Raw genomic sequence first — 571,864 nt, forward strand, 5'->3', positions numbered from 1 at the left:
TGATTAATTGGCCATGGGGAAGCCACACAACCACACAGCCAGACAGACAGCCCGCAAGGCTGTGCCTAAACTGTCAGTGTCAGGAGGAAAGCCTGCTCGGCACTTTCCCCACACGCACACGCACACGCACAAATCTATTCACCCTCATACCCTTTCGGTTTCAAAATTTTACGTTCAGGTCCAAGGACGCAGGATCATCTTGGGTATTTTAGAAGGATCCATCCATTGATAAAAATGTCAACCACCTACAACATCCGTACCATGTCCCATCAGCGCCGACTGGTGCCCAATTTGTTGCGCACCATCATCTACATGCTGGAAGATGGCCATCGACCGATGAGCGACACAGAGATCATCTCCAGCCTGGGTGCCCGCTATCGCCGTGCAGATCCCGAGTTTCAGCGACAGGTGCGCATGCATTTGGGTGACGGTGTCTCCTATGGCATTCTGCGGCGCCAGAACGATCATTACTCTCTGCGCTCCAAGCGACTGGCTGAAATCCTGGCCACCATCCCATCTGGACATCCCGGGAACCAATAGGTACCAAATCGTAGTCCACAATCGAATAAAGTCCACAACAATAAACCATTCTGGAACATATTCTACCTGCGTCTCAAGTTAATATCTTGAAAATATGGTTGGGAAGAGCTTTAGCTCTTAGACTCCCCCTTAAACAATTCCCACCCATATTTTTCACCAATATTTCAATTGGTTTTTTGGTACGATCTCGCTGAAAGCTGAAACCCATTTTGGAGGCAGTGAAATGGCTTGAAATGAGCCAGAAATGAGTGTGTGCAACAAATGTGATAGTCATTCATGCAGCATCCGCAGACAGGTGCACGCACAAACAGTGCGAGGTGGGAGGTGGTGCTGAATTTTGGGGGTGGTATTTTGTCACGTCAGGAATGCACGGGCATGGCATGTGCGTTTGTGGCAAATATTTGCGGTTATCTAAATGGAATGCATGCCATTCCACAGCTGGAGAGCAGGAGAGCCGGAGAGCAGGAGTAACCCCAGTGGAAATTTGCATTGCATCGCGAAATATGCAATTAAAGCATAAATTAAGCGCTAAAAATCAGACATCATCAGAGAGAGAGAGAGAGACGAACTCCATTTGGAGCTAATTTTGTTGCACTGCCCGAGGCGGCGTCCACAGGGGCTAACACTCCAAACGTAGCATGTGTCTGCAGACAGCGCTCCTCCTCCTCCTCCTCCTCTTCGGACTGACCATTGAAATGACATTAGGGGTATGAATTATTAGTATAGTCATACATACATTCCTGAATGCACGGGAGTACACATGAGTGCCTGTGCTGGTGCGGTGCTGATGCTGCGGCAGAGAGGAGCGATGCGATTTTTCAATTGTTTTTCAATTGCCGGTGGCCAGAAAGCTGCAAAGCAACACCCGATTTGGGGTTCTTTTATATTGGATTGGGGCTTCAAATCAAACTCTGAAGCGGTAAAGCAGCGATTGCCAGTGGGTGTTTGTGTGTGGGTGAGTGTGGGAACCGGTTATCAATCGGTAATTGGATTGGGCTATGAAATGGATTGTGAATCGTAATAGAATGGTTGCAAATATCAGATTTAGATGTGCAAAATGTTTTAATCTCGTTGTGGAGTATATGACTATGAAATATGTGTACTTCATATGGATCGTTAGCCAATTCAGACTCATTCGAATGGAATCACAAAAATCCACAAATCAAATGCTTAGGCCCATGGACCGTCGACTGTAAATAATTGATTAATGCGGGTGATGGGTCTCTGGCCATTATTTTAGCCACCATTCTCGTGTAATTGCAAACGGAAGTGGAAACGCTCGTCAGCCATGAATTCTCTTAGCTATAGTTGAAAAAACGAAGCAACAAAAAGACAAAAGGAGAGAAACAGAGAGAGAGAGAGAGAGAGAGAGAGAGAGAGAGAGAGAGGGGCATAGAGGACGTACAAAAAATGTCAAATAAATAATGCATTAAAAGTCATTGCGCTGATGATTTATGCAGGACACAAAAAACCACAGGCATAGTGAAAAACAGTACATAAACCTACACAATGGCGAGCAGTGAAAATGGGAGGTACGAACAGCAGCAGCATCACTTGCAACAAGCAACTTGCAACATGATGTTGAGCAGCAAGCTCAAGTGGCAGGCCAGGTCAGGGGCCGGGGCCCCGGACTAAGGTTCAAGAGTTTCACAGACTTGGACTTGAACTGGAATTGGGATCGGGATGGGACGGCATCACTTCCATCAGTTGTTCTCCGTTGCATTTGTAAATTTTTTATGAGGCATGTACCACACCTTGCCACAAGGCGACCACATATGAGCAAAAGTTGCCGGGCTGGGCTCTTGGAGTGGTTCCGGGGCGGGCTGGCACCCACAATTAAATCAAATTACCTCGAGTGCACTTGGTGCTTTTTCACAGTCAGAACTCGGCACGGGACTAGGGCCTCTGTCTCAGGTTCAGGCTCAGGCTCAGGCTTAGGCTCAGTCTCAGGGCTGGGGCTCGGGCCTCAGGACTCCGGCTCAGCAATTAAGCTTTATGTCAAGTTTTTGACTTTGTTCATTATTTTCTTGGCATGTCCTCCCCCGACCTTTCTGGAGGATATTAAAGTGTGAATTGCTTCCGGGTTTCGGTCAACGAACCTCCCAACCTTAAAGAACTCTAACCACTTCCCCACGGAAGCTAATCAAACGGGAAGACTGCGTTTATTCGATTGGAGGATGGCAACATATGCGCCGAAACAAAGACTGGAATGCAGCGAATGAAGTGTATCGGGTCGATTCTTTAATTGAAATCGCAGCCCAGCAACGCAGACAATGCAGGAGTAGTACCAGCAGTACCAGGAGTAGCATCAAAAAATGCGCAAAAAAGGCGACCGATTCAAGAGCACACGCGAGGGAATCGAGTTGACATATTCATATAGCGTCAGCAGGGGTGGACGGGATGCAGGGATGCAGGGATGAACAAAGGCGAACAATATGCGACGCTGATGACAGACGGAGCGAAGACCAGGAACAAGAGAGCATCCCAGCGATGAGCCATGAGCCGTGGAGCCTGCGAGTTGTGAAGGAAACAACGATGAAAGAAGCATTACGGCAGCTGAATATGCTCCCTGAAGCCCCCAGGGGACACGACACACTGGAAGAGCGACAGAAAGCGAGGAAGGCATATCAGGGCTGGACGGACAGGATACGGACACTCACTCAGAAGCTCAGGGCTCAGGGCACAGGACTCAGAACTCGGAACTCAGGCAGCACTCGCTATCTCCCACCCTCGCCTTTGCACCAGCATGTGGCTATGAAAACCTCAAAATGTGAAAACCGAAATTAAATTTACATCAAAAGGAGAGAAAAAGGACAGCCAGCAGGAGGGGGTGGCGGTGCCAGCATGTGAGGGTCGAGGGTAGAGTCTGGGCCATTAGTCCTTCGGCTTTTGGGGTGGTACGCTTACGCTCCAGGGTGTTTCCATTGTAATTTTATTAGGTGAGAAATGCTAGCGCAAAGCCACGCAAGGGGCGTGCAACACGGGGAGTCACCCACGCAAGGGGGGGACATGCAACAGTCCCGCAAATAAATAAGCAAAATATGGTCCGTCGCGGCGGCCCCCACTGCGTATGCGTATGGGTTTCCGTTTCCGCTTGCCGCTGGTGCGTTCCACTCCATGCCACTTCGTTCTCCCTCCACCGCTCCCATTCCACATCGTTTGTTGCGGCCCTGGGAGAGAAGGGAGGCACACACTAAATTAGTTTTGACACGTAAGTGCGTTTAGCAGCCAAAAGAGAGAGACCGAGAGAAAGACACGGAGTTTTATGCCTCAAACCCTGCTGGGTGCCAGTGCTGCCTCCCGCTTTGTAACCGTCTTGGCCCTCCATGAAGGTGGGGATGGGGATGGGGTTGGGGATGGAAGGAATGGCATTCCTAACATTTTGTAGCATAATTCTGGCCTGTCACTCCGCTCCACTGAAATATGCAAATAAATTACACAAAACACCAGCAGCGACCGACGGGCGACGAGTGCACACACAATTTATGGAGCCCCGAGAAACCAGATTCTATGCAATTAACCTGAAATTAAATGATTGTTAGTATTACTGTTGGATGGAATGTACTTTTGGGGAGCATTAATTAGGCGAACTCTGCTTTGATACCAAGGTGTGCTCCATGCTAATTTGATAGTATGATATAATTTCCTTAAAAGGGGTCTTTGAGTTTTTTGCGGTTGGAAATCTTTTGCTCTTCTTTGCTCTTTTGATATTCCGATATAAGATCTAGTAACAATAAAATAATAATACCCTACATAGTATAAGGTTGTCTCAAGATGGTTACCCTAAGAGGTTCCAGGAGCTACGATAAATAAACACCGAGAAGTAATTGGTATGTTCTAGATTTGGCAGTGATTTTTTTCTTAGTGTGGGACAAAAATTAGGTAGTAGGTCGTAATGAGGTCTTTGCACATTTTCATAAATTTCGGCATTTGCAGCGCCGCTATCCTAAACAACTAATGGGATGAAAAGATAGTTCTATTACTTTCATACGATATTTATGTGTGTCGATAGAAAATATAACGAGCCAAAGTTTCTGGAAGTTTTCTACAATTTTTGAAGTTTCTTTAACTTTGACATTTTTGTTTACTTTTTTTTAGAAAGTAGATTTGAGTTCTTTAGTTTCATTAATTACCAATAGAAAAAGATACTTGCTATTGAAATGGTTCAAAGAAAGGTACGAAGGTACGAATTGTTTTAGTTAACCAACCCGCTTTTATACTACACTAGGCAATGACTCTTTTTCAAAGTTTCGAAATTATACGTGCTGAAAAATTTGAGATATGTACATTAGGGCTGCGCTTATCTGTATGGGCGAAAAAATGTCTAAAAAATGGTATAAAACGATAAAATATAAAGTTTTATCCCGACAACGTTTAGAGGTGCCGACTTGAGGTCAAAGTTGAATAGTACGTACGATATTTTTTTATTTATAAAATTAAATTAAATTAAAAAATTATCTGTTATTAATGGTACTTAATTACAAAAGGCGGAAAAAAGAGAAGTTAAAAGTTAGCTAAATTTAAGTGATTATAAATATTGCATGCAATTAGTTTAAGAGGCTGTTCAGGGGATAGGGTATGACAGAGGGAGCTGTAATTGTGGCATAAAACACAAAAAGATTCCTGTTCGGTATAATTAGACCTATACATGGGTAAACGGATAGGCCTAAAAGGACGGGTAGGTCTAGATGGGTCGGCCAAGTCAATCTGACCCAAGAGAGTTTGGCAGTCAACAATCCCGAGAAGGAGATTTGTGCACGAACATTACGCCATTGCATATTCTGAGATGGTGCAACGACGGCAGGTCAATAAGATTTAGCCTAGACCGGTAGGGGGCAAGATTCTACCCGAGTCCCAGTTAAAGTTACAAAAGGCAAAAATTAAAAATTGCTTTCGCACGGATTTTTAAAACAACCTGCTGCTCTTTATACTGTGGGCTCCACACACAAGAACAATACTCCAATATAGGACGTACTAACGAGATATACACTAAAACACCCTTAGCCTTATTTACAGTTGCAGCTTACAGATCAAAAAGGACTCCGAGGTCATTTGATTTCCTAGAACATATGAGACAAAATGTGGAGTTTGCATTTGGAAAGGTTCAGAAAAAGAAGGTTAGTTGAACACCACAATAGTAGTTCACTTAGATCCAGTTGAAGGCGTGTGTGCAAATACCAATCAGAGTAAGACAGACAGATTTTAACATCATTAGCATACATTAGTGTAGCAGAGTATGTTATAACTTGAGGAAGGTCATTCACAAGTAAAATAAACAGAAGCGAGCCCAGATGACTTCCCTGTGGCACACATGAAGTAACATTAACAGTATTTGACAACACGTTAGGAAACAAAACACGTTGAGAGATACGGTTAGAGAGATAGGACTAAATCCAATCTAGAAGATTCGTTTGGAACCCTAATAAAGAGAGCTTGTGAATAAGCAGAGCATCATTCACAGAATCGAATGCCTTGCTGAAGTCCGTAAAAACTACATCCGTCTGCAAACCAATTTGAAAACCACGGTTGATTAGGTTAGAAAACTCAAGAAGGTTAGTCGATGTTGAACGATGTCAGAAAAAACCATGTTGCGACGGAAATATCAAGCTGCAACAAAGATGTTGCAGTTGCCGGGTGACCAGGAACTCAAGAATCTTCGGGATGGCGGAAAGATTCGCGATACCACGATAGTTTTCAATATTTGATCTTGAACCTTTTTTGTGAAGCGGAATGATGTGGGACTCATTCTAAATTACTGGGAGACAAGACTGTTCCAAAGAGAGGTTGAAGAGAAAGGTCAAGGGTTTGCAAAGGGACTGGGCACAGTGTTTTAAAATGCAACTTGGTACCTTATCTGAACCCGCAGAAAACGATATGTCCATAGATGACAAACCTTCCAGAGCAACGCTTTCCTCGAAAAAGGGCAGAAAAATACTGTTGGCATGAGGTAGCTGGTACGGATACGGAGTGGATGCGTTGTAAATATGAGACGAGTACGTTGTTTGGAAAAAGGTAGCGAATAAATTTGCAATACCAACAGCAGAAGCTTCTGTTTTGTTCTGGTAATGAAGGGACGAAGGAAAATCGTTTGACTTACGCTTAGAGTTAACGAACGAAAAGAATTTTTAAGGATCACTACGAAAGTTACTACTACATTGTGAAAGGTAATGATAATAACACGCGAGCGGAGGAGTATAGAGCTAAGGCCGACCAAACAACACGCGAGAGATGTAGATCTAAATCGATAAAGTTTGTTTTGCGAAAACACTTTATGTGGCAAGGAGCCATGGAACTGTCAGCACCACCAGATCGGGTACACTCAAGGGATATCGACAAAGTTGGATGGTAAGGATCTTCAGGGAATGATATTGGGCTTGCTCTGGATACCGTAGCAAGAGAAGCATCGTTAACAAACATGAGGTCAAGAAGTCTGTCCCTAATGTTAAAGTCATTGTGGCAATTGGAAATCAACAGGTTGGCGTCATCGCAAGGCAGCCAAGAGAGAAATGGGAGGTTAAAGTCCTCCATGACAATAATTCGATCATTCCACCCTAATGCAGATACGACAGTATTAATTGCTGAGAGGTGGTATAAGTAAATCTCAGCATAAGACCTGGGAGGAATGTAGGAGCAGGTTAAATAGAAAAATGCCGAGCCAGCACGAACTTTGACTGCAACAAATTGAATTCCATGGATGTTATTAAATGGGAATAACTCAGATGAGAAAACAGATTTGACTGCAATCAGGACCCACCTGCAAAAGATGGGCGGTGTATTCTATAAATAGTGTAACTATCAATGAAAATTTCATGATCATTGATAGAAGAGTTAAGCCAGGTTTCGGTAAAAGCGATGGCATCGAAATCAAAAGACGGACTATTTGTATGAATTTTATGCAATTTGCCCAACAAACTGCGAACGTTCTCATAGTGAATAGAAAAATGGTACATCAGTTTTTTGGAGCAGCAGGTTCCGTAATTCTGGGACTCGACTTCGAAATTTTTGTCACAACTATATCATCAGGCGAAGCGTTAAGTTTAGAGGAAAGGTGTTGTTAAACAACCTCCGTTGTAGCCTCAGGAATAAGACGAGAAACAAATATTGCTTTCCGAGGGACCACTGCTCTAAGTTGAAGTCCCAAGCGAGATCGAGATGGTGGAGCCACTCCTAAAAGAGATATCGGTCCTGGGGCAGAAGAATTGGCAGCAACGGCTGGAGCAGGAATTGGCAAGACATCACCAGCAACCAACCAACCAGCAACCATGCCATTGCCATTTGGCCAATGGTTCCTGTGGCAGCTTTACAAAGTTTTCGATCTTTTGGATTTTGTTCCTGCTTTAGAATATTAAAATATAGTCCAGTCCCCAAAATTTTAGCTCGATTTGTTATTATTTAAGCCAACAAGAAATGGTTAACAGTTAATAGTTACCCTAAATGCTTTCGGAATGAAAATGCTTTGAAAATTACACTTTTATAATTAAGCGCAACCCTAATATACATAGTACCAAATAAAAAACTTTCATTATGTCGCACAGTGTAATTATACATATACCCAAAAGATACTCCAAATTATGCATCATGATGTAGCAATACAAATCAGGTAAGCAACATCTTTGGAACCAATGAATATCCTTGACTTGTGGCATGAATAAACGGCAGATTTGGATGCGTTTACAATACATCTGGCAATATCCTCTCTGGTGTTCATTGTCTGTATTCCTTTCTGATCTTTTCCTCTCATCTGATTGTTTTGCTGTTCGAAATATCTTGGGTTGGCTGTTTTTGTTGACTCTCAATGGAGTTCGTGGTGCCCGCTTCATATGCTATTCTGCTGGGCTGGAAATCTGGAACCTCGGAAAATATTTGCCTGTCTTCTGCACCTTAATTTCTTTGCCATTGCCATGCTGGGAGGATTCGTTTTCTGTGGTCCTCTCCTGCTCCAACATTCTTTGCCACTCTGCCACTGTGCCTGGCAATGCTCCACCATGTCTCTGTTACAGCTTCCTTTCCATACACAAGGCTGCAATACCCACAACTAGCCATGGCATTCCATCAGCAGTTTTACACTTGCAGGCTCCGGTCCCCCAGCTACGACTAATCTTCTGTACGTGTGCGAGGCCTTGCCACTGAGCTCAGCATTCCGTAGTCACGCACCCTTACAGTCAGAGTCAGTCAGAGCCAGTCAGAGCCAGTCAGAGCCAGTCACAGCCATAGAGAGAAGGATCAGCAGAATTGTGAACTATTAACATTTAAACTCGGTTCTGGGCCGCCCAGAGCCAGTGTTTATGTCCAGACTCCTTCTGTCCATGCCCATGGCCCCATTCAAGAAGAAAGCTGCAATGACAAATGGCACTGACCCATTCCCATTCTGCCATTCTGTAGCCGCAGCCAAAAAAAGAAAAAAAAACTCAATCGGAAGAGAGCTCTGTGCAGGGAGGAGTTATCTGGAGAATTCCAGCGTTGATTAGTGATATTTATAAATTATTCCAGCGCCCCAGACAGTCAGGTCAGATAAGAGTGGTCCTCCTGGAGGTTGCTACATATCGAAGTATGATCCTTTTCCTGATAATTGCACAAAACACAATTATAATGGGAACAGGAGTCGGAGGACGGAGGGATGGCCGCAATACGAGCGTCCTCGTCAGGCGGCAGACAAAGGGAATGCTCTGCTGACGCCAGTCGGAGTTCCACTCCCACTCTCAGTCCCACTCTATGTCCTTATCCGTATCCCTGTCCCAGTTCCAATTCTCATCCTGGTCGAGGCCAGCTGCGTCATTCAGTCGTTGACTCCTCGGCGAGCGGTAGCTAAAAAGAGAGCGACTGCGTCGCCATGCTGATTACCAGGCCAACCCCAGGGCCGGACCCATCCTTCTGGTCCATCCTCCTCCAGTGTTTACCCATTTCATCAGCATCAGCAGCATCGTCCCCACGCCTGGATGCACTCTCTTCCATCCATCCATCCATCCATCCACCCATCCATCCTCCTACTCGCCCGCCCGTCGTTTGTTGGCGCCACTTTGTCGCGACGCTTTTTATAATTGAAGCAAATTGTTGGTTGAGTTGGCATCCACACAGCTTCTCCTCATTCTCATCATCTCATCGTCATTCGTTGTTGGTGGTTGTGGTGGTGGTGGTGACGGCACTGCTGCTGTTATTGTCCTGCATTCTGTTGAATGCCTTCTACTCCATCTCCATCTCCATTTCCATTTCCAGCTTCAAGCCTCAAGCAGAGAGCAGTCGAGCATCCCTTCTCCTGTTTGCTTCCCATTGTCGCATTCCAATTACGAAACAATCATGATGAGCTTTAGATATTTGCCACAGCAATACACAATCCTAGTACAATAATAACTAGTTAGCGCAGCGCTGACTCAATGACTGACTAACCTAACTATAAATAGATAAAATAATGAGTTAGGTGTTTATGTCTTCTCTTGTATAAAAAGATAATCAAATGAATTTTAATGTGTTCCTAAATACTCTGAAGAGATTCATGGCAGTACTGGATGTAGTTAAAGCATTGATCTGATCAAACCTCCTTAAAATACTCCAGGAACTTGAAATACACTGATCATTCTGCATTCAACCGATTCAAAGACAAGTCCAAATTCAGCTTTTGCGAACAGTAAGCCAATCCCGAGGCCAGACTTTTAATCAGCTCTGACAGCACCTCCAGGTGAGCGATGTGAAGATGTCAAATCCTATCCAATCCTATTTGAGCGCCTGCAGGACAGAATCGCCATCGCCATATGCCTCTGTGGGGTGGTTAAACGAGCTAATTGAAATGCAACTCGGAGGCTTAGGTGCTGCCACCTCCTCCTCGGGGTAGACTGTGGACTATTGAGGTGTGATGGTTGCCAATGAGAGGCTTGAGCTTGCGGTTATATCAACAAGGATACGTCGCCTAAGATGGTGTGCCGACCCCAATCGCGTCCTAAGTTTGATATAGTGTCACCTTCAGGCTGACAGTCGTTCAGTCGCCACAAAGCCGCCGCCGCCCCCGTCACGGACCCTATGCAATTCTGTCTTTCCCAACTCCAACCCCTACCCCAAGCTCATTCCAATTTATCTTCATCACCGGTCATATACATATATGTATGTATGGTCCATCATATGGTAAAGCTTGGTTTATATACGGGAATGGCAGTACAGCTTCCCCTAGAGATGCCGAAGATTGGAATGCTCTCACCGATTCAACGGTAAAAACACATATCGATAACGTTATAGCAATTCTTGGTAAAAATACTACATAGAATCACTCGTGGCGAATGGTCTGTGGTTATCTCATTCGTATCGATTGATGTCTGCTTGCTTATGGGAACGTTTTACAGCGAATTAATGTCATTCGATGAGTGCTATTGGATCCGTGGTATTCTTTAAGAAAAGTTGTTTAGTCGTAAGCGTTGCCGGAGTCAAATCTAGGCAAAGACAAAAAAAAAAAAGATAAAGAAGTTTAGATATCTGAAGAAATATTTAAAAAGACATTTATTTAGACATCACTAAGACATCATTTAATAGGATTCCCAATCCTTTCTTCACCTTAAACTTGCTGTAGAACTCTATCTGACCTTTTGGAAGTGTATTACAAGGGTCTTGGACGTACTCTTTACTACTCCCTCTCTTTGGGTTTGTGTATCCCAACTGCCATTAGTATTGGTAAGGCATATGGGTGTGTCTGTGTGTAGGTATGTGGTTCGGTGAGACAGAGTGCGGGTCACTGATTGTTGCAACACCAACTGGTATTTAAAGGATCCAAACAGGATACGGCGAGCAGTCCCTCCAGTAGCCCAGCTCTATCCCGCACCCATCCTCCCCAGTGCAACGGAAGTCAGTGCTTTTGAGGTTTAGTCACGCTTATGTCCTTAGCCCATACGTCGCATGTCGCACAACGTGTCCGGGGACTCCTCCACATGTGTGATAATACCTGTTTGGACTGTTGCCACTCGCTTCGAGCCAGGGAGCAGGGACCGGCCTGGCGTGGCCTGGCCTGGGAAGCGCTGTGCGTTGTTTTCACGCCCCTTGGCCGGGGCAAGCGAGCGTGAGCCAAGCACATTACAATGATGCTGCACTCGCCCCCCTCCCACGCACACACATTCTACGAAGCAGCTCCTCCGAGAAGACCTCTGGTGCAACTCATTTAGTAATTTGTGTGTGTATTCGAGCCCGGGCCGGGGAAAGGGCTTTAGAGCAGGGTTTAGTCCAGTCAACTGACTTTACTCAGCTAAATGAGATTTTGTGGTGTGTAATTTGAAAATTTTGAAATTACCCAACACTGGCCAGTAGTCAGAGGAGGTCCTGCGAGGAGCAGGAGCTGTTTAGAGACCCATTGAGTGACTTTGCACATTAGAACTGACGAAAGGCTGGTGGAATTTGTATGCCAATGGAAACATAGTCATACCCATGCTTACTTCGTATACCACATTATCGCTGGATTACCCTTTAAAGCTTGCACAAATTTTAAGTTAATCCAATTCAATGCCAAACTGAATTATAATTCCAGGCATTAGGCAACGGAAAGAACCCAAGCCGGTTGACTGAAGCGGGTCCGGTGCCCGGGCCCCGGACCCCGGGCCCCATAATGCAAAGCACAAAATCCAATTTTTGTGATTTCTCGCACCTCATCGCTGGGACTAAACAAACTTGGCTCGATGAAAATGGCGTCTCGCCCCCTTTTTATTTATTTAGAGGATAACTTTGCACCGTGCAACCACTCTGCAACAACGCCACACCGCCCCAGGGCCATATTGTTTTACATCGTTTTGGGTAAACGGATTGGGCGGGTTTCGGAGCCCGCGGCAAGTCATATTTGGGTGCGGTGCCAATCCTCACTTCACTCTGTGGCTTGTTGTTTACCCTTACAATTATACAGAAAAGTTTTTACAAAAGTCAGCAGCAGCATTCAGCATGACTATTTTGAGTGCAGAATGTTGGAAACGCTACAATTGATTTGGCGAAAGTCATTGACTAATATTACGAGATCCCGACTTTGTTCTTTATTGCTGGTATGTAACTTGTGTTCCACCATTAGGGCTACACATCGCTCCGCAATATCGTTCGCTAGTACTTTGCTACAAGCTACCGCTTCGTTAAGGTTATTAGCTTTATTGCTAAGCCCGATTTCTACGTCTTTTTTAGAAAATACCGATGACATTTCAGTTCGCTTGACGTAATAGTACGTGTTGCTGTTTAAAGTTTTTTTCAAGAATGCAGTTTTAGCATAAGTGTCAGAGACTTCGGAAAAATGCATGCACAGTATAGTGACAGAGTTGTAGATGAAAAGGAAAATACTGCCTAGATGGTCGGGACAGCACAGCAATTTTAAGAAGACTGATAAAGGCAGTAGATTCCACCTTACCAGAGGGCAGTGTGCAGCAGCTGATATCGTTTGCCACTCCAAGGGCAATGAATGCTGATGGTGATACAAGTTCGGAAGCCGAATTTACAACATCGGAGAGCATGCAGCCGGAAACGTCGATAGCGTCCGTGTTCGTTGAATCCGCAAAGTCATTACCTATCCCGTCTATTCGGATCCCACCAGTAAACCGACGTCCTGCACCACCGGATATTGCCATCACTGGTACCAGGCCAGGCCATCACTGGTAAGTCGACTTAAAGGTGGCGCAATTTATCTTCTCTTATGCCATGGAGCCTCTTTAAAGATAAGCGTCTTCCCAACTCAATTCGATACCATTTGTTTTGCACAATTTTGGCGAGAGCATTTGGTTGTGAAGGAGTTTAAGGCTAAGAAGAATGTTAGGCTTCCCATAACGCTCTCGGATCAAAATTACCCCAATGTGCCGATTCCTCATCTTCCCGTCCTTCGTCCACACATCCAAAAAACCAACTTCTCTTTTAGTACTTTGTTAGAATGTTGGAGGCTTACGCATAAGCTCAGCACTCTTTTTCGACATAGTGTCACCACGTGATAGACGATCAGATCTATTAATATTATATTTATTAATAAGTGTTTCAGTGTTAGAAATGTTAATCCAGATTTCTGGAAAAGAAATTATATCAGCGTCAAAAGAAACACAATCTTTTTAGAACCTAATTAACTTGCTGCAAAAGCCAAGCACATTCTGATGGGTTATCTTTATAGAAATGGGCGAATTTATGTTTTTGCGATAGATGATAAAGCGGACGGAGATGGTTTTGGGAGGATACGCGTACTTCAGCGTTGGTGCGTACAGGCCACAGAGGAGGGTCGAGCAAACTCTTGACATACTTATCTGGTACTAGAATTTTAAAGGATCAAATACTACGTTTTACATTCAAGTTAAATTTAGTGACTACTCGTACAAGGCTAGAGGAGTTATACATTTTAAATTCACAAGAGATGTAATCTCTAACCATAAGTCCTGACAAGTGTTGTTACATAACGGTTAACGTCCCAGCATTTAAACACAGCAGTTAAAAACAATAAAAATACGAAAAATAAAAAAAGAGAAAGGTAATAAAAGGTGGTGTGAGGCACAGGCGGTGACTTTCATCTTGTATTACTCACTTAAACGCGCATGCACCAACACAAACGAGGAGGAAATTAAACTACAGTTAAACGCCTTCCACGTGCTTCCTTATCCCCTCTTTCGATCTCTCTCTCACACACACTATTCCTCGAGCAGTCCAGTGCACTGCAGTGGCGGAGTAAAGCCCTACTGACTAAGTATCGGGCTTACTTGTAGAATCGCGGCCCTAGCTGCGACTCACAACTGTAGCAAATTCTTAAAAACATTTTTATATATAAATAAAAATCTTATTTTAAAAAAATCTTACCTTATTATATCTATCTCCTGTTTAAATAAAAATAAAAATTGTTTTTGGCTCGGCCTACTGAATTTTTACTCGTTTTAAAAGATTCTTAGAAAATAGTAGGCTTGTGGTACTACTTCCTGGACTTTGTCTAGGGTCTTACTTCATTCATTCCTACAGTCTCCCCACATCGACATACATCCGTATTGGATCGGCACAAAATTATTATTTTTTGGCTACATAAAAACAATTGTTGTTAATGTTGTAAATTAGCGTTTTAATATTCGTTGGACTCAACCGTGTCTGCGCGAAAGTTTACTATCATAATCCAATCTAATACGATCCAATCTCTGTTTTCCCCTTGTATTTCCGGCAGCTGCCAGGGAAAGCGCAAACAAGGCAACAAAGGAACGACGATGCAGAACATGCACATCGGTCATCGATATGCGCTGCCCCAGCGAATGCCCCCGTCTCGACGCAACGATCATGGCAGGAATGCTGGCATGGAGTCGAGCTTCAATCAAAACCAAATGCACAAGAACCACAATCAAATGCACCATCTCTACCCGTACCAGACGTACTGCAATCAAGGCAACATGCTGGACAACGTTGGGGATCACAACCACCAGAACCAGATGCCAAGAAAGGGGATATACAATTTGAGTCGCAATGGAGAGCAGTGTGTTCGTCATCCAATGTACTATAGCCGTGGCCATGCCCAGGACTCCAAGCACTGGCGCAACCAAAGCCAGTACATTCGTTGCCCTCGTAACGGATCGGTGGACACATCGAACAGCAATCCCGATGAAATCCAAGTCAAATCCAAGTACCCCACTGTGCCGTTGTTCTTCCGCCAGTCGGACGACCTCTGGACGTCGGCCAGACCCAAGCTGAATGCTGCCGCTGTGGCCTTTACCATGAAAGGAGCTGGACTCAATTCAGGACCAAGGATCTCTCTGCCCACTGCCATCGATTTGACCGTGGGCCTTGTGACCAAACCCAATTGGCGTTCTGCTCCGGCAGTTGGCCACCTTTTGCCGGCGGCGAAACGCTCCCAGCTGAATGCTGCGGCGCCCGAGTTTCAGCCTGGGCTTCGGGGATATCAGGGATCAACGCAGCCACTACGGGGAACACAAGTTGGAGTCAACATAACCATGGGCATGGACCTGAATGGTATGCCGCCATCGATTCAGGAATCGCAGTATTCTCACAACCTTCCTGAGACTACTCAGCGCTACCCTGCGACCACCCGTCAGAATAAGCGCTACCGCAAGCAGCCATTGCCGGACCTTTTCGCTCCCGTGCTTTCTCTTATGCGGGTCAGCAAGCGATCCGTCAGCTATCCGGAGATCATCAATGCGCTGTCGGTGCGGCTCCAGCGACCGGAGGTGGAGCTTAAACGCCATGTGCCACACACACTGCAATTGGCCGTGCACAATGGGTACTTGAGCAAGCAGGGCAATCGCTATACTCTGCGGTCGGAGAAGGAGCATTTGGAGATCATGCGTCGCAACAAGGAGGCCGCTCTTCGTGCAAAGGAGCTCGAGAAGGAGCCCCTCTCCTGGCGCAGACGCTAGAAGGATCGATGCCAGGCGGAAGTGGCTACCGGAGACAGGAGGCGCCTGCAGGCAATCACAAATACATTAACCATACATCACATAACACATACTGAAAGTTCAAATGTTAACTAGTTCCAATGCCCGAGTTTCAAGTCATAGTGTGTCGACGGACGAGCCCCTGGACAAATTTTGTATGTCTGTACGTCAATCGGCGCCACGTCACGTCACACCATAGTCCACGGTCAGCCCGGAGAATACAGACCCCGCCTCACGGGCGACCGACCATTCGTTACTTTTGTGAACGGCAGGACCTACTATTGATTTTGACCTTTTTGGGCACACATATTAATTAAATTTTAGTTTATTAATGAACGTTATACGATGGAGTTTGAAATGTGTTGGAAAATGCTGGGATTTTCGGAAGGAGCTCCGATGAGGGTTCGGAACATCAGCGTACAAAATTCATCATTCCGGGCTGATGTTATACTTAGCGTTTTCCTTTAGAGGACTTCATGAATGAATAAGTGAATTCGAATGCGAACACAAATTAATTCGATACATTTAAGCGAAGTATCGTAGTGCCTTGCATCTATTGTACTTCACTTGACTCAAAACTTTAAGTACGTTCGTGCAGATCTCTACAGTGAACATGTGTATGCCCCAAATTTCTGCAGCCATGACAAATGCCCAGCAATTATGAAATCACCCACACAAAAACACACACTTGGCAAACAAAATTTATAAAATTTTGAGTAAATTTGCAGTCGCTTTATTCTCGCTTCTGCGGCTCGCCGATGCTCCGCTGGGGCCCCGACTTCATTTGCCATACAGTCGAAATTCATGAGCATGCTCAGCGGGTTTCCAGCCATGACCACAAGGACCACCAGGACGATGATGATGATGATGATGATGATGATGATGGGGATGGGTATGGGTATGGGTATGGGTATGAGGATAGCATGGCCATGATGACAACATGTGTGCCTAAGCGCCGACTATAAACTGCGTGGCGAGCTGACCAACGGTCCATCGGACCATCGGACCATCGGACATATGTATGACGCGGAGGGTGGCATGGGTGGATGGGTGGATGGGTTGCTTACTCCTCGTTGGGTGCAGAGGGATGCGCTCTGTTTGGGCTCAGGAGTATGGATGAGTCAGCTGATAAGCTTCATGAGCGATAAGCTTCCAGATCAAGGCATCCATGAATAGCTGTCAGGTCAAAATATCGAAAAATTATCGAATATCTTAAAACCCTTGGAATAGTTCATGGCCCACATCTAAGTTATATTTGCCAGCAAGAGGGGAATCTTCCATCTTCAAAAGAGTTGACTTGAAAAGAGCATACGTAATTCGCTTTCGAAAGTGACTGGCCAGCGACTCTGTTTATTCCTTTTTATAAACTTTATGAAATTATTGCTGTCGCAGGCCAATCCGTAGCCTCAGTCCCAGCCACACTTATTTCAACCCACAGCCATAGATAATAGCAACAGAGTGCCACCGCTACTTCTCTTTCTGCCTTTGCCATTCAGGCCCATTGTCATTTTCTATATGCAATCCCTCCCACATGCAGTGATTGTCCACTTTGCGTGGGGCCAAAGCACACCAGTCCAGACGCGACCCAGCCCAGCTGGATGAGGCCGAAAAGTTACTGTTTTGGTGGTGGCCACTGAACCGCAGCCATCGGATCCGCCCAATAAACAGAAAATAATAGCCCGGCTTCACTACGGCACATTCTTGCACATTTGTCGAATAATGCGAATGACGTTGATTCGTTGAACAGACTCATTCGACTGATTCTGTTACTTTTTACAATGGAGAATGTTGCAAATTTAATTAATTTTTGTTTTTGTTTTTGGTATAAAAATGTCACTAGTCGATGCAATACAATTCTTGGAAGAAAAATTGTACTCCTTGGAATCAAACAATCTTCTGTTGCCTTGGACGGGAAATCCGAATTGCCAGTAATCGGCCAGTGAAACCACTTTCATGGGCGAATAGCGAATATACTGGCAGTGGAAACAGGTAAGCCGGAATAGAAGTAGCATTAGGAGTATGGGTAGGAGTAGAAGTAGGAATATATGTAGGATCAGCACTAGGAGTGGGACTAGTTAAGGATGCGAAGGATGAATGGATGGCGAGTGAGAGTGAATGAGAAGGCAGACGGCAGGCGTTTATCCTTTGGCCGGGCAGGCACAGGCACAGGCACAGGCACGGCATAACAGGCATGCAAATCGATTGATGTTGATTAGCATAAATTGTCTGGACCGCACTGTGCAATGAATAATTTCGGTGACGCTGACATGCCACGCCCCTGCATTCTGCATACTCGTATACGATGGCCAGCAGGAGGTATGGGAGCTGGAGTCTAAAGTCGGAGGGGGGGGTATGCTTTGTGCACTGGTTGCAACTTTCGCCATAATGCAATTTTGTTTTGCTTAATTTGATAGGCGTTGTCAGCTGCCGGGTGCCGGGTGCCGGGTGCCGACTGCCGGGTGCTATCTGCCGTCAGTCGGCTGCTGAGCTGGCATTCTGATGGGCGGGATGGTCGGGATGGTCGGATGGTGCGCTCGTGGTGCCATCTGGGCAGTAGGCAGCAGTGGTCTGGCTGATTGGACGTGTTTCGAGTGTTTTCTGTGGCGATGTGGGAGACGCAGTAGAGGCAGGATGGGCGGATGTGTGGCCATTGTTACTCGCATCCACAGGCTGTTATACGATGTGGACAGACCCTGATCTGATTCCCATTAAAGTGTTATACGTACATTTTTACAAACAAAGGGAATGGAGTTTTCTTGAGAACACACTGTAGCAGTTCTATAACACCATAACTGTAGCTCCAGACCTTAATTGTTTAAGCTGCTGTATCACTCAATCCCTGATTCAACATTTTTACATGCAAATATTCGAGAATGTTCCTAAAGAGATATTCTCCAAGGTGAAGTCTTTCAACACTTGTACACTTGTACATCTAGATTCTAGATACATCAGAATAGATGCGGCATACCATGCGATATGAAGGAAGTTCCCTTGTCATCGGCCGCCCTGACCAATTGTCATACGAAACTACTTGTATGAGATTTGTTCTTCTAACTAACCAGACACCCACCCACCCGTCCGCTGTTACACCCACAATTGGGATACGCCCCCACACTGAATGTGTGTGGGGCACACTTAGTGCGAATGTAGAACAAGCCCACTCTCGCCGTTCAGGAGCATGCGGTGCGCCGAAGTTTCCCATTGAAACATCTTTCAGCAGGGAAACTTTTCTCATAACATGCGAGAGCACCCACATACGCAGGCGAGCAACACAACAATAGAGGAGATATACAGATATGGGAGGCACAGTGCAGAGATACAGGAGCCCTGGCACTGGCGCACACGCCCAGCGGCGAAATCTTATCAAACTGACATCATTTTCATTATGTTTTGCACTTGCACACAGCTTCGACTAATGGTACAGCCAGGCTGTGTGGCCCCCAAGATGGTAATGCGGCTCCCCCGGTATCCGCCCCGCATCCGCTTGCACACTGTGCGCCAAATTATAGGCAATCCGGCAAGGGAGCACAGCACGCGATACGAATTTCACACACATGTGTATATGCGGAGTGTAATCTGGCGGCCAATAACTGCAAATTAGATTAGTAACGCCCATCGAGGGGTGGCTCCTCGAACTGCCATCGACAGCTGACCGCATCCGCATCCACATCCACAATTCAGCTCCAGGAACTCCAGAATCCTGAGGAGAACGCAACCTTCGAGCATTGCGTGTGGCGTTGATAAATCTCAACAACAAATCGATGGACAAGCGCTCCATCTCCACTTAATTCCCAGGATGCCAATATATAAGCCATTCACTCGCGAGACGAAACTAATAAAAATCATAAAAACTTTTCCGCTTAGAGTCCGCCATTACGATTCGGATGCTAGATTGCTATTATTATTATTATTTGTATTTTTGTGTGTGTTGCTCAGTTGCTCAATAGTTGATGCCGCTACGAAGCTGGAGGATCGATTTCATTCACGAACAAAGTTAAGCCAACTCGAAAATGATGTTAGAAAGTTTATCCAGTCTGAAAAGAATGAAAACAATATTTATGGGTGTATCGATAAATCTATTCAACAAAAATCTCTATGGATCGTTATATCCTTTTTGCTTAATTTTACCTGAGATTTCGACGATCGAAAGCTTGTGATGTAATAAAACTCTCTGTAGTTTCCTCTTTGTTGAGAGTTCAAGTTCTGGGCTCTGAGCATTGGAGAGACTTCCGCTGGTGACGCTTTGAAGGCAATCGCTGACGACAGCGTCGCCATTAATGTCGATTATTCTATGCATTTTCCTTGCAGGCTGACCAGCCGGAAACGGCGTCCAGCCAGCCACTTACACGCATCGTCGGCCAGGGAATGGGTGCGGTGCGGTGGGTGGAGTGGTGGATTGGCCATTAAATTTCCCGCTAATCGTAAAATAAATTATTTTCCATGTGTGTGCGGACAGGATGCGCTCCGCTTGCCTGACTTGGAGTCATAATTCTTGCATCACTCCCCTAACTCACACTCCCCGTCCCGCTCCCACCATTCACTGGCCAGCAGAGCCTGTATGGACGAGGGCAGGGGCAGGGGCGGTGGCGTTGTGCCACAAAAGTTTCAGTTAATTGCACTGAAGGGTGTTGTGGGGGGCAACTGTGGACGAACTTTCTCGGCCACAACTGGCTTTAGCTGGCTTTAATTGTTGCCAGTCGCCTCATTTGGAGCCGGGCCTAATCACTGGCGCCGGATTAGCCAAAGTTTGCTGCGGCAGTGGCTGCTGTCCAAGAGCTGGAATGTGTAGCACCAACACTGTCAGTCATAATTAACAACCCCACACACCCACGCACATTCCGACTCCGACTCCGATTCCGACATCGAGTCAAATAATACCGAGTATCAACCGAAATGGAAATGAAACAAAAGTTTCGCTCCCCCGTCAACGGTGGGACTGGGTCTGCGGATGCTCCAATCTGCTAATCAGAGCCGACAGCTGGTGAGAAGAAAGGGGGACTACCTGGCAATGACAGTAAAGGATTTGATGGCGAAAAAGTAATTGGGAATGCGCCGTCAAGTATGCATCACTTTTTGAGAGTGTACTTACGTACAGTGAAAGCTCGCTATCATCGGAAGCAGATGTCCGGGTTAGTGCCGGTTTCTCTACTTCGGATTAACATTTCTCGGAACGTTAAAGTGTCCGAAGACGAAAATTGGATTTCTCAAGGGCTCATGCGAGAGCCGGTCGCAACTTTACAATAATAGCTTTCACTTGCCAAGAACGTAGGGGACTCTCTAATATATGGGACGGGGGATCAGGCCAGAGAGCGTAAATTGCTTTGCAGGAGCCTTCACTGTATATGGAACGCTTGGGGAGCGCATAGGCCTGCCCTTGCTGTGCGATTTGTGCGATTGCACTCGAGAAGATTTCAATCAGGCTGCGGTTATTGTGTTATGTACTGTACAGTAGTGCCGCCACAACGAAGCCCCCTCGAAGTGAAACTTCCTGCTATCTAAATTCCTTGCGACACGTGCCAGACACAACAACAGCAGCAGCAAAGGACAATAACAATAATGGCCCTCTTCTTCCTGGGGCCCTATGCAAATTCTGAAGCGCCTGTCGCAGATCCTTCTTTGTGCCCATGTCGTCATCGGCGTCATTCCCCCGCATTTGAACTTGATTACCCATACTTATCCGCTTACCCGCAGCATCCGCACCGTCCGCAGCAGCATCCGCAACAGAAACATCCGCAACAGAAGCAGCAACAGAAACAGCAACAGAGGAGGATGGAGGATGGCCAACGTTAACTGCAAATCGATACTCGTCTGCCTGTCTGGCTGCCCTCTTCCCCTGCCACTGCCAGGCGTCTCGACAGCTCCTGTGACTGACTAACTGACTGTCTGGAGCAGATACCACTCGTATAATCAAGAGGAAACAACCATGAGGATACCCCCTAAGCAGTTCGACTTGTGCCAAAATGAAAACTAGTTCAGTCCTCTTGTTTTAATTTCTTTGTCTATTGATTGTCAGTAACTGTCCCTAGGAAAGGACTTCCTTTCTTCTGCCTGTGACATGAGCACAATCTTGACAATTTCGAGTACAGGGTATACCTAAGACGATGCCATGAGCAATTTAGAAAGTTGCTGGCCAAATGAATCGAAACATAAACCGCCAAAAAGGTGGCTGGGAGTATTCCACAAGGGACTTAAAGACAAACTTTTCGGGGCTCGGCTGAGGACTAACTGTGGCCCGCCAACAGGGAGAGGAGTTCTTTAATTTACAATGGACTAGGCTTTACACCTCCGAATGGGAATGTGAGCCATGCCTCTATCTCTATCTCTATCTCTATCTCTATCCATCCATCTGAGAGGCAGTTGTCACTAATCAATACAGGCAAACTTTCAATCCGAGTTTCCGGCGATAAACTTCTACGCTTCCATTTCGCTACACAGCTCCCTTCGCTGGTGTCGCTAGTGTGGCAGGATGCAGTCGCGGGGTTACAATCGACCACCGAAGCGCAAGCAGATCCCCCATCTGTTCAGCAACATCCTGCAGGTGGTCGCCGAGGCCGATCGCCCGCTGACCCAGCCCGAAATCGTTGAGGCCTTGGTCGAGCGCCTGGATCGCTCCGACGAGGAGCTGAAGCGCCAGATCACAGTCAGCCTACACGATGCCCTCATCAACGGCTATCTGCGGGTCAAGAACTACCGCTATTCGTCCGTTTCCGATCGATTGGACTCCGACCTTGACTCTGGGGTGCCGAGAATATCTGGGACCGGAAACCGGACCCCGAGGACGGAGGACGATCACTGGGTTCACCAGAGGCTTCTACGGTCTGTCTCAAATCGCCTAAGTACCAGCGATCCAGATCATCCTACGAGATCCTCGACATCTGGAAACTCGGGGTCGGACGATCAACGGGTTCTCGAGAGGCTCTCAAGAGCAGCCATCGTCTCGCAATCAGGTCCAGAGCATCTCGGGGAGAGGGTAGTGACGGCCACTGGTTCTTCCAGCCAGAGGTTACGGTCGAGCCAGAGCAGAAGACCCAGCGAATTGGAGTGAAGCAGAACTCTTCTTTGGACGCTTCGACCCAGCAGTTATGTTCCTAAAATTGAGATAAAATAGTGCAGAAATACAATCCTTAGTCAATGTTCGGAATAAACAGTACACTGGGCAATCACATACTTTTCATTCACACACACACACATCTCACATATGCTACAGGCTCGTTTGGTTAGCTCGTTCTATTCAGTAGACATTTAGAATTCAACAGATCAACAACATTTGGAGTATTTACTTGAAAAGATTCAAAATTTAACTAAAATACGAACCAATACAATGTCTTTGAAACAAAAGGGTGTTCTCAGTCAAGTAACCCAAATTTTTGTGGTCGGTGAGTGGTTCGCTGGGCGCTCTGTCATAATCCAAGGATATATCTAAGGATTTCCTGTTTCTTGTTGTCGCAGGATATACCCTGCGATCTTATACCGTGTACGAAGGGGAAGGCCCCAACAGATTTTCGCGCCGCACTTGCTTCGGTCACGAGCTATCGCGCTGGATCAGCCAGGCCGTCATCAATCGGTCTGAGCGTATGCTAGCCCGTACTCCGTCTCGGCGGACCATGAACAGGATGATGCCAGATCGGCTGATGGACTATGATGTGAACTCCCAGAAGCGTAACCCTGCCCTCGAGCTGAAGGTGAAAGGGAATAGATCTATGCCCCTGACCCCCGAATAAATGCTGAAAAAGCGCATATGCGGATCCTTTTTGGGAGATTGGGGAATGGTGATTGGGGGACTGTGAGATGGTGAAATTAGATAAATCATAGAATGCTTTGTAATTTGCCACATGCTGCATCCAACAGGGCTTTTGCTTGAGCTTCGGTTTCGGCTTTGGGCCAAAGGATTCCACTGACAGCAATGGCAAATTGCGTTCATGGATATGGCATTATGCTGGCTCCCGGGCTTCCTGCACCATAGACAACGGACGTTGGACGTGGATACAGACAGACAGGGGCTGGGACAACTTTCGGCAATGAACTTCAATGGTTCACTGGCTTAACACATCCTGGAAGACTATCCTGTAGACATGCGGCTGGCGGCCGTGGAAGACGGAAGGAAAGCGTCAGGTGTCTGCAGGTCCAGGGGCGGGGTCGAGTCCTTCGGCTTCTGTGTGCATTCATGAGCATTTATAAAGCTGCTGCCTGGCATTGTCCTTGCTTAATTGTCTGCAAGGACAGCAGCAGGTGGAGCAAGAGGAGCAAGAGGAGCAGTAGATGCAGGAGCTGGAGACCCTCTGTAACTCTGGCATACAGGTTGACAACAAGAAGTGCTGTCCTGTGGCTTCCACCACAACAGTTGTATAATTTCTGCAATTGTCTCTCCTCCGCTTGTTCTGCCGCATTCCATAACTTGGACCTCGCCTCGAATACACATGTTCGCATGTCCTGACAGCATCTCCAGCTCCGGTGGCAACTTCATTTGTGTGCCGCCCGGCAACTTGGCAAAACTTTCAACTGTAAATAATTGTCAGCCACTCGGTGGCTCTGCCAAAAGAAACTCAACCGCAAAAATGTTCTGCAGGCATCTGCGCCCTCCTTCTACAGTTCCCCCACATTTATGGTTATTTATATGCTCTGTGGGGATTAGGTTGATCCCAGGCCCCAGCCCCACCGTGACCGAGCCGCCTCCGGCCATTTGCTGCAGCTCCAATTAGTTGCCGTTGAGGATAAGTGTCATGCCCCATTCGGGGGAGAGCTCTAATGCTGCATTTCCATTTCCATACCATACCGCAGATGATCTTCCGCTCCTCTTGGCACCTTATCAAGACTCTTTGGCTGGCCTGTCTTTCGACCTCCTTGTGGCAAACTGCAAGGTTCGTACGAACCTCACCTCGGCAAAAAGTGATTGATGAATTACTTGTCATTCTGTCTCCAATGAATTTGCTTATTTTGGTATGCAAAAATAGTCTTTAAATTTCGAAGCTATCTCAACGAAATTTTAAGTTGATTCTTTCAGATGCCGACAGTATGAATCGGTATAGACAGGAATTTAATTAAATGCATGAATAGCTCAAAAACTGCAAAATATTCAACACGCAATTAAACAAACATTAAAATACAACGAGAGGGAACGTTTTGCGTCGCTGCTGCGGCCATTTATACCCGATACTCAGACGATACTCAGTCTCCTATCCGCCAGAGAAAGCACATATTGCACGACGATGAGTGTGTGAGAGAGAGAGAATGAGTAAGCGCGAGGCTGGGCTATAATAATAATCCGATCTAATCCAGACTCGACAGCCTAATAAAATATTTGGTCATTCTGTGAGATTCTGCTTTTCGGTTTTCTTGTATTTTCTAAATTGTGGATGGCACAGATTTTCGTTCTTTGTGGGGGCGGTATGGGGCGTGGCAAAATTTGAAACAAACCTGATTCAGTGTGATATCACTGGAGTCCGGATAGAAAATTTCGTTGCTCATATAGTCTCTGAGAACTAGACGCCAAACAAGACAGACGGACAGACAGACATGGCTCCATCGACACGGCTATTGATGCCGATATTCATATTCAGAAGATAATAAATCTACTTTTTATTGCTGTGAAAAGTGGGAACGCGTTGAGTACTCGGCGGAAAATATTTTAAGAAACAGAAAAACTTGCACATAAAATGTATTTTATAGTTATGCATATGTGAAAGGGCAGAAATGTATAAGCTTGTATGGTATTAGTTAAGTTATTTCTGTGCCAGCCGTTCTTTGGAACCATTAATTCCATAGAGTCTCATATTATAGTTAATTTTCTCACCCCTATTCACCACAAAATCCATCACCATACGCCCTCCTCTTTCCTACCCTGTGTTTGTGGATTGCCTGTCAGCTAGTCGAAGAGCATCGGAAAATAGTTTCACCTGAAGTTTGGTTTCTACTTTGACGGGCCCCCACCAATCATTGGTGAGGGAAGGGACCCCTTTGTTTGTCCACGCAGGAGGCTGCAGGAGAATGGCAAGCTCTGGAGGCTGGAGGTGTATTAATTGCAAGTGAAATCACTTTGAACTTCATTAAAAAGCAACTTAATCAAGTCTCAACTCAAGTCGAGACGAAGTTTGCTCCGCACCTGAGATGCCAGCAGCAGCCTCAGCCTCAGCCTCATCCACGCTCCGGCATTTTGCTGAATTGCCTAAAAATTATTAATTAGCTGCAACGCAATCACCCGACCTCCCACCCACTCACCAGGAGAAGTATGAAGACCAGCTCCAACCCCAACCGCCAGCTACGAGTATTCAATGCCTCCCCCATTTCTGCAGCTCCTTTGGTCCGCTAGCTCTTAAATATTTCATATTTAATTGCACGCGTAAGCAGCACATTTATTGCTACAACCAGGAACCCACTCGCAGCCCACCCACACACCTCTTGGGGCACTTACCTGGTGATGGCCTTGCCACCCGTTGAAAATTGGTAACATTAATAAAATTAGACGCGTCTGGAGGACAGGGTGCTTCATCCCATCCCCTTGCTATTCCCCCATTTACCATTTTTCACTTGATTTGTGCCTCTCCTCCTCCCCCTCCCCCTCCCCCTCCCCCTCCCCAGGCCCACTCTTTCGTTTCATAAATGGTCTTTAAAATCTTATTAGTGCTTCTCGCACTCTCTGGCAGATCAAAGACCTGCCTTAAAGTCATGGGCCCTGGCCCCCCCCCCCCCCCCCCCCCCCACCAAAAAAAAAAAAATCAAAAAGGAAGAAACCCAAAGAGAGACCCTGAGGCATTATCCGGAGTAAATCTGGCCAGGTGGTGCCGCCCTGGTAAACGACACTTTGATTAGGGCCTTCATAGGGCGGAGAGTCTATTGTAATCGACTGAAGAAATCTGTCAGTGGGAGAAGCTGCGAGTGGGAGCTTAACCCAAAAATGCCAATTTTCTTGAGCTCTTTCAAGCGTGGTGTGGAAACAATTAGCAGTCTTCTAAGATGGAAATTCTTTTTTCCTCTTTAACCTTGTAGAAGGTCATAAGGAACGGGTATTTAAATTTTTTTGGAAGCAATATTAACGGATCTCTTAGTGGTTGATTCGGTTTTCCAGGTCCTGTAATGATTCAAAGTTAAAAACGGGTTAATTCATTCATTTCAAGGTTGTACTTAGAAGTCAAAGTGTATATATTTTTATCACGGAATTGATGAATGTCGCACGAAAATCTCAGCACATACCAAGGGGAAAAACATGTGTAGTTTGATCCCGATACGTATCGTAATTGGCTCGAAAGGATGTTCTGTCCATCCTCAGAGTACCCTAATCCACATAGCAGTGGCACTCGTTCTCGGCTCACTTAATTATGCTGTCCTTCAGATGAGGGCTAATCTAATTCAATATAATTTGGTCACAGTGTGAACAGCTGGACAGTGAGACGATGCGGCTCTCCCGCTTCCGCTTTCGCATCCGCGTTGCATCTGGATCTGGATCTGCATCCGCATGAGAGTACATTGGGGGCCATGCGCTTCACACCTCTGAATCCGCTGGATACTTTTCCAGACTTTGGAATGTCTGTCACAGCATGTCAATTTTAATTTGACATTTATTTTATTGTGCGTGTGGTTCAGTGGTTCAATGGTTGGGTGTTCCAGTGGGCGGCTGGGGAGCTGCGGCTGTGTGGGTGGCTGATTGCTGTTGTGTCTGTGTGCGTAATAAGCCGCATTCGTTGATTTTAAAACCGCTTCAATTGTTGCCCTCGCATTGCGATTGAATATCCATTGAAGTGGACACGCCACCGCACCCCAATCACCGCCCCAAACACTCATCTGTGTGGGTGGATCGTGTGTGGGTGTGTGTGTGTGTGTGTGTGTGTGTGTGTGCGGCCAGCAATTTGATGTTGCGTATAAGGCTCCATCTCTGTCTACTGCTACGGGCAACATTTTGTGGTTTTCATTGCTGTTTTCGTTGTGGCAGAAATCCTTTTCCGTTGGCCACGCCGGTGGATAGCTGGGTCGCGGGAGGCGGGTGTTGGGTGGCGGATGGGAGCTGTTGTAAGGCTGCGGGACGGGAGGCTTTTGGAGACAAGGGGTTTGAGTACGGAAGGAAAGGCAGGAGCACGCACGACTACATTGTCAAAGTTTTGTGTGTCATTATTGTGGCTGTTGGCGGTTGGCTCTACACTCCGCACTGCTTTGTGTATACCATCCCGGGGTCGTCCGTTGTCCTGTGACGTTGCCGTTGCCGTTGCCGTTGCCGTTGTCATTGCCGTGTTTGTTGTTGCGGGGTTATTAAAAACTTTTACCACCCACAGAAAAGAGACCCGAGCGAACCAGGACCAAACCACAGCGAACGGAGTGGAACGGCAAAATGGTATGATGAGGCAACCACCGCTCCAGCCAATGCTCCACAGTTGACTTGTTTTCATTTTTATTTTGAATGTTAATTACTCCAGCGGTGACAACTGCCAAAGCTAGAATCTACCAGTAGTCCTGTTGTAGCTCCCATCTCCATCTCAATTTCCATCTCCAGCTCCAGCTTCTGGTCCCTTTGGCGGTGCGTGCTCATAATCAAACTTATTTACTTTATGTGACTTTTATGAGAATTAAGCTCGATGAGGTCGCTGCCTGATGATGATGATGCTACGGATGGGCTCTGAGTGGGTTCTGTAGAGAAAAACAGTTCATTAATTAGGTCTCTGCATGAGTCATCTATTCAAAGTCAATGAAGCTCCATCGAAATAAGGCGCAGTTGAGTAGTTATGCGATTATGGACACAAAATGTAGACAATATTTGATTTATAAACTGAACTACGAGAAGGAGTCCGCCCATCTCCCCAATCAACCTCATTAGTTTGGTTAAGTGCCCCCCCGTGTCTTCTTAGTTTTTCCACTATTCCTCTATGTATTTCACTGTCTTTTTTCTTCTACTCCTTCTTTCCATCTGTCCGTAGAAGTGGACAACTAACACCATGTGTAATGGTGCATTCGCGTTGCCTTGCCATTGGCACTAAAAAGTAAAAAAAACAGCAAAAACAAAAACCAGTAGGAAAAACCGCACGTAGACGACGCGACGTTTGAATGCAGCTGCGCCTCTGAAAATTCTTTGCCATGTGCCGCCCCCAGGGTTGCAAGGAGCGCTGCAAATGAAGGAAATGGAGCAGTAGCATTGCCATAAGCTGCACTGTAAATATTTTGATATGTTGTGTCGAGCTGTCGAGCCACGTGTTGCGGAGAACCCCGGACTGCAAGACTCGTGTGCCATCTCCCTATGCGCCTGCCCCCATTTCTCATCTTTATCTCATTTCATCTCCAGATGCCAGACCCGACTACAAAGTTGACTTAAAGCCGGAGGAGCCGCCTCCAAGCCGTTCAGATGTATGCTAACCTTAAGACTCTGACGTCTTCCGGCCGTAGACGACCCCCTCCCACCTCCCATTCCACCCAGACTTAGCCGTACGTTTCTCTCTCATTGTCTTTTCGGCGGGCTCACTTGCTCACGTACGAAATAATTATAGCGCAAGTACGTGTCCCGCATATGCGAGCACATGCCTCTTACTCCGTCTGCAGCTCAAGCTAGGACGGCTCTGAGGCTCTGAAGCCGGGACCAGACGCCCCCCAGCCACTACGCCTCCGCATATGGCGGGGAAACCCATTTCATTGGCATATTTATTCCTTTTTTCTGTTGGGCCCAACCGGTTTTAGGCATTTTTTTTTAGCAAGGACAAAGATGACAACAAAGTTGCCAAAAAAGTTTTCCTTTTCTTCTATTTCGGCCGAATTTCCTCTACTTTTTATTTGTTCTCTGGATTTCGCTTGGGGATCGTCCTGTTGCTACTTCTGGGCCTTCGTTAACAATTCCCCCATCTTCAACGGGGCAGCCTCTATTCTTTCTGTTCTCCCAAGGTCCCGGGGTCTCGAAAAGTTTCGGGCTTCAACTCTTTGCTTCATATGACATGGGCGCTGATTGCATGGAAGCCCCTCATTTTCACGAACCCTTCAGTAGTCATATGAAGCTTGAGCTTCCCATACCATAAGATTCAAAGATCTACTCACAGAGTATAGGGATAAATAAGAATTATGGTAGAAATAGATGTCTGTAACACCCAGCCGAGTCGATATAGTTCTGTCTGTCTGTCCGTCTTGTCTGACGCCTTCTTCTCAGAGACTATAAGAGCTCCCACAAAAGACGAAAAATCTGCGGATCCACAATTGGAAAATATGAGAAACACGAAAACGCAGAATCATAGAAAATATCAACAAATTAAATTTCAGTGGCTACACAACCCGCTTCTACGCGCTCACTCCATCTCTCTCTCTCACACACACTCTTCCTCGTTCCGTGTGCGACATCTGGCACCGACTGAGTATCGGATATAAAGGTAGAGCCGCGGCCTTTGCCGTGACTCACAATGTTTCCGCTTGTTTAACTTATTGGAATGCTTTCGAATGGTTAAAAGTGTCTCCTCGTATGGTTCTTATCGACTGTAAGTGCTATTTTTATAGTTTATCGCTTATCGAATGTTAGTTAGTTGAACTGCTTTCCAATCCAATGATTAAATGAATTCTTTCAAATAACAGTCTCATATTTCTCGAGTATTCAATGGAAATATTAAGGTTGGGAATCGCCTTATCGTTAAGTGTTCGATCTTTAATCGAAATCTGTATCACAGTTAATTTAATATAGAAAATATATTGAATATTTTTCAAGCAATTCTGTTGTTTATACCCCTCATAACCTCATAATCACTATTAAGATTGGGTTGAGATTGAATCTCTCCATTCGTACAACAATTATCTCTTTCTGCCTTATACGAGGATTTAGAATGAAAGCCCTCGCTGGATCTTCTTGTGGCAGCAGCCACTTGAAGAGTGGGTTCCAGGGAGAGGCGGCACTGGAGGGGGCCGGGTGGAGGATATAGGATGTAGGAGTACCATGGAAGAGGGTGTCACAGCTGTTGCATTCTGGGCCTAAACTGTGCGTTTACTCAACCACAAAACGCACACGTTCCACACACTGCTGCTGTACCACTAGGCGGCGGTAGGAGGCGGAGCTAGTGGCAGGAAACGGAGCCAAGGTGGTAGCACGGAGCACGGCCAAGAGGACGCACCGAAAACTCAGAAAAGTTTGCGCCAAAGTCCAACATATGTTGCCTGCTCATGCATGCCACGCCAGGGTCCTCCATTAGCCCTCATCCTCATCCTCATCCTCATCCTGGTCATAGTTGCTGCTTCTCACTCAGTCAGTTAGTCAGTCAAGCCGTGAGTCAGGCCGCCGCATGCCCCACACACATGTGCGTGGTATGTGTGTGTGTAATTATAACAAGTTTTCTAGGCAATTTTTCTGCTTTCGTTTTAGTTTTTCGCCTCGAATTTTCCTCTCTCCTTTCATACCCTTCAAGAGGGTACCATACTTTAAAGCGGACTCGTACGTACTGTGATTTTCTAACCATAATTTTCTTAAATCGGGTTGAAATTGCTTTACGAAATATATTTCAGAATTACTATAAGTATTCTGAAGCTTGTATTCATAAGGCTTTCATAGTGTCCCACGCTTCAAAAGCCACTTAACAGATTTTTCTCTGTTCTGGCTAAGTATTCTCTTCGTTCGATTTTCAGCTAAAATGAGATATTTTCTTAAGAAATATATATAAAATAAATATAAATAAATTCATTAAAATAAATAAATAAATATTTGGCCAACGTTCCACCGCCAGGGTATTCGTGACTTCGGTCTGCCACAAAAAAAAAAACCCATCCGACTCGAAGCTGGTCTTTTTTCCAGTTGCTCGCCGTATTTTCTTAGCCAGGGTGTTGTTGCTCTTATGGCTGTTATGGGTATCTCGGGGCTTGGAATAAGTTTTTGATAAGAAAGTTATGATGAGTTTTCCCCGCACTCACACAGATGGAGCCGAGCGGAGCGGAGGGGCACATGTACACACAGCTGTTGATTTTGGCCAAATTAGTGCAAACACGTCTTGTTTTGAGTTGTGGCCCATGCGGCAACATGTGCAACTAATTTGCAGTTATCAAGAGTTGAGTGCCATATGAGGAGAAAGAGAAAACGAGGCTGGTGAAGCGAGAGGGGAGAGGGGAGCCGGAGCGATGGAGCTGGATATTTCCATTAAAGCATTTATGCCCCCACCATTCCTACTTTTCCAATGAATGCCCGTTTTACTAATTTACATTTCGAGTACAACAAACGGGGGACTGGCGATGGGGAATGGAGCCACCGATACCCCGCTGGCCTGTCTGCCGACTGTCAAAAGTTTATTTATTTGACACCGAAAAAGTTGACACAGACACCAGTGACGTCTCCGCCGCAAAACCTCACCACCGCACCCTTTCCAATTCATGCCACACGTTTCCATAGTCGCAGAGGAGGCCTGAATCGGATTTATATGCCTGCCCAAAATTGGATTACAATTGAGTTGTAATTATGCGACAACAAAACGTTGCGCCCGGAAACCCGTGTGCGGCGCTGCCTTCCTTCATTCTTCCCGAACACCGGCTCTGCGTCCGGGTCCGGGTCCGGATTTGGGTCTGAAGTCTGTGTCCTGGCCTTCGTCCTTCGCTCTGTTTTCTGTTTTCCATGTCTGAAAGTCTAGCGACGTCTTTTGAAATTTCGCTTTTTGCATTAATTAAAACTGATTTAATTATAGCTTGTCGTGTTGCTTTTAAGTATTCCTCAGGACATGGACAGGGACCAGGACTAGGACAGGTCCCTCAACAACATGATTTGCAGAGCCCATCGTCATCATTATCAACGTCAACATCATCAGCATCGGCCTCCCCACCCATTGGCGGGTGATTGAAGCGAGAGACCAAAGTGCTTTGGACGCATCCCCTGACAAGGTGAAAGTTTAATTAAATATGCATCGAGTGTGCTCAAGAGAGAGAACGGAGCTTCCTTAAACAGAGGAGGTTCTACGGAGGAGCTCTATCGAACTAAATTTTTCCCTCATTACCTCTTATGCGCACTCCTTCCACATACATAAGTCTAGCTGTTCGATTTGGAAATAATTTTCGATTTGTGATATGGAGACTAGCCGCCCAAAGGAGAAAATCTCACAATTTGTGCAGCTGTAGCGACGGGGCGCAGGATGTGGTCTTTGGCAGTGATCGGGAGCATTGCGTGCCAGTGGTGCACCATGTCAGGGAGATGTTCGATCAAGCCCTTCCGGAACCGCCCGTTGAGCCCCTGAAGGCCTTCAAGGATTCTATGCGTAAATGAGTCCTGCCTACAGATGATATTTTAATGGAGGTGAGCCTGCATCAATATGTAGCCGCTCGCAACAAAACAACCAATTTCGCTGTCCCCCGCCCGGAGGCGCCTGCTTTGGAAGCTGTACTTCCAGCAGCTGTACTTCACCAATTCGCAACGTTTGGTCCTTAGTCTCTGGAAGATACGATACGGCACCGATACTTGGCATCTCCTACTTATTACGTAGACGGAGGCGACAGCCTGTTCGTGTGAAACCTGGAGATTCCACCCACTTACACTGGAGGCTGGGAAGAGGAGGATGCTTAGTGGCAGAAGAGAAGTCGTCGCTGTCTCCATTAGAAGGCTATGTATAGCTCTTCTATATTTGGACGACGATGAGGAAAGGTCCGGCAGGATGAAGAACACGCACTGAGGCACACGCACACAACTTTCCAGCTCAATGACCAATTTGATAAAGATACTACATCATCCGGCTAGTCTATTAAACATTGCATTGTTCTATTAATTCCATATGAAAATTCACTCGTTCGATTACGAGGCGTTTTGGGAGGGTCGGAGTATTGCATGGATTCCATTGCTCTCGGATATCAATCAGGAGATGCCTCAGAAGTCGCTCCAGTCAGTGGACAGATGTCCATGAGAGTACGAGTATGTGCCATCATCCTCTCCTATCTACTGCACTCCACTTCTGTGGTGCTTCTCCTGGTCCTGGCTCCTGGCTCCTGGTACTGCCATTAGCAGGCAACCGTCAAGCTGTCAGACAGTCGATGGGGCTCAGAGATGAGACATGGGGTATGGGGTATTGGGGAATGGGGCATGGGAAGAGCAGTTCCGGGGGCAGCCTTTGTTTTGTTCATCGGGAACACATTTTATTGCTTTATGCGTTTAATGAAGTGTTGCTGGAGAGGGTTTGAGGACGAGGGCCGGGCTGATGGAACTCCAACCCCCAGGGGGAACGGCAACAACCCTTCAGCCAACGCTTTCACTCTGCAGACAGGCAACATTTCAAACATTTCTGACAGCCTATGACGCTGCCCCTGAGTGACTGACTAACTGACTCGCAGACTCTCTGACTGACTGGCAGACTGACTGACGAACTGATTGATTGACTGCCTTGGCAACCATCCTCATTCCCATTCCCATTCCCACTCGCACTTGCTCTCGCATGTAATGCATAAAGAATGAAGCTTAAATAAAAGTTGGGAGATGAGAAATAGGATTAACTTGTCACACAATTGAATTTAATTTTCCATACACACACAAAAAGAGACATTGCTCCTGCCTCTTGCCTCTTGCCTCCTGCTTTCGTTTCCCGGCTTCCTTCACTTTGGGGACTCTACCCCCAGAGTCTGCTGCCTTTTGTGGAAATCTACGACCGGGGCCGATTCGGGTATTATAATGAAATTACACGTGCCTCAGATTTGTCAAAGCAATCAATACTCGTAAAACATTCGTGCAACCTTCGATTGACTTCGCAGAACCCCAGAGGATGAAATGGGGACATAGACTGCGACTTTTACTTGAAACTGAATCTGAAATTGAAACTGAAAATGAAAATGACTAAAAATAGAAGAGCGTTCAGAGTAGTGATGTGGTCCAACCGTACTCAGTGGAAATTTATAGTTTCAGGAAGCCATAGACTCATGAAATGGATCAAAATCTAGATGCTTTTAAACACCCTTGGTATATAAAAGTGAGCACGGGACTGAAATCAGCGAGCATAATCATTATAACTTTTACTTCAAAAAACTCACAACTCCCTATGAATTTGTATAGTCATTATATTCATTTTATTCCAGTTTTATATTAGTTTGCTCAAAAATATTTAATATTATTACTAGCGAGGAGGAACGTTGTGAGTTGCTGCGGACACCGCAACTCTACAGTTATACCCGAAGGGGGTGCGGCGAAATTTTGACACAAAACGGTCAAGGTCCGATATCACAGGAGTGTGGATACCAAATTTGGTTGCTCTAGCTCTTATGGGTTCTGAGATCCTTGAACTCATATTTTGCAATTGGCAAAACCGACCTTGAAACCTGTGTGTTAGAGTGAGACAGAGCGAGAAAGAGTGAAATTGTTTTCGTGATTCTGGCTATAATAATTATACGATCTGGTTCAGATTTTGCACTCTGTAAGATATAGTCATCTTCTACGATTTTAGTTTTCTCGTATCATCGAAATTGTGGATGCCACAGATTCTCGCCTTTTGTGGGGGCGGAAGTGGGCGGGGCAAAGTTTTGAAATATTTTTGTAGCAGTGACATATCACAGAAGTCTGGATCCAAAACATCGTTGCTCTAGCTCTTATAGTCTTTGAGCACTAGGCGCTGAAGGGGACGGACAGACGGACAGACAGACATGGCTCAATCGACTCGGCTATTGATGCTGATCAAGAATATATATACTTTATGGGGTCGGAAACGATTCCTTCTGGACGTTACACACATCCACTTTTACCACAAATCTAATATACCCCAATACTCATTTTGAGTATCGGGTATAAAAACTAGCGGACCCGGCGAACGTTGTCTCGCCCCAATTTAACGCCTTCAGATAAACTGCAGAGTGACACCACTAGGCAACAAAATTGAACTTTTTATTTCCGCTGTCAACCAAACCCATTTTTGTACCCGTTAATTAAAAAAAAAGTATAGGGTTAAGGTGTGCAAATGGATGTGTGTAACGTCCAGAAGGAATCGTTTCCGACCCTATAAAGTATATTTATTCTTGATCAGCATCAATAGCCGAGTCGATAGAGTCATGTCTGTCTGTCCGACTGTCCGTCCCTATGTGCACCTAGATCCTAGAAACTATTAGAGCAACAACATTTTGTATCCAGACTTTTGTGATATGTCACAGTTACAAGTGCATTGCAAAACAGCACCCCGCCCCCTTCCACCCAAAGAAAGACGAAAATCTGTGGCAGCCACAATTTTGAAGAGACGAGAAATCAAAAAACGCAAACGAATGACTATATATTTCTTGACTGCACAATCTGAACCAGATCGTATTATTACTGTACCCAGAAATATGAAACAATTTCATGCTCTCTAACTCTATCTCTCCCTAACACGCACGTTTATCGGCTTTGCCTATCGATAAAAGTGTAAATTTGGTATCCACACTACTATGATATCAGCCTGGACAAGTGCTACGCGCCGTCTGGCGGAGTAGAGCAATACTGACTATGTATCGGGTATAAATGTAGAGTTGCGGTCGCAGGAGCAACTCAAAACGTTACCCCTCGTTCCTATTCAATTTGGGGCTTTTAAATTTGCGAAATTTTTGAATGAGTTTTTTTCCATTGTTTTTTTTTAAATAGCTAAAAAATTTTTTTCAATTTTTTTTTATTTTTTTTAAAGGCTTTGTTTTTGGGTATGAAATAATAATACAATTTGTTGTTTGCTGTTACTTTTGGAGCAACTTATACAATAATCGCAGGAAAAATTATGATGATTAAGAAAAATAAAATGAAAAATGCGTGTTATCAAGGTTGAAGAATTTGGAGGGGGATATTATTTGGTGCAATTATCTGTCCAGGTTTCTGAGGTAGAGGTCCTCTTAGATCATCCTGTTGGCAGGTCGACTGGGTGTATTCTGTTCTCGCAAGACGCCTGGCCAGTACATTAGGGTGGCTTCTGAGCTTAGAGATATGGTTCTTCGCTTGATTGTTGATAACATCACCGACAAGAGGTACGTTAAGTCCTTGGCAATGTCGCGGTTACGGATATACCACTCAGCTCCGGAGATCCTACGTAGAAATTTACTCTGGAACGTCGTGATCCTCGCAATGTTAGTTTTGGCGGCAATCCCATACAGCCGAATGCCGTACTTCCCGGCTAGTTTAGCTTCTTTTTTCAAATAACTTAAGTATCTTACAACTGGTTGTATTGAAATTTTCCAATTTTAATTGTTTGGCCTCGGTTGACACATTCACGGAAAATCCCATATTTGGATAATTATTACCATCAAAGACTGTACTTAAAAGATTTAAGCTAAAACTTAAAATGTTAAAAGTTAGTAGATATGGATAGATTTTTCTTAGAGTTGTGTATTGGTATGTTTGATTCTTCCAGCCATACATTCTCTAAGAAGATACAATAATTACAATAATCGTTATGTACGAAATATGAATGAAATATTATCTTAAGAATACAAAACTTTCTTTGGAAAGGACTGAAAGTATCAGAAGTGCATTACAGATCACAGATTGAATTTATTTGAAATCGTTTCTCAGGAAAGAAATGAAGCATTCGTTTCCTTCATACTGCGCTTGCTTTTGAATACCACCATTGAACGATAGAACTTTCTAATAAAATTTTACACCCCACATTTCTGGTTCTTCCCCCATCCACAATTCGCGTTCGCTTTTCATTATGCACATCATCCATCAATTAATTGATTGCATCCCTAGTCACCGCATCGCCATGCCGCTCACATACGAGAATACTCGCATCGCGTACCGCTTGTCTGGGAGTATCTTTGATTAGCGAAGAACAAAGAGGGCGGCGCCCCTGCGACGAGTGACAGAAGTTCATTAACTGTCACACAAGTATGGCAGCAAATGGATGTGGATGTGGATGGATGCAAGTCGGATGGTGGATGGAGGTCCATATGCTCGCACTCACCACCCAGACACCCCATCCCTTGGGCGTGGTCCATCCAACTTAATTAAATAGCAACAGATTTGAGGTAACATTGCACGGTGCTGGGGCGAGGGGGCTGGGTCCCGGTCCCTGACTGCAAGTCAGTCAGAAATCCTTTTCCTAGCAACTAACCAATATCCAGATCCTCACATCCGCACAACGCCAAAAGTCGATACCCAAGTCGACATCGTGGTGCACATAAAAATTTCTAATCCATTTGCCCGATACTTATGCACGCCTGCACTCGGGGGATTAATAAGTGTAGCCGTTTGTACTGCGGACCTCGGAACTTGGAACTCGGTCTCTCGGTCTCTCTAGTTCTGGTCTGGGCTTCCACCGATGGCTAGATGTATGTGGGATGAATGGTATGGATTGTTTCAACCACCACCACCAGCTTCGTGGAGCGCCGCACGACATCTCGCAGCCAAATCAATTTCAACTGTCAACTGTCAATCAGGCAGCAATTCAATCAAGCAACGCTCTCTGGGACGGTCTCTTAGACGACTGCCAGAACTTTAAGAAGCACAGGAAAAAAACCAAAAAATCAGAAAAAGAAACAAGATTCAGCTCTGCCTGAATTATTCAAAGGATATGGAAAAGGCACCCGAACCCGCAATCTCAATCCCCAGACCATTATTAATGTGGTGACTCTCTAGCTTAGCGTCACGGGCCAGGAGGCAAAAACATTTGTTCAAGAGATTTTTATGAATTACATCGTTAGATCGCATTGATGTCGAGGTCGAGCTTGAGGGGTTGTTTTACACAGATTTTTATTGGTATTATTACCATTTACAACTCGGCACCAGCTCCGAGACCATTCCGAGACTTGCACACACTCATCTATCGAATATTGGGGGGCTGTTAGCTAACCCGAAGTTAAACCTTAACCGCATCGCAGCTCTGATGGTAAATATCACCGTCAACACACATGTCACGTATTTTGCTCGTAATTATGGCAAACGTGAGAAATTTCGTTAAGATTTCCCCTAACATATTTTCTTGTGTGTTTTTCGCTGTAGCATAATTTTGGGGCTGCCGCTGCCCAACTGGCATTTGACCCCCATTAAACAAAGTACAGTCACCGCAAGCAGACGGAATGGTGAACCAAGAAATTTTGGTGACCCAAAAAGTAATAAAAAGATGTTCATTAGCCGAGGACGAACGCTTGACTATCCATCATAGGAACACTAAACTTACGTTAACTTTGTCTCTAGCTTTATTATGGATTTCCTTTATCTTTATTCTTTATTTTCATTGTAGCTTCTATCCAAGGGCACTGAGCGCCTTTAGTTTCTCCATTAATTCGATTATCAGGGCCTGCACTCGTGCCACAAAGTCTTTGATGATCTCGCGACGTGCCGATGTTGTTGTCGTAGCCTCCTGCCGCGATATCTGGCTGGGCATGCACCAGGCCATCGGCAAAAGCACTGCGTATTGGTTTAAAGGGAAGAGATAGGTACTCATTGCCTTGCAACACAAATAACTTACCACAGAGCGCAGCAACGAGAGTAACTACTACTTGGCCTGACATACTTGCATCGAAAACTGAGCTCGACACAGTCAGTGCGCTTCTATAAATAGTCGCGAATCCATAATCCAAAATATAGAGTCCTACGTGTAGGTCAGGCTTTGGTAATACACGTAACAGAGATAAAATTTGATCCAAGAATTTATGGCCTTTTAGTCGGAACTTGGCTTTTGGAAAAATAATAAGTACATACCAGGGTCTAGAATTCAGGCTTAAGTAAGTGAGAATAAGTGAATAACTTTGCAGTTCTGAAAGTTGCATTATTAAACAAAATTTCAATAGATGGAAATTCCTTTTAAATGAGCTTAGTTTTTCACCCAGCTTCTTCATCATTTTTTAGTTAGATCAACCCATAATAATAGCCTCCTGAATAATTCCACAATCATATACAATGCTCAATATAATTCCATTTAATTTCAATTTACACAATTTTTACAAAAATATTGCCCAAAAGTAAGCTTAGAGAAATTCAAGTTTGATGCAGAAAGTGCTGATTTATATAAAGTAACATGCTCTTTCAGATCCTTCAGCCAAGTGTAGGGATTCCAGGGAGAGAGGGGAGTCCAGGTAGGCCACCACCGGCACCACCAGTAGCTATCTTTGTCAGGCCGGTAATAGGTTGGGTAAGTGCTCCGCCGGTGGCTCCTTGAGCGACTCCAGCTATGACTGGTTGGGCTACATCCAATTGAGGACGGGCTTGAATAGCGCTGAGGTAGCAGGCTGCTAATTAAACGAAATTTTAGTCTGATTTTGATCCAAAATTAGCCTGTTACTGCTACCCACCGCACAGGATAAGGGCCACCAAGATCGTTTTGTTGAACATGTTTAGACCGAATGAAGTTATCGAACTGATTTGTGAAAGAAAAGCAGCTGCTTTTATACCCATTCGCTGGAGAACATTCAAGCCGCTTAGAGCACGTACGGCCCCCTACAATCTGAAGCGTGTTCTATGGCTTGTTATGTGTGGCATGGCATCGGAATGGGGGGTTTTCCTACGTCAGCGGCCAGTTCTGGACTGTAAAAACTTTAAAGTATTTCGCTACATCAATTCTGTACAGGTTCTCTGTTCTCCTTTTTACAGGTGCAGCTGCAGCTGCAGCTCTGAACTCTGTCCATTTCGGTGCAGGAACTCTCTCTCTCTCTTTCGGAGCTTTGCTTTCATTATAATTCGCATTAAGCTCTCGTCACGTTCGCATTAAATAATTATTGTTTTCCGATTTCAGTGGTGGATCAGGGGGAGGAATGCCATGCCAGTACTTAATTAAAGGTCCACCGCATTCGTCGCTAGATATCCGAGCTAATCAGATGCCATAATATCAGTCTTTTTTAATCAAATCAAATCGGACATTAATGGGGGGCTTAATGAGGAGAGTGGAGCTTTTTTCGGAATTGTTTGTGCAGGGATGATCTATACACAAAATACTTTTTGTGTAAATCATAAATTAACAGTTTAATCAGGAAATGCGCTTCAAAGATAAGATGTAAACGCTGTAAAGTGGTTAAAGGGGGGTGTGGAAATTGTACTTTTTACATAACAAAATTTGTCGAAAAAAGGGAACCATACCACCATACTAAATTTTCATTATTTCGATTTTTACCAGGAAAGGGCGTTATATAGAATTTATTGTACCTGTTTCAGTTTTTCAAGACCTTTTGAAAAGCTCTATTTCCTAACATCCAACTGCAGTCATAATCATTCCATTGAAGATCGATGGGTTGCCACTGGCACATTGAGCAATAGAAATGGTGTTTTTTTTCTGGCCCAGATGTTGTCCAAGTATACGTGACTAATGCATTTGGCGGAACAAAGCAACGGGCTAATCAAATGCAGTACAATGCATCCGGTATACAGACATATGGGGCAATCAGCCAGACATATGCAAAATAGGGCAACAAGTGAGTGCAGTTTCCGGCATGAGAAGAGCTGGCCAAGACGTCATCAGCGAGAGCAAGAGTGAGTGTGAGAGTAAGAGTGACAGTGAGAGAGCGAGAGTTTTGTGTCAGCAGCATCAAAAATTGGGAGATTGGAATCAAGGTGGGGGGGGGGACATGATAAGATAATCGGGAATCGCACGTACGGACCACACGTTTCCGGACGTGGCTTGTGTGTTGGCATCAATATAAAAATGAACGAGATGCGGACTCTGAAAATCAGTTCAATTAACAAAATTTATAGAGCACTACACCCGAAGACACACACGAGAGACAGCAGTAGCAGCAGCAGAAGCCTCCATCCCGAACCGCAGGCTAATTAAGGAAACGGAGAGCTGTACGGCGAGAATAGTCTTCAATCAAACGCTCACGATGCCGGCGACACGTAAACATTTAATTACTCTCGTTGTGGTGACAACATTAGGTAATTAGTGGCCGCCGTGCGTGTGCTTCCGCTAATTGATTCCAATCCGAAACTGATGGTTTCTTCCCACTAAGCCTGCCAGCTATGTGCCGCCCAGAACTCCACGTTCCTGGCCACCATTGTCAGCTCCAACAACACGCTGCAGACGACGAATGGGACGCGCCACAACGAGACGATCACGATCAATATTAGCGAGGTGATTGCCGCCGCTGAGGCGGAAGGCGACACGGTGACCACCACACTAGACCCGGCCACGGCAACCACGGAGCCTGCTACCAGCACCGAAACATCTGACACGTCATCAACAACAACACTTACATCATCCACATCCACCACACAAGCACCACCATCTGCCCCAACCACCGAAGAATCATCCACAGCTTCAGCACTGACTACAACGGCAAGCACTGTAAATGATACTTCAACCACACCACCAACACAAGACACAACAATAACAAACACACCAGACACAACAACCACTGCACCGGACACAGCTACAACCACACAAGACTCAGCCACAACCACTCTGACAAGCACAAACACTGAACCAGTCATAACAACAACACAACCGTCTATAACCACAGAAGCATCAAACATTACAGATTCAACGAGTCCTGCAGATTCTACGACTAGAACAGATACAACGAGTACCAGTGATGCAACGAGTACCACCGATACAACGAGTTCAGTAAGCACCACGCCGCTGGCCTACACCGTGTACACAATGGAACCCTACCCTGGCATCGTCTATGGCAAGACGAACTCTTTCGGAATACAGCCGCGTAGGTTCCGCAAGGGTCGTCGCGGTGGCCGCAAAGGTAGGAAGTCGCGTCGTCGCACAACCACAACTGAAGGGCCAGGAGAGACCACCACTAGCACCACAACAACCACCACAACAATCAGCACTGATCTGAGCGAGGACTACGATGATGGTTTGGCCAATAGCGTGCTGGAACCACAGCTCGGTCTGCCCCTCGATCTGGGTAACATACACAATGTGCGCATTTCCCAATAGTGGGGCCCATTCGGAGGAGCCTAACGAGACTGAGAAAGCTTTTAAAGGTTGTTCTTTTTTGCATATATATTCATATTAAATAAAAAAACATTTTAACATTATGGCCGACTTATCGTTAAGATAATGGGAAGCGCGATCGAGTGGAACCGATAGATAAATACTTAGAAACTACGACTATGAATGTTATACAGCATCAGCTCTCACTCGTAATATTAATGAGCGTGACAAAAACGGGATCATGAATTGTACGACGAGCGTTGAGCTCAGTATAATGAACACCTGTGCGGAGGGGCTATCCGCCCGATATAGAAGACGATATAATCACGTTAGTCATTATCCTTACCTCCGGCTATTCTGATAAATAAAGTTAAGTATGAGGAAACAACGGAAAAATAACGAGTAAGATAAAATAGTACCAGTAATGGGTAAAATGGCTAAGAGTAAAAAGTAACATAACACATCCGCGTAAAACAGGATACAGTAAGAGTATACGGATAGAGAGTCGACAGGGAAAAAAAACTCATTAACCACAAACGGACAAATAGACGAATAAACAGTTGGTGTGCAATTAATTTAGCAAACTGTTTGTTCAACACAAACACCGACACACCCTGGTTCTTGCCGCACCCCCACCTTCAGCGGTTCTCATATTCACGAGGCGCACTAAGCAAATACAATTCAACTTCCCCTTTCAACACATAGGAAAAACCTACAGCTGGGCCCAGGCATCTTCTCAGCGAACTCCTCTTTCGGACGGACACTATAGCCATGATAATGACCCAGAGACAAGGCAATTAGTAGCGCCGTCTCAGCAGCCCAGAGTCTGGGATGTTAAAAGTCTTGGAAAATCAGAGTGACAGCTGGCCAGGGAGGAATACAAGGACAAGCGTGAAACCCTGAAAGAAGATAGGGTAAACCAATAATAATTCAAAGAGAAGTCAAAGAAAACCTAGAGAGTTTTCAGAGAAACCAGAAAAAAGTTAGGGGAACACCCAAACAGAATCCAGAGATAATCAATATGCCAGGGATTGGAGGTCAGTGCATTGAACCGAGCCCTGTACGGTTGCGAAACGGGTATCATGGCAGTCCCCAAATATGCCGCGAGCTTGACAGATTGCCGAATGAATGCACGTGCTTATCATGTGTTGGGCACGTGCTTGAAGGTACACTGCTTTGTTTTGCTCTGCAGGTTCTTGCGTTCGGGCTATAAGTAGCCAAGAAATTGGCTTGGACCAGACAGAAGTCGAAGCGGAACGAGTGAGATCCAAGAGAACATGCTTAAATTTAGCCAAAAACTGATGCTGCTGCTGGTGGCCTTTTTGGGTAAGTGGCACTGGGGGAGGTCTCGATTGCGACGCGACGATATCTCATTACTCTGTGGGCCTTCTTGCAGCGCTACAGACCGTCCATGGATGGCTGGTGAAGCTGCCGAAGCTGGAGAGTCTCGTCGAAAAGCTGGAGGAGAAGAAGGAGAAGGAACTAAGCTGGCTGGAAGGCAAGAAGGAGAACGAGCTGCTGAAGAAGCTTGATTTCCTCAATTTGTTCAGCGCCAAGGAGGACGCCAAGAAGGACAAGAAGGAGGACGAGTGGGAGAAGTTCAAGCAGTGGTGGGAGGAAAAGAAAGAGAAGGAACTCAGCTTCTTCGAGACTAAGAAAGAGAGCAAGCTGGACAAGCTGGCAAAGAAGGCCAGCAAAAAGACCAATCCAAAACCGAGACCCTGTTGCTACGGCTACCCTGAAGAAGAGGAGCAGACCACTCTGGGCTATCCCGAAGAGGAGGAGGAGGAGGAAACAGAGCCCTACCCAGAGTCCGAGGAGGCGACTGAAAGGCCCTGCAAGAAGAGCTATGGCAACAGTAAGCAGCCCGTATACGTACCAACCAGCTACGATGTGAGGGATGACTCCGCCGAAGGCATACGATACTTCACCTGAGATGAGAGTCTTGCTAATTGGTTTGGATATTTTTGCATTGTGTGTGTTTCCTTTTTACATAATTACATTTTTAATAAATATAATTAAAATTCCCATAGTCGAATGCCCTCCAGCTACACTTACACTTACACTCACTTCCCGGTTCTGTTTCGGTCTCCTGCCCTGGGCTTCGGTTCGGGGATTGGGATTTTTCTTCTGCCGCCTTGCATATCATTTGCATATAAATTGAATTCCCCGGCTCTGTTCGTCTCTTGGTTTCTTGCCCTCGCCTAGGATTCCTGTAGACAGCCAATATTTTATACATTTTATGTTCACACATCCATGTGCTGTGTGCTGTATGGTGTGTGTGGAGTGTGTGGAGTGTGTGGGGTATCTGCCTGTTTGATCCATCATACTACATACCGATGGTGGCATCCGTATCCGCAGTCGCAGCCGCAGCCGCATTCGCGTCCTGTCAGCGACACTTCATCTGAGCTGTCAGTCGGTGGCTCGGCAGGCGGCAACCCAATGACACATTGCGCCCATTATTTGCATAAAACGTTGGGCATGGTACGAGTCTGTCTCTCGGTCTCCGGTCCAGCCCAAAGTGGTTTATCCTGTCATGACTCCTACTCGGGCACAGTTGGGGGCTGGTCAGAGGTGAGTGTTTGGCATGGCGTGGCATGCGCTCACCCATTCAACAACTAAGCATGGGATTCTGTTCAGAGATTTCCCGTTCTCTTTAAATGAGTCAGTATTCAAGATTTCATTTCCCTATATTCCATGCCCACCATTTAATTTCGTAGGGTTGCATTTCTCCCCCACACCACACCGCACCACTACTCTTCGTCTCTTCGTCCCATTAGATTCTTAATCACAGGATTCCATTCCCTCCAAACCAAGCCACTTCAACAAAAAGCATTCTATTCCAGACCATTCCATGCAAAACAGATCCATTCCATTCCGAAGCATTTCAAAACCTGCACTGGCATTCCGACTTTCTGGGATATTGGAACGAATGGAATTAACCATCTCTCCCTTCATCCGTGGGAGAGTATGCGTATACGCAGCTGCTTATGTGGGGTGCCTTTATGTTTGCGGCTCATTCGCTGCTCGGTCGATGCCATGACATGAAAATGCTTTTCCAACACCAACCAGCCCCCCCCCGCTTTAGGCAGAGGTGGTGCAAAGCGCATTGCAAAATTTGCGCTGATAAAAACATACAAGCAAAAAAAATGTGAAAGAAACACTAGATTTGAGGGTCGAAACATTACATACCCCTGCAAATCTTTCGTTTCAAATAACAGATATGATATAGAAGGATTCATTTTATTGCAACTAAGACCAAAACCTAGAAAATATATCCAATATATATACGATACACCCCAAACATTCGGATCTACTGCCTTCTGCCAACTTTGAAAGCAAACGGTCAAGGACATGATAATATCTGGTTGAAAAAAAGGGTACAAAACCATCAGAGTGCACACAAAACGCACTGGCACATACATACATATGTATATTTGTGGCCCGAAGCTAATAGTAATCATAATAATATTTCGAGTTTTGGTTTATATTCGGCTGTTGGTGCTGAGGCAGCACAAACATTTTGTGGCCCGAAAGCATTTCACGGTTTTGTGAGCACTCACCTCTAACAGCTCTTTTCTTATGTATAAGTGTCTGTATTTGTGTATTTGTTTGTGTGTGCGTGCAAAATTTCCGCTGGATGATTCAATTGAGGCACTTTATGAACGAGCATGAGAGCAGCCACATGGGGCAGGGCACCTATGGCATGAAATGTTGATTTGGCCACTGCAATGACTCAATGCATTGAGTCGAGTGCCAGCTGAGAGCAATTAAAATCCAGTGCAGACTTTGCGGCGCCACTCGCTTTCACTTCTATAGATATTGCTTGTATTGATCTGTAGATTGGCTTATAGAATACTTTTGGGGGAGGATTCCATAGTCGCTATTCAAAGAGATCTAAGTATGCACTTGGTCCCCAGCGTCCCACAGAGATAATCAAAAGAAAAAGAAGAAAGAAAAACTATTATTATTATTTTCGAATTGTCATTATCGGTGGCTGTTCTTTGGGGACTGGGAGTCGAGTGTAATTGCAGAGGACAAAAACCGGAGCAGAGAGAAACGTCCCCAAAACTTTTCCATCCTTGGGCCAAGCGGTTGCCCGTTTTTCCTCCATTTGATAGCCCAATTTTCTTTCATTGCCTGCCACAGTTACAGATACAAAGACACAGCTACATACATCTACATTTGTGGCAGGGGGGCTCAATCTTGTTAATTTCACCCCGCTTTCTATGTGTCTGTCTGTCTGCTTTCTTTCCAGACACTTACTCCAGCCCTCGGTGTACTCCCTCCTCGATTGTATATTGTATTCTCCCGACTATTTGTCTGTCTGTCTCTCTGTTGGGGTTATGCACGAATATTGGGTGGGTTTTCTTCTAATTTTTTGCTCGTTTCTGGGGGGTTTTTTTGGGGTTTTTTGGGGTTTTCTGGAGGTCCCGTAATCGCAATTAAGATAATCAAAAAAGTTTTGACAGTGGACTGTCAGTGCGAGTGGAGGCTTCGTTTTTACTTTCTTCCGCAAAAGTCCGCAAAGTTTTTTTTCCCCCTTCGGTTAGCATTTATTTTGGTTTTGCTTGATGTTGGTTTCTTTTTTTTTTGGGGCGTGCCGCAGTGTACACTGCAAGTTTTTGCGGAATCTTCGACAATTCCATGACCAAGACGTCGTGGGGTCCGTCGTCGGGTTAGTTGGAAATCAACTTTTTGCTCTGGCAAAAAGTTTTTCAGGGTTGCTGGCTGCTCCACTGTTGCATGCTTTTTCTTGTTGCATGCCCCTGCGGACATTATCTGAGGCCTTTTTTGCAGCAGAAGCCTGCAGTTGAAGTCCAGGCGGTGAAGTTTTTAGCCTGAACTTCGGCTTCAGAGTGCTGCTGAATCTAAAGTTTTATTGCTTTGGACGAGCGGAAATTGGTTTCCATCTTATGATGATAATAACGATCATGATAATACCCGCGATGATGATGATGATAATGATGATGCTTCCCTAGCCCGACAATTAGCAGAGTGTAGCGGTCAAAAGCGAATCTAATCCAATCACAACGAGCCCCAAATGGAGTCCGGGGACAGGTGAACGCTGAGCCACACCACGGAAACGCCATTTAGTTAGACAAACAAAGCAACATCCGACATGCGGATGTGTGCGGATGTATGCGGATGTGCGCGAATGTGCAGAGCAAACCAATCGAAACGAAAAGCTCTCGACAAACGGGTAAAAGGGAAAGTCGAATGCGACCCAACTCAAGAGGCAGTGGGTACAGACGGGCGTCGAGACAGGACCCACGGACAGACAAGTGTGTCAATGAGAGAAAGAGAAGGAGAGAAAAAGGGAGAATGAGACAGACAGAGACAGTTAGATAGATGGATAATGTGATACAAGTGGACTGAACAGAGGGAGACACCCGAATCAAACCATAACCAAAGGAACTTCAACAAACCGATACTTGGAATACCCTTTACGAATTATTTGGAACTGTTTCTTGGAGCACTTTTCTTTCGAATTGTTTTTGTCCAGAGGCATGCTGTTACATATACTTATGTACATATTTACACGAAAGCCTCATAGAACTATAATAATAAAGAAATCGCGACTGAAACCATTTGATGGCTTATCGAAGTTTATAACTGCAAGGCAATAGAAATTTTCCGATTTTGAATAATAAAAAGGAAAGAAATGATTGGTAATACCCCCCTCAACAACATGAAAAACTCCTGTCCAAATCCATGGCATCCTCGAGGGTTCCAAGGATAAGATAGTAGCGAATATATCTTCGCTTGGGGTCAGTCTGCACGCTTCCCGCATAATTTATGCAAACTAAAACTTCCACTTGAACATTTCATTCGCAATCTAATCTGCCATCCCATCCCAGCTCAGCCCTTCCCTGTCTTATGTACGTCCCATACCCCAGCAATTAAGTGGAACACAAATTTCTTGTCCACTCCGTTTGGACGGACAGTCGTGCAGTCAGGGAGAGCAGACAGTACTTGGCATTATTTATGGCTTCCTCTTGGTCTCGGGCTCTTTGTTGCTTTCGTTGCTTCTCAAGGAGTTTTGCTGGAATGATGATGGGATTGAGTTTTTGGGGTTGCGGTCGGGGCTGCACAATCCAAATTGCAATTAATAAGAGCCCTTAACCCAAGGGATGAGAGCAAACAAATCCAAAAACCATTGAGGCGAGGAAACCGCTTCGGTCAACATAATTTTTTCGGCTTCTTCGATGGCTCAATTCGCTTTCGTTTCCCGCATTTTTGCTCTCTCTAGCACTCGCAACCGCTCTCGCTCTCGTTTTCATTTCCATTTTCCTCGGCAAACAAATTAAGCAAAGTTAATAACGAAATCTTGTTTTCAACATAAACAACAAATATGCAAATGACTTTCATAGCATTCAATGAGTGCACGGGCGAGAGGGCCTTGAAACATGCTGATGGAGCAGACAGACAACTTTGAAAACTTCCACAGGCAAGGAAAGGGGCAAGGGAAGCGGCATGTCAATGGGAATGGGAATGGGGTGGCCCTTATGTAAATGTGTACCGTGCACAAACAGCAACAGGAGGGAGTCAGCCGATTCGGATCACGGCATAATTATCGAAATGAGAGCGAAAGGAGCTCAATTTGCATGCTTTTCAGGACTGTTCGGCAAAAGAGTCGATGGGAAGTAGACTGTTAATCCACAAACCACAATCGATAAGAAACGATGTGAGTACGTACAATTTAGTTTATCTAAACCAATATTTCAATATATGCAGAAACAAGTCCGAAGGCGAGGTTCCATTCATTTGATCACTTTATTTTGAAGTAAAAATTCCCCAAAGCGCTTGATCAGTTTTTGTCAAGAGGGAAACGAACCAGAAGGGTAAGCGAATCAATCCGTTAGGTTTCAGCAATGCACTGCTTGCTCGATTGCTTCTGAAGAGTAAAATGAACCAGCTACGCACTGCTTGAAAGCTTCATAAGGGGCTCATAAAGGGGAAAATAACGCATCTTGAGCGGCTCTGCTGGATCTCTTTCTTGTGAAGAGAAAATAAACCAAAGCTTCAGGTTTCAGATTCGTACTGCTTGATCATTCGGTTCTGAAGAAAAAATTGACCAAAGCTTCAGGTTTCGTCGACGAAGTGGTTTAGGCATAATTAAACGTGGAGCTTCAATATACTACTTTTAAGCGTTTTAGAAATGAAGTTTCCATTTTTCGAATTCCATAATTAATCCTTTGCAGATATATTCATGTTATTGGTATAGCTATGTAATGACGAATACGAACACTTCGACGCAAGCTTAAACAAGTATCGATGATTAAAATCGATAGCTATGATGGCAGCAGGACCTGCGTCTGCTGCCTGATTGATCAGCGAACTCGTTAGGAGCGTTGTCGTCGAGTGAGCTCGTCGAAATGCAATTGCAATGATGGCACATGAAAATGTTCCATTTTCCACTCCTCCTCCACTCGCATCATCCGGAATATACGTATGCGGAAACGGCGGGAGAAATATTTATATTCGTGCTCATATCCCTGTTCGCATAATCTGATGTAATCCAGGGGGAACGCAGGGTGGCGGGGACCGCCCCCGCATCCACAGCTACCCGAGTTCGTGTAAGAGTATCCCCGGCCATCCAGTCAGTCGAGTGTAAAATTAAAAAATGTCAGCAGGAAATTCCTTTGGCGGATGCTTCAATGTTGCGCATTTTGTGTGACACACAATTCCCCGATACTTCTACCATTCTCTAGCTACCCCCAAGGCCCTTCCCTTTAGGGAGTCCTTTCTCTGGTCCTCGCTGGACACAGGACACAGAACAAAAAAGTTTTGTGGCAATTAGCAGGCGGCTCTACTCTGGCAGGTCGCCAACAAAAGGAAACTCTTCAAATGTTCACTCCAATTTACGCATGAAGTGAGTCATTCATCCCGTTCTGCCACCCCTCATCCAACAATGCGAAATCTCTGCCCGGATTTGGCTCGCTGCTCTGGTAAACCGTAAAACCTCCAACCGTAAGCCGACGGAAATCTCGACTATTTGTCAGATTTTGTTATGCATAGATATAGATATTCTGCTCTGTGCTCTCTCCTCGGCGAGCGTGACGAAGTGGAGTACAGAAAGCACACACTAATGTCAAAATTCAATTCGAATTGCTGGACTTTTGTTTTCGGAAATTATGTAAATCGAGTCAAAAGTAAAACCCAAGCACTGGATTCCTATCCCAGCCAGAACCTGACCCCAAAATGTGACTCTAGCGGCGGTGCGGAGGTGGGTGGCATTCATATCACATTACCTAACAGGCCGCAGACTTGGGTTCGAATAACACGCAAAAAGTCAGACCCTGCACATGGGGTGGTGCACAATGGGGGTTGGAAATACATGTACATATCCAGAGTTTATTTGTCTACATAAAAGATGCGTTCGGCAGATAGTGGCAGGGGGGGGGGGGGGGTTTCCTTTTAATTTTCAGAAGATTTTCAAATGCAAATCATGTCCCTTCTTGCCCAATATAAACCGAATTCTATACTTAAGGCGCTTTAAAGGGAACTTCAACTGGTTTTAATATGGAAAATCGAATTTTAACGAATATTGTATTGACTGATTTATTTCATAGGAAAACAAAAAATTAAAGCTAAGATCGTATATAATCCTTTTACGATATATGGTATGTATGGGCATTTATATTCTGGTGTTACGTTCCTTTCGTACGACAAAATGTCAAGCAAAACATATTTGAATAGTAATTAGATACCCTTATAAAAAAAAAAAAAATTCAACAGTCGAACGTACGGTTTTAAAGACTTAGGCCAAAATATGTCCTGAAGTTACGTTACCAAAAACAGAAGTGGTTTTTAGCTTTTATTACAAAATGGCAAAACTCTGCGAAATTTTGTGCAATTGGGTGTTCATTTTCCAAGATATAAATGTAGAACGCAAAATTATAGAGAATGACCATATCTACCATATTGACGAATCTAGATCAGATCTGATTATTATTATAGCCAGAATGAATGAATCAATTTTCAGTGGCTACGCAACGACTCCCTCGCGCTAACTCTTACTCTCAACGTACAGTGTGCGCCCTCTGGCGGAGGGGAGCCATACTCAACGAGTGTGGGTTTAAATGCAGAGTCACGGCCGTAGGTACTACCTCTAATAGTCTGTTTGATCTAGGCGCTCATTGAGACGAACAGACGGACAGACAGACATGGTCGGAAACGCTTCCTTCTGGGTGTTACACACATCCAATTCCACCACACATCTCATATACCCCTATACGCTTTGAGTATCGGGTATAAAAATACCAAGAAAATAGCGAAAAGTGAACTTTCGCCGTTTTCATAGGTAAGCAGCTAAGTTAATGTTAATGAAATTATATGCCAATTGGTTTAACTAGTTAGCTTTCAGTAAATCTAGAAATTAATATCGGGACAATAGTATATGAATATCTGGAAATTCTTGAAATTTGGATTATTTAATCAAAAATGTAGCTCTTTGGCGAACCCAATCGGTGCAGCTCCTCTCTTTACAGTGGTTTCAGCTAGATCTAACCCTTTAATAATACAAATTCATGGCGTTCTGTCAGTCAATCTGTTCTAACCACTATAAATCATCAGATTAAAATGAAACTCAATCCCTTATGCAGAATGGAAGAGTTATTCTAGTATAAGAGAATCCGCAACATATCCACTCTTACTTTGTTTCTGCACCATCATAATTTTCAATTTCATTACGAACCCCAAAAGAAATATTAATATCGATTGTGGCGCGAGTGAACCCACATAAACATAAGGCTTAAAATGTTACTTCCACAGAAGCAAAAGACATAACAATAAAAATTTTACGCCCAGCCTGGGCTACCCCTTTTTGTGTGTTTGTGTGCGGTTTTGCAACCCCTTTCGAGCTTCTTCCGGGGGTGCTCTGCTCTTGTCATTTTAGACACAATTTAAGTAAGCGTAAAACTGCAAATTGCTCTTGGACAGAAGACAGTTGAGTGGGAGCTAGAGATGGGGCCGTGGATGGGGATGTAGCACAATAAATTCAACTAGCACGCGCTGCCTGGTCGAGTCCTCCGGTTAATGCACTCCTCGGCTGCGGATGCGGCTACGGATACGGATACGAACGGCGACGACATTGCCTCATTGTCACGCTTTGCCAGACTCTGCATAATAAGATGACAATAAGGCCGCTGTGACCCATCTCCCCTCGAGCAGGACCAAAAGCCACTCACCAACAAAACCCACCCGAAAAAAACCGTAGATTTGAACTTTAAGCCTGAAAGTTGGTTGATAGAAGCCGGAGGGGCAGCATTGATGCCTCTGCTGGCGCATCAACTGCCTTAGCCGAAAGTCCATTTATCATAATTTAAAATAAATTTAACTAAGCTTCGCCCTCTCCGCCGGACTCACGGACTCTACTACAGGCTCCACTCGTCTCGTTTCGTCTGGAGTCGACTTGTCTAGTCTGGTAATCGTATTAGTTGCACATTTTATAGCCGTTATAGGGCGGCAGTCTCCATTGCTCCCTTGAATGTTGTTTCCGAACCGATTGAAATCCGTGCTTAACATGCTATAATTGCAGCCGACGAATGTCTGTCCGGCCTCGCTGATTTGAGCTGTCTGCCACAAAGGATTTACATGCAATCGTCAGGCAGAATATTTCCAAAGTCAATGAAATTGTAGTCGAAGACAATCCAGATTCAGATGAAAAAAGAAATATGCAAGTGTGACTACTACATATCGCCATCGGATGATGGACAAGTTCACAGAATGATGGCCTGCTCTGTTATTCTGTGAGGACTCGAAGAGTTCCAAGCATCCCTCGCTCGTTCTTTAGCTAAAGCGGAAGCAAGCTGGTCTGCCATCTTCTTTTCTGCGAATATGGCGGTGCTTCCGGCTTCCTTTGATATGCCAAAATCGCGAACAGGGCGAGCATTTAGTTTTTTGCATGTTTGGACATGTTGCGTCGCCCGCTGGCTATGCCTGTACGTGACACTTGGTGGAAATGGAAGAATAGCAGCAGTGGGACAGACAAGCAGCAGTGCAATATGAAGAAAAATCCAAAGATTAAGACTCTCCTTTGAGTTGTTTGATGTCTGCAAGTGCTTTATGTTATAGATTTCATATATTTTAAACGATTACTAAGGATAACTTAATGAATTTTTCATAAAAAAAAAACTTTTTTAAACGTACATATGAAATTTTAAGTTCAGCTCTATTCCCTTCTGGATTCAATACGAATTCTTGAAAAGTATAAATAATACAACAGCTATGAAGAATATGTTTATCGATGGTATAATGGTATTGGATCTGTTGGTCTTTTTTTTGCTTCTTTATAACTTACGATTTCCCACGAACATATGTATATGGGTTTTATGCAGTTCAACACTGGTCCCAGACTGCGAGCACGGCAATCAGCTCGGTGCTGGATTCGCTTGCTGCTAGGACCGTGTATGGATTTACTTTCGAAGCGACTCGTGTCGTCATATCGATGTCCAAGTCTACTATGTGCTCGAGACTGTCGCTATATGTATGTACATATGGATTAGTCAGGAGGGCCTCTGCTATTGACTAGCAAAACTAACCTGAGGGCCTCTGATTCCATTAGTGGATTCAAATTGATATCCGGAATTGCTGGAATATTCTCTTGTACATATTCGAAGTGCCGGTCTAATGATGCACCATCTATACACTCCGTCTTCGATTTCTTATTTTTCCAATTATTTTTCCAGCCAGGATATGGCGGAGCTGCGACTGGATACTTAGTTGAATTAATCAAACTAGGGATGCTGGTTTTTTTTAACCGCCACAAAAAATTCCACGCAGGTTCTACTCTACGAATTCTACGTGATGCCGTATAGCAATGATTCTTAATAATAATAAAGCCAGCTACTAATAACTGACACAAAACTTAATACAACCTAATTTGAATTAATTTTGATTTAGTTTACACCCCTCCACCCTGAGCACAACCTGAGGGAGCTGTGGGGAATTTTCGACAGATGTGAAACATCGACTCACACAGGCACCATCCACCATCCCCATTCCATAAAATAGGAGCTGATGAGCACGAAATCGCAAAGATAAGGATTCAACAAGTTTAAATTATTAAATTGTCTTTTTTTGTATTGGCTATAATAAGACAAATCCGCAAATCCGCAGTATTATCATTCCAAAGCTTATTGCGAGATTTTCCATCTGAGCAATCCACTTCAAGATGCGTGTACTTTTTGTTTATTTACTGGCTGCACAATACTAATCATAATAAAAAGAAAATACATATGTACATATGTATGTATGTATATATATTTTGTATTGCTTGTGGTTTATTTAAGTATTTATTTAGTCTTGAAGGATTTGAAATTTGAAATACGACTGGTCTAGTCATTGTTTTCTAGGGTTGCATTTGTAAACCATCGGCTAAATATCGCCTAGAAAAGTACGGACTAGGAGCATCCCAGTTGAATAGTGGAATAACTTACAAATTTTTGGAACGACAAATACCTTACGGACCATCCCAGAAATGGATGGTGGATGGCGGATGGTGGCCAGTGTGAATGGGGTATTAGGGAAGAGGAAGGGAAGTTGATTGAAAACTCCAATTCTGAGGAGGCGCAACACAAGATGATGGTCACCGTGCAGGAACTGCCAGGGATTGATGGCCATTCATATCATTCTCTGAGGAGTCCATAAGGAGTCTCTAACTTCTCGTGGAACCAAAAGATGTTGGAAAAGTGGAGCGAAACTGCTTCTTTTCTACAAATATAGCGGCGCTTCCGGCTTCCTTCCTGTGCCAAAATGGTGGACATGGGAGGCGGCCGTCAAAGGTAAACCATTTAGTGATCTGTATGTTTGTACATGTTGCGTCGCCCGCTGGCTGTGCCTGTACGTGACATTTGGCGGAAATGGTAGAGCATCAACAGTAGGAGTGCCACCAGGCACCAGGCGCGGTAGCTGCTCCCTGCTGAGGATAATTCAAGAATGGAAGCTCCCCTTTGACTTGTTTGCTACTATCAGTGCTTTGAGTTTACGATTTCTTATGTTTTCTAATGATTTTCAGGGATTTATGCTCCATTTTCGATACAAAAAATAAAAATAAAGACAAAAAAGATCCTATACGCGGGATTTCATCCAAGATCGAAACTTTCTAAAGGTGTAGGATACCCCAAGATACCAAGAAATAAAAGGCTCGAAAAAGGCAAAGAAAGAAAGCTCTTGGAACGAATGGGATAAGAGGAGAACGGCGAAGAAAGGATAAATTGACAAAGAAAATGAACGGAAGGGAGCAGAAAAGAATGGAGCATAGCTATCGCCTGTCGGTGGGGAGGCGACTCGACGACAATTCCTCCACTTCTCTATCTCCACCTCCCTTTCCCAGAGGGAACTGTCATTAATCTTCCACAGAGAGCTCTGCAAAAGCGGCGAAAGGAGTGAGAGCCAACAGAGTAAAAAATACCGAAAGGAAAACAAACCCGGAAGCGGAACAACAACCGGTTGCCCGCGGTGTATAAGCGGGTAGCGGGTAGCGGGTAGAGGAGCTGCAGAAAAGAACGAAATAAATTTAAATCTTCTTTACAAGCAAAATCTAATAAAAATCCATTTCATTTGATGATAGAAGCAGCAGCGGCGGCGGCAGCAGTAGAACCAGCAGCAGCTGATGCGCCCGGAAAATGGATTACAGCAATTTGCTTTGTTGCACAAACAGCCGCTCTGCCCCCCGGCCCCGGCCTGGCCCCGGCCACCCTTTCTTTTCGGTCCTTTTGCATTTGCTCCGACGGATATATATAAATGCTGACACCAAAAGTCTGCACTTAGCTGCGATTCTCCTTGTTCTTCCATTCCCTCCAAAAACAGACTCTTTGTCGAGGACCATCAGAGAGCCAAGGAAGCACAGTTTGCATAGAGATCCTTCACTGGCAGATCTGGTCACTATCTAATTTTTGTGGGAAACATGTGGAACAATAGCCATGCTTCACAAAATAGAGGCACAAACGGTCGAAACGGGTATTTCAAAGTCGCATTATGCGATAATATCCGTCCCACCCAGTGCTGGATCCTTAGAGTGAGCCAAACGATGCGTGATAACGCGAGGATAACAAACTATCGATAGGAGCTAGCGGGAGTCGCTTTATTTACATAATCAACAAATAATTATGCCACAGATGCAGCAACAGCAGCCACCGAAAGCATATCCCAACATTCGTACTCGTATATGGTGGCTGGCTGGTGGGTGGCATGTCAAAAGTTTCTTGCTACACCCACCCACACCCAACACGCATACGCACACATGTGCTACCCCCAAAGATGGTCCCCCTAATGGACAATTGACCCTCATCAGGAGCGGCAGCATGCGGTTACATCCTCAGATGTGGATGTGTTGCCTGAACCCCAGTCCCAGCCCACAAATGATGCCATTGTACATGACAATATGTGGCTGACCTCGTCGTCAGGCCCCAAATCCCCCCGCCTTGGAACCAAACCCCAGCCGCAGGAACAGCCCCAAGCTCACAGGCAGACCCCTCTCAAAGGTTTGGCTTTTAAAGTGATTGCCGGGTGGCGCATGGAGTAGGACTGGGGAGTCATGGACTGGACAGGGTGATGTTGTGACGCACTGGACAAAAAGTGCAGGCGGTGCTCAAGTGAAAAGGCAGCCATAAACATGCAAACTCAATTAAAACGATTTCTCATTAAGAGCATTCAACGTCGCTGCCGTCTCACTCATCGATACACTCGACCAGCCCGTCCAGTCCATCCACCCTTGTCCATGGCTATAGCTATGCCGTCATCTCTGCAACCTCTCCTCTTCCCCTTCCCCTCTCACTCTGTGTCTCCCCAGACTAAAGCCCCAACCGATGTCAGATTTCATTAATTATCGTTTGTAGTAGTCCACACCATGCCACTGTCTCTGTCCTGGCATCAAGAGGTGATACGAGGTGAAAACTGGCACTGGAACGGTGACTGGAACGGAACCCACAAACGGGGTTTCGCCCCTCCCTCCTGCGAATGCAAATGAAACGGATAATTGACTTGACAGATCGGTTGGGTCTCTGCACAACTATAGATAACACTCGGAAGCAACCAGGCTTCATCTGAGCTGTCAAGTGGTAAGCCATCGGAGAACTAGGGGATCCATTCATCAGAGAAGCTGGAATTCTGGTGCACTAATCTGAGGGAATAATGAGCCACGTAGAGACTCGCAAGGTAAACTTTAGAGTACGGCATTAGTCCCAAATATAACAGGAATACAAAAAATAAACCACTCAATGGCTTAAGGACACAAAAGAATGCTCTTTAGCAAAGTAAAATGTGAAAGTTTTCGAGCTGAGGATGGTACAGTGAAGCCACCAATATAGGCATGCCACTTAGCCGTACGTGACTGTGGATCGTGTGGAGGCACCGGAATTGCTAAGACTCGTATAATTTGCACGGAGACATTCTGCGGCGGAGATGACTTGTGTCGGGGGCCTTTCTTTTATGGCCACATGTTGCTGCACGTTGCATCAGTTTTATGTGCGGTTCCCTCCGCCCAAACCCTCAAACCCCCGCACCGCATCATCCCCCATTTTCTCGTCTGACACGAGCTTTTATAGTTGATTAAGGCATATCAAATGTCAAATGTCACTAAAGTCAACGGCAATGTCTGTTGTAAAAACTAAACAAAATTCGTTTGCTGAAGGAGCGGGTGGTTTATGGTGCGGTCGAGTGGTGATGCGGTGGTACAGGGGCATTTCAGGTATCGCTTTCCCCCCATACTACGACCCGCTGTTTCGGCAATAAAAGAAAAAACAAATGGAAAAATGAGGAAAAGAAGGAATACATGCGGCATGTGGCTTATGTGGCAGCGGATATCGCTTTGTTAGAAAAACACACTCCCGACCATCCCCTAGAGGGGGGTACTTATTCCAGCCCATACACCCATACAGCCCCCCCGTCTATCGTTCTGTCTGTCTGTCTCAATTGCCAATAACACCGCTGTGATGGCAGCCTCGAAGCAGCAAAGCGAGGAAGGAGGCAGGAGGAACTCCTCCGACCAATTCCTTTATCCCCCCTCCCTTTCAAGTCAGGAAACGGAAATTGAAGCATAAGATTGTTCTGCCAAGTTCTGTTGCAATCCCCTACCCCATCCCACCACCCCCTTTCCACACACGCAAGCACCCGCTGGCATGCCAGCGGAAACGCGAAAATATTGTCGATTATCTATTGAGATCTCAGCCAAGCCGTAGAATGAAGTAGAAAGTAAATGATGAGACAGAAAGTGAACCGATTAATGCATAATCAGAGATAATCGGACTACGTACTCGATTGTAGTTCGAAGAGACTCCTGTACACTTCATAGGACATTGATCCATTTGATTTTTTTCTACATTTCTACATTTCTGTTTTACCAAAAAATATTTTCCAGCTCTATTTCACTATCATCTCTTCCCCTCATACTCATTCCAATATCACATATCACCTTATTATAAAAATGCCAATAGTATTTTGTCCGACCACAATATCATTCTAAATCCAAACATTAAACAGTCATTCTTGTACCTATATTTAGCCTTATATTATTATTTAGTCGTCATTCCACTTTAAATTCGAAATCACCGATCCAATCACCTTCTTTTTTCCAGTCGCACTTGTACTCCATTCCAATACCATTCAGTCAATACTACTCAAATCCAATCTACCAATATTCCAGTGCATATGGCTTATTTCCGCTGCAATCCTATCCAGTTTTCTTTCATTCCCCACCTCATTCTCCATACCTGTCAGTTGAACCTCCAATTAAATTGTTGAGACGCCGCTAAGCTTCAATTAGCCTGACCCACAGATGACAGACGCTGAAAATAATTTCGAAAAATATCCAAGTAATGCAGGAGCGAACAAGAAAAAGAGGGAAGAACGGACAAAGATAGAGAAATCGAGAGAAAAAGAGAGAGAGAGAGAGAGTTTGAAATTTTAATTATATTTGCAATTGCAATGCCATAAATTCGGGAACCAACATGCCCGCCCACCGCAGCGAGCGTGGCGACACCGAAATATGTGGCAAGTTATTTTAATATGCCAAGAAAAAGTGTCGCAACTTCCTTCCCTTCTCGCTGGCTGTCTTTGGGCTGTGGCTGTGGGGAAAGCTGGCATGGGATTGAGGCTAAAGAAAACCTTAAATTAAATTGCAATTTGTGGCTTAATTTATTTTTATCGCACAGACACCGGCAAGGCACAGGCACAGGAACAGGAACAGGAAGACTTAGAGGCTCAGCTCAGCCCAGAGAGGGAGGGAGAGGTATCTACTATATAAAGCCCGCAGCAGGTACAGTGCACCCTCTATTAAATAGAACACGATCTAATTTACATCCAAGAACTATTCTTGATACAAGCAGGCAATGTAGTCAAAGTGAATTTTCTCTGCCCATTCAACGTGTTTAACGTACTCGCCCACGATACTCGCTCAAGGTCCCATTCAGTCAGTGCCAGTTAGACAACTTCCTTGAGAACAGATATCTAATGTAGTTTCTTTAGTTTCTCCTCTATCCATTTGGCGGGTAGAACCTATAGCCTTTTCTCTTCCTATTAAACGAGTTGAATGTACTCGCTCATGGTAATTGCTCAAGATACTCGCTCATAGTACTCTTTTAACGTACCCGTTCTTTCGTACCATTCATTGGCTGAATCTTTCGAACACTCCCTGACATAATATTGATCTTCACTCGTTCACTTTTTGGAGCGTGAACTGTAGATAGATAGACTCTGAGTCGAGCACCTGCTATTATTGGAATTTTAATTTCCCCATTTTAAAGCGCGTCAGGAACGGGAGACCAAGGACCAAGGACCCCATACACGCACACACACACACGACAGCTGAGGTGTGCGTCCAACCGTGCCGCCATACACAAATAAAGTGCCTAACACACACACACACACACAGCGAGAACGAGAGAGAGAGAGAGAGAGAGAGAGAGAGAGCGTGATTATATGGAATGAGAAAGAGATGAATGCATGTGTGTGTTGCGCGCACTGAGTGCTTCCTTCCTTCCGTAGCGTACCGTTCGCTATGTTTTCGCTCTGGCTTCTGATTCTCTCGTTTTTTTCCCCCAGTGCCGTTTCCGGTTTTTGGTGTTTTCGGTGTGCAATTTCACGCGAAGTTTCCAGCGCATCAATCAAAGCTGACAGCAGCTTCTCTTTCACACACATACCTATGTGCATCTCTCTCTCTCTCTGTCTTTCTCGGTCTGCCACAAACTCTGAACCCTGTACCCCAACCACGGCATGGAGCTTAGGCAAGCGCCGTGAAAGGCCTTGACTTTGATATCGGATGTATCCCATTTCCCCCCTGACGCGGCCCGTCGCTGGCGGAAGCTGAAAAATTTACATCGATCGGGTACTCGATTAACTGGTAAAACGGTTTTGGAACGGTAATGAATCGGTTATGAGTTGAAGGGGTGGAAGGCAAGACACGGTATCAGAAATTAAGAAAAATCAACCGTTTGTTCGGGATAAGCTGAGACTTGAGCCCAGGTATTTATTGGAAATGAAACCATTTCCCCAAAACCGCCATCACATTTAAATCTGCTATGACTCGACTAGGAATCGGCTATTAAATTTGTAATAAATTGGTTGCTGTTTTCTCCGGCATCTTTTTTCGATCGTCTGATCTAAAAACAGGTTATCGAAAGAGATTTCTTACTTGGCATCCCATCAGACGCTCTCCAAAGGGAATTTAAGCTTCACTCCACCACTGGTACTGGATGAGAGGAGGCGGGGAAGCCCGCAATCTGTAATCGGTGGCTTCCGCTTACAATGTGGCACCAAAGCAGATCCTCTCAAGTCCTCACTTGGGGGGAAAGCCCACACGTTCGCGGCGACACCTTTGTGGCATATCAAACGGAACTATGCGGAACGAACACGTGAAAATGCGTGGCACAAACGACAAACGAAGAGAAATTGGAGTGAGAGACAGAGACAGAGGCAGTGCCAGTGCCAATGCCACTGGCAGTGGCAGTGGCAAAGAAAAAAGAAGTAACAACAGAATGTCAGAGACAATAACTTTATCCAGGATGAGAAAGGTGCAAAAGCAAGGAGCAGGCAGGCACTGTAGATGGAGATGGAACAGAGGCGGGGTGGTACGAGTATTTTGTAATTTGATGCCGGGGCACAAGATTGCCAAAGGGGGAGCGAGGCCGTGCCACCAAGCCACCAAGCCACCAAGCCACCAAGCAACCCACCCGGTGGGCATAATAGGCGTAAACCGGAAGTTAAGTGTAAAAATAATAATAAAGGTAGGTGTGTGTGTGTGTGTGTGTGTGTCGCTCTTCCTTTGAGCCTGAACAGCCCCCAATATAGGTCCTGGTCCTGGTGCTGGTCCTGGTCCTTCCTTTTTCCCACTTTTGACTTTTCCTTTTCGACGCTTCCTATTGAAATTTATGTGCATGTCCGTGCCGCTCTCTCTCTGTGTGTATGTGTTTGTTCGGTGTTCGGGTGCGCTCCTTCGTTTAGGGTAAATGTCTCCCCAAGGATAATTCGGGCATGAAATTACAATCGAAGTGATGCAAAAGTGTTGGCGCCTTTTGTCTACTATTGCGCTCCCTTTACGCCAACAGGAACAGGAGCCAGCAGCCATTAAACTGAACAACAAAATTGAAGCAAGAAAAAAGAATGCGGAACAATGGAAGGACTAACACAAAATAGCAAGGTCCTGTACCTTTTCTCGTCCCTCATTTTGCATTGTTACAATATACCATATTCCTTCCTACCATACCCTTTCAGGAGATTCTTTCAATTAAAGAATGGACCCTATGACTAGGAAGACTTCAGCTTAGATTTGATTCAAAATTACTTTAAAAGAATGACAGATTCTATCAAAAAACCAAGAGGAAATCCAATTTGAATTTTAAAGAGCATTTTGACAGTTTTTGAAAACGCACTGTGAATGAGTTCTCTGCAAATATATAACGTTTCCATTGTATGCGGTCCTGGGAAGGTTTCAACTGATGGTCTGGATATCTGCCTTCATTAGTGTTCACCTGTGGTTGGTTTTGCCTAAGTGAAAGCACCTTCCTTCGAAGCACATGCCACATGCCATTTCCAAGGATACGAGCACTGGTACTAGTGCCGCCTCCATGTCGCTCCATGGAATGATCCAATCAAAGAACAAAAACGAAATATTTCCCAAGGAAGAGTTCTCCTGCAAAAAGAAGGGGATCCTGGTCTCATTCCGGGTCCTCAGCCGGAAAATGGAGGGATGAAAGAGGTGGAACATGAAAAAAGATAGAAGGAATGCGAAGCAAGGAATGGAGCGGAAGTGCAATTTTTGTTTACGCTTTTTAATTTTTGCTTTATTGTGCGCAATTTATGTTCTATTTCGTATCTCGTATCTACCCATCTATGTGTGTAAGGGTGTTGGGCTGTGTGTGTGTGTTTGTATCTGGGTTGTGTCTGTGTGTGGAAGCTTATATAACACACGTCAGGTCTCACCTTCAATCCCCCCCACACACTGAATGTTCTCTCTCTTCGCCCCACAAAGTGGAACGAAAAGCAGCTCCCGCGGCAAAGTGTTTTTCCATTGTTTTCCCATTTATTGCAGCTAAATCTGTTTGTTGTTGCTGCTTTTTCATTACGGTTATACGAGCGTATAGCCCTTACCATTCCCTGAAGGGAAGAAAACTTAAGTTGCGGGTACGGTAGTCTGACCAACAAAAGGATATTCCCACAAGAAGTGTCATAATGGAGCGAAAAGTCCATCCATCTTCTTCGCACGGACAACAACTCCATTCGAGGACATTTGCTTATTCCCTATAGCATATCTTTCCCCTTTCTAAACGATTAATATCGTTTGTGGACTTTTTTGGATCCATAGATGAGCCTTCTAAAAACTCCATCACTTTTGGGTCTTATATTGAAGTCGATGTTAATATATGATAATTTTTATAATTTTAGAAAATGAGTTTAAAAATTACTTTTATTCATTCATTCATTTCGTTCATTTGTCAAATAATCAGTTTCCACCTGTTTCACATCTTTAAAGCTTATGTTTTTCGACTGAAAATATAGCGTTGATGTTCGTTCTGCTGGAACGTTATATTTTTAAGAACATTCTGGGAAACTTTCCTCTAAGAACTTCGTTAAAAAGAAAGAGCTCATCAAGCTAAAAGGACTTTTTATACCCGATACTCAAAATGAGTATTGGGGTATATTAGATTTGTGGTGAAAATGGATGTGTGTAACGTCCAGAAGGAATCGTTTCCGACCCCATAAAGTATATATATTCTTGATCAGCATCAATAGCCGAGTCGATTGAGCCATGTCTGTCTGTCCGTCTGTCCGTCCGTCGGCTGCATCTTTGATCGGTAAGCATCATTTTGAGGGCCAGAATCGATTTTTCAACACTCACTTGTGTTGCAGGAACCGCGTGAACCACTTTGGCCAGCCGGTATAAATTAGGCTAAGCATATCGTTTTTCCTCCCAATACTTCATCGAGCATATTGGCTTTGGGACAATTTTTTTTAGCCGTCAATTTCAGACTTTCCCTTCTTTAGGAGGTCTGCTTTATCACCATCTGCAGTTTCATCCTCTAAAGCTACTTCAATGGTTTGTAAGAACTTGTTCAACAGCGAGCAGTTTTAAATGAGTGTAAAAAATTGCGTATAATACAATTACGCTTGCGACCCATCTCGAAACGCGACTAAGAAAGATCACCAAAAAATAGTTATCAATGCATCAACACTCGCGGCTTAAGATAAGCAACTCAAAACATAAATTAAAATAATGCAGGAGCGTACTTACTCTACGCTACTGGGGATAGTCCCTTTACAAGGATATGCAATAATATTGGCCAACATTCCAACATTATAGCTGTTGAGTTTTATTTTGAGCGAAAAAAAAGCATTAATAACACAGACCAGAGTATAATATTCATATGTATTTTGGGGCCCTGAACACGAATCCAAGGTCAGATTTGCTCCATCACTACAGGTTTTTGTTTCTAACCTCAAAAAACCAATTTGAAAAACATATTTGAAAAATATGTGGATTATCCGATGGATTTGCTTAAAACTCGTCACTGGGGGGTTTTAACATAGGTGTCGCTCATTACGAATGTCAGTTTTCTTGCTTTAAGATGTATCAAGTTTTGTTCTTTTCAAAAGATCTATTTTAAGGTGGAAGATACGGATGTAGCCGGAGAGTTGTTCGTTTTAAGTGAATCCGGCCCTATTGGATCCGCTATTTTTAATTTTTGAACACTGATTTCAAATTCGTAATTATTGACCCCGAAAACCCCCAAGGGACGAGTTTCAATTTTTCAAATAAGTTTCCACCATGTTTCGATCATATTGGTTTTTTTTTTTTGTTAGAAAACAAACCTGACGTGATGGAGCGTGATACGTGTTCAGGTCCCCAAATAATAAATATTTTCTTAAATTCATTCTAAAATTTTAGAGCCCCAAATCTATCAGAAAAAGTCGATTTGGTTCAAAGCGTAAATACGGTGTTGCATACTGCTATCTATCCCATAGGTATACTTTCTAAAGCTTACGCTATTCCTTTCCAGCATCATTCAATCTCTTCCTTTCTAAAGAAGACTTCTCTTCTGAAGGATAACTAAAGTGGGGAATGCAAGCCGTACGATACGATATCTATGTCAGAATCCACAATGAGCGCTTATCACCCTTGGGAAGATATACATAAAGAAAGCTCCCATGCCATTATCCAGCCCCATTTTCATACATGTTCTGGATGACTCATCAAAGACACATGTGGTCCAGAAAGAAATAAAGAATATGAAGGGAAAAGGAGAAAGGGGGGGAAAAAATGAAAACTCACAACCAAAACACAAATTACGACCTATTTTTCGAAACCCCCTTTGGGTCCCCTGCACGCACATACCGCGAGAGAGAGAGAGAGAGAGAGAGAGATGGGGGGACGAGTGCGCGTTCGCATAAGGAAAGTCTATAAAAATCCACAAATAAAATGTCATTTGCCTGGAACGTGCCTGGCATCTACTTATAAACTAAATTAAGGATAACATTTGAAAAATTTGCACAAAATAAAATCCAGCCGAGGTCCGGAGCGGATGAAAACAGAACAGAACAGAACAGAACATGGATGGAACACGAGTCGCGGACACGATGTCCTGAATGCTTAAGTTGAAAATGTTTTCTTACCCCCAAAAAAAACACTGTACATAGAACTGTACCCATAGAACCCATAGAAAGCATAGAAAAAAAGCGTAGAGGGAGAAGTAGATGAGGATGTGGCAGTGCCAGTGGATGTGGAAGCTGAATGAAATAGAAATATACACAATAATTTAAATTGCTTTACAATGAAACCCTAAAATGTCAATAGAGGCGTTATTTGCTTTTCCTATTCATTCCGCCTAGGTCCCGTTCCGTTTCCCTTCGCTCCGTCCGTCCTCCCTGCATCGTACGATACTTTTTAGTATGCAAAGTGCCTGCTTGTCATCACCTTCTTACTAACTCCTCCCTCTTTCCCACTTTTCATTTCATTTGCCAGTGGATTCCATTGAAAATAAAGTGAATAATATATTCGGTAAGAGGCAGAGTGGAGCTGCGATCCACACACATGTGTATGTATGAGCTACTTATAAAAATTTTGCACATGCTCAGACCAGATAAAGTGCAACTTATTGTTAAACTATCACCAAAAGGCTTTAAACACTGATATAAGTTGATTGACTAAAGGACTGAAGGAAATAGATTATCAGATTTAACTCATTTGAAACGCCATTGGAAGTGCATCTCTAAAGTGACAAATCCATGCAACCAAAAAAAATAAAGGAAAAAAGATAAAATCTTAGATAAAGGACAATGACTCCTTGCGAATAGTTATAAAACCAGAAAATACTTAATATAATCGCAATTTTGTGATCTTCTAAAGATCTGTTTAACCAAAAACCTGTTTAAGGTCCAATTCTTCAATTTTCAATTTGGTTCAAGAAAACGTCTTTCTTAAGAACCTTTATGTTAAAGGCATCGAATTTTGATGCTATTTTAGCTAAACCTATACCACCAGAAAGGATTGGAACATTTCGGAACACGATAAGTACTGACAATGAGCAGAGGGGTTTATTGAATTTGAGGGGAATGTAGATTTGTGCAACCCCAGAAGGAAGCGTTTCCAACCCAATAAAGTATATATATGTATGCTTTATCAGCATCAATAGCCGATGAGCGCCTAGTTCTCAGAGACAATAAGCTAGAGAAACCAGACTCCTGTGACATCGTGTATTCCAAAATTTCGCCTCCCCAAAGAACCAAAATCAATGCTTCCACAATTTTGAAGATTTACGAAAACCGAAAACGCAGAATCGTAAAGATTGCCCATATCTACCAGACTGCAGAGCCTGAATCAGATCGGATAATTTCTGTCTCTCTCTACCACACTCTTCGTCATCAGCCACGCTGACTGAGTATCGGATATAAAGTTCCCCCCGTTCTTATGTGTGTTTTTTTTGGTTAATTTTAAAGTTTTGATTCTTTTTAATGTTAATTTTTGGTTTTTTAATTTTCTTTAAAGTTTGTATCGCATAGAGGTGAATTTCAATTTATGACCAAAACGCTCTGGTAGTATCGGTACCACAACTATAGCTGTATCTCTGATACTGCAGTGTGAATCAGAAATAAATGTAATCCTACTGAATATGCTCTAAAATACGTTCATAACCGCATGGCAAAAGATCGGGCCTAAGGACTAAAATATTGAAATATGAATATCTGACAGCTACGTCATCAAAGGTAACAGAAGAACCCTCCTCTGCTCTTCGCTTCATCCACAATAAGTAGGAAAAGTCTCTGAACAGTAACACACATAGTTTCCATTTTCTTCCTTGTTTGCTGTGTCTTGTTTTCGTGTTCTCGTGTGATGTAAAGTAAATCCAATCGGACAATAGCAGCAACAGTGTGTTAACACGTACACGCTGCCTGTGCTAAATATTTCAACACGATTCTGACTCGACAGCAGCAAACTACTCACTTAGCCAGAACGAAGAGCCAACAAGAAGACAGAGCCAGAGCTAGAGCAAGAGCCATAGCTGAAAGCAGCTCAAAGGCATGACCCGAAAGCATTTGCACTGCATTTAAAAAACATTTGCGGTTTTTACGCTTAATCATCATCAGTGGCTGGGGGCTTGAGGGGTGTCCGGACACAGAGGACACAGGACACTGGATGGGAGCTTGAAATTCCCAGCACGCTTGTATATATTAATAAAAATGCATTAGTTCACATTTATTTTGCACATAAAACGTGTAAAAGTAAGCAAGCCAGTCAGTCAGGGTGCCCCCGGGGGGCAGCTTGTGAGAAGATTTCACTTGCCCACAGGACGGGACGGAACGGAACAGGACGAGGCAGACATCGAGATAGGTCGACCCACTGGACTGTGGCTTCCACTGCTTTCACTCTACTCATTTAAAGCTTAGCAACTTTTACTTTTATTTCAACGCCTGAAAGCAAAATAATGTACACGACATTGCCACCCAGTCGCTCGACCAACCCACAACCCACAACCCCCATCCCCTATACCATACCACCCCCATTTCCATTCTCATTCCCATTCCCAATTCCCATCCCGTAGACAGACAACCTGTGCACTTTCGCTCTCCTACGATGGTCGTAAATTTTAGATATTCGTAGCACGTGCAAATTATGTACAATAATAAAAGGCAGCGGCAGCGGGAGAATCGGAAAGAAAGAAAGAATCAGTCGGCGTGCCGCAGCGCAAGTAAGATGAAAACACGGTCTGCTGCCGGCCATAAACTTCTCTCACCCACTGTTTATCTGTCTGCCCGTCTCTTCGTCTCTCCTTGCGTCTGCCTGTCGCTTTCAGTGACTGACAAGAACATAAAACATGTCTGCGCCTAAAGTCTGCTGCATTTTCAATGCCCAGTGCCTCTTCGTAGCAGAATATCGATTGTCTCCCCCAGACATTGGCTTGGCGGGGAGATGTGGTGGGGTGGGGTGGTGCCGCAAGGAAGTTTTCAACAAGTGAGTGCAATCTGTTGCCCCGAACTATGGGTCGCAGTGCTGGACAGTGTCATAGTAATATATAAGGGCATTTCCATTCTGGCGCTACGTTAAATTTCTACAACAAAATGTAAAAAAAAACGAGCGGAAATGTTTTAAGACCGCTTTTTTTTTGTATTAACTCCGCGCCGGCATCTGACGTAAGCTACTGGCGCTATGTTACGAAATTTCAGTGTTATAAGAGTTACAAAATATTCCGTTTACGAGATTGGGTCCTTGATTTCCGGCTTTTTTTAAGATAGTTCAATATTTAATGGAGACCCTTTTGTATTTCATGCTATGAAACCTTAAGAAATTTCATCTGCCATGGAGAAACCGACATCAGAGGATTATCCTTAATAAATATAAAGATTGATCCTTGGGGACAATATTAATACATTATATGATGCCCCCGCTGTGGAGGAACATTCTGGCCACTTCCACTCCCACGCCAGAGACCTGCCTCCCAAAGGTGTTGCATAATATTTAACACCCACTCACCCGATGGTTATCATTAGCCGTTACCCCCAAAACCCAAAAGCAACCCTCAGGCGATCCCCACCTCTCCGTTGTCATCTCCGTAGGCGGTTTGAAAATGTTTATAATTGCTTCAATATTTTGCTTTTCCGCACCGTTCCGCGTTTGTTTCACGTTTCATAGCCATAACAAACTACTTAGGTCATCAATTATGAGGTGAGACACTTGCACCTCGAGCGCCGGCAATTTTGTCGCTCTGCTGTTGCTTCTGCTTCTGCTTCTGTTTCTGGTCTTTTGTTGGAGATACTTTTATTGCTTTCATTATGATTTCATGTGGCGTGAGGCACGTTCTCCAGCGCCATCAGCACCACCCTCATCTCTCCCATCAGATCCGGAACATTCCCCGATTTCCGCAGACGACCATTTGTCTAACTTGGGCTTGAGGGGCTTCTCTGTAGAATGAGGGCGGTTTGTTAATAATGTTATCTTTTATTTATACAGCGTAACTTTTGGCTTTTCGCTTAAACTTTTTTCGGGCGTTTTTGTGTAAATGTAATTGCATTTGGCTCACCTTGATGGCAGGTCTCTGACAACTTGAACTTTTCATTTTTTTAAGTTAAGGGTACATGGAGAGGCTCTACGTGATGCCTGGCATGGTAGTCACATCATTTGAGCAACTAGTATGCTAATGTTCTCCCAATGAGTTACTTTTCCTGATTTCAGGGCTCCTCGGAAGTGGAATCACGTATGACTGTTCACCCTAAAAATTAATGAATGGATTAAAATGGGAACTGAAATTAATTTGACTGAACCCTTTAACGAAGAGGAATCATGCCAGGACTCGACTGCATTTAAGAACCTTTTAATGTACTCTGTTCGAAATGAGATTTTTTTAAAAACAATTTAACCGCTTCTAAATCTCTAAGAAGCCCCAAGACGAACGCTAGCTCTAACAGAAATATTCCTCGATTAATGATTCATTATTTGTATATTTCCAATAAATTAAACAACGTTTTTCTTAGAGAGTAGACAAACCAAGTAGATGCCCAGTGGCACGGTGGCTGGCAGTGCCACAAATAACAAGTGGTACTCATGGTGTTGCAACCTAGGGCTTGTAGGTGAGGGGTCCGCCACAGTTCTTGTAGCAAAGGTAGCTGGGGCGAGTGCGCCACTTGCGGCAGTACCGTCGATAGCAGTTGTTGGGATTGGGCGAGGGCGGGCGGATAGTGGGTGGCCGAACGGTGGGTGGTTTATTGGTGGGTGGTTCATTGGTGGGTGGTTCATTTGTGGGTGGTTCATTGGTGGGTGGTTCATTCGTGGGTGGTTCATTCGTCGGTGGTTCATTCGTGGGTGGTTCATTCGTGGGTGGTTCATTGGTAGGTGGTCCATATGTGGGTGGGTCTGTTGGGGGCTGAGTTGGTGGATTCGTTGGCGGACCAGTAGGCGGGTCAGTCGGTGGCTGCGTTGGCGGCTCCGTGGGTGTGTCCGTTACGGGTGTATCGGTGCTGCAGTCGTTGGCCACATCCCCAATGAGTTGGTTCAGCACACCCACATCTGCCAGCACATTAGCGTTCACATTTACCAGCTTGAAAATCCTATTATTGTCGCCCACTATCTCCGTATTGGGGCCACCTTCAAAGAGAGAGTATTATAAGGATTGGTTTCTTGAGATCTCCATCTCCGAAGTGCACTTACGGTTGACACTGTTCCCCACGCAGGCGGCGCCGCTGCCCTTGATGATATTCAATGCTGCCACATTGGCCAGGATATTGGGCTCCACGTCGATGAGCTTTATGATATCATTGTTGTTGCCTACAATGATCTGTCCGGGTCCACCTGCAAGAGTTCGACTATGAGGACCAGGCCTTCGAGGCTGATTAAAGCTTCACCACTCACTCTTGACTTTATTGCCAACACCAACGCCCGACCCGGAACCGGAACCGGAACCAGAGCCATCAATGCTGTTCAGGGCCAAAAGGCTGGCAAGTACATTGCCACTAACATCCACCACATGTATGAGCTGGTTGTTATCGCCGGTGACACTGTCGCCGTTTTGAGTCAGAAAGTTTCCTGAAAGAAGACCACCAGAGGAGGAGCCGGAAGAAGAGGAACCTCCGCCCGTGATGCTGTTCAATGCCAAGGCATTGACGCCAATTGGTAGAGCGACATTGACCAATTTCGATACCACATTATCGTTCCCAGTGACCTGGTTGCCACTAGCTGGAAGAGAACGCCCAACAACAGATAAGTCAGCCTCTAGAAAAGTATCCATCCCATCTGTAAGCTACTTACAATCGATTTGGTTGCCAATGAGGCCCGATCCGGTAGAAGAGCCACTGGCGCCCGTGATCTTATTAAGGGCGAGAACATTGGCTCCGATCGGAGCTACCAGATTCACCAGACCACTGAGGACATTATTGTTCCCTGTCACCGAATCTCCCTTCGCTGTGAGGAATCAGAATGTCAAAATAATGCAAGTGACAGATCATACAAGAAAACGCACCACTAATACTGTTGCCAATGTTTTGAGAAGAACCCCTTGTAGAGCTTCCAGAAGAGGTGGAGCCTGATGAGCCAGTGGAGCCAGTGGAGCCTGTTGAACTAGTGGAGCCTGTTGAGCCTGTAGAGCCTGTAGAGCCAGTAGAACCACTGGAAACAGTGCCGGAGGAACCAGATGAGTCAGTCGAAGAACTACTTCCGGCTGAATTACTTGAATTCTTTCCGGTAATAGAGTTCAAAAGAGAAACGGCCAAGCCCAGAACAACATCGGCATCTACAAGAGTGGTCACTGTATTGTTTTCGCCTTTAATAACTGTACGTGGGCCCTCTAGAAATATACAAAAACATACACCAGAAAAATACGATAAAAAAGGGATCACAAAGCGAAGATTATTGATGTGATTGATATTGATATTGGGTCGAATGTGTGTGCACTTACGCTGGTTTGTGTTGGTGATGGCGCCACCCGACACTTTGGTAAGAACGGGAGCTACTGCCCCAACGACAGCGTTAGCACTAACAAGGCTAGTCTTCGTGTTTCCATCACCCTCGATGACAGTGTCCGCTGCCTCTGTATTATAGGTAAATTAGATAGTTAAATGAGGAAATCCTGTCTGTATGGGAATAGGATCAACCCAACTCACGTTGATTGGTATTTCCAACAATTTGTGTAGAGGAGCTACTAGAAGAACTGGAGCCTGTTGACGTTGACCCAGTGGAACCACTCGATTCAGAGCCTGTGGTGGCAGATGAACCAGTCGAAGAACTACTGTCGGATGCAGTACCTGTACTCTGTCCGGTGAGGGAGCTCAGAACTGCAAGGGCCGCCTGGACAACAGCATTGACCTCTACAGCGTTGGCCACTGTATTGTCTGAGCCTGTAATGGATGCAGTTGGACCCTCTGCAAATATTAAAATAGAATATTAAATATTAAAAGAAGATCAGTTAAAGGAAAGCGAAATTTTGGTCTAAGCCGTTATTTTCCAGAGAGCCAGCAAACGAAAAAGAGAAATGATCAGAAGGTGTAGATCACATTAAGGATGAGCTGAACTTTGGACAGTTATCTGGAAAATATATCACTTACGCTGATTTACGTTGCCCAAGCTACCACCAGATACTTCGCTAAGAATCGGAAGTGCTGCACCAACGGGAGCGTTGGCCTTAACCAGACTTCCCTGGAAGTTCCCAGTACCGTTAATGACAGAGCCCGCCTCTATATATAGAAAATTGAAAAATGGAACTAGTTGAATGAGAAATTCTTGTGTGCAATGGGATCAACGAACTCACGCTGATTAATGCTTCCAACGGTAGGTGCAGCAGCGCGCTTTGCGGTAGCCACCGACTTCGTGCTCATCAAATTCTTGGCATCCAGGAGGGGACCACCGCCATTGAGGCTGTTGAGAGCCTCCACATTGCTGTTGTTGGGGGGACTCACAATGGAACGATCGAGGGCCGTCATTAGGCCGAGCAGCACCACCTTGGCCACACCCATCTCGAGGAGGCGCACCGCCCAGCTATCGGGAGTGGCGGCACAGAAGCCGCTCCTGTGGCCTTGCGCAATTGTGGTGAGGCTGTCCAGCAGGGAGACGATCAGCATGCTGAAGGCGTTCACCTGAAGCAGGCTAATGCCATCGGAACCCACTGAAAGGGAATGAGAGAATACTTCGATTAGTCCTAATCATCACGTATCATTCGCTGCTAATTACAGTTACTCGTTACCCACTCAAAAAGTATCCCTAATTGGTTCTAAACTTACTTTCTCGGAGATTTTGGATGATGTTGTGGGCCTCGCTGCCCGAGGCACCGCACACCTGCAGCAAGGTGTTGAGGATCGTCGTCAGCTGGGTAACATTCCTCGCCTGCAGGAAGCTCAGAACCGTTTCGCGTTCCCCCTTAATTGCGGCCAGGGGATGGCCGGCGCGGCGAGTGAGTCGAGCACCTGTGCCTTCTGCCATCTCAAAATCATCCTGCTCCAGGGCTTTCTCCTGCCGCTTCTGTTGGGCTGTGCTGCTTTTGATTATCTGCAGCACCTCGTTTTCATTGCACTCGATGCCATTAAAGGAGCAGAGGGCCAGGAAGGAGTTGAGTGTCAGGGTCAGACTATTCTTGTCCTGCGACTTCTCAATGTCCCGGATGATGTGGCCACAGCTGGCCTCCGATTGTGCACCAATCAGAATGTCGATGATCACATCCATTCCCACATGCAGCAGTGCCGCTTCGCTCTGGGTCTCCTTGGTCACGACGCTGCGCAAGGACTTCATCGTGGTCTCCTGGAAGGGTGTGAGCTTAATGCCACGTGCCTGCATGCTGGCCAGCAGAAGATCGGCCAGGTCCTTGGCGGCCAGGCGTCCGATGTTCGTCACGCGTCGTACCACTTGGGCCACTGTGCCTGTTGTGGCTGTTACGGCTGCTGTGCTGTCTACCATGTCAGGTGTGGAAGTTGACGTTGAGATGGAAGTGGAGGTGGAGGTGGATGTGGATGTGGAGGTTGACGCGATTGAGCTGATGAAGGATGGGGTAGAGGAAGCGATGGGCGACCGCTTAGTTGGCTTCGCCTCGTGGGGTATGAGGAAGCAGGTGGACAACAAAAGGAATAGCTGAAGGCGCCACATCTTGAACGATTGGATTCTGAACTCTCGAACTCTTGATCTTTACGCTGATGGAACTCGTCTGTGATTGATAGATCTCGCCACGATCCGAGCGCTTTTATGGTCGATGCTTATCGCCTCTTGTAAGTTCCATCTCCATCTGCGGCACAGCGATAACCACATGCCACATGCATTGGCATGCTGTAGACGTGCCACCCGATCGACATCATATCGTTGTTTAAGTGCATTCTTTCGGCATGTTCTGGCATGGGTGGTGGTTCTTATCTCCACCTCGAAGTTAAAGACAAATCAATGGCTTGGTAGAACAAAAATGTTCAAGCTTCACCAGAAACTTTATTGAAAAGATCTGACACCACTTGGGAACAAACGTGTATATTCCTCAGACAGATGTGATTCTTTAAGTAGGCTTCGATTCGAATGAATATAGCTGTGCCAAATCTATTTTTATTCAAAGTTTTCGGTGCCTAAAGTCTCGACTTATTTATGATGTGACCCTCAGCAACTCTCAGCTGAAGAGAAAGACTATTAATTCCACAGGTGGTCCAGATAGCCCCAGTTTTCTGCCAAATCCAGAACTGTGGCTATCTTTTTTTTAGTCCAGCACGTGCCCCAGCTATTGGGGCACTTTTGACTCTGCGATTTCCGTATAACGATACGAAACACTTGGCCCGAATGAACGTTGTGCTCGTATAAATGCACAAAGCCCGCCTCAGTGTGTCCAGTTAGAAGTTAGACCAACAAACCAAGACCTAACCCAATCCAATCCAATTTAACATAATCTGATGGCGGCCTTCAAACAGAACCAGCGCTTTGCTCTTCTCCTCTTGATCGCACTGGCAGGCAGCTCAGCGGCACAGACATTCACCCAAGAGGATCGCGGCTCCATACTGAAGTTCATGGGTGTACTGATAAATTTCCTGGACTTGGAGACGGACAATGCCACTAGCACAGCGGTACCCAACACAAATGCCACCAGCGTGGGGACGACGACCACTTTGCCTAGTGAACCCTCGGGCGAAACTACAGAGAGCAGTGGCACAACAAGTAACTCCACGACAGGGGACTCAACGAGTGGGACCACAACTACGCTGCCATTGAATTCAACGGGATCGGACACAACCACTGAGGTCGCCTCCACCACTGTAAGACGTCGCATTTGCTTCAAACGCGTCTGCTACAAATTTAGTGCCGACAAGGGTTATATCTACTAATGGCGAGAGGCATACTTGTTACTCTCAATCGTTAGGTGACGAGCTCTCAGCGAAATTCATAACATTCAGCAACCGACATTTTTCAAAAACATCCTGAGCTGCACCTTGAGAGGGGATCCGACTATTTATTCAATATGCACAAGCAATTTATTTGTTTTGGCAAAAAACCCAGGGAAGATTGACATCGAGTACTCGTTACTTCATCGATAAAAGAGCTTCAAAGCAATCGTTAATCTCAAGTACTCATGCGGTCTGGAGAATCCATTGATATCAGCAAGAAGAATCAATCCTTATTCACAGATATATTCCATTTCATAGCTCGTTGCAGTCATTACACCACTCGCTGCTTGCGCTACTCGACCTTTTATGCCGCGGTAGATCCGCGTGTAAATTTAGTATGCAACCTTATATTTTGTAATTGAAATCATTTCCTGAGGAGCAAAAAAACCAATACTTTGTAAATCAAACTTTATTCAGCAATGATAAAAAAAATATATCTGTATAGTATAATGAAAAATATTCTCTGCACATGAAGCCTCTGCTGCGTTGCTGCTTTGCTGCTCTGTCGCTCCATCTTTCTGTCTTTCCCCAGAGGCCTGAACAAATTATTTCAATTAAAAGTTTTCGAGCAAAGCACTTAATGCCAACACAAGTTGTGCGTTTATGTGCGCAAATCTTAATTGTGCCAAAAATACAAGCTATAAATTTGTATTTCAACGAGACACCACAGACACAGATACAGATCCCACGAGTACCCACAGTGGAAGAGGAGAGGGAGTGGAGTGTAGAAATGAATGTACGACTACGAGTGTGTATGAGTGTGCATGTGTATATGGTGCGTGTGTGTGTGTGTGCATTTGGAAAAGGACAACTCAAACTGACAGACAAAGCCCATTGGCAAAAGCTTTGTGGCTTTTCATTGAGTCGTAAACAAATGAAATTTAATTCGTGAAAAGATTTACTTGAATTTATTGTGCAAATAGTTGAATGTCAACGATGCCGCAGCAAGCCATCAAATGGAATTACCCTTCTTCACTCCACTCTGCACTTGCCGGCTGCATTCCCAGATTCATTCATTCAACATTCATTCCTATGTGCCTCCTACGGCGGTGAGTGTTTTGTTTGTGTAGTGCAAATAATTGCCAAATGAAATGAAGCCACAAATATGCATGGACTGACAGTTGCTGCTTTGGATCGTGCTCGACTTTCTAATCGAATTTCTAAAATAATCTCAAATCCGAGTGCCATCAATGGTAAGGAATCCACAAAAAAAGGGCATTAAATTCCATGGAAATGCGAGTGCAATTCCTCTCATTAACGGGTACAAATAAAAACTAGTAGCATCTGCATACATATAGAAAGTAGTAAAAGCTCCTAGATCACTCTATTAGAATTCTGTCTTTTGGACAGAATATGCCGATGATATAGTAATACTTTCGTGTATAGGAAGAGCCTGAAACGCAGTCATTGAATTCTTTAAGAGGCAACTAACAAGTAGGGGCTTCAATGAGTTCTCTCTTGTTAAGGATAACTTTTGTGTGTACATTTGTGATCCATACTTTTTATTCCCCCAAAATGAGTGCTACCAAATTAATTGATTTTTCTTTCGTTCTGTGGGCCGTCCTGAGAACTTGTTGGGCTTCGGCTTCGGCTTCGGGTTTAGGTTTGGGTTCGGGTTCGACTTTGCCTTCCTCGCTGGCCCCACGCCACGTGCCGCAGTCATTTAATTACTGACTATATTGTTATTATTATTTATCCCACACCACCCAATCCCCTCCATATGCGTGTCAACAACTTAACGAAGTTATCATACACACACACACACAGAATGAGAGGCACGCACACCAAGGCAGGGGATTAAGCGACCGCCGCGTGAAGCACTTTAAATTAGTTTCGTTGCATAAACAAGGCCAGGGTGGACGGGGCAAAGGGAGAGTGTGGCATGGCAGGGCGTGGATTGAGACGCGTGCCCAGCAACTTTAAAGACAATCCGGGCTATGAGCTTATCAGACATCAGAATTCAACCACTAACCCACCCACTCCCTCTCTCACTTTCCACAAAGAGTTCATGGACCGATAGTGATAAAAACGAGAAAGAGAAAGTATAAGGAGGAAGGGCGAGAGTGAAAGAGATCTTTTCACGTTAAATTAGTTAATGTTCAATAAATAAAGAAAATAATATTGGCGCAGAATTATATAGAAATGCCCATATCTAGTCTCAATCATCAATCGAAATGTAGTTTTGATCTACTTTTTAGTGTCAGAACTTTGAAGAGGGAAATCCTGGCGATTTTTAAACAATTTAACACTGCAGAGATCTTCAGTTATTCAAAATTTAATATGACGAAATTTGTATACCCGATACTCAAAAAGGATAGGGGTATATTCGCCGACCCCTTAAAGTATACACATATATTCTTGATCAGCATCAACCGATATAGCCATGTCTGTGTGTCTGTCCCTATTAGCGCCTAGATCTCTACAACTTTAAGAGCTAGAGCAACCATGTTTTGTGTGTAGGCTCCTGTGATATCACACTGAATCAAGTTTGTTTAAAAATTGTTCCTTTGCCGCCCCCACAGAGAACGAAAATCAGTGGCAAAAATCAGCTCTTCCCTTTTGCGAACAGCGATTCCAAACGACATATTAAATTAACATAAGTCAGCTCACATACATATGTACATAGTATGTATGTATATACTTACTGAGTACCAGGTATGGAGTAAAGCGGCGGCCCGCATATCAGGATTATACATCTGCCAATGCGACATGTCACTAAAAGACACTTCTTACATGCATTATACACGAGAAAAATTATTGCGAACCCCAAAAGTATGCTTTGCTTTTCCCGAAAAGGCCAAAGACGGACCGAGCCTCGTTTTTCACTTTTGCAGACAATACATTGCAATGTATAATGGCAAGGCGAGTGTCTCAACAATTATAGAGCGGTTACTCCCTGACACCCTAACAACCCCCTCGTAGTGCTGCCGCCAGCTGTCATGAGCCAGACTTGATCTTGAAGCTTGAGGAAAAACCACAAATTTTTTATCATAATGGAAGATTGTATAACTTTATTGTGTTTTCAACTTCGGCAGGCGGCTCCTGCTCATCTTGGATTGCTTGGTTCTCTTGCTTATCTTAATCATCGTTATTAGCCTGGTCGTTATTATTAGCCACGACACTACTATTAACCGGGAGATAAGTATTATCGTCCTCAATGTCCTCAAGTGAATCAAAGTCCGAGTCGGAGTCCGAGAAATCGTCCTCGTCATCCATTACAATAGGGGCTATCTCGAACTGCAGCTTGGCCACCTCCTCTGACAAGTCGAATTGATCCGGTTTGGCGTCAGTCTTCATTTTGTTCACGTATGGAATTCAAATGAAGTGCAAAGTTTTAAAATTGAAATTTTATTTTGTTGCACGTTTAGTTACGTATGTATATGTAAGGTATATGTAAGGGAATCAAATAAGTTGTTAGATATTTCATGGCCTAACTTGACGCAAAGTATCCATATTTTGGCTTAGCACACTCTGTCCGATACTTTTGAGGGTTGTATAGATTATCGTTTTTAATTTTCTAGTCGCATTCCTGATTCCGCATTCTCTAGCAGTTGGGTGCATGAGGAAGCGGAAGGAAGAACTCGACGGACATCCACAAAAGACATAAATAGATTGGGGTATGTGGATCCAGCAATGATACCGAAGGTTTTTCTACAGATACTGACAAACTAGCTTACAATCATTAATACAAGCACAAGAAACAATAATTTCAATTAACTAACAAATAACATTAAATAAATGTATGGAAATATAATAAAGACAGTAAAAAATGAAAAAGGACAGACGAAGCAGACAAGGACTGAGGTCAGGGATGACAGACATGTCGATTTTTCGCAAAGGCTGGTGTCCTATTTTCTTTTTATTGGTTTTTATACATGATAATCAAAATGTGTATAGGGGTACTTTTAATTTAGATGTGTGGGAAAAAGGGGTGTGTGTAACGCAGAGAAGGAAGCGTTTCCGACCCCATAAAGCATATATACATATATTCTTGATCAGCATCAATAGCCTAGTCGATATAGCTATGTATGTCCGTCTGTCCGCCCCGATGAGCGCCTAGATCTTAGAGACTATTAAAGTTAGACTTTCCGCCCTCACAAAGGACGAAAATCTGTGGCATCCTAAACATACGAAATTCGTAAGGAATGACTAGCAGACTGCCGAATCTGGATCTGATCCGGCCCCCGGTTGCAGTCCAGTACCAGGGAACCGGATATTTCAGCTTTCCTATTGCCTGCTGCTTTCGGAAAATGACAGTGTTGCATAGCAGCTGATTGAAAGTGCTAGTAAACCATGCGGGCAGTGAGACCAGACACCAGACAGATGCTTTTTACCTAATTTTTATACCCGATACTCAAAATGAGTATTGGGGTATATTAGATTTGTGGTAAAAGTGTATGTGTGTAACGTCCAGAAGGAATCGTTTCCGACCCCATAAAGTATATATATTCTTGATCAGCATCAATAGCCGAGTCGATTGAGCCATGTCTGTCTGTCCGTCTGTCCGTCCGTCCGTCTATCCGGTTGCCGAATCTGGATCAGATCGGATCATTTTTGTAGCCAAAAGCAAGAAATTAATTTTTAGTGGCTACGCAGCGCCCGACGTCACGCTCAGACTGATTTTCTGTCTCTCTCGCACGCACTCTTTGTCGTGTCGTTTAATATTAGCGGCGTCTGCCGGAGGAGAGCCATACTGACTTAGTATCGGGTATAACTGTAGAGTTGCGGTGTCCGCAGCAACTCACAACGTTCCCCCTCGTTTAGATTTTACATTATGTAGATTAAATAAACGAGTTATGTTTTATTTTATATAAGATAAGCTAACATAAAAACGTTAGGAGTTTGGGAGCTGTGTTTGAGAGGGAGAGGTAGTACTTCCTGGCCTTAGAGTCTCATGGGTAACTGTAACTGTGCCGTTTCCCGCATTTTGCACGGAACGATGGAAAGGACCGCCCTCTCTCGAGATAGACAAAAGACAAGGGCGGAACGCAAGCGCTGCCCCTTATATTTAGAGTCCTATGTACAGGGTCCAGACCACGTCTGACGGACCGCCAAAAAGTGCGTAATGAGTAGCCGAAGCGGGGGGAGCCAGAAGAAAGACTCAAACTTAATCGCCAGAGGCTCGATTAAAAATTAATGTAAATCGCATTAGAGCAATAAAGCGATGATGCAATAACCATGTACTCGAATACTGCCAGTACATAGGGGTGTAGTGGCAGCAGCAGCATCAGCAGGGGGGGGCAGAGGATTACAAGCTGCCAATCCACTTGCCACATGACGCAGACCGGTGCCCATTGTTTAGTGGTTGAAACGCCGGGCCTCATCTTCCTTTGCTGAGCCCATTGTCCTCGCCACGTCTGCTGAAACCTAATCGGCTTTGCCCACAACCCAAAAGGACGTGCACAGGAGGTATGCACAAGAAAACACGATCAAGATTCAGAGATTTCATACATTTTGGTGACCTCAGTATTTATTTCAGTTAGTTTCTCAGTTATTTTCCTCAGATAAATTGCGAATTCAAAACACGGGACACGAGAAAAATTAGCTCGCTAAACCCATTTAACACTTCCATTGTGGTGGGGTCCAGGTTGGAGTCGCTGTCGGTGTCTACGTCGGTGTCTGCATCGGTGTCTGCGTCGGTGCCTGCGTTGGTGTCGATGTCGTCCATCACTATCTGCTCGACGTCCTCTCGCACCTTCTTCACCTCTTCTTCGAAGTCGAATGGATCGGGTTGAAAATCGATTTTCATATTTCAAATGAATTAAGAATCCAATAGAAGTACTCAAATTGTGCTATTTTGCAATTTGCTTTTTTGCAGGTTTACCATAGAGAAGGTCAAAGCACTATAGACGTCCGATTATCACGGCCTAGCTGATATCTATCGATTGTTGCAACCAATAGTTATGAAGGCATCAAGTGGCAGCCCCCAAAGACTTCACGTCTAATACAAGTGCAAAAAAATAAAATACAAAATTAAAGCGCCAGATATAAATCCAGTTAAAAAGATATTTGGACTGCATCGTCAGAGGAGATCGTTGCAATATGCGGTACCCCTAATCGTTTATTTGCTATAAACCAGACTCAAGAATGTGACAAGCTTGGATTAGTTTAATTGTGAATTGGCTGTGCACAATTGTATGTATGTATGTATTGTACGTGTGTTGTTTTGCGTGTACGCAAAATGGTATCTAGGAATTCCAAAGTGCTCAAGCTTGTACATTGCTGAAAATGGCTGCCAATTTTCCATTGTAGTCTGTCAATTTAAGCATCGGAAGCTGCTAATTGTGTATTGAAGCAAAGTCCATTTTAAACTAATAGAAGCCGGGAGGATCATTGTCGTTGTCGGTGTCTTGTTCGATGATGACGACATCTAGGTGCTCGTCCTGCACGTAGAAGACCAGGTAGGTCTGGCAAAGCATCTCCGGCTCAAAAACAGGAATGAGAATAATCTAATATAATCTTCATAGCAATACTGGTTAAATCACTTCACACGTCACACTTTGGGTAATACTTGTACTTACTTTGCGGTTTTTTTCCGAGTTGTGACTCTAACCTACTCAAGTGACTCCTACCTCAAGTGTAAGTATAATTACATCAAATACAATGATATATTATTGCTTATTTCGTTTCTCTACGACTAATTTTTCCAACTCTTGCCTTGCCAGTGCCTTAAACAATCGGGAACTGAAGGAAGCCTCTTGCTAAATGGAATGAAGGAGGAGTGGAACGGCAAATATTAATGGAATTTTGTCATACTATTTACCATCATCGAAGTGCCAATCGGATCTATGAAAGTGTGCAAAGAGAAAAATCTTTCAACACTCGGGCAGCTTCATTTAAGTCCTGTAGGCACATACTTTATTTAATTTCCCCCCATTGTATTTTTTATACATTGAGGTGTTTCAAATATGGTTTAGATTCCAGAGAATCCCCATCCCGAACGTCGCTATCATCGCTTACAGACTAGCTTTCTATAAGCTAATCTTTAAATTAGGTTATAGTTTAATAATTATTTAATCACGATTTAACTTTTATGTAATTAATTTAAAGCACCGATAGATTGAAATATCCACAATTCGAGGCATCAGATTTCGAGTCCGAGGTCACCAAGTCCCTCTCGTAAATGTCATCATTATGATCTACATAAGTCGGGAATTCTCCATAAAAATAATTCACTTGTCATTATCACTCGATTATAATTATTCTGTTTACTTACTTTGCCATTTCATTTTTGATAGATATGGTATACATTATACAAATTTCAAACCAGCCTCAGATCACTATTGTCGAGGCATATTTATTGTAATGATATTCACTGGCATATTCAGTCGGACTCTGAAGAGCAAACTATAAAGCAGTGACTCGCAAAATAAGAACAAGTTTTCAAAGCGATCTGAACATCATTGGGGACCTTTGATCCCCTCGAAAGTGATTGTTGAAGATAGCTGGAAGTTTCTTTGAAGGACTTATCCGTACCATAATTTTCGCCCCGTCTGCCTGTCGCCTATATCGGATTATCAGAAACGGAAGAGACACAAGTCGACTGGGCAAATATCAAACAGTGGGAAAACCAAGCCCAGTTTAGTATATTCTGGTCCGGTCTGCATTTCCGCTGCATTGTATGGTGCTGGCAAATAGAGCGCCAACCAGAACCAGACTGCGTCTTTTTTTCGGGCGCTTCGTTCTTACATAACCAACAACGGAACGGGGACGGCACGGCGGCCTTTGTGCGACGACAAAGGGAAAGCCGACCAAAACTGAAACCGAAAGAACCGAACCGAACCCCGGGAACACGGTAGACAAAAGCCGTGCCGCTGCAATGTCGAAACCCAAGACTGAAGAAATTCGCTAGAAAATGCCACGGGGTAATGACAAATATTGACATTTCCTGGGGGTAACCTTAAACCATCCACCAATCCACACATATCCCACACAATAGACACGCTTTTATCGATAAATAGCACAACGAACCCGCCAATCCCCGAACTTTGAGTATCTATAGGGATTTTTGGGATACTATTGGGGAGGCACAGCAGGTTCTTGCGGTTAGGAACGATCGGATTACATTCACACGGTCCTTGTTCGCGTTCACGTTCGCGTTCTCATACTCATGGTTTCGGCTTATTTTTTTTTTTTTTTTGGGTTTTAATCTATCGTTCCTCAATTGGTTTTCTGGTCAGTCGTTGGTCAAATATTTAATCTAAACTAGAATCCCATTTATGCTGGTAGTTCTGTTTAGATTACCAATTAGCGTCAGTCTAATCAAAAGAGTACAATAAACTAGATTCCCAGGGCGTGATCCACTTTCGAGGGAGATCTTTGCTCTTGACAGCTGGGGTATCTCTAGAGGCCAATTGAGAGAATGAAACTCCATGAAACTGGAAACTCTTGGGATACTTGGGATACTTTTCAAAGGTTTTTGGGACCGTTTCAGGAACTGTTGGAAGATCAATATTCTCCTGGCAGTTGAAATGTAGCCTCTGAAAGAAAGATACATATATCTACAGCTTCCAAGGAGTACCATGGGCTCTGGGGAGCCTTTAAATTCCTCGGAATGCGCTAGAAGCTGAAAAAGAGTCTCGGTTTCTCTTGATTTCCTTTTGTGCCCTAATGTATCCCTATATTCTGCAGCAAAGATGATCTCAGATCGCATAAAGCACAACCCATTTAACCATCCACATTGAACGTTGAATAGCACCGGTCGGTGGCATTGTCCTGCATCCCGTGGGATGGCTGAAACTGAAACCCCATCCTGTTGACCACAACAAAGCGTCCTTCCGAGACGTGCGGCGCGGCGCCCTTTCTGGGCTGAAAGCTAATAATTATGGCACACGAAAAAATACCACACTCTTGCCCTGCTTTCACACTTGCCACCTGCCGACGCAGAGTGTCGTGGGCAAGGACCCCAGGCGGCAGCCAGTAATGCGTTTAATAGCAACGCATTACATTCCCGGCGCGCGGCACACGGCTGAAGCCCTAAATTTGCACAACTCCCCGGAAATGTTCAACGCCCCCGCTTGGCATGAAAATTATTTTGTTACATTTTTGTATACCCCACACAGAGTGGCGACAAGGAAGGGTATATTGGATTCCTGCAAAGATCGATCGAAAATTAATGGTTCTGATAGCATTTCTTTAATTCTTTTCTTTTGGAATTTCTGGGTTTGCAATTCAATAATTACGAGTATGCGTTTAAAAGTGTGTCCCAAATTCTGAGAAAATGTCATATCAATCATTCCTGCATTCTTCGTTGAAGGGTAATGTTTAAGTCTTTGGTATTCACATCTTTCTCACCCTGGCTATAGAAGACAAGGTATATATATCGATTATATATATAGTAGCTGTAGACAGTAGACTAAAGCATCAAAGCAGCATTGTTAAACCGCACCACATGCAGACATTTTGTGTGTGACCACATGGCATAATGAGCAAATGGCAAAGGACAAAGGCAAAGGACGAGCACTACTGGCCACTCGGACGACTTGCTCTCAGGTGTGTGGGTCCCTTCTGTGCGGGTGTGGGTGCTGGTGTCAGCCGGCAGGATGTCTGTGGTTAGGCGGCCAGCGATTGCCTTCCCCCATTTCGCTTGAGTAGGTGTAAAATTGGAATGTTATTCATGGGCAGCGAATGCCATGCCCCAGGCATGGGCACAGCACGAGGTGTTCCCAAAAACCCTCTAACGAAGGAGATATATACATACATATATTGCTGATCAGCACTATGTAGGTGCCCGTCTGTGGGTGTGTCTCTTGCGTAATTATTTCCTTGTCTTCAAGGAGTTTATGGAATTAGATCATATGACTTTCATATGACTGCTTATAAGTAGTTCCCTATAAGTCACGTCTATATGTCTATTTTCAAATGCAGATTTAGCCTGATCCGAAGACTAAATAATATAGCAACCAAAGGAGCAACCGTTGTATTAGAGTATGTCCAGAAAAAGGGGAACATGTCATTATAGAAGCTTTTCTCTCAAGTTTGGGCATGAGAGGGCTTACTCCCAAGAGAAATCTAGTGAATTATATTTATAATATGTCTACGCATAATGCTGCTAATGAGTTCATTGATCTGCCATTCTTCCTGTATCTTCCACTCCTCGCTAGAGCCCATCTTCAATTCCATGTGAATAAGTGTTGAATTTGGCCATGTTTCCAGTGGGATTGTTGTGAATGTTTAAACATTTGGCGCTTCCAGTTTCACTTTTTCAGGGTGTTGATGAGAGTGTGGATGTGGGGATGATGAAGGGGCACGCGTCATGGCAACCAGCAACAAAAGAACACGGACATCCGCGGGCAATGTCCTCTCAGAGAGCCAAGGGAAAGTCCTTGTTTGTTTGTTTGCTTTCGGATGGTTGAGTTTCGGATGTCCTGCTCACGTTGCATGCACCACAACAAAAACAGAACAATGCGAGTGTGGCCCCTGCTGTTGTCCTGGATTAGTGGACCCATGGACCCTCCTCGTTGACGGCTCGCCGTCTGCAATATTACTTGCCCTCGAAAGTTAATTAAGGTTCGCACAATCTATGCGGAAAATGTCAACGAAAGCAAACAGAGACTGTATGCCGACTGTAATATACCTCATAGACGGAAACATCTTGGATTGTCGAAAAGAATCGCAGAGGATGGGTTATTTCTTGAAATCGTACTCCATTTTAGAGGTAAGATTTATTATGATGATCTAATGTCTTTTTGAGGATTAGTATACTCTGATGTTATAGATAACTGTTTTGCGATTTGATGTACAATGATGTATCAGGAAGATTTGATGTGCATTTGATTTCGGGGAACTGAAAGAAGTGTTCCGTGGCACTTTCGTAGTCCTAGAATGTAATATCTGCTCCCCCTTAGTTCATACTTCTAGGGTGTTATTTGTATCTCTTATTTTGTTCATACTGCTGCTGGAATACATTACACCCTTGTCCTCTATGAATACCCCTCGTTGAACAGAGAAAGAGAGTGAAATTTGGTCCGAGCATTGAACCGCAAATGAGCCAAAGCCGTAGTTGTAGCCAGAGCCAAGGTCCCGCAGCCTCTGCCTCTGCCTCGCGAATGTGAATGTGAATGTAGACATGGCTACCACCCGCGGCGACAGTGCCCATAATTAGCTGCGGCCGACGCTAATTGTCCTTTACCTAGGATGTGCTGTGCCTCCTCCTACTACTCCTACTCCGACTCTCCGACATTCGGTGGGTTTCGGTTTACATCTGAATGCAGTACCATTCAGCATTATGCCATGAAATTCAGTGGAGATTCAGACTGTTTCCAGGTGACTTCACATTGTGCGCATATTTCGGGATTTTGGCTGCCAAATGAAGCGAAGACTGTACCTCCAATGTTTGACATTTCCTTCGCTATCTTGTGGCTAGGGATAGTCCAGAGAATGTATTCCCTTGGAGGAGAGTACAAGACGTCAAGAAACCATCAATCTGCAGTGCTTTCGGGCCTTTAATTCGAAATACGGAAGAATTATAGAGACTTGCATTGTGTTTTGAAGGTTCTTTGATTAGAGAATTTAGAATAGTTTTGACCCTTACCCCATATCCCTACCCCTACCCCTACGCCTACCCCTGGCCACCCAGCAACCCCTGCTGTTCCCGTTCCTCCTCCTCTGGAAAAATTTTAACAAAATTCATTCAATTAAATCAAATCGTTCGAGACGCAACAGGAAACAGCAGCCGGTCACAATTGCCGTTACCCAATGGAACCCCGCACCCCCTCCCACCCGTTTTAAAAGCCCCGCACGCTCGTCTGGTACCCTGCTTCTTACTCCCGATTCCACACCCAAAAAGCAATAATTTTTGGCAATTTAATTGAAAATCGACTACGGCACAGTCCAGGATGATATCCAGGGGACGAAATGTTTTTAAAACAATGCGAGGGCGGGGTCGGGGTCGGGGTCGGGGCCGGCCAAGCGACCAGGGGTAGGGGAAAGGGTCACGCGTGCGCTCTCCCCTGCTGGTCTGCACTGGTACGAAAAATGGGAACAAATGGTCCCGGTCACGCGCCAAACGCTAAAAGGTCAACAAACAATTAAACAATCCGCAAGAAGAGTGAAAGGCTGAAGCATTAGATGCACTATCGAAATATAATATTGTGTGTAAAATGTTTTCGAGAATTATGAGAAGATATTTTAGAAATAGCTCAGTGAAAAGTTGCAAGTTTCAGGAGATATCTCTTGGAATGAGAGATGAACCTTAATTATGATCAGTAGTACCTACACCTTATGGAGTGATTATAGTCAGAAACATGAAGACATCTGAAATTGTATCAACAAAGCACAAAAACACAAGGATACATATGTATGGTTCCTTCAATGCATTGCAAACATCTTGCATGAATAATACGACCCACCGCAAAGGGTATGTGTCCTTTGAGATGCGGAAAGAGATGTAGATATTTGTGTAGTAAGGGCAGGAGAACCCTATATAAGGGTCGCTACCCCAGGCCAGGCCTCTGGATATTTTCCGCATAGTTTTATCATTTTTGCGGTCATGCCGGACGCTGCTTGCCAGTGTGGCAGGAAGTGTGGCAGGAGACACCCATTAAAGGTTCACTGTGAAAATACTTCATGTCCATTTACTGTCCAGCAACGGATGGTTTAATGAGACCTTTTTTCGTTGCAGAACCTCATCGACATGGACTTGTTTGGGATTTGGAAAGGGCTATGCGAAGGGCTGGCAATGGAGTGGAGTATCCAGGGCATAATGAGGCCAAAAGGCGTCCAAGGGTCAGTGCTAAGGCTCCTTAAGTACGGGGTATATTCAATTATTGAGACAATTATCATTGTTGTGGACTTGTTGAGCACAGAGATAAGAGTTCTTTGATGGAGATCCTTTTAATGATATCCAAGGGTTACCAACGGATACTTACTGTGGCAGAGACCTAAGCCAAGTTTCTGTTGGAGTTCAGGCCGACTTATTATTTGATTGTTTTAGTCCAAAGAATATACAAACTTTTTCAATTTTAATTTCTGTTTGTAAAGATCGAGTTAGAGAACATAATGGATTAATGCTTTGATTTATATAGAAATATCCACTGCTTTCAGAACAAGAAAATGAACGCAAATAAAGATTTCTTTAGACGCACTCGTATAAAGAAATCTCTTATTTTTGAAAAACCATTATCAGAGCAAGCATTCCTTTAGAAAGAAGAGCGAATCGAACTTTGATTTGAGCCGCCATTATCCTGGCAAATCAACCCATGAAGCAAATACTTAAATATCAATTTATTACGTTGGCACCTCTCCCTTCGGATGGTATTTGTATATGTATCTGTGGCTGCAGTAGTATATTTAGCTCCCTCGTGCGACGGCAAAACAATAATCCATCATTTGCTTTGTGCATGACCGTGGCTGTGGCTGTCCTACGGCTGTCCGCTGGCATCATTAGTCAGTCCAGTGGCTCAGAGTCTGGAGTCTGTCTCCTTTCGATGGCAGAGGAACACCTGTCTGTCGGTGCGAGTCAGTCAGTGGCTTTGCCAGAGTATAGATGAGGGCCCTCTGCCCTCTAATTGCTTATAGAGTTATTAACCAATTTATAATGATTTTCGGGGGCAGCGGTTACCGAGGTAATTCGATAGCCCCGTTCTGCAGCGTTCTGATTCAGATGTTCAGGTGCGGAGGGGCATTCTGAATCTGAACCCGAAATGAACCCGATCCGAGGTAAAAATTGGTACAGATTTAGAGATCATTTTGGATTGATTCGGGGACCACCCAAAGCACTGCTTTAGATCTCTTAATTTGTCTGCTTTTTGTTAAGGAAAGTTCCATTGTATTCCATACACATATTCTATATAGTGCCTCATATTCGTTCCCTTTTAATGGGCACAATGGGTATATACAAAAATATATGATAATTTTTAGAGCTAATTAAAGGGGAAACCGTTAATCAAACCGTTTTTTGATACAAATGTAGAGAAAATTCCCAGTCTATACTATAGAAAAATTACTAGCAAAATTCATTGCACAGAGATTATTGAAAAAACTATTGATTTGCAGCTTCTAATGGTATGGCTTTTGCTTGAATAGGATTCCATATGATACATAACATTGGATTTTCTATTTGATCAGTCACTTTTCTTAGAACAATCCACAGATATCCATAAATTAAATATAAAATCAAAAATCTATGAGTAGTCGTTATGATACCACTTAGAAAGCACTATCATAGGGCTCTCCTGTTTATCATCGCCCATTTCTTCGGTAATTTCTGTTGTTGAAAGCAGTCCGATCACTAGCTAGTTCCTGGCAGCTGCAGGAACGCCGGAGCCGCACCACAGCCGCTCTGTGTGGAGTCCTCCGAGTAGCTGACGAAAATCACAGCCGTAAACGGGCTCCTGGCATCCGTAGAGGACTGCCCTTCTCTGCTTTTCCGCCTTCGCTCAGTGTCGATTGCCGCATCCTACAGCGGCTTCGTGGGATCCAGCGAGAAGACACCTATTAAGGAAGCAGTGCCAGTGGTTTGTCATTTCTCTGGTTGTGTTGCTGTGCCAGAGTATTCATACCAGATCCCCATCACAGATCCACGGAGGCGGAGTAGCTTCGAGTTGCAGGAAGCTTGGTGAGGGACCTGTATGTCAAATATTGTACTACCCTATGGATGGCTTAGTTGAATGAACTTACTCGGCAAAATTTGTTGCGCCTTCTTGTTCAGGCTGTAGGTCCCGCTCTCATCCGAGACTGGGCCCTCATCCTGTTGCATCCTTCTGCATTAAACAACAATTATCAAATCTATGCTTATTGTAAACAAATGCGATGCTATGCGTTGATCTGTCTGGCAACTCTGTGCGCACGGTCGTACAGCGATCTATCGACGCGCCTTGAATGCAGCTGCGTCTTCTATGGTGGTAACATCTACCGATTTTTTTTTTACTTTTTTGGTAATGGAATTTTTACAAAATATAAATAAATTTTTGGAAATGTGAATCTAAAACGTGTAATAGAGAAGAAAAACATCGGAACCCTTGCTTCTATCGATATCTCTAGTATCTGCTTTCAAGATGGGTGGCAGCTCTGAATGTAGAGCTAGTCAGTGTGCTTTTTTTATTTAGTTCGGGCTAGAAATACAAATCTACTATTCTGAGGAAGATTCTGATGTGGCCGCGTTTCCATAAGAATGATTCCGCGGGCAAGAAGATTGGCGAGAGCAGGGAAAAGCGCAAGAGACGGATACAACAATCCGTGGACGCCGACTTTACCAATGTAGACCAGCCCCCAAACTGTTCAAGTGGATGAAAACTACTACTACTGCCTGTGATGATGATGAAGGAGAATATGCCCCAAGGCAAGGACTTCACTGACGCCATGGAGAGTGAGAAACTCCAGGCGAGCGCGTGCCACACGAGTAGAACAAAGAGAATGCTTTAGAATGCAATTATAGGTAAGTACGCAACAATGTATCCGATTCCATCGATATATTAACTCTAGACCCCTTATTCCTAGGTGTATCTTCGCCAACAGAACCTACTCCTCAAACCCAAATCCCTGTCTCAATTTGCCAGCAGCAGCAGCCGTAAGGCAGTTCAAATGTCAAAGTCATTTACTAATGAAGCATGAAGAAAGGACAGGGAGTGAGCTAAAGATGTATGTACATACTCGTATGTAGAGAAAGACCTTCCCACAGTCCAACTCGTACGATCCCAATTCCATAACCATTCGTGGGTTCGCATGGAAAATGCGTTTGTTGTGCGCGGAAAATGGAAGCAAAAATTAACACACTTCAAATCGGGGCAAATCGGGCGAAACGGTGGTACCACAACCATTGTCACTGCCGCAAAGGGGGGCATGGCATGGCATGTGGCAGGGAATCGTCGTCCGTAGTCCGGAGACAGTGCAATAAATAAAGCGCAACGAAAGTGCGACATCAACGACAAAATAACAATCCTATAAATCACTTATTGCCAGCCAAATGGGCGATGGGAGTGGGGCGGCGATGGGCTATAGATACTGCGGGGGTGGGTGCATTACTGACTGATCCGTGTGGCATAGTGGGAGAGGAGCGGAGTCCTACGCTTGGCCATTGATAAATTGCTCTACGCTTGCACACACACACACATGGAAATGGCAACAAAACTAAAAACAATGATATAACCAATCCACAGCCAAGGATTATCCACACTTTTCAGTACAGTCGAAACAGGAGATACCCTGTATAAAGGGTATCTCGGATATTAACGGATCGGAGGCCTTTTTTTTGGCTTGGGGGCCAACCACTGGTCGACTTAGAAGGTGATGAGAGCGCTAATGGGTTCGACTCGCTTTCCGAGCCATCTGGAATCTGGAATCGGTGTCGGTGTCGGTGTCGTACTTCAGGAAAACATAGACTTGCCGTCTTCCAGAAATGGTGGAGGGAGAGACAACCGTAAACGTAAAAGGGATTCCACGGTCGGCCATCTGGTTGTTGACGAAGCGGGGCCTGAGGAGGCTGTTTGCTTCTGCGAAATCCTGCTGGAAGTCGTAGTACCCTGAGCAATAACAAAAGGGTATACAAAAGCAATGGCTCCGGCAGATACGCATTTTTTCATTTGCTAAATTGCATTGAAACTTAACTGAGATTTCAGCGTGGGGTGGTGGGTGGTGTTGGTTTTGGGGGTCTTAATTGACAGCAACAATTAAAAACGAAGGAGTCCGCCTGTGGCAGCATGATGCCGGTTCGAACTTGCGCAACAAGTGGCTGCCGAAATGTTGCCAGTCTTAAGGCTGCGCAACATTTCGAACTGCCGCCTCGCGTCGCTCTTGATCGGCAGTAGCACTACGGCACAGTGGAGCGCAATGGCAATATTTTTCATACAAATACAAATTCCCAATAGATACAAGTGCGCGTTGGTACATGGCTGGTTCGCAGTGACCTGTTTTTTCTCACAGAGTAGGCCTCATGGGTCCCCCCCCACACCTTTGTTCGTAGAGTTTTCACAAAACTTCTCTTGCAACAGAACTTTCAAGCAACGAAATTCGTGTCAGACTTTTATGAGCCGCAGTAATAAATGTTTCTAAACAAGTAAAGCTGACCTTGCCTGACATGACATGGTCTTTCCGCCTCCTCTTTCGCCCTCTCTTTCACTGTTCAGCGACTAACGGTTGCTCCACTGTGACGGCAGCGCTGCTCTCGCTCTCTGGCAACATTCGAGTGTAGCTGCTGTCGCTTTCGTCTCTGCTATTTTGTAGCTCGACAGCATGTTGCCGCTCCCACTTGAAACGCAAAACTGAGTAGCAGCTCTCTTCGTCTTGATCGAACTTGCTAAGAAAACTTGAATCTCGACTCGAACCTCTGGGCCATGTTAAGGTATGGACAACGTGGAAAAAAGGCCCAGCAACACTACAAGATGGTACGAATATCACCACACCGTCTTGGATTGGCAATGTGATGTAAAGGTTTACAAGCCTTGTCCACGTTACCCTGATGTCCGTACACTTCTTTTTCATGGCAACATCCATGCTGTAGCTACATGTGGCCGAGCAACATTTCAGGCACCGGCAACATCTGCGGGCGGGCGTATTTGAAAGAAACGGCCTTGCCGCCTCAATCTTTGAAATTTGTAACGGCACAAGCAAAACGACCGCGGCCACCGAAACAACATTAATATTGTGGCGCCTCTCTTGTGGCATGCGTTCTGAGAAAGTTCCGTTTGCGTTACGATTTGGAAATAATATATCCAGCTCATAAAAATATCAACGATATTAATATAAACAATTTCCGGAATTTTACCTCTCCCTCTCTCCACCGGTCCCGCGTTCGCGCCTCTGCCGTCGCGTTCGTGTGTGTGCGAGTGAGTGTCGCGTACCGCACACAGTGTGTGCATGTGTGAAACAGTTAAAACAATTACAACAAAATTGGTAATAAAATAAAATACAAAAAACCATGAAAATTCCTCGAGAGTTCCCTATTTTTTAGGCCAAAAATAAACGCTGGTGGCATTTCTGTTGCTGTTTTTTTTTGTGACAAATACTAAAGTGTATCTCCCTCTCTGTCTCACGCACGCTTTTCGCTGTTGGCATGTTTGCACAATTATTATTATGGGTGTTGAGTCACGTGCCCCGCAGTAGCTTAATTTTTTTTTATCAGTTTTTTGGTGTCAGGAAAATCGGTTATGTTATTGTTATGCTATGCTTTGGAAAAATGTGCATTCAAAACGCAGAGAAAAACCTTCGAACAACAACAAAAATTACCCAAGAAAAACACAAAAAACACAAATAATAAAAAAACAGGTTTGGGCCCGGTCCGCGCGCCGCTTCTGACGCCGCCGTCCGACACACACACCTATACCGCTTTTGTTAGTGTTTTGTTGCTTTGTTTTTTTCCAACTTTTTGTTGAGTCACACACTGGGCGCTAAAAGTCAGTCAACTGGCATTTGGAGGCAATCGTTAGGGAAGGACGAAAAGCTATAAATAAAGTGAACTTTTTAAGAAATATTTATACAAGCCGAACTTAGTAGTTCCCATGGTACTTTCACTGAAATAATATTCAAATTCGTTTGTTCTACGAGTAGTAGAATCTGACTGGAAGGAAGTATTTCGCAAACGAAAACGTCGTTAAAACCGTAGTTTCTATGGCCTTTTTGCTGAAATCGTTTTTTTTGTTTCTTTCAATATTCAGCAGATAGGGCAGAATACAAAGAAAACCGACAGAAGAAGTATTCCGAAACCCAATGCCCTGAAGATTAAGGGAAATATTATTAAAATTAAAATTCCAATGGTGATTCCAATTCAATTCGTAAAATATAAGGTCTTTTAGAGAAATCTTAATTAAATTGTGTAGACAGTTGCTATAGAGTAGAAAACGAAGTCATTTAACAGATGAAGTATCCCAATAGGCAATACCTCTTTGAACCACTGAGTAGATTGTGGTGGAAGTGGTAGTGCAATTTAAAATATAAATCGATATTTATTTAATCAATTTGTGTTTTAGTGCCGTAGTTTGAGGGAAGCCTCTTCAAAGCCACAGTTTTTATGTTATTTTTGCTGAAATTCTGAACAAATTCACTTAATTGTATATTGGAAAAGGTAGCAGCAGATTGTACGAGAAGTACAATCCAAAAACGTTTTATTTAATCCAAAACATTCATATAAAAAGTACAAGTAAATACATACATACATATGTACATATACACGTTTAATTGAAGAGGTCTCGAGCTATGTATGTATGTATGTTGCTTGGAAACTTGTTCCGCTATCATTTTGACGAACAAGGGACGAATTATTCCCTAAAGGGAAAATTACGTAGCATAGTATTTAAAAAGAATAATTAATATTGCAACTAATATTCTGGTTGATTTTTATGGTTTTTTTATTAAATAATTAAATGAAAAAAATTATAATACAAACCATCAAAAAGATCTACAAATCCATTGAAATATATTCTTAAATTTGATACTATGAAAATTAGTATTAAATCATAATTTAGTGAAGTCTTCAAAGTTTCGTTTATGAAATATTTTGATCATAAACGCCTCAAATAAAGGAAAGATTAATGTATCTTTAAGGAATCCGTTGTTTAAGTTTAAGTATCCAATTTCTGCCTAAAAAAAAAGTAGAACAATTTTTAAAATTTGAAAGAAATATTTCAAAATAGATTTGAAGAAAAACCCACTTTTGGATCCATGAATTCCACTGGATATTTCTTCTGCCTAGAATCTGAGAGATTTTTTGATTTATATTTGATACAGACATCTATAAGGGATAGTTATTCAAAAACCAAACTGAAATTTCTTTTCACCGATACAAAAAATTCCAATCATTTTATTTTTCCTATCAATTTCAGTAATCTGAACTGTAGCAAGGGATATCCCGTGATATCTCGAGATATCTGAGATATCCGCTGTTGATGATGATGATGGAAATTGTTCCATTATCATTGTCATGCCCCTACCGAAGAGTCCTGATTCTCCGTTGTGTGCAAAACTTTTACTTGTATCCTTTTTTTCCCCGCAACTAATTCGATATATGAATATGAGGGCAAGAGAACCTCAACCGCAGGACTCCTGCATCGTGCAATTCCTGCAACGAAGGAGCAGCAGCACTGCCAAAACTTGTGTGTGCTCCACACACACACACTGGAGGGATAGGCGGCGGCATGGGGCGGCGGCATATCATCCAATTTTCAAATCAAATTTGTGCCTTTTCTGTGCAGCACTAAAATGTTTCCAAACTTCCCAAATGTGATTTTTCTTATTTAATGACGAGAAAAAGAAGGGAAAACTGTCGTTGAATGTTGCCGTTGCCTCAATGTTAATCTTTTTTACAAATTTCTTGCAACTTTTTGATGCAACAAGCAATTAAATTATAGGTTCTTTTCGGTTTGAGCTCCATTTCAATTAGGATCTTAACATTCTATTAATCTTTTATTGTGGGGGAAAACATTGCGAAAATGAATTATAATTTCTGGATTTTTAGAACAAAGTTATTATGGAATATTAGTAGCAAAAGGCTCAACAAAATTTTATTTCGGATGTTTTTTAATTTTCCTGAAATTTCGAGTTTCATAAAAGTGTAAAATGCTACCCATAGAGCTTTATGTATGTATTCAATGCATTTTCGGGTAGAACCCTAATTCCCTTAGAATGATTTCAATGAAATTTTGACACTGCAAGAATTTGGCTTGGACCATGAAAACATTGTCGCGCGTCATGTTGCAAAGTCGCCTCTTGTTCTGCCATTCGCGGTTAACAAACTTCGGCTTGGGGCCATGTTTATGATAATATTTGAACTAGAGAGCAAGCACACTGAACGGGATAGAGTGTGAGATAGAGAGAGAAAGAATGAGTAAGTCGTAGAAGGCGACCTGATCCGACCTGATCCAGTTTCCGGCAATCTTAATTCAGTGTTATATCATAGGAGCCGGCACACAGAATAATTTTGCTCTAGCTCTTACAGTCTCTGAGAACTAGGTGTCAAACAAGACGGACGGACAGACATGGCTCAATCGACTTGGCAATCGATGCTGATCAAGAATATACATATATACTTTAAGGGGTCGAAAACGCTTCCTTCTGCGTGTTACACGCATCTACTTTCATCACAAGTCTAATATACCCCTATATTCTTCGAGTAAGGGTTACCTCTTCTTATTTCAAAGTCTTCAAAAAAGTCAAGAATCCAATAATTTGAAATCCGCGTTAATAATTCTCAAATATCAAGGGAAAAGTTTTCAACTTTAATGAACAGACTTTGCACCCCTCCCCACCACGCTGTATTCTGTGACAAAAGTTTCCCCTTTTCTTAATTAGCGGTATATATTATTTTTTTGTTTACTTTGTGAATATTTTGTAATATTTCGTAATTTTCAAGCGTTAGAAGGGAACCCCGTCTTTTGAGCGGTGCCTAGGCCTGCCCCAAGTATCGATTGAACGGGTCCTCAAGTAACAAGGCTAAATAAAAATATCGATTGGCCGCTCCAGCAACGGCAGACACACCTTTTGAGGGAGGAGGAGATGGAGTAAGGGGCACCTGTTCCCCGCTCTCTTTCCACAAGGACAACTCTAATGAGTGGGAGAGAGCGAGAGAATCAAAGCCGCCTTATCGCCAAACAGACAGCAAACAAAGCCGCTAATCGAAGGTGCGCTCTCTCCCGCTTTCGATAAGCGCGAGTGAGAGAGGGCACCAGCAACAGATAACAGATAAAGATCAAGATAGAGAGAGAAATAAAGAAAATATAATTTATTGGAAATTGTATATTTTTTTATTAAGAGAAAAAATGCCAAAACATTTTTACTGTTTAAATATGCGCTGCAGGTCTCTAGCTCCTACCCTTATTATCCCCTTCCTCTGCCGCTTCCCGTGCGACGTGTTTCGACTGCAGAGAGTAATTTCCGTTACAAAACTGGCCGAAGTGGCAGCGACGCCGACGTCAAAAAAGAACAGACAGGCCATAGCAGAGGCAGAAGTAGAAGCAGCGCGCGGCGTCAGCGACTGCAAAGAACAAAATTGCAGCGTATATTGTATATGAACCTGAATATGAGCGTGAGGCATTTCCAGTGCACTTTTGGAGCGTTTAAGCAGTGCCTCACCCTTGTATGGCATGGTACCTTGGAAGAAACCTGCTGCCAAGACAAAGCACACACGAACACACACACACACACACTCACACACATGTGTGGACAAGTTATTCTCTTCTTTGACTGCTGTTGCGGTCGCTGTCGGCGCTGCTGCTATCTCGCTCTCTGCAATCGAATTGCTCGTGTGTGACGCAGCGTTAATCCCCGCGTCCCTCCCTCATACATTTATAGAAGTTAAAAGGCCAACATTTGGCATTTGGTAAAAACCTAACACTGCGTTTTGCATCTTTTAAAATATCAAATGATTTGTCACTGCTTAACCCTTGGCTCTTGCTTCTCTCTCTCACTCTCTTTTGTTTCTTGCAGATCCACACGCAACAACAAAATCCACATTAACAGAAAAAACTGTAATTTTTTCAACATTTTTTTTCCTGTGGAGCCAAAAATTTGACTAAACGTTGTGCTAGCGAACAAAAAAACAAGGAAAACAAGTGGAAGGGACACCGAAGAAGAACAAGAAGGAAGAAAGAACAACAAAATGGGAGAACCTCTGCGGACGCCGTCTCTGCCCCTTGTCTGGGCAACGCTGCTGCTGTGCAGCTGCTCGCTAATAGGTGAGTAAATACGTTCCACAAATGGACTTGCAGTCCACACATATTCCCGCCATTTATAATTAGAAGTTGAAGTTACACCAGCAAAAAAAAAAACATGCAACAAACGATTACGCTTAAATTGTTTGGGTTTTTCTTTGATTTCATTCAAATTCCACTCAAATCTACATTATGATGATCTACATATGTATATGAACACAGCGAATATACACAGACACCTCCTGTGACTCTTTTCATTAAACAATCGCAATGAAACTTGACTGAACAATGGATAAATTACAAAGTATACAATACCTAGAAGTCGAGAATTTTCCATCACAAGTGATAAAGATATATCATTTGGAAACTGGAAACCTGGCCAAAATACTAGTCACTCTCTTATCAGCATTTTATTCTTGCACGATTTGGGTGTTTATTTAAAGTAACAGACAGATGGAAGGACGGGCTATAATCCGCACAAATTGCCCGAGGTGTACCTGAGCATTTTCTCGTTACCTGATTGTCTGATTGCCGCATGCCGCATGCCGCCTGACCGTGAGGCAAACGCTACGCAAATACTGACCTAGCGTAGTCGTATCCCAAAACAACATCCCAAATGCAGAAAAAACACCCAGAAATATGTATAATGAAATCCCACCTTATCGCAATCTCAAACGAAAATTCTATAGTCAATATTTGTCTAAGCTGCGAGGCTCTGGAGAGAGATGCGCTACTCGTAGGAATCGTAAGTTTTTTGGGGGAATTACAGACAGAACACGGATACAATTTACAGACACAATTTGAAAGTCAGGCAAGGCATCACCTGACTGGCGGTCTCATAAAAACAAACACGAAGCGCTGGACAAACACATGATTCTAAAGATTGCGCAACAAGCGAGAGATGTTGCCATGGGAGAAAATTAGATCTCACATTTATGGAACCCCCAGAAACAGATTTCACATTCGTGGAACCTACCCAGACCTCATGTCGTACCTTAAACTGAAAACCACAGAGATTAAGATACTACTCCAAAACTACTTTTCATGATAATAGCGGAGGAACTAGAGAATATGGCACCAGGAATACATTGAAACAAACAGAAGGTGATAAGTATTGGAATACACTCTTGAAACGATTGCCTCAGTGCTGTTAAGGAGGTTTAAAAGCTGGGGGACACCTTAAGTGGGCATCCTTATGGGATTCTTATTTCGAATGGACATGTAGATACCGCTTATCTTTAAATATTGATCAATTGCCACGTCAAACGATCCCCATAGTAGGTGCCGCCAGTTATGCAAAAACCCCCAAAGGGCCTGCGCTGCAGCTCCTGTATGTGGCCTGGTCGATAGACCAGGATTATTGCAGAGAAAACAATGCTGTCAACAATTCTGTCTTGGTTTGGAGTCACCGTTTGCGGCACATAGAGAATATCGTGTGATCACGGACGAGAGGGATTGAAAGTCGCCAGGCCAAAGAAAGCATTAGAATCATCAAAGAACTGGAGGGCGAATGATGACTCGTCTGCCGCTGCCCTGAGACCCACTTTCTCCCGTCTGTAGAGGGGTGCAGTAACTTCTCTCAGAGAAAAACAGACTTCCCAAGCAATTAACGCATCCGGTTTTTTAGAGGGGAGGGGGGGGGGGGGGGGGGGGGGGAGGAAACAGACCTCAGACTCCACACTTTTTGGGAGTTTCTAAAAACAGCAACAAAGTTAAAATTAATTAACGCTGATGTTTGCCCCCCTTTCTGTGGGATTTAGAGACGAGGAAGAAAAAGAACTTGCCACGAAGAGAAAAGCCAGCGTCATGGAATCATGACTCACAGAGAGGAAGAGCCGATCAATGCGTGCATTTTCTCCAGCCACAAAACAAAGAGGGAATTAAGGCTTTCAGTTAGAGAAGGTTTGAACGATCGACAAAAACATCCAGAGGATGGGCGGTAACCTTTGGGCGTGTTTTTCCCTCCAAAAGTCTTAGCTGTAGGGAAGAATCTTCTTTCTTTTGAAAACCTGCCACCTTTAAAGTTTTGCGTCGTTCGAGAGTGTCTCTCGGTTTGAGTTTCGTACTGGAATTCCGCGATGGACTTTAAAGATCTGTATTTTACAGAAATTCTCCTCTCTTTTGTGGTCTTTCTCAGAGCTCTCTCTCTCACTTTGCTCCAATTGATGGCCTGCTGTCTTTCTCAAGAAGTGGAGCCTTTGTTTTGATGTTTTCTCTTGCAATTTTCTTGGAGGAAAGCAGTCTTTGTTCGACAGCAGCAACAGAAGAGCAACAGAGGCCAGAAGGAGGGCTGCACGCCTGCCCGCCTGCCTGCCTGCCTGCCAAGAAGGAGAGTGCCTCATCGAGGGGACAGTCCCTAATTAGCAAAAGCCACCGAAAAACCAGCTTAATTTGTGAGGCGCTTTTCTCCAGAGAAGGAGTGTAAAAAGGATTGACGTCTGTCTGACAGGAAAATTGTCAGTTAGTCATAGTATATACATAGTTAATGGATGGCGCTTCTACCGCCTCTCTCCATTCACTGTCACATTTTTTAATGCTCGCCACAGTGCGTTTCGTGGGTATAAAAATGGGGACAGCTTTTGGAGAAATGGGGACTGTAAAAATAAATTGGAAGTTTAATGGAATTTTTAGTAAATTTTAAAAGAAATTCTGAGATGTTTTTTTAGTTTCCTGTAAAGATCTAGTCCTATATGTATGTCCTCTCAAGATCCAAGTATTTATAGACTTATGGCACGCACTGTACTTGCGCGTGAAGTCTTTTGCAATACAGTCCACATGATGATGATGTTCCCTGTTCCGAAATCTTCTGCTGCCCATCTCTCAATTCCAGTTTCCAGTTCTCAAGAAACAGACTCCCTCTCCCTCTCTCTGTCTTAAGTGGGGAATCTCTCAGGTGCAAGAGACAGGGAGAGAGAGAGGTAGAGTCAGAGTCAGAGTCAGAGTCAGTGAGTGGACAAGCGGTGGGGCAAGAAACCTCTTGAGTTTCTTCACAGTTGTGTGCCACTTGACAACAAGACACAACGAACGATGTGCAAGACACACAGAAGCAGTATACAAAATAAGAGAGTAAGAGTCAGAGAGAGACAGAGAGAGCTTGAGAATGAAGGGGGTACAAGAAAACGAAGCAACAGGAAAAAGGAAATTCCAATTATGTTGAAAAAAAATAAAATAAAATACAAAAAAAAAAAAACGTCTGCGGATTTTGTGCGTAGAAAACGAAGAAAGAAATGGTTGCTTCTTGTTTCTCTCTATCGCATCGCTCCTGCTCTCTTTAGGCCACTCCGTTCTTCTGCAGTTGCCTCTTCTCTCTCCCCCCTTTCATCCTCTATTTTCGCTTTGTTCTGCAATGTTCTTCCGCTTCTGTTCTGCGATTTGTTAAAAAATACCCTTCCGCTTGGACAGTGCATCTTGAATTTCCGATCCATAAAAATATACATACATACATACATATGTATGTATATTTATGATCTGGACCAAAAGAAGCTTAAATATGGCAAAATATTTTTAAATAATACGATTCTTCTGGAGCTAAGAAAATAATGCAGGGAACCATATATCTAGATAAATCTTTGTGATTGAAAATTCTCGCTTTCTCGATAATATAACTCATGTTTCATTAAGATTGTATAATAAAAATACATGAAGGTGGTTCTGAAAAGAAGGAATAGATTTGAAGACTTCTTTAAAGACTCTCTTTCCACTGCAGTTTCCAAGGAAGTTCCCTTCGAAATTTGAAAGTATATTCCCTAAAGGTTCATACAATACTAAAACAAACCGAATCCCTAATTTTGTGGATATACCTTATAGATTTTGAGACATTTTCGTGGAAACATTCAATCAAAATATATTCTATCGGATGCCTTTTGTTAAGAGTATCTTTATCTTCGTCTATCAAATATGCTAATCTTTTCTACTTGTTTTAATTTTAATCCAAGTAAACCCCCTCCTCCTCCTCGTCCTCGTCCTCGTCCTCGTCCCCGTCCCCGTCCCCTCCCCATCCCAGTTCTATCCGTTGGCTCAAAAGAGCTTTGCATTCTCTTTAATTAATAAAACAAAACATTTTTGGATTAAGCGCCGCACCGCGGTAGGAAAACAAAAGCAGGACTCAAGTGCCTTCCTGGCCCCCACAGGCGGGACAGCCAGAAGATACATTTGTATCTTTGTGTCTGTAGCATCTTTATCTCAATGCCCGTCTTGATTTTTAGAAAGAGAGGGCCCGATCCAAAATGAGTCTTTTTCCTAATTAACAAATTTACTGCGCTCCTCATCGAAGGGGGGTGGGAGGGAAAGGGAAATGGAAACATTTCAGTGAGAAATTTCCTCCTGCAGGAAAACTGTTGGCCAAACGAGGCAGGCGGAGTGGGATGGCTTTTCCATGTCCCATTTAAGCTTCATATATTGATTACATTTGCATTCCAGTCGCAGATTCCAGGCAGAAGTGCAGCCCCAGCGACCGAGGAGTGCTGCTGCATGGCGCGTAAAAAGTGCAAAGGAATAAAAATCGATTCAATTTAGGAGAAAACTACACTAAAATATGTTAGTGTGGCTGCTGATAGAAACATTAGATCTCCTTCTCGTTAGACTGAAATCAAATCAGCATCGAAGTTGAGGCTTTCACGCTTAGACAGCGCTTAAATGATCTGTGCCACTGGTGCAGAAAGAAAGAGAGAGAGAGCGAGCGACAGGGAGTGAGGGGAGGACGAAGGGGGCTAGAGAGAGTGAAAGAGCGACTGAGAGATACCATAATTATCGAATAAGAGGGAAAACACGAGAAATGAGAAAAAGAATTGAATTGAATTTGTGTGAACAATCAACCACAGAGAGTGACAGAGAGAGAGGAGGGGAAATGCACTGGCGCCCGCGGGGCAGTGACGGGTTAAGCCCGCATAATCCCCCACGCCCGGGAGGCGCAAAACAATGGGACAGAGGGAGAGACAATGAAGGAAAGTCGGAGTGAGGAATAGATAGAAAGAGAGAGCGAAGAGACGCCTAAAGAAATTTTCTTTTTCTTTCTCGTTTTCCCATTTTGAATAGAATGATGAATGAATTTTAAATAAAAATGCAACCAAAATACAACCTCATGTATGTCTACGGCGATCGAATCAACCAAATCAAAGACAACGGTGAGGGCCCGCATGGTTCCCAATTCCCATCCTTAAGAGATAACCTAAATTTCTCTAGAGAATGCAGCCGTCAAGCTACTTACCCGACTCTTTGCACAGAAGAATCCTCTCTTGAGACCTGCTGGTCACCAGGAATAAAATATTGTAGCAGTGAATATTCTATATGCCATTCTTAACACCACTATACTGACCGATCCTCACCGAAATCTGCAATATAGGGAATGATAACACAAAAAACGACCACACAATGTACATAAATATACGAAGGAAAGAGTCCCAGCTTTCCCAAAAATCCCCTTAGGCAATATACATAGCTCTTAGCCTACTTCCAGTCCTTCCCGCCTTCTCGTAACGCACAAAACATTATGATTATTTCTGAATTTCTGCATTTGGTTAGGGCCACTACAAATAGGATTTTTATGAAAAGTGAGTGATATATTTGTCATCAAAGATGCACCTAAAAGATACATATGTACATCATGGATCTCAAGAGATTCCTGAAGGAAAGAGGGCTAAAAAGAGCCTTAGATGATAAAGGTGACTTCTTTCTCGAGGTTCCATTGATGGTTGATAGTTTGGATCGTCTGCTGCCGGTGGCAGGAAGTTTCCTCCTTCTCGCCCTTCCCTCTCCCTCTGCCGTGCCTCAGGCCATGTTCGGCCGACGTGCGTTGCCTCATCAAATGGACGTCCGATGTCGTACTCTGGCCTCCAAATTGAGTTATAAGACACGGGAGGAGGATAGGGATGGGATGGAGGGGGGGTTTCTGCTGTTTTTCATTCCTCATTCTTTCGATTCGACTCGATTCCATTCGATTTGGGATTCTACCTGCCGTTGCACGCCGCATTCCGTATGCGGCATGTGGAACCATCTGTGAGGCAGCACACACAGGTAACCCGATGACGATGACGACAGGGGCATACACAACTAATTGCTAATTGGATTATGTCTTACTGCCAGTCCCCCCATTCCACATGTGGCATGCAGCAGGGAGCAGGCAGTGCAGGAGGAAAGGTCATTGATATACGCCTCCGCCTCCGCCTCAGCCTGCCGTTCCCGCCTTTGGCCGTAATCCGAAATGGTCTAGGCCTGGACTCTACCTCTGCCTTCCTCTCCTCTCCTTTCCCTTGTGTTTCGATGGAGGGTTGAATGTTTTTAATTGACTCTTGCCCCATCATTGCAATTGCATAACAATGAGAGACGACGGACGGCAACCCTATGCCTGCCCGGCCGCCTGTACCCCGTGTCGCCTTCAGTCTCCTTTGCAACCCTGCGACTGTCCCTCCCTCATGTGTGTGTGTGTGTGTGCCTCCCTCTGCCGCCTGATTGCGGCGTCAATTGTCAATTTTGTTACCTTCTGTCCCGTTCCGTCTGTGCGTCCATCTGTCCCGTCCGTCTGGGTCTTCTAATTGGTAATGCAAAGTGCATGACCAGTGCCCCCACCTTCATTTCTGACTTCTGGTGTGTCCTTTCATTCTTTCTTCCTCTTCCTCTGCCTCTGTCTCTGCCTCTGCCTCTCTCTCTACTGTACTTTTCTTTGTCTCCTGCCCTCTTTTCCCCTACCTCTTTCGTTCATTCATTTCTTTGTCTCCTCGTTTGCCTTTTGTTCTCTCTCTGTCTCTCTGTCTCTAGAAACGGACCTGGAGTTCGTTTAATCAATTTTCTTTTTCTATTTCGCATTTTTCAAGTGTACTTTTGAGTCCTCTGGCCACACTGAAAGGGGCACCTTTATTCTCCTGCTCTGTGGAGAGAGTCCTGAAGTGGAGTGCCAGTTGTTGGGTCAAATGGGATTTCCATTTGGTTTGCATACGAATCTTGATCCAGTTTCGCTTAACCTTAATTCTTAACCTCAATGGATCTAAAGTGAATCAGAGTGGACCAAAGGAGAGTGGTATAGTGGACCCAAATGTTGATTTGGTGCCTAGCATATATGTATGTATGTACATATGTATGTATGATCCATAGAGACTGTAGAGTGTGTGGATCGCGTTGAATATTCCAGCAGGCGACGGTGGATGCCAATTGTGCGACGAATGAATTCCATTCGAGCTCTCCTTTTTGATTACCTTTCCAATTGCATTTTGTTTTGCATAGTCCTTCCCTTCCAGCCTCAACGACGCCTCCCGACATCTCTTGCCATCATGGCATCACTCATTAGGTTTCCCACACACTGCAAATTGTCTCCCTCCCACTCACGCCCCATAAACCCCATCCTTCGGTCTCCCACTCATCTGCATCCTTCAGCACTTATCTACCGTGGTTGTTGGTATATTTTTTTGTTCCCACCATTAAGCCGCGGCTATCAGCGGCAGAGGAGCGGCAGAGAGCATTACAAAAACAAGCAGAAGTGGAAAAGAGTGCAAGCATACGATACCCAGGACCAGTACTCCCCCTAAACCCTTTCCACTTTTCGTCTTCCGCTTCTTTTGGCAATTTTCTTCATTTAACCAAATAAACCGCTCCTCTGCCAGCAGTGCACCACGGCTCTGCTGCCCCTCTGCTGCCACTCTGCTTCTTGCACTCCAATCTGCTCTGCTGGCACCTCTGCCGCTGCCGCCTGCTGTCACGCTCCAGTCGCTGCCTGGGATGCACACACCTTCAATCACATTCATATTATTACGGTGTGCTGCTGCGCTCTCTCCGTCTCTCTGTCTCCTTGTCTCTCTTCGCGCAGTGGCTCTCGGCGTCATTATCAACGTTTACCTCTGTTGCTGTCGGTGCCTCTGCTGATGCTCGATTCCGTTGCGCTGCGCTGTGAAGGGGAAAGGGTAGGGTATGAGGTATGATGATTCGTGTGCAAGGCAATGAACAGGTATCTTGCCGATCATGGTGTAAAGGGTATCAACAAGGTGACTCCAAGGGGGAAGCAAATTAAACGTGGACTACAAATTGTTTTTCGCTCTTCTTTGTCCTTCTCTGGATGTTCCTCTTTCCTTTTAGGGAGGAGGGGAAGAGACCAAGAAGGGGCGTGGATCCCAGGAAGAACAAATGGTCATTAGGCACATAAAAAGTTCTTGCTAAAAGATAAATTAATGATGCAAAATCAATCATATGTATGTGCACTAACCCATCTTCCGACTCTGCAAATACTTCAATAGGAAACCCCAAAATGAACTAGTTCTCGCAGTAAACGTTAGCAAATTTCAGTATCAAAAAATGCCCTCGGTAGTCATATAAACAATACGCATAAAGCAAAAACCATCTGGTGCAACTTCTTCTCGGTGAAAAGTTTTCGTAAACTACTTATGTAGTTCCGCGACTTGAACAATGAACTAGTTCGGCAAACTCCTTTTGGCTATTGGCTGCCGGCTCTCCCTCTCCCGCTCTATCGCTCACTCTTCAAGCATCTCCTTTTGGCCTGAGCCGCTTAGCTGCTTAGCCGCTTCCACCGTCATCATTATTATCCCATTCCACAAAAGTTGGCTAAAAACTTTTCAGCCGCGTGGCCGCCAACTTGGCTGTGCGATCCATGGGAGAGATGGCCTCCCTCCACATCCCCACCTCTCCACTCCCCATTCCCCACTCCCGCTCCCTCACTCCCGTGGGTTGGGGCATAGTTTAGCGTAAATTTTCATAATTTTATGGCAATTTTTCACATGCCCATTCGCTACAACAACAACGAAAGGGAATGCAGCAAAAGTAACATCTTACCGAGATGATCCGAATGTGTAGATACCTTTCAATACTGATGTTTTTTTCACCAAGCCGCGAACGAAAAAACCCAAGAAGCACTGCCGCATGACGCGTGACACAAGAAAACTCTTCGCTACTCTTTACAGGGTATTAAAAGAAGACGGGCAAAAGTAACAGCAGACGAAGCCTGCGAAAAACGGTCAAGCAAAAGCTCTTTCCCACTCTTTCCGTCAGTCGTCTGGCCTCGCCTCTCCTCGCCTCTCTTCTCTCTGCCTCCGTCATGCTCTTCGCCTCCCCTCTGCCTAGACCCCTTGTTTGTGTGCCCATTTGTTTGTGTTTGTGTGTGTTTGCATTTCAGTCATGAACTTTTAAGCATTTGTCATGCATAATTTGAGCAGCAAATGTATTGGAATGAATTTCAAATTGATTGTTACTCCTTGGGTACTCATGGTGTCTGTGTTTATGACTCCTCCAGGACTCTGACTCACAGCGAGAGGGGGGTTGGGGAGGGGAGAGAGGGGAGGAGGAAGAGTTGCGGCAGTGAAGATTGTCCATAATTAGCTTAACCCATTAATAACCCAAGAATGCAGCAAACTGACTCAGCAAACGGATTGACAAGGCGGACACTCAAGATTAACGATGTACGGTCGTACCTGCTCCCAGAGCAGAGAGAGAGCGAAGTAGCTGCTGTTAACCCGAGGACTTTAAAGCCGATGATGGCTTACCGTCGGTAGGTCCAGACATTCGAGGTATTTTATTGGCAGAAACTTTCATGTTTCGTTGAGATTTGAGGCCTTTTTTGGTGCAACATATTATTCACTCTGCCCTTCGCTCGGCTGCTTGCTCCTATACTCTCTCCTCCTCTTGGCTTCCTCCGAAACTTATGGAATGCTTTGGCTGTGCCCCTGCTTTAGTGTTGCCTTAAGCTCCTGCTGCCCAAATTCCAAGTAAAACGCATAAAACACCCGAAAGCGAGAGCATTGCAACACTGCAGGAAGACAGGCATCTGATGATTAAGTTCTCTGGATGATTCAGTTTTCCCCCAAAAACCATGTCTTGCTCTGTCTGCATGTCTGTCTGGGCTTTCGGGGGTTCTGTTCTGTAATTCAATGGCTGGGAAAAGTTTCCTTCCCCATTCAATTGTTTTCCTCAATAGCCTCGGGCAACTGTGAATTTGAGTCTGCAGTTTTGGCCTAATCCTCTCCACACGCAGTCGAAGGGCATTTCTGATGCGATCAGGCAGGAGGATTCCATTTATCGATTGGGCATCCATCTAGGCCCTGCTCCTGCATGGGGATTATATTTGTGGAATGAATGATTTGCTACTGTTGGCCCAATTCTGGTATGGGTTATAATACCGATGGGCGCTGCTGCATTACCGGTGGACACAAGATAGGAGTGCAGGAATCCTGAATCTCTTCTTATGCTCCTGGTCTCTTTGCACTATCTCTCCACTCTCTCGCTCTCCCATTCTGCATCTATTCTCAAAATAGCCGAGGGGTGCTGCTCCATTACGCGCTGACATCATTCTCTCTCGTTCTTCATCCTCTCAATCGCTAATAAACGTAATTGCCGCTGCACAATGCCTGCCAGAGAGAGACAGATAGAGATAGAGATAGAGATAGAGAGAGAGTGGGTAGGTGAAGGGGGAAGAGTACCGTTAACAATAACGGGAACAATAAATTTGCCGTCGTCTAAAAGGTGCCTAGGGGAGAAAGAGACAGGATTCCTACTCTCATTCGCTGGTTAGCATTTGATTTCCGACGCGTGCCGCTTTAACGACAGCCCCAGAGGGAGAGGCGCACTGCCGGAGTGGCAGGCAGAGGTGGCTGCAACACAAAGGAGTGCCACATGCCACACATACACTCACCCCTCTGTCCCCCGTCTCCGTTCCACTGGTTATTTTTGTCTTTATGATTGTTTTTGTTTAATTCTGTTTGTTGCAAACAAATAGGCGGAAAATTTTGATGTAGTCTAACGACAGCCGGACTGAGAACGGGAGGTGGCGGAGGGAGGGTTGCAGGAGGGTGCCCATGGTGCATGCAACATTTGGCATGCGCCCGGGCCATTTATCCCGGCCCCCCTCGCACCAACCCTCCCCGCGTTAGATGCGGAGCGCGTGCTGTGGCCCCATTAAATTGTTTCTAGATTTATTAATTATTCAGTTTTCGCCAGAATCGGACGGATATTCACGGGTGGGGCGGCGGATATATCTTCTGGGAACTTCTTTGAGGAAATGCTTTTCCTGGGCATGCCTCCCCCGAGGGTCATTCTCGGGCAGAAGCGTTTTGTTCGAAGCCAATTAGGAGAACATCTGCAGCTATTTATAAGTTTTCTGGCGAGGACTGTACTTTAAATGCCTAGCATCGGGAAATAACCGATGTGTCTATAGTTTAAACTTATTACCTTTCACTTTGGGATACGGCTATCCATTTTGTCATGAATTGCATATATAGAATCGAATTTTTTGACACTTTTGGTTCTTCCTATCTGTTTAATAACTGCATCTATATCATTTTATCTACAGCAATCCTCATTTATTGTTTCGTTTTTATATCCTTATCTGTACAACCATGAATAATCGATAATTATTGATATCTACAACTTTATTTATACTTATTTTCTTGCCATTTCGATCTGCCTGCCCGTCCTTTTATCCCATAAATAGTGTCGTTCATAACTTGCATGCTTCATGCATTGCAACATTTCATCCCTTCCTCGTTTCCATCCTTGAATTATTTCCACACCATTTAGTCACGGCGTTTATTTCATTCAGATATTTCAGATTTCTTTTTATCCTCTACATCTCCCTTTTGTTCAAAAACCCCAGTACAGTACATTTCTATCCTTAGATATCCGATGTTTGCAAAATACATGTCCAAGATCTCTCGCTTTGGACCAGCCTTTCGCTTGTCTTCGACCCTTGCATCCCAGAGACACTCCAGAGAGGTCAGGGGCCTGTCGGATCTGTTAATGACTCTGAGACGACTTCCTTTTGCCCGTTTTTTGTCGCCCCCAATGTCGCCTGATGCCCCCTGAAGCCTCAAACGGAAGTCATACAACGACATTTTCTCACTGAATGAATACCAAAATGTGGTAGTAGAGAGGCAGAGGCAGAGGCAGAGGCTCCTCCCTCTGTGTGTGTGTGTGTGTGTTTTTTTGGCACCTAATGAAGCCATCGATGCGTGCAATGATTCACCCTCCAACAGGTGTTCTTCTACTTGTTTTTTCGGTGTTAATCGATGCGTGAAAACACATCGATAACCATTCGATCAAGAGGTACAGATGGTTGGGGGTATAAGGTTACTGCGACAGGAAGAGCCAGCGAAAGCTGCCACCAAGCAGGGGAACGGATGTGTAATACTTAGCGTATTATACTACCAAAGTTTACAGAAAATATGAAAATTATGTTAGTTCTTAGTGTTAGGGATTGTTGTTTGGGATTTCCATTGGTATTTCTACGGCTGTCTGCTGCTTCCATTTTGCATATTTTTTCTCGTAATTGGAATGATTTCCCCTTCTGCTGATTGTGGATCTGTTTTTTTTCCGGTTGGAAAATACAAAAATCTAATGAAAATTCTCTATTTTTCCTCTCCCATTCTCTCTCGTTTCTCTCTCCTTTTTCTCTTGTCTGTAATTAAGTTTTTGTTCAGAGAATATTTTGTCAGTTGGTTTATGTCTCCGAAGTCTCCGATTGAAGCCTGTGATAAAATGCAGCTGCAGATGCATTTCATTTAGATACGGATACGTCGTCCGTGTCTCCTTCTCTCCATGCATTTCGAACAATTCAACGGGCGGCAGAGTGTGTGCCCCACAACAAACCGAAATGGCAGCGAAATTTACACAATTTTCTAATAGAGAAAAGCCACTCTCCACCAATCCATGCTCCCCACAGACGATCGCAGATGGGGGGAGACGGCGGCTGAGAGCTGGGGCTATTTTTGTATACTAATTGTCAGCGGCGTATAGCCGAAAGATTCATTTGTATCTTTGTGTCTGGGGAGCACTCTGCCGCCCGAGGGAATACCCCAAGTAATTCGCATCCCGAACAGAAGCCACACTTGCCGCCCATCTATCATTCTGTTGGAGGGGAATTCTGTGGGAAATACACAGTCCTCATAATGATGGAAAATCCCATAATATCTCTACCAAGCAAGTCCTAATGAAGTGTTTCCAATGCAGAACCTTGGGTTCTCTCCTTGCTCTTTGATTTGGAGAATGTTTTGTAGGAGCTCAAGATACGTTTTGGAAACATCTTGAAAATGGAAACTTTCGAATACTTTTAAAGCTAGAAACTTCTTGCTTATCCTAAGAATCCTGTCAATCCTGTCAATCCTGTCAATCCTGTCAATCCTGTGATTCCTTCTTAACTTCTTGAATATTTTTCAGCACTCTTGGAGTTATGATTGAATAAACATTTCGAATGCTCTTTTTGTTCCAAAAAAAACATCCCCCTTCATTGCAAGAGCCAGTCCCATCCCCCCGTCATTCCTTCTTCCCAACTTCTTCATCCAAGCTGCCGCTTGAGCAAATACAGCTGCCACAGGCTGCCACGGGCTGCCACCCCATGCCATCATGTTGCGAGGACAAATTCAATAAAAACTGAACAATGTTAACTATCCTGTTTACATAATATGTCAATTAATGGGCAACAGAGAGAACAGAGAGAACGGAGAGTGAGCGCGAGCACTCAATGAGGAATGAGGAATGAGGACAAGCTTTTACTCTTGCAACAAAATTTATGGCCCGCTGTGGCCCGGTGGCGATGCCCAGAAATTTTGGCATAGTTCTAAATGTCGTTACGGCCTAAGAGCAACATTATCTAGCCATGCCACTGGGGGAGATGGGGCAGCAGTTGTGGCAGGGGGGCAGCAGCAGGAGGTGGGACTTGGACTGGGACTGGGACCGAGCTTGGGCCTTTCGTGCACTGAGGGGGTGGGTTCGAACAACATATTAATTTGATTTTCCTCCTTTTCTGCCAGGCCGCATAAATCAGTGCCCGCGCGCGGTGCTGACAACTCTACGAAAAGGAGGTTAGGGGGTGCGCTTTGTGGCAGGGTTGTAGTGTCATCGATTGCTCATTCCCTTGCCGGGACTGTTCTTTCTTTAGTCCTTAAATCAAAGCGCAAATCCACGCACTGCACTTTGCCAAATTGCGAATGTGATTTATCTACCAAAAAGAAACCCTCGCCATTTCTTGGCAGCCTCCTCTTAACACTTCATTTAAGCTGAAAATCACCAGAATATCCGAAAGATAATCTCAGAGATTTCAATTAGCATTAGATCTCAGATGCGGGGGAATGGAATGCAGGGGTGGCGTGTATTTTTTATGACAGGGACTTCCCCCCTGTAATTATTGTTTACAATTTAATTTTCCCTTCGCCCCTGAAGGGGGGGGGGATTGCAAGGCCATCAAGTGGGTGTCGTTGTCACGTGTCCAACAATCATTTCGAAGGATTATCAAATTGGTTTGCCACCAAAACACCAAAACCCCGAGTACCCCATTATGAAATTAAGGCGATTACGTAGAGATTTTTCAAGGGATCTGCGAAACACGACACATAATTGAGGGGAATGCCATGGAACAGGAAGGAAAAGAAACTATAAATAGATCCAGAAAATAGATTTTGGGTTTTTTGGGGGATGAGAAATGGTGTTTGGAAATTGTCTGCAATGAATATTGAGCATTCAAGTATTTTCCAACTGTATTGATAACACAAATCCGTCATTTAATAGGCTCTGAAGCAATTGTATCTCTGAGATAATTTTACTGAATTCCTAGATTAATTCTAGTTCTCTAATGATCACTACAGATGTAAAAAAAACATCTGAGATACATTTTTACTCTTGAGATACTTCGGTTTATCTAATATTTTTTCATCTATATGTAAAAACAAACTTTAAATCGCTTAAAGTGTGCAGAGCCATAAGTATCTTTCGTAATGTTAATCATTTGGTTTGAAATGTATCTCAATCGTAATATTTGTATATATCTCATACTATCGTATCTCTAGATGTGCACTGTAGTAGATGGATACATGTGTATGATTGATATTTGAAGAATCAACCAAAAAGATACAAAAGATACAGTTGTACAGTTATAAAACTCGACTCGGCTCAAGAGTATATGTACTTTAGGGATCGGAAACGCTTCCTTCTGGACGTTACACACTGCCACACTGTTTTACTCTGTATCGGGGATAAAAGATACAATTGAAAAATACATAAAAGATATGTGCTAGCTTTTTGAAAAGACTTTTCATTGGGGTTCTGATAATTTGAGTGGAATTCCAAGTAAGCCGAAGTTCTTTCAAGTATATACTACGCTTTTTTCATACCAAAGTCTACCCTTTGATGACTTCTGTGCTGTTTTCAGTGCCGCCAAAAACAAATCAATCAGTGGCTGCCAAGTTAATCAATCAAACAAACGAAAAATCAATGACTATTTACATGTTTTCATTTGTACATCACTGTATCATGTAATATCTCAATCTTTATGTACACTCCTACGCATAAAAGTATCAGCGATATCTACGATATACATTTTTTCACACCCACTAATGATTCCCATTTCTCTTTCTTTCAGGTAAGTGTCAATGTCAATGGCCATCATCGGCACACACGCAAAGACGGCAGAACAGACAGAGAGACAGACAGACAGACAATTCGTAAGTCATGATTGATGATTTCACACCTTCCAAGAATGGGGGAAATGGGGACTCTCTAGGGGTAGACATTCTCTGGATGATTGCCTTTCTCTCCTGGGCGTCGCGTTTTTATGGCCTGTTTATGCCACACATGTGCCTGCCGCCAAAACAAGAACTAATTAAAGGTGACAATGCAATGTGGCGACGATTCCCCACAAGCCACGCCCCATAACTCCAAGCAGACGCCCACTAATTGTCGTGTCGTATGGAGAGAGTATTGTGTTGTTTAAGGGACATCTTTGGGACAAGAACCTCTTCGTTCCGGAGGTGTGAACATCCCCCGTAAAAGATACAAAGATACAATTAATTTGACAATTATGTACCGCTGTTTGTTGTCAATGGATAACAGCTGCGTTGACATTGAATGGGGCTCCAGCTTCAGAGGCTCCACAAGTAAACATATAAATGTGTAAATGTATCTGTCAGATACTGCGGATGCCGCGGCTGCTGCTGTTTGATGCAAAAGGTCAACTTTTTGGAGAACAGAAATAGAAACTGAAAAATAGAATTGAAAATATTTTCGCTTTCAAATGGTGGAAATTATAACGGATACGGAGTATCTATGGAGGATCTTACAGATACAAAAGAGAGCAAGGAATGGAAAACATTCAGCAAACGAAAAGAGAAAAAAATTTGCAAACTTTTTCTTTCCTGCCACACGAGTCACGCACAACGCCTCGTGCAGCAGCGCCCCTCGGTCGAAGCCCTGCTTGAGTGCCCCGCGGAAACCTGTTAAAGGGACGTCAGGACTTTAATCAATGGCCATAATTGATTGAAACTCTTTTACCCCGACTCTGTGCTTCTTGCGCCCAATGACACGAAACAAATGCAATTAAGTCCCCTTACTCTGGGATTGGATTTTGGTTTCTTTATAAATAAATCAGGTCAAAAGCAACAGACACACACACAGCAGATGCCGATGCCGATGCCCTCTCTCCCCCTTAAAATTCTGTGGCGCCTTCTGCTGCAGCCCCTCTGTTTACTGCCTGCCAAAACATAGAAATTTTTATAGTTTTGTTTATGGGAGTACAACAGCAACAACAAAAACCAGAAGCAGAACCAGAACCAGAACCAGAAGCAGAGGCCAGGCATTTAAATGAGTTTCGGCTTAAGCTACGAGATTTTAGATATGATTCAAAGCCAAAGCCAAAGCCAAAACCGAAACCAAAACCAAAAAGAGAGATATTCCTCCATTCACAATTCGTTGGACTTCAAAGTGCCTTGCTAGTCTCTGGAATTGATTTTCATTTTTGTCACACAGCGGAAAATAATTCTCGAAAAATTCTAAAAATACAAGAGTGTATGCTCCCATCTCCTGCTTGTCCGAGAAAATGAAATGTGTCGCCAAATATATAAAATTCTGTATGTACGAGTAGCTGTCGTGCCCGAGTATGAGTAGGAGTGTCTCTGCGGCAAGTATCTACGCATTTACTGCCTGTATATTTAGACCAGGGGTTGGGGCTTAGGGGCTTAGGGGCTCCCCTGGATTTCTGGGTCAAGCCCCTGCCTCTGCGCCTTGCGTTTGTCGTCGTGTATTTCTTTGGTTTGGCTTTGGTTTCGTGTTTGTCTTATTGATTGGGAATTAGGGAAAGGTCAGGCGCCAGTCTGCTGCTTGTTCCGTTTTTGGGGCTTTTGTTCCTTTGTTGGCATCCCAGGATCCCGGCTTGTGGGTACGTATCGGCCCATCGTCTAACGAGCCCTGTCTTTGCTTCATTAGCCAGCCAGCCAGGGAGATCCAGCTCTACCAGATACCACTAGGTAGAAAGCCAGCCACTGGGGGATACAAAAGTGGTTGAGGAGTCCCAAATCAATGCGTAAAAGTGCTTAGGATACATCTTTTGTTGTCTGATAAATGTCAAATGGTGGGCAACTCCCTTACTGACTGAGTATCGGGTATAAAGGTGGAGCCGGCGCCCTAGCTGTAGCTCCCAACGAGACCGGACCTCAGTATATAGATAGATGTGTATCGTGACATTGAAAGAACAGACTAACAAGATACGTATCTGCATCTATCTGCATCTATTGCATATCCCATTAATCATCGAATTGAAGCATTTTCGCGTCTCTTCGGGACAATCGTCCCCTAATTGCGCGCTCCGCCCCATAACATCCCATCCCAGCCAATCCCTTTCCAATCGTCAGATAGATTTCTATGCGCGCAATACAAGCGAACGGGAGAGGAGTATCTTTATGAAACGGCCATCAAATGGATGTAAATTTACGAGTATCTTCGCTCGCCTCGCTGATAAAGACAACAATAAAACAAAAAACGAAAACAGAAACAGAAACAGAAAAAGGCTCTCGCCAATTGATGCGGAAAGTGCTCTGTCTCTGTGCTCTGAGGGGAGCACGGGACCAAGGGCGACCCCATTTTAACGGCGATTTTTGCTAGCCAACAAATATCTAAATGCTTTCGACGCATCCAATGGATTTCCGCGCGAAACTATGCGAAAATAAACGGGTAGAATGAGAAATGGGGGGGGGGATGCCCCTGGAAAGAGGCGGAACTGTACGCTTGAAAAGTTTGCAGACAGTTTTGTGTCGAAGAGAGTATCTGTATCTGTGTGTCCGTGCATGCGGATGCGGGCGGATGTATCTCGGTGTTTGTATAATTGCTGGGAACAAAATCGAAATAAAATGCAAAACAAAAAAAAATTCTGGCAAAGAAACCAAAAGACTTTCGGAAACAGAAAAGTGCAAACGTGTGTTGTTCTGCAAATATTTCCTCTAAGCGGAAATAAAAACTAAGCGATTGGTGTTCGAAGCTTTAGATACACTTTCGGAATGGATCTCTTAGGTATGTTTCGATCCCCAGAACAAAACAAAAGCCTGTCAAGCTTTTCGTAATGCCAAAAAGAAAAGCAGAGCGACCGAGGGGCGCTGCTGCATAACCGAAGCTGAAATGTTCTGAATCGTCTATTGATTGTTTCTTACATAAAATGAAGACGCACAAGCGAATGGAGGAAAACAGAATGCCCGAGCATTGAGTACGTTGATTGAATCAGCCTGCCCACCGCTGATCCTATGCCAAAGAGCCCGAAAGAGCGGCATTTCCCGTCTCTATATGCCATATGCACATGCCACAACAGGTTCCCATTCGAAATCAATCAAACCACATAAGTCGAAAGTTGCATTTGATTTGTAAACACAAAAACCGCAAGAGAAGATGGAGAATTTCATTAAGCGCATGCAGCATCGGGAGGAAAACCCATCAAATATTTGGTTCATTCCATGGGCTATACTCGTATCCATCCATCCATCCATCCCCCCTGTCTGTCCGTTGTCCAAACTGTCCAAACAAAACATCTCAAAACATGGCGCAAAGAAACAAAAAAAAAGGTTATTAAAACTGTCGATGGATGGATGGACGCGCGTTGATGGCAAATTGCGAATTGAGATGCTCAATTGGGGCCAGCATCTGAAGGATAGAAAGGGGTCTCTGGTCTCTTCTCTCTTTGTCTCTCTCTCTATCTATCTCTCTCTCTCTCTTTCTCTCTATATATCTTCTAATATTTTCCTGTGTTGCAGTGTGGTTCTCTCTGTCTCCCGCAATTGACACATCAACTGGGATGCACTGTTTGTACGATGAAATTTATTTGTCTAGAGCTCTCTCTCTCTCTTTCTCTCTTTGTTTTGTTTTCGTTTCGTTTCGTTTTGATGGGAGATTGGTGATTTTTGAACCTCTCTACTCCTCCGTGTCTCTCGGGAAAGGGGAGCTGCTTATAAACAAATTATGACAAAGTTGCGCCCAATTGTGGATTCTCTGTGTCCCGACAGTTATTGAATTTCTGATTTCCGATTTCTGATTGGTTTGTATATTTTGGCATTGGCTGTGTGTTGATTTAGCCAAATGAACTGTTTGCGCAGCTGAAATGAGCGATAATGTATCTCTGAACTGTTTACCGAGCTCAAATTAAGTATCTCACAAATGTTTGAGGACCTCTTGTAGAATCTTTGAAGTGTTTGGAGGCCTAAAAAAGTATTTGATGGTTTGCTTAGAGAATAAACGTCTGAATTTGTATCTAAACTGTTGATAAGGAATAAGAATTTGTATCTTTGAACTATTTTAGTCTTTGATTTTGTCCAAAGATTGACCATCTATAAGATGTATGAATTTAGATCGCATTTGAAGATACTTTTCATTGTATTCATTCATTTCGGATTGAAGAACAGGAAATGTCTTTGGTTTAAAGGTCAAGTTTAATCATTCGTATCTTTTCCATCTTTAAAGAATTCTTTTACTTAAAATGGCCAGAAAGCACAGTATTTGTATCTTCTAATGAAGAAAGCACAAGATGTGTATCTTTACTAGACCATTCATATCTACTACAATCTCGATATGCTGTTCTAATGAAAAAAGATATGTTATTTATGTGGCAATATATTCAAATACATTTAATATTTCATTTAGAATATATCAGTATATATCTTGTTCCTTTTGTTGTTTTTTTTTTTTAGATTTTAGATTTTTGTTGTATCTTTGGTAGATTTCGATAGATTTTTAATAAGGAAAAAGCATAGATTAAGTGTCATAAATAGTTTGTATCTATGGAATTTTTTTGGCAACGAGAAAGAAAAGTGGAATTGTGTCACTAATTGATTTATATTCAAGAAACAAGAACGTTTTTGTGTCCCAAAATAGTTTTGAAGTATTTTTAAATCAGTCAAAATGTTTTCGGAATTCTGATTTCTTCAGTTGAGAAGTAACTTTTGTAATTTTATTTTTGTATATTTCAAGGGGCCTTCATGTAATTTAAGATACTTTTGTTATCTTTGGAGATAGTTTTTTTATATTTTGAGATACGTTTTTATGTACTGTGGTACTGTTGTATCTTAAGTATGTATATTCAAGTATCTTTTCATCTTTAAATGTTGCTAAATGTCGTATCTTTCTTGATTTTTGTTCTTTTGATATTTTCTTAATACCTGATGACCGTTGAATCGACTTTGGATTTCCTTCATTGATATTTATGCAATCTATGTATCTTTTGAGAAGTCCTTGGCGTCTTTGACGCACTTTATGCGGGTTCTTTCGCGGCGAAGCCACAGGAATGTGTGACTTTTTTATCATATTTTTCTTTGGATGGGTCTTTGATTGTTTCCCAAATCATTCATCGACGAGGGAGAGCGCGTCTACCCGTTGAAAGTTTTGGGGAAACATTTGCCACATCGATCATCCAGACGATGTCTGGGGTCTGCCAGGGCCATAAACCAAATTTCGTATAGTTTTCTCATGGACAACGATGCCATGACTTGGATATAACTCATAATGATGCCACACCACAACTGCCCCCATCCACTGTGCGGGGCTTGGGGCCACTGTTTATATGCATATCATAAATGTTGTATAAAAGACGCAGACGCCAGCATTATAATTGTTCTGCTGATGAAGCTCGTTGTTGTTTGTTGGGAGATCTTGAAAATATAGGGATGGGGCAGGGGAATGTGAATGTGAATGAGCTGAATGGTTGAGAGAAATGAGAACTGTGTGTGGAATCAATTTGTCGAAAAACGACTGTGCGACTGGGGCCGGAGTGGGGAAAGATATATTCCGACATGCAGCAATCGTTAAATGCCCCAACAGACAGCCAGACAGAGCCACATATAGAGCAGACAGATGGACCGATGGACTGATGGACTGATGGACCGATGGGGCGACGGGGCGACGGTCATACTCCCGACGCACACAACTCATTTGGAAATTTGTTTGCTGGCTCCATCATCATGCCACATACACATATGCCTGGGAAAAAATGCAGAGGAAATTCTTTTAGTTTTCATAACTTAATTGGATTAGTTTTTTACAGAGGGGCGAAATCCTGTGTGTGCTCGCTCTCGAGGTTGGATTTTCCTGTGTGTTAATTAAAAGATCATCAAGTGGTTTTTCCTGAACAAAGCGTGTGCTTTGCGGTTCAGGTGCCTGCATTTCCCACAGAAAGAAAGCACATCAAAGCGGAGGAGTATCTCCCTAATTGCATTTTAATTGAACATCTTTGTGGATGTATTTGGAGTCATGCAGCTGCACCCATCGGTTGCTTCCTAGTAATAATTTCTGCATCTCCCACCTCCCACCTCTCTTGCTTTTTAAGGGGAAAAGGTCGTGCCTGGCACTGGCTAAAATGTCAGGATGCAGATGCATGGCATTCAAAGGCTTGTGTTTTATAGGTACATATTTGTGCAAATGTCATAATGTGCCGCAACCAATGGAGGCCGCCACAGGGGAAGCTGCTGCTGCTGCTGCTGCTGCTGGTCGATCTGCTGACAGTGCCCCTTTCGCGTTCCCCTGTTTTGTGGCACGAGGTCAATTTTTGCTCTGGCGCTTGATAGTAATTCTACCATAAAAAAGCACACAGAGAGACACACAAAAAATGGGTACAAATTGGAACAAAAGAAATGGGAACAGCCAGAGAAGAACAGAAGAACGGCAGCAACAATTGCCCGTCATTGTGTTGCATGTTGCATGTGCAACGCAGCGTTCAGCTACTGCCACTGGTACTGATGCGCTGCTTGTCAGTCACGCAACAACAGTAGTGATTGCCTCACACAACTGTACTACACGTATCTGCCCCTAATTGTTTATCGAAACCGAAGAGGAGGAGGAGGAAAAGAAGAGCCATGCTTATATCCCAAGGTTCTTCATCATTGGAGCGCCTATGGGCTTGACTTATGTAGCTATCGATAAAAACCGACTTGAAAAGTTACTTAAAACTTTTTGGCTAGGAAATAACTCAATATTAAATATGATGTGCCTTTGCAATGGATATATATCATTAACGAATCGGTTATCCTGTGATTAAAATCCATCAGTTGGCATAACACGGCGTTGAACTCGTGGAGAGTCAGTAGTAAGAACTCCAAACAATTGGTCGGAAATTTGTGGAACGAAAACAGTGGACAACAAAATTGAACCAAAGCGACTTTTCCTGATGGATTTGGGGCAATTATCGATCGGTCTATAGTTTTGAATCGGAATTAAATCGATAAATCATCCTTTTAGCGCAACGGCATTGTCTGAAAGTCCCAGCGGAACGCACATCTCCCGTTGGTTTATCGTTAAACTGTGCGTGGCACATTAGCGGAGGGGCATTCAGTCATCATTCAATCAACTCCATATCTCCATATTGACCACATTTGGCTGTCGCACCACCAATTAGAGGCGACCATGCACCGGGGGATTCCGGGGCGTAGGCGTAGGCAGAGCCAGCAGATCAAGTTACATCATTAGAATGAAAACAGTAGCCAAAACAGAAAGCAAATGCATGGGCAAAACGAAACATTTGGAAATTAATTAGGGCCCAAAGTCGTGTTGAATTAGTCCGACGGCCACAATGTTGCAACTGCAGCCACTGCCAACAACAGCACCAACAGCAGCAACAGGAGGATATCTAATTGAATTTTAAATAACCCGTTGCCCAAAAAGGGATCTCCCCCAAAAACTTTTGTGGGCATCACAGGATAGGATTTGTGGCCTAATCAGCTCTGTTCCAGTCTCTGCCGATGCTGATGCTGATGCTTCTGCTGCTGCTGTTGCATGCATCACCAGTGATCACATTCCACTTTGGTGCAAGGGCGGGAGCGGGACAATGTTTTATGCAACTCGGAACGGAATCATATTATTTTAATAATGGCCTGACAGTTGCAGAAACTGTCGTTCAGCGGCTGAGTTTGGTGCACAAACGGATGCGGGCGCCAGGGCTGCCGAGCGACACATTGAAGCGCTCTTTTGAAGGCACACTTTGGCGCACATCACACAAAGTCAGTGATTAAACTATTTATGACAGCTTTCAAATGCTCTCCTCTCCCCACTTCCCACTTCCCATTTCCCATTTTACACTTTACACTTTACAGTGTCCATAAAAGGGCTGCCAGGGTTGCCAATGCGGTCAGCAGAAAGGAGCAGCAACAAAGAGCAATAAACATTTACGCTGGCAAAAAGGAAATTAAGAAAATGAGCCAGAAATGGGGCAAAAAAAAAGAGAGAAAAGGAAAGAAAAAGGCAACCGCAGCGCAGATTCCACATTGCGGTTGGGGCAACACTGTTGCTGCTGCCACGCCTTGGGGGCATGACTCTCGACTGTCGACTCGCGACTCTCCCTCTTCCACAGAGACACACATTGTTGCTGTTGTGGCAGGCAACCCTTTCTTCCCTTTTTGGACCATTCCATTGTTGTCATGTACAGTTATGCCCGGCCTTTCGTCACGCAGATTGGAATGTTTTGGGAATGGAACACGGCCTTGTCAATCGAAATAAAAGCGGGATAAAAGTACCAAGGACTGCGACTGAAAATCAGTATTTTATGTGCCACAAGAGCAGGGCTCATATTTGTGTTGACTTCCTAACCGATCTACAGCTGTTTCGTCTTCCGAGCATTTATGTCGTTTCACAGGTGAAACTTCTTTTGGAACAATCAACTCCCACACACTTTCCACATAATTATCATTCTTTTCGCCACGCCCTGCCTTTCATCTTCGGCGCCTAATTAAACTTCTTTCACCCACTTGAGGCAGCGTCACACAAATGGAGGAGGCGGTGGAGGCGGAGGAGCAGGAGCCAGGCAGAAGAGCTGCTGCTTCAAAGTCGCCGACAAAGTGACATCTGAGGCATGGCGGGGCCCTACTGCCTCGTTTAGTTGTTCATTTGTTTGACTGTGTCTCTGTCTTACTTCTATTATTACCATGCAACATGAGAAGGGGCAAAGAGGCGGTGGCAACCTCATCAATTGACTTCAATTCCACGATGATGGCGAACGGCAGCTGCCTCAAGAACTTCCTACTTATGCTCCACGCTCCACGCTCCACTCTCCACTCTCTCCACTCAAAGCCATTTGACAGTTTTCTTCTCTTGTTCCATCGAGTGATAGAGGCAGGCAGGCAGGCAGGCAGCCAGAGCAGGGTTACCACCTGAATAATGAAAGAAGTACAGTTGTGTCGGCCGTAACTACCTGCCTTATCCGCCTCGCCCGCGTCGGAGCGAGGGGAAACCTAATCATAATGAAGGCGTTTTCCCCTTCCTGCTGCTAATGGAATTCTTTTGCAGTTTCCTCTCGTCTTAAGCCTTAATCTTCTCTATCCTCCACTCCTCCACTCCTCAGTCAGCGCTCCGCTCCAGAGTTGATTACACATCGAAGGCTTCTTTTTGTTAATTAAAAGCTCGTTTGGCTTCGGCTCCAGGCCGAAGCTCCGAGCAAATTTCTTTTTTATTTCGCTTTCCCGCCGATGATTAAATTATTTAGTTAAATTATTCCCAAAAGGATTCCCCCGAACAACAATTGAAAGTCAAGGCCTCTGGTAGGTTCTGAATTTCACTGTCTGCTGATTGCAGCTCGACGGTGCCACCCTCTCCCACGGTCTCTAGTGCTGCGGAGTTTTTCCCGGAATCAAGAGTCGAGAGAGAATCAAGTGTCTATCAGCAGTCGCAGTGGCAGTAGCTCTGGCATCAGCACAAGGCATCTGGTGCTGCTGCTCCTGCAGCTGCAGTTGACATGCAAAGTCAGCATTAAAAAAGTGAAGAAAATCAAGAGATAGCCACGAAATAGGAGATACACTTTGCAAGCGCAGTGAGAACAAAGTTCGAAGTACAGTTTCTCACATTTTGAGACTCTTTCATAGCTTTGGGGGGGTTTTTCTTTGTTCCATAAAATACCCAGAGAATAAATCTTTTCACAGGCTTTATCTTTCTATCGGTAGATAAGGATCTTTCTCAAATTTAAGCTAAGATTTCTCTGAAATGCAGCTGGACATGAGCTGAAGAAAGATTAATTGATTCGCAAAACTAATCGATATCGATAAAATCGAAATTATAGACAAACATCGAATTTGGCGATACTTTTTTAGTATTTCATCTTCTAAATATGATACATATAATATAAAAATCACTTGTGGCAACGTGTGTCGATATATCGATATATTTTAAGTTTTCATCAAAATGGAAAATATCAATCAAATATATACAGTTTTAACATTGCATTGTCAAAATACCAGAATCAACTCGTATCAAATGATTTCGATACCATCTAAGCATTCAACCCAAATCGAATTTATCGATCTGTCTATCTATAAACCGATATATTTCGAATTATCTAAAGCATACCCAAAAAACCCTTGTCAAATGGTCTCCAGTCCGCTTCGAATGACACGTTAGCTTGGAGGAACTCTAAGGAAACCTCCGTAGGAAGGGCATCCCAAAAGAAAAAGCCAAACGAGCAGTATACATTTATGTACGTAAGGGTATACCCTCGATACAGATATACATAGATATTGTATTGCGGGGCGGGAGGAGAAGCTAAGTGGGCAGCAAAGTAGTAGCTAAAGTAGCTTCCTTCTGGTGTTCAGATGTTCTGCTGTTCTGCTGTTCCGCTGCTCTGCTGTTCTGCTCTTCTGCTGCCCCCTCGACAGCTCGACTACTACCAAATGCAGTGACAATTGGCCGTTCGTTTTTGAGTGTGGCCAGAGCAGACAAGTTGACCCATTTTGTGGGTAAACGAGTGGAAGGGCAAGTGTTGCAAGTGTTGCAAGTCTTGCAATTGGCAAGTTTCGCATCGGAATCAATGAGAAGGAAGCCAACTGGCGCTGACATCATCTTGGAAATTCAACTTCGACTCTTCGCCTTCGCCTTCTCCTTGGTTTTTTCTTTTCTTATTTTCTTGTGCGATGTTTTGTTATTGCAGAATGTTCTTTTCGTTTGAGTTGCCATGAATTTATAAACAGTGTTGAAATTGCCACTGGAAGCCCCCCACAACACTCCATTTATAAAATATATTTTTGATACGATATACGACTATGTGTATATGTGCATTCCCTCTTCTCAAACAAACTTTCGCTTAATAAAATTTAATTTCTAAATTACAATAAGGGACGCGCGTACAACTTTCTTCCATTCGCTGGCTATAAATTTTCAATTTTCATAACGAACAATGTCGTTCGATGGGGCATGCCACAAAGAGCCACCACCAGCACCACAGAGGAGGAGTAGCAGGAGGGAGATGGCTTTATGTTTTGATTGTTTTTTGGTGGAAAAGCCAAAGTTTTCATTTTTATCTTTCGACTGCATCTGAATCACGAATGTCAATTACTGGGGAGCCAACAAGCTGTGGGAAAGCAGCAGGGGGAAAAGCCATCCAGCACACGCATTAGGGAGAACATTTGGGGTGGCTGACGTTCCCCATAAGGAAAAGCGAAAGTTTGTCCTTGCCGCCGAGGCTGACGCCACTCCGATGCCCGATGACATCAGCATCATCCCATCGTTTGGATGTCTTTTCCATACCCTTTTCGACGCGGACGGGGGGATTCAATCTACGAACTATGTTTTATTTTGGCTTTAAGCCCAACGAAGGGAAATGCTTTCTTTTGAGGGGTTCCTAAGTGATCTGTAGAGGCGATCGGTGCCATGTGACTCGACACAGCTCTTCTCTCGTCTTTCTAAAACTAAGATTACCTTTTGATTAAGCATTAACACAATATTTTGTTTGTTCTTTCTCTTTGCAGGTATGTATTTGAGGCCACACGACTGTCCCCCGAAAAACATTTCCACATCGTTTGTATAATTAATAGATTTTTCAAGTGGGGAAAAGTGTGGCCAGCTGCCAGCCCTCTCGATTAAAGCGGCCTTTGGGAAGTGGGGCTCATTATTAGTCATCCTCCTCGAAGAGCAAAAGTGTTTCCCCCCCATGTTCAATATGCGATAAATCCATGGACATGCCGTCTGAATCACTCCTCTTTTATTGGTTATGAAACATAAATTTCCACTTGGTTTTCCAGCAGGCAAAGAGAAAAACAGAGCTCGGCAAATTAAATGAAATTCCGCAAACCACATACAATATTTTTCGCATCGAATTTAATTTGTTGCTGTTTAAAAAAAAACTTCTTGGAGAGCCTTTCATTTATCTGTAGTCCCATTTTTTGTTTTGCCTGATGCAAATCCTAAAAATACAAAATCATCAACAGAAATCGCACGCGAAATGGAATGGCATGGGATTGGGAATGGGAATGGGAACGGGAAGGAAGGGGTGGGAAGTGAAATGGAATGGAATGGAAAGGGTTAAATGGCACCGACAGTGGTAGGGACTGGCACTGACGCTGGCGCTGGCACTGGTTGTTGCCACAGTTGCAATTGCAACGTAAATAGACTTTTTCAATGCACTTGACACATGCTATTAAATGGCAGCCGGCGGCGGTGGCGGCGGTGCCTTCTGCGATGGAAGTGGGGTCGCCTCCGAATGGAGCAGACAGATACGAGAGAACGAGCGAGCGCTCATATGTGCCCCGGTTGCAAGGGGGGGAAATATGTTATTTTTCGTCCCTCCTCTTTGTGGGCTTTATTTTTCTCTCACTGTTGCCACTGCTTTTTCAATACATCCAATATTTATATGCTGTTAGATTCGGCCGCAACCCAGCAGCGATTGCCCCTGCCACTGTCCTGCCACTGCACTTGCCCCACCGATGCTACTCCAGACGAACAGCACGCCAGCATGCCCCAAGGGGTGGTTATGGCTGCTGCTAAGCGAAGTTTAGTGGCTCTCCGAAGTGTAGGGTATCCAAAATACTTTCCCGTAAGCGAATTTCGATGAAAATGTTATCGATAGCGAGCGATTATCCCATGCTATCGATGTTACAAATGACTCTAAAATAATTTGTAGTCAAAATTAAATCTGAATTAAGAATTCATATCTGAATAAAATCGAGGAAATTCCAATAATCGATCGGTTTAGTATTATCGATAGCCAGGAGACGAGCCCCCTGCGCGTAAAATATCCGGACGACCACGACGACCAAAAACTTAATAACCGATAACCGATATCCATAAGAACTTTATAGTCGAAATGATCTTAGAAACACTAAGGTGTTCATTATCGGATGCCAGTCGTTTGAAATGACGATAATTTTCGTTAGGAGGAGCTCATAGGAGCTCATAGAACTCTAGCCATAAAGGCAGTGTAGAGCACCTCAGCGAACGGAAAGACAGAGCCAGATATGCAAAACGAAAAAACAGGAGGAAAACATAAATGGGGGGAAAACGTTATCCGGCAGCAGACGAGCGATGCGACTCGATGCTGTGGCATCTGAGTGGGGTGGGGGAGTAGGAGGAGGAGGTGAAGGTGGAGGTGGAGGGGCGGGGGCAAACCTTTTTAGTGACATGAAAAATGTGCAACAGAACAGAAAAGAGAGAAAACCGAAATAAAAGTAGAATAAAACCAAACGGAAAAGAAAAAGAAAAAGATAGAGCAGGTCTAAATAATAAAATCAGAATGAAATGAATCGTTTCTGGGGAAAACCTGAGGGAAAAGCTATTGAAAAAATATTGTCGGCATCATCGGCCAAATCCTGGCCATTGACTCCCTGTTTTGCTTCTGCTGTGCGAATGGAAAGCCAAATAAAAATCGTTTAACCGCAAAAAGTGGCGCACATAATAAAAGTCCGAATTGCCCGAGGGCGAGGCAGGGGCAGAGGCAGAAGCAGAGGCGCCACACAGATCCCTGCATGCCATACATGTGTGTATGTGTGTGTGTGTGCATATCCCTGACCCAAACGATATCGGAACGTGGTTATGAATTGAATGCAGAGTTCGGACACTCTGTTCCCGTCCACATTAAATAACTACAAAATGCGGAGATTGTTTTTCCTTCCTTTTTGGGGCCCGTGGTTCGTCGTCCACAGCTTTTCCTCTTTTTCTGGTGGCCAAATGTGGAATGAGAATCTGATTTGATTGCAAAACCGAATGCGAATGGGTCCGTGGGCCGTGATTTTTCATAGCTTCACTTTTAATTGCCGGTGTCGTTTGGACGTCGCAATTGATAAGCCGAAAATGGAAATGCGGCCGAAAAAAGGAGAGCGACAAGTCAGCGAATGGAAAGAGTTATGCAAAAAGGGTTTAAAATAATGTGTGGGCGTTAAGAGAGGTGGAAATTACACGCACATGTATTTGGGATTGAGCAGGCAAAGGTGGAAGTTTGGTTGAAATATATCAGTGGAAGAAGGTTCCAATCATCGCTGAACAGTTGAAACGATGAAACTGGAAAAGAGGGAGGACGGGAAAGAAATGGAGAAGAAATCTCATAAAATATAGCGATAATAGATAATTTATCGATAAAATATGTACAAATATTAAGGGAAAAATGGAAGAGAATCACAGAGAAAGAAGGATGAGTGTTTGAAGTAATCGATCATCCAAGAAACCACAATGTCAACCTTCATTTGCGCTTCATATGACACAAAAACAAAAGCCCCTTTCACGCATACAGATATCGACCACTGATATCGATACAATCGATATGCAAATGCCAAACAATCGCTTTGCAATCGTATGAAATCGAGAGCTGAATAAAAGAACACCAAATGCAGTCCCCATTTCCATTTGCATTTGCATTCTGCTTGCCCTCTGAAGTGGCGGCTACTGCCACAAATGACCGCTTCCGCATTCGGCGTTCGGCATTCGGGCGTTGGGGCGTTGGGGCAGACGTGGAGGCTGAGAGAGTGAGAGTGAAATGAATTATTTATCGACTTAATTTCGTATGTAATCGGATTCTGGGCACGGCCATCTGACTTGAGACCTCGCTCTCTCGGTGCTTCCTGCACTCACAATCGATAATTCATATGCATGGCGTCTGCTGTCTGCCGTCTGCCGTCTGGCAGAAGTCGTTGCGCTGTCGAAGATCTGCGTCTCTGCTCTCTGCTCTCTGCCCTTCCAGATACATACATACATCCGACATATTGTAAATCATTTTTGACTTTTTTACGTGCGGCATTATCTCTGCTTAAGATTTATGCAGGCAAAATTGTGTGTCAATTTACTCCGGCCGTTCCTCGGTGTCACACAGCGTCCCGGCTACACCATGGCCTCCACATGCAAATTGTCCTCGTAGTCGTCGTGGTTGTTGCCACCAGGGCTCAATGATGTGGAAAATGTGAATTTATATGAGGCGGCGGCATAAGTAATAAAATGGGAGGAAGGGGGGAGGGGCGAGGGGCGAGGAACGAAAGTGTGGCAATCGACAAGAGTCGAGGCCTGTGTCCTGTAGCCCCCGGCTTCTACCGTAGCCGCAGCCGTAGCCGTAGCCGTATCCTTGTCAATGATGCCCGTAAAGATAATTTTAACGATGTCGATAAACTTCAATTTCCATTCCCACTGAAAGAGAGGGTGAGAGAGAGAGCAGACCGGCCATTTATGAGGAGTTTTTTTCTCCATTTTCCAGGCTTCTTTTTGTTCGCTTGAATGCCATTTAACTGTGTGTAATATTGGGGGGTAATAATGCGACGACAAGCGACAACCGATGAACGAAAGGCAGTCTGAACGGGAGTCGCTAGTGGGTGCCACATCCTGATTGAGTCCGACGCTTCGATGATTCTTTATTGCAATCGGATTATCCTCCGTGCGGTCATCGAGCGCTCTGATCCTTTATGCTCTCTGTGTTCAATATTTGTATTTTAACTATCGGAAAGGCTTCGATAGTGCATTTTTCACACTCGATAGATTCGATATGAATGGATCTAAGGAAATATCTTCAAGCTCAGCTTTGCACACGCTTCAACGATTACATATCGATCGCTTTTTTTCGACAACCACACACGAGTAGTACCGTTATTGTGATGGATTAATGTCGATATTCGCTATCGATATGATAAACGGTGGGATCGATAATCAATTTCTTCACAATGAAATCGGAATTTGAGGGGTAATTAGTCTAATCGATTACTATCGATTATCTGTTATAGATCACCGATACATGTGTGAGTCGGTCTTTGGTGTTGGATCGCTGCAGGAGCGAACTATAGGGTCGCAGGCAATGACCAAACTATAATTTCAATGTATCTTTAAGTTTAAAGATGTTTTAACGTCGGCTGACCGACACGAAGAGAGTGAATAGTTAGTTTCTTGGATCGCTATCGATAATAGTGGTAAAATTACGATGCGATTATCATTATCGATCTTCCCCCTTGTAAATGTCCTGAGGAGTGAAGCATCTTTCCGCATCTCCCGCACCTCCCGCACCTCCCACCGGAACAATCAAATCCCCATCGCTGTCAGCATCAGCATCAGTATCCCCCCGTCCTGCATCCTGCATCCGCCCACCCTCCCTGGCTCCACTTCAAAAGTAACCTAAATTTTCCATTGAGCGAACCCCGTGCCACTTGTACACGTCATGTCATGTCCTGGCCATTGTAGGGGGCCGCTACTCCAACCCTAATCAGCGGACAGCAGTGAGGATGCGGGGAGGAGCCTCCTCCTGCTCCTTCTTCTGCTCCCAGTCCGTGCTCCAAATTCGCAATGACACTTCAACTCGCTTACACTTGAATACGCATGCCACGTCCAGAGGAGCACATGAATGCCAAATGGGTTCCCCAGGAAGAGGGCAGGAAGCGGGCAGGAAGAGGAGGAGCAGCAGGAGATATTCTGAATGAGAATGGACCCTCGTTGTCCGCCAGCATTTATATCGAATGGCTTCATCAGCCCCGGCAATGGGAGCGACAAACGGAAGTCGAGACTTCCGTTTTCCGTGAATGTTCAACATCCTCCCATTCGTCCGTTGGCCTCTCCGCCCGCTCCCCACCTGAGTAACATTAACCGTAGCGTAACCCCCCCCCATCCCCCCAACAACGACACAGCGACAGCGACACCGACACCGACACCCACTCCAGAGACGAAGCAGTAGCAGAAGCAGCCTGGCAGCCCATTGCCCGATAATGACAAAAGTGTTAATAGCGCCACACGCTGCATGGGGCACTCCTCACATCGCCTTGCATCGCATCGCGCTTCGCTTGGCATCGGAGCATCAGGAGAGAGAGAGGATGCGACGGAACAGAAGCGACACTGAATGCACTGCGAAATTATGCAGGCACTGCTGATGAAATACAACAGGAGGCAGCAGGCAGCAGGCAGGAGCAGGAGCAGGGGAAGGCGAAGAGGCGGGCACAGACAGGAGTATATGAAGCTGAAACTGAAAGAAAAGATTGAAAAGAAGTGCCTGAAATAAGAAGCCCACGAAAAGGGGGAGGGCCCTGCAATGGCAGCGACAAGACCGCAGCGTGGAATACCCTTCCACCACAGACAGGAGGAGAGCATTTAGGATTGGAAATCAGTTTGGAATGGGAGATATATTTGGCCGATTATGGCCAGTGCTCTGTCTCTCCTAGCGGGGAACAGCGCCTAGGTTATCCTTCCCCACTGCTAGCTCTCTGCCAGCGAGACTTTGAAGACAAGGGACCCTCTTGTGGAAGTGTAGTGAGACACAAGAGCATCAGAAGCAGGATGAGGCTGAAGGGACAGGCAGCCCACACACACGCTGCACAAAAAAAGAGGCAAGACACAGAACGGGGGATCGTCGACGACTTCCTTTTTTGCCTCACTTTGTTTCCTCAATTCACGCCCCAAGTGCAGCGGCGGCAGTGTCGAAGTCACTTGTCGTAGGACGAAGGAGCTGTCGAAGGAGCTGGTTCGTTGTCAACGAGGGAAATCCTTTTCACTCAATCCCTGGCCTGGTCGTGTGCCTCGCATTATCTGTGCATCTATATTCCAGCCAGAGCCGTTAGAGCCGTTCGACCCGGGTGGAGAGAGGGCCTTTAGAGCAGGAGCAGCGTGGATCGGGGAATCGGGGAATCGGGGAAGCGGCGTCTTAAGTAGCACTCCCGTGGCAGCGCTTATGCCATTAAGGAGTTGCATGCAACGTCTGCATTCAGATGGGGTCGCTTTTGTGCTCGCCCGAGCATTGACAGCAGCAGCAGCGACACATCACATCCTTCGGTGCCTCCTCCTTCGTTGTATGTGTGTGTGTGTGTGTGGCCCAATTAATGTCCTGATTTGACATGGATGATAAGGTGGATGTTATAATGACAGCCTCCACCCCCATGCATATCCATGCATATGGGCTCCTGCATTATCGTCTTATGGCCTTATGGCCTTATGGCCTCTACTCCTCCGATTCCACCCGATGGATTTCTTAGAGCTCTAAGCCTCTATTCCTCTATGCGCGTACGTCTTATCCCACGAAAAATGCTCGGATCCCCCAAGCTGAAGCCTTAGCTTGAGATTAACTTTTGAGTGCTTTCCATTATGGGTTTTCTCAGCTTCAATTTCTCTGGCAAACATTTGGTTCATTCATGTTGCACGACGAAAAATGACACAAGGAGGGACGGACTGTACTGCCATTCAGCAACTGCACTGCCACACTAATTGCCATTCTCATGTAAACACTAAACGATACAGAATGCGTGTAAAGCTCTCATTTCAATTACTCTCGATAGCGAAAACTTCTCCTAATTGTCTTTCGAGTTGGGTCCTCAATTAGTTCTCAAAGTTTTCGTTCAAGTCTTCATTTCATTTTCCATTTTCCATTGCCCATTTCCCATTTCCCGTTCCAATAGAATGTTCCCCGACAGCCAAAAGTGTCATAAAACTGTCTTGTTGTCTGGGTGGGTCTTCTTTCGTTTTCCATTTGTTGTCTTTACTTTTTGCTACGCCATGTGTCATGTGTGAAGCTCCAGACTTCAGACTCCCAAAACGGGTGGAGTGGAGTGGAGGCGTGGCTGCCACGCAGAGGAGGAGGCAACAAGTGTCTGTTGTCTGTTTAGCATTTCATTACTCTCGAAGGAAGGTGACCCCCGAAAAGACAGGGGGCCAAAGTATGTGGCAAATTTATTACAATTAAACTTTTGTTCATCCCTTCGCTTTTTATTCTTGGTTTTTTTTTTTGGAGCTGCTTTTTAAATGAGGCGTAAACGAAAAGAGCAGACCATAGCCAGAGCCAGAGCCAGAGCCTTCTCCTCCGCTCCTCTGGCTGTGGAATTAGCAGGAGATGGGAGCCAGGAGTCGGTAGACAGGAGATGGAAGCCAGGAGATGGGAGTTGTGGGGCCCAGACGCGTAGCACATTTTACAAAGTGATTTATGAGCCGTGACGGTGGATGGGTAGGCAGCATTTAAAACATGGCAATGCATATGAATGGATCCCGAGACCCCAAAAACTTGACACATGTCTGTTGAACGGGGGGAGCCCGAGAAACGGTCTCCTCTCCTCTCCTCTCTTCTCCGCCAGACGGACAGAAATACAGACAGCTCCAAGAGAGAGAGAAAGGGCGAGCGAATGAGATATTTGCAATAAAAGTATGGAAATATTTTGCGTAGACCCCCCTCCTCCATTGCGGCTGTTCCCACAACAAGCAACAGTGCGGCAACGGCGCAACTTGCAACAGCCACAATGCTGTGCAACAATACATACATTTTTGCTATAAATTTCCCTTTTGGTTGTCAGTGGCATTTTCAAGTGCCACTGCCACTGCCACTGCCACTGCTGCTGCTTCTGTTGCACTCTACGAATATCGGGGTCGTTGTCGGAGTCACAGTCACAGTCGGTGGCAAAGTGGCAGCGAGGCGGCGGGGCGGCGGGGCAGAGGGGAAGGGGCACTCATTTCATTTCATTTCAATGCCAACCGCAAAAAGCATTTCATTTGGTTACTTTCTTAGACGGCATCCCCCCTCTAGACCCTGGACCTCGACCGGGAACTGGGCCTGCGGTTTCTGCCTGAATTTAATTAAATATTTAATGCTCCCACACCACCAGCGACCGAGAACCAAACCTCAGACTCCACACCAGACACCACACCAGAAGCCAGAAGCCAGAGGCCCCCGAACCCCCCAGAAGATGAGGCTGGGCGCTTTGGAAGGGTCACCTTTCAATTGTGGGGTTTCTTTGGGCAATTTTCGGGGCCTGACCAGGGCCTGCTGCTTATCAAAAAGTTTAACATCAAATGAAAAAGGGCTTTCCTCCTCTGCTGCTGCTGTTTTTCCAATCGGTAATTGTTTATGATGAAAACTTTTGGGAAAGACGGGAGGGAAAAATCACCACATATTTGATGTGAATCCTATGTTTTGGGCACGGGTTTGGCTTACTTTCTGAGTTGGTAAGCGAAGTAACGCCAGTACTAACAATGAGACTAGTGTTGGTTAACACTTTTAAACTCAATCAGTTTTAAATATAGCTTAAGTTGATTTTCACTTATATGTTCAAATAATTAAATCTACGATAGCACACGAATAAGATTACGAAAGCTATCAAAAACCAGTGTTAGAAACTCGTTACCGAAGATTTATTCACAAATATTCCATTTATTATGCAATCGATTTAATCCCAATCGATGATATCTAATCAACATTCTTCAAACTGTGATTGCACACTTTGTTTAGTATTGCAAAACAGTCAAAAACTGTGTTACCAAAAATAAAAGCTTCTTTCAGAACATTCAATTTGTTTTTCAATCGATCAATGGTTTATAATCCTTACGCCATAATTTACGATTTCATTTTAGTGTCAGTGTTGGTAAGCCATCATAATTCGAGAATTATCAATTTCTTCTGCAATTAAACAATCGTTTTGTCACTCGATCGAGGACGAGACAAAAAAAAAAAATATGAGAACAAAACGAGATTATACAACCCGGTCACTTGTCGCGCGACTAATTTCCCATTGCGTATTTTCCATTTTCCGAATCGCGCAACATTTGCACGCACTGCACCGTAAATTCCGTCCACGTAGTGCAATTCAATTGAAATGTACGATTTTCATTAACTTTCCAATTTCCGCATATTCCCCGAATCGTTTTGGAAAGACCCAGAAGAGTGCGCGAGTGGAATGAAAAACCACATGAAATTGTTAATTATAATGGACAATTGAAACCCATTTGCCCCCTCTTCGAGGGGGAAAGGACTCTCTATCGGGACATATGTACGGCCTCACATTGTGGCACACGATTTGTGGGCTGGAGATTGCTTTCCATTTTGCATATTTGAATATATATATATTTGTAGTCCCGCAAGCCCCGTGCCCACCAAACCGAGTGAATCGAATCGAATCGAATCGAATAGAATTGAAATGAATGAATTGCCCAAGCAATTGTTGTGGCCCCCTCATACTCTTGTTTTTCCACATACTCTTTGGAAGAGTGTGTCCCCGATGGTTCAGCGAATGAGCGAGCGAGTTTGTGGATACCCCAAAGTGAATCATGCATCATCGCTCAAGAAAGAAAGTGTATCCCGAACAGCGGGTACTGTACGGAGCGTTTCTTCTTCTGCTGTTTGTTTGCCATTCAATTGTTCAATAAACGTTGAGCAGGGACGGAGGGGACTGACAGAGAGGGAGCGACAGAGAGCATTTGGTGGTTACATGTTTGCATTTTTATTAGCTCTCAACGACAATGACAAAGATCGAAACAAATAGTGCAGACATATCTACGATACGACTATAGAACAGATGGAGGCAGAGGCAGATACAGATACAGATACGGATACAGAAGAGTATGCGGAGAAGGGGGAGCGGGAGGGGAAGGCTTTGTGCAATGGCATTCGAAACGGGCATTATTTGTTTTAATTGAAGTCAATTAAAGTGTGTGATGGTGTTAATTTACAGAAAAACAGAGAACCGAACACTGCAGTACAGCAGATGAATACAATATCCACGTTGCGATGGAGAGATGGGGAGATGGGGAATAGACCGACACTTGACCTCCATTCGGAGACATTCAAAAAGCAACTTTGTCGCGCCCCGTGAATGAGTCAATGAATGGGCCACACAATGTCTCCCCAGGGACCCCGCCCAAGAGTCCTCTCTCCTTCATGGCTTCGGCCATTTCGCTATCGTTTTTAGGGGCCATCAAGTGGGATGCTCGATTCGATGAGGGAAATGGCAGCACAGGGAAAACTGTCGCCCCTAGAATCAATCAGTGGAATGATGGTTTTTTAATCGAATGGGAGCGACGATACTCCTATTTTTGTGCCAAAGGATTACCTCATTTCAATGCCCCAGAACTCTACTCTGCAGATGACCCTACACCGGGGGAGAAAGAGAGGGAGAGGAAGCCAAACCCTACTCTATTGCTCTCTTTCACAAAAGTTCAATTGCATAAATTAACCAAAAGTATTCCACATTCCACAGCAGAGTATTCTGTGGCAGCAGCGCATCATCCACGTCATCGAGGGCTTCCATTATTGGATGCTGCTGCTGCTGCTGCTGCTGCTGCACTCAATGACAATTCGAGCATTCGTCTCTTTCTCGTTCCCTCATTAAAATGCCATTTAATTAATCATCGGAGAAGCCAAGCAAATGCTATAATTCAACGCTTCAGCTTCAGCTCCAGCTCCCTCCGTTCCGCCCTCCTCTAATTGTTCGAAAAGGGAATGCCATGGGACGCGGGACGGGGGGGAGGCAGTTGCTTGATTCATTCCATTTGGGGCCCACTGCTGATGGTTGATGGCTGATGGGTGATGGCCGATGATGGGGCTCGCTGTCCGCTCATTAAACAGCGCCAACTGCTGCGATGCTGGCCCACATCGTCGTTATCGTCATAAACGCTGCATATCATCAGGCATCAGGCATCAGGCATCATGCAGCAGAATCGTACTCAAGAGCAACAGCTCCATTCCCCCAATCATCATTGTCCATCGTCTGTGGCTCCATTCAATTGGAACTCTGCTCCGCATAGATGGTTTCGTGAATCACTGAATCAACTGAATCTTAAGTGCCTAAAGATGATTGCTGAACGCTTACCATCAATATGATATCCATATTATCTCTGTTAAAAGTTTAATCCAGAGAAGCTCTTTATGGACAACGCACCTTTTTCTTCCAATATTTTATTATGTATTTTCCTTTGAAGCCTCCCCCATTTCATTATTTTTTCTATAGAACTACGAATCACTTTTATTTAGATACTAATCTGATAATTTGCTTATGTTTTTCTTCTTGCAGGTATGTCTTTGCCGCCACTCTGGAATCTGGCCAAGAAAATTTCCACATCGTTTGTATAATTCATTGATTTTTTAGTTGCTTAAGCTATAGCCTATAGCTGCACAACGTTCCTTCGGATCTAAGAGAAGTGGGTCCGATCGCGATTCGTTATGCATCCTACTGCCTGGGGGGGGGCTTCATCTGTCTTTGGGGGCAGTCCTACTTCTAATCCCGTCGCACAATTTTCAATTAGCCAAGGCAACTTTCCGTTCAATTGAGTCGCTCAAACAATGCTTGAGGCACGGCACGGCATGCCACTCCCCTGCAAACCACACTCCCCGGCACACTCTCAGCCATCAATCAGGCCATCAATCAAATTTCACTGCCCCCCGCGCCGCGCCGATGATCGATTTTGATGCTAGAAGCGGCAGTCTACCTGCCCCCGCGGTCCCTGGCCGCTCGCCGCTCGCCCCTCGCCCCTCGCCCCTCGCCCCTGGGCCTTTTTCCATTTCCCCGCGGGACGCTAGCTGGAAAAATCTAGCTGGAAAATTATGCAGCCCATCGATCAAAAAAAAAAAAAGAATGTTTTGCAGAAGCAGCTGCTGGCCGGCCCTCTCCTACGAGTACTCGTATCTGGAGCGGCGACTCATTTTTTTTGCACTCATCAATTTTGGTCTTTGATTTGATACGGCTTTGATACCCTAAGAGTCCAGGACTTGCATAAGAAATGTTGTCCTGCCAGAATATAATAGAGCAGAAAAGCTTTACAGAGCAGGCATTTCAAAGATATCTAGAGCTGAGATCCTTTCCTGGGAACTGATTTCGCTTCAAAAACATTTTCTATCCGAAAGTTCCAGGGTATTCAAGACTTCGAATCACGCTTCCCTGATATTTTTCCCACTTTTTTTTCGTTCAGGTTTTAATTTCTGCAACGTTTGCATTTGGGATTTAGGCCTCGAGTCGTCGACTTCTCGCGCGGCTTAGGGCTCGGGGACAATCGAGCTGTCGTCGTCGGAGTCCTGCCAGCCGTGTGATGGATGGCCCGATTTCACAGATATATATAGACACGTATAAGGAGTGGATAGTAGGGTTCATCGCCAGAGGGGAGTTCATCATTGACAATGGCAGATGGGCGATGGGTGACGGGGGGGATGGAGGGCAATAAGTTGGATAAATATGACAGATGACCCCTTACCTTCGATGACACCGTCGCGCCGATTGGCCCAACAGTTTCCCGTATATAGGGATCTGTCCATTTTTCGTGTGTGTGATTTCTATTATCTTCTATCGCCGATTGTCAATTTGCATTCCGAGCCCTCGACTGGCAACACAAATTGACTTTAGCCACTGAAAATTCTCAGTTCGTTCGGTTTATGGACCATAAATGCAAGTCATAACGTCCCTGTTGTATGACAAACAGAGCAAGAGGGAATCTATCGATAAGTAATCGATACATAAGGAGTATTCGATTGGAAATAAGATACAGAATTAGAAAAACATCAATCAATAGCCATTCATAGATAGGCCATCGAAAATTTATCGATACATTTGTATTGGCATTGGCTGAAACATTCAGCAAGTGATCGATAAAAGGGCGATAAATGCCCGACATTGCCACTGGAGTTGGCTTAAACAATTAGCAGCTCTTCGCTTTCGTCTCGACTTAATTTGAAGGCTTACTTCTGCGATCTTTGAGCACTTTTCACACACAAAGCCCGGCCGTCAGCTAACCGGTTAACCGGTTGCACTTACCGTTTCAAGCTTATCGCCAGTCAATCCCCTACATTGGGCACACCGTCTAATCCCAATGATTTGGGCAACTTCTTGGGCTTACTGATGTCGGGGAATGCTTTGGACCGCCCCCTTGTTCCCTTGTGTCCCCCTGTGCCGGCCTTAGCCACGAAGCCGTTCGACTTTCGTCCCTTATTCTCGGAAAAGCTAACTTTTTGGGTTTGTTTAAAGTTTTCTACAAAAAGTAACGAAAGAAAAATAAGAGGCAACAAAACTTTTGGCACAATACACAAAAAAAAGCCGAGAGAGGAAATCCAAGGAAAAAGAGAAAAAGGATGGGGAGAAGGTACAGGGAGGAGGAACCGAAAAAAAATGAGAGTGAACATTGTAACTTTTGCCTTGACGGTTGAACCTTGCGCTAACCAAGTACCAAGTGGCATGGCATAGGCCTGCCCCAGGGGCTGCGTGGGGCAGGTCTAGGAGAAACACTTTGCGAAACATTTTGTGTGTGTGTGGCAGGGGCGGATGCAGAGGCAGAGGCAGTGGCAGAGGCAGAAGGGACTACATGGGGCACCAAAAAACTAACTGCTTACTTAACAAGACATATTCCAGCACTTAAAATGAAAATAAAATGGAAGCGAGAGACCAGAAGGGAGAAAGGAAAAGGGCGTCTGAAAAGAATAGGTGAAGGGGGAGAGAGTGGGAGTGAGGAGTGAAGGTGATGTCTGGGAGATGGAGCAACAGTGAAAGGTACATTTTCGGGATGCAAACCACCGTCTACTACCCCTAATCATACGAGGGTACCCTTGGTACAGTCAGCCATCAGTCGGATACCCTTTCCAAAAGCTGTTTCCAATTTCCCCAATTTCCCCATCTGTACCTCTGAAGATATCAATCTTTTTGGATTACATTCCTCCCAAATGAATGAGTGTTTGGTCCACAAGGATATATGCGGCTCACATCAGAATTCTCAGACTTCCAATTAGCATTCTCTCGTTTTCCTCGCTGGAGTCCCACCATCTTCTATATCTTTATATTCTAGCAGGGTATTCCTGCCGGGCTGCCTTGCATCCTACTCTCGCGATTCTGCTCGTAGTTCTTCTCTTATCCCAGGGCGAACTTTATCAGTGAAGTTTACTTAATACGCAAAGTAACTTAAAAGCAAGCGTCGACGGCGACCAGGATGAGGATGAGAGCGAAGACAAGGCTGCGGATGAGCATGGTGTGTAGACTAGGAGGGTGCTGGGATGCTGTGGATCCTGGGATGCTGGGATGCTGGGGACGAGGACGGCCAAAGTTTTACGCACATAATAAGCTCAACTTCTATATGCAATTTCTGTTGCTGGTGCCACGTTTTTTCACTTTACTCCTAGTTTTTTTTTTTTTTTTATTGTGAGTGGCGACTTTCAGTTTCGCGGCGCTTAATACTTGACTGCAAGCAACTCCCATCCTGCCATCATCCTGCCATCTTGGCCGCGCCAGGTTCTCCGCCATATTTCTGTTTTCGTTCGGGGAAGCGAGTTTTAAATATATCAAACGTTGGTCCACCGCAGCAGAGGCGACCTGAAATCTGTTTCTCGCCCTCTCTGTCCTTCTCTACCCGCCACCGATTCATTCGCAGTGATTGAAAAACTTTGCGACAGCTTTCCAGCTTTCCAGCTTTCCAACGGCTTTTCACCGCACCAAGAAATTCGTGCTGGCGGCTGGCGGATGGCGGATGGCGGATGTGCGCTGCCATTGAAACAGATTTTCGATTTATATGGCTGCAAATCCTATAATTATTAACGTTAATATCTTGTGAATGCCGTTGCTCCTCTGTAGAACTTGTGGATGATTACTTATACAAGCGCTTACTCCTCGTGATTCCCAATTCTGATGTATTCCCAACACAAATATCGCACTCTTGTGTACTGCGTTTCTTTGTTGTATTTCTAATTTATGAGCTTTAATCTGCATACCATACAAGGCTTAAGGTGAAAAATGTTTCGTTTCATGGGCTTCGATCGGAAACTATCCCTCATGTCAGAATACTGCTCTTCTACGTGCATTCGTATTATAAAGTCCCTCTTCTTCTTACTCTTTATCCATTATTATCCTCTTGTCCGGCATTATCAGTCCTGACTACTCCGCCAGATCTGGCTTTTTTGAAGACTTCTGTGAGGCTTACTTCTGCAAAGATTCTGGTGAAAGCCGCAGATTTCTTGACCTGGCAGCTGTTGCACTGCAAATGCAATCAAGGCCGTGGTCAAACGCGGAAATTGAGCGGTCTTTAACCGGGTTAACCCGGCTAAGACAAATCTAAGGAATTCCATGAAACTAAGCATGAAACTGTCAGTGAAAGGATATTACTAGTTTTAATTGAAATATACAGGTGTGGCATGCGAAAGCTCGGAAAATGCTGCATTGACTGCGAAGTGCCACATAATTACATAAGCGTGATTGTAGCCCAGAAGCTAGCCCTACAGGGCTGGATGAGCTAATGAAAATTCTATAAAATACATATTAACTATCACTTGAATACAAAATTGTTAACACAATTTTTTACGAGTTTTTTTTCGTTTTCTTCAAGTAAGAAACAGCTTTTTTCCGATAAAAAGGTGGCATCATGAGGTGATATGAGAATGGGGTCAGACTATTCATACCAATATGCCGCTTTCATGCGTTCTCTTATATCATATTTACTCTCTTATACCTGCTCTCATATCATAATGGTCCTTATACCGTAATTTCGCGCCCACACGTGCTCTCGATCCAATATTCCCCTCTCACAAGTTCTCTCACATCATATTTACTCTCTTCTACATTATAACTTTGCTCTTATATCCCCTATGGATCCAACATACTGTTATTGTGCCTGCTCTTAAATCATAATAGAAATTCTTGTACTGCCAAACTCTTATACTTTCAACTCGTTTCCGCTCTTAAACATAAATTCTTAGCCCTGTTTTCATAATTTTTGCATTTTCCTATATAGGAACGCCAGTATTAGCCATGAAATTGACTCCTTGAAGGGAGGGAGGGGGGGCTTTCATAACACTCTACCGAGCGACATGCTGGGCCGCCCATTCCAATCCTATTTCCCTTTCGAAAAACAGAACATTTTAACCCCTTATTACGTGCCCTGGGGCTTGTCACTTGGCGCCTTTTCACGGTTTTCTTGGCTTTTCCCGGCTTTTCCACACCCCCAAATCCCGCAATCCGCAAACCCAGTCCCCGCATTATCCGCCAAGAAAGTGTGGTGTGTGCGTGGTGTGTGTGTGTGTGTGTGTGTGTGTGTGTGCATTCAAGTGCTAAGTGCTTACTTAGCAGAGTTTTCCCGGCTGCAGTTCAACAGTTTTCCCGAGCATCAGAAGCAGCAGGAGAGTTTTCGCAACCAGTTGCTGGGTGTTTTCCGCTGCTGCTTGTTCAATGCTCATCAACTTTTCATTTGCCATTTTATAGTTTTTCCCCCGAAACTGCAGTGCCACGGAGCAGTGGGCGGGGGGCAGCGCGCACGGGGCACGAGGCACGAGGCGCGAGGCACGAGGCACAGGGCAGTGGGGTAACAAAGAGATAAAACTTTAACTACTTTGTCGCCACTTGGCTGCTGCCATTATTCTCTATCTCTACCGCTCTGTCGCCCTCTCTCCTGCTCTTATAATGACCTCATTTGTATTAGCAATCGACTGAATGGAAGAAACCCAGAAAGCGAGGGGGCATGGGCAGAGGGGTTGGGGGTTGGGGGTGAGGTAAAAACTTTGCCACTGGGTTTCTGGGTCGCTGACTTTTTCAAGTGCAAAACCAGAGGCGAAACCAAAAGAACACATTTTTGTGCCAATTAGAGAGTAATTTATCGTCCGAAAACTGATAATCCTTGAAGGTCAGCCAGAGTGTTGGCGGGATCACGAATTGGAGAAGAATCTCCCACAACGATATACAACTAGATCTACATATGTGGCATATTCCATATGCCACACATACCCCTGCTCGCTCGTTGCATGCATTGAGGCGTCTGAAGCGTGCAAATGGCAGCAATTACCACACACACAGGCAGACACACAGACAGACACACAGACAGACACACAGACAGACAGGCAGACAGACGGGTGTGGGTGGCACCCACACAATCACAGCCCGTGCGACAATCATAAAAATAGAGTGTGTGCCCCTTTGCCACTTGAGTGTGCCTTGAAGTGTGGCACACGACGAAAATTTCAAGTCAAATCACAAAGACACAAAAGGATAAGGAACAGCCAGCGAAAAAGCAATGGTATTCTATGGCATAGGGACTACGGAGATACCCCTAACATAAATATCAACGAGCTTACAGCACAGAAAGTACATTTCTCAAGCGAAAACCATTCGCAAAAGTATTAGGAGAGCGTCTGGCAGGCAGTGGATATCAGCCTCAAGCGAAGACAATCGACCGAAGGGCGCTGCCGCATGACAAGCCAATTCGGCAGGTAATTGGGCTTAGATTCCTAAATGAGGAAAATCCGAGTAGTTCCTCTTTTGTGAAGAACTATATCTACAAAGTCCCGATTACCTGCTAGAGGATCTGTGGCATCTTAGCATTACCTTCTGAAAGAATATATCTCCATATGTCCAATATACCCTCCGGGGTACTCGAGGGTGTCGAAAGGGTATGGGCAAAACGAAGTAAAATTGTCAATGTCTGTCTGCTCATTCTTCTCGTTGGCCTATTTAAAAATTCAAAAGGCATCCAAAGCGATGCAGTGCGGGTGGAAGTGCGGGGCGGGGGCATGGACGGAGGTGTGGGTGCGGGCGTGGGTGCGGGTGGTGGGGCAACCACTTGAGGCGGCGGCTGTTCCAGTTTCCTGTCGCCGACGTCGCACAAAAGTATGCAACATGTCAGCACAGACGCGGCAGTCGAAGCCGAAAGAAGGAGCGAAACAAAAGCGCAAGAGAGAGGGAGACCGAGAGCGGGAAGGAAGGAAAAGCCAACATAACGGGAAAATATTATAACGAGTGCAAACAGTGGATAGGAGGGCTAGAGAGCGCGCAAGAATCAGGGAGAGGTCTGTCTGCAGAGCAGGAAAGAGGGAGTGGGGTAGAGATATATGCATGCCTAACGGTAATGCCATCAAATATGCCGCACATATAGGCTACAGAGGGGTACAGCGGGGTACAGCGGGAGGCCGTGCCCCTTTTATGTTGTTATTGTGCAAATAAATTTGGCCTTGAATGGCCACCCGCCCCCACACACCCACCCACCTCTGCCTCAAGGTAAGCCTCAGAGAGGGAGGAGTGCACTGAAACAAATCCATCCATCAATAGGTATTTGAATTGGCGCACACTGCCCCGCAATGGTCACGCGCTTTCCAGCACTGGCGATTGAGTTGTTATGCAACACTGCCCTTTTCTGGAGTTCGGAAAACATATCTAAATACTCGTAGACCGTAGAAACTGTTGTCAGCCGTGTAATGTTGTTAAATTTAGTCAGTACTACAGCAGAGAGCCACATTTGAGACATAATATCTTCTGTACGTTAGTTCCCGATAAATCGCAGTCCATCGAGGGTATTCTTGTTGTTGCTTAAGCAAGTGAGACGGGGTTGGTTATTGAATCCTTATTGATTGGAGCAGCATTCAGTATCATTTATCTCTGATGGTGGTTTGATTTGTGGATCCACAGACCCCCACCATCTGTGCCCTGTGCGACTCTCCTTCGAGTGCTTCCTGCCGCCTCTTTAGGCACTAGAAGCTACTACAGGATTCCTTGCAGTGTAGCGCCACAAGTATTGATCTCCTTTCAGTCTGGCAGACCTCTCTCAAGCGTTCCCTTTGATCTCTCACTTCGTCGTGTTTCTCTGGTTCTCTCTTGAGAGTAAATTTAGGCTGCTCTCGATATGCGATTGAAGTCTATTTTTGGACGCGGCTCAGGTCTTGGGGCACACGCCACTTGTGCACGCCCCACGCTCGGATGGGGGGGAGAGAGAGGAAGTGGCAGAGGGAGGCTGGACAATATTTGCCCGTAAGCGTAAGCTGTTTTTTGTTTTTTTTTTGTCGCCGGAGCGGGAACTATTTTGCAGTCATAATTCAAAAACTAACTTTTCGGGCGGGTAGAAGAGGGTGGGTGGTAGGGCGTGGCCATGGCCGTGGGCGTGCCTGGGATTACATAAATCAACAATTTTTTGGTCTGGCCAAAGCAAAAAAAAAACCAACCAAACGAAACGAAACGAAACGAAAGAGCTACCCAACTTTTAAGCAAACAAATATTAATTTTAACTTTTGCCGCGGCTCGCTCCTTCTCTCACTCGCCCTCCCTCTGCCTGTCTCTGGCAATAAACGCAGGAAAAGGCGGGAAAATAAAAGGCACTTGCTGCATTTAAAGCTTTAAAAGTGGGTAAGGGCTGGGAAGAGAGTGTTAATTTTTCCAGCCATTGGCCTTTTAATGTGCAGTTTTTAATTGTTTTTCAACAATATTTTCTGTGCGCGCCATGAATTAATTGCAGTGGGATGCTCAGGGAAAGAATATGACCAGCAGTTGGCCCACACCCACACACACACACACACACACACACACGCGACGACAGCTTCTTCACCGTCGCGCCATCGTTTGATAATGGTCGGCAGTAATCGGTGTTTCACCGATGCGCAAAAAGGATGCCAATGGAACAGTGCACTGTTGCACCAGTGCACCACTGCAGTGGTGGCAGTGTTTCGGGGCAGTGTTTGCCTTTGGCTTTGAAAGATCTCCGAAGAAGCTAAGTCCCTGATCTTTCACGCATCTCGCCGTTCTCCAGAGCCCGGCTCAAAGGCGGCCCTCTCTCCGTTTTCTCTGTTCTCACGGTTTCCACTGCGAATGTCAAAGTTTACCGTCGCGACGGTGAAAAATAGCTCCAGTGGTTATCGTGTAGTGCGCGGTCTCTCTTTTCTCTGCTCTCTTTTGAGCGTTCCTCTGAGCCTCGCGATAATTCTTAACCGCTTGTTTATTTATGCGGCGTCCGGAAGAGCAGCACGCACACACGAACACACACGAACACACCCGCACAAAACAGTCCTCGGGGGTCCAGGAAAAGAGAGGGAGGGAGAGAGAGGTGGGCAGGGGAGGGGGACGAAGGATGAGCTCAAAAGAGGTAGAAAGATAATGTGTGCACATGTGTGTGTGCGCGTCTGTGCGTGTGTGCGCCAGTGCCTTTATTTATGCAACATGCATTTAAAATAAAATAAATATAAATTAAGCATAAGGCGCCAGCACCGCCAGAGAAGAGCCAGCGCGCCGCTGAATGCCCTTTCATTTTTCAGAAGAAAGAGAATGCGAGGCGAACGACAGATAAAGACGGACAGGAAGAGTAATGGCAATAGAGAGAGTGAGGAAGAGTAATGGCGAAAGAAAGGCAGAGACAGAGACAGAGAGAGAGAACGAGTAATGGCTACAAAGATAAAGGGGGAAAAAGTGAGCAAGAAGTGATCGTAAAGGTGATTCCTATTCGATACTGAGACACCAGATGCGTCGGCCTTGACACGCGCTTAAACATTCGATAAATAATCGACTGGAAATGTGTTTAATCGACAAGCAAACAGCGTGAAGGAACATTCCGAAGTGAGCAAAATGAAGGACACACGCGTTTCGGTGTCCCCCGGGGAACACACCTCAAAGGCCGCGTCTTTTCTGAATAGATTCCATCTTCGCTTTCGAAGAAGAGCATTTGCCAGTTGCCCCGCCTTGTTTGTGTGGCGGGGCGGGGGGGTGCTTTTTTATTGCGCGCATTATTCCCACGTTTTTTTCGGGCTCCCGCCTGGGGGTGGGGGTGGGGGTGAGAGCGCGCCATTTTGTTGCCTTGCATTAATTGCAATGCAAAATAGCAACGTCGCATAAATTTCTCATATTTAATTTCGCCCGAGCCGCGGCAGATGATAGCCATAGACGGAGATGGAGGAGCCAGCCGTGGGTGTAGGGGTCTGAAGCCCGGGGGCCAGTTTAATGCACTCTCTGTGGCATGCAGCCCCTCTGCCACACCCACACCCACTCCCATTCCCACTGGTATTTGTTTACTACGCAGCCCCCCGCCCCACCACTCAGATGTGTGTGTGTGTGGCATCGTTTACATTAAATTATTTATGCACTCGACTGTGCGCTGCGGCACTTGCGGCTTGACAAACAAAACAAAAAAAACAACAAAAAACCAAAAAAAACCTTGAAAACAAACGAGCAGAAACGACCGCAGGATACCTGGGACTCCGAGAAAAGGGATCTTGAAACTAATTTATGTGTGAAAAAATCCTGGGGACACAGGATCACAGAAGTAGATACTGGGCAAAGAGGATGAAGCCAGAACACCAGATAACGACTCCATTCTAAAGCCGTCATGGTGTCGGGCAAAGTCCAATATACCCATCGCAATGCACAAGCCACGAGAGCACGGCTGCTCCATCGAAGGGAAAGCCTGATCCCAGCCGGCGGGGCGCTGGTGGTCACGCCCCGGAAAGCCCACCCCTGGGCAGCCCTACACTTTAAGCTCTGGCCAAATGTTGACCGAACCATAAAAATGCTGAACAAATGTGCGGACATTGGCCATTAAGGTTCTTCTTCGCCGCTTAACTTGAACTTGGCCAAGGACTAAGCCAAGCTCTTGTCTGCCCTCCTGCCTTTCTTTCTACTGCCTGCCTGCCGCCTGCCTGCCGCCTGCTGCCTTTCTGCCAAGTCAACTGAGAGAGTGTCCAATAAAATGTCAAAGAAAATGGCCAAAAGGCTTTTAATTGTAATGAAAATGAAAATGAAAAGGAAAATGTTGCAGGAGACGGGGGCTCAAACTTTTGCAGTGGATTTAAGTTTAAGGAGCGGCTGTAGCCCCTGCCACTCTCCCTGTCTTTTTGGCCATTGTGTGACCCCGTTACAAAGGGGTTTCATGAGCGTTTAATTGTCGGTAATTAGCTAGATGAACAATGGCCAACTTTTCAGCTGCGAGGAGGATGGAGCTGGGGCTGGGGCTGGGGCTGGTGCTGGAGAAACTTTTGTGAGTAGCTCGACAAAAGCTGTGTAGGTCCCCGAAGGAGAGAGGAATGCTCTCAAGAAAGAGGAGAAGAGAATATCTACGGGAAGGGAAAATCTGTAGGAGACGTGATTCATGATTGATACAATCAACGATAGACTGATGATATGGAAAACTGAAGGGAAAGGCCACAAATCGAAGTATCTTAGATACCGGTAGATAAGGATTTAGATCCTTTAACGACTTAGGTAAGGTTTTCAGAGAGGAAAATGGTATTGCCCAAGAGCTTTTTTATAATATTCGTTTCAATGGAAATTTCCATTGAATTTTCGCTAGCAAAAAAAATTTCTCAGCAAAAATGTCGCTTAAATTTCAATAGAAATTTCGATTGAAATTTGCTTTTCATTTAATTGACACTCACACAGATGCACAGCCACACATGGGCATAATGAGCGGAGGCGAAAATTACAAAGGTCCAACAGTCAGTCTCCCCCCCACCACTGTGGCGCACCGCCGCTCTGCCCCCCGCCTTTGTTCGCGGCAGCGAGGCAATTAAAATTAATTTAAATTTACTCGCCTGTGCAAATGAGCTGTGGAAAAAAAGGCCACAGCGATGGAGCAGACACTCGCGTAGAAGAAAAACAAAGGCCACCAACCATTTTACAGTCCCTTTAACGCACACTTTAACACTCTCCCCTTCTCTTGTTCTCTTCTCCTCTATTCGCAGAGCTGAGCCACGCGGATCTGGTGCCCAGTCTAGAGATCCTTCCGATGCAGGAGGTCCAGCGCAAGCCGGTGGGCAAGTCCCTGATCCTCACCTGCCGACCGACAGTGCCGGAGCCAGCCCTGGTAGCCGATCTGCAGTGGAAGGACAACATGAACAACACCATTCTGCCCAAGCCGTAAGTGTGAAAGCCACCGAAACAAACAGACCAATCATCGCAGCCCGACTGACACATGTGTACATTGGTGTGTGGTTTCTTTATTTGGTGTTTTCTGTACACCCCAACGCCCACCACCCACCACCCACCACGGACACTTTTCCCAGTAGAAACCTGCAGGAATGCACGCAAAACCAGAGGCCAATGGAATGAATACTCGGTTCTTCCAGAAAATAGAAATAGAAATGAATCCATGCCTAGATCATAGGTGGATTATCATTCGCCGCCATTCCCTTGGCTTAATCTTGGTACGCTCTTTTTGGGTGCATTCAAGTGCAGAGTGCTCCTAAATCCAAACACTGATATATCCGTATACCATATACCCCGTATTGTATTGTAGGCCCAATTATGATCCACTGTACGATTCCAAGGGGAATAGAAGGAAAGCGTAAGTGAAAGTCGCGACATGCAACAACATTTCATAGTAAACAGTGCCACAGAGACTGTTAAAAGTAACCTCCCCAGTAACAGTAACAGTAACAGTAACTGCAACCAGTATTCAGTATTCAGTATTCAGAGTAATTGCAAGAATAAAAACTTCGCAGTAACCAGAGAGAGGCTCGAAGAAATGAACAGAGAACCCAAACCTCTCAAGTCCCATACCCTGGCAGAATGAAAAATGAGCAAATAAGGCTTCAAAGAGTACAGTACACACCCAAGATTGTAGTCGAATGCATGTATCCTTCCATCGGAAGGCCGTTCTCTGAGGATTCCTCTCCAGTCTAGAGCATTTTTGATTCTGCAAGGGTATTTTGGACGGCATCTTCGGTGTCTTCTTCCGAAGTCTTCCCCCTCGTAGACCCGCTCCTGCTCTCTTGTTGATGTTCTTATTTTTTGTGGCATGATTAATTGTTTAACTTTGATTTGATTTGATTTCATTTGTTGTTAACTCATTTTGTAATACGGAGAGAAATGCATTTTCCGTGGCCATTTGACATCCGACCTTTGCCACACACACACACACACACACACACACATCAATCCCCCGCCTCATATCCTTTGCCATCAGCGATGGTTTGCTCTCCTCATGCAATTCCATTCAATTAGCTGTTGTACTAACCCCCCTCATCCACTTACGTTTAAGAACTGTGTGACAAATCAATCTTATAGATGGAGATACCCTGCGGAAAGTCGAGCAGACATTAGAGCCTGAATTTGAGAGTGAGTTCTGGCAGAAGAAAGTACAGAAGAAAGTGTGTATGGAATGAGATTTGCCAGAATTCGATTTCTGCCTGAATGTACAGTTGTGGGCGTCACAGAAAGGAGAAATCCGCTGATGAAGTGGACGAACATCAAGTGATATCTTCACACACCTGTCTATCCTACTACAGGTACAGTCATCACAAAGAGAACTAAGGCTTGGAGCTGCTTCCGTCAGTGTCCGAGCGAAAAAACTTCCAATCTTCCAATTGCAAAAAATCCCAACATTGCCCCAAAAGAAATTACGTAAAATTGCATTCGCTGGCGAAATCAATCAAGGAATCCGAGTGAAAGCTTTTCTTTTTTCTAGGCTCCTGGGAAACATATCAGACAGAAGCCAAGGGAAATGCGCAAGAGGAAACTGCGGTGGAAAATGCGAACGGGAATTCTTGGGCAATATATTCAGATCCGGACTTGCAAAGAACGAGTGATGGGAGGTGTGCGTGTGAAAAGCGAAATCGTGTTAATTAATTTGCCTGCCGACTGACCCCGAAATGGGGAGGTGGGGCGGTGGGAGGCGGGCTCGACACCGGACCCGGCCAATGCTTAGCTCTCAGTCCCTTCTTTCCCCGCTTGAAAAAGGGTGAACCCCCGAGGGGGCAACCACCCCTCGATTGCGTGCCAATTAACCTCGTTTTCCTCTTCAGAGGTTCAGAGCTTTAGAGGCTCAGGGGTTCAGGGAAGGAGAAGCAAAACTTGGGCGAGTGCAAATTTTCATGTTTGGCTTTGGCCCAAAAAACATTTTGTATTATTTTTTGCTCATATTTCCAGCTGGTCAACAGCATTTTTAGGGTTCTGCGAGTGCCACTATTTGCTGTGTGTGTGGGTATTTCTTTATTTGCTTAGCTTTAATTATCGCTTGCTGGATGGAAATTATGCTGGAAATTCTGGCATCCACATCACATCCCATCAGGCATCAGACACACGCACTCGCGCGTTGACTTCGATGGCCAAAAACCAGACACCAGGGACACCATCTCTCTCGCTATGCATATCCCTGGGTCCTGCAGATGATATGTGCTCTGTGGAGGCGATATGTGCTCTCTCCATTTGGGATACGCTTTTATTTTGGTAGAGTCAGAAATATAAGTAAAGTTCTTTCTCATAGATAACTTTTTCTGGCTTCAAGTGACGCATATTTCCAGAATTTATCGAAAACTATCGGCAATCCGATAATCGTTGAAGCCATGGTTCTTCTCTTTTCATTATCGTAGAACATACCTCAGGGATAAGTTTCTTGGGCTTCCAAGAAACGGAATGAAATGTCGTATATTTCGATCAGTAACCCACTTTAGTTCCGATCAAAGTCGGTACACAAAAGCAACCCTTGCTTGAGCGATACTTTCGCTGATTTCGTGATTCCCAGGATATGGCCCCTTTCCAGTGCTGCACATACTTTCCTTCTTTTGTTTTTTGGTTTGGGCTTCTCGCTGACTGTTTTTTTGGGGGAGGCGCCACGCCCCACACACTTCCACACCCACACCCACTCTGGACAGTGCGCACCGTTTTCTGCATTGCATATTTGCAGGCGCGAAATGTAATTAAGCTGCCAAAAACCCAACGGGGTTTCGACAGAAGGGGGTGCGTCAGAGGCGTTGTTTTTGCCCCCTCCTCGAGTTAATTAAAACGATTAAGTTCGGCATAGTTCTGCGGCCGTGCATTGTCCGCATTTTTGGGGGCTTTTTGCCGCCGCCGCCGCCGCTGCTGCTTTGTGGGGACTGGCATTTGGGGGCTTGCCTCCAGCTGCAAGCATGGCAGTAGATCAGGGCTTTGAATTGTGCCAGTAATTTGTGGAGTGGCATGCATTATGAAGGTTGGTGGGAGTGAAGTGGAGATTCATTAGTTTGGATTAGATTTCGGTGAAACTGGACTAGGCAGAGTCCCTCCCAAAAGATTAAGAGGTGGATCCCTGCTAGGGCATTCCCTTGGGATAAGACAGACTTCAGCAGAGGAGAGACAGCTGATCTGTTGATTGCAAGATCGCTCTGTGGATTGTGAGCGTGTGGAAGCCGTTGTCCGTGTCAGCAGAACAGAGGGCATAGCAGACGACAGATAAATGTCGAAGATTGTGGCAGATGCAGGAGTATGTTACTATGAATGCAGGGAAATCCCTGCAGCAGACTCGCGGCTCCTTGAATCACGGCTGCTGCTCCCTGGTGGCTCATTCCAGGATTCAATAACAGCGACAATCGCAGTCGAAACAACGACAAAAGCGCCATCTTGATGCGCATCTAACGGCCAAAAGAAATGCAATAAAAAAAGGAGAGTCCCCGAGGCGCCAATAGGATTTTATAAAAAGAGGGAGGGAGATGGTGTGTGCGAGCGAGAGGCATGATGCTTGTGTGACAGAGACAACCACAATGATGTACCCAAGAGACAATCAAGCACAAGCAAAATAAAGAAAGGAAAGTTTTTTATTTTCACGTATGCGTAACGTCTCTTTCCCACTCTGCCTCTGCCTCTGCCTCTGTCCCTGTCCCTGTCTCACTCTCTCTCTTATTTTGTTGGTTGTTCTTGTTGCGGTTCTTTTTTTGCCCTTCTCTTTTGTTTGTGTGTGTGTGTGTGTTGTGTTTATGTGTGTGCACTGCTTGGCGCAATATTAAAAATCCGAACGCAAATATGCAGCGAAATTTTTTCTGCACAATGTCTTCTTCCGCTTCGAACCGCATTTCCAACCACTCCCCCACTCCCCATCTCCGCCCCTTTCTTATCGCCAACGCTGTCGCTGCGTTTTTTCCCAGTGCACGCTGATACCCTGTCAGCGAAGAAAATGCTTTTGCAAGGGATCGAAAAATAGTGCAGATTGCTGAGGCGAGTGGGTGGAGAAACTGGTTTTAGTGGACTCTCATGAGCTAAAGCCGTCGAAAATACTATAAATTTTGAGTTTTTTAGCCTAATCGACCGATGGGCGGCACTGGACAACGCGTGATACATATTTGAGGTACCTTCCTTTGGGCTTTCTTTTTGCAGAAAGAGGAGGAGCGCATTCTAAGTACAGGGTATCCCTCCGTCGAGACTCCATTCGGAGTCAAACCAGTTGTTGGCTCTCCGACAACTTTTGTTAGCATAATTTTCGGGGCGCAGGCAACGCCGACGTTTTCTATGCACCGCACACGCACATCTGTGCCTCTGTGTTTGCACGATTGTGTGTGTGTGTGTGTGTGGGTGTGTTTGTAAGGCAAACAAATACGCCGCATGCCATACGTATTTTTTTGGTCGGAATTTTTCTGGCAACAATTGGGCGAAACGCAAATCGAACGCAGGTTGTGCCTCCACTCCGTATATTCCACTCGGCATTCCGGATACCATATTCCAGTGCCGTAGCCGTAGCCGTACCCGTACTCCCCCGCACACACACATACACACAAATGCAAACAAACACAAAAATGTATTCGTTCAATATATAAAACCAATTACATTCGTAAAAACAAAAGTAGAGGGAAAAATAGTAGAAGGAAAAGCTGAAGAAGGGGGTGGCACGGGGCAGAGGCTGGCAGGAGGCTGATGTTGATGATGACGACGACTGTCAAAAAATTGAAATCCGCAAAGGGACGGGCGACTGGATGGAAGGATATTTTGGCGGAGGCGGTGCGAGGCGGAGGAACGTGCGTTGACTTTACGTTTATTCCATGGATTGCAATCCATTCGCAATATGTACACTTCCTCCTACAGGCTTTCCCCTGCCTTCTGCATTCTGCCGCCTGTACCCCTCTCAAGTCGGAAAGTTATTTTCGAAATCTCTGCTTCATCTGGAGGCCGAATCCTTCTGTCTTTTTCATACCCTGGATGAAGGACTCAAGCAGGAATTATTTATGATCACATTGCAATGCACTGCCACCTCCAGAGGTTTCCAAACAATGACCGATGGGCGCTTCCGCATAACACAAAACACATTTAAACCCAGGCAGCCACCAGTCTCGATTAGTATCGATCCTTAGGACTACGGCATACGATGCCTGTTCAACAATGGTCGATCGCTAAGATCGCTTCTTTAGCTGCAAAAGCATGGACCTCTAATGGAAGATCTTTCTACAGCGATGGGCGCCACTGCATAAGGCGCCTCTTCTGTGGTGATTCTTCTGTTATTCTATCCGCGATTAGGGCTGTTTGGGGATAACTTTATCATCTGCAAAATTTTGTTTCTCCAAGGGTATCGTCCATTTCAATGCCTAGCCTTCCTATTCCTTCTACTTCTTATTTCTGCTGCTGCTGCTGCTGCTGTGTACATTTGCTATCGTTGCGTTCATTTCCGTTTCCGTTTCAGTTCTCGTTTTTGTTTTGCCCACTCTCATAATAATCATAATAATAACGGCTCCCTCTCCCTCTGCCTTTCTACTCTTCCTCTATGCATATTTAGTTTCGGGGGAGCCCCATGGAAACTTTTTTAATTAATTAGTACGTGAGCTGCTCAATGGGCAGGCACCAAGAGCAGTTCGAGAGAGTCGGGGGTTCGTTCCATGTTCCATGTTCCATGCTCCATGCTCCATGTTCGTTTCTGCCATAATTTGTTGGCTTTGTGCGATTTACTGTACACAAATTCGTGCACAAATCGCATGGAAATGAAAGGCAGAGGCGTGAAATTTTCCACATGGCCAGCAGTCCTGGCAAAGTTTCCAGTTTTATAAAGCCATCAAAATTTAACTCGCAGAATCGGCTATGAAAAGGATTTCCGACATGCTTGTAAAGCTGTCAGGAGCGAAAGCTCCAACAGGATCATAGACCCGGTCGATAACTTTCCTTTGATTTTTGGATAGATTCGAAACAATAATCGTTAAGCGGTATCGGAACAGTTGGGAAGCGGTTATGCCATTAAAAGAGAAATATAATTGAATTCGGAATAATAGAAATGCATAGACTGAAAAAACCAGAATCACCCAATTACTTGGATTATACTATTGCCTGATGCTTGCAACAAAGGAGTTCCGTGCCATGCACACACACAGAAAAGCAGAGCGAAAAGCCACGAGTCCCCGAGTGCCGGTGACCTCATGCTTGCGGCATACACACACACACACACTCACACACACACACACAAACACAATGAAAAGCCAACGGAATTTTCCCATTTAGCTGGCAAATTTGGTGGAAAATGCGAGAAAATATACATATTTACATTCGTATGGCGAAAAAGGGAAACGTGGAACGGGTAACGGGAAATGGAAAAAATGCGTAGCACATTTGTGTGGGGAAAAGGCATGCAAATTGAGAAGAAAGGAGAACTAACACGCAGTCATCCAGCCCCACAGCCCCACAGCCACACAGCAATCGTTATAATCATTGTGCATAAAAATAATAATTTTGTTCCCCCCACCTTAAGCATATACTTATACTCGTGCTCTTCTACCATTTAAAGTGCATATTGTTCTGTTACTAATACACTCTGAAATGTAAGATCCCCAAAAAAAAGCTCATCCGTTTCTCCCCCATCCACCTATCCACAGAACGGGACGGAACCAGCCACCGATGTACACGGAGACGCTGCCCGGCGAGAGCCTCGCTTTGATGATTTCCTCGCTGACGGTGGAGATGGGCGGCAAGTACTACTGCACTGCGTCCTATGCAAATACAGAAATTCTCGAGACGAGCGTCACAATTACAACTTATGGTGAGTCCTTCTTCTCTTCTCTTCTGTTCTCTTCTCTTCGCTTTCCTTCCTTCTTCTTTTCTCCCTTCCACACGGAATACCTCTCTTCTCTCAAGCAAACGATAATGATGATTCGCATTCGCTTTCTCATTATCATTATCATTATCGTTATCGTTATCATTATCATTACTATGAGTGTTATTGTCCTTTGTGTTTTTTTGTTGCTGTTCCGTTTTAATGGTAAGTATTTTGAATGGTGGTACTGTACTGTACTGTAGGGCGGTACTGTACTTCAGTCAAATGTAATTTTCAATTTCAATCAATGAGCAGCCTGAGGCTGTCAGGGGAAGTACAGTAGTGTGAGGAAGAGTCTTAAAAGAAAAAGAGCATAGCTTTCTCTGTCAAGCACTGATCGCAGCTATGGAACGGGACTGTACCATGAAATGCTCCTTGCATTTCTCAACACTGGAACAGAGAACAAAGAGCAGCAGAGTCTGTCAGAATAAGTACAGTTTAGAGGAAGATTTCAAGAGCAGAATCTTTGAAGAATAATGTGACGAAATCTCTGACCAACACTGATCGTAGCAACTCGTAGCTGACTGTAAATGACAGCATTTATCTGGATACTGGATCAAAACGAAAAACTGTCTGCTGCCATCGAGAACCCCAGGATCCCAGGTAGAACCCGACCGATGTGCACTGCCGCATGACACATGTAATAGTATTTCTATACACACCAATAAGGGACATCTATTTTAATATATTATAATCTGTGATCGCCCAATGGAAACGTTTAATAAAGTAGCAAATACTTTTCCTTGACCTCCGCTAATATCTGATTGAAGAACGGCGCTTAGTAGTCCCCGGCGTGAAAGAACTTTGTCATTACTTTGCTACTGGCTGTTGTCATGCTTGACTTGTCACCATTTTGATTGGCGAACCCGCCTGGTTACTGGAACTGAGAGTAATCGCCGTTCAACGTGATTCCTCCTCAGTGCCTGCCACACGATTCATTTATCTTGTTAGCAATTTGTGTCCCCAGCACACGGTTCCAGCTAGAGCAGCCACTTTGAAGTACAGTGTGCAGTCCAGTGCAGTGCAGTGCGGAGCAATTGCGGCATTGCCAGCAGTAAGAAATTACAGTTTCGCTTGGATTTCATTACAAGATAGAAGAGAGGGAGAGGAGTGCAACAGACATGTATAAAACAAAATGGATGCGTCCAGCACAAAGCAATCGAGCAGCCATCCTCACAGACACACGCACACACACACACACCCAGAAAAGAAGGCAACAACACGTCTCCCCATAAGCAGGACACGACACGCACACACCTTCTTCCAGAGCGAGCCATAGAATCCCCCTTTTGGGAAGAACGGAATGGATAGTCGAGTGCACATAAACGGCGGCACTGCCGTGCTCTACCGTGCGCGCTCCAGCTCGAAAAACTTTTACGAGATTGATTTTTCTAAGCAATTTAAAGTTCGTTCTCATTGCACACGGTACAAACCACGGCTCCCCGCTCCTGTGGAACCACTTTGTCTGTTCGTGATATGTGAGGAACTGCTGCCGCTGCCTCTGCCTCTGCCGAACCCCACGTCCTGTCCTGTTATTTCCTGGCAAACCTCACATTGAGCTGCGGACCAGTACCAGGTTGTTGCTGCGCTTGAAATGAAATCAAATATTTTGCTTCGTAACAATTTGTGCCTGATATGGGCACTCCATTCCTGCCACCATCCTCCTTTCCACACTTTTCCCAATCTCCCCTCTTCACACTCTCCACTTCGATGTCGCAGTCGAGTACGGCCTTTTGTTTGATTTTGGGTTTGTCCTCTGGTTGAATGACGGGGTATATCTGTGGGCACCATTGACACCAGTGTTGACAAATGCCAAGGCACACAATACGTGGTATAGCCCAAGAGAATGAGGTGTGCAGGTAGCGCTGTAAAATTTGTAAAAGCTCCGAAATCCGTTCCCATAGCTTGAATCAGCTTTCGGGGCCCATGGTACAGTTCCAGTCTGCTATTATGGTTGCTATCAGTGTTGGTTAACGAATGCTAACGACTGCACAACCAGTGTGGGTCATTCTGTTTGATCTACTGTTGTCAAAGGAAGGATATGGGTGGTATGTGATAATTTGAAATGTTGAAAAAGGCCAGGAAATGCCTTGGTACAGCCCCTGTCTATGGCGACCATAAGGCTTGGTCGAAGAATAGTTGTTAGTCTGTTAGTTTTGATCAGTTCCAATGTTGGAAAATGCCAGCAACAAGCCGTGGTACAGTGCCCTAGCCATAACTAAAGTCTTAATCAATGAGTAGTGGTCCGTTTTTGCATACTTTTAATTGTTTTTGGTCAAGGCGTGTGTGCGCCTTGTGTTTTGAGTGTAGTGTCGTCTGTCGTTCACATTTTAAAGAGCTGCTACTTCCGAGCTGGAATATTCCATGTTAAGCCTGTGGTAAGCCCCAGCCATCAGCCCCTGCTGTCTCCTGTCCTACCCTTCGACGCTCAACGTTGAACGTTGAACGTTCAACGTGCAACGTGCAACCGACTGGACCAGCTTTCAAATACAAAACCCAACAGCAGTTAGTTATCAACACCAGATACGAGTACATGAAGAGGAATCAGAATCAGAGGGAGCCCCAAAACCACTGCCACTGCCACTGCCACTGCCGCACTGCCGCACTGCCACACTGGCATTGTGTTGACAACTCAGAAGTTGCATTTAGTTAAGCAAATAAGCAGCCAGGGACACGACACGAAGAGCTACTTCTCGTACTCCTCCTCGTCGTAGGTGGCTGAATGCTAAGCTGTAGGCAAATTGCAAGATTTACTTTTCCTATGAAAGCCAACATGCATAGGAGCCAGGGACAGACGCAGTGGTATATTTACATATCATTGTTTGTGGCACAGTCACAGCTTAATATTTCAATATTTATGCTTTTCATAAACGCATATTTTTCGAAACGCACAGAACTTCCGCCAGAGGCAGACGCACACCAGAAACAGTAGCGCCTTCAGATTCCATTCTTGCAGACACTTGACTAGCATTCCTTTTGTGAAGGCAAACAAGGCGCATTAGAGGAGCATTTCAGAGAGAGAAAGAGAGAGAAAGAGAGAGAGAGAGAGAGAGTGTGTGTACGGACAAGGCATTAATTAAATATTTATACACCTCTTTCGATACTCGAAACCGATAATTGCCGGCATCCTTTGGCCATTGCATTGTATTGGCATTACCGGTCAATGTAATTGCCACTAATCATCTTGATTGCAGACATTAAGAAGAAAGTTTTGTGTGCTTCTAGGACCTACCGAAGGATGCCTCAATGCACAAATGGCTGGCACAATGTGCAGCATTTTCCTCCTGTCCATCCTGCTGTATATCTCAATTATATGTCGACTCTGAAGTGTCTTTCCTTCCTACTGGCCGATGTTTATTCAGGAGTTTGTGTACATATAGTTTTTTGGCTCTGTTGCATTGCAGTATGTTCCGTGATTAATTTGATATAAAGAATATGTTTGTTGTCATGATTTGTATGAGTCTTTAAGCGCTTCAATCATTCGACAATTGGTAGAAGAGAGCTATATTTAGGCCTTAGTTCTGCTGTCGTCTGTCATCTTTAAGTGCCACAAATCTAAAGCTCCTCTTCCCAACCATCACAACTCTGTTGCACTGTTGCACTGTTCTCTTTTCTGTAGTATTTTGTTGTAATAAGTTGCTGCTGCTGCAACTTTTTCAATATGTTGTGATGTCTGATGTTTGACCGTGGCCGCGACGGCATCTTTGGGACCATCCTGCCACCAGGAACCCAGCTCTAACTCTGACTCTGCTCTCCTGCCCTCCTGCTTTTGCTTGTGTCCTTGTTCAAACTAATAATGAAATCGTAAACTAGTCCATCTTTTCTCCTACTCCTGGTGGGGATATGCGCGGGTGTGTGTGTGGAACGCCAGAACCAGCGAAAAGTGTTTGAGCAACAAAATCTCACACGCTACGACAATGCGGCAGGCGGCGGCATCGTGCAGCAGGCATGCGGCAGGCAGGGAAAAGAGAGAAGCTGTAAAGAACACAACGAGAAGGAGAGAAGTGAAGTGACAGCAGCAGAAAGTTTTGGTTAGCCTCTTTCGAAGAGGGTATAACGAATGCAGGAAGAGAAATTCTATTGGGGTCTACTGGACATCTATGCATTCGTCAAGGAAACTTCTTTCGAAGAAACTCTCTTTGGCGCGCATTTCTGACTAAACCAAGGAGTGCTGCCGCATGACGCGCGACACTTTATATATTTATATACATATGTATATCTCGCTATATATAGCCCTCTCCTTGGCATGAATCTTTAGATATGTACCTATTCTATAACCGATGTAAACTGCAGTATGACGCTAGACACTATTTTCCGCTATATTGCTACATGTCTTTCTCCTACTTTTCTCCCACTTCAGTCACACGTTCAGTTGGGTAGTAGATCTTTGCGATGCACCAGCAAGGGTATCCAAAGTATCAGCTCACCAGCGCTTGCTCCTTCCTTCTGGTTATTTATTCTGCAAGTACGAATACGAGGACGAGTATACGCTCCTGCTGCTGCTGTTGTTGCTGCTGCTGTTCTTTCTGTAAGCAGTTGTCTGGGATAAGGATGCCGTGAGGGATAAGGAGCTGTGTAGACCCAGACACTGCCAATAAAAAATTGCAAATAGAAAATGTTTTTAACACAACTTTCCGTTATTTTGGCTTCTGCTTTGGCTTTTTATACCCGATACTCAAAATGAGTATTGGGGTATATTAGATTTGTGGTAAAAGTGGATGTGTGTAACGTCCAGAAGGAATCGTTTCCGACCCTATAAAGTATATATATTCTTGATCAGCATCAATAGCCGAGTCGATTAAGCCCTGTCTGTCTGTCCGTCTGTCCGTCCGTCCGTCTGTCCGTCTGTCCGTCCCCTTCAGCGCCTAATGCTCAAAGACTATAAGAGCTAGAGCAACGATGTTTTGGATCCAGACTTCTGTGATATGTCACTGCTCCAAAAATATTTCAAAACTTTGCCCCGCCCACTTCCGCCCCCACAAAGGGCGAAAATCTGTGGCATCCACAATTTCGACGATACGAGAAAACTAAAAACGCAGAATCGTAGAAGATGACTATATCTTCTAGAGTGCAAAATCTGAACTAGATCGTATAATTATTACAGCCAGAATCACGAAAACAATTTCACTCTTTCTCGCTCTGTCTCACTCTAACACACAGGTTTCATGGTCGGTTTTGCCAATTGCAAAATATGAGTTCAAGGATCTCAGAACCTATAAAAGCCAGAGCAACCAAATTTGGTATCCACACTCCTGTGATATCGGACCTTGACCGTTTCCTGTCCAAATTTCGCCACACCCCCTTCCGCAATCACAAAGGACGAAAATCTGAGGCAACCACAAATCTCAGAGACTATTAAGGCTAGAGTAACCAAATTTGGTGCACACACTCCTTTAAGATGTCACTATAAAACGTATATCTCAGAATTTCGCCCCACCCCCATCCGCCCCCACAAAGGACGAAAATCTGTTGCATCCACAATATTGCAGATTTGAGAAAACTAAAAACGCAGAATCATAGATAATGACCATATCTATTAGATTACTGAATCTGGATCAGATCAGATCATTTTTATAGCCAAAAGGAACAAATCAATTTGCAGTGGCTACGCAGCGCCCGACGTCACGCTCAGACTGATTTTCTGTCTCTCTCGCACGCACTCTTTGTCGTGTCGTTAAATATTAGCGGCGTCTGCCGGAGGAGAGCCATACTGACTTAGTATCGGGTATAACCTTAGAGTTGCGGTGTCCGCAGCAACTCACAACGTTCCCCCTCGTTTTCTATCTCCTTCTCTGGCCAAACTGAATGCCGGACATCCAAGGGTGCATGTCCGTGCATGTCGCTGTGCATGTCTGTGCATGTTTGTGCTTGACAGTCAGCAGACAGAGAGAGTGTGCCAGAAAGAGAGACAGACGGACAGACAAACAGACAAACAGACAGGGCAGAGCAGAGAGATTGAGATGGCTTGTTATTACACTGATTTATAAATAAACTGTAAATATTTGGGGACCATACACGTGTTGGAAATCGAAGGGCCCGGACAGGGACAGCAGAAAGCGATGGCTGTGGAAAACGAAGAAGGACTTCCACAATTTCCGCTTTGAATGCAAAATTATATTCCAATGCAACAGCGACCCATTTTTGGCCCTGGACTCACTCTCATCTGTCTCAGCCTTTGAAAACAACTGTACCTGTGAAGCTGTACATCTGTACTTTTTACATTGTGCTGCTTTGCCTTTGAGGTTGACGCGCCGAGCCCCTCTCTGATTATTTTTTTCTCCGCATTAAACTAAACAGCTCTTGGCCCCAGAAAAATCTTCCGCTTCACGCCCCAACTCCGACTCGACTCTGGACGCTCCACCTCCCCCTTCCCCATCCCCCTACTGCTGCCTCAGCTTCTGCCTCTGCCTCTGCCTCACTGCTGTGTGGCGTCTACTACTATTTGTGTTTGTGCTTTGGATTGTATGGCGAGTATTTGATTTAGGAATTTCAGCTTTTTGCAATTCCTTCTTTTTCTTTTTGCTCGTTTTTCCTCCCATTTTCAATTTCCAAGTCATCTCTCGCTGCTGCTACTGCTGCTGCTGCTACTGCTGCTACTGCAGTTTAGATTTATTGGCAGGACCCCAGGAATCACAAACCGATGCCAAGTCTGAGTGCAAGTACAAGCACAAGTACAAGTCCCTGTCCAAGTCCGAGTCTTTGTCGACCAGCAGCAGCTCGTTAGAGGCGAGACTACTGACCCTTACAGCCAGCAGTGGAACGGGCGTGCGTGGCTTTGCTGCTTGAGGATTTGTCGCGCACATGTCTTGGCTTTGGCGCTGGACGCCGCTTGGATTGCTTTTATGTGCCTGACAGTTTGTTTAGAATTATATTACGTATACGCCACGTACAGTCACCTCCAATTCCTCCACATCCTCCGATTGGGTTGTTTGCACTTTCCATACCTCTTAATCTTGAGGGACTCTAAGAAGCTCTCTGAGTGTCGGAAAACGTTAGACCTCAGAAAGGCTGGTACCGGACTGGATCGTAGAAGATGTACAGGAACTAATCGGAACCAGTTCTTGCCGTGAATCGGACCGAACGCTCTCAAATGAAAACGTCCTTCTACTATCACTTTATCACTTCTCTCGCAACGAGTGCCGTCGCTGACCGCGACGGAGACCGCACCATTTTGGATTGATGCGGGAAGAACTCAAAGCAGGAATCAATTTTGCACTGATGAATGCAGACCCTGACATTGGACCAGAGCTAGAGCTAGTAGGTGGAACTGGCCAAAGGGGAGTGGGATCGCCACTCCAGTGGGAGTTCCACAATCTGGACCAGTCTAGCCTAGAAGGCTTCACGTCAATGTTTGAATAACCAACTTCCCAGCCGAACCAGTGGCAGACATAACACTTTACGGATTCTAATTAGAGATTCTAAAAACAAACACGTCAAACGACAGCTACTCTTAACACATAAAAAGCAAACGCAAGGGACCATTATTACAGCAAGTCTCTACATAAACCTTAAACGAAAACCACGTACCTTTAACGACAAGTGCTTCTAAGGACCAAAAGAACCAATAGATAAAGCCACATAAATGATATACATCTATGTATGTACAGTGTACACTTATTAATTGTTTTATCATCGATTGATTGCTTGAACAATCATTACGAATGCTAAAATCATAAACTTTACTCGTGGCATAGCCTGTAATTTTTGTAAGCAGGAGAATAGTTACAAAAACCATTCATCCTTTGTTTGTTGTTGCTTTCCCATGAAGATTTAGGGGGTATTTCCTAGTCCCAAGACTCACGTTATGTCGAATGGTTAGCTCTCTGTGTGCTCTTTGGCTGTGTAAATGTCGGGAAAATCAAACAATTTTTGCACACCTTTTCCACAGGAATTTGTACGTGAACGCCTCGTTGTGTCTCTCCTTCTGCTTCAAGATCTAACGAGTGTTCCCCCCTTTCATTCCTCTTTGCAGTTGCCATTACCTGGACAAATGCCCCAGAAAATCAGTATCCGACATTGGGCCAAGATTACGTGGTCATGTGCGAGGTGAAGGCTGATCCCAATCCGACTATTGACTGGCTACGCAACGGAGATCCGGTAAGTAAAAGGGAGAGCCACTTCCACATCATAACTAATCCTTTGATCCTTTGCAGATCCGCACTGGCGACAAATATGTGGTGCAGACCCATGGCCTGCTCATCCATGATGTTCAGGAGACGGACGAGGGTATCTACACGTGCCGGGCGGCTGTCATCGATACGGGAGAGCTGTTGGAGCGTACCATTCGCGTGGAGGTCTTCATCCAGCCGGTAATTGTCCACCTGCCGCCAACCCTGGAGGCCATCGAGGGAAAACCCTTTGCTGCCAATTGCACAGCGACCGGGAAGCCAGTGCCCGAGATCAGCTGGATCCGGGATGCCACACAGCTAAATGTTGCCACCGCCGATCGCTTCCAAGTCAACCCACAGACGGGCCTGGTCACAATCAATTCGGTGCGGGAGGACGACTACGGAACCTACACCTGTCTGGCCAAGAACAAGGCTGGCGTTGTGGATCAGAAGACCAAGCTGAATGTGCTGGTGCGCCCTGCCATCTACGAGCTGTACAACGTGACTGGCGGCAGGACCAAGGAGATTGCCATTACCTGTCGGGCCAAGGGACGTCCCGCACCGGCCATTACCTTCCGCCGTTGGGGCACCCAGGAGGAGTACTCGCCCGGCGTTCAGGTCGACGATGAGCGGATTGTTTTGGAGCGATACTTTGACGAGGATCGCGGCGAGAGCTCTGGCACCTTGCGCATCGCCAACGCGGAGAGGACGGACGACGGCCTGTATCAGTGCATTGCAAGGAACAAGGGCGCCGATGCCTATAAGACGGGACACATCACGGTAGAGTTTGGGCCGGACTTTAGCCAGATGAAGGACCTGCCGCCGGTGTTCACGTGGGACCAGCGCAAGGCGAACCTCAGCTGCCTGGCCATGGGCATCCCGAACGCCACCATCGAATGGCACTGGAATGGCCGCAAGATCAAGGAGCTGTACGACACGAACCTCAAGATCGTAGGCACCGGACCCCGCAGCGACCTTATCGTCCATCCCGTGACCCGACAGTACTACTCCGCCTACAAGTGCATTGCGACCAATATTCACGGCACCGCCGAGCACGACATGCAGCTGAAGGAGGCCCGCGTGCCGGAGTTCGTATCGGCGGCAGTGCCGCGCCAGTTGACGGCCACCACCATAACCTTTGACATCCGTGGCCCCCCCACCGAACTGGGTCTGCCCATCCTGGCCTTCAGCGTGCAGTACAAGGAGGCCCTCAATCCCGACTGGTCCACGGCATACAACCGCAGCTGGTCCCCCGATTCCCCGTACATTGTCGAGGGTCTGCGTCCCCAGACCGAGTACAGCTTCCGTTTCGCGGCCAGGAACCAGGTGGGTCTCGGCAACTGGGGCGTCAACCAGAAGCAGTCCACGCCCCGTCGCTCAGCACCTGAGGAACCCAAGCCCCTGCACAATCCCGTCCAGCACGACAAGGAGGAGCCCGTCGTCGTCTCGCCCTACTCGGATCACTTTGAGCTGCGCTGGGGAGTGCCCGCCGACAATGGGGAGCCGATCGATCGCTACCAGATCAAGTACTGTCCGGTAAGAGGATATGGCACTCTATCTAGAGCATCATCCACTGACTGATCATCTATTTTTGCAGGGCATGAAGATCAGTGGAGCTTGGACCGAGCTGGAGAACAGCTGCAATACGGTGAACGTTGTCGAGACCACATCGTATGAGATGACTGACCTCAATGGCAACACGTACTACCGCATCGAGCTGAAGGCGCACAATGCCATCGGCTACTCGTCGCCGGCATCGATCATCATGAAGACGACACGAGGTGAGTCTGATTCCGCTAACAATAATCTCGGCACGTTGCTTTATTCGGCCGGGTTCAACTCCGGCGTCGGGTCGCTACACAAACAACTGTTCACGACCACCACAAGAGCCTCCACATCGACAATCACGACAACAATCACCACCACAATCATTGCGCTGGCCACCACCATAAGCGTAACATTAGTTAGTGTCCTAGCCTCAATGTTAGTCTAAAGCCCAAAAGCTCATATCATCGAAAGAGAAAAGCAAAATCGCTGCAATCGATCGATCGATACACGATAGACACGCTCAACACTCACACTGGGAGGGGAGAGACAGTGGGCCACACAAGCGTACTAAATATCCACTGCGTGGCCCATTGTTTGAGCCCCAGAATCAGGCATACATATCGGTTAAGAACCGCCCTCTCGAATAATCTACAAGATCCCAGCAAAAAAAAACCAATACATATACAATATATATACAATCGATATATATCGAAAACACAAACCACACGATTTTTACTGCTCTAAATATATGCTATATATAATATATATATGATATACCCCCAGATATAACTACTATCAACTATCGTTTATCGATTACTTTTGCATACATACATCGATATTTCTGTAGTGTTTATTTCAACTTGCGTTTCATGATCTTTTGCTTTCCTTTCACACAATCAGTCTGACAGTCGTAAGGAACGTCTCCTGTCTCTTGTTTCTTATCATTATAGCATTATCGTTTATCATTTATCATCCATCGCTCTCTGTCACTCTCTCTCGCTCTCTTTCTCTGTCTATCTTCTTTGTTCTTTTGTTGTCGAAACATCTTTTTTGTTTTGCATGCGCCTTTCGTTTTCTTTCGTTTCGTTAGAGCATCCTACGAAGAGCGTACTCTCCTCCGTAAATACTTCCATAAACAGTAGGCCGTAATATTATACATTCCACCCACAAACACACACACACACACACACACACTGAAACACTGAAACACTGAAACACTGAGCAGCAAAAGTACTGCAACGCAGTTGATAAACATTATGGAAGAAGCCAAATCAAATATCAAAGCCCCCATCAATGCCCCACATTCATGTCTCATACGGCGCGTGCATGCGCGCATCAGTCAAAATGTCAGAAGTTGTATAGAAATAAATGATGAGAGATGCGCGCAAGCCCGAAATCAACACTAAATACCTTAATATTATTATTCTTAATTATGTTCTCCATATACTTTTTTTTTAATACAATTCTTAAGTATTTACTTAATTATATTTACCAAAAAAGAATGAAAAAAACACACTAAACATTAAACAAATTTATAACAGAAAATTTTAAAGTGAAAAATCAATTCATAATTTTATATTTTTGTGTGTTGTAATATTTTTTGTTTGAATAATGTGTGACCCCCACGAATATACATACATACATACCCTGTTAAATGTAAACCATCTATCTAGCTCTTAAACACAAAAAGAAAAAAAGCAATTAATGTAGTAAACGAAAGTCTTTAATCTTATGCCCTATTATATTTTGTTTTGATTTCGGATCCACTAGAATCACCAGTTTTATTTTATTTTATTTTTATTTTAACTTAATTTTATCATTTGATTGGAACTTTAATTGTGTTTTTGTGTATTCTACATGCTGCGTCTACTATTTCTATATTTCTTTAGTTAATTTTTCAATTATAAGCGACAAAACAAAAGTTTCTTGAATAAAACAAAGAAAAACCAACAAACAAACTGTAATTTACTGCCAATGCTACATTTCGTTCGTTCTCTCTTTTATTATCGTATCGTATCGTTATCGTTATGTATATCGTATCGTATCTTATCGAAATACATGCCTGCGTTGTCTCTCTATTTGTCTCACTTTCACTCGCTCGCTCGCTCGTACTCGCTCGTTCTCGCTGTGACTGTCTTGCTGTCTCCTTCTTCATCATCGTCTACTTAGTACATATACTATTTGTTAGTTTGTCACTTTGTATCTTTGTGTTTTGTGTGTGTTTTTGTCGCTACCTTGTGTCCTACTATATCCCTATAACCTATCTCCCCGCTACATCCAATATCTGATCCCTCCTCCCACTATGTTCTCTTACTCAATACAACCAATTTAGTGTCTGCATTTAAGTAACAACTTAGTCATAGCTAATATTCTTAACCAAACAACCACTAACACACGTCAAGAACAAAATGCCCAACCCTCCGGCCAGACAAACAAACAACCAACCAAACAGCCAGCAAACACACACATGAAACACTCGCATACTAAACTAGCAAACAACAAACAACAAGAACAAACAACTAATCCTTAATAGTAGAAGACTCAAACCGGGTGTGTTCTGGCGACCTCTATTCGAACCGAAAGCACTAGAACAAAGTGTAATTGTGGGTGTTCCTGAAATCTCCCCCCTCTAATCTATAAGCTGAAACCGTACGACTACAAATAGCACGAGTAATTAATCCCATGATAAGCTATTAAAAAGTGAAACTCTTAAAGCCTTTTCAATTTAAAATTTCATCATGGAGCGTCTACAAATTTCTGGATAGCTTGAATTTCACGGAACTGCCTTCATTCAGCAGAATGAAACCACCTGTGGGTCAGCCCTTAACCTAGCTGTCGAAATTTCAATTGAATTGGAATCCTCGAGATTTCAGGAGCACTAACATCAGCCACAAACTCTGGTCGTGGTCTCTAGAGATTTCTGGAACACATCGGACTAACCCACACACCCACCACCACACATTCGTCGTCATCGTCGCCCCAATAACCCAAAAGTAACCAAAAAACTAAAATCAAACTAAAACAATGCCTATAAAAAATAACAACGAAAATGTAATGTTCAAAAAGAAAAGACCAACCAACAACAAAAATGTTCTTTTTGTGTGTTTCCTTTTCTTCCTTTTTTTCTTCTACCACTTTTTCTTCTTTGTTTTTTCTCTCTTTTATGCTGTGTGGGTGCTAAAAACCCGCAAAACAAAACCTGTAAAATGAAACAAAATACCTCGAAATACTGAACAAACCCGAACCGAAAAAACCCACGAAAACCTCGAAACTCTCATCTAGACAATCCACATCCCCGCAAGCAAAAAGGCGGACAAGCTGTTGCTGTTGCTGCCCCACCGCTGGTTCTACTGCTTTCCACTGCTTGCGCGCTTTTGCTACTGCTGCCGACGACGACTGCTTAAGCGAACAGCCACCAATCAGAAACCAGTGCACGGAGGAATCTTCAACGAAAAGACCCCTTCTCTCTGTCTTTCCCAGATGTTTGTGTCGTCTCCATTGTGTAAATAATAAGCCGAAGAAAAGAAAAGATAACATTTATCAACTAAACAAAATATACTAAAATATCATGAAAATGCGGAAATAAATACATACTATATGTTGAATGTGCTCAAGTAGAAAATATGATCAATATGAAGAAAAATATCACCTATGGTGGGGTCACCAACGGTCACCATTCCATTACCTGTACAAAAACAAAAACAAAAATAATGAAATAATAGTCAATGAAACGGAATGCCAAAATCGAATCATATGAATACATAATACCGATTAACGGTATTGATAATGAAGATGATGTACTTCTTGTATACATCCTACTATAACCGATGTCTAACCGCTAGAGACTTTGTTTTAATCACTAAGTCACTGTTGATTTGTTGTTATTTAGTTAGTATGTACCACAGAAATACCTGTATGTACGAGTATATTTATGTATGAGTCCACAATTCTTCCGATTAAAACTACGACTACGATTCCAAAAACCCGTTCCGCTTAGTTCCATGTGAATTTTACAACACTGCCAAGCGTACGAAATTAGTACATAAAGTAGACAACATTTTAGTGAAATTCTACAACCAAAAACAAAGCAAAAATTAACCAATTATTAAATGCATACGAGTACAATTTATTGAAAAAGAAATTACATTTAGCCAAAAGCTTTTCCGCTTCGAAGCATTTGCAAGCAGCTTATGTTCTGTTTGTTTTTTGAGCGTATGCGTTAACCGTTAAGAGGGGACAATAAGTAACTAAGTTAAAACATCGTTTAAGCAGTGCACACTGCTAGGACTCGGGCTTGTGCTCCACTACGAATTTTTATCACATGGTGTAATTGAATTATGAAAAACAAAGCAAAAGCCTCTCGGTTAATTCGTTCATGAAAATGAATAATCTATAATACGAGCATAATAGTACTTAAATAATAGTGAAGAACCCAACTAGGACGCAGTTCAATTTATAGGGACAGATATTCCTGTATACAAGCAAAACATTTTTTAGCAAGCAAAATGGATGTTTTCTAGCCAAATATATCGTAAACCCAAGAAAAGAAAAAAAAAAGAAAAGAAAAAATGCAACTTATATCTTTACAATATCTAGTTATACTATATACTATATACATACAATATACACGTACATCTAGAGAATAATTCAGCCCGCCTAACGTTGCTGAGAAGACGAGTGTTTTTTTTTTTGTTGGTTCTAAGCTAACTGCAAGCAGTACAAGCAGTACGGGGAGCATAAGCAGTGCATTATCCATTGCTTCCAAGCACGGACACAGACCAGACACACACTCCCCCGCACATAGTCCGAATAGGGCGTCTTGAATTTTGTAAGCAGTGTAATAAGAAACGATACCTAACAATTAAGCAGTTCATTTTTGGGTAAATAAAGAAATACTTGAAAAGAAAGCAGTGTGTGACTATGACTTGGAACGGGGAATTACACCACCACCCCACCGCTTGGAAAGCCCACCCACCGCTTGGAAGGTAAAATACTGCAGAAATAGAACCCCAGCCATATGTACGAGTATCATCATAGTACCTTTTATATATGTACTATACATATCATATTTCTATCAATGCACACGAAATTAACCCAAAAACACACCAAATCGATCTGTCAATAACCGGAATTTATTAATGATTCTTAATAATTCTTATATTGTATTAAAATTATATTCTATATTTTACTTTTGAAACCGAAACCCCTGTTACCGTGACAGCACTCTCAAACACACACCAAATGAATCAAGCTTATCATTTTCTGCATAAAAATGTTGATGTTATACCAACCATATACTATAACATATATGCTTTATACACCAAACAAATATTGTTCCCCCCTGTACACCCACACAAATATACACATATATACAGATATTACGTAAGCGAAAACGATTTGTAAATCATAATTTCAATCTGCTTTACACTGCTTGTATACTTTGCATATTGGCATTTTTCTGTATTTTGCAATTGTAAAAATAAAAAAATCACTGAAAATTCGTTTGAAAATTGTTCATTTTTGTGCTTATCTCAGTCTATCACTTACGCGCTCTTTCACTCTCTCTCTCTCTCTCTCTCTCTCTCTCTCTCTCTCACACTCTCTCTCTCTCTCTCTATCTCTCTATCTTTTTCCTGTCTCTGTTTTTCTATTCTTCTGTGCTGAGTCCCTGCCCCTCCCCTGCCCACCCTCCAAAACTCCTCCTTGTGAAGGCTGCATGAAAAAATAGGGCCTAAATGAAAATTCGTATCCATAAGTTTGTTGCTTTGTTTGAAATTGCTTTTCATGTCATGTTAATTGGTGCTGAAATTTGAATTTTCCGTATGATTTTCGTATGGTTGTTAATCCTTTGGTTCCATTGCGATTAAGTTTATTATTTCGATATTTATTTTTATTTTAAAGTTTCGACTAATTTCGTTCTTTTGGTTTCCAACAAGTAATACACACACACAAAAATGTAAAATACCATTAACCATATACCAAAAAATTTAGAACAAGCAGAGGAAATAAACCAAAGTAAAACCGCCAAAAATAATATAAGACGCGATCATTATCATTTTATGTGTAAGACTAGACTTAAATGGAGGATCTGCCCATAGGATAGTTCTCGGTGCCAGGGTGCACTGTACTGTACCACCTACTTAGATATATGCGATATACGACCTATGCTATTCTACATACATACATATATTTAAATGACAATTTACTAATCAAGTACAATTATCCCTTCCACCTTCACCTCCACCAAACGCATCCTGCATCTCTGTGCACCTTCCACGCACTGCAACACTTAACAGGTATCGATGTGATCCAAGTGGCCGAACGCCAGGTGCTCTCCTCAGCGGCCATTGTGGGCATTGCCGTGGGCGGTGTCTTGCTGCTGCTCTTAATTGTGGACCTACTCTGCTGCATAACCGTGCACATGGGGGTGATGGCGGCCATGTGCCGTAAGGCGAAGCGGTCGCCCTCGGAGATCGATGACGAGGCCAAGCTGGGAAGGTAAGTAAGCGCTAAGGCGATCAACGATATTCGACAACTTTTGTAGTACTACTTTTGTTTGGATCTCGAGACCATCTTCCCACAAACGAAACGAATATTGCACTAACAATCGAAAAACCGAATCGAAAATCGAATTAAAATCAATCTCTTGTGTTTTTTCGTTGTGTTTTTTATCTTATCCGTTTCGAACAAAAGCCGAAATTGCAAACGACCGGACTTCGAGTACAATTGGGTCTATGCGCGTCCCAAATCCTTGTTGTTCAATCGCAATTCCCTGATATCCGTCTGAGAGTGCGGCACCAGGCACAAAAATTAAACCAAAAAATGCACCGAATTAAAAATTCAATATTAAATTTAAAATTCAAAGCTCACCTCTTACGTTTGTCATACAGTTTTTTAGTGCAATATACAAAAGTTTTCAGTTTGCCACACACTCGCTCACCAATCATTTAGTTCAGAAAAATACACTCTTATCCCCACACAAAAAACAAAGAAAACACTACACACAGACAAGTGCTTAGATCTCCTCAGTTGTTGGCTAATTATACCCGATACTCAAAATGAGTATTGGGGTATATTAGATTTGTGGTAAAAGTGGATGTGTGTAACGTCCAGAAGGAATCGTTTCCGACCCCATAAAGTATATATATTCTTGATCAGCATCAATAGCCGAGTCGATTGAGCCATGTCTGTCTGTCCGTCTGTCCGTCTGTCCGTCCGTCCGTCTGTCCGTCTGTCCGTCCCCTTCAGCGCCTAATGCTCAAAGACTATAAGAGCTAGAGCAACGATGTTTTGGATCCAGACTTCTGTGATATGTCACTGCTCCAAAAATATTTCAAAACTTTGCCCCGCCCACTTCCGCCCCCACAAAGGGCGAAAATCTGTGGCATCCACAATTTTGACGATACGAGAAAACTAAAAACGCAGAATCGTAGAAGATGACTATATCTTCTAGAGTGCAAAATCTGAACCAGATCGTATAATTATTACAGCCAGAATCACGAAAACAATTTCACTCTTTCTCGCTCTGTCTCACTCTAACACACAGGTTTCATGGTCGGTTTTGCCAATTGCAAAATATGAGTTCAAGGATCTCAGAACCTATAAAAGCCAGAGCAACCAAATTTGGTATCCACACTCCTGTGATATCGGACCTTGACCGTTTCCTGTCCAAATTTCGCCACACCCCCTTCCGCCCCCGCAAAGGACGAAAATCTGAGGCAACCACAAATCTCAGAGACTATTAAGGCTAGAGTAACCAAATTTGGTACACACACTCCTTTAAGATGTCACTATAAAACGTATATCTCAGAATTTCGCCCCACCCCCATCCGCCCCCACAAAGGACGAAAATCTGTTGCATCCACAATATTGCAGATTTGAGAAAACTAAAAACGCAGAATCATAGATAATAACCATATCTATCAGGTTGCTGAATCTGGATCAGATCAGATCATTTTCATAGCCAAAAGGAGCAAATCAATTTGCACTGGCTACGCAGCGCCCGACGTCACGCTCAGACTGATTTTCTGTCTCTCTCGCACGCACTCTTTGTCGTGTCGTTAAATATTATCGGCGTCTGCCGGAGGAGGGCCATACTGACTTAGTATCGGGTATAACCGTAGAGTTGCGGTGTCCGCAGCAACTCACAACGTTCCCCCTCGTTTTAGTACAAGACTTGTGCGTGATTCAATGTGTAGTCAAATGTCCGATGAGCTTCAAGCTGGAACTTCTTTGTGTACAGTCAGTTGCTTTCTCAAGACTGTCCTCTCGTTTGTTCATTTGCCAACGCCACTTGTCTTTGATCAACACACATACACATACACATACACAGACACACACACATACGCACACGACACAACCATCATCGTTATCATTTCATTTAAGATCATCTACTATTTGTATGTGTACTCTCTCTTCTCCTACTAAATGAACATCATCATGTATTACTCCAATCCATTCATCCAACACAAAAATCCGAATAAATCCAACTAAAAAACCAATCCAAAAACCACCAAACCTACAAACAACCAACCAACCAAATACCGAAACCAAATACCAACCAAATTACCATCTAACCAAGCAGTCTTTACGGTTGGCGTTTTCCGCTACCTTATTGCAGTGGACAGCTTGTTAAGGAGCCGCCACCGTCACCGTTGCCACTGCCGCCGCCAGTAAAGCTGGGCGGCTCGCCCATGACATCGCCATTGTACGTACCACCTCCTCCATAAATCTTTGCATCCTGCCTCTGAATCTTCTTCTGATCTTTCCTTTGAGTTGAGAGCCTGTGCTCGCCTTCTTGCCTGCCTAACTGCCTACTTAGTGTACCTATCATCTATCCACCTAATATATCTATCGACCACATCAATCTATTCATCTTCGCTCATTAGCACTGCATGCGCCACTCTATAGTTGATATAGTTTTATATACCACTGTAGTTATATAGCTCTATAAGGTAAGTGCACTGCTTGTTTTGGTACAGTCACACAGCTTTTACGAGTAGATGGCTTGCGAGCCAGACAACCTTTGCATGGCGGATCGTTTTAATCCAACAGCCACACAACATTAATATCCAAACTAATCAAAAAATGCTCTTTTCTTCTATAGAGATGAAAAGGAACCGCTGCGCACACCCACAGGCAGCATCAAACAGAACTCCACCATCGAGTTCGATGGCCGTTTCGTGCACTCGCGAAGCGGGGAGATCATTGGCAAAAACTCGGCGGTGTAAGTGGGCCGAAGAGGAGAGCCCTCGAACATCTCGCAGCGTGCACAAACGATAGTGGAGTATAAATGAATGTCGTCTAAAACGAGAACAAGCCAAAGCCACAGCTGGGGGACAACAAACGGGAATATCGATACAACATCGATGATGATGATTGATTGATTGATTGATTGGAAAACTGAGTTGGTTTTACTTTACTTTCGTACACAGCGTAACTCTTACTAAATGTCTTACTATAATACAATACGATATCCAATGCTACACATCTACATCTACACATACACATACACACATAGCACTCTAAGCTCGACAAAAAACAATGGGATTACAGGGATATCCCAATACCCCCATTCACGTGTCCCCGTGTTGCTTCATTTTCTAGTTCGTATTTATTTGTATTCGCTGCATTTTGTATTGCTTTGTTTCTCCCCAGCCCCTGGCCCATCCCCAGCCACACAGTAGAAAAAGTAAGAAAGAAAACCCAAAATTAAACAAAACAAAAAGATAATGAAAACCTAGCCTAAGATATATATATGTGTATGCAAAGAGAGAAATCTTAAATTAATGCCTTACAAACAAAGAAAAATTACATTTATTTAGCAGGTAAAGCGAGAAGTGACGATCTATGTATGAAAGTAAGCCGGAAGCATGGGATAAGAACAATTTCTTTAGTATAACTAACTTAAACATGCCATAAATAAGTTGTAACATTAAGTTTGCATTTCCCCACTACCACTACCACTCCCCGCACCCAAAACCCTATCCCACATATCCTACCTAGCCACCATTTCATAGTACTTAAAACGCTGAACAAAAGACTTGCGAGCATTTCTTTCTAGAACATGACATTAGAAGAAACAAAAACAAAACAAAAAGAATAAGGACTTGAATATTTGGTTAATATGTGGACTCCTTGGTTTCCTATTGGTAATTCATATACTATACTTAATCCACAGCCACAAGTATAATCTATGCGTAAGGATGAACAAAATGCTCAATATACATTGATGTTAAACGAAATTTGAATGTTTGAAAAGGACGGCCCGCAACTGTTTGGCACTGCTTGACGAAACAGTGTTAGGGAGTACAGCGCACTGGAAAGCGTATTCCAAGTTGCACATGCATCCCACAAAAACACACACAAATATGAGAAATGACAGTTCAAAGAAAATGCTAAGAAAAACCTAAATAAAACTAAACTAAATTAATGCTAAGTTGTAGAGAAACGACGAGAACTATGAGATTGCCAAACAAGAATGTTCGTTCGTTCACCTTTCGTTCATCTTTCATCCCCACTTCCATCAAACAAAATGCAAAAATCGCTCAGTTTTATGTTGAAAGTATTTTCGTATGTATTGTAAAAACTAAACAAATTCTAGTATAGAGATCTGCAAATGCATTAATCTAATGGATATATAAAGCCTATGAATATATATGTACATGTATTTACAATTACTCAGTAAGTAAGTTTTTTTTCTACACAAAACTACAAATAAACAAAAGAAAAAAACAGAAAAACAGAAAAACAAACTACATACTCGTACATACCCCAGTATAATCGTATTTATATACTCGAACACACCAATCTGAATGTATGTATGTATTGTATATTCCATGGACAGCGCGTTTTCATTTGCATCCAATGTCGCCAATCCCCAATACCCAGGACCCAATCCCTTAGGGGAGATCGCTCCCCCTTCTGTTTGTTGCCCAAGAGCTTTTGTAGCTTATGTTGCCTTGTCAGAGCTTTTTACCTATAAATATACAAGAATATTATACAAACCTATCGAATAATAATCCTGCAAGCCAAGCATACAGCCAAGTCGACCAAGCTCGACGGCCAGCCCAGATCAGATCACGTTCAATGAATGGGCCACTATTGTAGTTTATGCCGAACGTGCAGCATATGCAATATGATGCAAAGTGAAAAGAACGAAGCGGAGCGGAGAGGATCGAATTTCTCGAACATTTCGGCGAAAAGCAGAGTGTAGCTTTTTATATAACCCGAACAAACAAACCAAGCAAAATTGAAAGAAATTGTACACTAAATCTAAAACGGGGGAAAATAAATCATATTTACTGTACTATAAATCCAAATCAAAGTCTTTTATTTGCCTTCAGCTAGAGGCAGCTATGAGTATTGGGTATTGCGCAGAAACACCTAGCCTACCCACCCATTCTATATGCATGGCATCTGAAATTCCAAAGGTATAGCGATACGAGCCAGCCATCAAACCAGACCTATTCTCATTTTAACTGTATCGGAAATACTATATGTTGGCGGTTGGTGTGCTGATGTTTACAAAATGAAACTCGATCAGCGGCATTTATCGTCTTTCCTTCCGACCAAATATGCGAAAAAGCCACTTGATCTCGTATACATATGTATATTGTGAGCTCCTGTAGCTTCTAAAATACTTATAAGGAAATACCATAACATATCGACAACAGAATATAATACGGTTACAGAATCTTAGATACATATGTTACAAATTGTATTTGAGCATTTTACAACTATAATATTATACAGACGAGCAAGGTAGCCGCAGATTTGCTTGTGTTGCAGTTTGATGCAATGTTATGTTCAATAGCAAAGTTGGGAATACCTTGCCAGTATACAGATAAGAAAAGCTCTTGTTAATACATTCTGGGCAAAAAAAACGTTCAGTAAATTCACTAAGTTGAGGCATTAAGTAATGGGACGAGGAACAGTTGCGTGACAAGTATGTACAGGCGAATCGGGGAGGCAAGATCTTCTCTAGACCTCCATGCCAGAATCAGAGCGCTTTCCCTGGCGCTGAAGGGCATCCTCAGAGGTGAGCTTCGTCTTCTCGGTGCGCGTGTGCCAGACGAGCACGTCCCGACAGGAGTTGGCGAGCGGCTGGAGCTGTTGTCTCGTGGTGAGGTGTCGCAGGATTTCGCTCTCCTGGTAGCCGCGCTGCACCTCGTAAGAGAAGACGGCCTGCGGGTTCTTAATGAATAGATCCATGCTGATGGCGAAAGCGGCCATGTCGATGGGGAAGGGGCGCTTCGGTTGCCATGCAGCGTTGAAGCCCACCACCTGAGTTTTGTCCTCGTTGAGTATGGGCCGTTCCACCATGAGACCTCCCACCAGCCCAACGGGCCAGACGCCGACGTGGCCTGGCTTGATCTTAGTCATCTCGGCGAAAAGCTCCGTGGAATAGGAGTTGTCATCATCCATGAAGAATACAATAGCATGTCGATCTACATCCACGTGGGTGCGCAGCCAAGCTAAGGCCATGTTGCGCTGCTCTACTCCGCGTGGCTTAATCCAGTTGGGATCCTTACCCTGCAGCTTGAACTCGGGCGGCGTCTTGATGTTCAGTTGCGTGGAGCGCTTCTCAAGCCCCGCCCGCTGCAGCAGACTGCGCACCAGCGGCGTGGTACTGTTAGAATCCTCCACAATGATCCAGTGCAGGTTTGGCAGCAGCATGAACAGGTGCGACAGTCTGTACGGAGATCGGCAGTGGTTAGAGGCTAGAAATGCAGTTTTCGGCCTCTTGGGACCACGCTCACCTGGTCAACTCCGCTTTTTGGGCTGGCCGCGCATACGTCGGCGTTATGGCGTAGATGTGGGGCAATGTGCCCGCCTCTTGCTGCGCGTACATGGCCTGCAGGTACTCTGGGCCCTGGCAGGTGTGCTTTCCATTGTGGTGGACCAGCTTGAGCACGATAAGGAAGACTATGATGAGCACCAGCACTTGGCGTGGACGAATGCGCGCCTCCGACATGCTGGCGTAAGCCATTTCGGGCAGCTGCCTCTCAAACTCTCAGTTTCTCAGGTTTTTGGGTAAATTCGGATGGAGCCGCTTTTTGGTCGCCAATTATGTATTGAAAAAACAAGCTTAGCCCACTTAAGCCCCCTCTATTTAGATATGCGAACAACTTGAGTTAAACCGCAGAAAATAATACTGTTTGCAATATCTTCTTTCACATCCATCTTATCCTTACTCTTTATCTACAAAAACCCCACTATATTTGTCATCTGAACTGAACTTCATATTGCATCATTTTCATGGAGAGTATTTTAATACCCACGATAATGGGTTAATCGTTCTCTGGCCATGATCAGAATCCATATTTCTCGATTTTGATATTCGGTTTAATATTACTAGCTAGGTGAAGCCCTCAGCCCTGTCCACATAATTTAATCCGATTAGTGAATCAATTTTCTACTTGACTGGCTTGTTTTAAAATCTTTCATTTATTGCATTGTGTCGAAAACAAGGTTTAAACAACAAAGTTAAACGAAAAAAAAAGTGGCAACGTAAGTGAGTATAGAATGTCTCGTCATTTCTTACATGTTGCTGGTATTTGAGGACCTGTGCTTGTCAACCGGAGTTTACGCATTTATATACCTTATTTCGAACATTTAATATGAAGGTAACTTTTTCCAAGCTGTTTTACAACTTAATTAATAAAGAACTTTTCTCAGATTGATATGTTTTAGACATATTCATGCTTATGATTAGTATCTTGTATATATATACATATATGTATGTATCTCGATCCCGATGCCTATTCTTGATCTCCGAAGAAGACCACTAATTGCAAAAATATCGTTGAAATACCTTTAAAACAGAGACTGACTAATTTGTACATTAGTTAGAGCCTGGGATGGCAAACATTTCTGCAGCTATATAATATCTTTTTTCCTAGGGTATGCCAAATGTTGAGCATCCCGCCCCACATGAGACTGGCCAAAAATCTTGTGTATGTTAGTCTATATACCCTGTATTCTTTGATATACCTTTAAAAATATAATTTAAAAGATTCATGAAATTGATTAAATATACCATTATATACCGATATACCGTAAAAAAACCTTCAACTCAATTTCGACGTCAAAATAAACAGGAAAATTATATCAAATACCGTAAAAGGTCACCCTGTTAGCCAGATTCGAATGTTCAAAATAAACATAGGCGATAACGATATGGTCGTATGTGGGTGCTACCTGGCGGAAGCTTCCTGCTATGCACGAACAGGGTCGCACTGGGTAAATTAATCATTATCGATTCGAGCTTAGCTATAAGCGGTAAATTTCAATTGACAGCCGTCAATGAACATGTATTGTGCCTGCCATTTTTTTACTGACTCATTGAGCAGCCATCTTTAAAATTGAAAGCATTCATTTTGCGTTCTTGTGCCAATTATTACTCTTAAAATAAGCGCGATGAGCGACTCCAAACAAGAATTAGGTGAAATTTCTTCCTCTACAAAAGGCGAGGCTACTCTGGCCTGTGAAAGCAAGATGGTCAACGCTCAGATGGGCGCTCTAACTGAGGACGCCACTCTTCCCTGCAAAAGCAAGATGGTCAATGCTCAGATGGGTGCTCCAACTGGGGATGCCACTCCGGCCTGCAACAGCGCCATACACGCTGAGAAGATCGCATTCACCGACGACTTGGGGCTAGCTTCGTCTACCAATGGTCAACCAAAGAACAACCAACGCGAGTTGGTATTCCACGGCTGTTGCAAGATGACGGACGAAGAGTTGTCTGAGCACTACAAAGTGGATCAAATGACTGACGAGGAGCTGGCTTCGGTAAACATCGACCGCCAGGCGATGATTGACTCCTATCGCGTCATGCACGAGGTCTCAATGCTGCGGGGAAAGCCTTCGCACACCTTGAAGAAGAAAACTGAAGAGCCCGATTCAGTGAAGCCAAAGGAGAAACGCCAAAGCCAGAAGAGTAGCTTTTTGAACACTTTATAATTATATATCAATTCCCAATGCTGAACACTCTGGTCCAGCTCCAGGCCATCGATGACGAGTTTTTTGAATCTTTTGTGGAGGTCTACATGGACCGTGACTACTAACTATCCTATTACATATTCTTCGAAACATTATACCTGAGCTACAATCGCGGGCAAGCTCTCAACAGGGTGAACAATAAAGGGTGCCAATAAATAGTTTGCTGCCGGTTTCTTTGTCTTATTCCATTTCCAAAATTTCTTTGGGTGCAGCGGAGGCCATCTGGTAGCTCTGGCTCTACTTGTATGCAAATCTGACGTATCCATACATCTAGATGGCGGTGCAGACACGTGTGCTGCCAGGCACAGCTAGCTTGTCGAGCGCAGATTTACACACATACATATATATATGTATGCCTATGGATCTAAATACATTTTTATAAATTGACACCTAGATTAGAGAATTCTAGTGCACATTCACACGTCTCTGAGGACACCGGACACATTATCGTCTTACTATATAGATATGTATAGAGTATATCTGAATATAGTTCTAGTCAGCCTCTACAATTTCTAAATTCTCCGTTTATTTGATTGCCATTGTGGTTCGAACAAGCGCTCACAAAACGGAGATAATGCAAGTTTATATAAATATAGCATTATTTAATCGTACATATTGGTAAGTATAAAAAAAGGGTACAGATGCTTCTAGTTTTCACACACTACAATAAATCTTGGTCCATGGTTCTGACGCGAAAACTGGAGGCTGCAAATGTTCGTGTTTCTGTTGTTCTGATTCTGCCTCTTCTTATTGGTTTGTGTGTGAATTTCGTTTCTAGCAGCTGGTAGGCAGTGCAATCACTTCTTTCCGGACTTCTTGATGCCGCCGCCGACGAGGGGTCCCTTCTTAGAGGCGTTAGCCTTGGCTGCGTCTAGGGCCTTCTGCTGCTCCTTCTGCTTTTGCTTGAATGCGATTTCCTCATCGTCCATGTCCTTGGCGTCTTTCTTAGGCGCCTTCAATGGTTTTTTTTTACCACCCTCACGTCCAGTCATGATTTCAGAGTGTTCTAAATGCAAAGAGTGGAAAAATAATATAAATTTAGCACAAATAGTTGTCACGCACTTTATCACGTTTTCTCCACACGGTTGGTTGTCACAGTCTTTATCGATAAACATTATTGAGCACTAACATTGGTGCTTATCGCACAAAAGTACCGATATTTTTTTCAAGCTTACCCTGTGAATCGATAAACAAAATATAAAGTCGCGGGTAGCTTTAACGACGTAAAACAACAGGAATGTCGAAGTTCAGAAAAGTAGTTCTTCCGTATATGATATATCGCACAAAAATATAAATATTAATATATTGGCCATATCAAAAAATATCTCCTCCAATGATGTTATCAACCAATAATATATATCGATATTTTTGCGTATCAATATTTAATATCCCTAAATGGAACATTTGCAAACAAATATAAGTACAAAATTTTAATTAATATAAATGATCCGCAATATTGTTGTAGGCATGTCCGGAGGGGTGGACAGTGCTGTGAGCGCCCACCTGCTAAAGGAGCGTGGCCACCGCGTCATGGGCGTCTTTATGCGCAACTGGGACGAGCACGACGAGGCCGGCCGCTGCAGCGGCGAGCAGGATCTAAAAGACGCGGAATGGGCTTGTCAACGGCTGGGGATCGAGCTGCGGCAGGTGAACTACGTGAAAGAGTACTGGACTGCGGTGTTCAGCGCTTTCTTGGACGACTACCAGCAGGGCCTAACTCCGAATCCGGACATCCTCTGCAACCGGCACATCAAGTTCGACCTGTTCCACCGCCATGCCCTGGACAAGCTCGGCTACGATGCCGTGGCAACCGGCCACTATGCTCGTAACAGTCTAGGCAACTTTCTGGAGCATCGCGCGGACGGAGGGGAGGCCCGCCTGCTCATACCGGCGGACACCTTTAAAGATCAGACCTTCTTCTTGGCGGGGATACCGCGACAGGCCCTGCAGCGCACCATGTTTCCCTTGGGCGACCTGGCCAAGAACGAGGTGAAGCTATTGGCCCGACGAATAGGCCTCCAGCGCCTGGCCCACAAACGGGAGAGCACCGGCATCTGCTTCGTGGGCAAGCGTGACTTCAAGTCCTTCATTCGCGAGGTAATTCCATCCAATGGCTCCCCACTTCCTGTCCTCAAGCTCTCTCTTTCTCCGCAGTACATCGCCTCCAAAAGCGGCCAATTCGTGGACATTGACAGTGGGGCCATTGTGGGTAGCCATGAAGGCATCCACCAGTGGACCGTGGGCCAGCGCTGCCGCCTCGGCTCCTTCTTACAGCCGTATTTTGTGGCCCGCAAGGAAGCCTCCAGCAACACCATTTATGTGGCAGCCGGCCACGAACATCCTGCCCTCCTCAGCACCTGCATCCACATTGAGGCACCCAACTGGCTGTGCGTTCAATCCCAGCAGAGGCTCGCATCCGCAGGCAGCCTGCGATGTCGCTTTCGCTTCCAGCACACCAAGCCGCTCGTTGACTGCTGCCTCCGCTCCTGCCCTGATGGCGGCTTTGAGGTGCTGCTGGATATGCCTCTGCGGGCCATCACCCCCGGGCAGTATGCGGTGTTCTATGATGATGTGGCCTGCCTGGGCGCAGGCCGCATTATGAGCGCCCATCCCCTGACTTGCCCGCACGATCAGCAGTCGCAGGTCCAGACCGTCTCCAGCTGACAAGATTCACGAAGGGATTTCACAAAGCATGTAAAACCCTTTTACATAAGCAGTGCAAGTGATTCTTTTCATGAGACTTATTTATGACGTAACAAACAGACGGTTGTGTTAAGGCTGAACATTTCATGTCTGTTTTGTTGTGTTGCATGAAATCAAAAGATTCACTCGAAAATATTTTATGTGAACACGTCGACCCCCTGATTATAATGTTTTGTTAATTATTTTGTAAGAATACCAAAGTGTTTTAAGCCAAAACGGATTTGAGTGTGCAATAATTTCAATAAAATTCATTTAATATAGTCTTTCCTTGAAAATTAAGTTTCTTGCGCTTGTACTCGCTGCATGTTTAAGAATAAGAACAACTTTCAAGGATAATTGAGACTTGTCTGACGATCTACAGTTCGTTGTTCTGGTTTCCCATAAGAGATATATAACCCCTCTAATTTCTGAGGGTTTGTTTGCCTTTTCTGTAAAAATACGATAATGATTCTTATGAAGGAACGTTTTACCAGTGATTGTTGTTGACAGGGGTATCTTTATGATATCGTAAGGATAGAAGGAATTTTACACCGTTTTCTCGAAAAGCCTATATTTTTGGGATGCTGTGTGTGGACTTGGAAAAAGTCTTCTGTACTTATTTTGTAGTCTACTGAAGTTTAATATTATCATATCTGAGAAATTTCTTAGTCTGTTCTCAGTCAACATATTCCATGATATTTCCAATACATTGATGGTTCCCATTTTGGGCTATTCCTTTGTTATCCGTTGTTATCGCCAGCCAGCAACCAATCCTCCAAAAGACAGAGCCCAAGGCAGCAGTGACTTTCATGGTAATCAAACACAACTACATGAAAATATTTATTCTAGGTGCGAATAACGCTGTTCCGATCGCACAACAATAACTATTTAACTAGGATTGTTAGATGTCTTGAGAATCCCAATATTATATGATATTTGTCAAGAACATCGATATTAGATGATATTTAGCTGTCGATCGGTACCGCTCTCTAGAATCTTTTAATTTAAATTTTAAGCAACCATAAAATCGGATGTCGGCTCTAAGTATTATTTTTAAAACAAGAGCATGTTACCGCCAAATTCGTTCCATTTATCGCACAAAAATACCGATTAGTGCATAAGTAGAAAGAGTCGCGGGTATATTTGATCTGACGTCATGAAACAACATTAGAGTAGTTTCGTATTTGATATATCTATATCTCACAAAAATATCCATTTTAATATTTTAGCCACTGCAAAGAAATATCACCTACAAATATATTATCCACAAACAAAATATATATCGATATATTGATATATCAGAGATGGGTGCAAGTGATATATTATTATATATATAGATTTATAAACAGATGCAGCAGCGGATCAAACAGATGTGAAAGTGTAGTGACAGTGTCTTGGATTTTCTACGCGCGAGTCCTGTGTGGCTGTAAGGGCATCATCACCATCCACACAGCAGTCACAGGCACAGGCACAGCCACAGCCGCAGCCTCCACCGCGGTCGCAGCATCTGCATCTCCACCTGCAGCCCCAAGAACATTATTGTAAGTTTTACTCCCAGTCCGATATTCTATAACACATCTTAAAAACACGCTCAACGGCCGACACGGAAAGCCGAGTCGCCATAACAAATGGCGTGACGACACATCCAAACAAATTGGATTAACAGCACGATAGAATCTGTCAGACAGTAGCTATCTTAATCCCCAGCCCCGTGCCCAGCCACAGTCGGTGCGAGCCAGCCAGCCACTACCCCCCTCCTGATGCCATAATAGCCAATATAGGGGATACCCTGAGGCGGCGATATTTATAGCGTTAGCATAGTCGTTGTTATGGAAATTGGGCGAGCCCAGGTGGTAGCAGGGGTGGGGTCTCAGCAGGTGTGGGTGGCAGGAATGCATGGCCCACATTCCGTTATGATTTGAGTGACCCCCAGCTGCATTTGAGGCATACTTTTAGGAGGTCTCCAACGATCCGAGGCAGTAAAATGCCCAGTGGGTGCTGGACCCGATCAAGTACTGTCTCAAGAATCTTGCGAATCCAGCATAAATTCGACGCCCAAGACCCTGACCATGAGTATCTGGCCTCTTAGTGCTCACTCTACGTGACGGTACTGCGTACCTTACCCTAAGCCACTCACCCATCACCCATCGATATAGATACACTCGAGTATGTATTGTAATCATGCTCGGACCTGGACTTTGAGCCATGTTCGGAGACACGCGCGATAAGCGGGACAGCCACTCAGAACTGAGAACTGAGAACTGGTTTCCCCTGCCCGTCTGTCCGTCCGTCCGCTTTCTCTGGTGCTGTCAATTGCTACAGCTCTAATTGGACGCAACTGCAGTCAGTCTCCGGGTCAGAGGCACACTTAATCCCCACTCAGATCATGATCCACATCCAAATCCAGATGCACATCCATTTGTGCTCATGCCTCTGCCTCTGCCCCTGGCCAATGGCCATTGTGTTTGCAATTGATATGAGCCGACCTAGCCGTTTTATATGCAAACCAAATAAATATAAATTACGAGAGCTAACGAAAATTCTCAAGTGCCCGGGAATACGAGTACGAGTGCGAATACATGTACGATTACGATTACCATGTTCGGTCTGTCTGCGAACAGCAATCATTGTTGTTGAATGCTTATCGGAACAGTGTCGTCTGTGCTGCACGCCACCGTGCCTCTCCTACCTCCTGCCTCTCCCGCTCGCCTCGGTGATAAGCCATCAACTGCCATCAACGACCAGTGGCAAAGTGATAATCAATTGGCCATAACCCAACCAATTGCTTGGCTACTTTTAGATTGGGAATGCTTTGTGTGTGGTAGGGGTTGGCTGGGGGTTGTTGGGTTGGGTGACTGGTTGGCTAGGTGGCTGGTTGAGTGGATGGGTGGATGACGGTAGCGAACGAAGGCCACTCGACAGTGGATAGACATATAATCAATCAATTTTTAGAACACGGACAACCAATTTTCCAACTCATCCGCAGTTGCGCGCGCTGGCGACCTGGTGTAGCTGTTTCTGACTGTAGCTGTAGCTGTAGCCTGTATCCTGTATCTGTATCGTACGCGGTACGCACTCTCCCAGAAGCACAATGAGCACCATTGGCATCGGAAACAACGGGAACGGCAACGGCAGCGTGAGCCTGATGCAGGATATCCAGAACAAGTACTCGTTTCTGGAGAATCTTTTCAGCAAATTCTGGAAATCCATTATCAAGTCGAACTCGTCGCTGAAGCTCCAGCTGCGGAACATTAAGTGGAAGAATGCGAAGGCCAAGCCCGGCTGTGCCTATCAGCCGACAGAGGTTGGTCCCCCACATCGGGCTTTTATTTTCGGCTGCCCATTTGCTAATTACTTTTGATTTGCTTTACCCCAATAAACAGATTGAACAGATGGCCAACGTGATTACCCATGGGATGTGGATACTGCCGGCATTGTTTGCGACCATCAAACTGTTCGAGCGCTCCACCAACGCCAGCCAGTATTTGGTCTCGTGGGTGTACGGTGGTGCTCTGTGCATGCTCTTCACCATATCGACGTTCTTTCACTGCTCCTGCTACTGTGCCGAGCACAAGTGAGTGTAAATCTGTTATAGCTTTCTAAAAATGTCTCTATATAGATTTGCTTCCTTTTTGTAGACCACCGAGGAACTACAAGGCCTGGCCCGCGTTCGGCTGGCGCACGTATCAGGGCCTAAAGAATGTCCTGCACCGCTGCGATCGGGCCATGATCTATGTGTTCATTGCTGGCTCCTACTTTCCCTGGCTGACGCTGGAAAATACCGACCACTCGGCCATTCTCTTTTCGATGGAGTGGGTCATCTGGCTGATGGCTGGGGTGGGCATTGCCTACCAGCAGGTGAGAGTCGCAAGAGCCGCCACTGTGTAACAACGCAACCAATCGCAATCCTCCTCTCAACAGCTCTTTCACGAGCGCTACAAGTGCTTGGAGACGTTCTTCTATCTGGTGATGGGCCTGGGGCCCGCCCTCGTTGTAGTTCTGACTGGCCACCACTTCCACGGCATGATACAGCTGAAGTACGGTGGAGCCTTCTACATACTGGGCATTGTGTTCTTCAAGTCGGACGGCTTCATACCCATGGCCCATGCCATCTGGCACCTGTTTGTGGTGCTGGCCGCCGGCTGTCACTATTATGCCATATTGGTCAACCTCTATCCCAGCGACATTAGCATAAGTGATTAGTGGTTAGTGGACGCACACACAACACTGCGGAGAGAAACAGCGGCTTTAGACCTTAGAGTACTTAAAAACAGGGATTCGGGTGCGATATTATATATGTACCTATATGTATTCGCGGTGTATTCGAAGGGTTCTCTCTTTTGTCAGCCATTTGTAACGTGTTCCTTTGAACGATGGTACCCCCAAGTCACTGCTGCTCCATAATTAGCCAAATTTTATGATGCCAAACCCTGGCGCATGAATATAGCAATAGTTGTAGCCTAGAATAACGAATGACTAAACTAAAAAAAACTAAAATCGAAACGATTCTTGTGATCAGTATCTGCGGTCTTGCCAAAGATTCAAATTATACGTGGCTCATGTCTCTACTTTTCTCACCCAATATATGTTTATTTTATACATACAATACAATATATATTATATACTACTTTATTATGTATTATATACACTCTTAGCCGTAGCGTACTGTACGATATTAGATATTGATATTCATATACATACATATGTATACAAACAGATTTATATTATATACATACTGTATATTGTATACACATATACACCTTATACAACAAGCTCACGGTTTAGCTATGTGTTTCTCAAAGACTTCGACCAGGCAAAAGGCAAAACTCAGACCCAAAAATAAAAAATCCAAAAACCCAATTTTTACAATCGAATAACATGAATTTTCAAACGACGGCCCACCTCCCCTGCCTTTTGAACACTAGAAGCCCGCCTAGCATGCATAACATATACATGTTTATATACAGATATACATCAGATCAGTATATATATACATATATATATAGTACATAAATATACAAATATATAATTATAAACTATTATATACGGATATACATACATATGTATTGTAGTTCGATATTAAGGACAGGCAGACAGTCACGAACTAATCTGTTGGCCAGTTCATTGTTTGGCTCAGGGACTACTCGATGTATTCGCAGATACTGAAAGATAATGATTTAATATGATTCTCCATTCTTGCTGCTTAGTGATGACCCCTCCCCCACCCACCCTCTCCCTCCACCCACCAAATAAATGTACATTTCGGCAATGGTCTGCAATGGTTATTTCAGGGTGGACTTTATTTCTGGCGCAGTTCGATCTAGCTTAGATTTAAGAATAAATTACATGGGCATCCAGAACCGAAACTCAATAGATGCTTGAATAAACGTTAATTTTTAAACGATCTTCAATATTTTATTTGTTTTTTTTTCGTCGTATTTGTTGAATCGGGAATGGCCCGGTTGATAACATTTAAATCCTTGTCGCTCACATTAAAAAAAGTTAGATTTGGCGCGCACCACTCGTAACCAGTCGATAGTATCGATAACCGAAAATGAATCTGGTAAGGACCTCTTTTACCCGATTGACAACAATGAGGCTCATTCCATACACACATCGCCTGGGGGAAATGGATGTTATAGGATTGTGAATATGTTTGTCATCCCAGGCAAAAACAATTTATTTTCAATATATTTTTATACTATTCAATATTATTTAATATTATTTTCAATATTTCAACTATATTTTAAAACTTATTGTATTCTTGTAGGGACCAAGAATAGGTATCAGGATTGAGATATATATACAAAACACTCATCATATATACATTAATATGACTAAAAAATGTAAATTTGAGAAAAGGTCTTTATTAGTTACGTTTTATCTTCATATCAATATTTATACTTTCATATAAAATTAATAAAATAGGGTGTACAAAGACCTATACTACACGCAATATAGCGACTCTTTTTTTGTTAAACTTTTTCGTTCAAACCTTTTTTTACAATAAATACAATAAAAGCAAGGATTTAAAACTATCCAATCTTGTAGAAAATTTATTAATCAATGGGATAAAGCTATGTGGGCATTGCTGAGAGATTTAGTTAGTCAGCATTATACAATGGAATATAAAAATTGAGCAATTTCCTTTTTCGTTTGTTTTGATTGACCTATTTCGCTACTTGTTTTTTGTTTGACTTAGTTTGCTAAAACCTCTTTTTACGCAAAATGCAAGGTATTAAGAATACACCAGTTAAATAGAAAATTTATTCATCAATCGTATAAATTTATGATGGCATCGCTTAATGGTCTATATAGCTAGTAATATTCGAGGGAATATCAAAAACAAGGAATATATAAAATAGAACTTGAATTCGTCAGTATATTTACGGTATATTTTGAAAATGAGGCGGTATGTTTCGGTATATTTCTGAGGGTCGGACGGTATATTTCATCGATAAATCCGCGGTCACACTGCTAATAATGGACGGTGATAGAGAGATACAAGCGCACGATGGGCTTTTGAACGTTTTAAACACTTTAAGCACCGGTGGATGCTCGAACAAATTGCCGTTGGACAGGGTGAGTCTTCAGGAGCATCGGCAGCTGCTGCACGATATCAGGAGAGGAGCAGGTGAGGCCCACGGCATCACAGCCGAGCAAGTGCAGCAGCTGTTGGCGGAGGCGGACAAGAGGGAGTACCATGACTTGCTGAGAGCATGGCTTCTGTGGCTCAACGAGCTGATCCTGACTAGGCGGCTGCTGCTGGCGCGGCCACAGCTGCTGGTGGAGTGGCTGCTGGAGCGGGCGGCTCAGGATAGCGTCGTGGACGAGCTGCAGTTGATGCACACCCTGCTGAAATCGCTGCCTGGACAGCATCTGCAGTCGTTTTGGCCAATTCTGTCGATTCTGTCCCTGCCGCAGGACGCGGAGGCGGCTCTGTTGCTGGTCATGTGCCAGGAAACGGTGTATGTCGAGCTGGCTGAGTCAGAGGACCCGAAACTTAGCCAGTACCTGGCCAACAACCTGCTGCAGCCGCACTATGAGGGACGCTGGGTGTCATCCCAGTCGGAGAAGCTGCCCTTGCTCCTGGCCCACACACTCCAGCTCCTCCAGAAGATCGTCAGCAAGAACGCCGACTACGCAGAGCAGCACGCCCCGGAGCTGATGGGCTGCATTTTGGCCCACCTTACTTATGCCGCTTGCGGCGAGAACCCGGCCAAGCTGCACGTGCCCCGAAGGGTGCAGCCTGCCCAGCAAGCTGCTGCCTATGGCGCCGAGGAGGAGGATCAGTCCAACAGCAGCCATAATAAGTCCAGCTCCGGCGGCAAACGCAACAAGGTCCGAAAGGTACGCCCCCGCCAGAAGCAGAAGAACGGCCCATCGGGTGATGCAGCGCACAGCATACCACAGGAACGACTACTGCTGCTGAGCAATATCGACTATGGCTGCCTCACTGGCGACACGGAGGCATGCACCCTGTCCGACTCCGAAGCACAGCAGGCGGCCCCTAAAGCGCTGCGCCAACAGCAAGCAAGCGTGAGAATCTCCGCCCTCCACCTGATGAGCGCTCTGACCAAGCAGCTGCCCCGTCGCTCCCTCTACGGCTACTGGCACGTGATCTTCCCCAGCGACGAGGGCTCGCAGACGCACCATCTGCTCCATTTGGCAAAAAACGATGCCAATTCCCGCTGCCGCGCCCTGGCCCTCCAGCTCGCCGGACAACTGTTATATGGCTCCAAAGGATACCTGAGCCAGGCCCACTCCCGGGGGCCGTGCACATTCACCCCGTTCTCCGTAAGCCTGGCCAGATCCGTGATGACCGTCTACCGCTCGCTGACCTCCATCCTGGATCGTGAGTACGCCCCACCCGTGCTGACGCAGTGCCTCAAGTGTCTGGCCATTCTCGTTCAGGCCACGCCTTTCGATCATCTGGAAATGGGCTTCGTCTACGAGTTCGTGCTGCCCGTAAAGAGGTTGGCGAAGACCGGGGGGAACACGCCGGTGACAGTGGCCGCCCTGCTGGTTATGGAGATGCTGGTGGCGACACCACGACTGACCCAGGAAATGGCCTGTGCCGTCGGCCTGTGCCCTTCACAGCGAATGGAGGTGCAATTAGAAGGCCTGCATTTGCAGCACAATGAAGAGCAGGAGCGAGAGCACCTCCTGGAGCTCTGCGATTCTGAAGCAGAGGAAGAGAATGAGCACGACCACGAGCAGAAACATGGACAGGGACAGAAACAGAGACAGGAGCAAGTGGATCCGCCCAAGAGGCTGACTGAACAGCCATCGATACCGCGAAATTCGTGGCTCCTGCGCATGGTACTCCGATATCTGAACTGTCCGACGACGGAGCCACCGCTGCGGCTGGAGTGCTACCAAGTGCTCCTGGCCATGACCACGCACATTGGCCTGCTCCGAAAAGAGCAGGCACACCTCGGGCGGGTCATTGCCTCGGGCCTCATGTATGCCAATGCCGACGTTCGGTTGCATGCCGCCCGATGCCTGGACTCGATGGGTTACCAGATGGGGCGGGCCCTGCCCGAACCGTCCGACCGGGACCTCGAGCTCTCCTTCTGGCTCGGCCTCCTCCCCCACATTTTCGCGGCCTTCTGCGCTGAGGCGGCCCCCGGCCCCCTTAAGTGCGCCCTCTGCGACTCGCTGTCGAACATAGGAGCCGTCACCTTTGAGGACCTACCCACCGGGCTGCGCCGCAGTCTGGTGACCTTCCTCAGCGGTTGCAGCAGCGACGACGCCGAGGAGCCTTTGGTGCGTGCAGCCGCGCTGCGGGCCCTGGCTGTCTTCGCGCATCATCCCTCTCTCAAAGCGAACTTGGTCTTCGTGGAGAATGTGGCGGAACTGACGCTGCGGCTCACCAGCGATACTCAGATGGCGGTGCGGATCAAGGCTGCCTGGGCCCTGGGGAACATTAGCGACGCCCTGCTGGCCGGCGGCTCTGGCAACTCGGAGCGTGTCTACGACGAGCTGCTCGACCGCCTCATCCAGACGGCCACCAAATGCTGTAGCGATCACGACAAGGTTCGGGCCAACGCGGTGCGGGCCCTGGGCAATCTGCTCCAGCTCCAGCTGCAGCTGCTGGCAGTGCAGCGCCCAGATGTCGCCCAGGAAAAGACGCAGGCTCAGACGGCCATTATCAAGTTGCTGGACTGTATGCGGACCGCTGGCGGGGCAAAGGTCAAGTGGAATGCCTGCTACGCCATCGGCAGCCTAGTCAAGCACCGGGCCTTCTTCTCCGGCAACGCTGGCCTGGGTGACCTCCTCTTCCCCTCGCTCTGTCAGCTGATAGTCCAGCACGCCAACTTCAAGGTGCGCATCAACGCCACGGCCGTCCTACTGCAGGTGGAGCAACGCGCGGACTTTGGCTTCCACTTCACGCTTGTGTGGCGCTCACTCCTGCAGGCCCTAGAGCGCTCCAATGCTCTGGACAGCTTCGAGGAGTACAACCACCGCGACGGCCTGCAGCAGCAGCTGTGCCTGGCCATCGTCCACCTCCTGGCCCTGGCGCTACCCATCGATCTGCCCGCCTGTCATGAGGACCTCGAGCATTGCGTCGACGTAGTGGTACCCAATTGGAGGCGCGTCGCCTACCGCATGATTCCCGAGCAGTCAGCGCCGCTGTTCACCTGCAGTCCGCTGCTTGAGCAACGCCTCCATTCCACAGCCATCACGCAGCGTCCTGCCCTGAACTTCATAGTGAAGACCCTGCGTCTGGACCCATAGGACTTATGCCGTCTACAAAGTTCCCCGTCATGTTCCCCAATAAAGTCACGCTTTGAATGCAATATTCTGGAGAGTTTTATTCCCCCCAAGAAGAACGCAGATGATAGCAATATCGATTTCTATAAAGTGTATTTCTATATATTTTGTATAATCGTATATAATGTGGACCTTCTTAAATCTCTTTATCAGCGACAAGAGCGCCTGCCTATCGCTCCGCCTGTTCGAAAAAAAGTCTAAAGGCCTGAACTTAAAAGATGTTCCGATGGTTCTGAAAGCTCTTTATGTGTCGAACAATGTGTGTTGTTGCGCGAATGACTTGCTCAATAATTGGGCAAAATGGTAACCCTACCCCATGCTAGGATAGTACTCCCCCCCACCCCTCACCGCGCCATGAAATTTAAAAATTTTAAATAAAAACAGAATAAGGCAGAAAGTCCCTAAACTAACGAAAAAATCGTAGGCAAATCATGGAGATCTAATTGGAGTCTAGTTTGTTTTGTAAACTGCTTAATGGATTTTTAGATATCTATACATCCCTTGGCTCCTTTATTGCACAAAATGAGAGCGATCATGAAAAGAAGCCCAAAAATAGCTACAGACCATCGTATTGATTCTTTTCATGGAATAATTTATGCCATTCTGTGGTAAAATATTTGAAAAAGGTACGTGAAACGGACTCGTGAAACACGGTAAAATGTAGATATTGCAATAGACAAGAGATAGACTGATGCTTTAAAATGGTCATTGCACACACTAGGGGGGATATACATAGTAGGGGGAATAGAATATAGGAATTGTTAGTGGGTGAAAAAGTTTATATATTAATTTAATGCTTTTGTAAAGTGCCACCAAAGTAATTAAAAATGTCACATAGGATCTAATATCTAGAACGTAGAGATAAAAAAAAGCTCTAAGTTGTTGATCGGTGCTATAGTACAAATTCTGCCAAATGATTTGTGGCACTATATAAAACAATTGTGTCGCACAATAAAAACAAATGATTGTGTGCGGTACATCCTCATCCTCTGTCCTATTCTGTGCACACAATACACTCAATTGTAGATGATGGAACCGAACCGAACAAAAACCCTCGCAAAACCACATACAAAAATGATACGTGATACAGACGCGGATGCGGATGCGTGGTTCGAATAAACTGCTTTAGCAGTAGCAGTAGCCAGTGCAAGAGTCTAAGAGATAATATGGATTTCTATGCTGAACGGATTTCTAAGCGGATTTCTATCGAGCATGGTGTAAAAGGGATGCTTACGATTGGGTTTTTTGTGTTTAAATTAACAAGTCAAACTAAAAAAAAATAAAAAACAATCATAAAATCGACCATAGCCGCTCAGGTCCTCTGGTCTCACCGCCAGCGCCTCGCCCCCATCGTCCTTCTAAACTAAAATCTAAGCTGCCCCCAGAGACCCGGTGTCTATCTATGTCTCGTTTGAATCCGTCTACTTCTTCTACTTGGGATCCCGCGGCTCGCTCTCCCGATCGTCCATCACCGCCTTTATCTGGCTGAGGTGTGTTGGCAGATTGATGCGCTTCGTCTCGAGTTGGCCCAGGCCGGGCTCATCTCCGAAGCTGAGCATGCGCTTGCCCCCGCGCACCTTCTCGTTCATCAGTTGCAGATCCTACAGGAAGGACATTTGGAACAGATGAGCCACAGATGGTAAGAGGCAGGAGAGGCACGCGGCCACAGGTCACAGGTCGAATGGTTACCTTAGCGGGGCTGCGATAGAACTCGTAGACCATCTGATTCGGCGACTGTTGGATCTCGTTCTTGGGCATTTGCGTGACATACAGCGAGTGATTCTGCGTGACCTTCTTCGGCTGGGCGGCCCGCTCCGAGGGATGGGGTGAAAGCAGTAGATCGGCGGCCTTTATCTTGCAGCCGGTCACGTCCGGAGTCATATTCAGGTAGTCGATCGCAAACTGCTTCATCAGCGGCACATACTTGTGGTTATAGAAGTATATAATGTCCGTCACCTTCGGCTGCCCATCGTCGTTGAGGTCGAAGAGCACCTCGCGATAGACGCTGTTCACCGCCTGCGGTTGATTGCGATAGGCGCGCATAATGTCGCTGAATTTTGGATCCTCTAGTTTCGATACCTGTGGGAGGGATGCCATGAGAAAAATATGAAAAATGGTTTACAACTGCATTAGGGCAGGACAGAGCAGGGAAATGCCAATGTGGTCAAAGTGGCATAGCATTTGAGCCCTTATGTACTTATGTAAGCGCATCAATTAGAGAGAGATAGAGCGCGCACTCACCCTTATGTAAATATATATTGCACACATGATAATTTGGTCGAGATGGCGGTCCTTCATGAGGTCTGTTTTTTGTGTGATTGAGTGCTCGAAAATGTGCCAGATGCGCTCAGGCGCCTTGTCGATCAGAATCAGTTCAGAGCAGAGCTTCTGGATGCGCAGCCAGCCGAGGAGGTAGACCTTGCGCAGAAAGATCTGCAGGGCGCCGGCGGTGCGGTCGCAGTTCACGTCGTAGTGGGTGGGCAGCGGCTTAGGGGCGGTGGCGATCATGTCCCAGACGGGGGAGTTACTCGCCCAGGCCAGGCGCTCGAGGCAGGTCTCCTCGATCGAGTTGAGATGCTTAATGAGGTAGCGGTTGAGGCAGCCCTCGTGCGAGCCGTGTCGCACGACAATCTCGATGATCTTCTGAAACTCAAAGGCACTAATACTGAAACACTCGAGCACCCAGGGGAACTTGAGCTCCGTCTTGTAGGCCTCCAGCACCAGCTCCACGCAGCAGGCCATAAGCGTGATGTTAAAGATGTCCAGCGAGATCTTCTGCACCAGCAGACGCTTGAGATCGAACTCGGGCTTGTTCTTGATTTCCGCCTGCAAGATCTGATCCAGCAGATAGTAGTAGAAGGACTTGGCCAGTCGGAAGCGGCTTTTCGCCTCCCCCGACGGATATTTTGCGAGGAACTTAAGCTTGATGTCCTCGATGATTTTCAGCAGCTTGGCAATCACCTCATCGCCAGCTTGCCTGCAATGATACAGAACGATAAGCAACCGCATTCAAAGGCTGTCAGGATAGGAAACGCACTTGACATATTCCGTGGGCTCGGTGATGCGATCGAAGGCACTCAGCTGCTTCACATTGTTGGTGGCATTGAGAACGGGTTCGAACTTCTCACCGGCCATCGCCGGCTGGGCTGGCAGATCTTGTTTGCGTGTCAGCGGCGTGACCGGGGGTCTAAGGGCCTGGTCGTTCAGGTTGGTGTGATCGCTGGCGTCGTAGGCGCTCAGGATGCGCTCGTCGAACTCGCCCACGCTCAGCACGTACTGCTCGTAGCTGATGTTGAGCGACTTTAGGTTGCGCTCAAAGTTCTCGTTGGCCAAGAGGCCCAGCATGTTATCTTTGTGGCCATAGATGGTCTGGAGAGGAATGGAGAGGCATGTTTATGACTTGATTGCGCTTGTTTCATTTTCTCTTCATCTGCCACTCACCATTGTCTGAAAGAAGCTGGACATGATCTCCCTGAAGGTGGTGGCCTTCATGGCCTTGGCCTCTTCAGTCATGTCGCAGAAGTAAGTCAGTATGCAGTGGGGATTCGCCTTGAAGTCCACCTCCGTCCAGTTGTTAGGCAGGCCGTCGAATTTAGGATTGATGAGATCAGTGCGCTTCTCGGCCAGCACATTGTTGTAGATCAGATCGATGCAGCAGATCATCAGATTGAAAGACGTGACCAGGTCAACTGTGGTGCTCGGCTTCTGGTTCTTGGCGCACAAAAACAGCCGCCAGCAAATGTCATCCAGTTTGATGTAGGAGCATTTGCCATTGGCGTGATTGGCATGCAGGGAACTGCAATTAGATCAGAAGATCATGGGATTACAGGGAGTACTCTTATTATAGACATAGGCGACCGGCACTCACATATATTTCGAGTGACGTTTCTCGTTGGGCGGACAGTTGAAGATCTTGTCAAAGATGTTACGAAAGCGTTTGTACAGTGTGAATGTGATGCTGAACTTGCGATCCAGTACCTCGATCTCGTTGACAAACTCCTGCGGCAGGTTGGCCATGTCGCACCACTGCTTGATCTTGGTCTTGAAGTCGTAGATGCTGGAAAAACCATTACACAAACAGACACACACAAAGCGATGGATGATGTGATATCGATGGTTGAGAGAGAATTCAAAGGGACCTACCTCATCTGGCAGCACCGCAGCAGATTGTTGAGGGATACGCAATTGCCGCGCACCACGGCATCCTGTCCAATCACCGTGGGCGTGCTCGACCGACGGCAGGCCGCAAAGAGACAGCAACAAAGCCACATCAAGGAGTCACCCTGTGAGATATCAGATTCAGATTGATGGCAAGAAAGGGGATCGATGAGAGCGGCGAACGGAACAACTTACCTCCATGACGCAGCGCTGCCTCACATCAAGGTACATCGCCCAGCCGTCCTCCTCCGTCTGGCTGTCCATATTGAGTTCGCGGCACAGATTCGTGTATTTGGCTTTCGTGATCTCCAGGGTGTCGTCGGTGACCACGGCCCCACTGACCACCTCGGCGCCCAGCTCCTGCTCTTGGCCGTCGTTGCTCATCGTGCACGGGTGCGTTTTCACTATTTTTGCTACACTAAACTTAAGTTTTCTTGGTTTTTGTTTGATTTTGTATTTTTTGTGGTTGCTGCTGCCGCCGCGGGGCGGGGGACGTGGGCAGGCAGCGAAGGCAGATTTCCGCACTTTTGTAGTCTGTTTTGGCGCCTGCTGATGCTCGCTGATGTTCGGCTGGGTTGGCAAACCGTGTTCCTATTATATCTACAGTGTCCAGGGCATGCACTTTCCGCGCCGCACCTAATTTTTTTATTGAGTAAAAGGCGGGAAAGTAACAAAGTGTGACCGCGGATTTATTGAATGCAGTATGTGTGTGCAGCAGTGTTACCGTATAAAAATAGTCGCACCCATGCAATGAAATACTGAAATCGATAAAAGTTATTTCTCAGCTTATTTGTTGCACGATACAAAAATTTTAAATATTCGTCGATTTCTCGTTTTCTCATGCGAATGCAAAGAAAACGAGGGAGAACGTTGTTAGTTGTTGCTGCGACCGCAACTCTACATTTATAACCGAAACACAGTCAGTATGGCTTTCCTCCGGCAGACGGCGCTGACATTAAATGACGAAGAGTGCGCGCGAGAGAGATAGAAAATCAGTCAGAACGTGTCGTCGGTCGTTGTGCAGCCACAGCAAATTGATTTGTTCCTTTTGGCTATAAAAATGATACGATCTGATCCAGGTTCGGCAAACTGGTAAGAATACTATTATCTGAAGATAGCGAAAATGTGTGACCTTTGAGGACTTTGCTCACCAAATTAAATTAAATTTGTATTAAAGTACATAACATAGGACTTTTGGATTTTTCGCTCTAGTTATGGGGCTAGAATGAACCCAGCAGATAATCTTTGTGGGATTCGCTTTCTTCTTGGTATTTAACGGGAATGTGTATGGAATGAATCAATAATTAGGCTTCATGTCGTAAAAGTTGGTTGGAAATTTCAATTTGTACATTTTTATTATCTAGAAATTGATTTTTTTTTGTCAGCTGCTTTCTAAATCTAAAATAACAGATCAAAAAATATTTTTCTGAAATTTATGTCAGCTTCGAAAGTTCGGATGTAGTCAAGGACTGGAGATCGACGTCAAGGGCCGGAATGCTTAAGGAAGACGCCCTCAGCGGCGATCGACCAGCATCGGAGGAAGCAGAAAGGAAGTTTATTTCTCGTTATATATCGTATTTAAAAATTGTTTAAAGTTTTCAATTTTAAATTTGAGTTTGTGCCGTCTCTTACTTATTAATTTATTGAATATGTCACTAAATAAACAAAGTTTTATTTGTCGAGAGCAGCGTATCACTGACACGACTCCTACGCATGACTGCAACTTGGTTCCTCTGTCTCTGGAATGGCTCCGCGATCTAGCGCCTGCAGCGTGTCGCGCCCCACAGAAAGGGTCAGGGATGCTCCAGACGTCTGCTCCTTTTTTTGGACATCACGTTGAGTTCCACTCGCTTGATGCTTAGGTGTAGGCTTAACCACCGTCACGCTATCTGCCGAGTTGAATTCGCATAGAGGCTCGTGAACTATCGGAAGACAATGGACGACGCGTCTTCTCTGACAAGCTGCCTCGTTCTTCATGAGAAACGTTACTGAGACTGCTCCTGCTCCTAGCCTGGGATGACATTCTGGCAATTGAGTGGCTGTGGAGACGCTCTTCTCCTGCTGGAACATGCGCGGCAACTGTTCAGCGAGGGACTCCAATTTTTTGGTCAGCTTCTCGGCTGTCACCTTAACCCGTTCCCGCATGTGCTGCTGGACCTCGTCCAAAGTGGTGGCTGTCGTTGGTGGCTGGTGGTTGATCGATCCCCCAATCGTATCGCCAATCATCTCTGTAGTGATGGAATTGGGTCCCAGTTCCTTCAAAGAGTCGTCTGTTTCAAACATTTTACAAGCAGACTCACACGGCTCTTGGGTATCTAGATCGTCTAGCATATTCTTCGCTTCAAACTCTTCCTCCAGATGATTGAACTCTATCGATTGTTGTATGGAAGCCCCGGATATTTCATAAATCAGCTCCGTACGGACGTGGACAGTGGTTTGGCTGCAGGGCATATCAATCGGGTCTACGCGAGATAGAAATGGTGGGAGTGAAGAATACATGGACTCCTCCAAATTGATGGAGCTCAGCTCTGTGTCGCTTTGTTCTGACTTTGTCTCTAGGAGATTCTTCGGCCCTAGAATCTCGATCATGGCCGGAACCGGACGAGGCTCCAGGTTAATAAAGTTGTTCGGTGGGGACTGTCCACGCCTCCAGAGAACCTTCATTTCCCTGTCAGTGTTTTCCAGCGGCTCCGTGAAATTTTCCGGTAAACTCTTCTTGAGCATAGTGGACGTAACCAAATTGGTCATCTTTTGGCGACGCTTCAGCGAGGAGTGCGGCTGCACTTTTCGGGGAGATGACCGATAAAAGATCTTGTGCCGCAACCAGGGCCCACCCGTTAGGGGATCCACATCCACGATGGTGGCCCTGACAAAGTCCTCCGAAGGCTTCTTCCCCGATGGCTTGTGCGGTGTTGTTAATCTGTAACCTGACCGCGCAAATCGTACTGTTTAGCTGTTCAAAATTCTGCTTTTACTGTCCTTACTGTCCTGCTGGATCTTTACCAGGGAGAGGTCGAGAAGTGCCGGGGCCTGGCTTCCGGGACCCTCATACTCATCGCTAGGGGGCTCTATGAAAGGAATCAGTCGCTGGAAGTTCGGATTTGGACGGCCTACACCACACGACAGCTCGATGGACTCGCTAAAAAACATAGTATAGTTCCTTTCGGATGTGTATATTGAAATTTATGTGATTTATGTATTCTTCAAAAAATTTGTTGCTTTGTTTTATTGTGCTTGATTCGATTCAGAACTGATCGATTCTGAAAGTCTCTCTTGATTTGGGACTGACATATTTGGGTCTGAGATAGATCTCCCACACACACACACATTACATCCTTATAAATAAAAAAAAAATATACATATGTAGAAGGTTGTTTCTTCTCTTTGGTTCACTCTCGCCAGTCGCCGATGATCTGCGACGAGGGCACGAGCTCCAGGCGAGCGTTGGCCAGCTGGTCCGGCATTCCGAACCTGGAAATGGAAGTGACTGATATAAGACCACCAAGAATCGTGGGGAAGGATCCACACGAGGCGAAACCTACCTGGCATGGAAGGGAGACACTGGCGCAGGCTGTGGGGCTGCCTGGGCCACCCTGGGGCTGGGCTTCACGCGGTTCCTGGCCGGCGAGGTGCCCGCTTCGATGCTGTCCAGCGTATTCCGCACTACGATCTGCTGCTGCTGCTGTTGCTGGCGACGAGACGAGGGGGCGCGTGGCGCGGTCATCTGCATGAAGCGGAAGAGGCGGGGCATGGCCTCGCTGTCTGTTACATCATCGGTGACCAGGTCATCCCCGCCAGCAGCAGGAGCAACGGCATCGGGAGCGCGGGGAGTGAACATGGCCGCCAGCCGGACGGGGACAAAGGCCGGCAGTCGAACGGTAACTGGAGTACCAGGTGCTAGCGGATTGGGAGCAGGCGCAAGCACTACTGGCCGTGGTGGTGGAGGCGGTGGAGGAGGAGGAGGCGGACGGGGTCGCCTTGGTGGTGCCGGCGTTGTGGTGGTTTCCAGTGGCTCTGGCACTGGGCTGGTGGCCACTTCCTGCTCTACCTCTCGCCAAGCGTCCAGCAGGGTCACCAGCTCATCCTTGCTCATGTGTCCCAGACCAATCGGATTGTAGGCCCACTCCCCGACAATCGGTGTCACGCTGTTCCAGCCGGCTGATGTAAGGGGAGCCAGGTGACCGATGGAGCCGAAGGAAGCGAGCGAATCCAAAGCGGGTGACCCACCGAAGAGAGAGCTCCGCTGAGGACGCGTGAGGAGATTCTGCTGGCCAGCAATGGCTCCCACTAAATGCAGGAGACAGAGTACCGCTACCGCTAAATTTATTGTTGTGGACATGGCGATTGTCGACCGTTTGTTTGTCCATGGGGAGGAGCTGGCGCTTTTTATAGTAGCTGTCTGTCCGGAACATGGAAAGCGGAAGCGTGTGGAAGGCGGCTAACGAACGGAAGTGCACGCACCTTGGCGGTGGGTGAGCATCGAACATCGAAAATTGAACAGGTTCCCCAGCAGCCCATAGCAAATGGTCACTCTAATTGAAACACGAGTACGCACAACTACAAGGCGGCCAAGTACTCGAACTCAAACCCACCCAGTCCCTGGTCTGGTTTTTGGCCTGTGGCTGCGAACTACTTTTCCTTTTCGACTCTTCTCCATGCTTGTTCAGACAGGGGCCCAGACCGAGGCCAGGCGAAACGAAGTGAAACCAGTTGGGCGAATTGTCACACGGCTGGCTACTTTGGTCGCCGAGTTTTGCGCCTATATTCGCCTGACCGCATAGAGGAAGCATTTGAAAAATGCGTTCATGTGCATTTCCTTCATGCCTGGTCAGCGGGGGAAGTTATGGAAGCAGTGGGAAGATGGGAGTTGCGTAACTATCTTTAGGCGAAACTCGTTTCAACGAGTTTGATCAGGGTACTGATCTTCATGAAGCTCCATTGATCTTCACCGGAGGGAAATTCGAGTTTAAAATTAACCGCCAAAGCACGGTATCGATAGATGACCAAGAACTATCGTCCATTTGAGATCTCCACTGAACGAGTGTGACCAAATATTCCAGCTATCGTTGACACTGCTGACGTGTTTCCCTCTACAGGAAAAAACACGAATCGGATTTAGCGACCGCCCCTCGTCGCCCAACGTTGCAACATAGTTTTCACACAAACTAAAACGCAAGCAATGCCGACCCCCCATAGGAGACCAGTCACCTATTAGGCCACGACTCACGCATTCGTTCAGCGGACAACGAGACACTGGAGCGGTCACAGAAACAGGAACAGGCACAGGTATGGGTATATATATATATATGAATATGGGAGCCAGAGAGAAACCGTTCGACATATGTAGCATATAAATTTCACAATATTACAGGCTGAATGAATTGTAGCTGGAGCTACAAACACTGTGACCACTACAACAACGGTGCGGAGCGGGACAAGGCATCGGAAAGTGAAGCCGTGTTCACAGAGCGAGAGCGCTAAGCTGAAACAACACACCGAGCGACCCAAGTCCACGTAGCGAATGAGAAGGAGCCCTCAACATGGCGATGCTTACAATGATAGCCAGAGGCATCGATGGCCTGCCACTGGTAGGCACCATGCAGGAAGACGAGCAGGTCAGTGTCAAAGGTTCCACTTCTCACCAACACACCTCAACCGCTAAATATCGCTCTTAACTGAAAAACTTTCACTTTTAGAGCGGACGCAGCATCTTGGATTATCAGAACCAGGCGAAGATGCTCTTCCGGAAGCTGGGCACACACTCGCCGGCCAGGAGTAGCATCGAGACGGGACCATACCTATTCCAGTGAGTACCGCCAGCCATCAGTTATCGCCTGTTGTGTATTATATACGATGATGCAATGAAGCTAACGCTGCCGGCAATCGCACTATTTCCATTTCCCTCTTCTCCCCCATTTCCCTCCAAGCAGCGTTCTAATCGAGAATGACGTTTGTTACTTGGTCATGGTCGATAAAATGTATTCCAAGCGACTGGCGTTCAACTACCTGGAGGACCTTGCCCAGGAGTTCCACACACACTATGGGCGGAGGGTGAACTCGGTGACCCGGCCCTATGCCTTCATCGAGTTCGATGTGTACATACAGAAGGCGAAAAGGCAACTGACGGACCGCAGGCGAAACATCAACAATATCAACACACAGCTCCAGGACGTGCAGCGCATCATGGTGCAGAACATCGACGACGTGCTACAACGTGGCACGGTCTTGGCGGGTAACTAACAATATACCACCTCTGAGCCTATATCTAATCTCCGTTTTTTTCTTTTTTCGCTTGCAGACCTCGACACGAAGACCCAGAACCTGTCGCTGATGTCGCAAAAGTACAAGAAGGATGCCAAATTACTCAACCGCAAGTCGATGGTCATGAAGGTGGCGGCTGTCGGCATCGTTTTCATCATCTTTTTCCTCTACTTCTGGGTTTTGTAATATTCGTTGGTGCCCCACTCTCTGTTTGTGTTAACGTTTAGAATCAGTTGTCAGTGGAAGTTTCCCCGGCAGCAGCGAAAGGTGACGCTCGTCCATCGGCGGTGGATCATGCTCAGTGTCGGAAGTCGGACGTCAAAGACGGACGGCCAAAAGATATTTAGGCTAACACACATATATACCAAATCATATATCACATACATATATATATATATATACATGTATATATGAGGGGCAATATTTACCAATGCAAAGGAATCCAGCAACTTTGACATGATTTAAGTTTTATATCTTTTTCCTCGGTCTGTAATACCGGAAAACCATTTAACCCAGCACACCCGCACAGTCACAGTTGCGGTCATCGTCATGGTCATGGTCCCTCGTTCGCACTATATTTTTCTTAAATATTTTATTACGATTTCAATTAAATTTAGTTTGCTCGACCTTTGCACTTGTGCTACCTTTGCTTTGCTACCGTGTGGCTGGCGGGTGGTGGCCGGCGGCCGGCGGGGATACCTGTCTGTAAATTATAATACTTAATGTGTCTCTCTGTGTGTGTGTGTGTGAATTTGTAGATTGTACGTACATAAATGTGGAATAGCTATGAAGATAGTGCCTAGGAAACCCAATCGACTGCGATTAGGAGCTAAGCAATAAGAAAAAAAGACAGCACAGAACGGGAAATAATACAAGTTTTAGGCAATTTATATAGTTACTAAATTAAGGAAAATAAATCAATTTACATTGTTTAAATAAGCATACCGCCATTTGATTACCATTTGATTCCCCCCATCATCCCCTATCCCTTTGCCCCCGTAGTAGAAATACTAATGCAGATCTTTGGTTTAGTTTTAATTATTAATTTCCCTTTATATATATATATAATTCGTTTCGTTCGAGTGATGTGTGTGATACATTTGCCTATATAGTTATACGTACATATATACTATATCCTTGTTCGATTCTTTGATTCTTCTTCCCAATGTGATGGTGTATCTTCGGTTCGGGTCTTGGGGTTGGGCTTCTTTTACATCGTATAAATGTGTAATATCAAATCTTTACAATTAGGAAAAAATGCGCTTTTGCCATTTGCATACAATTCTTTTGTTATATCTTCTGTATAATTAGTTTTTGCTTGTGTATAATTTTGTTAAATATCGATTCTGAGTACATGTATACTCTCCCTATATATATATATATTGTATATTTTTTATATATGCGTGTGTGAGTGAGTTTAACGAAAGCCGACAGATAACCAAGGATCAGCGATGCTATTCTATTCTCTAGTAGGTCTCTGTATGAGTGCCCAATCTCATCTATCGCTTCTATGTAATTTACGCTCTGTATATCAATGGAAAGCCCTAAGCCTTTGCTTTAGAGAAGCTCTGGGACACCGAATAAGGGCTAAAACGTTTTAAAAACAAATGCAGCATGATGGTGCTAGGGGTGGGAGGGATCTAAAAAAGTGCTGAATGCTGCCTGAATGCGCCATTTCGCCCGAAGCGAAAACCATAGTACTAATACGAGTGTAGTTGATGGAGATGTTCTTCTACTTCTGTTTCTGGCTCGAAAAACTCTTTACAAAATATTTATCTTTTTGTTTTGGTTTGGTTTGGTCTCTAACACTAGTGTTTGCTATATGCTGTTTTTTTTGTTGTTGTTTTTGTTTTTGTTTGGCTTGCTCCTGTCTTCTATTCTTCTCATCTATAAATTCAAAAGGCAGTTATAGCGCATGGAGGGACAATTGAGACTCGTATTACAAAGCATTACATCAAAGAGCAAGAACACTCGAATATACCACATACTAGTATCTCTATCTTTACATATACGTATATATGTATCTCTATCTTTATCTGTATCTGTATCTGAGGGAACTACAACCACGAAACAAACAAAGAAAAACTAACGAAAAGAGATTCAAAATATGTTCTGTTTCAGATACCTCTTAAATATTTTTTTGGGGTACGCTCTTAGGACTATACAAAAAAAGAGACTATAATTAATCGAATTATACGATTAGGTTAGAGTACGTGTACCGTTGCTAGTTGTTTAGGAAAGAACAGTGTTGAGTAGTGCCTGTGGATCGAGGGATCCCCCGCTCTTCTTATTCTACGTAAATATATGTGTGTATCCCTTTATGTGGGCGTGTATCTGTAGCATATGTATATTAGTCGTATATGTGTCCTGTTGTGGATGCGTATGCGGCGCCTATGTACAATACGGTATAGAATGAAGTGAAGGGAGGATCCTTCCTCTACTTGATCCTCTGATGGTCGGGCGTGCTCTTCAGTATATCCGGCTGGTGGTGGTGATGCTGCTGCTGATGATGATGGTGATGATGGCCCGAGCTGAGTGTTCCCGGATGACTACCGCCGCCTCCTCCGGTTGTGGCGTGATGCGAGCTGCTCAGTGTGTGCGAGTGCGTGGAGTTGAGCGTGTGCGTGGCATGGGAGTTGAGCGTGTTGTGGGCCGTGGTGGTGGCGTTGGTGGAGAAGCCAGTGCCGCTGCCCGGTCCGCCTGTGCCAATGCCAATGCTGGTGAGTCCTGAAGCGGCCACAGTGGATCCGGCACCGGGAGCAGGACGATTGGAGGCGCGCAGCGAGCGATGCGATCCGTTGCGGGTCAGGGAATTCATCTGGGGCGTGCCGGGAACCGTGTGACCAAGGGCGTTCATGTAGTCGGCTATGAGCAGGGTGATCTCCAAGATCTTGGGCTTGCTCATCGCGAAGAGAAGCTTCTGTTCGCAGCCGCCGGCCAGTGTGCCATCGTCGTGGGAGACGACTAGCATGAAGTCGTCCTGGCATCCGCCGAATGTCATCACCGAACTGTAAGGATAGCGCGCCACCGGCGCCATCGTGGACAGCTCTAACACGTTCAGCGCATCCTCGGCGACGGCCAGCCAGGCTACGTGCGAGGTCTCGCTCTGACGTGGCTTGGCCTGGAAAAGGCAGGCCCCGAAGTAGGGCCACTTGCGGCAGCAGGTCAGGTAGATGCGGACGCAGTCGAGTGTGGAGCGGCCCTTAAGGAGCATCCACTTGGAGATGAGCAGCTCTTGAACCTCCTTCAGCTGCTCGGCCCCGAGGGCGTCTCGGTATCGGTACGGATAGAACTTGTCAAGACCCTTGAGGCCGACGCCCACGTCGCGCGACTTTTCCAGCGAGTAGTCGCCCATGTCGATTTGCGACATGAGCGAGGCCAGCTCCAGGGCCAGCTCGCGGGACAGGGGAAAGCGACCCTGGACGATCTGGGCATTCGTTTGGTAGCACTGCAGCAGCCGCTCCTTGTCCGTCTCGCACTTTATTGTGTGCTTCCAGTAGAGCCGGTTCTTGTAGGTCAGCTGGATGACGCGCGAGTTCTCGAACTTCCCAGACCCCTTCTCCCGCAGCGCTGTCTCCCACTTGCTGATCACGTCGCACAGCTTGGCTAGCGGTTCCAAAAAGTGCTCCAGGTCCTTCTCGATGGGATCATCGCTGAACAGACAGAAGCCATTGCTCGCATCTCGGGTTCCTAGTTCGTGGGCGAGCGTCGCCTGGAACTCCTCGATGGTCGTCGAGCCGTCAAAGGAGACCACCTTCAGGTAGGGAATATAAGCAGTTATTTAGACGAGGTCTACACGCTGTGATTACCATCTCATACCTGGTATGTGGCGTTCATCATGTGCACGGGTATCGCATGGGGCAGGGAGTGGTGATATGGGTTCTTCAGGAGAATGGAGAGTACCTCCATGCGCGATGGCTTCGTTTCGCGGCCGCCGTTCTTTAGAGTGCGCTCCAGGGCCCGCTCACAGTAGGCCGCATACTTGCCCGTCTCGGTCTTGGTGTCCGCATTCCGTGAAAGATGCAGCTTCAAGTACCACAGTAGGCGACTCGACTTCGGGACAAACAGGGAGACGGCCAGAGCGAGGAGCTGCCAGCCCTGAACGAAGCTGTACGCCGGCGGATTCGACTTGCAGTCGATGATGGGTGCAGCAATAGGTGCCTGGTCGACCGAAGAGATGAATTAGTATACAATCTCAGAGAGATACTAACTAGATTCCGGTTAGTGGTATGGTGGTGGTTATGGTTAGTCTTTTGTGGGGTTTTAGGAGTGTTTGTAATCTACTTTTATCGAACTACTGGAATCGAACACAACTGTACCTGTACGTGTACGTGTACGTGTACGCAAAAGAGAGTACAAACAATAAGAAGAAAAAAAGAAAGACGAAAGATTTCCCCGTCATACCTGAATAGATGTGGGCGAACTGCCGTTGGCATGGGCATTGCCCGCCTGTTGGGTATCACAGGTGAACAGGCTTTGGGTGGCGCACAACAGTAGTTGCTGTAATAAGTGTTCGTCAAAGAGTCATCGGTCGGTGGGTACGCGGTGTTTTTGGAAACGTGGTTCAACAATTTGGTTGGTTTGGTTGGTCACACAAGAGAACACATCAATCAATCAATCAAATCGAAATTCAAAGAAAATAAGGAATGGAAGAGAAGCCATCATCAATCATCAGTTGTTTTTTTTCAGTTTTTTGTTTTTTCATGTTACTCAATCATCAATGTAATCAGTGTTCATCAGTGTTGGATGTGTTTTGTTGTTCAGTGTTGTGTAACGTTAAGCTCCAAACAAACATAACGAACGAACCAGGCAAAAATAGAGAGACAGCGAGAGATAGAGAGCAAGAGCGAGAGCGAGTGAGAGACAGACATTCAAAGCGAAAAACAAAGATGGAAAAACTCTAGTAATAGAAAACGTACACACTGAGCTTTAAAAGTATGCGTACTGCTGGCTGATGTTCTGTTTTTTCGAGTGTTCTGATGGTTTGAGTGTGGATTCATTGTAGTGATTGTTGTTGTGGGTGCCGTGATGGTTCTATGCTTCTAGTTTTCTCTTTTTTTGTACAATTTACAGCAAATACTTTATACAGATTGGTATAACAGATATATATATATATATACATATATACATACATACATATATGATATATGTACAGATATGCATGTATGACAGTTTTAGGGGAAATTCATTGTCTGTCTGCTACGAAAGAACTCATGAAACTGAGAACAGATGAAAACGATCTACAAATTAGTTACGATCAAACATGCACTATCTACCGATACTAAAAATGGAGTAGTTGTATGTTGGTTAGTTATTAGTGAGTACGTGTTATTTGGGTATAGAATAGCTCTCTCTTTGTTGTTTCATCGATAAGCGGAGCAAACAATAGTAGCATGATGTGGCTTGGCATGGCATGGCAAGGTACCTCACGAGTCACCAGTCGGGACGGTGTTCTTTTCTTTTCTTTTTGGGGGCAAGTTTTTTCGTAAGTTAGTAGGGGATTTCATTTGGGGGAAGAACACACTACATCAAATCAAAAACCAACTATTTTTGGGTGGGTTCATTCAACTAAACATTCTTTTTGGTGGTGGTAGGTTGGGTTTCGGGTGGAACATATGGGGCATGGATGCTGGGATGCAGGGGATGTAAAAAGCTCTGCAACTGAAAAACTTACGCGCGTTTGCTTGCCCAGCTTCTTGTTTACCTGGACGCCGACACTGAGCTTCTGGCCCATGTGCCGGGAGGTCTGCTTGATCAATATGCAGATCATCTCCGTCTGCAGCTCGGGCATGTCCAGGGAGTGCTGCAGTGCATTCTGTGCCAGCACCACATGGTAATCGATGCCCGGCTGATTCACAGCCACCGACATAAACAGCTGAATGCTCTGCGGAATGGATCGAATGGATAGAATGGAACGAGGATCAGTTTGGGCTTCCTCTAGCTCCCCCTCTGTGTTACCTTGAACAGTTTGATGGCCTCTGGCTGCATGGTTTCCGTGTGCATGGACGTGAGCGGTGCCGTGATGGTGTCTTTGGTGTGCAGCAGTATGGGATGGCGCCACAGAACGCAATCTGTAAAGTGTAATCAATGGGGAATAAGCTTCCATTTGCTGCCGAGATTCGGAGGTGGTTTCTCACTTGGATCTCCGTCCGTCTCCATGAGCTTTTGCACGAGCTGCTCGTACTGTGTGCCAGCGCTTGGACCTCCGCCAGAGACCACCGTCAGGTGGTAGAGCCAATTGTCGCGCTCAGGCTTTCCGGACAGGATCAGGTAGGTGGGTCCCTGGTGGGCCGGATAGATGGCGACGGTGAGTCGTGCCTGATCCTGGGCGGCATCCTCGCGCTCCTCTGAGTCCGAGTCCGAGACGTGTTCTACCTCCTCGACGCGTGCATCGCGCATGTTGATCTGTCCCAGGGGATTCTGAATGGGAACGAAAGTATGGTCTTTCATGAGTATTTCCTCAGGAAACCTGTGAATCTGTTAGACGACTCTCCGCTCACCGTCTCCGCTGGAGCCTTGAAGTAGAGGAACATCTTGCCGAGCAGCACGCACCAGCACTTCTTGGCATGGCCGTTCTTCACCTTCGTCACCCAGCCCTGGACCGTGGGCTTCTGGTCGTCGCGGCTGAGTAGCAGCTTGGTCGCGTTCCGTCGCTGCACATTCTGTAGCACCCGGATCCAGTCGTCCATGGTGGCATGGGAGTCGGCCGTCAGGTAGTAGACCTTCTTCCCGGTGTCTATCTCGAAGGTGGAGGCTCCCTCCGCCCGATTTATGCGACATGCCTCGTCCAGTTGGATCTGCCCCTGCGGCTTCCGCTGCACATCGTGCTGGCTCTTCCAGTAGTTCAGGGACCCGTTCTTCAGGACGAACCACCGCTTGCGCCACGTCTTAAGCTTGCCACCCAGCTTGGCCAGGTGACCCATCTAAAAGAAAGAGTAGAGATTATAGCTGGAGCTGGACCTGCGGCTTCTCTGGGGATTCACTGGGTGCTTACCTTTTCTAGGGACTCGATCTTCTTGCTGGGCGAATCCACATAGGAGGCGCGCATCAGTAGCGACGGCATCGAGGCATCCATGCAGGTGGACTCCGACACGGCGTCCGGGGGCAGGGCGTAGTCGTCCGAGAGGCCTGATTCAAAGGAAAGATCTGAAATTACTGTGCCACGCATGTGTTGGGGACTGGATGCAGAGGCGATGCAACGGGGTGCAACGATCGGTGGCACTGGTAGCCGCAGCGTAGCCGTTGTCGTTGCCGTTGCTGTCTGGTGTGCACGTGTCAGCGTGCTCTGCCCTGAACCGCCTTGGGGCAGGCATGTCGGCGACAGTGTCAGCGTCAGCCCCTGGTGGGGCAATGTGTGGTGATGGTGCTGGTGATTTTGGTGGTGCAGTGGTTGGTGGTGGAGATGCTGTGGCTGTGTGGATGTGGATGTGCGTGGCTGGTGGAGGTGGACTGTGCGGTGGTGCGGTGTGTGAGGCGGATGGAGCGGGTTAATGTCGGTTACATGATTGCAAGGCGGATCGGTGGATCGGTTGAGTGGTTTAGATGGTTTTTGATGGACAAAAGTTGTCACAAATTGTTAGTTTTTTATAAATTAGTTTTATATTTTATCTAGGTTCTAGAGGGCGGGGGATGTGATGGGCAGGAACTAGAAGTAGATACGGTGTGGAAATCGGAACAGGATGTGGAGTTGGAAGTGGAACTATATCTTTGATCTTGAAAAGGAAATAAATTGAGCTCCAGGAAAAGAAGGAATGTGAGAACTAGAACGGGAACAGACCCACAAATAGATAAATTTAGTGGGAAATGGCAGTGAGGATGATTGCAAAACAGTATTGAAAGTAAAACGGAAATTGAAAATAGGACTAGAAGGGCTACACGAAATATGATCTCGAACCGAAATGGAAACGGAACAGAAAGCTAAATGAATCGGGACTGCGGAAATGAAACAGTGAAATTAAGCATATTGAATGATATCGAAAGAAAAGGCATTGGAAGTGATACTGAAGTTACGAAAGCAAATGAAGGCGAGGTTCCAAGGGCGGCATTACTGTAGAATCCTGGGGAATGGTTGCAGGAAGTGGCAGGTGAACGGGGATCGGGATAAGGATCGTATGGGGATTGGGGGAGCTGTGTGTGCGTTAGATTCTGGGTTTTCCCTGTGTGTATTTGTCTCTGGTGTGACGATACCTACGCTCTACGCGGGGGGTGGCTACGGGGCTACCAGGCTACCAACAAGAGAGTGGCTTAAGGCAGATGCAGACTGGTGGTGCAGGGTCTACTGTGGGGCAGGGCAGCAAACATGTTAGGTACATACCACGCGCCTTGGCGTTCTTGGGGCTTTCGGAGCCACTGCGCTTCGCGGGACTGAGGCTCGAAGAGGTCTTCAGGCTCTTGGAGGGGCTCGAGGCGCTGCCGGAGGTGGAGGTCTCCGTGTTGTCCGTGCTGCTCGAGTTGTGCGAATTGTGGGTGAGCATCACGGCATGGTCCTCCCCATCGCTGGAGTCGTCGCTCGAGTCCCCAGTGAAAGGCATCGAGCGGATCTGGGAAGCCCGCCCCTTGACCGTTGCGTACACGGGCACCGAAATATCACAGAAGCCGCCGCTGGCGGTTTGTTGCTGCCGCGTTGGCGGCAGCGGAGTGCCCGGTGTGCCGCTGCCTCCCACTGTTCCATTGCCGTCGCCAGTTACCGTGCCCGTGCTCGTGGCCGTGCCATGTCTGTGCCCGTGTCCGTGTCCCACATGGCCATGACCGTGTGTCCCATGTCGGGACCTTCCATTCGACAGGGTATTGTTGGCGGCTGCATCTGGCTCGTGACTGACGGTGCTCTCGGCTGTGCTGGTGCCTGTGCCAGGACCTGTGCCGGCCAACCCATCGTTGGCCACCTGGTAGATCTTGGCCTCCCAGCTTGGGAAGCGGTGTAGTGGCGGTGTCGGTGGCCGGGGGACGCCCAGGTCACTGGTGGTGGTGGTGGTGCTGCTGTTACCGCCGCTGGCCATCAGCGCGGGATTGTTCTTCATCCAGGCGGGCAGCTTCTCGCACGAGGGCGTGTAGATCTCCGCGTAGTCGTGGGCCGTGTCCGTGTCGGAGCTATCCGGACGGGGCAGCGATCCCCCTCCCGCCGAAGCAGCGCCTGATCCAATTCCTGTCGAGGGCGCCTTGCTGGAGATGCTGGAGAGGGGTGCCAGGGTGAGGCCGTCGACGGCCGCCACCAGATTGCGCTCGAGCTCCTGCGGCTCCATCGAGAGATTGCGCCGATGCTGGTGGTGGGGATAGGAGCTGGTCAGCGGCCGACTGATGATCTCCTGCGAGGGATCGAGGCTCTCGCTGCGCCTGCGCGTCTCCGCCGATCCGCCGGCAAAGTCCTGCACGTCCAAGCTCAGGCTATTCCGCACGGGTCCGACGATGCTGTGCCGCTGCGACTGGTTCGCGATGTGGTTCTTCAGAAGCTCCAGCTGCTGGTTGCACTTGACGTTCTGCTCGCGCAGCACCTGGTTCTGCTCCTCGAGATCCCGCAGCTTATTGTTCACCCACTCTTTGATCTTGGCCGCCTTCGCCTCGATCTGGCGGGCGTCGTGCAGTCGCAACTGTCGCTGCTCCTCCACCTGGATCTCCAACGAGGTGATGGTCCTCTCAGCTTCGAGCGGTGCTCCTGGGACTCCTGCTCCTGCTGCTGCGGCTGCTGCAGCTGCTGCTGCTGCTGCTCCTCCAGCTGTTGTCGCGCAGGAAGGTGTCTGCTGCTGCTGGTGGTTGGGGGATTGCTGCTGCTGCTGCTGTGGTGGATGTGGCTGTGCTGGAGGCTTGGGCCACTCACTCAACCGCTGCTCCATGGCACGCACCTGTAAACAGAGAGGGGAAGAGGGTGAGTGTGTGAGAGAAATAGGTGGCGCACAGTTCCTGTGAAAGATCTAATCTCTGAATTGGAATCTTCTGATGTGGATTTTCCCATAGATACATCTGCTATTTCTGCTATTTTCTTCACTTCAGATACATTTTCTCTCACATCTCGCTTGAAAAGTAAAAGATTTCGGGATCCCTGCAGCACTTGTGCCTCGACAAAAACGTCGGCCGTTCCAATACACCAGGCCTCGACAGAAAAGTTGCGAAGAAACTCTTGTTTCCCTGGATTTTTTCCAGTGCAGTGCAATCTCCACTTTCTGTGGAAAAGTTTTGCAGGCGAAAACTTTTCAAAATTAAATTAAATTCACACAGAAGCCACGACAAAGTCGCTTGGCTGCTCCTTTGGCTGGTAAGACGAGTGGCTCTCGGCAGACCCTGGCTCCCTGGCTCCCTGCCGCCCGGGGTCCAATGGCAGTGTCTAATGGTTACACATGACCCCCGTCGTGGGATTAGATGGGGGGAGGAACGGAGGGTGGAGAACGAGCAGCAGAAGGGTTATCCAGGGTTCAATCGCAGAGGGGTTTTGTTTCTCCTGCTTTCTGGGAAGAAGGAGCACTGCAGCTCTCAAGTGTGTAGCCAGAAAACTTGTGTAATTAACGAAGGAATCCATTGGATGCAGACCAAATGGCGACCGTTTAACACTCGTAGTCGTAGTCGCGGCATGAGACCGGGACACGCCATTTCCATTTCCATTCCCGTTGAAGTTCCTGGGATTCCCCTGCACCCGATACGACTGTTTTTATGGTTACACAACAGTTTACAACTGCCACAATAAAATCGAAAGGGGGTGGGTGGAAGCGGGGGAGGTCAGTGTACGGAGGCGACAGGAAAGAACTAACTTAATTTGGCACGAAAGGAAACCAAACTGACAACTAAACAAAGCCGGAAGCCACCACAAGGAGAAGGACATGTAGCAGAATGGGGCCCGAAATGGGGTACAAAAGTAGGAGCTGGAGCTGGAGAAGGCATCAATATGGAAGGAGAGGCATCAGGCGGAGAAGGTCAAAGAATCAAAGCGGAAGGAAGGCCTTTCCTTCTTTCAAATAAAGCCAGAGTCTAAGAAAGGAGAACACCAGCAGGATTGGGGGGCTGAATCAGTAGAAATGAGAGGAAACAAAAGAGAAACAGAGACAGAGAACGAGAACGAGCCGCTGGATGTGGTGCACAAGTGGTGTACAAAGAAGACCCATGAGGAGGCGGAGGCGGAGGAGGAGGTGTCCCTCCAGGACCTGTCGGCACCTATCCTATCGCATTATTAGTTGGGGTATCTGCCTCGGGTGTCTGGCCACGAAATGGGTCAACTGCTTAATGTGCGCCGTCGTGGGGTCCTTGCCACCGCTTGTGGCATGCGGCTAAAAATAAATAAACCGCCAAAAATAACAACCTCCGGGCATGCTACTGATACTACTGCTCCTGCTGCTGCCACGCATATAAAATGCCTTGTTTATGCCTGTCCTGACACGAGGATGTGCCCCATGCCACCCGTAGCCCCAGAGATACAGAGATACGCGGACTACAGACAGGGAAATGAGTTATGGATAGTCCTCCTCTTTTGGGGGGTGGAGAAATCAATCTATATTCAGGGTTTCGTTGGAGGTGTCCACTCCTGCCAATGAAACACCAAAAGTTGGAGGCAGCCTAAATCGAAGAAAACTAAAGTGGAGAAGGTGAAGAGTAAGGGGAGAAATCCACTGATTGTAAGGCGGAACAGCGGAGGAGAGACGATCGAGGAGAGGGGCGTAATCTTTCTGTTTTGGTAAAGTTGAGCCATCAAATCTGAGTGCGCCCAAAACCGCTTTGGCCAAAACTTCTGCCAAAGGAATAGGGAGTGGCAGGGCCAATGGCTGCTTCAGTAGCCCCAACGGCAGAGTGTGGCAGCAGTGCAAGGTTCAGCTTCTGTCCGCGCTGCACCGCCTGCAGCCTGTGCATCTCCAGCCATAACATGATTCACACGGACGAGTCACACAAGGCATTTAGGCGTGAGAGAAACTTCTTGGCCAAGAGAACAAACAAAGAACCAATCGGAGTCGCTAGACAGGACACACCATTGAAAGGAGAAGGAGGAGCAGAAGACGGGGTGGGATTCCAGAGGACATCAAGGCAGGGAGACGACACTAAGGTGTGACTTTATCTAAATGTGTTTCCCAGACAACGAGCTATGTAGATCCGGGGTAGGATTCGGCTTCCTTGTCCCGTGTTTCGTCCCCCAGCTGCTCCCGTATCCATCCGAGCCCGTAGGAGGCAGCCAAATCCCCAACAAATTCCCTTATTGGATTCCGTGATCTGTGATTGCTTTCGGAGACACCTCCTCCATCCACCCCAGAGATGTGCAATTGATTAAGCTACAGGATATATGTATATGCCATGCCCCCTCTCGAGTGGCAGGTAATAGTGTATTCATATAGAAAACATTTGGCAAACAGCTGCTAAGGATTTGGGTCTGTCGGCTGTCGGTATTGCCCATGAAATTGCCTCTACTTTTAGCGCTACTTCTACCCCTCACACAGATGCCACTTCGTGTGAAGAAGGACAACAAAACCTGAATACTCTTGCCGACAAAGCATGCAAGGAGGTAATGCAAGGGCACATATTAGAGCCCAATAGGAACACACAGCCCCAACCGGCTATTTGGCTTTGAGTTGAGTTCTGGATAGCACCAACACCGCAGGGCGTGGATGTTACTTGCCGATGGAAAGTGGCAGATATGAGGGCTCCAGATACATTTAAGGAAACGTTTACAACAATTTGTAATCATTTATTTTGGTATTCATAAAAATTGTCTGAGATTCGATCAAGCTTTCGCCTCGAGGAGCAGATCTTTTGAGGTGTATTTCAAGCGAATGGGAAACGTTCCATTCCACATTCCTCTCTGAATTTGAGCAAAGAATTCCTTTGTTTTGTACAGCTATTAAACTATCAGTTTATCTATCTACCCATTATCGGTTTATCTATCTAACTAGCGTTTTCAAATATATCGTCATATTTCGGCCGTAGATTTGGTCCAAGTCCTGGCTGTCGCTGGCCATTTTCACGTCCTGCCACACAAAGAGAAGCTCGATTTTATTGCAGAATGACATTTTTATGGCTGGCTGGGGGCTGGGGTCTCCGCACCGTGCCACCACAGAGGCACCCCAGCATCCAGCGTTCCCCCTCCCCCGCCGCCGAGTCATGCGGCACCAGGATAATGCGACGTCTGCCACTTAACATAAATCTCACATATTCCGTAAGTCCCATCTCCGAATAACGAATCCCCGGCCATAATTTGCCCCAACGCACAATCGGATTATGGGCTCCAAGACGAACTAGAAGACGCAGACGCAGACGCAGACCGTGGATGGAAATGGATGGAATGGTGGGGTGTGGGGTGTGGGGTATGGGGTATGGCTAAAAGAATCTCAATAAAAGAACAAATTCCAAACGATAAAAAGATGAATGAATGAGTTAGCGAACACTTGAATACGATTTGAATTGAATTTCCACCGACAGCGAGGGAGAGGACGAGAGCGAGAATAGCTCCCCTCTTTTTTGTAGTTTTTCTGCTCTTTCTCTCTCTCTCTCAATTCCGAAACTTTTCAATGCACTCCGGATTATATACATATACGGTGGACGCCCCTGCTCCACTGGCCCCTTGTCTGTCGTGGGTCTCGTTTTTATTACTAAATGAGCAGACGCAATTAAGTGGGGTCCTAGGGGTGCCAGAGGGGTGCCAGAGGGGGTTGCCATGGAAGAAGGGGTTGCTAAGGGAGGAGGGTTAGCAGATGACTAACGACATCAGAGCCATTATGGGGTCTCTGGCTTTCATATTGTATGTCTGTATGTACAATAAAAAGAGAGGGGGAGAGAGCTCTCTCCGGGATGGGGATGGGGATGGGGATGGGTGCCACTGTGTGGATGACTCAATTGTTTGGTGTTGCTGGCATCTGAAAGGGTTTTCCATGTGGACCTCTCAACCAACCAGTTCCACCCATCATCCCCGATGGATGATTAATCTGTTTATAACGAAGGCAACTACCGTCCCCTGGCCAGGGGAGTCATGGTCCACTACTTGGGATACAACAAGAGCTCTCTGTTGTTGCACAGACTCCTGAAAGATCTCTCTCTTTGTTTTACTCAGGTGATGAAATACTGTCTTCGTCTTGGGATCGACCCTCAGATCAACTCCAATCGAAGGATAGCTTCAGAACGTCTCTAAAATGTCGCCAGAACTAGACGCCAGAGAGTTCTCGGAACTCGGTTTGAAAAGGATCTTAAATATAAGAAACAAGCGTTCTGGGACATGGGATGTTTTATTCGAAATCTTTTATGGACATCGAAAGAATGGGTATGGAAAGGTCGTGTCTGCAGTGGGAAAGTATTCTTGTTGTCTCCCGCTGTATCTGCAACGAACTTGGTTCTTGGCTCAAACAATTTGTTAATATTACTCAAAATGTGCCGCAAATCAAACAAAGTTCCTCCCCCACGCCCCAGTGCCCCATGGGGCACTTCCTCGACTGTGGCCCTGTGGCAGTCACTCATATCTTACGTACGTGTGCGAGGAAAAATACAGGGAAAGCAGATACCTATGTACGTATATGTATGTATGTTTGTAATATATTTGCGTTTCTTGTGTGTTTCTTTGACTTTTGCAGAGAGCAAACAGCTTCCCCTGCCAGCAGTCTCTGGCTTTCTGCTGTGTGTTTTCCGACGTTGCACGACGTTTAATTTGGAGTCATGATTCCATTGTTATTTATAGTCAACAAAGCGGCAGCCGCTTGCAGCAGCGGCAGCAAACAGAAGTGGCAGCATCTGAAGCGGCAGCAGAAGATCCACTCAAGAAAACACTCCATAAAACATTGTAACCAGAAGACATCCCTATCCCCCAATACACATACATATACACATAAACATACACATACACATACACATACACAAGAGAAGGCACGACCATCCCCATTCCCCTCAAAGACGGCACGCGCGCCGTCTAGTCTGAGGGGAGCTGCTACTTATCGGGCATGCCCCATGGCCATCCCCTGCTCTGAGAACGGGGATATCTGAGATATCTTCAACTGCAGTCATCGGCACACGCAGAATACCACTCCCATCCACAACAGAGTCGTCAGAACGGAAGGAGACGGACAAATTGATTCGGGCCATTCCCGAATCCCAAAATATCCCAAACACATGTGCTCTTCAGACTTAAATATAACAAAGCTCAAACTGATTTCTATATAACATCGGTTGGGAATAGATGCTTCCTCTAGAAAGAATATCCTTCAAGCAGTAGAACCATAAAGTAGATTAATTTTGCTTCCAGTTCCTTCGATTCTGCTTATAGGAAAAAGGACTGTAGAGTAACTGTAAAGTAAATGTAGAGCATCTATGTAGCTCCTGCTCTGGCACTCCCCATAGAAGTCAGAGGAGAAGATTATCTTGGAATGGAATACATCCTTCCTCTAAAGGGTTCAAGGCAGCTTTCTTTCAGATTGCATTGCCCTTGTCCATTATTGGAAACACCCTTATTTAAAATCTGGTGCTCTCTATCCTTTGATTTGATTTCCTCAATAATTGCTTAATCTTTCCCTATCCCATCGTGGCACCTGGGTTCCTTTCGGTAATCCTCTGGAATGGGTTCCTGCCCAGGGGATCCATGGGACAGTGCTCTTCTTTTGCCCTCTCTCGCTATTCCCCCTGGCTGCTGGGTGTTCCCTCCTTGCTGTGAATGATTTTCCCATTACAGTCAGTGTCAATATTTGCAGCATGTTTTGGCAGCTTTGAAATTGAAAAATTGTGCATGTTTTGCATTACCCGTCGGGAGGGAACGTGGGATAGATGTCAGCTTCATCATTCTGAAGCACCCTGCTCTCACCGTCCATCCTCTCCAGTGTGCTGCCACTGTTATACTGTTCTGTGATGCGGCAACAATTGCAGCAAAAGCGGCACGGATGATGTCTGCGCTCCCTTTAATTACGAGTGGCACTCACTCGTCCTTCGTCTGCATCCCATTTGATGCCTGGCTGCCCCGCACCTCTCCAGTGAAGTGTCTCTTAAGCGAAGTTCCGCTTTAATGCTTTGGATCCATTACTTAGGTATTTTCCCCACAGGTTATATATGATCTCAATTTAGTTCCTAATGGGATCGAAGGGACCTCCCATTCATCTCGCTCTCCTGCCTCCTGGCCAACTGATTTATAATGCAGACACCGTTTGATGTATCCCTTCTCTTGCCCCATAAAATTACCATGCCAAGCCTTTCTCTCTGTCCCGCCTGCGCCCCTCCTGGGCTTAACCTAATCAGTTTTCTATAAAAAAAACAGGAGAAAAAGAAAAGTAGAAACAAAGTTTTCCCCACCATCTGCCAGACAATAAACTAAAACAAAAGTTTCCACGCTTTTGATAAAAGTTTGGGCCTGGCCTCATCCTTTCATCGTTGTACTCTCACAGCCTCTCTGCTCCTTTCTGGGGTGTCAGTGATGGTCCTGTAGGTTGTAGGGTTCCCTGGGAATATGCAAAGGAGCAGCAGCCCTCCGAGAAGGAGTCTTCTCTTCTGCATTGCTGATTCTTCAGTCGAATGAAACTCCTGATGTTGAGCCGAGATCGGAGGAGATTCCGAATCGGGTTTCTGGTTGGCGGAGGAGTAGATTGATGGGATATTTCTATACTCCCTTGGAATGCAGACTTCCAAAGACCCGTCCATGAATATTTCCTACTTTCAGGATACATACATATACCTGCTGTACCTGCTGTATAGAAAGGATTCCCTTTCTTGACTTTTGCTTCATTTGGAAGGAAAATAAGTTTCTGTAGAAGGAAAGACTCTTTTCCAACAGGAGCTTTGGGGACTGATTGATGTTGAAGTGTGTTCCACTCTTCTGCTCCTTTGAATACGTTTTCTCGTGATAGAAGGACACTCTTAAATGGGGAAGCATTCCACAGCTCCCGGATGGCGTCTGCTGTCCCCCGACTCCAGGAAGATCTTCAGCTGCATTCCCGTCTGCACTCCACTGCTCTCCACTCTTTGTGCAGCTCAAGCATCTTTGCCACATTGTCGAGGGGCTGCCACTCGAGCACTTTTCTGCACACAGAAAAGGACAAACAATGTCCAGGAGCTGTCGAGAGCAGCAGCAGGACTCCAGATGGTCCTCGCCGCCGTCGTGTCTGGGATGCCAGTGGAAATAATGGAAAAATGAAAATGTAAAATGCGCTGCGATATTTCCGCGCTGCTCAATAACTTTCCTCATTTTGCTTTCTCTGCTGCCAAACCCCAAACCCCTAACCCAAACCCTAACCCAAACCCAAGCCCAATACCAATCCCAATCCGAAGCCCAATCCAAAAGTCTGGACGTCTGAAAGGGGGAACTGCTGTGGGGCTGTGGCTGTGCCAACTGCTTGCGACATCAAGAAATGGGTTTGGTTCTTCCAGTGGAATTTTTCGGGGGTGTAAATGGTGTTGTTTTTCCGCTCCACTGGCGCTGTGCAGCGACAGGGAGATGCCAGGGGACCTTGCTTCCCATTCTCGATCGAGCTTCGGAACAATGGGCGTACCTCTGCTCCGCCTTCTCTCTCCATTCTCCACGATTCATTAGCCAGCTGCCAATGGCCAGGAGCCAGGAACAGGAGCGAGCTTTAATTATGGAAACCCCACAAATCTCAAACCCCCAGTCGCTGCTTCATATTGCACTTTGTAGCCGACGCGCCGCGCCGCGCCGTTTGTTGCTGGTTTTTGCAGAGGATACCCTTTCGAAAGGACGCCCTGGCAGCAGAGGGCACAGCCATTGCCTTTGCTCTACAAATTTCTGGCTTCCCAGCTTCACCTTCCTGATCAAGCGATGCGCTTCAAGGCCGTCATAGAGGGGAATGGATTCCTTTATTTATTTCGCTGGGACCTTTAATATCTTCGAGCAGTGTAGTCCAATCTTCGGCTTTTCCAAAAGCCAAAGTTTTCTTTGTAATTTTGTTTTGCTTTTAATTTAGAGAAAAGGCTTTGTTGCAAGTAGCAGACTGCCAGATGGGGCTGGGGGGGGCAGACAAAAACTCGCTTCGGAAAATGACAAAAAGTGCATTCAAGTGTAAGTCTTCTTCTCCCTTTTCCCATCTCCTATTCCAACTCCTACTACTAGTCCGTCTGTCTGTTATTCGGAAGAGTTTGGACAGGGGGAAAGGTGTGGGTGGTGATGGCAAAACTTCGGTCTTCGATCAAAACTCGTTAACGTGACCTTTTCCCTGCTCCATTGTCGAACCAATTAAGCGTGAAGACAACAGAATATTCTCCAGCGAACCATTCAGACGGCAGAGACAACAGAGAATTGGAGAAAAGAGTGATAGAAAAGAGAGAGGGGGAGAGAGGGAGAGAGGGAGAGAAGAACTTGTAAGCAATTAAAAACATTTTCTTGCTTCTTCACCGCTTGACACTCGGAACACTCCTCCCCCCTCCTCTCTCCTCCATCCTCCATCCGCCACTCGCTCCATTCGCTCCAAACCATTGCTCTTCCATAAATATTAGATTTTTATGAAGCATTCGCGACGACTGCTCACAGCTGGGGCTCCCAACACGTAGCCCCAACAGCAGAAGCAGCAGCAGCAGAAGGCAGCCATTGGAAGGAGGGGCGAAGAGGATGGAGATGGGCATCTGAGGGCAAAGGACTGCCTGCCACTACTCGTAGATATTCATCATAAAGAATCCAAGAATATTGCCCCCAAAGCGTGTTCCCAGTTCATTATTCGAGCGAGAGATTTCCAGATTTTGAGATTTCTCAAGATGAAAGCAGCGGCAAATGCAACAGATGCGTAGATTAGGTTATATTAATGGTTGCATCTTTCCAAATGTCTAGATATGTAATATTCTAATAATTCAGAGGCAGAGGCAGGTAAAAATGTCATATTTTGAGGATGAAGGCAGAACAAATGAATCGCCCATTCATTATTCGCATCTGTAGCTGAACGCTTGTAGATATCTAAGAGATCTACAATAATGCCTGAAGTGCTAGGAAAACTTTCATTCGGATTGGGCTCTAAAGAATCGTTGCTTCCGATTCAGATATAAATATATGTACACCATAAAGAATTAAGGGATTATCCATCTGTAGTTAAAGAAACCCAATCAAGAGTAAAACCCAAGAGAGATGGAGGATGCAGATTAATAACACTAGTTCTTAAAAATAAGTAATGGTGATCGCAATGGAGATTCCAGGTTTCTTGAGAGATTGCTTAATTTTATTAAAGGAAAACGAAAGATCCCTCTCTGAATGTAGTTTTTTTATCCCCCCCCCGTATACCTACATTTAGGGCATTCTGTGCGTTGGCCCTTCTGCATTGCGAATGTCTCTGTTTTCGCCATTTTTGATGGATTAAACATATGTATGTGTATCCTGTGTCCTGTATCTGAATCACTCACTGCATGGAGAGTCTTATAAGATCGAAAAGGTTCATTGCCACTGCCACTGGGGGTTAACTTCCACTTCCACTTCCACTCCCTATTCACTTTTTCTCACTGTTCTCGGGGTTGGGGGTTGGTTTGGCCGACTATTCCGACTATTCACTCGAGGCACCACTCGAAATACTATATTTCGCGAGAGGAGAAACCGGTTTCTGGGCCAGGCAGGCGGTCAGGGTGGGAGGACGAGGACGAGGACGCGGACGCGGACGAGGCGCCTGCTGGCTGATCCTCAACGATAGCGAAGGGTTGGTTTTAGTTTCAGAATTCTTTACTTCTCCTCTGAATCCTTAAAATCCACACCAATATACCACTGAATGGAACCATTGAACACTCAAAAAAATAATGGGAACCCCGTATGGAAATCCACCGACGCGTTTTCAATAAGAATTTCACCGATTTTTCCGAAATGAACTATATTCTATATTGATATACAGATATATTTGGTAAAATATATGTTCTGGTGGTATCTTTTGTGGGATATTGTCAGTCAGCTATCAACGGACTTTTTGAATTCCGAGCAACACCCGACATATTTCTGTTGTTTCCTTAGCCACGGCCCGAGAACGATTGGACGATTGGGGCGGCAAGGCCGTGCATTTCCCATTTTCCCATACAAAACGTCGCTGGCTGCGTCGCTGGCTGCGTCGCTGGCTGCGTCGCTTGCTTGGCATTCCGGACTCATGTTGCATGTAAGCCTCTGGCAGGGCCAGATATTGTTAGGAGTGGATGTTTTGATACCCTATTTGCTCTAGTGCTTCTCAATGCATGGCAGTGGAACCAAAATTTAATAGCCATAAATAAATAATTCATAATTTATTATAAAATATCGTGTTTGGGGAGTGACTATTTCGCAGACTTGTCTTTTCATGAACGATAATATCCCGAGGGTAGTATAATAATACATCTCACAAAATATCCTTTTTTTCAAGGGTTTTCGAATGTTGCCCACCTCTGCCTGAATGTTGCTGTGGCCAGAGTACATACACACATACATATATACAAGCTGTATGTTGCCCAGCTCCACTTACCATGTGGACGTTTTCTAGCAACATGCGGACGATTCGATTCCCAGAAACATTGCTGCGGAAAAGAGAGAGAGAGAGAGAGCAAAACGACAAAAGCCGAGAGATGCTCCGTTTGCCTTCTCTCTCGCTCTCTCGGGTCTAGAAAATGTTGCCAAAGCATGTTGCTGGTATCATGTTGCTTGCAGCATTTTGCTGTGCAGGAGGTGGAGTACGGAAGTGTCTTTACCCTGTGCTTTATTTACAGTTAAAATACAAATTTATACCAATTTATTTACAGCTAAATGTGTTTCGCCCATCAAAGTGTACGGGAAATACTGAGAGGATGCATTGCACAGGGCGCTTAAGCACAATGAGGGAAATGGTATTTTAAGAATCTCAGTGGCTCATTCGATATGGTTGGAAATTCTTTAAAAACTGTAATTATTGGTACTATTAGTAACGTATTTTGCAATTAATTTACAAACCGCCTTGCCAGAAGTCGACCAATGGCACTGCAATCCCACAAGCTACAGAAATATTTGAAATAATACATGATTCGGGTGAATTGGATCCACTGGCGGCACACACACTTCCCGCTCAACTTATTACAGTTTTGCAAACATAAATACATATGTGTGTATGTATGTACATATATACACACTAATTACTAATTATTTGTATTAACCTTGTAGAGCGAAGGACCGTTCCACACAACATACATATGTATGTACATATCTATATTTAACAGATTCATGTAGTACATACATACATACGTATGTTATTTGCCTTTTAAAGCACATCATATTATTTCTATGTTGTATAAACAACCGCTCTTGTTTGGTAGCTTCTTCAAGGGTGTCTACAACTCGACCTTTCTTTCAGTTTTTTTTTTTTTTTTAATAGGAAAAGCAAACAAATTAATCTATGTCTGCTCTCAATGTTGTCCTCGTAGTCGTGGCTTAGAAGGGGACTTTGATTACACTGAGAGCCGAGAGTTCCGATGGGTTGTATGACTTTCAGGGAGAGGAGAATATCATTCTGCCCCCCCCCCCATGAGTCATGCCCCGAGATCCGAGATGGATGAAAGTGCGTGTAATGTGGAGTCCGCCGGATCACAGCCAGAGGCGACGCCTGGGGGGAGAGATGTTACATGTTACATGTCAGATTAGGTCCAGGGTGGGGCGGCGGCGCCACACAATTTATCTCTGTTTCGCCTCCTCCTGCAACAACGATACTACTTTTCTGGATGCTACTTTTTTCCACACATAATAAATGTAACATGTTGCTTCGGCTCCCAGGACTCCACTGCTGCCACTGCCACTGCCACTGCCACTGCTGCTGGCTGCCGCTCTGGCTGATTGTTTGCGGTTGGCGTTAACAATTTGCCTGATTAAATGACAGCGAAGCGACAGGGAAGGCAGGAGCAGTACCAGGAGCTAGGGCCCGATGACTCAGTTCCATTGTCATCCGTCAGGGCTCCAGCCGGCGTGAAGAAGACGATGGGGCCACCAGACATGCCAGGATAGAACTTCAGGGCAGACTGAATGGCAGCCAAAACAGAAGGAGGCGACAGTGTATCCCTTTCCCTCTTTCTCTCCATGTCTCGCGGAATAGAGAGGCGGGGGAGTAAAGAACATTAGAACATTGGAAGAACTTTTAAACCTGGAAGATATCAATCAGAGGCGTTGCCTGGTCTCTGCAGATGGGGGGAGAGCTTTCAGGCAAAAGTTCTTGATCAGCTATGTGGCATCCCCAATCCTTTTTGCAATGGAAAGCATCGGTGATGTGCCAGAGGTGCTTTTATCCCTGCCGGCGAGTTGGATGACCGGTGAGCGTGAGCATCATCCTCATCCTCATCATCATCATCCGGATATCTATCACATCATTCACAGCCGGCAGCAGCCGCGAGTCACCGCCGAGAGTCGCGACTTGTTTGGGGCTATTTATAAATATTTATGTGGCCCCCGAATAGTGACTCTCGTGGTCCATCATCGGCTGCGGCGGGCGGCTGCTGCCTCGTCAGAAGAAGAGCAGTCCGCCAAATGATGTCGTCGACTCGCTGATGAGTTTAAAATAAAGAAAGCCAGGGCGGAGAAACCACTTAGATCGGGGAAATGGAGTCAGTCCAATGGAGCGATGGAGATGGAAATGGAGATGGAGACGAGGCCAGAGCAGCGCATAAGGCGCATTACATTTTTCAAATGTGCATCAGAGAAGGCAGACTGCAACTGCAACTGCTGCGGTGACTGGGGCATGGGGCGTGGGGCGTGGGGAATGGGGCATGTGGGCGCCCAAGATGCGGAGGCTTCGACTCCACAGCGAAAGTGGCAAGACCAAAGACGAGGGGCACTACTCCGATGACGGATGCATGCATCATTAATTCAACCAGAAACAATGTTCAAAACAAAAAACACAGAAGCCGAGGTCCAACGCCAACGCTTTGCCACTTCTTGCTGATCTATGAACTCCCTCCTCCTCCTCCTCCTCCTGCTTCTCATGCATATTCATAATGCGCTCTCTGTTCAGTGGGGATGCAGTGCACACGAATGCGACAGAGTGCATGCCCTTCATTTGTAGTATATTTCCTGCAATAATACGATGTCACTGTGATGTCTGAGGGGACAGTTTAAATAGCTGAAAGTGGAAGGATTTTGACTGATGCCATAACAGAAGACTAAAAGAATGGAAGGAATTTAAAGAATGGAACACTATCAGATATCGGGAATAAGAAGTACTCGTACTAGAGACGTTAGTTTTAATTTTGTGATTGCATTTGTCTTTTGGCTCGTTTAGGATCTCTTATAAATCTCTCCTGATCTGTAGAATCCACAGTTCTGTTCCTTTGCAGAGGTCTAGTGGACCTTAAGACCTTGATAAATTGTTTGGTAATTGATTTCGAATGTTGCTCGTATTGGGATCTTAATGATTTTGTTTAGATTATGATCATCATAATGAATGGATAGTGAATGAGTGTAGCAGATAGTTAATTTCTCAAAGAAAGGATGTTGCCGTGTAGCTATTGGACTGAGGGTATCCCCGAGTTCATTTGGGTTAAATGGCTTGCTACAGCCAGTGGCAAATGCAATTAATATTGTGGCCCACTTTCGACTGGATGCGCGGAGCTGCTACTGCATTTCCATATCTTTCTATCTTTGCATCTCTGCATCTGTGTATCTTTTTGTGCCTGGCGCTTCTAATCAATGCTCTACAATGAGATAAATGACCACTGTCTGGGGGCAGAAGCAGAAGCAGCAGCAGCAGCAGCCAGGAAGCGACCACGTGCTCGGCTTGTGGCTGGGCCATCCATCACCGGGTTGCGGCTGCTGTATCATCCTCATGACGAATGTGATGCCTCACGGATGCGCAGCGGCACCCACGTTAATGGAATCTGCGGCTGCTGCCACAGAGTGGTGTGTGTGTGGCAGGGGCATGATAGGGCGGCCTGTGCATCAGCCACAATCAAAGTGATGACGACGGAATTCAATCAACAGGGTGACCCACTTCACGATTGGCACCATCCACATTCCCCATCCCCGTCCCCCAAAGGGTTGAAAGTTCAAATGCGAAATGTTTAATTGGATTTTCCTGCCTGCCGCCCGCCGCCGGCCCTCTCGGAACTAGAGCACTCTCTGGCCATAAATTGTTCGATTTTGAAATGCATCATGTATCATGAATATATGCACATAAGTTACAATCCCATCTCATGCCTCCGTTTGATGTGGGAGGAAGCTCTAATTATAGACAAAATACCTACAATATATATAAATTATAATACAGAACCCAATGCGTGGACAGGTAGCGATGAATGGTGGGGGGAACCCCCTACAGAATCCCAGATATGCTTTGAAAATAAATTCAAAGATCAACATAGATTTTTATAGATTTGGTTTTGGTTTGCAATGGATTTGGTACATTTTAAGGGGGGTATTACGAGGAAAATGTCGCCAAAGAAGTCTAAGGAAATTATCACAACAATTTTATTACAACGGCTTTGGTGGACTATTTTCTGGGAAATCGAATGATATATCGCGGCCGTTTCGTAGTCCAAAGTGATTCTCTTGTCCAGCTATGGTCCACCGACAATGATCTTATGATCGGAATGCCGATTATACAGTTCTACTTTTCATATATTGCAGTATAGCAAAGCCAAGAATGTGGCACTGCATCATGGAGGAAGCTGATCGGTCGGCTAATGTTCTTCTATAATCTAGATCCCTAATATTCTCGGTACAGCATGGCCTTACCTTTTTCCTATAGTTATCCATTTATACAGGTGAGGGATTTCGTTGTTGTTGGTAGCTCTGTTCTACAGTTTGTATCTTCGGATTCGTTGATTTTGGAACAGCGTTCATGGGGTTTACTGGTACTGGTACTTGCACTGGTAATGCTACTGCTGTTGCTGTTGATGCTGCTGCATTCGTTGTGGCTGGTATTTTCTTTGTTTGTGGCGACAGCAGACGCAACAGCGGCGACATTTGGCCAAGCGGCAATGGCAGTGCCACATTGCAGAAAACCTTCTCCCAATTTTTACAATTTAACAGGAATAAATGGGGCTGGCTGGAGCGGTATTTGCAGGTGAGATATGAAGAAGGTTTTCCTTTAGTGTTCCTCCAGCGTCTCCTTTCATTCTCCTTCCTTTCTGCTCCTTCGTTCTGTTACTTTCGAGGATTCCTTCTTCCGCTTCCAATTGGTGCCTGGCAATGCTGGAAATGGATCTTTTGCCCCAAAACTATTGAGATCTGGCAATGCTTTGGCAATGTAATGGGATCTCCAGTTGCTCCTTTCTTCTTTCTTCTTCTTCTTTCACTTTCTCTTTTTGTCGCTTCTCCTTCTCTGATGTTGTAAATGGACGTTTGTTGTTGCTGTTGTTGGGCTGCTGTTTGTTGTTGTTGTTATTTTGATATGTGTCGCTGCTTCTCCTCCTTCGTTGTCTTAATGTCCTCTTTCGTGAGGTTTTAAACGTCTTAAAGAATACTGTAATTATTTTCGAGACACTGGGAACTTTGGTCGAGTTTTTTTATATTCCTTTATTGTATTTTGTCTGTCCTTCTCCTTCTCCCCATCGTGATTCCGATGCTCTTCCTCTTGGTGTGTGTTTTTTTCTCCCCTTTGCGACTGCTTTCGCCAGTCAGCTGTCATTGACACATGTGCGCGCTGCGCTCTCTCTCTCACAAGCTGCACAACTGCGCTGCTCTCTCGCTGTGGCCTGGGGGTGGCGCTCTCTTCAGAGGAAGAGAATAGGAGAGAGAGAGAGAGAGAGAGAGAGAGAGAGAGAAAGCTGGATGTGAATGGCCGCCCGATATGTGTCCTATAATTTACTACGTTTACCGATATGTCCTGTCATCGCCAGGACACACACGTCCCCCTCCCCTCGCACCACACGCTCCACAGATATTATTCGCACTGGAATCGGCCTGAAGTTTTTGTTTAATTTGCGGGCTTTTCCTTAGTTTTTCACTGCTTTTGCTCCGCTATGCCGTTATGTTATGCACTATGTGGGCCACACACCGCGCGCGCCTTTTGGCAGTGCCACACCGTTCCACCACTCCGCCGTTCGACGGTTCGCCGTTGGGGCAATGCAATGGATGGTTGAGGTTGAGGTTCAGGATGATGACTTCACCGCGTTGGCAACTCTGGCACTCGCTTCCACGCGGGATGGATTCCAGGGTGAGTCCGAGGAAAGGAATTTGTTTAAAGTTTAAACAAATCCAAATCGAAACGTAAAAAGTGAAAGACGACGGCGACGACGACGACGACACAACGAAACCGAGGGGACAGCCTCGCGCAGCTACAAGTCTTCTTTTGCACAATTTTTAACGCGCTCTGCCTTTTGTTACGCTGCTTCTTTGTGCCTCTCTCTCTCTCTCTATCTCTGTTTTCCATTCACCTTTTCGCTCGGCTGGCTTGGCTTTTGGGTTTTTTCCTCTGTTGCTCCTTTTTGGGGGGTTGTTTTCCGACGTCCGACGACCGACGACCGACAGCTGTCCCACCAAATGAAAGTTCTCTTGCAGAAAGGGATGCATCAGCATGCTCTCTCTTCCACGTCGCTCTCTCTCTCTCTCTCTCTCTCGCTGTTCCTCTATTCCTCTCAGCTGTCAAGCTTTGCCACCCTCATGGCTGAACTCTGCTCTCAGAAGGTATATCCCACAGAAGGTAAGGCATTCCCGCTGTGAAATAGTTTCCGATGAGCAGCCTCACCTTTCGGCTTACACATTCCTTGGACTCGTTCCCTTCTTGTTGTTGCTTTTGTTTTGACACTACTTCTGGCACTTTCCAACACTGTGCCACGCGACATGTGCGACCTTTCCCCTGCCCGCCGAATGCCCGATCTGATGGCATTCGCAAGCCCCTTACCCCTTTCAATCCGTGGAATAACCCCCCTCCTCAGGTGGTCCCCCTTTTGGCCCTTAATTGGCCGCGCTCGGGCATATCGAAGAGCTCCACTCATGTTTATATTTTCCCTCTTTAATGCATACTTAATGCGATATCTGGAAGCGAGGCGGGCGCCAGCCGGAAGCTCGAGTTGCAGTCCAATTGGGGAGCACAACCCCGGAATAGCACCCCAGGAACAGTCACAGGATGTGTCGAAGGATTCTGTGGGGGCGTTAAGTGTTTGTGGATGATGGGGCATCCTCTGACCTTGTCTGGATGGATGGACTGGGGCTTTACTGGGATTAAACTAAGGGACTGTCAAATCGAAATATTCCTCCACATAAATGAAATTCGCGCTCGTATTCCAATTGCCGTCCAATGAGGAATTTTACCAGTTTACATTTCACAGACAATCAGGGGACACATTTGGCAATCGTATCAAATACCGACTGTATTATCTATTAATTTATTTCCAGAACACTGCAATGGTATATTCTGCAAAAAGGCGTTCTATACTACGAATTTTCCGTATTATGAATTCCTCTTGAGGTTCGCTGTATGGAAGCTCGACTGTAATTTAAGTTTTACTCAAAAATGTGTGAGAGTCCCAAAAAACTAGAGCTGGACTCTGATTGAAGGATGGGATACAAAGAAATGAACCACCAGAAGCGATGAACATTTAAACCTCGAAGTAAATAACATTTCATTTAAGGACTATGTACAAGAGCCGATAAGTGGTCCTGGCCAGATCTGCTAGCCTGCCAGATCTCCGCAAAATAGCAGATTAAACATTTAATGGTTAATCTTCTTCACGAGAGATTTATCTATTGCAGTCTTAGTCGCAAAGAAGGTATAGGGAAAATGGGAACAGACGCATCCCAATATTTTAGATCTTAGCAAAAGATCAATGTCACTCCATCCCACCAAAGCGAAAAGAGGATCGTATGTGCAGAAAATGTAAGTGTAACGTATGTGTCTATTATTTCAGCTGCCTTGCAGAGGCCCCTCCGTTATGACACAGATCTCCTACAGGAGATCCACAGGATCTAGGAACTGAACGTATCTTTTGCCGATTTTCAGTTGGAAAGTGCCCGAAAATACTCATAATATCATAAGAAAGAATGCTCTTCACCCTTTGCTCCCGTTCGTAATAGTTCTAATGAGGCTAACCAATTTTAAAGCCCTTTCAGGACTAATTGAAGCATAAGTAATGAGAAGCTGTTAACAGGACCATTGAAAGAGCAGGGAACCGTCGAAAGGGTTGCGCAGGACCAGAACCAGAACCATTGCACTGGGTAGAGTCTTAGCCTCGGTCCCGGTCCCAGTCCCGGTCCCGGTCCCAGTCCCGGTCCTGGTCCCTGCCTTTGGGGGTTGGCTGGGCGCTATCCAGAGGCACGTGTTTGCACAGGAATCTAATCTCGGCGCAAACAAAGTAACAAGAATTCAATTTGTCACAGTGGTTGGCCGTGTGGGACTGCGACTGCGACTGGGACTCCTGGATCTGCTGGGGTTTGGTCTGTTTGGTCTTTGAACAACACGCGCGGCGGCAATAGAAAGCCCAGTCTCAAGCCCAGGGATCGGGAAAGCGGTAGCAGTCCCTTTGCCAGAGATAACCCCACTCTTCGGGGATTTCCTGTGTGTTGTGCGGGGGTGCAAATATTTGCATTTCGCTTGTTTTTCGGGGTGTTGCGCGTTAGGTAAAAGCCAAAAGCCTCCGGGGACTTGTTAATGCAAACAATGCGCATTTGATATTGCCAGAGAGACTGGAGAACGGGCGGTCGGAGGAGGAGCAGCTACATGTGTCCTTGGTCCCCATTTCGGGGGTAGTTTTCTGCTGGTCTGCTGCTGCTGCTGCCGCTGCTGTATGTGGAGAAGGGAGGATGGAGGAGAGGACTAAAGCTCCGCATCGCTTGCAACCGCACGAACTCCATGCTCCAAGCGAGTGTGGGGCTGTGGCGCTACGCAGTGTTGCATTAATGTGCGTTTGGGTGATTCCCGGAACGGAAGTCGATTTATGTTTTGTGTACCCTCTATACCCGCACCCTCCACGCAGTACCCCTCCTTGTCTGTCTGCCCCTCTCTTCTGTCTCTGCGGGTGACAACTTTTCGCCTTGTTTCGGCCTTCGTCTGGGGGTCCGGCAAATGGCAAATGTTTTTGGCCGCAGCTGCCAGAAAGCATCCACCGCAACGCATCACTCGCTTTGAATGCACCCCACACACCCCACTCCGAGTGTGGATACCACCCCCTCACCCTCCTATTATATTTCCCATCCCCCCAGCAGCCCATCAGCCCATCAGATGAGGCATTGTCATGGTAATGCTGGAAAAATGCTTTAAACTGCCTTCTAATGATGCAGACGACTCGACTCCCTCGTCGAGGACACGCTCTTCTCTCCTCAACTCTCCCGTAATGTCTGTTATCCCTGTTTTAATTTGCCAAACCTTCCGCATACCCACTAACCCCTCTGAGGGGACAAGGGCTGCTTTGAGGGTAGGGTGCTGTACTGTCAGTCATTTAATGGCTTACCTTATCTTCAGCTTCCTCGGCGCGTTCTTCCGCTTCGATGACGCGCTGCTCCAGCTCCGTTAACTGCAAAAATGAGGAGAAAGTTGGTTAAATCTCATTGTAGCGGGTGGCGGGGAAGGGTCTGGATGGGTATGGGTATATGGGTGCTTAAAAATCGGAAATCATGTGAAAATAACCCGCCACATGCGGATCCTTATGCTGCAGCAGAGATTAGAAAATGTTTAACGGGGAAAATGGGTATTTGTACAGGCAATTATGAGATATATACATGGTTTAACATCTATCTTATCTTTTACATAGATAAATTTACGAGACTCTAGATGGCATTTAGATAGTTTCCAGACCATAAAACCCCCGAAAATGCAAGGAAACCCCCTTTTAAAGTGGATTCTTCGTGGATTCTACATGGATTCTACGCTGTAAACACATGTACTACATGCAATCCACGTCTTAACTACTAACTACTTGCGCAACTAACCATCATCCACAGAGCTTAGCCAATACATTAACCAAGTCCACACGGTATCTAATGAGTTGAGCACATAACTAAAAAAGTTTATGCGCGATAAATAATAGAAAATATATTCGCACATGTTTTAAGTTTACATTTATCCAATGGAAAATTTTTCTCATATAACTTTATGTGTTTAATACATTATTTCTAATATCACCTCCAATTTAACTGTACGAAACCAACATAAAATGAAGAATTGCTGCTTTTATCGCAAAACAATTTGGTAATGAAACAGTATTGATAGCAAAAAGGTGCGAAGGCCGGGGCACGCACATTTCGTAATAGGATAAGTTTTCGAAAACCCGAGCATGGATGTACTTATGCTGTCTACATGCAATCCACAAATTCAGTCAAGACACAAACCAGTGAAAATTGGACGTCCAACTCTTAGCTGATACACACACCAACTACAGCACGAATTTCCCCGTATCTGTGAGAATTTCCCGTGTTGAATACGCTTTAAGAGCCGACAGATGGCGCCGGTTGTCCCTTTTCGGGATTTTGGCTGTTCAAAAGTGGAAAGGACCCCCCATTCATCCCCTCCAGACAATCCCGGGGAGAGCTGTTGACCTCCCCAATCCCATGCTGGACATCCATCAATCAGTGGACGACTCAATCATGGGGAAATGGCACACAATTTGCGCCTAATAAGGATAATGCGAGGATCCCCGAGACAACGAATTAATGGAAATTCATGGGAGGAAACACCTGCCCGAAAGCACTTGCCCATCATCATAAGCACCCCATGCTCTTCCCTCCCACCTCGAAGGATACGCTAATCCTGCGCTTTTAAGCGCTCAATGGCTCTCGGGCCGTAAACAGGAGGCCCGAGAAAGGAGGCACGCGCCCTATAAGGATCACCATTACCGCTTGAGGGGGATGTAACGTTTCCATGCCAATTAATCAGCCAAGTGGCCCCAAAGCAAAAAGCCAGATGGATAGATGGATAGACTCTGCCACTTGATTCCGCTGCAAAGCACACAAAAGGGGACTCCCTCACTCCCACCACCACCACCACCTCCACCTCCACCACCACTACCACTCCCAATCCCCACGTCAACCGTCGGCCGCTCAAAGATTCGATTTTGAATGCCTTAAGTGCATTAATTTCCGCTTTTTATGCCATTCAAGTGGCCACTCAACGGGGACAGGAGGGGGAGGAGCCGGGGTACTCAATTGATTGATGGCTATCAAATTGTTGTGCAAAATATGAAGCAGCCCCAGCCCGCCCTCACTCCCCGCACTGCAGAAAGAGGAGAGCGGAAGCGGAAGTGTCAGAAGGGATGGTTGCCTTAACCTTTAAGTGCCTTTTCCCATTAGAATTGGACGCTACAGGAAGAAGGTAACAGAGGAACACAGAGAATAACTAATCCATTCCTCCCTGGTCCCCTCATACTCATATTTTATTTCTTATTTCCTTATCTTCTTATTTCCTTGCGTACTTATCCTCTGTCTCTTGGCTCTGAAAAACTTCCACAGAAGACGATTCCATTACACACTCTTATATTATCCCACAATATCCCATAGAATTGCACTGCTCTACCATCGATGCGTCTGTTAAAGAAATACGACTAGACCAAGCAAAAGTTCCACTTATCGAGAGCTTCCGAGAGCCCGAAGGGGCGGACATGACGGCGACAGTCTTCGCTGTTTTCTTACAGAGATCGTCTATGGAATATGTCCACTTGCTGTACGAATCTGGTCTGCAATCGTCGGAGGAGAAGCTGCCTCAGTGCCTGGCTCGGAAACAGCTGCTTTGCATAGGAATGTCTCTGAGTCAGCTCCCGACAGCCGTTGACCAGTGGCTCTATAAAACATAGGCGGCACTCGTCAGAGCAGCATCGTGTGCCGCCGACATCAGAGAAACCAGAATGTGCTCCAATCTGGGCGACTTGTTCGCCTGCATCAAGCCGCAGACAGAGACAGAGACAGAGCCGGAGACAGTGCCTGAGACGCCGGACAGCATGGGGAACAGCCATCGGCGGAGCATGCAGGTGGACGACATGGAGGCATACGATCTCGACGAGCAGTTGCACCAGGAAATGCTGCGGGAGAAGGAGGAGCGCCGCCTCAGCCTCGGGAGCCTGGGCAGCCTCTCCAAGCGACTGGTGCGCGCTCCGAGGCCCAATCTGCCGCCTTCGAAGCACCTGCCCGTCCCCACCTGCATCCGTCCGCCCGCTCGCGGGAAGCGCGCCTCCTTCGAGACCCTGGAGCGCTATGACCAGGTCTTTAGCGCTCCCTCCGGATCCGACCGCTGCATTCCCGATCAGTTCTAGGGGGATTCGGAGTATGGGGCTCGGATTAAAGGCCGGCCAGTCGGCAGCCTATAGCATTTTGTTGGTTTTTCTTTGGGCACAACTTTTGGGAATGGATTAAGGAGTAGAAAAAGTCCTAAGGCTGAGAGAAAAGTTGGGCCTTGGGTTGCGTGCGTGCAAAAGAAGGCCGGCCACTCGTCCTCTATCCCTTCATCGATTCGCGCTCCTGTTCATTGTCCCCGCCCCTGAATATAGGCGTTTCCACCGCCAATTGGCGGAGTTAATTGGTGGGAAGCCCTTTTGCTAGTTGGTTGGGGCTTTAAGCAGCCGCATTTTGGCTTAATTGCATGGCGCTTCATCCTGCTGGAGGAGGGAGAGGGGGCGGTGCCACCCCCACGCTCCCTTTTGCAGACACTTTCAAAACAACTTTTACAACTTTGAATGGATCGGACAAACAATGCGAATGAAATCACCTCGAAACAAACTCAAACACAAAACCAGAAACAGAAAATGCAATTTCCCCGCCACGAATGCAATTCCCACAAACAAATGCCATACAATGGGACACTGCAGGAGGGTGCTGCAGAGCGGGTGGCCGTGGCACCACCCCCCAACATGCGAGCCATGAAGTCGTTTACTTTTGGCCATTAGCTAGGGGTTTAGGTGTCGTTCGCCTCGCGTTGCAAAACTTTCCCCGCGAGCGTCGCCTTCTCACAAAAGTTCTCCTCTCAGTCTCCCCCTCTGCGTGGGGGCAATAGGGGGGACAGAGAGATCTTGATAGGTTTCAATAGTAGTTTCAGGGGGGTTGCGGGGTGTGTTGTCACCCCCCATTGGTTTGCTCTCAGGTTAATGGTTACTCAATTGGGAATCGGTTGAGGTAGAGGTAGATTGCGCTCTGTTACGAGTACTCCTACTCCTACTCCCACTCGTACCCGTACCCGTACCCTTACCCTTACCCTTACCCGTACCCTTACCCGTGCTCGTTCCATGCCATTCGGAATCGGTCCATTATCCAATTAAGGACAGCCATAACCCACTATCTGCCAAGGTGATATTTTTATTCCAATCCATTACGCATTATCCTTCTTATCTCAAGCCATTCCATTCCTGTGTGGCTTTGAAATTCTTCTGTATTTGCATCAGCCCCACCTTGCCGAATCTCTATTTATACGATACTAGTATTTCCAATATATATATTCCCTTTAATCTCTAATACTCACGTTGGCAGACTTGAGCATAATTTGCCTTAAGAAAAGGGTTTAAAACAAACAACAGGTGGAAAATCTTAAAGAATTTCAATCAAAAATAATTTAAATATTTATCTGATACAAAACTGCAACTACATATGATGCCGTATATGTAGTTGTAGGTGCCCCTGATATGGAATGCTCATTCAGGGATTCCAATATCTTCCCATATCTATTAGTTGGTACACGTTCCCCATAAATATTCCTACATATGTACATATATATTCCCATATTCCAATACCTAACAACTGCCAATAGATGCACATAATTATAGTTGAACACGGCAATCTCATTGCATTCTTTCAGGTTGTTTCTCACTAATCAATCCATATAAAACCTTGATCATTTTATTCCTTTCTTTCCCTTCCCATCTCTATATAAAACCGAATATAAATCAAGACAATCTCCACTTATTCCATCTCATATGATAATCCTATATTTTGGCCTTATCGAACTCTAACCTTCTCTTTCCTAAGATCCATTAGGCGTGCACTAAGTCCCGCGTGATGCAGCAGCGCACTTCGGTGAAGAGAGAGAAAGAGCGCCAAGATGTTTTTTGGGCCACTTGCTGCACTATGCGGTCATGATCCCCTTTTTCTGAGGAAAATCCATTTTTGAAGAGTAGCTAAAATTTTTTTAAAATATTTTTAACAGAGCGTACCGCTGCTAACTGTTCAGAGTTGCTTGCTAGCCAAAAGCATGTGCCTAACTTAATAGAGGATCCCCTGCATGGATCTGCCATTTCCTGCCCTGAAAATCTGCATCCAATACGTCACGCCCCCACCGATGCCGCTTGATGATTTGCGGACTTATTATTACTCGCTCAATTGGGCTTACGATTCCGATTTGGATTTCTATTCATATAAAATATATAATATATTATTTATTTGGTTTAGGTTTTTGGGTGATTTGTATTTGCATTTGCATTCGCATTCGCACTCTTCTCATTCGGGGTTCGGGTTCTTTTCTGTTTTGTTCTGTGTTTTGATTGCAAAAAGTTAATTAAAAATTTGTTGTAATTGAATTTTATCGCATTGTTTGTTGTGGAGTTTTGCTGCTTTGTTTCCGTTGTTTGCGTTGTTTTTTGTTCTTTCTGTTTGTTCATTTTCATACCCAGTACTCGAACAGTGTGCAATATTAGGGTATATTCGATTTATAGTCTATGAGACAACGAAAAAGCGCGGAATCGTAGGGAAGAACCGTATCTAGCAGATCAGCAGGCCACGTGCTTCGCAGACTCTTCCCGGTGCAGGGTGCGCCCTCGGGCGGTATGAATGTAGAGCCGAGACGCTAGCTGCGACTCCCAACGTGCCCGCTCGTCTTCTATTGGATACATTTGATTGTGTGTTTTGTTTTTTGTTTTTTTCATAGAGAGAGTTTTATGGAAAATGTCTGGCCATTATGCCATTTGTTGTCATTTGGTTTTTGCCTTTTGCCCGTAATTGGATTATTGCAAAAGAGTTTTAATTAAGCCAAATGAATGGAGCGCAGGGGAAGTGGGATGAGGTGTGGCATGTGGGATTGTGGCAGGTAGTAGCATGCGGCATCTGTTAGATTATGAGCTCGGGCAGGCGTGGATCATCATAGCCCTCGTAGCTGTCGTCCACTTCCACTTCCAGTTCCTGGACCTGCTCTTCATCGATTGTGGGATGGGGATACCCCATGGGTGGCTCCACAACCACAGCCTCCGGGAACGGCGTTGGTGCCACCATTACAGTCGGAGGTGGTGGCACGTCCATCGGGGGGGCGTCGCCGCGGAATCTGCGGCAAGCAAAGAGGTCCAGGAAAAAGCCCATAAGCATGATCCGTCAGCAGTGAGTGCTCTCTTCTCGCTATCTCTATCTCTATCTACAGCTCCAGCTCCAGCTCCAGCTCTAGCTGTAGCTCCAGTGATCCCAGTGCGTGGACTGCTGCTCGATGACAGCAAGCGGAGCCTTTAATCCAAAGCCACCTCCATGGGGGGTCCGTATAACAGCTGTTTCCCCTGTTTTCCTGTTTCCGCAGCTGTTTACTGTGCTAAATGGTTCCACAAAGCCAAACACTGTTCTACTAAATGAGCACCCGAGCCCCATCCCCCGCCACACACAAATGACAAAATAAATTAAAATTAAAATTAAGTATATCCCGTTGATTAACGAATGCGATCATGCATTTTGCATTATATGTGAATATGCATGAATATAATGCACGAGTGAATGCACTGCACTGCACTGCACTGCAGTGGCACGTAATCCACCAACGAGGGGTATACAAAAAGAGATATATGTAGATGTTGTACAAGTGCTCTCGCATATGCATTTATGCACGTTATAATTACATTTATGCGCTGCCATCAAATTCAATGGCGCTAAAACATTTGCGTAGCGGGAGACGGTTGACGGGGGACGGGGGACGGGAGAAGGGCCCTGCCGCCCAGCCATTCAGCGACGGGCAGTGCTGTATGCGTCACGTTCAATTCAACAACTCAATTCGAGCACTTGCAACGCTTCTGGCAATGGCAGATTTGTCCGAAACAAACGCCGAGTCGATGTATCCTTACAGCAATCCCTGTCCTTCTCCAGAATGCGCTGAAATGCGTGAGCAGTTCCCCTTTAAAGTAAATTGTCTGAGAACGAGACTGGTTCCCGTGCGATGCATTGTCGGGTAATGTACATGGCCTTTACTCCCAGAAATGAAAGCTGGGGTTCCCTCCTATCTCCCTTGCAACAAACCGCGCTCTTGGAGTATTAATTGCCCAACTTTGGGGCACTTTTCGGGGGGGTTTAGCAGTAGAAAGTAGGCCAACTGCTGCCTGCCTATTTACTCTCACAGAACGATGTCAATTGCATAAAGGCCATGCCCCAAGAGGTCCGGCCCGGCCCCGCCCGGCCCCGCCACGCCCCACCACTCTGCCACACGCATCACGGCAGCCGCAAGTGTGGCGGCTCTTTCCCTTTGGGGGCTTGGGGTCAAGTGGAGGCAAAACACAACGTACAACAATCCAAGAATAACCACAACACACGAAAATGTAGGCTAACATGGGTTAAGGTGTGTTATTAGCTTGCCACAAAATAAGCAAAACCGCGCGCACGAGGCGACAGAGGCGACAACGGCCCTACCCCCCCAAGACCTAAGACCCAGCCATCCAATCACCCAACCCCTGACACCAATTGGACATCCTCTGAGCGACCGTGGAACCGTCGATAAACCTACAGATACACTCGTGCGTAAAGTATCTGCACTTCAAAAAGGCTCGTGATTTGGAGTATTTTTCCCACATATTGTATGTATTATCTACCGATCGTTCCTAGATATGTATATGTGGATATACTTTGGCATGGGACAGCAGAACAGGGGGGAAGGCAACGAAACGTAACGAAGATAATGAGAATGAGAGCGTAAGCCGTTCGTTGCTTCCAATCCGCACAAGACGCCCTCCTATCTTTATCCTCCTAACTCCCCAGAGAGAAGACTGCTTCCCAGTGGCCCGGAGGCTTACTAATTATGGTTAATGGGCCAAGGGCGACCCCACACCTGCACCTTCACCTGCCACACCTGAGCCAGAAGCAGCGCCAACGAACTAATTAGAAGGCGCCTTAAGTGCAACAAGCAGGGCCCGTGGCTCCGAAGCAACTTTAAGCTGCTGCACAACTGCTTGCGGGGCCTAATGCTGCCTCAGCCTTGAGTCGGGGGATGGGACTGGAGATGGGGCTTCCACCAAATTGACACAAATTGGCAGGAGGCAAGTACATCATGGCAATCAGATTAGACAACGACGACGACGACGACGACGATGACGACGACGATGCCGTCTCCAGTCGTTGCCAATGTGCGCTCATCATGTGCGACATTCCGCTCCGGTTCCAGGCATAAGCAGGGGCATGCCACAAGGCACGCAACGTTTTTGCAGCTGCTTTCAATCATGACGCACGGATTAGGACTCAGGTTAAAGATTAACAATGGCAAACAGCAGCAGGAAAAGAGCATGGAAAGTGAGCAGGAGAGGGCGAAGGACACCCAGGACACAAAGAGGGGGATGACAGGTGGGGTGGGATGTGTTCTCGATGGATGAAATGCAGTGGGACAAGGACCAGGATGTTCCCCAAAACGGAATGGAACGGGATAGGAATGGTATGAGACGGAAGAGGAGACTATAAGCCGATTGGCAGCAGGACATGCAACACTAAGAGAATAAGCATCAGATCAAAGAAAAAGGATGGATGGAAGAATAAAGAATAAGCTTCTATAAGGGTCCATGCCATCCTTTGGTTCGAAGCGAACCAAATTGGAGCCAAAAATAACACAAAAAGAACTGGAACACAGGAAGCAAAGCGAAACGATCTGGAATGGAAAGGAAATGAAAGGAAAACGTGAAACAGTTCAGAAGTAAACAGTAGAGGAACAATGATAAAGAACAAGTCAAGAAACCTGATAAATGAAATGGGAACGGAATACTTTCGTATGGGGCAAAAACGAAAGGCAACCCGAAATTCTCATGAGGTGGGGTGTCAACGATTGAAAATTTGTCAAAGTTATAGATAGATCTGAAAATCCTCGTTCGAAATTGGTTACATGCGCAAGACCTGGAAAAAGCCGCTGCACAAGCGTATAATAGTAAGGCTGAACAGTAAGTCCTGGTCTCCGCTCAATCTCTGAGTCCCCCCATTCAATCCGCAGTGGAGGCAGACATCATTGCTGCGTCGCCTGGAATACTACATGCAGCCGCTGGTGGATCATCTGCGGGATATTTGGGTGCGGCCGATTTCCTTCCCCACGGTGCCGAAGCTCGCACATACCTGCCGCCTCGGTTTCGTCGTTCTTCTGGCGATCCTTTTTCTGGCATTAGTCCTGCTCCTCTTCCACCTGGGATCTCCTCGGCGCTCTGTCCAAGCTGTAGCTTCCAAGTGACCAACAGCAGGTATTCGCTGTACGTGAACTTGTGCATCGTCCGGTACAGCGAGATTATAGCTTCATCTTCAGCTGAAGGACGATCCGTCGATTCCGGCCAGTTGAATCCGTTTAATAAATGTGAAACACTCATACTCTATATTCTCTTCGCCTGCTCTGCGACGCGGAATCGTCTGCTTGCAGTTTGACATTGGCATTGGGTTCTTTCGATCATCTATTCAAGGACCTTCCACTTTCACCATCTGCAGTTGTGCATATATGTACATAATATGTATCTACGTACCTACTCCAGGACTGACAGTGGGATGAAACGGCGGAATAAATCAATTTAACGAACCAATGGAAACCAACCACTGAAAACCTGTTGAGTGTTGGAAAGGTAGAGTAATGCAAACGCCCAAAAAAGACCAGAAGACCACCAAGAAGGCATGGAAGAAGGCATGCATATACTCGAATATGTATGCGGTCATTACTCCTTGGCGTGAGAGAGCTGTGCGAAAGATATCCCAAAGCTATTAGCAGTTGATAGCGTCTCAAGGACTCCTCCAAAGACTCGTCCACTTACACCAAGTTCTGAAACTGAAACTGGAGGAGTCCCAGACTCCAGGACATGAGAGACAAAGCAAGAGATTCGCAGCGACAGTCGAGGAATAACAATTAGTGGCAGACTTTTAGGCGCAGGAACAGTGCCGGAGAGTGGAAGGACAGACAGACACAAAAGGCAAATGCAAAAGCTGGGTGTCGTCCCGTCTGCCGTCTCCCGTGTCCCGTGTCCCGCCGCCCGTCTCCCAAACGAAAGCCCAGAGAGAGTCCGCGCAATAATCACGGCCAAGTGCTGCATATTTATAGGCGCAATCAAGTTAATTGCAGAAATAGCAGACAGTGATAGGAACACACAAAGGAACGGCATGAATGAATGAATGAATACGAATACTGGCAGTGACTAAGGATGAGGATGAGGTGCCTTACCTGCCTTTAGCCGGCTTCCACTGGTACTACTCCGTAATTAACTTAATTGTGGGCCGTTTGCCGATGGTTTGAAGAGTCCTCGAAACTCCTCCTTGAGGCTAAAGTAATTGCCACTCAAAAGTTCAATGCATTCTCAGATTCCATGGTTCCCTCATCCTCTGGCATTAACAATATTTTTGGCCTCGACTCCTTCAAGGCCAGTCCTCTACTGGGGTTTCCCCTCGAAAGTTTCGTGGGCTTACAAAATTAGCACAAAACGAATTAATGAGTGTGGAAAATCTCTTAATGCTGGACAAAATCCCAAGCAGCGTAGTCAAGCACTTCCTGCCGGAGCGAAGCGCACTTTCATTTCCATTTCAATTTTTGGATTTTTGGAATTGGATTTCACAATATTTTCCTTTACCAAAAACTGCATTGCTGCTGCTGCTGCTGCTGCTGTCGCTCCTTTTACTGGGTTTTCGGGTTTGTGGCGAATTTCAATTATCCTTGCGGGGGTCCGAGCAGCGCTTCGCATCTATTGCCTGCATTTCCTCTCATTTTCATCTTTCGGGACGCTTTTTTATTTATTTTGTTTGCCTTTGCCTCTGGCTTGTATTTCATTTTCAGTTTTATGCATGAGACGGCGCCTAGTTTTTCATTCTCATTTCCCAGGCCCATTTTTGCAGGACTCTCCTCCAGCTCTGGGTCCACATCGTCTTCCTCTCTGCCTTTTGAAGCTCGGGCGCCCATTCACGCTGTAAATTGTTTGCATACAATGGAGGAAAAGGAGCACCAGATGGGGGTCCGTGTCCCCAGCCCCCAGTTACAGCCCCAACCCCCCAATTTGTTCAGGACCAGCCGCAGCAGGAAGGGGACCTGCTCTCTGGGCTGTGGGTCTTAACTTTTGGCGTGGCTTATTGGTGCGGCAAGATTAAGTTTCAAATTGATGTGCGTTTTGAGTTGGCCGCCAAACGGAAACGGAAATGCCAAATGGGGAACTGTGGAAATGTGGAAATGGGGAGGGGGAAACAGAGTAGTTTCCACCAAGTAGCCAAGGTTCCAGGCCCTCATCAGTGGCCGATTCTATGCCCCGTACGCCACATTGATGGCCAAACTTTAATTTGATCATTCTTTCCCCACTCATTGCACTCCTTACACTCCCCACTGCTCTGCAGTCCCAACTCCAAAGGATACGAGTACGTGGATATATTTCGGGTGGTCTCTAGCCGATAAGCTAGGTTTTATGACCGAGCTTTTGGGGCTGCTTCACAGGGATTGGGGCATTGGGTCCGCTAATCAGGCTGGATTTTCGGGGATTGTAGAGCGTTGCTAAGGTGTGGCTGGAGTTCGGGTGGAACTGTGTCAAGTGTGACCATGCTACGCAGCGGAACGTGGAATACTTTAAGAGTGACCATGCTATACAGGGGAATGGGCGAAACGTAGCTCAAGGTTCAATCTTATTCGTTGCTTCAGCGGAAATGCTTTCGACTTTGAAGTCGCCCTCATCTTCGCCTCTTTGAGTTTCTTGTTCTTGCAAGTTTCTGCTATGAAATGTGGAATAGATAAGAGGCTGTAACCCTCTGTGGCTTCATTTCTTGTGGAGTTCTTCTTTCATCTCAAAGATTCTTTAAAGATGTTTCAGTCATGCTTTCAGTTTTCATTAGTTTCAGCAAGGAAAAACGGAATACATAATGCATATCGCCCTCTCTTCCCATATTTTGCAGCTCTGAATTTCTCCAGTGACGGTCAAGTGTGACCATGCCAGCCAGCGGAATGTCGAACACTTAAAGGGTCACACTAAAAATGGCAGCAAAACAGCGAACTTTGCTATCTGCGCTAAATGCCCAGCAGACTTAAGTGGTGCTGCCTCTCCTCCGGTGGAGGTGGACAAGGACACCAGTGGAAGTGTGGCAGGGTGGCTGGGAGCAGGAGGCAAGAGACAGGACACACCTGACGTAGCAGCCAGGCAGGCAACAAAGCGAATGTGTTTTTGTGTGTTTTGTGTAAGGAAACGGAAAAGTTCTTGACTCCGTTTTGTTGGTGTGTCTGTCTGTGTTTGCGACGTGTGAAAGCAAGAAAAACTTGCGCATAAAATTTCCATATCAGCAATTTTATTTGCAACAATTTGGCAACACTTTTGTGCGGACTGGTGGTGTGGTGGGTGGTGCGGTGGGTGGTGCGGTGGGTGGTGCGGTGGGTGCTGCAACTCCGGAGCTGGCGGTGACGTATCAATTTCCGCTTGATTGCATTAAAAAAGAAATACCAAGAGGGCAGGGCGCCAGCGAATGGGAGAAAGCGCGGCGAAACTTTTCCTTTTCCGTGTTTGCGTTCGTGTGGGCTCGTTTTTTTTTCTCTGCTTTCTGTTTGGCGCAAATTAAGTTTTTGGCCCTGGTTTTTGGGGGGCTGCAAATACGATTTTTGCGGCAAACGAAAATCGAAAATAAAGTTAAAAATTTTACGTTTTACTTGGGGGGTGCCCCGCTCTCTCGCTCTCGCGCTGTCTCGCTGGTGCCGCTTCTCTCCCTCTTTCCGAAGAGGCGAAAAGTTTGCAGGCTCTGGGAAACTTTGGGCGAGTGCAAAAGTTTACAATTCCTGCACACAGTTCGCTTGCCTGCGTCCAAGTTTAAAGGTTAATGATACCACAAAATAAGTTAAGGATCCTTTGGTCCTGAAGCCAGCTGCACACATGCAGCAGAAGGGAGCAGGAAGGACAGGGGTAAGGGATACGGGATACGAGAGTACAAGGAAATAATGCTTTTGATTGGATTTGTGTAGTGAAGCGGCGGTCATGGCCACATTGGCTCTGTGTTTGCTACGTGCCCCAGTCGCAGACAAATTGCTTGTGTGGCCGGGCGACAGCGCGTGGAACACAGTGGAAACGGAATGCAGCAGGTCGCCAGTGTGGCCCTGCCCCGCTGCGGAATTCGGTACACAGCAAATTACACAGAACTTTTATTTAATCAATGCTCAACATATTTAGTAGTGGGTCGTGGACGCACCATGCTGAATCGCTTGTCGTATGGATCAAAGTCCAGCTTCATTTGCGACACAAATGGCACCGCAATGGCGTCCACTAATTCCTGTGTCTGCTCCACTGCCTCCAGCGGCGGGGCCGGCGTCTGAGGGGTCACTGGTGCCTTGCCATCAGCAGTCCCGTGGCAGCCACAGCAACAGGCCACTCGTACAAATGCCGCCCACATGATGCACTCTCTCTATTTCCGATGTGGAACTGTGGCAAATCACTTTCGAGGCGCCAACACTTTAGCTCTCGACTGACTTCAGCTCCGCCTCCCCCACTCGATTGGCTTCAGTTGACAGTTGTTTTTGGTGGATCTGCATTTCCCTGAGATAAGGGGCGACTCTATCCAAGAACATACAAATATTAACTCGCATCTGTAGTCTGCTGCCACGACATCTGGGAACAGACATTCATTGCTTCCCCTGCTTATCCACCAGCAATGCTTCGTAAGGAGATTTAACGAGCTCTGATTGATATCGAAGCTCAATCTTTTTTACTCGAATTTTTGCAAGCAATTTGTATATATTCATTCCATACCTTGCCCGATAGAACTTTTAATATTGTTTCCACTCATATTCATTCGGATTTGTGTGGAAACGTGAAATTGATATGGTACCCCTACAGAGTTCCCTTCATTGGAATTATTCCCCACATCTTTGAGCTTGGGAGGCATTTGTCATCCTTTGGTTCCTTAAGATGTTCCCCACTTCGTGTCCTGGGCCTCCCTTTCACTCGCTCCACACTCAGCGCTCAATTGTTCCATTAACAAATGGCAAAGCCCGACATCTGTCGCTCCTCCTTGAGGATGTACATGTGTACATCCTTACGGTGGCTGTAACGTCTTCTCCTTTGCCTTCAAGTCCTTCTCCTTCTCCTTCTACTTGTTCTTATTCTTGTTTATTGTTAGCTTAGTGAACATTTAATTGCTGTTTGCATTTGTATTTTGGTTTTTTGTTTCTTCTTCTTTTCCTCTCAGCCACCCATCGTCTAAGCATCGCCCAACTTCCTTCTCCATGTCCTTTTTCCTTCAATCCGACTCTTCATCTAAATGACAGAGTGGCGCCCCGACTTTGGGATACCCAGTAAATAGTAGTGGGCTCTTAAAAAGGAATGGTGGGTAGATAATATCAGTACTTATCAGCACGTAATATTCCCAGCAAAAACCAAAACTTCTCATTAATCTTGATCCTTTAAGTATCTTTTGAAATTGGGGCCTGCTTCAACAAATATTTATCCGATCACGATGATTTTGGGAAGACAGGTAGATCATACATATATTTATTTATGGGTCCGCCAAGTGGGAGAACTTCAGAAATTTATAAATTACAGATGCCACAACATATTTTCGGATACCATGAGATTCCTGCTGATCCCATCTTAAAGGCTTTCCCCTGGCTGCACATGCACACTCACTCGCCCAGGATACCCTCTCTTGACACTCCACGAGCACAAGGGGTATCAAAAGTGTGGGGCGGTGGGGTTTGATGGGAGGAAAGCGCCAAATTTACATTTTAATTTCCTTTAATTAAAAAAAACAGACAGCCAACGACACAAAAAATATCAAAAATAAAATACATTAAAATGTTTTTGCTCCCTTCATTTCATTTCTTACTTCTTGGGTCCCTTTCTTATTTTCGTTACTTTTCTTATCTAAACGGAAGGAAGGCGAATCTGATGGGAAGCGATGACAGCTGTCAATATAAACAATTTGAAAGGATTTCCACTTTAGGGACTCCAAAGGAGTCGCCAGAAAAAAAAACAGAATACCTAAGGTACGGAAAAATGGTGGCATAAAAGGGAATCCGCCAGGTGAAAAGTACGTGCAGCCGTCCCTGAAAATGTACGCGGAAAATATTTAAGGGAAATGGAATGGGATCCTGGAGGGGGATGGGGATGGGGATGTGGATGGGTGACCTCCGCAAGTGGTGGAAAATGTAATTATTATACGCTCATCAAAAAAAGAGGAAGCAAAACTCAGGGAATGCACCTTAATCACAAGAAGGATAAGAAGGTCCCCCTAGAGGTACTGTGGATGTAAGGATATGCCTTGTGGTGACCCCGATTCAGCATAACCTTTCAGAGCACTCCCTCGAATAGAAGAATAGAACACAAGCAGGTCTGTAACTTGTTCCTTAAGTATTCTAATTTCTAATTTAAGAACTTGGTCGTGTTTCCGTGTTTGAGGCAATCTTTGGCCAATTAAAATACAAATTACTTTGCCGAATGCTCGACAAACCTTCAGGAAAGGGAAGGAAGATTGCTCCTTCGGTGAGCTACTCAAATTGCTGGAAAATGCATATCCGATAAGCACAAAAACAAACAAATTGATGAGGCACTCGAGACACTGGACACACTGCTCATGCTCTTGCTCGTGCCCCATCTCTGCTCTTGCCGGGAAAGAATGGGAATGAATGGGATGGGAAAGAATGGTCGAGAGCATAATTTTGTTTTTTGGGATCTCAATTTCCCTGCTCTCTGCTCCTGCAGGCCATGGCTGAGAAAGAGACACTGAGGACACAGCTGGGCAGGGATGATGTCAGGGAGAGCAGAAGCAACAGCCACGAATCAATTTCTGACATATGGCCTGTCAATGAGCTTTGATGTGTGGCACAGGCAAAGATAAAAGGATATACCCGATATGCGAGGCACAGGGCCATTCAACAGAGTGCTGCACGGCGAGGAGGCGCACGGCTCCGACAGTGGAGCTGCAACATTGCAGCTAAGCAAACATGACACCAGTGGGCCACCACACAGAGACGCCCCCGGACGCCCACACTCCGCATGAGAGATAGTGCCAGGGAATGGAGAACGGAGAACGGAGAATTGAGAATGGAAACCAAATCATACTGAAGCTGAAGGCTAAAGGCGATTCCCCCTTATACTCGAGAGGGAGAGGACGCTGCAGGACAGCTTCATTAAGGGGGCCTTGCGTCTATGTGTGTGTGTGTTGTTATGTTTGCGTGTGTGGGTGTGTTTGTAAGCTTTTTAAATTTTCTTTTGCAATTTTCCATTTCACTTTGTATCTTGGGCCAGCGCGTTGATGGGGATTCCTGCGGAGCACATCCCCGCCTCTCTCACTCCCGGCAGCATAGTGTATTTATCCTCCATTCCTCAACAGACCCGCGCACACACTTGGACACCCAGGCCCTCGGACAACACTACACACTGCACAGTGAAGAACAGGACTCTCGTTTCGGTAGCTACTCGAAAGATTCCATGGGATTCGCATCCCATCATTATGTGTCGTGGAACTTGAAACTCTTCCAGCAGCAGACTGCTCCCTGCCATTCCATGCAGGAAGTCTTTTGCTTTAAAATGCAACAAAATACGCAAATTGGGAGTGCCAGTACCAGGAAAAGCTGATCCAATGAGCGCACATGTTACTCGATTCTGTCCCGATTCTAATTCCTAAATTGATGGAATCTTTATTGAAAGTAATTACTAAACCGATTAAAATCAGCAAAAGCTCAGTTTTTGCAGTATTTCTTGTACCGTTACTATTTCTATAAGAAAGAGGGTTCATGGAAAAAACTCCTAGACACAGCCCCCTTTACATATTTAGCTATCATTAAAAAATTCCAGAGAAAGGGACTCAAGAAGGACGCTTATTGCTAGAAAGCCAGGTGCTCCAGCCAGGTTTCGCTTATTTTGGCTTTAATAACGATCCGATCGGCGAGTGTTTCTGCAATCTATTAGGTGGGATCGTTCTTTGTGACTCATTTAATTTCTTTATCCAGCGTAGCTTCGGAACAAACATCCCTGAAGGTTCCTTTAAACAAAACTATTCTGCTTTTCGTTTTTGGCCCATAAACCTACCAGGACTGAGTGGGAGTCATAGGAGTCGTAGCTGCTCTGCTTTCACTCTAGATTTTTCTCGCAGTGTACAGCTTCTGTGGGGGAAACATTTTGCGCAAATTGAAGTATTTACCTTTTTGGTCAAGGCAATGCAAACTATCCATGTGCCCCACTCCTGGCTGCTGGCGTTCCGGGCGCTCTTGGCCTGCGTCTCCCAACTCCCAACTCCCATCTCCCATTTCCCAGCTCCATTTCGCAGCTCCATTTCCCATCTCCAATTTCCCACAGCCTCCCCGATGCACCCCCTACTCCATTTCAGCTTCATTTGCTTTATGTAAATTTCTACCTCTCTCTCGCCGACTCGAGGCCCTCTCTTTGCACCTCAGTAAGCTTTCAGTGTTATTTCCCAGTGCTTTTCCTGACTTGCAGTTGTCTGCTGCTGCTGCCGCTACTCCTCGCTCTTCTGCCACACCTGTCATCCACTTGCCACCCGGTTGCAGCCATTTGTCTCCCACAACCACACCCACACCCAAACCCACACCCACTCCAGCCCGTCCTAGGTTGTCCGTCTGACCGGCTCTCCGTGCGTCCGTTAGCTCAAACAAAACGTTGCGTAAGCGTTTGCCAAAGTTAAACCCGAGAACGCGCCCGAAACCCACTGGGGGGCATGCCACTAACTGACTATCGCTTACTGCCGCTGTCTGTGGCGCCCACGCCGTGGCGCCTGGCGACGAGGCTGTGGCGCGGCACATGTCTGCACGTCCTTTTTTTCGTTTCGTTTTTTATTTTCTTTTTTTTTTGGCTAGAAATTGCAATGCGCTGAAGCATTTTTCTGGGTCTGGATCTGGATCTGGATCTGCACTCCAGGCCGCTGCTCCCCAGCCTCATCACCGTCGCAGACATCCCAGCCATCCCATCCCATCCCATCCCAGCCCAGCCATCAGGCATTGGCCCCTGTGCCATCAGCAGCCATTTGTTTCTTGAATCGCGGCGTGTTAGGTTTCATTTTCAATTTTCATGGCATTTGCTTTTGTTTTGTTTTTTTCTGTTTGGAATGGAATGAGAAATGGGTGGAGGGCACAAGATAAAGGCAAAAAGGTGTAGGAGGTGGCGGCTGCCTTTAATCAGGCAACCGAATCGATTTGAAAACCTGGACTGATATCAATGCCACGGAGAAGTAAGACTGGAACGAGGCGCCCCCTCCCAGAAGCAGTAACAGTGTGACCATGCCCACGTGTGGAATTGAAACATTGGAAAGGTAGGAATAAGTTTGTGTTCTTTCGTCTCCTTCCTTCTCGAATGAACTCGATGAGAAGCTATTGGAATTACTCGAATTTCGTTCCTGTGGAAGATCCATTAAAAAGAAGTGCTTGAAATCATTTATGGACAGATCACTGCAGGAAACAGCGGGAACGGAACGATTCCATCACTTCAGTTTCCTGGCAGGGGAATGCTGCGGAATTGAAACGGTTCAGAGCGGCCAAATCTTAATGCAAGATTCGATTTGCCATTTGCCACATGTCCATAAACAGAACAACATTCCAACAATTACCAAAGTCCGAAAGAACTTTTTTATTAAGTCATTTCATCGTTAGCCAAAATGTACCCAAAAAGAGCCAAAAGAAAGAAAGCGAAGACAGAGTAAGAGCAAGAGAAAGAGTAAGAGTAAGAGCGAGAGAGAGACAGTAAAAGCGGCTGAAAATATAATCATAATAAAAGTGAAATTAAATAAAATGAAAAGTCATGAAAAACATTTGCACTTGTTCAAAAAGTAAGCAACACACAACAGCCAGCAATCGTTTGGGGAATGGAAATCGGAGTGGGAAGTGCCTCCGAGTGCGAGTGTGTCCATTAGCCTGGGGGCATCCAGAGAGAGATAGCGAGGGAAAGAGACGGAGCCAAAGAGGGAGAGATGCAGAAATGTGCCATTAAATATTTACTTCTCAGGCTCATTTCTTTTACTTAGGCAAAGGCTCGCCGAGAGTTTCGCTTCGAGCGCATTCCATTAGCTCTTCTCTACGTTTTCTCTGGATGGAGGGAGACTCTCTCTCTCCCTCTCTCTCTCTCTATCCGAAAGGAGGTGGAAGGAGCACAAGGCTCGAGCCAAAAACCCAGATAAACATAACCGTTTCGTTTTATGGGCAACAATCATTGCTTTTGATTGCCGTCCTGATGGCTTCAGCGCCCACCTACAGCTCCAGCTACAGCTACACCTACCACTAGGCTACTGCGGCCACAGGACCTGCTGCTGCCTTGGCAGCACCTTCTACTTCTTATCCCTTGGAAAAAGGTGTAAAATGCCGCATTGCTTAAATTTTTTATGGCTCACGCCTGCTGTGAGCAAGTCTGCCTCTTTGGTTATTGTGTCGTTCTCATGATTGAAACTCATTTGACTGGTCCAGAGGCATCATGGCTCTGATGCCCTCCTCTCCCCTCCAGGACTCTCCTTGGCCCAGTGCCACATGGCTGTCAAATTGATTGGGGAGGAGGCTGCCCCCAAAAAATGCTGGCGGGAGTCGAGCAAGTGCCCTGCCGATTGGGGGATTTTAACAGTGATGAGCGGCTCATTAGTTTTGCTTGCGGTTTCTGGCTGATTCGAGATTTTCGCCACCTTTGGGGGGAAGGTAAGAGGTAGAGCCCTGCCCCTATCCGCATCTTCTTCGCTGAAGAAGATCATCCTTCTCGGATGAAGTGTATGCTCCGTGGAAATGCTCGGAAGCGATTATCCGGAGAGAAACAGAGAAATTTTATGCGATTGATGAGGGAACTATCAAGTGACAGCTCTCCTGAGGGGCAGCTTCCCCTCGAACTGAAAAGGAACCAAGAGAAACCCAGGGAAAGTGCTGGAGGATGAGAAGGAGAAGCAGCACCAGCACCGCGAGGGAGTTGTATCAACTTTAATGAAATTTCCTGCATCTTAAGGTGAAACTTCCGAGCGCGAATGGCGAGCGAATGGCGACTGGCGACTGGCGGACCAGCGAAAGGAAAAGCCAAAGAGAAAAAGCGGAAAAGTCCCTGGACTTAAGGAGTGGGAGCGACAGGATGCTGCGTGGGCTTCCTTTTTAATTTCCGTTTTTATGCGTTTGGTCCCCAAAGGCGTCCAGGGATCGCGTCTCCACGATACCCCCTACCTGCAGGAAAAGACAGAAAGAGAGAGCCGGACAGGGAGAGGAAAAGCGTCCTGATGTTGCAAATTAGAAGCCACCAATGGTGTCTCTCTCTCTCTCTCTTTCTCTCTCTCTCTCTGTCCGAGTGTCTGTTGCTGGCTGCCCCTGATGATAAGCATAAAATTATCGACACAAAAGCAAAATTTGTGTAATAAAAATTTTAATTAAGTGTGTTTCGTCGTGTCTCCTCTTTTTTGTGTGTGTTTTTTTGTTGTTGTGTGTGTGTGTGTGTGTGTGTGTGTGTGTGTGTGGCAGACGAGCCAGCGATGCCCCAGAGCGATGACAGGGCTCTATCACACGGACACGCGGAAGAGAGGAGAAACGGAGACGCAGACACGGAGCCCGGCTATCATTGCTGGAAATTTATGCAAATCGGTTTCATCCGGGCAGCAGGCAGCAGCCAGCAGCCAACAGCCAACAGCCACCGACCATCCACTGAATTAAAAGTGGAGTGTTTTCCACGGCAGAGAAACAAAAGGGAGAGCGACAGAACGACGATAAGGAACGGGCTGGGAGGCAGCGACAAAGGCAGCGGAACGATTAACGCTTCTAATGAGTACTAAACTCGCCTACGCAATTATGAGATAGCAAAGGCCTCCGCGGACCCCCCGGAGCCCGGCAGCTTCCACGGACCAAGGCGGGGCCGTGTGGCGCGTGATGGCCAGAGGGTCTCCCCCTATACCCAATCCCCCCACGAATATCTCCCCAGACAACAGGCAATACAGAAACAATAAGTCCCCATGGAATGGAGACCCCAAGTAGAGATTGGTGCCAAAAGGATATCTGTGAGCGCTCACTTTTAAGTTTCGTTTGAATAGTGGTATCGATAGAGCGGCCCGAATTCGACAAATGTGCTCGATAAATCGATAAGCAGTTTATTGACACCAATTTCACCTTTTGAATGTCATCGAGAAAACAGTTGACCCTATCTTGACTTTCATTTTATAAGATTTATTAACAATTATTTCGGGGGAACACTTCTGCAGAAGAGCGCTATCTCTCTATCTCCCTATCTGAAGATTAGTTTTGGTTCTGCCTCAAAAAAGGGGCGTATATATTCTCGATAAATCGATAAACAGTTGATTGTCATAGAACACACGGCAGCGGTTTTCCTAAGTCTTCTTCCTATGGGTACTCGCTGGACAATGAAATCACTTTAAGGATGGGCTGTGTTAGCTTAACTCGTTATATCCTTGGTAAACGATTCATGGACTCCGTGTGGCAGTGGAAATCCCCGTGCTCAAACACTCTGCTCCACAGTTAATTTATACGGACATGGCCGTTGCTCAATCTCTGCCGCTGCCTCATCCTGCCCCGTCCTGCGCCAGCAGCGGGGCAGCAGGTGGACTTGCAGTGAGACAGAACGCGACAGAATCTCCTGCCAGAGACACGAGTCGAAGGCAAGAGTGGAAGTTGCGCACAATTTATGGGTCGCCACTTCAAGTCAATAAGCGCATTTGTCTTGTCCTTTCGAGGACAGCGGGACATCCACTGACATTCTACGACAAATGCAGTCAGTGAATAGAATGGCCTGCGTTGGAGGGATTCATGCGATTCATCGGCCAGATCTCTTGACGGGGGTGAAGTAAATACAAATCTGTGTGCAGTGGAAAAACGGAGAGGCAAGATTTAAGAAATTTCATTACAGGACACGGACTCAGGAGGGGTGTGCAGTCTCCAGTTTACTATTTCATTTAATACATTTTTACCATGGATTTTCAGGGCTACGTGCCAAAGGTCCCACAGGATAAAGGATGCAAGGATGCAGGGAATCAGTGTCTCGTCTATTCGACTATTCAAAATTCAATCAAATGCATCTTTCTTCTTCCAAGGAGCTCCCCCTGCTGCAGTTTTTCCCAGTAACAATGATTTTCTCCCACTTCTTCCTGGCTGCTGGCTCCTGGCTGCTGGCTCCTGGCTGCTGGATGCTGGCTCCTGGCATTGTTTGGTCCATAAAAAGAAACAGTTATTAGAATCAGGACTCTCCCCCTGTCCGGCAGAAGAGAGAGTCCAAAAGGGAGACAGCGCGCAGCAGCAGCAGCAGCAGCCTGAATACTTAGGAAGATTATTATTATTATTGCTGTGGCTATTTGCCATTGCGTTATTACTGCCACTGTGTATCCACTGTGCAGTGCATATACTTACACTTCCGTCTGGCAGTGTAGTGCACTCCCGACTCTTTTGTTTAGTTTTCGTGCCCTTCAACGCAGTCGTTCCGCCGATTCCCGACTGAAGATGCGAGAGTTCTACGTGATCTATGATCTTTTTCTGAAGGGAGGAAAGTTTGAGTGTGCGAAACATCTACTAAATATTAGGAAGAATGCCATGGATAGTTCTGCACCCTCTAAGAAGTAGATCCACTCACTTTAAGGCAAACTTCTATTCAGATTTAAGCATTTACTTCTATGGTTGTGCTCCTCTCTCCCACAGGGGCTTTGCAGCCCACAGTTTTGCCAGCAGTTTTTTTGGTGTTCTTCCGCTTCGATTGTTTTGCTTTTGGGGTCCTCGTCATTGTGGTGGCTGCTGTTGTTGTTTTGTAGCTAAATTAGCTAAATTGCTTATGGGCACAAACCTCACGTAGCATCCGCCCACCCACTCACCCCCCTGCCCCCCCCCGGCCACGAAAAAAGAGAACAGAGTGTGGGAAACAGAGTGGGGGAAGGAGCAGAGTTTGTGTTTGGTTTTTGGCTGAAATTTCTGCTGCTTTTTTGTAATTGTTAATCACGGAATGTTGAGCATTTTCCACGAGCAAGAGAATGGAGAATTCTCCACCGCTGCTGTGCTCTCCCCCCCCTTCTCTCTTTTCAGTTGTGCGATTTTCTGTTTTGCATGGTCCATTGGGTTCGCTCTACGCTGCTCCGGAGTTGGGGCAAATCTCTTTTACTGTTTTCATTCCACACCCCCAATCTCCCCCCACTACAAGGGTGTGTACGTGCAGGTAAACGCATAATTAGGAAAATTCCTTTGTTGTCGAGTGCGGAATGAGGTAGGCGGGGGGCGGGGGGCCCCCACAAAACAAATGCTTAACTGTACACTGAGGAAAAACATTCTACAAAGATATTTACTCGTATCTTTTCGGATTTTTAAATTAATTTTATAATTAATTTAGGGATATTTTCCCATAAACATTGGAAGACACTTCTACTTCTAGGTCTCCCAGATATGCCAGTTCTCTCAGCTTTTGCTCTCAGTGCGTGCAGTTCTATCGGCAGCAGCTAAAACCACTTTCGGTTGAGAGAGTCGAAAGTTTCTCGCAGCGGAAAATCTCATTTGTTTACACTGCCATTGAATCAAAGAAGAAAAGCGTATAATTTCACAGAGAGAGCATCCTTCGCTGCCATAGCTACCTGCCACTCCAGAGCGAGAATCTTCCCGTATAAGTCATCAATCGGCAGCAGCCCCAGAGGCCTACCCCTCGGTTTCCTTTTAGGGCATCGCATTTCAAGAAACATCGCATACCATTCCATGGGGGAGGGGGATTCAGACTCACCTGAAAGAGATAGAGGGAAATGTGTGAGTAAAAGGGATGTAAGATGAGAAATCAATGTACGTCTGTCTGTCGCTGTGTTTCCGTTTGTTTGCTGCCTCTGTGGGCTTGGTGAAACGGTTAACAAGTCGTATGAGTAATTTTATGACAGCCGAACGGCAGAGGACAGAGGAGAGAGGCAGCAAAAGGGGGGTGGAAGTCGGGGAGAAGCTGAAACTTCGATGCCCTTCTTGAACGAGGGCATTGGCCAGGACAGGCTCGGATCGCATTTCGGTGTATCCATAATGGTATTGTCCTTGGTATGATGATGTCCTCCGTTTGCTAAACATGTTCCAAGCAAGAACCACAGCTTCAAGGATTCACGATAGCTCAATAGTCCCTGAGAACGGACGGACCATCAATCAGACGAGAGTATCCAAAGAGTCGGCCTCTTTCTCTGCCTACTCCGCCTTTCACTTTCCCTTCCAGAAAAGATGCCTAAGATACACTCGGAGAGAATTTTTATTTCCACGCACGCATAAAATGCCATTTCTAATTTACGATCCTTCCGTGTGGGTCCCGGGCCGAGCTCCCCTTCGCCTCTGCCTCTGCCTTTTCCTTTGCCTTTTTTTTCGTTTATGATGAATTTTCGTTATTTTCTTTTGCTTTATTGTTATTGTTCTTTGTTTGCTGTTTTCCCTGATTGCAATCCCACACACCCCCCTGCGAGCCCAAGACCTTTCCCCGCCCTTCGATTGAGCTTACGATTTCGAATTCGAATTCGATTCTCGACTGTATGGCTGCACACCTAAAATAATGCCATAAAATCAGAGGCGAGCCCCAGCTTTCCCTCTAATTAAATCAACATAAAAGCGGAGCTTCCCGAGCTCCAAAGGGGAAGGGGGTGTGGCTGCATTTTCTCCACAAAAATTAATGACGTGGAAATTGGTTCTTCCTCAAACTTTTGTTCTCTCCCACGCTCCCGCTCTGTGTGTGGAAGGAAAGCAGCGGAAAACGAAGCCACAGATACAGATGGTCCCGGCACGCAGAGTACGTTTTTATCTGAAGTTCGCTGCAGAATAAAGTTCAAGTTCGACCAAGAAGTAAGTCACAAAAGATGCTTGGATGTCACAGAAAAAGAGTGCATAATTTAAAGACTACGAGGATCCCAGTTCTACAAAAAAAAACTCAGAGGAGAAGATGCGCCTAATGATTGCAGACTTGATATATTAATATAAAATATTACAGTACTGATTCCAGACATATTATTCCTGCAGCTTCATCTTTGTGTTTAATCCATCTTCAATCTTCCTCTTCCAATAGCAAAATATATGAACTATTCTGAAGTAAGACGATAATGGAACCATCATTTCGTACAGCTCATATGTTTCGCCTTAAAGGAAGGAAACCTGAATGGTCCACTACTTTTTTGTGTTGTTCTGCTTGGGATTTACAAATCTTTGGAGGGAGCATCTGCCTTTTATACTTTGGGGATCGATGCCACCCATTGTTGTGTTTTCCCAGATGTAAGGGTGCTCTCCATGGGATATTATTCCTCAATCTCCATATTGTGTGGCGCTACAAGAACTGGTTCACACTGATTCAAATTCTGTTGCCTCTTCCAATGAATTTCCTTCAGGTTTGTTAGTAGGTCTCGAGCTTTGTTTTACTTTAACGTTACCCTATCTTTCACCGAGATTTTCTTTTCCTTTCTCCACCTCTAAATGTAGTTCTCCCCATCTCTTTATCCGTTCTCTATGTCGCCACTTCGAGTCCATGTATTTATCTGGATTCCAGCTATTTCCTTGTTCCACAGTTCTGCTTCCCTTCTGTACTCCCAATCCATCTGTTTTCCCTCTCATCCATCACTTTTCGCTTCCCAAATCGCAGTACAATTTTCCATTTTCCCCTGTTTATATTTTCTTTTTAATCAATTTAATGAACCCAAAAACGCAAAAATTTGTCATGCTTCGATATGCCGAAAATTTGTCAATTGGACAGACGTCTCCCCCCCTTTTTGCCCACAAATTTCACGCAGAATATATTTGGGGGGAGGAGTAGGAGTGGAGTGGTGGTACAGTACGCACACTGCATACATAAATCAATTTCAATTAACGTTAATTAAATACGCATCAAGTGGGCATGACCACAAAAGCAAAATACAGAAGCGGCAGGACTCCCCGAGACCCGGAACCCAAAACCAGGAGCGTGTCAGTGGCACGGTACACGGGCCACAGGGCAGGACACAGGGGGTTGCGCGAGAGCCAGGAGCGGACAAGAGCACATAAAAAACCGACGCTGAAATGGGTGAATGGTTAAAGTCCCACAGATTCAGAGATTGGGGGAGACTCAGAGAAGAGACTTCCTTCCACAAATGGAAAATGCTATTGCCCCGAAAGGGGGCGTCTGTTGTGCGTCTGCTTTGCGGTTGTGCGCCTGGCTGGCTTGTCCAAAGACAAAAAACAAAAAACAAAAAACACTGGAAAAACAAGAGGAAAAGGCCTGCGTTCTTCGTTGGAAGCTCACAGTACTCTTCCACCGAAAATGAAGCTTTGTATTCGATAGGAAAATCAATCGATTTCAAGCCCGATATCAGACTATGCCAGCATATAGCCCAGGGCTCCGATCTGCTATCAAATCTGTTTATCCACATCGAATAAGGTTTGATATTTAATCAGGTCTGCTTCCCCCCCTGCTTCCCAGTTTTCTCATATTCATATGTACCCCTTCGAAAGGGTATATCGAAAACCCCAAGACCAACCACACCCACTGCACTCCACACAAACGGAAATAGCGTAAAAAGCCAGTTCTGAAACCGCAATGATGTGACCGAAAATGGACGAGCAACCGAAACGAAACCCCAGTGCCCGAAAAACCAGCCGGAAGAACGGAGGAACACATCTAACATTACAAACAAGTAACAAAATCTGTCGTACATCCAACCCCCCCCCCCCCCACCGTTCTGGCATTGCCAGTATGCGCCACCCCCAGAACCAGAGCCAGAACTAGAGGCCTGGTCTGCCTGCAAATGACATTGATATTTTTGTAGTTTTCCACATAGTCCACAAACGAGCGAGCGCCCACAAATGGTGTTCGGGGGCAAAATGTACAAAGGAGGAGGGAGGAGGGAAAGGGTCTAAAAAATCATACAAATACGATAGCCAGAGAGAGCAGACTGGCGAGTTTACCCTGTAGATATCGAAGAAATAGACAACTTTCAAAGTAAAGATAAAGACTGAGAGATCATTATATTTAAATTGAAATCGAGACTGCTTTCCAGTGGAAGCTTCCTGAAACTTGGCACTGCTTGCTAGTGCAAACTGCTTGGATTACTTAAGGTTCAGATGCATTTTTCGGTACAGTTGATCCCGCACTTCTCTCCCTTAGGACCTTCTTGGTGACTTTTTTTGGTGTACGCTACTAGAACGGCCACAAGTATGGCCCTTTAGCCCACTCTCTACAACTTAATTGCTTGCACTGCTTACCGTAAACTGCTTCTTACGAGAAATAGTTAGCTTTTCCAGAACCAGATGCTTAGAAATCTTTTAAGCTACATTCCAAGGGAGTGATTCCAATCCATGATCAAACCATTCCTTTAAGCTATCATACCTCAAAAGATCTTGATGTACTTTCAACGGGAAGTACCTACCACATTTCTCTTCTAGGAAAAGGTTGGTTCTGCTCTCAGGGAAAATCCAAACGCATGAAAAATCCCCTCTTCCCCTCTTCGTGAAAGCTCTTGTTTTTCCTGCCTTCCGCAGGACACGAGGTACTATTACGAGTGGAGCTCTGCGACTGCCTTTACTTTGTGAATCATTGGAAAAGTGCGAGTTTTCCCAGCATGCAGCTGCTGTGGCGATTTTTCTATTTTCCATTTATATTTTGGGGCGCTTTTGTGTATTCAATTTTAAAGTTTCGTTTAATTACAAAACTCATTAGAGTGGAAACTTTTGCGTAGCGCACCAGGGTATGCAATGCTAATTGAAATTGAAATTCGAGTTGGAATTGGAGTGGGAGCTGGAGCTGGAGCGAGGGCACAGCCTGGTACTGCTGTCACTAGTGGCACACTGGTACTGCCGCGGCCACTGCCACGGAAAACAGCCCCAGCTGACGCACATCTCTCCCACATCATGGATCGTGGATCGTGGATCATGGCGCCCTATAAAGGCCCTCGGACAGGCGCTCCACCCAGTTGGCGAACCACAGTCGATGGTTGAACATGCTGCGCCTTATGTCCCACTGCCCCGTGTACTCGATCTTCTGCTGCCGCCAGCGTGAAGCCCGCGAGGAGGATCAGCAGACCATTGCCGATCAGCTGGAGATCCCGCAGGAGCAGCCACAGCTCCATGGAAGTCCAGCCGAAAGCAGCACGGCTGCCATCATTATGCCCATGCAGGAGGTGCCGCGCCAGGAGTTTCACTCTCCACCGAAACGTGTGGCCTGGACAACGGACCGTATGTTTAAACGACACACACGACGCCGTGCCTCCCACTCGCCCGCCCAACTCGAGGAGATGTGCGTCAATGTGGAAGTTCATCATTTCCCAAAGTCAGAGGCCGAGACGGAGACGGCGCCTGGGACGCAGATCCCTCACCTGGCGCTGCAGCTAGGTAGGGAGATGGCGCTGGAGCCGGATTCATTCACTGACAACCCCATTGCGGCGGGTGTTGAGGTCTTCCCATCAGACACAGTGGCCATACTGCACCTGGCTACAATCGAGACAGCCACAGCCACACTCAAGCATCATCAGCCTTTGATGTGAGAGCTCCGATGTCGAGCGAACGCCCCGCGCGTATGGAGTTTCTCTATATTTTGCTGCTGATTTGCACTCGCAAATTGGTAACCGAAGAGCAGTCAGAACAGTAGATAAGTGCACTATAATACGATATGATATAATAAATTGCTGTGCGATGGCGATGGCGATTGCGAGTGCATTTTCCGCGGAATGACCATAAGCGACAGCGTTTTGCGTTTTGCGGAAAACAGAAACAGTTGTGTGTCGGAATTCCAGCTAACACAACTGTACTTTCGATGGGGGATGGGAAAACACATTTGTGTTTGTACAGTCATTGGAGTCTATATAGGCCGCGCTGCCACAGAGCCAGAGCTCAGTAGAGCCCTCGTTTGCCTCGTTTCAAGATGTGTTTCCTTCGGTTGCTCTACTGCTGCTGCTGCTGCCGCAGACTGCAGCACAAACGTCAGCAGGACTCGCACCGTTCGCCTCTGCCCGACGTGCAGCTGCAGCAGCTATCGCCCGATTGCCGGCTGGCGATCGGGGACATGGACCAGGGACAGAGGCACAGCCTCCAGGCGGCGCCTCAGAACCGCATCACCAGCAGCACCTTCAGCAGCTGGTCCTGCGGCGACGAGCTGTACGATGCGGATGAGCATGACGATGAGCGGACGCCCAGTGTGTGGAAGGCCTGGTGGCTCCAGGGAGCCACCTTGAATGAGGAGATCCTGCGCAATCCGTCCTCGATCGTCGCCTGAACTCCAGAAAGGGAAGGCGCGAGCGTGGGCGAGAGAGAGGGAGAGGGAGGGAGTTGAGGGAATAAAGATTTCTTTGAAGGCATTTATTTATTACTTTAATAATGCAGAGTCCTGTTTTCATTGGAGCTGCATTTCCATTGCATTTTCCAGTGGGGGTTCGCCTTGCAATTCCTTTTGTGCCTGCTCTCTGGCTCCCCAATTGAATTTCCCACACAGCAGCCAAGGGAACAACTATTCGTTCTGTAAAAGGATAGCAAATCCTTTTGGTGGCACACTCTGGACCTGCATCTCCACCTGGCAGGGCTTGGCCATGCATTTTTAAAATTAAATTACTCCACGTTTAGGGGCGAGCGAAAAAAAAGGGACAACGGCCAACAGGCAACCGATTGGGCTTGTGGCAGAAAGAAACTGTGTAATAAAAATTTGATTAGCTGCTTGTTTAACTTTAATTAAGTGAATGCCACATGCCACACACTGCAGGAGGGAGAGCTTGGAGTGGGGTCCACTGGGTTATCAAATATTTAGCCAGCTTCCAGGGTCCTCTAGGCAGGGCACTCCTACATATTACACATTTTGTTGAAGAGCAAAAACACCAGGAACAGCAAGCAGCAGGCAGGCAGACAAATCTCTGAATATTCATGATAATCATTAGCTCGAACCCCGCAAAGGCCGCAAGGGACACACAGCACTCGAGGCAGACAGGAGGACAGCAGAAGTCCTCTGTCCTCTGGTCACGACCTGGGAATATATACCTATCTGAGAGTACAATTCGTAATATAAGTAGATCAATCAGGAAATGAATATGAATATGAATCAATCCAACATTGAAAAGGAAACTGCACGAAAAACTTGCACATTCCCCTTCAGATTCCATAGTATTTCCAATTCAAGGAAAAGAACCTTCACGATTCACGATAAAACTACCCAAAGGTAAGTCTCTGTATACCTACAGCTGTTGGCTGAACAACAGATGCTAATTATTTCCAATCATATTGTACAGAATCATTCCTCATTGAAGAGAAGAAGAGCTCCAGCGATAACAAATCGGCTCCAAAATTCGTTTGGAGCAGATATACCTATATTCTCAAATAAAGTGAGAAACAACAATCACAAGGTAAGTTTAAATAACCCTAGATTTTCTTAAGCAACGGGTTCCGTCAGATTGTTCCTTAGGGAAGGGCTCCTTACAGCTACCGTGATACTAACCAACAATTCAAAAAGGCAAGTGGTTAATAATCCACTAGATCTTCTTAGACAACACAGGTAATTCCGTCGGTCGACGTTGACACATCTTCAGACATAAAAAACATTCATGTGTGTATAAATACTTAAGGAAATAGTATTTGCTGTGATAAGGATTCTTTATCAAGGTCACTATGTGACCAATGAATTGATTTTAAAGGAGGCCCGACTCTGCTCCATTGCTTGGGACTTCAAGCCTACCAGCAGCCTGTGCGGGTGCCCGAAGCATCCTTGAATTTTCCAGAACGGTCACAGCTCCAAGCAGCTGCGATCTTCTGTTTTAATAATACATAAGTTCTCTTTGGCACCGGGGAAAATCAATATTTGGAGGAAACTTTATGAAATTGCGAAAGTCTGCTTTGGAGTGCTCATAGCTTCGGATGATTCTTGGGATATATTTCCGAGAACAAGAAGTGGTTCGTAGAGAAGTTCCACTGCAATCGAATCGATTAATCGGCTTGAACGAAGGCTCTAACAAATGTTCTCCCAAGTACTTCAATTACTGAAGTACCTTGTGGGTAGTGGACGTGGGTTCCGCTTTCGGGGGACTGTGGCTCGTCACTGGAGTTCCATTTAATCGTTGCCCATTAGACGCCAATGACACTTTTATGCCCCTTTAATAAACTTCAGGAGCGAACTCTCTCTTTCCCTCTGTCTATCTCTCACGCGAGTGTGTTCGTTGGGGGCGGAGGGCAAAACTTTTCGCACGTTGCGACAAATGTCTTGATGCTGCAATCCTCCCTGGAATGTGGCAGCCACAAGTTTCTCCCAGGCGTTGGAAGGGGCAGGATTACGGATATCTGTACGGGGGAGAAGTCAGTCAAGTGGGTGGGTGTGAAAGGGGGAGGGAGGAAGAGTTGTAATAACAGAAGCAAGTGAAATGCATAAATAAACATTTAGAGAGAGAGAGAGAGGGAGAGATGGAGAGGGAGTGAAAGGCATATCCCCATCTCTGCTGTTAAATTGATACAAATCGTTCAATAATCACGCAATTGCATTTTATTTCCCATCGAGCAACGGAACGTTCGGGGGGGAGAACTCTGGACACGTGTGTGCGAGCGTGTGTGTGTGTGTGGGGGGCTAATTTCCTCGCAATACTCATGGCAAAAGAGAGAAAGATGGAGAGTGAGAGACTTGCAGGACATGCAATGGAGCATGGAAAGGAGTTTAGATATAAAATAATGTACGGAAAAAGGAAGAAAAGATTTTTTCAAGGAAAAGCAGAGAGAGAGAGAGAGGGGGATAGATCTCCGATCAATGCACAACCACTTGGCTGCTCCTCTAAGCACACATCCCCCATTCCGGGCCCCAGCTCATCCGATTACCGCGTGGCTCTGGATTATTTATCATGTGGCAAATGTTGTAATGCATTTTGTAATCGATACAAAGCAATCACAATCGAATCGAAGACCCCCACCCCGAAACGGCCACAGGGGAGGGGAAGGGAAGCCCGTGGCAGGCACGTGACCAATCAAAGGGGCGTGGCATCAGCGAGGGGTGGTGCGTTCTGTTGGTTTAACGTTACACTAAATTAATGGAGCGCCCGGGATAAGGGGGGACAGGGCGATACAGCCCTAGACAGGGAGAAACAGAAACGACAGATAAAGTACAGACACAAAATAGACTAAGAGAGAGAGAGAGAGAGTCGTACAGAGAGGGAGAAAGAGACAGAAGTTGAGGTTAAGTGACAGCACCACGTACAAGGGTTTTGTATTGTTCATAAAACAACTCAAAATTCTCCCTATTTCGAATATTTCCGCAAGATATGTATCATGTTCCAGTTGGGTTTTCCTGCGTTTTCCACGATTTCTGATGCTAGGAATGATGCGTAGAACCCACGGATCCCAAGAATATTTCTTCAGATCTTTAGAATAATTGTGGAGTGTACTGTAAGAGTGCACCCACTGTACTTATTCCCGCATTCTGCTATCGCGAGCGTCTTTTCCTTTTGTTCGGCAACTTTTTGTTGCATACTTTTGAGCGTCGTTAATTTGTAAGCTTCTCGGTGGCAAAGGAAAATGCACTAATGGGCTAACGGGATAAAGCGCCAGCCAGAATCGAATCAGAAAACTTTAATGACTTTATGCGCCAAACTTGTGCACAAAACTTATTGACCCCACACCCAACCCACCCAAAAACCACCCAAGCCAGGCAGCCAATGCTTGGGGGAAAAAGTTTCATTGCAATTGCCAGACTGCAGCTGCAACACGTTACAGAGTACAGGGCACATAGTACACAGGAACACAGGAACTGAAACTGGAACAGGATTCAATTAATTAACAGTCAATTGATCAGCCTTCACCCCACTCCATCAATCCTCCCATCAACATACCTTGCTTCCACCTTCCCGTTTATCCTCTTGCCTCCAAAATAATTAATGAACGGCAATGACGAGGCTCCAAGGCAGCCTGAGGAATACTCTGGAAACCCCCAATAGAGGAATAATAATCTGAAATCTATGATATTCTCTTGGATGCAGATACGGTACTCTCCACAACCCTTAAGATCCCACTTATTCTAAATCTATTCTTAACTGATCTTTAACTAGTGGGTTTTTATGCTAAAATTCCTAATTGGAAACCCGTTTTTCAAGAGCTTATGGCAGTTTTTTCTACTCGATCTGTTTTTTTCACTTAGCTTAATATTATTTTTGACAGATCCGTATACTTTATCACCCAGAAACACCCGCCCCATTAAGTAGACATATATATCATCGGATCCGATACCAATGCCAGTGCTTTATTTGGTTATTTAAGGGGCAAGGGGCTTATGTCGTGGACCGTAATCCTTGCCCAAATGTTGCCAAGTTTCCACAACACTCTCTAACCAGAAAGATTTTGATTAACTTCATCTTTACTAAAATACCACTGGATTCAGGGATGAATTCTATGGTCCTAAAAATAAGTGCTAAGTGCCCCAATACTTTTGTTGCCTATTGCAGACCTTTTCTCGTTTGAAAAATCGTACAAAATAGTGCAATTAAATTACGCTTATTTAATAAGCCTATCTCATAGAAAATTGAATAATTTATCGAGTTTTTCTATTGAAAATCGCGGCGGAAAAGCTCTTAAAGCAGCAGTAACCCTTGCAACGCTCCTGCTGTTTTCAATAGGTGATTGTAATCAAATCTTGTTTGTTAGAGATTCTATGGTTATTTTTCCTTATCTCGGAATTATCTAATTGATTACTTCGCGATTGAATGTTGCAGTGGTCATATGGGGAAAGTAAAAGAATATACATAGCTTATTAGAAACTAAGTGATAGAAAACTCTTTTTTGTGACTAATTTCAGAACTTTTTTCGTTTACAAAATTCTAAAAAATATTGTAGTGAAATTATGCTTATAAAAATCAGCCAATCTTATAAAAAATTGCTGAGTTTATCGTATAAAACTGTTATTCCTTTCAAAATAGCGACGGAATAGCTCTAAAAGCAGCAGTGAACAGAAATCTCACGTGGTCAGTGTGGTATGGTTGGGGTCATTATTCATATCCGAGATTATAACCAAAATATATGAAATAGGCCACTCTGCGTGTCACTTCCTAAGCTCCTCCCTGGATTCCGTGAAACCCTCTCTCACTGGATGATATTCTGAGAACTGTTCGTAGGGGCTACCTTAAAAATATGGCACTTCAATAAATATGTATACAAGGGGTCATTAGTGCTTCCTGCTCCGGCCAAAATGGAACACCAAATCCACTGCGATCGCCTCAGTGATTGAGATTGTAAATTTCTCACTGCGCTTCTTTGATTTTCTCTCTCGATTCTTGTATTATTTTCTCGTCTCGGGTACCGTTTTCTTGCTCGTGCATTGCGCTTCATTAATTACAGTTGCAAATTGATTTGACGCCGAAAAAGGAGTGAAAAAAGCAGAGAAATAGCAGAGGGCAAGATAAAGGCGAGGCTGCATTGTGGGGATAGTCGAGCCAGAGCCAAAGGGGAAAGTTAACCAGAGAGAAGAGCGGAAGGAGAAACATGCCAAAAGTACCACAAGGCAAATTCTTCAGTGTTGGAAAAGCCATCCCACACATTCTAGAACCGCAATGAGTTGTTAAAGACGATTCCCAATCTGCTAGAAAGTATGCACAAAGATACAAAGATACAAAGGAGGGCTAGAATGACCAACAATTTCAGTTGAACCACATCTCCAGTGTTGGGCAACGCACAGGCAAACAACAGAGCAGTGAAGCCCCGATTGGCCTAGTATTTACTGTTGAGCCCATTTGCCAAATCTGACCCAAAGCCGCAGGATCTGGATCCAGAGCTCGGACTATTCGCATGCAAATCTGGAACAGCTTTCTCTCTAACTTCTCCCTCTCCTTGAGGAGTCCTTCCCTTCCTCCTTCCTCCTTCCTCCTTCCCCCTCCCGCTGTGCGACCTCCTCTAGGTCATGCATAAATCATGGGGGAATGAGGAACCCGGAGCGAAAGGGTTGAGCAAGTGGCAAACTTTCGCTTTCGCTTAGGCTTCTGTCTTTGACTTTCGGTTGAGATTTGGAATCGATAGCCTCCACTCCTCCCCAGAGCCCTGGACGCGGAACGGGGCGGGGGGTGGGACAGAAGTGAAACGTTTTGCACGCCACAAAAGTCTGCTTAGCTTATTTATTATTTACACGAGTGAAACGTGTATGAAACCGAAAGAGAGATGCTGAAAAGAGAAGAAAAAAATTGCCTCCCAAAAACAGAACCGAAATAAGGACGCGGTCCAAATCCTTGGGCTTCTTGTGTTTGTGTGTGTGCAAAGTCGGTGTTTTGTGGTTGATTTGATTGCTTTATGCACCCAGTGAGTGGCCGCATGAATTTCAGATGAGCCGCTTGCCCCACATGCCCCACTTGCCCCGTCTGCCACTTCCACTTGCCGCTGCTGGTGCTCCCAATCTACCCATAAAAAGTATTTGGCACTGCAGTAGCAGATAAGCAGAAGGACCAGCGCGAGGCACTTGTGATACTCTCTCCAGAAAGGAAGCCAAAGGAATGCCATTGCTTACTTATTTCCCAGATGGACAAAAAGAAGGATAGAATGCTCCTCTGGGGTGCAAAAGAACAATCGATATTCTTACGATTTGAGTGCCGAAAAGGTGTGTTTATGCATAAGGAATATCCAGGCTGTTTATAGCTTTCCCAAGTCAAATAGCGAACCGATCGTCGGAGAGCATTGCACAGGGATGTCGTCCCAAATCAGAGCAGGGACATCCTCCAACTGCAGAAAGGATGCTCGCAGGCGAAAGGTAAGAACTTTAAAAACGAAAGAATGTAAGAAAGAAAGAAGGAATGGATGAATGGATGAATGAATGAATGACCGATGGAATGAAAGGAGGAAGCTTTAAAAATGTTGGGGCACGAACCACAGAGCAGTCATTATCCTGGACAGGGGGGCACCTTGCGGCATTTGGCTGCCACATAACGTGTTGCACACGTTCCGTGGACGTTCGTTGCTTCCGACGTTCGTGTGTGTGTGGGGGTTCCCACAGTAATTTGAAATTCATGCGCTTCGTATGTGGAATAAATTCAAGATTTTGATTTGCTGCTACGTGAGGCAGCAGACAGCAGGCTGCTCCCCGCCTCACTGCCGCTCCCCGCCGCTCCCTAACACTCGTGCAATTGAAGGTGTGAAATCGCACATAAAGGATAATAAAAGTGAAAAGAGAGAGAGAGAGGGAGGGAGTTCTAAAGAGCGTAGGGCATCAGTTGCAGAGGCAGCTCTCACGAGCTCTTAAAGCTATCCCCATCCCCATGCAACACCATGGGGCATGAGCCGTGTGTGTGTCTGTCTGTGGGCGACATTGACGGTGCAAATTGAAAGTGTCAAGCGTCCGTCGGGAGAATGAAGTGCCCCGCCTAAATGGATGACAGCTGCTGGTCAGAATGGTACCGCACCGCAGCTACGAGCGGACAGACTTCCCCTGGCTGTATTCACGTATAGCAGATCAGTAATTAGCAGGAATTGGTAGGGTATCACAGGTATTTTCTAGGACACACTGGAGAAGAAGCTGCGCCTCGACACACCCGTTCGGGAAGGGCTGATATGATACATATGTATGTCTGGCAGCCTGATCCTCAGGGGACCTGCGATTGAAGGTCGGGACACATTTATTGGTTGTTCATCTATGAAATTAAAGTTTATTTCCCCAAAAGCTGCTCTCTTTCCCACTCTCTCTTTGGGGGGTACGCCCCAAAGCAAATCATCATTTAGTGGCTCCCCAGGGTAGGATCAAACGCACAAACACCACACAGACAGACAGACAGACAGACAGACGGACGGACGGACGGACAGGACCCACGCTGGAGCATGACATAGGGCACGGGGAACCCATAGAAATATGCTGATTACGACCCGACGAGGAATAGTATTCCCCTGGTGGCGCCATCTGGTGTGGACTGAGAGTGTGTGTGTGTGTGTGTGGGTGTCTGTCTGTGTGTATGTGTGAGCAAATTTCAATGACTTTACTGTTATTTATGCCGTTCGAAAAGTAATTTATAGAATTTAACGCCTAAAAGCACACTTGCGATTTCAGCAATTTGCAAAGGCAATAGACGGAAAATGGAAAACGGAGGATGCCCCCATGCCCCCCTTGCCCTTCCCGCAGAAGACAAAGTAGGGGAACACACAGATGAGCCGCGCTCAAAAGGTATACCGCTCTCTGAAGGGTACACTGCTTCAGACACCGAGAACAGGCACACACAACCGATCCTGATCCTGGGTCTGAGAGAGTGGAGAGCACCGACGCTCTCCGCAGGACACGTATGTAGATGCACGTGGGTCAAAGTCAGGGTATTGGGCAGGGTATCCCCATCTTCGTATTCCCCAAAAAGAGCTACTGGCCTTTGCTCTCCCACCCCCCACCCCTCTTGTTAGCGCTTATTTTGTGTTACTTTTTTCGGGCGGAGCACAGGACGAGGAGCGCAGAAGAAAGAAAAAATACATGTCAATGACTTTACAGAAAGCGGAAACTCATAAAGATAAGTGTTGACATGGCGGCTGCCAACACATGGAAGGCAACTTGGAACATGGTCGTCCTCTCATTCACCTCTGCCTCCACCTCCCTCTTACACTGTACGCTTCCCACTGCTGCTGCTGGCGCTGCTTCCTTCCTCTAAGTGGCATCTGTCGTCTCGTATTTGTGTCACTCACACACATCGGGACACTCGAGCATATGCATGTATGTATGTGCGTGTCGCACTTCGCACTTTCTTAAAGCTTTCTTTGGCTTTCATTTCGTGCTCCACGGAAACATAGAACGGGAATGAACGGAAGTAGAAAGCAGCTACAGGGAACCGAATCGAAGAATCGAGTAAGGAATTGAAATTGAAATACAACAACTGGGAATTTTCGAAAAATTATTGCAGATTTTACAAATAAAAGGAAGTTTCCCAAAAGTTTATTCTGACTTCCTAAAGGTCCAATGGATTATACATACATTTTTATGATCGTATTTATATTTTTCATGAAAAAACAAATGCGTCATTTTTTTTTAAATTTAAAAAATAAATATCAATAAATAAAGAGTAGGGAATAATGTAATTTACAAAATAAATAATGGAATTTTTTTTTGGTGGCACACCCTATCCAATCACACCCACAATTCGGCGTCAGTATAATTTTTTTTGTTAATCTTAAAAATTAAAATGAATAATCTAATATAAAATCAAAATAGTTAAAAAATAAATTATACTTAATTTGTAGTTCTAAAAACGGAAATAAATATTCTAGTAAATAATAGGAGCTAAATAAATAATTATAGAATACATGAAATATAATAAGAACATGAAACCAGGGACCGGTTGGTTTTTAAATAGAAAAATCATTCATTTATATGTATGTAATGCACCTTAAGAACAATGATTCACAGCAAAATATTATTTTTGTGCAATCTCTGCATCGCCGCCATTATTTTTTACGGGTTTCTTCAATGATAATCAATGGGTACTCGTATGAGTACTTTTTTTGTCCAAAAAACTTAAACTCAAAAATAATGATTATTTACGATTTGTTCTTTAAATGTTTGTACAGCACAGCCTATCTGTTTCTATCTTATCCCCTTTCGGGGTCGTTAGATGATCAGGGCTCTACGGGTAAGGCGGTCCACCTCCACACAAAGTCTACGAAGATTTTCCTTACCATATGTAGGCCTTGATTTGTGTGCAGAAATCCTTATTAGCATTGGTTCCTGCATTCTCTCTCTTTCCCTTCCTTGTTTGCGTTTCAATCGAGAAAAAGAGAATTTATTCTACTTCATAAAACATCTGTGATTTCCTTGTAGAGGGAATACTTTTTGGGCATTTTGTTGGTTTCATATCTCTCAGAAACTAGTGCTATAAACTCTTTCCCTCAAAAAGACACATACGCAAATGTGAAAGCATTAGCATGGGCCTCTCCATGTATCCTCTCGAGAACCTAATCCTTATCGTCGACAACGAGCTGGAACCATATTTGTGGCTCATATTCACATGAATTATGACCTCGCCGACTATGACGGGTGGGGAGGGGGGCATCTATCGTTATTATTATTATTATTACTACAGGGCCACGGCTGGCAATTAAATTTTCCCGCAGAGAGAGAGAGAGAGAGATAGAGAGAGGGAGTCCTGCCGCATTGGTATGCATGGGACACCAGCTCGGGTGGGGGGAGAGCATAGAGGAGCCAACGGGGTCACCATTTGCGGTTCGGTTCGTTGGCCTGGCTAATTAATGTTATCGCATTTCATGCATCACTTGCTAATAGTTATCGACGAATATTTCACTGTCTGGCAGAGCATACTTCAAGCGGCATGTGGCATGTGGCATGCGGCATGCGGCATGCGGTAGTACTCGTATTTGGTTTAGGATTTTCTTCTGTGCCCGGGTATTATTTAATTTACAGGAGCAGAGGCAGCGCCCACCGGATACCAGTTACCGGATACCAGTGTGGGAGAGCGGGGAGTCCCCATCCATTCGCAGTGGATAAGTGGGAGAGTGGATTCTCGGAACGAGATTCATTCACTTTAATTTATGGGTAATGTCAAAGCAATTGCCGTTGATTGATTGATGGGTGGGGCTGTGTGTGGCGCAGTCATTGATTAACTTGGATTAGAGCTCTGCTCAAGAGAGGGCCGTCGACCGTCTGACCATCTGACCATCTGATTAATTGCTGGAGAATATTTCACACATCAAAAGCCGCGTCGCAGGTTATTAAAACTCATTAGAAAGTCAGCCGCAACCCTAACCGGAACCGGAACCCGCAGCCCGACAACTCACACAGAAAACAATGCGAAAAGAAAGGCCAAGAGAGCGGTCCGGGTTAGGGTCCGGGCCGTAATTAAAAGCAGCAAATAAAAAGAACATCACAAACAGAGAGAGAGAGAGAGAGAGGTAATGGGAGAGAAAAAAGTAGGAAAATAATTACCGGCACCCGGAAAAACGCTGCTCCCCGAGATTTTTCATCTCTTTTGTATTTTTACGGACTACACAGACTACAGAGTATGTCCCGCTGTCCGAGAAGCCCGATGCCCGATGCGAGGCGAGAGAGAGGCATAACAAAGATTTATGCCAGTGGACAGCCGAAAGGTAAAACATAAATTTGATGCGCCTAAAAGTGGAGTGCGGTGTCCGCCGGAGTCCACAGGACTCCCAGGGAAGGATACTGCGGAAAGCAAAAGTATTAAAGCGAAAAGTTTATCCTTCCCTGCTCCGGAATTTGGCTAAAACTTTTCTCACCCTCCTTCCGACGGATTGCCACCCGAATGGCTGGTGCGGTTGCATGATACGGGAATTTCTGCGGCTGCCCCCAAAAACCCTCAATCCCCGCGCACACACACACTCGCACAACATCCTTTAACTTTCTCTCTCGCGGAAAAAACAACAAAAAATTTGCACAACGGAAACTTGAGTATTTAGCCGTAAGTGGTAATAATTACGACTCCGGATACGAAGCCCCGGGCGGAATATGAGAGTTAAGAGACTAGAGCTGCGGCCCCAAAAATGGCCGACTGCACGCAAGTTAATTAAGTTTAATTGGATTAAAATTATATAAAATTATACAGCAGATCCTCTAGCTCCTTTTCTGTGATATGGTCTCTGCGATGGACGCACTGCAACACTGGTCACTGAAGAGCGGAAAAAGTACGAAAGTGTGCATCAAAAAGGACAACTGCAGTCTGCAGCCTCAAGGTTGAGCCGAGGAATGCAGCTGGGCCCAGAAGTAGCCAAAAGTACAGCTGGCGCTAAGCGGAAAGAGTTGGGAGGGAAAGTATAAGTACAGTTGCTTCAAGCAATGACTTCATGTACAGTCATGTACATCCCTGCATTCAATAAAAATTTGCAGGAAGTACAATTACTCCGTTCAAAGAGTGTTTGATCGAAGTTCCCTCTGAGAGAAACCCAAAAGTACAGTTGATGCTAAAATAACATAGCTTCCAGTACACAGTATGTGTGAGTGAATATCTATTTTTCCTTACTCTGGGTACAGTTGCTGCAAGCAAAAATTAGTTGCCTACAAAAATCTTCGCCGAAAGTACAGTCGCTGCGGGGTGCAGAGACCCCCCCTATTCTGATGGAGCAGAAACTTCTCTAATCAACAATTGTGACGAAGAGTGAGAGGGGGAGCACCTGGAAAACTCTATTCATTCTCTGCCTCTCCCTGGCCGTGTCACTGTCCCTGTCACTGTTCCCTGTGCCTGTTCCTGTCAGTGCCCTGCCATCCTGCACTGCTTTATAATGCAAATGGAAAATTCTATTACAGTCAGGCAGCCCGAAAGTATGCTTCATTTAATTTACGAGCCAATTTTCTAGCTGCAGAGCCCCGCAGGAATGTTGACAAATTTCACAATATGTTTTCTATGGCACAACATTATTAGGGCCTCCCTCCCCAAAACACTCCCCAGTGCACTATTGAGAGTGGAGCTGCGGAGCTGCTGGAGCTGCAGCTCATTTCATGAGGGGGCCGTGGGGCTCCAGTCTGTCAACGCGCGCAAAGTATGCTTTAATTTTATGACACCAACAGCCCCCACAGCCCCGACAGCCCCAAAAGCCCCGCTCTTTGGGCTTTTTATTGAAATATTATGCAACAAACTTGATGAATTTTCCCAGCTACGATGAAAAGTTCCAGCAACTGCACGGGGACTAGGCATTAAGCAGAAGTTAAGACTTGAACTGGAAGTAGAAGCAGTCAGAAGGCAGGAGGAGAATGAGGAATGACTCTTGGCCCTTTTAGCATTGTATCAGGTGTTTACCAGGAGGAGGCCCTGGCAAAAAGGAACAGCAACAGAATCAGGACAAGGACCAGGCTACAGGAACAGGATGATCACCAGGACCAGGCCCAGAGATGGAGACGTAGACAGCCAAGACGCTGAGGCGGCGACAACAAAGGCAAAAAATATTATAATAGCAATTGAGAATTGCTGATGAGCCAGTCGTCGGCACAAGCATGGAGCGGGGGCACTGAGGCAAAGTCCTGCCACTTTTTGGGGAAAATGTCAAGTCACGGCATACACACAATGCAGCGGAGAGAGTGAGAGAAAGAGAGAGAGAGAGAGAGAGAGACTCTCTTTGCACAGGGCCCCAATGCCGAGGGAGCTTTTTAATTATTCAACATTGTTGACAAAGTTTCAACTGCCTTCGAGGGAACTCTCCCTCAGACACAGGCGGCACAGCCTCTCCACTTCAGCCTCAACACAATATTATTTGCTGCTTGAGCAGTCAAAAGTTCCCATAGAAATAGGCAACAAAACAAGAAAAAAGGCCAGCCCAAAGGAGCCGAAGTTTCTGATACACTCTTCAGTCTCCAAAACGAAGAAATAGATACGGGTTTCAGTTCATAAGGTGAGAAAATGGGTAAAATTTGGAGAGCATTCTTCTGGGGAAGAACTTGGAGGAAATAGCCCTGAAAACTTACGGGATTAGGAGTCGAAATCGAGCGTCTATCGATTGACTATCGGGGTAGAAGCAACCAAAGCCAATCCCCAATTTTGTATTTAAAAATAAAAACAGAATACAGAAAATATTAAAGGAAGAAAAGGCCTTGCATTGAAAAGAAATTAGAAGATTGAAAACAATCGACTTTTAATCGATTTTTATTTGTAATCAGCGATTAAAGGAATTTTAAGAGAGAATCACAGAAAATCAACTGAAAAAAAATAAGAATTCAAGCATGCAATGATATATGGTCTAATTCACAAATCGATATAAAAAAGCAACATACAATATTTTCTAAAACCACTGAGAAGATATACATATGTATATAGGATCGTTCCGCACTGAAATTCCGAAGGCATAATTATTCCACACCGAAAAGAAGTCCAACACAAAACAGCTATCGAAGTCCCACATAAAGGTAAGCCCTGATGTACCCTGAAAAATATACATATGATACGATGTATGCTACCGATATAAAAGCTATTGCAAGGAATGTCAGAAATGCTGCTCACTGTCCTGCCTCCACCTCATTCAAATGGAGCGCACTGTCGTTGCGGATCTGGCCAAGGTCTTCAATGCGAGGCCAAGGTCGTGGCCAGAGAAGCCACGACCTCACGTGATCAATCACAACTACGGCATGCCGCTCTCGGATAGGTCCCAGGATGTGGCCAAAATGATCGTGTTGAAGGCCAAGGATCAATCATTGTCGATTGCATCACAAACTTCTTCAAGGGCGGCCTCTCCACAATACGTCGCCCCAGCTCTGGCCTTCTTTGCTTTCGAGGCACGAAGCCCCTTACTGTTTTAGGGCTGCTTTGGAGTGCTCATAGCCTCGGATGATTCATGAGAAATATTTCCGAGAGCAAGAAGTGGTCCGTAGAGAAGTTCCACTGCAATCGAATAGATTAATCGGCTTGAACGAAGGCTCTAACAAATGTTAGAGTACCATTCAATTACTGAAGTACCTTGTGGGTAGTGGACGTGGGTTTCGCTTTCGGGGGACTGGGACTCCTCACTGGAGTTCCATTTAATTACACACAAATGAGACTTTTATGCCCCTTTAATAAACTACAGGAGCGAACTCTCTCTCTTTCTCTCTCTCACTTAATATTCTTAAGCTGCAATCCTCTCTGGAATGCTGCCACAAGTTTATCCGGAAAATAGTAGAGGAAGGCCTCCAGCAGCGGCTGTGTTTTAGCTGCATTAAGTGCTGAATAAAAGTATGATAAATAAAGTTGGCTTTCTCCATCGATACATTCTTCCATCGCAATAGAATTATAATCGATTTCTCTCTTTAAAATCCATTAAATATTCCGTAATCAATTTGTGGGAGTCCTGCCATCGTTACAATGAGTGTCCTTCATTGTTGAGCTTAATGCCAAGCGACCAAAATGCCTCTCGACTGCAATTTAATTCCTTTACAGCCGCCCCCAACAGTAGGAGGAAAAGGAGACTCCACAGAGGGTTGAAGGCCTCCCACAGAGTGACCAAAAACCAAAAAAGCTTCTGTTGCAACTGCAGCCTCAGCTGCTGCATCGTCGGAACATTTTTGGGACGACAACGCGCTTCAATAATTCTGTTTGCCCACGCACACCAAACGGAGGAGGCAAACATGTTTCGAGTGGCTTTTGCGGCGGCATGGAAGCGAAGACAAAAAAAGGGGTAACCAGAAAGCAGTGCCCCCAAAAAAACCGAAAAAAGAGAGTCAGATGGGGGATCGAAGCGTGGAATACCCCGAGGATGGTTATGGAAATGCTACGAAGTATCTGAATTTAAAGCAGGAAAACTACGAAAACTTCCAATGAAATGAAGTTCCTCTCTCCAGCAGAAGAAAGGGGGTAGTTTTAGGAAACGGATTACAGAAGGGATTGAAAATTAATGACAGAGACAGTGAGAGAGTGTGGAAGGATACAGAGCATTTAGAAATCTCCTTTGACTGCAGTTCTGTGTCTCTTTGGAGCACTTTAGAGAGGGATGTATCCATAACCAATGGAATGAATTCAGGATAAATAGCAGATGAAAACGAATTTTGATATTTGTTAAACTTCAGGATTTTCTGTCTCTTAATGGCTCCAAAATATTGGATATTTCTTCAGCTAGACATAGGCAAACGACATTATCCACTCATCCATTGCTGTTTCCCAGGAATCTGTGCTGATGGACATACCCAGTGAAGGTATGGCAGAGGGTATGCAGAGACCAATGCAATTGTTTGCCCATTGGCATGCCCCAATGCCCCCATGCTCCACAAGCCACACAACTTCGTTGCAAAGAGTCCAATGCCACAGAAGCCGAAAGTCAGACCAAATCCAAGCAGACGATAGGAACGGAACGGAACGGCCTGGCGTGGAACGGAACGGAACGAAATGGGGAATGGAATGAGCGAACTGGCAGACTGCCTGGCGACGAGGCAATTATCGATTAAAAAAAATAAGTGCAGTGCTGCAGAAGCAGTGCCCGCCAAAAAAGGGAGCACTAAAGAGAGTCAGGACGAAGGCACGAGAGGATGTGGAAGGAGTAGGCTCTGAGGGGCGTGGCAGTGCACTTTTTCTGATTAACTGTTGCATAATTTTCGGCGCTGCGGCGCTTTCCTGCTGCTGCTGCTGCTGTTGCGGTTTTCTTTTGTGCGCGGACGCTAATTGAATTTGCATGACAAATCAGGCCACTCACTCGAATGAATAGCGTATAGCTGTGAATGGTTCATGTGTGTGTGCGTGTGTGTGTGAGTGTGAATGTATGCATATGAATATGAATACGAATATAGGGGGAACAAAGGCCAAGGGAAGTAATTGTGTGCAAAAGGAGCAGCAGAAAGGGGAGCAGGGCGTTCAGAAAGTTACTTAAAAAGAGCACCAAAAAAAAAAAAAAGAAAAGATAAAGGCAAGAGCACAAAGGAAGAGAAACCACACGTAAAAGACATGGAAATGCATGTGTGTTCAAAAGACGATGCTGCAGCACGATACCTTTTCCACCGACAGTTTTCGTGAGGAACGAATAAACCAAAGGGAACGCTCAAAATGGAATATCTTACAATAGTTACAGATAAATTCCGTGGAACTTCTAGTCTTCCGTGTCACGCGTCATGCAGCAGTGGCCTTCGGTCGGTGGAACTGGGATATTTTCTGGGCATCGGTGTGAAACCGACCTCTTTTTTTCGGGCATGGCCTCCGCATCCCCACATCCAGAGACACATCCGCCTCCTCCAAACAATGAGGCCTTTGTATGCCGCAACGCGTTCGCCTTTTCTGTGCCACACACATGACACACACGACACACACGGATACAGGACTCATACGTGGCCCCATTGTTTGTATTGAGATGAAGAAGAGGAAAGCAAGGCCCACAACATCAGGACGTCCGTCTGTCTCCAGTCCTGATGATGGGAGGCCGTGGCGGCTGTGGCGGCGGCGTTTTCATTTGCGCGTTCAAATCTAAGAATAATAGCCGCCTTGATTACATTCACGCCGCTTTATGACGAGCGGCTGAAAAAATAAGAGAGGTGTAGAGTGGGAGTGGGTATCGCAGGTGGGGGATGGGGGAATGTGTGGCACAGTGGGTGGAAAGTGGGAAAATCAGGAAAGAAAAACAAGTCAGCGAAAGAAACTTTGAGCTTTTCGGTGTCTCAAAAAGCAGACAATGCATTTAATAATTGTTCCTTATTTTACCAAAGGACACTCTCTCTCTCTCACTCTCTCTCTCACGCAGATTAGCTTAGCAATAATGGGTGAAAGCAGTAAGACTAGTATTGGTAAAGGTTTCTATGTGTGGAAAGCCAGAGAGAACTCACTGCTTCTCTGTCTCACTCACTCAGGAAGAAGCGCTAACCAAGCGATAGGCACTGCCGCAAGACTCGTTAGACCTCGTGTAACCGAATCGAGAGTAGTGATTGAAATCTTACTATCGTTTGAGACGTTCAGAGTAATCTTAAGCATATAGACGGCTCTTTCTACTACTCGTATTCAGAAACATTTTGCCCCACTGTGTGGCGTTTTCCGGCGGCACACAGGACCTTGCGTCTTCGTGTATGCCCTGCCAAAATGAAAAGAAATGAAATTAAGTGGCATGTTGTTGCTTGTACCACGTCTGAACGTTGAACGCGGGGGCCAGGAGCCGTGCAAGGATGTGGGAATGCGGCCACGCATGACCAGCTTGCAATCACCACCCGCGCCTTCCGGAGAGCCCCAGAGCCACAGCCACAGCCACCTCCACAGACACTGGGGCGACTGAGGCGTCTGTCACCCACTCGAGCCCCGCACTGTAAGCCTGTTAAACATTTCGAGTGTTAATTGTGTGCGAACAACAATAACAGACGGAATGGGCTGGGCTGGGATGGGATGAGAATGAGTGGTATTTGGTTATGGATAGAGAAGGAGAAGAAGAAGAAGAAGCAGGGGCTCCCTGACAGGCGGGATGTTGTGATTGCAGCTCCTCTTCTCTTCTTCTAAGGAGTTCACTGAGCGAAAGAAGTGCCTCTTTTCGGATTGATATCGTGGAAACCCTTTCCGCCAAACCATTTGACCCATTTCTTCTTTGAATTAAGTTGAATTTTAAAAAGTATAGTCTGGAGAATTCAATTTCAAAAAGGGTTTTTTTTTCTCCAAACAGAACAGGATGCAAGAGCCATCCTTCCTGGTCTTTGGTCAGACTTTATCGGCTTACCTGCAATGAAAGAAAGGAGAAAAGTTCGGCCTTTAGAAGAGGATTTCGGTAGAATATCAATTAAAAAGGGTTTACAATATTTCTATAGATCACGAATCACAGATACGACAGCCCCAAATGGATCAGAAAAAGATTGAAGGTTTGTTGCCCAGTTATAAGTATAGGACCGTATAGAATCAGTACAGAAAAACTTTTTACTCTTTGCTCTGCGGGGCCTTAACTGGGATGCGGGTGTAAGACTCCCATCTTACTCTAGTAGACTATTATTAGTAAACCTCCCATCCTTAGTTAACCGTAGAAAAATGCTTGGTGTGATATTTATGCACAACTTGATCAGGGGTGACATAGACAGCCCTGATCTGTTGAGCCGCATAAACTTCACGATTCCTATTAGACTGACTAGAAACTTTATACCGTTGTTCCTTCCACTTTGTAGATCGAATTATTCCTTGCATGAACCGTTTAGGGTCTTATGCTCGGATTATAATTCCCTCTACCATATTATATCCTCCACTAATTCTCTTCCTCTTATTAAATTACTAATCCTTACACACCTTTCTAGTAATTAGTAATTGTAGTGGTATTTGTATTTTGTATTTTATTGCATGCTTAATTTCTTAATAAGTTTAGTGCTAATTTTCCTCGAATGTTAGTCTAATATCTATCTTTCTTGCATGCTCGCGTTTGGTTCGGCTACGCACCGCGCGTCATGCGGCAGCGCCCCTCGGTCGGTTGGGCGGGAGGAGGGCTGCGTTTTGCCTGGGATCCGCGCGTAACAGCCTTCTGCTGGTGTCACACGGGCCACTTGACGGTGCAGTAATTGCATCGCCTCTTGATAGATGCAGTCATTGCATGTCAACGTCCAAATATTGGGAAAGATCAATGCCATTTCCATATGTCAAACTGTATAAAAACTTTTTTTTTTTGAGACTTTAAGGGGGAGAAGAGCTTGTGGCACACACAATTCTAAAGCACTTTTGTGTTTATGGGAACGGCCAAAGGGTCAGATATCCGATCTCGCGGATGCACCGTTGGCAGCCGTGCAGAGGTGGAATCCGACTCCCCACGGGCGAAGGGCCACGAGCCGCTGAGTCAGCTTTTTTGGTGGGAACGCTTTAAGATTAATTACGTCACCCTCACGGGTTGAATAACAATAAAACAAATAGCCAACAATCAGCTTAAAATAACTCTTTTATGGATACTTTTAACCAACTTTGGACACATCTTTCTCCAAAGTGATCTACAATGACACAGAATTTCAGCTAAATATGATCTTTGAGCGCTCTTTCCTTTCCTTCTCTTCCAAGGAACGAGAATCCTGCCATTCATCAGCGATTCCCAATATAAATCTCACCACAATCTCTTTGCTTTCTCTGTTGATAATTTGCATTCCCCTTATGATTGTTTCCTGTATTTTTCCATCCACTTCAACTTCCCCCTTCCCGTTGCCGTTGCCGTTGCCGTTCCCCTTCCAATTTTCATTTCCATTTCCCCCTTTTCGCAATTTCAACATTTTACATTCGCATTCCCATTCCCAATGGCGAATCAATTTGCGCTTTACATAAAAATCAACAAAAGATCTCTGAAGTTCGAGGATGTTCGTTGCTGAAGGATGCAAAATGGGAAAATGGAGTTTCAGGATGGCGAATGGCGAATGGCTTCCGAAGGATGGTCTCCTCACGAAAATCACGGCACATAACCCATTAACCCAACGTTGCCCAACTATGCATGCGAAATGAATGGCGACGACGACATCTACGGGTACGATTTCCATACAATTTTTTTGCATTTCCTTACCTGGTCTTTTCCGTGTCCTTTCTCTTGTTTATTCCCCTTACATTTCCCTGTTTATTCCCTGCCTACCAGAGTTCGGGGAACAACATTTACATAATGAATTCATATGTTTAATAAAATCTACACGTGAACATGAATATACACGACAGCACGAGAAGGACCATGAGCAAGGGCAGGAGCAGGAGCAAGAGCAGGAGCATGAGCAGCAGTAGAGAGGGAGAAACACACAAAAGGACAACCTGAATCCAGTGAATCCTGTGAATCCACGGAATTCTGAATCTCAATGCATGGAAAAATAGCAGCAGCAGCGCCACACAAAAGTATGCAGCACGCAAAAAGAAGGAAAAATAGTATTCCAGAAAGGGATCGGATCGGATGATGGCGGATGAGGAGGTTTTGGCTGGCAGGTTTTCTTTTTGAATAGTTTGACGATGACAATGACGATGACGCCACCATTGAGGGCACGCAAGCGGAGAGGGGGAGGAAGCGGAAAGAGTGCCTGCCCGAGGAGTGGCATGGCGTCACTCTGCTGTTTGGCCAAATTAAAATCATATTAAATTTGCATATTGCGCCAAAGTGTCGTCACAAAGTGTTCACTCTATCTCTCTCGCTCTCCCTCTCTGTCTCCCTCGTTTGATGATGCTCGAAACATTGTTATCGGTTATCGGGTTAGCGGCAGATGTTGCATAATGGACTACGATGCAGGGTGGGGGGCTGGAGCTGCAATTAAATTTCAGAAACGAGTCACACTTCCGTGGGAGAGACCCCCAGAGAGGGCATCATTCGATGGGTAGCTTTAAATCATCGATTGACCATCGATTTGTCTTGTTCACACCAATTATCAACCGATTGTTGCGTGGCAAATCGATCGATAGAATATTCACTGCAAGTCCAGTGATGACTGTACTTTCACTGCCCCCACCGCTCTGGCCCAGATACAAACACAAAACTTTTCAACAAATTCTCGACCACAAACTGTCAAAAAAAGCACAAACAAAACAAAAGTTCAAATGACCCAATCTCCAAAAATAGGCAAACAGAGAGGCAGAGAAGGAGAAGGAGAGAGAAATATATGTAGAGTACATGAGAGAGAGAGAGGGGTAGAAGTGGCCGGCACAAATGGTGTCTGAGAGGAAGAGTGACAGGGAAAGAAAAATCATTTTGACAGCTGATGGAGGTGGGAAGACGGGGGCTAAAAGTTGTCAGAGCCCCCCCCACATAAACCTAAAGAGAGTGAAGGAAAAAGATACATATATACAGAGGCACAAGGAGTGAGAGGGACTGCGACACATCCAATTGGCAATTGTGATAAATTGTACTTTTAAGCATTTTAAACCCCAGACCCCCCAGACACATATGTATATGTAAAAAAGGGGCAAAAGTAAGCCTTCAGGATCGCGTCAGTCCCTCATCAATGGAAAGGGATATCCTTTTTGACTTTTGACCAGGAATCTTCCCGCCTTTTCCCCTCCCTACCTCCCCATCTCAACCGTTTTTCGTTTCGCTTTTGGTATGTTAAAACTACTTTACTAATAATGCCTCAATTGTGCTTTCATTCCTTTGGGGTTGGAGGATGGGGGCTAAGGACATCCCCCCCCCAACTGTGTTCCCTGCTCGGATTGATTTTCGCCTACTTCTTCTGGGCTCTTTCTTCAGGATTTTCCCTTTTCCTTGTGTAGTATCTTGAGTATTAATCCTAATTGAAGGGAAATCCCCTGATGGACACGCACATGGCCAGGGAAACGCTGGCTGGAGTGTCAACCCTTTTTTTCTTTTTCTTTCGTTTTTGTATCATATTTTTGTTTTGAGTCTTGGATTTTATGGCCTTGTGCTTTTTTGTTTGTGTTTTAACTTTTCCTGGTTTTGTTTGTGGCTTTCAATTCCGTATTTGGCCGACCTGAAAAGTAGACCAAGGATTTTGGGGATATAGAAATGGTCCCTTCACCCCCCCGTGACATCCCGTCCAGCCGTATTCTATCCCAACCCCACACTCTATTCGATGTATCTCTCGTACTTTCTATCTTTATATCTCTCTGTGTGTGTTCCCAACACGTTCACTTTCTCTCAGTGTTTCATGGAAATCAAAAACCGGTAGAAAGAGATGGCGAAAACAAGCATAAGAAAGGGATAGCTGGAAAGTGCAAGCCTGAAAGAAAGCTGCGTAATTCTAGGAGCAGAGAGGGGAAAGCAGCTTAAAGGAAAGCCCCATCCGAAGCAGTTTTGTTGCTCTACCTCCTTCTCCACAAAAGCAAAGTACCCTCTTTTTGCAGGGTATGTAAAAGTATATGCGGAAAGCAGCAAAGGCAAAGGCAGGAGCAGCCATCACCGATGGAAAAGCCAAATAAAAAATGCTCAAATAGACATTTAATGATTCCCCATTGTCATTACATAAAGGTGACTTATAAAAACCTTATTTCACAAACACACAACAAGTGAGAGAGAAAGAGAGAGCAGTAGCAGCAAAGGAGTGGGAATAGGAGCAGCAGCAGCTGGAGGATGAGGATGGGGTCCTGGGTCCAGTAATGGACGATGTGGCCATGCGGGTGTGAGCTCGCTTCATGGCACAAAGGCATTTCATGTCGGCTAACGAGCACTTGGGGCATAGTACACGGCCCCAACCCCCTGCCACTCCCAGGACCCCCCCGCCACACCCAGAGAGTCAGGGAGAGCGGGTGCAGCGGGCGAAAGCGAGAGAGTCTAAGCCACAAATGGAATTGCTACGGGGAGGGGAAACACATTAGCACCTGCCCCCGAACTTTTACACTCTGTGAATATTACTAGAAGCGCATTCGGTCACACTTTCATGCGTCAAGGACATGCATTAGCTTTTTTATCATTTAATTGAAGGACTGGTCACACTCTCTAACCGTACAGTATGCAGAACAGAGATGTTCTTCGGCTCCTCAGGAGCCAGCCTTTTCATTTGCCATATTTTCTTACGAAAATATGCGATTGTACGCTTTTCTCATTTTCAGCGGTTGAAATGTTTTGTTTGGTTTTTCGGCTTCTGTTCTAGGGTATGGGTGCACACGGATTCCCACGTACTGCGTGTGCGTGTGTGTGTACCGAAAATTGTGCGTTCATTTTTGTTTCGAGCTTTCAGCTTATTGGCGAGTTGACCTGGCCGCCACAAAATAAATGAGGAATGGCCCGGACGAGTGGGAGTGGGGAGTGGGTGCGACACAAAGTGAAAGATAACAGCTGGTCGGATTTATTTGGATACGTAAATATACAAATTACAAGAATAAAATTGCACATTTATATCCATATTTGGACAGGTTTATTCTAAATTATCCACATACCATGCACGACTTCTTTGCTGCCGAATTATCAACTTTGTCAACAAATTCATTATTTTATTATTCATTATTCGATATTTGTATACGATATTTGTATGGAATTGGCTTATAAACACATTTCAAATCACTTGTCATTCCGATGGGAGTGTACATGCGTGCCGCACCTTGAACACCCTCATGTGCAGAGTTCTAGTGTGAAGTCAATTATGAAATATCGTATATTGCATGAGGGTATTCAAAATGTGGTGGCAAGCTTCTTTAAGTACTCCCAAAGGGCGCTTATGAGGGAAAGACCAAAACAGCGGGCGAGTCCTCTGAGAAAGACAAGAGAATTCCTTCACCAACACTCACTCATTAAGCATACGCAGGTCTCTCAGTATAAAATAGTTTTGGCCCGAAATTATATTTTCACCCGCTCAAATGTATCTCACAGATACAATTGACCAACACGTTCATTCTTTAAAAATCTCGCTCCATCGGGGGTATCTTTTGTAAGTGTCATCCGTGTAATGTTATTAGATGTCTGTACATATATACAATACAGAGATTATTATTATTATTATTATATAAAGCTAATAAATAGTTAAAACTAGGTATTAACAATGTATGGGGCTATAGCTACCGAGGCCTTAAGCTCGCTATGGTATAATTTTACACTTGAGTATGTATGAACTTATATACATATGTACAGGGTTGGTTTTATACGATATTATATGTTGTAAAGGAATTATCTAGTGTACTAGTTGTGTATATGTATGTGTACAGGTATGGTAGTTTATGAGGTTATATGTAGTGAATGATTTTGGATTGAACTAGGTAGTTGAGGATTATTTTTGCGTTATTGTTGTTAGGGTTGGAGGTGTATTGCATGGGGTCGGTGTTATGGAATATTGAGGATCTTTGTCGAGAGAGGGCGGGGCATGTGTATAGTATGCGTCTTATGTCTATGGTTGGGTTGTGGCACAGTGGGCATGCGTTGGAGGATGTTTTATCCATGCAGTGGGCATTGGTGAATCTTGTGTGGCCTAGTCTCAGTCTGGTTAGGATGACTTGGTGTCATCTGTTAAGGTTGTTTATGTTTTTGGGGGGAGGATGAGTGGAAGACAGATTGATAACTTGTTGGTACCAGGGATACAGAGATAATGTAGGTAGAACTACAGCAGGGAGTGACATTCGAGTGTATTTTTTTTGGTTGCTTTGGGTCTTGCACCTTATTTATTGTACTACATAATACAATGTTTCAATACCATGCAATGCAATATACAAATGTGTAGAGATAGTCCATATTATATACAAGTACATACACTTATTACCGGACTCTGTGCACCTTGAATAGCCTAATGGACGATGATTTTTATGTTAAGTCTTGAGCTCAGAGACTATAAGAGCTAGAGCAACCAAATTTTGGTGGCCATACTTCTGTGTGTTTCAAAATGTCGCCCCGCCATCACTAAGAACAAATATCTGTGGCATACTATAAAACCGAAAACTCAAAATAGAAAAAAAGAAACAACTGACAATCTGATTGCCGAATCTGGTTTAGAATGGGTCATTATTTTGGTCAGAAGACACAAAGAAATTTCCGTGACTACTCAACGACCAGCCACGCGCTTACTGAATCTCTCTCTCTCTCTCTCTCTCTCTCACACACTCTTCTTCGTGCAGTGTGCGGCATCTGGCGGAGGGGAGCGAGATAGCAACACACATACTGACTGAGATCGATTAGAAATGTAGAGTCGCGACAGTAGCAGCGATTCACAGCGTTCCCCTCGTTTTGTTACTTTTATTTGCTCACACTATCGTCTGGAAGTATAGCTTCCATAGTTTATCTTAATTCTTGTAGACACATTGAGACAGATTTATGTTATCTATTCTATCAATTACTTGATTGATTCCCAATGATTCTTGTTAATTGAATAAGTTTTTCTTGAATCTTCAAAGCATACGTCTTGCTGGTCACACTGGGCATACACTTTGGGGTTTTTCTTTCAATTATTTCAGCACATTCGAACTTGAATCGAGTGCTCGAGTGTTCATGGGAGCGGATATCATACTATAGAGTTCTGCTCTGTTTCTCCATTTCGGCGAATCTCTTCAATGGACTGTGGAGAGTGCATTGTCCTGTGCCCATTGTCCTGCGCTTCTTTTGAAAATCTTTCACAATCTTTCGTTTCGTTTCGTTTCGTTTGGCTCAGCAGCAGAACTTGTTCGAGGCGCTTCAAAGTTTTTGGTTTAGTCGGCGAAGTTTTGCTTCCCATAAACGACACCACACCGCGAGACAACCACAAGTCGAGTTTTCACTCCCGTCCCTGCTCCTCCTTTCCTTTTCTCGGGTACTCTGTCTGCCTGTGTCGTTTTTCGGCTTCTCCATTCTGCTTTTGTGGACGGTCTCTTTCTGTTTGCTTGTTGTTTTGTCGTGTGCTTCGGATTCGATTTAAGTTCCGCTTTGCCTATTGAAAGTTTACTTTTGTCTTGCATCTTCGGCAGTCATTTTTCTTTCGAGGTTTGGCCTTTTCCACTTTCCCTAGGAGCCAGGCCCCCACTGCCTTCCCGTTCTCTAATTTCTCCGCTTTCTCCGCTTTCTCGGCTCTTTCGTTTTTTTGTTTTGTTTTTGGGTTCTCCTCGTTATGTCCTGGCCATGTTTATCAGAAATTGAAGCGACTGGGGGAGTCGATTGAGTTGAACTTTGATTGTCAGAATTTTCCAACTGGTTTGCCTTGGCTCTCTCTCTCTCCCTCTCTCTTTCCCCTCTGTGGCCCAGTTTTTTTGCGGGTCGAATGGGTGGTGGTGGTTCGCCAGTGGCTCTGTGTTTCTGTGGTTTGGTTAAACAATGAAATGTCTGCATATTTGGCACCATTATTCAAATTGCCAGTATGCACGCGCTTCGCCTTCGGGCTGTGTCGTTACCCGTGGAAGTATGCCACACAGTAATCGAGCAAATGGCAACAGTTTCAGCCGCAATGGCGCCCCTCCCCGTACCCCTGTCAATTATATCTGCCACAAATTCAATGCAGAGTAGGCCCCAGTGCCAGAGGTGCAGGTACTCCCCTGTTGTAGAGCACAGCAATGCGACATCCGCAGGTGAAAGCGGCGAAAGAGCCGCAACCGCAACGAGTGTTCCACTGCACTGGGCGGAAAAAGCACACAAAAGCCTACGAAAGAGCCTGCAAATATTTGGCATACAGCAGGGTTTTTGGTAGATAATAGCTATTGCCAGAGGCATTGCCTTTACAAATGGCATGATCGTATTTCATGAACTGCGGATTGCAAAACTGTAACGAGAGCTAAAATGTGCGTGTGTGCATCGACAAAAACGTTTCGCTTGGTGGTGCTGTAGCGGATCTGCAAGGATATCTCTCAGGTCCCGTTTTCGATTTGTTTTGAAAGAAGATCTAACCGACTATTAATCCTCACACATCCAGACATCCAGTTATCGCTCTAAGAATCTTTTTTCAATACTTCCGGATTGCTTAAGGATAGAGTCCTAATTTAATGCTCCGGCACGCTCCCTTGGGCATGTGGTCGTGCTTCTTGAAGGATACATTCCCTCTGCAGGGAAACTTCAGTTTTTTCCTTCAGTGTCGATCCCCCTGGGGCACGTGTCGAGTTCATTATCGCCCATCGGCACACACATGGCATACATGGTGGCAGCTCTGGCCCCGGCTAGGGTTGCCACCGCCGTCATTCGCATTCGCATTTGCATTGGCATTTTCTATTGCCGACTTCTTTGTCGGTTTTTGGGGCGCATTACAATTTAAATTGTTCGCATGCGGCCGGGCAAAACTTGTCGCATATTATTTATGAGCCACGACCCGGGCCCTCTTTCTACCCCGGCAACCTCGACCCAGGAACAGGAACAGGCGGACCCCTTCCCCATCTTTTCCGTGTGTGGCCAGCCTTAAAAATTTTAAACAACACACAAAAAAACCTTGCATACATTTCGCAGTGGCCCCGCAGGAGGAGCTGGAGCAGGAGCAGGAGCAGAACCTGGAAACCTGGAGCCGACCACACGCTGTGTGCGGACTAGGCTCAAGATTTATGGCTTTGCGACAGGCGGGGCAGACAGACAGAGGGACGGAACCGAGGGGGACAGGGGCATGGCAGTGGACAACCAACAGACAAGGGCAAACAGAAGGAGAGAGACAGACAGACAGATAGACAGACAGCTAGGTAGAAGGAGGACCGACACGACAGCAGGACAGAGGGGCCTGCAGCCTTAAAGAACTGCTGTCCACAAAAGAAAACTTCCAGGAGGAGTAGCGACCCAGGGAGGTTCCAGCAGAGTCAACCCCTAAACTAAACTTTGAACTCCACCAACAGAAAGCAGCAAGCTTCCATTCATTCCAGAGGCCTTCACGACTCCAAAATGTACACTAAAAATCTGTATTCTTGTTTCATTGAGAAGCCCTCAGAGTAGCAGGAATCAGAAGATGTTTAAGCCCCCTTTAAAATAAGGGCATCTCCAATGGACAGAGATCTTGTCTAAAAGAGAATCCCCCCAACAGGCTGATCGCTTACCTTTTTCAGCATATCATCGAGCGAGTCGACATCGAGGCCGGCATAGTTGTTGTTGAATTGGCTGGAACAGTTCGAAGAGGTGCTCGTGTAGCGCTTTCGACGGCCCAGGGCCGGGGAGTTGACCAGCGAACTGGGGCCGCTGGACCCGGCGTACCCCAACGAAGCGGCAGCCATCAGGGGATAGAGCGAGTGGTGCGGACCCAGGTGGGGCACATGGCCAATGTGATGGGCCCCGGCAGTGCAGCAGACGGCCGGGCATCCCGCTGGATGTGGATGCTGCTGCTGCTGTTGCGGGTGTGGATGGCTGCGAACGGCGGCCAGGGGCGAGGGCGGAGCCGTGTGATGCAGCTGGAAGGGATGCAGCTGGTGGTGGAGCGGGGATCCATGATGCATGTGGTGATGGATGTAGCCCCCGGGTGATCCGCCACCCGGCGAACTGTTCGGCGATGTCCCTGGCCCAGGGTTCTCGGTGGCTGCCGCGGCAGCTAGTCCGGCGCCTGTGGTTGTGGTCGAGGAGGAGCACTCAATGATCGTGGTGGTGGTGGTGGTGGTGCTGGTGTTCACCGTCACTTCCATGGCAGGGGTGCTGCTGCTCGTGGGTCCTGCACTATGGGGCCGTCTCGAGCACTCGCCCTCGCGCGGCAGCAGCGTGGCTCCTCCTCCATTGATTTCCATCGAGAATCGAGAGTTCGTCACACTTTTCACGGAATTTTTCGCTTCGCTTAGGCTGGGCGCACTGTCCGGCCCATGGCACTCACTTTCTCTCACGCTGGCGCTTTAAATCTCGCACTTCTGTGGCAAGTGGCAAAAGAATTTGTTGCAACACACACACATGCACACACGCACACGCACACACCCTCTCTGTTTCTGTCTGTCTTTCTGTCATGCAAATTTATGTTGCAATTGTTTCTTTTTTAATTGCATGCTGCATACTTTTAGGCGCAGCGACGCCCACGTGATTAATGGCCCCGCGGGAAACGCGCCCAGAAAGGGTTGGGCAACGGACATTAACCGCAGAAACAGATTGTTTGTCATTTGCCATTTGATGGCGACAAAATCGAAAATCGAGAATCGAGAATCCCGTGAATCCACATGGAAAATGGCAATCGAATGTCATAAAGAAGATAAATAAATAAATTAAATCTGATTTCGCAGTCGCTTCGACTGTTGAAGAATCAACCACAACAAATTTCGAAGAGTTCGACATGTGTGTATGTGTGTGTGTATGTATGGGAAGGCACTGTCACCGATATCTGTTCACTTATGGGAACTTTCGTGCAGCCAATCAATCGAAACCGAATGGATAACCAAATTTCAACCAATTTTTGACAGCATTTTGCATGAAAAACAAGAAAGTCCTTCTGGAAGAACTGAACTGACTCTCAGAAATAACAAAAATACCATTGAAAAAGAACAATAAATGCCAATTATAAGTACACTGAGGAAAACTAGTAAATATTTATCCCCTTTAAGAGCATTGCAGACAGAACAAATGATTGCGTGGGCTAAAACAAAATACATAATAAGTATAAAACCATAACGTATCGGTGGCACACACGTTTTGAGTCGCCCCACACGCTGCACTGAGGCCCCAGACGGACGCACTGGCGCTGGAAATTCACAACAAGCAGCAATCAATTCCGTAGCATAAATAACTCAATTTCTGATGGAAGGAAGGAAGCAAGGAAGCGAAGGAGCCAGGCAAGGCAGGCTAATGCTGTCCGGTCATCAATAAATTCTGCTTTTTCCCTGTGACAAGAGGGGAGCAGGGAGATAGAGCGGAGAGAGATGGAAGTGGAAATGGAAACGGGAACGATGGCTCTCTGAAGCTTTAGCTAATTAGTGGCTAAACCTTTTTCGATTATGCGGCCAGACATTGGCATGATTTGAGCCCAGGAATACCAGGGATATATATACATATATCTATACAATAGAGATAGAGAGAGGATAGAGATCAGATATCAAGTGGCATAGTGGCCACAGTCCAGAGCGGAGAAATTCGATGCAACAGCATGCATGCATGCAGGAGGCGGGGGGCAGGAGGGAGTAGTAGATGGTGTCCTGTCCAGGACATGTCCGTGTCCATGTCCATGTCCATGACTCCTGCCGTCTGCTGCTGCTGCTGCTGCTCCTGCTGCTCCTGCTGCTGCTTTGGGGTGTCTGAAGTTTTGTATCGTCCATTTAACAATGTGTGCCACACAAAATGCATGATGATGATGATGATACATATACTGCCAGGACGGTGGCAGGGGCAGGGGCAGGGGCAGGGCCTCTGAAAAGGCTCTCTATGTGTGCTGTGCTGTGTTTGTGGCAGACATGGGGCCAGTGGCCAGCGCCAGTGCCCAGTGCCCAAGAGTCGCCTGGAACTTCAGCTGTAGTTCTTGTAAGGACAAGCCGTTTTGGAATCTATATGGCCAGGCCATAATTCACTGGAGATAATATACATACGGCTCCCACTCGCTCAACCCTCGCCCGTTCTCCCTCTCTGTCTGCTTGTGGCATGTGGCAGACAGGCTGTGAGACGGGAGGCACGAGGCACGAGGCACCAGGCACAAGGCATGCAATTGCCTCGACACACACACGAGACACACGCATACACACATCTGTGGAAACACCCGGGGAACAACATACACATTAATGACACCAGCTTGAAATTTAAAGGGGGCAAAATCTAGACGAAAATCTGCGGGAAAATCCAGCGATTCATTCAATTGAATTTCGATTTTGGTCGCAATTTCACTTTCTCGCCTGAGCGATGCTCTAAAGAGCATTGAGCATACTAATTTCCCATAAGCGAATAGATATCTTCAAGCGTTCTTCCGAATTTTACACAAAAAAAACCAAAGAGTATCGAAAGCGAATCGAAAGACATTTATATTTCGGAGCTTTCGGGGAAGTTAAAGTATAATTTAATAAACAATTCAACAAAAGCGTACAGGATACAGATTCGTTCTATTAAATTTTTGATTTGCCGTTCGAAAAGCCCCACAGATATCCAAGACAAGTCCTGGAAATATTTCCATCACTTCACTTTCCAAAAAACACATTCAACATTCTATGAAACACCGAAGGCACTTGCCACACAAAATGAAAGACAAACAAGTGGAGGGCAGGCCCCTGTTTTCCTTTTCAAAAATGTCTTCTCTTTGGACACAGATTTTCGCGCCCAGCAGCAGAACGAGAGCCCATCGAATGAGACAGAAACAGGAAAGAGTGTGTGGATAATTTCAGAATTTTTCTGGTGGGTAATTCACAATTTTCACAATCATATTCTTTGGGCAAAAAAAAAATTCTAAAAAATATATCAACAAACAAAATTTCACTTGTTATTTCTTCAACGAGAGGCGCCCCACACGGAATACGCGATACGGATGCAACTAGGATATGCGAGGATATGCGAGGATATGCGAGGATATGCGAGTATATGGGATGTGGAATATGCGAGTACGGAGGAGTCTCTTTCCCGCGGAGCACGCAACGCGTTACGCAGCCAAAGACAAACTGATTGCCGTGTGCCGTGCCACGGATGTGATTTACCGACGCACACAGAGAAAGCAGAACAGAACACTGCCACACAGACACTTTCGCACAGAGCATGCTGCTCCTGGCCCGACGAACAGCTGGCAGGGCCTGCGCATGTGTGTGTCCATGTCCGTGTCGGTCTCCGTGTCCGTGTCCGTGTTGAGAATGGAAATGTGGGGAAAAGTGCTCGACGAAATTCCCCACTGAACAAGCAGCTGGCAGCTGGCTGGCAGAAAAGAACGGTTGCAATTGGAGCGCAGGTCCTGCGTCCCAGAATTTTCCACACATCCAATATCGAAAGCGCGTAACCACTAAAAGGATACCCCGTACAGAAAGTCATCCATGTCTAGACAGAAGACATGTACACAGAAAACAATATCCGACACGATATTTTATACCTATAGAAGATGGAAAAGCAGCACTCCAACCGACCGAGGGGCGCTGCTTCATGACGCGGGACATGTTTCATCGACTCCACTACTTAAAGGGAAAGAGTGCCTTTGAAAGATACTTTTGAAACAGTTTCGGCTACGATTACTGACAACTAAACGTAGCAGTGCTACAGAACTATACAAAACTGGGCGCCTTAAAAACTGAAAAATCGGATAAAGCAGAGCCCAAGTGTAAACTACAGCCCGTCCTTGCCACAAGCTCTGATCTGAAATGAGGCGTGCTAAACGGATCGACCCTTCCCGCAATTCGAGCAAAGGGTATGCCTCGAAGGAACTTCCCTTTTTGAGCGCCAAAATCAGGATTTCCCTTTATTTGGGGGGACATTTGTTGAATGGGGAACACTCGTGTTCGTCTCGTGGTGGATAACGGGGTACACCATTCGGGCCTGCTGATTTCCCTGCGCCACCCGAGCACCACCCCCGACCACCACCCCATAGGCCATACACGCCGTGGAGCGCCTGTAGCATACTTTCCTGCTTTGATTCCTGTATTTGGTACATTAAAGAGGAGCGCACGCTGGAGGACTTCCTTAAAGCACTGCCTCGGATCTCCCTTAACCTACTCGACTCCCCTCTCGCCCCCTCTCTCCCCCTCTCTCTCCCTTTGGCTATCTCGCTTAACCTTAAAGCGGCGGCCTGACAGACCAAAGCAAGTTGGCCACATGTTTTTTTCCGCCTGCGAATTTTAATGACTTGCCCCTTCCCCACGCGGGCACTGCAGGAGCCACATGCCTGCCTTCCGTCCCGCTCCCCCCTCCCCCCTGGCAAGGACCACCTACCTGTATGTGAGCGGTTCGCGTTGCCAAACATGTTTGCATTTGAATTTTAAATTAAACGTCGTCGTTGTCGTTGTCGTTGTCGGTGTCGGCCCCGTAGTCGTAGTCGAAGTAAAGCGATGATGATGACGACAACATGTCAACATCAAACCAGAGAGGAGGATGAGCAGCAGCAGGGACCCCCCAACGATGAGGCAAGAGGCAAGAGGCAGGGGGCAAAAGGATCAGAAAGGAAGAGCAGGGCATTAGTTGTCGTCTATTGATTTTCGGCTGCTGACCTTTTTTCCCCCCACTGAAAAACGAAGAAGAGAGAGGGAGAGGGAGAAAGGAAATGCCAAATGCGGGCCGAGTGCCAATCACAGAGAGAAAGAGAGTGGGACAGAGAGATTTATGGCTAAAATCAAAGCTAGATGGAGGAGAAATAGAGAGACATAGAGAGCGGATGCCGGAGCCACAGTAAGGATCGAGAGATTTTGTTTGATTTCTTTCAGAATCAAGGAATTTTCCATGTGATCGTGACACAAGTTTTGCCCTCGAATGCCAACCAAAGAGAGAGAGAGGGAGACTTTTAAATAGAATAACGAATCTCATGAAAGGAAGAGAGGACTATGACAAGTTTTCGGCTGGCCTCAGAATCAATGGATCTCAAAGGATTTCAGATCCAATGCCAGAAAGAGAGATAGAAAGCGATAGATAGACAGGCGCAGCTTCAACGGCTGTCAGAATCAAGGAATTCGGTTCGGGATCAAACTGAATTTTCGGGTGAAATGTAATTTCGCCCTGCCTGAGTGCCACAACTGCCACCAGAGCCTGGCAGGTGGCATGCCCCGCACCCACACACAAAGGGACGGACGCCGATTCGAATGCTAAAATACGGAATATTTTGCGAGGTTTTTGCTTGTGGCTTCCAGCCGCAGCTGGAGGCCAACTTGTTGAGCAATTAAGCCAAAAACGCACAGCATGCCAGAGCAGAGCTGCCAACTCGATAAAACTGACGTAAACTAACAGCTCCCATCCCCCACCGAATTGGCAGCCCTGCGGCAGCAGAAAAGTTGTGGGAAATCGAAGTCAGAAAGGGTTTGCAAAAGCCAGTAAGCATTCATTTGTGGAAGAATTAAACGACGGACCGAAGAGCAATAATAAGTACGAGGAGGAAACTGATCTGGCATCAAGGATAAGCTATCAAAATTCTGGTCAACGTTTCAGTCGAGGCACAAGGGCTTTAGCTCTGAGAGTCTCTCACATCTGGGCCGGAATACAAGAGCTATATCTATTAGGACATAGCTTAACCTTCCTTCTGGGTGTTGCATATATTTACCCTAGTTCAACATATCCTTTATTCCTCTATAAGTACCGAGTACCAACAAAAGTATATTGCATTCTGTACTCCAAAAAATATATAAAAATAGCAAGCAAACGATTACCAAATTTGAGGGAAATCAATAGCGATACATGCAGCTGCTTGAAGCTCTGAAGGATCTCGTTTTGACGAGTCCCTCCCAAAAGCAAATCTCCCAGAGAGAGGAGCGAGCCCCCCTGCAGTGCCTCAGGAGTAAATCAATTTGCAACACCTACGTACGCAATGGATGGGACTCTCAAATGTTTGGATTTCATCACCAGCGAGAAAACACACCCCAGCGCTGCCCTGCCTGCCCCCTGCCCGGACACACACACACACACAGATATCGTTAAGTGAATGTTTGTCCCCTGTTTGGCACAGAGAATCCTGTGGAAGGAACCTCTCTGTTATTGTTGACCAAAGTCCAACAACTGTGAGGATGTGAGTTTGCGAGGATGTAAAGGGCGGAGGGCGAAGGGCGAATGGGGAAGGGGGAGACTATATAAAGTAACAACTGGCTAATACCCTTTTTAATCCCATACACATAAATATATATTTTATTGCTCTCTGACTTCCATCTGCCTCTAGTCCAAGGGTCTCCTCTCGTATTGTTGTCGTGTGGTTCTGCGACTGTACTCCCCACACACTTTCCTCCATCCTTTTCCCGTTTTATTGCCACTCTTCTGCTCGTATAGTTTTCCATAAATTTTCGCCCACTTTTGTGCTTTTGGGCTTGTGGGGAGCAGTGCGGAAAGTGAAACCTTTACTCGAGGTAAGACGACGACGACGACGACGACAACGACAACGACGACGACTCTCGACTCTTGGGGCAAATCCGCTTAAAATCATTTTTTGGCATTATTATTTCGAGTGGCATCCCCAACCCCCTCCCAGTGGCATTCGCATGTGTAAGTGTGAGTTATTGCAACATTGCAGCAGCAACAACAAATAAAAGGCTTAAAGTATATTTGCCAAAGCCGCTTAACACACAACTGTACTGCGGTTTTTCACCAAAAGCAGAGAGAGCGCTGGCTCTCGCATTAATTGCTTGAACAGCGTCATAATCTGCGTCAAGCTTTATGCCACACCAAAAAGGAAGCAATGAATCCCACGAAGAGGGGAGCAGATCCCCCCAAAAAACGGGATGCTAGAGTAACTTTCTTAGCTTTTTACCCTCGAGTCGGCCTTGTTATCCCTCATGTCTCCTTTTTCCCCGGTTCAGCATGGTACAGAAAGATCAATCAATCGCAAGTGATCATTCGATATCGATATCATCGATATATAATCGGTTAAATCATAAACAATTATCAGGGACGCGTTCCATGGTTCGCCGCTCTGCTTTTCAATTGAGTGATTGAAAATCATCGATAAAATCATCGATTTTTTATTAAATGTACTTTATTTATCGCAATTTGAAATTATATTCATACATAATGTCCGAAAATGAAACCTTATGTGGGTATATTTTAACTTGTTATTGCAAATATTGGTCTTTACCATGGTCCCCGCCTCCGCTTCGTGCACTTCAGTGGGCTATTCGGGCAGTCGGTGTCGTTTCTTGGGTCAAATGTCTTCATCTTCCAAAAAAATGCCCCCCTCTAACATCGTTTCCCTTGGGCTCGCCACCGCCGTCCATCTGCTGGCTGCTCGTGCCCCACATTTAAATGCTTGTCAACATTCAGAGGCACGGGGCATGGGGCATGGGGCATGGGGCATGGGGCATGGGGCATGGGGCATGGGGCATGGGGCATGGGGCATGGGGCATGGGGCATGGGGCACTTACAGTTGCTTCAACATAAACCAGGACAGATATAAATATATAGGTTTATATGTGTATGTATCTGGGAGGAAGTAAAGCAAACCCGAAAACAGAATGTTGGCCAAATATTTTGGAGCTGAAATATTCATTTGATTTCTGCGAGTAGTCCGCCCTCAATCGTCTGATTTTCTCCGTTTTCCTTCCTTTGGGCTGAGCATTGTTTCCGCTTTTTTTATTTTTATTTGAGTTTTTGTTGTTGTGTGGGTGGAACGCATATTTTGGCTCTGCTTCTGTTTCCTGCTTGCATTCCTTTCTATCTCTCTGCCTCTCTGGTACTTCCGTTCCTGGTTGGCATCGCTGGGGAAATGGTTGCATTGCCTACTTTCAGGCGGTTGCCGTTTTACAGGGTTCCCATAAACGAACGGGCATCATTCGCATTCGCATTCGCATTCGCATTTAGAAGACTGCAACAAATCGCTGCGTGTTGAAACAATGAAAGCTCCATTCGTTTTTCGTTCCACAAAATTTCCATCTTCATCTGGCATTCATACACGTACTCGTGTGTATATTTTTCTGCATTTTTAAACAAAGCAAAGACGAGCTTCAGCTCCATTTCCACTCGGCAGTTGTATAATCCTGCCGGCAATGGGAGCGTGAAACAGGCACGCTAATGGGGGTAGCGTGTAGCCGTCTTTGAATGAGGCATTGTCACGCATAATTAAAATTAAATGCGCTTTTGGGAATAATTCAAATGAATAAGCGAGCGAGCTGGCTAGCCAGCATGTGTGCTGCATACACAAAATGAGGTTCCGCCGCGACGGGGTGTACCCTTGCAACTGTTCAGGTCCCATGGTCGTCCTGTGGTCGCCCTATCCTTAGCGCATTACTTCCCCCTGCCAAGTCTCTCCTCAGACAAAATCAAGCCAAAGATCGTATTAACAATCGATCACAAGGATACCCTTCTTAAGGGATGAAAAACTCTGTCTGATGACTCGTTTCGTCAGCAGCACAGCATTCGTCGAATGCTGCAGAAGTTTCCCATAAGCGAAAGGACTTCCCGCGTTTCATTTGCTTGAATTTAAAGAGGGAGTCAAGTGCACCTTCCTCTATTTTGCATTTCCCTATAAACCCATATACCCATATAGCCGTACACTTTACGACTAATGGGTATACAAAAAATTGCCTTCAACATAAAAACAAAACAAAATAAAACGAACTTTTTTTAGAAAACGTTTTTCTTGTGCTCTTGTTTCTAGTTTGCCTTTTCTCTGTCCTTTTGCCGCCCCGTCTCCATTGTCCTGTACGCCTCCATTCAAGTAGTAGGCGTGGCAAGGACAAAGAACACAGTCATGCGAAAAGTAGAGGGACGGGATGGGACGGGGTGCAGGGCCCTGTGTGGTGGTCTGGAGGAGCTCTTCATTTATTATGCGACTGATGGCCATTAATTTTGCAGACCATCGTCGTCGTCGTTTGGTCTTTGGCTGTGCCTCTTTTCTGGACCTGCGACATCATCTCTGGATGCCCCCAAAAAAGTGAGCAGGATGCACATGTTGGTGGCAGGGGCAAGTGTGTGTGCTGCTACATGGAAAAAGTTGCCGCAGGCCAGGAAAATTCATCGAAATCCTTTACGTTTTCCATCACCCTGCGAACGCATTTTTCTATTCACTAATTATGGAACAAGCGAAAGGGTTTGGGCTCCAGCATCGGGTGGAGATTCCTCTTCTAATTGCTCAAATAGTTGGCTAAGTTTTCCCTTTTCCCGCCTTTGGGCATCCGAGCCCTGGTCCTGGCCTCATGAGCCTCCTTCGCATCGATGCCCAATTTATGCCAAGGCACGAAGTTGTCAAAAAATTTTAATTAAACACGAAGGCATTCATGGCCATCCACTTTCAACACCAGACGTCTGCCCGTCCCCCCGTCCCCCCGTCCCCCTGTCCCCTTTCAAGGATAGCAGGGGCGCAGAGGGTCGCAGGAGCAGGGCTGCAGCAGGGGTCGTGTGGCAGCTGTCCACAAAGTTCGAAAACCGAAAGGAAATACTCCATTGGTAAAGAAACAAAAACGAACTGAAATCGATCATTTTTCTTCTTCGATGACTAATCTTTTGTTGGCCAACTTATCGATTAATATCGAAGCAGCACTGAAATCAATCATCAATGTTTCCATGGTTACGTTTACTTTGTTGCGTTACTCATCGATTTATTATCGAAACATTTTTTTCGTTTAACAATCGATTGCTCTAATGCTTTTGCATTCACTAATCATCACTTGTTCCTTCCTTTAAAGACAATGGATGAATGACACTTGACGATTAATTATCGAAGAAGAGCTGCAATCGATGGATAATCACAGTTCTACTTATTTTCCATTCCCTAGTCATCACTATTTCCACGATTGAATGATTTTTGTTGGCCCACTAAGCACACTTATCGATTAATTATCGAAGCGATTGGCATTCACATCCACCCGCACCCGCACTCGCACTGCCACACCCATAACACACACATCGCACAGATAAAGTGGCAACATTTTCAATTTCCCGTAAAACAATTGCAGTGCCCGTTGGCATGGCTATAAAAATGGCATGAAAACATCGACAATCCTTTGTCTCCTAGTCTCCCAGTCCCCCACTCTCTCTCCCTCTATGTCGTGTGTAAGTGCAACAGTCCCTTGCTTATGGGCCTCAAAGTGGGAATTGCAACTGCGGCTCTATTGTGCCATCGGATGTGCCATTGTTGCCACCGCCACTTCCTCGCAGTCCTGACAGATGCCATACACGGATTTCAGTCTACACTTGGAGAAAACAATATTGTCTGCGGATGTCCCGTCCTTCGCATTTCAATGCGCATTGCTGAAAGTGTACGAGTTACGTTCGTTCTATATTAATCGACAATGCGAGCAAACTTTTGTCAGCACTTCTCGTTTGGGGTTTTTGGTTTTGGGTTTGCGTTTGCGTTTGCCTTCGCGTTCTGCCTTTGCAGATGAAAATTGAAATGGATGACAGCCAGGCTGGGCACGCCAGGCGGTCATTTGCCCCAGAGCGCAGTTTTCGACGCGTTAACGCGCTCCACAGGGGGTTCGATGGCAGGGATGGGAGGCCTGATGAGTGTTCGTTTTAGGGGCACATGCAGCTTATGGCAGATAGAACACACTAATGTGAGTCGACTTTCGGGCCATGTTTGCCGTTTGACGGCCGCTGCAATCTCTGAAACTGCCACCCAGGCCGTGGGGCACGGTCGCTGCCAGAGAAGTTGCATATTTGTGGCAGTAAAATGACCAACGGAATGCCGTCAACGCACAGAGAGTGAAATGACCAATCTAGCAGGAAAGCCCCAACTTTCCACAACATCAGAGATTTGCCTCATTTCTTTACAGAATTGGTCAAATCCATTGATGAAGCCAATTTTGAAGTTTGTATCCAAACACAGGATCGTCATATGCACGCCAGATCATCCGGGTCAAGCAACTGGGTGCCATCGGAGTCGTCTTGAGGAACAACCTTCTGTTGCTCCTACTTTCGGGGGCAGCATTTTTTTGATTTCTGTTACCCTAACTTCCCACATCTTCTTCTGTGATAGTCTACATACAATTATACAACTAAAAGCATATAAAAACCTACCCTTTACAACCATTATATTGTATAATGGAACGATAGAGAGTGTGTTTGATGAAGAGACGAAAAATCAGTCAGAACGTGTAGGCGTCTCTTTAAAATTGTGGATGCCACAGATTTTCGTCCTTTGTGTCAAAGGAGTGTGGATACCAAATTTGGATACCACAAGCTTTTGTTAGTTTCTGAGATCTAGGCGCCTATCGAGAAGGACAGACAGACGCAGGGAAAGACATGTACATATATATATATTGACGCTGATCAACAATATAAATACTTTATGGGGTCGGAGACGCATCCTTCTGGGCGCATCCACTTTCCCCAAAAATCGAATATACATATATCTTTTTTCGCTCTACACTACTCTCTATTTGTTCTGTTATATTAAATACCGTAAAAGCTAACGATTTGCTCCTGCCAGATTCGTCAATTCCCCCACTGTGCAACGCTGGCTAGGCCAAGGGTTGGGTTGGGATGGGCTCGTTGCTCGGTAAATTTGCATCAACATAAACGAAGGATTAGTAGTTTTTCGTATGTACCCGTAAATGCTCCAGTGGGCTTTCCAGCTCTGTGGACCCAAAAAGTGTCTCCTGATGGCGATTTTCTATTTACTTCTGATTTCATTATCTTCTGCCCACTGGACGGAGCAGCTGTAAAGTCGCCTCTCTTTGATTCTATTTGTTCATCTGAAATTTGGAAGTTTCCAATGGTGGCCATGGGGCCATTCTTGTCAGCCTTGCTCTCGGATTCGTTTGCCGTCAGCCAGAGTCGGTCGTCCGTTTGCTGTTTTCCCTGGCATGGCTTTGGCAATAAACTTGAATTTTATTGTCCTACAAGAATGTTGCAATATGCTTGGCCATAATTTCAACATCCTCAACATTGTTGCCAGACGAAAATAGGAGCCCCACACACTCTCCCACTCCCCCAGAGCCCAAATTTTGCGGTCGTTGCAGGTCTGAAGGGTCTTAGCGTCTGGTCCTCGTTTCTCCTTCTCTCCCTGAAGGGAGTCATGATGAGATGTGGGGACAACATTCCACAAAAACAAAACAAAGTTTTTGTTGTTTTCTTAAGTTAAAACCTGCATTTAAATGGAATCTTATATCAGTACTAGATCCTATACATAGGTGCTCTTATTTCATTTTCCCCTTGATTTATTTTGCTTTTCTTAGCTTTTTTCTGGGATTCAAAGGAGTGGAAATATTATACAAAATGTTGCATATTTAGAGACGCTTCTTTTGGCATTTTTGAAGGGGGTGGGGGTGGGGGTGTGGAACCAGTGGAATGGTGGATTGACCCAAGAATCGGTTTGTGTCCGGACCATTTCAAGTTTTTAGTGCAACTAATTTAAAATTTATGATGCACTTGAATTGCATTGCTGGCAAAAGTTGAAAAGTCAACTAAAAAGAGCAACAAAAAAGGCAGCGAGACTCCGTCCTTATGGGGCCAGGGAAAAGGGCGGGGGGAAATGGGAACTGCATAAAAACAGAAATAAAATATTCATCGCATACTTTTAGCCATCGAGTTATGCATTTTCTTCTTTTCTACTATTTTCTGAATGCACACACTTTTCCACTCTGTTTTACTTCTTCTTGTTTATTTTGCTGCATTTCTGTTGCTGTTGCTGTTTCTGTTTCTGTTTTGTCGACTGCTCGAAAATTGGCAATTAAATATTGAAAAAACCCCAGCAACACGAAATAATATTCATATTCGTAATAATAATTGAGTGAATATTTGCTCTCAGCGGAAGGGGCCTCTCCTCCTTTTTGCTCCATTGGTCGGGGTCACCAGTTGTCGAATTCGCATTTTATTTGGCCCTGCAGCTCTCAAGGACAACCCTTAACGTATTCGGTGTACTCTTTGGCTTTTGAAAGTATTTGAAAGTCTCGTTTTGGGTCTGCATAATTGACACTCATTAAATCGACAATCACCAACACAGTACACCGAAACATGCCGTCGATTGTGGAACTGGAACTAGTAATAATTGTACTTTGTGAAGATTGAGGTTTCGATCAAAGAATTCGAATGCGCACACGAAACAGTGACTGACATGAAGGAGACACTTCATTCTTTTAGGAGGCGAATGCAAGAAAGTGCTAAAGGAAGGACAGATTCGAAAGGAGGATCTAAAGTATTTACGCTCAAGCCAGCTGGTCTAAAATATGATGGACTCTACGTCATTGTATATACCAGGTTTATACAGGAGCCGTGCTTGGCTTTGCAGAGCGATTACTCTTCTTCTGGAATTTGAGGACCCAAAGACCCCAGAAACAAATATTATGGACTCTTTGCATTATGGACATTTGCAAAAAAAAAAAATAAATAAAAAATAAATTTGAATTAGTATTAGTATTAATAATACAAATATAAGTCATAATAATAAAAATATTAGTCATACTAAAAATGTTAGAATAAGAAAATCATTCTGCTTAAAGCACACAACTATATGAACTCCATGTGACTAGCGCATTAACATAAAGTAGAAATACTGTCGCGTTAGGAATATATACATATATACAAATAAATAAATATGGTCTCCAAATCATTCGGCATTTCGATCACTGCCTTGATTACTGCTCATCGTCTGTTGATAGCATCAAATGCTTTTGATAATTTTCGGGGAGTAATCAATCAAATAAAAAGATTTCTGAGTCAGCATCTTTACCGCTCCACTTGCGTCTCGCTAGATTCAAGACGGTGTCAGATTGAAGAACCATAGATGTGCAAGAAGTGAGTGCTATGTTAGGTCGTGCCCGTGACCCAAGTTGACCAAATTCCATTTCCAATTTCTATTTCCATTTTGCGTAAGCCTACGCCGAAAAAGTCGAATAGACTCAGAGGCTGCGATTTCAGTTACTGATTCAATTCAATACCTATCGCTGCACCCTTACAACCAGGCAGGCAGCCAAAAAAATGTTTAGAATCCAGTCGGTTGTGTCTCATTTCTCACGAAATCCATCAAATTATGGAAATGATATGACACCTCCAAACAGAAAAGCACTTACGCCTTGGGATACTTTAAAAATTCTGCGAGAAGCCTCAAACTCAACGAGCTCTGCGGCTAAAACCGATCAAATTTTGGGAGTTAACCCCAGCAAAAGAGATTAAAATTACAAAAAAAAAACCAACACTCACTGATGTTTTTCTGCTCGAAATCATATGACATGGAACACGGAAGGGTGCGAACGCTTTAACTTGGATGGAACAGATGGTTTTAATTATTACTTTCATGACTTAAGAAAGTAAGAACCTCATTTGACCCGTCACCATAGTCGTCTCTTATTATGGCACATTTGAAATCCAGTTTTTTTCGTGTAAAATGAAATCCATTGGCTACAAAGAGCTACTCCAATAGTCATTTCTCTGTTTTTCCCACATCTTTGGAATTACATTGTCTTGGAGCAATTCAATGCCCCAGTCCATACTGCTAGATCTATACTCTTAAGATCTATATATAATAGAGAACGTATGGGGATGACTTTCACGCTAAAAAGTCGTCTTTGTGGCGGCATGTCAAGAAGTTGAAATTGAGTCGCAGAAGAACCCGTCGAATAAGTACTGAATTCTCGAGACAACTACTGGCTCTTGGCAGTGGCCCAATTACCGTTGATGTTTCGACTGGATTGATATCGTTCCGGGCATATTTTTGCGATTTCACATCGTCAAAGGAGAAACGAATCACTAAAGAGTTCCCCGCATTGCACAAAATTGTACAAATCTTGATTGGATTGGATTGGATGAGTGGACGGGATATACCAGTAGGGAAAAACAAGGACGTCGATAGCTTGAATTTCATTATTCAAAGTCAAATCGCTGGAGAACTGCATTTATATTTTTGAACTCGCTAGATGTGCCAGATAAAATACTGCTGAAAGTGGGATCGACCATAATCATGTCGAGGAATCTGAATCATCCAAAACCGTGCAGCGGTTGCCCGCCAACAAACTGATGATCAATGCGATTCAAGCGACGATCGTCAAGCGAAAATTCAAGGGAGAGGTAGTCCTAATCCCACGAATTCCGGTTGTTCCAACTGGTCTACCATTCCAATTCAAGAGAAATCAGTTCCCCGTTCGACTGACCGTTGCGATGACAATCCATAAACCGAAAGGCCAATCTTTGGATGTCTGTGGGATTATTCTCGAATTTCCCTGTTTTTCGCACTGTCAGCTGTGTTCGCTGCCTGTTCGCGTGGTGGCAAACCGTATTCGTTGTTTGTTTTTGAGTCGGAAATCAAATCAAAAAACATTGTTTACAATATCGCTCTCAACAGATTTCGATTCCATTTAAATAAATCATGTCGAAATTTGAGCTGTTTGTGTTATATGAAGGCATTAAATTGGGGCGAGACAACGTTCGCCGGGTCCGAAAGCAATGTGCATATGTATAAGCATAATAAAAGACAAGAAAATATGAAGCTGCCACAAGAAATACTTGATGCAGGGGCTAAGGGACATATTTTGTTTTCCATTGCAAAGCAGAAAATTTGAAATTTTGGAGTGTCTAAAAATATGCAAAATGTTTATTCCATGAATATAAAACAATATTACAAGAGAGATGTGGGGTCTTAAAAAGATACAAAATAATGAATGGCAGGGCGCTGGACACCTATTCTATTCTGACAACTTCCCTCTGCTGCGGGCAGTCAATGACATTATACACCGTCAGTTCTGCATTTAAGAATATTTCAGGCTACATGTAGCCAGCATTTTTAAAGTGTAAATGCTTAGATAAAAAAACATCCCTTCTAGATTTTATCGCTGCATAAAAGTTGTGGAATTTAGTTTTTTTGTGCCCTTCGTGATATGAACTTTGCTCATACGTACAAGAACTTTGTTCCGAGGCTTACTGTGTGGAAAATGTGAAATGTCGAAAATCATTTATAACCAGCAAAAAACACGAAGGACCATGGTTGTTGGTTTGTGGCTTATTCCAAAACATACTAAAAATTCATAGTCATTCAAAGTCCATAGCCTATTTTTTGTTCAAAGTTACCTTTCGTATAATTGTTTCATTGCTCTGTGCACCGCCATCACAGGGACCGCTCTCTGCTGATGTGGGTCTCTCGTTCACTCAACAGTTGTCTGCCCAGCCACTAACAGAAGCTGCGCTAACAGAGCGCTGTTACGCTTACATGAATTAATGATATGCCCACAGAGGCAATGTACATACCTACATACATATGTATGTACATATGGGCTGGTTTCAGAACGAGCAAAAACAGTACCAAACGTTGTGAGTCGCGGCGTATCCCGCACAACTAATACCCTGTACTCTGTGTGTGTGTAATACACACTGTGTATGAGCACTTGTGATCTTTTTAGTTTAGCCATTATATGCTAATAATGGATAACGATAAAGAAAGATTTGACGATAAAAAGAGCAGACAAAGAAAGAAAATAATTTAAACAATGTATTTTATATTCAATTGGCTGTACGATGGCATAGGAAATGAGGAAGAAACCAAATCAAACCTTTCATATATGTTTAATTATGCATTACTTGTGTGTGCAATACCTTTTGGTTTGAAGACACGGAAGCACGCCATATTTCGTTCCCGCCATTTTCAGTTGATTTTCTCCCGTTTTCCCTGTTGACGAACTGCCACCAGACCGATCTCAGCCGTACGGATGTCCGTTCTTCCCCAGTCATATTCGAAAGCAGTCTTCTCAATCCTTCTCTGTTTCTGTACCCTGGATGCTTACTCCGTTTCTCAGTCGTAGCACCGAATGAAGTCACTTGGAAACATTGATTGTGTGATTGGATATTTCCCAAAAATGCTCCAATTCTTGTGTTTCGCAACGTAGAAATGAAAGCAATGCCGCAGGTGGCAGAGTCAGTATGGCCATTTCACTTTTCCATTAAGGCAGCAATCCTTTCGTTTCTGCCGCAAACTGGAATGCTATGCTCACAAACAACGTCCATTAGATTAATGGACGAACAAAAGGATGCGACATTTCTTCTGCTCTACTGTTTGATGCCTTACTGAATTACGACCTTGTCCGGAAAGACATGGGACAGCCATGGGATATTGCTTGATCTTAAGTTCTGTGATATGTCATTTGGTTCATATTAACCACCGAACTCCCAAATGTAAACCGATCAAGCCATAACTCTTAAGCCATAACTTTTGATAGTTCAAGATTTTTTAGTATTTAAACTTTTTTGCATAAAAATCATATCTGGTATATATGTACATATGTATCTCTTCCAGCACGTTCTGATCCACCTGCTTCTCCTGCTCTCTAGCTCCTCCTTCTTCTCTCTCCACAAGCCGATCACGCGACTTCTCTTGTTTTTATTCATTTTTATTGTAGTATAGTTGATATTTATTATAATAGTTATAGTCGATAGTTATAACAATAGTTATAGGGTATAGTAATAGTAAGTTCTGTGAAAATTCATTATGTTCTCATTAACAAACCGACGCTTAAGAATCATTTGGAATATTCTGAAACCCGTTTCCATCCATCGAAAACGTCCTTGTTATATTGTCGATTTTTACACCTGATGCAAAATATTAGATTTGTGGTGATAGTGGATGTGTGTAACACCCCGAAGAAAGCATTTCCGACCCCATAAAATGTCTCAGAGACTAGAACAGCTAGTGCAACCGAATTTTGTATTCAGTCTCCTGTGATATTGCTGTGCATTGTTGGTAAATATCAATATTAAAAAAGCGAACAGGAACGTTGTGAGCCGCGGCAAGGGACGCGGCTCTACTTTTACACCTGCCACTTAGTCAGTAGCATTTCTCTCATGTCTTTTGGTATCCCTGTTCCCTGTTCGCAAAAGCGATTTCTCTCAATTTTACTCAAACTCGTAATGGAAGATGGAGGAGGAGAGGAACCACAGCCGCGTTTTATGTTGTAAGGTTACGAGTAATTCTGGCACCCCATTTATCCCCTTTACACGATCCTCCAACGATCTATCTGATCAGAACTAAAGAATATTTGATCTGTTTCCATTTTTCGTTACATATTTTCTCACATCGATGGATAGCCATGTTTGGACATCTTTAAAAGTTTATAACACTATCACACCCCCGCCACACGGAGATCGTACCACGTGGGTGAATGGAGAGGGAGGGGAGAAGAGTACTCATGCATAATTCATGGAGCAAAAATCATTGAAGTAAAATTAATTTATGGCAGGCTCCAGCATGTTGCAGGCTCCGCCAGCGAAGGCCCACCACCGGGAGCGAGACGAGAGCAGGGTTTTCGCCACGGGCATGGGGCAAGATGGGTGGCTTGGCTGTATTGTAGTTCACATTTCACTCTAATACATAATTCATGTAGTTTTTTGCATTAATGCGGAGACCGAAACCAGCCCTGGGACGCTCCCCCAGCCACTCCCTTTGGCTGGTCTTTTGGCCAAATGTCTAATGACTTAATTAGCCCGATAATGGGGGATCATTTTCCACAGCTCCATATGCCATCACCGCCTCTAACAGTTACACTATTTCCTCCGCTCCATGCGCTGTATCCACATTCGAGGGCTGTTTGTGGCCGGTCGTAAAGATGCTTCAACCGTGGCGCGCTCGCATAAATCATAATTACATTCGCTCAAGATGTGGCCCCTGTCGGCAATTAATGAGGTTTCTGTGTCATCTGCCCCCGTCTTCAGGGCGAAGCGAGAGGTCTCTTACCTTTTCACGCAGCATATCCCGTATACGTCCCGCCTGGTTTTTCGATCGATGCAGCTCCAATTGCAGCTCCAGGCAGCGCTCCTGCCAGTTGATCTGGAAAAAAAAGAAACTCTTGAATACAGTGCTGTGCCCCCGCCGAAAAACCCACGATGTCTTACCTCCGGCAGGGCCTGTCCATAGTTGTTCACCTGATGGACGTCCAGGTGCTCGGTGAGAGCGGAAAAGTGCGGCCACGGTGCATCGGGGGCATCGAGGGCGGCCAGCACGGGATTGACTGGATTCACTGGATTCACGGGCGGTTGAGGCGCCTCCGCCTGCTTCGACCCCTGCTTGGCCGGAATGGGCGGGGGCCGTGGAACGCGGCGCGGCATCAGCCGCGGGCTGTTCGGCGTGGAGGTGGTGCTGGAGAGCCGCCCCTGGACCAGCGGTATTTGACCACTAAACGAGGTGGCCCGCTTGACCAGCAACGGGGAGCCGTGCAGCGACTGGGAGCCCGACGACCGCCCCGGCAGCTGCGAGGGCAGAGACGGCGGCTGCTGGAGCAGCTGCTGGTTGAGCAGATGCTGCTGATGCTGCGGCTGGTGCTGCTGCTGCTGGTGGTGGTAGAGGTGCGAGGGAAAGGTGTGCAGGAAGCCCACGCCGCTGCCATCCTGGGGCCGCAGGAAGTAGTGGCTCTGGTGGCTCTGCGCATAGTACAGAGCATGGGCGCCAGCCGAGGGTGTGGCCCGGCCCGAGCTGGAGGCCGAGGCACTGGCAGACGGCGAGGGCGACGAGGAGGCCGAACGTCGCCGCTGGTCCGCCGTCGTTGTCGCCTGCACCTGAAGCGACTGCTGCTGCTGGAGATTCGTGAGCGTATCAAAAATTTGCGATAAACGCCCCAAAGGCACTTCGTCAGACATTGACGTTGCAGGAGAGCAAGAGAGAGAGCTGCCAGATCAAAGAGAGAAGCAGAGAGAAATGCTATACAAATGGATGTCAAGCCAATATTTTTTAGAAAAAACCCCGTTCCACTGACTAAAAAAAGTCCAAAAAAGCTTAAATTCAAACCAAAATCTGTAAATAAGGCTAGCAAAATTGTTGCCAAGTGTACTCGAGGGCCTTAAGGGTATACTGAATTTTATTGGATGGAAGAAACGTGAGATAGACGTGAGATATGTAAGAGTAAGAAGAAAGCGTTTCCGATCCCAAGCAAATCGAGGGGCGCGTTGGGAGTCGCTGATACGGCCGCGACTCTACACTTATACGCGATACTCAATAGTGTGCGAGAGAGAGACAGCGTAGCCACTGAAATTTCATTTGTTCCGTCCGGCTATAATAATGAGCCTGGAAGATATGGTCATTCCCTAGGATGCTGCATTTTTCGTTTTCTCGTATCTTCAAAATTATGGATGCCAAAGATTTTTGTCTTTTGTGGAAGCGGAAGACGGGGTCCCAGGAGCCTGGATACCAAATTTCGTTGCCCCAGCTCTTACGATCTCTGTGAACGAGGCCTCAAACCAGACGGACAGACGTACGGACGGACATGGCTCAATCGACTCGGCTGTTGATGTTGACTTTATGTCGGTCGGAACCGCTTTCTTCTGGGTGTTACGCACATCCATTTTCCGCACACCCCTGTACTCTTTTTGAGTATCGGGTGTACAAAAATCGAAGATTTCCCCTTATATTACTTTGAAAAAGCCAGATCTGACGGTAAAAAGCTGACTTTGCAACACTGAGGCCCGAGTGCTCGAAAGTCTATGGAGATACCATTGAAAAACGCTTTAGTTTTTGGTGGCTCTGCCGTTGGTTTTGTGTATTAATTCGAGCCTTAGAAGAGTAGGCGAGTATTATTTAGAAACTATAGTAATTTTGAAGTATTCAGTTCCATCCAAAAAGGCGGTGGATGATGCCGCGCCTTTCCGACGCAGCCTCCTCAGTATCGTCACCATCCGTGGACTCAGGGGCAGGCGTGGGTTGGGGTGTTTGTGCGGGCGGCACCGGGGCCACGGGCAGCACAACAGTGGAGTCACGCCGCTCGTTGGAGGTTTGCGAAGGCACCAGCGGCGTCCCCGGAAGTGTGGCGACCACAGCCGAGGCCAGCGCTATTGTATCCTCCGAGGTAGGGATCCGTGCTGGAATGGTGCTGGGAACTGCAGTGGAGGTGGATGCCGCGTCCTCGGTCGTCGTCTTCTGGGCGGCATCTTTCTCTGTCTGCTTCTGTTCGGCGTCCGTGTTCTTCTGATGCCCCTTGGAACGGGAGCTCTTGCCGCTAGTCAACCTGGGAAGCTCCATCCTCTACAAGGGAAAATAGCAAGGATTGATCTCTCACTTTTTTTCCTCAAAATTGTACTTACAACCGATTTGGATCTGGATTTGGAAAATGTGTAGGTTGTGTTTTGTTGAAAATCTCAGGCTCGACTGAGAAACTAAACGAAAACTCTAGACACAAGGCCCCAAAATACCTGAAAGGTAAGTCTTCCAGGCCTTCTACGATCGTTAAACGAAATCTAAACTGTATTTTCCATTTATTTAGAGCGATAATCGCTTTACATCAGGCTCATTTTTAGCCTTGAATTCAACCAAATTTCTATCTGCTAGTAAGTGGTGGGTTTTCCCCATAAGAAAGAGAGAAACGTTTCGGAGACGCAGCAGCTGCGAAAACCTTTTACTCTCTCGCTCCCACTCGCTCAATGAAGACGCAGTTAAGGGTGGGTTTTCATGCTTGTAACATGTGTGAGAGGGAGAGAGAGGGGGTACGACGCTCTCGCTCACACCAGGAAAGACTACCTAAGAATTGTCGTTGTCGTCCTCGTTCTTCCCGCGGAATATAATCAGCAACGAATTAGCATTCGATAATGGGCAAGTGCTTCGGTTGTGGCCACCCCCCCTGCAATCTGGATAGAAAGGATAGGTATCAAATCTGACACATGTCAAGTGTGTGCTATCACTACACAGTCGCCTCTGCTGTAAATCTACGTGAAAGTTCTGTTACACATTTCTACCAGAAAAGGTAAGTGCAATGGCTACCCCTATACACCGTACATGGTACAGTTTGCGATTCAATACCACCCGACACCAGAATGTACGTAACCTAAAATTGTTCGAGGCGCTTAAATGTCACTGCCAAATTCTGTTGTGGTCCCTCAAAGCGCGCCAAAACAAGGCTTTGTTTGCAATTTTTGGCTTAAACTGACTCCATCAAATGCCTGCAAAGTGCGTGCCAGCTATTGGCAGTGCAAACATTGTCGAGAGGTTGAAGGACAGTGTTGAAAGTGCCATCTTCTGTTGTGTTTTTTTTCTTGCTTGCAGAATGCTTTTAAGGTAAATACATCGTTTTGTATGTATGTACATATGCACCTGCAGTGGTTTCATCTAATATTTTCCCACTTTGAGGATATATTTCTCATTTTTTGGCTTACAATAACCAGTCGACAGTTTTGAGCTAAGGTCTCCGGCTTACCAAAGATGTGAATTAGAGATCTGCGTGGCTCCATTCAAAACGCAAGTCCATTGGGCTGTGGGCTTCATAGCTTCCGAATTCTGTTTTATTTGCTAGAAGGAAGAAGTGGAACGGAAGAGCCTCAAAAAGTCGAATTACCCGAATTGTTGCATGCGCACTCCATGCACTCATTCGTTGCTCGTTCTTCTCTTCCTTTCGCACAGCCACAGCAAGGCAGCAAAAATTGAGCCGGAAATCTTAGTATTTAAAATATATATCTAGCCATGTTTCGCTATGTACACTATGTACTACAAATGGTAGAAATCGATGGAAAAATGAAGAAGGAACATTATCTTTATATTTTAGAACCCATTTTGTCAAATTTTATTGACAAATCTGTCTTCCCCATATCCGAGATCACTTTCCAGCAAGACGGTAGCCCGACGCACACAGCTAAATTCGTGAAAAATCGTCCCAATAATTCGAGTTTTCGCCTAATCCAGTGGCCAGATCTAAGTCGCATTGAAAATCGATGGGCTCTGTTTAAAAAACATTGGAAAAGTAGGAGTCTGCACCAAAGGGATTGGGTGAGTCTTTCGGACCGAGTGAAGTCGGAGTGGCACATGATACCTTGCCAGCACCTACTAAATTTAGTCGAGAGTGTGCTTATTCTTATTCGGAATATGATAAAAGCTAAGGCCCTTTAGAACAAACATTCTTTGTTTTTGAACAAATTTAAATCTCTTAAGGAAAAGGATCTCTTTGAATTGAAATTATTGTCTTTTTTCATTCTCTTTAAATTAAAGAATCTAAAGAACTAAAGATTGATGAATTTTTAAAGATTTTACAGGCGTTTAAACTGAAAAATGATGAACATGTATCGACATGTGCTCGCCACTGTATGTTTGTTTTATGAAACTGTGTGCAATACTTGCACCAAAAAATATTATCCTTTTACCACAAAAACAGCTGTTATTCTTCTCCAAAGTTGATAGCACTGAGTCCTGCCCAAAAAACAGAAGAGGCAAAAAATAGCACGCATTCGAAAGAATTCGGAAACAGCGTATACGTCATCGCACTCACTCACTTCAATTCTTCCCTGAATTCGTTTCGCGCAATTCATGCGACCTATAATATAAATATATTCGTATAATAATGTAAAAATATATACAGGGGTGGTCAAAAGAATTTACACAACTAGTTTTATTTTTGCATGTTAAATTCCATAAATTAAAAAAAAAAACTTTTATTCCAAAAACATTAATCAACTAGCAAACGAATGAGAGAAGAATTGGAAAAGATAACTATTATTCGAATAAGGAGAAGCAAATGAAGTGTTGTCCATCAGTTGTCAAAAGTATTTACACAGATTTTGTATGCTGCAGAAGCATTTGCACAAAACTTAATATTTATTATGATTTAATGATTTTTTTGAAATTTTTTGGATGAATAATTTTAATAATGATTAATATTTAGTGATTCCACCTTTGGCATCAATAACTGCCTGGCCTGGCTGGAATTGATTACAATGGCGAGCATATCCAAGATCCAATTTCGACCAAATTTCCTTTACTTCCTTACTTCCTTTTCGGTTCTTATCAATTGTTCTTTGTCCTTTAATTAACGACCAAACATTTTCAATAATATTGAGATCAATATAAGAACAGTCACATTCAGATCTTGTAAAAATGTAGTTGGTGCTGATGCGTTGTGGCATGGAGCATTATCTTGCTGTAAAATCCAGTCGGTGATGGGAAATAACCTGTCACCAGACACAAAAGCATGTTCATTCAGTATAACCAGATACCGGGCCTGATTAAGTGTGCCTTCTATTGGAAAGAAGTCTCCAAATCCGTAGTACGCCATACACCCCCATAACATCACTGTGCCTCCCCCAAATCTGTTCATAGGTTGCACTGAATTTTGTTTTTTTGCTTCTCGTAGATGCATAAATCTTTTACAGAATGAGCCTTGGAACTGGAAAGCTTCTTCATCTGTCCATAAAACATTGTACCAAAACTCCTTTGGTTTTGTAATGTATTCCAATGCGAAAGAGAGGCGTTTTGCTTTATTTGGCTCGGAAATTTCTATTATTTTTCGCACTGTACACGTTCGCAAGTCGATCTAATTTAATCTCCGACGTATTGTGGCATCACTGAATTTTGGCCAATCAATTGTTGCGAGTCTGCTGACAATTTAACTGGGCTTATCGACGGATTTTTATCGACTATGCCAATTAACCGTCTACATTCCCGTTCATTCATCGCTTGTTTCCTTCCACTTCTCTTTAAATTCGGTAAATTTCCATTAGTGTCCTTTTTCTTTTCCAGATTAAACAGATAAACAGTTCTTCTACAAATTTTGTAAGCCTTGGCCAGTTCCGATGCTGAAATTCCACTTTTCAATTTTGTAACGATCTCTGATCGAGTTTCAACAGACAACTGCTTTGTCTTCACCATTTTACTTGGTTAATATTAAATTTTAAATTAAATTTACTTTTTGCAACTGCAATAAACTAAAAAACGACTGCACCAAGTCAAACCAAGTCTAAGAATAAGCTATAATTTGCATCCTATAAAAATAAGGAAACAAATATATTTTTATTCAAACTTAAAAAGATTTTAGTTAATTAGTAATTTCCGTGTTTATATCAAAGTTTAAGCTTAACAAAAGTGATGGAATCAAGCCGAAATCAATAAAACGTATATCCTCCTTTAGCTTCAATAACTTTTTGAAGTCGCCGTGGTACAGAATCCACTAAATTTTGAACAATTTCTGGAGATACATACATATCTCTTGCCAAAGAAATTATCTCCTCTCTCGTTTTGTTTAACGAAACTGTTCTTTTTCGTTTCAAAAGAGACCAGACGTTTTCAATAATATTTAAATCTGGGCTTTGAGGAGACCAGTTTAAGGTGGCAACACCAACATCCCTCAAAAATGTGGAGATCATTCGTGCTTTGTGGCATGGGGCATTATACTGTTACAGGATTAGAGACTCTCCAATCAGCCTATTACTCGTACCGGAGGGGAATGCGTGTTCATTCAGCGTGTGTAAATAATTGCCCTGGTTTGTGGCATCGAGCCGGTGATAGAAATGAAGTCTCCTAGCCCACTGTAGGCAACACATCCCCAGAACATGACAGAGCCTCCGCCATGGCTCACTTTTTGACAAACTGGCCGTTTCTTGTTTCTTTGCTCTGTGGGCATTCTTATAAAAACTTTAGTTTTTGATGAGTTATACTCAAATGAGCTTTCATCAGTCCACAGGACGCTTCTCCAGAACTCCTTTGGCTTATCCACGTACTCCTTTGCAAAGGCCAGTCTTTTTAGCTTGTTTGCCTTTGTTATAAGCGGCACGTCCTTGGACTTATGAGTGTTAAAATTCCCTTCCTTCAAACGTCGTCGGACTGTGTGTTCACTGATTGGGTTCTCTGCCGTCAAGTTGAAGAAGTCTGCAGCATTTTGAGGCTTCAAAAACACATTTTTTTTAAATTCGCGTAGAAGGACTCGATCTTCAGTTGGAGTAGTTCTACGCTTGGCGCCTCATCTGGTCAAGTTTCTTAAGCCATTATGTTTTTTTAACTTATTAATTTGATAGTGCACAGTTTGACGAGACACTTTAAATTCATTTGCAATCTCTTTTATTGCCGTTCCAGCGTTAAACTTTGCTACCATTGATGATCTAACGTCTAAACTTAACTCAGTCGTTTTTCCCATTTCCTTAAATTGCTTAAAATTGCATTCCTTTGCAACCATTAAAGTTAAATGCAAAATTTATTTGGTTGTGTAATGCCCAAAAGTGAAAAAACATGTGCACAAAGATCTCGTCAAAATAATTATGCCAAGTAAAAAATCATTGTTCGTGCAAAAGGTAAGCCACATAAAATTTGGCATGCATAGAGCTATAATTAGATTCTTTGTTTTGCTGATCTTTTTCGCCCCGTTTTTTAACGGTACTAAGCGAAGCTAGCTTCAATAGTTACCAAAAGGTTTCGTCAAAATAATTATGTATTTTTAATAATAATAATTTGGTTACAATTTATGAGTAAAAAGCCGAACCACTTCCTCAAACTTCTCAAAATACGTCGGAAACTTATTTCAGTTAGTAATTTAATAATATTAATACTACATACATATACTAATTATTATATTAATATATTCTAATATTCTTTATTATTCTTTTTTAACGAATAAAGGAATAAGACTAGGCAACAAAATTGAACATTTTATTTACGCTTAGAACCAAACCGATTTTTAGAATTGTTAATTGCTATGGTTTTTTTTATTCTGTGTTTTTTTTTAATTTAAAAAATCTTACATCTGGTTTTATTGAATTTAGAAATTCAGCTACAAGTATATCAGACCCCCGCACTATGTGGCTTCAGCTTACCGTCTGGAAAATAATAAGCTTTCAAATTAAAAATTGATAATTTCTTGCGGTATTTCTTCTACAACATTTTGATTTTCCTTGATAGGTGGATAGCTTTATTAACTGTGCGTCGATTATCGTCGGTATCGTTGGTACAAATCCATGGATAAACGGCTGAGGTGCAGCTGTTAGTCTCCGAGATCTAGGACGCGCATCGGGAAGGACGGGCGGACAGACGGACGGACAGGCAGACAGGGCTATATCGACACGGCTATTGAAGCTGATAAAGAATATACATACTTCGTGGGGTCGGAAACGATCCCTTCTGGGTACTTCACGGATCCAAATTAACCAGAAAACTAATACTAGTATATCCCTAAACTCATCGATCAAAAGGTGTAAAAACGGAAGCGAAGACTTCCCTCTTCCAAAAAGAAGAACCTGAAAGGTCCTTAAATAGATAGTCACCAAGATCTAAATATGTTTATAGATACGTTTTTACTATTTAATCAGACTCCATCGGAGTCTTTCCACGTACATAAATAAAACGAGGGGGAACGTTGTGAGTTGCTGCGGACACCGCAACTCTACAGTTATACCCGATACTTAGTCAGTATGGATTTCCTCCGGCAGACGCCGCTAATATTAAACGACACGACAAAGAGTGCGTGCGAGAGAGACAGAAAATCAGGCTGAGCGTGACGTCGGGCGCTGCGTAGCCAATGCAAATTGATTTGTTCCTGTTGGCTATAAAAATTATCTGATCTGATGCAGACTCAGCAATCTGATAGATATGGTCATTCTCTATGATTCTGCGTTTTTAGTTTTCTCGAATCTGCAATATTGTGGATGCAACAGATTTTCGTCCTTTGTGTGGGCGGTAGGGGGTAGGGCGAAATTCTGAGATATACGTTTTAAAGTGAGATCTAACAGAAGTGCGGATACCAAATTTGGTTACTCTAGCCTTAATAGTCTCTGAGATTTGTGGATGCCCCAGATTTTAGTCCTTTGCGGGGGCGGAAGGGGGTGTGGCGAAATTTGGACACGAAACGGTCAAGGTCCGATATCACAGGAGTGTGGATACCAAATTTGGTTGCTCTGGCTCTTATAGGTTCTGAGATCCTTGAACTCATATTTTGCAATTGGCAAAACCGACCATGAATCCTGTGTGTTAGAGAGAGACAGAGCGAGAAAGAATGAAATTGTTTTCTTGATTCTGGCTATAATAATTATACGATCTGGTTCAGATATTGCACTCTAGAAGATATAGTCATCTTCTACGATTCTGCGTTTTTAGTTTTTTCGTATCGTCAAAATTGTTGATGCCACAGATTTTCGTCCTTTGTGGGGGCGGAAGTGGGCGGGGCAAAGTTTTGAAATATTTTTGTAGCAGTGACATATCACAGAAGTTTGGATCCAAAACATCGTTGCTCTAGCTCTTATAGTCTTTGAGCATTAGGCGCTGAAGGGGACGGACAGACGGACAGACGGACGGACGGACAGACGGACAGACGGACGGACGGACGGACGGACAGACGGACAGACAGACATGGCTCAATCGACTCGGCTATTGATGCTGATCAAGAATATATATACTTTATGGGGTCGGAAACGATTCCTTCTGAACGTTACACACATCCACTTTTACCACAAATCTAATATACCCCAATACTCATTTTGAGTATCGGGTATAATGAATCAAAAAGCTAGCTCGAAAACTAGTTTAAGAGGACTCCGTATAGCTAGAATCTGCTATCTTGGAACAAGGGTTCCACGTATCGGTTCGTAAAATGGAATGAACTGTTATCAGACTTGATGTAGTCGATAGTTTTTTTTAAAGCGAACAATTGAACTGATGAGATTTCCCTTTCTGCTATCTCTGGCTCCTCTTCTGTTTCTCAAAGAGCACAGAATAACATTCAATGCTCAGGGGATGATCATGTGTTCTGTGTGCAGTGTTGAACAAACAATGAGCCAAGTCCCTCAACTGTGCAACCATCAATCAATCTATCAATCGCTTCATGCATTAGCCGGAACCAGTTTTCATTTACGCCTCCATGGCAGTTGAGCCATGGAGCCCTCTGTTCGGCTACGTGCCCCAACGTGCAGACAGCGAAGGGAGAGAAGCTGTAAAGTCGAGGGACGCCACTGACCAGCGGATGGTCAAGGATGGTCTGGCGTCTGGGGTCTGGCGTCTGGGTTCCAACAGGTGCGCGAATCTGGGGCATCAATTGCCACTACGTGTGCGCAATGCTTAATCAACAGACAGAACCGAACAGAAAGAGACCTGCAGCGGCAAAAGGACTTGGACTTGGACTCGGACTCGGAATCGGACTCGGGATTGAGGGACAAATTGAATATGCCACTAAATTATAGACAGAAGACTTGACATTTCCTCGCTTGTAGAGTGGAGTGCTACTGCCTGCCACACTCCGCAGAGAGAGAGAGAGGGGAAGGCTCTTTCATGTTTTGTGGTTTACCCAGAGGCTGATGGGTTTTCAAGCACATTCCCTAGGACTCATACTACTCGGACTCCTTTGGCTCTGTCGAATGCATTTGTGGATGCTGCTTTCTTTGCTGTGAATTTTTGTGGCTAAAAAGCCTTCATCTTCAGACTCCATTTCCTGCTGCTGCCGGCTGCGGTCGGGACGGGTGCAAGGGACAAGGACTCTCTCGACCAGACTCCCCAACAAGGACCCGAAACCCATTCATAAGAATTATATTCCAATTTTCGTGCTGCATTCTAAGGACTTTTCGAGTGTGTGTGTGTGTGTGTGTGTGTGTGTGTGTGTGTGCGTGTGCCATGCCTCATGCCATTTTCTGTGTGCACACTTCATTTTGCAAGTTTTGATTTAATTCAAGGTGATTGAAATTCAAATTCAGTTTTTGATTTGACAAAATGTCCCTTCCTCCACTCCAAAGGCACAGGACAGGACAGGAGAGCACAAGACAGGACAGGACAGGACATTCCATTTGCCATTGCCACACTCCTTCCACTTCCACCTCCACTTCCATTTCCATTTCTCAATTTCTATTTCAGATTTTAAGTGCACTCTACAGCAAATTGTTTCTAATTTGGGTGAAAATTGGCAACGCTGCTGCCGGTGCCGGTGCCGGTGCCGGTGCCGCTGCCGCCAGGGAACATCCTGCCTGCAATCGAAAGACTTTAGAGGAGGACGGAGGAGTGGCAGAGTGGTCAACAGTTGGCCCGAAAGGTACCTCTATTCGAGACTAAAGGGATTCAAGGGGCCAACAAGATTGGATAGGTTTATCCGTTAGACTTGGAGTCCTGCATGATTTTCACTCTGGGAGGGGTTCCACATTCCAATAATTTGAGCGAAAAATACAAGTCATACGCAAATTATGCACTTCCCTCAGCAGATTCCGTTCTCTGCCAAGGAAGTGCCGTGCCACAGCACAAAACAGGGTACTTCCTGTCGCTCTGCCGTTGTGTGGCACTTGCGAAACGAGGGGTTAACGAACTCATTAGCCCCGGCATTAGGCCTCGGGTTTCGGTGAGTCTCATGTCTCGGGACTCGGGTCTCAGGTTGTCAAAGGAGGAATCACGGCCGCCATAAGCCGCTTAACAATATGTAACTTTGTAGTGCATTATCTTAGCACGCCACATGCCACATGCCACACATGCAACTGGAACTGGAGCTGGAACTGGAACTGGGATTTGGCACTGGGATCTGCGACTGAGTGCAGCTGAGACACGGCTTTTGGGGTTTAGGAGAGTGGATTCCTTCTTCGCATTGTCTTCCGTTTGCCGGCAAAGGGGGGGGACGGCGGAAAGCAAACTAAAGAAATGGGGCATGGCTTGCGGGGAGGAAAACTTACTCAAATAGTTAGCAAAACTTGTTCCAGCTCCAATGAAGTGCAGAGAGGACACCGACACAGACCCGGAGACGGAGACAGAGACGGAGCAGGGACGGGAAGGCAAAACAAATTTCTAAAAAACCCCAGACGACAGTTAAGCCCGTTCCCCCGCACCAGAAGATCTCTGGTTTCTTCTTCTTCTGGCTCTCCAGTTTCAGTTTCAGTTTCAGTTGCAGTTGCAGTTGCACGCTGCAGCTGCAACGTGGCTTGTGGCTGAAGCTTTGCAAATATTAGACAATGTATTTATGTGTATTATCAGCGATTGCACGGGGAGTGTATCTTCTGGGGGTCGGTCGAGCACTCAACGCAGCACACACATGTGTCGCGCCGTCCAGTGGGGAAAACGGAGGATACGGAGGATACCATTCGCGTCCTGCCACATATGGTGGCATTCTCTAAAGATGCGTTCCATCTCTTGTTTGAGGATTTTCAAGGGGTTCAAGTAATGAACTCCAGTGCTGCTGTATATTAAGTGCAGTGTTTTATTGAACATTCCCCGCCCACACTGCCCCCCAACCCCCTCTTTACACTCCTCCTCCCTGTCTTCCGTGTGACCATCTCTCCTTCCCTCTCGTGTTGCAAGCTGCAGAAATGTAAAGTTGTAAAATTAATACAACATAAAGGACCAACCCCCTTCACCCTCCACCCTTCACCCCACCTGCCACAGAGAGGCGCCTCCCCGCTCCACGGGGAACCCGAAAATAATTTCCAACATGACAACACACCTTGCTTCCTTGTGGTCCTGCCCCTGCCCTTCTCTGTTTTGTGGCACTTGAAAAATTTAATAAACGTTGCAGCATCTCCTCCCCGCTCCGCATGCCAATAATTTTACTATACTGTCCTCTCTCTCGCTCACTGAGCACTCTGGCCATCTCCCTCTCTCTCTTCCACTCCATAGTGTGTTGCATCGGGAATAAGCAAAACACAAAAAACAGAGGAGTAAAAGGGAGTAAAGGCCCTTGGAAAACGCCGAATCACTTGATGCCCTTACATATGCCATCGATTTAACACTAGTGTTGAGAAACACCTAACAGTGTTAGAAGGCGCCTGCAGGGCCCACTGTACTCTTAGAGCTTTTCGACCCTTTTGGATGGGAGCAATTGAGCTTCAGCTTGGGCGAATACCGCATTTCCCGAGTCGGAAATACTTCATACATTTCGACATACAGAAACAGAAACAGATCAAAAAGGAAACATCAAAGGCTATATATACTTTTCTGAAAAGACACTTCCGTGAGGGAGAGAGTGCCTTGTCTGTGTGTGTGTTTCCAGTGTGGGACAACAACTACTAAGCGTCGTATTAACAACATTGAAGCATGCATGAAAACCCAAGAGAATGCAGGACGGAGTGGAGTCAGGCCAGAGTCCCCCCCTTATGCTTCTTTGGAAGAGGGTTATACCCTACGACACAGAGTTCATTTTCAGCATACGTCAAAGGGCTAGGTCATGGGATATGCGAATCTTATACTCGAATATTTTCCCAATTTTTGAGGGAAAATAAAAGAATGGAAAATGTATGCTGGACGAAGAAATAAGTGGAAAAAAGATGGCTTGTAGTTGGAGTAGATGTTTTTCTAAAAAATGGGAAAAAATAGCATGGTAAAAAGAAATGTATATATTTCGAGGCTTTTTTTCTCTGAAATGAATATTTAAGGTACATATATTCCCATGCAGTATCTGCATAAAATATGCCACTGCATCTCCGAAATGATATTTTTAATGATATTCGGATTTCCGCATTTCGGATTAAAAGAGTTTTCTCCAAAGAATGTATCCCATGGACATAAAAGGTAATAAATCAAACACTATCCGTTCGAAAGGTATTATAGGGTACTCCCCGTCTCCATCATATCTAGTACTCTGTCTGGTCTTTTCTTCGTTTTTCAGTCAACTATTTTTCACTCAATTCCAACGAAAAATGTATAATAAATGCTCGCGCACATGTGATGTGTGGCGCATTTTAATTGGTTCTCTGTTTGTTTCTGCCACAACTGCAGGGCGGGGGAGTGTGGATCCGTAGAAGTGGCATATAGATATATGTAACCTCTACCGTTCTCTGCCCAATCTGCGCACTGCTCCCCTGCAAAACGATTGTCATGCCCTTCCGCTATCCGCCCAGCTATAAGCACTTCTCTCCGGCTGTTCCATGTCCTACGTGACAGGCGATGCGCCCGGCAACGCGTCTGGGCGACCAGCCCTAGACCCTAGACTTGGGCTGTAGATCAATGGCCAAGGCACTTGCAGAAATACGGCTCAAAATGCCAAAGAAAACTCCACAACATATTCAAAACACCTTTTCCCAGTGGAATAACATCAAAAATACAATATATACAATCACATAAATAAATATGAAACACAATATAAAATATGTCTGATCAGAACCAAAAATTTCACTACCATCTGCTTGAGGAAATGGAGATCGATCCAGATGATCTGATTGTGCGGCCACAGCCCGACAGCAAGCCAGTACCGATGGATATTGATATTGATGTGAGGGCTCTAAATATGAAAGATGAAAAGCGATTGGGGAACAGCGTTGAGCCAATGGATATCGATATCGATTCCATCGCTTCCCAAAAGAACTAAAAATATATATTAGCATGAAGTAAAAGAAGATGGTTTGTTGATATTCCTACATTATACTCTCTTTCTGCTGTCATTTTCTTTCGGTGCATAAGTGCACAAGTGCGGGACTTATACACGAATACAAACGAGGGGGAGCGTTGGGAGTTGCTGCTGCGACCGCAACCCTACACTTATACCCGATGCATAGTCAGTATGGCTCTCCTCCACCAGTCGGCGCTAACATTGACCGACACGACAGAGGGCGAGCGAGAGAGACAGAAACGTGTCGTCGGAAGCTGCGTAGCGACCGAAAATTTCGTTCCTTTTGGTTATAATAACGATCCGATCGGATCCAGACTCGGCAATCTCGTAGATATGGTCATTCTCTGAAATGCCACAGATTTTCGACGGAATGGGGCGGGGCGAAGTTTTGAAATACACTTGTAGCAGTGACATATCACAGAAGTCAGTATGCAAAATGTCGTTGCTCTAGCTTTTACAGTCTCTAAGAACTAAGCCCTCATATGAACGGACAGACGGATACTGATCAATAATATATATCCTTTATGGGGTCGGAAACGCTTCCTTCTGCACGTTAGACTCATCCATTTTGACCACAAATCGAATATACCCCATACTCATTTCGAGTATCGGGTATCGGGTATAAAAATATACGCTACTTATATTCCATCCATACGCCGTGGCATTGGTGCCTTATGGGTTTTAATGCGTTCCTCTTGCCTGCATAATAATGCATGACAGTGGAGGGAATATCGCCTTGAAGAGCCCATCAAATGCATTTCTGGGATATGCGCTGAGACCTGGCGTGGTTTTCTGGCTTCCAAACGGAAGCAGAACTTACCTGTCCACGAAAACCAGCAGCGTAGAACCGTAAAAAACTCAGCCTCAATCGCAGACAAAATTTTGGACTTTAAACAAAGCCCCGCCACACACAGCCATGGCGGGCCACAGACGACGGCCCCAGACAGCCCCACGCTATCAAAGCAGGCTGAAACCGAAACTGAAACCGGTTAGCCACCCGCTGCAAGCGATTCATGCGAGTAAAAGACAACAGGTTGTCTGGCCCCCTCTAATGAGACCACAACAGCAGCAGTTGGCACCAGTTGGCGGTTGGCGGTTGGCAAACACAAAAAGTGTCAAAAAATAAGCAACTAATTAAGAGGCATGACTGCTGCTGTCCAGCAGCTTCGACACAACGTTCGACCTTCGCGTGGACCAGTTTTCCGGCGAGTGAGAGGGAGTGGGGCCAGCGTGGAAACATAGCTAGTTCGCTGTGCAAAAAGTTCCCATAAACGAAAGGACATCTTTCGTTGCGAATGACACAAACAGAGACCATTCGTTACAAGTAAGTCGGTGGAGATGAACAATAAAATCTCGCAAAAGATACAACAAATTCCATACAAAAATTGACTTTATTTTTATTAATTTTTTAATTTGTCCAACAAATAACCCCTTTTATACCCGATATCGAGGGTCCTTGGGTCCTATAGTGTTTTTAAGCGATTGGCTGTCTCGTGAACGTCTGAACATCCCTCATAGATTGCAATACCCAAGGGGTATTCATTTGTCGTATCTCAAAGGTCGTTAGAGCGGCACTCGCCTGACCAAAAAAATCGCAAGTAAGAGATTCCGCGATCCAACTCCTGTGGATGACCTACATTCATTCGAGTTCTGTTGAGGTTGGTCCCGGGGTCTCTGAACGTTGCGAGTGTTTGACAATTTCCTTTTAGTGTCTGAGCTTGCGCTCGAGTCGAGTCGAGTCTCCGGTTGCATTACAATATTTATGATTCGCATTTCGCATTCGCTTTAATTAAATTTACACGAAGCCACTGGAGTGGCATCACGGCACACAGTGAGGAAATAGATATGTACATATGTAGATGGATAGATGGATAGAGGGCGGAGTGCCATTGCATTTACAATTAAGGCCAATTACAGTGGGCTTTTCACTGTGAATGGATCAAATAGCTTAAAAACCAACTATGGGAACATTAATCGAATAAAATATTCATCGAGAATCGTTCTCTATGCACTTTTTGATAGAAACAATTAAGAATACTTTTACTCATGTTTTGCAATATTCTGTCTACTGTACATTCCCAGAGATTGAGGGAGGATGTATATATATGCAATCAATTTTAATAGCTATCGACCTGTTAGTGTATCGATAAACAATCGAAGCTACTCATGTTCTTGCAATATTCTGTCTAGTCCACGTTACCAAGTATTCTAGGCATTGAAGGGCGTCCTGAATCTCAAGGAGAACCTCCTTCCGCTCCTTAATTATACATTCCGATACCTCCAATCAAATGTAATTGTTATCGATTTGTCTCTAATCGAGTGAATGGCTGGCTAGGCAAATCACATTCTGACTTTGGATTCCCTGAAATCGGGTGCACAATTTATTTGTTTTTGAGTGACGGCCGCCCCCGAAGCAGTGGCGGAGTGGGAACGATAGCCGGACTGTAAGGCGGAGGGGGATGGGGAGGAGTAGGAGTAGGAGGAGGAGGTGGATGTGTCATAAAGTGAAGTTATCTTAATTAAAATGCAACAATAACAACGGCAGCAGCAGCAGAAAACAGAGACAAGAACAATATGCAAATAAACCATAAATAAACAACGTGTTCGGTAGTTAAGGATTCATGCATGTGTGTGTGTGTGTGTGTGATATGCCACTCGATATGGAATGACGAGACTTTCGACTCCGGCTCTGAATTGAAGTTGCATCATCATTAATATACAAAACGAGGGGAGAAGCATGCCTCAAAACAACAAGAAATTATACGAGGAGAGGGGAGTGGAACATACACACATGCAAATGTACATACATATGTAGCTTTTCCAAATAGAAAACACTGCAATGCGATCCAATTGGAATTCAAACGGTAGGGTCTTTTTTATTACGCCTCTTACGCCTGAGACTGAAACAATAATCACAGTCGGGAGGGAATTCGGCGTTTGGGATTTGAATAAGACAGATTTTACTCCATCGCGGTATCCACACGGGTAGATCGTACAAATCTTGGCCACGGACAGGGCCACCCAAAAAAAAGCTGCCTCTCCGCGTGCGAGAGAGCTACGAAAATTCATACGAAAGGAAACAACAACAAAAAAGAGCAAACGGTATAAGTCAATGGACTGCAAAAACAACGAAAGTCAAGCAGAAAGATAGCGAGAGAGTTAGAGAGAGAGGGCGAAGGGGGACTGCTGTTGCTGCAGTCGCTGCCGCAGTCGCCACAGTCGAAACGTCAACGTCAAATGCTCATTTACAAGAAAAAAAAAGAAATAAAAGAGCGAACGAAAAAAATACGCGTGTCTCAACTGTCAGATACCCTGTCATCATCGAACGCAGGTACTGATGAGTCGCTGCATCGGTGGCTAATAGCAACAAATATATTTGTAAGCGACTATTCAAACGTGATAACTTTATGTACAAGCGCATCGCTTTGTTGTGCTTCTCTTGATTCTGATGTTACACGGCTCGCACATGAGGTTCAGCATACCCCTGGTGGTCGGCGTGTAGCGGGGTGCGACGTGCGCCTCGGCTCAGACATGGCTTGGGTTCCAACACACACACACACACACACACACACACACACACAAAAACAAGCACGCGCTCGCTCTCTCTTGAACAACATCAAAGTGGCTCTCCGAGGCTGTTACATGGAGCAGAGCACTGTAAATGTCCACTATTAAACGTATGTTATCGGTTACATATGTATGTAGCTCTGTTATTGATTGACAAAAAGCTCTGTTACAGCTGTAGCTTCTTTTACAGAGCCATGTTATTAGAACAGTAACAGTAAAGCAACTGTTAATGGTACGCCTCATTTACAGAGCTCTCTTTACGACTCTGTTGACGGTCTGTTAGATCTTTGGCCGAAGGTTTGTTCATGGGTGCGGTGGGAATCTTTCAGCAATCCACTCGCACATCCCACAGATCGATACAAGAAACTGTTCATAGTTTATTTATTTTCTGCCTCCTCGTTTTGTATATTTTTTTATAAAAATAACAATCAATTGTTTCAACTTGCCACTGATATTCGTGGCAGTACCACATATAGAGATAGAGAGAGAGAGAGGTGCGATTGACGCCATCGATTAAACAAGGCAGTGCCTTGGGGGTAGGAGAAAGGGGAGAGCAACAGCAGAGGAGGAGAATCTCGTGATTGGCAGAAGAAACCATAATAAAGAGTACTGTTGCAGCACGGCCCTGGCCTCGTTTTTATGGTATATCGATTATCCGATTACCCGGATTCCAAGTATCAAATACACGATTCTTCTGGGATATTCCGCGGTATTAAGCCTCACGCTTTAGCCATCCTTCTACCACGTATCCTACATCAACCCCCATTGGGGGTTGGAGATCTGCGAGAGCGCACCCCTACCCCTACCCCTACCCGTACCCGTGCCGCTGTGAATGTGGAGCAATCATAATTCCTGGCTTTTATCATCCAAGCGAGCGACAGAAAACATGAAAACAAAAGGGAAATGCTCATTAAACGAGAAATGACAGTGCGCTGAGAGATGGGAGATATGTGTGGGGGGTGAAGGGGAGGGTGTGGGAGGTGTCGGGGATGTGGGTTGGTTGAGGTTGGAAAAAAACAAGGCCGAAGTGCAGGAAATGTCAGCGTTGACAAGAAAATGCACTCGCTATGCCAAAAGGATATACAAAAACACACTCTCGACACACACACACACACACACACACACACACACACACAGAGACACAACGAGCCATTAGCATATGGCGGCTGGTGGCAGTGCGGCCAAGTGCTTGGCCTGACAGACACACGACGGGGGTATGGGAAGGGGTGCATGTTGTAGCCGGAGCTAAGGACATGAAGGAGAAACAAGTGCCTGCCCTGCTGTTTGTTGTTGTCTCTGGCTAAAAGGTTCAAAGTTCAAATGGTGGAAATCGGGGCCATCAATGAAAACAAACAATGAAAACGTCGAACAAATAGGGGAATCCGCAGACACCCCACACACAAAGGAATGCCAACTATACGATAGGTAGGGATTGCCTCATTCTGGACATTGCCAAAGAAAGGAGTTACTTTCAATTAGTAGGACATCGAAATGCGTGTGGACAGTGTGGAAAACGATCGTAATTACAGCTGTAATCTCGAATACATACTGTACATACATATTCCTGCAATGACACCATCTACTCGGATCTACTGTCTCATAAAAGATGACCAGTATCTGTACAACTAGAGATTCTTCTCGTGACAGATACGCCTAACCGTATGCAATCATTTGCCTCCTCAAAAGCTCCTCCTTCCACTCACATCATCTCTCTCAGGGCTACTCCTGGCCGGGTCCTTCTGTCTTTCAGTGTCAGGGTCGTTTCATGCTGTATTCCTCGCATCCTTGTATCCGGCTAGGCAGTAGGGTTTATGGCCAGCAGTCGATTAGCCAACAAACTATCCCAAAAAAAGGGAAACCAAGAAAACGATGATGATGACAGCGACACGTTAGGATGGAGCACGACGATTGCCAGGACGATTCCTTGCATTTTTCATTTAGCCAATAATCACAACATTTACCAACACCCATAAGCATCCAAAGCATGCAACATCCGAGGCATCCATCCGCCTGTCTGTCTTTCCCACACACACGTGTATGATTTCTTTACGCCGTAAATTCTCATTTACGTCGGGAGAGTAGCCAGCCACAACCTCCTGTATGTCCCATCCACTCTTGTCTCCTCCATCGTTCCGTTTCGTTCTGTTCTGTTCTGCTCTGTTCCGTTCCGTTCCCGTTCCGTGTTATATAGCCAGTCATTTAATCAATTATGCAAAAACGATGTCGACGATGTATCGTAAAATGTTTCCTACGGTTACGGGGCTCTCCTCTGCCTCTGCCTCCGCCTCCGCCACCGCCACCGCCTCTGGCTTTTTCCTGGGCTTGGGGTTTTTCGCGTGCCTTGGCCTCGTCCTCATCGTCGGCGTCGTGGTCGTCGGCACGTTTACCTTTTCTTGTGGATAAATAATTAATTAAATGTACACCAGTTTTTGGAAATCGTCTTTGGCTCGGAGCCAGAGGCCACGCGTGTGTATGTGTGCGGGCGTGGAAATCGCAGTTACCTCTCCCAAGGCTCTAAGCAGTCATTTTTGGCAGTTAGCAAACCACTTCGATTAACGGGGGCCAAGGCCAATGAATGAACCGACCAGAGAAGCAGTTCGATTCGATGTGCCTGATCAAGTGGTAAGCCCCTGGGGGAAAAGTGTTATTAATTTATTGAAACAAACACCCTTTTTCGCTATTTAATGAGAAATGAGTTGCTGTTGTAATTTCCCATAGGCGAATGGACACAAAAGCAGATGCGAATCGAGTGAGTGGCTCGAATGCAACATCCGAATGAAGCATTTTTATTCGCGAATATAAATAGTGACATAGAAATTCAAGTTTCGAGTCGCAGACTTAAAGCCAGAAAGGAAACGAGTGCCCATGAATGGGGCCGTCTCTGCGTCTGCTTGCTGTTCTTCCAAAAATTGGCCAAAAAGCGAGGCAACATCACGTAGCAATTGGCGTAGAAACAGCCAACGGGCTTCGGTCAAAGCCGGGACACAGAACACACAGCGGAGTCGAGCTTCAGTGCGGGGCTGGCTTTCTGGCTATTTTTTTGGTCCGATTGCAGTGGGCGTGGCAGAAATCTAGGACGCCTTTGCCATGTCCACACAGTCTTGCCCACCCCCCAAAAAAAAATAATCTATGGCAATTGCATATGGCAGGCAATAAACTTGGTCAAGTCGAAAAACAACAACTGCTGCGGTCTGTAGCCGGTGGTGCAGCCGTATTGCAGCAGGGTGCAGGTGGCGGGTCCACCACGGGGGTCGGGGTGGCTGGTGGCTGGTGCCTACGAGTAGCGTAAAGTGCTCTTGACATGTTTTTATTAAAGTTTCCTCCACATTTCCGGCCACGTCTTCAAGACAGCGCCAAGGAAATGCAGCACAAAACATTTGCCATTTGCACTGGCACTGGCACTGGCACTGCAGTAGTGGTAGCACCCCTATTTTGTGAATACCCTTTTCCAGGGTACACTGGAAACCTTCAGCTGTTGCTTTCGTCTAAAATATTGGATGGTCCGCAACGCGTTCTCTATTGAAAATGTTCTTTGAACATGACGATCGATCCCGCGAAAGGGTATCCAAACAGAAGTCTTTCGACTCTGTTGTCGGGGGGCTTTGTTCCCGCCGGTTAAATTATGTTTAGGCTGTGTGCGTGTCTGGATCATGGAAGTGCCATTTGAGGTTTGCATTCAGATGGGGCACCAGATGGGGCACCATTCTGTGGCATCTTTCGCGTACTTAGATCTAGATTTGATCCAGCTTCTGTTCGTTTTTTTCCCACACTTTTCTGTGGCCTTTTTTCATCGTCTTTGGAGCTGAAAGCAGAAAGCAATAGGAAAACCAATTATTTGCAACCAATTTTCAATTTTTCCTGGCGAAACAAGCTTGTCTCCAAAAGAGAAAAGTGCTAGAAGCAGAAGCAGAAGAAGTGTTGAAGTGTTTCCCAGGGAATGGGCACAGCAAAGGATAAACCACAAGGCGAAAGCAAAACAAGAGAGAACTTGTAAAGTTTGGACAAGGAGGATGCCTCGGCTAGGGAAATACCCCCCGAAAAAGGAGTTAAATATCCAATAGAGTGCACTTCATTAGCACAGAGCCCGGCTGTCCCTTGGCCTCTGCTTCGCACAGTGGACAACACTGAAATGCGTGCTGGTGTGCGTCCCAGACCAAAGACCGAAACAAACTGTCTTGGGTCGCAAGAAAATGATAACAGAATATACCCGCCATGAAGAAGAGGTATCGAAAAAGACGGCGCGGCAGCATGGATGTCACCCTTGCACTTGGATAATGCCCGGGCGCACATTGCTGGCGACGGGGGCGGACGGATAGCGGCACGGGCCGTGGTAGAGGCACAGGCACGTATCCACGTGTTGGCAGAGCCTAGGGACGAAAGAAAGAGCGCACGAATGGAACAGTAAATGCACTTTGAATGAAAAAGTTTACTTGTCACTGGGGAGGGCAAGGGAGGGGAGGGCAGGGACAAAAACAGGATACAGACAACAACAGCAGGCAGTAGTAGTGGCATGGAATGGAATGTCAATTGAATCGTAGGCTGACTGCCACGGCACTCGCTTCGGGGAATACTTCAGAGGAGCACTCAAAAAGCTATGGAGCTTATATGACACTTATGCTGGGTTGATGGTCCAATAAATGGTCCAATAATATGGCCACGGCACTTCATCCAGTTACAGTTACATCCTTTAGGTTTCCTTTGAAAGGTCCTAAGGCTTGTGCCTCGACAAAAACGTTCCGACTAGTAACTCCCCCTCTTCATCGGTCCCCGTTGTTCATTTTCTTGTTTCCAAAAATATATAATACAAAATTAACGTTTTCTTTAACTATACAAAAAAAATACTACCTGAACATCGCAGATTATCCTTAGCTCCGTTATCTTTCCCACCTTTTTTTCGAAGGACCAATATATCACACGCGTATAACGGTTACAGGACGTACGATCGAGAGCCCTTGGCAATGGCAACCTCCAAGAGCGAATCACATATAATTTTTCCATGCGATTCCGGTGCATTCCGGGATATTCCCGGAGAGGGCGGTCGTGGGGCTACGGAATGCAGCAACAAATTAACATAAATTCCGTTTTCTATAAAACTTGATCAACAGCACAAGGGTGAGAGAGGAGGTATGTAGGTGGGTAGGGAGAGTGTGCAAGGAGTGCAGTGCAAAAAACCGCTACTTACACTACTCTCTGCAGTGGTGGGAGAGGGTGAGAAGGACATACACATGTATACGTGGGAGTGGGAGAGAAACGGCGAGTAGCAAAAAAGTTCAACGACAGCAGGGCAGACGGAAAGAACAGGAAAACGGAGAAACATGGCAAGAGAGAGGGAAGAGCAAAAGGAAACAACAAGAACGATGTCATTTTAGGGGGGAGACCTGTGGGAGGGTGTGTGGGTGCTGCCCAAGGACTACTGCCATCGAGGGGCCGCGAATGGGTGTAGTAGGCCGCTTTCCCTACACCCACCCTCCGCACTTCTCGCACTCTCTGGCAAACAACAATTCCCAGAAGAAAAATCAATGGAATTGTTAGGTATGTTGAGCCCCAGAACCTCCCCTCCCCACAACCATACACCCCCGCGACCAATAGTCTTCCGCCGACTGTTCCCCTCCCGATGACACACAAGAATGTTTTTCTCATGATTTACTATTGTTCGTCCTTATCCTGCTCTTCCTTTTACTCCTCATCTCTTGGCTCTCCCACTTATTAGCAAAAAAAACCAACAACAAATGTGTCTGTCTCTGTCTGACACGTTGACATACATATGGATGGCGAGACATAGAGAGAGAGAGAGAGAGAGAGACAGAGAGATAAGGAGCGTGAGTTCAGTGCAGTGTAGGGGCCCACCTGTCATGATCAAAGAAAATATCCGTGGATACAGCGTGAGGCATTCGCAGAATACGCTAACCTTTTGCTTAATATACCCTGGCCACGGGCCAGACTTAGTGCATAGTCAAGGGCATTGACAGAGAGCACTCTCGTCGATAGTTGCATATTCCGTTTCAGTGGACACGAAGAGAGCACTCGTTTTAAATGCAAATATGCACCTTGCGAGCACGGATCTCACTTCACACTCACGCACTCATTAATACGTACCACTCTCTCCCTCTTTTGATATTTTTGGCGGCACAGCTGCCTGGCGTCTCTCCGTCTCTTATGTGTGCGAGCAGGCCAGCGCCAGTTCTCTGCTCTGCCCAAACATCATCATCATCTTTAGCGTCGCAGCAGCAGCATCACTGTCGTCGCCGGTGGGTGGCAGCGGGTGGGGGGTGTAATGTACAATAAACGGCCGCATGGGAATTTCCTTTTTGCATTCACATTTATCAACGCCGACGTCACGTCGGCAGAGGGAGCTGCTGCTCCTACTACTTTTACAACTGCTGCTGCCCACGCTGGCGTCGCAGTCGGCGCCAACACGTGAGAGCTCCTCGACAGCGCGCGCAGGCAACAACAAAACTTGATAAAACACAATTTTTTCGCTGCTTAAGCCTCAGCTGCTGCCTTTGTTTTTGGGCAAAAAGTCAACGGTAAATTTTCTTTCGAGCCAACAGCTGTCGTCACACTGATGGCGAGGGGTGCCGGGAGAGGGAACTCCCGCTCTTTATTGTTGTTGGCCTGCTAGCACTTGTGCACTTGTTGTTGTTGTTGTTGTTGTTGTTGCACTGCCACTGCTGTTCAGCCTTTGCTCTGACATTGCTATACTTTCGCACTGCCCTTTTGCTTTTGCATTTGCGCTGCCACTGCTTTGCTCTGCTGCTGTGTTGAGGAAGGCTCGCACGCACACACCCACAAAAGCTGAGCACACACGCCCGATGTTTTTGTCAATACAAAAAATACACGATAGCACGAAACACAGAAAAAAACATTGCTAATATATTGTTAACAAACAAACACAAACATTTCGGACGCGAAAGCGAGAGACAACGAAACTAGACGCGACAAGACGAGACGAAACGAGACAAGGCGGACAAAAATGACAGAGCGCGCACTTAGGTGCCAACCTAACGCCACGAGAGAAAAAATTGTTCTGCTTCTGCCAGCTCTGTGCATGGTAAAACTATTCATAAGGTGGCGGCAGCTCAGTGAGCGGCCTCTTGCTGGTTTAACCCAACGTTGTGCCAATGTGTTTGAATTAATACTCCATAGTCATGTTTTGGTTTTTATTCATTAAAGTATAGAAAAACGTTGACGAAATGCATTTAGTAGAGGCGGAAAATGAATCCTAGGCACTGACGTAAGGAGGCGGGCGTAAGATAATGGAGAAACAACTTAGGCCACCGAAGAGCGAGATGGTCGTACCTTTCGTATAATTGTTTCATTACGCTGTGCATCGCCATCACAGGCACCGCTCTCTGGTGATGTGGGTCTCTCGTTCACTCAACAGTTGTCTGCCCAGCCACTAACAGAAGCTGTGCTAACAGAGCGCTGTTACGCTTACATGAATAAATGATATGCCCACAGAGGCTGGTTTCAAAACGAGCAAACAACAGTACCAAACATTGTGAGTCGCGGCGTATCCCGCACAACTAATACCCGATACTCTGTCAGCACATATGATCGCAATATATTTGAGAGAAGGGGATTCCCCCACGAAGTCGAATCCGACAATCGAAGGAATTTTGTCGGCGCTCCCAAAGCCCTGGCCGTAAACCTTCTCGGGGCCAGTCAAAGTCCGACTTCTGAGGCGTACAGCCGCGTGGGCCTAACTTGACGGTTCATCCCTCCGGCAACCTCACAAATGGGTGTGTACGTCCAAATACACAGTGGATGAGTTCGCCACCTTACTCGTTAAAATAAAGGCCTGCCTTAACTCTCGATCTATGATTCCTATGCTCGAGGATCCGACTGACCCGCTAGCCCTAAGCCCTGCTCACTTCCTGATCGGTGTTCCGTTACTCTCCGTGGCGGAACCAGAGAGCAAAGAGAGCGCCTCCTCCACTCTGAACAGCTGGCAACATCTCAAAGCTCTCAACCAGCAACTCTGTTGGCTCTGGAATACAGAGTATCTTCGAGAGTTGCGCAGACGCAGCAAGTGGAGACCTCGTCGTTGTCAAGAAACGACGTTTCGGGCTACGTCTAGGTTTAGAAACGGCGACTACGTCGGGTACAAAAAACGTATCTTATCAAAAGACTGATGGCGAAGGTCGTCCTGCTGCCTATGGAGTCAAAGAACCATTCCACCTACTCGCGCGTAGGCTCTGACAAAGATAAATTTAGTTCATTTAGTTATAATTCATTGATTTAGTACATTCCTAATTTTCTTCAAGCTTCGACTTATCCGGGGCCGCCGCACGCGATGTCCAATGCAAGCACTGCCAAGGGAACATTTACTTTTAGACAATTCTGCGACAATACGATCGACAATAGTGCCACAACCTATGAGACTAGCACGCTGATTGATCTCTGTCGCCGTGTCAGTGATCGACGCTTAGCTGTTCAAGGCGTTCCACCTCCTGTACACAGGCCTGTGTATCTGTGATCCGGTCGCCTATGTCCAAGGACTTCAAGTTGAAAGTCGTTTTACAAGTGAATCTGAAGCTGCACATACGAACTCCTCCTGCGATCACAATCTGGATTCCTCTGACGCCTGCCCACTCCAACAATGGGAATGTTATAGCGTAGCAAACCGCTATTAGCACGCTTCCTCATCAGACCTTTTCGTTATGTGGAAAGTAACGGAGGAGGAGGTGAAGGCATAGGGACAGTCAAGCTGGCATCTCAGCTGTTTACAAATACAACAGCGAGTGCAATAAGGCAACCACTACTCCAGGAGGCATACAGCGATGAGGACTTGGGTCAGGCGGCCACCACCTTCACTGTGAGGGAGGTGCAGGAGGTTACTGCCACACTAGGGAACGGCAAAGCGGCAGGCCACGATGGAGTCTCCAATGCGGCCCTGAAATGCCGGGTCAGCTCTTACCCGGCGGAAGGTACCAATAGCATGGAAACGACAGAGGCCTGTTCTGGAACTCAAGCCAGGCAAGGACCTAAGCGACCTATCGACCTAAGCTATGACTGAGAAGGATGGTCTTTAGAGAACTTTTCAGCCAGATACCAGAGTACTCTTTCCCGTTACGATTGTTAGGTCTAGCACGTTTGACGATGTTGGACCTACGAAGATTTTTTCTTCCCCCACGTTTTCTACTTCTAAGTTGATAGTATAAAGTCCATTGATGTCGGGGCTTCCCCACACATTGTGCTGGGCATTGGAGTCTGCACCAATCAGAAGTTGGAGATTTTTAGAGCCGGCCTCTGTCACCACAGTCCTAAGTTTGTCTGGTGGTGCGTGTGCCATGTAGCAGGAAGTTGCCATAAGCAGCTTTTCCTCGCTCTGCAGCAGCACTACCATCAGGTCATCCGTGCTGAAATGAGACATAAGGTGGATCCCCTTTTGTACGAGTACGACGGTTCTGTTCCTGCTTACCGATGTTGAGTAGAACAAGTTGTGATTTGAGGACTTTAGTCCGGCCACTGAGTTGCCTGTCGCAATCCAGGGCTCCTGGACTAGAGCTATGTCGGCGAGCCCTTGCTCCTTGGCGATGAGAAGCTCCGCCGACGTTACCTTGCTTTTATGCAAGTTAAGCTGCAGCACACTCAGCAGCATGGGTGGCTGGCTCTTCTTCCTCTGCGTCTTCGAGCGCAAGACCCTGGGCGGCCTCCACGGCCTCGCCTACCTGTAGGCTGTGCGCGTCCTTGTCTTCGGGGTGGCGCTTTTTGAGGCGTAGGTAGACGCTACCCATGCCCCACGCCATCTTCCCGAATTTGGGGTACAGCAGATCCTCTGCTTCCTTATTTATTTGGAGGATCACACATTGGCCCCCCTCGTTGGGTAGTGAGCTACCAATGTGTTAGATCCTCCAATCGGTTGTTGGCACGTCCGCGTTTTGCCGCTGAAGGAGCTTCAGCGCTCGGTCTCCCTGGATTGTGATGGGGAAGACTACCTTCGCCTTAGGTTTGGACGAGATAAGCTCCCGGTCCACAACCTCCAGCTTGGCCCCCTCCCACATCGCCTACAGTTGGCAGACCGTGCGCGTCAGCCACCTTACGGTTGGATCGTCGTTGCACTTTAGGATTTTAACCCCATTTAGCCACCCAGCACCATCGAAAGTGGGCATTGGGGCCGCAAACATGTGCAAACAGTGCGTCGACGAGACGTGCATGCACCAGCTTCCACTGTGCAGCGGTCATCTTGCCGTTCTCCTCGCTACGGTCGATGAGTGCCACGATCAGATGTTGTTTGGTCACATCGCTGACCTTTGCTCTCGGCTTTCTAGGCTTCTTGGCCGCTTTCGGTGGAGGAGCTGCACTCTTGGGCTCGCGTTGCCGCTTGCTCGCAGGAGTGTCCTTAATGGCACTCTCAGTCGAGCGTTGCCTCATGGTGGCCATCATCTCCTCCACCTTATTGGCAAATTCGCCATTCCACGCCCTCATTTGTGGCATCTGAGCATAGTGCAGCCGGCCCTCCTCTACTCGCTGCTCGGCCCAGGCTAGCTTGACTTTCTCCTCCTGGGAGATGTCTGCTTTACCTTGCAGCCGGCTTTTGATGTTGAGGTCCGCTTTGTACTTTGCTTTGGCCTTCATCCCCTCTTTGGAACGTTACGGCCCTTCCCTACACAGGGAGCTGGTGCCTGGTTCCGGCGAGCGGAGAAGGCTCTCGTCCGCCGTCCTGCTTAGAGAGAGCACGCTCTCCAGATCCGTGTCCGTTTCGACTACGGCATCTGTGCGGCTCAATTTGCAGGCTGCGGAGTGAGTTGTCGTTGTGGCAGTAGCTATACAACTGACCTGGCCTGCTCCCGCCAAGTGCGAGGTGTGACCGCTGGCGACATGCAGAGAATTGCTCCTCCCCGTGCCCGCCGGTGGTAGCAGTCACGCTTCCCACCGACGTTTGGGTTGACATCCCAACCCTTGCTTAACCTTTGACCGCCTCCAGGACTGGCACGAAGGTCGTTACTGGTATATATTTTTCGGGGCGACCACCCCCTATCGTCTTATGCCTGGCCGCCAGGCACCTCTAGGCATGGCCCTGGTTCAGTTCCCCCCGACTTTAGATCGAGAAGACGCTGGACCATTGCCTTAGCTAGTCACTGCATTACCCCGGACAGAAAAAGCGACAGTGCATATACCCCGGGATAATGCAGTGGCGATTGCCCAGCCGGCACCCTCGTGGAGGGTTCAGCTACAGGGTTTTTGCCAGCCTAGCCTTAAGTCGTACTTGATTTAATAAACCCGCCAATGCGGGTGCTAGACCATATGCCACAATACCACCAATGTTTTGCGGGATGGCACCGCCAAACAACCATCGATAGGAAAAAAAGATCGATAGACAAGAGAGAGACTGGAAAACGACGGGATCTCAGTTTACAATAGTGTTGGGTAAACATTGTCCATTTTGTTGAACATGTTCACTTGTTCTTTTTTAGTAAGTCACTCATATTGCTCACTTAGATCGCTTTGTTGCACACTTGCTCACTCGCCACAGATTTTGTATTTTTTAGTTCCTCATAGGAATTCTTATACTATACAATACTTATACTACTCGTTTTCTTCATTTCAGTGCTATAAGATACAAAAATGTTAATCAAACAGAGGCGCATCAGTAGCGGGTATTGCGCTTTCCGATTATTCCACCATACCAGTGGATCATCTTTTTGGCTGGTGTACTCCTCATCCACTCCTATCCATTTCTCTGATAGATGATGCCGTATTGTTGATGGGTTGGCCTACTTGCTTAAAATTGGTGTCAAATTCAGCCCATATCCTGTCCTCTTCTTGTTGTATGATGCAATTTGGCAATGTTTGATGCAATTTTTTTTTATATCCGTCACTGACTTTTTAAAGGCCTCCGCAGATTTAAGTGCTTGTAATGCCTGTTAATATGGCTTTAATATGGGAGGCACTCCATCAATTACATCCCAGTCTTCTGGTGACAAAATTAAGTCTGCCCTTGTTGACAGCGCTGCCACGACTGCCTCCTTCAGAATAGACAGCTTTTTTAAGCCTCATGAGCTGCGATAAAATATTCGCGCACATTGCTCATTTTTTCTAGAGCCTTTTGGACAATTAGATTTAGGATATGAGCAAAACACCATATATGCCTCCAATTGCCGGTTCTGATAGCAAGAGCAATGTTGTGTGCACTATCGGATGCTACTGCAGCGCCTTTGTTTTTGAGCAGCAGTGTGAGACGCTTCAAAGGCCGAGCAAGCAATTGTGTAGGATGTCAGCACCGTTGACATCCTAGGTTATAGATGTCCAACCGCTCTTTTATTATCGTCCCAGTGTATTCGTCACGAATTTCGGGACTTAAGGAGCTGGTTAATGTTTTCCTTGTCGGGAACTTACAGTTTGAAGCGTGCGACGCATCGTAAATAAATTTTTTGAATTCCGATTCTTGGCTATCATCCGTACAAGTTGCCGATCAATTTTCTGCGCTTTGTTCGCTGGTATAGGCCTTTCAACAAAGCTTGTTATTTTTGATATATTTGACTTTAGATCGCGAAGACACTAAGACATTGCCTTACCTACACACTGCATTAGCTCTGACAGAGCAAGCGACAATGTATTACCCTTGTCCGAGCTAATGCAGTGCCTATTGCCCAGCTAGAGGATTTTCGCCAGCCAGTATAATAAGATTGGTTGAGTTTTGATCTTTCTCTGAGCTTACATGAATTAATAATACGCCAATGAAGTTACCTGTACGCCGGCGTTCTTAAAAGCGTAACAATTCGTCGTGCTTTGTCAATAAATTCAACCGATTCCAGTGTTGTAAAAAATCCTTTAAAGCAAGTTGAAGGGTGTGTGCTGCACATTTCATCGACTTATTTGAATGAATTTTCAAATTCCTTAGCAGCCCTTCTTCCTCCAAAGCCTCGGCACCTTCTGGTTCGTCATCATCTTCAACCTGTCATCTATTTAACAGCTCCACTGCCTTGACCATGCTTCGAGCATTATCCGTGGAGATGGTATAAATTTGTTGTTTGTTCCAGTGCAGAGGATTTGGGATGTGTGCGATGTTTTCAGCTCCATCAAGCCCCCAGTTTGTACAAATTTTGCACCGTGATCGATGAATTTTACATTAACCCCAAGAATTCAGCGATTGCATCTTGTAGCCGTTTCCATTTTTAGGCAGAGATCCTGTTTTCGAAGGTTTTGACCCTGTCTCACTTAATTTGGCTGTATTTTTCCTAGACTAAGCTCACAATATTTCTTGACTTTACAGTGGGCATATCCAAGCCACTTAATACCTGAGCTGTCAGCGTCTTAAAGCCTTCGTGTCCAGTACAGCCAACGTAACTTTTGCGGCACTCACCAGGTCAATACAAGCATTCTTCACATTATCCTGCCCCATTACCACCGAAAAGTACTTTTTCTTTTCGTGTTTCTTTGTTTTCGGTCACTTTATTTTACTCGCCTTTGTGCCTCACTTCTAAGCGGAAAATGCTGTATGAGGGTCAATTTGGCAACATTACTTTCCACGTGGAATGTAGAAAAATGGCGCAGAATACAATTACGCTTGCGCTTGCTTACAATCTTGAAACGCGACCAAGAAAGATCACCAAAAAATAGGTATCAATGCATTAACAATCGACATGGCAACACGTATTTTCTTGATTTATCTTATAATTTTATTTGGGTAGCTGCTAATAAGCACAAAATAAAAAGGCATAAACAAATTCTATACCAATTTTTTTTAATAACAAAAAAAAAATAGTTTTATATGTTTCATATAGAAAATGGCTATAACAGCAAATATATTTTGTATGGAATAAGATTTCCTAAGAACAAGTTTTTGGGAAAATAAACTGTCTTATAAATTAATGCAGTTGAACTTATGCTCTTGAAGTTTACTCAACCTACTCGGGATTGAGCCTGCCAAGTCTCTCCAAAATTTATGATGGACATCTGAACCGTGTAAACTCTTTTTTTTCTCCTCACTAAAACTTAAATGTTTTAATTCGTTGTCCCAGAATTTGTGTTTTTCAAAACGGACATGCGCGCATCATTATGACGTTTAGTTTAGAGGAGTTTGCCCACTTTTTTTTGATATGTGAGGTTAAAATTTTAGTTTAAATCCCCACGTTGCCTGGGGATTTTTAACCCGAGTTCTGCAGCTCATTAAGTCTTCAGTTGCAAACTGCCGCAAGTGCCGTTTTTTTAATTTTATTATGGTTGATACTCGGTCAAGTCGACGATGCATGCGGTAACCGTCTGGATCCATAAACAATTTTGAAATATTATTTCGATGTCGATACATTAGCGAAGCTATTCGACCAGTTCTTATGCCGGCTAATTTCATTCTCTTGATCCTTTCCTGTTCTTCCTTATTCTTTACCATGTGGCATTTTTAACAAAAATACTTTTTTTTTTTTGGTTTGCAGCAATACGTGCTTACGTACTAAATCAGTCCGCTTGTCAATTTTACTGAAACAATGCTAACACTGCGCTTCTCAAAACATGAAAAAACATGATTGCACATATATCTGTTTTCTACGTAGAGCGCGACTTTGATCACTTATCTACGCTAATGGTACCACAAGTGTGGTTCAAAGAATAAGAAAATTTGTAGCACAACAATAAGAGATAAGAACTGCATAGTCAAACCAAACAAGGATCTATTACTTTTTAAGAAAAATTGAAAATAATTTTTGCACATATAGCCATTTTACTAAGGTAAGATAAGCATTTCTAAAAATAGATATCTACGCATGAGCGTCCCAGTAACTAGCTTTGCTTATCTTTTATTTACACATAACAGCAGTTACCGATCGGAAGCTGTTATTTGTTGTAGTTTCAATTAATAATAACATATATTGTCACATATACATATATACTCAAAACTGATGATTACCATTGAAGAAAAACGTAAAAATTAAAATATAAAAATCATTACCAAGTAATTTTTTATTATATAACTTAAAATTTTCACGGTCCCTGGAACAATTCAGTGTTGTAGACGAGAAGCTTCGGGAAACTAGTCCAGTCCTCGACCCTCTCCCTCTTCGTCAACGAAGACTTAGCTCAAAGATTAACCACGAATCCCAATGTACGAGAGACATTAATACAAATCCGACTAGCCGACGAAACAGTGCGAAACACCGCAGCGGCGTTACCGAACGCCAGAGCCAAAGACCATGGAAAAACTGGATCTGTGTTCGATGTGCGACAAGTTCGCTGTATGAACTGGCTACATATGTATATACTGTATTGTTAGTGCCCGTAGCGTTACGCACCTTTTGTAATGTGCAGAAATTCATATCCTTAGAGGTGTGAGATTGTATGTACGGATGGAGGTTGTACATACATTTTTTTTGACGGTCAGACACCAATAGTATAGCAGGATATCGGAACGTGTACCTCTAGCTATGCTCTAAGTAGCTCGCCGGAATGTCGTGGGATCTTTCCTATTATCATATGTGCTATACGAAAACATTCGCAAAGATGTTTTAGGTACACTTGATTTAAGGTTCAAAAGGAACTCTATGAAAGGAATCATAAAAATTTTTTTTTTTTTTTTCATGTTGAAAATTTGTATTTTATTTTTAACAAGTTTACTGCTACCTTTCGTGGCAACTTAATCTAGTTTTAAATTTAAGGGGAAAAACAATTGATCACAAGAGATACATACATAGACTTAATGTTACATATATGGAGTAGGTACATACATTATTTACAATATTTACAAAAAGTTAATGAGATATTATAGGAGGGACCTAGTAGGGAGATCCAGTGGATGACACCTTTTGAGTCTTCTTTTCCTTGGCGGGTTAATTAGACGTCTGGCTAGCGCATTAGGATGACCACCAAGTCGTTGCAAGTACCTTGCTGCATGTAATTGTATCACATCGCCCACTTTGGGAACCTTTAGGTCCCTCTCGATGTCACTGTTTCGCATGTACCATGGAGCATTGCATATTCGTCGTAGAATTTTTGACTGAGCAACTCTGATTTTATTTAAGTTGGTTTTTGCAGCGATGCCGTAAACTTGAAGTGCGTATTTCCATATGGGGCCTTGTATATCGTGACTTTTCTGTACAGCGACAGCTCGAACCATGGTAGTATGGGTTTTGAAATTTAGTGACCTGTCGAGTACAACACCTAGGTATTTGTACGAGCTCTTGTGCGTAAGTGTGGAGCCCAGCATATTAATGCCTCCGCAGGAAAGTGTTTTCGTAGCAAAAGTAACATTAGCACATTTGCTGCTGTTGATGCCTATGTTCCATTTCTGAGCCCAGACCTCAAAGCTGCTCACATATTGTTGCAGAGCTTCCGTAGCTAGATTTATGCTTGGACTTCTGGTCAGCACTGCAGTGTCATCCGCGTAGGTTGCTATCAACACATCGTCCTCGTCCAACCCAGTTATTACCCTTGAGGAAGGCATATCGGCTGTATATAGGGTATATAACGTTGGTCCAAGAACGCTGCCTTGTGGGACGCCTGCACAGATTGGGCGCTTCGATGATTTTGCTCCATTTACAACAACACTAAAACTTCTGTCCATTAGAAAGCTACTCACCAGCTGGAATAGCTGCGGGGGCAATATGTTTCTCAGCTTAAAGAGGAGGCCATCATGCCACACCCTGTCAAACGCTTGTTGAATGTCCACAAACACAGCTACCGAATACATTTTTTGCTCAATTGCATCAAGCGCGAAGTTGACCACACGATGAAGTTGTTCTGGCGTGCCGTGACCTTTTCTAAATCCAAACTGCCACTTTGGAATTCTTTGCTTTACAGGTTCAAGCTGCATGATGCGGTTCAGTATCATTCTTTCCGTCATCTTCCCTAGCGCTGAGAGCAGGCTAATTGGTCTGTAGCCATCGACTTCTGTGTGTTGTTTTTCTGGCGTAGGTACCATGGAGATTAGCGCCGTCTTCCAGCAGGTAGGAAAGTGTCCTATCCTAAGAATGCTGTTGAGGAGCAGCACTATAAATAGCAGGGCTTTTTTAGGCAGAAGTTTTAAAGTCCCGTTGTCCAGAAGATCCTCACCAGGGGATTTTTTGGCCTTCAGCTTCTTAATTTGCTGCACCACCTCTTGAAATGTGACTGGGCTTGCTGGCAAGGACATTTGAAATGGCATTTCCAATTGTAGCTCGACGGCCCTTCTTGTAACAGCAGACGTAAGATTAAATGGTTTAAATCTTTGCTCTAAACTGTCTGCGAAGATATCAGCCTTTTGCTGACTGGAGTAGCACCAACCGCCTGCTGGATTTTTAATTGGCGATTTAGGCATGACTACTCTTTTAAATCGGCTTGTAAGCTTCCAGAGAGTATAGTTGAAAGATGCATCGGGTCCAGCTTTTTCTAAAATGTTATCAATGCTCGTCTGCTTGACTTTTGCAAGAACCTTTTGCAGTCGGTTTGATAGTCTCAAGTAGATTTGATGAACTCGAGTATCACCGGTTCTCGCATACTCTCTTCTTACTCTTCTTTTCAGGCGCAGGAGTGTAACGGCACTCGGGGGAAGAGTATCTTGTCGTCGTTGGCTTGGTGAACATTGGTTTACAGGCGCAGCAGAAGATGCAGCCAATATTACGTTTCTCATAAATATCGAGGTTGCATCTTCTATATCATCGGGACTTTTTATTTCCGTGTTGAGGTTGATTCTACTATCTAGTTCGGCTTGAAATACGCAATTACGCAATACGCATCTCAACGCAAGAGCCACGAGGGAGAATTTGTTGCTTCATAGTTTTGATTTGAGGAGAATGATGCACTGATGCTACAATTGGCAGGTGATCCGAGGAGAGTTCATATTTAATTTCGACTGACAGCTTATTTTGCGCAATCCCGTTGACAATGAAAAAGTCGAGAGCAGAAGGTGTAAGGCGAGTGTTGTATGAGAAGAAAATTGCCTCGCCAGTGGCAAGGATTTCGCATGTGCTACTGACGATGGCCTCTTGCAATCGCTTCCCTCAACAGCATGATCTGACGTTACCCCACCATGGGTGCTTTGCGTTAAAGTCACCGCCTGCGATGAATCTGTTCCCCAGGCTAAGAAAAAGTTGTTCAAAATCAGTTTTACTCCAAGGTTGGTTGGGTGGCAGGTATATTGAGGAGATCTTGATGCATCCAACATTAGTCGGCACACTCACGCTGGCAACTTGTATGTTTATCCTGGACGTAGGTTCGTTCTGAGCATGGGCAATGGACGATCGTATGAACAGAGCAGAGCCACTTTTCGATGTTCCACTGGGATGATCAGCGTAATATTGGTCGTATCCTGGTACGAATGCTCTCAGACCAGGGCGCATATGTGTCTCTGTTATCAACATTACATCGATTTTATTAGCATTAAGGAAAAGTCTAAGTTCTTCAATGTTCTTGACTAGCCCTCGTGCATTCCATAATCCGATTTTTAATTGAAGCTTGTTCATTTTGAAATAAGCTTCTGTACCAGGACGCGGAAGGCTTTGTTTGCCTCCATCGTATCCTGTATTAGTTTGAACGTTTGATCCATTCTACTATTAAGGTCGTTTATAGCTTTTTCTAATATTTTGAATTTGCTACTAAAATGTTGATCAATCATAAAAAAAGAATGGGAATTTAAACTAACTGTTTAACCGACTACCAAAAAAATATTCAAGCTATATTCCGTCGTTTTTGGGGAAGTCAGATGACTCAGAGAAGGGGTCAACTTCTCTACCATCCCTACCTTTAGTATGCCGTTTTACCGACAGCATAACCCTAATTAAGCGTATCTCTATTTGATAATCGGACTTCCTCACGCTCTACTCAGGACTTCATGATTTTCTGGATATGTATAAACTTAGCATGAAGTAAGTAAATAAAGAAAGAGAAAATAATAGCAATTTATATCTAGTAATATATATGTATGTATGTTAGGACTTATGTGTAGAGAATATGGCGTAAATGAAATTAAATTGGAAAGAATAGAAAAATATAATAATAATATAACAAACGAGGGGGAACGTTGTGAGTTGCTGCGGACACCGCAACTCTACAGTTATACCCGATACTAAGTCAGTATGGCTTTCCTCCGGCAGACGCCGCTAATATTAAACGACACGACAAAGAGTGCGTGCGAGAGAGACAGAAAATCCGTCTGAGCGTGACGTCGGGCGCTGCGTAGCCACTAAAAATTTATTTCTTGCTTTTGGCTACAAAAATTATCCGATCTGATCCAGATTCGGCAACCGGATAGATATGGTCATTGTCTATGATTCTGCGTTTTTAGTTTACTCGATTTTGCAATATTGTGGATGCAACAGATTTTCGTCCTTTGTGTGGGCGGAAGGGGGTGGGGCGAAATTTTGAGATACACGTTTTATAGTGAGATCTAAGAGAAGTGCGGATTCCAAATTTGGTTACTCTAGCGTTAATAGTCTTTGAGATTTGTGAATATCCCCAGATTTGCATCCTTTGCGGGGGCGGAAGGGGGTGTGGCGAAATTTTGAAACAAACTCGTCTCGGTCTGATATATTAGGAGTGTGGATACCAAATTTGGTTGCTCTAGCTTTTATAGTCTCTGAGATCTAGGCGCTAATGTTTTACTCTAAGCAAAGCCGCCTATGCTACCTGTGTGTTAGAGAGAGACAGGGCGAGAAAAAATGAAATTGTTTTCTTGATGCTGGCTATAATAGTAATACGATCCAATTCAGATTCTGCAGTCTAAAAGATATGGTCATTCTCTACGATTCTGCGTTTTTTGTTTTCTCGTATCTTTAAAATTGTGGATGCCACAGATTTTCGCCCTTTGTGGGGGCGGAAGTGGGCGGGGCAAAGTTTTGAAATATTTTTGTAGCAGTGACATATCACAGAAGTCTGGATCCAAAACATCGTTGCTCTAGCTCTTATAGTCTTTGAGCATTAGGCGCTGAAGGGGACGGACAGACGGACAGACGGACAGACGGACGGACGGACAGACGGACAGACAGACATGGCTCAATCGACTCGGCTATTGATGCTGATCAAGAATATATATACTTTATGGGGTCGGAAACGATTCCTTCTGGACGTTACACACATCCACTTTTACCACAAATCTAATATACCCCAATACTCATTTTGAGTATCGGGTATAAAAAGCATGTTAAGCATATCTTCGGATGGTTTTTGCTGGTTTATTTGGTTGACGATGGCAGATATATGTAGATGTTGGTTCCTGGGAAATCCGAGGTCTTTCCCAGATCTACTAAGAAATCGATGGCCTTGACGATCTCGTTGTGGGCGGGGTCAATTGGTTTTCCGGATGTAGAACGTAAGATTTCCAGCCCTATGATACGAGTCTGTTAAAACTGTTTCACTATTGTAAGATCCAAATACCTTTTATCTTCTTTAAGCCAAACCGAATAATGTAGTCCACCAGAACCTCAATTTACTTGGCACGTGTTTGATTTCACAACGTTTTCAAATTCACTTGGGTATATATTTGTATAGAAAGACACATCCGAATTCGTACAGCTTCACTATAGCAATGAGCTATACAGAAGTTATATTACTAGCATTAGCCCTTACGATCGGAACTTTACCTTCCACAACCAACGGGGTAATCGTATGATTTGTCTATGTCTATAGGTTACACCTTGCTTCCCTAGGTAACGGAGTAATCGTACGATGCTAAGCAAAGCTTACAGATAGCAGATAGCAACAGATCCACGCTGCTTCTTTAAATTAGACCTTAAGCTCTTCAATGGAAGCTTAAACTACTTCTCTCTTACAATTAATCTCTTATGTTGTTTTAAAAAGAAGAGTTAATGTTAAACGCGAAGGCAATACTTCCCAAGCTGTTTGCTGCAGTTTTAGAGTCACAACTGGCCACTACACTTTGCGACGATGCACTGCTTCATATCTCACCTGTATATTACTTTGCTTTGCGACGATGCACGGCTCCATACGTCACACGTAGTATACCTGTCCCTGCGACGACGCACGGTCCTCCGCCGAAACCCCACGCCTCACCTCCCTCATCGTGCAATCCCACACCATCCCGACAACACCTGTGCGACTAGATATCAGAGACTATCCGAGCCAGAGCAACCAAATTTTGTATCCAGACTCCTGTGATATCACACTATTAAAACTGTATTTCAAAATTTCTTTCGCCACCTGCAAGAACGAAAATCTGTCGCATCCACCAATTTAAAGATATGCGAAAACCAAACCAACCGTAGAATCGTAGAAAATTCCCTATCTATCAGACTAAATAGTCGAAATTAGATCGGATTATTACGTTATATGTATATGTATGAAGAAATCAAACTGCAGTGGCTACGCAAACCTTTCCACGCGCTTGCTCATTTTCTGTCTCTCTCACACACACTCTTCGTCGTTCAATGAGTGCGCCCTCTTGCGCGATAAAACGGCCGATGTTCCTCCTCGTTAGATTGTGGTTTTTGGCTCCCGTTTTCTCTATACTATATTCGAGGCTCCAGCTTCCTCTCCACTTTGCTCTCCTAATCTTTCTCACTGACTTTTTCCCTTCTCTTCTCTGCTACCCTGCTCTCTTCCCATTCTCCTCTGTTCTACTTTTTTCCTCTGTTTTTTCGCTTTTACAATATTATCATATTTCCTTTTGCGCTTCTGAATTCTGTTGGCGGACACAAATACTATATGGATGTCCTTTCCTTGACTCCGTGCTCTCCTAGTTACTCAGCCATTTTCTTTATTTTCACTATTTTTTCCATTTCTTCGTTTTCATTTTGCTTGTAAATTTTTTTTAAATGATTTTTTTGCATTCATTTGGCTAGCGGGGCTTGTGGCTGCCTCTGAATCAAGTTTGGCGTAACATTTCGATGCATTTTGATGTCTGTCTTTTCCCCTGTCTTTACTTGTTTCCACTCTCTCATCTTAGCAGGTCTTGTGGCAACTACTGTGGCAGCTTTGGACCTTCGGGGGTGGCGGCGTATGCGAAATGTGACTTTTATTGGCTTTGAATAGTGTAAAGCATTTTTTCCTGTCTGCTGTTTGCTGTCTGTGTAATCTGTGGACTGATGTCAAGGTGGGTGAGTGGAGAAGTTCGTTGTTTAATAAAGAGGAAGAGCATACGGCTTAGTGGGGCCCAGACGAGAGACAAGACAAGGCCAAAAGCTCTTGAGCAGGATCAACCTTTGTAGCTGTTGGCGTTTGACTGACTTCCCTTTGACTGACTTTCTGTTTATTGATTGCTTGGGTGGGGGTAGATCCTTGTTTGATTGGATAATAATCGAGGGCTACTAGAGGAGTTCCTTCAGGAAGGGAAGGTACCTTTCATTCGTTGTCAAAAACCATGGCATGGAGAAGATAGACAGAAAGGGTAGGCGAGAGGTTCGGGAAGGGTTAGGGAAGTTCCTTTCTAAAATCACAAAGAGAGGCTTTCGGTACCAGACTTCACTGTTCTCGAACTCCTTTCATCCCTCCGGTACTCTCTTCTTGCACTGAATTTTCTTGCTTAAAAAAAATGGAATCCACAAATATTTTGCAGAGCTCCTACTTCCAGCAGCAGCGGTTCTAGATCAGCGGGATTTGACTGCGGTGGGTGCTGCATGGGATGGCACAGGGCTCTCAACAAAAACGGGGTGGGGGTGGGTGTCTGGCGGACAGAACAGTCATAAAATGTCCCGTCAACTGTACAATTTTCGTATGTTTTTCCCTGCTGTCCACCACCGTCCTCTCTCCCTTTCTCTGTCTGGGTTTTTTGGGGAGAACAGGGGGGGTGGCCAGGGTCACCAGCTGCAATAATAAAACGGTTGAAACTCCCCCACTTGTGTCCATTGTTGTTGCCGCTTGTAATTTATGGAGCAACAAACAACATTGTTGACATTATTGACAAGCGACTGCTTGATGGGAGTAATAAGGTGGTTCTGGATGGGTTCAGAGGGGGCTCTGGACGGAGAGTAGCATCCAGAGCTCCCTGGATGGGAATGTGGAAGTAGGAAGCGCGGTGCAATGGTACTTGTGGCAGTACAGGAAATGAAACAATTTGGTTCTTCTCGGCGTAGTTCTGGTTTTCGCATCTTTTACGAATTCAGGAACGATAGAAATTAATAAATAGATTTTCTATCCAAATTAAATATATATGTATATATCCGAATATTATACGAGTGAGTTTTTTCTTAAGTTATTTTTGAACACACCATTTCTATACTCATGAAATCCTTTGTACTCTCGGACAACATATTTCTATAGGAAAAATTCTCCAGTCGGAATTATGGGTAAATGGTAAACCGGAACAGTGCTGTCTTTGTGTTTATTTTCTCGTCGTTTCTCCATTTGTTTTTATGATGGCCGCTGGACCTTCCACGTCTTATGGCCATAATTTGCCAGATGCTCAGTTTTAAGTGGGGGCGGCCTTTCAGCTCTTCCTCGGCCCTCTTGGGAAGCAGAGCCTCCTTTTAGGGTTTTGCTTCTTTTGAGTTGGCTCATGAAATATGTTTGAACAGTTTCAATGGGACATTCTACTATATATGATAGTTCTGACTGTCCGATAGATCTTTCTGGACTATATGTACATATTTCTTATATGTATTTATATATGTATTCATTTATCTACGAGTACGTTCGGATCAGAGAGAAATTAAACTGGAACTTTTCTAGAGTTAACGAGGGGGAAAGTTGTGAGTCGCTGCTACGGCTGCGACTCTACACTTATACCCGATACTCTGTCAGTATGTCTCCCCTCCGCACATAATGAACGACAAAGAGTATGTGAGAGAGAGAAAGAAAATGAGTAAGCAGAGCTGCCAGGCTGCGTAGCCACTAACATTTTAATTGTTCCGTCTAGCTATAATGATGATCCGACCTGATTCAGATTCTGCAGTCTGCAGTCTGGAAGATATGGTCATTCTGCTTGGAAAGAAACTTGATTCAGTGTAATATTACAGGAGTTCGGAGTCGTTGCTCTAGCTCTTTTAGTCTTAAAGAACGGGGCGGACGGACAGACGGACAGCCAGACATAGCTCTATCGAAAAGGCTATTGCCGCTGATCAAGAATATATATAGTTTTTGGGCTCATCTATTTTCCGCACAAATACCCCTATATACCCCTACACTCTTTTTGTGTACAAATCATGGATGGGTTGACAAATTACAGAATGGACTGTAAGCTAGCCGCAGGATGATTTCATAGACATTATGTTCTATACATATTAATTGACCATTAGCTATTCTACACCCACAAACGCCTCTACACAAAAGAGAGTAATTCTCTTTAGCCAAGTCTGAACTTCCATTTTCCTCCTTCGCTTAGATGGAAAATTCTTAAACCATATGCGCCACAATTTGCAGAATTTCCATCGTTTTTTCTTTGGAAAAGTTTCGACTGGATTGGTTCGTTTCAAGGGCAGGAGAGGCCCCGGCATAAAATGTTTATGGTTTGGCTTCTAATTAGGAACGCACCAGACATGGTAGGCAGGTGTGGGAATACGACTATGACTAGGAGAAGTACCAGGAGTGGAGTGGGGCAGGATAACCTGCGTTCTGGCCATGGACCCTGGCATCGTAAAGAAGTCGGAACGAAATGGCCTCGCGACATATTGAATTAAATATTCAATCATAAGAAGCGAAAGCAAAGCAGCCAGGGGGTATCCAGGGAGAAATTCAGGAGTCATGGCAAAAGTTTCTAGGAACAGCAGGACCTGCGTCAGCAAGGGGCAGAGAGCTCGAACTCGAGCTCTCCTCGAGAGTGACATTTTATGGCAGCGACGTCAGCTGAACTTGATAGACAATTTCGAGTGCGTCATAAACATTTACCGTTCGACGTGAGCCGCCATCTTGAGAGTCCTTGAAGCCCTGCCCTCCCCTTCCCTCTCCCACTCTCTCTACTTCTCTTAACATAAATTAACTGCTACATGCATCGATATAAGAGAGCTGGGCTACCACAGAGAGGTTGAGGTAGTGGTAGAGGGAGAGAGCGAAAGAGAGCGTCCCGCAAGACAATGTTCACAGCTGATGAAGGGCCACAATGAATGGAGAACCAAAATGAGGCAGGCCAGGATATATATAAGTCCGAGATAAATAGAGATGATGATGAAACGATGCATATATGTTGATTGTTTACATTGAGATGAAGAGATTGTAAGGCATTGATAGAGATGGACAGAGAAAAACATAAAGACGAAACACAAATTTCCACATGCAGACGAATAGATAGATAGACAGATATAGATATAAAGATGGAGAAAAAGATATAATTACAGAGAGATAGTGCTATGTGAGATAGTTGTTCTATAATTCTTTAGTAGGTTATCGTAAAAATAACAGCAGATTCGTACAGCAGTCAACGAAAGTCCCACAGTGGAACGGACTCAGTTTTTCATAGTCTAGCCAGTGTTTTTCACCGAGGGAAGCCAACAGTTTACGATCAATTGCAAGCAGATTCCATCAGAGTCCAAGGACAACTTGAATCTGATTTTAAGATGTTATAATACTCAGTTTCTAAAGCAAGATTTCATCGAACTTTAATTGATTTGAATATCTTTAAAATAAACTTGCAATATATTTTAAGATGAATACTTTTTTCGGGAATTCAATCCGATATACATACCAATCAAAAATTTTAAATTAAATCCATTTGCCTCTAGCTCAATAATAACTTATTCAACTGCCCTGATGGAGGAGCCACATCCGTTTCGCCTCCAGATGGTATTTGCAGCCAAATTCCTACCGAATACGGCGTTCACCTTCTAAGGTCCTTAATTTAATCCGTGATAAATGTACATCCCCACATCCTTTGAGATGTTCCACAAAGGGAGACCTGAAGCGGCTTAAGCTCTGAAGGGGCAGGGGGAGTGGCCCTGCATATCCGTATGCATGCAATGTAATTTAATATTTTATGGCATACAATTAGGCGTAGGACAGAGGCAGAGGCAGAGTCCTGTGTGTAAATGCAAATGCCCCCAAGCCACATGCGCCTTCTACGTGAGACGACTCCACACTCCAGACACACCCAGAGCTCATCCCAGAGCTTTGCTCTGGCACCGTTGCTGCAGTTGTTATTAGTTATGTCAGTGGCAATTAGCCGAAATAATTTGTAATCTTATTAGCCGCAAACACAAACGCACATACGAGTACAGAGACACACAGTGCCTGGCTGAGAGAAGGACATGGTTTAAACGGCTGTCAAACTGGCACGAGAACAGGGGCTGACTCCTAAGTCTCTCACTTCCTGGCAGCCATCTTGGACAGCATCACCCCAAAGAACGACCCGACCCCCTCAATGCCTGTGTTTGCGTGTTCTATAATTACATGCATTGAAGATTGAGGTTTAATTTCGAGACTTTTGTCTTCTACTATGCTTCTCATGTCATGCCCGTGCCGGGGGGCTGCTCTCTGCTAAACTATTTATTTGTGGGGATTAACATTGTTATGGTTGCAAAATTAATTTCAAATCAATCAACAAACATAATGTGCCTAAGTAAATATTTGTGCTACTTAGCCGCAACATGAATAACCATTCAGAGGGAGAGAGAGTATTCAAAAGACTCGAACAAACAAAGGGACGCGTGAATGCATTCAGAAGGATGTAGGAAGATTCAGGAAGACAATTGTGCAAGGTGTACACTTGATTAAATATTGTACAAAACCTGTTTGTGTTCTATAATTACATGCATGGAAGATTGAGGTTTAATTTCGGGACTTCAGCCTCTTACTATGATTCTTATGTCATGCCCAAAAACAATTTTTGCGTTTTTGTTTGATTGCGTTATCTATGTGTGTGCGTATTCGCCTTCGACTTCCTTCGTCATCGCGTCAGATCGGTCATCAGATTTCATTGCCTTAGTGGGAATTCTCTCAAATATCTTCCATTTCGCTTTCAATACCCAATAAAGCCAAAAGATAAAACAAATGTTTCGATCACTCATGATCCGTGTAAGCGGATAATATACTTAAAGCGTCTCAAAACATTAAAAAGACAAACCCTCCATGTTTCTCACACTCTTTGTATTCGGTTATTCGGGATTGTTTGGCTCAAGAAGAAATTAAATTAATTCAAAGTGCAGGAGAATTTTTTCGCTCTTTAGAAGAACTGAAAGAACTTGTAGAGGTATAATCTCAGTTTGATGAGGCTACTGTACAGATATCTGTTTGTTGCGCTTTACCAATAACACTTAAAATTCCGACAGTGGTGCACTTTTGCGAAAGCTTGACAGCATAAATAAAACGGTAAAAAGTGTCATCGGAATGAGACAAGATTAAAAGAAAAGTCCCGTACCCGTGCTGTCACCAAAGTAGCAACATTGGTAGCTCCTCGCTTTTAGAAGGAAGGATTCCGCTCTCCTTCAAATGCAACAGAAGCATCAAAGATTATTCAGGACGAGCTCACCGAAATTTATCTATTCGGAATGGAAACTGATCCTTTTTTCGCATCCGTCAACACCATAACTAAAAACCATCAAACTGCTCTTTCTCGAAAGAAATAAAATGGAAAAAGTACGAAACAACCAAAAGTGCTATGGTCATTTTTAGGGAATATATTGAAACAAGGAATATAGACTCAAGCTCAGATGCCTTGGAATTTCGGAAGGTGATATTATTAAAGTTTGGCATTCTTGGTAGATTATAAAACTCTTTTAATTTCACCATTCCAGCAGCATCAACAGAAAGCGAACGCATGTTCAGAAAAACTGGATATATTATACGTGATAACCGATGCTTTTTGCAAAACATGAATAAACATTGAGGTACGCAGACATCGATATTTTTGCAGCTCTACTCTGAATGCTACTCTATCCAATATTTATTCGATAAAATGGTCATAAAAAGAGACTTGTATGAGCAGCTGTATTCCCTTACTACTCACATACAACAGAGCAAAATGGGGCTTGTTATCCATATATTTATAGTATTTTTCGGAAGATTTCCCGTGGTACGACACTCCCATTACAAGCTTTATAAGAAATATTCTTCTTCTCCTTCTCTTATTGATGTCAGAAGTTTTCCGGTTTCTGCTCCGCCTTTAGGTCCAACATCGTTTCCAGCCAGAGCTCTAGCTGCAATATTTAAATATTGAAGACCCAAAATCTTTAGTTGATGTGCAACAAATATATGTATAGAGATCTCGATGATCTGTTATTTCGTTTCATTTGTCAATGTGATTTTGTCTTTTATTGTTTGATTTTTTAACCAGTAAAAGTTTACTCGAAAATACAAATGTGAGCCCATTGAAGCTGGCTTTAACCTTACTTTCTGCTTCGTTTTTGAGAGGAATCATTCTTCTTAGTCTCTGGCGTAGCCACTGTAAATGGATTTTTTCTTTTTGGTTATAATAGTGATCCAATCCAGATCCAGATTCTGGATCTGATATTCCGTTATTATATTATAAATATTATTATAAATGTCGTGATTCAGCTGCGCCGTGAGCGTGAGAAGATCCACTAAAGAAACAGAGAGCAGAAGAAAATCGACTGAAGAACAAAATATTGCAGACCCACAATTAAACTTATATGAAAGTTGTTCTTTTGTTCCTAATTTCTTTTCCGTGCCGCCTCAAATTGCGCCACAGCGAAACGTGGTAGGGAACAGCTAGTAGTTAATATATATTAGTCGTAACTTCCAAGATCCAGTAATTCCCTAGCCTATTGTTGCTCTTAACGTTTCTAAATACCACTAAAACATTTAAAGTGCAAAACAATTCACAGTTGGGGTCATTATTTGCTGGCTAGCAACCGCAAACGAGCCGAAAAATGAGGCCCCCCCTCCCACAGCCATTAGCCAGCCACAATTGGATGGCAGACAGTGCAACCCAAAAAGCGATTTGCAATCCAGCTAAATGTATTCCAAATGCCACAAAGTGACCACAGAATGCCAAATGCAGGAACATCCTGCATCCTGCATCCTGCATCAGCCGGCATTCGTATGGCAGAAAAGCTCTCCATGATTGAGCCAAAGCCATGGACATGGACGTTGCCAAACGAAATTATGTTAATTCCCCGCTGAGCTCCATTTTATGTGAGTGGCTCTGAGTCTGGAACTCTGGAACTTCACTTGGAGTCTGGGAATCAGTCATGCCTGCGATCATAAATCCCAGAGGACGGAGCCCCAGGCTCAGGGCTCCACATTCCCATACTCCTCGGGAGTGACAAAAGAAAGACAAAAATAACGCTTTCATTATGAGGTACAGTCACGCCTCGATGACTTTATCGATAGGAGACCGGTCCGCTCCGATTGTCACCAGCTTCGGCTCTGAAGCTGAGTCCAGTGGGGTCCTGAGGGCTGCTTAAATTGCCAAATTTATGGGCTCTGCCCTACCGCCATGGAGCCATGGGCTGGCTCCACGGGACCCTGGCTCTTGCAGCGTTTTGTTGCAATTGCAATTTCTGCACACTTACAACGGTAATTCGTGTTAACTTTTCGTGTAATGTGCAAATTTATGGCCCTTACATGGGTAGAAACGATGGCAAAAGGCAAGGACGAGCCAGCGAGGAGTTTTTACACAGCGAAATAAAGAAAGTTTTCGTGTGAGGGGTGACAACTCTGGCCGGCACAGTTGTGTGGGGCAATGCAATAGAGAGCAAGAGCAGCAGAACAGAAGAGCAACTGAGTTTAAATTACACAAATTATTGGACTTCAGGCACCTCTTGAGTTCAAGCTTTTTCCTTCCCACCAATTCTTTATACTTTTAATTATACAGATGCTGGGTTCATGACTCTGGCAAGTACAGTTAAGTATTAGGGTGGTATATATGAGAGAAAATTGTGAAAGGCGGATCAAAGAGACGATTTCATGTCCATATCTACATATGTATATGTTTCCAATTCTGTAAAGGGTTTCTTGTAGCTATATTATATAGTTATTAGATCTTAAAACCATATAAAACTAGGAATTTTGGTTTGCTACCTTTATTATTACCTTATATTAAAGATTATTTTTGTAGGCAAACAAGAACATTTTTTGTTTTATGTGAGTTGAATGGCGAATTGGCATTCACGTGTTCACGTCAAGATCATCAGAGAGTGTGTGAATGTTCTGCTAGTGGAAGATATAAGAAACCTGCTCCTCTTGCCTTCAGCTGGTCCAATAAGAGGGTTCGGTGCCGCCATCTACTCCTTTCTGCCACTGCCGACTCTCCTGCTACTGCAGTACTTCCTCCAACCTGCAGTCTGCTGGCCATATTTTACCCTTGACTGCCATCCACCATCTACCATCTACGAGTACCAATTGGCTGAAGCTCCCGTGTGTGGAGGGGACAGATTTATGGCCCGGAGAACGGCTCGGGAGGTTAATAAAGCCTAATAACTCCGCTCGAGTGCTCGATTCTTAAGTGCAAGCGACTTTAATTCCATGGGATTCCCATGGTGAGTAAATTCGGATGCCAGGATGAAGGAATCAGAAATCAAGGGTCGTAAAGCAGGTGCCTGGGTCGTAAAATCCAGGGACCTGCTGGATGGTAACATCTATCAAAATTTTATTTGTACAACACGCAAAAAAATTAAATTGTATAGTCAGTAGTTCAACTTGACTTGATAAATAAGTAGGTTAGGTTAGGTTAAAGCGGTAGCCGGGAGGGGGGGGGATAAGAGCCTCCCGCCCCCAAGCTCACTTGGACCTATAGACAGGTCCGTTGTGTTGCCGCAAGGGCATGTGCCCCTTCGCGTTGCCCGAACCGTGAGAGCATACTACTGCAGGTTAAGGGCAGTCCCATCCGGTGGCTTGGATGTATTTGGACAAGGTCCCTGGTTTGATTACGGATAGGTCCGAAATGTCCGTGAGGAAAGCGGCCCCGAGAATACGAAGACGACGATTTCCAAGGGCTGGGCAGTGGCAGAAGAAGTGGGGGACCGATTCCTCCTCCTCCTCGTCGCGACAACTCCTGCAGAAGTCGTTATGAGGGATTGACAGTCTAGAGGCGTGAGTGCCGATCTGCCAGTGTCCCGTAATGGCTCTAGTAACTGCAGAGCACTGTGCTCTGCTGAGTTTATACAGCTCTGCTGAGCGCTTCTTCGATCGATATGGCCATATCAATCTTGAGACTTTACAGGAAACGGTTTGCTGCCATCTCCTATTGGCATTTTGCTCGAACAATTCGTGCGTTAGGAGCCTGCACGTAGCCAAAGGCATCGCTACTTGCTCCCTCTCCGATAGGAGAGGAATCGTAGTACCCTGCCTGGCTAGCTCGTCGGCGGCGTCATTCCCCTCGATGTCCCTGTGGCCGGGGACCCATATAAGGAAGAGATCTAACTGCTCTGCGATCTCGTGCAGAGACCTGCGGCAGTCATTTACAGTCGCTGAGTTCGACGATATTGAGCCTAGAGCTTTGATAGCTGCTTGGCTGTCCGAGAAGACGCACACTAAGTGCGTATCTAGGAGTAGTTTGGAGACGATCGAAATGGCCTCCTTGATGGCTTCAACCTCCGCTTGGAACACACTACAGTGATCCGGGAGCCTGAAGCACTGACTGATGTTCAGCTCGCTGCAGTAGACTCCGCCTCCTACGCGGCCGTCTAGCTTTGAGCCATCAGTGTAGAAGTGGACCGCATTAGCAGGCCCTGGTTCGCCCATCTCCCAGTCCTCCCTAGATGGGATTGATACCTGGAAGGGCGTCGAGAGGTGATCACTGGGGATACAGTAATCTGTCCTCTCTGGTAATTGCGGGAGTCTCATCAGGATTCCCGAGTGCCCAACCGCGGATGCTTTCCACAGTCTGGCTTCTCTCATTCGGAGGGCGGAAAGTGTTGCCACCTTCTTTCCCATGAGATCAACCGGGAGGAGGTCCAGCACAGTATCCAGGGCTTCCCCTGGAGTAGTGCGTAGCCCGCCGGTTATGCATAGTTCTGCCATGCGTTGAACTCTGCTGAGTTTATTGAGGCCTGTCCTTTTGTCCAAGGCTGGCCACCATACCACCACTCCATAGAGCATGATTGGTCGTATGATGGCGGTGTAGAGCCACCGAACTATATATGGGGTCATTCCCCATTTTAGTCCGATGGCTTTTCTGCAAGTATAGAGGGCCACTGTGGCCTTCTTTACTCTATCCTCTATGCTCAATTTCCAATCGAGCTTTCTATCGAGGATAAGGCCAAGATACTTGGCGTTGTTGCTGAAGACTAGCGTTTCCCCACATAGTCTTGGGGGAATCAGTGCCGGAACTTTGTACTTCCTAGTGAAAAGCACCAGTTCCGTTTTAGACGGGTTGACGCCTAACCCGCATTTGTCTGCCCATTTCGACATTTTCGTGAGAGTACTTGTCATGCACTCACACAACGTCTGCGGAAATTTTCCGGAGAATGCTATGGCAACGTCGTCCGCGTACGCCACCACGCGGCAGCCACCCCCCTCTATCTCCCGCAGCAGTGTGTTCACTGCCACGTTCCATAGGAGGGGCGAGAGGACTCCGCCCTGCGGTGTGCCTCTGCTGACAAATCTGGTACACGTTGACGTCCCCAGTGATGCCTCAACCGTCCTGCATTGTAGCATCTGATCGATCAGGCTCACCGTCCGGGAGTCAACCCCCAGTTCCGTCAGTGCACCCGTGATGGCGGTCGGTAGGATGTTATTAAAGGCGCCTTCTATGTCCAGGAAGGCTACCAGGGTGTATTCCTTACAGTTGATGGACGCTTCTATGATTGATGTGATCGTGTGTAGGGCCGTTTCGGTGGATCTTCCTTTCCGATAGGCATGCTGGGAGTCTGAGAATAGACTAGGCGGAATATTTACCGTGAGATGCATCCCCAAAAGCCGTTCCATCGTCTTCAGAAGGAAGGACGATAGACTTATGGGTCTGAAATCTTTGGGGGCAGTGTGCGAGGGCTTGCCTGCCTTGGGGATGAAGACGACTTTGGTATGAAGCCAGGTTTCCGGGATATATCCATGGGAGAAGATTCCCTCATATATCCTTTTGAGCCAACTAGTGCCTTTTTGTCCAGCGTGAATCAGTTGGGCAGGGATGATGCCATCTGGTCCCGCGGATTCCCTATTTTAGTCCGATTGCTTTCCTGCATGTATAGAGGTCCACTGTCCACTGTCCACTGTGCACTGTGCATTCTTTACTCTATCCTCTATCCGTTTTAGACGGGTTGACATTTGACGGCCTGCATTTGTCTGCCCATCTCTAAATCGTCGTGCGATTACTTGTTATGCACCCACAGTTCGTTCACTGCCACGTTCCATAAGAGGGGCGAGAGGACTCCGCCCTGTGGTCTTCACCCTTCCGAAAGGCATGCCGGGATGCACCCGTGGGAGAATATTCCCTCGTTAATTATTTTGAGCCAATTAATGGTTTTTGGTTGGGCAGGGATAATGCCATCTGTCCCCGCAGACTTGTATGGTTTGAAGCTTTTGATCGACCAGAAAATGTTCTCCTGGCTTAGCAGGTTCAGGATGGCATTTGAGCCGACAGAAGACGGCGCGCAGTATATGGGTCTGTTTTTATCGTAGCCAGGGTAGTGAGTATTAAGGAGCAGATTTAGCGACTCATCGCTGGACGTGGTTCAAGATTGGTCGACATTCTTCAAGTAGCCCAGTCTGGGTGTAGTCTTCGAAAGAACTTACGTCAAGAGGCGCGTTTGGCTTTCGATAGTTCTTTGTTGTAGGTTGACAGACTGGCCTTGTAATCGGCCAAGTTTTGCTCAACGTTTTCAGCCTTAGCTTTATTGAAGAGTCTCCGGGAGGCTTTCCGGAGTTCGCCCAGTTTCGGAGTCTACCATTCAGGTTTCTTCCGGGCTCTGTTCTTGCCAGAGGGGCATGCTTTGTCGAGCGCCTTATTGCAGGCGTCGGTAAAGATCTTAAGAAGACGAGTCGTGGCCTCCTTGGAGAACTCCTCCTCAGATGGGGGCTCAGGGAGAACACGACAGAGGTAGTCAGAATACCGAGTCCAGTTTGTCCGCCTGATGTTCCGGAATCGGACTGGCTTCGGCACTGAGAAGGAGAAGACAGTTTCCACGTACCTGTGGTCCGAGAAGGAGTGCTCTTCCAGGACCCTCCAGGATACAATGTTACGCTGTATCTCATGAGAGGCAAGCGTGAGGTCCAGGACCTCCTTGCGGTTTTTAATGATAAAGGTGGGATCACTACCCCGGTTTAATAAGACCATCTGTGTGGTCAGTAAGTAACTGGATAAATAAGTAGCCATAAAAACAATACCGAAACCTGAACGAAAGCATAGAGCATCCATGGAGAATAGAAATCAGTGGAAATCAGATGGACTGCTGAAGGGCAGGCGAGGGCGACATACATATCATGAAAATGAGGCTGAGCGACCACTGCACATTGGGCCGATATTTGGCATAAATTCTAAAATGGTATTGAAAAAAAAGTTTTTTCAAATTAAACGTTGTCATAGCGCAGCTTGGAAAATTGCATTAATATTTTTGATTTGAATGTTGTTCCGAAAGGTTTGAATCTCTTCAAAGTCTGCTAAGAGCCGGTTTTTTCTCGACTTTGTTTGTTTGAAAATTGTAAATTTAAAGAAAAAGGATTGTTAATATTGGATCAGAAAGTCCGTGCACTGTGCACCGCTTTCCCACGGCTATCCCCTAGCTGCAAGACTAGGGCCGAAACGAACAGAGTAAGAAACTGGGGAATAGTTGGCGGGAAAACACGCCCCCAGCACACGGTTCTTCAAATACACTGGAAAATTGAATTCCTGAAATGGGGTATTTTTATGTACTTTTTCAGATGTTGTGCTTCTTTTTTTCACATAAAATAAGTGTTTTACATCTGGCTATATTAATCAAACAGCTGCACCTTAACCGTTTATCCATCGATGTTTACAGACTATAACTTAAACGACGCCTAGTTAATGAACCTATAACAGAAAAATACAAAACCCTAAGGAATAAATTTATTTCGAGTTTTCAATTTCAAATTTTGAACAAATATCCCACAAAAAACTAACAATTTTGAATTTTAAAGCTTAATATTTTCTAAACGATAAGAGAAACCTACAAAGTGTTCGGGTAGCATATGTATATAGCTGCATTCATCAGCTTTTCAGAATTACAAAGTTCAACCAGATGTAAGATACTTAAGTTATGTGAAAAAATATCACAACCTCTAAAAAAATTAAATCAAAAAAACAGATTAAACAAATTTTCAAAGACTAAACTATAAAAATCAAAATGTTTTTTTATTTTTTTTAAGCCCCAAATCTATTAGAAAAAGTCGGTTTGGTTCGCTGAGGAAATGTCGTGTTGAGTAGTGTTATTAGAAGAAATTATAAATATTACCCATTTTTCATGAACATTTCCACCTATAGAAGTAATTATTTGTATCCTAAAGATAAAATTTATCGATTCTTAAAGGATGAAAATGCTGCAAAATGTGCCTATATATTCAGTTAAATGTCTGGTGCGTTATGTATAGACGGCAATATAAGGATATTTCTCAGTTTTCTTAGACAACGATTCTCTAAGGAAATGGTGAAATGGCGATATACCATGGGAACAAGCTAAACAAATCGTAAGCGTTATAGAAGAATCGTCAATCAGGAGCTTAGTGGAAACCTTTGATAGCTGGCTATTTTCCAGACTACATATTTTTTTCTTCTGGAAATCCACTGAATTTCCCAGAACATCTTCTACTCACAGTCCTTTCCTTTTAGACCTCAAATTTGCAACTGTCGCATGACTGCTTCTCAGATCCAGGGAAATATATGATGATATATACTTTCCTTTGAGAATTAAAATCTCACCCTAAGTTCCATCGAGCGTCTTCATCGGATCGTCCGCTTTCACTTAAACCAGACAATCGATATGTTTAATATTTTGATATATAAAATGCTGCTATAAAAATTATGTCATCTCTGAACCGCTGTAAGCATTATATTCTTTCTAATAGAATCTGGTTCGTGTAATATGTAACTCCAGCTGCTTACAATATGCATAAGTAACCTTCGCCGGAAAAGGTCAGTGTGTAAAACGAATGGTAATTGAAAATTTCCTTCTGGCGGAAAAAAGAAGGGACCCAGTCCGAGTGGGTGGCTGTTCATTCATTGAAATGGATTACACATCACCTGAATAGAGGCGATGATCCATCAGGGGGGTGCAGTTGTGCGTAGGGCCCGTTAAGTCGTGGGACGGGGGGAAACGCTTTCGTGGGGTAGCAAAGGATATCTGGAAGCAGTTATTTGATGGGGCAACCAGTGGGCGAACGGCAGCTCTTTCATGAGGCAGCAGTGGGCGTGTGGCAGTGTGGCAGAGTAATTTCTTCTTGGGAAAGCATAATGTAAATCTCGTGTTAGAGACCCGCACATAACTCAGGCCGAAACACGAGGCAATAAAACATTTTCAATCTTCCATCTTGCTTGCTCTTTGCTAATGACACGCCCACCACACACACACTCCCCCCAGCACACCACACCCTTACTCCCACACATATGAGACTTACTCGCAGAGGAAGGGGGTTGGTTGAAAAGGTTGGATGCTTCCTGGGGTTCATAAATTCCATTAAATTCGACCAGCAGCTGCAGTTGATTTCAGTTTCGAGTGATTTTCTTAATGTAGTTCAAAGAAAACTGAAAACTGGCTAAGGAAAAGTAGAAACGCAGGAAAAGCAGCAAAAGCGGCACAGCTGACGGGGGACAAAGGGTTTCTTAAGTGCTCCACTGGGGAGGGGGAATGTAATGGGTGCTCTTGATGTAATAAATTTTCACTACGCCGAGGACTATGTATGTCTTGAGTTCCGTCTTTTGGGCTGGAGCTGGAATGGGCAGAGGGGGGTCGTAACAGATTTTTGAATAATATTTCACTTGCAGGTGGTTATGCATCATGTGCGAAAGGCGTACTGGATGGGTGTGTGTTGGGGGTGGTGGGGTTTTTTTTCCAAAGGCGGTGTAATTGTCTGAAAAATTACCATGTCTACATGACATGCACGCGCCGTCATTAAATAACATTGGGAAGGTGTGTGTTTGTTTTCTTGATGGGTTCTAAAGCAGAAACGCTGTTTGAAACATTCTACTCACTAAATATAACAAAATAAAATAAAAAAATTTTCTAAAAAGGAACGCCATAAACTTTGACAATTTTCTTGAGTTTCTTGAGAGTTCTCTGAACACACCTTATTGAGCAATCTTTAATAAGGAGCTGAGGAATAACCTACGATAGCTGCTGTCCCAAACTTTACAGGAGGGTAGAGCTTACTATTGCTTCTTTTCAGAACACACCCTTTTCTGCTTGACTTTTTATCAGATCCATTGATCTGTACAAATTTATAAAAATTTTTAATTTTTCCGTAACAAATCGAATCAATTCCAAATTGCATCGAAAGCTACATCGATTCTTCTTTACTATTCTTTACTAGAATTTCGACTATCCTCTAATCAAACAGATCCTGAATATAGAATCTTGTTCCATTAAATTTCTTTGATTTTTTCATATCCTGTCACCTTCATTCGTTCAACAGCTTTTCCAGCATCGCATTTAGCACATTTTCCACTCACCTCTCCGTCTGTCTGTTCGTCTGTCCGTCTTCAGGAGTTTTTGTCCGCCAAATCTCGGCGTTTATTTTATGTTTGATTGAAACTCTGATTAATTTCAGCAGCCGGAGTGGGGACGCGCCATCCATCGCACGTTCCATTCACGTACCCCTATGGTACGGTCGTGTCTTCTTCCCACCCCCAACCCTTAATGTTCTTCGCTCCTGATGTGTGGATGATGGGTGTGGTGTGCTGTTTGTGTGCTCTGCAGCTGATGTTGTCAACACCTGGGCTCAGGTGCGCCCATTCGCTTTCGGCTTTCATTTGTAATGAGTGCTGGGCACACGTACGCCGCATTGGTTACACCCTGAGAGAGGGCGGGGGTGGGGGTGAGGAGGCGGATAAAGATATACAGATGCGGAACTGTAGGTAGATTCATTCACATGCGTTGGGAACAATCTGTCATATGCTCTGGATAGGGCATAGCTCTGGGCATATAAATTCTACGAAACATCTTGAGAGTATTAGAGATCCTCTTCAGCATAATGTTGAAAAATAAAACCTCTAAGGTTTAGATCCTCTTTAAGATAGAGAAAACTTGCTGGATCTTATGGCTATTGATCTGCAGCTGATTTCTATCCAACATTTGCGCGAATAAATCTTTTTCCAGTGTGTTTATTCAGATAATGATGGAAGATATGGGAAAGATTGAGAGAGGCCTGACGTAGCATTCAAAGAAGCTTAAGAACCACTTTCAAAGCGATATTTTATAGTCAAATGTTAATTATTAACACGGTTACTTCACAGAAGATTCAAGTACTTTCCCAAATTCGACCTGCAAGTGTACTTAGGGCTTCGGCTTGGGTACTTCAGGTACCTTTTGGTGTACGATTATCACTTTGCACGTCCTAGCCCTGGATGCTTTATTGTAGTTTGGCTGGTGCTCCATCTGCTCCCTATCAGAGTCCCCTATCCATGCTTGGGCCCGGGTCCTGTTTATGCGCTTTCCGTGATCACATTTAGTTGCGGGTTCCGTGTGCTCCTCTTGGTCCTGGTCCTGTTCCTGTTTTGGTTCTTGCTGATGTAAGCAGCCGTGCTCGTAACTCTCGTGGATTTAATGGGCGCCATTCCGCAATGGTGGTTGTCCCAGCTAAGAATGAGACTCCTACCCGAGGACCAGAGCCCTCTGGGAAGTGTTACTACTACTTTGGGTAACGCCTGAGATCTAATTGCTGAAATCCGTGTAGCCCTATATCTATGTATATCCACTCTGTCTCCCGCTCTGACGCTGTCGTTGTGCTCTGTCTGCTCTTATTATCGTTGAAAGCTGGCAGGACATGGCATAGCAAAGCCAGAGCCATAGCCAAGTTAAAAGCAACTAAAATAGACACCTGGGACACGGTCTTGGAGCCCAGATCCAGGTGCAGCTCCTGGGCGAAGTAACTGCAGCTGGCGGTGGAACCCCAGCCTCCCAGTGCCGCAAAATTTATTGACTTTGTCGCTGTGGGTTCGGCTGCGGCTGCGGCTGCCACTGTCCTTGTCCTTGTCGTTGTCCTCTGCTGCCCGACAAAGCCACTGAAAGCAGTTCTTCTCGAGAGTGTCTTAGTGGAAGATGGAAGTACGAAGATGGAGCAGACCACCTGTCTTAATAATTTGGCATTTGGCTAAATTAAAACTGAAGTCCAGGCCATAAATCTAACAGAGCTTCCCTGCGATGATGAGCATACGGATGAAGGCGACCCCTCCATGTCCGTTTTTCCATCTCAATCTCTTTGTTCTGTTCGTGTCTGAGAAGGATTGATTATCACGAGTCCGTGAGGAGTATGGAGTCTGCTCTCTGCTAATAGAATCATCCGATTAGATCTCGGTATCCTTCACCATTAATTTTCTGGGAATTATCTTTTTCGACCCGATTCCATTTTCTTTCTTTCTGATCCCATTAACAGATTACCAAATACTCGAGGAGCACTTACCAGCTGGGAAAGTACTCCTCATAGTAATATATAATCAACCAAACAAATACCCTTGATGGAATGCGATCTATTAGGAATTAAGGTGTCGGTCACTTGCATCTGTAGGATACATTCGCATCAGTGAGATATTTTTGTATCTGTGAGCTAGGGCCACCTTCATTGTTTCTCTTGGAAAACAGATCGTATTATTTCTTTAAATATTCTGTCCAAAATTATTTTAAAATTCAAGGAATTCGTTTTTGTTTGAATGTTTCCTTGATTGCAAATGGTCTCGACCACTGTCCACTTTCAGTGCGCAAAGGTGTCAGGCAGATAGGAGGAGCTGCGTTGTGCAGCTGGCGGGCAGACATGAATCTAAACGAATTCTGCACACAGACACACATGTGAGCGGCCAACGACACATTCCTGTGCATTTTTGTGAATTGAAATTTTTGAAATTTCCCGTCAGAGGTAGCGCAGCCGGCCAGACGCATTGGAATGTTGTTAATTACACCAAAGGGAAGCGGGTTCTTGGCCCTGAAACTCCATGGCCATCGCCAAAGGCAAGGGAAACTCCTAGGAGCAGAAATGATGGGGTCTTCGTGCTCAGGGGACATCCAACTTCGTGTGTGTGGACGGCAGAGCTTTCCAGACTATTCCCATTTGTTGTTGAAATTTAACGTTATATCAAAATTTGAACAGAATGAAACCGAAATTTTTGAAATGTAACCAGTAAGACGACTGAGCTAGAGTTCAAATCAAACAAATTATCATTAGAAACCATAAATACAGTGTGCTTTCCTTCTGTATGTTCCGTAATACATTAATCAGTCGGAGATTTGTTCTGACCCAAACTGTGTCCAGTGTTAACAACGGGATAAGACCTGCTAAGCGGGATTACAATAAATCTAAGTAGCAAAATTGTTCCACCAATGAACAAAGATGAAATAAATAGCTTAATAATAGGGTAATCTACGTTCGCTAGTTAATATAACTGAAGCAACAAGTAATACGTACCTTAAAACCATCCCACTCTGTGATAATATTTTTAGCCTTGTATCTGTCAGTCAATGTGTAATATTAGTGCGACAATTTGACATCTTCCCTTGAGTCTGTTTCATGTTACGTATATTTTAAACACGGCAATAAAATTTAAAAGAAACGAGGACGTAAGTTTCCGACCGTATGGAAATACGAAAAATGATTTTTGGGCCTATTTCAATGCTTTTTTTCCCTTCAAAAGTAGTAGAAAATCGAATGACTATCTTCATGATTTCTGGGCAAATTGGAAAACTTGAAACAGATAAAAGACTGCAACCGAGCATCGATGTATAGCAGGGATAATTCTAGTTGTTATTATTGTTTCCTGGACGGACAAGACACACACGTTTAGCAGGTGCACCGCCTGGCGGGTCCCGTCAGAATTCAAAAACCCAAGCAATGGGTGCTCCAATGTATGTTTAGGGACTGCTTTTGAAGTGTTTCATACATAAGCGTATGCAGACGGACGGAAGAGCTGCTCTGTCATCTGAACTTCGCAATAACCGAATTAGAATTGTATCGTTTGTTTGAATGTTTTAATGAAACTGAACTGAAAACGAAATGGGTAATCGGGATACAACACAGCCCTAGGGAGCCTAAAAACATGGCCGATACAAGATATATGGGTGTACACTGTACATACGAGGCAATCCCCAAGGAGGAAACAACAGCGGCATTTGTGCTTCAACTGCTCTTTTTAACGTTTCACATTATTCTCCATCTGGTATCTAAATTCATAACTCGAGATCACAGCTTCACCTTCCCGAGACTCGGCCTTCGCTCACCGATAAACAGCATCGCCGCCTCTCGCGCGTTATTGAATGACCAATTGAAAGTATGAAACGAACCACTCTTTGCCCTTAGATATGGGCTTACGGCTATCGAATGGCGAACTGAAAATATGATACATGTGATAATATAAACACGGGCAGGAACGTTGTGTGTCGCAACTAGGCCCGCGACTCTACACTCTAAACCGATACTCAGTCAATATGGCTCCCTTCCGCCAGAGGGCGCACACTGCACGAGGAAGAGAGTGTGTGAGAGGGAGAGAATCAGTAAGCGCGTGTTTGGGAGATGCGTAGTCACTGCAATTTCATTTGTTCATTCTGGCTATATTCATGATCCGATCTAAGATCTAGATTGGGCTAGATATTGGGATAGATGTATATTGTTATTTTCTATGATTCTACGTCTTTTGTGTTGACGTAGGTTCAAAATTGTGGATGCCGCAGATTATCGTCCTGCGTGGAGGCGGAAGCGGGCGTGGACAAATTTTGAAGCGAACTTTATTCAATGTGACATTACAGGAGACTGAACACAATGGACGACGGACAGATAGACATGGCTATATAGACGGCAATTCTGAAAGTGCATGTGGTGCGAATTATATTAATCAACAAAGAGGCAATAACCCTGCAGCAGGTCTTTTCAGTCGCCCAGTCTTACATTCTCGGTCTCCACCTGAAGGCCAAAGTCGAAGGGCCTTCGGTTGTCGTAGATATCGAAGAGGCTTTTCAGGGCATCCAGTGGCGCCGTCTCTGTGGCTGTCGGTAAATCTTCGCCAAAGCCCTTTCCCAGCAGCTGGCGATTGGTAGGCAGCCAGGACTGTGTTATTGGCGCAGTCCCCCCGCAGGCGGGGCTCCTCTCCCAGTTTCCGCTGCTGGCAGATCTCCTCGAGCAACTGCACCGATTGCTTGCGTGTCCACAGATCCTTCTGATTTTTCTGATTCAGTTGTGTGCAGATAAAGTTTCTGACGAAGAGGAGGGCCCGCTCTACTCCACTGGAATCTGCAAGAGCCCCACACATTCACTGTCACCACAAGTCTAATCTAAGAGTGAACTCTTTTTGAGGATCTGGTTTACAAATTTGAGTCGAGAAAACAGTTTTCGAATATGACTAAGGAGCAACCGTACGATAGAAAAATCGAATTGCCACAAAGGACAAAGATACCATAGATTGTGATCTTTGGATGCTAAAGTAGTAGGAGAACAGCCAGGAGTAAGGTCAATGGCTCCACATGCAGAGGTGCCTGGAAAGGTCTCAGTCCCCAAAAGCGGTGGCCAGGGAAGGACCTATGGCTTGCATTTAAAATTTAAAGATGACTCCATAAAAGGAAAAGAATCCAACGAAAAGCTTCCGGGCTTGGTGGGACCAAGCGGAATGGAGTGTATGGTATGATTTCCCTTACGCCATTTCCTGGCAACCCTTCCAGCAGGCTATTCTCCTTCGTGCGTTTGGGAAACCGTCTCTCTGGGTCGAGCCTCTTCCACATGCAGATCCAGCATGCAGCTGCAGACTATTCCCCCCATCTTAGATTTGGAATCCTCTGCACTCTGTGAGCGCGAAATGTTTATCCTTCTAGTTTCGGGCGTCGACATCGTAATGTTGGCAATGTTATTGTTAAATGTTAGTTTTGTTATGCAAACACACACCCACTCTGCGGGAGGTGGTGGTGGGTGGTGGTGGCAAGTCTGTGAAAATATGAATAGTCAAAGTCGAAATCGGCCATATGTTCGCCGCCGAACTTTATCCCACAAAGCATTCGGAAAAAAGAGTTCTGCCACTGCAGTGGGTGGGGATAGACGGTTGAGTGGCATGTTGTACTCTCTCTCTCTCTCTTTGTGTGGGGGGTACGGCACAGTCGGAAACGCTAATGGGAATTTGTGCTGAAAAGGAGAAAACTCCTGGCACGTCTTGCACTTTAAGCTGCAATAACCAGGAGAATGACAGCAGCAGCAGCAACAACGAGAGCATGAAAATGCAGTTTCCCTAAGGGGGTGGGGCTGAGAGGCAGCCAGTTCGGTGGTAACAGTAACAATTGCAAATCGGCCACGTCGAAATTTTTATGCACAAAATCGTAAAGTGGCAACGAGAGCAAAAGAGATGCCGCAACAAAGAGCGGGGGTGGGTGTGTATGGAACTGCCTGCAACTTTGCCACATGTTGGTAACGAAAAACTTAAACCCCATTCCTTCCTTACTCTCTTACACTGTCCACAGCCGCTGAACAAAAAACAAACTCAAAAACAAAAATATTACGCATACGCCCAGTTAACAGTGCAGAAATTTATATTTTTGATACCCTAAAATTTAAGGTAACTTGGACACTTCGTTGAACTCAGCTTTTCGCAATAAAGGATGTCACAAGCATCTGCCACTCTGTAACAGGGTATATCCTGTGGTTCCCATTTTCCTGCTCTGTTTTCCTGTTTCTTTGCCGTATTTCTGTTTCTGTTTGGCTTAGTTTATTTATTTTTTTTTATACGTAGTTTTCAAGTTTTGTTTTTTGCACACATATTCGTGCACATGTCTGTGTGTTGCAAAGTTGTTAGCGCCGCATGAATATGCAACGCAGCATCAGCATCAGCCAGCTACAAAAAAGCCACACAACTATTTGTTGGTTATTGGCTTTTCGCTGCATCTTTGCAGTTCTCGCTGCTGCTGCATCCCTGCATCAGTTTTTCGGCTTTTGTTCAGCAGAAGGAGACTTGGGATGGGAGCAACTGTGCCGATGAGGAACCTCCTTCAAACAGGCAGCACCATTAATAAACCCCTGCCCGGAGAGCTTCTGACAAATGACCAAGTCAAGAACCAGAGCCCGCGCCAGGGCCAGGGCCAGCAAGGAAAGGCAAACAACTTAATTTGGCCTGACGCAAGGGGAGTCCAAAAGCGTTAACATTGTAATCCATATTTTGCCGCTTGATTGCCGGCAAATTGAAAATGTCAGGTGCAGGCACACGCATCGTAAATGGGAAAGGGGCAATGGCAATGGCAACGGCAACAGCAACAGCAACAGCAGCGACAGCCCACACTTTACTATCATTTCTCGATGGTGGCTGCACTTTAAGTGGCTTTTAATCGGTAATCCTCCATCGATAGCTGTTTGGGATATATTATCCTTCACTCCGAGTCTTTTGACTGGTGCTTTGAACCAGCGAACCATAACAAATAATCATTAACACATACGAGCATTATTCTGTACTGTATTACATATTTTTTTTTAAGTTTTGATCTAATCAGTGGGCTATTTTATCACATACGATTTACAACATTTCCTATTCCATTTCCTTGATGATTGAAGAGTGTTTATTCATCATCTAAGACTTCAGCTGTCCCTATTCTTCCGTAATCTCCTTCCATATTTTTTACACGAGGTTCGGTTTATACCTATGGATTACCTGTAGTACCAGTAGAAACATTCCCAATCAAATTCAATCATCTCTCAATGATATGCGGTCCCATATCTAAGCAGTCCATTGCAGTGTACAATGTCCCGATGCATTGGGAGAAAAGCACATAAGCCTTGCTAGCAGGAATCCTGCATTGGTCTTAGCCGCGATATCCCCTTCAAGCCATTGTAAAACCAGGAAGCATACATCTGTTACAGCTTTAATTTGCGTATATCCTTTGGACTATCTTTTATTGCGTATACGTTGCATTATGATAGTTTGAAGAGTCCTACCACGATTGGGGCTTCAAAAGTTACATCCCGCCGTCGCCCAAGGGGACCCTCAAATGAAACCATCCCCTCGCTCTGTGGCTACGAGAGCTGGAGTCGTATAACAAATTTTGACAGATATGTAAAACAACAAATAAATCTACATGGGAGGGTCGGGGACTTCACGGCTGCTTTATCAAATATTTAACTCGCTTTTCATTGTCTCTGTCGCTGGTTTCTGTGGGTTTTTTGCTCCCATCGTTTATATGCATAAATTTTATTACACATATGCTTTTGTTTATGCGCCTGAGAGCAATGGCAACAACACAAAAGTTAATGCAACATAAAATTTTCATCTTTTATTTATCACGAAATTTTTCTCATCTCTTTTTTTTTGGCCTTTGTGTGTGTCTGTTTTTGTGTTTGGTTTTCGCTACTCTTCCTTTTTTCTGTTGTTTTTTCCCCGGTACTCCCCTGAGGGCAAACAACAAAACCAAAGGAGAATAAAATACAATATAAAACCAACAAGAAACAAAAAGCGCGAGAGTCGCGAAATCACGAGTCGACTAGTCGATGGCCTAGAAAGGCCAAACTACAAACTGGTGTACGTCCTGTCGGACAGCTGACCATCTGACCGTTTTGTAGAAGAGAAATCAATGGTGTTTATGCGAATCACAATCAAATTATTTAACAAGGGTCATTATACCCGATACTCAAAAAGTATAGGGCTATGATAGATTTGGTGAAAGTGGTGAAAGTGGATGTGTATAACACCCAGAAGGAGGCGTTTCCGACCCAATAAAGTACATAAGTGCATAAGTATGGGCATCCCCAATTTCAAAGATTCGAGAAAATCCGATCGGATCATGATTATAGCCAGAAGGGACAAATTAAGTTGTAGTGGCTACGATAGCGTAGACACGCGCATCCTCATTCTGTCTCTAACTCGCAAATTCTTCCTCTTGCAGTGTGCGCCCTTTGGCGGAGTGGAGACTGAGACTACTGACTGAGTACCGGGTATAAATGTAGAGTCGCGGCTAGTCGCCCTAGCCCTTGAACTATATTTAACAAGACATTTTTTTTATACAAAGATTTTCTACTATAAAAAGTACTCTGAGGCGTCTCAACATTCCCATTGTTACGTATATGTACATATGTAGCTGCAATGCTGCTAGACCGGTATCTGTGGAATGGAGTTTTTCTTCACGTATCCAACTCAATCTTTGATATCCATTATCTCCGGCCCAATATACTCCATCAGGCACCCAGCAGGCGCAGAAACAAAAAAACTCTCGCAATAAAACGGCCACACACATGGCATATGGCATAAACCACAGACGTGGGCCACACCCCCCAACTCACACACACACAGGCATATGTATGGATGCATCTGTATATATATATATATATACATATATATCAGAAATATGCTAAATCAGCATATTTGCGAGTTTATTTACAAGGACATTTATAAAAATTTACGGCCGTGCCGTAAATTGCAGCCTCCGGGCAGGTCTTGAGATTTATGCGTCGACGATTATATCAAAAGGGAATGAGAGAAAGCGGGACACGGCGCTGGCAGAAAGAGGTGCGGGCCATACGCCTGCCTTCCAGTCAGCATAAGGCAGGGCTCTCCTTGAAGGGGTTGAGCGGGAGGATGATGCTGGGGCTTCGGGTTGGATGCGGGTGTGGTTGTGGGTGTGTGACCCAAATATGAGTTGATTCCTATTCCCAAAAGGGGGGAAATATATGACCTTTTGTAACTATTCTAAAATGTAACTGCCATTACATATAAATAGTGAGGATGCACAACAATTTTTGGATGTACTAATATTACAAGCTGTAGACATTAACTTGTGCTGGAGACCAATCATTCAGACCGAATATTCATAGAGCCATATTCACACAGCAGTGCTTACAGGACCAGCACTCATGGCTATTCCCAGTTTTTTGCGACACTATATGTTCTTATAATTGAGACTTGAACGCAGTGATACTTTGCGATTTGGGACAGCGAAATTATAGGAATAGAATCCTCTACAAATTACTCTTACACATCCCATTCCTCTTGTCGTATTAGAGTCACTTTGAATGAGTGTAGAATTACGGTTTCCTAAATGATCTTTATAGATTCAGTAGTTCTACCATCATATCTGCAACTATCTGACAACCACTCAGCTATCATTTCTATCTATTATTCTATATATATTTAACCCTCTAATACACTCAAATATATATTAAAGCTAACTACCCACTTGTTTCATCTTATTTAACAAATTTGCTATCACAATTCAATTACTCGCATCTTCATATCTCATCATAAACTGGCTATTGAGCCCTAATTTTCCCTTAAGTATCACCTCATATCACCGCATCATATCGCAACTTTACTAGTCACACCTTGGGTTCACTTTGGTGCGACCTCTTCATAAAGTCACTCTCTCCTGCACTTGGCTCCCCTTCGAAACACGGAACGGGCGACTCCATTCATCATTAAGCGCTCTGTCATGCTCCATCTTCGTCTCCAATGCCATTGCCCATTGCCATCGCGCATCTCCATGGTGAATCAATTTTTACAGCTGCCAGCAGGTTGCCAGCTGGTTGCCAGCAGCAGCGCACTGGCATTGCCACCGGTTGTTGCTCCGTTGCCCCGTTGCCCCGTTGCTCCGTTGCGCCGTTACACAAATATCATTGGCGTTAATCCTTTTCTACATCATCAAACAATTTCATCAAATAAATCTAAAGTGATTTGTATTTGTCACACACTTTTCAACTGCTCCCTGGTTTCCATCCATCCCCTATTTGACTCCATATACGTCTCGGTCTGGTTCTGTTCTGGTCCTTCGCTGCATTCCCTTTGGCGCCGACTAGCTGCCCCACAAAGCGTTTGCCGACATGTCTGCATCTTGTGCAGCAGCAGACCCAGCAGCACCACGCTCCACGCTTCGCCTGATCTGCTGCCCTTCCTTCGGCTTTGGGTATACCTGTTCGGGAGAGGAATTTGAAGACAGGTAACCCCATACCTACAAGTCTGGCAGTAAATTTTATCTCTGGGAAGATCTTTAAGGACAAATTCAGCCTTACAGCTTCCTCAAATCATAATGATGTTCCTTCACTAGTTCTGTTCGATGTCCATACATCGGGAGCATTCTTAAAAGGGCATTCCATCTTACTTGTCTCCAATGTCTCTTTGTAGCTCTCCGATTCCATTTCTCTTTGCTCTGCAGTTTTACTATATTTTTTTTCCGCTGAATGCTCGCTGATTGACTGCCATTGCATTGGGGGAAACCCCCGTAAATTTCCCCCATTTACGTGTACCAGGAATTCCTTGGTGCTGTGCTGTTCTGTGCATTTGCTGCATGTTTACTCTGCTACATTTCTCATTTAATGCCTTGGCAATGACGTTGGCGGTGATTGAAAAGTTTGTTTTACCATCCTGAATGGGGAAAGGACTAAAAGATTGGGACGCACTGCAAGCACTGCGGTGGCTCCTGTGACACACATTGGAGGAATATCCTTTGATTGTGGCAATGCCAGGCACAGGTACAAGGTGATTGCCTCACGAGGTGGCTTCCATCCATATTGATTCACAGCGTGCTTTCATCCCCCCGTCCCATCTATGGATCCCTCATGGATCCAGTGCGGAGTCGTGTCTGCCATGCCGAATCGGATTTGAGCCTACGCTGAGCACGCAATCATCTGGTCCATAAAGCACACGATGCCAAGTGCAGACGGGTTTCGTGTTACACGTGAGCCAAGTCATTCCACATAGCAATGACAGGACGAGGGAGATACTCGTTTACTACACTGGAGAAAAAAAGACATATGGAATATGTACTTTCCCAAAAACTAGCTAAAAGTGGTCGATTTACTATATATGTATATTTATTGCCAACGGAATTTTAAAAAAATCCTAACTGGATAAACTAACTATCCTTTTATGAATGGATAATACTCTCAAAGACGAGAAGAGGAACTCATCTGCGATGCCATAGACTCTATAGCATATTAAAAGATATTTTAGTGATTATAATACCATATACCAGTAGCTAGTAAAGTCATTTGAGGCGCTCAAGTTTAAAATAAAAGAGTAGATTTTAATGCGAAATCGATTGAATTCGAATCAATCTATGAGACTCGCGAGGACAACCTTTGACCACACTAAAATTTCTTTCTGTTAGATGTCAGCACCTCTTCATTTCTCGCCATGCAATGGGATTTGTACGTATATGGAAGGGCATACATATATGAAAAAGTAAAGCGTTGACATCACAGGAGCAAATCAAAGTTGAAAATGAACGCACACATGCAAAGCCTGGGAAGGAAAGAAACGAAACGGAACGGAGGCTGATGGCTAAGCCGAGGCCAAAGCTGGCCTTATCACAACTGACGTAGCATTTGCATTGAACTTTAACCTTTTCACGCAAACACAAACCAGATACACCTATGTGCATACATAGCTGGGAGTTAAATGAAAACTGTCACTGTCCCATAAAGCAGATAAAACCAGAAAGAGATAGCGGGGGAAGCAGAGAAGCTGAAGAGCTTCTATACTGTTCGTGTCCTTCAGCGAATGTCACAGGCAGCCCAGCCAGGCCCTCTGTGTGCCTCCGTGGGCCGTTACTAGTGAGTGTAGGCGTGGCTGGTAGGTATTTCTCGCTTGCAAATGAGCTTTTAAATGATTCGGCGCTGACTGTACTCCTTTGGATGTCAATGTGGAATGGCTTTGCCCCCTCCCCACCATTTAGAGATATCGAGTGAGAAATTGTTGGAAGACAAACAATTAGACGCATGTACAGTGGTCTCAGTGGGTTAAATAAGCAGTGCAATAGAGTCGAGAGCTGTGATGGATTCAAAGCGGTATAAGCAAGCAGTGCAGTTGGAATGACAGAAGGATTGATATGATAAAGTACAAGCGGTGGAATCCCAATCGATCGAAGGGTGCTGCTGTATGACGCGCGACGTGTAACGGGTTGGGGATTGTTTTTATTAACAAGGAAAATGATAACTAATCTGAAAGTTTAAAGGTTTAAAGAAGTGGTAAATGAGGCTTTCACGTTTTTTTCGAGCAAGCGGCTCTGTTTTCGTCGAATTGCAACTCTTTATAGAGTATTACCAGAGTTGCAGTCTTTCGCCCAAGGAAGATTTCCCCCCGAATATATATAGATATACATATGTACAAAGTGGATGTATAAGAACTCTTCCATTTTCCTTGCCATTTTCCTAGCGATAAACAATGTTTTCATTAAGTTATCTGTGTAAAACCAAGCTTTTCATTCCTGAGCACACCACTTCATATACCCCTCCTCTTATTTTCTTACTTTATTTGATTTCATTTCATTCCATTTCCAGCTTTGTCTGTCTGGGCGTCAATTAAACCTCAATTGCCAGGCGGCACACAGGTGCACATGCAAGAGGGCCAGAATGGGGTGCAGTTTTTTAATTAAACTTCGGTGCAGGTCGTGCCCCAGTCTGGGTATGAGCATGGAGGATCAGGAGCAGCAGCAGCCAGCCTGCTAGCACTCTGCCACCTCCCCATCCAATCCAAAATTGATGACTTTAATCAGGCATCGGCCACTGTAATGACACTTTATGAGAAGGGCGGAATACATACTCGTATCGCTATAAATTAATCGAACGGTCAGCATCAATAAGTGGCCGAGAGAGAAAACTTTGAAAAATGCCAAAAGTCAATTTTGGGGCTAACCCGGGAACCCCTTTCTGTTAACCCTTTTATTTGGATTGGATGGGAGAGGGCTCTGGGATGTTTGATACAGGATATGGGATGGGGGTTGCCTTTTAGTTTCCCATTTCTGATGCTGTTTTTCTTTTGCTTGTTTCTTGTTTGTGTGTGTGGGCATGGAGCCGCTTCAATTGCTAGGAAATTTATGTGCCGTCGCTCAGCGGGAACTTGATGCGCATAAATCTAGATGAAACGGATATTAAAAGGCATGAAACGAGCCAATCGACCCCACTCTCTGCATCCTGATCCGCTCCATGGATATGGCGCCTATGTATTATATAGCTGATTCACTCGTATCGGCGTTCGTTGTTGTTGTTGGGTTGTGTTGGCCTAAATTATGAACTTATAAATTGACAGCAAGCATTCCCCATCTCAATCATTGTCCTGGTATTCCTTCAGGCTAGAATTGTTTCGTTTTGTTTGGCTTAGAAAGAGGGTTGGAGGCTGCTGGAGAACGATGCTTAAGGGTAGATGTAGTATCGAAGCTGCGCCAAAAGGGTTTTCGAGTGGTTTCAGTTTCCTTTCCTTTTCATTTTCTGTTTGAACGAGGATGAGCAAGGACCAAGGCCTTACCTTGACAATAGTTCCCAATTAATTGACACTGTTTCGAGGCCAATTCAATTAAATTGTCGCTGCCAGGAGGCTTACTGTATTTGTGTATCTGCAAGTGGAATTTTCATGTACCTATTCGACCTTTTTTTTGCCCGCTACTCCAAGATTGTAGGGGTATATTAGATGGCGAACACCCAGAAAAAAGCGTTTCCGACCCCATAAAATACACATTTTCTTGATCAGCATCAATAGCCGAGTCGATATAGCCACATCTGTCTGTCCGTCCCGATGACCGCCCAGATCTCAGCGACTATAAGAGCTAAAGCAACCAAATTTTGTATCCAGACTCCGGTGATATCACACTGAATCAAGTTTGTTTCAAAATTTAACCATGTCAGCTACCGCCTCCAGAAAAGATGAAAATCGGTGACATTCACAAATTTGAAGATACTATTATAGCGAGAAGGCACAAATTAAACTGCAGTGGCTACGCAACGCCTTCCATACGCTTATTCATTCTCACTCTCTCTCTCTCTCCCTCGCACATTCTTCCTCTTTCAGTGTGCGTCCTCTGGCGGAGGGGAGCCATACTGACTGAGTACCGGGTATAAATGTAGAATCGCGGCCTTAGCTGCTACTCACATCAATCCTTTTGCATTGGGACAAGCACTTTGAACTCTTACTCGGAATGAGGCAAAAACTCGATTTGTCTTAACCCAGGTCCTGTCCATGGTTGTCCACATAAAGCTTTTATTGTCGCGTACAGCCCCCTTCTGTAGCGCCTCGTTGTACTTCATCCAAGAGAATATCTCCAGTTTCTCATCTCTACTACTCATCTTCAGCTTCAGGCGACACTGGGTCTGGGTCTCTTCCTGCTGCCCACCTCCAGATCCAGGCTCTGTTTAAAATCTCTTCCTACTACCCATCTCAATTTCCTCTACAGCTTTTGCTGCAGCTTTTGTTTTGTTTTAATTCCATTGAAAATTAATTTATCTATACCAAGCATCTGGGGAAAGTCTGAAACGAAAAACGAGAAAACGCAGACCCAGTTTGTTTGTCTTAAATTTCATTTTGTCTTCCGTCTCCTGCCCCAGAGGATGGAATTTCCCATTTAGCATACATCATTTCACCTTTTTCTGTATATTTCCAGTGTATATATTCATACTATAATATTGTTTATACTTAAACTTTGTTCGTACCAACCTTAAACAAAACAAAAAAAACTCTGGGGCGGAGCAAAATCATCATACATTTTACATATGTATGTATATGGTTGGGAAAGTAATAAGGTAATAAAGGAATGAGGGAATAAAGAGGATAGGGATGGATTTTTGGCTTACACAAATATTCCAAAAATAAATTAAAATCAAAAAATTCTATACAAATATTGCTTAACAATAGAGTTTACGCAGACAATCCGAACGTAGAACGCAAAGAGATTTATCACAATTTTGGTCTCGTTGAATTACGCAAAAAATGTAAACCTAAAAAATTTAAGTCAAGGGAGAAACCAAAAATTCGAGAGGGCAAGAATTCGTGGGGGGGGGGTGTGGCTTATGCAATTGACATAAGAACTTTTTGGCAAAAAACACTAACACTGTGTCACCTCCTGTTCCTTTCTCTCGCTTCCTTTTAGCCGGACGATGGTATGTGTGGGCCGGGGGGAAAGTCTGGCGGTGACGGTGACTCTGTGGCGGGGTTGGGATGGTGACAGGTTGTGTCCTTTTTACGATATATATACAATATACCTGTATATATACGAGTGCATACAATTAGCTTAAGATCCTTATAAACGAGTAAGTTGTACTTGGGTAAGAGTATAGTGGGGAGTATAGGATAACAAGTAGGGGTAGTAGTAGGTGGTAGTAGGCCAGACAGACGCATACCCTTGCAAAGGTGCAAAGGTTCCCTTGCACTCAAATCATTCTCCGTGTGAGTGTGCGTGTGTGTGTTTGTGTTTGGGTGTGTGTGCTATATATAAAAGTGTGGTTTATCTACTATATCGAATTTGATTTCATTATGTGGACTTCGTTATGTGGAATTCGTTACAAACAAGTGTGTTGTCGACATACAACTAACTCATTTTGGTTAGGCTTTCTATGCTCTATTCTTATGGCAGCTATATGTCATGGTCAATCGAATGGGTCCTCGTAATCACAAACAACATACAAGTGCAGTACATCGGGTTTTTTTTGTTTGTTTTTAGTATCAAACCAGTTACATATTTTGTTATCTAAAGCCTACTTTTTGGGACGCACAACTCTGCGGCATCCCATGACACGTCAATTGTTACGTTTTTTCGTTTTTTCTTCGTTTAGTTTACCGATTCATATAAAATGTTTCCTTATTTGTTTAGCAGTGCAAAAACATTCAGATATAAAAAAGCTTCAATCTATCTAAGGCCTCGGTTAGGAGCTACCTCTCATGAGGATATGTTCTTAGATGTGACATGGAAACATGGGGACACGACACTCTCATCTAATACTCGGTTACCACGAAAACGGAGGGGGCAAGGACACATTGGGGGTGGGGGAATAAGATTTACCTTTGCAAGGGCATACAAATAATGAGATTGACAACTGCTTAGACAGACATCTGCTTGTAGTTTTGAGCCTGGACATATATACGGCGGCTCCACCCTCTTTGTTCTCTCTGCTTTGAGCCTGGACATTAGGCTTGAGCTTACAAATATAAATATATAGGGCAAAAAGGTGTGTATAAGCATAGCTTGAGATTAGCTCTGGTGATGGTGCGTGGGGGTATTCAAAATAGTGGTTGCACAATATAGGGTAGGGGGGGATATTATAAGTAAGTGTACATAATAGGTAAGTAAGTATATAAGTATATATATATGTAAGTATGGTCGGATGGATCTTCGCTCCTTCTCTTTCTGTCCGACATTCTCTTTGCCATCTTCTTCTTAAGGGGAGTAGACTTCAGGATTCGATGTATTTATGGTTAAATGGAACGATCGATGGTTGATGGTTGGATGGGTGGGATCGAGGATCATTGTTTCATTGATTTAAATGAGGCCTAGTTTCGTGGTTCGTGTTTCGCTGCCAACCGCTACTGCCGCTTTACGTGCTACGTCCGATTTGCAACCAGGCGAGCAACAACTGCAAGGCCGGCTGTAGCAGCACTAGTTTTCAGATATCTGTATTGATATTAATGCTGGTCAGAAACTCGCCTTGCGAATCGGCCACAGCGCGTATTATCTCCAGCAACAGTTCGCGCGACAAACCCGAGATCTTCGGCAGCCTCGCCACCTTGGCAAAATCTTTGACAATCAGTTTCAGGGCATACTCCTTGATGTCATAGATTTTTGTTATGTCCGACGCCTCCAGCGTCTGCAAGACATTCTCGTACGTAATGTTATGCTCCAGTGAGTACTTGCAGAAGGCGTGCAGCCGATTATTGGACAGACCGTAGAAGCACGGTGCCTGAAACAGGTACAGGGCATCCTGCGGTGGCATCTTCGTCTCCCCGTAATATATGTAGCGGAGCAGCGAATGAAACGCCTCCAGCGAGGGTGAAATTTCTCCAATTTGTATCTGCAACAGAACAACGGGTATTAGTTGTGGTCGGAGCCCAGCTCGGGCGATTGGTATTGGTACTCACATTGACGGTGTTATCCGGCGGCATGAACGAGCGGAACATGCCCTGGAAATAGGTACAGCGTGACGACAACACAGACTTGTGGGCCGGTATCACATGGTCCTCCAATATAAGGCTGATGTCGCAAAAATCATTTCCGGTCGACTTCAAGAACGTGCACAGATCAATCTCCAATGTGGTGCCTACCGGTATGTGGATTGGTTGGTTAGTAATGGAACTTTAATGAGTCTCGATTGCCCCCCTACCGTTGCTTGCTTCGAAGCTGGTGTCCATTACCAGCTTGCTTGGATGGAGGCGCTTGCGTATGATCTCCACGAGCAGGGGCTTGTCCAGGTCACTGAACTCGCTGGACATGACCACCTCGGTGAAGTTCTCCTCCTTGATGATAAACTGCATGCAGTGATCCTTGATAATTTTGATGCTGACAAAAGAGAGAGGGCGGTTAGGGGGCTTAGAAGATTATCCGGTTGTCCGGGCGATTCCCGAACTTACTTGCTCTTATCCGCATTGTAGAGGGCCTCTAGAACATTGATTTTGTTGATCTTAAAATCCAGATATTGAATGCAGCCGTGGGCCAGCCGCGGCATGGTAAAGAGCCCAGCCAACTGGTAAATATCTGTGATTAGAATGATAATGTTCTTGTTGTACCGATCCTTTAGGTCGATGCGATCAGTGTATATGTAGTTGAGGATAATGTCAAAGGCCTCCGGCGAGGCATGCACCAGTCGGACCTCCAGCATAGGGGCCCGGTCCCCGCCTACGCCCGTGTTCAGCGCTTGCGCATCCACTTGTCCCACCCCGTACACCTTCTCCATCTGCTGTTGGCGTGCCTCGCGTGCCGCCAGGATCTTGTTGCGCAAGTACTTTGAGCGGGCCGCCACAAAGGCAATGTGCGCCAGAATACGCACCTCCTCCACACCCACCACGAACTGGATGTCGCAAAACTGTTTGTCCAGAAAGAACTTGCCAAAGTCGTCACGCAGCGTGCATTTCGGATAGCTGGAGAACTGGAAGCGGTAAGTGTCGCCGCGGCGCACGCTGTTGTCCACGGTCCCGCCGAAGATATACATGGCGTCGCCGATGACGGCCGAGGCATGGAACACCCTACCCGAGGGCACGTCCGAGTTCTGTTCCGGCAGCACAGCGGACCAGATCTGCGAGTCCAGGTCGTAGCAATGCAGATCGTTGGGCAGCGTCGAGTCTGCCGAGCCCCCAAACACGTACAGGAACCGATCGTGGTGCACCATGGTGTGGCCGTAGCGGCGGGAGGGTGGCGCCGATGTGGCACCCCTTAGCACCGGTTCGTTGGAGATGCGACGCCAGGTGCGCGTCTTGAAGTGGAATTCAAACAGCGAATTGGTGATCTGCAGGCCGCTCTGCCCGGAGAAGACATACATGGCATCCCGGGCCACGGCCACGGGGAAGTTGCAGCAGGTGGGCGGCCTATCGCCTTTCTGTTCTACCTCCTCCCACTGGTGATGGTCGTCGGTCAGGTTAAGCGTCCACATATCATTCAGCCGGGCATTACCATCGTATCCTGCATAGATCCACATCTTGTTGTCGTAGACGGCGGCCCCATGGGCCGAACGCGGCACTGGTTGGCGGCCCGAGAACTTCCACTCCACCCACATGGCGCTCTTGAACTTGTACTCGAAAAGGTCGTTCTTGTTGGTCAGATTCGAATTGGAGTGGATGTCCCCCGTGTAGCCACCAAAGATGAACATTGAAGCGCCGGCCACCACCGCCGAGTGATGGTATCGCGGCGCAGGCGGTGTCCCAGTGGCGCAGGCCCTACCCCATGACTTGTCCTTTACCCCAAAGCGGATGAGGTCGTTTAGCATGTTCTTGCCATTGTCGCCGCCAAACACGAACATGGCATCCTTGTAGGCCACCACCGTGTGCTTGCTCCGCCTGTAGAACGGAGGGATTAATGATTGGTGGGCACATCTCTCATGCACTTGTGTCATTACTCACTTGGCTCCTACGAACTCGGCGCACTCGAGCATCCTGGTCCACTGGTGGGTGGCTGTGTACGAGCTGAAGTCCACGTTAAGCGCGTTGCAGCTGTAGCTGCCCGGAGAAGCGGCCGTGCCACTGCCGCTGCTGCCGTTGCTAGCGTTGCTAGCATTGCTAGCATTGCTGGTCGCATCGTAGGCCTGGCTGCTGCTGCTGCAGTGGCTCGACTGGACGGCCCGCGTGCTGCGCAGCGAACTGGAGGTGGACATCCTCAGGTTGTTACGAATGTGCTGGGCGTCCAGACAACCGGCGGTGGAGGCGCTCTTTCTGGCCTTGTGCCGCTTGCTCGACTTTGAGCGCGAAAAGAAAGACTCGGAGTGGGGTGCCGCCTGTGGCGGGGGCGGCTGCTGCTGCGGGCTGCTGGCCACACAAGCTGGACAGTAGATGTTGACACCGGCGGGGGTGCTACCTCCGCTCCCGCTGGCACTGCCACTGCCGCTGCCACTGCCACTACCGCTGCCAGTGACCAATCCGCACACGGCGCTCAGACCGCTGGAAATCGAATTTGAGCCGATTCCACAACTGGCACGGCCACTCCCAATAGTGTTGGCACTTCCACTGGCCCCTCCACTACCACCCGCGCTTCCACTTCCGCTCGCAGTGGCACTCCCACTCCTACCTGTCCCGCTCCCCACTGCAGTTCCACCACCACCGCCGCCACTGGCAGCCGCACCTGCTCCTGCCCCGGCCACGCCAACGCCAACGCCTCCGCTGATAGATTTTAGCATCAAAGCATTACAGGCGTAGAATCGACGTCGCTCGCTTATTTTCAGGTTTTTCTATTATCCACAGCTGCAGTATCGAAAATTTGTTGTCTTTGACGACCGGCCCTCAGCACAGAAAAAATGAACTTAACCCACTTAACTCCCCTTAATTTAAACAGGTGACTTGAATCGAATTCACTTGAATTAAGCAGCGGAAAATAACACTGTATGTAAATTCTTCTTGCACAGCCATCCTATTCTTCCTCTCTACTAACAAAAAAAACACGATATCTTTTACCTGAACTAGGGTAAAATTCTTTAAGTTTCATAATTTTCGTGTGTGTATATAAATACCCATTGGTCGACAATGGGCTAATCGTTCTCTATCCATGATCAGAAATCATATTCCTCGATTTTGATATTGGATTGAATATCACTAAGTAGCGAAGACCCTCAGTCATGAACACATAATTTTATCCGATTGATGAATCAATTTCTTACAAGATTGGTTTTTTGTAAAAACTTCTGGTTATTAGGTTGTTTACAAAATAAGGTTTAAACCAAAATGGTCAACAACCATTTTCACTAAATGAGTTTGTTTACATGGACACTACACTCTAACTACACAATTTATGTAGTTATCGACAGAGACACCTGGCGAGGAGCTATATACTTTAGTTGAAAAATACTAGAAAATACTAGAAATTTTAGAAAACACTCAAATATTGGTACTATATAAAGTATAAAAAAGTCCATTGTCCAATATTTTCGATCAAATAACTTTCTGACCCTTCCTTTTTAGTTAAAAAACATGAACTGCGCTAAAGTCATTATCATTATCATGGAGTGTATTTTAATACCCACTGGTCTACAGTGCGTTAATCGTTCTCCATGATCGCAAATCGATCAATTCCGGTTGAATATTACTAGCAGGACCCTCAGCCCTGAACATGTTTTATCCGATTGATGATTCATTTTTCAATCCGATACGGTTCATGTAACGAATAATTCGATCTACAAAACGGAAAGGACAACGGTACATAGTTTCTAGTGAATCTAATAGGAATCGTGAAGTTTATGCGGCTAAACAGATCAAGGCTATCTACGTCACCCTCGATCAAGTTGTGCATAAAAATCGAACCAAGCATTTTTGGCTAAGGTTGACTAAGGATGGGAGGTTTACTAATAGCAATCTACTAGAGTAAGATGGCATTCTCAAACCTGCATCCCAGTTAAGGCCCCGCAGATCAAAGAGTAAAAAGTTTTTCTGGACTGATTCTATACGGTCCTGGTGTACTTTGTACTGAGGTCGGACGAACTAGCGAGTTATAGTCTTTGTTACGGGTACGTAAACAGAGTAGCTTTCCTCACAAAAGGTGGTTTGAAAAATTAGGCATAAAGATCATCGATTGATTGATCATTATTTGCCGACGTATTAAGAAATGATAGCGAGGATGGGTTTGCTGACGTTCTACGCTTATTGTTTACGAAGTTGTAAAACTGGGATGTGTAGTTCTTATAGCATTGAGCATTAAGATCTGCAAAGTTTGACAGAGCTATTACATAGCGAGAGAGTAAAGTAGGAGAACCAACTTGACATTTTTTAAAAAGTCTTGATATCAAGTTTTTTAGACTGGATAACTATTTGGTAAACCAATATCTAATCGGACAAGAAAGAGGGACACAAGAATTAAAAAATGTGTCAAGTACATTGTAAAAAATAGATTTACGGTATGTTTTAATAATGAGATGGTATTTTCGGTATATTTCTGAGGTTCAAACTTTATATTTTATCGATACACCAAACCGATAGCCGCATTCCATAACTGTATATATCAGCGACTATTTTATTTATTGCTAATAATATGGCCAGCGGCTCTCGGATTCCCACACTGCCGCAGTCCAAAGAGGCGCTGCTCAAGTCTTACAATGCACGCCTCAAAGAAGATGTACGCAGCATGCTGGAGAACTTTGAGGGTGAGATGATTGTGTATTTTATAAAGTAGGATTGGACAGGATCATGCTGTACAGCTTCTTTAAGCCCTCGGCGAGAGCGAGGCCTGTGTAGGCCGAAACCCCTTGGATTTTCCAGTTCTGAGCGCGACCAGGTTCAGGGCGTTGGGCTGCTCATCGGCGGTGACCACACCGTACAGGTCCTGCTTGTTGGCAGACACCATGACCACGCACTGGGACAGCTCGTTGAAGCTCATCAGGCAATACAGCACTCGGCAGGCCTCCGACATGCGTCCGAAATCGGCTGCATCCACCACAAACAGGATGCCAATCGTGTTGCTGCAGTAGCAGCGCCACAGGGAACGCACCGCTGGCCGTGACTGGCCGCTCATGTCCTAGAGGGTCGCCCGTTTTCGGCCCAAAGCTGAGCTCTGCTCAAAATTGTTTATGCTTAAATAAATTTGTTTAATGTATCGGCTCTTTTTTTCAGAGACCCTCAAGCTGGCGCGCAGAGAGAGCCACAGCCAAATATCGCGAACGACGCAATGCGAGCAGGATGCCCTCGAAATGCAAATACGCGCCTCCAACATGGGTAAGCAAAGCAGTGTAGAATGTACCCACTGTTACTACTCCTTCCATTGTTATTCCATCCACAGTGCGGGCGGGCGAGTCGCTGATGAAACTGGTGGCCGATCTTAAGCAGTATCTAATACTGAACGATTTCCATTCTGTCAACGAAGCTATCACAAACAATTCACAGTTGTTTAGGGCCACCCAAATCGAGTGCGACAAGAAGCTCATGAAGCTGAGGGACGAAATGGCAATGGACTTGTACGACCTCGAGGAGGAGTACTACACGAGCATATTCAAGTAGAGATCCGGGTTACTGTAAGCCAATTATCTATTCAATACAACAGCTTCCAGACCCAACACATTATCAATCGCTCAGCTGCTCCGGCGTGTGTGTGGGTGCAGGGGCAGTTGTATCTGTGTCGGCGTCGGTATCCGATGTCTCTGAGGAATCGCTGTCGCTGAGTCCCTCGTTCGTGCTATCCACAAGGTCGCCGGTGTAAAACAGAACGGCCTTGGGCACGATCTGGGTGCGCAGCAGGAAGCCCACCTCAAAGTCGTTTCCCAGCAGCATCTTGGTCTTCTCGTCGGCCAGCGACAGGTCCTGTGGTTGTGGCGGTGAAAAGAAATTAAAGAAGGATTCGCGCGGAATTGCATTTCCCACACGGTAGCCGCTACCGACCGTCTGCATCGTGAGATTGGAGTCATCGCGCCAATGAATGTGGCAGCCCTCGCAGCTCACGATCTCGGGTCCCTCGAACATAAACGGATACTCCTGGTCGGCCTGGTGCCGCAGTAAGTACTTCTTGGTAAGCATCAGCGAGCAGTCGTCGAGGTAGCTGTTGGGCCGGAACAGGAACTTGAGGGTGTAGCTCTCCGGCTCGTAGCTGATGCGCACGTCCATCAGGCACTCGAGGAGCGGCTCGTCATGGTGCTGCACCATGTCCGACAGCAGGGACACATTCCGGAAGATGCTCAGCCAGAAGCGGGGCACGCCCACTGCATTAGCCGGCATCTTGGGCATGAGTTCGGTCAGCTGGTGGAACTCCTTGCTGGCCTGGAGTTCGGCGACCAGATCGTCGTGCTGCTCACTCCAGCTGGGCTCCATTGGTTCTGGCTCCACAGACCCGTCAACGATGTCGCGCCGCGAATCGAACAGCTCAGCGCACTGCAAATAGAAGCGCTTCTCCAGCTCGTACACCTCCCGATAGAACTGCTCCGAAATCTTGATCTGCTCCATCTGACTGTGCTTCATAGCCAAAATTCGGTTGTGCACTGGCCTGGGTAGTTCGTCCATCATGTGCTGCAGGTAGGCCTTCCTGCTTCGCGCTGACATGTCCGCCGGACACAGCATCGAGTCGAATGAACCACATCTCTCCAGCGACTCGCTGCTCTTTTCATCGTGGCGCATCGTGGCGGAAGAAGCACCTTCCTCCAGCGTCTCACTGCCTTTGTCCTGTTGCTGCTCCAGCTCCGGATCTCTCTCAATGGTGTACATGGTACTTGGAATTTTGAATCTAACGTACAGGACTTAGGGACTTCGATCTTAAATAATTATATAACTGACAAATAGAAATCGGACTATTGTAATATGGCAGTACAGTAGACCAACCGAGGGGCACTGCTGCATGACAGAACTGATGGGGGACATGCAGGAAAGACAAAACCCACTAAGAATTGGCTTACATATGATTCGCATATATTAGCTTTGTTTTGTAAATCCAAATGATTCAACAATTCTGGAAAGACTTAATCTCTGATAAGCCGAGCACAGCAAAGTCGATTATTGTGTACTTTTAAATAATAAAAACACTTTAATATTGATAATAAAATTTCCAGAAAATCTTTCAAATAATATAATTTTTGTATATTGCCGAATTCCAGTGAAATCTGTGGACTATATCTTTCGCTTTCTGTGGCCTCAAGTGGATAGATCTTTACAATCTGAGGTCTAGTTTCGGTTCAGGCATAATTCGCATAACTTTCTCGTATCTAGAGCCATAAATCGTTGTTGCGGCAGGTCGGAATTTGGGCAGAGAAATCTGCGGCGGAGGCAGAGGCATCAGCATAATTGGGTCTCTATGGTGGTACCGGTACCATGGAAACGCCCTTCGCCACTATCGTGGCCGTTGGCCACTTGACTTGATCAGGCACTAGCTATCTGGCACATGAAACACTTGGCCAAGCTGAGGAATAAGCTTTTTATAACGTCGCCGGCGATAAGCCAGCCCAGCCACACTGCCGTCATTGTCTCCGCGTACTGTGAAAACTGAAGCGCGAGGCCTGCGGATACTTAATTTATTGATAGAAAATCCACATACTTTGGTAATCTTATCCGCGTTTTGTTTATGGGGACGCCTAGCCAAATCCATTCGATTCCGCTCTCGATGGCCACATGCTAATTTATTTATAAATAATTTCTCCTCACCACTCACCTTTGTGCCCCGAGTGTTCCTCCTCCTTGTTGCTCTCCATGCTCTACCATGGGGGGTCCGAGTGGTCTCGGATTCGGGCTATAGATTTACAATCGCTCTTGTCGTGCAGAAAGCCTGTTAGATAATACTCGTACTCGATTCCAGCTGCACATGATGACCTTCGCCTTCATTCCTTCTGTTTCAGAAGGAATACATTTTGGGAACTATAGATTGAAAGATTGCAGATTGAAATGAGCGTAAGCCGATAATCATATAGAACATTAATTTTTAATGCACAACATTTCCATCCTATATCCCATCTCAGTTTTCAAGGAATACACCATCTTTCTAATAATTCGTTTAAAAGGAATTACCATTGATATTATGCACGAACGGCACGATTTTATGTCTAGTGAGTATCTAGGATATATCCTATCAATCCATTCTCTTCAATGCTTATTGAAATGTAATTTCCAAGCCTGACTTCCTTTAAAAAGAAAGTAAGCTAATGGTGCCAATAAACCGAGTAATCGCAGACAGATTCAGATTTACAAGCGAGTCATTAATTGAGAATTGGCCGATTGCCGGGCCCGTCCCATAAGGTTCGAGCGGGTAGCGGTCGGGCGGTCCGGTCCGATAAGCCCGATAAGGTGCTGCAGGAAGGTGGGGCCTTATCGGGGATCGAAGATAGCTGGCCCCCGTCCGGGCATTTGTTCAGGTAATCTCCAGCTGCGTTTCTCAGTCACGTAAAGGCAGCCAAGCCAGCGACACGCGAAGCATACCCCACCCTTGGCATTACTATCCATCGATCGAAATACCTGCACTACCATGTTGCTATTGACGGGCATCTGCCTGGCCTTGGGCATAGCGGGGGCCCTGCTCGGGCTAGCCACCAAGCTGCTGGGCCTGAAGCCGCCGCTTGTCTTCGGAAAGTACCCCCTGAAGGGTCTCTTCTACCGCGTCAAGTACGGGATCGCTCTGCTGGTGTTGCGACAGCTGCGGTACCGCATCTACCGCCGGAACGAGGAGGAGTTGGGCTCCGCAGAGCATCTGGCGAAGGTGGACAAGCCGCAGCAGCTGAGCGATGACCCGAAGAGCTACGACGTGGTCAGCTTTATGGCGGCCAATGCCGAGGGCCAGAAGCTGATGGTCACCCTCGAGCGGCGCCGCCGAGGAGTGCTCAAGGCGGCGCTCTATCTGTGGCTGCCCTCCAAGGGTCTGCTCAGCTCCCCACGGCTGCCGGACATGGCCCACTTCACGACGGATGGCAGCGAGGAGAGCAGCGAGTTCCGTGGCGAGGGTTTCCACATCTATCCAGAGGAGTCCATGCGAGTCTGGCGGATCAAGTACGACGGCGTGCTCTCCAGAAAGGAGGAGCAGGTGCCGGTGCAAATCAATCTACGGTTCGAGAGCCCCAGCGCGGCTCATTTTGACTACAGCCGGGACCTGAGCTCCAACCTGATAGCCGACTCGATAGCCAGGGAGGCCTGGAACGAGCGCTTCTACGGGATGCTTCGGTCCGTGACCCACATCATGGAGAAGCGCACCCACTACGAGCAGAACGGCGAGCTCTCCGGGTCACTAGAGCTCGACGGAAAGAAGATGGATCTCCAGCTGCGTGGATTCCGGGACCACAGTTTCGGCACCGAGCGCTGCCTGAGCTCCATCAATCGCTACGTATACTTTGCTCTCTTCCTGGACGACGGCAGCAGCATGGTCGTGGGCAATCTCAGCCAGCCCTCCTTCTTCCTCTCCTCGCTGAAGGTGGGCTACGTATGCAGCCCCGCGGGCGTCTACCAGCCCATAAAAAGCAGCAACTTTGAGCTGTACTCCTACGGGGAGAGGGGCACACCGCCCCAGCATCAGAACTTCATCGTCTGCACCGAGGAGCGGGACTATCTGGTTCAGATCCGTGTCGAGGAGTCCGCCCTGCGCTATGTGGGCGGCGACTGGGAGTCCAAGGTCTACAACCAATTCGTCTCCTGCACAGTCAATGGCATTGCCGGCCAAGGTCACGCCGAGTTCCTCTACCGTCACCAGGGCGGCCGACCCGAGGCAGTCTCTAGCCGAGATCCACCCTGGTACCAGCGCATCAAGCACTTCGAGCGCTGCCTCAGCAACTTGGACCCATCTGCCGACAAGGAGGAATTTGTCTTCTAACCCAACCTCTCCCCCCAACTATACTATTATCCGTGTGATACATGCTTTTTTGTTTTAGTTATAAGATCCAGTGTATGGGTAAGGGATACAGTAAAATACAATTTATTTAAATGGGAAGATCTAATATCTGGGAACCACCAGACCGTACTTTGATGGAAACATCCTAAAAGGAGTATGTATAGACATTTATTAATTCGTTTTTTAATTCCTAGTTCTCAGAGATAAATGGAAAAAATATCGTAGTTGGATTTTTAGTCAGAAGCCCAAGCGGATAAACCAGTCAGAAGCGGATAAAAAACCGGGCGACCTGTGACCTCTGCCTAAGATCGTAGTTCTGCAGCAGCAGGACGCGGCATAGGACCACGGGACTCGCGCAATCGGCACACGTCAGTGCCAGCGGTTCCTCGCGGTGTACTCCAAGGTGTAAAGGGTTTTGCTTTTGTCCGCTGCGTGTTTGGTGTCGTCAGCCGAACAGCCCCTCCTCCAGTCCCGAGATGTTGTTGTTCTTCTTCTTCCATTTGGTGGGGTTTTATCCTGCTTCTTCCATTTGCTGAAAAGTTTTGTCAGAGAGCCGCGAAAATTTGAAAAACATCGATGTTCACCACATTCCATTATACAACACCCAATATTCCATAATAAATAGACTTATAGTGATTGGCAGCACTGGAGCGAAGAGTCAGTACAAGAAACGCGCATGTGCGAAAAAACAAAAAACGGTAAATCAATAAAAACATAAAATTTAGTGCGCAAGGAGCATGCAGCAGCAGCAGCAGGAACAGGAACCAGACCGAGGCGCAACAACAATAGTCCCACGCGTAGGCAGAAAGCAGCAGAATCAAAAGCTGCACCAGGAACAATATAATCAGCAGAGAAATAACGAAAGGAAAGAAGGGGAATTGACGAAGAATTAGCTGTTTCCTGGTCGACAGTCGACAGCAGAAGCATCAGTAGCGGGGAGTGTAGTAAGAGCAGGAAGAGGAACAACAAAAACGGAACACACAACAACACACAGACGCATACACACACACACACACTATAGAATACCAGGAGATAAGGAGAAGAAGCAGCAGCTGAAGCAGAGGGATTTCTGAAAGATTCACCGTTAGCTGGTGAACGCAACAGCAACAACAACAGAGAAACGCAGCCAACGTAATTTTTGTAGTTTAGAGCAGAGGCAGCGACTGAACAGAAGAAGCGACAGAGTAGAGAGAAATAGAGAGAGTGCAATCAGAGAGAGAGATCACGATGTATAAAACAATACGTCACGGCGAGAACAGCCTGCAATACACGATTCTACCGCAAAACGATGACTTCCGCATCGAGGGTAAACTGTCGGCTGCCTCCTCGTCCTCCTCGTCGTCATCCACCGCCACGTCCAAGCGCAGCTCGGCGGCGGGACAGCGACGACGGCGCTCTTTCTTCGCCTACCTGGGCCTGATCTTCGTCTGCACCGTGATCATTGGCGCTGTCCTCATCCCCTTCCTGGTCTCCGCCGAGTGTCTGCCCAATCCCACGGAATGGTTTCTCAAGACCAAGGCTGCCCTCACCCATAGCCGGCCACCCACTGGAGCTGGAGTTGGAGCTGGATCTGGAAAGACTTTGCCGGGGACACCGCCCACCGGGTCGCCGATGCTACAGCTAGGTCAGAGCGTGGGAAAAACAGTTAAGATTGTGAACCGGAATGGAATCGAACAGTTTGTACTGAAGGTAAACAAAACGGTCCCGGCGTCCAGCACAGGAACAGAGGAGCGGCAGCAGCCGCTGACCCCCGGCAGCAGCACAACCACAACAACAAGCACCACTACAACTACCACTACCATGGCGCCACAGACCAGCAGCAGCACCAGTACCACAACTGCACCTACAACCACAACCAGAGAGCAGCCACCGCCGCCTCAGCTGCTCGTTCCAGTCAGCACTTCCGGATATTCTGCCGTGGTCCCACCGCAAGGCCAGCAGCGCCATCTGCCGGCCACCATGATCACCACACGAATCATACAGGTGCCGCTGCTAAAGTCGGCCGCCAAGAAGCCAATCATGCCCCCGGTCCTGGCCAAGACGCAGGTCTCTGCAGAGCAGCACCAGCAGGCCGCAAAAATGGAGAAGGGCCAGAACAAGAGTAACAGCGATTGGATAAAGACGCACTGGGCCTACATAGATCCCTCGACCTACTTCCAGTGGACCGTAAGTATAGCATGTCCTCCGTCCTAGTAGCGTGTGGTGTTTCATCTCCTCTCTCCCCATCCCTCCCTTGCTTTTCAGGGATACAAGGACGAGGATAGCGTGCTGCTGCCTGCCCTACTGGGATTCGCACTCATTGGCATGATTTTGATCATCACGGTCTGCCTGGTGGCACGCAACAAGCGCACCATCGTATCCTCGGTGCGCAAGCGGAATCGTAATGTGAGTAGGAAATTGCATTTAATTACCCTTTGGGAGGGGGCGGGACGGTCCCTTTAGGGGTCGCTCTTGTGTAACATGAGTGGTGCACCAAGGACCATAAAATGGGGCACGACCACGAAATCGTGGATTTGAATGGGTGTAAAAGAATGGAACGGAGTGACTATTGCGTGGAGGAACAGAACAAAAGTCTAAGGCACATCAATCGGAAAGGCGGTTATTCCAGGGGGAGATCCGGAGGAACTGATATGTTCCCTGGCTGGACTTATATTGACAGCCAGGCTGTCACTGGCTCCCAGATGCTCGTACGACAGGAAGGCTTGCGTGGTCCCCCACACTGACAGAACAGAACATAGACGCCGCTAAGCCTTAGCCAGAGCAGGGGGCGACCACTGGCATGAGGGTCAGGACCAGGAGCAAGGACGAAAATTGTTTGAAATCTCCTTTGTAACTAACGTACATAGGTTACGGGGCATTACAATGGGCAAACTCCAGATGACCTCGACCTTTAACGAGAAGCTTAAACATGCGCGGGCAGCAGGGAGCTTGTCTCCAGCCCTGGCAAGTGAGCAGCCCTGCTGCCACTGAGTCCAGTCCCGAACTCGGACACTAAAATTGTTCAAACAAGTGTAGTTTTTTGCGTTTTACAATAACAATTTAAATTAATAATAAAAGACTGGTGAGACGTGTTTGTGAGTGTGAACAAATTGTGATCAAATATTATAAAAAAAGATAGAATTTCGCCGCTGAATCAGTTCCGGAACTGAACTAAGTTTCTATGCAGCCCTCGGCAACCGCGAACTGGAAACTGGAGCATGGCAACAACAAACCAGTTTTCTTTGTGTTGGTGTACACATCGTCGTCGTTCCACGTCACACACGGTCGCGCTCACACCAAGCATAAACTTGTGGCGCTTGGGAGAGCGAGAGAGCGCATGACTTTAGCCGGCTGTCGGCACACCACGTGAGAGCGAGTGAGTTGGCAGGCAGGCATGTGAACAAGTGGTAGTGAGAGCAACGCAGCGCTGCTGCTGTTGTTGGATAGGAGGCGCTGCGTGGCAATTTTGTTGTTGTTGCTGCTGTATAGCGCATTAAGGTTTTTTTGGCAGGGCTGCACAGCCAGCGGAACCAAGGGAAGAATTTTCGATACCGATGGTGAAAACTCGCATACAAAGCAGTACAGTGTCAATATTGCAGTGTGAAATAAAGTGTGCTGTAAATGAAAGAAATCTTTGAACAACTGAATCGTGTGTGTGCTTCCAGCCCTGGATTCGGTGAAACGTAGCAGCGTACACACACACACACACACACAGGCACGCACACCCACACACATCGGGCTGGCAGCATCGACGTTGCCGTTTGCCGTTGCCGTCCAACAGTCAGTCAGTCACACAGGTGAGAAGCAAAAGTAAAAGGCAGCAGCGCGGCTGGAGCAGAGGAGCAAGCAGCGACAGCGACTGCTACGTGTGTTGGTCAGTACCAGAAGTGAGCCTAGCCCGAGCCGAGCCGGAGCTGCAACAGAAGCGGCCAGAGTGGAGATAGCCCCCAACGCCTACGTCAGCAAAACGCGAAAAACACGAGAATCCTGTAAGCATTTCAAACCCAAACTTTTGCCTGCGTGTCTGTGCTGTGCCTCCGCAAACGTATGTGTGTGTGCTTCATGCCTCCCCTCTCTCTCGCATAAGTGTGTACGTGTGTCTGTTGAGCGATAGTGTGGCGTTGTTGCATGTGTGGCTCTGGGAGCCAGTCCCCGTATTGGTGTGCGAGTGCGAGCCGAGTGCCAACAAGGCAAATTGTGATTTTGCTGCGGAAGGGAGAGAGAGCTCGCGGCATACACAGACTCGGACGAGCGCACGGCATGGCCAGAATCCAGTTTCAAGTTAACAGTTCCCAGTGAGAATCTCTCATCGCTAACGTGTACAACCCATTGCAGCGACAATCCCCCAACTCCAAACTCCTCCAGGAAGATGGCTATTAAACCCGGTCTGGGACGCAAGCCCAGCAACAAAAACCCGCCGATCCTGAGCCACGAGTTCGTGATACAAAACCATGCGGACATCATCTCCTGTGTGGCAATGGTCTTCGTGGTGGGCCTGATGAACGAGTCGACGGCCTCCTTCGCCAGCGCCTTCATCTCGCTGCACCACAACGTCAGCGGGGAGGACCCCAGTAGGGAGCAGCCCTACGGCAAGGCCTACACCTATGTAGCCGGCATCAAGGACTACTGCTCGATCTTCTTCTACACCCTGACCTGCATCATCATGCACGCGATCATCCAAGAATTCGTTCTGGATAAGATCAGCAAGAAACTGCACCTCTCCAAGTTCAAGCTGGCCCGCTTCAACGAATCCGGCCAGCTAGTGGCCTTCTACCTGCTCTCATTCGTGTGGGGGGCACACGTCGTTCTGCGCGAGGGCTACCTGGGCCAGGTGGCACTGCTGTGGGAGAGCTTCCCCAGCCATCCGATGAGCTTCCTGCACAAGTTCTACTTCATCATCCAGCTGGCGTACTACCTGCACATGCTGCCGGAGCTGTACTTCCAGAAGATCCGCACCAGGGAGGAGCAGCAGCCGAAGATCGTACATTCCATCAGCGGATTCAGCCTCATCGTGATCGCCTACACCCTGAGCTTCCAGCGGCTGGCCCTCGTCCTGCTCACGCTGCACTACTTCAGCGAGCTGCTCTCGCACGTTTTCCAGCTGATCGGCGTTTTCGATCGCGAGGAGCGTCTGGCCCGCCTCCGCGTGGTGAACAATGCCTGCTTCTTCCTGGTACGCTTCGCCACCTCGGTGATTGGTGTGCTCACCCTCTACTACGGCATCGGGGGCCTGCGCTCCCTGCTGGCCCTCGGCGGTTTGATCGCCCTGCAGGGCTACCTCGTGTTCTCCTTCATCACCGAACAGCTGCGCGCCAAGCGTGAAGCCAAGCGTGAAGCGAAGCGCGAGGCCAAACTACTGGCGGCCCAGTCCTCAAAGAAGGCCATCAAGGCACCAAAGGACAAGGTGAAGCGAAAGAAGGAGAGCGACCTGCCCGAGGCGGACCAGCCGTCGCCCAGTCCCGTCAAGCAGAAGCTCAAGTGAGAGGGACCGGCGGCCAAGCCATCGACGACTCTCTCCACCTAGCAACAAAATCTTCCGCACACTTCCAATCCAATCCAAAATCAGTCTTAACCAATCCAATCAAAATCCGAGAGGAGACAGATAGCCAGAGCGAGAGAGCAGCACCACTGACAGACCCCAATGTAAATGTAAATGTAATTCTCGGCCAAAGTCAAGGCCCGGCTCCAGATCCCAGCTCCAGCTCCAGATGCAACCTGCAACAACTACACTACGCTACCGAGGCACATTTCCGCTGCATTTACCAATTTCTCAGAGAAGAACACAGAACCAGAAGAGAACCACTTTCCGGCACGCGATGACACTATTTTTGAAACCTAATTTTTTTTAGCCTAAATGTTTTGTTTTCATTTTAAGTTTTATATAATTTTTTTTTAATAAATTTTTTTTATTTTTATATAATATACACAAAAAAAAACCTGCATGTGTGCGTGGTGTGTTTTTTGGTTCCAATCTCTTTGTAATAAGTAAATTATTTCAACAACAACAATTTCCAATCGTCCTATTTGCATGTAAAACTATTTTTTATAAAACAAAAACGAAAAACCACTTAAAAGAAATTAAATCTGAAGAATGTTGAAGATAAAAGAACCAGAGCAGCAGACGAAGATTGTAAACGAAGCAGACAAAAAAAAAACACAATTGCTAAATATATGTATAAATATATATATTTTATATAAGAAAAACTGAAGAATGCTCTGACTGATAGATGTGGGGGAGGGGATGTAAACATCTAAGAAAATATGTAACTGAAAGACTTCTCTCTGCCACTTCTTTACAGGACATTGAGGAGCAGGGAGCCGAAGACAATGCCACGCTGCTTACCACCACGAATCTGTCGGACGACGACTAAGGGAACTCCCGTGTCACAAGGATCTCCGAGTATCTCTTCTTTTTCGCCTGCTTATCCAACGATCCTTCGTTTGGTCCTTCTATATGGACGCACACACGTGCATAGAATGGGACACGTGCTTCGGGAGCATTCGGAACCTTTCAATAGCCCTTTCGCGAACGCCCAAAGGCCCCTTATACCCATCCCCAAGCAACTTTCACTGTTATGTTTCTCTCCCGGAAGAAACCCCGAAAAAAAACCAAAAACAAAAAAAAGACAAAGCTGAAGCTGAAGATGAAGACTGTTTCTTGAAAGCTTGGACACACAAAAATAAGCTGAAAGGTTAATTTTCCCACAAAAAAGTCTTGAAAACTCGTTTTGAAACTCTTTCCAAAAATGTTGCTTAGGTTGTGCCTATGTCTTTCCGTGTGTGTGAGAGAGTGTGTGCGTGTAAGTATGTATAGATATGCGTGTGTGTGAGAGAGAGAGCTTATTTCCATAATCTATAAAGATATATACATATATGTATTTATATACTATACGCACGGAGGATGCTCGATTATGATTAGAATTCGATGCTCTGAAAAATTGTGGCTCAAATATTCCCATTATCAAAAGAGCTCTTTCAAGTGAAATGGTGTAGTACAGTTCGCTACGCTACGGACAGGTATATATAGCAGTATTAGGTGTGGAGCTATCCATATACACCTTCAATTCTGAATCAATTCGATAACATAGATTTAGAGTTTAAGATCTATCTATTTGATAACATGTATTGGTATGTTCTCGAATAACTTCAGAATTGATAGTGTATAAAAGAACTAAATTCAAGTGGAAGATACTCAATAATGTGTATACTCGCCGTATTTAATGATCTCAAAAGCTCTCCCAATTCCACATGTCATACAGTTTTGAGACGCACCGCACACCGTAGTTAATTGATGGAAAAAACTATACAAAATAACGTGATGTTCCCAGGCATCTCAAAATGCTAACGTCATCTCCCCCTTAACTTATAATTCGTGTGTACTCTTGAAACCAAAGAATTCAAATCAAATGAAAACGTCCAGAAATAAGAAATACTTTTTTTGTCGGTCTAGTTAAAAGGTGCTTCTAGTTATCGGGCCTGGACTGTACTTAAATTATAGCACAAATATTGTACTACAAGCAGACGAAAAGCTTCTAAATGCATTTACCATTATCCGAAAGCAGTGACCGATCCTCTAGAGCGGAGGATTAGATCCAGCCTGCAATCGAATCTCCAAAGGATTCATGTTTTGGAGCACCGCTTAAAGCCGAGCACCAAATAAAAAAAAACACAGTTGCTAAATAAAATGCAAAGGAAGCGGAAGCAGAGGCGATCCAAGTATTAGTAGATGGGAGAGATCGGATCGGGAGAGTATAACCATGTATGTATATGTATGTGTGTATGCAACACGCCGTATTACTCTGTATGTGGCTCTATATATGTATGTATAACTGTGTACAACTGTGAAGCATTGACAAGTATTTGAGATGATCTGTATTTTTGTAAGCGTAATATTTAGAGCAAGAACAAATCCAATAACAAAATGAGAAAATCCAAAGAAGCAACTATTTAGCATAAGATTTTTCGGGGGCGGCACTCGCGCTGAAAAACACAAAATATTGATTTGCTCAACATATTTACATATATATACAGACACACACTCCCACACACCTCTATACAAATGATATATATACCATATATATGTATATACAATATATATGTATGTATTATGTAACGCAAAAGTATAAGGCTTGCATTTACGTAAGACGACGATATAGATGAAGCAGGATATATCCTCCATATGTATATGTTATCACTAATTTGCGAAGCTAAACAGTTAAGTCTATATACTATATACAAAAGGCAGCAATCCAATCCAGATCCAACCAGAATACGCATACATACAGCACACAAATGTTGCCATGGCCCAATGGTGGGCGGACGGGAGCAGTGCAACAATCCCGTCTGAAAAGCGTGACATTAGATATACTCGTATATACGATTATGAACCTATATATATATGTATGTATATGTATACACAAAACACACACTATATTGAATGTTTTTGCTTGTTAAAGTGAATAATAAAAAAGAAAACTAATTACATGAATATACTAAAATCTTTGGGTCGAGTTTTTTAGAGTTTGGGAAGACATTTTGTTTAATCAAATCTTACATTTATTTCAGTTCACTTTGAGACTGATCGAATGGGTAATACATTCCTTAAAAAAAAAACCAAATGGATGGAATTAAATTTCAGACTAACAAGTCGGAACAAAACCTCTGAAATATATGTACAGCCAGGCTCCTTTTGAATACACATAAATTGGGGCGCCCGTTTTCACATTCCGCAAGATTTATTCGTTTTCAAAACGAAAACATTTTTGTTGAAATGAAAAGTAAACGGTTTTTTATACAACGACACGAGCCTTAATGTCAAACGAAAAAAAAAATAGATGACTTATTGATGCATTAACATAAACTTGATATCTATATCGGGGTAATATAACTTTTGCTTTCTTTATAAATAATTTTATTTTAACCCAACCTCTATTTGGCTCGGAAAAAATGGCCAGGGCAACAACAACAGTACCCTAAAACGAAAACGAAACGTTTTGGCTGAAAACGTAATCCGCAAGAGCAAGTGAAAAACGGAGCCTGCCTGATAGTATTATCCAGTTTGGATTGCCCTAGGTTTTCTTTGCATACAATTTCTATTTAGATAATATAGGAAATACATGAGCTTGTAGTTTCTCTCCTGTTCTAACACAAAGGGATGGACATGCTTGAGGAGAAGCTTCATTTGGGCCCATCTTGGGCGAAACACCACAGGTGACCAGGTTCTAACAGGTGTCCAGCGTAAGGCGCCTTGATCCTGCTCTAGATCTAGTAAAAAAAATCCGCATGACTTCCAGTCAATCTGAAAGAGACAACAGGAATGCAGGTAGAGCATGCGGAAGAGCAGCTGTCTCTGCGGAGAGGATGGAGTATGCGTATAGCATGTACGACATCAAAGTTCTGGGACAGGGCTAGCTCACTACATCCGTCAAGTACACATTGATTATGGGAAACTGCTGGTCAATTTAGAAATGGAGAAAACCTCAATCTGAAACGGCGTGGCTGGTCCAACTCAGTCATCTTGGTAGTGAATATGTTCAGGGCTATCATAATGCCGCTGTTGGTAACTAGGTGACACTGCTTTGTCACATTTTACAGTTGACCGTATTGCGAATGTCGTGAAATAAATAAAAACAAATAAAAAACAGAAACAAAACTGCACGGTGTAGAGATGCGCGGGCAATCGATTGTAAAACTGCGAATCAGATACTGACTATCGATAGAGTGATCTTGTTGGTGTGTGCCAAGCAAACATGCATATTTTACCATTATTTAATAATATGCGTTGCAAATTTATTATTTATTTTTATTAATTATTATTATTATAATTTATTACCTCAGTGACTTGGCTCATGTAAAAATTAAAACAATCTTTTGGTATTAAATACCGTCAAATGTCGAATCAAGTTCACGGATTCTAGTGCCGCAACTATCGATAAGCATGCAGAATGCCAAACTACCATCACCAGATATGCAGTCAAAAGAAGGCGCAAATCTAGCAAAGAGTGAACCCAATCATTGCACAATCGCAATTTAATTTGTATAAATCCCAAATGGAGACACGACTGGAGGTGCGTCTGCGAGAGCCCAATCCGCTGTTCACCCGCTGGCTGGAGCGTTGGCTTCGTGAGGCGGAACGCCGACAGCAGAGGTCCCAGCACAAGCTGCGACAGGCCCTGGAGGCTCTGAAGAGCTATCCGCTGCCGCTGTACAGTGGGCGCGACTGCTCCGTTCTGCGTGGATTCGGTGGCACCTTGTGCCAGCTGATCGATGAGGAGCTACGGCAGCACCGGGCAGCCAGCCAGCCACAGCCGCAGACAACCACAGCCCAGTACGAAGAGCAGGTGCAACAGGTAGTCAAGGCGGTGCAGGAGAAGCAGCAGAAGACAAAGAAGGACCCCGCCAAGAAGCCGACCAAAAAAGCCCAGCTGGAGCAGGCTGCAGCCGAGGAACGTGAGCGAGTGGTGGAGATGCTGCCGGACAGCTTTGAGGTACTGCTCCTGGTTGATACCCAGGAGACGAGTGGCAAGAACAAGCGCGTCCTCGACCAAACGCGCAGCTACCTGCAGTCCCTGGGCGCCGACCACGAGGTGCGTCGCCTCACCGTCGGCGACTTTCTATGGATAGCCCGCGATGCGGACGGCAGCGAGCTTGTCCTGCCCTACATTGTCGAGCGCAAGCGCATGGACGACCTGGCTTCGAGCATCCGCGACGGCCGCTTTCACGAGCAAAAGCACCGTCTCCGGCAGTGCGGCTTGCCAAACGTGATCTACTTGATCGAGGACTATGGGGACAACGAGCAGCTTGGCCTGCCCCTGGACTCGCTGCTCCAGGCGCTGGCCAACACCCGCATCCAGTCAGGCATCCAGGTGGTGCGGACAGAGAACCACTACCGTAGCATGTGCTACTTGGCGGGGATGAGCCGAGCGCTGCGGCAACTTTTTCTCAGCAAGAGCCTCCACAGCGTGGATCGAGCCGCATTGGGATCGTCCAGCTGTCTGACCGACCGCCGTGTTGGTCTGTTGAAGTTCCGGGACCTGTACGAGGACTCGGCCAAGAATGCCCATCTGACGGTGCGCGAGGTATTCGTCCAGCAGCTGCTTCAACTGCATTCTCTCTCAATGGAGCGAGCCCTGGCCATTGTGGAGCTTTATCCCACGCCGCGTCTCCTCCTGGATGCTTACGAGGCGTGTGAAGAGGTGGACCAAGCCAGGCGACTGCTGGCGGGAATCACATGCGGGGCTTTGGAGCGACCGCTGGGAGAAAAGCTGAGCAAGTGCCTGTATGACTTCTACGGCAGCGAGTTTAGGTAGGATTAGCAATTGATTTAATGGGGCATATCTAAGGTTATATACACGAATTTATACATAAGTGAGGGAATAGTACGAGAGTACGATTTGGACTAGTTTCCAGGATTCTGGCTCCCTATCCTGGTCAAAAATATATCATACACATGAATAAGAGTTCTCAGTTAGCGTCTAGATCTTTCCTTCCTCTTTAGATGTTGCGGAAGTGCCGGATGGCCAGGTCCACTGGCAGATCAAAGTCAAACTTGGACAGGGCGTCGATGGAGCGCAACGAGTCGCGGAAGCCAGTGCGGGCCACATAGCTGGTGGACGAGTAGTAGGTATCAATCAGCTCGTTGCAGCTGAGGATCAGATTCAGCCACTCCACCAGCAGATGGGAGCTGTCAAAATTAAAGGAAAGGATTGAATTCAATGGAAAATCGAGCTGGAGGAATACTCACTTCAGTCCCGCACAGACAAAGGCCTTGAAGTGGGCATTGTGGCTGCGCTTGTACGGCTTGTGCATGGCCAGGATCATGCCCACTGTGCTGAGCAGGCTCTGTTTGGCCGTCACAGCCTGGGCATCGACAATGTCCAGTTGGAAGCTCAGCGAGAGCTTTCTCGCTGGTGTGTTGTTGTACTCCTCGCCATGCTTCAGTTGGTAGTACTCGAGGATCAGCTCCCAGGCGTGCATCCCCCGGCCCAGACCGAGGAACTGCGACTCTTGGGCAGACGGTGCTGCCATGCGCTGCGTCCCCGGATGCAGGCATCGCATGAAGGGCACCATCAGGCTGGAGGCCGCCGACTCGGCGGGAATCCTCAGGCCATGCTGGATCAGCTGCTGCACAGTGCGGGCAAAGTTCTTGCGCACCACGGTCGTCAGCTCGCGTCCGATAGTGGCTATGGAGTCGCCGCGCATGTGAACGATACGCCTTCCCAGGCTCAGACCCTTGATCTCCTTCTCCCACTCGAAGCGGTCGTAGCTGGCTTCCTCTTCTGAGTCGGAGGAGGTGGCTGCCGACGCAGCAGCCGCGGCATATGGTGCCAGCTCATGGCCTGCGGCCACGGCCCGTCTGCAGCGCGGTGGCAAGGTAATCAACGCTCCGTTCTGGGGATTGAGGCATGTACTCGAGGATCCCGCCTGCTGCTGTTGCTGTTGCTGCTGTTGTCGCAGGGCCCGCTTGATATTGGCCAACTTCTCGCGGTCGCAGCTGAGCGTGGCGGCCAAGGCGGCCACCTCCTGGATATCCACCTCCAGCTGGGCACGAAGATCCCTGGAATATAAGGAAGCTTCAGATTTTGAGAGCACAAACGAGAGGACACACCTACCCCCAGTGATTACCCTTGTGCGTCTTCTTCAGGGTGTTCTGCTGGAAGTCCTCGCGCGGCTTGGCCAGGTGCGTGCTGGCGAACATCTGCATAAGGATGGAGGCCTTGTCCAGCAATCCGTGTGCCTTGCTATGCAGGCTCTCGCCCGCCTGGGCCACGGGCAGGGCTGACGAATGGGAATAGGAACGAGATGGAGGAGAAGTTTCCGCCGGAGCGGGCAAAGAGACCTGGGAACGGGCCGTCTGCTTGGCCGCATAGCTGTTGTAGGCTCCGGAGAGGAGCTTCAGCCTGTCGCTGCCGCTGGCAGTGGAGCCCGAACCGGAGCCGGCCGCATCGCACTGCAGGAAGGCAATGAAGCGCTCCAGGTCGGTGATCTGTGTCTTTAGCTGGGCCACCAGCTGCTCCTTCATTTTCAGCGGCCCCACAAACTCCCCGATGGCGTTGTCCACCTGGTGCCGCAGCTGATCCGTGCTGAGCGATGGCAGATCCTGCTGCTCCACCTGCAGATTGAGCTTGGCCCGTAGCTCGTCCAGGATGAACTTCTGCTTCTCGAGGAGGACATGCTGCGGCAGGATGCCCGGTTCCCCGGCCTCATATGCCAACTGCTCCAGCTCCGTCAGCTGCGACTTGAGCTGCTCAATCAGCTGGCCATCGGTCTCCGTCTCCCGCTCCGGCTCCGCGTCGGAGCCCTTCTTCTGGCCGAGGCCGGCATCGGGAATGCCCTGGAAGGCAAAGTCATCCAGATCCCGCAGCAACTGGTCCCGCTCCTCCGCGGGAGCCTCGACAATTTGTCGCACCCTCAGCTGGACGTGGGCAAAGTGCGAGGTTAGGGCCAGCAGGGAGCTGGTGAGCAGCTCCTGCTCCTCCTCGATGCTGCGGAGGCGAGCCAGTTCGCTGGCATTCTCCGTCTCATTGCCGGGGCTGCTCTTCTCCAGACTTAGGCCCAGCAAAGTGGGCTCCAGCTCGCAGTCCACCCCGGAGCTGGCGCTATTGGCGTCATCGTAGTTGGCTCCTAGCGGGGACCACCTCTCGCTAAGCATCTGCTCTGGCTCTGGATCGTGCTCGGGGTCCGTCTCGTTCTCGGTTTCCTCTGGATATGTGGCAGCTTTGTCGTGGCAGCTGTTCGCCTCATGCACAGGCTGCTTGCCTTCAACGGGGGATGATTCCATTGATTCCGTGGCCTCCGCCTCGGTCAACTGCAGTGCCTCCTCCATTTCTAAATGGAATCGCAGGCTTAGACTCTGCGTTCTGTTTACGTATGGTTTACTTTTCCGCGTTTCCCGTTTGCAAAGAAAAATCAATCGGTGGCCAGTTCCGCTTTCTATGCCAGCTGGACCAGCGCCTGCTGCTTCCCACTGTTGTTCGCTCTCTCTAACCCTCTTTGTATGTCGTACGCTTTCGCTCGCTCTGTCTCGCTTTGTGTGTGTGTCTGTGCCACTTTGGCAGCCCGGGGGAGGATTTGGGCCGCACGATGAGCGCCCTGCGACAGTTTCTGACGCACTGACTGACATGAAGTAGCCATGGAAAGTCACTGCTAGCTTTCGTCCAGAGGGGTTGCAATGGAAGCTTAAAGCTTCCCGCCCGCCATCGGGGGTGTGTGCTTATCGTTGAAAGCTTGATCCTGGATCAGTGGAGCTTACGGAGCTTTCCATGACCAAAAAAACATTCCGTATTTAAGGGTTTTGTCATCGGAAAGAGATACAAACGAAGCGTGGGTGGTTTTCGTACGAGCTTTTTATTGAAGTTTACATCCCACCAGTATATATTTTGTATGATTTGAATCAAATCTTTTGATATAAGCTCTGAAGATTGGAACATCAGTAAGCTGTGGCATTCGTGGATTTAGTTAGAAAGTTAGCTTTCCGGGCAGTTTTCATACAGATGGGTGGAAATGGGAGCTTAAAACTGTCCGCAGCCTGAAGGTGATTGTGGCTTTCGTTGAAAGCTTTCTCCTGGATCAGTGGAGCTTACGGAGCTGTTCCTTGACCGAAACAGTCGAAGTCGACTCCCAGCTGGCAGTGACTACTCTTGCACGGGATAAAATTTCCATTGAAGGCTAGCTCTGGTGGATGTTTACTTCTGATAGTAAAGTTTACATTGAAGGATTTACTCTTGTTTTATTGTGATATTCCGTTTTTTGGCCCAACATTCCACTGCCGCGAGATTCAGGAAGTTCCGAGGGCCAAAATGGGCCAAAGAACGCTGTCTTGGGGAACTCCGGCTCTGATCAGTTTTATTTCGCATACTTGTAAAAATATGAATTGCAGGTTTTTGTTCAGGAAATAAAATATTCTGTTATTTCGTTGAAGTCTGTGAATATTGGAGTAAATATTAAATTAGTTTCATATTTTTTTGAACCTCTTCTGTGTTTTATAATTAGTTTTCTACGCGAAGACTTGGTATCTACTATATTGCAGATTGTTTCGATGTTTATATCGTTATACCACATTTTTCCAATTGTCTTTTTCGATGTAGATATAGTATTGGGTTTCTGCTATCATATAAAAACGTTCATGATGTGCTTAAGTTTCTCCATCGGATTCAGAACAGGACCATTTTCCGGCCAGTCTAATGTCCTAATTCCCTCCATTGTTGAATATAATTTGTTAAATATAATTTTAGTTGGAAAAATCAAACCTCTGAAATAAATCATAGCACAGTACAAAAACAAAGTTAAAAATAAAAATATTTCTGACTAATCTTTGATAATGGCAATGAGCACAATCGTCATATGTGGAAGTACATATGTATGTGTCAGTATCCTTAAGTTCGTGTCAGATACCAAAGTCTATAACAAACGAGGGGGAACGTTGTGAGTTGCTGCGGACACCGCAACTCTACAGTTATACCCGATACTAAGTCAGTATGGCTCTCCTCCGGCAGCGCCGCTAATATTAAACGACACGACAAAGAGTGCGTGCGAGAGAGACAGAAAATCAGTCTGAGCGTGACGTCGGGCGCTGCGTAGCCACTGCAAATTGATTTGTTCCTTTTGGCTATAAAAATGATCTGATCTGATCCAGATTCAGCAATCTGATAGATATGGTCGTTATCTATGATTCTGCGTTTTTAGTTTTCTCGAATCTGCAATATTGTGGATGCAACAGATTTTCGTCCTTTGTGTGGGCGGAAGGTGGTGGGGCGAAATTTTGAGATACACGTTTTATAGTGAGATCTAAGAGAAGTGCGGATTCCAAATTTGGTTACTCTAGCGTTAATAGTCTTTGAGATTTGTGAATATCCCCAGATTTGCATCCTTTGCGGGGGCGGAAGGGGGTGTGGCGAAATTTTGAAACAAACTCGTCTCGGTCTGATATATTAGGAGTGTGGATACCAAATTTGGTTGCTCTAGCTTTTATAGTCTCTGAGATCTAGGCGCTAATGTTTTACTCTAAGCAAAGCCGCCTATGCTACCTGTGTGTTAGAGAGAGACAGGGCGAGAAAAAATGAAATTGTTTTCTTGATGCTGGCTATAATAGTAATACGATCCAATTCAGATTCTGCAGTCTAAAAGATATGGTCATTCTCTACGATTCTGCGTTTTTTGTTTTCTCGTATCTTTAAAATTGTGGATGCCACAGATTTTCGCCCTTTGTGGGGGCGGAAGTGGGCGGGGCAAAGTTTTGAAATATTTTTGTAGCAGTGACATATCACAGAAGTCTGGATCCAAAACTTCGTTGCTCTAGCTCTTATAGTCTTTGAGCATTAGGCGCTGAAGGGGACGGACAGACGGACAGACGGACGGACGGACAGACGGACAGACAGACATGGCTCAATCGACTCGGCTATTGATGCTGATCAAGAATATATATACTTTATGGGGTCGGAAACGATTCCTTCTGGATCACATCTACTTTTACCACAAATCTAATATACCCCAATACTCATTTTGAGTATCGGGTATAAAAAAAAAACATACCCAGACCATCCTGCTGCCTCCTTGCCACATCGTTCGTTTCAGGCAGTCGTTTTTTAGCGTTCTCCGACTTTCTGGCGGACATTTGTCATATTTACCAACCAAACGGGTTTATCTTAAGTTTATTAAAAACATATCGTTTCTGCAATCATTTACAGTCCAAGTTTCGTTGAGTTTGGCCCATTGGCGCCCTTTCTGTAGCAACATGCTGGTCGAAGACGGTTAAGTCTTGTCTCCTGAAGGCGACACTTTTTGTTTTTTTTTTATGAAAAAGAGACGTTAATTAACAGCTAATGGATTTATCTACACAATAAAAATGTTTCCCGACTGACTTTAAGGATTTTGAATACGCGCGATCAGTTGAAAGTTATTTAACATAAGTGTCCACATTTCACGGTCCGCCACTGTATAAGGTGTAATGTTTTTAAAATTAATTACTACTACAGCATTGGCATTTGAGTTACAAGTCAGTTACAGTCAGTCGCATACGAAATAGCATGGGTATGCCGAAGCGGCCAGCATATTGGCGCACAAGCGAAACAAATGCGCAGGGGGCTTGCCCCCTTCTATTTTTATACTCTATGTATTTCTAATTTGTATTGTGTGGTTACAGTCCCTGCTACATATATTTTGATACCTTTGATCCTTCTTTGAAATCTCTCTTTGAATTGCAAGCTTACAATGTCTTCATTATCAGTCATTAACCGAAGGTATCAAGTGAAACCTCAAGCGCATTCTTTGGACCTTCGGTAGGCTTTTACTAGTTAAAAGCTCACGCCCTCTGACTTGAAATGTTTTTACATTTGAAACTTAATCTTATGGCTGTTTAAGTCAAAGTTCAAAGCTTGAAAACATGCTCTGAGCTTTCCACCACGATTGCTAAAGCTGTCCCAAAGCCCACGCATATTTACCTGTTTTATTTGTGACTAGGGGATACAATGAAAATTATGACCTACATTACCACCGCACGGAGGCGGGACAAAACATTGGTCGAACACGCGTCCAACACGCTCCCCATGTACCAGCCCCCCTCCGACTGTTGTTATTTTGGAGTGTCTCTGATAAGGCTCCTCTACCGGAGATTACCCCAAAAAGCAAACATGTTCCCCTGCTGCTGCTGCTGCTGTTGCTGACAGTGCATCTTATCAGTCTCGGCTGATGGATAGATAACGAGTCTGTCAAGTGTCTGACACAGCAAACCCATGACGGTCATTTCGGGGTCACCCTCAGTCCCAGCCCCTCGATAGACCCAGAGATGACTCCTCCTCAAAGACGGTTGCTTATTATTTATTTATTGAAAAAAAAGGGAGAGGAAATGGAAAATATAAGAGGGAGTATAATTAGGGTCGGAGGCGGCGGATGATTAACGAGGCGTCAGATTGTGCTTGCCGCCGTCGATGGGGAAGAGAGCGCCGGTGGTGAAGCTGGCCTTGGAGCTGGCCAGGAAGGCTACGGCCTCGGCCACCTCGAACACGTCCCCAACACGGCCCATGGGATGGGAGGCGATGGCCCGCTGCAGCATGCCGTTATATTCCTCATCGACGATGCCAATGCGCTGGTGGATGTTGGTCACCACAAAGCCGGGATTCACCGAGTTGACGCGCACTCCCTGTGGGGCCATCTCGAGGGCCACGATCCGGGTGAACTGGTCGAGGGCCGCCTTGGATACACCGTAGCTGAGAGCGCCCGCAAAGGGTCGCAGACCGGCACAGCTGCTCACATTGACCACGGCTCCCTTGGTCTGCAGGAGATGTGGCAGCACCGCCTTGGTGAGGAGGACGACGCCGCGCAGGTTCGTGTTTAGCACCGAGTCGAACTCCTCGATGTCCAGGTCAATGAGGCCGCCCTTGCCCAGGATTCCGGCGTTGTTTACCAGCACATCGATGCGGCCGAACTGAGTGATCGTCTGCTGGACAATGGCCGCTGCATCCTTGGTCACGTCCGCGGCTATGATCTCCGCCCGAATGCCCTTCACCTGCTGCTGTAGGGTCTTCCGGGTGGCCTCCAGGTTAGCTACGTTGCGACCCACCAGCGCCAGAAGGGCTCCCTCGCGGGCCAAAACCTGGGCAATGGCTGCACCAATACCGCTGCTTGCGCCCGTTACGATCACCACCTTTTCGCTGAGACTCATCTTGAACGACTGGAGAAACGACCCGCCCTACCCGGCTATTTATGGGCAGGGCTCTCTCTCTCTCTCTCTGGGCCGTTTCCTGATTAGATTACAGCCCTGAAACCGCTCTCACTCCACTCGCTTAACCACCTGTTGGGGTCCGCTCTGGGGAGAGTCCCCACAACTGTTCTTTTGGAGACGGGCTTTCCGGTGCTATCGATGCTCTAGCATCTAGCATCGCATTAGAGCCAAAAAGTTTTTAATTAAAAGTTTTGTGTTTGTCTGATTTCAAACATTTGTGAAATCACGCTAAGAGCTGGCCAAGAGCTTTCTGCCCCACATATATTTATCGCCCAATGAAGACGGGCCTCCTAAATGGGGGCGCGCGCACCTCCCCAACGCGTGTTTAATCATATCCACTACTCGTGGAGTATCAGGGGTATATTGGATCTGTGGAGAGGTTTGTACCATCTATGACATTCGCGAATCGGTGTAAAACCTTGACGTGTGACTGAACATTTTCCATTTAGGTGAAAGAAAACATCTGCTTAAAACAGCACAATATTCGTTAATAAATTAAAATTATTCGACTGAATTTATATTTTAAAATAGTTAACTTTTCGCACCTTCTATCAGCTATTCTAAGTTAATACTTTAAAAAAATACAAGTATTTTTGTATCTTATCTTATCTTACCTTATCGTTGTGTGGCACTGGGTATTTTTAAGCTACAATATAATCGAAAAAGCTGAATAATTGATAATAATTGATATCTCATTCGCAACTCCAAACATTTTGAACTGTTTAGGATATATAGAGCTCTAATGTTAATACGCAAAATAATAGATACTTCTTAAGATAATGCCCAAGTATCAGGAATGGGTATCCCACAGTCGTCAGACTGGAGCAAATCTGAAGTTCTTTTCCGTTTAAGTAGAGGCTGAGGAGCGTCTTCGTCTCTCCATTTCTCCATTTTCAGATAATTAGCATTTCCATTTGGCTTGAGTGCGCGCTCGTATATCAACGCCCCCGCCAGTTGGTCGAGAAGATAAGGCCTGGAGCTGGTGCCGGAGATGGAACTAGCAGCTGGGGGCCATGAAGCGATGGAACGAATCAAGTGCTAACTATTAGGCAGTGTTTTGGGGAAGTCATTAGTTTCCATCAGCCAGGAGAGTGCTTCAGCCACACTCTCTCGATAACTCCACATCAATTTGGCCCCTGGAATGATTAGCCAAGGAATGCCATTCGGAGTCTCGGCATCCTATCCTCTGATTCGGTCTCTGATTTGTGTGCACTCATTTTCACGCTCCTGCCCACCCAGAACCTACCGAGGAATGCATTCACCAGGGCCGTCGGTTTATGGAAATTGATGAAGAGGAATTCATGTAATTGACAGGCGAGACGAAATTGCATACAAATAGCTTAATCCTAGAAATTTTCATTCTTAAATAAATTAACTTTTAATTAAAGCAAAGAAAGAGACACACCAAAAAAGGAGAGAAATAACAAAAAAAAAAAATGTGATTCGGCAGGCCGAAGCATTGAATACCCTTGCATGGAGTGACTCTTGACGGAAATAGTCATAGAATCCATGAATCTATGAACGGACACGAGGGGGCAAACTAAGATTTTTCCTCACAGTACCCTCTGCAAGGGAATAGAAAGAGCAAACGGAATAACTAAACTTAGAGATAAATGCTATGTACAAAAGTGTTACACAATCACTTGGAGTGGGAATGGGAAATGGTAATTGGATTTGGAGTGCGGCCTTACTTCAGTGCAGCCTTGTTCTTGAGCGGCAGGAAGGCAGCCATCAGACAGCCAGCTGAAAAAAGCAGGATTAAGGATTAAGGGTTGAATCTGGAATGTCTTTCGCGAACCTACCCAACATAAAGAAGCTGATCATAAAGAAGGGCGGCACACAGCCCAAGTTCATCAGAGCCGGAAAGAAGATGTTGCCCAAGAGTGAGCCCAGCCGCCCAAACATCATCTCAAGGGAGACAATCATTGTCCTCAGCGATGTGGGAAACAGACTCACCGATGCACTGATCACCGATGTGGCCGAGATGCTCCCCATAGTCACGAACAACGAGGCAATGGCCACCGTGGATGCAGCGGAGCTGGACCAGTACATGCCAATCGAGCAGCAAGCAGCACAAAATAGGCCCACAGCTGAAAGAAGAATTTAATATTGCGTTTAAGAATGGGGGTAGTTCTTGGCTGCATGGGTGCACTCACTCATTATTCGTTTGACGCCCACTAGGTTGACCAGGAAGCCGGCCAGCATGTAGGCCACCAGTCCGGCGGCTGCCACAATCAGATTGTTTGTGTACGTGGCCGCCGTCACATTCACCGTACACTCGGCATTGGGGTCCTTGACGGCCATCAGCTGGCTCTGGGTGCGGTTCACGCTGAACTCTAGTATTCTGCAGATGCTCGTCTGGCCTGACTGGCCGCCCACCTGGAGCTCGTACTCGTTGATGGAGGCAAACAGCTGCGGCAGCCACAAACGCATGGTGTTCTGACTGTAGAAGAGAAAGAGAAGGCGCCCTTAGACCCGTTCTGTTCTGCGTTTTTTGGTGACCCCGAACCCGACTCACCCCAGGAGCACGCAAAAGTTGAGCAGATAGACCCAGAGCGAGAGGCCCAGGTACGGTTTGGTGAAGAGCGGACGCAGCTGGGAGAGGCCCGCACTTAGCCCGCTCTTGGCCACGGTTGCCAGCTCGGGGTCCACTGGAGCAGCGGTGACAGCCTCCGAGCTCTCGATGGGCAGCTTTACCTCCGTGTGAGTCTTGTTTTTGTTGACCTGCTCGGGTACTTCATTGGCCAGAACCTTAAACTGCGCAAAAAACACTTTTTAGAGCACATAGGACTGCATAGTATTGTATAAATATTGTTACTGGAAATGAATCCTTGGGTTTTCTGGTGTTCAGGGCATACATGAATTGGAAGGCTTCCAGTGCTTCTTGATTGCGACCCCTGGACATGAGGAACTTGGGGCTCTCGGGGAACAAGGGGAACAGCATGGAGCTGAGGAGGCTGGGCAGTGCCGTTACGCCCACAAACATCTGCCATGCAGTCACTGTAAATGGGATGGTAAAACGTTGATTAGATTGGGATTGTATTCCACATGTCCGAATCATAAAGGTATGAAGTCGGTTGGAGGAAGGGGTCTCCAATCTGTAACTGTATCATCAGCTGTTTGTGGGAGTCTGTCTATCTCTAAGATAGTTATTATCGTGACCTTATCGTAAAAATACGTAGCACGCCCTCGCCACACGACACTCGGGTTAGTGCGAGACTCTTACTTACTCTTAAAACTCCAGATGTTGATATTCCAGTTTTGGGGTAAAATGATCATAGCCAGGCCGGGCAGCGTGAGGGTGGCTATGGAGAACATAATGCCCACGATCATCATGATGCGCTGACGATGCTGGCGTCCATGAAGCTCCGTCAGGTATGTCATAAGCACGGCAAAGGGACCACTCATGCTGTGAATGGATATTGGTTAGGGGCCATTTAATCAAGCTTCAGCGCTGCCTTTGCTCACCAAAATCCTCCGAAATACTTGAAGACCATTAGCTGGACAACACTTTGACTGAAGGCACCGCCCAGAACACATATGGTGTCCGCGGCATAGCCAAAAATCAGGAGCTTGCGCCTGCCCTTGGTGTCTGCAAAGTAGCCCCAAAAGACGGCCGAGCTGATCATACCCGCATAGGTGATTGCATTCAGGATGCCCTTGTCCAGCAGGCTCAGCTTGAGGTCACACTCTGCGCTGGGAAGGATATAGGACATTGTCGAGGTCTCGTACACAGTGCCCATTGCCGCGGGCACAGCGGCCACCAGCAGCAGAATGTTGAACATCCCAAAGCCCGCCGCATCGATGGCCGTCTCAAAGTCCGCTGCTATCCCGGGGGTGGGGGGAGCCGGAACCGGAGCTGGAGCCTCCTCCTCGCTCTGCTCCTTGCCATCGCGGCGGGGGAGCTGCTTGGGTAGATTCTCCGCCAATTGTTGGCTCATCGTGTGGTGCTTCTGCCTTGACTCGCGGCTGCTTACTGAATCGGAGTCGTGCGGTGGTTAGGTTATATCTGCTAGAAGCAACTAGTCCCCTAAATCACGCCCTGTGGGAACAACCATCAAGTCTGTTGACTGAAATCGCTGCAAGCAACTGGCGACTGGCCGCTTACCCTGTGGGCTATTGTTGGATATTTGGCAGCCCACCTGCACACGCTATAGAAACAAATATGCGACATGAATCTCCTGTGCTAGCGGTTTATTAAGCGCCGCATCATACCCCTTCACCTACTCAGCAGCATCAGTATTATCAGTATCTGTGTTTGTATCAGGCCACACATCGTATATGATCACTCAGCCTGCGACTGTGCACACGAATGGGAGGATGCTAACTGGTGCTTTATGGCCACCGTGATTTGGTTACTGATTTGTGTTACCCCCGGACTCATCCACTCTATGGGCATGCTCTATTCATGGATAAGTTCTGCATTGGCTAATGGCTCTACTCTCAGAGACAGAGGGACCCATAGTTGTAAGCTTCAATTTTCACTTTATACTCCTCTAATTTTAACTAATCCTCAAAGTGGCCATTATCCAACGCCATTAACAAGTTGTAAAAGGCTGAGGCCATATCTTGCTGTTGGGATAGCTCCACACGCTGCCACGGGTATCCTAGGAGTCGAAATATATAACATATAATTCCCGTCCCGCTTTCATTACGGTTACGATGACGACATGGCACCGCGCAACTGATTTACGTCTGCTGCCGGGGTCTCATCTCCCCAGATCTACGCCTCTGGCGGATGGTAGATGGCGGATAGGGGTTTGGCTGTTACTGTTACCAGCCGTACCATTTCGGCCAACAGTTGTCGTTGTCGTCGTCATCGGGGCAAACTAATTGCGATGATTACGGGTTATGAGTTGGTTTCCCTGCAAAACTTTTCGGGATTACGATTACTCATGTAGAAGCTTAGTGCGCTGTGGTCTGTTCGGAACGGGTGGTACTGGTGTTGGTTCTGGCGTGTGCTGTGATTTGTTTTCACCATTTCTCTGGCACTGTGGTCAGGAGCAACGTGTGCCACCAGAACCAGAACCAGAACTAAGCCTGCTAGATCACGATTTGATAGTAATTAAGCGGATTCAGAGCTGGACAATCGGAAATAATTAGAAAGGCTTAGCTGGAAAGCGGCAAGCGGTAGGGGAAGAACAGGGAATTTGTGCGACAGCTTAAGGGATGACAGTGCGCTGATCAGTGTTGAGTAATGAAATAAACTTGTCTTTTATATTGCGGTACAGTGTTAAAGAATATAATTGCTCAGGAATGGAATGAAGAATGGGGTTTGTTAGCCAATACTAGCTGTTCAATTGAAATTTTTATGAAAGCAAGCAGTAACGTATTATTTGTGGGCGTTTTGTGCGCTAAGGGAGGACTATGAACGAAGAAAGAGTTGCCAAGAGTGGAAAATCTATACAAGCGAGAAAGAAATTCAATCAATATGGTTTTAATCTCCATATAACGTATTAAAATGAGACCTAGTATATATTCAATTAACAGTTAATAGTTGGATATGGATATTAATATAATCCACATTCATTCGACTGTCTTAACTAAAATTGGTTTTTCTTTTTGATTGTCATGTCAGCCCTGCCTGTTCGCCGATGCCTAGGCATGATTTCTTGTCCTTTCCATACGAATGTCATCACTGATTTGACCGGTGAAAATATTCGTCGATCTGAGTACTCGCTTTAGGGATGAAAGTACTGATCTGAGTTTAGCAACAGGAAGAGATCTATAGAAAAAACTAGTGTTTAATATCATTGTATAATGATGTAGAAGACGAGACTGCTGCTTAATTCATTTAATGTATTCTTTGGTCCTTTTCCCCCATACTTTTATCTTCGCGAGTCCTTTACACTTTTCTCCCCATGGACTTCGCTCCACTGTGCCTGAAAGGGGCAATTGCCATGCCCATGCCCAGTGGCATGCCATAAAAGGCATGACGAAACCATGGCAAGACTGAAATTTTTCCACGCTATAGCTACAATTTGTTTAATTCCATCAGCTAGAGATACAGAGAAACAGTAACAGTAACAGAACGAGTCAGACACAGAATCAGACACAGGTTCGGTTCACGTTCAGGGAGTGACGGAGGCCGTGGCAAATGGCAAATATTCTTTGCGCTATTATCTTAGACAAACAGTAGCTAGAAGCGGGGGCCTAGAAGACTGCGGACGGATGGACGCCAAAGTTTTTGCACCTCCGACAATCTGGAGGGCGGAAACTGTCGAGTGTCTGTGTGGCTATGTGGGTGGCTGTAATTAACGGCTTTGCATTTTGGCCAGCGTCACAACTTGGCAACAAATTGGACTTTTGTTTGTGTTTGTTAAAAGGCTTAATTTGTTGTGCTTTCGGTCTGGCCGGAGAAACATTATGAGAGAGTGTGCTGTGGAACACGATGGTGGGTGTTTTGGGGTGGTGGCTATGGGTAAATTGCTCTGAATAACTTGACGCTGCCTCGGCCTGTTGGTGGGTGTGTCTGCGGCCAAGGTGTGTGTGTGTCTGCCTAAATCAAGCTCAAACAATTTCAACTATTTGAATTGCCGAGCATTGGCGAGAGCATTAGAGTGCCACACAGACACACACGGGGGAATGCAGAGGGCTGCAGTGAGCGATAATCGAAGCGAATTTGTCCTACAGGGTGGACCTTTTCAGATGAAAATGGATATAGAAAATTGGTATGTCCCGAACAGCTCTCCAGATCGACACCTTTTCGGTTCAGACATCTCTCTTGTGGCCCCACAAGCGACGCAGCTTTTTCCCTTCAACGAAAGTTGAAAGTTCTTTAAAAGTTTAATAGCCAACTGGGAGAAAAATGTGCACTCGTACATATTTTCTCGCGGTGCACTGGAAACAGCAGCACACACTCTCATGCGTGAATGCTTGTGGCACTCAGCTGCTAACGACGTGCCCAAGTAAATGTCAAACTAATGCCCAAGCTCCACACCGCAGGAGCCAGGATGCCAGGCCACGAGCCCAACTCTACCGCCACTGCCACCGCACCACACTGTCCCGATCCGTGCCACATTGGCCCCACATTCCCCCATTCCCCTATACTACCGCAAGCTATCGACGGCCATCGCCAACTCAATAATGTAATGTCCCTCATTGGCGCTTTAAGTTTATGTATGTATACCCCTCCCTCTCCGGAAATGGTACTGGAACCCCTCTTTTCGTTGCTCGTTACCTGCATCTCTGGGTGGAGATGGCCGCTGGAGATGTGTGTGCGTCGTGATCGAATGACGAGTGACGAGAGGATCTATCATATTGTGTGACGAGCAACGAGAATAGCCAGTACCTCTTAGTCATGAGCGAGTGGCGAAAGAAGCTTGTCGTTCTGACGAGACACAAGAGGAGGTACATGTAGATGGGTACCCAAAGAAAATATTATTGTTCGTGGCACGTTCCCATCTCTAGAGACGTCCAGAGTTTTATGCAATTTATTGCATTCAACGCTTTGTAACAAAGCTGGGGATGGTACCGGGTCTGGGCTGCAGGTGCAAGTGTGGTTGATTGAGACTCTTTGCTCCTGCAGCTGGAAAAACACCGTCCCCAGTCATAGTCGGGAGGCGAAGGACGAATTAATGTGTTGGCTATTAGCATAGGAGCTTTCTGCAAATTGCATCGCAACTTTAACCAGTAAGTTTTTACCTTTTGTCATTTTTCATTTACCATCTAGTGGTACCTTGCTGCCAATACCTGTTGCGGGCTTCTGGGTTGCATCCTTCAGCGTGGATATCAATCTATCAGTCCCAATCAAGCGGCTGGCTGGATAGCGTAATTGGATACTTGAGAGAAACTGGCATTTAATCACTTAAGAGTTGCTGCCGACTGTTTGCTTGTTGGCGTTGCATTGTGTGCCGCCAATTGATAACTTTATCGAAGTCGAATAATCAAACTTTATCCCTCTTCCCCCGGTGCGAGGCAATTTTCTGTACGCTTCTCTGGCTCTTCCGTTGAGCTTCTTCATGCCGCTCCTGCTCCTGCTCCGGCTCCAGTTCCTTACGCCCCTTCATCCCGCTCATCCTCTTTTGGAATCGCAATCGCATCTCTGTCGTTGAACGACGCTGTCATCGCTTTTGTATACCCTTGCAGATGGCAGTATGATATTGACCAGATGTTTTCTGCTCATAAATTGAAAGATCTATTATTTGGGATTTATCGAAAGATAAATACCCTTGTTTATCGAATGTCAATGTCATCGAGCTTTCAAACGGGAAAAATCGATCTGCAAGAGTATCAAAAGCTTCGTCTTTTACAGCGGAAATTCTTGTTGCTCTCTCCTCCGATGCTCGGGTCGCTACTTTGATGAGCTTAGGAGGATGTTCGCATGGCAGCTCACCCGCTGCCACTACCGCTGTCAGTGCTCCTGCCTCTGCTGCTTCAGCTTGTTTTGAGCAGCAACTAACGGTAACGGTTACGGTAACGGGGTAATCGCTGGTAATGTTCGCTGAAAGCTTAACGCCATTGCTCCGCTCCTCTGTTGCCGCTGCTGCTTCTGCTTCTGCCTCTGCTCCATTTGCATGCCATTTCCCTCCGCCCTGGAGCCCCCCAGCAACGAAATTTGCACGCACAAAAATTCGCAGAGAGAAAAAGAGAAAGGGAGAAAGAGTGAGTGTAAGAGAGAGAGAGAGAGAGAAAGCAATGGGTGCTTGAGGGCTGAGCACCGCAGAGAAGAGTGTAAGCCGTGCCACATGCTAAATCCTTTGTGCCTTTAATTTGTTATTGTATTGGCGTGCCAAAGCTCCCGCCTCACGCACACTGACGCTCACGGTCCCCTCCACTCTATTGGTCTCTTCCCAACACACACCCACTATCCCTTCGCACTCCCTCCTTTTCCCTTCACAACATCCGTGACCACTCAAATATGAACGCTGTTGTTGTCGTGCGACCGACCACAAGCGAGGGGGATCATTCTCCGGGCGCTACCCCTTCAACATTCTGCCCTGCGTTGTTGGTCACCCATGAACCCTCGCCCAGTACACCCAACACCCACCGGCTATCCGCTCTAACGTTACAACAAGAAACTGTGAAATTTTTTAGGACCACCGAAAAACAAAAGGCAAATGCCAGCAACAATAACGACACCCACACAAGCACCCAGAGAGTGGGAGGAAGAGAGGAAGCATGTGTGTGCTGATAGGCGACAAAAGTGTCGATGTGGTTTTCCTTCTGTAGGCCCCATGTATGTTGCGCCCATGTTGTAGGTACATATGTATGTACCAAATACAAACGATTTTTAGTTTGTTTTGGAGCTGGAAATGAGTAGATGGTGAAAATGTATATATTTATAGTCTATATTCTTTATAGTCTGCTTATTTCTGTGAATTATGCAGACTGTCAGAGACGCTTTTGTCGGTAGTGTGGGAGTCGTTACCGCTGCGCAGCCTGCATGTTTATCAGCTCATCTCTAATGAAACGTTATGTTATGGCGCTGCCGCTGCAGCTGCCGCTCTCTCCCACTCTCCCATTCCGCCTCTTCAGCCACCCTCTCCGACTGACAGCGACAGCATTTGGTGTTTGGTGGTTTAGCGTTTTGTTTTTGCTGCATTTCCCGCAAGAAGAGGGGAAAAAGACACAGACAGACAGACAGGCTAAGAGCGGAGTAGACCATTGTCCAGAATGCAACTATGGGATACCCTCTTCTCACAGGTTTCAATACCGACACAATGCTAATGACGTTAGTCTCGACTTTCGCTCTATTTTCAATCATGAAATAATCATGTTTCATAAAGGGTTTGTACATCATCGATTACATCAAACCCTTGTTTTTTCGCGTATACAGGGTATAAAAAAGCACAGGGACAGTTGAAAAGAAAGAGTGACCATCTAACGCTTAACGCGCTGCCACAACATGCTCTCCCTCTCGGGTGGTTCGGGGTGCCCCAACCAGGGTTGCCAGATTGCGTGGGCTTAAAAAGAACTTTCGACTCCCGGTCCCAGGTTCCTACCCTCTAACCCCCCTGTGAGGGCAGCGTTTTGTGGTATTTGCAATCCGGCTTACTTAAACGATTTTTCGCTTCTTTGAATGTTTTAAACAAGTACATCAAAGTTTTAGCCACGGCTGATTTGTCGAGCCTAAAACCCCTCCGCAACCCTGCTGCAACCGCCTTTCTGTGGCACCACCCTCTGATTACCTTTCTGCAACAGTTAATTGCTGCAGCTTTAGTGAAGCTTTTTTGGGGCTTGTGTTGCAGCTGCCGCAGCCGTCGCCGCTGGGCTTTGTGTAAATGTTCTAGCCACATTTTCCATTGTGCCACTCCCACACTTACGTACACAAACAGCTCCAATTCCCAGCCTGACACACACACTAGTGTCAAGTGCATTATGTGTCTGTGTGTGTTTTAAAGTTAAGCGTAGCATGAAAAGCCCTGCTTGCTTTCTCTCGCTGTGAAAATGCAAAACAAATAACACAAAAACAATCGGGGAAAAACAAACGACCGAAAGACGTTAGATAATAGTTAGATAAAATCAGAGGTGCTGGAAAGGATAATGCTTAGATTCACAGATACAATCAGCAAGAATAAATAAAACAGATACAGCTAGAGAGAAAGCTTTATCTCTACGTAAAACAGATTAAAGGCGAACAAGTTTAAGAGATGGCAAAAGTTAGATAATACAATACACGTGGGGAAACTCAAGGGATAATGGATTAAAGACGAGCCTACACTCAAAGAAACGATATAATCAGAGAGACTTTGAAGGATAATAGGTACAGAGATACAAAGATACAATCAGAGAGCAGCAGGTGGAGCATCGAGTATCTTTTTAAATTTGCAGATACATACTCGGATGTACATACATATATGTAGGTACGTTCCGTTTTTTTTCCTTTAAACTCGTTTCAGTGATGGTTTAGGTACAGTGCCGTCCTTTCCTATTGTATTTTATGCGTGCATTTCATGCGATGCATATCCTGCAATTATTCAAGCATTTTCCCTACCGTTTGCTAGGAATATTTAAACATTCAAAACTTAGTCACAGTTTAAGTTTATTTATACATACAATGGCTCATAAATATTCTAAATGTTGCCAGATTTTAAACACAATATCGATTTTTTTAGACAAAAACTTTCACATTTCCCCAGTTCCATTCGCATTGAATTTGGTATTTAAAGCTTATTTTCTTTAATTATTTCATACGATTTATAGCTTACCAAACTTTGAAGTTTCTGGTTCTGGAAACGGATGTTTTTGCAATTGAAATTATGAAATACTTGAAACATTTTAAATGATCAGAAAACCAGAACCACCACCCGCATCAGTGTTTATGCTCTACTGAGTTATGAGCAGATGAAATAGCCTCTGGAGGGTATCCACAGATTCGGTGTTCGCTTTTAGTTCATATTTCGAGTTTATTTATGTTTTTACTTCTGCATGGGACATTTAACAAATATTATTTTCAGCAAATGCTCGACTAATTGTTGGCTTTTCTAGGTTCTCGATTCTCTAGTGGGGAACACGCGCAGACATACATATGTATGTATGCATATTGTGACCCATTTAGTGGTTTAGGGACTTGGGACAGGCTCTGTCCAAGAAGAGCAGCAGAAGAGCTGAAGCAAAAACCAGGAAGAATGAAAAGAATATAATTTTTTGTGGTTGGCTTTAAAGCCGAAAACATTTGGTATTCGGGGCCATAAAATATTTGATTTGTTATGGAAATTGCATTTGGCGTTGAACAAATACACTCCTACACATGTGCATATTTATTTATATATCTTTTTGGGAAATTGTTTTCCTGTCTGTATTTCTATCTCTGTTTGATTGTTGCTTTTTATGGTTTTGTTGGACTCCTCCTCGCTCGCACTTCGAACGAATGCAATCAATGAATATGTGGCTACGGTCGTAGGGGAAATACATTTGTACATACATATAAGCAATCCGTATGTATGTACCTAGATATCGGTATAAGTATGTAAAATGTACATACATACGGTATATGTATGTACGTACTCGTAGAAGGAGGCATGGTCTAGTCAATGATTTTTAATAAAATTACAGAGAGGCAGCATCAGCAGCAGGAGAATCCAGGAATAGAACCAGAGACAGAAACTTGGAATTTGTTTGAATGCAAAGGATTCTTGATTTTCAATTGGAAATGTACATTTTCTGGGCGAAAGCACACTTCCCCCACTCGATGAGCATTAAAACCCTTCTAATGGGGCACTTTTCTGCATTGTTTCTACCAAATGAAAACTCACTGACTTGTACTTCGAGTTTGGGCCAACTTTACCATTCGAATAGTCTCCAAAGAAGTTTACGTTGGATGAAATTCCTTACCCACATTTGATACTGGTCATTTATGCTGGAACAAGTAAGGATGCAATGAGGCATCAAATTAGATCGAAAGTACTAATCAAGCTACATTTATGCGAAGAGTGGAACTGTTTCATGGTGTGCTCCAACAGTTTTCCATGCAAATTATCTATGTTTCTTTTACTCAAATAACTACACTACACAATATCCTGCTGTTTTACACATTCTATGCATAAGAACACTTATCAAAGCCTCATGTGTTGGCTTGCGGATTCCTTCCTCTCTGTTTTCGACTGCTGCTCATGCACTTCCGGCCTGTGACTCTGTAAGGGGAGGTCCTGGTCCTTTCCTGTTTTAGTTAGTCGCATATGTGAAGATGGTCAAGTTCAACATTCAATTAGAATACATTACAGGCTCAGTGACATGCAAACACAGATTGTCTGCCCTGTGCCTGAGGTGTGGTGTGTGTCTATGGGTATGTGAACGGTGCTGGGGCTGGGGCTGGGGCTAAGGGTGGGTCTGGGGTTTCGACTAAGAGCAGCAAAACTTTGAGTCCTGCCACACCACATAGCCACAACCCCACATCCTGTCCGAGTAGTTTCATATTCATATGCATATTTTTAGCAGAGGCCAAAAGAGAGCAATTCTGGGGCCAGGGTTACGGGTGTTGTTTAAAGAGCTTTCCAAGTACTTTAAGTGCCTCCGGCCACCACCCTTGTTCCGCCACACACTGCTCTGCCTCCTTGTGCTGTTTTGCCTGGTGTTGTGCTCATCTTTTGATACCCAAGCAAAAGGTATACTGCTTTTTAAAGAGAAGAAACCCGTCATCGATATATCTTTTGCTGTAATCGGAGTTGTTCAGATTGGATCATTATATCACAGACGTGTCAAGGTAGTATGCATTGGTGGATATAGTGCAAGATAACTTTCAGATTGAATTCTTGCTTCGATTTGCAAGGGTATTGGCTTCTTAGTTCCTGTCTCTTGTTGGGTGTTTGCATGTGCAGGGCATCGGCAACACAGGCTGTCGATTGCATCCCCCGCTTTAGCATCGCAGAGGGTAGCCTTGTGGCAGAGCCATCCTCTTGGTTTTGGCCTGTTTTCTCTTTGCCTTAACATTTTTATGGCCTACACAGCCGGTCCATGGTTATGCCCCCCAGTCGGGGGCATGTGTGCAAGTGTGTTTGTGGAGGGTTTTATGACTCTGTTATGAAGTTTGTTAGGTGTAAATTTGATGGGGTCGAGGCCTAAGACAGACAGAGAGAGAGAGAGAGAGAGAGCGAAAAGAGAGATCCAGCCCAACTATATTGGTCGGCACGGTCGCCATCCTTTGCCCCATCCTTCTCCATTTCCGGTCTCATTCTCACGCTCATTCTCGGGGCTTAATTGCCAAGTCGTAGGCAACATAATTTATGGCCTGCCATACCGAGTTATGAAACACTTTGGCCCTGGCCTTAGAGTAAGCCTTAGTAGCCTTCGGGAGCTGCAAGGAGCAACAAGAGAGTCTAAGGAGGAAATTCCTGGAAGAGAATCAGGAAGTAGGGGAATGGGGCATACCAATGCCAGACGAGCAAATTGAATACAAATTCGCTTACAACTAATTAGTCAGAAGGATGCCAGGATGCTGGGGGTGAATATGAATACTCGTAAGAGCCCATAGGAACCGCAGGAGTCCGACCAAACCGAACAGAGGCCACAAGTTTTGCCCCGAAAACTTTAATTTGGTTAAGCAAACACCAGTGGCAATAGAGGGAGTACGTGCCGGGCTGCATTTGCAACAAGGTGTTGCATTCGCATTTCTTTTTGCTATACATTCCCTCACACCTCGGGGAACATTTCACTCTTCCTGATTGGAAAGAAGAACAAAGGAAATTCCATAACGTTCTGCATGGATGCTGCTGCCCAGGGGATAGGGAATGTCTGTCTGCTTCCAACACTTCCTCTAAGTGACACTTCACAACTTGGCTAAGGGATGCCGGAGATGGGAAGGGAAGGGATGACGCCAAAGCAAATTCCATCTTGAATCCGCGTTCTTCTGTAGATGCTCCGACTCGAATAGGAGATGAGGTTCGAAGGAACCAGGCTGGAAATTGCGGCACAGAAAATTTCGAACGAGATAACCTTCAAGGATGTCCTTAAATTTTTAAAAGCTAGTCAAGTCTGTCTCTCAATTGTTTTCACTAAAAACTCCACTAATATAATCCTACTTTGATATATGTACATATATTCAATATTCGCATTGGGCTATATCTAAACTCCAATTCTATGACAATTTGGTTGCCTCGTTTTTCTTAATTTCTCTAATTTAGTTTCGACAAAATTTCGAGCTATTCTAGCTTTCCCATTTGGGAATTCGACTGCTTGAGTACTTGGAGGGATCCCAGAGGAAAGTGATCAGCAAATATACAAACATTGTGCTAAAACTTTGGGTGGTAGGATCTTCCCAACCTCCTGTTCCTGGATGTTTTAATCTTATTTTTATACCGTATCACCTAGTGTAGGCGATGAAAATCGATGAAAAAATAAGTCCATATTGAAGACTATGGCTAATCATTACCAAGTAAGTATGAATAGTAGCAAAGTGTTTATGCTATAAGGCCATATTTATTGCTATGATTAGATGTACTCGTACATTTGTATATGTTTAGATTCCGATGTAGATGTGGTAGCTGCGATTGCGATGGACATCAAATTTAAATTCATATCAATTGCTGTCAAAAGAAATTAGATAAAATACATAACAAAACGAGGGGGAACGTTGTGAGTTGCTGCGGACACCGCAACTCTACGGTTATACCCGATACTAAGTCAGTATGGCTCTCCTCCGGCAGACGCCGCTAATATTTAACGACACGACAAAGGGTGCGTGCGAGAGAGACAGAAAATCAGTCTGAGCGTGACGTCGGGCGCTGCGTAGCCACTGCAAATTGATTTGTTCCTTTTGGCTATAAAAATGATCTGATCTGATCCAGATTCAGCAATCTAATAGATATGGTCATTATCTATGATTCTGCGTTTTTAGTTTTCTCAAATCTGCAATATTGTGGATGCAACAGATTTTCGTTCTTTGTGGGGGCGGATGGGGGTGGGGCGAAATTCTGAGATATACGTTTTATAGTGACATCTTAAAGGAGTGTGTGTACCAAATTTGGTTACTCTAGCCTTAATAGTCTCTGAGATTTGTGGTTGCCTCAGATTTTCGTCCTTTGCGGGGGCGGAAGGGGGTGTGGCGAAATTTGGACAGGAAACGGTCAAGGTCCGATATCACAGGAGTGTGGATACCAAATTTGGCTGCTCTGGCTTTTATAGGTTCTGAGATCCTTGAACTCATATTTTGCAATTGGCAAAACCGACCATGAAACCTGTGTGTTAGAGTGAGACAGAGCGAGAAAGAGTGATATTGTTTTCGTGATTCTGGCTGTAATAATTATACGATCTGGTTCAGATTTTGCACTCTGGAAGATATAGTCATCTTCTACGACTCTGCGTTTTTAGTTTTCTCGTATCGTCGAAATAGTGGATGCCACAGATTTTCGCCCTTTGTGGGGGCGGAAGTGGGCGGGGCAAAGTTTTGAAATATTTTTGGAGCAGTGACATATCACAGAAGTCTGGATCCAAAACATCGTTGCTCTAGCTCTTATAGTCTTTGAGCATTAGGCGCTGAAGGGGACGGACAGACGGACAGACGGACGGACGGACAGACAGACAGGGCTCAATCGACTCGGCTATTGATGCTGATCAAGAATATATATACTTTATAGGGTCGGAAACGATTCCTTCTGGACGTTACACACATCCACTTTTACCACAAATCTAATATACCCCAATACTCATTTTGAGTATCGGGTATAAAAAGAGCATTTTTTATACCCCCCCTTCCATAACGAACCTATAAAGTATATATGTATATTCTTGATCAGCATCAATAGTCGAGGGTCGATAGAGCCATGTCTGTCTGTCCGTCCGTCCGTTTGTCCGTCTCTATGAGCACCTAGTGATATGTATTTCAAAATTTCACCCCACCCTCTTCCGCCATCACAAAGGACGAAGATCTGTGGCATCCACAATTTTGAACAATCATAGAGAATAACCATATCTACCAGATTGCCGAATCTGAATCCGATCGGATTAGTATTATAACCGAACAAATCAATTTGCAGTGGCTACGCAGCGCCCGACGACACGTTCTGACTGATTTTCTGTCTGGCGGAGGAAAGCCATACTGACTAAGCTTCGGGCATAAATGTAGAGTTGCGGTCGCAGCAGCAACTCACAACGTTCCCCCTCGTTAGTGTTTACCTTTGTGTTCACATAAGGGACAACTCTTAGCCATCTTTCATGTTATTTGGTGTGGTTTCAGAATTGTAGTGTATTAAATATAATCAAATAAATAAATGGCTTTTTTTGTGTTCTGGCTCATTCTGCTTTGTTCGGATGGCTAATGGTTGCTGGCAGGCGATCGGTTGTCATTGCGATGCACATCAATTTAATTTATGTTAGATAAAATATAAAAAGAAAACAAAATAATTATTTTGCGTTTACATTTGTGTTCAGATTATGCAAAACTCATAATCATTCTCTACACCCAATAGAATAAATGAGTGGATTTTTAGTGTTGTGGTTTTCTTGCTGGCTTTTGATATCCAGATGCAGGTGCTGTTAAGTCAAGTCGTTATTTCTGTCAAAAAAAATTATGTAGATAATAAGAAAACAATAAATTTATTTGGCGTTTACATTTGTGTTTAAATTGGGGCCATCTCTTAGTCAGCATTATTGTCCTTGGGTTACTGTGGCGTTGAATATTAAACATAGTCCAACAAACAAATGGATTATTATGCTCTGGCTGGGGGGCTTTGGCTCTGGCTGGGATGGCTAATGGCTGATGGCTGACCGCTTAAGCTCAGAAGCCACGGTTCTCGTTGAGCTCTTCCTGTGGCGTCAGATCCTTGGTGATCGACAAGGGGGCTCCCTCACGAAACATCTTGCAGATGAGATTGCCCAGATTCTTGGCATCATCGATGCCGGAGTGAGCACGTCCCTGGAAGGTCAGCCTCACATGGGCCAGGGCTTTGCCGAAGTTGAAGGGATGATACTTGTACCACTTCTTGTAGATGGCTTTCGCGTCTATCCACTGATTGAAGCAGGTTGGTTTACGTATATTCTTGCGTGCGCACTCCTTGGCAAGACAGGTTTCAAAGTCCCAGTTCGTCCAGGTGACGAAGAAACAGTTTCCCTGTGGATTGGTCATACTCATCTTTGGTAGCACCAGGTTGCGGGCGCTCAATTCCTTCTTCAGCCATTCGATAAAGGAATTGAGTGCCGTCTGCAAAGGCACTCCCGCCTCCACAGTCTTCTGCTGAATGCCCGTCAGACTGGTACAGTATTCGCTCAGTTGCGGCGACTCCACGGGCATCACGTACTTGTGAAACTCCGCCTCGACCATACCCGTTTTCAGATTGACCAAAATGGCTGGGAACTCAATTATCTCCGACAATCTAAATTGCTGAGCCGGTTGATTTTCCCAGCAGGTGGCCTCGAAGTCCACGGATATGGCATAAGTAAAAGGATGCATTGTAAACTGCTTGGATTTGCGTAAATTCTGTTTCTTTAACTGGATCTGGACGAGCTCCTTTCAGGAATATTCTCTGATGTATTAGCCCAGTTGCTTTGTACACTTTTATGAAGGCCGACTTTGTTTGTGCAATTCCAATTGAATTCTTTTTCTTTGTAATGTAATATGCTGTCGCTTTTTTGCCAGTGCTTGCAGTTTTTGCTGAGTAACGATAACTTTTGACCTATCATTGGAATTTGTGGATTTATTCGATATCTATCGATTTTTAATAAAATGCGACTTTGTAGTACAATTGTCAGTCGGTAAATAAAGCGCAGTGAAAAGAAAAGTGTAGTGCCTTTTACGAAAAGGAACGTTGTGAGGCGCAGCTACGGCCGCGATTTTAAATTTATACCCTAGCAATTAGTGCGAGTGAAAAACACATAGTATAGTGAGTGTGAGTGAGACGGCATATGTTGATGTTGATTAACCTTTAACAGGCCCGTAGGGTTTACAATTTTAAAATAAAATGATTTTACTGATACAGTAATAATTAAATTTTGTGCAGCCATTAATAATTTTGTTTCAAAATTTTTAGTAATATTAAATTGATTTTTTACTTAATATATAAATATTGCTTATAATTCTTTGTGTTTTTTTTTTATGCTATTTATATAATTTAATATGCAATATGTAATTTTTTTGAGGTTGGAACATAAGGGTTAACAACACATCAAAAAATTCGTCCATGAATAGTGTTGTGTTGCTCATGAGTAATGTTTACCCAACACTATCCGCATCAACAAGCAAGCATGCACTGACGAAAGGGACAACACGAACGAGCCCAAAATATATTTTAGGTTAGGTTAAGGCGGTAGCCGGGGAGGGGGGATAAAAACAGCTCGTTACAGTAGGTCCAGCACGGTATCCAGGGCTTCCCCTTGTAGCCCGCCAGTTATGCATAGCTCTGCCATGCGTTGAACTCTACTGAGTCTGTTAAGACAAGTTCTTTTGTCTAGGGCTGGCCAGAGGACGAGAGGACTCCGCCCTGTGGTCTTCACCCTTCCGAAAGGTATGCCGGGATGCACCCGTGGGAGAATACTCCCTCGTTAATTATTTTGAGCCAATTAATGGTTTTTGGTCCCACGTGAATCAGTTGGGCAGGGATAATGCCATCTTTCCCCGCAGACTTGTATGGTTTGAAGCTTTTGATCGACCAGAAAATGTTCTCCTGGCTTAGCAGGTTCAGGATGGCATTTGAGCCGACAGAAGACGGCGCGAAGTATATGGGTCTGTTTTTATCGTAGCCTGGGTAGTGAGTATTAAGGAGCAGATTTAGCGACTCATCGATGGATGTGGTCCAAGATTGGTCGACATTCTTCAAGTAGCACAGTCTGGGTGTAGTCTTCGAAAGAACTTACGTCAAGAGGCGCGTTTGGCTTTCCTAAGTTCTTTGTTTTAGGTTGACAGACTGGCCTTGTAATCGGCCCAGTTTTGCTCAACGTTTTCAGCCTTAGCTTTATTGAAGAGTCTCCGGGAGGCTTTCCGGAGTTCGCCCAGTTTCGGAGTCTACCATTCAGGTTTCTTCCGGGCTCTGTTCTTGCCAGAGGGGCAGGATTTATCGAGCGCTTTAATGCAGGCGTCGGTGAAGCTCTCCTCCTCAGGTGGGGACTCAGGGAGAACACGACAAAGGAAGTCAGAGTACCGAGTCCAATTTGTCCTCCTGCGGGTCCGGAATTGAACTGGCTTCGTTAATGAAAAGGTGAATACAGTTTCCATGTTACTGTGGTCCAAGAAGGAGTGTTTTTCCAGGACCCTCCAGGTTACAATGTTCCGCTCTATCTCATGAGAGGCAAGCGTGTGGTCCAGGACCTCCTTGTGGTTTTTAATAATAGAGGTGGGATAACTTCCGGTTTAATAAGAACATCTGAGTGGTCAGTAAGTAATTAAAAAGAGGTACTCACCCCCTTCGTTTGCGTCAGTGCTTAACCACTGGCAGTGGTTGGGTCAGGTTGGTTATGACCCATGTATACGAAGCAGATCCTCACTTCGGTGTGGTCTTCATTGTTGAAATTTGGGAGCAAAAATAAGTGCCACTCTCTTTTTGCAAGAATGCAGGTACGAATTTAACCTGCGGTTTCAGCTACGTATAGCTTATAGTTTGGAGTCCTCAGACCGAAGACCCTGTTTCCGAGGATCCTAAATGAGGACTTTTTAGGCTCCACCATTGGCTAGATGCAGCAGTAGAGCAGCGCAAGCTGCCTTACAATGGTGGAGGTTTATCTGCAGGAGCGTCAGTGACATTCCTGAGGCTCACCTCCACCATTGTTGTTTCCAGGTCGCTGTCGGGGGACTCCAGCTCCTCCCCGACATCGATGTGGCTAAGACCCTTGGCTAGGTCGCTCTCGTCGAACACGTAGCCATCCAAGATGTCGTCCGGTGTTGGCCTCCGCACACGAGACCTCCCACTTCGGGATCTCCAGCAGCTCCAGGTCTGCTGGATATGGAGGGGGATATGGTTATCTTCTTTTAATCATAATTCACTACTCCATCCATTTGTGCAAGGAGCTCAAGGGACTCCTCATTCAGGACGAGGATAATCTGGAGTCTCTGCCTTGTCACATCCTCCGCCTTGGCCACCTTCCAATCGGTTGTAGGACCTGCAGTAGCCCGAGGATCTTCTCAGGCTCTGCAGGCTTAGCCAAGACCCATGCTCTGGCCCTCGGTCGAATGGGGACATCTTCCCATGTGACGGCCTCCAGCTTGGCCCCTGGCCTTGGCGATGCCACCCTGCGTCCTCACATTTGGGCGGTTCTTGTTCCTGTAGGAACCATTTCTGGAGCTCAACGAAGAAAACATCGAACCTAATCGCAACGACGATGGCCTTCGGCGGATATGAAGACTGAGTGCTTACAAAAAACCAAATTAAATAAATCTTAAGAATGGAGTAATAACGTGTGTAACGGTTATCCATAGTGGTTTTCCATAGGTTTTCACATAATCATTGCCATTGGAAAATCATTGGTACGGTGGTACTTTCAATGGTGTTATTGTCGTGCTGCATGTAGAGTCAGGCCCCACAGGCTGATACGCTAGCTGATCGGGTACAACGCCTTTTTTTTTAGAGTGTTAGCCAAGTTATCCGGTATTAGGGGACAAGCAAACAGGGTTGTGTCAAGTCAGAGGAACCCCTTCGCACGGAAAGTGCAATTGGGTGTGAGATTTTGGTGAACCGAAAGATCACGCGAACCGGCGACCAATCGCCTAGGATATCAGGGGGTTGAATTACGCTCCCAATCGTGGTATTTTCGGCAAAGGAAGCTAGGACGTTACACGAGGTAATAGAAACTATGCCAAGCTGCGTATTGCTCAAAATTTGAGTATTGCTTTGAACAAAAGAAGCAAACTATCCGTATTAACGCTCAAGCTGGCCAGGTGCAAAGCTGAGGGAAAAGAGCTCGTCAACCTTTTGGAATTAATGAAATGCCAAAACAACCTGGGATTGATTTTAAGTCCCCTTTCAACGTCGGCAATATACTGGTTATACAAAAATTTGCTTAAAAAACCAAAATCACTCTTATGCTGCACATATGTACATATGTACATCGCCCAGTCCACACGTTCCCGGGTGTTTCCACATCGTTTAAAGCACTTGTTACGAAGATATTAGATTTCGTATACCACCGTAGCCTATAGGAGCTTTGCACTCTTCCGGAAGCATTGTTACCAATAATACGACGGACCGAAAACACTATAGGAAGTGTCATCACTATTACGCGAAAGAACAGAAGCCCAATTAACGTTTAACATACTATCCCGAATAGCATTCAGGTTTACTGTAGAAAAGAAGTATTAATAAAATGGTTCCGCCCAGGGCGAATAAGAATGGAAATTAGCTGAGAATTCCAACGGCATATATTGCATGTCATATTCTGCTATAGGCAGTTCGCAACATGTAACATGGCAATCTATATCCGAACTAACAAAAACTATTTACTTTGGTTAAGCCCATAATAAAACGAGGGGGAACGTTTTGAGTTGCTGCGGACACCACAACTCTACATTTTGAGATATACGTTTTATAGTGAGATCTAACAGAAGTGCGGATACCAAATTTGGTTACTCTAGCCTTAATAGTCTCTGAGATTTGCGGATGCCCCAGATTTTCGTCCTTTGCGGGGGCGGATCTCAATAGCTTTCAGTCATGGTGTTGTGCAAACTTGTTACACCTTAATGCCTCGAAATGCAAAGTTATGACATTTCATCGTTCTAACCCTTTGTTGGCTCCCTACACCCTATTTGGGGGTTCTCTTGAGAGAATTACCCTGGTGGATGATCTGGGTGTTATGTTAGATCCCAAGTTAAAGTTTTCCGAACACATTTCTACCATGGTAAATAAGGCCATGGGCGTGCTTGGGTTTATAAAGAGGTGGTCAAAGGAATTTGACGACCCCTATATAACAAAGACTCTCTATACCTCGCTTGTTCGTCCGATCTTAGAATACGGCTCCTGTGTATGGTGCCCTCAGTACAAAGTACACCAGGACCGTATAGAATCAGTACAGAAAAACTTTTTACTCTTTGCTCTGCGGGGCCTTAACTGGGATGCGGGTGTAAGACTCCCATCTTACTCTAGTAGACTATTATTAGTAAACCTCCCATCCTTAGTTAACCGTAGAAAAATGCTTGGTGTGATATTTATGCACAACTTGATCAGGGGTGACATAGACAGCCCTGATCTGTTGAGCCGCATAAACTTCACGATTCCTATTAGACTGACTAGAAACTTTATACCGTTGTTCCTTCCACTTTGTAGATCGAATTATTCCTTGCATGAACCGTTTAGGGTCTTATGCTCGGACTATAATTCCCTCTACCATATTATATCCTCCACTAATTCTCTTCCTCTTATTAAATTACTAATCCTTACACACCTTTCTAGTAATTAGTAATTGTAGTGGTATTTGTATTTTGTATTTTCTTGCATGCTTAATTTCTTAATAAGTTTAGTGCTAATTTTCCTCGAAGGTTAGTCTAATATCTATCTTTCTTGCATGCTCGCGTTTGGTTCGGCTACGCACCGCGCGTCATGCGGCAGCGCCCCTCGGTCGGTTGGGCGGGAGGAGGGCTGCGTTTTGCCTGGGATCCGCGCGTAACAGCCTTCTGCTGGTGTCACACGGGCCACTTGACGGTGCAGTAATTGCATCGCCTCTTGTTAGATGCAGTCATTGCATGTCAACGTCCAATAAAAAAAAAGAAAGGGGTGTGGCGAAATTTTGACACGAAACGGTCAAGGTCTGATATCACAGGAGTGTGAATACCAAATTTGGTTGCTCTGGCTCTTATAGGTTCTGAGATCCTTGAACTCATATTTTGCAATTGGCAAAACCGACTGTTTATACACGGAGCGTTTCCCGCATTAATGTTAATTCACGGATTGGGGGTGTGTTAGTTTTTTCTAACACATTTTTTTTGATTCAAACGAATCAAAGTCTATACATGAAAGAGAAAAGTCGATCGATCCAGTTGAGCATTAGGTAATAACTATTTATTACAAATCTTAGTGCTTGAGTACTGGGCATAAGAGAGAGAATACAGTGGTGAATTTAGTACAATCATGGTGAGAGTAAATACAAAAAGTGAGCGTAGGCTCTCTATTTTACGAGGGTCATTTGAATACTTGTTCCTTAAAGGAGTTTGACCGAACATCCCGGCCCCGTTGAAAGGACTGCTTTCAAACCACCGGAAGAATTGCCAACTTGTGTATTGGCCTGCAACATGTTCCATTTGCAGTGCGGAGGTGCACCACCCGTACAAGTCCATCCTTCCCAAGCACAGTAGACTGCACTCGGCCTAGTTTCTAGCGTAGCGGTGGCAGGTTGTCCTCATGGATGATGTGGTCATCGGTGAGGTTCGCTGAGGGTGCTGTCCACTTCGTGCGCGATCGCAATTCGTTGACGTAGTCAGCAGACCATTGCTTCCAAAATCGTTGCTTGACGGCCGTAATCGCATCGTAGCGGTCCATACTTGACAGCTTGATATTCTCGAGGGACCTTTCAGGTAGTGATCGCAATGATTCGCCAACCAAGAGATGACCAGCCGTGAGAGTGCTATAGTCATTTGGGTCTGACGAAAGGGGCGATAGCGGGCGCGAGTTGAGGATCGATTCTATCTCGACGACGACAGTGCTCAACTCTTCAAAGGTGAACCTGGTGTTGGCCAGCGTACGATTTAACAGCCCCTTTGCACTCTTGACTGCCGCTTCCCAAAGGCCTCCGAAATGAGTTGCCCTGGGGGAATAAAATGGAAATTAATAAAGTCAGATGCGCAAAATTTATAGATTTCATCTTGGGTCTGCTTCAAGAACATAAACTTTTTTAGTTCCTGCAGTTGATTCGATGCCCCTACAAAGATAGTGGCATTATCGCAGAAGATGTCTGCCGGCAGCTTGCGACGACCTCCCATCAGTTTTTAAGAACGCCTTTGTTGACAAGTCAGAGACTACTTCGATGTGAACGGCCTTGGTGAGAAGGCAAACGAACACGGCTATGTATGATTTTGTAGGTCCCTTTCCTCGAATGCGTAGATATGTGTTGATGGGTCCACAAAAGTCAACTCCACAGCGTCCAAAGGATCGAGCCAGAGCGAGTCGCGTAGGCGGTAATGAGCCCATGAGTTGTTGTAGCAGCTTCGGTCTGTAGCGAACGCAGTGTACACAGGAGCGAACAATTCGACGCCAAGTCTCTGGCGTTAACGATCCAATACTCCAAACGAATGAGAGCGACTAGGGCTTTAGGTCCAGCGTGATAGTTCCGAAGATGCAAATGGCGAATATAGTTCCATACAAATTTGGACTGACTAGGCAGCAGCAACGGATGTTTTTGACCGTCTGGTAGGTCTGAGTATTCCAAACGTCCACCAACCTTGATAAGATCGAATCCGTTCGCGACTTCTAAAAAGGGAGTAAGAAACTTTAAGCTGCTTTTTAATGGTTTTTGCTTCTGAAGTAAACGGATGTCCTCTACAAAATGAGTTTGTTGAATGTTCCAAATAAGGCAATGTGAAGCAAAACGAAGTTCATCTGGCGTCGGTGAGGTTGTGGTAAACGTCGATTGCTTCCGACATCTCCTTATGAACCTAATCATCCAAGCAATGAGACGCAGACTGTGAGTGTACGAGCTGATATTATCGACGATGTTGAGGATATTATTTGTCTCGTGTACGGCAGCAAACAAACTTTTCCGATTCTCCGAGTTAACCACGTCCATGTCAATATCAAGTTTTCCACCAGTGGCGGGCCAGTTTAGCGAATCTTCGACTAGAAACGTAGGACCCGAAAACCATGGAGACTTAATCAACTCGCTCACGTTACAGCCTCGCGACAGAATATCAGCAGGGTCTTGATGTGTTGGCACATAGCGCCATTTTCCATCAGACGTTAAATCCTGAACGTCGGACACTCGATTTCCAACAAAGGTCGATAAGGTGACTGAGTGTTGTTGCAGCCAATGCAATACGAGCTGTGAGTCGCTCCAAAAATAAGATGTGATAGTGTGTTTACTGAATATGGCCTTGACCTTGTTATACAACTGAGAAAGTAGATGTGCACCGCATAGTTCAAGCTTCGGAAGAGACTGTGAAGTGAACAATTTCACTGTGACCTGTCCAAGCGAATTCTCCGTGCGCACATAAACACAGCAGCCGTATGCCCGAATCGATGCGTCGCAAAATCCATGTATTTGAATGCTCCTAGTATCAGGCTGCAAACAAAAACGAGGTACCGCTAGTGACGACAGTGAATTCAGCGATTCCAAACACTTGCTCCATGCGTGGCTTAAATTCTGGGGGACAGACTCGTGCCAGTCTAGTTTCAAAAGCCACAACTCCTGAAGAATGATCTTAGAGACAATGACTAACGGTGATAGCAGACCGATTGGATCGAATAGCGACGACGCAGTAGACAAAATTGTTCGTTTTGTGGTAGTGGGATAGACTTCCTTTGGATTGAATGTGAAACTAAATGCATCACTTCGTTGATGCCAAGTTACGCCGAGTGTGCTGCTGACTGAGTTTTCTGAAATGTTTATTTCCTTGGTAGATTCGTCTTCCATCACGCCTGGATGAGTTGAATGCCACTTGCATAATGGAAACTGACCACGAGCGAGAGTTGATGTGATTTCAGTTTTTAGTTTGAAGAGTGTACTATATCATCAGCCCCACACAAAAGGTCATCAACATAAAATGCAGTTTTAACAGCAGCAGCCCCTAATGGCCATGGATCCTTACAATCCTCAGCCAAGTAATGCAAACTACGAGTTGCGAGAAATGGGGCAGACGCAGTCCCATATGTCACTGTATTGAGTTGGTAGGTTTGAAGATCCGTATTTGAAGATGCTCGCCACAAAATGTACTGGAATTTTCTATCCTTCTCACCCCAAGTACCTGCCTGTACATTTTTGTGACGTCAGCTGTGATGCCGAACCTATGCATGCGGAACCGCAGCAATTGCAAGTACAACTCATCCTGAATGGTAGGGCCGACTAAAAGTAGATCGTAAAGTGACCTTTGAGATGTTGTACGGCAAGACGCGTCAAAGACAACTCTGAGCTTCGTCGAGGTACTGCTTGGTTTCAGAACGAAATGGTGGAGTATATAATAATGCGGTTCCTCCAAGTTAAGATTCAGTGCGAGGGACCTATGGCCGAGACTTTCATATTCCTGCATGAACGAGATATACTGCGAGCGAATTTCCGGTAGACGAGCGAGACGTCTCTCAATGGCAAAAAATCGAGTTCGAGCTGTATCGAATTAACTTCCAAGACAACTTGGATCTTCTTGAAATGGCAAGCGAACGACAATCTGCCCACTGGCATCCTGATGTGTTGTGTCCCTGAAGTGGTCCTCACAGCGACGATGATTTGGGAGCATTCTAGCGCTTGGATCGACAAATGAGTCCACTTTCCTTAATTGCTGCAAATTCTTGTCGATCGACTCTTCTACAGTCGCCAAGCACAATGGTGGCTGTCTGTTATATTGGCGCTGGTACCTCCCAGCAACAACCCAACCAAAAAGAGTCTTCTGCAAAGTGGGAAGATTTGGACCAATGCGAATCTGGCCAACAGCTAGAGCTCCATAGAAGGCTTCGGTCCCCAGTAACAGATCAATACGTTTAGTCCTATAGAACGATTCGTCAGCCAATGGAGTGTTGGCTGGTAGGTTCCAATTCGATATGTCGATCTCACTATCTGGCTGGTAGGCAATATGGGATGTAATTCCAAACTGGAGAGTGAGCTGATAGCCGGAAGTACGTGACTTAATAGAGGTAGTCGTACGAGCCTTCAAACTAGTAAGGGAGTGCAAATGTTTCGGTTACAAAATTAACCTGAGAACATGAATCAAGCAACGCTCTACCGAGTTTGTATTCACCTGTGGCATCCTTTACCAAAACCATAGCTATTGCCAACAAAATTTGATCATCTGCTGCGATCTCCATATGAGAGTGTGAAGCACCGGTTCAGTAGTTGAAGATTGTCCTGCTGATGATTGGGGTGGCTGATGCGGCTGAGAGTGATGCAAAGATGAATGATGATTCCGATTACAGGATCGGCAACGATGAGTCAATGAACATTGCTCCACTCTATGACCGTTTCCAAGACAATTGATGCAGAGACCGAGGCGTTTTGCATTGTCGTACCGTTGGTTGCTGTTCATAGCCTTGAACTGAGCGCAATTAGAGATTTTATGGCCAGAACTAGAAAAAAGTGTACAAGACGGATTAGTGATAGCAAACGACGAGTTTATTTGGTGATTAGAATGTCAATTTGACTTATTGGATTCAGCCTTTCGTTGTGACGAAGTACCAGTCGAGCTTCCAGACGAATGGAGAAACTGACAGTGGCGTTCCAAAAGCTGTGTGCATGCTAGCCAGGTTGGCAGAGTTTTGGTAGTCCGGCGATTCCCTTCCACTTGTTCCGAGTTTGCTGATCACACTTTTCCATTATAATATATATAACCATAGCGTGAACAATGTTCTCAGGTTTGCCGATGGACTCCAGCGAGCATAAGATAGCGGATGCCTTATCCACTAGGCTGTGAAGCTGCTGACTGTTTGACCTTTCCACAGGTTGTAGTGCAAACAATGCCTCAATACCTTCTAAAAATATAAGAGTAGGATTATCAAAACGGCTTTTGAGCTTTGCTAGGGCCCTCGGATAGTTTTCGCTTGTAACCTGGAATGCCTGAATTGTATCTAATGCCGGCCCCGTGAGGCAGGTCAGCAAATAATTAAACTTTTCTATATTAGACAATCCAGACTCACGCACAACAATTTGCTCGAACGAGTGAATGAAATTCTTATAGTTTGCATATGTTCCGTCGAAAGTGGGTAGCGACAACCTTGGTAACGATGACTTCACTGGCGGTGGGTGGTAGTCCGGCGCAACAATGCTGGCGTTCAGATCTCCTCCCATTTTTATACCCGATACTCAAAATGAGTATTGGGGTATATTAGATTTGTGGTAAAAGTGGATGTGTGTAACGTCCAGAAGGAATCGTTTCCGACCCTATAAAGTATATATATTCTTGATCAGCATCAATAGCCGAGTCGATTGAGCCCTGTCTGTCTGTCCGTCCGTCCGTCTGTCCGTCTGTCCGTCCCCTTCAGCGCCTAATGCTCAAAGACTATAAGAGCTAGAGCAACGATGTTTTGGATCCAGACTTCTGTGATATGTCACTGCTCCAAAAATATTTCAAAACTTTGCCCCGCCCACTTCCGCCCCCACAAAGAGCGAAAATCTGTGGCATCCACAATTTCGACGATACGAGAAAACTAAAAAAGCAGAATCGTAGAAGATGACTATATCTTCTAGAGTGCAAAATCTAAACCAGATCGTATAATTATTACAGCCAGAATCACGAAAACAATTTCACTCTTTCTCGCTCTGTCTCACTCTAACACACAGGTTTCATGGTCGGTTTTGCCAATTGCAAAATATGAGTTCAAGGATCTCAGAACCTATAAAAGCCAGAGCAACCAAATTTGGTATCCACACTCCTGTGATATCGGACCTTGACCGTTTCCTGTCCAAATTTCGCAACACCCCCTTCCGCCCCCGCAAAGGACGAAAATCTGAGGCAACCACAAATCTCAGAGACTATTAAGGCTAGAGTAACCAAATTTGGTGCACACACTCCTTTAAGATGTCACTATAAAACGTATATCTCAGAATTTTGCCCCACCCCCATCCGCCCCCACAAAAGACGAAAATCTGTTGCATCCACAATATTGCAGATTTGAGAAAACTAAAAACGCAGAATCATAGATAATGACCATATCTATTAGATTGCTGAATCTGGATCAGATCAGACCATTTTTTTAGCCAAAAGGAACAAATCAATTTGCAGTGGCTACGCAGCGCCCGACGTCACGCTCAGACTGATTTTCTGTCTCTCTCGCACGCACTCTTTGTCGTGTCGTTAAATATTAGCGGCGTCTGCGGGGGAGAGCCATACTGACTTAGTATCGGGTATAACCGTAGAGTTGCGGTGTCCGCAGCAACTCACAACGTTCCCCCTCGTTTCCTTTATGGATAGCTTGATTGCTATGTATGTATCCTCCAAATCTGCCCGTCCTTCATCATTCGGACTAAGGTCTTCAATATTAGCTTGGACATTTAAAACATTCTTGAAATACGTTTCTAAGATGTTCAACCAAAACAGGTAGCTGCAAAGCGAACGAACCGAGAATGCAAGCGCCGTTGAATGCGTTGTGGGTGACAAGCGAATCATAAAATTAAGGGAGAACGGCGAGAGCAAGGCGAGAACAATGAACCCGCGATCGAGACGAACAATTCTGATACGGTTTAGGAACTTTCGATTGCAGCTGCGAGACGAGCGAATGTTGTAATTGTTGCCTTTGTAGATTGCGATTAGTTTAATTGTTCACAGAAGAATTAACATAACACACGTGCCCCACGTTGGGCGCCAAAATGTTTATAAACGGAGTGTTTTCCGCATTAATGTTAATTCACGGATGGGGGTGTGTTAGTTTTTTCTGCAAAGTCTATACATGAGATATACAAGAGAAAAGTCGATCGATCCAGTTGAGCATAAGGCAATAACTATTTATTACAAATCTTAGTGCTTGAGTACTGGGCATAAGAGAGAGAATACAGTGGTGAATTTAGTACAATCATGGTGAGAGTATATACAAAAAGTGAGCGTAGGCTCTCTATTTTACGAGGGTCATTTGAGTACTTTGCTCCTTAAAGGAGTTTGACCGCACACCGACCATGAATCCTGTGTGTTAGAGAGAGAGACAGAGCGAGAAACAATGAAATTGTTTTCTTGATTCTGGCTATAATAATTGTACGATCTGGTTCAGATTTTACATTGTAGACCATACAGTCATCCTTCACGATAGGCGGGGCAAAGTTTTGAAATATATTTGTAACAGTGACATATCACAGATGTCCGGATATAAAATGTCGTTGCTCTAGCTCTTATAGTCATTGAGCACTAGGCGCTGATAGGGACGGACAGACGGACAGACAGACAGGGCTGAATCGACTCGACTATTGATGCTGATCAAGAATATATGTATATACTTTATGTGGGCGGAAACGATTCCTTCTGGACGTTACACACATCCACTTTCACTACAAATCTAATATACCCCAATACTCATTTTGAGTATCGGGTATAAAAATCATCTAGCAAGAGAATCTCGTGCGGCAAATGTACATTGCTTGGTATCATAGCCGACGAGTGCGGATCGCCGGACCATATCAACGAACCCAAATTGAAGTCGCCAACAACGCAGAGGTGCTGACGGTCTCGCAGAATACCATAACATATATTTTAGCAATGTTTTGAGTGTGTGACAGCTATTCGGTGGAATGTCCCTCTAGTACTGGCGGTGGCGATTGACCATGCCCGAACTACTGATTTGGCTGGTTCCTACATGGGTACTTTCCGGACTAACCCTATGGTAAACGAACGCCGAACCACTCAAAGAAGAGACAAAAAATGAAGAGACCAGGTAGCTAAAAATGATGCTGGAATGTTCTTTGCGTTTGGCGTTTGTGCAAATCAGTGCGACTGTCCAAGTGATTATAATTATTCAATTTTAAACAGTAAGTCACAGCAAATGTATAGCAAACGGCATTTGCGTAGGCTCAATAAAGAAATATAAGACAAATATGCAGCCAAACATAATCGTGTTAGCGGAGAAACAGTTTTGTGCGGTGAAATAGAAAAAGTTGAAGGCCGCGAAATAGGAAAGTGACACTGAAAAATTTAAAGAACTTCTTTAGAGTTTTGATTGGTAGGCTTATTTGCTTTTTGGTTTTTTCTTATGCCTATTATATCTGTATTTTATGTTTATAGATGCCATAACTGTAGATACGGGGACTGGATCAGCTGAAGTCCAGATTAGGAAGGCCCTACAGCTGCAAATAAAAACGTTTTTTCAAAAACAGTACCACCGCGAACCGCAGACCTTAATTAGTAAATTTAAAAACTAAAATGAAATATATAATAAAAGAAATGAAGATTGATAACGTACTTCATGGGTACCCATTTCACTAGCTACTTCATGGGTATCCATTTCATCACTAGCTACTACATGGTTACTCATTTCTACTGGACGAGTACACATAGCACTTGTTCGGGGGTAAACGATGTGGTATCGCTGGTCCCCATGTCGTAGGACATTGCGGGTAAAAATGGAAATGATGAAAAGCATTGTTAAGGGTTAGTAAAGAAAGTACCCCTGGTCTTTTAGGGAGTGGTGATATCACCACCTCCGAACTAGTTCCCAGTACTGCTGGGGTACGATGCGCTAATAGCGTCTCCGACTGGCCAGCCACCGCCACACCAATCTGATACAGAACAGAGTCACCATCCAGTAGGGTGTGTCTGACGGCCACAATGACCCCACCTCCTCTGCAGCGCTTCGTCTTGGCACAATCTCTGTCCTTACGAAACACCTGGAAAAGGTTAGGATCGAAGTATTCGTTGTCGAAAAAGCTTGAATTGAGCCAGGCTTCAAACAAAATGACAACGTCGAAGTCACACGTAGAGGTAGCCAAGCTGACAGCCTGAGTCTTGGCACCGTCCATCGGCACGGTCACAGAAAGTGGCGGTGCCGTCCTGTTAGTGGCCACGGAAGATGGATCCAGAGGAGGTTCAGGCATATCCCACTGAACCAAAGGGCCGAGACCCATGCTTGAAACCTGCTTATGTGCCGGAGTCTGAAATAGCAGCACACCATCCTCGTCCAGAAGATTGGGCAGGGAGAGCCAATCTAGGTGATGATGCTAAAGAGTGTTCCACATAAGAGTGCACGACGGGCTGCTGACTCTTCGTCAAAAAAGTGCAAGCAGAATATTTTGTGGAGAAGCGGCGATCATAAAACCAAAGGGGTTTCACTGGGGTTTTTTTTGAAGTGGATGAACCTGGAGCTTTCTGAGCCTGCGTGGACGTCCGCAGTGGCACAGCTGCATACAGCTTAATTGCCGTCAAATGAGCTTCCTCATCAGGCCTCTGTCTAAGCGCGAAACCCTTACCGATACTGGCCAGAATCTAGCATCAAAGACCACGGGGAACACCAGATAACGCAGATAGATCAGCATCTCGCTTAACCAATTTCACGCAAGAAATTTCCTCCTCCGGCATCTTGAGTTTATCGGCAACAAATTTCACCACCGCCTCTGGCCCCGTCGCGGTAGCAAATTTACCAATATGCAGGTATGCCATAACAAATTAGGCATAGATTGGGGTAATTTCATTGAGAGTTTTCTTTACTCCGCCCGACTACCATTAGCCAGCATCCATGGCAGAGATATGACCGTGGCAGGACTGTCTCAGCTTTCTTTAGGCTGGGCACCAACACTGCCTCGGTCTTGTGTGGAGCGAGTTCGAGCCCGATCCTCTCCAGCCACTGTTGAATACGCGCTATTGTCTGGTTGCAAGTCTTCTCCAAGTCTTTTCCAAGAGTTTTCCCACCACTAGAACAGCCACATCGTCTGAAAAACCCACCATATGCACTACGTGGGGAAGGCTGAGTCGCAATATGACGAGCCTATTGAGTCCTGTACAGCCGACAGAACTTTTGCGGCGGTCACTAGGTCATTACAGGCATTCTTCTCATCTTTACCCTTTACCACTGAAAAATTCTTTTTCTTTTCAGGCATTTCGGATTCTTTGGAATATGAATACTCGTAGAAGCCCTCAGGAACCGCAGGCGTCGGTCACCAACCGAACAGAGGCCCAGGGTATGGCCCAGGGTATGGAGCAAGTCTCCCTGTTTCCAACACTTCCTCTAAGTGACACTTCACAACTTGGCTAAGGGATGCAAGCAAATTCCATCTTGAATCCGCATTCTTCTGTAGATGCTCCGACTTGAATAGGGGATTAGATTCAAGGCCAGACTGGAAAATGCGGCACAGAACATTTCGAAGGAGATAAGTCAAGTCTCTCAATTGTTCCCACTAAAAACTCCACTAACATTATCCTACTTAGATATATGTACATATATTCAATATTCGCATTGGGCTATATCTAAACTCCAATTCTATGACAATTTGGTTGCCTCGTTTTTCTTAATTTCTCTAACTTAGTTTCGACAAAATATCGAGCTATTCTAGCTTTCCCATTTGGGAATTAGTAAGTATGAATAGTAGCAAAATGTATATGCTATAAGGCCATATTCATTGCTATGATTAGATGTACTCGTACGTTTGTAGGTGTTTAGATTCCGATGTAGATGTGGTAGCTGAGATTGCGATGGACATAAAATTGAAATTCATATCAATTGCTGTCAAAAGAAATTAGTTAAAATACATAACAAAAAAAGAGCATTTTTTATACCCCCCCTTCCATAAAAAGTATATATGTATATTCTTGATCAGCATCAATAGTCGAGAGTCGATAGAGCCATGTCTGTCTGTCCGTCCGTCCGTTTGTCCCTCTCTATGAGCACCTAGTGATATGTATTTCAAAATTTCACCCCACCCTCTTCCGCCATCACAAAGGACGAAGATCTGTGGCATCCACAATTTTGAACAATCATAGAGAATAACCATATCTACCAGATTGCCGAATCTGAATCCGATCGGATTAGTATTATAACCGAACAAATCAATTTGCAGTGGCTACGCAGCGCCCGACGACACGTTCTGACTGATTTTCTGTCTCTCTCGCACGCACTCTTTGTCGTGTCGTTCGGTCTGGCGGAGGAAAGCCATACTGACTAAGCTTCTGGCATAAATGTAGAGTTTCGGTCGCAGCAGCAACTCACAACGTTCCCCCTCGTTAGTGTTTACCTTTGTGTTCACATAAGGGACAACTCTTAGCCATCTTCCATGTTATTTGGTGTGGTTTCAGAATTGTAGTGTATTAAATATAATCAAATATATAAATGGCTTTTTTTGTGTTCTGGCTCATTCTGCTTTGGTGGGATGGCTAATGGCTGCTGGCAGGCGATCGGCTGTCATTGCGTTGCACATCAATTTAATTTCTGTTAAAGAGATTTGATAAAATATAAAAAAGAAAACAAGATAATTATTTTGCGTTTACATTTGTGTTCAGATTATGCAAAACTCATAATCATTCTCTACACCCAATAGAATGAGTGGATTTTTAGTGTTGTGGTTTTCTTGCTGGCTTTTGATATCCAGATGCAGGTGCTGGGGCTTTGCTGCGATGGCGATGCACTTCAAATGTCAAGTCGTTATTTCTGTCAAATGAAATTATGTAGATAATAAAAAAACAATAAACTTATTTGGCGTTTACATTTGTGTTTAAATTGGGCCCATCTCTCAGTCAGCATTAGTGTCCTTGGGTTACTGTGGCGTTGAATATTAAACATAGTCCAAAAAACAAATGGATTATTATGCTCTGGCTGGGGGGCTTTGGCTCTGGCTGGGATGGCTAATGGCTGATGGCTGACCGCTTAAGCTCAGAAGCCACGGTTCTCGTTGAGCTCCTTATGTGGTGTCAGATCCTTGGTGATCGAAAAGGGGGCTCCATCACGAAACATCTTGCAAATGAGACTGCCCAGATTCTTGGCATCATGCATGCCGGAGTGAGCACGTCCCTGGAAGGTCAGCCTCACATGTTCCAGGGCATTGTTGAAGCTGAAGGGACAATACTTGTACCACTTCTTGTAGATGGCCCTCGCGTCTATCCACTGATTGAAGCAGGTTGGTTTACGTATATTCTTGCGTGCGCACTCCTTGGCCAGACAGATTCCAAAGTCCCAGTTCGTCCAGGTGACGAAGAAACAGTTTCCCTGTGGATTGGTCATACTCATCTTTGGTAGCACCAGGTTGCGGGCGCTCAATTCCTTCTTCAGCCATTCGATAAAGGAATTGAGTGCCGTCTGCAGTGGCACTCCCGCCTCCACAGTCTTCTGCTGAATGCCCGTCAGACTGGTACAGTATTCGCTCAGTTGCGGCGACTCCACGGGCATCACGTACTTGTGAAACTCCGCCTCGACCATTCCCGTTTTCAGATTGACCAAATTGGCTGGGAACTCAATTATCTCCGACAATCTAAATTGTTGAGCCGGTTGATTTTCCCAGCAGGTGGCCTCGAAGTCCACGGATATGGCATAAGTAAAAGGATGCATTGTAAACTTCTTGGATTTGCGTGAATTCTTTAACTTTCTTTAACTGGATCTGGACGAGCTCCTTTCAGGAATATTCTCTGATGTATTAGCCCAGTTGCTTTGTACACTTTTATGAAGGCCGACTTTGTTTGTGCAATTCCAATTGAATTCTTTTTCTTTGTAATGTAATATGCTGTCGCTTTTTTGCCAGTGCTTGCTGTTTTTGCTGAGTAACGATAACTTTTGACCTATCATTGCAATTTTTGCATTTATTCGATATCTATCGATTTTTAATAAAATGCAACTTTGTAGTACAATTGTCAGTCGGTAAATAAAGCGCAGTGAAAAGAAAAGTTTAGTGCCTTTTACGAAAAGGAACGTTGTGTGGCGCAGCTACGGCCGCGATTTTAAATTTATACCCTAGCAATTAGTGCGAGTGAAAAACACATAGTATAGTGAGTGTGAGTGAGACGGCATATGTTGATGTTGATTAACCCTTAACAGGCCCGTGGGGTTTACAATTTTAAAATAAAATGATTTTACTGATACAGAAATATTTAAATTTTGTGCAGCCATTAATAATTTTGCTTCAAAATTTTTAGTAATATTAAAATGTTCTTTTACATAATATATAAATATTGCTTATAATTCTTTGTGTTTATACCCGATACTCAAAATGAGTATTGGGGTATATTAGATTTGTGGTAAAAGTGGATGTGTGTAACGTCCAGAAGGAATCGTTTCCGACCCCATAAAGTATATATATTCTTGATCAGCATCAATAGCCGAGTCGATTGAGCCATGTCTGTCTGTCCGTCTGTCCGTCTGTCCGTCCGTCCGTCTGTCCGTCTGTCCGTCTGTCCGTCCCCTTCAGCGCCTAATGCTCAAAGACTATAAGAGCTAGAGCAACGATGTTTTGGATCCAGACTTCTGTGATATGTCACTGCTACAAAAATATTTCAAAACTTTGCCCCGCCCACTTCCGCCCCCACAAAGGGCGAAAATCTGTGGCATCCACAATTTTAAAGATACGAGAAAACAAAAAACGCAGAATCGTAGAGAATGACCATATCTTTTAGACTGCAGAATCTGAATTGGATCGTATTACTATTATAGCCAGCATCAAGAAAACAATTTCATTTTTTCTCGCCCTGTCTCTCTCTAACACACAGGTAGCATAGGCGGCTTTGCTTAGAGTAAAACATTAGCGCCTAGATCTCAGAGACTATAAAAGCTAGAGCAACCAAATTTGGTATCCACACTCCTAATATATCAGACCGAGACGAGTTTGTTTCAAAATTTCGCCACACCCCCTTCCGCCCCCGCAAAGGATGCAAATCTGGGGATATTCACAAATCTCAAAGACTATTAACGCTAGAGTAACCAAATTTGGAATCCGCACTTCTCTTAGATCTCACTATGAAACGTGTATCTCAAAATTTCGCCCCACCCCCTTCCGCCCACACAAAGGACGAAAATCTGTTGCATCCACAATATTGCAGATTCGAGAAAAACTAAAAACGGAGAATCATAGATAACGACCATATCTATCAGATTGCTGAATCTGGATCAGATCAGATAATTTTTGTAGCCAAAAGGAACAAATCAATTTGCAGTGGCTACGCAGCGCCCGACGTCACGCTCAGACTGATTTTCTGTCTCTCTCGCACGCACTCTTTGTCGTGTCGTTTAATATTAGCGGCGTCTGCCGGAGGAAAGCCATACTGACTTAGTATCGGGTATAACTGTAGAGTTGCGGTGTCCGCAGCAACTCACAACGTTCCCCCTCGTTTTTTTTTATGCTATTTATATAATCTAATATGCAATATGTAATTTTTTTTCGTCCGTGAATAGTGTTGTGTTGCTCATGAGTAACGTTTACCCAACACTATCCGCATCAACAAGCAAGCATGCACTGACGATAAGGTACAACACGAACGAGCTTCGGCTCTTGATGAGTCCGCCGTGTACAATTTCATTCTGCCCTACAATAAGTCAGTGCATACTGCACGATGAAGAGTGTGTGTGAGAGTGAGATAGATAGAGAGAGAGGGAGAGAGGGGGAGAGAGATAATGAAAATGAGTAAGCGCGTGAACGGCGTTGTGTAGCCATTGAAAATTAATATTTTCATTCCGGCGTAATAATAATCATTATCCGATCTGATCCAGATTTCCAGATTATTCTGGCTAGTTAGTTTTCTCGTATCTTCTGTTTATGCTCCAAACCTCAATTGTAACGAACCTAAACGGGTCTACAACACCGACCCCAACGCGAATTCCGACTAAGAACACTTAACAACATTTAAGACACCACATCCCCCACTTTTTCACTCGCCGCCAAGAGAATACCCCATAAAGTGACGACTAATAATACCCGGTCACGCGGATCCTCCACTCCGGTCCGAGCAACCGATCAGGTGCAGTCTTCCAGGTTCATCAACCGCGAAGACGATGACACACCTAGGAAGACCACGACGAGCACCAACGGACCCTAAGTCGGAGTGGAATAAACCAGGTCAACCCACAACCGCCAAATCGGCAAAATCCGAGCTCCGAGTCTAGACGTTACCCCGCAGAGTAACTCGGACTCACCAAAAACATAATAACAAACGAAGAAACGAATAAAAGCCAAACCAAGTTTTTAAATAATACGAACAGCGTAGGTCATTACAAAGGGTCGAGGCTCTGGCACTATTCCACTCTACGTCCCTAAGCACCGTTCGACGCACACCACAAGTGACTCTCGACCAGGCCCCGCTTCAATCTCTTTGCCACAGGCCAACCACAACGCCTCCGTTAAGGTTCCATCCATCTATAAAATTCTTGTGGATTGACCTTGGACGTAACTGAGCTTACCTCAGCCGGAAATAGGTCCATCACACAATTATATTTCAAACGACGAGATTCTAAAAGAACATTAAGCCCAAAGAGCAGTCGACATTTTTCAAATACACTCGCCAAGTCGATGGCAAAGCTACACCCACTGGAGAAATCCAGCTTATTTTGTACCTCTATAACTTACCAGGAATAATTCAAATTACATGGCACACCGCTTGTGTCAAATAATGTATCCATTACCGTATGAGATGCAAAAATTTCAAAAATATTGGTCATACAGCAAAATACTAAATATCCAGGGCTTCCCCTGGAGTAGTGCGTAGCCCGCCAGTTACGCATAGCTATGCCATGCGTTGAACTCTACTGAGTCTGTTGAAACAAGTTCTTTTGTCTAGGGCTGGCCACCATACTACCACTCTATAGAGCATCATTGGTCGTGTGATGGCGGTGTATAGCTTCCGAACTATATACGGGGCCATTCCCTATTTTAGTCCGATTGCTTTCCTGCATGTATAGAGGTCCACTGTCCACTGTCCACTGTGCACTGTGCATTCTTTACTCTATCCTCTATCCGTTTTAGACGGGTTGACATTTGACGGCCTGCATTTGTCTGCCCATCTCTAAATCGTCGTGCGATTACTTGTTATGCACCCACAGTTCGTTCACTGCCACGTTCCATAAGAGGGGCGAGAGGACTCCGCCCTGTGGTCTTCACCCTTCCGAAAGGCATGCCGGGATGCACCCGTGGGAGAATATTCCCTCGTTAATTATTTTGAGCCAATTAATGGTTTTTGGTTGGGCAGGGATAATGCCATCTGTCCCCGCAGACTTGTATGGTTTGAAGCTTTTGATCGACCAGAAAATGTTCTCCTGGCTTAGCAGGTTCAGGATGGCATTTGAGCCGACAGAAGACGGCGCGCAGTATATGGGTCTGTTTTTATCGTAGCCAGGGTAGTGAGTATTAAGGAGCAGATTTAGCGACTCATCGCTGGACGTGGTTCAAGATTGGTCGACATTCTTCAAGTAGCCCAGTCTGGGTGTAGTCTTCGAAAGAACTTACGTCAAGAGGCGCGTTTGGCTTTCGATAGTTCTTTGTTGTAGGTTGACAGACTGGCCTTGTAATCGGCCAAGTTTTGCTCAACGTTTTCAGCCTTAGCTTTATTGAAGAGTCTCCGGAGCTTTCCGGAGTTCGCCCAGTTTCGGAGTCTACCATTCAGGTTTCTTCCGGCCTCTGTTCTTGCCAGAGGGGCAGGATTTATCGAGCGCTTTAATGCAGGCGTCGGTGAAGCTCTCCTCCTCAGGTGGGGACTCAGGGAGAACACGACAAAGGCAGTCAGAGTACCGAGTCCAATTTGTCCGCCTGCGGGTCCGGAATTGAACTGGCTTCGTTAATGAAAAGGAGAATACAGTTTCCATGTTACTGTGGTCCGAGAAGGAGTGTTTTTCCAGGACCCTCCAGGTAACAATGTTCCCCTCCATCTCATGAGAGGCAAGCGTGTGGTCCAGGACCTCCTTGTGGTTTTTATACCCGATACTCAAAATGAGTATTGGGGTATATTAGATTTGTGGTAAAAAAGGATGTGTGTAACGTCCAGAAGGAATCGTTTCCGACCCTATAAAGTATATATATTCTTGATCAGCATCAATAGCCGAGGCGATTGAGCCATGTCCGTCTGTACGTCTGTCCGTCCGTCCGTCTGTCCGTCTGCCCGTCCATCCGTCTGTCCGTCCCCTTCAGCGCCTAGTGCTCAAAGACTATAAGAGCTAGAGCAACGATGTTTTGGATTCAGACTTCTGTGATATGTCACTGCTACAAGAATATTTCAAAACTTTGCCCCGCCCACTTTCGCCCCCACAAAGAGCGAAAATCTGTGGCATCCACAATTTCGACGATACGAAAAAACTAAAAAAAAAAAAAATCGTAGAAGATGACTATATCTTCTAGAGTGCAAAATCTGAACCAGATCGTATAATTATTATAGCCAGAATCAAGAAAACAATTTCATTCTTTCTCGCTCTGTCTCTCTCTAACACACAGGTTTCATGGTCGCTTTTGCCAATTGCAGTTCAAGGATCTCAGAACCTATAAGAGCCAGAGCAACCAAATTTGGTATCCACACTCCTGTGATATCGGACCTTGACCGTTTCGTGTCCAAATTTCGCCACACCCCCTTCCGCCCCCGCAAAGGACGAAAATCTGGGGCATCCACAAATCTCAGAGACTATTATTGCTAGAGTAACCAAATTTGGTATCCGCACTTCTGTTAGATCTCACTATAAAACGTATATCTCAAAATTTCGCCGCACCCCCTTCCGCGCCCACAAAGGACGAAAATCTGTTGCATTCACAATATTACACATTCGAGAAAACTAAAAACGCAGAATCATAGATAATGACCATATCTATCAGATTGCTGAATCTGGATCAGATCGGATCATTTTTGTAGCCAAAAGCAAGAAATCAATTTGCAGTGGCTACGCAGCGCCCGACGTCACGCTCAGACTGATTTTCTGTCTCTCTCGCACGCACTCTTTGTCGTGTCGTTTAATATTTGCGGCCTCTGCCGGAGGAGAGCCTACTGACTAAGTATCGGGTATAAATGTAGAGTTGCGGTGTCCGCAGCAACTCACAACGTTCCCCCTCGTTTTTTATGCCTATTATATCTGTATTTTATATTTATAGATGCCATAACTGTAGATACGGGGACTGGATCAGCTGAAGTCCAGATTAGGAAGGCTCTACAGCTGCAAAAAAAAAAAACGTTTCTTCAAAAACAGTACCACCGCGAACCGCAGACCTTAATTAGTAAATTTTAGAAACTAAAATGAAATATATAATAAAAGAAAAATTTAAATATGAAATGAAATGAAGATTGATAACCTACTTCATGGGTACCCATTTCACTAGCTACTACATGGGTACTCATTTCATTAGCTACTAGACGAGTACACATAGCACTTGTTCGGGGGTAAACGATGTGGTATCGCTGGTCCCCATGTCGTAGGACATTGCGGGTAAAAATGGAAATGATGAAAAGCATTGTTAAGGGTTAGTAAAGAAAGTACCCCTGGTCTTTTAGGGAGTGGTGATATCACCACCTCCGAACTAGTTCCCAGTACTGCTGGGGTACGATGCGCTAATAGCGTCTCCGACTGGCCAGCCACCGCCACACCAATCTGATACAGAACAGAGTCACCATCCAGTAGGGTGTGTCTGACGGCCACAATGACCCCACCTTCTCTGCAGCGCTTCGTCTTGGCACAATCTCTGTCCTTACGAAACACCTGGAAAAGGTTAGGATCGAAGTATTCGTTGTCGAAAAAGCTTGAATTGAGCCAGGCTTCAAACAAAATGACAACGTCGAAGTCACACGTAGAGGTAGCCAAGCTGACAGCCTGAGTCTTGGCACCGTCCATCGGCACGGTCACAGAAAGTGGCGGTGCCGTCCTGTTAGTGGCCACGGAAGATGGATCCAGAGGAGGTTCAGGCATATCCCACTGAACCAAAGGGCCGAGACCCATGCTTGAAACCTGCTTATGTGCCGGAGTCTGAAATAGCAGCACACCATCCTCGTCCAGAAGATTGGGCAGGGAGAGCCAATCTAGGTGATGATGCTAAAGAGTGTTCCACATAAGAGTGCACGACGGGCTGCTGACTCTTCGTCAAAAAAGTGCAAGCAGAATATTTTGTGGAGAAGCGGCGATCATAAAACCAAAGGGGTTTCACTGGGGTTTTTTTTGAAGTGGATGAACCTGGAGCTTTCTGAGCCTGCGTGGACGTCCGCAGTGGCACAGCTGCACACAGATTAATTGCCGTCAAATCAGCTTCCTCATCAGGCCTCTGTCTATGCGCGAAACCCTTACCGATACTGGCCAGAATCTATCATCAAAGACCACGGGGAACCCCAGATAACGCAGATAGATCAGCATCTCGCTTAACCAATTTCACGCAAGAAATTTCCTCCTCCGGCATCTTGAGTTTATCGGCAACAAATTTCACCACCGCCTCTGGCCCCGTCGCGGTAGCAAATTTACCAATATGCAGGTATGCCATAACAAATTTGGCAGATTTTTCAAAAGTTTATCTGAACGCAGTGAGAGCTCACTAATGACTACTTAATTTAAATTAAATTTAATTTAAACTGGAGGTCGGCAGGTATCCAGAGTCCGTATATTAGCAACCGAGCAACCCGTCGGCCATGCATCCCTCGGCATGTAACAGTGTCACCATAGATTGGGGTAATTTCATTGAGAGTTTTCTTTACTCCGCCCGACTACCATTAGCCAGCATCCATGGCAGAGATATGACCGTGGCAGGACTGTCTCAGCTTTCTTTAGGCTGGGCACCAACACTGCCTCGGTCTTGTGGGGAGCGAGTTCGAGCCCGATCCTCTCCAGCCACCGACCCCTGCGGGACGCCTGCAAATATCTCCTATTGCTCAGTGCCAGAAGGATGCAGCTCCACATCGCCGTGCTAAACACGTTCTTAATGTCCAGCGTGACCATTATGCAGTGCTCCTTACCGCCACGTTTCCATCTAGTGGTGGCTATTCCACCACTCTACCAACGGAATCAATCGTCGATCTGACCGCAGTGATAGGGCGTGTATGAGGGCTATGCTTATGCTTATGGTTGAGTATGCGTCGCTTACATATATAATGATAAATACTAAAGGGATGATATAAATGAAATAGCTGCAAATGCATTAGACTTATTGACCTCCAGCCATAGCTTATAGAAGTCAATTGATGAACAATTGCAACTTTTCTGTGGCAAGGTACGTCGGCTCCAGGGTATTAACAAGCCTATTCAAATCACCCCACTCAGCTTCACTTAATTTCATGTATCTTTTGAGGCGCCTTTCGCAAGAGTCTTCAAATGGTTGCTCAACATAGTGTACGTTGGGTTCCAACGAGCCTATTGAGTCCTGTACAGCCGACAGAACTTTTGCGGCGGTCACTAGGTCATTACAGGCATTCTTCTCATCTTTACCCTTTACCACTGAAAAATTCTTTTTCTTTTCAGGCACTTCGGATTCTTTGGAATATGAATACTCGTAGAAGCCCTCAGGAACCGCAGGCGTCGGTCACCAACCGAACAGAGGCCCAGGGTATGGAGCAAGTCTCCCTGTTTCCAACACTTCCTCTAAGTGACACTTCACAACTTGGCTAAGGGATGCAAGCAAATTCCATCTTGAATCCGCATTCTTCTGTAGATGCTCCGACTTGAATAGGGGATTAGATTCAAGGCCAGACTGGAAATTGCGGCACAGAACATTTCGAAGGAGATAAGTCAAGTCTCTCAATTGTTCCCACTAAAAACTCCACTAACATTATCCTACTTAGATATATGTACATATATTCAATATTCGCATTGGGCTATATCTAAACTCCAATTCTATGACAATTTGGTTGCCTCGTTTTTCTTAATTTCTCTAACTTAGTTTCGACAAAATATCGAGCTATTCTAGCTTTCCCATTTGGGAATTAGTAAGTATGAATAGTAGCAAAATGTATAAGGCCATATTCATTGCTATGATTAGATGTACTCGTACGTTTGTAGGTGTTTAGATTCCGATGTAGATGTGGTAGCTGAGATTGCGATGGACATAAAATTGAAATTCATATCAATTGCTGTCAAAAGAAATTAGTTAAAATACATAACAAAAAAAGAGCATTTTTTATACCCCCCCTTCCATAAAAAGTATATATGTATATTCTTGATCAGCATCAATAGTCGAGGGTCGATAGAGCCATGTCTGTCTGTCCGTCCGTCCGTTTGTCCCTCTCTATGAGCACCTAGTGATATGTATTTCAAAATTTCACCCCACCCTCTTCCGCCATCACAAAGGACGAAGATCTGTGGCATCCACAATTTTGAACAATCATAGAGAATAACCATATCTACCAGATTGCCGAATCTGAATCCGATCGGATTAGTATTATAACCGAACAAATCAATTTGCAGTGGCTACGCAGCGCCCGACGACACGTTCTGACTGATTTTCTGTCTCTCTCGCACGCACTCTTTGTCGTGTCGTTCGGTCTGGCGGAGGAAAGCCATACTGACTAAGCTTCTGGCATAAATGTAGAGTTTCGGTCGCAGCAGCAACTCACAACGTTCCCCCTCGTTAGTGTTTACCTTTGTGTTCACATAAGGGACAACTCTTAGCCATCTTCCATGTTATTTGGTGTGGTTTCAGAATTGTAGTGTATTAAATATAATCAAATATATAAATGGCTTTTTTTGTGTTCTGGCTCATTCTGCTTTGGTGGGATGGCTAATGGCTGCTGGCAGGCGATCGGCTGTCATTGCGTTGCACATCAATTTAATTTCTGTTAAAGAGATTTGATAAAATATAAAAAAGAAAACAAGATAATTATTTTGCGTTTACATTTGTGTTCAGATTATGCAAAACTCATAATCATTCTCTACACCCAATAGAATGAGTGGATTTTTAGTGTTGTGGTTTTCTTGCTGGCTTTTGATATCCAGATGCAGGTGCTGGGGCTTTGCTGCGATGGCGATGCACTTCAAATGTCAAGTCGTTATTTCTGTCAAAAGAAATTATGTAGATAATAAAAAAACAATAAACTTATTTGGCGTTTACATTTGTGTTTAAATTGGGCCCATCTCTTAGTCAGCATTAGTGTCCTTGGGTTACTGTGGCGTTGAATATTAAACATAGTCCAAAAAACAAATGGATTATTATGCTCTGGCTGGGGGGCTTTGGCTCTGGCTGGGATGGCTAATGGCCGATGGCTGACCGCTTAAGCTCAGAAGCCACGGTTCTCGTTGAGCTCCTTATGTGGTGTCAGATCCTTGGTGATCGAAAAGGGGGCTCCATCACGAAACATCTTGCAAATGAGACTGCCCAGATTCTTGGCATCATCGATGCCGGAGTAAGCACGTCCCTGGAAGGTCAGCCTCACATGTTCCAGGGCATTGTTGAAGCTGAAGGGACAATACTTGTACCACTTCTTGTAGATGGCCCTCGCGTCTATCCACTGATTGAAGCAGGTTGGTTTACGTATATTCTTGCGTGCGCACTCCTTGGCCAGACAGATTCCAAAGTCCCAGTTCGTCCAGGTGACGAAGAAACAGTTTCCCTGTGGATTGGTCATACTCATCTTTGGTAGCACCAGGTTGCGGGCGCTCAATTCCTTCTTCAGCCATTCGATAAAGGAATTGAGTGCCGTCTGCAGTGGCACTCCCGCCTCCACAGTCTTCTGCTGAATGCCCGTCAGACTGGTACAGTATTCGCTCAGTTGCGGCGACTCCACGGGCATCACGTACTTGTGAAATTCCGCCTCGACCATACCCGTTTTCAGATTGACCAAAATGGCTGGGAACTCAATTATCTCCGACAATCTAAATTGTTGAGCCGGTTGATTTTCCCAGCAGGTGGCCTCGAAGTCCACGGATATGGCATAAGTAAAAGGATGCATTGTAAACTTCTTGGATTTGCGTGAATTCTTTAACTTTCTTTAACTGGATCTGGACGAGCTCCTTTCAGGAATATTCTCTGATGTATTAGCCCAGTTGCTTTGTACACTTTTATGAAGGCCGACTTTGTTTGTGCAATTCCAATTGAATTATTTTTCTTTGTAATGTAATATGCTGTCGCTTTTTTGCCAGTGCTTGCTGTTTTTGCTGAGTAACGATAACTTTTGACCTATCATTGCAATTTTTGCATTTATTCGATATCTATCGATTTTTAATAAAATGCAACTTTGTAGTACAATTGTCAGTCGGTAAATAAAGCGCAGTGAAAAGAAAAGTTTAGTGCCTTTAACGAAAAGGAACGTTGTGAGGCGCAGCTACGGCCGCGATTTTAAATTTATACCCTAGCAATTAGTGCGAGTGAAAAACACATAGTATAGTGAGTGTGAGTGAGACGGCATATGTTGATGTTGATTAACCCTTAACAGGACCGTGGGGTTTACAATTTTAAAATAAAATGATTTTACTGATACAGAAATATTTAAATTTTGTGCAGCCATTAATAATTTTGCTTCAAAATTTTTAGTAATATTAAAATGTTCTTTTACATAATATATAAATATTGCTTATAATTCTTTGTGTTTTTTTTTTATGCTATTTATATAATCTAATATGCAATATGTAATTTTTTTGAGGTTGGAACATAAGGGTTAACAACATATCAAAAAATTCGTCCATGAATAGTGTTGTGTTGCTCATGAGTAACGTTTACCCAACAATATCCGCATCAACAAGCAAGCATGCACTGACGATAAGGGACAACACGAACGAGCTTCGGCTCTTGATGAGTCCGCCGTGTACAATTTCATCCTGCCCTACAATAAGTCAGTGCATACTGCACGATGAAGAGTGTGTGTGAGAGTGAGATAGATAGAGAGAGAGGGAGAGAGGGGGAGAGAGATAATGAAAATGAGTAAGCGCGTGAACGGCGTTGCGTAGCCATTGAAAATTAATATTTTCATTCCGGCGTAATAATAATCATTATCCGATCTGATCCAGATTTCCAGATTATTCTGGCTAGTTAGTTTTCTCGTATCTTCTGTTTATGCTCCAAACCTCAATTGTAACGAACCTAAACGGGTCTACAACACCGACCCCAACGCGAATTCCGACTAAGAACACTTAACAACATTTAAGACACCACATCCCCCACTTTTTCACTCGCCGCCAAGAGAATACCCCATAAAGTGACGACTAATAATACCCGGTCACGCGGATCCTCCACTCCGGTCCGAGCAACCGATCAGGTGCAGTCTTCCAGGTTCATCAACCGCGAAGACGATGACACACCTAGGAAGACCACGACGAGCACCAACGGACCCTAAGTCGGAGTGGAATAAACCAGGTCAACCCACAAGCGCCAAATCGGCAAAATCCGAGCTCCGAGTCTAGACGTTACCCCGCAGAGTAACTCGGACTCACCAAAAACATAATAACAAACGAAGAAACGAATAAAAGCCAAACCAAGTTTTTAAATAATACGAACAGCGTAGGTCATTACAAAGGGTCGAGGCTCTGGCACTATTCCACTCTACGTCCCTAAGCACCGTTCGACGCACACCACAAGTGACTCTCGACCAGGCCCCGCTTCAATCTCTTTGCCACAGGCCAACCACAACGCCTCCGTTAAGGTTCCATCCATCTATAAAATTCTTGTGGATTGACCTTGGACGTAACTGAGCTTACCTCAGCCGGAAATAGGTCCATCACACAATTATATTTCAAACGACGAGATTCTAAAAGAACATTAAGCCCAAAGAGCAGTCGACATTTTTCAAATACACTCGCCAAGTCGATGGCAAAGCTACACCCACTGGAGAAATCCAGCTTATTTTGTACCTCTATAACTTACCAGGAATAATTCAAATTACATGGCACACCGCTTGTGTCAAATAATGTATCCATTACCCTATGAGATGCAAAAATTTCAAAAATATTGGTCATACAGCAAAATACTAAATATCCAGGGCTTCCCCTGGAGTAGTGCGTAGCCCGCCAGTTACGCATAGCTATGCCATGCGTTGAACTCTACTGAGTCTGTTGAAACAAGTTCTTTTGTCTAGGGCTGGCCACCATACTACCACTCTATAGAGCATCATTGGTCGTGTGATGGCGGTGTATAGCTTCCGAACTATATACGGGGCCATTCCCTATTTTAGTCCGATTGCTTTCCTGCATGTATAGAGGTCCACTGTCCACTGTCCACTGTGCACTGTGCATTCTTTACTCTATCCTCTATCCGTTTTAGACGGGTTGACATTTGACGGCCTGCATTTGTCTGCCCATCTCTAAATCGTCGTGCGATTACTTGTTATGCACCCACAGTTCGTTCACTGCCACGTTCCATAAGAGGGGCGAGAGGACTCCGCCCTGTGGTCTTCACCCTTCCGAAAGGCATGCCGGGATGCACCCGTGGGAGAATATTCCCTCGTTAATTATTTTGAGCCAATTAATGGTTTTTGGTTGGGCAGGGATAATGCCATCTGTCCCCGCAGACTTGTATGGTTTGAAGCTTTTGATCGACCAGAAAATGTTCTCCTGGCTTAGCAGGTTCAGGATGGCATTTGAGCCGACAGAAGACGGCGCGCAGTATATGGGTCTGTTTTTATCGTAGCCAGGGTAGTGAGTATTAAGGAGCAGATTTAGCGACTCATCGCTGGACGTGGTTCAAGATTGGTCGACATTCTTCAAGTAGCCCAGTCTGGGTGTAGTCTTCGAAAGAACTTACGTCAAGAGGCGCGTTTGGCTTTCGATAGTTCTTTGTTGTAGGTTGACAGACTGGCCTTGTAATCGGCCCAGTTTTGCTCAACGTTTTCAGCCTTAGCTTTATTGAAGAGTCTCCGGAGCTTTCCGGAGTTCGCCCAGTTTCGGAGTCTACCATTCAGGTTTCTTCCGGCCTCTGTTCTTGCCAGAGGGGCAGGATTTATCGAGCGCTTTAATGCAGGCGTCGGTGAAGCTCTCCTCCTCAGGTGGGGACTCAGGGAGAACACGACAAAGGCAGTCAGAGTACCGAGTCCAATTTGTCCGCCTGCGGGTCCGGAATTGAACTGGCTTCGTTAATGAAAAGGAGAATACAGTTTCCATGTTACTGTGGTCCGAGAAGGAGTGTTTTTCCAGGACGCTCCAGGTAACAATGTTCCCCTCCATCTCATGAGAGGCAAGCGTGTGGTCCAGGACCTCCTTGTGGTTTTTATACCCGATACTCAAAATGAGTATTGGGGTATATTAGATTTGTGGTAAAAAAGGATGTGTGTAACGTCCAGAAGGAATCGTTTCCGACCCCATAAAGTATATATATTCTTGAGCAGCATCAATAGCCGAGGCGATTGAGCCATGTCCGTCTGTACGTCTGTCCGTCCGTCCGTCTGTCCGTCTGCCCGTCCATCCGTCTGTCCGTCCCCTTCAGCGCCTAGTGCTCAAAGACTATAAGAGCTAGAGCAACGATGTTTTGGATTCAGACTTCTGTGATATGTCACTGCTACAAGAATATTTCAAAACTTTGCCCCGCCCACTTTCGCCCCCCACAAAGAGCGAAAATCTGTGGCATCCACAATTTCGACGATACGAAAAAACTAAAAAAAAAAAAAATCGTAGAAGATGACTATATCTTCTAGAGTGCAAAATCTGAACCAGATCGTATAATTATTATAGCCAGAATCAAGAAAACAATTTCATTCTTTCTCGCTCTGTCTCTCTCTAACACACAGGTTTCATGGTCGCTTTTGCCAATTGCAGTTCAAGGATCTCAGAACCTATAAGAGCCAGAGCAACCAAATTTGGTATCCACACTCCTGTGATATCGGACCTTGACCGTTTCGTGTCCAAATTTCGCCACACCCCCTTCCGCCCCCGCAAAGGACGAAAATCTGGGGCATCCACAAATCTCAGAGACTATTATTGCTAGAGTAACCAAATTTGGTATCCGCACTTCTGTTAGATCTCACTATAAAACGTATATCTCAAAATTTCGCCGCACCCCCTTCCGCGCCCACAAAGGACGAAAATCTGTTGCATTCACAATATTACACATTCGAGAAAACTAAAAACGCAGAATCATAGATAATGACCATATCTATCAGATTGCTGAATCTGGATCAGATCGGATCATTTTTGTAGCCAAAAGCAAGAAATCAATTTGCAGTGGCTACGCAGCGCCCGACGTCACGCTCAGACTGATTTTCTGTCTCTCTCGCACGCACTCTTTGTCGTGTCGTTTAATATTTGCGGCCTCTGCCGGAGGAGAGCCTACTGACTAAGTATCGGGTATAAATGTAGAGTTGCGGTGTCCGCAGCAACTCACAACGTTCCCCCTCGTTTTTTATGCCTATTATATCTGTATTTTATATTTATAGATGCCATAACTGTAGATACGGGGACTGGATCAGCTGAAGTCCAGATTAGGAAGGCTCTACAGCTGCAAAAAAAAAAAAACGTTTCTTCAAAAACAGTACCACTGCGAACCGCAGACCTTAATTAGTAAATTTTAGAAACTAAAATGAAATATATAATAAAAGAAAAATTTAAATATGAAATGAAATGAAGATTGATAACCTACTTCATGGGTACCCATTTCACTAGCTACTACATGGGTACTCATTTCACTAGCTACTAGACGAGTACACATAGCACTTGTTCGGGGGTAAACGATGTGGTATCGCTGGTCCCCATGTCGTAGGACATTGCGGGTAAAAATGGAAATGATGAAAAGCATTGTTAAGGGTTAGTAAAGAAAGTACCCCTGGTCTTTTAGGGAGTGGTGATATCACCACCTCCGAACTAGTTCCCAGTACTGCTGGGGTACGATGCGCTAATAGCGTCTCCGACTGGCCAGCCACCGCCACACCAATCTGATACAGAACAGAGTCACCATCCAGTAGGGTGTGTCTGACGGCCACAATGACCCCACCTTCTCTGCAGCGCTTCGTCTTGGCACAATCTCTGTCCTTACGAAACACCTGGAAAAGGTTAGGATCGAAGTATTCGTTGTCGAAAAAGCTTGAATTGAGCCAGGCTTCAAACAAAATGACAACGTCGAAGTCACACGTAGAGGTAGCCAAGCTGACAGCCTGAGTCTTGGCACCGTCCATCGGCACGGTCACAGAAAGTGGCGGTGCCGTCCTGTTAGTGGCCACGGAAGATGGATCCAGAGGAGGTTCAGGCATATCCCACTGAACCAAAGGGCCGAGACCCATGCTTGAAACCTGCTTATGTGCCGGAGTCTGAAATAGCAGCACACCATCCTCGTCCAGAAGATTGGGCAGGGAGAGCCAATCTAGGTGATGATGCTAAAGAGTGTTCCACATAAGAGTGCACGACGGGCTGCTGACTCTTCGTCAAAAAAGTGCAAGCAGAATATTTTGTGGAGAAGCGGCGATCATAAAACCAAAGGGGTTTCACTGGGGTTTTTTTTGAAGTGGATGAACCTGGAGCTTTCTGAGTCTGCGTGGACGTCCGCAGTGGCACAGCTGCACACAGATTAATTGCCGTCAAATCAGCTTCCTCATCAGGCCTCTGTCTATGCGCGAAACCCTTACCGATACTGGCCAGAATCTATCATCAAAGACCACGGGGAACCCCAGATAACGCAGATAGATCAGCATCTCGCTTAACCAATTTCACGCAAGAAATTTCCTCCTCCGGCATCTTGAGTTTATCGGCAACAAATTTCACCACCGCCTCTGGCCCCGTCGCGGTAGCAAATTTACCAATATGCAGGTATGCCATAACAAATTAGGCAGATTTTTCAAAAGTTTATCTGAACGCAGTGAGAGCTCACTAATGACTACTTAATTTAAATTAAATTTAATTTAAACTGGAGGTCGGCAGGTATCCAGAGTCCGTATATTACCAACCGAGCAACCCGTCGGCCATGCATCCCTCGCCATGTAACAGTGTCACCATAGATTGGGGTAATTTCATTGAGAGTTTTCTTTACTCCGCCCGACTACCATTAGCCAGCATCCATGGCAGAGATATGACCGTGGCAGGACTGTCTCAGCTTTCTTTAGGCTGGGCACCAACACTGCCTCGGTCTTGTGGGGAGCGAGTTCGAGCCCGATCCTCTCCAGCCACCGACCCCTGCGGGACGCCTGCAAATATCTCCTATTGCTCCGTGCCAGCCTCGGTACCTGTGTCGAAAGTCTCTAGCGCCCAGCAGGATGCAGCTTCACATCGCCGTGTTAAACACGTTCTTAATGTCCAGCGTGACCATTATGCAGTGCTCCTTACCGCCACGTTTCCATCTAGTGGTGGCTATTCCACCACTCTACCAACGGAATCAATCGTCGATCTGACCGCAGTGATAGGGCGTGTATGAGGGCTATGCTTATGCTTATGGTTGAGTATGCGTCGCTTACATATATAATGATAAATACTAAAGGGATGATATAAATGAAATAGCTGCAAATGCATTAGACTTATTGACCTCCAGCCATAGCTTATAGAAGTCAATTGATGAACAATTGCAACTTTTCTGTGGCAAGGTACGTCGGCTCCAGGGTATTAACAAGCCTATTCAAATCACCCCACTCAGCTTCACTTAATTTCATGTATCTTTTGAGGCGCCTTTCGCAAGAGTCTTCAAATGGTTGCTCAACATAGTGTACGTTGGGTTCCAACGAGCCTATTGAGTCCTGTACAGCCGACAGAACTTTTGCGGCGGTCACTAGGTCATTACAGGCATTCTTCTCATCTTTACCCTTTACCACTGAAAAATTCTTTTTCTTTTCAGGCACTTCGGATTCTTTGGAATATGAATACTCGTAGAAGCCCTCAGGAACCGCAGGCGTCGGTCACCAACCGAACAGAGGCCCAGGGTATGGAGCAAGTCTCCCTGTTTCCAACACTTAATCTAAGTGACACTTCACAACTTGGCTAAGGGATGCAAGCAAATTCCATCTTGAATCCGCATTCTTCTGTAGATGCTCCGACTTGAATAGGGGATTAGATTCAAGGCCAGACTGGAAAATGCGGCACAGAACATTTCGAAGGAGATAAGTCAAGTCTCTCAATTGCTCCCACTAAAAACTCCACTAACATTATCCTACTTAGATATATGTACATATATTCAATATTCGCATTGGGCTATATCTAAACTCCAATTCTATGACAATTTGGTTGCCTCGTTTTTCTTAATTTCTCTAACTTAGTTTCGACAAAATATCGAGCTATTCTAGCTTTCCCATTTGGGAATTAGTAAGTATGAATAGTAGCAAAATGTATATGCTATAAGGTCATATTCATTGCTATGATTAGATGTACTCGTACATTTGTAGGTGTTTAGATTCCGATGTAGATGTGGTAGCTGAGATTGCGATGGACATCAAATTGAAATTCATATCAATTGATGTCAAAAGAAATTAGATAAAATACATAACAAAAAAAAGAGCATTTTTTATACCCCCCCTTCCATAAGGAACCTATAAAGTATATATGTATATTCTTGATCAGCATCAATAGTCGAGGGTCGATAGAGCCATGTCTGTCTGTCCGTCCGTCCGTTTGTCCCTCTCTATGAGCACCTAGTGATATGTATTTCAAAATTTCACCCCACCCTCTTCCGCCATCACAAAGGACGAAGATCTGTGGCATCCACAATTTTGAACAATCATAGAGAATAACCATATCTACCAGATTGCCGAATCTGAATCCGATCGGATTAGTATTATAACCGAACAAATCAATTTGCAGTGGCTACGCAGCGCCCGACGACACGTTCTGACTGATTTTCTGTCTCTCTCGCACGCACTCTTTGTCGTGTCGTTCGGTCTGGCGGAGGAAAGCCATACTGACTAAGCTTCTGGCATAAATGTAGAGTTTCGGTCGCAGCAGCAACTCACAACGTTCCCCCTCGTTAGTGTTTACCTTTGTGTTCACATAAGGGACAACTCTTAGCCATCTTCCATGTTATTTGGTGTGGTTTCAGAATTGTAGTGTATTAAATATAATCAAATATATAAATGGCTTTTTTTGTGTTCTGGCTCATTCTGCTTTGGTGGGATGGCTAATGGCTGCTGGCAGGCGATCGGCTGTCATTGCGTTGCACATCAATTTAATTTCTGTTAAAGAGATTTGATAAAATATAAAAAAGAAAACAAGATAATTATTTTGCGTTTACATTTGTGTTCAGATTATGCAAAACTCATAATCATTCTCTACACCCAATAGAATGAGTGGATTTTTAGTGTTGTGGTTTTCTTGCTGGCTTTTGATATCCAGATGCAGGTGCTGGGGCTTTGCTGCGATGGCGATGCACTTCAAATGTCAAGTCGTTATTTCTGTCAAAAGAAATTATGTAGATAATAAAAAAACAATAAACTTATTTGGCGTTTACATTTGTGTTTAAATTGGGCCCATCTCTTAGTCAGCATTAGTGTCCTTGGGTTACTGTGGCGTTGAATATTAAACATAGTCCAAAAAACAAATGGATTATTATGCTCTGGCTGGGGGGCTTTGGCTCTGGCTGGGATGGCTAATGGCCGATGGCTGACCGCTTAAGCTCAGAAGCCACGGTTCTCGTTGAGCTCCTTATGTGGTGTCAGATCCTTGGTGATCGAAAAGGGGGCTCCATCACGAAACATCTTGCAAATGAGACTGCCCAGATTCTTGGCATCATGCATGCCGGAGTGAGCACGTCCCTGGAAGGTCAGCCTCACATGTTCCAGGGCATTGTTGAAGCTGAAGGGACAATACTTGTACCACTTCTTGTAGATGGCCCTCGCGTCTATCCACTGATTGAAGCAGGTTGGTTTACGTATATTCTTGCGTGCGCACTCCTTGGCCAGACAGATTCCAAAGTCCCAGTTCGTCCAGGTGACGAAGAAACAGTTTCCCTGTGGATTGGTCATACTCATCTTTGGTAGCACCAGGTTGCGGGCGCTCAATTCCTTCTTCAGCCATTCGATAAAGGAATTGAGTGCCGTCTGCAGTGGCACACCCGCCTCCACAGTCTTCTGCTGAATGCCCGTCAGACTGGTACAGTATTCGCTCAGCTGCGGCGACTCCACGGGCATCACGTACTTGTGAAACTCCGCCTCGACCATTCCCGTTTTCAGATTGACCAAAATGGCTGGGAACTCAATTATCTCCGACAATCTAAATTGTTGAGCCGGTTGATTTTCCCAGCAGGTGGCCTCGAAGTCCACGGATATGGCATAAGTAAAAGGATGCATTGTAAACTTCTTGGATTTGCGTGAATTCTTTAACTTTCTTTAACTGGATCTGGACGAGCTCCTTTCAGGAATATTCTCTGATGTATTAGCCCAGTTGCTTTGTACACTTTTATGAAGGCCGACTTTGTTTGTGCAATTCCAATTGAATTCTTTTTCTTTGTAATGTAATATGCTGTCGCTTTTTTGCCAGTGCTTGCTGTTTTTGCTGAGTAACGATAACTTTTGACCTATCATTGCAATTTTTGCATTTATTCGATATCTATCGATTTTTAATAAAATGCAACTTTGTAGTACAATTGTCAGTCGGTAAATAAAGCGCAGTGAAAAGAAAAGTTTAGTGCCTTTTACGAAAAGGAACGTTGTGAGGCGCAGTCCCGGCCGCGATTTTAAATTTATACCCTAGCAATTAGTGCGAGTGAAAAACACATAGTATAGTGAGTGTGAGTGAGACGTCATATGTTGATGTTGATTAACCCTTAACAGGCCCGTGGGGTTTACAATTTTAAAATAAAACGAGGGGGAACGTTGTGAGTTGCTGCGGACACCGCAACTCTACAGTTATACCCGATACTAAGTCAGTATGGCTTTCCTCCGGCAGACGCCGCTAATATTAAACGACACGACAAAGAGTGCGTGCGAGAGAGACAGAAAATCAGTCTGAGCGTGATGTCACGCGCTGCGTAGCCACTGCAAATTGATTTGTTTCTTTTGGCTACAAAAATTATCTGATCTGATCCAGATTCAGCAATCTGATAGATATGGTCGTTATCTATGATTCCCCGTTTTTAGTTTTCTCGAATCTGCAATATTGTGGATGCAACAGATTTTCGTCCTTTGTGTGGGCGGAAGGGGGTGGGGCGAAATTTTGAGATACACGTTTTATAGTGAGATCTAAGAGAAGTGCGGATTCCAAATTTGGTTACTCTAGCGTTAATAGTCTTTGAGATTTGTGAATATCCCCAGATTTGCATCCTTTGCGGGGGCGGAAGGGGGTGTGGCGAAATTTTGAAACAAACTCGTCTCGGTCTGATATATTAGGAGTGTGGATACCAAATTTGGTTACTCTAGCTTTTATAGTCTCTGAGATCTAGGCGCTAATGTTTTACTCTAAGCAAAGCCGCCTATGCTACCTGTGTGTTAGAGAGAGACAGGGCGAGAAAAAATGAAATTGTTTTCTTGATGCTGGCTATACTAGTAATACGATCCAGTTCAGATTCTGCAGTCTAAAAGATATGGTCATTCTCTACGATTCTGCGTTTTTTGTTTTCTCGTATCTTTAAAATTGTGGATGCCACAGATTTTCGCTCTTTGTGGGGGCGGAAGTGGGCGGGGCAAAGTTTTGAAATATTTTTGTAGCAGTGACATATCACAGAAGTCTGGATCCAAAACATCGTTGCTCTAGCTCTTATAGTCTTTGAGCATTAGGCGCTGAAGGGGACGGACAGACGGACGGACGGACAGACGGACAGACGGACAGACAGACATGGCTCAATCGACTCGGCTATTGATGCTGATCAAGAATATATATACTTTATGGGGTCGGAAACGATTCCTTCTGGACGTTACACACATCCACTTTTACCACAAATCTAATATACCCCAATACTCATTTTGAGTATCGGGTATAATGATTTTACTGATACAGTAATATTTAAATTTTGTGCAGCCATTAATAATTTTGCTTCAAAATTTTTAGTAATATTAAAATGTTCTTTTACATAATATATAAATATTGCTTATAATTCTTTGTGTTTTTTTTTTATGCTATTTATATAATCTAATATGCAATATGTAATTTTTTTTCGTCCGTGAATAGTGTTGTGTTGCTCATGAGTAACGTTTACCCAACAATATCCGCATCAACAAGCAAGCATGCACTGACGATAAGGGACAACACGAACGAGCTTCGGCTCTTGATGAGTCCGCCGTGTACAATTTCATCCTGCCCTACAATAAGTCAGTGCATACTGCACGATGAAGAGTGTGTGTGAGAGTGAGATAGATAGAGAGAGAGGGAGAGAGGGGGAGAGAGATAATGAAAATGAGTAAGCGCGTGAACGGCGTTGCGTAGCCATTGAAAATTAATATTTTCATTCCGGCGTAATAATAATCATTATCCGATCTGATCCAGATTTCCAGATTATTCTGGCTAGTTAGTTTTCTCGTATCTTCTGTTTATGCTCCAAACCTCAATTGTAACGAACCTAAACGGGTCTACAACACCGACCCCAACGCGAATTCCGACTAAGAACACTTAACAACATTTAAGACACCACATCCCCCACTTTTTCACTCGCCGCCAAGAGAATACCCCATAAAGTGACGACTAATAATACCCGGTCACGCGGATCCTCCACTCCGGTCCGAGCAACCGATCAGGTGCAGTCTTCCAGGTTCATTAACCGCGAAGACGATGACACACCTAGGAAGACCACGACGAGCACCAACGGACCCTAAGTCGGAGTGGAATAAACCAGGTCAACCCACAACCGCCAAATCGGCAAAATCCGAGCTCCGAGTCTAGACGTTACCCCGCAGAGTAACTCGGACTCACCAAAAACATAATAACAAACGAAGAAACGAATAAAAGCCAAACCAAGTTTTTAAATAATACGAACAGCGTAGGTCATTACAAAGGGTCGAGGCTCTGGCACTATTCCACTCTACGTCCCTAAGCACCGTTCGACGCACACCACAAGTGACTCTCGACCAGGCCCCGCTTCAATCTCTTTGCCACAGGCCAACCACAACGCCTCCGTTAAGGTTCCATCCATCTATAAAATTCTTGTGGATTGACCTTGGACGTAACTGAGCTTACCTCAGCCGGAAATAGGTCCATCACACAATTATATTTCAAACGACGAGATTCTAAAAGAACATTAAGCCCAAAGAGCAGTCGACATTTTTCAAATACACTCGCCAAGTCGATGGCAAAGCTACACCCACTGGAGAAATCCAGCTTATTTTGTACCTCTATAACTTACCAGGAATAATTCAAATTACATGGCACACCGCTTGTGTCAAATAATGTATCCATTACCCTATGAGATGCAAAAATTTCAAAAATATTGGTCATACAGCAAAATACTAAATATCCAGGGCTTCCCCTGGAGTAGTGCGTAGCCCGCCAGTTACGCATAGCTATGCCATGCGTTGAACTCTACTGAGTCTGTTGAAACAAGTTCTTTTGTCTAGGGCTGGCCACCATACTACCACTCTATAGAGCATCATTGGTCGTGTGATGGCGGTGTATAGCTTCCGAACTATATACGGGGCCATTCCCTATTTTAGTCCGATTGCTTTCCTGCATGTATAGAGGTCCACTGTCCACTGTCCACTGTGCACTGTGCATTCTTTACTCTATCCTCTATCCGTTTTAGACGGGTTGACATTTGACGGCCTGCATTTGTCTGCCCATCTCTAAATCGTCGTGCGATTACTTGTTATGCACCCACAGTTCGTTCACTGCCACGTTCCATAAGAGGGGCGAGAGGACTCCGCCCTGTGGTCTTCACCCTTCCGAAAGGCATGCCGGGATGCAACCGTGGGAGAATATTCCCTCGTTAATTATTTTGAGCCAATTAATGGTTTTTGGTTGGGCAGGGATAATGCCATCTGTCCCCGCAGACTTGTATGGTTTGAAGCTTTTGATCGACCAGAAAATGTTCTCCTGGCTTAGCAGGTTCAGGATGGCATTTGAGCCGACAGAAGACGGCGCGCAGTATATGGGTCTGTTTTTATCGTAGCCAGGGTAGTGAGTATTAAGGAGCAGATTTAGCGACTCATCGCTGGACGTGGTTCAAGATTGGTCGACATTCTTCAAGTAGCCCAGTCTGGGTGTAGTCTTCGAAAGAACTTACGTCAAGAGGCGCGTTTGGCTTTCGATAGTTCTTTGTTGTAGGTTGACAGACTGGCCTTGTAATCGGCCCAGTTTTGCTCAACGTTTTCAGCCTTAGCTTTATTGAAGAGTCTCCGGAGCTTTCCGGAGTTCGCCCAGTTTCGGAGTCTACCATTCAGGTTTCTTCCGGCCTCTGTTCTTGCCAGAGGGGCAGGATTTATCGAGCGCTTTAATGCAGGCGTCGGTGAAGCTCTCCTCCTCAGGTGGGGACTCAGGGAGAACACGACAAAGGCAGTCAGAGTACCGAGTCCAATTTGTCCGCCTGCGGGTCCGGAATTGAACTGGCTTCGTTAATGAAAAGGAGAATACAGTTTCCATGTTACTGTGGTCCGAGAAGGAGTGTTTTTCCAGGACCCTCCAGGTTACAATTTTTCCCTCTATCTCATGAGAGGCAAGCGTGTGGTCTAGGACCTCCTTGTGGTTTTTATACCCGATACTCAAAATAAGTATTGGGGTATATTAGATTTGTGGTAAAAAAGAATGTGTGATGCTAAAGAGTGTTCCACATAAGAGTGCACGACGGGCTGCTGACTCTTCGTCAAAAAAGTGCAAGCAGAATATTTTGTGGAGAAGCGGCGATCATAAAACCAAAGGGGTTTCACTGGGGTTTTTTTTGAAGTGGATGAACCTGGAGCTTTCTGAGTCATCGTGGACGTCCGCAGTGGCACAGCTGCACACAGATTAATTGCCGTCAAATCAGCTTCCTCTTCAGGCCTCTGTCTATGCGCGAAACCCTTACCGATACTGGCCAGAATCTATCATCAAAGACCATGGGGAACACCAGATAACGCAGATAGATCAGCATCTCGCTTAACCAATTTCACGCAAGAAATTTCCTCCTCCGGCATCTTGAGTTTATCGGCAACAAATTTCACCACCGCCTCTGGCCCTGTCGCGGTAGCAAATTTACCAATATGCAGGTATGCCATAACAAATTAGGCAGATTTTTCAAAAGTTTATCTGAACGCAGTGAGAGCTCACTAATGACTACTTAATTTAAATTAAATTTAATTTAAACTGGAGGTCGGCAGGTATCCAGAGTCCGTATATTAGCAACCGAGCAACCCCTCGGCCATGCATCCCTCGGCATGTAACAGTGTCACCATAGATTGGGGTAATTTCATTGAGAGTTTTCTTTACTCCGCCCGACTACCATTAGCCAGCATCCATGGCAGAGATATGACCGTGGCAGGACTGTCTCAGCTTTCTTTAGGCTGGGCACCAACACTGCCTCGGTCTTGGGGGGAGCGAGTTCGAGCCCGATCCTCTCCAGCCACCGACCCCTGCGGGACGCCTGCAAATATCTCCTATTGCTCCGTGCCAGCCTCGGTACCTGTGTCGAAAGTCTCTAGCGCCCAGCAGGATGCAGCTTCACATCGCCGTGTTAAACACGTTCTTAATGTCCAGCGTAACCATTATGCAGTGCTCCTTACCGCCACGTTTCCATCTAGTGGTGGCTATTCCACCACTCTACCAACGGAATCAATCGTCGATCTGACCGCAGTGATAGGGCGTGTATGAGGGCTATGCTTATGCTTATGGTTGAGTATGCGTCGCTTACATATATAATGATAAATACTAAAGGGATGATATAAATGAAATAGCTGCAAATGCATTAGACTTATTGACCTCCAGCCATAGCTTATAGAAGTCAATTGATGAACAATTGCAACTTTTCTATGGCAAGGTACGTCGGCTCCAGGGTATTAACAAGCCTATTCAAATCACCCCACTCAGCTTCACTTAATTTCATGTATCTTTTGAGGCGCCTTTCGCAAGAGTCTTCAAATGGTTGCTCAACATAGTGTACGTTGGGTTCCAACGAGCCTATTGAGTCCTGTACAGCCGACAGAACTTTTGCGGCGGTCACTAGGTCATTACAGGCATTCTTCTCATCTTTACCCTTTACCACTGAAAAATTCTTTTTCTTTTCAGGCACTTCGGATTCTTTGGAATATGAATACTCGTAGAAGCCCTCAGGAACCGCAGGCGTCGGTCACCAACCGAACAGAGGCCCAGGGTATGGCCCAGGGTATGGAGCAAGTCTCCCTGTTTCCAACACTTCCTCTAAGTGACACTTCACAACTTGGCTAAGGGATGCAAGCAAATTCCATCTTGAATCCGCATTCTTCTGTAGATGCTCCGACTTGAATAGGGGATTAGATTCAAGGCCAGACTGGAAAATGCGGCACAGAACATTTCGAAGGAGATAAGTCAAGTCTCTCAATTGTTCCCACTAAAAACTCCACTAACATTATCCTACTTAGATATATGTACATATATTCAATATTCGCATTGGGCTATATCTAAACTCCAATTCTATGACAATTTGGTTGCCTCGTTTTTCTTAATTTCTCTAACTTAGTTTCGACAAAATATCGAGCTATTCTAGCTTTCCCATTTGGGAATTAGTAAGTATGAATAGTAGCAAAATGTATAAGGCCATAATCATTGCTATGATTAGATGTACTCGTACATTTGTAGGTGTTTAGATTCCGATGTAGATGTGGTAGCTGAGATTGCAATGGACATAAAATTGAAATTCATATCAATTGCTGTCAAAAGAAATTAGATAAAATACATAACAAAAAAAGAGCATTTTTTATACCCCCCCTTCCATAAGGAACCTATAAAGTATATATGTATATTCTTGATCAGCATCTGTTCGGGCGAAGCCCGAGTGTAAATTTTATACCATTGTTTTATTGCCTATCAATTCACTTTCTTTTCTATTTTGGTCATTATACTAAACTAACGTAACGTAAGCGTAGCTTTATCTATGCTCGCTCAGCAACATGCTCTCATTTAATCATCTATTCTTATCTATGCTCGCTCTTGTTATCTTTTCTTTCCTATGCCGTCGCTAAGCCGTCAGCAGCTGCGCCTGCTCTAGCAGTTACCGCTTGATATAGTTGGAGAACAGACCCTTTTTGTCCCCAATCTATTACTTTGGCTCGAGATCGGCTCGCTTGCCTCATCCAAGTGTGTCACTCTAATACTATTGTAAAAGGCTCTGGCATCTTCGGCCACCCTCAACACACAAAATACCTATAATAAAATTTATAACGTTTTCGGAAATTAATAATTTGTGAAATTATTGAACAATCATAGTCAGCGAAAAAGCTCGTTGTCTCAACATTTGGTGACCCCGACGTGATCGTCAGTAACAATTTGGAAATAAACAATTATAAACAGTGAAAATTATCCGCTAAACATAACTGTTCGAACGCGAAGCGGTTAGTTCCCATTTCGTCGCGCGCTTGCTTACAAGCACTAATACAGCTACGTGCATTAGCGGCTTCGGGTTCGCTGCACTTGCGCTTGCATACCAAAAAAAATCAAACGGTTGGTTCTTCGATTCTTCTTTGTGCTTTGCTCGCTGCTGCCTGTCGAAAATGGATGAGTCTAATGACGTGCCGGAAAACAGGGTGTCTTTTTACAAACTAAAGGCACTCTCAATATACAACAAAGCCGTTTCACTTCGAGAGACGATATTGAATGATGAAAACAACCCAATCAGTGAAGATGCGCTAAGTGTTCATTTAAAATTCTTGGAAAAAATATCCGACTCATTTAATGTTACTCATTCTAATTTAGAAGAGCTTGATGTAAGCGAAATTGGCAGCGACTTAAGCAACAATTTTGAGGATTTGGCGATGGAAATCGAAGTTCGTATTCGCTCAGCACTCCGCAGGACTACCCAGAACATGCCGCATCACTCAACGATACGACCCGAGCTCAACGTTACTGCCTCCGGAAATGTACGGTCACGATATCATATTCCTGACATTAAACTTCCCACTTTCCGTGGAGGTTATACTGAGTGGGCAGACTTTTACTCGATGTTTAGCACAGTAATAGATCAGGAGCCCTTTCTATCAAAGATTGAGAAGTTCCAGCACCTGCGCTCATGTTTGGATGGACCTGCCCTGGAGGCTGTTCGCTCTTTGGAAGTATCGGAGAGCAATTATGATATTGCATTGGACATTTTAAACAATCGTTTCAATAATAAACGTTTAATCTTTCAGGCACACGTCGCTGAGATTCTGAGGCATGAGAAGGTTGAAGATGGGTCAACTACAAAGCTACGTACTTTATCGGACAAGCTTCATTCTCACATGAGAGCGCTTAGATCGATGGGTACCATGGAGGAAATAGCTGGATGCATCATCGTTCACTCCACATACAAGTATCTCGACTCTGATACCAGGACCAAATGGGAGGAGCTGTCGCCCCCTAACGTCATACCAACATGGGACCATTTTTCGGCTTTTTTGGAGAGGAGATGTCAAGCCATGGAGACCATGGATCAAGCTATGTTGATTCAAATCCATAGCAGTCAGGTTGGAAAACATAAACGAATCACTCATTCAAAACACAGTCTTGTTGCTACAAATACAATCGTATTGGAATGCGTGTTCTGTGATAATAAAGGGCATAACATTTACAGCTGCACTCGCTTTGGAAACCTTTCGCCATCTTTGCGTCTTAGAGAGGCAAGGAAGCTTAGAGTTTGCTTCAACTGTTTGAAGAAGGGACATCGGAATACCTCCTGCAGTTCAGGCTCTTGTCGCACATGCGGTGAAAAGCATCATACCCTTTTACATATCAACAATCCGCTGCCTACGTCAGTTAACACGGAACCTGCAAACGCTACTACGTCTCCTATTCAGACAGACTTATGCCCAGGCCCCAATCTTTCAAGTTCTCTTGTTGCCGCTTCATCACCATGCTCGCCTCCTGCTCAGAATCTTAGCTCAGACGTAGTGCTTCTAGCCACGACAGTCATTATGATAAAGAGTCGAGTTGGTGATCTTCTTCCTTGCCGGGCTCTTCTGGATTCAGGCTCTCAGATTAATTTAATAACCTCTCGCTTTGCTCAGAGGCTTCAGCTGAAACGAGCCAAAGGGTCGGTATCAGTATCGGGTATCGGCGCTGATTCTGCATTTCACACGGAAGGTTCAGTTAATTTGGTCATTCAATCCAGGACTTCCGATTACTTCACGAGTCTCACAGCTCTCGTTGCTCCACGTATTACAGGAAACCAGCCTGCTTCTTCATTTGATGTATCCAAATGGGAAATGCCATCCAATATCAGCCTTGCTGACCCACACTTTAACAAATCTCAGCGCATCGATGTACTTATTGGAGCCAGCTTATTTTACGACATTTTATGCGTTGGACAGATCAAATTGGAGAGGGGACTTCCTATAATACAAAAAACCCGTCTCGGCTGGGTTGTCACAGGTGGAGGTCAGTACTCCCGCAGCTCAGTGCTCCTAGCTGCCTCTAGTTCGACGGAATTGAGTCAAACGCCTACCGTTGGTTTGGATGAGCTAGTGCGAAGGTTCTGGGAAGTGGAAAACTGCCACGGTCCCGCTACAGAAGCAACAAAGGAGGAAATTGCTTGCGAGGAACATTTCAAAAAACATTGCGGTCGGCTTCCAAGTGGCGAATATTGCGTTCAATTGCCTTTAAAGCTGAGTGACAGTCTTCTTGGAGATTCTTATCAACAAGCCTATCGCAGATTTCTCAATCTAGAGCGCAAGTTGGTTCGCAAACCGCTTCTCAATGCCCAATACGCCGCATTTATAAAGGAATACGTCGATTTGAATCACATGTCCCCTGTCAAAAGTGACGCACTTAAACAATGCAAATTTTTTCTTCCTCATCACTGCGTCTTAAGAGAAGACAAAACCACCACAAAACTCCGAGTAGTTTTCGACGGATCCGCTTGTACATCTACAGGATATTCCCTCAACGATATATTGATGTCAGGCCCAACAATTCAGCCAAAGTTAGTTACGACTCTTCTTCGATTTCGTACCTTTCGTATAGCATTGACTGGTGACATTTGTAAAATGTATAGATGCGTCCGTGTCTCGCCCCAAGATAGTTTTCTGCAGTGCATACTGTGGCGTGACTCACCCCTCGAGGAGCTAAGGACATTCAAGCTGGATACCGTGACCTATGGAACGAAACCAGCAGCATTTCTGGCCGTCCGTTCTATGCACCAACTAGCGGCAGACGAGAGTTCGTCATATCCAATTGGCTCTGAAGTTGTGCTGCGGGACTTTTACGTGGATGATTTGCTAACGGGGGGAGATACTACAAATGAGGTGCTGGAAATAATTCGCCAGGTGTCAGGACTATTAGCCAAAGGAAATTTCAAGATCAGAAAATGGTGTTCCAACGATACATATGTACTCGATCAAACACCCCATGAAGATAGGGAAACATTTGTTAAATTTACTGATGGCAGCGATGTAACCAAGACGCTAGGTTTAGCATGGAATCCCACTTCGGATGAGCTATTATTTTCATTCTGTCCCAATCAAGTCCCTTCGAAACCAACTAAGCGAGTTGTATTGTCAACTATTGCACGATTTTATGATCCACTCGGACTTATAGGGCCAGTTATTACTAAAGCAAAAATATTTCTACAGCAGCTGTGGAAAGAAAAGCTTCATTGGGATGAAAGTCTGCCAGTCTCCTTACGCACAACTTGGATCAACTTTATTCAGCAGTTTGACTCTATGCAACAAATTTCTTTCCCGCGCCTATCTTTCCTTCGAAGCAGCAACCTTGAAATGCATGGATTTTGTGATGCCAGCATGAGTGCTTATGGAGCTTGCATCTACGCTGTTTCGCAAGGCGACAATGGAGTCAAGGCAAATCTTCTATCTTCCAGATCTCGTGTAGCGCCACTGAAGACTATCACAATACCCAAGTTGGAATTATGTGGTGCAGCGCTACTCGCTCAGCTTATGCATGAAGTGTCTTTGATGAACTTCAAGTGCTCTTATTATTGCTGGTGTGACTCCACAGTCGTTTTGGCTTGGATCAAGAATCAACCATCCAACTTCAATGTATTTGTCGCTAATAGACTTTCTGTTATTCAGGAACTCACATCTGGAATGTCTTGGCTGCACGTGCCAACTGATCTAAACCCTGCCGATATGCTTTCTCGAGGATCATTACCAGCTGAGCTCATCAATTCTCATCTTTGGAAGTATGGACCTACATACTTGACAGCCAGTAAGGATCAATGGCCAAGTACACCTGCTCTTCCAGAGCCGGTTTTGGAGGCACGAAAAACCATACTAATTACAAACTGCGCGTCAAGATATTTGGTGGAAGAATCAAAGTTTGTAAATTCCTTCCCCAAAATGCAACGAATTTTTGCGTATGTATGCAAATTCATTCATCGACGAAAGTCTGGAATAACTGTGGAGGACTTGCGTTTGGGAACCGAACTGCTTATTCGTCTTACTCAACAATCTCGTCTATCCACTGAAATAAGAGCCCTGGAAACGCGAAAGGACATCAAGGCTTCAAGCTCGATCGCCTCTCTTTCGCCATTTTTAGATGATTGCGGTTTGCTTCGAGTTGGAGGGCGTCTTAAAAACTCTACCTTGGACTTTGAAGCACGGCATCCCATAATATTGCCCAAGAATCATTCCATCACTTCTGCTCTGATACGGCACTTACACGAAAAGCACCTTCACGCTGGACCCCAGTCGCTATTAGCCATCATTCGTCAAACGTACTGGCCAATCGGTGGCCGAAAGACCGTAGCACACGTAATCCAAAAGTGTGTCAGATGCTTTAGAGTGAAGCCTCGAACTCTCGAGCAAATAATGGCAGATCTTCCGGTGGACAGAGTCAGCGAATCTCGTGCATTTTTAGTTACCGGCGTGGACTATTGCGGTCCGTTCCTGTATAAATCAGAAGTTCGAAACCGGCCCCCACTAAAGTGCTACATGAGCATTTTTATATGCTTCTCCACCAAGGCGGTTCACATCGAGCTTGTGAAGGATCTTACAACATCTGCGTTCCTCTCTGCTCTTCGCCGTTTCATTTGCACCCGTGGAAGACCGATTCGTATTTGGTCAGATAATGCCACAAATTTTGTTGGAGCGCGGAACGAACTGGCGGAACTTAAGTCGCTATTCCTAAGCGACAGTCATCAAGAAGCCGTGCATCAAGCTTTTCTCAACGATTGCATCGATTGGCGTTTCATTCCTCCTAGATCGCCACATTTTGGAGGATTGTGGGAGGCGTCAGTCAAGCTTGCTAAGCATCATCTTCGACGTGCCCTCGGATCCTCGCTTCTTGGATTTGATGAGCTGCGCACTCTCGCGTGCAATATCTGTGCAATCATTAATTCAAGGCAATTGTTTCCTCTTTCAGAGAACCCTGCAGATCTCGATGTACTCACGCCCAGCCATTTTCTAGTTGGCGCCCCTATCACAACCTTCTTGGAGCCTGACTTGGTTCATTTAAACGTCGATCGCTTGGACCGTTGGCAGAAGGTCACACAGCTTCAGCAAATCTTTTGGTCTCGCTGACGCCAATCGTATTTAACCAGTCTTCAAGAAAGAACGAAGTGGCGCACCCGGAATCCTGAGCTTCACGTCAATGATGTCGTTCTTGTTAAGGACGAGAACTTCCCTCCTCTGAAGTGGCCTCTAGCGAGAATCCTCGAGCTCATCCCAGGAGCTGATGGCGTATCTCGAGTCGCCTTGATCAGGATGGCTACAGGTGTTAGCCGAAGAGCACTTGCAAAACTATGTCTATTGCCTCTACGAGATGAGGTGAAAGGCATGGATCCTTCCACGGGGGGAGTATGTTCGGGCGAAGCCCGAGTGTAAATTTTATACCATTGTTTTATTGCCTATCAATTCACTTTCTTTTCTATTTTGGTCATTATACTAAACTAACGTAACGTAAGCGTAGCTTTATCTATGCTCGCTCAGCAACATGCTCTCATTTAATCATCTATTCTTATCTATGCTCGCTCTTGTTATCTTTTCTTTCCTATGCCGTCGCTAAGCCGTCAGCAGCTGCGCCTGCTCTAGCAGTTACCGCTTGATATAGTTGGAGAACAGACCCTTTTTGTCCCCAATCTATTACTTTGGCTCGAGATCGGCTCGCTTGCCTCATCCAAGTGTGTCACTCTAATACTATTGTAAAAGGCTCTGGCATCTTCGGCCACCCTCAACACACAAAATACCTATAATAAAATTTATAACGTTTTCGGAAATTAATAATTTGTGAAATTATTGAACAATCATAGTCAGCGAAAAAGCTCGTTGTCTCAACAGCATCAATAGTCGAGGGTCGATAGAGCCATGTCTGTCTGTCCGTCGGTCCGTTTGTCCGTCTCTATGAGCACCTAGTGATATGTATTTCAAAATTTCACCCCACCCTCTTCCGCCATCACAAAGGACGAAGATCTGTGGCATCCACAATTTTGAACCATCATAGAGAATAACCATATCTACCAGATTGCCGAATCTGAATCCGATCGGATTAGTATGATAACCGAACAAATCAATTTGCAGTGGCTACGCAGCGCCCGACGACACGTTCTGACTGATTTTCTGTCTCTCTCGCACGCACTCTTTGTCGTGTCGTTCGGTCTGGCGGAGGAAAGCCATACTGACTAAGCTTCTGGCATAAATGTAGAGTTTCGGTCGCAGCAGCAACTCACAACGTTCCCCCTCGTTAGTGTTTACCTTTGTGTTCACATAAGGGACAACTCTTAGCCATCTTCCATGTTATTTGGTGTGGTTTCAGAATTGTAGTGTATTAAATATAATCAAATATATAAATGGCTTTTTTTGTGTTCTGGCTCATTCTGCTTTGGTGGGATGGCTAATGGCTGCTGGCAGGCGATCGGCTGTCATTGGGTTGCACATCAATTTAATTTCTGTTAAAGAGATTTGATAAAATATAAAAAAGAAAACAAGATAATTATTTTGCGTTTACATTTGTGTTCAGATTATGCAAAACTCATAATCATTCTCTACACCCAATAGAATGAGTGGATTTTTAGTGTTGTGGTTTTCTTGCTGGCTTTTGATATCCAGATGCAGGTGCTGGGGCTTTGCTGCGATGGCGATGCACTTCAAATGTCAAGTCGTTATTTCTGTCAAAAGAAATTATGTAGATAATAAAAAAACAATAAACTTATTTGGCGTTTACATTTGTGTTTAAATTGGGCCCATCTCTCAGTCAGCATTAGTGTCCTTGGGTTACTGTGGCGTTGAATATTAAACATAGTCCAAAAAACAAATGGATTATTATGCTCTGGCTGGGGGGCTTTGGCTCTGGCTGGGATGGCTAATGGCTGATGGCTGACCGCTTAAGCTCAGAAGCCACGGTTCTCGTTGAGCTCCTTATGTGGTGTCAGATCCTTGGTGATCGAAAAGGGGGCTCCATCACGAAACATCTTGCAAATGAGACTACCCAGATTCTTGGCATCATCGATGCCGGAGTGAGCACGTCCCTGGAAGGTCAGCCTCACATGTTCCAGGGCATTGTTGAAGCTGAAGGGACAATACTTGTACCACTTCTTGTAGATGGCCCTCGCGTCTATCCACTGATTGAAGCAGGTTGGTTTACGTATATTCTTGCGTGCGCACTCCTTGGCCAGACATATTCCAAAGTCCCAGTTCGTCCAGGTGACGAAGAAACAGTTTCCCTGTGGATTGGTCATACTCATCTTTGGTAGCACCAGGTTGCGGGCGCTCAATTCCTTCTTCAGCCATTCGATAAAGGAATTGAGTGCCGTCTGCAGTGGCACTCCCGCCTCCACAGTCTTCTGCTGAATGCCCGTCAGACTGGTACAGTATTCGCTCAGTTGCGGCGACTCCACGGGCATCACGTACTTGTGAAATTCCGCCTCGACCATACCCGTTTTCAGATTGACCAAAATGGCTGGGAACTCAATTATCTCCGACAATCTAAATTGTTGAGCCGGTTGATTTTCCCAGCAGGTGGCCTCGAAGTCCACGGATATGGCATAAGTAAAAGGATGCATTGTAAACTTCTTGGATTTGCGTGAATTCTTTAACTTTCTTTAACTGGATCTGGACGAGCTCCTTTCAGGAATATTCTCTGATGTATTAGCCCAGTTGCTTTGTACACTTTTATGAAGGCCGACTTTGTTTGTGCAATTCCAATTGAATTCTTTTTCTTTGTAATGTAATATGCTGTCGCTTTTTTGCCAGTGCTTGCTGTTTTTGCTGAGTAACGATAACTTTTGACCTATCATTGCAATTTTTGCATTTATTCGATATCTATCGATTTTTAATAAAATGCAACTTTGTAGTACAATTGTCAGTCGGTAAATAAAGCGCAGTGAAAAGAAAAGTTTAGTGCCTTTTACGAAAAGGAACGTTGTGTGGCGCAGCTACGGCCGCGATTTTAAATTTATACCCTAGCAATTAGTGCGAGTGAAAAACACATAGTATAGTGAGTGTGAGTGAGACGGCATATGTTGATGTTGATTAACCCTTAACAGGCCCGTGGGGTTTACAATTTTAAAATAAAATGATTTTACTGATACAGTAATATTTAAATTTTGTGCAGCCATTAATAATTTTGCTTCAAAATTTTTAGTAATATTAAAATGTTCTTTTACATAATATATAAATATTGCTTATAATTCTTTGTGTTTTTTTTTTTATGCTATTTATATAATCTAATATGCAATATGTAATTTTTTTGAGGTTGGAACATAAGGGTTAACAACATATCAAAAAATTCGTCCGTGAATAGTGTTGTGTTGCTCATGAGTAACGTTTACCCAACACTATCCGCATCAACAAGCAAGCATGCACTGACGATAAGGGACAACACGAACGAGCTTCGGCTCTTGATGAGTCCGCCGTGTACAATTTCATTCTGCCCTACAATAAGTCAGTGCATACTGCACGATGAAGAGTGTGTGTGAGAGTGAGATAGATAGAGAGAGAGGGAGAGAGGGGGAGAGAGATAATGAAAATGAGTAAGCGCGTGAACGGCGTTGCGTAGCCATTGAAAATCAATATTTTCATTCCGGCGTAATAATAATCATTATCCGATCTGATCCAGATTTCCAGATTATTCTGGCTAGTTAGTTTTCTCGTATCTTCTGTTTATGCTCCAAACCTCAATTGTAACGAACCTAAACGGGTCTACAACACCGACCCCAACGCGAATTCCGACTAAGAACACTTAACAACATTTAAGACACCACATCCCCCACTTTTTCACTCGCCGCCAAGAGAATACCCCATAAAGTGACGACTAATAATACCCGGTCACGCGGATCCTCCACTCCGATCCGAGCAACCGATCAGGTGCAGTCTTCCAGGTTCATCAACCGCGAAGACGATGACACACCAAGGAAGACCACGACGAGCACCAACGGACCCTAAGTCGGAGAGGAATAAACCAGGTCAACCCACAACCGCCAAATCGGCAAAATCCGAGCCCGGCTCCGAGTCTAGACGTTACCCCGCAGAGTAATTCGGACTCACCAAAAACATTATAAGAAACGAAGAAACGAATAAAAGCCAAACCAAGTTTTTAAATAATATGAACAGCGTAGGTCATTACAAAGGGTCGAGGCTCTGGCACTATTCCACTCTACGTCCCTAAGCACCGTTCGACGCACACCACAAGTGACTCTCGACCAGGCCCCGCTTCAATCTCTCTGCCACAGGCCAACCACAACGCCTCCGTTAAGGTTCCATCCATCTATAAAATTCTTGTGGATTGACCTTGGACGTAACTGAGCTTACCTCAGCCGGAAATAGGTCCATCACACAATTATATTTCAAACGACGAGATTCTAAAAGAACTTTAAGCCCAAAGAGCAGTCGAGATGTTCACCACCTCCGAACTAGTTCCCAGTACTGCTGGGGTACGATGCGCTAATAGCGTCTCCGACTGGCCAGCCACCGCCACACCAATCTGATACAGAACAGAGTCACCATCCAGTAGGGTGTGTCTGACGGCCACAATGACCCCACCTTCTCTGCAGCGCTTCATCTTGGCACAATCTCTGTCCTTACGAAACACCTGGAAAAGGTTAGGATCGAAGTATTCGTTGTCGAAAAAGCTTGAATTGAGCCAGGCTTCAAACAAAATGACAACGTCGAAGTCACACGTAGAGGTAGCCAAGCTGACAGCCTGAGTCTTGGCACCGTCCATCGGCACGGTCACAGAAAGTGGCGGTGCCGTCCTGTTAGTGGCCACGGAAGATGGATCCAGAGGAGGTTCAGGCATATCCCACTGAACCAAAGGGCCGAGACCCATGCTTGAAACCTGCTTATGTGCCGGAGTCTGAAATAGCAGCACACCATCCTCGTCCAGAAGATTGGGCAGATAGAGCCTAAACCCTTACCGATACTGGCCAGAATCTATCATCAAAGACCACGGGGAACACCAGATAACGCAGATAGATCAGCATCTCGCTTAACCAATTTCAGGAAAGAAATTTCCTCCTCCGGCATCTTGAGTTTATCGGCAACAAATTTCACCACCGCCTCTGGCCCCGTCGCGGTAGCAAATTTACCAATATGCAGGTATGCCATAACAAATTAGGCAGATTTTTCAAAAGTTTATCTGAACGCAGTGAGAAGTCACTAATGACTACTTAATTTAAATTAAATTTAATTTAAACTGGAGGTCGGCAGGTATCCAGAGTCCGTATATTAGCAATCGAGCAACCCCTCGGCCATGCATCCCTCGGCATGTAACAGTGTCACCATAGATTGGGGTAATTTCATTGAGAGTTTTCTTTACTCCGCCCGACTACCATTAGCCAGCATCCATGGCAGAGATATGACCGTGGCAGGACTGTCTCAGCTTTCTTTAGGCTGGGCACCAACACTGCCTCGGTCTTGTGGGGAGCGAGTTCGAGCCCGATCCTCTCCAGCCACCGACCCCTGCGGGACGCCTGCAAATATCTCCTATTGCTCCGTGCCAGCCTCGGTACCTGGGTGTGTCGAAAGTCTCTAGCGCCCAGCAGGATGCAGCTTCACATCGCCGTGTTAAACACGTTCTTAATGTCCAGCGTGACCATTATGCAGTGCTCCTTACCGCCACGTTTCCATCTAGTGGTGGCTATTCCACCACTCTACCAACGGAATCAATCGTCGATCTGACCGCAGTGATAGGGCGTGTATGAGGGCTATGCTTATGCTTATGGTTGAGTATGCGTCGCTTACATATATAATGATAAATACTAAAGGGATGATATAAATGAAATAGCTGCAAATGCATTAGACTTATTGACCTCCAGCCATAGCTTATAGAAGTCAATTGATGAACAATTGCAACTTTTCTGTGGCAAGGTACGTCGGCTCCAGGGTATTAACAAGCCTATTCAAATCACCCCACTCAGCTTCACTTAATTTCATGTATCTTTTGAGGCGCCTTTCGCAAGAGTCTTCAAATGGTTGCTCAACATAGTGTACGTTGGGTTCCAACGAGCCTATTGAGTCCTGTACAGCCGACAGAACTTTTGCGGCGGTCACTAGGTCATTACAGGCATTCTTCTCATCTTTACCCTTTACCACTGAAAAATTCTTTTTCTTTTCAGGCACTTCGGATTCTTTGGAATATGAATACTCGTAGAAGCCCTCAGGAACCGCAGGCGTCGGTCACCAACCGAACAGAGGCCCAGGGTATGGAGCAAGTCTCCCTGTTTCCAACACTTAATCTAAGTGACACTTCACAACTTGGCTAAGGGATGCAAGCAAATTCCATCTTGAATCCGCATTCTTCTGTAGATGCTCCGACTTGAATAGGGGATTAGATTCAAGGCCAGACTGGAAAATGCGGCACAGAACATTTCGAAGGAGATAAGTCAAGTCTCTCAATTGTTCCCACTAAAAACTCCACTAACATTATCCTACTTAGATATATGTACATATATTCAATATTCGCATTGGGCTATATCTAAACTCCAATTCTATGACAATTTGGTTGCCTCGTTTTTCTTAATTTCTCTAACTTAGTTTCGACAAAATATCGAGCTATTCTAGCTTGCCCATTTGGGAATTAGTAAGTATGAATAGTAGCAAAATGTATATGCTATAAGGCCATATTCATTGCTATGATTAGATGTACTCGTACGTTTGTAGGTGTTTAGATTCCGATGTAGATGTGGTAGCTGAGATTGCGATGGACATAAAATTGAAATTCATATCAATTGCTGTCAAAAGAAATTAGATAAAATACATAACAAAAAAAGAGCATTTTTTATACCCCCCCTTCCATAAAAAGTATATATGTATATTCTTGATCAGCATCAATAGTCGAGGGTCGATAGAGCCATGTCTGTCTGTCCGTCCGTCCGTTTGTCCCTCTCTATGAGCACCTAGTGATATGTATTTCAAAATTTCACCCCACCCTCTTCCGCCATCACAAAGGACGAAGATCTGTGGCATCCACAATTTTGAACAATCATAGAGAATAACCATATCTACCAGATTGCCGAATCTGAATCCGATCGGATTAGTATTATAACCGAACAAATCAATTTGCAGTGGCTACGCAGCGCCCGACGACACGTTCTGACTGATTTTCTGTCTCTCTCGCACGCACTCTTTGTCGTGTCGTTCGGTCTGGCGGAGGAAAGCCATACTGACTAAGCTTCTGGCATAAATGTAGAGTTTCGGTCGCAGCAGCAACTCACAACGTTCCCCCTCGTTAGTGTTTACCTTTGTGTTCACATAAGGGACAACTCTTAGCCATCTTCCATGTTATTTGGTGTGGTTTCAGAATTGTAGTGTATTAAATATAATCAAATATATAAATGGCTTTTTTTGTGTTCTGGCTCATTCTGCTTTGGTGGGATGGCTTATGGCTGCTGGCAGGCGATCGGCTGTCATTGCGTTGCACATCAATTTAATTTCTGTTAAAGAGATTTGATAAAATATAAAAAAGAAAACAAGATAATTATTTTGCGTTTACATTTGTGTTCAGATTATGCAAAACTCATAATCATTCTCTACACCCAATAGAATGAGTGGATTTTTAGTGTTGTGGTTTTCTTGCTGGCTTTTGATATCCAGATGCAGGTGCTGGGGCTTTGCTGCGATGGCGATGCACTTCAAATGTCAAGTCGTTATTTCTGTCAAATGAAATTATGTAGATAATAAAAAAACAATAAACTTATTTGGCGTTTACATTTGTGTTTAAATTGGGCCCATCTCTCAGTCAGCATTAGTGTCCTTGGGTTACTGTGGCGTTGAATATTAAACATAGTCCAAAAAACAAATGGATTATTATGCTCTGGCTGGGTGGCTTTGGCTCTGGCTGGGATGGCTAATGGCTGATGGCTGACCGCTTAAGCTCAGAAGCCACGGTTCTCGTTGAGCTCCTTATGTGGTGTCAGATCCTTGGTGATCGAAAAGGGGGCTCCATCACGAAACATCTTGCAAATGAGAATGCCCAGATTCTTGGCATCATCGATGCCGGAGTAAGCACGTCCCTGGAAGGTCAGCCTCACATGTTCCAGGGCATTGTTGAAGCTGAAGGGACAATACTTGTACCACTTCTTGTAGATGGCCCTCGCGTCTATCCACTGATTGAAGCAGGTTGGTTTACGTATATTCTTGCGTGCGCACTCCTTGGCCAGACAGATTCCAAAGTCCCAGTTCGTCCAGGTGACGAAGAAACAGTTTCCCTGTGGATTGGTCATACTCATCTTTGGTAGCACCAGGTTGCGGGCGCTCAATTCCTTCTTCAGCCATTCGATAAAGGAATTGAGTGCCGTTTGCAGTGGCACACCCGCCTCCACAGTCTTCTGCTGAATGCCCGTCAGACTGGTACAGTATTCGCTCAGCTGCGGCGACTCCACGGGCATCACGTACTTGTGAAACTCCGCCTCGACCATTCCCGTTTTCAGATTGACCAAAATGGCTGGGAACTCAATTATCTCCGACAATCTAAATTGTTGAGCCGGTTGATTTTCCCAGCAGGTGGCCTCGAAGTCCACGGATATGGCATAAGTAAAAGGATGCATTGTAAACTTCTTGGATTTGCGTGAATTCTTTAACTTTCTTTAACTGGATCTGGACGAGCTCCTTTCAGGAATATTCTCTGATGTATTAGCCCAGTTGCTTTGTACACTTTTATGAAGGCCGACTTTGTTTGTGCAATTCCAATTGAATTCTTTTTCTTTGTAATGTAATATGCTGTCGCTTTTTTTGCCAGTGCTTGCTGTTTTTGCTGAGTAACGATAACTTTTGACCTATCATTGCAATTTGTGGATTTATTCGATATCTATCGATTTTTAATAAAATGCAACTTTGTAGTACAATTGTCAGTCGGAAAATAAAGCGCAGTGAAAAGAAAAGTGTAGTGCCTTTTACGAAAAGGAACGTTGTGAGACGCAGCTACGGCCGCGATTTTAAATTAACCCTTAACAGGCCCGTGGGGTTTACAATTTTAAAATAAAATGATTTTACTGATACAGTAATATTTAAATTTTGTGCAGCCATTAATAATTTTGCTTCAAAATTTTTAGTAATATTAAAATGTTCTTTTACATAATATATAAATATTGCTTATAATTCTTTGTGTTTTTTTTTTATGCTATTTATATAATCTAATATGCAATATGTAATTTTTTTGAGGTTGGAACATAAGGGCTAACAACATATCAAAAAATTCGTCCATGAATAGTGTTGTGCTGCTCATGAGTAACGTTTACCCAACACTATCCGCATCAACAAGCAAGCATGCACTGACGATAAGGGACAACACGAACGAGCTTCGGCTCTTGATGAGTCCGCCGTGTACAATTTCATTCTGCCCTACAATAAGTCAGTGCATACTGCACGATGAAGAGTGTGTGTGAGAGTGAGATAGATAGAGAGAGAGGGAGAGAGGGGGAGAGAGATAATGAAAATGAGTAAGCGCGTGAACGGCGTTGCGTAGCCATTGAAAATTAATATTTTCATTCCGGCGTAATAATAATCATTATCCGATCTGATCCAGATTTCCAGATTATTCTGGCTAGTTAGTTTTCTCGTATCTTCTGTTTATGCTCCAAACCTCAATTGTAACGAACCTAAACGGGTCTACAAAACCGACCCCAACGCGAATTCCGACTAAGAACACTTAACAACATTTAAGACACCACATCCCCCACTTTTTCACTCGCCGCCAAGAGAATACCCCATAAAGTGACGACTAATAATACCCGGTCACGCGGATCCTCCACTCCGGTCCGAGCAACCGATCAGGTGCAGTCTTCCAGGTTCATCAACCGCGAAGACGATGACACACCTAGGAAGACCACGACGAGCACCAACGGACCCTAAGTCGGAGTGGAATAAACCAGGTCAACCCACAACCGCCAAATCGGCGAAATGCGAGCCCGGCTCCGAGTCTAGACGTTACCCCGCAGAGTAACTTGGACTCACCGAAAACATAATAAGAAACGAAGAAACGAATAAACGAATAAAAGCCAAACCAAGTATTTAAATAATATGAACAGCGTAGGTCATTACAATGGGTCGAGGCTCTGGCACTATTCCACTCTACGTCCCTAAGCACCTTTCGACTCACACCACAAGTGACTCTCGACCAGGCCCCGCTTCAATCTCTCTGCCACAGGCCAACCACAACGCCTCCGTTAAGGTTCCATCCAGCTATAAAATTCTTGTGGATTGACCTTGGACGTAACTGAGCTTACCTCAGCCGGAAATAGGTCCATCACACAATTATATTTCAAACGACGAGATTCTAAAAGAACTTTAAGCCCAAAGAGCAGTCGAGATTTTGAAATACACTCACTAAGTCGATGGCAAAGCTACACCCACTAGAGAAATCCAGCTTATTTTGAACCTATAACTATAACTTACCAGGAATAATTCAAATTACATGGCACACCGCTTGTGTCAAATAATGTATCCATTACCCTATGAGATGCAAAAATTTCAAAAATATTGGTCATACAGCAAAATACTAAATATCCAGGGCTTCCCCTGGAGTAGTGCGTAGCCCGCCAGTTATGCATAGCTCTGCCATGCGTTGAACTCTACTGTGTCTGTTGAGACAAGTTCGTTTGTCTAGGGCTGGCCACCATACTGCCATAGCCATAACTATACCATAACTATAGCTTCCGAACTATATACGGGGCCATTCCCCATTTTAGTCCGATTGCTTTCCTGCATGTATAGAGGTCCACTGTCCACTGTGCACTGTGCATTCTTTACTCTATCCTCTATCCGTTTTAGACGGGTTGACATTTGACGGCCTGCATTTGTCTGCCCATCTCTAAATCGTCGTGCGATTACTTGTTATGTACCCACAGTTCGTTCACTGCCACGTTCCACAAAAGGGGCGAGAGGACTCCGCCCTGTGGTCTTCACCCTTCCGAAAGGCATGCCGGGATGCACCCGTGGGAGAATACTCCCTCGTTAATTATTTTGAGCCAATTAATGGTTTTTGGTCCCACGTGAATCAGTTGGGCAGGGATAATGCCATCTGTCCCCGCAGACTTGTATGGTTTGAAACTTTTGATCGACCAGAAAATGTTCTCCTGGCTTAGCAGGTTCAGGATGGCATTTGAGCCGACAGAAGACGGCGCGAAGTATATGGGTCTGTTTTTATCGTAGCCTGGGTAGTGAGTATTGAGGAGCAGATTTAGCGACTCATCGCTGGACGTGGTTCAAGATTGGTCGACATTCTTCAAGTAGCCCAGTCTGGGTGTAGTCTTCGAAAAAACTTACGTCAAGAGGCGCGTTTGGCTTTCCTAAGTTCTTTGTTGTAGGTTGACAGACTGGCCTTGTAATCGGCCCAGTTTTGTTCAACGTTTTCAGCCTTAGCTTTATTGAAGAGTCTCCGGGGAGCTTTCCGGAGTTCGCCCAGTTTCGGAGTCTACCATTCAGGTTTCTTCCGGCCTCTGTTCTTGCCAGAGGGGCAGGATTTATCGAGCGCTTTAATGCAGGCGTCGGTGAAGCTCTCCTCCTCAGGTGGGGACTCAGGGAGAACACGACAAAGGCAGTCAGAGTACCGAGTCCAATTTGTCCGCCTGCGGGTCCGGAATTGAACTGGCTTCGTTAATGAAAAGGAGAATACAATTTCCATGTTACTGTGGTCCGAGAAGGAGTGTTTTTCCAGGACCCTCCAGGTTACAATTTTTCCCTCTATCTCATGAGAGGCAAGCGTGTGGTCCAGGACCTCCTTGTGGTTTTTATACCCGATACTCAAAATGAGTATTGGGGTAAAAAAGGATGTGTGTAACGTCCAGAAGGAATCGTTTCCGACCCCATAAAGTATATATATTCTTGATCAGCATCAATAGCCGAGGCGATTGAGCCATGTCCGTCTGTCCGTCCGTACTGTCTGTCCGTCTGCCCGTCCGTCCGTCTGTCCGTCCCCTTCAGCGCCTAGTGCTCAAAGACTATAAGAGCTAGAGCAATGATGTTTTGGATTCAGACTTCTGTGATATGTCACTGCTTCAAGAATATTTCAAAACTTTGCCCCGCCCACTTTCGCCCCCACAAAGAGCGAAAATCTGTGGCATCCACAATTTCGACGATACGAAAAAACTAAAAACGCAGAATCGTAGAAGATGATTATATCTTCTAGAGTGCAAAATCTGAACCAGATCGTATAATTATTATAGCCAGAATCAAGAAAACAATTTCATTCTTTCTCGCTCTGTCTCTTTTTAACACACAGGTTTCATGGTCGCTTTTGCCAATTGCAAAATATGAGTGCAAGGATCTCAGAACCTATAAGAGCCAGAGCAACCAAATTTGGTATCCACACTCCTGTGATATCGGACCTTGACCGTTTCGTGTCCAAATTTCGCCACACCCCCTTCCGCCCCCGCAAAGGACGAAAATCTGGGGCATCCACAAATCTCAGAGACTATTATTGCTAGAGTAACCAAATTTGGTATTCGCACTTCTGTTAGATCTCACTATAAAACGTATATCTCAAAATTTCGCCGCACCCCCTTCCGCGCCCACAAAGGACGAAAATCTGTTGCATTCACAATATTACACATTCGAGAAAACTAAAAACGCAGAATCATAGATAATGACCATATCTATCAGATTGCTGAATCTGGATCAGATCGGATCATTTTTGTAGCCAAAAGCAAGAAATCAATTTGCAGTGGCTACGCAGCGCCCGACGTCACGCTCAGACTGATTTTCTGTCTCTCTCGCACGCACTCTTTGTCGTGTCGTTTAATATTAGCCGCCTCTGCCGGAGGAGAGCCATACTGACTAAGTATCGGGTATAAATGTAGAGTTGCGGTGTCCGCAGCAACTCACAACGTTCCCCCTCGTTTTTTATGCCTATTATATCTGTATTTTATATTTATAGATGCCATAACTGTAGATACGGGGACTGGATCAGCTGAAGTCCAGATTAGGAAGGCTCTACAGCTGCAAAAAAAACGAGGGGGAACGTTGTGAGTTGCTGCGGACACCGGAAGTGGGCGGGGCAAAGTTTTGAATAATTTTTGGAGCAGTGACATATCACAGAAGTCTAGATCCAGAACATCGTTGCTCTAGCTCTTATAGTCTTTGAGCATTAGGCGCTGAAGGGGACGGACAGACGGACGGACGGACAGACGGACGAACGGACAGACAGACATGGCTCAATCGACTCGGCTATTGATGCTGATCAAGAATATATATACTTTATGGGGTCGGAAACGATTCCTTCCGGACGTTACACACATACAGTTTTACCACAAATCTAATATACCCCAATACTCATTTTGAGTATCGGGTATAAAAAAACGTTTCTTCAAAAACAGTACCACCGCGAACCGCAGACCTTAATTAGTAAATTTAAAAACTAAAATGAAATATATAATAAAAGAAAAATTTAAATATGAAATGAAATGAAGATTGATAACCTACTTCATGGGTATCCATTTCACTAGCTACTACATGGGTACTCATTTCACTAGCTACTAGACGAGTACACATAGCACTTGTTCGGGGGTAAACGATGTGGTATCGCTGGTCCCCATGTCGTAGGACATTGCGGGTAAAAATGGAAATGATGAAAAGCATTGTTAAGGGTTAGTAAAGAAAGTACCCCTGGTCTTTTAGGGAGTGGTGATATCACCACCTCCGAACTAGTTCCCAGTACTGCTGGGGTACGATGCGCTAATAGCGTCTCCGACTGGCCAGCCACCGCCACACCAATCTGATACAGAACAGAGTCACCATCCAGTAGGGTGTGTCTGACGGCCACAATGACCCCACCTTCTCTGCAGCGCTTCGTCTTGGCACAATCTCTGTCCTTACGAAACACCTGGAAAAGGTTAGGATCGAAGTATTCGTTGTCGAAAAAGCTTGAATTGAGCCAGGCTTCAAACAAAATGACAACGTCGAAGTCACACGTAGAGGTAGCCAAGCTGACAGCCTGAGTCTTGGCACCGTCCATCGGCACGGTCACAGAAAGTGGCGGTGCCGTCCTGTTAGTGGCCACGGAAGATGGATCCAGAGGAGGTTCAGGCATATCCCACTGAACCAAAGGGCCGAGACCCATGCTTGAAACCTGCTTATGTGCCGGAGTCTGAAATAGCAGCACACCATCCTCGTCCAGAAGATTGGGCAGGGAGAGCCAATCTAGGTGATGATGCTAAAGAGTGTTCCACATAAGAGTGCACGACGGCCTGCTGACTCTTCGTCAAAAAAGTGCAAGCAGAATATTTTGTGGAGAAGCGGCGATCATAAAACCAAAGGGGTTTCACTGGGGTTTTTTTTGAAGTGGATGAACCTGGAGCTTTCTGAGTCAGCGTGGACGTCCGCAGTGGCACAGCTGCACACAGATTAATTGCCGTCAAATCAGCTTCCTCATCAGGCCTCTGTCTATGCGCGAAACCCTTACCGATACTGGCCAGAATCTATCATCAAAGACCACGGGGAACACCAGATAACGCAGATAGATCAGCATCTCGCTTAACCAATTTCAGGAAAGAAATTTCCTCCTCCGGCATCTTGAGTTTATCGGCAACAAATTTCACCACCGCCTCTGGCCCCGTCGCGGTAGCAAATTTACCAATATGCAGGTATGCCATAACAAATTAGGCAGATTTTTCAAAAGTTTATCTGAACGCAGTGAGAAGTCACTAATGACTACTTAATTTAAATTAAATTTAATTTAAACTGGAGGTCGGCAGGTATCCAGAGTCCGCATATTAGCAATCGAGCAACCCCTCGGCCATGCATCCCTCGGCATGTAACAGTGTCACCATAGATTGGGGTAATTTCATTGAGAGTTTTCTTTACTCCGCCCGACTACCATTAGCCAGCATCCATGGCAGAGATATGACCGTGGCAGGACTGTCTCAGCTTTCTTTAGGCTGGGCACCAACACTGCCTCGGTCTTGTGGGGAGCGAGTTCGAGCCCGATCCTCTCCAGCCACCGACCCCTGCGGGACGCCTGCAAATATCTCCTATTGCTCCGTGCCAGCCTCGGTACCTGGGTGTGTCGAAAGTCTCTAGCGCCCAGCAGGATGCAGCTTCACATCGCCGTGTTAAACACGTTCTTAATGTCCAGCGTGACCATTATGCAGTGCTCCTTACCGCCACGTTTCCATCTAGTGGTGGCTATTCCACCACTCTACCAACGGAATCAATCGTCGATCTGACCGCAGTGATAGGGCGTGTATGAGGGCTATGCTTATGCTTATGGTTGAGTATGCGTCGCTTACATATATAATGATAAATACTAAAGGGATGATATAAATGAAATAGCTGCAAATGCATTAGACTTATTGACCTCCAGCCATAGCTTATAGAAGTCAATTGATGAACAATTGCAACTTTTCTGTGGCAAGGTACGTCGGCTCCAGGGTATTAACAAGCCTATTCAAATCACCCCACTCAGCTTCACTTAATTTCATGTATCTTTTGAGGCGCCTTTCGCAAGAGTCTTCAAATGGTTGCTCAACATAGTGTACGTTGGGTTCCAACGAGCCTATTGAGTCCTGTACAGCCGACAGAACTTTTGCGGCGGTCACTAGGTCATTACAGGCATTCTTCTCATCTTTACCCTTTACCACTGAAAAATTCTTTTTCTTTTCAGGCACTTCGGATTCTTTGGAATATGAATACTCGTAGAAGCCCTCAGGAACCGCAGGCGTCGGTCACCAACCGAACAGAGGCCCAGGGTATGGAGCAAGTCTCCCTGTTTCCAACACTTCCTCTAAGTGACACTTCACAACTTGGCTAAGGGATGCAAGCAAATTCCATCTTGAATCCGCATTCTTCTGTAGATGCTCCGACTTGAATAGGGGATTAGATTCAAGGCCAGACTGGAAAATGCGGCACAGAACATTTCGAAGGAGATAAGTCAAGTCTCTCAATTGTTCCCACTAAAAACTCCACTAACATTATCCTACTTAGATATATGTACATATATTCAATATTCGCATTGGGCTATATCTAAACTCCAATTCTATGACAATTTGGTTGCCTCGTTTTTCTTAATTTCTCTAACTTAGTTTCGACAAAATATCGAGCTATTCTAGCTTTCCCATTTGGGAATTAGTAAGTATGAATAGTAGCAAAATGTATAAGGCCATATTCATTGCTATGATTAGATGTACTCGTACGTTTGTAGGTGTTTAGATTCCGATGTAGATGTGGTAGCTGAGATTGCGATGGACATAAAATTGAAATTCATATCAATTGCTGTCAAAAGAAATTAGATAAAATACATAACAAAAAAAGAGCATTTTTTATACCCCCCCTTCCATAAAAAGTATATATGTATATTCTTGATCAGCATCAATAGTCGAGGGTCGATAGAGCCATGTCTGTCTGTCCGTCCGTCCGTTTGTCCCTCTCTATGAGCACCTAGTGATATGTATTTCAAAATTTCACCCCACCCTCTTCCGCCATCACAAAGGACGAAGATCTGTGGCATCCACAATTTTGAACAATCATAGAGAATAACCATATCTACCAGATTGCCGAATCTGAAACCGATCGGATCATTATTATAACCAAACAAATCAATTTGCAGTGGCTACGCAGCGCCCGACGACACGTTCTGACTGATTTTCTGTCTCTCTCGCACGCACTCTTTGTCGTGTCGTTCGGTCTGGCGGAGGAAAGCCATACTGACTAAGCTTCTGGCATAAATGTAGAGTCTCGGTCGCAGCAGCAACTCACAACGTTCCCCCTCGTTAGTGTTTACCTTTGTGTTCACATAAGGGACAACTCTTAGCCATCTTCCATGTTATTTGGTGTGGTTTCAGAATTGTAGTGTATTAAATATAATCAAATATTTAAATGGCTTTTTTTGTGTTCTGGCTCATTCTGCTTTGGTGGGATGGCTAATGGCTGCTGGCAGGCGATCGGCTGTCATTGCGTTGCACATCAATTTAATTTCTGTTAAAGAGATTTGATAAAATATAAAAAAGAAAACAAGATAATTATTTTGCGTTTACATTTGTGTTCAGATTATGCAAAACTCATAATCATTTTCTACACCCAATAGAATGAGTGGATTTTTAGTGTTGTGGTTTTCTTGCTGGCTTTTGATATCCAGATGCAGGTGCTGGGGCTTTGCTGCGATGGCGATGCACTTCAAATGTCAAGTCGTTATTTCTGTCAAATGAAATTATGTAGATAATAAAAAAACAATAAACTTATTTGGCGTTTACATTTGTGTTTAAATTGGGCCCATCTCTCAGTCAGCATTAGTGTCCTTGGGTTACTGTGGCGTTGAATATTAAACATAGTCCAAAAAACAAATGGATTATTATGCTCTGGCTGGGTGGCTTTGGCTCTGGCTGGGATGGCTAATGGCTGATGGCTGACCGCTTAAGCTCAGAAGCCACGGTTCTCGTTGAGCTCCTTATGTGGTGTCAGATCCTTGGTGATCGAAAAGGGGGCTCCATCACGAAACATCTTGCAAATGAGAATGCCCAGATTCTTGGCATCATCGATGCCGGAGTAAGCACGTCCCTGGAAGGTCAGCCTCACATGTTCCAGGGCATTGTTGAAGCTGAAGGGACAATACTTGTACCACTTCTTGTAGATGGCCCTCGCGTCTATCCACTGATTGAAGCAGGTTGGTTTACGTATATTCTTGCGTGCGCACTCCTTGGCCAGACAGATTCCAAAGTCCCAGTTCGTCCAGGTGACGAAGAAACAGTTTCCCTGTGGATTGGTCATACTCATCTTTGGTAGCACCAGGTTGCGGGCGCTCAATTCCTTCTTCAGCCATTCGATAAAGGAATTGAGTGCCGTCTGCAGTGGCACACCCGCCTCCACAGTCTTCTGCTGAATGCCCGTCAGACTGGTACAGTATTCGCTCAGCTGCGGCGACTCCACGGGCATCACGTACTTGTGAAACTCCGCCTCGACCATTCCCGTTTTCAGATTGACCAAAATGGCTGGGAACTCAATTATCTCCGACAATCTAAATTGTTGAGCCGGTTGATTTTCCCAGCAGGTGGCCTCGAAGTCCACGGATATGGCATAAGTAAAAGGATGCATTGTAAACTTCTTGGATTTGCGTGAATTCTTTAACTTTCTTTAACTGGATCTGGACGAGCTCCTTTCAGGAATATTCTCTGATGTATTAGCCCAGTTGCTTTGTACACTTTTATGAAGGCCGACTTTGTTTGTGCAATTCCAATTGAATTCTTTTTCTTTGTAATGTAATATGCTGTCGCTTTTTTTGCCAGTGCTTGCTGTTTTTGCTGAGTAACGATAACTTTTGACCTATCATTGCAATTTGTGGATTTATTCGATATCTATCGATTTTTAATAAAATGCAACTTTGTAGTACAATTGTCAGTCGGAAAATAAAGCGCAGTGAAAAGAAAAGTGTAGTGCCTTTTACGAAAAGGAACGTTGTGAGACGCAGCTACGGCCGCGATTTTAAATTTATACCCTAGCAATTAGTGCGAGTGAAAAACACATAGTATAGTGAGTGTGAGTGAGACGGCATATGTTGATATTGATTAACCCTTAACAGGCCCGTGGGGTTTACAATTTTAAAATAAAATGATTTTACTGATACAGTAATATTTAAATTTTGTGCAGCCATTAATAATTTTGCTTCAAAATTTTTAGTAATATTAAAATGTTCTTTTACATAATATATAAATATTGCTTATAATTCTTTGTGTTTTTTTTTTATGCTATTTATATAATCTAATATGCAATATGTAATTTTTTTGAGGTTGGAACATAAGGGTTAACAACATATCAAAAAATTCGTCCATGAATAGTGTTGTGCTGCTCATGAGTAACGTTTACCCAACACTATCCGCATCAACAAGCAAGCATGCACTGACGATAAGGGACAACACGAACGAGCTTCGGCTCTTGATGAGTCCGCCGTGTACAATTTCATTCTGCCCTACAATAAGTCAGTGCATACTGCACGATGAAGAGTGTGTGTGAGAGTGAGATAGATAGAGAGAGAGGGAGAGAGGGGGAGAGAGGGGGAGAGAGATAATGAAAATGAGTAAGCGCGTGAACGGCGTTGCGTAGCCATTGAAAATTAATATTTTCATTCCGGCGTAATAATAATCATTATCTGATCTGATCAAGATTTCCAGATTATTCTGGCTAGTTAGTTTTCTCGTATCTTCTGTTTATGCTCCAAACCTCAATTGTAACGAACCTAAACGGGTCTACAAAACCGACCCCAACGCGAATTCCGACTAAGAACATTTAACAACATTTAAGACACCACATCCCCCACTTTTTCACTCGCCGCCAAGAGAATACCCCATAAAGTGACGACTAATAATACCCGGTCACGCGGATCCTCCACTCCGGTCCGAGCAACCGATCAGGTGCAGTCTTCCAGGTTCATCAACCGCGAAGACGATGACACACCTAGGAAGACCACGACGAGCACCAACGGACCCTAAGTCGGAGTGGAATAAACCAGGTCAACCCACAACCGCCAAATCGGCGAAATGCGAGCCCGGCTCCGAGTCTAGACGTTACCCCGCAGAGTAACTTGGACTCACCGAAAACATAATAAGAAACGAAGAAACGAATAAACGAATAAAAGCCAAACCAAGTATTTAAATAATATGAACAGCGTAGGTCATTACAATGGGTCGAGGCTCTGGCACTATTCCACTCTACGTCCCTAAGCACCTTTCGACTCACACCACAAGTGACTCTCGACCAGGCCCCGCTTCAATCTCTCTGCCACAGGCCAACCACAACGCCTCCGTTAAGGTTCCATCCAGCTATAAAATTCTTGTGGATTGACCTTGGACGTAACTGAGCTTACCTCAGCCGGAAATAGGTCCATCACACAATTATATTTCAAACGACGAGATTCTAAAAGAACTTTAAGCCCAAAGAGCAGTCGAGATTTTGAAATACACTCGCTAAGTCGATGGCAAAGCTACACCCACTAGAGAAATCCAGCTTATTTTGAACCTCTATAACTTACCAGGAATAATTCAAATTACATGGCACACCGCTTGTGTCAAATAATGTATCCATTACCCTATGAGATGCAAAAATTTCAAAAATATTGGTCATACAGCAAAATACTAAATATCCAGGGCTTCCCCTGGAGTAGTGCGTAGCCCGCCAGTTATGCATAGCTCTGCCATGCGTTGAACTCTACTGTGTCTGTTGAGACAAGTTCGTTTGTCTAGGGCTGGCCACCATACTGCCATAGCCATAACTATACCATAACTATAGCTTCCGAACTATATACGGGGCCATTCCCCATTTTAGTCCGATTGCTTTCCTGCATGTATAGAGGTCCACTGTCCACTGTGCACTGTGCATTCTTTACTCTATCCTCTATCCGTTTTAGACGGGTTGACATTTGACGGCCTGCATTTGTCTGCCCATCTCTAAATCGTCGTGCGATTACTTGTTATGTACCCACAGTTCGTTCACTGCCACGTTCCATAAAAGGGGCGAGAGGACTCCGCCCTGTGGTCTTCACCCTTCCGAAAGGCATGCCGGGATGCACCCGTGGGAGAATACTCCCTCGTTAATTATTTTGAGCCAATTAATGGTTTTTGGTCCCACGTGAATCAGTTGGGCAGGGATAATGCCATCTGTCCCCGCAGACTTGTATGGTTTGAAACTTTTGATCGACCAGAAAATGTTCTCCTGGCTTAGCAGGTTCAGGATGGCATTTGAGCCGACAGAAGACGGCGCGCAGTATATGGGTCTGTTTTTATCGTAGTCAGGGTAGTGAGTATTAAGGAGCAGATTTAGCGACTCATCGCTGGACGTGGTTCAAGATTGGTCGACATTCTTCAAGTAGCCCAGTCTGGGTGTAGTCTTCGAAAAAACTTACGTCAAGAGGCGCGTTTGGCTTTCCTAAGTTCTTTGTTGTAGATTGACAGACTGGCCTTGTAATCGGCCCAGTTTTGTTCAACGTTTTCAGCCTTAGCTTTATTGAAGAGTCTCCGGGGAGCTTTCCGGAGTTCGCCCAGTTTCGGAGTCTACCATTCAGGTTTCTTCCGGCCTCTGTTCTTGCCAGAGGGGCAGGATTTATCGAGCGCTTTAATGCAGGCGTCGGTGAAGCTCTCCTCCTCAGGTGGGGACTCAGGGAGAACACGACAAAGGCAGTCAGAGTACCGAGTCCAATTTGTCCGCCTGCGGGTCCGGAATTGAACTGGCTTCGTTAATGAAAAGGAGAATACAGTTTCCATGTTACTCTGGTCCAAGAAGGAGTGTTTTTCCAGGACCCTCCAGGTTACAATTTTTCCCTCTATCTCATGAGAGGCAAGCGTGTGGTCCAGGACCTCCTTGTGGTTTTTATACCCGATACTCAAAATGAGTATTGGGGTAAAAAAGGATGTGTGTAACGTCCAGAAGGAATCGTTTCCGACCCCATAAAGTATATATATTCTTGATCAGCATCAATAGCCGAGGCGATTGAGCCATGTCCGTCTGTCCGTCCGTCCGTCTGTCCGTCTGCCCGTTCGTCCGTCTGTCCGTCCCCTTCAGCGCCTAGTGCTCAAAGACTATAAGAGCTAGAGCAATGATGTTTTGGATTCAGACTTCTGTGATATGTCACTGCTTCAAGAATATTTCAAAACTTTGCCCCGCCCACTTTCGCCCCCACAAAGAGCGAAAATCTGTGGCATCCACAATTTCGACGATACGAAAAAACTAAAAACGCAGAATCGTAGAAGATGATTATATCTTCTAGAGTGCAAAATCTGAACCAGATCGTATAATTATTATAGCCAGAATCAAGAAAACAATTTCATTCTTTCTCGCTCTGTCTCTTTTTAACACACAGGTTTCATGGTCGCTTTTGCCAATTGCAAAATATGAGTGCAAGGATCTCAGAACCTATAAGAGCCAGAGCAACCAAATTTGGTATCCACACTCCTGTGATATCGGACCTTGACCGTTTCGTGTCCAAATTTCGCCACACCCCCTTCCGCCCCCGCAAAGGACGAAAATCTGGGGCATCCACAAATCTCAGAGACTATTATTGCTAGAGTAACCAAATTTGGTATTCGCACTTCTGTTAGATCTCACTATAAAACGTATATCTCAAAATTTCGCCGCACCCCCTTCCGCGCCCACAAAGGACGAAAATCTGTTGCATTCACAATATTACACATTCGAGAAAACTAAAAACGCAGAATCATAGATAATGACCATATCTATCAGATTGCTGAATCTGGATCAGATCGGATCATTTTTGTAGCCAAAAGCAAGAAATCAATTTGCAGTGGCTACGCAGCGCCCGACGTCACGCTCAGACTGATTTTCTGTCTCTCTCGCACGCACTCTTTGTCGTGTCGTTTAATATTAGCCGCCTCTGCCGGAGGAGAGCCATACTGACTAAGTATCGGGTATAAATGTAGAGTTGCGGTGTCCGCAGCAACTCACAACGTTCCCCCTCGTTTTTTATGCCTATTATATCTGTATTTTATATTTATAGATGCCATAACTGTAGATACGGGGACTGGATCAGCTGAAGTCCAGATTAGGAAGGCTCTACAGCTGCAAAAAAAACGAGGGGGAACGTTGTGAGTTGCTGCGGACACCGGAAGTGGGCGGGGCAAAGCTTTGAATAATTTTTGGAGCAGTGACATATCACATAAGTCTAGATCCAGAACATCGTTGCTCTAGCTCTTATAGTCCATGAGCATTAGGCGCTGAAGGGGACGGACAGACGGACGGACGGACAGACGGACGAACGGACAGACAGACATGGCTCAATCGACTTGGCTATTGATGCTGATCAAGAATATATATACTTTATGGGGTCGGAAACGATTCCTTCCGGACGTTACACACATACAGTTTTACCACAAATCTAATATACCCCAATACTCATTTTGAGTATCGGGTATAAAAAAACGTTTCTTCAAAAACAGTACCACCGCGAACCGCAGACCTTAATTAGTAAATTTAAAAACTAAAATGAAATATATAATAAAAGAAAAATTTAAATATGAAATGAAATGAAGATTGATAACCTACTTCATGGGTATCCATTTCACTAGCTACTACATGGGTACTCATTTCACTAGCTACTAGACGAGTACACATAGCACTTGTTCGGGGGTAAACGATGTGGTATCGCTGGTCCCCATGTCGTAGGACATTGCGGGTAAAAATGGAAATGATGAAAAGCATTGTTAAGGGTTAGTAAAGAAAGTACCCCTGGTCTTTTAGGGAGTGGTGATATCACCACCTCCGAACTAGTTCCCAGTACTGCTGGGGTACGATGCGCTAATAGCGTCTCCGACTGGCCAGCCACCGCCACACCAATCTGATACAGAACAGAGTCACCATCCAGTAGGGTGTGTCTGACGGCCACAATGACCCCACCTTCTCTGCAGCGCTTCGTCTTGGCACAATCTCTGTCCTTACGAAACACCTGGAAAAGGTTAGGATCGAAGTATTCGTTGTCGAAAAAGCTTGAATTGAGCCAGGCTTCAAACAAAATGACAACGTCGAAGTCACACGTAGAGGTAGCCAAGCTGAGTGTTCCACATAAGAGTGCACGACGGCCTGCTGACTCTTCGTCAAAAAAGTGCAAGCAGAATATTTTGTGGAGAAGCGGCGATCATAAAACCAAAGGGGTTTCACTGGGGTTTTTTTTGAAGTGGATGAACCTGGAGCTTTCTGAGTCAGCGTGGACGTCCGCAGTGGCACAGCTGCACACAGATTAATTGCCGTCAAATCAGCTTCCTCATCAGGCCTCTGTCTATGCGCGAAACCCTTACCGATACTGGCCAGAATCTATCATCAAAGACCACGGGGAACCCCAGATAACGCAGATAGATCAGCATCTCGCTTAACCAATTTCAGGAAAGAAATTTCCTCCTCCGGCATCTTGAGTTTATCGGCAACATATTTCACCACCGCCTCTGGCCCCGTCGCGGTAGCAAATTTACCAATATGCAGGTATGCCATAACAAATTAGGCAGATTTTTCAAAAGTTTATCTGAACGCAGTGAGAAGTCACTAATGACTACTTAATTTAAATTAAATTTAATTTAAACTGGAGGTCGGCAGGTATCCAGAGTCCGTATATTAGCAATCGAGCAACCCCTCGGCCATGCATCCCTCGGCATGTAACAGTGTCACCATAGATTGGGGTAATTTCATTGAGAGTTTTCTTTACTCCGCCCGACTACCATTAGCCAGCATCCATGGCAGAGATATGACCGTGGCAGGACTGTCTCAGCTTTCTTTAGGCTGGGCACCAACACTGCCTCGGTCTTGTGGGGAGCGAGTTCGAGCCCGATCCTCTCCAGCCACCGACCCCTGCGGGACGCCTGCAAATATCTCCTATTGCTCCGTGCCAGCCTCGGTACCTGGGTGTGTCGAAAGTCTCTAGCGCCCAGCAGGATGCAGCTTCACATCGCCGTGTTAAACACGTTCTTAATGTCCAGCGTGACCATTATGCAGTGCTCCTTACCGCCACGTTTCCATCTAGTGGTGGCTATTCCACCACTCTACCAACGGAATCAATCGTCGATCTGACCGCAGTGATAGGGCGTGTATGAGGGCTATGCTTATGCTTATGGTTGAGTATGCGTCGCTTACATATATAATGATAAATACTAAAGGGATGATATAAATGAAATAGCTGCAAATGCATTAGACTTATTGACCTCCAGCCATAGCTTATAGAAGTCAATTGATGAACAATTGCAACTTTTCTGTGGCAAGGTACGTCGGCTCCAGGGTATTAACAAGCCTATTCAAATCACCCCACTCAGCTTCACTTAATTTCATGTATCTTTTGAGGCGCCTTTCGCAAGAGTCTTCAAATGGTTGCTCAACATAGTGTACGTTGGGTTCCAACGAGCCTATTGAGTCCTGTACAGCCGACAGAACTTTTGCGGCGGTCACTAGGTCATTACAGGCATTCTTCTCATCTTTACCCTTTACCACTGAAAAATTCTTTTTCTTTTCAGGCACTTCGGATTCTTTGAAATATGAATACTCGTAGAAGCCCTCAGGAACCGCAGGCGTCGGTCACCAACCGAACAGAGGCCCAGGGTATGGAGCAAGTCTCCCTGTTTCCAACACTTCCTCTAAGTGACACTTCACAACTTGGCTAAGGGATGCAAGCAAATTCCATCTTGAATCCGCATTCTTCTGTAGATGCTCCGACTTGAATAGGGGATTAGATTCAAGGCCAGACTGGAAAATGCGGCACAGAACATTTCGAAGGAGATAAGTCAAGTCTCTCAATTGTTCCCACTAAAAACTCCACTAACATTATCCTACTTAGATATATGTACATATATTCAATATTCGCATTGGGCTATATCTAAACTCCAATTCTATGACAATTTGGTTGCCTCGTTTTTCTTAATTTCTCTAACTTAGTTTCGACAAAATATCGAGCTATTCTAGCTTTCCCATTTGGGAATTAGTAAGTATGAATAGTAGCAAAATGTATATGCTATAAGGTCATATTCATTGCTATGATTAGATGTACTCGTACATTTGTAGGTGTTTAGATTCCGATGTAGATGTGGTAGCTGAGATTGCGATGGACATCAAATTGAAATTCATATCAATTGCTGTCAAAAGAAATTAGATAAAATACATAACAAAAAAAGAGCATTTTTTATACCCCCCTTTCCATAAGGAACCTATAAAGTATATATGTATATTCTTGATCAGCATCAATAGTCGAGGGTCGATAGAGCCATGTCTGTCTGTCCGTCCGTCCGTTTGTCCCTCTCTATGAGCACCTAGTGATATGTATTTCAAAATTTCACCCCACCCTCTTCCGCCATCACAAAGGACGAAGATCTGTGGCATCCACAATTTTGAACAATCATAGAGAATAACCATATCTACCAGATTGCCGAATCTGAAACCGATCGGATCATTATTATAACCAAACAAATCAATTTGCAGTGGCTACGCAGCGCCCGACGACACGTTCTGACTGATTTTCTGTCTCTCTCGCACGCACTCTTTGTCGTGTCGTTCGGTCTGGCGGAGGAAAGCCATACTGACTAAGCTTCTGGCATAAATGTAGAGTCTCGGTCGCAGCAGCAACTCACAACGTTCCCCCTCGTTAGTGTTTACCTTTGTGTTCACATAAGGGACAACTCTTAGCCATCTTCCATGTTATTTGGTGTGGTTTCAGAATTGTAGTGTATTAAATATAATCAAATATATAAATGGCTTTTTTTGTGTTCTGGCTCATTCTGCTTTGGTGGGATGGCTAATGGCTGCTGGCAGGCGATCGGCTGTCATTGCGTTGCACATCAATTTAATTTCTGTTAAAGAGATTTGATAAAATATAAAAAAGAAAACAAGATAATTATTTTGCGTTTACATTTGTGTTCAGATTATGCAAAACTCATAATCATTTTCTACACCCAATAGAATGAGTGGATTTTTAGTGTTGTGGTTTTCTTGCTGGCTTTTGATATCCAGATGCAGGTGCTGGGGCTTTGCTGCGATGGCGATGCACTTCAAATGTCAAGTCGTTATTTCTGTCAAATGAAATTATGTAGATAATAAAAAAACAATAAACTTATTTGGCGTTTACATTTGTGTTTAAATTGGGCCCATCTCTCAGTCAGCATTAGTGTCCTTGGGTTACTGTGGCGTTGAATATTAAACATAGTCCAAAAAACAAATGGATTATTATGCTCTGGCTGGGTGGCTTTGGCTCTGGCTGGGATGGCTAATGGCTGATGGCTGACCGCTTAAGCTCAGAAGCCACGGTTCTCGTTGAGCTCCTTATGTGGTGTCAGATCCTTGGTGATCGAAAAGGGGGCTCCATCACGAAACATCTTGCAAATGAGAATGCCCAGATTCTTGGCATCATCGATGCCGGAGTAAGCACGTCCCTGGAAGGTCAGCCTCACATGTTCCAGGGCATTGTTGAAGCTGAAGGGACAATACTTGTACCACTTCTTGTAGATGGCCCTCGCGTCTATCCACTGATTGAAGCAGGTTGGTTTACGTATATTCTTGCGTGCGCACTCCTTGGCCAGACAGATTCCAAAGTCCCAGTTCGTCCAGGTGACGAAGAAACAGTTTCCCTGTGGATTGGTCATACTCATCTTTGGTAGCACCAGGTTGCGGGCGCTCAATTCCTTCTTCAGCCATTCGATAAAGGAATTGAGTGCCGTCTGCAGTGGCACACCCGCCTCCACAGTCTTCTGCTGAATGCCCGTCAGACTGGTACAGTATTCGCTCAGCTGCGGCGACTCCACGGGCATCACGTACTTGTGAAACTCCGCCTCGACCATTCCCGTTTTCAGATTGACCAAAATGGCTGGGAACTCAATTATCTCCGACAATCTAAATTGTTGAGCCGGTTGATTTTCCCAGCAGGTGGCCTCGAAGTCCACGGATATGGCATAAGTAAAAGGATGCATTGTAAACTTCTTGGATTTGCGTGAATTCTTTAACTTTCTTTAACTGGATCTGGACGAGCTCCTTTCAGGAATATTCTCTGATGTATTAGCCCAGTTGCTTTGTACACTTTTATGAAGGCCGACTTTGTTTGTGCAATTCCAATTGAATTCTTTTTCTTTGTAATGTAATATGCTGTCGCTTTTTTTGCCAGTGCTTGCTGTTTTTGCTGAGTAACGATAACTTTTGACCTATCATTGCAATTTGTGGATTTATTCGATATCTATCGATTTTTAATAAAATGCGACTTTGTAGTACAATTGTCAGTCGGAAAATAAAGCGCAGTGAAAAGAAAAGTGTAGTGCCTTTTACGAAAAGGAACGTTGTGAGACGCAGCTACGGCCGCGATTTTAAATTTATACCCTAGCAATTAGTGCGAGTGAAAAACACATAGTATAGTGAGTGTGAGTGAGACGGCATATGTTGATATTGATTAACCCTTAACAGGCCCGTGGGGTTTACAATTTTAAAATAAAATGATTTTACTGATACAGTAATATTTAAATTTTGTGCAGCCATTAATAATTTTGCTTCAAAATTTTTAGTAATATTAAAATGTTCTTTTACATAATATATAAATATTGCTTATAATTCTTTGTGTTTTTTTTTTATGCTATTTATATAATCTAATATGCAATATGTAATTTTTTTGAGGTTGGAACATAAGGGTTAACAACATATCAAAAAATTCGTCCATGAATAGTGTTGTGCTGCTCATGAGTAACGTTTACCCAACACTATCCGCATCAACAAGCAAGCATGCACTGACGATAAGGGACAACACGAACGAGCTTCGGCTCTTGATGAGTCCGCCGTGTACAATTTCATTCTGCCCTACAATAAGTCAGTGCATACTGCACGATGAAGAGTGTGTGTGAGAGTGAGATAGATAGAGAGAGAGGGAGAGAGGGGGAGAGAGGGGGAGAGAGATAATGAAAATGAGTAAGCGCGTGAACGGCGTTGCGTAGCCATTGAAAATTAATATTTTCATTCCGGCGTAATAATAATCATTATCTGATCTGATCAAGATTTCCAGATTATTCTGGCTAGTTAGTTTTCTCGTATCTTCTGTTTATGCTCCAAACCTCAATTGTAACGAACCTAAACGGGTCTACAAAACCGACCCCAACGCGAATTCCGACTAAGAACATTTAACAACATTTAAGACACCACATCCCCCACTTTTTCACTCGCCGCCAAGAGAATACCCCATAAAGTGACGACTAATAATACCCGGTCACGCGGATCCTCCACTCCGGTCCGAGCAACCGATCAGGTGCAGTCTTCCAGGTTCATCAACCGCGAAGACGATGACACACCTAGGAAGACCACGACGAGCACCAACGGACCCTAAGTCGGAGTGGAATAAACCAGGTCAACCCACAACCGCCAAATCGGCGAAATGCGAGCCCGGCTCCGAGTCTAGACGTTACCCCGCAGAGTAACTTGGACTCACCGAAAACATAATAAGAAACGAAGAAACGAATAAACGAATAAAAGCCAAACCAAGTATTTAAATAATATGAACAGCGTAGGTCATTACAATGGGTCGAGGCTCTGGCACTATTCCACTCTACGTCCCTAAGCACCTTTCGACTCACACCACAAGTGACTCTCGACCAGGCCCCGCTTCAATCTCTCTGCCACAGGCCAACCACAACGCCTCCGTTAAGGTTCCATCCAGCTATAAAATTCTTGTGGATTGACCTTGGACGTAACTGAGCTTACCTCAGCCGGAAATAGGTCCATCACACAATTATATTTCAAACGACGAGATTCTAAAAGAACTTTAAGCCCAAAGAGCAGTCGAGATTTTGAAATACACTCGCTAAGTCGATGGCAAAGCTACACCCACTAGAGAAATCCAGCTTATTTTGAACCTATAACTATAACTTACCAGGAATAATTCAAATTACATGGCACACCGCTTGTGTCAAATAATGTATCCATTACCCTATGAGATGCAAAAATTTCAAAAATATTGGTCATACAGCAAAATACTAAATATCCAGGGCTTCCCCTGGAGTAGTGCGTAGCCCGCCAGTTATGCATAGCTCTGCCATGCGTTGAACTCTACTGTGTCTGTTGAGACAAGTTCGTTTGTCTAGGGCTGGCCACCATACTGCCATAGCCATAACTATACCATAACTATAGCTTCCGAACTATATACGGGGCCATTCCCCATTTTAGTCCGATTGCTTTCCTGCATGTATAGAGGTCCACTGTCCACTGTGCACTGTGCATTCTTTACTCTATCCTCTATCCGTTTTAGACGGGTTGACATTTGACGGCCTGTATTTGCCTGCCCATCTCGAAATCGTCGTGCGATTACTTGTTATGCACCCACAGTTCGTTCACTGCCACGTTCCATAAAAGGGGCGAGAGGACTCCGCCCTGTGGTCTTCACCCTTCCAAAAGGCATGCCGGGATGCACCCGTGGGAGAATACTCCCTCGTTAATTATTTTGAGCCAATTAATAGTTTTTGGTTGGGCAGGGATAATGCCATCTGTCCCCGCAGACTTGTATGGTTTGAAGCTTTTGATCGACCCGAAAATGTTCTCCTGGCTTAGCAGGTTCAGGATGGCATTTGAGCCGACAGAAGACGGCGCGAAGTATATGGGTCTGTTTTTATCGTAGCCAGGGTAGTGAGTATTAAGGAGCAGATTTAGCGACTCATCGCTGGACGTGGTTCAAGATTGGTCGACATTCTTCAAGTAGCCCAGTCTGGGTGTAGTCTTCGAAAGAACTTACGTCAAGAGGCGCGTTTGGCTTTCCTAAGTTCTTTGTTGTAGGTTGACAGACTGACCTTGTAATCGGCCCAGTTTTGCTCAACGTTTTCAGCCTTAGCTTTATTGAAGAGTCTCCGGAGCTTTCCGGAGTTCGCCCAGTTTCGGAGTCTACCATTCAGGTTTCTTCCGGCCTCTGTTCTTGCCAGAGGGGCAGGATTTATCGAGCGCTTTAATGCAGGCGTCGGTGAAGCTCTCCTCCTCAGGTGGGGACTCAGGGAGAACACGACAAAGGCAGTCAGAGTACCGAGTCCAATTTGTCCGCCTGCGGGTCCGGAATTGAACTGGCTTCGTTAATGAAAAGGAGAATACAGTTTCCATGTTACTCTGGTCCAAGAAGGAGTGTTTTTCCAGGACCCTCCAGGTTACAATTTTTCCCTCTATCTCATGAGAGGCAAGCGTGTGGTCCAGGACCTCCTTGTGGTTTTTATACCCGATACTCAAAATGAGTATTTGGGTAAAAAAGGATGTGTGTAACGTCCAGAAGGAATCGTTTCCGACCCCATAAAGTATGGGGCATCCACAATTTCGACGACACGAAAAAACTAAAAACGCAGAATCGTAGAAGATGACTATATCTTCTAGAGTGCAAAATCTGAACCAGATCGTATAATTATTATAGCCAGAATCAAGAAAACAATTCCATTCTTTCTCGCTCTGTCTCTTTTTAACACACAGGTTTCATGGTCGCTTTTGCCAATTGCAAAATATGAGTTCAAGGATCTCAGAACCTATAAGAGCCAGAGCAACCAAATTTGGTATCCACACTCCTGTGATATCGGACCTTGACCGTTTCGTGTCCAAATTTCGCCACACCCCCTTCCGCCCCCGCAAAGGACGAAAATCTGGGGCATCCACAAATCTCAGAGACTATTATTGCTAGAGTAACCAAATTTGGTATTCGCACTTCTGTTAGATCACACTATAAAACGTATATCTCAAAATTTCGCCGCACCCCCTTCCGCGCCCACAAAAAACGAAAATCTGTTGCATTCACAATATTACACATAATGACCATATCTATCAGATTGCTGAATCTGGATCAGATCGGATCATTTTTGTAGCCAAAAGCAAGAAATCAATTTGCAGTGGCTACGCAGCGCCCGACGTCACGCTCAGACTGACTTTCTGTCTCTCTCGCACGCACTCTTTGTCGTATCGTTTAATATTTGCGGCCTCTGCCGGAGGAGAGCCATACGGACTAAGTATCGGGTATAAATGTAGAGTTGCGGTGTCCGCAGCAACTCACAACGTTCCCCCTCGTTTTTTATGCCAATTATATCTGTATTTTATATTTATAGATGTCATAACTGTAGATACGGGGACTGGATCAGCTGAAGTCCAGATTAGGAAGGCTCTACAGCTGCAAAAAAAAAAACGTTTCTTCAAAAACAGTACCACCGCGAACCGCAGACCTTAATTAGTAAATTTAAAAACTAAAATGAAATATATAATAAAAGAAAAATTTAAATATGAAATGAAATGAAGATTGATAACCTACTTCATGGGTATCCATTTCACTAGCTACTACATGGGTTCTCATTTCACTAGCTACTAGACGAGTACACATAGCACTTGTTCGGGGGTAAACGATGTGGTATCGCTGGTCCCCATGTCGTAGGACATTGCGGGTAAAAATGGAAATGATGAAAAGCATTGTTAAGGGTTAGTAAAGAAAGTACCCCTGGTCTTTTAGGGAGTGGTGATATCACCACCTCCGAACTAGTTCCCAGTACTGCTGGGGTACGATGCGCTAATAGCGTCTCCGACTGGCCAGCCACCGCCACACCAATCTGATACAGAACAGAGTCACCATCCAGTAGGGTGTGTCTGACGGCCACAATGACCCCACCTTCTCTGCAGCGCTTCGTCTTGGCACAATCTCTGTCCTTACGAAACACCTGGAAAAGGTTAGGATCGAAGTATTCGTTGTCGAAAAAGCTTGAATTGAGCCAGGCTTCAAACAAAATGACAACGTCGAAGTCACACGTAGAGGTAGCCAAGCTGAGTGTTCCACATAAGAGTGCACGACGGCCTGCTGACTCTTCGTCAAAAAAGTGCAAGCAGAATATTTTGTGGAGAAGCGGCGATCATAAAACCAAAGGGGTTTCACTGGGGTTTTTTTTGAAGTGGATGAACCTGGAGCTTTCTGAGTCAGCGTGGACGTCCGCAGTGGCACAGCTGCACACAGATTAATTGCCGTCAAATCAGCTTCCTCATCAGGCCTCTGTCTATGCGCGAAACCCTTACCGATACTGGCCAGAATCTATCATCAAAGACCACGGGGAACCCCAGATAACGCAGATAGATCAGCATCTCGCTTAACCAATTTCAGGAAAGAAATTTCCTCCTCCGGCATCTTGAGTTTATCGGCAACATATTTCACCACCGCCTCTGGCCCCGTCGCGGTAGCAAATTTACCAATATGCAGGTATGCCATAACAAATTAGGCAGATTTTTCAAAAGTTTATCTGAACGCAGTGAGAAGTCACTAATGACTACTTAATTTAAATTAAATTTAATTTAAACTGGAGGTCGGCAGGTATCCAGAGTCCGTATATTAGCAATCGAGCAACCCCTCGGCCATGCATCCCTCGGCATGTAACAGTGTCACCATAGATTGGGGTAATTTCATTGAGAGTTTTCTTTACTCCGCCCGACTACCATTAGCCAGCATCCATGGCAGAGATATGACCGTGGCAGGGGTGTCTCAGCTTTCTTTAGGCTGGGCACCAACACTGCCTCGGTCTTGTGGGGAGCGAGTTCGAGCCCGATCCTCTCCAGCCACCGACCCCTGCGGGACGCCTGCAAATATCTCCTATTGCTCCGTGCCAGCCTCGGTACCTGGGTGTGTCGAAAGTCTCTAGCGCCCAGCAGGATGCAGCTTCACATCGCCGTGTTAAACACGTTTTTAATGTCCAGCGTGACCATTATGCAGTGCTCCTTACCGCCACGTTTCCATCTAGTGGTGGCTATTCCACCACTCTACCAACGGAATCAATCGTCGATCTGACCGCAGTGATAGGGCGTGTATGAGGGCTATGCTTATGCTTATGGTTGAGTATGCGTCGCTTACATATATAATGATAAATACTAAAGGGATGATATAAATGAAATAGCTGCAAATGCATTAGACTTATTGACCTCCAGCCATAGCTTATAGAAGTCAATTGATGAACAATTGCAACTTTTCTGTGGCAAGGTACGTCGGCTCCAGGGTATTATTCATGTATCTTTTGAGGCGCCTTTCGCAAGAGTCTTCAAATGGTTGCTCAACATAGTGTACGTTGGGTTCCAACGAGCCTATTGAGTCCTGTACAGCCGACAGAACTTTTGCGGCGGTCACTAGGTCATTACAGGCATTCTTCTCATCTTTACCCTTTACCACTGAAAAATTCTTTTTCTTTTCAGGCATTTCGGATTCTTTGGAATATGAATACTCGTAGAAGCCCTCAGGAACCGCAGGCGTCGGTCACCAACCGAACAGAGGCCCAGGGTATGGCCCAGGGTATGGAGCAAGTCTCCCTGTTTCCAACACTTCCTCTAAGTGACACTTCACAACTTGGCTAAGGGATGCAAGCAAATTCCATCTTGAATCCGCATTCTTCTGTAGATGCTCCGACTTGAATAGGGGATTAGATTCAAGGCCAGACTGGAAATTGCGGCACAGAACATTTCGAAGGAGATAAGTCAAGTCTCTCAATTGTTCCCACTAAAAACTCCACTAACATTATCCTACTTAGATATATGTACATATATTCAATATCCGCATTGGGCTATATCTAAACTCCAATTCTATGACAATTTGGTTGCCTCGTTTTTCTTAATTTCTCTAACTTAGTTTCGACAAAATATCGAGCTATTCTAGCTTTCCCATTTGGTAATTACTAAGTATGAATAGTAGCGAAATGTATATGCTATAAGGCCATATTCATTGCTATGATTAGATGTACTCGTACATTTGTAGGTGTTTAGATTCCAATGTAGATGTGGTAGCTGAGATTGCGATGGACATAAAATTGAAATTCATATCAATTGCTGTCAAAAGAAATTAGATAAAATACATAACAAAAAAAGAGCATTTTTTATACCCCCCCTTCCATAAGGAACCTATAAAGTATATATGTATATTCTTGATCAGCATCAATAGTCGAGGGTCGATAGAGCCATGTCTGTCCGTCCGTCGGTCCGTTTGTCCGTCTCTATGAGCACCTAGTGATATGTATTTCAAAATTTCACCCCACCCTCTTCCGCCATCACAAAGGACGAAGATAATTTTTGAACAATCATAGAGAATAACCATATCTACCAGATTGCCGAATCTGAAACCGATCGGATCATTATTATAACCAAACAAATCAATTTGCAGTGGCTACGCAGCGCCCGACGACACGTTCTGACTGATTTTCTGTCTCTCTCGCACGCACTCTTTGTCGTGTCGTTCGGTCTGGCGGAGGAAAGCCATACTGACTAAGCTTCTGGCATAAATGTAGAGTTTCGGTCGCAGCAGCAACTCACAACGTTCCCCCTCGTTAGTGTTTACCTTTGTGTTCACATAAGGGACAACTCTTAGCCATCTTCCATGTTATTTGGTGTGGTTTCAGAATTGTAGTGTATTAAATATAATCAAATATATAAATGGCTTTTTTTGTGTTCTGGCTCATTCTGCTTTGGTGGGATGGCTTATGGCTGCTGGCAGGCGATCGGCTGTCATTGCGTTGCACATCAATTTAATTTCTGTTAAAGAGATTTGATAAAATATAAAAAAGAAAACAAGATAATTATTTTGCGTTTACATTTGTGTTCAGATTATGCAAAACTCATAATCATTCTCTACACCCAATAGGATGAGTGGATTTTTAGTGTTGTGGTTTTCTTGCTGGCTTTTGATATCCAGATGCAGGTGCTGGGGCTTTGCTGCGATGGCGATGCACTTCAAATGTCAAGTCGTTATTTCTGTCAAATGAAATTATGTAGATAATAAAAAAACAATAAACTTATTTGGCGTTTACATTTGTGTTTAAATTGGGCCCATCTCTCAGTCAGCATTAGTGTCCTTGGGTTACTGTGGCGTTGAATATTAAACATAGTCCAAAAAACAAATGGATTATTATGCTCTGGCTGGGTGGCTTTGGCTCTGGCTGGGATGGCTAATGGCTGATGGCTGACCGCTTAAGCTCAGAAGCCACGGTTCTCGTTGAGCTCCTTATGTGGTGTCAGATCCTTGGTGATCGAAAAGGGGGCTCCATCACGAAACATCTTGCAAATGAGACTGCCCAGATTCTTGGCATCATCGATGCCGGAGTAAGCACGTCCCTGGAAGGTCAGCCTCACATGTTCCAGGGCATTGTTGAAGCTGAAGGGACAATACTTGTACCACTTCTTGTAGATGGCCCTCGCGTCTATCCACTGATTGAAGCAGGTTGGTTTACGTATATTCTTGCGTGCGCACTCCTTGGCCAGACAGATTCCAAAGTCCCAGTTCGTCCAGGTGACGAAGAAACAGTTTCCCTGTGGATTGGTCATACTCATCTTTGGTAGCACCAGGTTGCGGGCGCTCAATTCCTTCTTCAGCCATTCGATAAAGGAATTGAGTGCCGTCTGCAGTGGCACACCCGCCTCCACAGTCTTCTGCTGAATGCCCGTCAGACTGGTACAGTATTCGCTCAGCTGCGGCGACTCCACGGGCATCACGTACTTGTGAAACTCCGCCTCGACCATTCCCGTTTTCAGATTGACCAAAATGGCTGGGAACTCAATTATCTCCGACAATCTAAATTGTTGAGCCGGTTGATTTTCCCAGCAGGTGGCCTCGAAGTCCACGGATATGGCATAAGTAAAAGGATGCATTGTAAACTTCTTGGATTTGCGTGAATTCTTTAACTTTCTTTAACTGGATCTGGACGAGCTCCTTTCAGGAATATTCTCTGATGTATTAGCCCAGTTGCTTTGTACACTTTTATGAAGGCCGACTTTGTTTGTGCAATTCCAATTGAATTCTTTTTCTTTGTAATGTAATATGCTGTCGCTTTTTTTGCCAGTGCTTGCTGTTTTTGCTGAGTAACGATAACTTTTGACCTATCATTGCAATTTGTGGATTTATTCGATATCTATCGATTTTTAATAAAATGCGACTTTGTAGTACAATTGTCAGTCGGAAAATAAAGCGCAGTGAAAAGAAAAGTGTAGTGCCTTTTACGAAAAGGAACGTTGTGTGGCGCAGCTACGGCCGCGATTTTAAATTTATACCCTAGCAATTAGTGCGAGTGAAAAACACATAGTATAGTGAGTGTGAGTGAGACGGCATATGTTGATGTTGATTAACCCTTAACAGGCCCGTAGGGTTTACAATTTTAAAATAAAATGATTTTACTGATACAGTAATATTTAAATTTTGTGCAGCCATTAATAATTTTGCTTCAAAATTTTTAGTAATATTAAAATGTTCTTTTACATAATATATAAATATTGCTTATAATTCTTTGTGTTTTTTTTTTATGCTATTTATATAATCTAATATGCAATATGTAATTTTTTTTCGTCCGTGAATAGTGTTGTGTTGCTCATGAGTAACGTTTACCCAACACTATCCGCATCAACAAGCAAGCATGCACTGACGATAAGGGACAACACGAACGAGCTTCGGCTCTTGACGAGTCCGCCGTGTACAATTTCATCCTGCCCTACAATAAGTCAGTGCATACTGCACGATGAAGAGTGTGTGTGAGAGTGAGATAGATAGAGAGAGAGGGAGAGAGGGGGAGAGAGATTGAAAATGAGTAAGCGCGTGAACGGCGTTGCGTAGCCATTGAAAATTAATATTTTCATTCCAGCGTGATAATAATCATTATCCGATCTGATCCAGATTTCCAGATTATTCTGGCTAGTTAGTTTTCTCGTATCTTCTGTTTATGCTCCAAACCTCAATTGTAACGAACATAAACGGGTCTACAACACCGACCCCAACGCGAATTCCGACTAAGAACATTTAACAACATTTAAGACACCACATACCCCACTTTTTCACTTTTTACTCTATCCTCTATCCGTTTTAGACGGGTTGACATTTGACGGCCTGCATTTGTCTGCCCATCTCGAAATCGTCGTGCGATTACTTGTTATGCACCCACAGTTCGTTCACTGCCACGTTCCATAAAAGGGGCGAGAGGACTCCGCCCTGTGGTCTTCACCCTTCCAAAAGGCATGCCGGGATGCACCCGTGGGAGAATACTCTATCGTTAATTATTTTGAGCCAATTTATGGTTTTTGGTCCCACGTGAATCAGTTGGGCAGGGATAATGCCAACTGTCCCCGCAGACTTGTATGGTTTGAAACTTTTGATCGACCCGAAAATGTTCTCCTGGCTTAGCAGGTTCAGGATGGCATTTGAGCCGACAGAAGACGGCGCGAAGTATATGGGTCTGTTTTTATCGTAGCCTGGGTAGTGAGTATTGAGGAGCAGATTTAGCGACTCCTCGCTGGACGTGGTCCAAGATTGGTCGACATTCTTCAAGTAGCCCAGTCTGGGTGTAGTCTTTGAAAGAACTTACGTCAAGAGGCGCGTTTGGCTTTCCTAAGTTCTTTGTTGTAGGTTGACAGACTGGCCTTGTAATCGGCCCAGTTTTGCTCAACGTTTTCAGCCTTAGCTTTATTGAAGAGTCTCCGGGAGGCTTTCCGGAGTTCGCCCAGTTTCGGAGTCTACCATTCAGGTTTCTTCCGGGCTCTGTTCTTGCCAGAGGGGCAGGATTTATCGAGCGCTTTAATGCAGGCGTCGGTGAAGCTCTCCTCCTCAAGTGGGGACTCTGGGAGAACACGACAAAGGCAGTCAGAGTACCGAGTCCAATTTGTCCGCCTGCGGGTCCGGAATTGAACTGGCTTCGTTAATGAAAAGGAGAATACAGTTTCCATGTTACTGTGGTCCAAGAAGGAGTGTTTTTCCAGGGCCCTCCAGGTTACAATGTTCCACTCTATCTCATGAGAGGCAAGCGGGTGGTCCAGGACCTCCTTGTGGTTTTTAATAATAGAGGTGGGATAACTTCCGGTTTAATAAGAACATCTGAGTGGTCAGTAAGTAATTAAAAAGAGGTACTCACCCCCTTCGTTTGCGTCAGTGCTTAACCACTGGCAGTGGTTGGGTCAGGTTGGTTATGACCCATGTATACGGAGCAGATCCTCAGTGAGCGCTCCTAGCCTTCGAGGCTCACTTCGATGTGGTCATCATTGCTGAAATTTGGGAGCAAAAATAAGTGCCACTCTCTTTTTGCAAGAATACAGGTACGAATTTAACCTGCGGTTTCAGCTACGTATAGCTTATAGTTTGGAGTCCTCAGACCCTGTTTCCGAGGATCCTAAATGAGGACTTTTTAGACTCCACCATTGGCTAGATACAGCAGTAGAGCAGCGCAAGCTGCCTTACAATGGTGGAGGTTTATCTGCAGGAGCGTCAGTGACATTCCTGAGGCTCACCTCCACCATTGTTGTTTCCAGGTCGCTGTCGGGGGACTCCAGCTCCTCCCCGACATCGATGTGGCTAAGACCCTTGGCTAGGTCGCTCTCGTCGGACACGTAGCCGTCCAAGATGTCGTCCGGTGTTGGCCTCCGCACACGAGACTTCCCACTTCGGGATCTCCAACAGCTCCAGGTCTGGCACTTGTAGTGGCGCCTGTTCAACCAAAAATATCGCATAACCGGCCCACGGTTTCCCCTTCCCTTAGACATGCACCTTGCACCTTTTGGGCAGTTACGCGTGACATAAGTTAACAGCGGCAACTGTCAAGGTGTGGTGAGAAAAGGGGAATTGGAGAACCAAGGGCTCAAGCGGAAGGAGAGTGGCTTGTGCATCTCTTTCCAATTGTACTCGCGATCCCAGACGGACGTCTGAAGAAAATACTCAAGTTAGTGCAGTGAAAGGAACAATTCTAACCTCGACCGTAATTACCGCGTGTCCATAGTGGCTAAGACCTAGTCAACCCTCTTCAGTGACTTTCCTCATTGCTACGTCGCTTACGCCTCCCGCATACGAACAGTAACGCTAAAGGAGAAGACAATTACCGGTGCCGTAATACTGTTTGCGTTGCTGATGAAGTCATTCGGTGTCTCGATCATGATGGCTATGCCCATGCATTTCGTCATATTAGAATAATACTTTGGAACCACACTATTGTACTGACCCTAGGATTAACATTAAAAGTTAAATTCGTGTGATTCGGTTTTTTTTGATTATCATAAAGAAATGTGCAGCTAGAAGGAAAGGAACTAAAACTAATACTCGCGCATATCGCCTATCTACTCTGACACACTGATATTTACAAGTTTTCAGCCACCCTCATCGACCACATGGAAGCTGGATTTGATCGTAATGTGAGTGATAACCTGTGAACGTGTGCTATATGTGAATTTCAAAATTTTACGCGAGTCGAAGCAATATTAAAGATTCCATGCCTTGACCGTAAACTTCCCAGCCGTACTGTAACACTGACCAATCCAATTGTTCACGAGTTTGTTTTGTTCTGCTCTTTCGCAAGCAATGTAACTTTCTGCAATTCCGAATCTATCGACAACCGAACTTATGAATGGGATTACCCCACAAGCAATTGCTGTTCACTTTAAAGATGCATCCATCCGTCCCTTGTTTTTGCATTTAAACTGAAAACCATTCGAATATATTTCTATTTGTGTAACGTAAGTACCATTATTCCTGAATATACTCTTTATAATTAGATCTTTCATCATGATATTTTTATATATATAATTAATCTTAATTGCAGCTTATTTGAACATATTATCCTTATTACTTTAGTAGCCTTTATATACATATATCTACCCTCTTAGCAGCCATGAGAGCTTGTAGGAAAGTTTAATGAATAAACTGTTTGTAATGAATTCCCGTTAATTGTTGCCGTTATTAAAGGATCATGTGGCGCCGAGATGACGTAACCTAGCAGAAGTAGAGCGTTTATTTTAGGGATCGTTACCCATTACTCAGCCTATTTGGACCGGTGCGATCAAGGAAGGGAGGGCATACCGAGTTGCAATGACACCGCAAGCAACTCCCGCTCGAATTCGTTCCGCTGAAATTCTGAGATATACGTTTTATAGTGACATCTTAAAGGAGTGTGTGTACCAAATTTGGTTAGATGAGATTTGTGGTTGCCTCAGATTTTCGTCCTTTGCGGGGGCGGAAGGGGGTGTGGCGAAATTTTGACACAAAACGGTCAAGGTCCGATATCACAGGAGTGTGGATACCGAATTTGGTTGCTCCAGCTCTTATGGGTTCTGAGATCCTTGAACTCATATTTTGCAATTGGCAAAACCGACCATGAAACCTGTGTGTTAGAGTGAGACAGAGCGAGAAAGAGTGAAATTGTTTTCGTGATTCTGGCTGTAATAATTATACGATCTGGTTCACTGCACTCTAGAAGATATAGTCATCTTCTACGATTCTGCGTTTTTAGTTTTCTCGTATCGTCGAAATTGTGGATGCCACAGATTTTCGCCCTTTGTGGGGGCGGAAGTGGGCGGGGCAAAGTTTTGAAATATTTTTGGAGCAGTGACATATCACAGAAGTCTGGATCCAAAACATCGTTGCTCTAGCTCTTATAGTCTTTGAGCACTAGGCGCTGAAGGGGACGGACAGACGGACGGACGGACGGACGGACAGACGGACAGACAGACAGGGCTCAATCGACTCGGCTATTGATGCTGATCAAGAATATATATACTTTATGGGGTCGGAAACGATTCCTTCTGGACGTTACACACATCCATTTTCACCACAAATCTAATATACCCCAATACTCATTTTGAGTATCGGGTATAAAAAACCTCGAAGCAAAAAAAAACGAGGGGGAACGTTGTGAGTTGCTGCGGACACCGCAACTCTACGGTTATACCCGATACTAAGTCAGTATGGCTCTCCTCCGGCAGACGCCGCTAATATTTAACGACACGACAAAGAGTGCGTGCGAGAGAGACAGAAAATCAGTCTGAGCGTGACGTCGGGCGCTGCGTAGCCACTGCAAATTGATTTGTTCCTTTTGGCTATAAAAATGATCTGATCTGATCCAGATTCAGCAATCTAATAGATATGGTCATTATCTATGATTCTGCGTTTTTAGTTTTCTCGAATCTGCAATATTGTGGATGCAACAGATTTTCGTCCTTTGTGTGGGCGGAAGGGGGTGGGGCGAAATTTTGAGATACACGTTTTATAGTGAGATCTAAGAGAAGTGCGGATTCCAAATTTGGTTACTCTAGCGTTAATAGTCTTTGAGATTTGTGAATATCCCCAGATTTGCATCCTTTGCGGGGGCGGAAGGGGGTGTGGCGAAATTTTGAAACAAACTCGTCTCGGTCTGATATATTAGGAGTGTGGATACCAAATTTGGTTGCTCTAGCTTTTATAGTCTCTGAGATCTAGGCGCTAATGTTTTACTCTAAGCAAAGCCGCCTATGCTACCTGTGTGTTAGAGAGAGACAGGGCGAGAAAAAATGAAATTGTTTTCTTGATGCTGGCTATAATAGTAATACGATCCAATTCAGATTCTGCAGTCTAAAAGATATGGTCATTCTCTACGATTCTGCGTTTTTTGTTTTCTCGTATCTTTAAAATTGTGGATGCCACAGATTTTCGCCCTTTGTGGGGGCGGAAGTGGGCGGGGTAAAGTTTTGAAATATTTTTGGAGCAGTGACATATCACAGAAGTCTGGATCCAAAACATCGTTGCTCTAGCTCTTATAGTCTTTGAGCATTAGGCGCTGAAGGGGACGGACAGACGGACAGACGGACAGACGGACGGACGGACAGACAGACAGGGCTCAATCGACTCGGCTATTGATGCTGATCAAGAATATATATACTTTATAGGGTCGGAAACGATTCCTTCTGGACGTTACACACATCCACTTTTACCACAAATCTAATATACCCCAATACTCATTTTGAGTATCGGGTATAAAAACTACAGTTCATGACACAATTTTAAAGCCCCTAATTTAAATGACAAATTTTATTTGGTTCGAAGTGTAAATTAGGTGTTGCTAATGCATCAGAAGCTTTTACTTTTCTTTTACGGTTTTTTTTTAAATGGAGATCGGATGTCTGCCATATTTAAAACCAGTTTTACTGTCTTTTCACATAATTGATTCGAGCCATTCTACTTGACTGGTCCAAGTTATGCCATGTCTGTAAAGATTTTAAATGCATAATTAATTTAATATACGGTGTATGAACTCGTAAAGGAATCGAATCTTGAACTTGATCATTTTTGTTTAATTAAATACTTTTTGACTAAGCTCATCTTTATTGGGATTCTCAAGAACTAATTATATAAAAAACTAAGTTTTATTGCTGATATTGGGGAAATACTGCCCTACTGGTCCATCTAGTCGGAAGTCGTTTTTTAAAGTATAATCTGATTCGGCGGTGAATTTTGATAGCAGATCCCAACGTTCGATGGAAATCGATGAAAATCTGGAATTCCACAAAAGTGCTAACGGCATCATTTACCACGAAATTGATATTTTGACTGGCGCAATGTAGAAACTTGTTGGGAATTCCCATGTATTCTCTACAATTAGCTGTTGGAGATCTGTTAGCTAGTGCCATTTAAGGTTTGCTGGTCAGAGTCCGGAGCCCGGTGCGCCGCACCGTCTTGCTCCTACGTAACTACTCCAGTGGAATTTGGTGCCGAGCATGGAAGAGTTTATTTAAATGGGTGCGCCTCGCATTATATTATTGGCATCCTGTGATAATTATATTTTTATACCCTTCATCCCACTCCACTACAAGCAAATCCCATAACACAGAGGAAGGAAGAACAGCAATCAGGAAAAATTAAAAGAAAAGGATCCCATATCCTCTATTAGTGCTAATAAGACAATTATTTTCAAATAAAAATCATTGTAAAAGACACGTTAATGTTTTATTTCGTTTGCAGCGATGTGTCACCGGATATTGGGCAGCGTATATAGGGTCCAGGGTGTGCCAGATGTTTTCACAGTGGAAGTTCGTTTAAAGATAGGAAACCATACGAACAAATGGCTGGTGCTGAATGAAAAGATTCAGCCTTCCAAAACCATAAGTCTATGGTTTTGTCCAGGCATTATGTATTCGATGAAAGAGGTTACTTTCAAATAATAGGAAAAGAAAATACCCCGAGAACTCCAGCTTCTTCTAAGGGACTGCAAAATATGACTTACAACTCATCTACAGCTCAAGTCCAAACACGTTCCCTCGTTCCTCTCTCATTCACGCTTTCATAACATTGACATTTGTGTTGCATAGTTTTTGGGGCCGGAGCCTGCAGGGCGGCACACGGCAGACGACACATGTCTCGCCTGGAGTAAATGTCTGCGATGGGATTTTGCTCGTTTGATGTGTGATGTGGTGATGATACATGATACCTGGAGCGTGTCCTTCACTGCACCACTCCGTTCCCCTATTCTGTCTATTGCCATACTTGTATTTCTGTGTTTGTGCGTGAGTGTGTCCACATCTACGTATGCTGTTTTAAGCGCTTCCTAAACGTTTTGACTTGGCGTGACCCATTCATAACCGGAGAGCGAAACGTTTTGCGGTGGTTGGTCGGTCCATAGTCGTCGATGGTCTATGGGCCATGCATAGGGCCATGGGCCGAGGGATTTTATGGTCTTCAATAATAATGACAAATCGGTTTACCCCAAAAACACGTATGTATGTGTGAGCCGTCTCTGCTATGTGTTTGTGTGTTTGTGTGCGTGTCCCTATTTGTGTCCCTATTTCGGCGTTTGTGTGTGTATGTTGTCGACAACTTTCACATCACGTTCAGTCACGAAATGAGTCCATAAAGTCCAAAGGCCGAGACCCTAAAAACGTGAATCTCGGTGAGAGCTATAAAGGCCAAAAAAGATATAGTACGGGTATGTCGCTCTATAGATATGAGACTTATATGTATATGTATGTAGGCTCTTACAAACAGGGGCTCCCCCTTCCGACAACAACAGGCTGGGAGTAAACGCAGCAGTAGCTATTCATGCATTTTGTCGCAATGTCGAGCAGATTGAGGCTGAATGGCCAGGAGCTGCCAGGAGGATGGAAAAACGGTGAGGGCATTTGGGCGGGTTGCCAGAAGGAGATAACGTTTATGGCTGACTGGGCATTGCCGACCAACGGGCCAAAGACCCAGGCACATATGTATGTACCCAGGCCTACACTACCAGAAAATGCCGACCCCGTGCGAGGAAACCGAATATTACGCCTATGCTAAAATTCATTGATTCAAGTGGTTATTCGTTGAGCTACCCACAAAAGAACTGCAGGAATTGATTTAACCATGGATATAATTGAGATATTGTGCATTATGCTACAGGGCTTATCAATTGGATTAACAGAAGATTAATTGTATTTTGCCGACGATCAATGGTGGACTATTTTCCTCTAAGAAGTCACCAATCTTAAAGGCATATGCGACTTCTTTCATTGAACTTCCTTTGTTGAGAGTTTTTCTTCTTATTTATTTGCTTCAATTTCTTATATTTGTCTTACAAAATGAGGCGTCCAACTCCATGATATGTTAAGCTTCCATAGTGATCATTCATTTCTCCGCGTGCCACAAGCACTCACTGACAAGACCCAGTTTCTGGACCTGGGTCTGGGTCTGGGCCGGCATTAGCATGTGTCTTCGGCCGACAATGTCAAAAACTGTTTATGCTCCAACGCCTTCGTACAGTTTCACAGTTTGCCACACAATGGAGCCGCACCAGGCATCACCCAGACCCCCAGCATGTAGCTTGATGTTGGCTTAAGCACCATATTTATTGGCTCGCCACACACCCAAACACACACCAAACACAGACACAGCAGGATGAGAGTGGGAGCGTGGTGAAGTGGGATGACCCAACAGAGCTGACTTGAAGCGGAGATCGTAGCCAGTCAACGGGCAACTTTTCACAGTTGACATCTCAATGACACTTTCTTTTTCTGTTCGCTACCCAGAAAAAGAGTATATAAACAGGCTAATCGATTTTCCCAGGAAAGAAGAGAGTCCCTGACAGGAAAAACACTATATTTGCAGTCAGATCGGAGCTCCATAACATAGTTTTCACCTAATTGATAGCTCATTCGTTTCCGTATATAGATCCTGCTCGTTCCTCTGGGTATCCCTTAGTTGGGAGACTATTTAAAATAGCGCTTGTTTGTTTTCTTCACGCTTGGTAACAGTGTCCTCTCCCCTGTCCCTGTGACCTCAGGCAATATTGCACCCTGGCATTGCCAATCGACAGAGAGGGAAAGGGAGAGCTGTTCCGTCCCCCCCATAATTGTATCTGGTGTGTTTTTTTTGTGGCTGCCTGCTCGGATGATAGATGTTATGCAGATGGACGATGCTGTCCTGGCCCTCAGACGGACAGCTGTCACAACGTGTGCCACAGTTTGTCATTCTCTTTTGGCAGACAGGATGGACGGAGTGGGTAAAGTGGGTGGAAACATGATATCGATAAGTGGGTCGATAACGCGGACATGGTTGAGTAATTTAGGCAATCGTGGGGATTTTCGAAGGACTGAATCGATTATGTATCAGTCGGATACGACATGACATTTTATAAAGGCAAGCACATCTTGTGCTCTCGATAGCTTACGTTTTATTAGTTTTAAATGATCATAGAGGAAATGAGAATGAGAAGACCCCTCTGGATACGAATCAAGGCCACAGAAGCTATCCCCTCTGATCTATGGGGCCCTAGGGCGTTTTTGGTGGCCATGGCACCGTTTTGTTTCGAACTTTAGCCCAACTCGCATTATACGCATAATAATGGTGAAATAACTATGGAAATTGTAACTTGCCCCACGGCCCCATCTTTGCACATTGACAGGAAGGGGCGACGGTGACGGCGACTCAAGAGAGCAGTGTACGTGCAACCTATTATTTTAATGTAGTTTTAAGGGAAAAACAGAACGACCTCCAAAACGATATTCCACCACAGCATTTGCTACGTGCTTGCGTCTGGAACGGGAGCGATTCCTTTCGAAGATGGAGTCTCTTGTGCCACTTGTGCCGTGCAATAATCGAATGGTCGTTTATCGGTAATTGCGCCATTTACCATCTCGAGCATAAATGTCAGTCGACAATCGCTGAGTTTTCATTCAATTATCGCCGTAATCGAAGCATTGTGCCATTGTCTCATTGTCATTTTCATTGCTATTGCCATTGCCATGGGCTTTGTGCCGCCCCAGTGGATGAGAAGCCTACTCTCTGGCACTGCCACAGGAGTTCTTTTTATGCCCATTCTGTTGCCTCCCCCCCCCCCCCCCCCCCCCCCCACCTCCAACCCCCCTGCCTTAGTGGCATTTTGAGCCGCTTTGTCGCCTGCTTCTCAGGGAGTATTTATGCCTTTTGCATCTTTAGTCATGGCTCGGAGAATATGGCGATAAACATGTCGGTCCCCGTCCTTTCCTGTCCTTGTCGTTGTCCTCTGCTCTGTCTGCTCTGCCCTGCTCTGTTACATTCAACTGAATGACTCCCCCTGCCCCAAGCAACACGGCTTGTGGCATGTGTGGGCTGGTGGTAACTCTGCGGGGAGGCGGCTGATAACACATAGTTACCAACATAATACATACTTGTCATACTTGCACTCGCATATCATTTGATTTACGCTTTCTGTCGCACTCCAGAAGTGATATATGCCTTACCACGCCCCTGCGCCTGTCTATAGGGATTGGGGCAGGGGCAGGGACACCCTACTGCTCGGCTAAATGGCAATGTATTCAAACATTTCAGTTTCGGACTTGATGGCAGCTCAGAATCAGCCATAATTGAAAGCCCGTCACCAGCACATACGTACACATGCTCTGCGCTAGAGATGGGTGCGTGAGGCGATTGTTTGTGAATACAACATACGATAGCTTACCAAAGCTCAAAGGTGATTATATTAACGGTCAGCAGTGACTTGATGTTTTTTTTCGCATTCGAGCTGTGTTTTTATTACATTGATATCTTTCTATTGCAATAGTGACTCTCGTTTTGCTCTCTAACTTTAACGATGAATTTCGATAGTTCTATAAGGTTTCCTCATATAAAGATTTCGGTCTAGAGTAATATTCAACGAATTAAACGAATATTCCTTTTTTAGAAAGGATTATAAATTAATTATTATTAATATTTAATAGAATCTTTAGCCAGGGATAAGCGCGTAACAGCCTTCTGCTGGTGTACCACGGGGAAATTTATCGTGCAATAATTGCATCGCCACTTATACAAATTAAAAAATAGATTAAAAGATGGTACATATTTAAAAATATATAGAGATTTCAATATTTAAAAGTTTGAAAAGTTTCTTACAAGAGTTCCGTACATACGACAGAATATCAAAGCTCTTTTGAGTATACATGGATTTCTTCTGCCAAGAAATCAAAGTTTTCCGAATAAAGGACTAATGAGGACTTTTTTTTCGAATGTTCGGATCAACATTTTTATTCTGCTCTTCCTCAAGAGAATATGTTTCCCAGCCAGGGATAAATTTTGAACAAGGTGGTGATTCAGTATTGGAATAGATTGTCCTTGTTTCCCAAAAGTCATGCCACTTTCATTTGAATACGTACCACACTCCCCATGATTTGGATAGTGATTGATAGTACTTTGATTTTTACGATCGTTAAGTATTTTGTGACTGTGGCACATTCATTTTACGAGTATTATATGTGGGAGTTTCCAAATTTAAATCAAATTTTATCTGCCATCTCTAGGAGCCACCAAGGGATTCTGCGAATAGGGATACGTATAGGGATAGGAATTGGGGCAAGTGTAGCAAGCCATTTTCAGTTTAAGTGGCAATACGATTTGTATTCTTTATGTGTGTGAATGGGTGGGGGTGGCAGTGGAGGCGGGAGCCCTTATTTGTATGGTTGTATGTAAGGATGGGGGCTGTTGAGTATCTCCCTGTGAGCGTTAGTTAGTGATCCCTGGGTCGGTCCCTTGGGTTGTATTGGATTTGCTTGTTGATTGGTTTGCAGTTGGCGTTCCCAATATATATATTTTTTTTTCTGTCTCCCAACTTCAATTCTATGGCGGCGCTGATTATCCTGGGCAGCTTTGAACCACCCGCACCACTGACACAGCCATCCAATTTTGAATGATGCTGCTCTAGGAGCTCCTTCCGCTTCTTCCGCTCCTGCTGCCAGCGATCTCTTTTCGGGTCTTTTGGGGCAGCTGACGTTTGGGCGGCCGGACTTTAGTTTCATTTTATTGCATATTTTTAGGAGCCGGCACATGAATGTTATGGCCTTGCCTGTAATTTGTGTGTCAGCAGCAGAAGCCCGTCTCTCTCTGAGCCGTGGACAAAGGGAGTGTTGCTTCTGTGGCTATGGTTGTGGCAGCAGCAACAGCGGCAGCCGAGCAGCAAATTATGTAACTACACTTGAAATACAACTACACAATAGCCAGATATTACACAAGGAGGATGGGTGATGAGGATGAGGCCCTGGCATCTATGTGGATGTGTAATGCATGCGCATTATATTACGGCAGAGCCTTTGTTGCCCAAGCAAAACAGAGCGAACAGGGGACTAAAGCGACAACCAAAGCGACAGACTCGTTTGGGCCAGTAATCCGCCTAGAAGTTACCTCGGGCACTATTCTAAGGTGAAAGGGTTCCAGCAGAGAATCACAAACGTATATATAATATCCGTAGGAGTTCGCTAATGGAATCTAAAAGAATCTCAGGGATAGATCTATGATAGATTGAGGTACATCAATAGAGGAACTGTTAATTACTCGTAGATTATTGTTTGAAATAAAGCTCTTACATAAAAGCGAATTTGGAGCTGATTAAATGCCTGTACACAGCCATGAAGCACCGGCCATATGTTCATATAGCATATAGTTGTAAGAATCGATGTTAATACAGCTTCCAGTAGGGACGTTCCCTATAGTTCCAACATCATTTATAATGGAAGGAACAGATCTTAATATCACTAGTTTCTGGCATACCTTGGACCCCATATACCCCCCGCATACCCTGTGACACTCGACTGCCAAGGGAATAAGAAAGCTAAAAGCAAAGTGAGAGCCCGGCATATGTTTGAGCGGGGAACGTGCGACCCATGGGAGGACACCACCCTTAGATGACGGAGCACTGACGACGGTGAAGGGGGCAGGGAGTTTAGGGATGGCGCATGGCGACAACAGCTTGCATAAATTCGTATTGACAGAGTGCGGAATGGAATAACTGTTAACTTCCATTCGCCACTGATTCACTGATTCGCTGATGTCTTTGTCAAAAAGCGAGAGAAAGAACTGAGACAGCTTCTCTCAATCTCTCAACCTGCCTCTGCAGCACCCCACCCTCAGCCCCTCAATGATTTGTCATGTGTAAGGCGTCTGAGAGAGGGGAATTCTGTGGAGGCGAAAGCTCAAGTTAAATGTGCGGCGTCTGTAAGTAGCTCCGAGAAAGGTGATGGAGCATCCGACTAAAGTTTGTCGAGTGTGTGAGCACAGAGGAGAGAAGAGTGAGTGTGTGTGGCATAGAGGTGTGATATTGCAGATTCATGGTACGGGGTCTGTGGTCGGGGGTGGGCAGTGAAAAATTTCCAAAGATGAGACTTACACTGTTCCTGCGGCTGGGCTCTCGTTTACTGACTTATCAATGAGCCAAACAATTGTTCAACGAAATCGAATTCGTGTTTGGTTTCGGAGGCCCTGGCATAAGTCTTTAACAAATCTATAGTTTAATTTCTTCATGAATGAATATATATGTCAGGACTTTTTTTGAAGTGATTCGTGAATCCACGTTTCACATATGCCAACTCGTGTTGACACATTTTTCGTAGTACCAAGCGCATTTCCAACACTTAATTCACTTTTTCCAAAATATGAGAAGAAAATCATAGGTGTAATGTGCGCATACTTCTCTTTTTACACTCCTCTGCCCATACTTTAGCTAAGAAAATATTCAGAGCGAGACAAAAATTGCGCATACGATTCGTTGTCTTTCGCTACAGTGGCACTCATTTCTTGGCAAATATTTTGATTTCATTCAACGCACTCGCACCGCTTCAATTTCGTCGGGTTGTTCTGCGGTTATTCGAGCCATTTAAAGGCTACACATATACATACATATGTACAAACATGTATGAAAAAAGTATGACGATTGCTCTCGACATTCGCTTAATATGCTTAAGTACACAAAGAATAGCGGAAAAAAATCATGGAAAATAATAATGAATGTGGCATAATAACCCCCAGCAAGAGGCAGCAACAGGAACAGGAACAGCCACAAAGATATAATGAAATGCATGCTCTGGCCAGCAACAAATAATATTCAATAGTTTCCACGCCATAAAATGCAAACAAAATGAAGCCTTCAATGGAATGGAAAGGGAGCCTACAAAGCCGAACCTTTACATACCCTTGGTGATGGCCTCCGATTCCTTTTATGGGAAAACGAGACTTATTTGTATCTCTGGGGGACTGATTAAAATATCGCTCTCAAAGATTCTTTGCTTTGTCAAAAGACCTAATGAACAACGGACACTACCCCTTGCAAGGGTATGGCCATATACCAGCAACAACCACTTTGACACACAAATCAGAAAATAAAGCCAGTGAAAAAAAAATAGCTGGAATGCACTGAAACAACATCAGCAACAGCACATGGGGGGAAAATGGGAGCAGAATGAAATCAATAATAACAATTTATAAATGTTTATTTAATAATTTATATAGCCACTCTACTGATCCGCTACTCACTCCATTTCCTATCTTTTCAGCCGCCTCATAGGAGTGGGTATATGAACACTTTGGGGAAGATGGTAACAGGAGGGAAAGGAGTGGAAATTACAAAGAAAATAATATTAGATGTAGATGGAACAGACACATGTTAGAAAGTAATACTTTTATCCATTACTGTTCTTAAATATGGATATTTTGTCCTTAAATGCTCAGATGCTATGAAATCTCAAATATAAATAGGATTTGCAAGGAGTTCACAGGTGATCTCATCACATATGAATCCTGAAAGCTCCTGAAAGTATTGTATTAAGGGAAAAGTATTGAAAGATGAAAGAAAAATATACTTAACTGTAAAGACAAAAATTTATAAGGCTGTGGCTTTCTTAAAGGCTTCAATGAAATTCGAGAAACAAAAAGATAATAGTTTAATGCAGTAATAAGCAAAAGTTTTCTTAAAGCAAGAGTTTGCGTAACTCCCTCAAGCTTGAAGCTTAGTCTCAAGCCTTTCCCTTAGAAGAACATCTCAAGCCCTTCAGATGGCATGCAGCTAACAGTCTCTCCCTGAGTGGGTACTTGTCTGGTGAACGAATGGAGAAATTTTCCATATTCCTCAAACAATTTGCGAGGCAGTTCAAGGCCTCGCTTTAAATCAGTGCATTCGAGCGGAAACTCCAAAGAAATTCTTTGGAATTCTCCTTCATTGTCGTGTTAAAGCTCAACACGCGGTGGGGGTGGTTGGTCTCCTGTCAATTGAGTTGCCCCAAGAAGTCCCTTGTCAGACAAAAGCATATGTTGACGGAGCGAAGAAAAGCCTTAGGCAATCCTCAGCATGATACGAAAACAAAGGAGGACCTCCCATTCCAATTTTGGCATTTGCTTAGATTATTGGGAAATTCCCATGAATTCCGGTATCTGTTTGGAGCCAATCCCAACACTTGGCTTATCCATTTCGTGGCAAATTCCTTATAGACACCAAGGAAGTAGCCACAGCATCAGCTAGACTTCTAAATAAATCAATCCACTGCGGAAAAAAACCTTAACTTTGGGCTAAAATAAAGTAATTAGGACTTCGAAGTTTTTCTCAGTGTAAATTTATGGCTCATGATTCTATTGAATGCAAAGCTGTTTTGGTATATGTATAATCCCAATAATTTTCTTGATTTGTTTTGGATAGAATATTCAGTGATAATCGTTGTGATGCCTTGAGGAGTTTTAACCTAGACTTTCCAAACATTTCTGGTCGACAAAAAGCAACAGAACCCTGTGTCTAGGAATCATTTCCCATTTCCCATATCCCATATCCCTTTCGTTTTCATTGGGCATTCAGAACATTCGGTGTTCGGTTCGCTTAAATTGTCAATTTCCTTTGGGCTTGTTTCGGTTTTGGTTCAGCATTTCCCGTCTGTCGCTTTTCCTCTTTCTCTCTCTCTTTCTCTTTCTTTCTTTTACTGTGGGGAAATGTAAATTAAATTTTTGCAATTCGCCTGCCATGCAAAAACAATTACGCGCTTAAATGGCATAAAATTTCTAAATAAATATATTGCTGCAAACATGGGGCATCAATAGTGAGAAGGAGTGAGAGCGAGATACAAGACCAAATGAGCGAAAGAGATGGGTGAAGAGTGTGGTATAAAGAGAGAGAAAGTGAGTGGTGCTGATTGGCAAAGGTAAAGCTCAAGGGCTCAACTGATATCCATCGCAAAATGGCAAAAATGGCAACAGTAAAAACACACAGAAAATTCTGTTAAGGTTCCTACTCGCAGAGAAAAATCGATTGGCAACAAAAATGCAGACTTGCTTATACACTCCCCCACTTTCACCACCACCTCCAAGAATGTGGGGGAGTGGGAGTGGAGTCGTTATGGGTGAGTTTCCAATGCTGTAAAACTAATTTTGTGCATCATAAAGTTTTATGACAAATATTACGCCACTTTTCGACAGTGTGTATGGGAATGTCAAAAGCAGTGGGAAACCCGAATTGAAACCCAAAAACCAAATCCCAAGCCCGTAGCTTGAAATGGAAAAAATTGCTGTTTAAGCGGATTCCTTTCCCGCAGTTTCCTCTCTTCACCGCAAACTCCTTCTTTCTTTTAATAATGTGGCATTAACAAAAAGGAAAAAGAAGGCAAAAAGATGCAGAGGCGTAATGAAACGAAATGGAACGAAAATAATATTCGCCAAATGAGAAAAATTAATTTTCTCCTCGTACGAGAAGCGCAAAATGTGAGGAAACGGCATCCATCAGGCGGGGCAGGAGCAGGGGCCAGAAATGGATGACGTGCCACAAAGTACAGTCAGATGCATCAGTTAACCGACCGAATGTTAAGAGCCCAGAGGCCATGGAACTATCGAGTCCAGTTCGAAATCGCATTGGGTATAGATAAGGTTAGAGTAGTTGGGGCAATGTGGTACGACTGTGGACATGTGACAGGGGTTTCTGTATGGAGGATAGAAGAGACGGCACTTGTTAATTCTTTCACCTATGTTGAAGTAGAATGGAGGGATTCATATAATGTTCTTTGTTTGTCTTCACAAAATCTACATGAAATCTTTGCTTATTGAAATAGTGTTTCATCGTAGCATCTCTAAGCTTGGTTTGTGCAACAAAAACTGCTAATAGTTTCAATCTGCTCGCAACCTTTTCCGGTGAAGACTATGCATACGGATGCATATATGTCCCATCTGCTGCTAGTTTCCCTTGCGTTGCAGCATTGACATCTGAAAGCCCATAAGCTCCATTGAATACCCGCGTATATAACCATCACGATTTGGCACTTCTAACCCAATTGCAATTCCCAATCAGTTCTGGCAGCAGGCAGCGTGTCAGCCTGGCAGCCGCCTCATCGAGTCCATCATAAGCAGGTGACAGGCAGACAAGCTGATTTTCATAGAGGGCCAATTTCCTGTTGCCTCCACTCGAGGCAAAACTTTCCGCTTCTGATTCCGTTATGGAATGGAATGATTGAATGGACTGCAGGAGGTAGAAGATGAAACAACTTTTAACTCGAAGCGAGGGGGGTGTCTGTCTCTCATCATGGCTGATGTCAGGGTTGTCTTGACTGAATGTTCTTTTCAACTGATTCTGCCTGTTCCTTCTCCACCGCCTGCTCTGTCTTCAAGTCCCCTTTCCCTTTGTGAAAGTCCTGGCTGTGTGTGTTTGTGTGTGCTTGCAGTGGCGAATGAATAGCGAAAATAATTGCGAATACATGAGAGTGTCATATTTCACTTGAACAACATAATATTTTTATCTGGCCTCTTCTTCGCTCGCCATCTCCGTTCCAGCTTCCGATACCCTTTCATAGGGGGTCATTTGACTTTGAAAAGCTGCCTGTGAATGATCGTCCCATAGCATAATAGATCATGATATAGTGTTGAGAATATATCGATAGATATGCCACTCTGTTTCTATATATATCGGATGTTTATTTAATTTATATGGAATCTTATCCTGATTTTTGGTTGAGCCCAAGAGCATGTCGCTGGAAGTCTACTTTTGGGTGCAAGTTTACGTGATTAACCGATTATAATTGAAGCTGTTTCGATAAGGTAACGATGATGTGAGGATTTGATGACCTTGCTTCTGAAAATATACCTTTGGGTGCAAGTTTTCGTGTTTAATTGATATTGACCGATACTTCGCAGTGAGAAGCCGATCTTATCGGTAAAAAAAGTTTCAAATCGAATGATGTTCGATTAGTATCTGCAAAGGGTATCTATAGTTCCGCCTGCCAGGGCTGTGGCTCCTTTTCTGTTATATATTATTATCTGTTTGCCATGTACAGCAGCTGCGTGTCCCTGTGTGTGTATGCAATGAGGAAAAAAAACTTTACGAATTACGCCGGAAGCGACAGCCGCCTCGACACTGCGACCATTTTGAACGGAAAGGCGAAACGGAATCGGATTCCGAATCGGATGAGGTTGAGGTTGAGGTGGACATGGACGTGGACGTGGACCGTGGAGTAGAGTGTACGGAGAAGTCATTCCACTTCCCACTACGCACCACGGGCCTGGGCGTGTCCAGTGCGGTCCAGTTCGGGCCATTGCCATTCCTTTTGTTCCTTCGAATCGAGGGTGTGGATGGGCGGGTATACTCCGACCTTGCAATTCACGTTCGCTAATTAATTTGTAATTATGTATGTTAATGTGTATGTAAGTAGCACTCTGCCGCCTCTGTCCTTATCTCTCTGTCTCTGTCGCTGTCGCTGCCTCTGTCTCTGTCTACTCCAGTGTGGTGTCTGCGATTGTGGCCCGAGGCGGCCGCAAACAATGTTCTTAATTTAATGAAAGATTTCGATTATAAATGTCGTTACATTTGCAGCAAGCTCGAAGTAGTTCTCAGACTCTCATTCGGCAAAGATAATTCACACTTCGCCATCGCTGTTTTGAGGGACATTTCCGAGTAGGGGAAAAAGAAAAAAGAAGAAATGGCCTACCGGAACAACCGCGAGAGATGGGATTGCTGGTGGAACATGTCTTCTGCATTATTAATGAAGCCCCGTCGAGGCGTGCCGCAAAATTTAATTAAACTGCCGCTGATTAAATGTCAGCCAGTGGAGGCTTAGAGTCAGACACAGGAAACGCAGGACGCTAGAGGAGGATCACATGGGAGCCGGTAACTCAACCTTAAAGCAGGGTCTTCTCTTATAAACGATCATTCCCATGGCAATCATTTGAGCACTGAGGCACAATATTCTCCAATTCCCAGACATTTAATATATTTTCCATGGCTCCTTCAGCTTTTGAAAGTTAATAGGCATATCCAAGAACTATATACCATATATCTCAAGACCATTAGAGCCCAGAGTAATGCAATTTGTATGCTTTCCCTATCTTTGTCTTCTGTTGTGTCCATTCAGGGTACTCCTCGGTCCTCGAGACGGTCATAATTTCGAGCTGCTTAATAATTGATGCCCGGCCAGGGCCTAGTCAAGTGCCTTATTGGAAGACAATGCTGACGGTCGGAGGTGCTCTGGCAATAAAAATGTAATGGTCGTTTGTTTCCCTCCGAAAACAGCTCGCACTGGCGCCCACCAGGAGGGTTTTGGTGCTGGGAGGGGATGGGGTGGGTTGGGTGGCAGTTAACCAAGTTTAATGACTGGGATTGCATCGACCTTGCATGGCAAAAGAGTTGAAGAGATGAACTGTGGGCTTCAGGTTGGTCCCACTGGTAGAGGTTCGGCTTATGATAAAGTGCCATAAATTTCCTCTTGGGAAAATCCTCAAAATTCAATTGTCTTTCCGAAAGGCTTTTGGCTTTTTCACTTCACAAGTTTTTTATTGTCATTCAATAAGGAAAAGTTTTGTTGAGCCATTCTGTTGTCGGGAGGGGGTCTTTATATGGCTTTAACTTCTGTTTTCCAAGATGTGGATTAAGCTTAAATCTGCTCAAATTATGCATCTGTATTTTTTTCTTAGAGATGTGAGCCATGTCTGCCTGGAGGCGCATACATACATACATATGTATGTTTGATGGTGGTATTTGACGATTGAGTGGCTCCTTCTTTTGGCGTTGGCACATCGATTAGCAACTGTTTCAGCGCTTCCTGAGTGCTGCTGGCCTTGATTGTGGGGCAACAAATCACTGCTCAAGTAATATTATTATCCCACCGGAGTGGTTGTGTGACGCTGATTGTTCAGTGGGTGGGTTCAGCTTTGACCTTGGCGAACACGGGGGTGGCGCTCAGTTCATTAAATAAGCATAACCTCTCGTAATGATGGCGGCTCCCTCACATGTGTGTGCCTGCTGCCTACGCACCCCAAACACCCATGGCACCCTCTTCCATTAGGACTGGCCCAAAAAAAGCGTTTCACCGACCGTAAAGCCAGCGAATGTGAGCGAACGGAGAGCTGTGGGGGGTTCTATGGGGTGTGTATGGAGTGGGCTGGCGGCTGCTTCTTTTGTGCCAATTTATGAGCGAGCGCTAAAAGTATGCAACACTTCTTTACATTTTCCCCGCGCCGCGGCGTCTACACCCATGTGTGAGTGTGTGTACATTAGTGTGTGTTTTTATGAAATTGTGTGTGTTGGCTTGTGTGTTTGTGTGTGAATCAATTTGGCGCGTTGCTTTTGTTTTCGTTTCTTTTATAATTAATTGCATTGCTTACGCCTGCCTGGGCCTCAACTGCGGGCTCCCCCTGACCTTACCCACGGATCCCTGCCCCCTTCGCCATCTCACGACTCCTTCTTCCACCAGAGGCTGTGTGTGTGTGTGGGGTTTATGGTGTAGGTGTAGGTGTGTGAAGGAGTGCACGACACACAGTTTTGTTTACAGGCGTTTCCATACACACATGCCGACATACATATACATATGTATATATATGTGTACCCATACACACACATGGGTAACACGCAGGCTTATTTCGATCAAAGTGACATTTAATTAAATCGAAAAAAAAAACACAGGAAAACACGGGAAACTTAAGACTCGTAGTCGTAGGAAAAAAAGGAGAGAAAATAAAGATAGAGTTTTGATATCCTTACAGAAACGATCGCAGCTATAATATAAAGTGGGAATCAGTATGTATGAATATGTCAATACTTTTGTTGATGTCTTGTTTTTACAAATAAGAAATTTTTTTTTTTTTCGACCGATCGTTTCTGTGGAAGCTATGAAAGAATCAATAGTATGGATGTATCGAAATAGATAAAGACAGAGGTGGATACGGGTTCAGAGATGGAAAGCTGGCTATGGGGATAAATATAAACATATGCAGATGTTCTCCCCTCCAGATCATCCCGATCGAAGCCCCGTGGTGGGCTGCCTCCACAAGCCTACTCCATTGGCCTCTCACTGCCTTTCACTGCATTTCACTCTTAGGCTATCAATTAGTCCATCCCCATCTCTCCTGCTGTTTGCTGCTGTAGTTCTTCTTACTCTCTCCTCTTTCCGTTGGCTGATGCAACAGTTGGTGGCATCTCTCCGGGTGTGTGAGTGTGTGTATTCTGGCCCTGTTCCGAGTGTGTATTCGGAGGCTTTTCCGTGTGGTTTATGCAACGGCAGGCAGCATTGATTAAATGTCGCTTAAATGTGCAAGCAAATCAAGAGAATTAAACACAGCACAAAAGGGAGAGGAGTAGGGAGAGCGGGAAAGGAAGAGGGAGAAAAAGAGACAGGATGCACAGTAGGGCACCGAAGACCACCAGGCAACAAGAAGCACCACCGCCAGCACCCGTGAAATGCGTGTGTGCTCAAATATTATTGTATGTGTAGTCTCTCCTCGTGTGTGTATGTGTGTGTGTGTGTGTGTGTGTGTGTGTGTGTGTGTGTGTGGGTGTAGCGTATTAGTATGTACACACCATGGCGGACAGAGGCAAATGTTAACGCATTGAATGCGATGCGATGCGAGGATGGATGCATTTGATGGAGCTGCTGCCACACACACACACACAAATATGCATTGTGGGGCAGACTTTGGGCAGTGGAGAGGTGGAGGGGTGGGTAGGGGTTTATGGGGGCATTGGGGCATTGGTAGACAGATAGAAATCGACACGCAGCTGGTGGTAATGCTCCAAGCAGTACCCTGCATGGCAATTGCAATGCAATGCAAAGAAAAGCATCCCCGCACACAATGGCATGGAACGGCATCGAAGCGAGTGGAATCGAATGGAATACGGAATGGCCTCCTACTATGACTCTGTAAGTAATGGTATTACCAGAGCCAAAGGTCAGCTTTAAATATTCTAATACTCTCTTTTGCGAGATCACTGAAGTCGGGTGCCAGTGCACTGGTCCGTCAAGAGTCTGGAAACCAGGCGAATATGTAGTCATAGAAAGAAGAGCAGTCTCAGAGAGTTTTCCACTGAATGTTACTGCTTTTTTTCCTGTTGGTGAAAAGCAATCGAATGTTCAAATAAATGAAATCTCATCGCACATTTCCAGATTACGTTTTATTTTCATTAAATTCAATTCACGTATAACCCGTAAGTCAATGCATACACGAGTCGTGTACGTAACAGATAATTGCAGCCATCACAAAGGGGAAAACTACTCTTCCCAATGGTGTACCTCTCTCTCTGACTGTCTCTCTCGTCCATTATCGATAATTACGAGCGATACAAAAATGGCCACCGGTTATCGTGTCAGTGAAACAGAGCCAATTAAAAAGTTATCAAACACCAAACCCCCTACCGTTCGCTAAAGCACTAAGGATGTCCGCTGCAAGTAAGCAGCACTCCTCCCCCACACCTCTACACCCCCACCAGCATGTCCGCGGCCACGTCCTGCCAATTACCCGATCAACACCTTGAGGCGTTATTTATTTTAATTTGTAATTTTTTGTTGGGTGTGGGGGAGTTGTTGAATTTTTCAGAGATTTTCTGTCCATTTCGGTCCATGGTGCAGTCAATAGAGGGATGGGCGTCCACCTGCACACACACCACACACACACATTCCTGCACACACACACTCAAACGGCGGGCGGGGTGGGGCTATGGTTGAGAGAGGTTGAGAGAAGCGCAAATTTAATTAAAGTTGGGAAAACACTATTGACTCGAACGGTAAATTATGCAACAGACTTCGCAGAACAAAGCATCAGTGGAACAGAGGAACAGCCATATGCGGGAGGTCTATCCACACAGAAAGTGGTGGCAGGGTGCATGGGTGGGTGGTGGTTCCATAGACAAATGGACAAGAGAAATGGATAGACAATCGCACAGATGGAGATAGATTGCCATGTGTGTGCGTGGCACATCGACCCAACATCCTCATCCTCATGCAATCCCTCCCACCTCCAACCTCCACCTTTCCCACCACTCATTCATTCGATGCAAAAATGAAAGCCCTGGGAGAGGTGGGGGAGGACATCCAAAGAGGCTTTAGCTATGCGCATTCGTTTCCTTCACTCAATGCGACCCTCCTACTTTCGAAACCAGCTGCCACTGAGTGCAAGAGGGGTACGAGAAGGAGGAGTCCTTATCCTACTCGTACTCCAGCAGGAGAGCGAAGAAATCGAAATCGAAATTGACGAAAAACGCCGTTCGAAATGCCAAATGAATCTCAGCTTGTTGCATGTGTGTTAGCCAAGCAATAACACCCACACAAATGTGTGTGTAACAGCAACACACCAGGCACCAACGCACACAGTTTGTGGAGGCAACAACACGAAAGAAAAGCGCTAAAGAAATATCAGATACCCTTGCCGACCGATGAGTAATAAATGCACTTAGTCTTTGGTCGTAAGGGAATCTAAAAACATACAAAAAATGCAAAAGAATTAAGTACAGCAGATCTTTTCCTTTGGCCAATCATATTCCAGCTTTAATTATGTCTTTTCTTAGCCCATTTATTTATCCCTGGATATCCTGTGCTCTTGGCATATAACATGTTTAACATGTAAAATGTAAACATGTTTCACAGACAAAGGGATTTCTTGAACTCATTTCGAACCAATAACTGCTAAGATATTAGGTTTGCGAAAAATAAATATAACAATTGAAGCGAACAGAGGGCTGAAGATCGATCCCTTTTATGTGGAATCTGTGTAAAGCTTCAGTCAGAAGATATCTGTTCAAACTTATGGATGAGGCTATAAAATATTTATCACGCCCTCGGTGCAGACGGCCTGCCACAAGAAAGGGTATGCCAACAAAAATGAATGCCGCCACAATTGCAAAGTTTCACGGCGGAACGAACAGTGCGGATCAGCGGTGGGGATGTTGGGGGCCATGAAGCATGGCAGATACTTCAATACTGCTTACCTCGCCAGATACTCCGACTCTGACTCCACGCCACCCCCTCTTCCTCTGCCACACTTCCGCCCGACAACGCCCAACACCGCACCGCACCACAGCTCGTGTGAAATTGCATCGAGAGTCGATTCCGCTTCTATTGGCGCCGCTTCTTTTAGCCTTTATTGGATTCGCGATGGGGTTTGGGGGCCCCTGATAAAAATGAATGACTGCATCAATGACAGTCACAGGATGCAGGATGCATGGACGCGGGGACGCACGGATGCATGGATGCATGGACGTGCAGGATGGGGATGGTGATAGGGGTGGTAGATGGAGGTGCCTGACATGCGACACTTGCTCATTTGCAGCGTTTAGGGCTAAAGTGGCAGGAAGCAGAGAGCTCTCCCCTCCTGTGAGTGTGTGGCAGAACGAAGTCAACAAGTTGAGCTCACGGCCACTCACGGACCGTGCCCCAACACACAGGAGTATCTGTGTATGTGTGTGTGTGCAAATCAGATGCTTACAAAATCACATTATGCTAATGTCGTGTAATTTTGTGTGCACAAGAAGGAGCATTAGGAATGGGACAGTGGCTTGGTTGGGGGGGGTGATGCCACTGGGGTCGTGTGTGGCAAGCAACATCAGGCCCAGCGACGTAGCGGGGGAGGGGAGAGTTCCCAGAGCAGAGTCTGTAATTATACACATAAACCAGTCAAATGCTTGAGCTTCAAATTATTTGAAGAACTGCATCAGCAATAAAGGGGAAGTCGAGGAAATGGGGCAAGAAGGATGCCATTCAGACAGAAGCTGATTGAAGGATGTCGCCCATCATCATCATCAGCAGCAGCAGCATCTTCCAGAGGTGCCCGTCCTCGGGGAAAGCCATATGCCAACAATCGATTACAAGTCGCAAACATTTGACAACCAAAGGGAGACAAAGTTATCGGGGGGAAGTCGATAGCCGGTACTCAATTAGTAGGACATGTCTCTGGGGCACGACACTGTAGGGGGCACGGGGCTAATCTTCAATGAAGACACTTTCAGAGAGTATGATTATTTTGACGGAAGGTGGATACAAGATCAGAATCAACATCCGATTCAATGCATTTAGCCCTGCCCACTCTCCACCTAATGATGCCACAACTGTTAGAGCCTAGAACCGTGCGATGAAGCCTTTCCAAAGACATTTCCTTTTTAATTTGACTGACCACTAAGTACAGTCTATGTACACTTATGTCAATTAGAACACACGGGTACTGGTACAGGACAAATTTTGAAATTTTAATCAAAAAACCACGAAAATCTTAAAACAATCTATGTGAAATATTTCTGGGAAGTTGGTTGGGCCCCAGTAAATGTACCACATGATGCCACCACAATGTGGAAAATGTGAAATTAAGTAACATCAAATCATTTAATTGCCTTAATGGCGGTCCCAGCAACAGATTTTGGCTCACCGCAAGTGAAAAGCCGAGCTTGAACAAAAAGAACAATTCCCCATGGAAACACGATTCAAAGATAGGCATTTTCCGAGGGCCATTCATGTTGCATAGTACTCATATTTTCCAAGAAAAGAATCAAATTTCGTTGCATAAAACCAGAACCAGTAGTCCACCGTCCGACTACCGCTCGCCGCAAGTTGATCAGACGGACTGAGGTGCTGTGCGGAGATGGCTCTCTTTTTATTCCGATGAAGGGCCAGGTAAGAGTTGCTGGAACAGCTGTTATTCCAGGGCTGTCATTCGACTATGGGACTGTAGCAATGTGTGGGAGTCAAGTACTCTACCAAGCGAATTATGTGGGTTAGAAATATAAGATAAGTACATACATATTATTCCGGATATGAATGCTCCATTCGCTCCAATCTCTCATGGAATTGCGAAAGTAAAAAAAAAAAAGAAAATCTATCATTTCGACTCACAAATAAATCAAGCCATGTCAGAACCCAAATTATGATCGATTTATCGATAAACTGTCGCACTTATCGCGAATCGATAGTCATTAATCAACAACGATATAGGGAAGACGATTTCCCGAGACATGGAAATATGTCAAAGGTGCAAAGGAAGTGAGGCACTACCATAGAATTCCCCTCCCTCTATCTGCCCATGCCACTGCTACTGCTACTGCCAATGCCTGAGCCCCTTCCCCTGGGGCAAGTTCCTGGTGAAGTGTGGTGGTATTCCCCCCAGCGAGCGACCATCATCATCATCGTCATCATCACATGTGTGCGCCTCCTTACGCACATTCATGAAAATCTCATGGCATATAATCAGTGCCACATTCAAGGGAAATCTCCAGGTGCCTCTCCCGCCTGTCCTGCCTCCTCGTACCACACATCTCCTAGCACCACCTTCTACCCACCGTCACCCCGCGGTGCACGGACAAGGCGAACGCATTACATATGCCAATTTATTCATTATATTCATATTGTGCGACCCCCCCTCTCAGTGTTTCTCTGGGATTTTCCTTGTCCATATGCCCTGCCACTGTGCCACTGTGCCTTTGTCTTTATCCCCCATCCTTTTTCGTCCACCGCCAGGACGAACTTCTCAACGGCCATTCCCTGCACGAAGGGTATTCCTATTCTGGGCACGAACATGATGTCTAGCCCAGATTTATCAGCTATTTCTTGGACGCACTAGAACGATTGCTTCAAGGAACAGTTGTCCATCTCAAGGACTCTTAAGATGTTTTAGAGGCTCTCTCAGGAATCAGCAATAGTAACGGTATTTTTGCGTAATCTAGTGGAATGTGCGAGTATTCCTAACTTCGGATTGTGTTTGGACCTTTTATATCTCCATTGTTTCAGGTTGTGGTTTCACTTTTTTTTCTTTTTTTTTGGTTTATGTGTCTTTGAACGTGTATGTACAAATGTGTGTGTTTGTTATGTGTACCTTGTGTGAGTGTGTTTCGTTCTTTGTGTGTGGTTATTCTGGCTGTTTGTGTTTCGAGGCTTGCACTGTGGCCCAAGCTTAGTCCTATAGACATAAGTAGCTGTCAATTTTGATGGCGCACTCTCCCTGGATCCCCTTACCCTTATGCTGTCTTTTATTTGAAGTTCCGTCCTATTTATGTCAGCGTTTTCAATTAAGAATGTTTTGTGTTTGCACCGAAGGAAATTAGCATTTATTGTTACTCGCGTACGATAGACAACCTACAGGCAGGCACTGCCTACAGTGCTCCTCGGCTCGACTGGGCCACTGCCCTGGCTCCCATTCTCTGAGGCTCCCAGGCCCGATTTGGCTGCTACCCTGGAAAGGAGGAGAGAGCCTACTCCCATCCGCAGATCTAGAGCTTCAACTGGAGCCTTTCTTTTTGAGAATAAACACACTTAAAGATCCGACTACATGATGCCTATCTCCTTGGCAACATGGGAGCGACTGCTACCAAAGGCCCGCTCTTTTTGGTGGCACCGACAATAGCGTGCGAGACTTCGTGGAGTGCAGAGGCGGTGGCATGTCGTTGGACGGACGCCTGTCGAATGACGCATGCTACTCATGCATTCAAATGCACATACATACGCGTAAATGTATACGTATGTGATGCCATTGCGCGTGATTGTGATTGTTTTCCTTGATGCCTCCGCCTTTCAGGGCCCCAAAGCTCCGGAACTGCTTTATTTATCGATATTTGAGACGCGGCGGCAGCACCTGGCTGACACAATGCCACACACAAATTGCGTCTTAAAATCAATTGGTCTAATCAGACACATGAGTTTCAGCTTCGAAGAGGATTACAAATTGAAAATTAATTATGATAATTGTCATTTATATTCATTGAGACACTGTCCCACACAACCTTTCCAGGGTTTCTTGTGTATTTTTTGCCTGGAATTCTGAGTCACTCTTTCCAGGCGCAAGTATTATTTTAAGCTTTACTATAACTCTCTCTCCTCAGTCTGAAGCGCGACCTGGCATTCTTCACTTGAGTAAAATAACAGCAAAAAAGCAGCAGAAAGCAACGAAAAATCGCAGAAAAAAACCGCAATGAATCCACAGAGCAAGATAAAAAAAAACGGAATAAATAGCAACGATGCGAAGCTGCCGTCGCCGGTCCAACCCGTCCAGATGCAGATGCCGCAGAAGTCGGGACAGCAGTAGCGTAAGCTGTCGGATGTACCACGTCTGGTGCCACGAAAGAAGTGCCCCACCGAGAAGGACTACGAGAGGATGCGTTTCCCTGACATAGAGGCCGATCCAGTCTACGAGTCTCAAGGAGCCGATGATCTACTCATGTACATGTGGTTACGATTTCGGCACAAAAATTTACATTTATGCTACGAAAACCTGTACCTTTTTACCTGTACCTGTACCTTAATACCTTTGAATTAATCTACAAAAAACTTTCGAACAAAACTCTACGAAGATACATACAAAGCGAAAAACAAAGCTGCAAAATAACTTAAAATTTATCGGCCTTTCGCTGAAGGATAAGTGCCTTTTTTTGGATAAGTGCGTTCTACGGGGATCCGTTCTTGCGCAAACTTTCGTTCAAGACGATGCTACCTGCTTTTTGGCTTACAGGGTATGGCCGGGTTCCGAGGAAATGGCTGCCAGAGATGCCAGAGTGCTGGCAGGCAGGCGGAAATGGCATTTTGTGAATGAAACTGTTGCTTCATCGCAATGGCAGTGGCGGAAGGAGTGGGAGCTGCAATGTCCCTCACTCACTCGTGCAGGCCAGAGAGGTAGCAAAAGATGCAGCTAAAATCAACGCAAGGCGCACTTTGAATTACAAATGATTTTGGGTAATCCTCTCACCGGAATCTATATATGTATGTAATAAATTTTGGCCACGGGCACGCCCACATTGACTAACCCATTCCCTCCTCGCCTTCGCCTTCGCCTTCCCTGTCCGCCTCGCAGCCGTGGCAATTTGCTAATTTCGAATGCACTTCGAAATGTTTGCCCAATTTGGTTGGCCAACATTTTAAAACATGACTTGACAATCATGCCATGGGGCATGTTGCGTGGCAGTGCAAGGGAGGCTGTCGAGGTTTTCCAGAGCAGCTAGCAACTTGTTAGTGGGCGTGGCAGCAGCTGTTGGACCAAAGGAATACCAGAGCCCGAGCCCAGAGCCCAGAGCCCAGGACTAGCAGGACTAGCAGGAACAGGCAGGACTACCATTGCCGGGGCCGTGGGGCTCTGTGACGTGACTGCAGCGCAGAAAGTTTTATTCATCAACCGGATAGCGTCGAGCGTTGTTAAACAACAGCGTAGAGACAGGGGCGTAGCGGAAAGAGGAGGATACGGCTAGATGGGGATACAGGAGAGAGGAGACAGGAGAGTGGAGAGTGGAGAAAGTGAGTAGAGAGGTACACAGAGTATAGAGTGTAGGAGTACCGAAAGGATGGAGTGACAACTGTTCTTGGGCCAAAAGTTGTACACTGCGAAAGAAGTTTGAGGGGTATCGTAAGTATCCTTTAACCTTGGCTTAACGTCCTCAAGTGATGTCTAATGCTATTAGGTGACGATTAGCTATATGGCAAATGAAAGCCCACGGAAAAATACACCATGGGAAGAAATTAAATATGGCTGAGATCTGTTTTCTTCATTAGAAAAAAATATATAGGACTTTTACTGGGACTGATGATTTTCTTTCTTCAAATGTCACTTTGATGGACAAAAGTCCTGCAGTTCTAAAAGGATAAGTTCTCTCTTTATTGCGCTGATTCTCTTTCTCTTATGCTCTTTTTTTTTGTAAGTATTTTCCTCTATGTGTTTTAGTTAATCCCAAACAAATCCCCAAAGCCCCAACTTCGAGGCACAAAGTTTTTTCTGCAAGTGTCTTCCCTCGCTCCGCTCCCACATTGATATAAATTGTGCCCCAGAGAGTGGGATGGGGGCATGCTGCATAGCGATGAAGGGGCACAGAAGGGTTACGGGGTGGGTATCATTTACACTTTAAAGTTTCTGCATTTCTCTGATATTGTTGGGGATATAATTTTAATTAAATTCGACACTTTTTATCACCTTGACTGCAGCACCTCTCAACTCCCTTCACCGCTAACCCCCTGAACCCGCTCTCTCCCCTTCCCACCCAAACGGAGCCGATAACAAATTTTAAAGTAGTTTAGGGTTGCGTGTGTGTGTGTGTGGGGGGGGGGGGGGGGGGGGGGGGGGAAGCATGCTGGAAGCCCCGACTCCTGCTTCTGCTGCAGATGCAGGATGCAAGTTGCAACTCATCTTCAACTTTAATTAAATGTATTGTTTTTTCTATCCCAGTATTGCCTCTGTGTATTCTCGTGTGCGGTGTGTGTCTGTGTCTCTACGTGCGTGCATTCTTTCCGCACGCTTCATTTGCTTCTGCCCCTTGCCACATCCACTCAACTCACTCCTGCTTTGCCTTGGAGATCGCCGCAAAAGTTTGCACAACTTTTGCGTTTTGTGCCACATGCTTGGCGCACACTTCTCCAGCCGCAAACAGTGGGGGCATGTGCAGCCCATGCACTGGAAGATATCTAGTGCAATTACATTAATGGAAGCCTAAGTTATCCTAATCTTAAAGTGTCCATCGATTGAAAGGGAAATCAATGTTTTGATCTTCTTTAAGACACCCCAGGCACAACCTTTGGGGCCACCTTTATTTCTTAGCAAAATATTCTCGCTACTTATGAATTTACCAACTTAATGATGGTATGATTAAGCTACTCATAAAGTCGTTTACATAATAAAATTCCCAAAGTTCTTGCTCTGCATTTTTCTTAGTGGAGGATAGACTGTAGGGCACTGTGTATGTGTGTGACATGCATCGCGATGAGTTTTATAGTAGTCAACATGCAATTGTGCGATGCTCTTCAGTATTCCCAACTAACGAAGGGAACGGAGAGCGGAGAGTGCCAGCGGACAGAGAGAAAACGGTGGCTATGGAGAATGGAAGGAGCTTCCATCGGAGTATCGAGGAGAAACGGGATAGAGAAGCAGGGCCAATGTTATAGGCTCTCTGTGTGTTTGACAAAAGTTTTGCCTGCCAAGTTCTAATGAGCAAATTCTTTCGGGCAACAAAAGTCGAGCGAGTCCGGGACGAACTACAGTCGCGTCGGGGCTGAGCCAAGTTGGCGGTGCATTCCATGGGAGTCAGCCTCTCTCTGCCACCAACTTTTCTCTACACTTCTCTTCTCTTCTCTGAGAATGCTGCAATCGCTTAGGGGAGTGTTCCTCTTTAGAAGTTTTTGTTCGTACTGGAATTCCATTTCATATTTCAAATGCCGCCTTCTGTTGTGCGAAGGAAATTCTATGAAATTCGCAATATTTGATCTATCATGTAATATCCGTTCGCTATTGAAGGTATACAAAGATGGAGATCGTTATATCTATATAGTTTATCTTTCACTTTGTCTCTTCAGATTTATTTGTTCGTTAATGTAATTGGAGTTCACTTCCCGTTCTTAACACTTCCTCTTATTTTCATTAGATTTTACATATTTCCATTATTTGAAATTCAGTTTTCTCCCTTTTTATTAGTATTTTTCTTATCTTTCTTCAGATTCTTTCCGTTTTACTTTCTTTGCAACTCGCTTGCGCTCCATGGCTCTATTTTGCTCGTGCTTCCTTCGGCCTTTCTTCTTGTTAATTTCCGCTTCCTTTCTTTTGATTCTTTTCTTGATTTCTTTTCGTTTGCTTTCTGTTAATTTCCTTTCATCTCATTTCCTCTCCTTTGATCCGATGCCGTCCTCTTCTGAAGTTTCCGCTTCTTTTCTTCGTGCATTTCTCTTGCTGCTCGTTCATTGATTCTCCTTCAACTCTTTGTCTGTCTCCTTACTTTTTACACTTTCACGCCACCGCCTGGTTGATTTCGCCTCTTTCGTTGCAACATAAATTCCATCTGTAATCTGCCTTATCTATGCCATTTATCTGTATTTATTGCCCCTCTCTTTCTCCTTCTCCAGTGCATTCTTCCTCATCTTGCCTACTTCTGCTTCTGTTTCTGTCACTCCTGCTCAATAGTCTTTCTTCTGCTCCTCCTGCTCCTCCTGCTCCTTCATCATCGTTGATAGTTTGGTTCATTCCATTTTAATTCGTTTCTCATATAAAATGTCTTACTTTAAATCCATCTCTCCCCCACCCGGCCACCTATCCGCCCACCAACTTAACCCTCTCTCTCCCTTACCACCCATATTTTCCATGATTTCCATTGTATCTGGATGAACTTCTTTACGGGTTGCCTCTTCAACTTTACAGTGCTTATCGCCATCGCCATTGCTATGCTTGGTATACCCTATACACCCTACATACATACATATATACATACATACATACACATAACCATCTTTTCCCTTGGTCTTTCATTCGCTTTCATTTCAGCTTGTCTAGCAGCAATCCACTTGAAGGATGCCACAATCTTTCGTCTGCTCGTTCGTCCGGGCCCGGGTCGGCGTCTTTGTCTTGCAACTGCTCTCCGTCGTGGTAGTACTGCTGTTGGTCCTGGTCCGTGGCTCCGGCATCAAACCACAACAAATTGCAAAAAACATTTCCATGCGACTTACTTACGTTTCCTTTGTGGCTGGCTGCGGCTGCCCTGCCCCTTGAAGCTATCTGAAGCGGCTCTGGTTCTGGTGGCGCTACTTGTCTGCCCCACTTAATGCCTATTTATTGCCCCTTTAATCTGGGCCCCAGGAGCGGATTCGGAGCCACAGACTCGAGACTGGAGACTCGAGATGCGGTTGAGGGCAGGTCAGAGCAGGACAGGGCAAGACAGGGCAAGACACAGGCAGGCATTCATGTGAACTGGACGATGCTGGAATCAATGGAATCGAATGAAGTCTCCCCTTCATTCGATAATTTAACAATTACGCTAAGCCACACACACACACACACACACACACATAGACATAGATGTAGGCACACCCGCAAACGCAAACGCATAAGCACACAGAACACAGAACGCACACATTAACATACCCAGCAGCACCCATACAAGTGCAAGCAATTATCTAATTGATTTTGGTATTACTAAATTTACCCAAAATTCGAATTAAAATCATTTGTGTTACAGTTAAATGATTGCAACTCTGTGTAAGACTCCATCTCGTTCTTTCTAACTTTGTACCTCTTTCTCTTGCTAGCACTGTCTCCCTCTAATTATGCAGCAGGCGCAAACTAATTTATTTGAAATTTAACCAACTCCGAACTGCAATTCCGCTTCCAATTCGAACTTCAAGCTCCAAACTCCAATGAAGTGAGCTCTCGAGAGCTGCTGCTGATGATGATTCAACAATTTCATTAAAATGTTGCACACAGCTTAAGCAGCGCCGAGGGAAGGGGTTGCTGTTTGGGATGCGATGGGAGTGGGATGGAATGGAATGGAATGGAATGGAATGGTGTTGCCGAGCCAAAGCAAAACCAATATCAAATATTTAAGCACTTCAAATTGCTCGTTTGCACTTGCCAAAATAACTACGCAAAATTCAAGACGATGAAGATGATAGAGGGCGTACCGGAGGAGCATGAGCGGAGGCACATCCACTTCGAAGAAGAGGAACCAGAAGATTTTGCTGCTGGGTTCTACTTTTACCCAGTATTCGTAGAGTAGACGGGTACAGAAACCTGTTTGTCTGAATGTCATCTTTGCGTCCTGAGTAAATCTTTAAGACGCAATTGATGTCTTAGTTTTCGACTGAAGGCGCCGCACTTGGAGAGGATTCGAGAATGGAATGCGTCGAATCCTTCACTTCGCTTCAGCTCCTTTCCAGATTGTGCATTGCCGCAAGCAGAAGAAGCTCTCTCCAAGAGAAACATACTGATGAATGAATGACGTCGTTGAAGATCTAAGAATGTTGGGTATCCCCTAGTCGGAAAGTCATGCTCCAGTCCCACTCTGGTTAGTCCTTTAGTGAACAGAACTAAACTGAGAGCAGAGAGCGCGGCTACTTAGGCCGAATATACAAACACACATACACACACTATCCCGCAAAAAGTAACTGTTAACGCATCGCACTCCTTCAGTCAGCCTCTACCGCTATCTCTCTCAATCTCTCTAGCTCTGAAGCCCTTTCGCTCTCGCTCCCCAAGTGGCTGTCGCAGTTGACTCTCTGTTGCTGGCATTATCAAAAATTTAAAGTTTGCCGTTATATTATATTTCCTTAAGTTGCAAATTAAAACCCCTCAAGAGCAGCCGACACACAGACACAAGCACACAGGCGCACACACACCATAGCATACATATATCTCTACGCCAGCATGGTTTATTTAACAAGAACAACAGACAGCAGCCCGCCCAGGGAGCGGTAGCCTTAGTCTCAGGCTCCGTCTCAGCCGTCCGCTGTCTCAGCAGCAGTAAAATGTGCCTTCTCAGCAGCGCAGACATTCTAGCCCCGCACCGCACTGGTCCCCACGTCCCGCTCCAACCCACACTCACTCACAGTCAACGCGCTGGGCACATTGAATGACCCACTTTTTTGGCTTTGGCGAGGGCAGAGCGACGCCAGCTAAAAAAAGATGAAGCCCCCAAAGAAATCAAATGGAAGAGTTGCGCTACACAAAGGCGAAAGAAAAAACGCAGCGGCAGAGCTGGGGATAAAAGCCATCAGCAGCCAAAGTGTGTAAATACAAGGTGTGGAATTGAAAGACTCTGTCCCAAAGATTGAAACTCGTATTGCTACAGAGTAAAGCTCACACACAGATCGGGAAGAAGAAAGACAGCAAGCCATGTATCATTTAAATTTACGGGAATATCTCACCCCATAGTTATGCACCATGTCGGCTAAGCAGTCATCAGAAGACGACTGCCATTGAGTGAGAGTGAAGAGTGAGTGTGAGTGAAAGTAAGAGTGTGTGAATGCGCAGGGGAAACGAGTGAAAGCTTCGCTGCAAAGGCTATGGTAAGTTTTGGCCCAAAAGTATATTGATGCAAGGTGAGGCATTGCCACACCATCGTCAGAAGGTTTCCTGGGTATGCCTTACCTTGTCTTGACACACCTTGAGCCGGGCTCACTTTTGCACTCACTCTCGCTCTCAAGCTGCATAAGCTCTGCTTGAGCTGGGCTCACAGCTTCGGCTGGCTTCGGTTGGCTTCGCCTGACCTCGGCTTTCGGTCGGATTTGAGCGCTCGCCAAAGTCTGAGCCGAGGCTGAGCCGAGACTTGTTCTAGTCACCCACCGTCGTCGCCACAACTTTGAAAGTGGGTGGGTTGAGGCTGGACGGTGGCTAAGGGAATGTGCGGACATTACAATTGTAAGCATCAATGTATGCGTTTGTATCTCTTTCTCTTAATGCCTCTGCTACCCCGCTCTCTTCAAGTGTGTGTAAATATCTCATTGTGTGTGTGTGGGTGTGTGTTGTTGTGCGCGGCGCGTGTTTGTGTTTCTAAGTTCGTTTGCTGCTGCCCCTGCCACTGCAGTGCACTGGTTCTGCCTTAAAGTTTTTGCGGTAATGGCGCTCTGGGATGTCGACTGCCAGCTGATGGACTGTCGACGCCTGGAAAGAGCAAGAGCAAGCCAAAGCGAGGAAAGGGGGCAGAGAGTTGACTAACTAGGGTTGTCCACACACAGCATGGTCTATTCAACAGAAGGTTGGGATAGGTTGGGTTTCAGCTCTCACTGAAGTTTGGGACACATGTGGACGGCATACATATATAGAAGCCGCTTTGAACTGCCTTACCATCTGTTTAATATACCCTGGCCCAAGGCAGCAGAGTCAGCCTCTACTAGTTCCTGACTCTGCCACCAGCTTTAACGTCGGCCCATTAGGCGGCGAGTGCGTATTACTTATGTAGCTGTAAACTTGCCGCTCGATTGTTTGCTTTTATAGAAGCTAGAAACGTTTTTTTGTTTCCTTCCTCTTTTCCACTTCTGCCGCATCTCTGGACATCCTCCACCCACACACCTCAACCTCCACCTCCAACTCAACAACAACCAACTTCCAGCGTTCGTGGCACGCTCATCTGCGGCCGGAGCTCGTGGAATAATTTTAATTGAAATTACGAAAAAGCAAAATTACATGCCGCCCCCGAATCCGGCTCCCAGTCCATCCCATCCCATTCCAGTTTCGTTTATTTCTTTCCCACTCCGGTGCGGCTTAGTAGTACAGTCCGGTCCGGTCCCGGACTCCGGCCCGGCTAAATTATCATTTTAAATCATTTTGCGGGGCGGCCCGCAAAAGTATGCAAATACAATTCAGGCGATTATAGGGTGCCCGAATGGGTGTGCTACTATATGGGGAATGGAATAGTTCGGTAAGTCCTTAAAGATGCCATCTATTGGTTTTTGGGTATCTCAAAAGTTGGTATGGCAACGGGGCAACTGTACCTCTCGGTCTTTCATCCTTTTAATCGAAAGTATGGGAAGAAAACTTTATAAAGATATCTGTCTTGTGGGCTTGAGTCAGAGTGTTTCTTCCTCTGACCGAAAGGTAACGCATCTATTTAATCGAATCAAGTGGTGGAAAGTTTGCATTTAACTAACGATGCTCTGGAGGCTTCCATTGGAGTTACAAGAAGTGCAGTCTTACCACTCTCACAGGAGCAGTAGCAGCATTTCGCAAGTTGAAGCTTGACAACGAACTTGCAGTTCGTTTGGTACATTTGGCTCACCTTAATCAGTAAGCAGTGCGTAAAGTGCAAAGTGCGCTGGAAACTGTACTTAACCATGAACTTCTCGTTGCCCTGTTTTTTTTTTTTTTTTGGTGCTTTTGCTAGTCCTACCCATCCGTTGGCTGGTACGCTGTTTTGCGGAATGCCGTAGTTCCGTTCGTCCGTCCATCTGTCGTCCGCCCGTCCGTCCATCCGCTTGTCTGCTAGAACATTCTTCTTTCTATCTTTTGTTTTTCTGTGTGGTTTTTCGACCGTTTGCTTTTTGTTTTTCTTTTATTATGAAAATTATTTCGTGCATTCTGGCCTATAAAGAGAGCCTGGCCTGAGAGACGGAGCTGTAAAAAAACGGAGCATGAAATGAAAATCGCATAGCAACGGACACAGTTAGAGCGGGATCAGGACCACTTACAGTAGCCACAGAAGCACCAGAACGAGGAGCAGCAGTAAAAAAAAACACAACTCGATGTTGAATAGAAAAAATGTATCACAAAATGAAAAGATAAAAATAAAATTAGTTTTAATAAAGTCAAAAAGCCACAGGAAGCGGCCATAGAGCCATGCCACAGGGTGGCCGAGGGAGAAGTGCCACAGAGACGAGCTACAATGAAAGTTAAATTTGAAAAGCAAATGAAGGGAACAGTCGGTCGGGGGGACTCACATTACCGGCAATGGAATCGAAATGTGGGCGAGAAAAAAAACACACGCAGAAATTAAAAATACTACAAAAAATGGCTCTGGAAAAATATTAAACAATTGCGGAATTATGAATATGAATTACAGAACCCTGACAGGGCCCGGGCCCCACCCGTGGAGATGGCGACTTATTTTGGATGCGGGCTTTAATTAACTGTGGGTTAATCTGCATATTAAGCTCGGTAGAAGCTCGGATAGGAACTCTGTGGCAGCTCAGAAAAATATAATACTCTCACTGATCGGATAGGCGGATGGATGGGACGGGATAAACTGCATCGGAAAAGGGCTTTGATGGGTTTGTTCGAAATGATATGAGCGTGGGAGCAATTGCTGAAAATCCCATTTAGAAATGACAAATAATTCATGATTCATGTATTTATATTGTAAATTTGATATATTTCTGTTGATTCCTATGGTTTCTGTTGATTTCCTGCCAAAACGGGGATTTCGACAATGGCCGTCAAATGCGGGATACCATTTCGGTTGTTTATTAATATTTAAGCAATTCTTTATCACATTTCATCGATTGTCAATAGGCCTGGTCCTCGTCCTGGTTCGGCTACTCCGGCTCTTCCTCTGGCATCAGAGTGACGAAATGACGAAATGTGAGGGACTAACCAACCGAGACTAGGATGGTCCCGGCTACATAACCGTCTATGTGGATCCGCTTGTGCACATATTTGTATATAACTAACTAACATTAGATACTCACTCACACACCGACGCACACATACACACCCATAGAGAGCTCAACAAATATGAAGGGTGCCGTTGACCGTTGTTGTTTTCCTTCTCATTCTCATTCCAAATCCCGGCTTCCGCACCCCTCTTGTTCGTCAGGCTGCTGTTGTTCCTGTTTACCCAAACTATTTGCCCACAGTCCTCTCTCTCTGTCTCTGCTGTGCATGTGTGTATGTGTGATGTTATACCCTTGTAGAGGGCATTAGGAGGTATACTTTCGAGCCTATATAAGTATATACAATCCTGAACTTCCGTTTCTTTTGTCTTCTATGAAGATCAATCCCTGAGCGTTCCCAGAAATCTGGAAGAAATCTTCGCCAGGTATGCCTTTTTAAGACACAACTTATTAGTTAATAAAGGAATTTCCGATGGATCTAATCTACCAGGGTACTAAAAGCATCGGCCTTCGACTGCATGTTCCCTGTTCCCTGTTCCTTTTTGTTTTTCTTTCCATTTGTTGGTATTTGTCTGACAACTACGTCAACGTTGAGCAAATTGAATGGAGTCCATTGGCCCGGCGTGCGTAGGCCCGGTCCGGCCCGGCCCGGCATCTAGGAACCAGAATCAAGACGGTTCCGGAGATGGAAATGGGCAGAACCCATAACAACTCTAGATGCTGCAAGGACAACACTTAGGTGAGTTATCCTAATAAGACAGAACTGCCACAACAAGAGCCATAGTCGTAGAAGAGCTTGAAACGGGAACAGCACCAGTGGCAAAAGAAGAAGCAAAAACAGAACCAGAAGCGGCAACAGGAGCCGGAGTTGGAGATGGGACATAGTTAGAACAGGAGCAGGAGCAGGAGCCGAAGCCGGGACCGGAGCCGGAGCCATGCCAAAAGCCGTCAACATCGTCCAGTCTACATCCCAGTCGAATGGAGTTGGGACAGCGTACACTGCACAAAATCTAGTCCGGCAAGCTCTAGACCTTCCCAGCACAATCTCATCGAGCAGAGGAGGAGCTACTATCCCTGCGTTGACTGTTTCTATCAGTGCATTCGAAAATAGGGTGCTTGGCATTTATGGTGTGACTCGGCTCGGAAAAAACCTTGGTGCAACAATGGACTGGGTCCGAGCCAGAGCCGGGGCAGGGTTGTGGGCCATTTCGATTGCCGCAGCAGCACAAGCTGCTTCTGAGGCTGTTTGTGGCACGGCGCTATAACAACTGCTGGGCGGCTGGACTTGAGGCAGAGCGCTTTACGGCCAGGTTTCCAGGGCTCTTGTCCTGTCTCCGTCTTCTTTTCCTTCTGCGTTCCAATCTCAGTCTCCGCGTCCGTGCCATGGTCCGTGTTGGGCCATTGAACGTGGCACAAGACGCTGAGGCGATGGCGAATCGGATCGGAACTGTTTAAGCTGAAACGGCTTTCAGGTCATTTATGTCCGCCGAACACCCCGAACCTGGACCCTCTCAGCTTCAGTCAAGAACACATCTGTTAATAGCATTTTTACGCTCTGAGACATGGTCCCAAGCGGTCCAAAGAAATTCCAGCACAGATTTATAACGCCAAGGCTTTCGCAGCGACTATAAAGTAGTTTGGGGAACAGCATTCTAGCTGGTCCTATAACCAACTCCATTTTTTAAGTTTAAACAAGTGTCGTCTCGAGCTTTGAGGTAGTTTCGAGACAGCATGCAGTACTTTCCAGCACTCTCAGATGTGTATGTTGTGCAGCATTATCGATCTTTTCAACATTCCGTGCACTGTGCAGCACTGAAACAACGGTAAGATCGAAAAGTTCCTCTGACAATTCTTAATATGGTTTCCCAACGTTTGTTTCTCTTTCATTTGGAAATACAGCTGCAGGACTGTCAAAACCAGGAAATCTAAAATGAAGACAAGAATCAGTCGCAACCAGAACCACAGTTAACTCGACATTCAGATACCTGGTACTTATTTTCTATATGTAGGTATATTAAATAGAAACTTAATTAGAGTTTCTATTTTATTTTTGTAGCTTAAAAAAAATAGTCCACTCAGAATAGCTACTCTACAGATAGTCTCTCCATATCTATCAAAATGTTAAGTTTAGAGGATATTCTTCGGTGGAAAAAGGTGTTTTTATTAATATTATCTAATGGATTTATTTTTTTTTTATTTATTATTGAGCACAAAATGTAACACTCAAAAACAATAATTATTTGATGATTTTTATTTTTTCACTCAACAACACAACCCAAAGAATATCCTTAAAACTTTAAATTAATTTTTATTGTGTAATTTTAAAAATTCGCTTGTCCATGTGGAGTGGATGGAAAGGAAGGGAAGACTTTGGAGCTCCCCTTCCATGGTCATGGCGCTGTTTTGCTTCGAACTTTGGCCCAACTCGCATTATTCGCATAATAATGGTCAAATAACTGTGGAGATTTTCACTTGCCCCACGGCTCCACCGTTGCATTAACAGGGGGAGAGACTCGAGAGCAGGGACTCGAGGTCGGGAGATTGAATTAGGGGTACGTGCAACAATACGGGCAAAGATTGCCCCCAACCAAGGAGGGCCCCGCTTCAGCAGGGGGCCCAAGTCTTTTAACAAAATGTCGATTATATATTTTGACGTAGTTTTAAGCGGAAGACTACCCCCACCCCCACCACCGCCCTCTCCCCCGCCGTCATACATAGCTCGAGTCCATTCGCAAGCATTTGCTACGTGCTCCGTGGAGTGCCATTTTCTGTTCGCGATTATACCCTTTGTAGAGGCGGGATACTGCCATTCGGCCAGAAGCCTGGTCACAAATTGCTGCTTCCAGGCAAGCAAAAGATGACAGGATTGCGGATCACTATATCATCGCTATATCGTTGGCTTTGGCTCTGTGAGAGAGTGTGTGGGGGGAAGCCTTGCCTTTTCTTTCTTGGTTTTCCTCGGTTTTCCTTATTTCTGCGCTTTGCTGCGGAATAAACTTTAACTGCACTGCGGCCAGGCTGTGGCAGAAGGGGGAGGTTTTGAGGTGGGTATTGGGGTTGGGGATGGGGATGGGGATGATGCTGCCGCTTAATTCCATTCCTCCACCGTCCCTCCCTGATACCTTTGTGGGGCAGCAGTACGTACGTACATACATATATGGCTGGAGCTATTAAATTTCCAGTTCAATGATTAACGAAATTTATGTTTCGGCTTACGTACAACTAGGCGAGTATGTATGTGTATGTGTCTGCATGCGTGTGCGTGTGTGTGTGTGTATCTGTGTGAGTGGGCACGTGTGAGAACGTGGCTATGGGCTCGAATGTATGCGAGTGAGTGCGTGACGCCTCGAAGGTGCCACTAACGATGCCCGAAGCGGGTGACCCACCGTTCATGGGCTCTCCGCAAAGCGGGATATTTCATTTCGCAATTAAGTTTCAGGCAGATTAATAAATATCATGTTTACAGCGGGGAAATATCTTGGAATTCGAGTATTCCTGCTATTAAAAATGGCGCCTGCCACAGTCCCACTAGTCAGGTCAGCCCATTGCCATTTGCCATTCCATTTGCGAGTGCAGTATTTTATAGTCAGAATCTCTCTCTCTCTCTCACACATAGAGTGGTTTAGCAATTAGGGGGAGTTTTCAGCCCATCATTTTATCCGGGCTTCGTAAACGAAATCCATCCAGAATGTGTCATTGAGCTTCATCACAAAATGTAGCTACGGATGGTCAAAAAGCTTAAGAGCCGAGAGTCTTGAATATTCAAAATGATTAAGCTTATTGCTGTACCACAGCTTGGAAAACCCTACCCAGAAATACTACGAAAATATTCCAGAACGAATAAACGATACAAAAAATGAACGAGAGAAAAATTGACAAACTTTAAAATCGAATGGCGTCTGCCTGGGACCTCTAGCACATGTTCTTCCTATCGACATCGTCCGTATGTCTCGCACTGTGCCACGCATAAACGGAGAGCAAAGGAGTGCGTGTGGTGCGTGCCTTGGGGCAGGGAAAGACAAGAAGGAGATCCTCATGTGCTGCCTGTGGCATGCCGCTTGCTACTGCTTCAGCTTGCCACTAGATGCGATGCGTCGCGACGTGTCGGAGGCTCATTAAATATGTATGTCTTGTGCGGAGCAGCTGCGATGCTGCCGTCGAGCGCTACAACCCCAGCCCTAGCCCAGACCCAGGGCCATTCAATTAAGGTGCATTTCGTTGCCTCTCTAATCTGTTTGAAATATTGACCAAGCGCAAAATGGTGTCAGGCCCAAAAGAAAACGAAAGCTAAAGGAGTGGGAGCCATGGAATAGGAGCCAGGAATAGGTCTCGGAATCGGTAGAAAGTGGCAGTTGGAGTGGGAGTGGGAGTGGGAGTACAGGAGGCAATGCCAAAGCAAACATGTTCAGGCATGCAAAATAATGAAGTTGAAGCGCAATTAATTTGAAGTTGGTGCTGTGCCAAAACGAGTTCAAGATTCATCCCCCTCCCCGAGGAACCAGTTCGCACAGCTCACACTGCAGTGCCGAGCCGTGCCCTGGCCAAGGAATACCAATACCATCCCATCAGTCGCCTTGAACGGGTATGGGTGCAAGTGCAATATAAACCAGAACTACTGAAAGAACACCAATTTGCCTCTGGATCCAGTTCCTGGCTGGAACCATCGTCCACATCGTTGCGGGTCAGCAGTGCGTGGTGGATGTCAACCTGCTCGGACAGAGGCTAACCCGTTCAAATCTGAAATCTCAGTAAAGGAGGTGGAGGAGGAGGAGAGGCCCAGAGACCATGCGCCGCTCGGTTTCCTTTTTTGCGCCTTTGGCAGTCGACTTTCCGGAACGGGAGAGGAGAGCAGGACGAGACAGAGCACAGGACACAGAAAGAGAAGGAGAAAGAAAAAGACAGAGAGTGTGACAAAGAAAACACACAGAAAAAAAAAGAAATTTCTTGGCAGTAAGTTGAATGTTTTTGCTGATTTCCTGCCCTGCCCCCAGGAACCCTGGACCCTGGACCAAGTCCATTGCATTGTACACCAAAAGGGGACTTCATATAGACAGTATATACGTATACACATATATATACACATATATTTATATACCCTACTCGTATGTATATACTATACTCGTACTTCTATCCGATGCTGTGGTACGTACATTAGAGTGAGAGAGAGCCGTTTTTCTATGTCAGTTGCATTTTTCGGTGTGTGTTACAGCCTGACGACCCCTGACGCCTGACCCCCGACGACCCCATATGACGACGACAAACCGAATTCGTAGTCCGTACACGGTCGTACCCGCGACGCGATAGGAAAAGCTTTTTTCAATTGTTTCCGTTTCGAGGTCATGACAAATGCATTCTCTTTTTATTTTCTTTTTTTCTTTTTTTCTGTCTTTCATCTCTCGGGCGCAGAGATTTTCGCAGGGAAAACAAACAAGCGGCAGAGGCGACAGCCGGCAATGAACTATATCCCCAAACAAGCGGCCCCCACCCCACTCATTCTGTATGTCACTTTTTTTTGCCGCTTAATGTCGAGACCTCAATAAAAGTTGCTTACCTTTTGGGGGAGTCCGTGGCGCAAGACGGTGAGACGCAAGACAAGATAGGAGATGCCCCTCCTCCCACGCCGCAATCAAGGTGAACCATGGGGTGGGGCCGGTGCAAATGGGATGACAACAGTGCGTAATAAAACCAACAGGCGTGCAGCAAGAAGCAACAAACAATGGCCCCAGGAAACCAAACAAGAGGCGACTCCTGAATGCCCTAAGAGAGAAAGTGCTGGAGATCTATGCAGATCGCCACACCTATTACTAGGTATATATCTAAATATTAGACCTAATGATGGGGAAAATGTTGTCACATTTTGTGTGATTTTTATCAATTGGTAACACCCATACATCATTAGGGACTAAGCTCCCTCTCGGAGCAGCTCTTCTGAGTGTCGGGTTGTAGATTGATTTTCCCTGATTGAAGTCAAATGAAGCGGGAAGAGCAAATGATTTGAATTTCGCCAGCAAGGTCGTCGCACAGCACTCTCCAGCCCATCGATGGGCACTGAGGCATGACCGAATTTCTGTGGTGAATCAAAGTGCTGCTAGAAAGTTGAGTCCGTCTTCATCTTCATCCGAGAGTCGCTTTTACATCCCATAGCTGAGGTGCTCTGCGGAGGAGCGGACGAGGATTGCGGCTGTTGTCGCCAACCTGCCACCGGGCGACTGTTGCAAAGTGCTTTGACTTCGTGGCTTCGTGGAGTGTAAAGTGTGGAGTGTGGAGTATGGAAGGAAGGCTGCTGCTGGGGTTGTGGCTGCCACTGCGGCTGGCAGTCGTAAAAAATGTAGTTTATATTCAAAATAAATGAGGTTGACTTTATTTACGCGCTTATGCTTTTTATGCGCTTTCCGGCAAATAGCAAAAACACAATCCGGAGGAAAATGGAATCATCGCTGATTTTGCTGTTGCTGTTGCTGTTGCCGCTGCTACTGGCTGCTGGCTACTGATGCTGCAGCAGCGAGAATCACATCACTCGAATGCCTGTGGTATGGAGCATGGGGCATGGGGCACCAGGCTTCTCTGGTGCGGCATGAGGCTGGTTGAACGGTAAACGTAGTGTAAGTAAGTGATTTGCTGTTGTTGCTGCTGCTGCTGCTGCTGTTTCGCTTGTTGCAAATCACCGCGCTGATAATTATTTTTGTGTGTGCCCCTCTCACATTTACAGGGCCACCGACCGTCCTCTCCGCTTCTCTCTCCATCACACGCCCACAGTTTGTTGATGCCTGCCCCATCCCCATCCACATCCCTATATCCATCCCCTATGCGGCACCGCCCCATATTTGTTTGGCCACAAAAGTTATGTCGCTGCTGTTGTCGCCGTTGTTGCTGCCGTCATCGCTGAATGGGATCAAGCCAAAGCCAAAGCCAAAAACTTTTTCCTCCATAGTTTGCCCACTCTGTTCGCGAATCCCCAGTTTTTTCAGCTCCCTATTTTAAAGGGTATACTCGTTTCGAGGGTACATCTCTCATCTATAAGGTAGATATACTGGATATCATGTTGTTCTCATCTCAGAACATCTCAGTTTAAGAACGACTAAGGAGTCACAGATCCATCCATGGATGACTGGATTATACGATCTATAACTTTATAGTTTTTGTCCAAAAATAGAAAGAACTATTACAAGTATATTCATGTGATAATCAGTCCTTGAGGGTATATGAAGCTGCGACAGCCCTGGCAGACAGTTTTCAGTTTTTGGTTATTTTTCCCGAAAATTAATAGCGGGTAAAATGTGTAACGTTTTGTCATTGTCCACAGGAGGAGTGTAAGTCAGGGGTTAAACAGAAGTAGATGTTCTGCGATAGGGGGGATAGTCGTACAAACAGAGCTGCAGCGGTTGTAGGGAGATCGTTGCATTGTTGCACGCTAAATCTGTTGCTGTTTTTCACAAGTATACCCTTCCGGAGGGTACCTTGATTTTAGAGTCTTATAAAGTATATACATTGTGCATCCGTTGCACCATTTATTAATGACCTATAGCTTTCATCATCAACTCCCAGAGGCCTAAAAGTTAAACCAAAAGTCGGATGGACCTCTATCTGTCGCTCGTTCTGGTTGTTCCTGTGCCTTTTTTCGTCGGTTTTTCTGGATGCATTTGTTTGTGATTAAACCGATGCATCTATCGGTTTTGTTTGGGCGTGCTGCAGCGGGCATATGCAGGCGGATAATGTTGGTGATGCTGCCGCTGTTGCTGTTGCTGTTGCTGCTTATCCGGCAGAGTTGAGGCATGCATCCATTTGCGGCTCCACCGAGCCGGCTCGCTGTGACGCCCTTAGTTGGTTGCAGTCAGTCATTAGGCAATTAGCGGCGGGGAATGGGGAGGAGAGTGGATAGAAGGATAGTGGATGCACGATACTAATGGAGGCAGGCTTCATGGGCGTGTATCAATCAGGAATCCATCAGCACTCGGACTCCCTATGCGGATGCTCACCTAAAGGGCGGTAGAACGATGCGCTTTCCCATCCATCAATCATATTTTGGAATTTTACATTTCTTTTGCTGGCGTAGCTATTTCGCTTATCTACTGGCATGGCTATCTCGCCACAACGCCTGACGACATAATTACGCCAGGAATCGCAACCTTAAAGCTGTGATATTGTATAATAAGATAACCAAATAAAAGCATCAAGACTCTTTCGTGTCGGTTCTGGTTGATTTCCAAAGGTTGGTTACATTTCATAACGCAAGAGGGTCGTAAGACGGGCAAAGGAGGGCATAAGAAGGGCCATTACATAGATAAAAATGTTCTCCACATATGTATACTTTCATTCGAATGTAATCACATAATGCGACACAGTAAAATAATTATGAGAAGAGTCCTGTTGCGCTGTCCGCCCATTGCAATGGGTTAGTGGAAACCGACCTTTTGCCGATTTACCGTAAAGGTGATTTACGTTTCCGCATCGGCCCCGAATGGAAGTGAAATGGCTTCCCCGACCATGCCCTTCTATGATAAAATTGGTTGGTAAAGGTAGTTTTTCACGACTTCTATTTTTGTTGGCCAAATTTACGAATGAATCAAATCAAAAACCATGAAATACATAATACTTCGAATTATTCTTCTAGCTGCTGATCACCCCGATCCCCTACATTTGTACTACAGAATCGCAACTAAAGGTGAAGAGAAAGAGCTTCTGCAGCTCTTCCTGCTCCTTGGCCATGGGAAACACACTAGTCTCGATCATTTCAAAGCGTAAGGAGAGAGAAGGTTAAAGTTTGGATGCATTTCAAATTAATCTCAAGGAGAATACTCACGGGGGAGACTCCAGCGGATGGACATTCGGGAGTGACTCCCTGGCGCCCATGACTCGCATATCGGTGAACATTTTTGGTAAGAGTCTCAGATCGGTGCATGCGATCTCCTCCAGATGGTCATAGTCTACGTAGAAGGCGGAAACATGCGTAGCTTTTTCCTGCGGTGCGGACACAATACTCACTCGACTCCAGCGCTATGCAGGATAGGGGATTCACGATGGCTTACCTCATCTGATTATGCAGTCCGTCCAAATTGGGTGGCCTGTACACCTAAAAGAGGAACACCATAAATATCCCATCAATTCAAACAGTTTTTGCCTTGTCAGAGAAAAAACACACACACATACATACATGCATAAATAAGCCGAATTGTTACCAAACAAAAAATTCAAATTTAAATGGTAGAATAAAGGTATACATAAAAAGATTTTTTTCGAATTAAAAGAAATAATATAATTAAACAAAAAACAACTCAAAATTGGCGTTACTTTAATATTCGGTTTTTCCAATAACTGAAAAATAACAACTTAATTAAGAAAACAAACGTAATTTAATGTTTGGTAGGATACCAATTATTTGTTATTGTGTCGCTTTGGCGTTTTGGCAAATTTTTTATGATTTTTGGCTATAGTCATGGTCGATCTATTCTACAATTCAAAAATGTATACATTTATATTTTTGGTAGTTTTTAATGTTATCCACTATACATACAATGGTTACAAGTATTTCAAATTTGGCCTGCCGGTCGGCGCCCTTGTCCATGGGCAAGAGCAGCAGGTTCTGGTCCCACATCACTTCTCCTTCGGGTCTGTCCATTATAAGAACAGTATAGAAAGATCAACAAATTGATTTAATGTCACATGTACTTCACCTCTCTGAAAATGATGTTCTTTTGCTGCTTAGACAGGGCTGCCACCTAGACTGACTTTAGAGTAACGGGTTTGGTGCACTTGTTAATTGAGTCAGGGGTTAGTGATCGAGTACAGGTGAACTTTCGGTAGTCTTCTTATTCTGTTAAGCACTTGTGCACATTTAGGTTTAGCTATTTTTGGCTTTTTTGTACTCCAATTAGGAGCACATATGCATGTTAGAGCTTGGTCAACCACATTGTAAATGTAGTCATTGTTTCTGCAGTCTGGCAGCATATTAAAGCTGTACCGATATATCGCTATTCCTCGGCATGATTTTATACGATAGATGAAAGATTTTAATTTAATTTATATCCATAGTATGTTATGATATTTATTATTATTATAAATAAGTATACAAATATCCATTCATATTTACATATCTTAAAGGTAGCTTCTAAAGAAACAACGCAACGAAATACCGACAGAATTTTTATTCAACGAATCAAACCGACCTTTCTGATCAATTAGAAGCCTTAATTTTGTTTATTGAATAATATTTATCTAAGGAAAGTTTCCTTTTCCATGTTTAACAAATTGTATGTTTGTTTTGCGGAGGTACTAGAATGCACCCCACTTCGGCTCTTAAATTCCAATTTTAAATAAATAAAACGACTTTACATGTATATCCGACTCTGGCTCCTCCCGCCAGAGGCGCACACATTGCACTACGAGGTCTGGGTAAAAACTTTCGTTGCTCTAGCTCTTATAGTCTCTGAGGACTAGGCGTCAAAAACACGGACGGACGGACAGATATGGCTCTATCGACTCGGCTATTGATTCTGATCAAGGATATATATACTTTATGGGGTCGGAAACTCTACCTTCTGGACGTTACACATATCCACTTTCCCCACAAATCTGATATATCTAGAATGTATCGACAGCTAGTGATGGTCATTAGTGTTACTTAAAAATAGTTCTGTGTGACTACAAAATCGCGATGTAAGCTAACATAATAAATATAATTCAGACGGCGTTCTGCTGCTATAGATTTAACCCGAACACTTTTTAGCTTAGTTAACCTCGGAAATATTAAGCTTTCAAATGAAAATTTGTTTTAAAAACTTAGGAAAAGTCGGAAATTTGAGTTTGACCAGCAACGAAATGGCCTATTTCCACAGGCGACCATCCAAAGTCCATTTCTGGGATGTTCCGTAATAGCCTATTCCCGTAAGGTTTTGCTGTTCGGAAACTTTCTCAGAGGGTTTACCAGGCATCTGGGATGGATTCCAATCCGCACGTTTCTATGAGATATTTAGCCAATATGGTTCAAATGCAACACTAAATAAATGACATTTACAACGAATTCACTGCGAAAATGTAAAAACTGACTAACAAGAATAACAAAAAAAACCCACAACGCAGTGATAGTAAATATATTTATAAAAATTAAAGGAGTAGCAAGTTCCAGCGGTATGTTGAACAGATATATTTGTTATTTATTAATTTGACATTAATATTAATACAGAATAAACAATGCAGTAAATAAGAGAACAGCAGGCGGCAGGTTGAAGGTTTTCCCAGAAATTACCAAACTTTCTAATGCAAACGTACCAATGAGGATAAATGTGACCTAGGGCAGAAATGTAACTAGCAGACCTCGTAAGAAGAATTTAAGATACAATTTAAATTATTTGAATGCCCTTTTACACTGCCGCGCGTTTTCTATCGATATCGGAATAGACGCCATGATGCAGAATAGGCGTTTACATTGGCAGGCGCCGGCTGTTGCATTTAGAGAAAAGCTGTTTGAGTGTTTGATGACGAGGAGAGCAACCAAATTATGACAAACGACATGCTATGCTCATATTTATTTATTTTCAGATATTTCCTTGTGAAGTTCGCTAATTACTCTGATAGACGGAAAAGTGCAAGCGAATAGAAATATTTCGGATAGACGGACCTTCGTTCGAAACGGGCTCTACTTTTTGCCACCACTAGGCCCTTATGCTTATTCTATGTAAAAAACGAGGGGAACCTTATGAGCTTTACTTTTTTACTCAGTCAGTATATAACATATGTGAGCTTATTTATGTAATATATATACTATTTTATATGTCGTTTGGTATAACCGTTTTGGATATTTTAAAATATTCGATTTTATCTGTTTCCACTTTTCTTTACATTTTCTATTTACATCTGTCTCTTTTTTTTCTCACACCAACATCAGCCGTTTTACGTCGCCAGCTGGCGCACACTGCGCGACAAAGTGGGTGTGAAAGAGAAAGAAAGAGAGAATGAGTAAGCGCGTAGAAGGCGTAGAGCCACTGCAATTGCATTCTTCCTTCTGCTTACAATAGTGATCAGAGCTGGTAATCTTGTTGATAGTGTCATTTTCTATAATACTCTATTTTCCGTTTTCTTGTATCTTCGAAATGGTGGATGCTACAGGTTTTTGTTTCTGTGTGGCTGTGGAAGAGGGTGTGGCAAAATCTTGAAACAAACTTGATTCAGAAATAACATCAGTCTGGATACAAAATTTGTTTGTTCTACTCTTCTAGTCCCTGAGATCTAGGCGCTCATCATGGCGGACAGACGGACAGACCGACACGCTGATCAAGAATATATATATATATATATATATATATATGTATGAATATTACAACATGTACTTATTTTTCTGAGTAGAATCGTTCTGCCATCAGCGATGTGTTTTCCACAGGGGTTTTCTTGCATATCCTTCGGAAATGGAGTATTGGAAATATATAATATATATAAATATAAAACACTTTAAATTAATATGATGTATTTAATTTTTAGGAAATATAATTATGAAATGTAATTATTTTAAATATAAAATAAAATTAAGTAAAATATGTTTATATTAATGTCAAAATGTAAATAAATGTATTTCCACTCCGGTGAAAATGTGATGGCATAAGTATTCAAATCTAAATATAAATATTAAAATTTTAGGGCTATTTCTGTAGTAGTGGTTCAAATATTACCAATGAGTTACTCAAAATGATTTATTATACAACCAAAATGCACCCTTATTGTTGACCAAATTGCGATCGAAATTCTTTCGTGGGTCTTGACTCTTCTAATACCTCACAGAATATTTCATACATTTGGACATTCTTGTAACAGTATTCACGTCGACATCCATGGTCCGCTAAAATGTGGTTTTCGCCTGATAAAATGTCAATGAAACTGGACTAAGTGGGACATCAAACGACCTGTAAATCACAACAGCAGCTACTCTCAGGCCCCATTGGTTCAATCGATGTCGAAATCAATCAAAATTGATCATAAAACCAATGTTATTTACTATCTTGTAATTATTTAACGTACTTTTTATATGAATCAATCATATACATACATATCATTCTGTCAATCCATGCACATAAATACATATGTATGCACTCGTTAGTGAACCAATCTGAGCTATTTTTTGGGTTCAATCACCGGGGTGCTCAATTATTATTGAAATCAATTAACAATTCAATTGCCAAACCAAATATCCGCCAAATCAATCAATCCATCAGTCAGCCAATCAATTGCTTGGCAAGGCCACCGACCTAAACCAGAAAATAAAAACCGAAAGCCAATTAAAATTATTCAAACATCAATCAAAATGTCACCAATCCCAGTCGCAGTGGTTTCGCTCGCCGCCATCCTTGTCAGGACATCAATTAGTCAATTCCCCCTCATCATCTGCTGGAATAGCCTCACCAGCAGCAGCACGAGCACCAGCACCAGGAGCAGCACCAGCAAACAGCGTCATCTATTTCAATCCGCCTGACCTTTGACCGCCGCCTAAGCCACTTGCTTGGACCCTGCCCCTGCCTTTAGCCTCTCCCAATTGTTGGCCATCGTCGATGTCGTTCTTGTTATCGTCCACGTTCTCCTCAATGCCAAACCCAATACCAATCCCGAAAAACCCAATCTGCACCATTAGCCATATAACCCATAAGCCATAACCAGCAAGCCGTAACCCGTAGACCGTAACCCGTAGCCCCAGCCCCAGCCCCAGCCCCAGTCCCAGCCCCGTAGTCCTTTAGTCCGTAAGCCGTAACCCAGTTTCAATTGAACGCATTTTCACATGCCATTGCACGGAGTGGTGTTCCAACCACCTTCTCCTCCTCATCCTCCTACTTCGGATGCGGCATTTAACATGCATGTGACCAGAGTGCTGAGGGGTGTCCGGACCCCGGAAAAGCCCCATTTTATGCCCATCCCCAGCTTCCACCTTCCCACCATTCACCATCCATCCATCTGACTTGGCTTGGCTTATTATTTTTTGTGGCCAACGCCGGCCAAGGCAATAACCGAACCAAATTGAAATCAAACACAGGCACGCACATCAGAAATCATCATCATCAGCCACACACACACACACACACACACACATACACGCAATACAAGGCAAACAAACACATGCATATATATTGATGTATATGTATGTATAGAGGATATAGATATGTACATATATAGTAAAATATACCCCCTCTTGTTTGTATTGGGTGCGTGTCACGATTTGATTCCTGTCTTTACGAGGCGACTTTAATTGCCTTGGCCGTGCAATCAGACGCGACCAAAAGCGCCATCAAATCGCGCGGAAAAAGCGCGCGCGCTTAAAATCACCTTAATCGTCGATTGCCAAAAATTGAGTGTTGCTGCGGGGACAGAGACAGGTTAGAGGGTAGTCTGGCAGGGGTGGACGTTGGAGCTGAGCCTGTGGCTGAGTGTTAAATGCGTTAGCAAGTGTACATGCGTCTGAGGTTCAGTTTATGCCCAGATCCATATCGTGAATTAAGTGACTTCGATTTGTTGTCTGAGACGTGATAAGTACGTTGGATTGGGTATAGGATAGGATTATCCTATTTAAATGGTATTTACATAGTCAAGTCATCTTTAGTAGTCGTTTCTTTTGTGGACAAAAACTTTTTTTTTGTGATCTTTTAATTGACATTGGAACAGCGGGATCTTAGGCAGTGCACTGCTTTGTTGACTATTGATTCCATGCATAGGTACTGCTTTAGAATGGTAATAGATGATTGTTAAAAGTACTGCTTTCTACTGCTTTGTGTGCGAAAGCAAAATGCCCTTTTTTCACTGCATACTGCTTTTGCATACAGTCAAATGTACTGTACTGTACTGCTTGGTAGTAATATGACTACTTTCTGTGCTTTTGTTTATGTTCTCTGCCGCTTCGCTTTTCTGACCTTCCTCGGCGAGCAAAAAAAACTTAGTGATTCCCTGCCCCCAACAGCCGTCAATGAGCTCAGACGAAGGAGACGAAAACAACGCATAAACGCATTAATCTGTCGCCGGCCTTCTTCCTCCCCCCATTCCACCAGCTGCGTATGCGCTCAAAAGAGAGGGGGAGAGAGTGTGTAAGCTGCACTTTGTAAAAGTGTTTTGCCCATTTACGAGCCAACGGGCGCGCCTTCGTGCTAAGGTGCGTATCAAAATCATGCGGCTAAAAGAATGAATTTCGTTAGTAAGTATTTAAATACGCCAGTTATTGGCTTAGTGCCAACAGTTCCTTAGCATAAAGAGGAAATATAATATTACTATAGGTGTCACTGACCATAGGAACATTCTACACGGAAAGTTTTGATACGCACCTTATGCACCGGTCCTCTGCTGCTATGCTGCTGCTATTCGCCTCTCCCCACCAAATTCTCTTCACTCCTCTCCTCTCGACACTCCCTTCACTCTTTCTGAGAGTCTCACTGCTTTGTCAATCAACATTTGGCAAATGGGCGTCGCAAGAGGGGGCGGATCGGCGTCACTTTTACAAGTGTTGTTTGCTGTTGTTTCTGTTTGTGTAGTTGTTACTGTTGCTGCCGCCAGTCCTCTTGCTGATGCCTTTGCTGCCGTTGCAACGTTGCCAGAAATGCACACGCAGCACTCTTCCCTCTCTACCACCCACTCGCTCTCTCTCTCTCTCTCTTTCTCTGTCTGTGTACGACCCTCCCACCTTCCAGGCACCCCACGGGCAAGATATATGTTGACAGGTTGTGAAAATATGAGCAGCATTTTGCTGCCTGCCACCCAGCGCCAAATGTGTTGAAAAATTGAAAAATATTTCGCCATCGATGCGCTAAAATATGGTTCCCCTCACCTTGCCCTCCTGCACAGGGCTCTCCCCCTCCCGCCATGCGCCCCAAAAGCAAATCGTTGGCAAAATGCAAAAGGGATTGGTAGAGGGGAGAAGCCAGGGAAGCCAGGGAAGCCAGGAAAAACCGTTTTCTATGCCGAAAAGTTTTTGGCCCGATGCCAGCAGCAGGGGGGGGGGGGGGGGGAGTTGGAGCAAGACCAAAAGCAGGGACCATTCCGAAGTCACGAGGAAATGGGCAGCATGTCCTGCTCAAGGTATATTATGTAGAAGGTAAGGCAGTCAGAAAAGTGTCCGCTTGATGACTGCGTAGCATTTCCTACTATTCGATCTATCATGGTCCTGGCTCCTGTACTCTGTCCCCCTGCTTCCCTCCCCCTGCTCCACTTCCTGTTTATGTCTTCTTGCGGCGTTTACTCTTCTCAGAGCCTTTGTTATTGTTACAGGGGAAGAAAAGAGAGAGACTGCGCGACTGGAAGCGGCGAGGAGAGGAGAGGAGAGACAGGAGAGCAGAGAAGAGAGAACAAGCTGTGGGAAGCGCAGCTTTTACTTTGATTAACTGACGAGCGGCAGGCAATTGGCACAATTGGGGCTTTGGGGAGGGGAGGGCGTACAGAAGGGCTAGTGGGAGTAGTGGGAGTGAGTCCAGTCATTGTTGTTGATTTAGGATAACGCAAGTGAACGGTAAAAGGTTAACAAAAATGGATAGGGGGGTAGCCGGTGCCTGGGGTCGGAAAAGCATAAAGAAAATCAGAAAAAGATGAGCAGCTGAAAATTTGCCTCTTCAAAAAAAGACCAGGGGAGGAGGGTGACAGCAGAGTTACCAGAGAGGGGACACGAGGCCAGGATCTCGGGGTTTGCTTGCTGCTTGGGGTTTGTTCTCAATTTCCCTTTTTCATTGAGCGTAAAAGTGGTGCGGGGATGGGGCAAGTGGAGCCACCGCTGGGCACCGCTTCAACAGCATTCAAGTACATCTCGAAAAAGTACAGTGAAAGCTCTCTAGGACGGACAGCAACCGATTTGACATCGATTTGGTATGAAACTCCACCTCTTCATTAATGATATCCAGACCTTATCAGTTTCTTGAGAATATGGTGGAGTGATATTTCACTGAAGCCTAGTGGCCTTGCTGGATATCTGAAAGTGCAATAGATATATGCTATGCCTCCTATATTCTTAATCGCATATAGTTAGTTTCCGCATTCCGTTAGATATCATTAAAAGTTTCATAGAAGCTGTGTTAAAGTTTTACAGCATCGGTGGTACGTCATTATGAGATATACTATTTATTAAGGTCATAAAACTTTAAGCGCATAATGAAGAGGAATAATGCCAGAAAATACACTAAAAGAAACAGTATTTTTTATTGGGACGTTGAGATGCAGCAGCAATGGCTGCACCATCAATTCACTTAAGCGACACCAAGCAGCAGCACACGATTCCTCCTCATTGTCCACTCTATCGGACTTTCACTGTATATACGTATGTATATCATACATATGTATGTACATACACACAAAGAGAGTGGGAGAGGGGTACCTTGAGAGGCTCCAAAGCCAACAACTTGTTAACTTTGCTTTTTATTTGGACAACTCTCCCTCTCACTAGCTCTCTTTACCCTGCCCCTTGTCATCCCCTTCAATATCTGATTTTGGTAAGCAGCTGTTCCCTTCCCCGCCTATTTCTGTCGCTTGGTGCGAGGCGGGAGTCCTGCTGTTGGTTCCCGCATTTCCCTTATTTATGGCCCCAGCCGCAGCGACGCCATTTGCCTGCCCCTGAAAAAAGGTCCCTGCCATGCTAGGCAGGGGAATAGCGGAAAAAGAGCAAAATGGCGGTGATTAGAGCCGGGATCTACCCCTGCCTCTGCCTCTGTCCCTGGCCCATGCTCCGCTCTTCGGCTCTACTTTCAATTGAATTGAATTTAATGCATTTAATACCAACACATAGACAGGCGCAGCGGTGTGTGTGCCTGTTCGATGGGAAATATTATCTTTGGGGCGCACAGTGGGCCCAAAACTTTTGAAGCGTTTTTTTTGTGGCAAGAAAAAAAACATTTCGATCCCGTGTAGCAAGTATATACATATATGCCACATCCGCAGGCTAGCCGTAGCCTTTTCTTTCTGCTGTTTCTATGCAAGTCTAAAACTTAGTTTTACAGGTATCGTATTAAATATACATATAAATACATATTCATGTATGTCTGATATATGTAAATATATCTATCCAATAGAGGATTTCCTTTTGAGTACTAAGTATTATGTATTCAACTGTTTTTTCAACTTTCAATCACTCCTTGCTCTTCAATTTGGATGACACTTTTCTGAATCCATGTTTTCAAAGAAGTTCCTACGAAACAATAGATTAAATACATTAAGGCTAAAATTTTGCAGGCACGCTCATACAACAATTGCGTAATGGACATATCCATTTCTCTCTCTCTGTTTTAAATACAGTTTGTCAAAAAATGTAATAAGATTTCGTTGTTTTCATATTATTCATAGTGCGGCCAGAAACAATCTATGTATATTTTTGGTCATTAGATAGACAGAGGATACTATATCTATAGGAGGGAAACTGACAGTCACGGCACGTAGACTTCGGCCAAAAACTCTTCGACTGGCTGTGTCACAATGCCTCTGCGTGTCCCACTGTGCCGCGATTTAAGGGAAAGCCATAGTCAATAAGGACAGGGACACGGACATCGATAGCACCAAGAACAACGATGGAAAAAACAAACAAACAGCGAAGAGCAAACATCAATAATCTATTTTATATTAAAGTTTATTATTTTTCACACACACACACACACACACACACAAAAAGACACATACACACACACAGACCAAAACATTTGTGTGAATTTGTTTACATTCTCTGTTGGCAAAAGGAAAATGGAAAAAGACATGGAAAATCATTTGAATTCGGCCACGAAAAAATGTGGGGGGGACTCTGGGACATCACCTGCTCCTGCTCATCACCACCTCATCGGAGGCATGCCCCGTCCCATGCTTCCCTATCCACATCCCAGGCTTCCTTCCTTGCCATGACCGAGCTTCGTTTATAAATATTTAAGTGCTGCAAGCAAAACTTTGCTCCAGAGGCAGGAGAAAACAGCTTAAGCTAAGTAAAGGCCCCGTTTTGGGGCAGGCAGCAACAAAGCCAACAAGCCAACAGCAGCGGCAGCAGCAGCACCAGCACCAGGACACCCACTCCGGGCATGTGTTAATGAAAAGTTTCAGGTCTCAGTTTACAATTTGAGGCAACGAGCGTTAGCCATGTGGCGCAGGGAGGGAGCGGGGCTTCTCGACGGGTCCTCTTGGTCTCCAGACCCTGGACTGAGGCTCATTATCAATAGCATTTATGACTCTGCTGTCATGGTAACTTTGCTCTTTATATGGCCCTACTCCTCCCTGTCCCCATTCCTGTGTCTCCCCCCCGCCCTTCTGTGAAGTAGCAAGTGGCATTCCCAGAGCATTCATCGCTCATATGGCCATCGGGCCCATCAGGAGATGGCAAATTGAATTTAAGGCACTGTCTCCTTTTTGCTTCTTTCTTACTTTCTTATATTTGGGATTTGGTTCGATTCTGCTCAGTTTTGGACAAAGCTGGGCTCATTTCTGTTCAGTTTTCGGTAAGGATTCAGTTTGGCTTCAAAAAGTTGCTAGTTTTGTCATACTAATTGCAACAGTTTTTGCCCAAAAATTATTGCACTCTGCTTCGCTGGTTTCTCATCCACGGACCCAGTTCCTGGCTTCGACTCTGGCGCTGGCACTGGCACTGGGAATGGGACTGGCTCTCTGGCTCTCTGGCTCTCAGTCGTGTCATGTGCACAAATTGCTGCTTATTAATGTCAGAAATTTCTAATTGCAATTTCTGCATACAAATTGCTCAAACTAACTCCAGCCCGCCCGCCACACAGGGCTACGCGCACAACACACAAAACGAACCCAGACCCAGACCCAAACCCAGACCCAGACCCAAACCCAGCAGCATAAGCGATGCCAAAAGCAGCAGCAATGAAATATTTCGACTAATTTCCACAATAAATTTTGATTATGTGCGTGGGTTCAGGGGGGAAAAGCTGGTGAAGAGCAGCTGGAGGGGCAACTTGAAACTGACTTAAAGATCTCCGCTTCCCTGCTTCTCGTATTTGACCAGGAATCGGAACAAACAAATTTCCTTGCCTTTGCCATAATCAAGCAGAAGGAAAAAGGAGAAGAAAATTTGCATATTTACGAGTGCCCCCAAGAACTGTATGGATTCTCTTCGAATACTGACAGTAGGGTCTTCTCTGTCTGTCCATCCGTCCATCCGTTTGAACAACTTTGGAGTCTGAGAACTTGAGGTATGATTGGCCAGAATTTTAACCCAAAGTTGATGAAGGCAAGATAGGATATCTTCACAGAATATGAAGAGAGTGTAATAAGATAGTGTTTTCAGTAAGTTAATCCAGCAAAAGGGGATTCCTCAGTCGGTTACACAAGTGCGATGCAATCAAAGATGGTATGATGAAAGATGGTGTAACCAATATTTGCACCGAATTTTTCTTTCCGCTCGGTGCTCTGTTCCCAGTTCCCGTGCTCGGTGCTCTGTTTTTGGTGGGTGCATTCTTGTGATTTATTACAGTTCGTTCATTGGGAGACAATTAAATTGGCCGCTTTTCGTTTTAAGCAGACGTTTGCCCAAACACCCACCTCTTGGGGCAGCCCATTCTTTCCTTTCCATTCTCTCTCTCTCTCTAGGTCTGTTTGTTTGTTCATTTAAAAATATGTCGAAAAATATAAAACCCGTAACAAGAGCAAAAACAGGAGACAGGCGAACAAAACAAGAACTTTCCGTACACAAACACGTAACCAGAGAACCCAATTTTGTGGCCAGTGGGCGGGTGCTTTGGAGTCTACGAAATGGTGAGTGGAGTGGAGTGGAAGGGGTAGAGGGTGCGTTCTGACAGCAGATTGGTGGTCAGGGGATCATTGAGAGATACAGCTACACACCACACACAGACTCCCACACACACTACACACTCCACATTCCACTCTCCACACTCCACAGTGCACAGAAATTGGCAATTTTGCATAATAGTGATAAATTTTACATGAGCATGGGGGGCTGGGGCATAGCTTTTCCCTGGAAAAGCGGAACGGAGCGGAACACCAACGTGTGGCTGGTAATCTTAGCGGAGCCCTCGTTCGGGGACACTGGAGGAATCTCCTTAAATAGCAATTGGATATTATGTGAGATTTGTGACACCGAAATGGCAGCGAGATAAACTGCAAAATGAAATGCCAAACGGCGAATGGATGAACAACGGCGCCAAAAAAAAAGGACCAAGCGGAACATTCGAATGCAGGACACGCCTCGCCGGAGGGGCTCTACGGGATCCGGGATTCCAGTTGGAGCACGGACAATCCTCGGGTTCCTTTTTTTCGGTGCTGTTTTTGTGCCAGCTTTCACCGAGCATTATCGGTAAATTTAGTTGGCTTGGAGAAGGTCAAATGTTGGGCCGAAAAGGACCGGGTCGAGTGCAGAGAGTGTTAATGGGGCATTTATGATTCTCCTTCTAGTAGAAGGAGCCCCAATTAATCAGCCACAAATTGAAGCATTGTGTTTTTTCCCCATCTTTAGATACATTATCTAGTGGTTTTCATAAACTATTTTCGAAGAGGAGTACTTCCCGATAAATAATCACTGGTCCGAGGAAGCACCACTTTCCCCACTAGTATCTACTGCTTTCTTCATTTTGTAGCACATTCACGAGTGTCTGCTGTTCCTATTAGCCTTCTGTTATCTGATCTGATCTTTTTACTGCCCTGCCATGACGATTGTACCCACAGTGGTCGACACTTATGCTACAGAGTGAAAGGGGGATTATTTGGGAGTAAAATATTGTACGATTGCAGTTTTACCTTCGGATACATATTTTGTGAATTGGCTTTAGTGCCCCTACTGCCCTCTTCCTCTCCCCTGCTGTTGGCTGACCCTGCTGCATCACTATTGCTCTTTATTGCTGCTTACATATATTTAACAATTTTGTATGCGCCTGTCAGTGCGTTGTTTGTACTTCCTCTGCCACCAGGGCTCTCCCTCTCTCTCTCTCATCCACATGAAGCTTGCTCACCTCACTTTGGGATGCCTTCAAAGAGGGTATTACAAATCGGAAACCGATGATTTCAATGCAATGGAGGAAGCATAACATGCATATCTATGTATATATTTTCATATTAGGCGGAATCATAGTCGGAATCATAACAACATAAGAACTATCGCTTCATTTGATTTCAATCAGACTATATGTTGTATTTTCCTTTGGGAACAATGGGTACCGACCCCGTCCAGCAAGAGTACCTAATGCTTCGGTTCAGGAATATAAAATTTCCTTTTTGTGTCTTTTCAATGCTTTTTTGGGCGCTTGGCCGCACTGCCTTTTGCTTCTGGATGCTCTGTTTTCTCTGTTTTCTGTCAGTAGGTAAAAATTCCAATAAATAATTGAAATGGCTGTTTGCTACACCCTCTGCCTTTCTCTTTTTCTCTCTCTCACTCACTCGCTCGCTCTCACTCTATCTGTGATGCATGCCTCGGCTGCTGCTACTGTTCATTCGCCTTTTGTTTGGCTTGATGTTTTTATATCTTTTGTGACGCATCTCGAAATGGCAGAGAGGGAGAGGAGGCAGTAAGAGAGAGAGAGAGAAAGTTGGACATGGCATACGCGCTCGGCATTTTTATTACAGTTGCACACACGTAAACACACACACACACGCTCCATCCCGCATGCAAAAACTTGAAACAAAAATGTATTCAGATATTACAATTTTGTTGCTTTATTAATAAATTGTTAAATTTTTATTGAGCCTCTGACGCTCTGACCCACTGACCGTTCCGCCCTATATCAAGCCTTGGCATGACCACAAAAATTGTGTGGC

At 45.1% G+C, this 571,864-nt stretch overlaps 43 protein-coding genes and 1 long non-coding RNA gene across 53 annotated transcripts; 19 read left to right on the forward strand and 25 right to left on the reverse strand.

The window, feature by feature from the left end:
• The first annotated feature begins 122 nt into the window (after positions 1–122).
• Positions 123–589, forward strand: LOC6596822. Its single transcript, XM_002022022.2, has one exon. It carries the CDS (start codon positions 235–237, stop codon positions 538–540), a length of 306 nt encoding a protein of 101 aa, XP_002022058.2. The 5' UTR covers positions 123–234; the 3' UTR covers positions 541–589.
• Positions 590–22,289: 21,700 nt separating this feature from the next.
• On the forward strand, positions 22,290–23,032 carry LOC6596820. The gene has a single exon (XM_002022020.2). It carries the CDS (start codon positions 22,348–22,350, stop codon positions 22,924–22,926), a length of 579 nt encoding a protein of 192 aa, XP_002022056.1. The 5' UTR covers positions 22,290–22,347; the 3' UTR covers positions 22,927–23,032.
• A 140-nt stretch (positions 23,033–23,172) lies between these two features.
• LOC6596819 lies at positions 23,173–23,618 on the forward strand. Its single transcript, XM_026990192.1, has 2 exons — positions 23,173–23,257; positions 23,331–23,618. Exons 1-2 carry the CDS (start codon positions 23,203–23,205, stop codon positions 23,600–23,602), a joined length of 327 nt encoding a protein of 108 aa, XP_026845993.1. The 5' UTR covers positions 23,173–23,202; the 3' UTR covers positions 23,603–23,618.
• A 15,314-nt stretch (positions 23,619–38,932) lies between these two features.
• Positions 38,933–39,235, reverse strand: LOC113566112. The gene is made up of 2 exons (XM_026990206.1): positions 39,188–39,235; positions 38,933–39,126 (listed from the first exon to the last, which is right to left on the reverse strand). Exons 1-2 carry the CDS (start codon positions 39,228–39,230, stop codon positions 38,963–38,965), a joined length of 207 nt encoding a protein of 68 aa, XP_026846007.1. The 5' UTR covers positions 39,231–39,235; the 3' UTR covers positions 38,933–38,962.
• Positions 39,236–39,614: 379 nt separating this feature from the next.
• Positions 39,615–40,078, reverse strand: LOC6596818. 2 transcript variants are annotated; one of them, XM_026990106.1, is made up of 2 exons: positions 40,011–40,078; positions 39,615–39,947 (listed from the first exon to the last, which is right to left on the reverse strand). In XM_026990106.1, the coding sequence occupies exons 1-2, from the start codon at positions 40,048–40,050 to the stop codon at positions 39,754–39,756; spliced, it is 234 nt and encodes a 77-aa protein (XP_026845907.1). In that variant the 5' UTR covers positions 40,051–40,078; the 3' UTR covers positions 39,615–39,753. The 2 variants fall into 2 exon arrangements, with proteins under 2 accessions (XP_026845907.1, XP_026845906.1); XM_026990105.1 differs by having other exon boundaries at positions 39,615–39,950.
• A 1,073-nt stretch (positions 40,079–41,151) lies between these two features.
• Positions 41,152–42,608, forward strand: LOC113566094 (cell wall protein DAN4). Its single transcript, XM_026990121.1, has 3 exons — positions 41,152–41,181; positions 41,404–41,583; positions 41,658–42,608. The coding sequence occupies exons 2-3, from the start codon at positions 41,532–41,534 to the stop codon at positions 42,596–42,598; spliced, it is 993 nt and encodes a 330-aa protein (XP_026845922.1). The 5' UTR covers positions 41,152–41,181; positions 41,404–41,531; the 3' UTR covers positions 42,599–42,608.
• Positions 42,609–43,863: 1,255 nt separating this feature from the next.
• On the forward strand, positions 43,864–44,628 carry LOC6596816 (protein PXR1). The gene is made up of 2 exons (XM_002022016.2): positions 43,864–43,921; positions 43,992–44,628. Exons 1-2 carry the CDS (start codon positions 43,873–43,875, stop codon positions 44,528–44,530), a joined length of 588 nt encoding a protein of 195 aa, XP_002022052.1. The 5' UTR covers positions 43,864–43,872; the 3' UTR covers positions 44,531–44,628.
• Positions 44,629–70,041: 25,413 nt separating this feature from the next.
• On the reverse strand, positions 70,042–74,184 carry LOC6596815 (uncharacterized transmembrane protein DDB_G0289901). Its single transcript, XM_026990102.1, has 10 exons — positions 73,292–74,184; positions 72,823–73,176; positions 72,620–72,748; positions 72,179–72,436; positions 71,974–72,105; positions 71,539–71,862; positions 71,328–71,480; positions 70,932–71,255; positions 70,731–70,871; positions 70,042–70,667 (listed from the first exon to the last, which is right to left on the reverse strand). Exons 1-10 carry the CDS (start codon positions 74,145–74,147, stop codon positions 70,141–70,143), a joined length of 3,198 nt encoding a protein of 1,065 aa, XP_026845903.1. The 5' UTR covers positions 74,148–74,184; the 3' UTR covers positions 70,042–70,140.
• Positions 74,185–74,733: 549 nt separating this feature from the next.
• On the forward strand, positions 74,734–75,852 carry LOC6596814. Its single transcript, XM_002022014.2, has one exon. It carries the CDS (start codon positions 74,927–74,929, stop codon positions 75,353–75,355), a length of 429 nt encoding a protein of 142 aa, XP_002022050.1. The 5' UTR covers positions 74,734–74,926; the 3' UTR covers positions 75,356–75,852.
• A 17,130-nt stretch (positions 75,853–92,982) lies between these two features.
• LOC6596811 (fasciclin-2) lies at positions 92,983–174,925 on the forward strand. 3 transcript variants are annotated; one of them, XM_026990207.1, is made up of 10 exons: positions 92,983–93,244; positions 97,769–98,016; positions 147,554–147,728; positions 148,108–148,155; positions 154,409–154,572; positions 162,599–162,723; positions 162,780–164,270; positions 164,332–164,515; positions 170,579–170,780; positions 173,389–174,925. In XM_026990207.1, exons 2-10 carry the CDS (start codon positions 97,941–97,943, stop codon positions 173,510–173,512), a joined length of 2,589 nt encoding a protein of 862 aa, XP_026846008.1. In that variant the 5' UTR covers positions 92,983–93,244; positions 97,769–97,940; the 3' UTR covers positions 173,513–174,925. The 3 variants fall into 3 exon arrangements, with proteins under 3 accessions (XP_026846008.1, XP_026846009.1, XP_026846010.1); XM_026990208.1 differs by lacking the exon at positions 148,108–148,155 and having other exon boundaries at positions 92,984–93,244; XM_026990209.1 differs by lacking the exons at positions 170,579–170,780; positions 173,389–174,925 and adding an exon at positions 167,565–168,142 and having other exon boundaries at positions 92,985–93,244.
• Positions 174,926–175,945: 1,020 nt separating this feature from the next.
• On the reverse strand, positions 175,946–177,392 carry LOC6596722 (galactosylgalactosylxylosylprotein 3-beta-glucuronosyltransferase I). The gene is made up of 2 exons (XM_002022009.2): positions 177,044–177,392; positions 175,946–176,976 (listed from the first exon to the last, which is right to left on the reverse strand). Exons 1-2 carry the CDS (start codon positions 177,271–177,273, stop codon positions 176,265–176,267), a joined length of 942 nt encoding a protein of 313 aa, XP_002022045.2. The 5' UTR covers positions 177,274–177,392; the 3' UTR covers positions 175,946–176,264.
• A 1,319-nt stretch (positions 177,393–178,711) lies between these two features.
• LOC6596721 lies at positions 178,712–179,429 on the forward strand. The gene has a single exon (XM_002022008.2). The coding sequence runs from the start codon at positions 178,782–178,784 to the stop codon at positions 179,244–179,246; it is 465 nt and encodes a 154-aa protein (XP_002022044.1). The 5' UTR covers positions 178,712–178,781; the 3' UTR covers positions 179,247–179,429.
• A 431-nt stretch (positions 179,430–179,860) lies between these two features.
• On the reverse strand, positions 179,861–180,370 carry LOC6596720 (translation machinery-associated protein 7 homolog). The gene is made up of 2 exons (XM_002022007.2): positions 180,356–180,370; positions 179,861–180,291 (listed from the first exon to the last, which is right to left on the reverse strand). The coding sequence occupies exon 2, from the start codon at positions 180,275–180,277 to the stop codon at positions 180,083–180,085; it is 195 nt and encodes a 64-aa protein (XP_002022043.1). The 5' UTR covers positions 180,278–180,291; positions 180,356–180,370; the 3' UTR covers positions 179,861–180,082.
• A 320-nt stretch (positions 180,371–180,690) lies between these two features.
• Positions 180,691–182,208, forward strand: LOC6596719 (mitochondrial tRNA-specific 2-thiouridylase 1). Its single transcript, XM_002022006.2, has 2 exons — positions 180,691–181,382; positions 181,440–182,208. Exons 1-2 carry the CDS (start codon positions 180,729–180,731, stop codon positions 181,947–181,949), a joined length of 1,164 nt encoding a protein of 387 aa, XP_002022042.1. The 5' UTR covers positions 180,691–180,728; the 3' UTR covers positions 181,950–182,208.
• A 1,119-nt stretch (positions 182,209–183,327) lies between these two features.
• On the forward strand, positions 183,328–186,549 carry LOC6596718 (monocyte to macrophage differentiation factor). Of its 2 annotated transcripts, none has more exons than XM_026990024.1 (5): positions 183,328–183,508; positions 184,920–185,271; positions 185,351–185,541; positions 185,606–185,825; positions 185,889–186,549. In XM_026990024.1, exons 2-5 carry the CDS (start codon positions 185,059–185,061, stop codon positions 186,168–186,170), a joined length of 906 nt encoding a protein of 301 aa, XP_026845825.1. In that variant the 5' UTR covers positions 183,328–183,508; positions 184,920–185,058; the 3' UTR covers positions 186,171–186,549. The 2 variants fall into 2 exon arrangements, with proteins under 2 accessions (XP_026845825.1, XP_002022041.1); XM_002022005.2 differs by having other exon boundaries at positions 184,954–185,271.
• A 1,921-nt stretch (positions 186,550–188,470) lies between these two features.
• Positions 188,471–191,772, forward strand: LOC6596717 (HEAT repeat-containing protein 6). Its single transcript, XM_026990010.1, has one exon. It carries the CDS (start codon positions 188,811–188,813, stop codon positions 191,706–191,708), a length of 2,898 nt encoding a protein of 965 aa, XP_026845811.1. The 5' UTR covers positions 188,471–188,810; the 3' UTR covers positions 191,709–191,772.
• Positions 191,773–192,124: 352 nt separating this feature from the next.
• On the reverse strand, positions 192,125–196,543 carry LOC6596716 (retinoblastoma family protein). The gene is made up of 8 exons (XM_002022003.2): positions 196,098–196,543; positions 195,888–196,027; positions 195,613–195,801; positions 195,186–195,540; positions 194,782–195,113; positions 193,986–194,721; positions 193,434–193,823; positions 192,125–193,345 (listed from the first exon to the last, which is right to left on the reverse strand). The coding sequence occupies exons 1-8, from the start codon at positions 196,284–196,286 to the stop codon at positions 193,175–193,177; spliced, it is 2,502 nt and encodes an 833-aa protein (XP_002022039.1). The 5' UTR covers positions 196,287–196,543; the 3' UTR covers positions 192,125–193,174.
• A 273-nt stretch (positions 196,544–196,816) lies between these two features.
• On the forward strand, positions 196,817–197,594 carry LOC113566093. The gene is made up of 2 exons (XR_003408941.1): positions 196,817–196,994; positions 197,345–197,594. It is a non-coding gene; the product is annotated as an uncharacterized LOC113566093 (long non-coding RNA).
• On the reverse strand, positions 197,512–199,082 carry LOC6596715. Its single transcript, XM_002022002.2, has 2 exons — positions 198,887–199,082; positions 197,512–198,829 (listed from the first exon to the last, which is right to left on the reverse strand). Exons 1-2 carry the CDS (start codon positions 199,050–199,052, stop codon positions 197,610–197,612), a joined length of 1,386 nt encoding a protein of 461 aa, XP_002022038.1. The 5' UTR covers positions 199,053–199,082; the 3' UTR covers positions 197,512–197,609.
• Positions 199,083–199,291: 209 nt separating this feature from the next.
• LOC113566099 (formin-like protein 7) lies at positions 199,292–200,241 on the reverse strand. The gene is made up of 2 exons (XM_026990149.1): positions 199,445–200,241; positions 199,292–199,373 (listed from the first exon to the last, which is right to left on the reverse strand). The coding sequence occupies exons 1-2, from the start codon at positions 200,239–200,241 to the stop codon at positions 199,292–199,294; spliced, it is 879 nt and encodes a 292-aa protein (XP_026845950.1).
• A 756-nt stretch (positions 200,242–200,997) lies between these two features.
• Positions 200,998–203,105, forward strand: LOC6596714 (vesicle-trafficking protein SEC22b-B). The gene is made up of 5 exons (XM_002022001.2): positions 200,998–201,188; positions 201,274–201,517; positions 201,599–201,708; positions 201,833–202,134; positions 202,201–203,105. Exons 2-5 carry the CDS (start codon positions 201,443–201,445, stop codon positions 202,347–202,349), a joined length of 636 nt encoding a protein of 211 aa, XP_002022037.1. The 5' UTR covers positions 200,998–201,188; positions 201,274–201,442; the 3' UTR covers positions 202,350–203,105.
• An 80-nt stretch (positions 203,106–203,185) lies between these two features.
• Positions 203,186–331,364, reverse strand: LOC6596713 (uncharacterized protein CG43867). 6 transcript variants are annotated; one of them, XM_026990214.1, is made up of 13 exons: positions 330,604–331,364; positions 306,821–307,589; positions 306,663–306,755; positions 231,375–231,437; positions 210,478–211,999; positions 209,158–209,291; positions 208,664–209,086; positions 208,301–208,583; positions 208,122–208,234; positions 207,838–208,047; positions 206,568–206,663; positions 205,983–206,324; positions 203,186–205,917 (listed from the first exon to the last, which is right to left on the reverse strand). In XM_026990214.1, exons 2-13 carry the CDS (start codon positions 307,559–307,561, stop codon positions 204,601–204,603), a joined length of 5,337 nt encoding a protein of 1,778 aa, XP_026846015.1. In that variant the 5' UTR covers positions 307,562–307,589; positions 330,604–331,364; the 3' UTR covers positions 203,186–204,600. The 6 variants fall into 6 exon arrangements, with proteins under 6 accessions (XP_026846015.1, XP_026846012.1, XP_026846016.1 ...); XM_026990211.1 differs by having other exon boundaries at positions 209,158–209,612; XM_026990215.1 differs by lacking the exon at positions 206,568–206,663.
• Positions 233,760–234,220, forward strand: LOC6596710. Its single transcript, XM_002021997.2, has one exon. The coding sequence runs from the start codon at positions 233,760–233,762 to the stop codon at positions 234,162–234,164; it is 405 nt and encodes a 134-aa protein (XP_002022033.1). The 3' UTR covers positions 234,165–234,220.
• On the reverse strand, positions 236,283–237,273 carry LOC6596709. The gene has a single exon (XM_026990218.1). The coding sequence runs from the start codon at positions 237,190–237,192 to the stop codon at positions 236,941–236,943; it is 252 nt and encodes an 83-aa protein (XP_026846019.1). The 5' UTR covers positions 237,193–237,273; the 3' UTR covers positions 236,283–236,940.
• LOC6596844 lies at positions 308,430–309,079 on the reverse strand. The gene is made up of 2 exons (XM_002021989.2): positions 308,999–309,079; positions 308,430–308,939 (listed from the first exon to the last, which is right to left on the reverse strand). Exon 2 carries the CDS (start codon positions 308,934–308,936, stop codon positions 308,523–308,525), a length of 414 nt encoding a protein of 137 aa, XP_002022025.1. The 5' UTR covers positions 308,937–308,939; positions 308,999–309,079; the 3' UTR covers positions 308,430–308,522.
• Positions 331,365–376,653: 45,289 nt separating the features above from the next.
• On the reverse strand, positions 376,654–382,004 carry LOC6596841 (leucine-zipper-like transcriptional regulator 1). The gene is made up of 5 exons (XM_026990073.1): positions 381,110–382,004; positions 379,628–381,046; positions 379,381–379,556; positions 379,139–379,317; positions 376,654–379,071 (listed from the first exon to the last, which is right to left on the reverse strand). Exons 1-5 carry the CDS (start codon positions 381,877–381,879, stop codon positions 378,667–378,669), a joined length of 2,949 nt encoding a protein of 982 aa, XP_026845874.1. The 5' UTR covers positions 381,880–382,004; the 3' UTR covers positions 376,654–378,666.
• Positions 382,005–383,720: 1,716 nt separating this feature from the next.
• Positions 383,721–384,738, forward strand: LOC6596839 (mediator of RNA polymerase II transcription subunit 22). Its single transcript, XM_002021984.2, has 3 exons — positions 383,721–383,832; positions 384,299–384,400; positions 384,465–384,738. The coding sequence occupies exons 1-3, from the start codon at positions 383,721–383,723 to the stop codon at positions 384,680–384,682; spliced, it is 432 nt and encodes a 143-aa protein (XP_002022020.1). The 3' UTR covers positions 384,683–384,738.
• Positions 384,679–386,154, reverse strand: LOC6596838 (nucleosome assembly protein 1-like 1-A). Its single transcript, XM_026990079.1, has 2 exons — positions 385,061–386,154; positions 384,679–384,982 (listed from the first exon to the last, which is right to left on the reverse strand). The coding sequence occupies exons 1-2, from the start codon at positions 385,874–385,876 to the stop codon at positions 384,746–384,748; spliced, it is 1,053 nt and encodes a 350-aa protein (XP_026845880.1). The 5' UTR covers positions 385,877–386,154; the 3' UTR covers positions 384,679–384,745.
• Positions 386,155–387,553: 1,399 nt separating this feature from the next.
• LOC6596836 lies at positions 387,554–389,069 on the forward strand. The gene has a single exon (XM_002021981.2). It carries the CDS (start codon positions 387,621–387,623, stop codon positions 388,950–388,952), a length of 1,332 nt encoding a protein of 443 aa, XP_002022017.1. The 5' UTR covers positions 387,554–387,620; the 3' UTR covers positions 388,953–389,069.
• A 646-nt stretch (positions 389,070–389,715) lies between these two features.
• On the forward strand, positions 389,716–395,776 carry LOC6596835 (mucin-5AC). Its single transcript, XM_026990051.1, has 3 exons — positions 389,716–391,136; positions 391,215–391,355; positions 395,249–395,776. Exons 1-3 carry the CDS (start codon positions 390,198–390,200, stop codon positions 395,318–395,320), a joined length of 1,152 nt encoding a protein of 383 aa, XP_026845852.1. The 5' UTR covers positions 389,716–390,197; the 3' UTR covers positions 395,321–395,776.
• LOC6596834 (translocating chain-associated membrane protein 1) lies at positions 392,613–394,789 on the forward strand. Its single transcript, XM_002021979.2, has 2 exons — positions 392,613–392,938; positions 393,285–394,789. Exon 2 carries the CDS (start codon positions 393,319–393,321, stop codon positions 394,429–394,431), a length of 1,113 nt encoding a protein of 370 aa, XP_002022015.1. The 5' UTR covers positions 392,613–392,938; positions 393,285–393,318; the 3' UTR covers positions 394,432–394,789.
• A 3,185-nt stretch (positions 395,777–398,961) lies between the features above and the next one.
• On the forward strand, positions 398,962–400,411 carry LOC6596833 (crossover junction endonuclease MUS81). The gene has a single exon (XM_002021978.2). The coding sequence runs from the start codon at positions 398,999–399,001 to the stop codon at positions 400,256–400,258; it is 1,260 nt and encodes a 419-aa protein (XP_002022014.1). The 5' UTR covers positions 398,962–398,998; the 3' UTR covers positions 400,259–400,411.
• Positions 400,412–400,426: 15 nt separating this feature from the next.
• LOC6596832 (RUN domain-containing protein 1) lies at positions 400,427–403,041 on the reverse strand. The gene is made up of 3 exons (XM_002021977.2): positions 401,561–403,041; positions 400,693–401,505; positions 400,427–400,632 (listed from the first exon to the last, which is right to left on the reverse strand). The coding sequence occupies exons 1-3, from the start codon at positions 402,772–402,774 to the stop codon at positions 400,443–400,445; spliced, it is 2,217 nt and encodes a 738-aa protein (XP_002022013.1). The 5' UTR covers positions 402,775–403,041; the 3' UTR covers positions 400,427–400,442.
• A 3,711-nt stretch (positions 403,042–406,752) lies between these two features.
• LOC6596831 (3-oxoacyl-[acyl-carrier-protein] reductase FabG) lies at positions 406,753–407,624 on the reverse strand. Its single transcript, XM_002021976.2, has one exon. It carries the CDS (start codon positions 407,605–407,607, stop codon positions 406,840–406,842), a length of 768 nt encoding a protein of 255 aa, XP_002022012.1. The 5' UTR covers positions 407,608–407,624; the 3' UTR covers positions 406,753–406,839.
• A 1,317-nt stretch (positions 407,625–408,941) lies between these two features.
• Positions 408,942–411,623, reverse strand: LOC6596830 (synaptic vesicle glycoprotein 2C). Its single transcript, XM_026990159.1, has 7 exons — positions 411,136–411,623; positions 410,898–411,076; positions 410,486–410,667; positions 410,186–410,424; positions 409,824–410,110; positions 409,470–409,757; positions 408,942–409,410 (listed from the first exon to the last, which is right to left on the reverse strand). The coding sequence occupies exons 1-7, from the start codon at positions 411,606–411,608 to the stop codon at positions 409,355–409,357; spliced, it is 1,704 nt and encodes a 567-aa protein (XP_026845960.1). The 5' UTR covers positions 411,609–411,623; the 3' UTR covers positions 408,942–409,354.
• A 12,914-nt stretch (positions 411,624–424,537) lies between these two features.
• On the reverse strand, positions 424,538–425,608 carry LOC6596829 (ERI1 exoribonuclease 2). The gene is made up of 2 exons (XM_026990173.1): positions 424,654–425,608; positions 424,538–424,597 (listed from the first exon to the last, which is right to left on the reverse strand). The coding sequence occupies exon 1, from the start codon at positions 425,489–425,491 to the stop codon at positions 424,820–424,822; it is 672 nt and encodes a 223-aa protein (XP_026845974.1). The 5' UTR covers positions 425,492–425,608; the 3' UTR covers positions 424,538–424,597; positions 424,654–424,819.
• A 16,237-nt stretch (positions 425,609–441,845) lies between these two features.
• LOC6596828 (ERI1 exoribonuclease 2) lies at positions 441,846–443,223 on the reverse strand. Its single transcript, XM_002021973.2, has 3 exons — positions 442,265–443,223; positions 442,049–442,208; positions 441,846–441,989 (listed from the first exon to the last, which is right to left on the reverse strand). The coding sequence occupies exon 1, from the start codon at positions 443,100–443,102 to the stop codon at positions 442,431–442,433; it is 672 nt and encodes a 223-aa protein (XP_002022009.2). The 5' UTR covers positions 443,103–443,223; the 3' UTR covers positions 441,846–441,989; positions 442,049–442,208; positions 442,265–442,430.
• Positions 443,224–452,110: 8,887 nt separating this feature from the next.
• LOC6596670 (ERI1 exoribonuclease 2) lies at positions 452,111–453,487 on the reverse strand. The gene is made up of 3 exons (XM_002021972.2): positions 452,530–453,487; positions 452,314–452,473; positions 452,111–452,254 (listed from the first exon to the last, which is right to left on the reverse strand). The coding sequence occupies exon 1, from the start codon at positions 453,365–453,367 to the stop codon at positions 452,696–452,698; it is 672 nt and encodes a 223-aa protein (XP_002022008.1). The 5' UTR covers positions 453,368–453,487; the 3' UTR covers positions 452,111–452,254; positions 452,314–452,473; positions 452,530–452,695.
• Positions 453,488–461,335: 7,848 nt separating this feature from the next.
• LOC113566104 (ERI1 exoribonuclease 2-like) lies at positions 461,336–462,713 on the reverse strand. Its single transcript, XM_026990161.1, has 3 exons — positions 461,755–462,713; positions 461,539–461,698; positions 461,336–461,479 (listed from the first exon to the last, which is right to left on the reverse strand). Exon 1 carries the CDS (start codon positions 462,590–462,592, stop codon positions 461,921–461,923), a length of 672 nt encoding a protein of 223 aa, XP_026845962.1. The 5' UTR covers positions 462,593–462,713; the 3' UTR covers positions 461,336–461,479; positions 461,539–461,698; positions 461,755–461,920.
• A 13,348-nt stretch (positions 462,714–476,061) lies between these two features.
• Positions 476,062–477,439, reverse strand: LOC113566106 (ERI1 exoribonuclease 2-like). The gene is made up of 3 exons (XM_026990163.1): positions 476,481–477,439; positions 476,265–476,424; positions 476,062–476,205 (listed from the first exon to the last, which is right to left on the reverse strand). The coding sequence occupies exon 1, from the start codon at positions 477,316–477,318 to the stop codon at positions 476,647–476,649; it is 672 nt and encodes a 223-aa protein (XP_026845964.1). The 5' UTR covers positions 477,319–477,439; the 3' UTR covers positions 476,062–476,205; positions 476,265–476,424; positions 476,481–476,646.
• A 4,604-nt stretch (positions 477,440–482,043) lies between these two features.
• Positions 482,044–483,421, reverse strand: LOC6596669 (ERI1 exoribonuclease 2). Its single transcript, XM_002021971.2, has 3 exons — positions 482,463–483,421; positions 482,247–482,406; positions 482,044–482,187 (listed from the first exon to the last, which is right to left on the reverse strand). The coding sequence occupies exon 1, from the start codon at positions 483,298–483,300 to the stop codon at positions 482,629–482,631; it is 672 nt and encodes a 223-aa protein (XP_002022007.2). The 5' UTR covers positions 483,301–483,421; the 3' UTR covers positions 482,044–482,187; positions 482,247–482,406; positions 482,463–482,628.
• An 8,147-nt stretch (positions 483,422–491,568) lies between these two features.
• Positions 491,569–492,893, reverse strand: LOC6596667 (ERI1 exoribonuclease 2). Its single transcript, XM_026990162.1, has 3 exons — positions 491,935–492,893; positions 491,719–491,878; positions 491,569–491,659 (listed from the first exon to the last, which is right to left on the reverse strand). Exon 1 carries the CDS (start codon positions 492,770–492,772, stop codon positions 492,101–492,103), a length of 672 nt encoding a protein of 223 aa, XP_026845963.1. The 5' UTR covers positions 492,773–492,893; the 3' UTR covers positions 491,569–491,659; positions 491,719–491,878; positions 491,935–492,100.
• Positions 492,894–500,856: 7,963 nt separating this feature from the next.
• LOC113566103 (ERI1 exoribonuclease 2-like) lies at positions 500,857–502,234 on the reverse strand. Its single transcript, XM_026990160.1, has 3 exons — positions 501,276–502,234; positions 501,060–501,219; positions 500,857–501,000 (listed from the first exon to the last, which is right to left on the reverse strand). Exon 1 carries the CDS (start codon positions 502,111–502,113, stop codon positions 501,442–501,444), a length of 672 nt encoding a protein of 223 aa, XP_026845961.1. The 5' UTR covers positions 502,114–502,234; the 3' UTR covers positions 500,857–501,000; positions 501,060–501,219; positions 501,276–501,441.
• Positions 502,235–509,530: 7,296 nt separating this feature from the next.
• On the reverse strand, positions 509,531–510,908 carry LOC6596668 (ERI1 exoribonuclease 2). The gene is made up of 3 exons (XM_002021970.2): positions 509,950–510,908; positions 509,734–509,893; positions 509,531–509,674 (listed from the first exon to the last, which is right to left on the reverse strand). The coding sequence occupies exon 1, from the start codon at positions 510,785–510,787 to the stop codon at positions 510,116–510,118; it is 672 nt and encodes a 223-aa protein (XP_002022006.1). The 5' UTR covers positions 510,788–510,908; the 3' UTR covers positions 509,531–509,674; positions 509,734–509,893; positions 509,950–510,115.
• Between the last annotated feature and the right edge of the window lie 60,956 nt (positions 510,909–571,864).

Source organism: Drosophila persimilis, unplaced genomic scaffold (genome assembly GCF_003286085.1).
Source record: "Drosophila persimilis strain 14011-0111.01,24,50 unplaced genomic scaffold, DperRS2 tig00000520-arrow-pilon, whole genome shotgun sequence".
In the NCBI taxonomy this organism is placed as follows: Eukaryota; Metazoa; Arthropoda; class Insecta; order Diptera; family Drosophilidae; genus Drosophila; species Drosophila persimilis.

Excerpts from the sequence above, each read along its gene's own strand:
- LOC6596838 (XM_026990079.1), bottom strand. The coding sequence starts at position 385,876 with ATGTACACCATTGAGAGAGATCCGGAGCTGGAGCAGCAACAGGACAAA. Across the intron at positions 384,983-385,060 it reads CCAATCTCACGATGCAGACG|GACCTGTCGCTGGCCGACGA; the intron begins GTCGGTAGCGGC and ends CCACAACCACAG.
- LOC6596822 (XM_002022022.2), top strand. The coding sequence starts at position 235 with ATGTCAACCACCTACAACATCCGTACCATGTCCCATCAGCGCCGACTG.
- LOC6596832 (XM_002021977.2), bottom strand. The coding sequence starts at position 402,774 with ATGGAGGAGGCACTGCAGTTGACCGAGGCGGAGGCCACGGAATCAATG. Across the intron at positions 401,506-401,560 it reads CACAAGGGTAATCACTGGGG|GGATCTTCGTGCCCAGCTGG; the intron begins GTAGGTGTGTCC and ends CTTATATTCCAG. Across the intron at positions 400,633-400,692 it reads TTTGTCTGTGCGGGACTGAA|CTCCCATCTGCTGGTGGAGT; the intron begins GTGAGTATTCCT and ends TAATTTTGACAG.
- LOC6596715 (XM_002022002.2), bottom strand. The coding sequence starts at position 199,052 with ATGTTTTTTAGCGAGTCCATCGAGCTGTCGTGTGGTGTAGGCCGTCCA. Across the intron at positions 198,830-198,886 it reads GGTAAAGATCCAGCAGGACA|GTTACAGATTAACAACACCG; the intron begins GTAAGGACAGTA and ends TTGCGCGGTCAG.
- LOC113566094 (XM_026990121.1), top strand. The coding sequence starts at position 41,532 with ATGCCGGCGACACGTAAACATTTAATTACTCTCGTTGTGGTGACAACA. Across the intron at positions 41,584-41,657 it reads CGTTGTGGTGACAACATTAG|CCTGCCAGCTATGTGCCGCC; the intron begins GTAATTAGTGGC and ends CTTCCCACTAAG.
- LOC6596710 (XM_002021997.2), top strand. The coding sequence starts at position 233,760 with ATGTGCTCCAATCTGGGCGACTTGTTCGCCTGCATCAAGCCGCAGACA.
- LOC113566099 (XM_026990149.1), bottom strand. The coding sequence starts at position 200,241 with ATGTCCACAACAATAAATTTAGCGGTAGCGGTACTCTGTCTCCTGCAT. Across the intron at positions 199,374-199,444 it reads GTGTCTCCCTTCCATGCCAG|GTTCGGAATGCCGGACCAGC; the intron begins GTAGGTTTCGCC and ends TTCCATTTCCAG.
- LOC6596839 (XM_002021984.2), top strand. The coding sequence starts at position 383,721 with ATGGCCAGCGGCTCTCGGATTCCCACACTGCCGCAGTCCAAAGAGGCG. Across the intron at positions 383,833-384,298 it reads CATGCTGGAGAACTTTGAGG|AGACCCTCAAGCTGGCGCGC; the intron begins GTGAGATGATTG and ends TCTTTTTTTCAG. Across the intron at positions 384,401-384,464 it reads AATACGCGCCTCCAACATGG|TGCGGGCGGGCGAGTCGCTG; the intron begins GTAAGCAAAGCA and ends TTCCATCCACAG.
- LOC6596719 (XM_002022006.2), top strand. The coding sequence starts at position 180,729 with ATGATCCGCAATATTGTTGTAGGCATGTCCGGAGGGGTGGACAGTGCT. Across the intron at positions 181,383-181,439 it reads TCAAGTCCTTCATTCGCGAG|TACATCGCCTCCAAAAGCGG; the intron begins GTAATTCCATCC and ends CTTTCTCCGCAG.
- LOC6596834 (XM_002021979.2), top strand. The coding sequence starts at position 393,319 with ATGGCTATTAAACCCGGTCTGGGACGCAAGCCCAGCAACAAAAACCCG.
- LOC6596841 (XM_026990073.1), bottom strand. The coding sequence starts at position 381,879 with ATGCTAAAATCTATCAGCGGAGGCGTTGGCGTTGGCGTGGCCGGGGCA. Across the intron at positions 381,047-381,109 it reads GCCGAGTTCGTAGGAGCCAA|GCGGAGCAAGCACACGGTGG; the intron begins GTGAGTAATGAC and ends TCCGTTCTACAG. Across the intron at positions 379,072-379,138 it reads CGCCGGATAACACCGTCAAT|ATACAAATTGGAGAAATTTC; the intron begins GTGAGTACCAAT and ends GTTCTGTTGCAG.
- LOC6596669 (XM_002021971.2), bottom strand. The coding sequence starts at position 483,300 with ATGCATCCTTTTACTTATGCCATATCCGTGGACTTCGAGGCCACCTGC.
- LOC6596714 (XM_002022001.2), top strand. The coding sequence starts at position 201,443 with ATGGCGATGCTTACAATGATAGCCAGAGGCATCGATGGCCTGCCACTG. Across the intron at positions 201,518-201,598 it reads CCATGCAGGAAGACGAGCAG|AGCGGACGCAGCATCTTGGA; the intron begins GTCAGTGTCAAA and ends TTTCACTTTTAG. Across the intron at positions 201,709-201,832 it reads ACGGGACCATACCTATTCCA|CGTTCTAATCGAGAATGACG; the intron begins GTGAGTACCGCC and ends CCCTCCAAGCAG.
- LOC113566104 (XM_026990161.1), bottom strand. The coding sequence starts at position 462,592 with ATGCATCCTTTTACTTATGCCATATCCGTGGACTTCGAGGCCACCTGC.
- LOC6596811 (XM_026990207.1), top strand. The coding sequence starts at position 97,941 with ATGGGAGAACCTCTGCGGACGCCGTCTCTGCCCCTTGTCTGGGCAACG. Across the intron at positions 98,017-147,553 it reads GTGCAGCTGCTCGCTAATAG|AGCTGAGCCACGCGGATCTG; the intron begins GTGAGTAAATAC and ends CTCTATTCGCAG. Across the intron at positions 164,516-170,578 it reads CATCATGAAGACGACACGAG|GTATCGATGTGATCCAAGTG; the intron begins GTGAGTCTGATT and ends AACACTTAACAG.
- LOC6596833 (XM_002021978.2), top strand. The coding sequence starts at position 398,999 with ATGGAGACACGACTGGAGGTGCGTCTGCGAGAGCCCAATCCGCTGTTC.
- LOC6596668 (XM_002021970.2), bottom strand. The coding sequence starts at position 510,787 with ATGCATCCTTTTACTTATGCCATATCCGTGGACTTCGAGGCCACCTGC.
- LOC6596819 (XM_026990192.1), top strand. The coding sequence starts at position 23,203 with ATGTCTTTGAAACAAAAGGGTGTTCTCAGTCAAGTAACCCAAATTTTT. Across the intron at positions 23,258-23,330 it reads AACCCAAATTTTTGTGGTCG|GATATACCCTGCGATCTTAT; the intron begins GTGAGTGGTTCG and ends TTGTTGTCGCAG.
- LOC6596816 (XM_002022016.2), top strand. The coding sequence starts at position 43,873 with ATGCTTAAATTTAGCCAAAAACTGATGCTGCTGCTGGTGGCCTTTTTG. Across the intron at positions 43,922-43,991 it reads GCTGCTGGTGGCCTTTTTGG|CGCTACAGACCGTCCATGGA; the intron begins GTAAGTGGCACT and ends GCCTTCTTGCAG.
- LOC6596829 (XM_026990173.1), bottom strand. The coding sequence starts at position 425,491 with ATGCATCCTTTTACTTATGCCATATCCGTGGACTTCGAGGCCACCTGC.
- LOC6596836 (XM_002021981.2), top strand. The coding sequence starts at position 387,621 with ATGTTGCTATTGACGGGCATCTGCCTGGCCTTGGGCATAGCGGGGGCC.
- LOC6596716 (XM_002022003.2), bottom strand. The coding sequence starts at position 196,286 with ATGAGCAACGACGGCCAAGAGCAGGAGCTGGGCGCCGAGGTGGTCAGT. Across the intron at positions 195,802-195,887 it reads CTGCGGTGCTGCCAGATGAG|CATCTACGACTTCAAGACCA; the intron begins GTAGGTCCCTTT and ends TGGTTTTTCCAG. Across the intron at positions 193,346-193,433 it reads TCTATCGCAGCCCCGCTAAG|GATCTGCAACTGATGAACGA; the intron begins GTAACCATTCGA and ends TCCTTCCTGTAG.
- LOC6596844 (XM_002021989.2), bottom strand. The coding sequence starts at position 308,936 with ATGGAGCTTCCCAGGTTGACTAGCGGCAAGAGCTCCCGTTCCAAGGGG.
- LOC6596820 (XM_002022020.2), top strand. The coding sequence starts at position 22,348 with ATGCAGTCGCGGGGTTACAATCGACCACCGAAGCGCAAGCAGATCCCC.
- LOC113566103 (XM_026990160.1), bottom strand. The coding sequence starts at position 502,113 with ATGCATCCTTTTACTTATGCCATATCCGTGGACTTCGAGGCCACCTGC.
- LOC6596670 (XM_002021972.2), bottom strand. The coding sequence starts at position 453,367 with ATGCATCCTTTTACTTATGCCATATCCGTGGACTTCGAGGCCACCTGC.
- LOC6596667 (XM_026990162.1), bottom strand. The coding sequence starts at position 492,772 with ATGCATCCTTTTACTTATGCCATATCCGTGGACTTCGAGGCCACCTGC.
- LOC6596815 (XM_026990102.1), bottom strand. The coding sequence starts at position 74,147 with ATGTGGCGCCTTCAGCTATTCCTTTTGTTGTCCACCTGCTTCCTCATA. Across the intron at positions 72,437-72,619 it reads CTTGGGCAACGTAAATCAGC|AGGGTCCAACTGCATCCATT; the intron begins GTAAGTGATATA and ends TAATATTTGCAG. Across the intron at positions 72,106-72,178 it reads TGTTGGAAATACCAATCAAC|AGGCAGCGGACACTGTCATC; the intron begins GTGAGTTGGGTT and ends CCTATAATACAG.
- LOC6596828 (XM_002021973.2), bottom strand. The coding sequence starts at position 443,102 with ATGCATCCTTTTACTTATGCCATATCCGTGGACTTCGAGGCCACCTGC.
- LOC6596818 (XM_026990105.1), bottom strand. The coding sequence starts at position 40,050 with ATGTTCAACAAAACGATCTTGGTGGCCCTTATCCTGTGCG. Across the intron at positions 39,951-40,010 it reads GGTGGCCCTTATCCTGTGCG|CAGCCTGCTACCTCAGCGCT; the intron begins GTGGGTAGCAGT and ends TCGTTTAATTAG.
- LOC6596718 (XM_026990024.1), top strand. The coding sequence starts at position 185,059 with ATGAGCACCATTGGCATCGGAAACAACGGGAACGGCAACGGCAGCGTG. Across the intron at positions 185,272-185,350 it reads GTGCCTATCAGCCGACAGAG|ATTGAACAGATGGCCAACGT; the intron begins GTTGGTCCCCCA and ends CCCAATAAACAG. Across the intron at positions 185,826-185,888 it reads TGGGCATTGCCTACCAGCAG|CTCTTTCACGAGCGCTACAA; the intron begins GTGAGAGTCGCA and ends TCCTCTCAACAG.
- LOC6596722 (XM_002022009.2), bottom strand. The coding sequence starts at position 177,273 with ATGGCTTACGCCAGCATGTCGGAGGCGCGCATTCGTCCACGCCAAGTG. Across the intron at positions 176,977-177,043 it reads CAAAAAGCGGAGTTGACCAG|ACTGTCGCACCTGTTCATGC; the intron begins GTGAGCGTGGTC and ends ATCTCCGTACAG.
- LOC6596709 (XM_026990218.1), bottom strand. The coding sequence starts at position 237,192 with ATGCTTATGGGCTTTTTCCTGGACCTCTTTGCTTGCCGCAGATTCCGC.
- LOC6596717 (XM_026990010.1), top strand. The coding sequence starts at position 188,811 with ATGCACACCCTGCTGAAATCGCTGCCTGGACAGCATCTGCAGTCGTTT.
- LOC6596713 (XM_026990211.1), bottom strand. The coding sequence starts at position 307,561 with ATGTCTGACGAAGTGCCTTTGGGGCGTTTATCGCAAATTTTTGATACG. Across the intron at positions 306,756-306,820 it reads ATGGACAGGCCCTGCCGGAG|ATCAACTGGCAGGAGCGCTG; the intron begins GTAAGACATCGT and ends TTTTTTTTCCAG. Across the intron at positions 208,235-208,300 it reads GGAGACGGACGGAGATCCAA|ATTGCGTTCTGTGGCGCCAT; the intron begins GTGAGAAACCAC and ends TACACTTTACAG.
- LOC113566112 (XM_026990206.1), bottom strand. The coding sequence starts at position 39,230 with ATGTCAGGCCAAGTAGTAGTTACTCTCGTTGCTGCGCTCTGTG. Across the intron at positions 39,127-39,187 it reads TCTCGTTGCTGCGCTCTGTG|TGCTTTTGCCGATGGCCTGG; the intron begins GTAAGTTATTTG and ends ACCAATACGCAG.
- LOC113566106 (XM_026990163.1), bottom strand. The coding sequence starts at position 477,318 with ATGCATCCTTTTACTTATGCCATATCCGTGGACTTCGAGGCCACCTGC.
- LOC6596830 (XM_026990159.1), bottom strand. The coding sequence starts at position 411,608 with ATGAGCCAACAATTGGCGGAGAATCTACCCAAGCAGCTCCCCCGCCGC. Across the intron at positions 410,111-410,185 it reads AACTTTTGCGTGCTCCTGGG|TCAGAACACCATGCGTTTGT; the intron begins GTGAGTCGGGTT and ends TCTCTTCTACAG. Across the intron at positions 409,758-409,823 it reads GGGCGTCAAACGAATAATGA|CTGTGGGCCTATTTTGTGCT; the intron begins GTGAGTGCACCC and ends TTCTTCTTTCAG.
- LOC6596720 (XM_002022007.2), bottom strand. The coding sequence starts at position 180,277 with ATGACTGGACGTGAGGGTGGTAAAAAAAAACCATTGAAGGCGCCTAAG.
- LOC6596721 (XM_002022008.2), top strand. The coding sequence starts at position 178,782 with ATGGTCAACGCTCAGATGGGCGCTCTAACTGAGGACGCCACTCTTCCC.
- LOC6596835 (XM_026990051.1), top strand. The coding sequence starts at position 390,198 with ATGTATAAAACAATACGTCACGGCGAGAACAGCCTGCAATACACGATT. Across the intron at positions 391,137-391,214 it reads CGACCTACTTCCAGTGGACC|GGATACAAGGACGAGGATAG; the intron begins GTAAGTATAGCA and ends CTTGCTTTTCAG. Across the intron at positions 391,356-395,248 it reads TGCGCAAGCGGAATCGTAAT|GACATTGAGGAGCAGGGAGC; the intron begins GTGAGTAGGAAA and ends ACTTCTTTACAG.
- LOC6596814 (XM_002022014.2), top strand. The coding sequence starts at position 74,927 with ATGGCGGCCTTCAAACAGAACCAGCGCTTTGCTCTTCTCCTCTTGATC.
- LOC6596831 (XM_002021976.2), bottom strand. The coding sequence starts at position 407,607 with ATGAGTCTCAGCGAAAAGGTGGTGATCGTAACGGGCGCAAGCAGCGGT.